Source organism: Callithrix jacchus, chromosome 6 (assembly GCF_049354715.1).
Source record: "Callithrix jacchus isolate 240 chromosome 6, calJac240_pri, whole genome shotgun sequence".
NCBI lineage: Eukaryota > Metazoa > Chordata > Mammalia > Primates > Cebidae > Callithrix > Callithrix jacchus.
Genome location: NC_133507.1, coordinates 112697817 through 113274532, shown reverse-complemented (window position 1 = coordinate 113274532; position 576716 = coordinate 112697817). Strand labels below are relative to the sequence as shown.

The window sequence follows — 576716 nt, the reverse complement described above, 5'->3', positions numbered from 1 at the left end:
CTCAACCTGGAAGACCTTGTTTCATTTGAGACAATAATCAACTCTTGGGGGCCCTACTGAGCACCTTCTGCAAGTCCATCAATTTTATCACCAACTTTTTTTTGGAAGATATACTTTGACAATTTTCCCCATTTAGAGACCCTGTCTGAATTCCTAAATTTCATTTCACTGTCTTCCACCAGTTATCTCCTTTCTCTCGCCTTAGATTCCCAATTGTAACATTTACTTTTTATACAAAATTTGTATTATATCATTAATTATTTTCTACTGTTCCCTAGGTTTTCCAGCATCCAGGAATATAAGTCTTAGTTTCATAGATTCTCTTCTATAAGTAATGAAGTTCTGACAAGGACTTGAATGCTATAATGAATGCTCTTCATCTAAAATGATAACTGTCTATATTTTCAGTATTTTATGAGGCTTTCTGTTCATTTCTTTTTTTAACATTTTGAAATTTATCTGACTTCTTCCTTTTTCACATTTTATTTCTTAGTGTTTAATTATTTTTCTGCTCAGCTGGGAGCAAATGTACAGGAGAAACCCATGTGAGCAAGTTCTGTTTTTTTCAAATGGAGATAAAATGTTGACTGCATATAATTATTTGAAATTAAAATAAAATTACAGAAGAGTGAAACTGATAAATTGTTAGCATGTACAATATAAATAATATAATTTTCAACATCCTACATACATTTACACTCTCTCTTTGTGTGCATGATCTTTATTGTTTAATTCTAAATTATCATAACAGCATTTTGTAATTATTGAGGCACTTTGCAAGTACACATTATAAGCTGTTAGTCTCAGTTTTAAAAATATTTAAATGTATATTTACCAGTGTTTAATTTCACTCTGAGGATTCCTTTGTAAGTCAACAATGATATTTATTTGTTTTTAAAATGATTATAACATCTGCTTTTCAGGATTATGTGATTTATTGAATAAGCGAGCCATAGGAAAAATTGTACAATATTTTTGCCAATAAATTTTATGCAAACCCTTTCACCAATTCAAGGGCCCTCACAGAATTTCAAATTTGCTTCACTGATATAACCTTTTAAGTTCATCACCTCAGTTTCTTTACCTCAAAAATACCTCTCGGGGCTGTTTTTCTGGCTCCTGATTTCATTGCTGTGACTAAGTGATGATAAAGACATGTTAAGAAGTGGTGGCATTACTGATAATCTCAGTAGCTAAAAAACAAACAAACAAAAAACTACTGCCTTTCACATCAAACATTGCAGGGAATATATACTATAGAAATAAACCTTTAAAAAGTTGTCCGTAATTAATCACATGAAAAAATAGGATTGAGAAATATTTATACTGTGTAATTCCATTGATGTCAAAATATGTCTAGACTGAAATATTTACCTATAAAGAGATCTCTTTAAATTGATAGTGACTTCAAGACTGCCATATACTTGTCAGATAAGCATACTCCATTAGCAAACTTTACTGCGGTAGGCTTGCTTATCAGTGAAAAAGCACAGGATGGGAGTAGACAGGATAGTGGATTTAATACAAATTGAGCCTCACGTGGAGATACTCATGTTTCCCCGATGACTGTAAAGTACACTGAAAATACAAAGTGCTGGGTAAATGATAAGAATTTTTATCAGGTATCAGTCACTGACAGAAGCAAAATAACACGTTTGATGGATGAAAGACTTAATATGACCTGGCCAAGCCTTGATGCCTACTAGCATCTTACCTCCGTGTGAGAAACAGGGAATTAAAATCCTGGGCCAGAGCACTTCATCAGAGGGTCTCTCCCAGTCTCCAATCTTGCCTCCTGTCACCTTTCATTCTCTGTGGTCATCACCTTCAGAACAGTGGCACGTGTGTACATTACCTTGGTTTCTAGCTCCATTAAAACAATGCTTTGTCCTCTTTTCTCCAAAGAAGAATTCACAGCAACATACAAGTATGCCCGGTGTTTTTAGCTAAAGGATACTAGAAAATGCTTACACCAAAAAAGCAAAATAAACCCTTCATTCTGAATTTGTTCCCAGTGCCTTAGTCAGGTAACACACATGAACTTTTGTTTTTAAAAAAAGTAATTATGCTGCTGTTGATACTGACACTAAGGTGTTCTCTATCTTCATCTGGAAACATTTATTATTGCCTATAGAAAATGCTACATAGTCCCTCCCATTTGTACTCATTTCTATCTTTTTTGGATTCTGTGGGTCGGGCTAGTCTTGGACTTGTATAGAGGAGAAAGCGACAATAATGTAGACATAGTCAGCTTTCCCCATTACACTCACATTTCAGAGAAGCAGAACTACTCAGTGTAAAGGTGACCAATGAGTCACACGCATTCTCCATCTAGGACCAGTTCAGCCATTAGTAGCAATAGAAATAATTTTGAAATGATCATGACACTGAATGGTACAGCCTAAGAACTCTCCTACAAGTAGGGAAAATGTCTTTAAACTTTATATGCCTGCTCTGTAGATTTTTCAGAACTATAGCAATAGGCAGGAATACTAGCAATTACTTGGTCACCTACATAGGGTCAGCATTTTTTTCTCCAGTGCCAAAGGGCGGTGAAAAGACTATTTCAAATAACCTTATGTGATAATTATTCAATTCCCACTTGAAGAAATAAACTTTCTAATCTATCATGAAGATTCTCTACACAGCAACTAGGTAACAGTAAGAAGTAAAATGTTAAAAAGAGGAGAAGGTAGATTTCTTGACAAATAAATATCTATCAGAGGCAACTACATGGAGATACAAATCTCATATTTCAAAATTATATATATGAAGGGTCATCTGGTTTAAAAAATTGAATAAGTACATCTTAGCACAGCTGCTAGTAAACTTGGACCCATGAATTCTGAAAGGGTTTAATTTATCCAGATATGAACTTAAATATCATATCTTTGGCGATCTCCTCTTCAATTTCAATGTAACCTAGACCACACTCTATTAAGTTTGCCTATAGCAACTAGGTTTTTTATTTTTTCTTTATTTTCATATGTGTTTTAACATGTCCAGTATCTGTCCCTTCAACATTACTAGATGGTGGAGCCCACATCTGCTTTATTTCTTGTTCCTGCATAACACTAAACAGATACAAAGTAAATATTTAATAGCGATTCGATATATGAATAAATATATTTATTCACTCAAGAAATCCTTGATGGAAACCTACTATATGTCAGGTTCTGCCTTTAGATACTGAGGACCTGCCATTAAAAAAAATAATAATACAATGAATCCGCTTTACAAGTCTTGGATTCTATCAAGAATGATGACAATAAACCAATAAAGTGTTTTCCAGTATTGATAAGAACTATGAAGAAAAATGAAACAAGATAAGAAGAATAAAAATTAATCAGCAGCAACAAGGGAGTTGTCATTTTTATAGAGTAGTAGGAACACTTCTCTGACTAGGTGATATTTAGGAGAGACATAATAAAGTGATAGAGAAAGACCTGAGCATATTTGGAAATGGGTGTTTTTAGGCAAAAATTTCAAGTATTATGACATTTAGAGACAGGATCATGTTCAGCATGTTTACAGAACCTACGGGAAGCAAGCATGGCTGGAGTGAGTGAACAAAGGCAGCTCAGGGGATTCCTATCACAGATGTAGTGGGCAGTGGTCAAGCAGTACTTTGTAGGTCTCCTGAATGACTGGATTTGAGCAAGAGCTGGATGGAAAGCCACTGGAAGTGGCAAATGAATGAATGAATGAGTGAATAAAGACAGAAATGTTCTTTAAAGACTGATCTAAAAGCCAAATTTTGGATAACATTTCTAAGGAGGAAAGAAAACAATATGAAGCCTCATTTCTGGCTGCTTGATTCTCCCATTTACATTCTATTCATCTGGGTAAGTCACATCCTGATTTTCAGGATGTCTTTCTATACCTGGAACTAAATGATCAATTTGGAGCATTGCGTGTCTTAATTTTACATTTGTGATAAAAGAAGGCAGTGTGGTAGTTAAGAACTACATTAGAGAAAAACGTAGATTTTGAGACTTGAATACCTGATCTGACTGAAATGATAATTCAAATTTAGAGGTTTTTTAGGAGTACCTAAAATAGCTTTTAGAAAGACATTGTATTGTTTATAGATTCAAGCATAGAAGTTCATTGCACAGCTCCTGTGGGTGGAAGTGGAAGATTTCTTTCTGATATATTCGTGACATGTTCTATAAGAAAGAAAATGGAATGTGTGTGTGTGTGTGTGTGTGTGTTCGCGCGCGCGCGTGTACGCGCGCGCGTGTCTCTGAGGTATCTCAAGACACTTCTCCAGTTTGGCTTCTAATGAAACACCAGTTTTTGGCTTTCAACATCACAATCAGAAGCCTGGAAGCCTACAGGAACTAAGTAAACTGCTAGAGATGCTGACCAGTGAAGTTACCGTTTTTCCCGGGATAATGAGTTTTCTTCCTTATAGAGCTGGCTTTTTCGCTGGACCAGTCTATTGCATTATTGGCTCTTTTAACTCAGAAGTAGTGAATCAGCCAAAGGAAAACAAATAATTTCTGCAAAAGGGAAACCATTAATACTAATCTTGGAAAATATTATTAAGAGTTGCCTTTGCCTTCTTCCTTACATTTTCATTTTTTGTTTTCTTCAACTCAGAGTTGGACTGGACTCAGACTTAGTAGTTTAATTTCAAAGTTTTATTTTAAATTTATTGAAATAAAATATTTTCATTAATTTCTTAAAAAAATATATATATTATTTAATACATTATCAAATGTTTTCTGAAATAAAAGTATCCATTTGATGTACCTACAAGATGAAACAAACATATGACAGACATAAAGTTTAAGTATTTATTTAGATTTTACAGATGATTACTGGAAAGGTATTTTTAAAGATATTTACCCTTATACAGCATACTGGTTTCTCTATGGGAGATTAATATGTGAATATCTGTCTGGTCTCAGAATGAAATAATTTGTTTTTAGAAGTCTATTCTGATTGCTGATACATTTCTCTTTTGCTTACTTTTTTGTGTGTCTGATCTCTAGCCAAAAGTTTAAGACAATAATATTCCTATTAATTTGTTTCCTTAATTTTTTTTGTAATTTAATTTTTGTCTAATTTTACCTTGATATATATGTAAATAGCCAAATAAATTTTAGAATAAATTGGGGTAGAAATGAATGCAAATGTGTACTTTAAATCTGTCAAGAATATGTAAACAAAATAATGAAATTATATAAAATGCATAAATTGTGAAGTAAATAGACAAAACTGCTTTTTGTAATCAATAGATTTTGGAATGAGTTTTGACATATTTCAACGATCCACAATAATAAAGGTAGGGAAAGAACTTTCGAAGAAACAAGCAAACAAAACCCCAGAAAAAACAACAAAACAAAGCATTCATAGAAGTAAAAATGAGCACGAGCCAGTGGTCAAACGACAGCAAGCAGTTTGGTAAGGTTCAAAGAAGATAGGGTGCAAAATCAGCAGAGAATAGCCAAAGGAGAGTGGATGACATGGCACACAAGCCAAGAACTATAGCATGGAATTAGTTATGTTCAGAAGGAGTGAGTGTGAAAATAGCATGTCTCTGAAGGGCAAAGGCAAGTTCACAGCTAAATATCTCATGCAAAACTGGAATGAGAAAGCAGGGTTATACCTTAATTAGAGCCAATGTAAGACCTTAAGGAATTAGATCAGAAAGAAGGTTGCACAACCAAGGGTCAGAGTTGGTGTCCTGAAAAGAGACAGGACATGAATAGAGAGGCAGTGGCATATCAGGCTGAACATCTATTAATTAAAAATAGGCATTAAGATTCACATGATAAATGGAGTTCAGAAAAACACAATAAAAACTCAACATCTAATAGAGATGTGCATATTTTAAGAAACCATAAATAAAATGGCTGTCTAGCCTAAGAATGTAACACATATACTTGATACATGAATGCCCCGTTGTGGCTCTGGGCAGATTATTCCAGGTGTCTTAAGCTCTTGTAAGGCCCAGGAGTTCACACAGAAACTTCTGTACCACCGTCCAATCTGGGAGCTCTAGTTAGTAAAGGTCATGCAGATTCCAAAGTGGAAGGGTAGAAGGTTAGCATTCAGCAATGAGACCATAACACAGGAATAGCTTTTCTTTTTACTAGCAAGCAAATATAATTAAGACAATATTTTCTTTCACTTACTTATCATAGTCTACTATAACTGGCTAACTTACTCTGTATGACGGTTGCAGTCTTTTCAGATTCATCTTCCGAAAGTGACATTTCTTTCATTATTTTTTCTCATTTGCAGTAACTACGGTAATACTCTATTTTTCTATGGGAAAACGACCTTGAAAGTTTTTGCCTCCACTTGAAGACTACTGACTTTGGCTGTACAGAAGGCTCTTCTGTATTTTGCTCCCCAGTAGAGAACTAGGGCTTACAAACACTCGCAAACACCCTCTTCCTCCTCTGAAGTCCTATGAATTCATTATTTCTATCACGACTTTTACTTTGTAATTATATGAAATTAATCATTATCAAACTTCTTTTACCCATGAATGTTTCATTTTCCTGAAAATATTTTAACTGTTTATGGATGGGTTCTCAGTTCAGTGTTCATTCAGTGTTCATCAATAAACACCTGATAAACTGGACAATGTCAGTTGACTAGAAGGCTTAGATAGCATATGGATTGTTTTCTACTCTCTATTTTCTGTATTTTTCCTTCCCATAGAAAATTCCAATATTGAATATTTATCCTAATAATTTATCTAAAATCTTTCTGCTACTGCTTTCTCTATCAATTTAGCTTCTTGCCTCCCCACCTCAACCTCCAGTCAGACAAAATTTTTCATGCCATTTGTAAAATTAGGAAATGGACAAAGTTTTTATCTAAAGTCAAATTTGAACATTTCTAAATGACAGTGAGATAGTTCTACAATGGAAGAGTCTTTACTAGGGGCATCAATGAGCAAACTTGTGTCTCAAGTCAAACCCAGAAGTCTTTCTCACTTCAACCTTCTATGACATGTAATGTGCAATGTGTGACTGTGAAAGATGCCCAGACATAAAGCCTAGGGTCATTAAATGACTTCAGGCTTCTATTGTACAAGTCTCTCAGCATCCAGATGTTTCTAGGAAAAGCAAAACTAAGGAACTAAGAAGGAGTTTGTCAAGATCATTTGACAACTCTATCCATGTTATTATTATAGTCTCCACTGATATTAGCATCAAAGTGACCCATCTCTCTGCTCTAAAACTCACTCACTAGCAAACTATAAATGTCAAATGCTCCAGGTGATGAATGGAGAAAAAAAAAAGACCAGTATAACTAGATACTGCAGCATAGGGAATGTATGTGTTCTTTTCCTTTTATTTCTGAGCCCAGAGAGAAACCTCAGTAACACAATATGCGTTTTTATATGGGTTTTTTCTTGTTTATAACACAAATAATAATACTATGAAATCTATAGCAAGGCTATCTTCAATGAACTTACTGTGAAAAAAAAATTGCACAGTATTTTTATGTCATTGCACACAATCAAAGGGCCCAGTAGGTGCTCAGTGATATGAGACTCCATAGATCAGTCTAACAGTGACTACCAAAATACACAGCTACTTTATCATCTTAGTTCCATCTTAAAAAGTCTATAGCATATAGCAATTTGCATAAAGTCATGCTACAGAAAATAAAATCAGCAATAAAGACAACAAAAATGTACTTTAATGATGTGTATATATACACATATATATGTAGTGTATATATATATATATATATATATACATACATACTACATGGTATTTATATGTGTGTGTGTATATACAAAATGTACATTCTTATTTTTTGTTTACTTGGATTTTTAAGAGAGAAAGGTTGACGTGGTCTGGTAAACATTTGTTTTCTTTTGCCCAGATAAAGACAAACTCTGCTTTCTAATTATATATTTGATACTGAGAGCATGGCAAACTTGAATTTTAGCTACCTTAATAATCAGTTTGTAAGCCAGATGTCAGGTGTTCTCATCCTCACAGCCTCTCTGTCTAGCTCATTGAAATCACCATGCAAACATCAACCCTCCACGGTTTTATTTTTAAATCTTATCAGACTCACTATTGGAGGATTTTTGGTTCTGGTTTTAAAGATTGCTTAAGGGAGAAGAGGAGATATTTACAACACATTCATTACCGTGTCCTCTTTAGACTCCATTCTTCCACTGCCTCTGTGTAGCAGGTTCGGCTTTTCCCCGCTTTGGCCGCTTCCTGGGAGCTACGGTTGTCTCCATCACCGCCTCCTTCTTCTTCATTGAAAAGAGCACAGCTCTTCCCTAAACACCCTGAACCTCAGACCAATACCCAGGACAAAGTAACTTATTTCTACTCCAGTGTGACCCTCTGAGTGAACACAACTTTCAAACCACAAATTCAAGTTCAAGCAAACCACTGCCTTTCTTTCTGTTTAAGATACCATTTTAATTTTATTTTTGGGCCTTAATCTGCCATACTGGAGGAATGTACATCCCCATCATTCCAGAGGTTTTTTTGTCTAGATCATGCCAAAAGTAAAAGTCTTAGGCCAGATCAGTGAGGCAGTTCAACATGTCTCTGAGATGTCACTCATCCCTGTCCCAATGACTGTTCAGGATCAATAATGCTCTGCTATGTGAGTGAAAGAAATCTCATGAAGTGGACTATAAACCTGTCCGCCGAGATGTACCAGGGGAGAATTCCTGTCCCAGAGTTTCTCACAGCTTTGGTGACCCCAACAGAAAGCAGCCCTCGAGACATGTAACTCAAGGAAAGACAGATATCTCTATATTTCTCCTCCCACACAGAATTTATTTCAGTGTTAAGAAGAAGCTTTACTCACTCTTTCACCCTCTTGTCTCTTCACAGACTCAATCTCTACCCAGGGATCTTCTACTTTTTCTCTCATTTGGGCAAACCTAAATTTTCCTAAAGAATATATAAAATTTAAAAAAGCAAAGTTAGAAAAAAAGTTGCTTTCAACCCTGATACAAATCTGAGGACTTTAGTGAAGAATGTCACTTACCTACATGGGAAAGAAAATAAGAATTAAAATGCAGATTAATATCTCAAATGGGACATAGCCAGAAAAAAAAAAAGCGTTTTAGTGAAGGTGGGTCTCTCTCTCTCCCTCTTTGTGTCTCTCTCTCTCTTTATCTGTGTGTGTATTATATACACATATATGATATATATCATATATAACATACACATTATATATATATCATATATATAAAACACACATACACAAAGGAATTTTGATATTCTATGGTAAAATAATTTTTTCTCTCTATTGTTATAAATTATTTAAAATTATCCACTACTATCTATCCATCAGCATGCTATTTAGTCAAAACCACAACATGGAACTTATTTCAGCCATGTAGACTCTAAACAATGAAGTACTTGAAAGTGAAGTTTATACTATTTAATCTTTAAATTTTAAGTGTTATCATTGTGTCTGCCTTTGACAAGTATTTAATAGTAGTTTGATAGAATGAACAGATAATGGATGAGTTAAATGTAGAAGGCTAATACACAGATACAGACATACATATACACACATAATTTAGTCAAAATTTATAAAGTACTTACCATATAACAGATTCATTTTTTTCTTCACAAGTTACCACTTTGAATTAAACATGAAATGTGCATTAATTATTGACAAGTAAATGGTGACAATTATTTAATTCAGTAAGCTTAGCTGTTAGCCTTGTTCTAGGCATTAACAATGCACTAAGATTGGCTGACATATTTTGCAAAAATCTGTTATTCAGTTCAATATAGTCTTGACCTTTAAATGTTTAAAGAGCCAAACATATATTAAAAACTGAACTTGTACAAAAAAAAATAATGTGATCACACTGATCAGTAATATGAACATAGCATGTTTCAGAATTATTATTATTCAATCATCCATTTTAAAATGGATGTAGGATATAAAAGGTTTAATTTGAATGACTTTGATTCTATTTATGTGATATTTTGAAATGATAAAATTTTAGAAATGAGCAGACTGGAGTTAGGGATAGGAAGGATTGAGGGAAAGAAGATTGTAAAGGGATAGTTGTGGTGATGGACTCTCCAGGATCTTACCAGTGGTGGTAGACACCTGAACCTACACACGTGATACAATTGTATAGAGCTAAATGTACACACACACACATCTATGCACGTACAATATTAGTAAAAAACTGGGACAGTTGAATAAAATTGGTGGATTGTATCAATGTCAATATCCTGATTATGATGTTGTAAAATAATTTTGCAAAATGTTACCATTAGGGGAAATGAATTAAAGGATACATGGTATCTCTGTATTATTTCTTACAATTGCATGTGAATCTATAATCTTAATACAATTTCAATAAAAATAAAATTCTTAAGTAATTGCTGTTACTGCAAGAGTAAAATGAATTTTAAAATAATGACTTAAAAGCTGTTATTTTTACCTACAAAACAATTCCTACTAACTCTAAAATGGCTATGGAGAAATAGATTGACATTACAACTGCTAAGAGACTCTGTATGCTAAATAATTTAAAGATAATCGTGCTATGGTCTGAATGCATTCCCCAAATTTCATATATTGGAAACTTAATTCCCCTTGTGGCAGTATTGAAAGGTAGATCCTTTGAGAGGCAATTAATTTACTCACAGATTAATTTATTCATAGTTTAATGGGTTAATGAATAAACACATTATAATGGGAAGGGAACATTTGTGTGTGTGTCTGTATATTTAGCTCTATACAATTGATATGGTTTGGATGTGTGTCTCCAGTCAAATCTTATCTCCACCTGTAATCCCCATGTGGGAAGGGAGGGACATGGTAGGAGGTGATTGGAACATGGGGGCCATCTCATGCTGTTCTCATGATAGTGACTGAGTTATCACAAGATCTGATGGTTTTGTAAGTGGCAGCTTTCTCTTCTCTCCCCTCTCTTTCCTACCACCTTGTGAAGATGGTACTTGCTTCTCTTTTGCCTACTGCATGATTGTAAGTTTCCTGCGGCTTCTCCAGCCATACAGAACTGTGAGTGCATTAAACCTCTTTTTTTTTTATAGACTACCCAGTGCTAGGCAGTTCTTCGCAGCAGTGCAAAAAATGGACTAGTACAACAATTTTCTAATGTGTAGGTTCATGTCTCTATAACAACTATGAAGATACTAAAGATTTCCACTACCACAAGGATCCCTTTACAACTTCTCTTTCCTCAACCCCTATTGTCCCTAACTCCTGGCTTTATAAGAAGAGAGGTGACTATGCCTGTGATCCTAGCACTTTGAGAAGCCGGGAAAAGGCAGATGGCTTGAGCTCAGGAGTTTGAGACCAGCCTGGGGAACGTAGCAAAACCCCATCTCTACAAAAAATACAAAAAAAAAAAAAAAATGGTCTGATGTGTTGGCATGTGCCTGTAGTCTCAGCTAATTGGGGGGCTGAAGTGATTTATTTGTGGTTCAATTCTTTTCTCAGTGTCTTCTGGAGGAATACAACCTATGACCTAGTGACAACCTATATTCTAATCTTCCTTAACAATGGATCTTACCTCTCTCCTACTTCAACTGTTGACAAATAATGAGGAAAATTTGACATTTTGTGTTTTCTTGCTTGTTCCTTTCAAATATGTCTGTTTTTGAATTGCATTAGTCTATTTTTTAGTGAATTATTCATTTATTCTTATTGATTTTGAAGATCATTGTATATTAAGAAAATAATTGTCTATTATAGCATAAATTTCAAAACGTTTTTAGTATTTGCCTGACATATATGCATTCATATATCATGCACTTTTCATTTTGGATAGGCATTTCAGTCAAATAATTAAATGATTCTTGTTTTTGTCTCTTACCAAGAAAGACCTTTGGCCCATGATTTGATAGGAAAAAGAAAGTAATAATGGCTTAGCATGTGACTTAGGTATAAAATTATTTAGACATAAAAGTAGTCAAAATACTAGATTTCAATGTAACCAAAATTATGATAAAACTCTGTTAGGAAAGTGAAGAGATAAAAAGGGTGGGAATATGCAGAAAAAAAAGATTAAGAAAAAGAGGTTAATACTTATTTCCCTACTAGGAATACAAAATACATTTAAAACTGAAAAAAAAATTATATTTTATAGAAATGTGGAGATAAATAATCAGCAAATAGAAGCAATACTGGTTGTCTCTGCTGTTTAATTTTATTTAACAGAACTTGTATAACAATTATGCTTTTAAAACTACATACACATCTAATTCTGATGAGAATAAAGTGTAAAAACAAAACAGAAACTTTCAGGTTGCATGTATTTAATTCATACTCAGCTACTTTACTGTATTCTTTTGATATAGAATTTTTCATGTTGATTTTCTTTGCAAATAATTAAAATTTTATTTTCTTGTTATGGCTAATTATATTTAAATTCATTTTACCTAATGGCTTATGTCTAGAAATGATAACAATTGGCAATCTTATACTCCGTCTGCTTTTAAGGAAATGTTTCCTTGTTAAACACAGCAAAAATCTTTCTAACCCTATTTCACTAATGACTTCTGTCAGAATTGGTTTTAAACATTATCAGGTACCTTTCGGCATAAAAATTAGATCATGCAGCAGACAGTTTGCTCATTTAAGCTGTTAATATGGTAAACATCAATACTTCACTGATACTAAGGCCCTATAGGATAGGATGGTGGAGATGGGATCAGATGCCATTTATTTGGATATTTTGCATGAATTCATTACTGATTTTTTATGATTAACTCTTACTATCTTTTATATTGTTTTTATATTAAAATGGCATAGATTTCTTTCTTTCTTTCTTTCTTTCTTTCTTTCTTTCTTTCTTTCTTTCTTTCTTTCGACTCTATTGCCCAATGTGGCATGCAGTGGAATATTGGCTCACTAGGTCCGCAGCCTCAGGAGTAGCTGGGACTACAGTAATGGCATAGCCTTTTAATGCAAGTGGAAAGTTCATTTCATTTTCTATGCCCTAAAATTATTTATATAACAACACAATTATTTATTTAAATATGTAAAACTCTCTGAAACCAGGAAATTTTTTTTCACTTTTTTTTTCCTTTGGGAGCTGATTAATATACTATATTAAATAGGCAGACTTTTATTAAATTTATTAGAAGTTTTTTTGTTGATTTTTGAAATCTATAGTTTTTCTTAAAAATGATCTAGTTTGTTTATTAAAAACCACTTTATTATCATTGTTTCTATTCCTTCACTCTGTGGTTGTTTACTTTTTAATTTGTAATTATGAGTATATATGTTCTAATTTTCTTGATTAAAGAGTAATTTTCCTCTTTTATTGTTTAGTGTTGTCAAGTTTATAATTTTTTCTTTGGTTGCTTTTTAAAAATGTTACAATATTATGTAAATGTTTTCTTATTTTGTCCTGAATGGCATTTTTTCCCAAAATTTGTAAATTTTGTTTAAGAATTTCACTTTGTGTAATAAAAGAAGTAAGATTAGCTTTCCAATTCCTCACAAAAAGATTTTGAAAGTTACCACTCCATGTTAAGAACAAGTAAAACCCTGAGTAGACAAAACTCAACAAGTTTTCTTGGATCTGTAAGAGAGAAGACACAGGAAAAATCACTGCTTCCTGGGCTGGGAAGACAAATAAATACAAGAAGTCCTGGCTTACTGGAGCAAGAAGCACAGCAGGAATGAGTGCCAAGGTAGGAAAACCTGAACTGTATTTGACAGTTTGCTGAAGGCACAGTGTGACACATCTCAGAGTTAAAAACTCCACGGTCACATAGTTTTAGGGGCTCCCCTACAATATTGTGAGATTTACCTCCAGAAGCTCAACCAAATTCTCATAGTAAATAATGAAGAATAATCCCTCATGCTTCCAGCAAGCAGAAAGAAAAAGAACCCATTTGGAAATACGCCAGAGCATTCTGTTCTGAACAAGGTCTGTCCTCAGGAGAAACTGGTTGGACAGAGCCTTAATGGCTGGGGTATCATATTAACTGACCTAGCAGAAGGGAAATACCCAACTTCAGCTCCATCTAGTTTTCCATGTGACAGAAAGTAAGTACTCAACTCCAGTCAAGTTATTCATCCTGTCCTACCTAAGAAGGGGGAAAAGCTGAGATCCTTATAAAGTTCACCATATAATGTAGATTCACCCAAATGTTGAGTCCCAATCGTGGGACTACAGAATGCTTTTCTTCCCACAACTTACCACCAAATAACTAAAAGCCTATTTATAGTTCCTGTTACAAAGTACATCATGCCCTTTGGCTATTCAGAAAAATATTAAAAGGCATACCAATATACAAAATAAAAAAAACAACCTTGAAAAGACAGCCCAAGCATCAAATCAGACACGGGTAGTCTGTTGGAATTTAAAGGATCTGTAATTAATATACAAAGGGTTCTAAAGGATAAAGTAGACAGCCAGCAAGATCAGATGAGTAATATAAGCACAGAGATGAAAATCCTAAGAACCAATCAAGTGAAATACTAGATATCAAAAATTCTATAGCATTAATGAAGTGAGCCTTTGATGAGATTATCTGTAGACTGGTCACAGCTTAGGAAAGAATCTCTGAGAATGAGAATATATCAATAGAGAATTTGAACATTGAAAAGCAAAGAAAACAGAGAAATTGATGAAAGATCAAAATATCCAAGGACTGTGGGAACAATTACAAAAGGTGCAACTTACACATAATGAAGAAGAAAAAGAAAGAATAAAAAAATTTGAAATAGTAACTGAGAGTATCCCCAAGTAAATGTCAGACACCAAACCATATATGCAAGAAACTCAGAGAACACCAAGTAGGATAAGTGGAAAAAAACAAGCAAACAAACCAACCCACACTTAGACATAATTATTACATTGTAGAACATCAAAGTTGAAGAAAAGACTCTATAAGTCAGAGTGAAAAAAACAACTTAGCTCTAGAAAAACCAAGAATCGCATCTAATTTCCCCTCAGAAACCATGCAAGCAAGAGAGTAGAGTGACATATTTAGCGTTGAGAGAAAATAAAATGTAAAATTTTGTACCCTACTAAATTATCCTATAAAACTAATAAAGGAGGAGGAGAAATAAAGACTTTCTCAAACAAACAAAAATAAAAGAAAAATTGTTGTCTATAGGTCTTCCTTACAGGAAATGTTAAAAAAATTATTCAGATAAAAGGAAAATTATATAGATCAGAAAAGCAGTCTGTACTAAGAAAGGAAAAGTACCAAAGAATAAATAGGTGAAAGTAAAAAAATAAAAAACTTTTATTTTTCTAATTCTTAGTTAACTTTATAGATTTTTTCAAAATAATAATAACAATGTATTCAACTGTGTATGCTTATCTATGTATGGATAATGTATATACATACACCTATTTATGTTTGTATGTAAGTAAAATGAATGACAGTAATTATATAAGGGATTAAAGAAAGAAATTAAGATTGTTCTCTTATCTAAAATACTCAGACTACCATTGAAATGATATAATGGTATTTGAAAGCTGACTTGGATTATTTTAAATGTATATTGTAAATTCTGGAGCAACCAATCAGAAGTTGAAAAGGAAGTATAACTGTTATTATAAGAAAGAATAGAAAAGGAATTATTTAAAATGTTTAATTAAAACCAAAAATGCCAGCACTTTGGGAGGCCGAGACGGCTGGAACACGAGGTCAAGAGATCGAGACCATCCTGGTCAACATGGTGAAACCCCATCTCTACTAAAAATACAAAAAATCAGCTGGGCATGATGGCATGTGCCCGTAACCCCAGCTACTCAGGAGGCTGAGGCAGGAGAATTGCCTGAACCCAGGAGGCAGAGGTTGCGGTGAGCCGAGATCGCGCCATTGTACTCCAGCCTGGGTAACGAGAGTGAAACTCCGTCTCAATTAAAAAAAAAAAAATGGTAGAAAAAGAATAAAAAGCAAAAATATGAAAAAAGAACATGAGTAACAAATATAAAATATTAACAAATATGGTAGATGGTAATCCAATTCTATCAATAATCACTTGAAGTCAAAGGTCTGTACCAATTTAAAAACCTTGTCAGAATGTTTCAAAAACAAGAGCCAAATATATGTTATCCACAAAAAAAGCCACTTTAAATATGAAATATATAAATTAAAAGTAATAAATTTGAAGAAAGAAATAAAACATTCTTTGTTTATATATGATATTATTTTCAATGTGGAAAATCCAAATGAATCAAAAAATGCTTCTGGAACTTACAAGTTATTACAGTCAGGTTTCAGGATACAAAGTTAATATACACGATTACAATGAAAAAGTGGAATTTGAAATTAAAAACACAATACTATTTACATTAGCAGCCTGGGAGATAAAATATTTAGATATAAATCTTAAAAAATATGTATAAATTCTATAGTAGGAAGAATAGAAAATGCTGAAGAATGAAAGCAAAGAACAATTAAATAAATTGAAAGATATTCCTTGTGTTTATTTTTCATGATAGGAAGACAATATTGTCAAGAATTGTTTCTCCCAACTTGATTTATAGATTAAATGCAATCTCAATCAAAACCCCAGGAAGTTATTTTGTGGATATACACAATGATTCAAAAGTTCCTATGAGGAGGTAAAAGACCCAGAATAGTCAACACGATATTGAAGAACACAATTGGAGGGCTGATGCAACCCAACTTCAAGACTATAAAGCTGCAGTACCGAACACAGTGTGGTATTGGTGAAGGAACAAATGAGTAAATCAATGAAACAGAATACAGAAACCAGAAACAGACCCACATAGATAGAGTCAACTGATCTCTGAAAAGGAAGCAAAGACAATCCGATGAAACAAAATAGTCTTTTAAACAAACAGTGCTGGGACAACAGGATCTCCACATGTAAGAAAAAAAATGAGTGTAGACACAAACCTTACACCTATCACAAAAATTCACTCAAAATGGACCATAGGCCTAAATATAAATAGAAATCTATAAAACTACTAGAAAATAACATAGGAGAAAACTGGGATGGCCTTGGGTATGGAAATGACTATTTAGATATAACATCAAAAGGAATGATCCATGAAAGAAATAATAGATAAGCTACATTAAGATTAAAAACTTCTGTGTTGTGAGAAACAATGTCAAGAGAACCAGAAGACAAGCCACAAACTGAGAGAAAATATTTGCAGAAGACATTCTTAATATAGAACTGTTACCCAAAATCTATAAAGAACACTTAAAACTCGGCAATAAGAAAACAAACAACCCAACTTCAAAATGGACCAAAAATCTTACTATACACCTCACCAAAGATGATACCAAGCTGTCAAATAAGCATATAAAAATTCTTCATTTGTCCTGTTATAAAGCCCATACAAATCAAAACAAGATGCCATGACACATCTAATTAGAATGTCCAAAATTCAGAACAATGGACACACCAAATGCTGTCAAGTATGAAGAGCAACAAAAACTCTCATATATTGGAAATGCAAATGCAAAATAGTACAGCCACTTTGGAAAACAGTTTGGTGACTGCTTACAAAACTAAACATACTCTTATGAAATGATCCAATAATCACAATAATCACACTCCTTGGTATTTATCCAAAAGAGTTGAAAACTTCTGTCCTGAAAAAAGCCTGCAGTTGCATATTTATAGCAGCTTTAATCATGTTGCCAAAATTTGGAACAACCAAGATATTCTTCATTAGTTGATTAAACTGTAGCACATTCCGACAGTAGAACATTATTCAGCACTAAAAAGAAGCTGAAAACACATGGAGAAAACTGAAGTACATATTATTACTAAGAGAAAAAAATATCAATGTGAAAAGGCTATATACTGTATGATTCCAACTATATGATATTCTGAAAGATGCAATGCCAGAGGGTGAGTGTAGGGAGGTATGAATAGGCAAAGCATGCAGGATTTTTAAGGCTGTGAAAATTCTCTCTTTGATACTATAATAACGAATATATGTCTTTACATATTTGTTCAAACCCATAGAACTTACAGCCTACCAAGAGTGAATCCATGTGAACTATGGATGTTGGGTAATTGTGATGTATCAATGGAGGTTCTTCAACCTCCACTCTGGTGGAAGATATTGATAATGGGAGAGGCTATGCCTGTGTGGAGGCAAGGGGTATATGACAATTCTCTACCTTCCTCTTAATTTTGCTGTGAACTTAACACTGCTCCAAAAAACGGTGTTTTTTGAAAGCTCTAAGTTTATGACTTTTTCATATAATAATATTTAATGTTCTCATCACATTTATTTTCCAGGTTCAGTATTTAATCTAGGACTTTCTCATTTGTGGTTACTATATTTTGATTCTATTTTGGTCAACTGGATTATATCCTATTGTTTTGATTTTGAAGCACATACAATCTCACACATTGTGTATGACACAGCTTCGTAGGTACCCTCCATATACATGGGAGTGGCACCCCTGGAAACTGGTGAAAAGTCCTGAGAGCTTGTGTAATTAAGGGTGTCTTGCTGTTGGTATGGTGTGCATTTTAGCCATTTACAGAATTCTCAGAGTGCCCTCTTTCCTTTGAAACATATTGTATATATTTTTCATTAGCTGCTAACTACAGTAAGCCTGCATTTGTGCTTTTAAAGTACATCCTTTGTATTGACCTGCTGCATAGGCCTGAATGCTCACAAAAAAAATAATATTTTTATCTTCAGTTTCAGCATTTTGCCAGGAAATGCTTTGCAATTGATCTTTTCAATATACAGCGATTTTCTTTAAATTAATGGTTCTTTCATTACATAAAAATGTTTCATTATATTTTTTAAATTATGTCCATTTCAATTGTTTAGATTTCTTTTGCAAACCTGGAGATGTCGGTTTACTCTCTCTTTATCACTGGCACTTTATCCTCTGCCATATCTGTTCTCTTTTTCTCTGTTGAGTTTCATCGTTTCGATTGTATCCCTGTATCATATTGATTGTTCTTGAGGCTGTGATCCAGTTCACAAACGACTTGTTTGTTGTTGTTTCTTTATTTGTTCAGGGATTTTAAAATTTGCATATCTGCTCTGCATCTTGCTACATGTAAATGTTTTTAAGTTGTTCAATATCTATTTCTCTTCACAACTCCATCAAATCCTTTTTATCTCATCTTGTTTTATTAATTTCTATTTCATTTAGCCTATGTTTGCATTAATTTTCTCTCAAGTGCAATTTATTAGAGAATAATATTTTCAAATGCTTTCTAGGGTTAGTTTTCTGAGATGTTTTCCTTTCTGTGATACGTTGCATTTCTTATATTTTGCTCTAAATGTATTCTTACCATGTATATTGCTTTTTTTTTTTCTTTGATTGTTACTTTCAAACATGGAAACTTTCATCCCACACTGGCCATTCTTTCAGAAAACAGTATGTGTGGAACATCTTGGAATACCCTTGGGATCTTCCCTGGACATTTTGTGAGAAGAAACATTATTCCTGCTTTCTCATGTTTTCAAAGGCAGACTTCTCAACAGAGAGGAAAGAGAGAAAGAAAATCTTTTGGGCCCTCTCTCCACCTTGGTCAGTCAACCCCAGCTTAATTAATGCTAGGACAATTGACAGCCTTGGTCACTCCAAGTGAGATTAATGTGTTAGAAGTTTTGGGTTATGCGGTGCCATGTGTGAGACCTGCTTGGTTGTTAATGGTGACTGTTGTCTGTGCTGCTTCTTCTAAAATGTAGGCTCAACGGGGCTGCTCTTCATCTGCAGCTCTCCAGCTGCTTTTTTGAAATATGGTGAATTATATCAATTCAGCTACTTAAGTAAAGCAGGCCATTAAGGTTCAAGCTTGGTCTCCAATCCAGGGGAAAAATATATATATACTAGATGAATTATCTCCTAGATACTTGATTTATCATTTGGTTCAGAATTTGGAAGGTCATATATTATGTTTCTTTTAAACTTTGAAACTCTTAATAGTATAGATTATCTTTTCTCCTTTGTTGACTGAAAGAGATGGAAAGGGGACTGGGGATATAGAAGGCTAATTTACAAAAGCTTATGAGAGTTTTCAGCAAATATTTGTAAACTCCTGAATGCAAGGATAATTATTTTGGGTTGAGAATATGTTCTTTTCCATGAATAATGGGATATGGCTGCCAGGTGTCTCTCAAAATTTATTTGTTTTCACTTTTGGATTGGCCTTCACTTTAGTAATTAGGCTAGGAGGTGGTACAACAAGCAAATAAATACCCAAATATCCTCAGGGAGAAATGTAGGTATAGGGCTTGTCAGTAACACATGTGGACATGGGACACGTGTCTCAAAGTAGTAAATACAAGGCCTGAAGCACTGATAACTTTGTTATTCCTGTTCAGATAAAACTGTAGGTCACAATTGCATAATCTATATATATTAAGAAGGATAATAAGTGTGGGCTAGCAAAGTGTAGAGGTGCTAAAAAGAAATGAGATAGGATTATTGGAGCTGATTAAATTAATCCAGAAAATCTTTTTGTCAAAGACAAGTTTGGCATAGGAATTTTAGGGAAGAGTGGATATAACTGCCCCAGGGATGGGTTAAAAATATGAATGAAAGAAAATGTCTGAGAACAGAGTAACACATTCAGTCCTTGTTTGTGGAATAATAGAGGTTAAAATACAAGGAGCTTATATGCAGCTTACACAGATATTTGTTGAATTGATGAACAGCCTTAATCTCTTCTCTCTGCAGAGATAAAATAATAAATTGTTAAAATTTACTATGATAAATTTGCATCAAAATAATTAAAATGGTATATATTAAGTTCTTATATATATTATATTTTATAAGGTGCTAAATAGTTATGTAAAATTCAACATTCATGAGATACTGTACATCTAAGGAGACACTTGGCATCTGATGAATCTATTTTCAAATGAGAATGCATAGATGTCATGGCAAACATCAGAAGCAAGTGTGTAGAGAGAGGTTATAGTTGAGAATTTCAAGTGAGGGAGAGGAGCGTGATTTTACAGCCCTAGTTCTCTACTCTAAATGTTGGTAAATAAAACTTTCCAAGGGACTATGAACTATTGATGTTATCAGTAAGAATAAAGGCAGTTCTAAGGTTTTGAGGTTTGGTTAACATCACTCAGACTCCCCAAGTCTTTGGCTGAAGAACTATTGATATTATCATAGTCCACTGATTGTTTTAACGAACTAGTCATATCTTTGAATCCAAGAAAATGTGCCAAATCCTTCTCACTGAACCATGAATTCAAGAACTACTCCAAAATTTGTGTCTACACATGGAGGACTAGAGGCTTCTGGACAGGTTGAATGCAGGCATAATTGACCATTATTTTTAAGTCTCAATATTAATACTCCCTGAATCAGAAACTGAATTTTCAAAATTGACCTAAAGACTCTAAATCTCCTAGAAAAATAACAATGTCTCCCTCTTTTCCTTGGTTTAGTTGTTAAGATTGACATGTCGAGGAATGATTGTGATTTTTTTTTACTTTTGAACATTTAATTTTCTTCTTTGGTTAAATCTAAATAAATACTTCTTGATTAGGAAGGACAGCTGGATAGTTGAACAGTTGGCTGCAGAAGATTATGGAGTAACTTCTCAGGAAAACATTCCTAACTAGATACACAGCCATCTGTCAGATATTGTTTAAAAATTCTTGTGTGTGGAAAAGTGCAGGAAATGAGCTCTTAATGGTCCTCATATTGACATTTTCAATAATAAAAGCATGGGTCAGGTGAGAAGACGGAGGCCATTAAATACCCCAGGGTACTTTTAAACAAAATAATTGTTTTAAATCAGAATTTTTCAAAGTGAGCTCCATTAATTCTAGAATTAGAATTCTAATAAGTGTTATTGATTAAAAAGGAACTTTATTCTGGACATCTCATTTTTTTCTTCTTTCTATCCATATGGTGTTGCTGTTTCAAGCACCTCTTGCCTCTGAGGGAGGTTATTTTTTCATCTTCTCTGCCAGTTCACTTAGGTGAGGCTTCACACGTATTTCTTTTTCTCTTTAAAAGAAATACAGGAAGGTTAATTATATCAAAACATAATAATGTTTAGTATAAATCATTTTTCTAACATAGTTTGTAAGCATTTAGGAAAAGAATGCACTCATTAAATAGATCATGAGAGTAAAGTTCTTTTTTTTTCTTTTATTTGTGTTACCAGTCTATCAGTTGACAGCTACAATCATGATTTTTGGATTCAGCAATACATCATTGATATTTATATTGTTAAGTATGCAATAGATAGTAATATGATTCAGTGCATTTTTACTTTATTAAATAGCTTTATTGGAAGATTTATGATTAATGAATGAATGTAAATCTGGGAAAAGATACGCTATGAGAGGTTTCTTACATCATTTCTAATAATTCACTTGGAAGCAAATGAGTGGAATTCTTATTAAGTGATCAGATATGATACTTGAAAGAAGGTAAACAGATGAAAGTTTCACATTTTAAAAAAGTTTCAAAAACAGACTGGAATGTTGGACTGAACACAATATGAAAAAAATTTGTTATTAAAGCGTTTGCTTTTGAATTTATTAAACAAATATTTTACCTCTGCTGCTGAAAACAATAGCTTAACAGCAGATACAAAAAAGATTTTAGAGTACCCATTGAAATTAAGCTAAATTTGAATCAACAGTGAACATATCCAATAGTTTCTAAGGCTGCTGTCAAAACGGAACGTTTTCAGAAGCATGTCAATCTCTTTTTCTTCTGTGTTGATTAGACGGTAGGAGTTCAGTTTTCAGTTCAGCGTTCAGCCAATTTCAAGAATGATTTTAACAAACTAAAGTATGACTACAATTGTGAAAGTTCAAACTTATTAGAGAAACTGGAGATATTGGTGATTGCAGATTTAAATATGAACTAGACCCAACAAGCTTTCATTAGGTGCCTAAGATGGACTAGTTTCTAGGACAATCAGTATAAAACAAACGGACTGATTCTGTCTCAGTTCTAGATACTTGCACAAGCAGATGTGACATACGGTGCAATACAGTAAGTTTCATTAAACATATTCATACTATGTTTGTGCTACTGAAGAAGGCTGAATAAATGTTTCCTCTTGAATTTTTTGTTTTTGAATTTATAACGAATGAGAATGACACTGCCACTAAAGGTTTTTCCAACATTTTCTGTCTTTGGCCACAGTTTCTCAACCTATTTGTCCTTATTATGCACCTCATGAAAAAAAATTTATTTTAATTTAATTAAAATTTTATTTAGTATCTACCTGATGAAAGAAATTAAATGTTATGAAATAAGATTTTGTCAGCTATAATTGAGCTTTGAAGGACCACAAATCGTTGTAATATTTAAGATGTTTTTCTATCTTTTTCTCCCCCTACACCAAACCAGTTTTGTCCTTTTAGAGACAGTTTTCCTTTCACTGAGAAGGCATGCTTTAATAATTCATTCTTTGTATGTTCACTCAACATCTTAGCAATTCTCATCTCCTAAACTTCATTCATATTGCTCCTTTGATTATCAATATTTTCCCTCCTTTAATTTACACACAACATGCCCATACCTGGGACACAATTCTAATCCCCCTTTCCTGTGAGTATTCATTTATGATGACAATATAGATTTAAAATAATCAATTTATAAGTTTATTTAAATGTAATGTATGTGGTTATTTAATTAAATGCACTTAGTTTTGGGTACATTTCAATTGTATGGATCTAATAAGACTATATTTATAAGTGGACACAAAGCAAAGCAAAATTTGTAAGCATTTATAAGTGGACACACAGCAAAGCAAATAGCAATTACTGTTATCTTTTTGTAATTTGATCTACTATACATTTAAGCTCTTAAATTGGTTTCCAATTAGCATTTCAAATTGTTTTATTAAAAATATTCAATATTCTGTTCATCAAAATATCTGTACAACAATTACTTCACAAACTCTATCAATAATCCTACAATCAATGTCTGCAAACATTTTACTCTGAAATCTTTCTTCCTGTTGGTTCCTTCTTAGAAACTTGACCCACAGATATCAAATCATGACACTAGAGCAGTGGTTCTGAAGTGTAGAAGATGAAAGGAAGAGATGAGATCAATTTTGGGTGACAATGGTAGCTTTAAAAGGGTAGCTTTAAAAATCAAAATTGAAAACCAAGCAGAGAGCCTACAGTTTTACAGATTGCCAGAAGATATGTACTTTGGGAATATAAAATTGAGAGAAGTCATTTTTCTAAATGGGAAATGGCAAATATTACTGCTCAGATTTAGAACAGGTTCTACTGCTGTGTGACGGCTTGACTGTACATCTGTGACTTTTTCTCCCTCTGGTATTATGCATCTCTATCTGATCACTAATATTTAAGTGCCTCCAGATTTCCCAGGTCTAGTTTTAGTTGATTTTTATATATGCTTCCTTGCTTTTGCACCTATTGATACCCTATTTTTTATCTATTATAACTTGGATGACAAATGGCCTTTCTCAAACTTTAATCCAAGCTTATATAAAGGAGAAATCCTGTTATAGGTATTGTCTTTGTGATTAATGTATTTTCACTGTATACATGTTTTTATATTCATAAGTGCTCTGAATTAAAACATTAGCTTTAAATAATGGAATTAAGGAAACAATATATAACTTATTTTCAAAAGTTTATTATGCCTATGAAGTTCAAGCTATTATTTACAACTATCTGCTACAAAGCTTTTGTTCTCATTATATTAATTAGCTAAAATTAGAGACATCCTCTTAAACCATATCACTCAGTGGTATTTGAACCAACTATATAACTGTAAGAAGCTCTAAAGTTATTATTAACCATAACAATTTTATGAAAGAACTGATATTACTTTTCTCAACTGAATTAATTTGGAAAGAAACATATTCATACTATTATTTAATAAGCATAGCAAAAATAATATGTTAATTCTGCTAAAAGCAAAGTTGAGAAACATATTATACATCAGCAAAGAAGAAGTCAGATGCTCATGGGTTTCCAGAGGCACAAACCAACTCTCTAATTGAATCCTAGATTTGAATTCACAAATATTTATATTTTCCTTTCTTTACTCACAAGTTTTCTTTCTCAAGATTCCATAAAACACTGAACGTGGTGTTTATCATCCCAGAAACATTCATACATTTTCTGTCCTTAATTCTGGCCTCAATTTTAAAGTATGAGCAAGGGACAAATTGGACAGTCCTTTCCATTGCACAAGCAGGGCCAATTGCAATTTTCTTTCCTTCATAAGGTTAATCTCGATGGACTTTCTTATGTTGAATCAGTTGTCTTTGAAAATATTGACAGAGAGTGGGAACTATTTTAAAGAGGCTTACAAACAGCTATAGCATATCACAAAGTCACTTTCTCTCTGTGAGTCTTTCTCATACATCCTCCAACCTTTTTTCATCTTTTTTTGTCACCAATATTTTCCACAGTTAGTGACTCACTCCTTTCAGTCCTAATTATAAACTCATCCAATTCACCAGTTTAGGACATACGTCTGTAAATCAAGCTCATTAGAGAACAGAGAGAGCAGCAGTTTTATTTAAATTAGTCAACAGAGAGCTGTAGTTTAAGGCTGTTATTTATGAGAACATAATTAGCCAGAACAAGGAAGAAACTACAAATCTACAATCCCTTGGTAAACATTATCCATATTTCCACAAGCCAGATAAAACTATATTAACCACTGTGAACAATTGAGAGAAAAATGGTAATCTTAAAAACTTAAGATTACCATACAAAGTAGATAAGTGATTGATCAACGGCTTCATTGCTAGATATAGATTGATAGAGAAATAAAGTCTAAGAATTATGACTGATTTTATCTGGTATAATTTATGACTGAGTTACAATTTGCCTTTAAACTTGAATGAATATGATAATGTAAAAAGCAGGCAGGAAGACAATGTGGAAAAGGAAGGAAGGAAGGAAGGAAGGAAGGAAGGAAGGAAGGAAGGAAGGAAGGAAGGGAGGGAGGGAGGGAGGGAGGGAGGGAGGGAGGGAGGGAGGGAGGGAGGGAGGGACAAAGGAAGGAGGGAAGGAGGGAGGGAGGGAAGGAAGAAAGGAAGGAAGGAAGGAAGAAGGGAGGGAGGGAGGAAAGGAAGGAAGGAAGGAAGGAAGGAAGGAAGGAAGGAAGGAAGGAAGGAAGGAAGGAAGGAAGGAAGGAAGGAAGGAAGGAAGGAAAGGAGGGAGAGAGGGAGGGAGGGAGGAAGGGATCAGAGCTTAAGTGATTATGGCATCTCCTTCCCCTGCCCGCTAAGGAGAATCCATTGATATCCTCTGGACCTTTCTTTTCAAGCTGACTACCTTCTCAGATATGGTGTTAGCCTATCAGATCTTGGATCTTAGTATGAAGCAGACGTAGGTATAAAGTCATTGAAAAAGCTAAGAGATTTATATTGAAAAGCTGATTACTTACTGGGCAGAAGAATAAATACTCAAGAAAAAAAAGGAAGAAAAGGGATTAGACAGAAACAATGTGAGCTCTTTGAATAGAGTTTTGGAAAATTTGGAGTGGCAAAAGAGAGTCTTCAAGGCAGTTTTGTCTTTACTAAAATATTAAGAAACAGAAAAATAGAAAAATAAAGGCATTTCAATATAATTTTCAGGTAAGTAAAAATTTGATATTTGTAAGATGCTTTTGTATTTTAAGACTATTTCTGTGAGCTTTTATTCCTAGCTTTCTTGAAGGAGATTATATATTATGCATACATTTAGCATACATTTGTGCAGTTAATCTCATTCTCCAAACTCATGAGCCTCTATTACTTTCACACCCTAATAAAACCACTTTAGAAACAAGGTGATGGGTAAATTATTTAAACTGGATCCAGGTAGAATGCTACACTTGATTAAAACCATTAATCTCAGAGTTTTTTACTCCATTTACTAGAAACAGTAATTTTTCCCATGATTACACAGCAATTAGTAGCAAGTCTAAGTAGAAATCAAATTCCTTATTAGTTCTTCCATACTTGACTTTTTCTTTGCTTCTTAAAGAATGTCTTAGAGCAAAATACAATTTTATCCGAGATAGAGATTTGTAAGAAATGGAGAGCAGAAGGGACACTGACAAGATTCATAAAACGATTACAAAGTAGTATTTTCATCTAGAATTTTCTTTCTCTTACAATCCTTTTACAAAGCTTTTACAAAGCATCTTTGTCTCATGGGATGAAAGATTAGGAATCTCTTATCACCCCAGCTCATTGCTCATGTCTCCAATCAGAACTGGGAAGGGTGTTAAATTTTTCAACAACTCTTACTCCTAGCCTAAGAGAAGAAGAAGAAGACAGAGATAAAGGAGGAAGAAAATAGGAAAGGTAGCTGGGGAAAGATAGACAAATGAGTGTCTAGTGGAAGTCCCCTCCTTATACACCTGCATGTGAGAAAAGTCTAGCAGCTTGTTTTATATAATTCTTTCCATTATTCAAAATTCTCAAAGCCTTTTGTAACTTGTCTTTAAACCTGAAAAAAAAGAATAAGAAAACAGAAGAAAATTACACAGGGAAAATATTGTTCTCAAAATAAATCTGGATATGTAAGAAATTTTCTAAAGGCAGTATATGATCAAAAACATTGACACTATTCACTCATGACGGAAATAGAATTTGAGAAATGAGAAAAAAAAAGGATTTATGATATATGGGATTTGTAGCCACTCCCATATCATCGATGCTGTATCCATGCACTTAATAATGTACTATGCATCTAATATCACCTCACCTTGTCTGAATTTTATTATGGTCCTCTTTTTCTTGGTTTCATGACTGCATTTGGATTCCTTTAATTCTGCTTACCTCCCTTTGCCATTTCCGACACAGTGAATGATAGCCAGTAAACAACTGATAATACATTGACACTAATCAGATCCTCAGATAGATCTTCTACAATTCAAGGTTTGAAAATGATTCCAGCTTTAACAATAAGAACTTTCAAATTTTACTGGACTCTACATCCAGAATTTCAGATTGTTTATACAAACACTCAGTAATTTAGAAACCCATTCATTGAGCTTACCAGAGAATAAAGATGATCTACTTTCTTCACATATTTGATTATTCAAGTTGGAAGTGGAAAAAAAAAAATGAAGGAAGTACCTGATGTAGGTGTTAAAATTTACTAATCTTTCCTTTATCTAGCCTTCCAAAGACAAAGAATCCACAACAGAAAAGTCTAGCCAAGTGTATATCCATTATGTTCATCTGAGCATCTCTCAACTATGATGTGGAAAAACACAGAAGAAAAGAAAGAAAACATAATGCGAGAATTCATTTTGTCATTAAGGATGCTTTGAAGTTGCTCATTAATCTTTCAGGTCATTTTGGCATGTTAATGCCCAACTCTAGAATATTGAGTTGAAAAAAGTGCTAAGCTGAAAAAAGTGCAGCTTTTGCCTTTAAAGTTATCTCCACAACTCTGCTCTGTGATAAGTCTTTCTATTGGAGTCATATTTTAATTGGCTGTGACTTTGAATTTATTTCAGTACTTTGCAACTATTTTATTTTATAGTACCTAGATTTTTCAAGGAACAGGTAGAAGAAAGATATAGTCTTGAAAAGTATTTAAGACTTAAGTTAATAGGACAATTTTCCACCAACAATCCCAGATGAGTTTGGATGAATGAATACCTCTCCATGAGTCTAAAAAGATTCATGGAAAAGGTACTTTAAAATATCAATCGCATGTACCTGCAAAATGCAAGTCCAGTTCTCTAATTATTTCAGAACAGGAAATTTCTTTCAGTGACTAGTCTTGTGAAATGAAGACTTTCTGGGCAACTATAACCACCTTCTTTCAAATGAAGGTGACTGATATACTAAATGAATTTCCAAGATAAAGAACAAGATTAACCTGAATTTTCTTCCCTCTGTCCTTTCCTTCCTTTCTTCCTTTCTTCCTTCTTCCTTCCTTCCTTTCTTCCTTCCTCCCTCCCTTCTTTCCTTCCTTCCTTCCTTTTCTTTCCCTCCTTCCTTCCTTTCTTCTTTTTTCCTTCCTTTTGCTTACTATACCGATTTTCTATCACTGCTATTATAAATTGCCTAAGACACTGGCTTAAAACAAGACAAATCTATTATTTTACAGTTCTGCAGGTTAGAAGTCCTAGCGTTAAGATATTGGCTGAGCTACATTTCTTTCAGATGCATTAGAGAAGAATCTGTTCCCTTGCCTTTTCCGGCATCTACAGGCTGCCAGTATTTTTGGATTTGTGACTGCGTCATTCCAGTTTCTTCTGTGTCCTTTCACATGTGCCACCTAAACTTCTCTGACTCAGATGCTCCTGCCTTCTAATAGAGACCAATGCCATTACACTGGGCCCTCCCAAGTAAGCCAGGATTATTTCCCCATCTCAAGATGCTTAACTTAATTAACATTTGCAGAGTCCCCTTTGCCATGGAAAGTAGCATATGAACAGGTTCCAGGAATTGAGAGGGAATTTTGTCTGCACACTTGTGATCACACAAACATTAACCTCAATTGATTTTGTTCTCTCATCTCAAACTTTTCAGACAAAAGCAGGTGACTGAAAGATATAAAAGTCTGTTAACACAGTGTATCACCTTAGGATAATAGAAGGAGTCAGAAGAATGAATTCCAAAAGATTCTTTTCAACCCCCCGAAAGACTTTCTTTTTTATTGATGAATTATTGAGTGATTTGTTGCAAGTGCTAAGAATTCATTGCAATTAATATAAGAAACCTAATTCCAATCATCACTGTCACAACACAGAAAAGGAGACCTATGGACACACAAACACAGGAAAAAAACACAAAGAAAAAACCTAAATGGTACAGTTAGCTAGGTGTAGCTAAAGGTACTACTTATTTTTATATTCCTATGTATCAAGCAAATTATAGGTTCAATCTTTCCTAATAAACTAGATAAATGATTTTTAAATGGAATCTTAAGCAAAAATGTCCCTTGGTAGCCAAATGAATTCAGCATATAATTGCCATCAAATGCTGAATTCGCAGAGTGGGTAAATCAAGTCAGAAGTAGCACTTTTAGAATGAGGCCTTAGAAAGAAGCATTCTTGTCTGATATTTGCATACACTAAAAAATAATTTATTTAATTTAGCATGTTTTTTTCAAGCAGACACGATAAAAATCATCAAGAGTTTCTACTTTTTTTAATATTCAATTTACAAAATGCCCCATGTAATTTCTTTTTAAATCCTGGTTATTTTTTACTAAGGTACTATAGTATTTATATTATGAGGATATAATAGTCCACAGTTCATGTCATATTTTATCTTTAAAAATCTATCAAGTAAATAACTAGTCAAATATATACATTGCAGTTATACTGTCATTGTTATAGTTTTAAAAGTGAGGCTAATTAAATTTTTTTCTGAAAATATCTATACTAACATTTTACAATTGAATCAATTTATTTTTAATATGCATTTTCCTCAAAGCTTTCTAAAATAACACCAGGGAAATTCTAACATTAAAAACTCAAGAAGATGTAGAGGTGAGATAAATTTTTCAACCTCAGAGTAAGTTTTCAAGCTTTATTTCTGTGTATAGGCTTAGTCTGTCACATTACAAAAGCCTAAACGTATTTGTTGAGTTGACCTTCATTGTTGATGAAAAAGGGCATTTGCCAATACACACCTTAAAAGCCCATCTACCAAAATGGATCTTCTAAGTGGTTAAAAACAGAGAAGGAAACACCTAAATGTAAACCTGTGTCTCAGGATTCTAGTGATTCAGTAAAATGACATTATCCTGATTTATTTGTACATGTTCTGTGACAGACTCTATTTTTAAGAGCTCAGTTTTTTCTGTGCTTATTAAAATTATGATACTTTTCAAAAGTAAGAATGTTAACCCTGGTGTGTTAGCCAACTACTAATTGTTAATATATATTCTGTCTGTGTCAAAATCCCTCCTCCCCAACTTCCACTAAGTGGGGAAAATTCTCTGTAACTTGGCAATGTTGCTGTACTCTGTTAATCACTTGTCATGTTTCACCCAAGAGAGGTCTGTATTCTAGAAGCAAGCAATGTCATTCCTATAATATGTATATTGTAAATTGGTTGTCAAAGTTTTTTAAAATCCCTCAAGACACTTCCATTTGCAGGGTGATTTCTAAATATAGTATTGTTATAATAAGATATTTCAGAAGTTGCTATCAACAGCAAGATATATTATACTTGATTTGTGCTATTGACCCACTGCTTAGTGAAAGAAATCAGATGCCAAGTAAAGAACACTCATCCTATTCAGTATAAAATGTAAGATGTTTCTTCTGAGCTATGAAGTCATCAGGTCACACAATGAGGTGTTTTGTCTTTTCAGTAGTGTTAGATGAAGTGCCAATGTTCCCTGTACTACAATGTGTGTTCCTAATTAAAACTGTCACTTTCTCAAATGTGTTCAAAAAACTGGCTTTCACCCTTAAGATGTTTTTTTTTTTCTGAATCATACTTGCTTTTTGTCTCCTTTCAGGTATGGTGTTTCTGTTTAGTTCTTGTTGTGTAAGTACAATTATATCTATTATTAAAATTCAAAGTGAATATGTAACATCTGCAAAACCATTGATGAAAATTTTGAGCCCTAGACATTTGACACTAAGATGTGAATTTGGATAACTATGTGAAAAGAAAAGAAATGTAGTTGAATGCTTTAGGAGATTAAGGAAAGATGGGGAAAGCCTGAGTTTGTTGTTGTGTTATTAAAAATAGTATAACTTTAACAAAAGAAAAGGAAGAACAGTCAGGTCAAAAAAGTTATCTATTCCAGGTAATGTTTACAGTTCCTTTTCATAACATTTTCAGATAACACATTATTAAAAACTCACTGCTACATGTGTTTGTTTCTTTTAAAGAGTTGTATAGTTCATTTTATATTTATAAATATATCCTATTTAAAAATAAGTGCATTTTCAGTACAATTTCTTCATTAATTGAGAAGAAAAAAAAAGAATGCATCCATTAGCCATAGACATATCAATAAGCTATAGTGATTGAAAACAGATAGATTATTATTTGACATAGCTGTCAGTGTTGCAAGATAATTCTTCCTGAGGCTCTCTTATTCCTGTGAGGGGGACACTGGCTACATATGTTCTGTACTGTCTTTCCAAAATGTTGGGTAGCAAACTGCTTTGGGAGATAGAGATGATCCTTCTGGAGCAAAAGCTAGGTAAATTTACTGTCCATTAGAAAAAGATTCCGGTTCACGAAGCTCCCAGATCTTCTTCTATAATGCAAACCACTGCATGTGCAGCTGTCCCCTTAGGGTCCACCCTGAAGGGATTATGGCTCAGAGGACAAGCCTCAAAATGCTGATACATTGGCTACTGTTGTTATTGGAAATGATAAATTATCTGTCTCTGACCATGAAGCCTGTGTTTTCTTCAGCATTTATGAAATGATGTCAAGCTAACACATTAACTTGCACATAGGGCAAAATTTCAGACCCATCACATATTTCTTTAGCCACTGGCAAAAGGGTGAGAGAAATTACTGTGTTTCTAGTATTCCTCCCCATTTTAATCTGTTCATACTCTTAGGCACATGCATTTCTTTTGCTCTTCCAACTTCTGAAATAAGTAGTAGTATGCCCTACTTTAAACACTACCTTTTAAATTGCACTTCTTAAATTTTAAACATCTGCAAGGAAGTTTGTTCAACACAACTGACCACTCATTTACTTTAATTCTCTCTCTGCGCTGCTCATGTCTTCTGTATCACCTCCTCCATTTGCCACCGTAGTCATACACTATGGCATATCATTAGCAAAAAGTTTTCATAATTTTAATTTCATGAGTTATCGGCAACTCTTTCCAATATCCCAAATCCATTAATGCCTGAACTCAGTTGGAATCTATAGTTCATTGAACCAACAACCGTTTTTTCTAAAACACTCATCCACCTCATGGCCTCTCTTTCTTATGACTTGGGTTTAAGTTAATTACCCAATACATGTAACTCCTCTCTACATGCCCTGAACCCTTTATCCCAACTCAATGTCTTTTCTTTTAATTGTTATATGACCAGGGTTGTTCAGAATAAGATAAGTAGAGAGAGAGTCTTAGTTCTTTTGTGTCCTTATTATCTGACCCCCTTAGCAAAACCCAGATGTCTTGCTTTATTGTGCCTGTTACATGGACTGTTTCCCTAGTTATTATTTTTAGAGTGGCCAATGCTCACTGCTTTTTCAGGACATCAAGGAGACTTTCACATGTACCTTCTAATCCTCCAATGATACCAGAGCTAACTGTCTCTTATCTGTGCCATTCTACCAGGCATTTCTTTTCTTTTAAACACTAGGTTATTTTTATTATTGTACATGTAACTAGGTTACAAATATTAAGCTATCTTTTTCAGATCTGTTGGCTATTAGGATCAGCTACCTTAACTTCCTAGAAAGAATGAAATTCATCTTTTTCAAGTATTTATATCTATAATCTAATAGAAGGGAAACAATTTGAAACCTATGGCTTTTAGAGACAACAGTTTGCATTGCAGCAGTTGGAATCTTGGCATAATCAATTTCAGTTTTCATATCTGTAAATGAGGAATTATAAATTCTGTCCTATAGAATAGTTAGGATAACATAAATGAGGCAATTCACATTAACCAAATTATACAAATCCTGGTACATAGTGACTGCAATGTAAACTTTCAATAAATATGATGATAACAAATTTGTCCTCCAAAGTATTTAAGCCAGAGCAGTGTATTTCTAGTTATATTCTATTCAAAACGAGTATTTGAGTAGCATGCTTATCTCACTCAGTTTTAAAATTCTAAAGAGAAAGGATATACTCTATTACACTTTCAACAGAAATGTTTATCACAAATTGTATTTAAAAGTCTGCATAATTATGATTATTAGAAAAATATTAATATTTTGGATATTTTACTCAAAAATTACAATTTCCTGTGAGCAGTCAAAACTGGATTTCTCTACTATTTTTGTTTCAGAGAAAAAATAACATTAATAATTCCAAAAATCAATTTAACACTAATTGTTCAATGTAAAATGTTCTGTCAGAATAATGATTATTTATAAAGTAAGTCTGTTTTGTGCAAAAAATTAACTAAAAGTCATCTCTCCATAGGGTATTAAGAAAAGTATCAAATCATTTCATGATAATTTAATTTAAAGCTTAAGCTCTGGGTAAAGAGGAGGAAAAATCTGGATGTTCTAATTATCTGAAGCTACTTTAAATTGAGAGCTAGTAATCCAAAAATGCCAGCACAGAAGGGTCACCATTAGAAAAAATTCAATTCTTCATGAATATTAAAACTCTTAATCATTAACTTGAATTATACAAAATACTAACTCAAAATGAATTATATGGTACGTTTAGTCAAATGAATTTTTATCCCTTTAAACTTATGGAAATTAAAAAGAATTTTGTTGGTTTCTTAGGCACTTGTCACTATATCCAGTGATTTATGACTGTGACAGTGTCTCCACATTCATATTGCCTTAGTACTAAAAATTCCCTTTTGTACCTCCATGAAAAATAATCTATGATTAACCATTATTCTCAGAAAAGAATCTATCCATAAGAACACATTGTAAATAGAAATGAAAATACCTGAATTATAGATTTACTTTATTTTGTTTTGTTTTGCAATAAGTTACACTGACTGTAGTAGATATCTTCCATTCATAAAGGATAAATTTTCTGCAAAATAGTAGTAAAAGTACATTTGAAGGATAAAATTTATGTCAATTGATAATAATTATCACTTGCAATAGAAAAATGAAGGTGCCTCAGAGGCACTGGCTTTAAAAAAATTCTAAAGAAGCATATTATGAAGGAAGGTGCAATATATAATATTTCTGAATATGGTTTTCCCTGAATTCTTACTTTATCATTATTTATTAGTATGCATTTATGTATTTTAGCTAATCACATTGTAAATGCTTCTGTAATCTTTTTAAAAGTCTGCATTTTTGCCAATAATTTCACAAATTTGGCACCACTAGAGATGCTATTAGAGTAATTAGGGAATAAAAATTACTTGAGGTATCATACAGATCTCTTTGGCTCCATTTTTTAAAGTATGAAAGGCAAATGTCTAATGCAGTTTATTATAGATACATCTGAGGTGTCTAAGTTAAATTAGCATGAGACAGTCACTCATATTGTTGAATTACATTTTTCTTGAATAATGCAATAAATATGTAATACTATTAGACCTATGGCCAAAAAAAAAAGAGAAAGAATAAATAAATAAATTTGGACTCTACTTTCCATGAGTTATTCTAGTTTCTCTGGATGTGTTATTTTATTTTAATATTTTACTAGCATGGGAACATAATCAGAAAGAAACAATTAGTGTGATTGTTTCCTAAAGCATAAAGCTATAATGATATCCCAAATTGTACAATAATTATATTTTTTTCATTGGCTTGAGATATTCATGATTGAGAAGTACCAAGTCTCTAATGGTACATTTCTTTTGTATTTATGACATCTGCTATATTCTTACATTTTTCACAGCCCTGATAATTCTGAGACATTCTTAGCAGTTTTGCAGCTTTTTTTCCTATATTATTGACACCTAAGAAACCTAACATATTTAACTTGTAGTATTTGACAAAATTTTTCATATCTGTGTCATCATCCTAATCAAAATATTGGATATTTTCATTACCCCAAAAGTTTCCTCATGCCCTTTTGTAATCTCTCATACCTGCCTCTCCCCAACTCCATCCCTAACCAACTACTAAATTGCTTTGTGTCACTATAAATTAGATGGCATTTTCTACAATTTTATAAAAAATGAAAGGTAAAATATGTACCTTTTAAAAACCTGACTTCTTTAACACAATATAACTATTTTGTTATTTGTTCATGTATTTTGCCTGTAAAAATGACTCACTGATTTTTATTGCTGATTATTTCATTGTATGTCTGTAGCACAAATTTCTTACCCATTCTCCTGATGAGTGGTTATCCAGTTTGTTAGTACTACAAATTAACTTTGCAATTTTGTAAACCTCATGTTCCAGTCCTTATATGGAGATGAACATGCATTTCTCATGGTTTTTTTTTTCTGTCCCTCTCCACTTTCTGATTTTGTATTTTTCTTGGAGAAATATTGCCTAGGTAAATTAGCTTGTATAAATCAATATCAATATATAAAATTAATTGTATTTCCATATGATAGCAATGAAAAATCAGAAAATAAAACTTTTAAAAGTAACACAATTTACAGCAAAATTATTAGGGTTAAATCTGACAAAAGGTGTTCAAGATCAGTGCACTTACAACTGCAAAATATTGTTAAGAGAAATTAAAGAAGACAAGTAAATGGATAGATAGGCTGTATTGAGAATCAAAGATTCAATATTGGTAAGGTACTCTTAAACTGAACAATAGATTCAACAAAATTCCAACCAAAATGTCAGCAGGGTTTTTTTTGGTAGAAATTGACAAATAACTTTAAAAAAAGAGCCTTACAACTTACATGGACAACTTAGGTTGCCTAATTTCAACATTTCATTATAAAGCTGCACAAATCAAGACAGTGTAGAGTTGATTGACAACTCGATCTATAGAAAGGAGGAAAAAGTTCAGAAACAAATCTGTGGTCAACTGATTTTTCATAAAGGTAAAATGAGAATTCAATGGAAAAGGAAAGTCATTTCAATAAATGGTGTTAAAACACAAAGTAAACTTCAACCTATACCTTGAACCATAAACAAAAAATAAGTAAAAATGGATTATAGATCTAATGTAAAATTTAAAAACTTCTATGAGAAAGCATTGGAAAAAAATACTATTATCCACATAAGTTGTTAGGTTATTTTTCAAAGTTATTTTTGTTTGTTAATTTCTATCCAAAAAAAAATCTGCTGACATTCTGATTGGAATTTTGTTGAATCTATTGTTCAATTTAAGAGTACCTTACCAATATTGAATTTTTGATCCATAATACAGTGTATCTACCCATTATTTACCTTCTTTAATTTTTTCCCTTTAGCTAGGCAATATTTTTTTTCTTTTTGGTAAAGCAATTTATTTTCTTTTGTATATATACATAGTAATGGGATTGCTGTGTCAAATGGTAGTCCTGTTCCAATTTCTATGAGGAAACTCCAAACTACTTTCCACAGTGGCTGAACTAATTTGGATTTCTATTAACAGTGAATAAACTTCCAGTTTTCTCCAAGCCTCATCAACATCTGCTGCTTTTTGAATTTTTTTAAATGTAGCTATTCTTAATCGTATGAGATGATATTTTACTGGGGTTTTGATTTGCATCTCTCTAACAATTAGCGATTTTGAGGATTTTTTCATAAGTTTATCACTTGTATGTCTTTTTTTTTTTTTTTTTTTTTTTAGTTATACATTAAGTTCTGGGATACATGTGAAGAACATCCAGGTTTGTTACACAGGTATACACGTGCCATGGTGGTTTGCTGCACCCACCAACCCATCATCTTCATTAGGTATTTCTCCTAATACTATCCCTCCCCTAGACCCCCATCACCAACAGGCCCCGTGTGTGACGTTCCCCCCTCTGTGTTCATGTGTGGCTAATATCCAGCATCTACAAAGAACTTAAACAAATTTACCAGAAAAAAAGACAAACCATCTCATCAAAAAGTGGGCAAAGTATATGAAAAGACACTTCTCAAAAGAAGACATTTATGCAGGCAACAAACATATGAAAAAAATGCTCATCATCACTGGTCATTAGAGAAATGCAAATCCAAACCACAATGAGATACCATTTCACATCCATTAGAATGGCGTTCATTAAAAAGTCAGGAAGCAACAGATGCTGGAAAGGATGTGGAGAAATAAGATATGAAATAATTTGTTTATCCATTTATCTGTTGATGAACATTTGGGTTATTTTTAGGTTTTGATTATTTCGATTTTTACATGGACTTTTTGTTTTACTCTGGAATATATTTATATGCATAGAGTGGCTGGGTAGGACAAAATATCTTTCTTTTAATGTTATAAAATAGTTTTCTAAGGCACTGGTGCCATTTTATAATTCTGTCACTACTGTATGACAGTTCCAGTTGGTTTGTGCTCTCACTAACATTTGTATGATCAACTATCTGTTACCAACCCAATGGCTGTGTCTTATTATATGACACACTACAATTTTAATGAGTTATCTCACTGTTTTAACTTGCATTTATCTGAGTAGTGATAATAGGCATTGTTTTATGTTTATTTGCTATGATATATCCTATGAAGTGTCTGTTCAAAATTGTTTCTCCACTTGTTAATTGGGTTGTTAGTTTTATTACTGAGATCTAAATTTTTTATAGATTCATATTGTATGTCCTTTAATTTACGTGTATTGAGTATTTTCTGCAAGTGCATTGTAGTCTTTCTCTCTTCTTAGTAGTGGCTTGAAAAGCAAAGTTTGAAAATTTAAATGATGTCAAGTTATCAATTTTTCTTTCCTTGTCTTATGCCTACCAAATTCACAACATTTTTTCCCCTATGTTATCTTCCAGAATTTTCATAATTCTTGGTTTTACCTTTGAGTCTATTATACATTTTGATTTAACATTCTATGCTGTGAGTTAAGAATGGGTGTTCATTTTGTTCCTGCTTAGTTATTGAGTTTATTCCATATTATTTGTTTTAAACATTTTTCTTTCCCAAGTTAATTATCTTTATCAAAAATTAATATACCATATATGTTCCAGTCTATCTACAGGTCTATCTAAATACAAATATAAAACCTAAAATCAGATAGGATAAGGCCCACAAATTTGCTCCTCTCTGTAAAAGTGTATTAGTATTAAAGACCTATTGCATTCTTATATAATTTTTAGAATCAGCTTATCAATTTCTAGACAACAAGTGCTGCGGTAATTTTAACTGACAATGCACTGAATCTATAGATCATTTTGGCCAAATTTTTCACCTTGACAATAGTGGGTCTTCCAATTCATGTGTATGGCATGTCTCTCTATGGGTTTAGCTCTTCAGTTTCTCTGCAATTTTTCACCAGTGTGAAAATTTTGGACATGTCTTGTTAGATTTATTTCTGTTAGTGTTTTAGATGTTTGGGGACTACTATCATAAGTAAATTTTAAAATTGTGTTTTTAATTGTTTACTAGAAATTATTTTGTAGATTGTCTAGGATTTTCCACATACGCAGTCATATTTACCTGAAGACAGTGATACTTTTTTTTAGGCTTTCCTTTCTAAATTTTATTCTATCAACTTGAGGAAATATCCTATCATTTCTAGTTTACTGAGAGTTTTTATTATAGAATCATGTTGACATTTTCAAATGTGTTTGCTCCACCTATCGAAATTTTTTATTTTTCTTTTTTATTCTATCAATATGATAAATGTCATTAATACCAAACATACATTACCAGGATAAAATACACTTGGTAATTAGGTATTTTACTGTTAGTTTAAAGAAGCTTCCTAATATCATATTAAGAATATTTGCAGCTGTGCTCATGATAAATATCAATTTGTAATTTCCCTTTATTGGTCATTTTTAGTCATGTTTTTTATTATGGGTTATGCTGGCATTATAACTCCACCTAAAGCAAATCAGACAGTGAATCTACCTCCTTTATTTTTTACAAAGGTTCTGTAAGATTAATGTTATTTCTCTTTGATGTTTGATAGAATTCACCAAAGTAACCACTTAGGTGCAGTGTTTCTTTTGGAGAAGGGTTTTGTCAACAAAGCAGATACCTTTATTAGTAGTAGGGCTATTCCAATTTGCTGTTTCTTCCTGTATCAATTTTTGTAAGTTATTTTTCAAGAAATTTATTTATATCATTGAAGTCATCACATTTGATGGCATAAACTTGCCATATTCTCTTTTCATTGTTCCACTAATGTCTGCAGGATCCATGGGTGAAATCTTTTTCTCGTCCATGTGTTGGTGATTTATGTTTGCTCTCTTTTTGTTGTGTTCAGTATAGCTACAAGTTTATCAGTTACATTGATGTTTTCACAAAACCAACTGTTATTTTTTCTCTGAATTAATTATTTTTATTTGATTGATTTCTACTCTTACTAATTGTTTCACTTGTCTTAGCTTTAGATTTTTATAATCTACCTTTTTCTATTTTATTTTCAGTAAATAAACGTATTTCATTGATTTTGCATATATTTTTCCACATAAGCATTTAAATATATATCTTTCTCTCTAAGAAATGTTATAGCTACACCCTCAAATGTTTATATGTTGCATTTTCATTACCATTCAATTCAAAATTAACTGCCCTTGTCGTTTGGTATTTAACTCAGGATTTATTTAGAAGTGTGATGTATCTAATGTATCTAATAAGGTATCTAATGTAGGTAACTTATTACTTGTTATAGGTAAATTCCTTGTTATAGGTAACTTGTTAAATTCCAATATTTGGGTTATAAAATGTGTAATATTTCGCTGTGTTATTGATGGCAGCAATGGGCCATCTGGAGCTGGGGAGGCCTGAAAGGTAGCAGCAGGAGTGGCTGCAGGAGCAGCAATGGCACTGGTGGGTCCCCTATGCCCTGCATCCCCGCGGCAGCCAACTGTGCCACCCCAACCCTTGCATGGCTAGGTGGGATCTGCCTCCAGGCCCAGAGACTCCACATCTGGAGACCCTGGCCCCATGTCACCACTCCCAGAGGAGGTGTAGCTAGGGCTGTGCTTCAGGGCCCAGGGTGGGAAGTGAGAGTAGAGCCCATTTCAGACCCCACCAGCTGCACAGTGACCATACCCATCCCACCAAGGGTGCTAGGTTCCTGCACCTTGGGAAGAGGTAACGGTGTTCTGGATAAGATTTTCTGTAAGGGTGTTTTGGGTAAGACTAACATTTTAACTGGTAGAGTAAATCTCTGCACAGGGCCATCGCTAAGTGCTGGAACCAGGGGGGTACATTGCACCTGCCCTTCTGGCCTAGGCCCAAAGAGGACTTTGAGCCCTTGCCCCAGGCTGCAAGGGGACACTGTCAGGGCTACACATGCCGTAGAGTCTGTGGGAGCTGCGAGCAGGCAGGAGCTCCAACCCACTGGGCATAGCTGCAGCTGCCCAAGTTGTAGCTGTAGACCCAAGCCTCTCTGCACTCTTGGGGCCTCAGGAAGGGTCCCTTGCTTGCAAGTCAGAAGTGTGTGCTCTTGATGCCTGGCCTCTCCCTACACCTGGCACCCACTCTTATCTTGGAGTGGGGCTGAGGGTGATTTGGCACTAGCCTGCAGGTACCCTTTGGAGCAAGCAGCCTGGGTGTCAAGGGGAAGCAAGAGGCAGACGGCCTCCTGGGTGGAGGGTGCAGGTCCCTAGGGGCCCCACCTTCAGGTCAGGGAGGGACTAAAGGCTGGGGAACCCTGCTGCCAGTTCTGTGGACTGGAATGTGGGACTTGTGGTGCCTTATCTCACCTGCCCATGGCTACCCATGGACCAATTGGCAGACACTTCCCTCTGAGGCCCAGGAAAGCCCCAGACTCAAACAGAGCAGAGCAGAAGACAGAGAGACAATGGGACAATGGGACAACTAGCTGTTGGGAGGAGCCACTCACTCTAGGGCCTCCTCTCTACCAAGAGCTCCAGAGGATGGGATGAACAGCTGCATAGAAGAGCTACCCTCTCTGTTGATAGCGAAGACTTGTCAGGAAGAACAGCTGCAGACAGGAGCTACCCTCTCTTTTGAGAACTGAACATGTGTTGGAATGATCTGCCTAAAGAGGAGCTACCCTCTCTACTAGAAGCTGAACATTCATTGGGATCACCTGACTACAGAGAAGAGCTGGCCACCACATGTCTTCTCTAACCTGTTCCTCTTCATCTTGCTCAAGTTCCACTTGTCCACATACCTCATTCTTCCTGGTCACAGGACACGCATTCAGGACCCGTTGAATGGTGAGGCTTAAAAAACTGCCGTAACACAAAAGGGGTTAAAATATGACCTTTGTTGACCACCTTGCAGGAGAAGAGAAGGAGAGAAGAGCTGTGGCCCTTTGGGGAGCCCAGACCTGGGAGCTCCCTGAAACAGGGCTGCGACTCCTTCTTTGGGACACTGTGGTTCCTGGCATCTCCAAGATTCTAAGAATCACTGAATTTCACTTCCCCTGGTGCAAGCCAGAGAAGCTGCTTGTGATGTGGCTGATCCAGCTGCAGCCTTGCAGAGAGCCAGCAACCATGCCAGCACCTGGAGCTGCCCACCCTGGGGCAACAGCTGGCTTGTCTTTTTGTGCAGTGGCTAAACTCCATGCTTGCTCACACCTCTGGCCACTCAACACCTGTTTTTCAGTCTCCTTGGAGGCACAGGATTCAGGCTACTAGTGTGAGCTGAGCACAGCCCGCCAGGCCGAGTGGGTGGAACAAGCCCAGCACACCTAAGCAAAACTCAGGCAAACGTGACACCAGCCACAAGTTTTCGAGAAAAGCAACACCCCAAAGATTCCATAACATTATCATTCATTTGGAGATTTTATTTTCATAATTTTATACCCCAAGCCAGTTTCTACATTGATCATGGTGTCTAAGACCCAGCGGCAAGAAAGCAAAAATACCAAAACATTCTCATTACCAGCACATTCTCCAACAATGTTAGCCTTTATGTCACTCAATGTACCTGTAGGAATGACTTCCCACCAAGTGTTCATGCTTTTTAAGTATTGGATCATATCTAGGACTGAGGGAGTAACTTTTCCAGCCTGTGATTGCCCACAATGCTCCAAGACATCCTACCTAATATAAAAAATGCTCCCCAATGTGTCTAGGTGTTCACAAAACCTTACTTTATGAATCTAACCTGTAATACATATTTTATAACCCATGCTATGCTCTCTGAGTCATTTTTTAAAAAATAAAAACACTTTTTTCATTTTGATCTTCCACAATCTTTCCTGCCTTCCCGTTTCTGCAAAAAAAAAAAAATTATCATCACTACTTTTTAGGTACTTAGGGTATAAAGTTATTAGTTATATAGAGAGGCACATATATTGAATAAAATCTCTTTTTGCTTTGAAATTAGTTATGGTTCCATGGCTAAATACACCCCCAAACAAATCTCATATTTTATTTTCTAGTCTATTTTCTTCTGGGAGCAAGAAATAAACTCAGAAATATATGAGACACTTTGAAGAAAACATTCAATCAGTAACACTGATTTGTACCCAAATTTAAAATTAGAGTTAACACAATGAAGGAGGGGAAAGGGAAGTTACCAAACCAGAAAACAATGTTTTATTGATAGTTTCTTTGTTGGTATGTCATTTTATGGTTTATCAGTATATCTTTATTCATAATGTAGATTATGGTAGTATTCACAACTAAATGGTTTATCCTTTATACAGTTCAGAAAATAATATCCAACTCAGTCCAAAGTGTTTCTATGTTCATAGGGATAGGTGACTGAAATAAAGAGATTATCCAAATTACAGCAGGGAAAGGACTGTGCAGTAATTCTTCTCTACTTGCAGCAATATGGTAATGAGATTAATGAAATAATACAATAAATCACTAATTATTTGCCAAGGAATGTTGCAGAACTAAAATGAATTCCAAACAGACTCATCATGTAAAAACGAATATAGTTTTATTATTGTACAATGACCTTCATTATAACTTTCCATTGTAAAGTATTGACAGGTAATATTTTCTATTACTTTATGATATTTGACACATAAATTTGATTTTCTTCTTTCTTGATAGACAGAATTACTCAGTTTCTAGGACCCCACAAAGTAAAGAAAATCTCTCCTGAAAAAATAAAAAGAACAAACAGATAAAACTAAACCCTCTGGTCATGCTACTCAGATGCTTCCCTTTAGAAATTTATCTAGGCATACATAATGGTATTTATTCAAATATTTTAGCTCGATAAGCAAATACTAATGTAAATGCAAATACTGCTATAGTTGTCATTTTTCTCAGAACTCTAGGCACAGTATCCTTATAAACATAATTAAAATTTGCATATTCTTATTAAACTATTTGAAGAAAATCATTTGGTGGCTCTCAAAATAGAACTTTGTTTTCAGAAATAATTTATGAATGTCATTTAATACATCCCCAAGGCTTCAAAAAGAAAATGTCAAGGAGCCTCCTGCAGGACATATTCCTAAAATTCCCATGTGTCAGCTTGGTTTTGCAAAGCATGTTTTAAAATGGAGAACATGACAACATTCACAATTGGAAATCAACAGGACCTAGGAATATCTGCATTGGATAACTGTGTGTGTGTATGTGTGTGTGTGTGTGTGTGTGTGTGTCTGTGTCTGTGTGTCTTCACATGCATTTGTATGTGCACAAAACGTATATCGGTCAAGGGGGCCACTTATGAGCTGAAGACAATTGAAAGCAAGGTCAGTGACTTTATGTTGTTACCTGTCTACACACTCAGGGCTAATTGCAATATTGCAAAGTACGATACCTGTTAAAAATTGACACCTGACTTGAAAGTGAATGAAAGAAGAAAGAAAGACAGAAAGAGAGAGAAAGAGGAAGGAAGGAAGGAAGGAAGGAAGGAAGGAAGGAAGGAAGGAAGGAAGGAAGGAAGGAAGGAAGGAAGGAAGGAGCGAGCGAAGGAAGGAAGGAAGGGAAACAGAAAGAAAGGAAGGCAGAGGGGTAGTAAGTTAGCACAATAAGAGGTAAACTTCTTTTCAAGGTGGTTTCAAATTTCCAATCTTTATCCAGAAAAAGTTGCTTAATGTAGCAAACTGGAGGATTGTGGCTGGTAATCTGGTCAGCAGAAAAGTAGCTCTGGTCTAAAAGAAGCATAAATACGGTGTATTTTAGGATTTAAAGTGTGAAAAGGAACTATTTTATCTGTACCTAAGAAAAAAATCTAGTCTAGTAAGATGGTTTTCCCCAGTGTATTCTCTTGTTGCACAATGGAAAAACAGCATCATACATACAAAGAGAGAGGGAGCTTTGTTACTGCTTCAAACACTTTTTCCACAAAAGTAAAAAGAAGGAAATAGAGTGACAAGAGGTTCTGTACAGCACTCTCAGAGTTCCTATGAGTTTTCAAAGCAATCAGTTATGTATATTTAGCCCAGTTGACAGTTTAGGCAAAAAAAATGTAGCTATTAGTACATTTACAAAATGGTCCCTTTCTATACTTCCTAATCATCACATGGGCACAATTTAACTGAGTTCTAAAAACAAAATATATGGAGAACTTTTAATTAGTTAAAAAGAGAGTAAAGAGGGAGGGAAACCCCACGATATTTTAGAAAACAGTATAGACAAAGGAATAAACTAATAAGGTTTATAAAAGTTTTAAATGTGAAAACTGATCCACGAGAAAATGAGACAACTTAATAAAGATGACTTTAAGTAATTATAGAAATTCTACATGTAAATAAACATAGGGCTTCTCCAACTCCATGATGCATTATACTGTTCAGTTTGCAAAGTAATTTTGTGTACTATACTTTGGAAAAGTCCAAAGAATGACTATTGAAGACATTGTCTTATGAGTTATGAGTTCAAGATATTCAGCCAGAGTTACGTGATGACTATCCTTGCTTTGTGAATATTTAAAAAGATATAGAAAAGAAATATGCATAATTTTGTCTGATTTTCTAGTCAACTACTACAAGAGAGAAAGAAAATCTATTCATTGGCAATGCCAGAAGAACAACCAGAATCCCCTTAGCTAATGTATAGTAGTCCCATTCAGTATAAATATAATTGCAAGCAACAATCATTTTTTTAACTTTCCAGTAAATATTTTGAAAAAATAAAGTTATGTCAAATAAATTTAGATGATATATTTCATTAAGTCAAATATATTGAAAATATTATTATATTTTTGATAATATTTTATTTCACCATGAAGTAAATGTATATTTGTTTCAAAACTGTCTGTCCAAGTAATATCACTAACACTTGTGCCAACTCAGTATTATTAACATTGAATTCAAAGGAGAATAAATTGAATAAAATTCTAAATGTATTAAAATCAATAAATGTTCTTCACGTTTTTCCTATAGCTTTCTCAGTCAACTTATGTAACTCTATTTGGTTACCATTTAAATCTTCTGCATATAAATTTATAGTAGAAATAATCTTTATAATTTGTTTGTATTTGGAAAATTTGAATGTCAACATAAATTCTTATAACTATCTAAGTGGTGACAGATGAGCTTTTCCATTCATTGAAAGTGCCAAATTTAGCTTTTTTATATATAGTGTGATACCAATGAGAGAATGTAAGTCATGCTGGAATTATTTTTTTGTCTATGATTATTGGATATTTGGCATAATTTCTTTTTCTGTAATGGAAATGTTGAAATGAAAACAATAGCCAGTAATTTATTGCAAAACATTTCCATAGTTCAATCAACAAGCATTGGCTTATTGGTAGTCTTGACACTTTCTGAGGATCTGCTTCAGAAAAGTGAGCACCAACATTTTAATATCTATCACATGGTAGAATGAAGCAATAAAAGAAACATCCATCTCTTGTTCTAAAAATCCAATAAATTTGGATTATTCTTAACATAACTAGGACACTGTCCTTCATAATAGAACGAATTTATTTTTCAAATCCAGGTAAAATACTTTTTGGTTAGGTGTAGAAGATTCTACAAACCTGAGTTTTAAGCTGCAAATTAATGTTTCACAAAATATTTGTAAGTCCTCTAAGACAAAATACAACCAAAATATTCATTGAGTCATGTCTCTTATATAGCATGACTTATTAGATATTGGCAATATTTTAAATTATTGGAGCAATGATCTTTAAATTTTAGAAAGATTTTATATCTCATAAGCAAATGTTATTGATGGCTTAACTGAAGATCTTTCACTTCTTAAAAAAAAAATCTCAATTTTAGTCTTTTACTTAAAATTGTGTTTAAAAAAAACTTTTATAAAAAAATAGTTTGCCATCTCTTTACCTAAAAATGTGTGTGAGTTTGTGTGTATGTATTCAGGCAAGAATCTAAGCCATTTTATAGTTGGCCAGAGTTGAAAGATCAGATCCTGTTGCAACAATTTAAAATCTCTTGTTACACATTTAATTTTTATTTCTTTTTAATACTTTCATTGTTTTTTACTGTTAAGATAAAATATATCAAATTCACTATTTGCTGAAAATTACTCCAATTATCTACTTCACTCTCTTTTTTTTTCATTAAAAAACAGTTTTTACATTTTGTTCTGTAGCAAACCAAATTGCCATTTATTATGAAATCTATTACATACCTCCTGCCAGAGTCTTTTTTATTTCATTTATTTTTTTTCCAATTGGATCCTCCAGTCTCAGCATCTCCACTTAATTCTGCCTCAGTATTGTATTATTATTCCAAATTCACTGTAATTGTGCAAATAATTCAATTATACTATAATTAAAATAAAACTATTTTATTTTTATTTTAATTTTATAACTGATTCTGATTTACCTAAGTATCGTTAGTATCATTATAACTGTCTGCGTAATACTCAATTAAACATACTACAATGTTACATTATGTAGAAATAACCATTTAAACAGAATCAATCTGTTGATACCAACTTGATTAGCTGTGTCTTCATGCATAATACAAGAAAATGATACATGTAGCCAAAGGTACACTATAAAACAATATAAATGTTTTATGTAATGCAATGGGTAAAGTAAAAAGTAGTGGTACCAAAACTACAGCTATGTTGAAAGGAAAAGGCATGTTTCATTGCTTCATTTTTCACATTTCAATGTATTAAAGCAACATAAAATGTAAAATATATATCTCAAGTTAGGTAATTACATCTCAAATGTTGTATAGCCATATGTGACCAGTGGCCACTGTATTGGACAGCACAGATACAGAGTCTTAACAGAATACATAAAATATAATTATCATTTTCTAGACCTACAAATAACAAAAAGCACATACTTAGTAAGTTAAAAATATTAATCAAATGAGATAAACATGTTTGTTTTAAATCAACATTTACCCTCATTTGGAGGCAGAGAAATTTTAGGGATTATTTGACTTTTGCATAGGTACTGTGGAAAAGTTTTATAATACTATTTTAATGTAAATGAATTTACATTTGTTGAAATGATTAATACATCCTTAACTATATTTCTATCACAAAGCAATATAGTTATTGTTCCTATTTTGTTGTTACTTATTATTTAACAATTAGCTCAAATTTTTCTTCCTCTGAAGCAGATTAACCTGCAGTTAAGTGCATACCAAACCTCTACCTCAAAATAGCCTTTACCAAATGTCCCCTAATAGCTAAAACAATTTTAATTCCTTCTAGTAACATAGGAATGATGTATTTATTGAACCTCTATCAACACTAATATTTTTCAATCTTTTCAAAATTGATAAAATGAAATAATGTTTCAATCTTTTCAAAATTGATAAAATAAAATAATATGCAGTTTTGCCTTTTATGCAGAATTTTAAGTTACATATATATGCTTGGGAGTGTGTGTGTGTCTGTGTGTGTTTGTGTGTGGGGAGAGGGTGTATTTTTTGGGTGGAGGGATTGCGTCTTCCTCTGTTGCCCAGGTCAGAGTGCAATGGTGTGATTTCGATTTACTGCAACCTCTGCCTCCCAGGTTCAAGCCTCAGCCTCCCTAGGAGCCAGTATTACATGAGCCCACCATCATGCCTGGCTAATTTTTGTATTTTTAGTAGAAACGGACTTTCACCATGTTGGCCAGGCTGGTCTTGAACTACTGACCTCAGGTGAACTGTCTGCCTCGAACTACCAAAGTGCTGGGATGATAGGTGTGAGCCACCATGCCCATCCTATATTATTGTCAACGTTGAAATGTTTAGCCTTTTTCTATCTTCTCTTTAGATTATATTAGATTATTTTTACTGTGTTTTATGTCTATTTTCTATTTACAATTTTTATTGTCTTTTACAAATTGAAGGGGGGATTGATATTTTTGTTTTTCTAGCAACTAAGAGTTCTTTACAATTTTAACTTTTTCTGACTAGTAATATATCACTGTTTAATTAAAACTATATAAGATAAAATTTATTTTTAATTGTCTTAATCTCTCATATAATCTTGCAAAAAATAATCATGATGACAAATGCATTCATGCATTCATCCATACAACTGAAAGGAAATACAATAAAAGGCTCCCGTGAACTTCTGTAGATGTCGGGTGTCCTAGTAAAGACCCTTTTAGTTGTAAGCAATAACAAACATTCTCCAACTTGCTTAAGCCAAAAACAAAACAAACAAACAAAAAGGTAAAGGGATGAGGGAGAGTGAGCTTCATTCCTGATGTAACTCAAAATTTCATTTATGCCATCTGTGCAGTTATCTTCTGTCCACCTTGATTTTATTTTCAAACACTTTATGTTGGGCCTGCACAAGAGCACGTTCAAGTTGTTGAAGGACATCATCAAAAGAAAACTCCCGTGTCTCAGTATTTCCAGAAAAAGTCCTGAACTTGACCTTTGTTCCACTTGGGTCACCTGCTTATTATTAAATAAATCAATGTGGCTGTGGGAAAGGAATAAACTTGATGTGCTTAGGCTGGGTGAAATGTTTATTCCTTTACCCTATGAAATGAGAAGTGGAAAGTAATGATTTCCTATGGGAAAATCACTGAGCTGTTCCTATATTGAAAGTCAAGAGGAGTGGCCACTGGACAGAAAATCAACCGAAAAGCAGTGTATGCCCTACAATGAGATTATAGATATATTTTAATTAATTATGCTTTGGGTACTACACAAATTATTTAGCCTGACATGATGGCTCATGCCTGTGATTTCAGCAGTTTGAAAGACTCAGGCAGGACAATCACTTAAGCATGAGAATCAGAGCCTGCAGTGACCCATTTTTGGACCACTGAACTCCAGCCTGCCTGACAGAGCAAGGCTCTGTCTCAAAGACAAACAATCAAACAAATTATTTAAATTGTACACAAATAAACTTAAAGGCATAAAAATTTGTAAATGAAGAAATATTAGTAAATATATCACATATGTTACATATGTTGAAAAGAAAAATAAATACTCCATAAAAATAGATACCTGTGTGTACACTAAAGATCAGTATTTCCTAAGTTCTCTCACTATTTGATAAAAATCTACATTACTGTATTAAATATAAATAATTAAATTATATATATGATTTTAGAGTATATTGGTAGAGGTAGTTTTATAAATTAGGCTATGTAGAAAACTGGACATTAATCAAAGCATCTTAGCTTTTTTTTTTTTTACAAAGGTAGACAATCTCTATGGAATATGTATATTTTCCTCTTTGGCTTGGGTATGTCTGAGGTCTTTAATTCAAGCTAATGCCTGATTTCATAGGGAAAGGGAATTCATTTCTAAACTGCACTAACTTCCCAAATGTATAGTCAAAAAACACCTAAAGAATGTATCTTCGATAATAAGGATTTCAGAAAAAGTCAAAAAAATACAATAATTATTTACTATTGTGTGCTAATATTCTTCTAAAATTGCTACCCTGAAAAGATATCAAAAATCAAATAGTAAAGACTTAAATTGAAGTAATCTCAAGACTGTAAACATACACATGTATTTTATGAAGGGGTTTTTAAATCTGTCATTACAACTGATGAACAAATAAGCATTTCAAGTTTATTCTTTCGATTATGAAACTTTCATTAGTTCAATAATATATTGTCCTAGAAACATTCAATTACTCATTTGCATTATTGCAAAAACTTTTCCTAAAACTTGAATTTTTGCTATTAAAATGACCTCAAATTCAGATAATAATGTAATAGTTAATTAAGGATATGCTGTCAATGTCAGGTATATAACCATGCATAAGTCATCTCTACAATATTTTTTATTTCTTGATATGTGACCTGATTTCTCTTTATCAGCATTATTTTTTGAATCAAATTTATTGGTTTCTGGGTAGAAACCATTTAATATAGTTCTATGGTATTAATAATTCCTAAAGGATATGAGGAGTAGGGTAGTTTTCTTTGTGTGTTTGAGACCACTTAGGTATTGTGACGGTAAGAAAAGATGCTCACTTCACCATCTAGAGCAGAGGTCTGTTTCTGCGAATAAGTGTTAATGGAGCACAGCCATGCTCATTTGCTTACGCATTGTCTGTGCAGAGTTGAGTACTTGCTACAAAGACTATATGGTCAACAAAGCCTATACTATTTTGTATCTGTCTCTTTACAGAATTAAAAATTTGCCAGTGCCTCAGTTAGAATGTCCCTTTACTTCTATTCCATGAATGGAATAGATATCATTGATATTTTCTAAATCAAACCCTGGGTATTATAAGGTGATTAAATAGCAAATTACATTATTTAATTTTACCCTATATAGCTTTCATTAAACAACAACAAAAAATAAGTAACAAGGAAAACATAGACGCCAAACAGAATCTGGTAGCTTTAGTGAATATAAGATCGCTTAGTATCAGTAGTATTTAACCAGTAATTGGAAGATTCATTTCTAGTATTCTTGCCTTCCCCTATATTAGGCATTTGAAATTTAGTGAATGCATTATTTCTGAAACATTTCTTCATCCATAAAATGGAAATAATGCCAGTGATCCCTTTCTCAACAGGTACTGCAATAATCAAATAAATGGCAATGTCTAGAGTTCCATACAGATGTGGAGTAGCTGCTGCTTCTAATTATATATACAGTATAGACACATTATATGTTGTGGACAAAAATCTTTACACTGGAAAATGAATTAAAACTATTTAAGAATGATCAGCGACCTGTTCCAAATTCAGAGTACAATATAAGATCATTCAGAACCTTTAGGCTTATTAACTCTCATTGAGCCAAACAATATTTTCTATATTTCCATATATTGAAAGACATGCCATGTTTGTATATCCTATAGTCTTTGAGTACCCCATGGAGAGACTGCTTTGCAAAATAGTGGCATTCATCTTTCAAGTGAGTTACTAATACCCAGAGCAGGTAGCTCCTAAAATAATATAAATAATCTAACCCCAATGGTTCTATCTATATTGAATCTAAGATGTTAATCTTGGCTTTGCCATTCTCTATTGTCTCAGATCCAGAATAAATGTTTTGTTTAAGCCCAAATTCTGCTTCTGTCCTTTCACTCTGATTTCAATCGCCTGCCCTGTGTCCTCATGTCTGATTAGATATCCCCTATCTTGGATTGGCCCTATATATGCATAATATTCACCAACCGCCCATTCTGTACTCACTGTTCTCTATGGTAATAACTTTAGATGTAGACATAGAAATTGACATGTAGATATTTACACAACTATAGATACAGATTCTATCTTTGCTTCATCAGCTCATCCCAGCTTCAGGTTTGGCTTGTCCTGCTCTTCCTTCATTTTCTGTTTTTAATAACCTGACATCAAATGTGACCTTCCTTATGACACTGAGTCAAGAGTTTTATGGCCTAATGACATTGATGTACCTTAAATAAGTGATTTCATTCCATTTTCACTTACTCCAAATGTGAACTTTAAAATATACTTTCCAATAAGTCTGTTTTTAAAGGTTTGACTTAGGTCCCATTTTCCCATCCATAAATAGGTCCTTTTGTGTAATGAGGGACAACCTAAAATTCAAGTTAGAAAAATGGGTGATGTGAGTTGCTTTTATATTCCTATTCTGTAGTAACCCTTGTTTACAGGGCTCCTTACTATATTACATTGGTACAACTCATAAAAACGGGTTGTAACCTTATAAATCAAAAAGGAGGGAAAAATAGAAATTAGTGCTCTGGAAAAATTAACGATGCCATGATAAGAGCTTCTAAATAAAATCAAGCTGCCCACTGAATAAAGTATTAGATTATAAATGAATAATCATCTCCTGAAAATTTTTCTGTATACATATTAAATCTAAAGAAACCATGTTTATAAATAGAAAGCAAATATTTTAGTAAGGTAATTAGGATTCTGATTTTAATTCCAGTGAAGGACAATTGTTTCTAGCTTAAGTGAAATAAAACCTTATTTTGATGGTGACAACCATCATTAAAATTTAAGCACACTGGAAAAGATAAAAAGCACTAAGGGGCTAGTTAGTTATGTTAGGTTTGCCTTCTTCCAAGAGCATGTGTGGGTTGGCTATAAAATACCTAAGAATCCACTTTTATAACTCATACAATGGTGATTTTTTTTTATTTTAGAGAGAATCCTAAACATAATATCAGCTGGACTTAGTAGAAAAATAAGCACATAAATATGAAGTTAATTAATTCAGCAATAAATACTATGAATTTATAAACTGATGAATTAATACATTTTATTTCCTTTCTTCAGATAATTAAATAATGCAGTATCAATACTTCCTCCCAAATAATACAACTTAAAGTATTTCTCAGAAGATTCTATGCATAGGTTTTCTTTCTGCTAAAGTTATTTCTGTAATGTTTTGATAAATATCTTTCTATTTTCTGTTAATGAGGTATAATAGAATTGATATATAAGCTAGGAATATGCCTTGGAAATAAAGTATGTAACACTGAAACTATGAAAACACTCATAACTTTCTGATTCATGTAATTGGTGACAAATGATACTGTATGTAGTTCATTATTTTTGAGACCTGCAGGAGGACTCCACAAAGGTGCATAATGCCTCATAAAAAACGTGTTCCAATATCATTTATCTAGCCCATAAATAATTAAAATTACTATTTCCCAAACTGGATTACTTTGATACAGATGCTTACTATTCCTATGACTGCTCACATCACCTAAATACTACATTCAATCAAAATGTGTTAGACATCTTAAATACTTTTATAAGCAAATAATAGTTTTCACCGGCATATAGTTTTCAAAGGAAGTCTTTAAATATTTCTGACCACTTGAGAAGATTCTCTTACTATGGAATCACAGATAATATAGATTTCCCAGAACAATGTTAGTAAGTTCTCCATACCTCTCAACCCATGATTGTTCAAATCATAACTTCATGTTCTCTTACTTAATTCTGGGCCAAATTCCTTACCTGCAGGTATATAAAGATATAAAGGGAGCACAATGGAAGGAATGAGTAGATATTCATACATGTATGAGATATGACAAATTGTCCTACACTGTTCAGGACACTCTAGCAAAACGCTGTCACCTGGATGGCTTATAAACAAATGAACTCTATTTCTCACAGTTCTGGAGGCTGGGCAGCTCTAGACCCAGGGGTCAGCAGATTCAGTTGTCTACTGAGGACCAGCTTTCTAGTTAATAGATGGGGCCCTCTCGCTGTGTCCCCACATGGTTAAAGGAGCAAGGGAACTCTTCAGGATCTCTTTATTACAGCACAAATTCCATTCATGAAGGCCCTGCCCTCATGACCTAATTATCTCCCAAAGGCCTTCCCTTCTGATACCATCACATTGGTGATTAGGTTTCAACATACAAATTTTGGAGGGACACAAATATTCAGACTACTATAAAAATGAATTGTGTAATTTCAATGATTCAAAATAGGAATTAAACGCTCTGTTTGCCTTTAAAACAAGCATTGCACAATATGAAGATTAACACCAAAATTCATGCTAGTAATTTTAAAAAATAATATTTCTTAACCTAGAATGGCACTAGGCAACAATAACAATAACAAAAGCATCTGGACAAAGCAAGAGAGAAGCCATGGAAGAAAGGGGAAAGCTTTATGTTTTACTATCTTTAGTGGCACTCTTTTCCTGCTTTTTGAAGAAGCAGTCTGCATTTTCATTTCGTACTGACTCCCACGAGAGACATAATTGGTCCTGCTGTTGGATTAATACCTATAGGAGAAAAAGGGAGCAGGATTGGACCAAGGGAGAAGTCTATAATATAATCACATGAAGGCCTGGACCAACTAACGCCACAGGAAACTCCGAAGCTGGTATAGATTGCCCTCAGAGGTGTTCCCAGTTGGAGTGAGAGGATCAGGCCTTTAAATTTTGTGTTTACCAGTTATCAAAGTTAGTCTGTATTGGGAAGCAGCACTCCTAGGCCAAGGCAATTCCCAGGGAGGAAGTAAGTGGGCAAGCCATGAGCTGACATCCTCACCAGCAGCTGGGGAACAAGCGGCTCAGTCTTGAAGAAGAAAGCTGGAAAGAGCTCTGTAACATTCAGAACAACACAAAGGAGTTTGGACAGTGTGTCAGACATTGCAACACTGTACCATCCCAACTAATTTCAAGTGGCTATTATTAATATTTTAATTTTGTGCACTTTTAGGAGAGCCCTATAACAAAGAAGGTCTCTTGCAAGATAGCTTTCAAGATAGCCTAAAAAAAGATAAATCCATAGGCACCTGACATTTGACAGCTTGATATTCCTAAGAGTAGGCCTCCTATATCAAAGCTGATAAATAGCAGAATCTGAAAATGTCTCAGATATGGCATCCTTGAAGTAGACCTAGCGGGAAGAAACTGAAAAATGAACCCTTGACTAGAGGGGACGAAAACACTTTGTGTTTATCTGTTTTGTTTTGCCATGAGAGCTTTCATCCCAAATTGTGGTAGAGACGTATAATGAAAGCTTTTACATCATAATGTATGCCCTGTTTCATCAGGTCTACAGCTTTGACATTGCCAGGCTATCAATTCAGTGGAATACAGAAAAATTATAGCTATGTCTTCATCTAAAAAGCCAAAGAAAAGAAAAGATAATAAACCATAATGCAGCAGTTCATTGGAACTCTCATTCTCAATATTGACTCTCTCTTCTAGGAAATGGGTACCTTCCAGAAACAATTTTCTCACTTTTAAATTAAGATTCTTAAATATTTTATTAATTTTAATGAGGTAGAGAAGATTTCTAAAACACATGCAACTTAGAAACAGCTTCTCGAATATGTTTCATTTCTTTTAGTTTGATATTAAAGCTGACTTACCTTTTCACTGCTTTCCATCAGAACAGGGCTGTGGAGGTATGATTCATGCAAACAATGCCGGCATGCTAATTAATGGCTAGAAGCCTCTGCACATTGGTGGCAGAAGTGGGGCGGAGGAACCTGCTGATTCTGATAAACATTTGGCAGCACACTGCCTCCCTTCCTATGGAAACTTGGCAAAGCCCCAGCAGTAGAATCCTATGCATATGTGTCCAGCCAGGCCTGGTCCTGTCCCATCTTTAGGGCTGGCTTCGTGGGCCTACAATGTGTGCAGTCACAGAGGGCCCTACACTCAGAAGAGCCCCCGATTTGGTTTAATGTTCTGCTGTCACTGTCCTCAAATTCCCTATAAATTTTAAAGAGGCCTGCATTTTAATTTTGCGTGTGACCTATAGATTGTGTGGCTGGTTCTGTCCATCTTTGAAAATTTTTGATAGAGTCAAAGTGTTGAGACACCAATCTCAGAAGTGTTTGTCATCTGCAAGCAAAACAGCAGCCTCCTTCAAAAGACAAAATACTCTCTACAGAAAAAGAAAAAAGTGGAAAGTGGACCTGCTCTACTAGAGGAGAGACAGAATGCTGCCCATTGGGTCTTTGCTTTCATTAGCTCCTAAGTTAGGTCTACAGAGTCTCCTGAATCTGTGATACACTGGAAACCATCGCTTTAAAATTTCTCCTAATGAATACAGAAAAATAAATATTGAGAGAGGAGTCACTCCACTAATCTAGCAACTGGAATTTGCACACATTTCATTAGGCAAGTTATTTGTTCTTTGGTTGTATTTTGTATTTTCTAGAAAGTATTCATTTGGGCCTTTCCCCCAAAATATGGCAAACAAAAGATATCAAAAGTACTTAGATGACTTATGAGAGTAATCAGTTAGTGATTGCTTCCTCTTTGCTATGTGTAGTGCTAAACTCTCTTTCTAATTACTATATACCATTTAATCCTTACAATGGTGAATCTCAGAAAAGTTTCCAGCGTGGTAGAACTAAGATATGTAGCTAAAAGGTGGCAGAGATGCTATTTTAAACCAAGACAGTTTGACTCTAATGTCCTTGAACTAAACATCAATAAAATACTAAACTCTGTTTAAACATGATCAAAATCTTGATTTGCTGCTGAGTATTTATAGCAAAACTAAGCATGACTAAATAGAGATCATTACACTGAGCAAGTAGAGGCAGAGTAGTGGAAAATAAGTAGGAATATGACAGAAGTCATTAGAAAAGAAAAGGAGTGTCATACATGGAATGCTAGGATCTAACTCCTATACTTGGGCTTTTTGAAAGCAATTCTTATTCATTTCTGAGAGAAAAAAACGGGTAAGTAAATGTCTTTAGAAACTTGGTCTGGCTCCAATGTGCATTGGTTTTCATGAGCTGAGTGGAAGAGAAAAAGAGATTAGAAGGAAATAAAAGGATATTGAAATGTCAGTGATGAAAAAATATGAGGCAGTTCCACAACTGGACTCTTTCTATAATGCAGAAGAGTAAATTTGCATGTGAAAACTGACTTTTCAGAGTTACATAAATATTTTCTTCTGAAAAACTCCATCACCAAAAATAACTCTTCCTACTGAAATCATTATGCTTCTGGGAATTGGACAAGTCACATCACTTAGAATTCATTTCCCTGGGTTCTTTCACAGGAAAGTAATCAATTCGGTTCAAGAAAACAAACCATTTTATGGTTGGCACCATCTGCATGATCAAATGAGTCACTGAAGAATTAGTAGTCCTGCCTCTTCTTTAATAAAAGAAGAATGCAGTAGGATTAAATAGGCAAATTATATAAACAGACATTTTACAAAAGAGAAAAAAACAAATATGAACTATCATTCATTTTACTAATGCAAATGGAAATAACAATGAATTACAAAATTTTGCCTAACAAATTGGCAAAGTTTGTTTGTCTTTTATTTGTTTTTGAAAATACCCAATGATTGTAGAGCATAGACAAAAACCTATTTGCATATAAAATTAGTAGAAGAAAAACTTTAGTTCAATTTCTTATAAAAGCAATTTTCAATGAATAAAATGCCTTGAAACACGTATTCTCTTTGAATAACTAATTCTATTTCTGGAAATGTATTGTTATAAAATAATGAGAAATACAGCATTTAAGAAAAATTTTGTGAAGATATTTATGTTATACTTATTAGGAAATAATTGGAAGAAAATCAAATTCTATCATTAGAAAATGGCTTAAGGAAATGTGATTCATAAATAAAAGAAATAAAGTTATTAAAATTATGGTCACAAAGTTTTTAATTAAAATTATAAATTTTCTTAAAATGTAAGTGGTGAAAAATTACAATATTAATTATAGATATATTTTGATCTAAATTATATATTAAATATATATAGGTTTATATGTGTAATTAAGCTTTAGGAAAGTTTATATATAAATTGAAGTACACATATGTATACATATATACATAAAATATACTACTACATAACAGTAAAAATGAATCACATACAACCAGAGGCAACTATTATCAAACGTTAAGGACATAAAACTGAGAGAAAAAAGCCAGAAAAACATTTTAATAATACTGTCATTTCAAAGCTTGTAATGCAATGTGCGTATCCCAAATATATACACACACATGCATATATGCATGTATGTGCATGTGTACTTTCTATACATGAATATGTGTATATGCATATATGTATATATGACTAAATTCATCTAGAAATACAGAGATACATAAGAGTAGACAAAAACGAGACAGCATAAGAGGGCTGGTTATAATAAAAAAACTTTTGAGTTGTTTATAGTTTACAAAATTATAATACTTTTTAATGAAAGGTAATTTGGACATCATCTAGTTCCAATATTTTATTATGTAAATCAGAAAGTGAAAGGGCACAAGTAACTTCCCAAGATCATGAAGAGTTATGGGATAAAATATCTTTATTATAGAAAGAGGAAACATCTACAATAACACAGACTTTGGTCAATTAACTTGCTTTAAATATTATCAACCCAAATTATGGTTTTACTTTCATGATGTGAAAATGCCCCTTGCCTTTATTTTTGTATCTTCTTAGCCCTTCCATCCCAGGAAAATATATTTATCAATTACACATTGTACAATTTAGCAATTGCATACCTCAATATAAAAAGTAGATTTAATTTAATTAAATCCACAGTTATGGAGCATGTACTATGGACAAGATGCCAGGCTAAATCTCTTAAACATAGAAAGAAAAATACAATTGATCTCTTAGTCCCAAAGAGTTTACAATGGGAAGTGGTCACTGTCTCTATTCCTTCTGCAGATACAAAAAGCATAAGCAAGTAATATTTATGTTGAGTCAGTTCACATCTTATCACATAATCGTTATAATAATGTAAACAGTATTTATTATTTCATTTTTCTAGTATTAGATATAGTGGCTCATGTATAAAAACAAGTAACTTCCCAACAATACACAGATATCAGGTAGCAAGAATAAAATTCGAACTCAGGTCTATTTGTTGTTGAAGTCTGAAGTCTTCCACTCGACTCTGTGAACTCCTAGCTCATTCTGTTGCCCAAGAAAGAAGCTTGAGAAATCCTTTGACAGAAACACATTCTCTTTCAACTATATGCAAGTGATTAAAGTCTAGGACTCTAAGGAGGAAAACCGTATAAAGCATGTCTTCTCCAGTTGTCTAAAGTAAATTAGTGCCTCAAGTAAATAGGAACAAGAGAAATAGAAAATATCCATTGATTGTAATTTTTGCTCTATATTCCCTCGGTTAACAAACCTTATTTTTCTTTCTTGTTTCATAGGAAAAAGGTGAGGAATATCCTTCCGGACCCTAATAGATTTCTTTTAGGATCCCAACTAACTTTTAAAAAATTTTCTTAGTGCTAGATAACATTTTAAATTTTAAAAATTCAATACTTCAAACTTTATTTATAACCCTTCTGCCCATCTAATGAACTCATTATTGGTATCTAAAGCAGTTCCGTATTTCTGTCAATCTTATAACAGCCAAAGCTACCAATTTAAAAGTGAAGAATGTTAAACAATTTAGGTGGCATTATGTAGAATCATCCAGCCTACAAGTAAAGGATTCTTATTAAATTCAACTATTTTTAAATAAATGAATAATAATTCAACTTTAAAAAAACGAATGAGTTGTGTCATCTTAGATTATACACAAGAACTGAGATGTAATCATTTTATAAACAACAATTATCAAAAACTTATAAAGCTTTTCTACACCAGGATTTTTCTACACTGGGATAAGAAGAAACAATCAATTATAAACATACACACAGGTACACATAAGGGTTGAGTTAGCAGATAAATATTCATTTGAATTGCAATACAGAAACCAAAAAATTGATAATTCTGCACTTTTCTAGCTGCTGTGCATGCCTGGAAAGCAGGTGTTAAGAGTTTGTAATTCTAGTAATCAAGGAAGGACACAAATTTGAGAGGATAATTGCTGTTTTTTAATATTTATTTAGAAGCACTTACTCTTTCTCTTCATGATTTCTCATTCTACAGCCCAGATGGTAATACAATTGGCCACTATTTTAGCTGCTCTTTACAAAGAAGTTAGCATCTTCCAATCTTATCAGCACAGAAGATCCAAGTAGAATAGAACTCTGCCAGATATTATGTATTTCATTTGTAGAATATAAATTCTTACCCAAAAAGCTATAGCTAATATCACACTTCTTAATTTAGTAAAGAACATTATCTGATGAATTTCATCAATATAGTAGTCTTCATCCAATATAAAAGCCAATTAAATTACTTTGAATACAAAGCTGTGTGCTGTATTTGATTTATTAGATAAAGAATCTTAGGCGGGTGCACCCAATTTCCACCATGATTAAGGGTCTCTATGGAATAAAGGATGATGTCTTCCTTAGTGTCCCTTGCATTTTGGGACAGAATGGAATCTCAGACGTTGTGAAGGTGACTCTGACTCCTGAGGAAGAGGCCCGTTTGAAGAAGAGTGCGGATACACTTTGGGGGATCCAAAAAGAGCTGCAATTTTAAAGTCTTCTGATGTCATGCCATTTTACTGTCTAGGCTACAACAGGATTTTAGTTGGAGATTGCGCATGTTGTCCTTTTTTATCTGATCTGTGATTAAAGCAGTAATATTTTAAGATGGACTGGGAAAAACATCAATTCCAGAAGTTAAAAATAGGAATGCTTTGTAAAGTCCTACAGCTATATTCTGATGCTGGATGGTGGTAAGCTTGGGTAGTCCTAAACTAGTCAGTGTGAAATAGTTCTGCCACCTCTGAGGCACCACTGCCAGTGCTGCACATGTTGCAGTTGCCCCTTGAGCCAGAGAGATGTTCATTTGTTATATAACTTCCTGGCTCCTTCACTGAACATGCCTAGTTCAAAATTTTTTCCCAGTAGGTCTCATCCTGGCATTCAATGTATAGATCCAATATCGCATGTCTTGTTCCAAAGGATCTTATTTTGTGAACTATATTTCAGTAGTGTACATTACCATACAATGTAATATAAACAATGCAACCAACTATTCAAATGTTACACCAACTAAAATCCCCAATAAACCTTGAACAGTGAAAAAAAAAAAAGAGGATGACTGTGCCAACTCTTCTTTATCTAATAAATCAAAAAATATAATATTTGTGTTACTGCTATTATAATCTAGTTCTGTATGTACTGTTTCATAAGTTTTTTTAAGACCTCAAAAACTTGAGCTATGAATAGCTTCACATTGAAGAAAAACAGGTGTACATCACAGGAAATCATGGCAGGATCCCAGTCTTGATGAACACATCATGATTTTGCTGTCATTTCTCTATAATTAGCACATTGTGATAATTTGTTCTAATATGCAAAAAAAGCTAGCAATGATACTAGTAATTTTTTTCTCTTTTCTACTTATTTTTATTTTTTATTTTGGGGAATTTCACTTTTCCATATATAAATTCAAGGTCTGAAATCACAGTTTTTATATCTAGATATTAGGCAATAGCTCATATCAGAAAATATTTACCTTCTTTCTTTAGGTGTAATCTGAATGTTATGGTCTAGATGTTCGTGTACCCCACCACCACCAAAAAATTCATACCTTGAAATCCTAATTCAAGGTGATAAAAAGCATTAGGAGGTAGGCATTGGGAGGTAATCAGATTATGAGGATGGAGTTTTCATGAATGGAATTAGAGCCCTTATAAAAGAGACCACAGAAAACTCATTTGCTCCTTCTACCATGTGAGAACACGGCTCATAAACAAGAGAGTGTGCCCTTACCAGACAATGGTTTTGCTGGCACCTTGATCTTGGACTTCCAGCCTCTAAAACGTGAGAAATAAAGTTCTGTTGATTATAAGCCACCCAGTTTATGGTATTTTGTGATAGCAGCCTGAATGGACTATGAAATTGTAATAAAGAACAAAAACATGAGGCATTTCTGGAAATATGGCTTTTTGATTCTTAACAGTTGTTCCTTTAGACCAAAATAATAATAATAATAATGTATTTCTCAAATCTTGCATATGGACACTCATCCTCAGTCTGCTTTGAGAAACTTTTCCTGTCTGTAGACTATAGAGGGCCATATTTATCTACTAAAACAGGGATCCCCAATCCCCAGGCCAGACAGGAACCACTAGTGTGGGTCTGTGGCCTGTTAGGAGCTGGGCTGGACAGCAGGAAGTGAGTGGTGGGTAAGCAAGTGAAACTTCATCTGTATTTACAGCCACTCCCATTGCTTGCATTACCTCCTGCACTCCACCTCCTGTCAGATCAGCAGCAGCATTAGATTTTCACAGGAGTGTGAACTCTTTGTGAACTGTGCATTTGAGGGATCTAAGTTGGTCAGTCCTTATAGGAATCTAATGCCTGATGATCTGAGCGAGAGCTGAGGTGGTGATGCTAGTGCTGTGGAGTGCCTGCAAATACAGATTAACATTAGCAGACAGGTTTGACTGCATAGAGACCTTAATAAATCAATTGCTTGCATATTCACATCAAAGCCCTATCACTAAGTGGCAAGTAGCAATTAAGCTGCATCTGGCAGCAGCCTTTATAATGGCAAGTGAGTTGATGTACTTCAATTGTACAGCTGCATCTGGAGGCAGACTTTAAGTCAGAATCCGAAACTTACTTTGGTCTGTGCGTGGGCTGCACATTATTTTATTTGGTACTTCTGTCCACATCTCTTTCCTGTACTGTGCACTTGACTCAGTCACAGTTTTGGTAAGCCCACAAGCCCACAAGCTAACTCTAGCCAAAATGAATACAAACATCACTCAAGAGCTTCTTTGAAAAGGCGGAAAGACCCAATGATGATATAGCAGAAGATTCTAAGACATTCTAAGAATGTCAACCATAAAGAAAGCTTCACTTAAAAGAATATACCTAGTGCCACTTAAATTATGGGTTCACTGCAACAGATGATTCACATTCTTCAAACCCACTTTGTATAATATGTGGTGACCCGCTATCCAATGAAGCCGTGAAATCGTCAAAACTGCTTTGCCACTTGAAAACCAAGCTCACTTAGTTAAAACACAAGCCTTTAGAGTTTTTGAAATAATAAAAGATGTGAACATGAAGAACAGAAGTAATTATTGAAGGCCACCACTTCATCAAATGTGTCTGCACTGAGAGCATCCTTCTTAGTGGCTAACTGCATTGCTAAAGCTAGTAAGCTGCTTATTATTGGTGAAGAGTTGTCCTGCCTGCTGCTAAGGATATTTATCACGAAATTTTAGGAGAGGCTACATTCAAAAGGTGGCATATTTCTTTTTCAGCCAGCGCCATTACTAGAAGAGTTATTGAAATAGTAGAGGATATTGAGGAACAATTGTTGGAGAGGATTAATGAGTCACTGTGGTATTCAATCCAGGTTGGTGAATCTACCAATGCTGAAAACAAAACAACAATGTTTTCATGTGATATATTTTTCAGGAGGATGTGCCTGAGGATATGTTAGGTGGACTTTGTCAGCAACACCATAGCTGCAGAACTATTCAAGTCTTCTAATTATTACATGTCAGGAAAACTGAATCTGTCACTTTGTGTCAGTTTATGCACAGAGTGGCTGCCATGACTGAACTACTTTCTGGTTTCACTACTCAAGTCAGGTCCCTACTGACTGTGAGTCTATGCACTGTGTCATCCATCAGGAAATATTGGCTAGCTGAAAAATGTTACCTGAACTTAACAGTGTTTTACAGGATGTGATTAAAATTATCAACCACACTGAAGTACATGCCTTTAACTCACTCAAAGCACACATGCCTTCTGTTATAGAGAAGTGAGATGGCTTTCCAAAGGTAGATCACTGGCCAGAGTTTTTGAGTTACAAGAGCCTCTCCAGAGATTTGTTTTAGAAAAACAGTCACCACTGGCAGGACATTTCAGTGACACAGAATGGGTCACAAAGCTTGCTTACTTGTGTGACATATTCAACCTGCTCAACAAACTCAATCTGTCACTTCAGGGGAGAATAACAACTGTGTTCAAGTCAGTAGATAAAGTGGCTGAATTCAAAGCCAAACTAGAATGATGGGGGCGATGAATGAACCTTGGGATGTCTGACATGTTTCAAACATTACCAGAGATCTTGAAAGAGACTGAGCCAGGACCTTCTTTCTCTCAGCTGGTACATGATCACCTATATCAACTTTCAAAAGAGTTTGAACATTAGTTCCCATCCACAAAAGACCCCTGAATGGAGAAGAAATGAATCTATAACTCATTTGTGAATAAGCTTTGTCTGATCTAGAAAGAGGATCAACTGCTTGAGATCACAAATGACTGTGGCCCTAAAAGTATGTTTGAAACAACTTTAAATCTCCATGCATTCTGGATGAAAGTCAAGGTGAAATATTTTGAGATTGCCACAAAAGCATTGAAAAGCCAGCTTCCATTTTCAACATCCTATCTTTGTGAAGCAGGGTTTTCTTCAGTGACAGCAAAATGAGATTACGAAGTAGACATGTCAGGTGTCAACAACTTAGGGTGCTACTGTCTCTCATCATCCCAGATGGGACTGTCTAGTCGCAGGAAAACAAGCTGAGGCTCTCCATTGATTCTACATTATGGTGAGTTGAATAATTACTTCATTATATGTTATAATGTAGTAATAACAGAAATAAAGTGCACAAATAAATGTAAGGTGCTTGAATCATCCTGAAACCACCCCCTCAACTCTTGCCTCCTCATTTATGGAAAAATTGCTTTCCACAAAACCAGTTCTGGTGCCATAAAGGTTGGAGATCACTGTACTACAGGATTCTGCACCATTGACCATGGCTGAAATATATACACAAGACTCCAAATTAGACAATTCATTGGCTTAGTCTTGCACATCACATTCCTTTTTTCAAGATTCAGAATTAAAAGACACAATCTGTAGTTAGCCTGGGTTTAGAGTTTAAGATATAGTAAAATTGGAGCTGAGGCTGCCATATGTGGACATAAAGAATTCAAGTAATTCCAAGAAGCAGATAAACAAAGGATAAAAATGGAGGAGAGAAATATAGTGATCTAGAAGGGTGATTGATCATACAAACCCTCAAAGATTGAGAAAGAGGCCCTGATTGATGATTTTCCAGGTCAGAGTCCCGTTGGACTTCATTTCTTGCCTATGAATGTCTGAGTTTACCTCTTGAATCCTTCAATAAAAAGCTTACTTGAGAGCTTAAATTACAGCCATAGAAGCTAGATTAGTACAAAATTGCAGAACTATTTCACACATTAATAAAGTAGTTTGTCTGTTTGTACCTAATTTTATCACTTTTTACTTCTATTTCCTACTCTGGAAATTGCACATGATGTATTGTTTTCATATTATTATGCATATAACCACATATCATGTACAAGCACTTTGCTAATGTATTTAAGTCTGCTAAGAGCCTAGTCCAAACAATTGTCCCTTTAAGAAACCAAATCTAAGTTTTAAAGTGTATTTACAAACAAATACATAGAATATGTGATTTACAGCAATAAATTTAGGAGCTATTTTAGAGTTGCTTTATAGGTACAGTTTTTTATGTGCCAATTTTATAATTTGAAGCAATTTTCCCTGAAGGGTTTAAATGAAGTTTTGTATCTTGGGGAAAGAAGCACACAGACGTTCTTCCTAAATGCTTTAGGAGATTGCTAAAAATGGAGCTGTGTTTCTAAGGACTACTATCATTATAGTATGTCCCACTTTATCGAATTTTCTGTTTTTTACTTAAGAGAAGCTATCTAATTCAATTGTGTAGACTTGGCAAAACATTTCATTTCTTTGTGTCTCCATTTCCTCATCAATAAAATGGGAATAACAACAGTACCAACACTACAGGTTTGTTGTAAGGATCAAATGAGATAATTCATAAAAAAGCATTAAACATATGTATTTCATTTAGAGCAATGTCTGGGAAATATTAAGCATGTAACATATACTAATCAGAATTTTTACTAGATTAAATAATGCCTGGAAATAATTACTTGCTCTTTATTTAATACTTATAATAATTCATTTAACATCCAATTCACACACTTAATGTGGAAAATTTAATATAGTCACAGATATGTGTAACAATCACCACAATGAATTCCAGAACATTTTCATCGCCACAAGAAAGTCTGTATCTTATACCCACCATCCATCTCCCAATGCTTCATCATTTCATCCACAAGCAACAATAATCAACATGTTATCTCCCTATATTTGCCTATTTTGGATATACCTCATGATGAATATGCAAAATATACATAAGAAAATTAAGTTTTCAGTTCAATATAACATTTGCCTCGTTGGTGATTCTAGAAATAGTGAACCATAATCGATTTCTTAGAAATCTTAAATTAGAGCATATAGTGGCCCATTTTCCTTCCTCAGAATTCTTTTTTTCAACATGGAGGGAGCAGTACCAGGATCTTGGAAGACTGCCCAGTGTGCTCTGCATAGCATTCAATCGACCTTTTGACCTACGTCCCAAATACAGCTGATAATATGACGATTAGTTCCTTAGTTTGTTTAAGGTCAAGCTTACTCCCCTGTGCACAGTGCAATAAAGAAAAAAGTACAAAGCTCCTTTTCTAAGAAAAATGTTCAGGAAACCCAGTGACTGAGATCAACTGCAAAAATTGATTTTGTGAATGGTTTGTTAGAAAACACATAAAATGATAACATCAGTTCAAATGTGACATTCGGATTGTTTGTATTCCAAGCCTGTGCAGACGGGCAATCCACTTAGCCAATTTTTACGGCAAAGGTAACAAACTATCATATGTGCCTTGGACAAACTACCTTATGCTATAACAGTCTTAACCAGTTATATTTCATGCATTTTTCAAGTACAGCAATATTGCAGACATTACAAAGACCAGAAAATCTGGAAACCATGTTTTGATTCTTCTTAATATAGCTTTCTTGGTATCTTGCACCCCTCAAACCGATAGGCAGGATCATGACACCCCTGACACACACAATTTCAAAACTATATTTAGATAATTTCCATATATGAGTGGTATTTTGACATTAGTATTCTTTGTAGCCATTTATTTCTTAAAGTATTTTCCCACCTGATATTGAAGAGCTAAATGTAGCATATAAAGTTAAGCTGTAGGTAAAATATCTAGGATATTCAGAAAAAGAAGATAATAGTATAGCCTACAGAAACTGGAGAATATTATAATATATTGTTTGCTGACAAAATCTAAATATCAACATTACATAGATTTTTGTTTTAATGTTGCTTTATAGATTTCCATAATCTATACAGAAATATTGCAGCCTATTAAGTCAGCAAACTGAGACCACAAATTTTGAAACTTCTCACAAAATTCCAACGAAATCTATGACTAGGAAAATTTTATCCACCTACAATGATGATTTCTACAATAAGGTAGAGCAGAATATTTTTCAATACCTTGTGCAATTTATGTTAATATAAAGTGTGAATGGCATGTTATGATAGAGAGGAGCTAGAAAAATCTATTTTTTGCATATCTTTTTATGTTACATGGTACATTGTCTATAAATTTGAAAGCACTCTTACACAGAATTTGTCCAACTATTTTAATAAACATGTACATAGTGTCTACCAGTTACTTGCTCTTGCTACTCTATTACAGGAAAGTTTATAAAAGAAATGTAAAACTGTCCCTCACACCATAAGACATATACTATGCTTAACTCCACCAATATAGAAAGAGGCCACAATTTTTTAAATGATATATATTATCGAATATTTAAATACATATACATATACGTCAGGTAAAACTGACTGTATTGTGGAAACTCATCATTCTGTTTATTTCACATACCAAATACCACAGCCATTGACTGTATGATAAATTAGGCACTGAGCACTTAAATATTCAATGTGATAAGGTTAACTTTTTGCTATTTGCCTATGGATCATAAAATTACTCTGATTTTGAAAGCATTCTAATTAAAATAACAATATATTCCCTTCTAAATATTACATTTCTCTACGATGTTTTAAATGACCTATCGATTTTTACCAAAAGTGTAAAACATGGCGAAAATCTCTATGGTAACAAGGGATGTTTATACCCTCTCTGAAAACAAAATTGAAGCTATTTCTTTTCAATGATAGTGTCTTGTGTTTAGCTGCCTTGAACAAACATGATGGGGTCAGTTCTTGCTACAACTGTCACTTCTTGTTCCAAGTAAAACTGCCTACATCAGTGATAGACTCAATCCTAAATTGTTAGCATTACCCAGTTTTACCAATAAACAACCAAGAGAGATAAGTGCTTGTCACACCTCACTCACGTGAAAGACAAGAAATCCTGATTTTACTTCTTGACAATAAAACAGATGCTTGCTACGTTGCTATTAACAAAATTTTGACATGGAACTCTAGTGACTGTTTTGACTAGTAACATCAATGTATGTTATAAGTAAACCCCCAACATTTAACCTGAAAAGGTTGTGTATTCATCAGCTCTTACTGATGGAATCACTTTGAATGTGTTGTAAGATGTTAAGCAGTAAGCCTGGCCTCTGCCCACTAGATGCCAGTAGCATCCCTCCCAGTTGTGACACTTTTTCCACATCCACAGAAAACCTTAGTATTGTTAATCTTTTCAACTTGAGCCATTTTGGTAAATGTAATGTTGTTACATCTCCTTGATTATCTTTTTAACATCAGCCACACAGTCAATCTAATTTAGTATCAATATCACATCTTTTTCATCCTTTTATGTTCTTACAATTTGAGTGTAACTACTAAATTAATGGAAATTGCCATTTAATGGATGAGACTTACAAATTTTCACATATACTCTTTACAATATCTATTTTAACTTGCTAATTTAGTCCATTTATATTATTTGTGATTGTTTACATATTTGAACTTCTTTCACCTGTATAATTAATTATGAAGCTACATTAACTTTGAGTGGTCTGACTTAATCTTATTTTTCTTATCAGCCTACCATTTTCAGAATTAATTCTGTAAAACATAAGATGTATCATCATGTTATTACAAAAATGCCTGTACCTCCTTCACAGATTGAAATATCATTTCCCTTCATTAATTTTAGCTGTTCTGTATGTTTTTGTCTTAGAATATTTTCTTGCAAACACATTATATCTGAATTTTAATTGTATACAATAGATAAGTTAGTTACATACTTACTGGAATTATTCATAAAATTATACCTATTTTTTATTTCCAATTTTCTGTTTCTCATATGATTTTATTACTTCTTCTTTTCTTCTTATTGGGTTAATAATATTTCCATTGGTTTTTGTATTTTTCTAATTGTTTGGAAGCTAAAAATACATTTATTTGTTTTCTACATTCTTTATAATTGAGTAAATATAATTTTTATAAATGCATTTTTAGTTATAAATATTTTTTTTAAACTTCTAAAGTTATTCATTTTTAAATAGTCTTTCAAAGACAGTATGGACGGACGTTAGTGAGGTCAAACTATTACATGGTTCCCAACTTTCTCAATCTTTTGTATTGTTGTCTAAAGTGTTGTTTCACTTATTTTTATACACAGATCATCTTATTTTTAAATAATTGATCAGTGAAATTTACCATCATCTTATACCTATTAATCAATTTCATGCTTTATGTTTCTTATATTCCATACATTCCTTCTGGATTTGTTTTTGCCTTTTCTTGAAAAGATGTCATTTAATAACTCCTTTAGTAATGGCCAGTGTGTGGTAACCCTCTTGGTCTTTGAAAGATCTAAAATATAATTTTTTACCACATTGAATGCTTATTTAATTTGGGTACAACTTTCTATTTCTCAACAGTACTTTGTAAAAATACCTCTGCTGTTTTCCAGGATATGTTGTTGCTGCTGAAAAGTCTGCTGGTATTCTACTTCCCATGCTTGGATCTCGTCTCACTGCAGCAACCATCTCCCAGGTTCAAGCGATTCTCCTGTCTCAGCCTCCCGAGTAGCTGGGATTACAGGCAACTGCCATCATGCTTAGCTAGTTTTTATATTAGTAAAGACAGGGTTTTATCATATTGGTCAGGCTGGTCTTGAACTTCTGTCCTCAGGCGATCCACCCACCTCAGCCTTTCAAAGTGCTAGGACTACAGTTGTGAGCCACAGGCCCCGGTCCTACTTACCATTCTTTACTAGGACTAGTTGTCTTCTCTTCCTTGATGCTGGCAGTTTTGCTGCAGGGTAACAAGAATGATTTATTTACTTATTAATTTTACTTGCTCAATTTGAAAATGCAGGTATTTCTTCAATTCTGAAAAAAATTAAGTACTATTTCTTTAGCTATGATTCTTTGCCATTTTTCTATTTTCTTTTTTGGCAACTCTCATGGGTTGTATGTTGAAGCTCTCAATCTAGCCTTAATGCTTCATTACTTCTATGAGCTTGTATAAATGCGTGCCATGCACACACACACACACATGCACACACGTACATATCTTTCTGTCTTGGACAACGCCATCCCCAAATTTACTAATTCTCTGGTATTGATTGTTATATAGAGTTTATAAGTCCATGGATTTTAACTTTCCAAATGCTCAAATGTCTGACATTTTGATTCTTTTCATACTGACTTGTGTTTATTTCCTTTCTCAGTTTTTAGTTAATGAGTTTTTTTTTTTTAATTATTGTTTCTGGCCAGATGTGGTGGCTCATGCCTTTAGTCTCAGTACCTTGGGTGGCCAAGGCAGGCGAATCACTTGAGGTCAGGAATTCAAAACTATCCTGGTCAATATGGCAAAATCCCGTCTCTACTAAAAATACAAAAACTAGCCAGGTGAGGAGGAACACAACAGTAGTCCTAGGTACTCGAGAGGCTGAGGCAGAAGAATCACTTGAAGAAGCCTGAAGATGGAAAGTGTGGTAAGCCGAGATTATTTCACTGCATGACAGCCTGGGCTACAGAGCGAGACTCTGTCTCAAAATAAATAAATAAATATTTTTAAAAATTTAAAAACTTATTATTTCTAATATATTTTTGAGAATCCTCCCAATACTTGCATTCATTTATTTTGTAAATAATAACATATAACTATTTGTCATTTTTATGTATTTAGGGAGTCAAGTGCAGGCTTATTTCATGTATATATTGCATAGTGGTGAAGTCTGGGCTTTTAGTATACTCGTCAATGGAATAGTGAACATTGTCCTCAAAAGGTAGTTTTTCAACCCTCATTCCTGTCCCACCCTCCTACCTTTCAGTCTCCAATGTCCATGAATCCATTCCATATGTACATGTGTACCCATTGTTTAGCTCCCTCTTAAACATGAGAACATGGGGTATTTGACTTTGTTTCTGAGTTATTTCACTGAGGATAATGGCCTCCCCAAAAGACATAATTTTACTTTTTTGTAACTGAGTAGCATTCCATGGCATATACATACATACCATATGTATAAACCTAAGTGATGAACAGTTAGGTTTACTCCTTACCTTTTAATATTTTTTGCCTAGGCTAATGATGTACAGAAGAATTTTTCCTGGGTTTTCTCCTAGAACTTCTATGGTTTCAGTTCTTCTGTTTAAGTCTTTAATCTGGTTAAGGAATAAACCACATTTTGTTTTTTCTTTCTTTTTTTTGTGACCGAGTCTTACTCTGTTGCCCAGGCTAGACTGCAATGGTGCAATCTCGGCTCACTGCAACCTCTACCTCCCAGGTTAAAGTGATTCCCATGCCACAGTCTCCTGAGTAGCTGGAATTACAAGGGTGTGTCACCACACCCTGCTAATTTTTGTATTTTTAGTAGAGACATGGTTTCACTATGTTGGCCAGCCTGGTCTCAAACCCCTGACTTCAGGTGATCCGCCCACCTCAACCTCACAAAGTGCTGGGATTATAGGCATGAGCCACCATGCTCCCCCATAAACCACATTTTCTTTATCCAGTCCTCTATTGATGGATGCTTAGATTTATTCCTTATATTTACTATTGTGAATAGTGCTGTAATAAACATACTAGCAGAGATATGTTTTTTATGCAATCATATCTGTCCCTTTAGGTATATTCCTAGTGGTGGTATTGATGAATTGAGTGGTAGTTCTAGTTTTACTTCCTTGAGAGATGTCCATACTGTTTTCCATAAATGTTGTATGAAATCACATTTCCGCCATGTATGAGTGTTCCCTTTTCTCCACATTTTTACCAACAGCTGTTGGTTTTAGACTGTTTAATAATAGCTATTCTGACTGATATAAGATGGTATCTCCTTGCAGTTTTAATTTGTATTTCTCTGATGATTGGTGATATTGAGCATTTTTTCGTATGTTTGTTGGCAGATGGTACATCTTCTTTTGAAAAATGTCTCTTTATTTCCTTTTTCCTCTTTTTAAATGGTTTTTTTCCTGTTGAAGTGTTTGTGTTCCTCGTAGATTCTACATGTTAGCCTTTTGTCAGATGCATATTTTGAAAAAATCTTTCCCATTCTATTGGTTATCTATTTACTTGTTGATTGTTTATTTTGCTATGCAGAAGTTTTTTAGTTTAAGTCTCATTTGTCTATTTCTGGTTTTATTGCAGTTGCTTTTATGGACATGGGCATTCATTTTTGGCCTAGGCAAATGTCCATAAGAGTTTCTCCTGAGTTTTATCCTAGGATTTTTACAGTTTCAGACCTTATGTTTAATCCAGAAAGTAGATACATTTCTGGAAACACACAACCTCTGAATACTGATTCAGGAAGAAACAGAATTCCCGAACAGACCAATAGTGATTAGTGAGATTGAATCAGTAAAAACAAAATGAAAATAAAAATAAATTCTAACAACAACAACAAAAAACCCAGAACAAAATGGATTCACAGCCAAATTCTATCAGACATACAAAGAGAATTAATACCAATTCTCCTGAAACTATACCCCAAAATTGAGGAGGGGGAGTTCTCCCTAACTAATTCTACAAAGGTAGTATCATTCTGATACCAAAACCATATAAGAATGCAACCAAAAAGAGAAATATGCAAATGAATGTACCTAATGAACATATACACAAAAGTCTCCAACAAAATACTAGCACATCAAATCCAACAGAGCATCAAAAAGATAGTACACCATGAGCAGATTAGATTTATCCTAGGGATGCAAAGATGGTTCAACATATACAAATCAATAAAGCGATACATCATATAAAAAGAAATAAGGTGAAAAGCCACATGATTGTCTCAACAGATTCAGAAAAAAAGTCTTCAATAAAATTCAGCATCCATTTGTGATAAAAATCTTCAAAGAACTAAGCATAGAAAGAATATACCTTTGATACTTTTTTTGTTTGTTTTTTCGGAGCCTCCCTCTGTCACCCAGTCTGGAGTACAGTGGCATGATCTTGGTTCACTGCAACCTCTACCTCCTGAGTTCAAGCAATTCTCCTACTTCAGTCTCTTGAGTAGCTTGGACAACAGGCATGTGCAATTACACCTGGCTAACTTTTATATCTCTAGTAGAGACAGACTTTCACCATGTTGGACAGGTTAGTTTCAAGCTTTTGACCTCAAATGAATTACCTGCCTCAGCTTCCCAAAATGCTGGGATTACAGGCATGAGCCACTGCACCTGGCCTTTCACCACTCCTAATTCAACATAGAACTGAAATTCCTTGCCAGACTAATCAAGCAAGAGAAAAATTTCAGAGGCATGAAAATTAGAAAAGAGAAAGTCAAGCTCAATGATATTATATAATCTTATATCTAGAAAATCCCAAGGACTCTGCCCAAAACACTCTTAGATTTGATGAATGAATTTAGTAAATTTTCAGGATATAAAAATAATATACAAAAATCAATAGCATATACACCAGTAACAATTCAGCCAAGGACCAGATCAAGAAGGCAATCCCATTTACAATAGCTACTTAATAAAATGAAATAAAATAAAATATCTCTGAATATGTTTAACCAAGGAGGTCAAAGATCTCTGTAAGGATAACTACAAAATACAGATGAAATAAATTATAGATGACACAAACAAATAGAGAAACATCCTATGCTCATGTATTAGATGAAACAATATTGTTAAAATGCCTCTACTGGCCAAAGCAATCTGTAGATTCAATGCAATCCCTCTCTAATTACCAATATCATTTGTCACAGAATTAGAAAAATAAATCCTAAAATTCATATAGAGTCAAAATGAGCCTGAATGGCCAGAGCAGTTCTTAATAAAATGAATAAAGCTGGAAGGATTACATTATCTACTTCAAATTATAATACAAGACTATAGTACCAGCATACTGGAATAAAAAAAAACACATAGATCAGTGGAATAGAATAGAGAACCCAGAAATTAAACCACATACCTACAAACCAATATTCAACAAAGTTAACAAAAACATACACTGAGGAAATGACACCCTATTCAATAAATTGTGCAGAGAAAATTGGATAACCATATGCAGAAGAATGAAACTGAACCCATACCTCTCACCATATGCAAAAATTACCTCAAGATGAACAAAAACGATTTGAATATGAAGTATAATAATCGTCATTATTATTTGCTCAACATCTTTTTAACATTAATTTTTTCATAAGATTTGCTGACTTTTAATTTCAGTTCTTTGATACTCACCAAGGCTGTGTCTCCACATACAGAAAACTATTTGAGCCTTCCTTTGAGAGGATGACACTCAAAATGCTATTTGAAACAGTGTATTAGCTCTAATCTTCTTATCTAACAAGGCACCAAACGTGTAAGACCCTTTTTACCTGAGATACTAAGCTGCTGGCAGCTGGCCCATAGCTTCATTCCAGTTCAGGTTTTTATATTGCTGTTCAATTTTTGTTCTATATAAAAGTTTATATGTGTTTTTTCCAGGTATAAAGTTTTCAGTTTTTTCCTTTATATTTTTTCTCTCGTTGCTTTGCATTTAACCATAGAATATGCTGGTTCAATTTTGTTAGCAACCTCTCTTCTCAGATTTTTTACCTTCCCTTTTCTGTAATGCATTATACTCCAAGAAACTGACTTAACAGACTTTGTTGCCCAAACTTCTTGGATTTTTCTAAGGCACACACAAGGAGGAAATTAGGAAGCAAAAAAAATAGAGATCAAGGCTACAAGTGATAACAACTTCTACTGCCTGCATTTCTATAAATAATTCCTTCATTTCAATCTCTGTATTGGACCCATCTGAACTGGATTCTGCTTCCTGATCAGACTGACATTCGGAAGGTATGATGATGTATGCAAGTACTATTCCAGCTTGACAGGAAGCCCGTTAGTGTAGCCCTTAACCACTTCCAAAGTGCTTTAGCACATTATTGTTTCTGTTAGCTCGTAGAGACACATTTATTAAATTTGCTCACACAATACCTTACAGATATTTCACCAAGAACATTAACACAGATTTCTAACTCTCTGTAAGAACAGGTTCAGTTGTTCTGAGAACCAAGAATAAGTTTGGCTACATGTGGCTTTGTTTGACTAGATTTGTCTTCTTCTAATATATATTACGTATCAAGTCAAATACAACCTTAAAATAGATGTATCAGAGTTGTTCCCAAGCTGCTCTTCTAATTATTACTGCTAGTCACTTGGGTAAAATGTTTAAAATCTGTGCATGTGCTTACTTCACTTTACATGAAGTAAAGGATTATGAAATTAACTGCTCAACAGACTTCATACAATAATTTTATCTTATGAAGTGTTCCAGGAGTTCCACTAACCAAATTGAAAAGTGTGTCAACACTTACCTCATGAGAAAAATGTTCTCTTTCTTAACATATACTATGTACTTTACAGTTTGACACACTCATCAACTTCCATAAGGACACTGACAGCAAACAAAATTATAATGGCATCTTGTCATTGCACACCCATCACAAAGTCAGAAACTGGCAGTAGGATAAAAAGACGTTTTCTTAAGTGTGTGGGTGGTGATCATCATGTCTAAAGATATAGCAGTTCCTAAGAGGCAATTCCCTGCTTATATACACACTCACTCACATTCACATGACACATAGGCATGTACACAAATCGTTTCAAACAATTGCTCATCTTTGGTTCATTCTTGTATCAAATTTTCTGTATGGTATTTAGTCTGTTTAGGAATTATATGGTTTGGATTTGTGTCTCTGCCCAAATCTCATATTGAATTGTTATCCTCAGTGTTGGAGAAGGGGCCTGGTGGGAGGTGACTGGATCATGGAGGTGAACTTCCCCCTTGTTATGACAGTGAGTGAGTTCTCATCAGATCTGGTTGTTAAAAGTGTGCAACACCTCCCCTTTCTCTCTCTTCCTCCTTCTTCAACCACATAAGACATGCCCGTTTCCCCTTCACCTTCTGCAATGATTGAGAATTTCCTGATGCCTCCCTAGCCATGCTTCCTATACTGTCTATGGAACCATAAGCCAATTGAACCCCTTTTAAAAGTATATATAAATTAGTCAGTTCTAGGTATTTCTGTATAGCAGTGTGAGAATGGACTAATACAGAATATTGGTACTGAGAGGTGGGGCATTGCTATATAAACACCTGAACACTTGGAAGTGACTTTGGAACTGGGTAATGGGCAGAGCTTAGAAGAGTGTGGAGGGCTCAGAAGACAGGAAGATATGGGAAAATCTGAATCTTCCTAAAGACTTCTTAAATGTTTTGACCAAAGTGCTGATAGTGATAGACCCAGAAGGGGCCAGGCTTATGAGGTCTTAGTTGGAGATGAGGAACATATTGGAAGTTTTGAACTTGAGAGTAATGCTTTATAATATCTGACAGAAGAAATTTCTAAGCTGAAAAACATTCAAGAATGCCCTGGCTGCTTCTAACAGCATATACTCCTATGCATTAGCAGAGAGATGATCTGAAATTGGAACTTATATTCAAAAGGGAAGCAGAGAATAAAAGCTTGAAAAACTTGCAACTTGACCATGTGGTAGAAAAGAAAAATCCATTTTCTGGGGAGGAATTTAAGCCAGCTGACAAATTTGCATAAGTAAGGAGGAGTCAAATATTGATAGCCAAAATAATGGGGAAAATGCCTCAAAAGCAGCCTCTCCCATCACAGGCCTGTAGGCCTACAAGGGAAAAATGGTTTCACTGTCCAGGCCCAGGGCCACTGACTGCTGCTCTGTGCATCCTCAGGACATGGCATTCTACATCTCCACAACTAAAGCTCCAAGAGCATTTGACCATAGAATATGCTGGGCTCAAAGGGGCCAAGGTACAGCTCAGGCTGCTGCTTCAGAGAGTGTAAGCCATAACTTTGGTGGCTTCCATGTGGTGTTAAGCGGGCAGGTGTGCAGAGGGCAAAAGTTGAGTCATGGGAGCCTTCACCTAGTTTTCACAGGATGTATGGAAATTCTTGGATTTCTGCTGCAGGGGTGGAGCCCTCATGGGGAACCTCTGCTAGGGCAGTGTGGAAAGGAAATGTGGAGCTGGAGCTCCACACAGAGTTCCCACTGTGGCACTGCTTAGTGGAGCTGTGAGAAGAGGGCCACCCTCCTCCAGACCCCAGAGTGGAAGATCCTCCAACAGCTTGTACCATACACCTGTAGACACTAGCTTTGAGAGCAGCCATGGGAGCTGAGTCCTGCAGAGCCACAAGAGAGAAGCTTCTCAAGACCTTGGGAATCCACCCCTTGCATCAGTGTGGCCTGGATGTCAGACATGGAGTCAAAGACAATTATTTTGGAGCTTAAAATTGCATGACTGCCCTGCTGGATTTCAGACTTGCCTGAGGCCTGTAGCCACTTTGTTTTAGTCAATCTCTCCCTTTGGGATTGGGTGTATGTAGCCAATGCCTGTAGCCCCATTGTATCTTGGAAGTAGCTATTTTTTTACAGGCTCATAGGTGGGACTTGTCTTGTCTTAGATGTGACTTTTGGTCTGTGGACTTTTGAGTTAATGCTGAAATTATTTAAAACATAGGTTGCTGTTGAAAAGGGATGATTGTATTTAATGTGAGAAGGACATGAGATTTGGGTTAAGTGGAGGATGGAAGAGCAGAGGTGGCCAGGGAAGAATAATATGGCTTGGATTTGTGTCCCTGCCCCAATCTCATGTTAAATTTTATTCCCCCATGTTAGAAGGGGGGTCTTGTGGGAGGTGACTAGATCATGCAGGTGAATTTTTGCTGTTCTTATGATAGTGAGTTCTCATGAAATCTGGTTATTTGAAAGTATATAGAACCTCCCCCTTGTCTCTCTTCCTCCTCCTCTAGCCATGTAAGACATTCCTGTTTCCCCTTTGCCTTCTGCCATGATTGAAAACTTCCTGAGGCCCCATCAGCCATGCTTCCTGCAAAGTCTGTGGAACTGTGAGCTAATTAAACCTCTTTTCTTATAAATTACCCAGTTTCAGGGTTTTCATATAGCAGTGCAAGAACAGATCAACAAAGGATTTACTATGAATATTTTTAATTTATAAGAAAAACAAAAGACAGAACAATTTTTCACCAAAAGGAAATACGTATCTTTCCTGAGCATACAACTGCTTTTTTTCTTTAGCTGCAACACCAGAAGAGAGACAAATAGGGAAAGATTTATAAAATATATCTTACTACAGATTTTTGTTCAATCAAATTAAATCAATTTATAATGACTCCATATCTATTTCTACATGCTGACCCAGGTCATGGAGATTCAAGGACAAGTAAATTTTACTTCTACCATTAAGGAGTTTATAAATTGATGTATAACCATTCGAACTGTCATAAGTTGAATAATACTACTTGAGAATCCCGTAAGTGGACAGGACTCACTGCAATCAGAAATATCCGAGTAGGTTTCACATAAAAATTGACAATGATGAGGAACTTAAAGTGTAAAATGATTTCCGTAGTAGAAAATGTCAGACTGTGCATTGGTCAATTGAATTGTAGATAATAGTGTAACTAAGGACATGGAGGTATAATCATGCATCATGTGTCCTGGGACTGGCACATAAAACGTAATTTATATTTCACTGTAGCACAGTGATTAAGTATAGGCACATTGGATCCAGGCAGAGATGAGTACCATTATTAGTTCTTTCATTTACTAAAAATGTAATATAAATCCTGTATCTTAATCACTACATCTGAAAATGAGAAATATAGTACTATCTGACTTACAGGATTTCCTTAAATATACAGTGTTACAATGTATGTAATTAGTTAGCATTACAAAACCCAGAATATAAAATAGAACACTCAGTAACATAAACTATCTCCAGAACTTACAGTGTTTGAGTGAGATTTGGGTAATGAAGCTGAAGAGCAAGTTGCCAAGTTAGAGTGGGGTCAAATGAAGAAATCATAAAAGATCTCAGAATGCTCATCTGTGCACCACTTCTACCAGGCTAATTCAGACCTGGGAAATTATATTTAATATAATCCCATAAATGGTCAAAAAACTGTCTAGAAAATTCAATATCTTAATAGTTTTATACAGACCTTAAGCTTCAAGAAAAAAATCTATTTTTACTTCTGTTCCACTGAATAACTGGCAAGGGCAATTCTATAATAAATTAGCACATTGCAAAAAACGCTTTTTAAAATAAAGCACATTATGTATAGAAAAACTAGAACAACAAATACTCTTTTTTCTTAAAAAGAGTAACAGATCAACTAAAACTTGCAAATCTTGATAGATGTAAAGAATATTTAAGCACTATTTCCTGGAATCACAAAATAAATTACTTGCAGTTAAAGAAATTTAAGAAGTGGAGAATCAGGAAAGAAGCTTCCTATTTGCTAACAGGAGCACATGAGACATGCAAGACACATGATGTCATAGAAAGAGCTCTTGGAATTGAAAAAAAAAAAGAGCACCTTTTCTTATGGGTCATGTGAACTTGAAGGCATCATTTGATCACTCTGGGCCTCGGCTTCTTAAGCAAGATGATGATCTCCTAGCTGCTTTCAAGAGTTAGAATGTGGCACTCTCTGTTCCTTCTCTTTCCAAAGAATCCCTTCTGCCAACCCAATTTTGAAGAATTGCAGAGCTCCACAGTGTCATGCATTCTCCATATGACAAGTCACATTTGCCTTGCTTTGTTTACTCCACCTTCCCCACCCACTGTAATGAGCACACCTCTGTTCTAAGTGAACATGTGGCTGGCTCTCTTTGTTGTGGGAACTGAGCATCATTTTGTCGTGGTTTTTTTGTTTTTTTTTTTTTTTTTTTTTTTTTACCTCCTGTTAGTATAAATATTTCAGTTCTTCTGAAGCACTAGAAGGTACTCAGGCCTGTGGTTGCATGCCAAATGTTAGGTTCTACATTATCATTTAACATAGAGCATACCAAAAAATCCCAAATTTTGATCACTCAGAAACATTTTATAGTAATAGATACATTTTAGATATTCAAGCACAATCCCTGGAAGAGCATTATCCTTTAAAAATGTATCTCATTTTAAAAATATGTCATTTTATTGGTATAACAGGTTTTATGTTGTTTTTGTTGTTGTTTGGTTTATTTTCATTAAAGGGAATTACAAAGGCTTAAAACATGAGCTCAGTAGAGTTTACCCATCGCCTCTGTTTGAAATGTCACTAACTTCAATAACTGATATTAGAAGAAGTTCGGGTTATGTTGGCATAACTGAATGCAAACTAAATATAGCACATATAGAATTTTAAAAATTTGAGGGAAAAAGACTTCAAGAAAATAGAAATTATTCATTTTAAATATTATCTCTGCCCTCTTAGAAAATTCCATATATTAATTTTCCAAGCTTAATATTATATCCGTGTTTATATGTATGCTAAAAATATTGCTTGAAGTGAAATTATGTTTAATATAAATATTTTTGTATAAACTTTATTCCTCAACTAATAACTGATTGTCTTTACTGGAGAATATATGTTTCTTGCTCTCACACAGGATGTAATTTATTATGCTTCTTGCACATTTACATTTTGTGACCCACTTAGGTTAAAACTAATTCTTGTATACATAAGCTTTGCACGGGAAATGAGTAATTTTGATTTCATCTTCGTACAGAGAATTAGTCAGATATTGGCAATGAGATGTAGTATGTCATCAAGATTCATATTGTACAAGACTCTAAAAAGGAAGCTTCTCTAATAGAGGGTCAGACTAAAGAAAGCAAATTCCAGCAATGTCTTTTAATTGTTATACATTCTTTATTGTAAACTATTAATCTATCAACAAATATTTATTGAAATCCAGCTGTTATCTACAGCCCAAATCAGCAGCAAAATGATACAGAGTGTGCGAATGGAGTAGAGAATAAAATTGCCATAACAGTCATCCTAAATGTTCACATAACTTAGTTGACCCTAAAATTCCCTATAATGTGGAAATAACATATTGTATGGTAATTAACATTATGCTGGGTTTTGAAAGCTCCTTATTAGTTGGTGATCTGAGCAGTTTACTAAACTTCATTCTTTAGTTTCTTTATCTGTAGAATGTTGGTAATTACAACACCTACACCCTAGGTTTATAGAAGGATTAAATGGATTAATGACTGTAAGGCCCTTAGCAAATTATAGGATATATAGTAACTCAAAAAATATTTGCTCTTACTTATGGTTTTTGTATGTCTGTTGTAGTTCAGGCTGCTATAATAAAGTTCCACAGACTGAGTCACTTATAAACAACAGAAAGTTTTTTCTCACAGTTCTCAAGGCTGGGAAGTTTGAGATCATGCCAGCATGGTTAGGTTCTGGTGAGGGACTGATTCCAGACGACAGACTTCTCATGGTTTTCTTACATGGCAGAAAAAAGGGCAAATGAGCTCTTTGGGATTTCTCTTATATGGACACTAATCCCATTTATGGAGGCTACACTCTAATTCTCTAATCATCTCTCAAAGGCCCCCCAAATACCACCACACTGGCAGTTACAATGTCAATGTATGAATTTGGGAGAGAAGATACAAACATTCAGTTCATAGCACTGCCCCAGCATTCAGGTTATGGGACGGTACATTGAACATGTTCCATAATGGTGAAGATAAGTTTGCAAGAAAGAAAAGTGGAAAAAAAAATCAAGAAAAAAATGAGCTGTATTTAACAGTGTAAAGACATTGGTCTTGATCTCAAGTAATGTATAGTATATAGGAGAACAATACTTATTAAAATCAATTTAGATACTATCAAATAATATATAAAGGAGCGTACTCTAAACACAAACAAATTATGAGAAAGGGAAAAAAACAGTAAGCTGTAATTGTTAAAAATACATCTTGAAGAAGCTGACCTCAGTTATATGATTTCAAGGCATTAATGCCATTTTTATACTGGCTTCTCTTCATCTTCCACTTCTTCTGAAATAAAAAAATCCAAATAAACTGAAATATATCAGTTTACAGTTTAACCTGGTTAGAGTAGCTAACTATTTTTTGTTGTTATAAAGGTGAATTATTCCACAAAGTAACTTTCTAGAAAAGGAAGTTGAATTCTTTGTGAGTCCATGTAACATAACACCGCCCCAGAATTTTCCATTAAAAAAAAATAATGACATAAAATTGCAGGAAAGAGAAACTCAGACAAATTCTTGGCTACTGTCAGACATGAACCTGCATTTGATATTATTTTATTTTTCAGCAAACGTGTGTAGGCTATTTTCTGCTACTGTAAGCTAAGTGAGACTGCAAATTTGATACTTCATACATTATCTGCCCAGACTTTCATTTTTCTGGAAACTTCCCCTGTCTGAGCACATATACTTGGTTATAGAATAATTTTTGGCAGCCTCATTCCTGCATCATGACTCTGCACTCTGGTTTCAGTTGATGGAGCCAACAATCTAAGGACAGTCATCAATTTCCTTCCTAAGAATTTTCGGTTGGGGCTCAGAGATCATTTCTATCTCAAGGTCGGTCACCTAACCTATAACACATTAATATTTTAGCTATATGTGTCATGTTTTTCACCATGTGAACTCGAGAAGCTGCAAGTCTGTGGAGAGGGAGGTGTGAAGAAGAACAAAATGAAGAACATACAAAATGAAGAACAAATGAGAAACAAAAGCAAAGTCTTTTTCACATTTTTGGTTCCCTGTTTTGTTCAGAGACATCTCATGTTATTAAAATAAAGGAGTTGTTTATTCTTGTTTATGCTACCTTGAATTAGTCTGTCTTGCTTAGAGATATTTTTAAAAAGAATATGGATGATACATGGTTCAATAACACTTGGATTTTTTTTCCTTGTCAATTCCAGCTTTATTACAGATTAAACAATATGTGAAGTCAGGATTCCAATACAATTTTTCTTTTGGCAAAAGCAAAGAATACTGGGAGCAGAAGCCCTCGGATCACCTGGAAGAGAATGAGAGGATACCTGGTGTGGCAGAAACTAAGCCTGACTATCTAAGAAAAGTATGCTGATTTTAAGATTTTATATAGACTCCTTCAACTGGAAGTTGTTATTTTTTTAAATAGAAAATTCTGGGATAGTTATATTGCATAGACCCACAAAGGATTCAACACTATCATTTGAAGTAATTTTTGGAAAAGAAGAAACTACTTCCTTCTCTAGAACTACTTTATCTTACACATAAGGAAAAATGATTTTAACTACTCTGATTTTAAGATTACGAATATGTTGACCAATGCCTAACTTGCCTGGAATGTTCCTATTTTCAACATTCAAAGTACTATGTCCAGGGAAATTCCTGAATCCTGAGCAAACTGGAAAACTTGGTCACCCTACTTCTAAGATATGTCTAAAAACAAATTATAAGATTTTTTTAAGTTATCAGTTAAAATAATATAAATATGATTTCTAGATCATCTCTTAATCTGTTGAATTAATTGAATTTTGAAGCAGTTACCTATTAATAGCACTCTTATTTTTTCAGAAGTCAAGGCTAAGAGTACCTTATCCAAAAGGAGGGAAAAAAACATTTATTTTACTCCCCAGTTGGTGTTTTTTTAAAATTTGATTGTAACATGTTGTTTAATGCAAAGAGCTCTCAGATAGCTTGAATCTCTTTGCTTACAACATTTTACCTGTTAATTATGAGAGCCTTGGTATACGAAGTCCTCTGGTTACACGATACTCTCAATCAGTTGCAGGTGTCAAGAACATGAACATCGCAAAATCTGGGACCTAGTCATGGCTGCACTACCATCATGGGACCTGGAAAAATTGCTTAAACTTTCTTAGACTAACTTTCTTTACTAGTAAAATTGGATAAGCATAATACATATCTCAGAGTGTCTTGGAGAAGATTAAATGCGATTTTGCATATGAAAAAGCATCAAAGTACCTGGACCCTGCTAGGAACGCAGTTAATGTTTGCTATTATGCATTACTTCATTCATTCTGATATATACCCTCACTGTGTGAGATAGGAAGGGTGAGGGTACTATAACCCTGATTTTCAGTTGAGAAAATACAGGATTAGAGAGAGAGAAAATTGAGACATTCCATGTAAACAGTAACAGAGCATCTGTCTACTTGAACTCAAGTTCCTCTGACTTCAGGTCCAGGACTTATTCTACCAATTATATTTTCTTTAGAGTAAAAACAAAAAAAAAAACCTGTATTTTTTGATGTTACATTTCAGGAAAATAGGTGTTTAAGTGTTAAATAATACCTCTGCTAAATGATGCATAAACAATACAACAAAACGTAAAAAAGAAATGCACCTATTGTTTCAGGAGATGCCAAGATTTCCACAAAGATACAAATTCAGTTTTTCACTTTTTAATCTGTTTGGAATTATAAGGTAATAATTATTATCACTTCAATTGCCAGGCATTATCCAAAATGAATAATCATATTGTTATAAAACATTATCTGGTAACCAAAGAATATAATACTAAAGCAAAATAAGTGAAGATAACATTTATTTATTTGTAACAGAGTTCTCACTCTGTCACCCAGGCTGGAGTGCAGTGGCGCTGTCTCCACTCACTTCAAACCTCCACCTCCCAGGCTCAAGCGATCCTCCTGCCTCAGCCTTCTGAATAGCTGGGACTGCAGGCACACACCACGATGCCTGGATAATTTGGCAATTTTTGTAGATATGGCATTTCGCCATGTTGCCCAGGCTGGTCTCGAGCTCCTGGACACAAGCATTGCACCTGTTTAGGCTAGGATTACAAGCAAGAGCCACCATGCCCAGCCAAAACTTATTTTTAAACAAGCTATGATAAAAAGAACATATTTATTGAGTTTAATATAAAACCTTGACTTTAAAATTTGTACAAATAGTGTTTAGAGACAATAACTGTTCTAGAAATTGAGCTTTCATAGTGTGAACACCAAAAAAAATTTGTGTTTCAAAAATCATTACAGAAAAACTCAGAACAAATGATGTAATGAGAATTCATGTGTTTTTGGTTTTGTGATTGCAGTGAGTTTATAGAGAAAAATATGATTTATGAATTCACGAGACCTAATCAATAGAATTTATGCTGCCAATAAAGTTGTTTGCAACATTTTTAATTGAATGCTTTTTATGCCTGCATTGATCCTATGGCACATACAGAACTACTAATATAAATCTTTTTGGAAAAAAGCAAGGCAGATGTATGCTAATACACAGAAGAAAAGCAAATCTTTTTTTCTCGCTATACAGAAATAGTTCACAATCATGTGACACATACAAAGTAGATTATTGCCAGATCTGGCACTTTGGGAGGCTGAGGCTAATGCTTCAGCCAAGGAGTATGAGACCAATCTGAGCAACATAACGAATACCCATCTCTACAAAAAATACAAAAATTAGCTGGGCATGTTGGCATGTGCCTGCAGTCCCAGCTACTTGGGAAGCTGAGGTGGGAGGATCACCTGAGAACAGGAAAGGTTGAGGCTGTGATGAGCTGTGATTGAACCACTGCACTCAAGCCTGGGTGACAGAGTGAGACCCTGCCTCAAAAAAAATAAATAAATAAAATAGAAGGAAACTGCATTTTCAGAGAGAGACATACCAAGCAGGACTGAAAACCATTAGTCTAAGGGGATTCAGGACAGATTTCAGAAACCATGATGAACAGAATGGCCCCAGAGAATCCCCAGACAGGCTCTTCCATCAACGGGAATGATTTCAGCATGAAGGTGATATCACCACAGGATCCCGCTAGATATCATCATGAAGGTGATACCACCGCAGCATCCAGAAATAGAAAAAATGAGGATGATATTCTCTGGGAGTCCCAGTTTCATTCTGTCATCCAAGCATGAGTGCAGTGGCTCGGTCTCGGCTCACTGCAGCCTCAATGTCTCAGGCTCAAGTGATCCTCCCACCTCAGCCTCCCATGTAACTGGGACTACAGCAACATGGAGAAGACATCAAGAATGTACTTCATTCACCTGTGAACAGTATGAAGAGCAAGAAGCTCTGTTTAGTGAGACCATGTTCCCAGACAGAAACTCTCGGGAGAAACTAGCTTTGAAACTTGACCTACTGGAGTCAACAATAAAGGTTTGGTTCGGAAACCAGCGATTCAAACAGAAAAAGCAGCAGCAGCAATCAGCAATGCAATCAAACCAGATCCTTCTATCCAAGAAGGATGTGCCTACCTTCCTGAGAACATCTATCATTTCTTATGCTTTTTCTCCTGTGGTTTCAGATTTCTACAGCTCCCTTCCACCTCAGCCCTTAGACCCTTCCAATTGGACTTGGAACTCTACCTTCACTGAGAGTCCCACAAGTGATTTCCAAATGCAAGATACTCAGTGGGAGAAGCTGGTAGCCTCAGTTCCTGCTTTGTACTCTGATGCCTATGATATAACCCAAGTCATAGAACTATACAATCTTCCTGATGAGAATGAGGTATCCAGGTCTTTTTTCCACTTTCTGTATTAGTATCTCTCACCCACAAAGCACCAGGTAGGAGGACAGGGTTCCTCTCTTAGCATCTTTGCTGGTCCAGCTGTAGGCCTATCTCCTGTACAAACCTGGCCCAGTATGACAAGCCAAGGCTTTAAAGCCTACAGTCTAACAGACAGACTATAATTATATAAAACCTCCAATATGGTAGCCTTTGGATTTCTCTGATCAGAGTACTAATAAATATGGACCATTTAGAAAAGAGGCCTTTAAATTTTTTTTTATATTAAAAAACAAAAGAAAGATAAATGGCTGGGCATGATGGTTCATGCCTGCAATCCCAACACTTTGGGAGGCTGAGGTGAACGGATCACCTGAGGTCAGGAGTTTGAGACCAGCTGGCAACATGGTGAAACCCTGTATAAAAAAAAAAAAATTTTTTTTAATTTAAAAAATTTTTAAAAATAAATAAAATAAAAAGTAGATTACCTGAGGAAATTAGTCATAATTCTTTATAAGTACTGTGCTAGGAAAAATTCTCACTTTACCTTGAATAAAATGTATTTATTGATTAATTTATGGTTAATTTTATGTTTCAATGTGACTTAGTCATGGGGTACCCTGCTTTCTGGCCAACCATTATTTTAGGGCATATCTGTGAGGGTGTTTTCAGAAAACATTAGCAGTTGAATCAATAGAATAGGTAAAGCAGACTGCCCTCCCCAATATGGGTAGGCCTCGTCCAGTCTGTGAAGACCTAAATAGAACAAAAAGGCAGAGGAAGGGAGAATAGTATCTCCCTGCTTGACTCTCTGAGCTGGAACATCAGCCTTCTCCCACCCTTGAACTGGAACTTATATCACCAGTGCTCCTAGTTCTCAGGCCTTTGAGCTTGAACTAGAACTTACACAATCAGTTCTCCTGGTTCTCATGCCTTCAATCTTGGCCCAAAACTACACTTCCTTCTTTCATTGTTGTAGATGATGAAACTTCTTAGCTTTTATAGTCACCATATGAACCAATTCCTTATATTAAATCTCTTCCTCTCTTTCTCTCTCTCAGTGTGTCCTTCTGTACTTCTCTCTCTCCAAATACACACACACACACACACACACACACACACACACACATATATGCATTTATGTATTTGGAGAGACAAAGGCACAGAAAGAAATATGTGTGTATATACACACACATACGTATGTGTATATGTATCTTCAATTGATTCTATTTCTCTGGAATATTCTGACTAATAAAATATGCCATTATCATCATAAATTAATTTTTTCTCTTTTCCTGATCATCATCTGCCTCTTCACAAAGTTTAGTGTGTTTATTTGCAACAAGAAAGCATGTAAGTTCTTCATTATGGTACAAGAAAATGACACTATATTCCTAGTTTATTTTCTTATTTTGTGAAAGCTGTATTGGGTTAAATGATTTTTCTTTTATTTAATAAATGTTGGCTTGTATATTATATAATTATATAATATACTAATTATTATATAATATATACAATTATATAATATGCAACTATATATAATATAATAATACAATACATTTATATTATATACATAGTGAACAGTGCTATAGATATAGTAAATAGTGCTATAATAGGCATTGATGAGAAGGGCCTGATCCCTGTCTTTATGGCATGACAGTTTAGCCTAAGAAGATCATATACAATATTTGAAAAATACTCATAGACTCATTAATTAAGGATCTAAATGGTTTTCTTTGCCATGGACTTCCAGTACTTTATCCATATTATGTTAATATGTCATTTTGTTTCTCTTTAACCTTTGTCAATTTGATAGGTAGAAAATTGTACCAGATTGGTGTTTAATTTGACTTGTTTCTTTAATATCAAGGTTAATTTTACATGTTTATTATTCATTTAGGGCTGCAATTTTTGTTATTGATGTTTTAATGAGCTATTATTGATTAATAACATGTTTATATGTAAATTGTTCATATTTTCTCTTTAAGATTACAAAAATACATTCCTAATTTTGCCTGTGATTTTGAATTTTATTTATGGTGCTTGGAAACAGGCAGTTTGAATTTTTTAATATTAAATCAATAAATAGTAGCTAACAATAATGAAGTGCTAAGTGTTCCCAAACACTGTAATAGTACTTCACATATTTTATCTTGTTTAATTTCAACACAGCTTTACTAAATGATACCTATTATTATCTTTGTTTTATACATGAGAAAGTAAAAATGTTTTAAAGAAGGTTATTTAACTTCAAGGAATTTATTCAACTAGGATAATCAACTTAACCTGTAATGTTATTCCTTCAGTCTCTGTCTTGAGTGCCATGTTTAGAAAACAAATGTACTTGCTTCAACATTGTTATGTATTGCTGTGAGTGTATGTGTGTGTGTGTTCTTACTTTTTCATCTACAGTGCATGAAATAATTTAATAACTTAAAGTATAAAATTTCTGCAATCAATTTTGATCCACGGTGGAAGGTGGTAATACAACAGGGAGCTAAATCTGTTTATAGACCCTGACCCAATCCTGAGTTGACACCTGAAGCATTCATGGTCAGGAGAAATTCATAGAGGCCCTAAGAAAAGCAACTGGAAAGAACTGATCAAAGATCTCAGCTTCCCCACTCCTGAAGAGATAGAGTTTATAATGTGTCACCTGATAGGCTAACTGTCTGATAGAACAAAAATCCAGTTTCTACAAATATTAACTTGATATCTAGAATACAGTATAAATTATTTTAACTATTCTATTGAAGCAGCAATTACAAACATCACAGTGATTACAAATTTTGAAATTACCTAATAAAGATTTCATAGCTATATTTTACATTTAAAGACAGTAAGAAAAAATATAGCCTTAATAAATGAACAGATGGTGAATCTCAACAGTGAAATAGAAATGCAAAAACAAAATCACAGTGGAATTTCCAGAATGGAAAATACAATATCTGAAGTTAAAAATCCACTAGATGGGCTTAATAGCAAATAAAAGTGGCAGAAGCAGGCACAACTGGACTTAAAGTTAGGTTAGTACAAATTATCCAAGACAAAGAGCTGAGAAAGAAAAATGTTTTAAAATGGGGTTTCAGTGACCTGTGGAACGATATCAAAATATATAAAATATGTGTAATTAGTACCAGATGGAAATATTTTTTAAATGGTACAGAAAAAGTAACGAAAGAAATAGTAAAATAAATTTTCTAAAATCTGGGGAAAAAAATCAACTTACAGATACAAGAAGCTCAGTGAGCCTTAAGGATGATGAACACAAAGAAGACCATAATGATACTCAATATAATCAAATTGCCTACACACAAAAACAGAAAAATATTAAAAGCAGCCTGGGATAACACATTGCTTAGAGAGGAACAAACATTCAAATGACTGAATATTTCTCATGAGAAGCCAAAAACAACTCAAGAAAATGGCACAGTATTCTTTTAAATTCTAATGGACACAGGGAGGGGAGCATCACACACTGGAGTCTGTTGAGGGGGACTGTGGGAGGGACAGCGGGGGGTAGACAGGTTGGGGAGGGATAACATGGAGAGAAGTGCCAGACATAGGTGATGGGGGGATGGAGGCAGCAAACCGCATTGCCATGTAAGTACCTATACAACAATCCTGCATGTTCTGAACATGTACCCCAGAACCTAAAGTGCAATAAAATATATATTTTTTAAAAATTCTAAAAGAAAGAATTGTCAAATCAGAATTCTTTTTCAGAAAAAAATCCTTCAAAAATGAGGTGAAATAGACATTCTCAAATGAAAAGAAAATAGGACAATTTTGCTTGCAGTAATGGTCTAAAAAAAACTAAAAGGAGTTACGTAGAAAGAAGGGAACTGAAATGTGAAGAAAATTCAGAACATCATAAATGAAGTAATAGTAACAGAAACATTAAAAAAAACTTAGTAAATAAAATAAACTACTCATATCCTCTTAAGTTCTTTAAAATGTTTGACAGTTGAAAATTAAGATTATAATAAGTTTGATCATATTTTCAATGTATAAAGATGTAAAATACAGGGCAACTACAACATGAAGAGAGATGGTAAGGGAACCTACATGATGATAATGTTTCTAAATCCCATTTGAAGTGGTAAAGCATTAATTTAACTCTGTAGAATTAAGTCTGCATATTATAATCCCTAGAGCATCCATTAAAGGAAATATAATTAGATTAATAACAGATATGAAATGGAAAATGGAAAATGTTCAAATAATCCAGTAGAAGCTGGGAAAGAAGAAACAGGAAGAAAAAAGAGATGGACAAATAGAAAACAGGTAACATAATAACAACTCTAAATCCAAATGCATGAATAATTACAATCAATGTAATTAGTCCAAAGACAACAATTAAAAGGCAAAGTTACCATATTGGAAGACAATATATGGCCTAAATATATGGTATACACAAAAACTTACTTCAAATGTGATGATAAAGGTATGATGAAGAGATTCTAAAGTGGCCCCAGAATCCGCACCTCCTTATATTGATGTCCATGCATAATCCTCTTCCCTTGTGTTTGAATGTGACTTATTTCTGCCCAATAGAATACAACAAAAGTGGCCGAATGTGTATTACTATGTTATATAAGTCTGGAACTCCGTTCCTGGGAGGAAACTGTCTCTCCCTTGATAGCTTTAAGAAAAAGAAAAGGAAAAGTTGCTATGTTATAGCCTGACTTGAGAGGACCATATGGCAAAGAAGCTGAGGATGAACTCCTGCTAACAATCAGCAAGGAATTGAAGCCCTCAGTCTGACAACTTACAGACCCACAAACACCTTGTGAGCAAGGAAGCAGATTCTTCAGTTGATGCTGTAGCTCAGAGAATTACTTTGATTACAGCCTTTCAGAGGACCCTATTATACCTTGCCTGGACTCCTGAACCAAATAAACCGAGATTTTTTAAATTGTGTTTTAATACCTACAACTCTTACATGTCCCGACCCGTGGGACGAGCAACAGAGACCCTAGGGAGGGAGTGGGGATTAAAAGAGAGAGACAGGAGACGCGGAGAATAGAGACAAGTCAAGGATCTGATCAAGTCTCGTTTATTAGCTACAAGGAGGTTGCTTATAAACAAGTAAGGGCGGGAAGTTCTGAGGGCTGAGGTCAGAGAGTAACCATGGAGACGAGGCTGCAGGCTAGCCTCCTAACTTGGAGGAATGTGAAACTTAAACAATAAGGGAAGTCCACAAGATGGAGGTTTAGGTAAGAGGAACAAAAGCTTAAGCAACATAGTTACAAGATGGCTACTGCTCCCCACACTTACAGAAATTAAATTTATAATTTGACAACTTGTTTAAAAAATATATACAATTTGGAGGAGATTAACAGGCAGAGCACAGAGAATGGTTTTGTGGAAATGCTCTGAAGGATACTACAATGATGGATAAAAGTCATTATACATTTGACCAGATGCATAGAATGCACAATTCTGCAAAGTGAACCCTAATGTAACCTATGAACTTTGAGTGATTATGATGTGTCGGTGTAGGCTGATGAATTGTAACACATGTACCACTCTGGTAGGAGAAGTTAATAAAGGGAGAAGCTACATGTGTGAAGGAATAGGGAGTATATGATAAATATCTATACCTTTGTCTCAATTTTCTGTGAATCTAAAGCTGCTCTAAAGATAATCTTAAAAAGAAAATCTCCAGGCCTAGATGGTTTCAATGAATTCTACTGTTTGAAAACAATAAGAATTATGATTGATTATACACATTCTACATAATTGCTTCCAGAATATAGAAGGAACACTTTCCGACTCATTTTGTAAAACACGGATACTAAAACCAAACAAAGAGAGTACAAAAAAGGAAAGAATAAATAAAACTGCAGAGGAATACCACTCAAGAATATGAATGCAAAGATACTTAAATTATTGGCAAATCAAATTCAGCAATATGTGCCTAGAATTACAAACCATGAAAATGTGGACTGTGTTCCAGGACTACAAGTCCAGTTAAATATTTAAAAATCAGTGTGATCCATACTGTGGCTAATGAAAAAAAATTATATGATTATATATTAGGCTGATGCAAAAGTTTTCATGGTTTTTGCCATGACTTGGCATTTGCATTGCAATAGCAAAAACTGATTATTTTTGCACCAATCTATAAACGAATGCAGAAAAAGCATTTGACAAAATCCAGAACCTATTTGTGATTAAAACTTCCAGAAAACTTCAAATAGAGAGAAGCATTGTGAGCTTAATAAAGACACATACAAAAACCTACAGGAAATATCATATTGAATAGTGAAAAAATGATAGGACTAATTAGGAACAAGACAATGATATCTGCTGTTACCACTTCTATTCAATATATATAATGGCAATCTGAAAATATGGCAATATAACTAAAATTTCTGGCCAGTAAAATAAGACAAATACATAAATAAAAGCATACAAATCACAGAGGAAGAAATAAAATTGTTTCTAACTGCAAATTGCATGACTGTCCATTAGAAAACCCAAGGAATCTTAAATAAATAATCATTTTTTTAAAATAAAATGTTTTCTATGACTAATAAGTAATTTTGACAAAGTCAGGCAATGTAAGATCAGTTCAGAAAATTCAATAATATTTTATTATATAAATAAAGTATTACTGGAAAGTAAAAATAACAGTACCACTTACACTGGTTCAAAAAATGGAACACTAATATAAATATATAACAAAACATGCAGAGGATCCGTATGCTAAAAACCACAAAATTTTAACAAAAGCAATAAAAAAGGCATCTAGATAGATGGAGAGACATACCATGTCTAGGAATTAGAAGACAACATAATAAAAGACAAATCCTCCCCAAATTGATCATGACATTCTTGTCAAAACTGAGCTATTTACATATCTATAGACAAGCTGACTCTAAAATTTATATGGAAAATCAAAAGAACTAGAATAGACAATTTTGAATAATCAAAGTAAACTTGGAGAAGTCATACTACCTAACTTTAAGACTTTAGTAATTAACAGTGTGGTATTGGCAGAAGGATAAATGCATAGATCAATGGACCAGAATAACAAGTGCAAAAATAGAATGACAAAAATATGGACATTTGGTATTTTACAAGATTGTAAAAGCAATTCAATGGGGAAAAGATAATCTTTTCAACAAATTGCATACAAAAAAAAACCCTCAACCTAAATCTTACATCTTATACTAAAAATAACTCAAAGTTGATTATATATGTAAATGTAAAATAAAAAACTTTAAAACTTTTAGGAAAAAAGAGATCAGGCGAATGAATCTTAGATGTAGCCCTGAAAGCACAATCCACAAAATTAAAAAATTACTTTTCAAAATAACAAACTTTTGCTCTATGAAATACATTGTTAGGGAAATGAAAATACAAGTTATATAGTTAGATAAATATTTGCAAATTGCATATCTATCAAAGAACCTGTGTTAAACTCTATAAACGACTTTCAAGAAAGCAAAAACTCAAAACAAGAAAGCAAATAACCTAATTTTAAAAATGAGCAAAGGACTTGAACAGATACTTCATGTAAGAGATTATATGAATGGCAAATAAGCACATGAATGTTGTTCAACATCATAAATTATTAGGGAAATGCTGATTGGAACCACCATATGATATCATTATACACATTAGAATGACTAATCAACACCCAAGTACTGATGAAATAACAAGTACTGATGAGCATGAGGAACAACGAGAGCTCTGATACCCTGACAGTATGAATGCAAAGTGTACAGCCTATCTACAGAGTAATTTGACAATGTTTTATAAAGTTACAAATAACCTTACCAGATCATGATACTTGGGTACTTAGACAAGAAAAAAGAAAACTTGTATTTGCATGAAAATCTATATACAAATTTGTAATTGCCACTCCCTTTATAATTGCCCCAAATTGGAAACAACCCAAATCTCCGAGGATGTCTGAATAGAAAAACTGGCAAATCCATACATGGAATGGTTCAGCAACAAAAATGGCAAGAGGGACAATCTATTGATAAATCTCAAAGGCATTATGCTGTGTGAAATAGCCATGCTCAAAGGTCACATTTATGTGCAATTTCAACTATATGGCATTTTTGAAAACACAAAGCTATAGTAACGGGGTTAGGAGTAGGGAGGTGGGGAAAATGTAGCTATAAACAGACAGCATGAAGAAGTATTTTGGGGTGATTTAAGAGTTGTCTTCTGATTGTGATTATTACATAAATCTATGCATGTGTTAAAATTCATATAACTGCACACTGAAAAGTTTATTTTAGTGTATGATAGTTAAAATTAAGTTAAAAAGAAGTTATAGACCTAAGGAATATGCATTTATTGAATAGTCATGTAACTTAAAAAGCACCTCGCAGAATTGTGTGAAGTTATAAAATAGGTTTTAAAATATTTAAGAGTGACCTAGACAATGATAGATGCTCAATAACCTAAAAATCTCTTGTTTCAATAAATAGCAGACTTATTTTCTTTTGCCTCAAACCATATCCTAAACAGGCCTTCTAATAATAATTGTTCTAGTTTCCAGAAATGCTGAGACTGCAACATATGAACATTTTCTCAAGTCGCTTAAGCCCCTTCTGTTCTACTTTTCTTGAATTTCCTAATGCCAAAGGACCATTGTGATCCTGGTTATATTAGCTGGCATTGTATGAGGTCCTAGGCAGATTTCACTAATATAAAATGTGATTGTTGATAAAAACTTCCTTGACAGTTTAACAAAATACAGATTCAATTACAAAGCCAGTAGAAGATCCTTGGGAATTTTAAACAAGGATATGCCTATTTCATAAAATTCGACTGATTCTCTGAATAATATTATTAAAGGTCAGTGCCACAGCTGTGTATTTGATGAGCAGCTGTGTGAACTACCAGGAACAATGAACTGTCTGATTGGCACGAGACCCAGCCGTGCCAGCAGTTAGGATGGAAGGATTTTGAACAGATTTAGAACAAGTAGCTACTGGGTCCTGCTGTGGATACCCTAACTATTGGAGAGTTTAAAGCAAATGGAATAAAGATAGTGCAATTTGAGAATAATATAGACATCCTATGGAGTCCTGGGTTGTGATGAGGAAAGAACAGAGAATGTTCCCTAAGGCAACAGAGACTCTCTCTTCAAAAGCATTAAATGAATTTAAGTCTTTTAGTTTAAGAATATTAAAGTAGGATGTTTTTGACAGCATTTGTTGAAATGGTGGAAAAAGTCACACAATCCCACTTTCTACTGGCAAGGTGACACTTAAATCCTATTTACTTAGATCTAGAATTTATCTTGGATTTATATGAGCCTGCAATGACATGGTAAAATTTATCTTTCCAGGAGTATGGTAGGAAAATAAAGAAGCATATCATGAGTTCTTAAGTAAAACAAGAGAGTCAGCAGCCTACAAATGCATGTGGGTACTTCTTGCTAGTAAATAGAGTTGATTTTTATTTTATTCATCATTGTTTGAACGATTACTCTGTGTGTGCTTCATACGTATAATGCCAAATATGGAAAAAACTCTCAGTAGCATGTTTTACGGTTTTTATTTCCAATCACAGTTTATTATTTTTTCTTACCTTAATTACATGCAGTTTTCTATAGTTTATTTTTATTATATCACCATTACCTTCCTACAGTCTCTTTATCATTTATCCTCTTTATCCAAAGCAGATCACCTTCAGACTTGAACTGCAGCATTGGCTCTTCTCTGCGACCCCAGCCCATTGCCTACCCTACAGATTTGAGGGCTTGCCAGTATTTATAATCATGTAAAACAATTTCTTAAAATAAATCTTCTGTATATATGTATACATCCTATGGTTCTGTTTCTTTGGAGAACCCTAACTAATAAAATCACCATTCTATACAGAGAAGGTTGAGTATGAATGTGGAAGAATGATCAGCGTAGCTTGGCAGTCATGCAGAAGCAAGTAATTTTTTAAAGCTGGTAGACCCTATGAACAACAAATGAATATTTACCACCTTCAGTCTTCACCCCAAAAATACCTACTGGTGGGATAAAAACCATAGATGAAATTGTTTTGTATAAACTTTCTTGAATAAATATAAATTAAGATAGCATAAAACATACATTCGCATTCAACCATGTATTAATCATTATTTTAGAAGGTAAAATGAAGACCACTTTTTTCTTTTTTCACATAACTATTTTTTATGGAGGTATCTCTTGCAATAAAACATTAATACTTCTTTTTCACTGTTCTTTTAATCTGTTAAATATTAAAGCATCCTCAATATAATTCCTGTTGTTTCATATATAAGTGGAAACCAAAAAGTCCTTAGGCCTTTTTTGTCGATTTATTATCTCATATCTGACCGCAGAAGACAAGAACTAAAAATATTCGTTTGTTTTCTAAAAAGCCCTTTAAGACATAGAGAAGAGAGAGTTATACAACATGTTACTAAGCTAACCATACAGACTTACACACACACTCACACACCACACATATATATATATATACACACATGCACATGTATATATGTTTTAGTAATCTCTAGCTTTCCAAATTGCTCTGCCTCATTCTCTTTTTTCCCACTAATTATTCTGCCTCCTTCTCCCCAACCACCACATGGACAAACCATCTCTTGAACGTTTTATTCTTCCAGGTCATCTGAAGACTAGCAACAAGGAGAAGACTTCTCTGTGCAATTCACACATCTCCTCACTTGGTAAAACAAAAGGAAGATCCTGTTAGTCATCATTTTTCTAGAGCAAAAAAGTAAAAATTATATATTCTTATAACTGATTTCTTTCACCTATAAAATATAGTTTTGAAATCCTTTGATGACTTTTTTTTGGATCTTCTCTTCATCCCTCTCAATGGACTACCCATATATTTGTGCTGGCCTCTCCAAGGTTCTCTACCTTTCATACTGATTCATTCTGTCTTGATCCATGTGGTTTTATATTTCAGAAAAGCCTAGTAATTATTTTGTGTAGCATTCCACCACGTGCAGTTAGGTATTTAAGCAATGTTATAGCAATCATTGATCACACTTTTTCTGTCTGTTTCACTAGGCTGTTTTTTTTTTTTTACCTCTAATACTATATTTATATTTTATTTCCAGAAACTGATAATATGCTCTTACTTACTCCTATATTTTAAATCTTTACATAAGAATATAATTTAATATAATATAATTTAAATCTTTACATAAAAATATAATCTGATGTACCCATGAGTGAATCTTTCTTTTCAGCTTCTTGGAAAACTATACTAAAATGTCATTAGCCCATGAATATCCTCCAATGTAAAGAGTTCAAGGAGGATAAGGCTTAGTTTGCATGGAGAGTCTTCAGAGACACAGGGCATCAAAGTCTGTGCAGGACATGGGCTATGCACCAGGACTGTGTCTGCTGGGGCTAAATTGGATGAGAACAGAGTCAACTTTTAAATTGACTGATCATTATGATAAAAGGATTTACTTTTATTTTTATTCTTTTGAGCAGAAGAATGAGCTGGAATCCTGGCTGACTTATCCCGAATGATTACATAACATGCAATTATCAGTAGTAATAGAGAATGGGACGAAAACATTCTCAGGAAATCTCTGAACCTCATTTTAGGCATAATTTAAATGTCAATGATAAGAAATATTTAATCTAGCTTTTACTAAAGTCTTTTCTTTGGAACATTAATTCTGCTTTATGTCTTAGAAAAAGAAAACCTCTCTAAAGAAATAAGTTTTGGAAATGCTAAGTTCAACAAAGTTAAAACCAGTTTCATTTTTGCAAGAGGCCTAGAAGCCTTTAATACCCTAGTGTATACAGTGATTATTTAAAAGGGGGGATATAATGTATAGCATTTATCCAACATATTGCATTAAAGAAATATTTTTAAAGGAGATTCTTAGAGAAGTATTCTACAGATCATACACTGAAAAATGCTGCTCGAATCAGAATTGGTAATAGATAGCAAATTGATATGATTGCATTAAGTGGATCTTTTTTCATTTTTCCCAGAAAAAAATCTGTCCTAAGGGCAAGTAAACATGTGGACTATGAAATCAAAAAATTTCTGGATAACCAGCCTGCAATGCTTCAGTGTGAGCTATACTTTTTGTAATAATTGCCTCTAGATTGATCTGGAAATATGCTATTGACAGGAAATGGAAATCAACACATGCCCTACCAAACACCTTTTTAAACTGCTGCTTTTCCCAAGCAATAATACTTTCTTCTTCCTCTCCACCAAGGGTAGTCTTACCAATATCCAGTCTGCTAGAGGCTGGGAAAAAGTCCAGCAGAGCCATGGGTGAGCACTTCCCCATTCAAAGAGAGTGATCACATTGATTAGTAGCTACTCTGTAGGAGCTGGGAGACAGATGCCTTGTTCTAATTACAGTTTTAGCACCTTCCACTCCACATTTCCCTGCTGCTGAGGGTGCTGCGAAGTCTCTGCAGATGCTTATCAGCTAAACTCCATTTTGAATACAAAGTGGCATTACTACCTCACAGGAACTCAAAGTACAGGCTAAATTCACATGGTGCATTCCCAGACTTCACCTCTGTAATACCAAGGACAATAGTTATTTGTCCCTTATTGACACAGGGAAGTTGAGACAATCATGAAGGCCTCCAATAACTTCATTTATCTGATACTGCATCAGGGGAGAGCAAGGAATACTGCATGAGCAGATCAGTCCTGGCTTCGGCACTCACTCATCATGAGAAAAAGGAGGGCCCAATGACAGTGACTGAGGCCATATGGCCAGGGGAGTAGAGTGGCCCTCCACAGCTTCCAGTCTTTTTCATTGATTCTTTCTGCTTCACTCTATGAATGCTGGTATATTTTCTACATGTGTGTTTTCTGTATCAATCACTCTTTTCCCTCTAAATGCTCTTCAGTGGGACTCTAAGCCACTTTCTGTGGCTTCACGCATCAACTCTAATTGGACAGCTAACAGAATTGGCCCTTAACTCCTGACTTCTCTCATAAACTAGTCATACTTTCATCTTCCTGATGGACATTTTGACATAGGTATTCAACTAGTGGCTCAAATCAATATGTCAAAAAGAAAACATTTAGTTCCCTATATTCCAAAGCCCATCTTTCTTAAAAAAAAAAGAGTGATGTATTTCATATATTTTTATTGGGCTTAAAATTTAAAAATAGACCATGTATTTAACAAATATTTTTGTGAGTGTATTAAGGACAGAAAACTGTCCTATGGTTTCAGAATATAGAAGTGACCAACATAGAAAAACAATTCCAGCCCTCCTGGAGTTTATATACTATTCAATTATTACAGAAATAAATACACCAAACACACACAAGGTTAAACATGATAAAATTATGGGGAAAACCTAAACAGATGAAAAGACTCCAAGGTGCACAAATATTGGATGTGTTTTCCAGATATCAAAGAAGCCAAATGGTACTAAAGCAGAATGAACTAGCAGGAAAAGATTTAGTTCAAAGAAACCACGGGCCCGGAGAGTGACATACAATTGTTCTCAATCCAAGCTGCACTTGATAGTTACCAACAAGGTTTTGTGTCCCTACCCAAATCTCAAATTGAATTGCATCTCCCAGAATTCCCACATGTTATGTGAGAGACCCATGGGAAGGTAATTGAATCATGGGGGCTGGTCTTTCCCATGCTGGTCTCATGGTAGTGAATAACACTCACAAGATCTGATGGGTTTATCAAGGATTTCCACTTTTTTGTCTTTCTCATTTTTTCTTGCTGCTGCCATGTAAGAAGTGGCTCTTGCCTACCACCATGACTCTGAGGCCTCCTCAGCCATGTGGAACTATAAGTCCCATTAAACCTCTTTTTCTTCCCAGTCTCAGATACATTTTTATCAGCAGCATGAAAACAGACTAGTTTAGTTACCTAACAACACATTTTAAAAATACCATTTTCCAGATTCCATACAAGAGTTGTTAAAACTAAAATCTCTGGGTAAGAGACCCTGATACGGGTACCTTTCAAAAGCTGTCCAGGTGATTTCAATTTTCAGACCATGTCAAGAACCACTGAAATCGGGGACTTGCTGGCTTTTATAATGACTGTCTTCTATCTGAGTAAGATAACAATGGTTTTCTCAAAGAAGTAGCATAATCCTATTTATGTTTCAAAGAATAGCTTTATCTGTTCTATGGAAAATAAATTGTAAGTGGGGGTGACAAGGGCATAAGGTTCAAGTCAGCTTTTCGAATCTAGCAACAACTCAAGTGGGAGAGGTAGTGGCGTGGAACAGGGTGATAGCAATGGATGTGGTAATCAATGGTCAGATCCTGAATATATTTGGAAGGTAGAGTGAATAAGGTTTGCTAATGCATCAAGTGTGTGTGGCAAAAAAAATTTAATGATAACCCCAAAATTTTGGCCTAAGAGGATGGAATTGCCACACCTGAGGTCAGGAAAAACATGGAAGAAAGCTTAAAAAAAAGGCTGGGATTGAACTTGGTAAATCTCCTATCTTTCATAGACACAGAGCAAACTAAAGACATATAAGACCGTGAAATAGACACATAGCTAGAACTCTGAAATTCAGGGAAGATGTTTAGACTAGAGATAGAATTTGAGAAGTCATCAACAAATAGATAGCTTTAAAGCTGAAAGATTGTATGAAAGCCCCTAAGAAGTGAGTAAAATAAAAGAGAAAATATCTCCAAGGTCTGGTACCATTAAAATGTTAGGGAAATAAATAAGCAATGAAGGAAGGAAGGGGATCAGTAGAGTATATAGCATTTCAAAGAAATAAACTTCATCTAATGTTGTGAAGTCAAGTAAGATAAGGACTGACTATTGCCTATTTGATTTGGTAATATAGATACTATTGATGGACTTGACAGGAGTAGTTTTAATGGAGCCATCTGGGGAAAAAGGAAATATTAGTGTAAGCTAAAGAGAAAACCCAAGAAGAGGACTTGAAAATAACTTTTTGATAAATCGTGCAACAAAAAGAAACAGAGAAATGTGCTTGGAACTGAAGGGGAAGTGGGGCTTCAAGAAAGTATGTGTAGGATGGGCACGGTGGTTCACACCAGTAATACCAGCAATTTGGGAGGCTGAGGCAACTGGATCACCTGAGGTCAGGAGTTCAAAACCAGCCTGACCAACATGGTGAAATCCTATCTCTACTAAAAATACCAAAATTAGCCAGATATGGTAGTGCATGCCTGTAATCCCAGCTACTTGGGAGGCTGAGGCAGGAGAATTATTTGAACCCAGGAAATGGGGGTTGCAGTGAGCCAAGATTGTGCCATTGCACTCCAGCCTGCGCAATAGCATGAGGTTCCATCTCAAAAACAAAAAGCAAAAAGTGTGTGATGTTATTATCATTATCAAGTGTGTCATACGGCAACACAAGAATCAATTCGAACAAACGCTAGAGATATACCCATAAGTAGATGAAAGGGAATGATATAGGATGCATGATAGGCTGAATTTTGCTAAGAGCACCAACTTTTTTTTCCCCAGAAGCAAAAAGGAAGGCAGGGATAAGAGGGGATGAGAAGACGTTGTGGTGAGATTACATGGAAAATTGTTTATGCATATCTTTCAATTTTGGAGTGTTTCTAAATTTTTCTTTGCCTGTGATAAAGCTGTTAGATGGAGAAATTTCTTGCTTTACAAAATGGCTTTTTAATTATCCTAGGTTAAATTGATACATTTTTAAAAATTGTGACATCTTGCATTTTTCAGTGCTAAAGTAACTTATCTCTCCTTCAACTTTCTAAGCCATCCATATGTCCCACAGTTTAGTGATTTGCTAAACAATTATCCTTCAAAAATAGATGATACATTGTAGGAAATAACATCCTGTTTTAGTTTACTATAAGAAAATCATGAGTCAAATGTAATGAATTTTCTCTCCCAACCTGAGTCCTCATACACATTCTGTCCCTCAGCTTCCAACTTTCCAAGAGAGCTTTCATCAACTGATTCCAACTGACTTTAATTCAAGTTGAAGTAAATAAAGGATTAAAGGAAAGCATCATGCCTCCCTCTAACATGTGTGAAACTGATTATATAATCTACAAAGGATCTACTAAAATTATACAAATTGTACCATCCTTTATATAAAACATTTTATTGGTTCATAGAAAAGTGAGACTTATTGAACTATTGGCTATATATAATTTGTCCACAAAGACTTACGTTTGCAATTACAGAAACATTTTCCCATGAAAAGGCCAAAAATAAGATTTGGATCAGCTACTTTGTATACCATAAAACAACTTTTAGCAAAACCTGAAATTAAGGTTTTGCTTATCATTTTACTGTGAAGTAAAATTTTTAATACTTACATAAGATCCTATTGTTCTTTTATTATTATTATTATTATTATTACTATACTTTAAGTTCTGGAATATATCTCCAGAATGTGCAGGTTTGTAACATAGGTACACATGTGCCATGGTGGTTTGCACCACCCTTTAAGCCATCATCTACATTGGGTATTTCTGCTAATGCTATCCTTCCCCTAACCCCGGACCCTGCAACAGGCCCTGGTGTGTGGTATTCCCCTTCCTGTGTCCATGTGTTTTCATTGTTCAACTCCCACTTATAAGTGAGAACATATGGTGTTTGGTTTTCTGTTCTTGTGTCAGTTTGCTGAGAATGATGGTTTCCAGCTTCATTCATGTCCTTGCAAAGGACATGAACTCATCCTTTTTTATGGCTGCATAGTATTCCATGGTGTATATGTGCCACATTTTCTTTATCTAGTCTATCATTGCTGAGCATTTGGGTTGGTTCCAAGTCTTTGCTATTGTGAACAGTGCTGCAATAAACATATGTATGCACGTGTCTTTATAGTAGAATGATTTATAATCCTTTGGGTATATACTCAGTAATGGGATTACTGGGTCAAATGGTATTTCTGGTTCTAGATCTTTGAGGAATTACCATGTTGCCTTCCACAATGTTAAACTAATTTACACTCCCACCAACAGTGTTAAAGTATTCCTATTTCTCCACATCCTCTCCATCATCTGTTGTTTCCTGACTTTTTAATGATCACCATTATATCTGGTGCAAGATGATATTTCATTGTGGTTTTGAATAGCACTTCTCTAAGGACCAGTGATGATGGGCCTTTTTATCACGTTTGTTAAGATCCTGTTATTCTTATATTGTCTGCTTTTATGGGATTATATTGATGAAGTCCACATAAGGATCTGGCTGAAATATAACATACAGCAGGGGCACAGTAAACTTAATAAGGTGAATGTAGCTGAAAATTTAATTGAAAAAAGCAGTGTAAATAAGATGTTAACTGATTAAAGTCATTAGAATACAAACTCCACGTGGGGAAGAACTTTGAATTTCTCTAACAACTCTATTTCTACTACCTGGCCCATAGTTTAATATATATCTGTTGATTACATTTTGAATAATAAATGTACAGATAATTTCCCTGTTTACATATATTAGAACATAGTCTTTAGCTACAACATATGACTATATGCCAAAGGTTGACAAAAATTATTGTTAATTTTGAAAGTCTTATATCTCTCTTCTTTATTTAGTTGGATTATGGTTGACTGCCTATCTTCAAGCCCAATTTTCCAGACCTCCTAAGAATTTTCCAAGCTGCTCGGTTTTTAAAAATTTTTTTTAGCCAATTCCTTTTACCACTTAAATATTTCAGAGACAATTTTTGTTGCTGAAAACTAAGAATCCTGGCAGATAGGGGATCCCTGTGCTCCTTGGAGCCCAGAAGAGATTTCATCCCAGGGACATAGTCTAGACATAACAGCTGGGTCCTCTGCCATTTCTTCATTGGAAATTTCTTCTCTTAGGGTAGAGGAAAGGCTTCTGGGAGGCAATTGGAATGAATCATGAATCTGCTGTTAATAACACTTTGTACTTTCCCTGCAAATTTTGTTCCCACCAGAGCTCAAAATGTTTTATAAATCCAGCATTTTGTTCTATGGCTGTTACTTCCAAGGATATTATATTTGAGGATAATATGTGTTTCTAGAAACATTGCCAAGAATTGTTACATGTGAATAGAAACTGAAGCAAACCTTGCCTCTGACCCATGCTAAAATAACACTCTTTTGTTAGCTGGAGGGTATTAATAACCATGAGGGTGATATTTCAATACTACATGCATTCCCTACAGGAGAAAAAGCTCTAGAATCAGTTCTCCAGTTATTTCAACTACTTAGACCCTTCCATGAGGATTCAAGACAGGTCGTGAAAGACGTTGTTTTGACTCTCTTTACTGTTGTAGTAGTCATTTCAATCCTAATTTCTTTCCAAGAACGTAACATCACAATGCAAAATAAAATGTCTCTTTTATACCTGTTTATTAAAAAGCACATAATTTTTGACTAAAACAAATCATTACCAAATCAGAAAAACTTGAGCTCCAGGATTTGATCTATTTAGGCAGCTAAATGAGAAAATTCTTGGCCTCCTTCTCCCCCATTATGGTTTCCAAATCTTCGCTTTTAATTTGTGTGTGTGATGAAGCATTGTGTTTAGAAGTAAGTAACAAATTATAGATCAAATTATTTCTGTAATGAACAGTCTCCAAGATGATCCTCAATGGCCTCTACATTCTGGTATTCACACTCCCATACTGTAAGAGGGATAATTTGCATGACTAATAATGTGCTATACATAGTGATGTTCTACTTCAGGGATTACGTTATAAAATTGCAAACATCTTGGGCTCACCCTGTCTCTTATGTTGTGAGAAGCCCAAGTGAGGAAGTGCAACCTCTGACCAACAGGCAGCACAGAACTGAGAAACTGAGGCCTGCCAACAACAACATGAGTGAGCTTAAAAAACAATTCTCTAGCCCCAGTCAAGCCCGATTAACATGACTGATTAACATGGCTGCAGTCCTGATTAACAGCTTGACGGCAACCTTGTGTCCCTTTAAAGTTGCTCCTGGATTCTAGACTCCTGAAATTGTGTGAGATAGTGCACATTTTTTGTCTTCTTGCTAAGTTATGCATCATTTTGGCACACAGCAATAGACGGCTAATACTTTTTTCATAGTACCAATCTGATAGAAACATATTTTTGTGAAAAAAAAGTCTAGATATATAATCAGTTTGCATATGGTCCACAAAAATCGAGATGCGGAATTAATGATCATCCACAATGATTAGTGCCTCTACCCTGAATTTTACTTAAAATTCACATTTAGCCATTGATATATTAACAAAAATAAAATGAAAAAAATTAAAGGCAGCTTTGGTCGCTATTTAAATAAAGTTCCTTATGCATTTATATCAGTTACCTAAAAAATCTTTTGGTTTTAAATTATTATCAAAATTATTTCACTTTTCTATTATATTCTATGCTTATGAGCAAAGACACTGAATATAAAGGGGATTTCTCAGGACAAACAGACAGATTTTATGTCAAAAACGTAAAAGTTCTTAATCCTTTTGATTCATTATGGAATACATTAAGTGACATCATTGGGCAGATACTGTTCTAGGTACAGAGCGTAAGAGAGCAGTAAACAAAACAAAATAACAATATCTCTGCCTTTAAGGAGTTTATATTTTAGTAATCTTTCAAAGTATTTAAGATAGTTGGACAACGAGTTCTTTAGCCAATATTAGGAAGATCTTACTCTATGTGGCATCATGCTCTTTCATAAGAAATAAATATTTGTCTTGTGTTGAAGTTTGTCTTCCTATGAATGACACACAATAGTTTTAGCTTTCCCCTCTAAGTGACACTATGCATTGTTACCTTTATTTTATGGATGCCCTTCAAAATGGCTGAAAATTAGCTATTATATTTCCATGTGGTAGTCCCATTACCCCTAATTTTTTTACACAGGTTAAAACTTCAGCAATTTTGTATGCACTTTTAAAAATCTGAATGCATTCAGTGTAAAGTACAGTCATTTATTTAGGCTAAATGGATTTTATGTTTGCACATTTTTGCTTTATGATAAACTCTATCATAACATTACATTATTTAGTTGTTCTCTTTGTATACATTAATATAGCATGGGTCATACATATAGTATCTGCTTTTAAATATTTCATTGTTGGAAAATGAAATTTTCAAATGATCTGCATTTTAATGTAGTGCATGCTTCCAAAGACAACTGTCACGGTTTTGCTTTGGTGGACACAAAGTGAAAGGGCAGCTCTCATGATGCCATCTTGTGACAAGTCGGTTTGAAAATATAGTACAGATGACCCAATGTAGTCAGTGGGACCTATTTCATTGTTTGTGACCATGTAGAATCTGTTAAAACTGTCCATCTTTGTCTTGTCAGATGAATGTAATGCACCTTGTAGATGGAAAAAGACATTTAGTGTATACAGTAAAAAATGAAGGCTAGAGTGAGAGGTGAATCAAATGCCAGGAAGAAAAAGAACTCTTGTATTTAAAACATATTTTTCATTTTAAATGGAATATCTGTTCTTGGTGGCTGAATTATTTGACAACAAAACAAAACCTTGAGTATTTAGAAGATGTTGTCAGGACAAAAGATAGTGATCAGTTTTCTTCACAATGTGAGCTAGCTCTGAGTGCATCGTCTTGGAGCTTTCCATTGTCTGTCAGTGGCTCACAACATATCCAACTGTAGCTTTGTGTTTTCTCCAAATTTGAGAAGACAATCTATGACTCATTGACAGACAATGACAAATTCTCTTCAAGAAAGCAGGGGGCAGGAGAACCAAACATCTGGGAACTAAGGTTTAAAGAACTAATTTAAGAGTTAAGATGCTGCTGCTGTCCACCTCCATCTGTGCATCTCTTCTCCTGAAAAAGGTTTACTCGTTCTTCTTTAGATAGAGAAGAAAATGTATTTTGTACAATGGAAATAACAACTTTAGACTGCTAAAGCAGCATGCTCAACCATGTGGCACAGGGTTAATATATTTTCCTATCACAAGAAAGGTTGAAATACATTGATATGTTATTGTTGCTTTTGATACAAGTAATTTATATTATTTTTTCTAAGTATAGGGATGAAATAGAGGACTGGAAGAGGACCACAGTTTAACAAATATTTAGTCATATTAATATGCTATTCTATAATACAAACAAATTTGAATTTTATGTCTTAAATGTATAAACTTGTTTTTTACAATTATCTTTATGTTGTGTTTATATCTTAGTGCTTATCTTTAAAAATATGTTGCTTTCATCTGATCTCATTCGAAAACAACAAATAATGTGGTATCTCTCCCCTTTATATTTCAGACTGATATACATTTCCAAGAGTTCTTTATATACATCTAGTTATCTTGCAGAAGGCATGAAATATACATTTTTCACTCTGTAAGATTTTTATGAAAGTCTCATTTTTTTCTTAAACACTAAACACTAGTTATCTTTTTCTATTTAATAATGAATGTTAATAGAGTCAAAAGTGCAATGCCATTCATTGGTAAATAAATTGTTCAAATTTTTGAAACTTTCAGTTATTCTACAGTAGGTAGTCAAAAATATCCAATGAATATCTGTATTTCATATGATATCATGTTTATTTGCTCTTTCTCAATGATTTCCATTGGCAACTAAGCAAAAATAATATATGAAATTTCCAAAATGTTATGCCTCTGGAACAAGTTATGTCAAGAAAATTTTTTATTATACTGATTTTCTATGAAGAGACACTTTTGCTACTATTGTTATTGAGTGTGTGTTTGTGTGTGTATATAACCTGTTTTTATATAATTACTCTGCAATCACAAATCTTATTTTGCAAGTGTTCCTGGAAGACTCCAAGTCATCTTCATATCAATATAGACAATTCCTCTTAGCATCTCTGAGAAGCTAACATCTACTTCCTGTGTAAGTACCTTCACTTATTACACTTAAAAAATAAGATCAACTTGGCATCAGCTATGTTCCAGACACTCTCTGATATGGTTTGGCTGTGTCCCCACCCAAATCTCATCTTGAATTGTAAAAATCCCCATGTGTCAAGGGTGGGACCAGGTGTAGGTTATTGAATAATGGGGCAGGTCTTTCCCATACTGTTCTTGGGATAGTGAATAAGTCTCATGAGATCTGATGGTTTTATAAAAGAGAGTTCCCCTGCACACACACTCTTGCCTGCCACCATGTAAGATGTCACTCTGATCCTCATTTACCTTCAGCCATGATTGTGAGGCTTCCCCAGCCATGAAGAACTCTGAGTCAATTAAACCTCTTTTCTTTATAAATTACCCAGTCTCAGGTATGTCTTCATTAGCAGCATGAGAATGGACTAATACACTGTCTTAATGCTGCAATTAGCAAAATGAATAGTGTGTGTTGGTTCCCAGAGAGCACTCTTTCTCCTTAGAGAGATGAACCAACAAGCAAATAACTAGACCATAATATGCTATGTGTCACAATGGACTAAAGTCTCTGGAAGTAGAGAGAAACTATCTCTTTGAAAAGTTAGAAAAAACTTCATAAAAGAAAGAATATTTGAGGCCGTGTGCAGTGGCTCATGCCTGTAATCTCAGCATCCCAGCACTTTGGGAGGCCAAAGCAGGTGGATCACGAGGTCAAGAGTTCTACCAGCTTAACCAACATGGTGAAACCCCGTCTCTACTAAAAATACAAAAATTAGCCAGGCATGGTGGTATGTTCCTGTAATCTCAGCTACTCAGGAGGTTGAGGCAGGAGAATCACTTGAATCCAGGAGGCAGAATTGCACCATTGCACTCCAATCTGGGTGACAGAGCAAGACTCTGACTCAAAAAAACAAACAAGCAAACAAAAAACAGAAAAGAAAAAATATTTGAGTGACATTTCACACAATTTTTGCTGAGCAATTGAAAAATAAAGGAGAAAATGTATAGTCCAAATAAGCATAAGAAAAATAGCATATGTTATATGTGTGAGTGTGCATGATAATCTAGATAAGTCAAATTTCCAGAACTTACGTGCATGAAGTTTGGAGTTTTGGGAAGGATGAAAAATAACACCTGAAATATATTTCTTAAGGATGATGAAGGCCTGAATTACGTTTCAGAGTTTCGATGTTATCCTCTAGGTGAAAGGTAATAACTGAAGTTTGGCAAAGAGAAAAGGATGTGCTCACTTTATATTTTAGAAAGTTCTTTTGACACCAGAATAAAGGATGAAAATTAAGATTGGGAAACTTAACGCATGGATATGAGTAGGCAGGCTATTATAATAGTCCAAATGAAAGATCAACGGAAACTTAAACCAGGAGTGAGACAATAGAAAGAAACACCTAAAAAATCAAAGAAATAAAAGCAGCTTTTAGAACAATACACTTTATTAAAAGTCAAAAATTGCCTTCCTATAAATTTAGTCATTCTGTACCAGTTTTGACCTCTGCTCTGACATCTCTACACATATTAATTTCAATTCAAAAAATATATACACATAAATGCATACATGTATGTATGTAATTTATTTATATGTCATTTATATTTATATATGTAGCTTCAGAATCATATTCTCAATTTGTAATTTTTCAGATCAGATATATTTATATTTGAAAATTACTTATGTCATCATTTTCCCCTTATCATCTTGATGGCTCTCCTCCAGATATGCTCTGCTGTCTCAAGGTTTTTCCAAAAAAACCTCATACTCAAATTTTTATGTTTTTACTGAGTCATACTCCTTATAGTTATATTCTGTGTTGTGTATTTTGATTCCTATAGTAAGAGAATTATATCTCCTTTACCTATTTCAAATATACTCACAATACTAACTTGTCTATTTTCTCTCATCTTACTCTGATTGTCTAGAGTAAATTGCACAATTAATATAGCCAAAGTAATTATAAAGGGGCTATTATCACAAATGAAATAGTTCATCCAAATAAAAGTTAACATATGTCACTGTACTAATAGAATTAAAGAGCTGCAATTATATAATTAATTAAATTAGTTCTTTTTTAGGAAGTCTGATTATAATCAGTCTACATAGTGTTTCTCTAATTATAAATAAATTTACATTTTTGTGATTAAAGCTCTTAATCCATTCAGTTTTACAGGGCTGGGAAATAGCTTGGAACCAAAAGGTCCAATGCTTCCAGTTAAACTTTTAAAAAGTAAAAAATGAAGTTGATATATTAAATGTTTTATTTTAACTTAAAGTGACCAAGTTAAAATATCACAGAGTAGCATTTTTGCAGACAGCTGGCTATGTAGGCCATTGGCTGAATTTTTTTAAATTAATTTTAACCAAAATTTTTTGCTAGATATACATCAAAATTTCTACATTTAAAACTCTCTTTCCTGGAGCCAAGACCACTCAAGCTCTTTTTATCTTTAAATATATATATGTGTGTATATATATCTTAGTGGGGAATATTAAAGTAACTACTGACTAGATAATTAACTAACGTTAGCCTACCAAAAAAAAGGTAACTGTTACTTTTTGTGTTTCACTTGCAATGGGCAGCTGACATTCTGGGGAATAAAATATCATTGCTATCTTAATGCATAATCAAACACTGAATTAGTAATACTGTCATCTGTCAATCTTTGTTGTTAAAGATGACTGCACTAACATAGATGTATAGTTTGTGCCTGTGATTATGGCTGTTAGAAGGCACAGAAGTTTTCATTTCAAGGGAGCAATTAGAGAAATGCATGGAATCTTAATTTCTCAATGTGCTCAATAGCAGAGGAGGACATCTGGCTGTAAGCAGGCCAACATGCAATCAAAATAACATTATGAGAGTACCACTGGCAATTCCCATTTTCTTCCCAACATAGACTATGTTTTAATTCTTTGTAGTGTAAAATATGATCATTTTATTCAGATTATCTGCTAGAAATTTCATCTCCAAAGGGCATTAATGTCATAATAGTTTTGAAAGTGATTTTATCTTCTATTTCTCTCAATAAAACCTGGGTAGATTTGGTCTAGCAAAGCAGAAAAGTTGTCATGCTGTGGCTTACAGTTTTCTCTGGCTGTTTTTCCAGAGGGGCCACAGCTTTCCCATCTTTAAGGAGGTAGGGAACAAGATTATTCTTTCAACAGAAGATTGAGGCTTTTAGTCTCCTTTAGTCTTTGTGGCGTCTAACAATATTGCTGGCACGTACTATCTCTGCATGGGACCAGATAACTGTTTTTGAGGCTAGTATCTCATGAGCAACAGTAATAACTAGTCAGGAGTATAATCAATATGAAAAATAAATTTATACAGTCAAAAAGTTAACATATTTTTCTAATGATGGTATACGTCCATAATTTAGACTTTTAAGTACGATATATATATAAAATCATATTAATTTACAAAATGACTACCAATACTTTAGCAAATATTTGAACTATAATGCAGCACATACATGTGTGTGTCTGTATGTGTGTGTCTCTGTGTGTGTGTGTATATGTGTAGTATAGTATATACATTCCAGAAAACAAGTAGGTAATACAGTTTTATGACTGTCCTGGTAGTTTTGTTATTGGTTAAGACACAAAACTATATTTTGTATGTCATATGCTATTCAGTAATCCTCATCATTCATTATTTGAATAAAAAATCATTTGTTTTCTTTATTGCAATATCCACGCCATTTAAATAAAATAATAAAGAGTATACAAGGAAATTTATTTTCCTCTCAGTCTAGGCTCCAGGTCCCCTGCTCAGTCAAGTAAAACTCTCAATAGCTTCTTGTATGTTCTTTCAGGATACTTGATGCAGTTATGATCAGAAGTGTATAATATTCTGTTTGCTCATTTTAATCATTAATAATTTATTTAACCTTTGAAAATGTTTTATTTTTTATTGTTATTATGATGGAAAAGTTAGATTATTACAATAGAAAATGATCCCAATGAACTTAGTCAAACTCTGTTTTCACAAATTATCATTGGTTGCTGTTCCAAGACACAAAATGAACATTGAGGTTTCAGGTATAGGAGAAAAGGGAGACCAAAATTATATCAAATTAATTTTGATAGATATGTTCTTGATGCATCAGTGCAAAAAATGCAAGTTTTGCTTTACAAAATTTTACATTAGGAAACTTGAAACCAAGGTGAACACTCCATCTTAAGAGTGAATTTTTCTACAGGTAAAAAAAAAAAAATATATATATATATATATATATATAAAGGAAAATCAATCACCATGTGACTCAACATCTCCCAGAAAAAAGGAAGTGAATACTATTCAAACTATTTTGGGAATTTGGTAGTTAATTCCAACAACAACAACCAAAAAACTAAACTTTAACTATAGATGTTGTTGTGTGTAGAAACGTGAGGTAAGTTTATAATCATTTCTGCCAAGATGTTTTCTCAAATATCCATATCACGTGTTAGAAAACACCAAATAAGGAGAGACTCAGTGGCTTACACCTGTAATCCCAGCACTTTGGGAGGCCAGCGCAGGGGGATCACGAGGTCAGGAGTTCGAGACCAGCCTGGCTAATACAGTGAAACCTCGTCGCTACTAAAATTACAAAAATTAGCCAGGAGAGGTGGTGCATGCCTGTAGTCCCAGCTGCTTGGGAGGCTGAGGCAGGACCATTGTTTGAACCCTGGAGGCAGAGGCGGAGGTTGCAGTGAGCCAAGATTGTGCCACTGCACTGAAACCTGGGAGACAGGGCGAGTCTCCATCTTGAAAAAGAAAAATAAAAGAAAACACCAATTCCACATTGTAGGAAGAGGAGAAAAACAAGAAAATGCAGGAATGGATTCAGAGTTGAAGACGTAAGCTATTCTCGAAGTGGAATCGTGGTAAGTACATGGGGAAGGTGAGAGCAATAAAGTACCTTTCTTCCATTGTCATGCTCAAAAAAAATGAGAAAATCAGAAACCTCTTCAGCGTTCACCTTAACGTCCAAAGAGTGACAACCTCATCTGTTGATATTCTCTCTCAGCTATTCCCAATCCTCCACTGTCCTGGAGAGCAATCGATTATTCTCTGTTGTAACATCTTGCCTAATCCTATCCAATTTAAGAATAATAAACTGCATCGGTAGGCGATGTATATGCCAACCCTTCACATTATGTGTTAAGCTGAAAATAGTTTTGAAAAGGCTAACAGACGAGTCCATAGCTCTTTCATGTTAATATTACTATAATACTCATTAAGATTAAAAATTTCAAGCACTGGGCCGGCGCGGTGGTTCACTTCATGCCTGTAATCCCAGCACTTTGGGAGGCCAATGAGGGCAGATCACAAGATCAGGAGTTCCAGACCATCCTGACCAACATGGTAAAACCCCGTCTCTACTAAATTAGAAAAGAAAATTAGCCAGGCGTGGTGGCACTCACCTGTATCCCCGGCTACTCAGGAGGCTGAGGCAGAAGAATCTCTTCAACCTGGGAGGCAGAGGTTGCAGTGAGTGAGATCGTGCCACTGCACTCCAGCCTGAGCAACAGAGCAAGACTCCATCCCCAAAATTAAAAAAAAAATTAATTTTTTAAAATTTCAAGCACTGAATCAACTAATAGAAAGCAGCCTTATAATGTTTCTTAAATAATATCTGTAGTATGAATCTCTTTCAAGTTTTAATTCATTAAGCATGTCAGGATCTAGGGCCCTTAAAAATGTCATATAGAATGTATTCATATTTGGAAAGGAGGACAAACAAAAGAAAAAAAAATTAATTATTAAGTATTGATAATAACTGGGGAATATAAGTAAAAATGTTAAAATATTTAGAAAATTGGAGCAGCATGAAAGTATCAAGTAAGAAGTTTAAGACTAGGGAGCAGTAAAGGGGAAAACATACTTATGTTAATGGTTACAGCTGAGGAAAGATCATATTATGTTACATCCAGCGTTGTCTTTTATTTGTCCCATGTATTAGAATAAGCATTTCAGATCACAAACATAAACTTTTTTACAGGATCGAGTGTCAAGTAAAATGGCTAAGAAAGACAAAGAAAGACAATAGAAAGACAAAGAGTAAAATAAAGGAAGAGGAAAATTTGTTAGGTTGAGAAAGATTTTAAATTTCTAAAAAATACTGAGAACTGGATTGTCAAAAAGTGAAGGCCAAGGAAAATGAAATGACGGGATATAATGAGATAAGAAAGTGTTATAAGAAAGATAAAGCATGACATTCTACCAAAAAAATCATAGTACAACAAAAAATCATGGGCAGATTTACAGGTTTACTCCCCAAAATCTTAACATCTGCATAGCTTAAGCAATCAATCAATTAGTATATGTCAATAATATCTAAATTGTCAAATGTCAATGGAAGTATTGCATTCTCATGAGTTCCCATTCTGGGCTAACGAGGTAATTGCATAAAGCTTGTATCTGGAATAAATTGAATACATGAAAATGCATTTCAATTAGAGTCTACTTCTACTTGTACTGGAGTTACCTGATTTAAAAGAAACAATTTTAGTACATCTATTTGTCACACTCTTTCTTGTTCATTTAAAAGATAGTTGATAAATTTCGCTCTGAATATATTTGTTACTTGGCATTAAAGCTATTAAACTAAAAAAAGAGTCAAAAAAGTTAATATTGTGTGCCCTCACACAAGGTATGGAATATGTAATTAGGATTTGTAATTGGAATTTGTAATTGGAATTTGTAATTAGAATATGTAATTGGAATATATACCAAGGAAATATAGAAACTAAAACAACTTGGTTTCTGATGGCTATATTATATTTGATAATTTTCCTTCTAAATTATACATTTAAGAAACTGTGTTAAAGGTCAATAGTAGCAGTAAAAGTTAATTTAGAAGCGACAGTTTTGGACACACATTCAATATAAAACAATTGCAATAAACATTTATTCATCCTTTGTCCTAAAGCAGCATGGCTGTTAAATTACTTCTCATAATGGTAGTTCTTAGTTTAAATAAATAAATAACCCACATCTGTTCATGCTTAAACTAAAAATAATGAGTACATTATTTAGTGAAAGGGCCTCTGGAAAATAGCTCAGCAAGCTTCATTTATTTTCCTGAAACAAAACATGAAAGTAAATTGTCTCCTACATAAAGAATTTTATAAATTTAAATTTAGAATTTTTAGAGGATTAGAGAAGAGGAAGCAATTTATATAGGCTTAATAAATAATTCTCATGTTTTAAAAAATATTTCCAACTAGATAGACCACAATATTTGCCAAAGAATGGAGTGAAAGTACAAATGCATATTTTTTACAACTAATAACTATAAGGAATAACGAATTTTAAAATGTGAACAGGCCCATGGGAATCCTATCATTCCTGATAGCTCCAGTCCGGTAGTCAGTGAATTCCTACTAATGTAATTATGTGCAGTAATTTTTTGTTGAGTGAAAATATAGTTATGGCTAAGTTTCTTGCTTAGGAAGGCATACTTATGTTAGGCCTAGCCACCTAAAACAGCCAGACTTCAACTCAATAATTAATTGGTCTATGCCTTAAACAAAACTTACATATTAAGCATTAAAGACAAAAACAATTTGAAGAATAACATCCTTAACAGTATAAGGGAGTTCACAAGCAGGTAAGATATTGAAAAAGAAATTTAAGAGACTCTTACGGCCTTACTGAACACTTCATTTTTGGATCATGCCAAGCTACTTTAGATTCAGAATCATCAGCTCTTGCATCTGACATAAAGACTTTCCTCTCACTTTATCAGGTTAATGCCTCCTCTTCTTGCTTTTAGGTCCCCAATTCAATGCCACTCTGTTGGGTGTGGCTTCACTTACCATTGAATAGTTTAGATTCTAGAAATAGATGTCATTCTGTCCCTATTTGCTTTTCCTTAATAGTACTCATCTCAATTTCAATACGTTATAATTATCTGTTTAATTTCTTTTACAAAGGCAAGAACCAAGTCTATCTCATATGTGCTGTAACTCCACACATGGTAGATTCTCAAAAAAAAAAATCGATATGGACTGAATAGTTTATCAGTCAGGATTCCTGTAGTCCTTATTTCACTTAAATGTATGAAGTAGTATTACGACTATTTACTTTAGAAGAAAAGAAGTTCTACCGAGTATTTTTTCATAGTCACACAGTTATTAGATGACACAACTTGTATTCTAATCTAAATCTCATCTCCTTCCACCGTGTCGACTTAAGGTACTACTGACTTGATAATTATGTAATAAATATTTTCATAAATGTTTCCTAATGTTCTGTGCAGAATTTCTTACAAATTGCCTCATTTTTTCTTAATGAGTAACATCAATTTTACTAAACATAGAACCTCCCTACTCTTAGAAATGCAATAATGTCCTTTCTTAAGAGGCAATTTTAGTGTCTGGCTAAATTTATTCATTTACATTTATCCTACACATTTATCTCAGTAGAAAAACTAGGAGTGGAAGTTTTGTCTATATGAACATCATGTAAGATATTACTTATTAAACGGGCCAATTCTTGTCACAATAGCATACACTGTTGTGCATAATTGTCTAATATTGGTCTTTAATGATTGCCATTACAGAAGGGAATAATTATTAATAAGGACACTAAAAGAAAAAGATGCTGGATTTTTATGGTAAAGTGCTGATTTGTTTCAGAAGGAAATTTTTGGATTCAGCATTTTCAATTGCAATCCAACATGCCTTGTGGGGGAGGGGGGAATAATAACATTCTCAAATATGTAAAAATTGTTACATTTACATTATGTTGATGCTAAGAAAATTAGTAATCCTTACTTTAACTGTAAATATAATAGATCTCCCAACCAGAATAATAAATTATAACAATTGTACTATAATAGGTGAAAATTATCCGTATTCCAGGGCATGATGTGAAAATTACTTGAGAAATTGTGAAATTAAAATACCTCGAACTGTTATTGAGGAATACATGCCTTGGCAATATATAATATATTGCACAGATCAACTAATTTTTTTTTTTTTTTTTTTTGAGACGGAGTTTCGCTCTTGTTACCCAGGCTGGAGTGCAATGGCGCGATCTCGGCTCACCACAACCTCCGCCTCCTGGGTTCAGGCAATTCTCCTGCCTCAGCCTCCTGAGTAGCTGGGATTACAGGCACGCGCCACCATGCCCAGCTAATTTTTTGTATTTTTAGTAGAGACGGGGTTTCACCATGTTGACCAGGATGGTCTCGATCTCTTGACCTCGTGATCCACCCGCCTCAGCCTCCCAAAATGCTGGGATTACAGGCTTGAACCACTGCGCCCGGCCTAGATCAACTAATTTTTAAGCATTATTCTTAAATATGAGCCAAGGGTTATCAAGTGTAAGCTTTAAGACATGTCACAATTAAGAACTTCATTTGCAAATATAGAGAAAACCCCTTAGCAATAACCTCAGTTATTCCACAGAGGTTTTGTTTTGTTTTGTTTTTTTAATTTTTTTGAACAGGCAATCCCAGCACAACAAGATGGGTGGGGTTTAGAGAAGGACTGAAGAAGGGCAGTTAGGGAAGGCTTCCCAGAGGAATCCTGCACTTGAGAACTAAAAGGTGGTGAGACATTGATCTGAGAAGGGGAAAAGGCCTCCCAGTTAAGGAATCTTGGAGAGTCCTTAACTCTCCAAGAACTTGTCTCTCTGACAAGCCACATTGATTTCATAGAGCATTACAAACTAGAAAAATTTGTAACCGATCACTCCATATTTATATAAGAAGGAAGAAAGAAACAAAAATACAAAGTGACATTTAGGGAGATCTATTTTGTGCTCACTCACAAAGCCTCCTTACTGTGTGTGTGCCTGGTTCTCCAAATTCAGTATCTTTCCTAGCCTAGATAAAATAGTTACTTGAGTGCAGTTAATGCCATTCTGAAAGCTTCAGGCTATGATTTTACTAACTTATTGAACAACCAGAAGAAAACAAAAAGAGATATTTGCTCTTGAAACAGTAGAGAAATGTAGGATAACTGATGAAATAATAATTTGAAGAAAAGTAAATAGAACTATAAAAGTTAGAGGCAGCATATAGGAATGAAAGGCATTCATCCACACACCACGTTAAGTCATTTTCCCAAGCTTGGAAAAGAAAACAGCAGTAAGCATGGAAAATGCAGCAAATTGTGTATTCTAATCTATTTCCCAGGGCTTTCAAGGGAACGACACAGGGGGAAACTTTAAAACCAGCAACCAAGCCACTTACAACCAGATCTCAGCAATGTACCTTTTAAGAAGGCAAAAAAATAAAGAGGAAAAAATATTGAGTGGGAAAGGTAAATACTCGAAAGATTGCTTTTACCTACAGATCTACAAATATCACTGAAGTGGAGTCAAATGCTTGGCATTTCTGTTCATACTTGACTCCACTCCAAAGTAGTACATTAAGAGAATACAGAACAACAGGCACCGTGGTGATTATGTATAATGGCAGGGCATTTGTGGCAGCCAAGCCTAGTTGTTGAGTGCTCTGGGCCATTCACTTAGCATATAGAGACACAGTCTGTGAAAACGACTGTGAGGCTCATCAACCTAAAACAGAATTTAGACAGAGTTCAGGGTAGAATGGAAATAATAATGGAGTCCTCTAAGGAAACTTTAAATAGAGTCATTAGCTTGAAGAAATCTGAGAAGCTGAATATTTACTAATCTTTAAACAAATTATGGCTTATCCCTCAAGGGAAAGTAGTGCATATTTTTTATTCCATTGGGCATCACAAAAAGGAAATGAATTTAAATTGTACTGTGAGATATTTAAGTTAGACATGAAGAGATATTTCCAGGTAGTGAGAGAGTGTGGTTTAAAAAATTAACTTTCCCAGAGGTCATTAAATGTATACCATCTTAATTAGGTTAAGCCTACTGTCTCTAATTTCCCATCACGTGTTTTCTTCACTGCTGTTACGTTACTAACCCTGTTATTTTGGCATTATAACAAATGATATTTTTATTATGATGGTACATATTTATTTGACTTTCACTCTCTGCTTTTAAAATGTGTATAATATACAAGGACTACAACCAAAATGACTTGTGCCAGTCCAACGTATTTTTCTTTGTTCTTTTGTGTAAAGATACTGTAGAGAATATGCTTACCTCACATTGATTTTTCACTTTTAGAAAGGTTAAGACAGTTTGTCTGATCCTAGAAAGACTAAAACCTGGGATAAAATACAATATTTCAAATACTCATTAAACTGGTTTTGTATACAGTTTAAAAGCATTCCTCAAGGATGGGATTACTCATTGTACTATGCTCTCTTCCAAGATGAGAGTGTGTATTCCCAGAGGGCTAAATCACCAAACTACCTGGGAAGGGTTAAAGGGGTAATAAATAAATAAATAAAATTTTATATTTAAGAAGGCTAAGCTCCATTTGCCCAAACCTTTGTTCTACTGCATTAGTACCAGGTCCAATCTAATCATTCAGGGAAGAAATGGAAAATCTTAGACTATTAAAACAATCCAATGATCTCTGTCCCCAGAATACTTACTCTGACATTCTAAATCAAATTCTCTCGTTTATTTAATTAATCCTCATAAGTTTCTAGAAGGAAAAATTAAAATATAAAATGAGAGTCAAATTATTGATCCCACTTGATTTAAATATTCAGAACTGACCCATTTGTCAAGTAGAGAGTTGTTAGATTAGCTTCTGAAATTATAAATAAATACCTATGGATGAACTCTCCAATATGCTAGCCAATAGCCACATGTGGTTTTTTAAGTATAAAATAATTAAAATTTAAAATCCAGTTACTTAGTTATACCAGCCACATTTTAAGCATTCAGTTGCCACGTGGGGCTAGTGGCTACCAAATTGGTTAGCACAGGTTTAGGACATTTTATCATCATTTGAATTTCTATTGGACTGTGCTGACCTAGACAATTTATGTCATGAAATTTTAGTTATTCTTCTTTATTTCATTTGTTATATTATAATTGAATTCTCTGTAATTTAGATCATAGTTTATCAAAATATTGTCCCCAGATTAGACAATGTTAAATGACTTGAATCTACATTAACTAAGTTCTCCTCTGCTCTCTGTCATTAACTGAGTGACCTTGAGCAAGTAACTTAATAAATTCATTCACTCATTTATTCAAGAAATATTTCCTGAGCATCAACTATGTTCAAGGTATTCTATTGAGCAGTGGATAGATGAGAGTGATCTAAACAATGCCCCTGAACTTGTGGAACTTACATCCTAATAAGAAAAGAAAATTGCATGCAAAAACAATATGTAATATAATATCACAAAATATTAATGACTACAACAAAAATTATGCAGGGCAAAGAGTAGAGATATCCTCTCTATAAAAGTGACATTTGGGAGAGAAGCCATGTTTATATCCCTACCAGACACTCTTTATATATAAACAGTCTTTATATATGATATCCCTATCATACCTATGTACCAGTTCAGACTGTCTCAGCCTCATCTGTCTGGTCTTTTGAACACCTGTTCTTCCCCAGCTTCTGCTATGTAAAGTAACTGCACGTGGGCTCTGACTAACTTCACGCAGACACATCACCCAAGAACCACTCACATATCTCTTGCATCCTGCTTCAGACAGTGGCTTCCCTATTGATGTTTAGGCAAGAGACACATGCCTGAATTGCTTGGTCTTCATTCACATGCAATCTGGAAACACAGAGGAGTCAATGCCTCAAGGTGAATACTTTAACCAATGAGGGGAGGGGGCTGAAGGACAAATTCTTCTCACTTCATCCTTCCAGAAGTAAATCCTGAGACACAGTGTTCTATGACCTTGGAAGATGGCTCCATAAAATGGAGCTGCACTGGGTGGCATGCAGTATACAGCTCTATAGTCCAGCTTTTTCTTTCATTTTCTCATTACTCTCTGCCTCAGTCTCTCTTTTCTTCATTCCCCCTTTTCTTCATATCTGCTTCCCCAGGATTGCATTCTCTTATTACATCTCAAGATGTAAAGATTTGCTTGGTGAAAAACTCAAGAAAAGTTACTGAGTAAAGAACCTTCTAAACAAAGGAAATTAAAAATTCCAAGTCCTTAAGCCAAGAGCATGCTTGGATGGTTGAGATATGACTACATTTTTCAGTAATGGTTTTCATGTCTATAAGGGTGATCAATACATCACTATTTATAAATACCTGTGTCTTTTATATGTAATATTGGCACATATGTATTTTTAAGATTATATCAATTGTTTTTTCTTGATCATTTTGGCCAAATTTCTTCTGCTTTTACAATTTTGCAATCTTATATATAGGCATCTTACGGAGTCTTTTATGCATAATGATTATCTATTAAGTCAACTACCTGGCCTACTGTACTTGTGCAACTATCTTTGAAATTTGAATGAGGTTTGTTTTGTTTTGTTTTGTTTTTACTTTTCTCATTGACTTAATAGGTCAGTGTTTTTTCAAAACCTTCATAAATATCTACATTCACTAGAATCCTATTTTTAAAAGTTCCCCACTGCAATAAATCATTTCAGCTTGTATGGGAGTAAACCTCATAATCTGTATTTTTATCCTGCACCTCAGACAATTATGAGAATGTCCTTTGAAGGCTACACTTTTGAGATGAGCCTACATGAAATTTTGGCACTCCAGTGATTTAGAAAACTTGGTTGTAAGCAAGCTCTTTCCATAAAGGGTTTACACTTATGGGACACAGACTGTTAAAACATAAAGAGCTGTAAATTGTCCATTTAAAACATTATTTATTGATGCAAACAATCCACACAATTCATAGAAAAGGAAACTTCAATTGATGTGTCAAGGGTGAAAACATTTTCACAATTAATTGCATAGAGCTACCTCTACTAAAGTTATCCTGGGTATTATTATTCAACAGTTTTTCATCATGGTAAATGATAAATCCATTAAAACAATTATTTTAAAAAATAGATGATGGCAGAACAAAAACAGCTGAGCCATTATTCTAGTAAAGTTTGGCATTCACTCTGCTCATGAGATGCAAATGTTCTTCTGTGAAAATGAGGCACTAAATATTTGCAAAGGGTCTGATGTCTGAAAAATTATTGCTGAAGCATCTGTAATTATCATTAAATATTCAGGATACATAGGGGTATTCTGAGCATTATATTACCACATCACTTTGTCCAAAATCCTTCAAGGATTCTTTTCAAGTTGGCTGAAAAATTAAGTTTATTCTCATTGGCTTTTTACTTTACACATCTATGATCTGGCACTGGTTTACTCTTTTGATTTTTTCTCTTAACATCTAGTAGTACTGCTCATGCACTCTTCCACTTGTTTCCAATAAAGTTGTGTTTCCCACAGGATGTCCCTGAGAACACTAATTTCAGGACACTAATAAGTGTCATATTTTAATAAAAAAAGTCTCCAAGGTCAAATGCATTTGGGGAATGATATGATAAGCAAAGTTAATCATGTTCCTTTTCTATAGTACTCAGAAGCTTTAGGATGCTAGTGTGAATTAAAAATAGCCAGAGAGTGAATAGAGTGAACTGTTTCCCAAATGAATTTTACATGAAACACCTTTTATTCATGGAGTATCTGTTGAGTAGTGTTCTGAAGGACACAGTTTAAGAAACATTTGAAATGGTGTAATGAACACAGAATTTGGAATCTGATGTCCTTGGAGTCAAATCCCAGCCTCAACATTCACCAATGATTTGACCTGGGACAGGTTAATCTTCAGATTTTGATTTCTTCCCAGTAAATCAAGAAGAAATATTTAACTTAAAAGGTCATTATAATAATTTAATAAGAAAACATATATTAAACACATAATATTGATCTTGCCATATGTTATATGATCAGTAAATAATAGTTCTATTCCTTTTCCTTGGCTTCCACCCAAACTAAACTCTTCACAGTTTCCTTGACTAAACAAAGCTCTTCACTTTTGGTGGTTATAAAACTCAGAGAGTCTGTTATTTCCATTGTCCCAGTCCTTTAAGAAAATGAGTTAATGCCAAATGTGGGTGAAGGGGAGAAAGCAAACAAAACACACTGCCGTGTATGTACCTATGCAACTGTAATGCATGCTCTGCACATGTACCCTCAAACCTAAAATGCAATAAAAAAAGAAAGAAAATGAGTTAATGCATGTACACATTTTTTGGTATAATTTTTGGCTCTCTTCCTGACTGTTATAATCCCCCCATCCTCCGTCCTTCAACTTCACCTTCTATGTAAGCCTTCCTTTGATCCTCACTATTAAAACGACTATCTCCTTTAATTGTATTTCCAATGGAAATTTTTCTTGCAGCATTATTTTATGTATCCCTATTCCTTTACTTTGTTATACATTATTTGTGCTTAATTCTTTATCAATTATTCTCTGACTAGCATTGAAGTATTTTACTTGAAATAAATGATGGAGGAATGTTTTATTTTTTTAGGAAGATCACAAGCAGCAACACTGTTTTTGATATGGTGTTATGATATTGTTCTTAATATGCTGAGACATAGCAATAAGATTTAAGAGTAATCATTGACATCAATAAGCTACCTATTGATCCCTGATCCATATTTATTAATTAATTTTTTGTTATTTATTCATTATCTGTTTTTAGAGACAGACTCTTACTCTATTACCCATACTAGCATGCAGTGGCACAACCACAGCTCAAAACAACCTAAAACTCCTAGGCTCAGGCCATCATCCCTCCTCAGCCTCCTGAGACCTGGGTAGCTGTAACTACAGATACATGCCACCATACCTAGCTAATATTTTTTATTATTTTATTTTATTTTGTGGAGAAAAAGTTTCACTCTATTGCTCAGACTGGTCTCAAGCTCCTGGCCTCAAGTGATCTGCTTTGGTCTTCCAAAACGTTGGGATGACAGGCTTATGATACCATGCCTGGCCTGAATTTTTGTCTTTCTATTGCTTTGTGTTTGTTGGATGATGAAAAAGCTTGACTTACTCATGCCTCTTTTATTATCTTTTCGTCATTGTTGGCCTAACATTCTTCTCCAAAATATTGGTATTATTTTTCTCTTGAGGTTCTCAAGAAACATCTAAGTCTGTACTTTTCTGTTTCTAACATAAAGTGCATGTGGCTTCATTCAAAGGCTGCAAATTAATTCATAAAGTTAAAATTCCTGTTCTAATTTGCTGCTTAAATCTCGATGTTGAGAAAATGCAGAACAAATTGATGAAAATGTGGTATTGTATTCAAACACTCTTGGGTTAAAATGTTGGATTCATCTCTTATTTATGCATAGGAACTTCAAGTTTGGAGAATTTAGGCATACTCCTCAATTTTGTTATCTTTAGAAGGGGATAACACCACTTCCTAGAGTTACTGTGAAAGTTAATGAAATAATACACATTCATATGCTGTACAAGGAGAAATGAACATATTTTACATATTGTCATTCCGTATAAATGTAGTTTTATTATTTTAACAATTACAAAAATTTATATTATTTTAAAAGTTTAATTCGAGTATTCCAAAATATATTTGGTGCTATTTTCATATTATTTATGTAATATTATTCAGGAAATAGGAAAGTTAATAGTTCCATATATGGACTGAAAATGAAGTTGTTGGGATCCCAGGCTGTTCCTCAGTGCTCATTTCTAGATATCAGCTCCCAGACTCCATAACAATCTTCTCACTAAGTACTCATTATGCACTAAAATCATTGCTCTTGAAATATTTTTTATTTATTTTTATCTTATGCTTTAATAGAAAGTCACAATTAATCAAATAGAAAATAATAAGGAATAAATCCCACATCTGAAAGATGAAACTTACGAGAACATAAAGACTTCTTTATGTGAAATTTGATTTAATGTATAGTCTGGTGGAATATTTCAACATATCAATGCTTATTGAGGCTAATACTCCAAAAGCATGAACATTAGTGAACCTTGGATTTACCATAAGGAAAGAGCCAGAGTCAAAGTTTGCTTCACTGCTACAGTATCAGGACTATAGGAATGCTACACTAATTTCACACTAACCCCCAGCTTGCTTTAGAAACAATTGCTTGTAGGCTTTGATGTATGCATTCTTGATATAGGGTCTCTCTTGTTCTCCAAGTCACAAAAAGTCACACCTCTTGCTAATGAAATCTTAATTTCTGGTATCAGTAGGGACTTCAATCAGAAAAGAAATAGTCAAGGAAGAAAGAGAGACAGAATCTCTGAATATTTCAGAGGAAGATAAGGGAATTGCCATGTAATCAAAGACCAAAAAATCTAGTTAATATTAGAAGTAAAATTTTTATTCCGAGAGAGTTAACACTGAAGATAATCAGTTTGGGGCTGTGTTTCTATTGCTGTTTTCCTCTTATTACCATTAATATATTTTTATTTTATAGAAAATAGAAGTCAAATTTCTTTAAATGCCGTCAAAAATAAAATAACAATAATGACTTGGCTTAAAATGTGTATTTTAACTGAATATAAGCATGCTCGTTTTTATCTGACATTTCAGTTTCCTTGGTATCTAGGGAAAGAAAACTTATTATTTCCGTGGAAATAATGTTCCCCAATGGAGAGTGAAGTGTTCTATTTATCAGGTCGCTGTTCTTTCTGTTGCACGAGAATTACCAGCAGATCACTGCTCTCCACCTGATGCCTGCAATAATTTTAAGCCACCTTCTCTTGTGGCACAGTTTCCCTAAGTTGGGTACTCTCTCTTTTATTACAAACCACAACTCTTTCATTTTAGATCAATTGCTTCTTCCCAGGTTATACTAATTCTCATCTCTTCAGAAAGCAAGTGTACGTGATTTTGCAGGTGTCATATCATTTATGACAAAAGAAAAGAGCAACCACATAGAAATCTCTAAAGATAGAGAGATTGGAAATGTGCTCTGAAGTGGAAAACTGAATGGGGAATAAAAATAATAGCATCTTCAGAGGAAGTGACCTTGCTTGATTAGATTTGTATCAGTGCTCCCTCTGAACTAACCCGCACACTGCCCCAAGCACATTTTGCACCTGCACTCCTCCTGCTGGTGCTGTTGTTGTTTCCCCAACTTTAGCTATTATCCAGCTGGATTAAATCCAGTCTGCAGCTATTTGATAAAGCTTTACTTGTTTAGGAGCTATGCCCAATAACTTTTTTTCTCTGAATAAGTTTTATTATCTATCCAGCTATAGCTACTTTCCCAGGATAGCATTCCGTCTCTTCTGGTGCTAGCTCCTTCCTTACCTTCTGCTCAACCTCATGTGTCCAGTTGCACCTGGTCTGTTACACATCCCGCTGTCACTTGGCCAACATTGAGTGACCAGGTGTAAGCACCTTACCAACACCAGGTCGATTGTATTATTACACAACCTTGCCTGACCAATGTGTGCCCTTCTTTGTGTTTTGTTTGTTGTGTGTTTATTTTGTTTTGTTTTTAACTTAGAACAAGAACAAAGATAACTCTTAGTCCATCTGTCATAGAAAATGTAAGAAATGTGAACTTGAAACTCTAGTAGCTGTGCCAAAGTGACCATTATCAGAGAATAAAATTGGCATATATAGAGAGGAAGGTGAGGGGATGGATGGAGAGCAAGGAAGAAAAATTGACCTTTTTGTAGTGGAGTGCTTATAATGCTGTGCACCTTTGTGGCATATTATATTAGCTAATAATATTTTATTTGGTCTAAGTTGTTCAAAATAGAGTTTTGTACTAGAAATTTAAAAACAGCAATAATATGCTAATATTAGTATTTAACAACACAGTACATCATCATTTTAATAGGCTTAACAGATGGAGGAATTTCAAATTCTTTGAGAGTAGGGACTATATTTTATGTTTCTTGCATCCTTCGTGGAACTACCACAATGAAAGAAATTCAATAAACTCAACTTGTCGATGACCTCAGAAAGCAGAGTGTTAAGACTGGTTGTGGCCTTTTGAAGTTGTGTCTTGCCACTTTAATCAAATTCTGGCATTGATAGTAATAAGTAGCTAAGGGTGAAAACATCATAGTTGACTTTGTTTTCATTAAAAGAAATGTATTTAGTGTTTGGATGAAGAATAGACTTTATATAGAGTAATCATAAAGACCAATTTTGTTATCTTTCAGATAAAACACCTGAGATCCAGAAAGTTTAAGTAACTAGCTGACATGCATGCTGATATAGTCAGAATAAGGATTAAAAGTCTGGTTCACTCAAACTTGGATTTCTCTGAATCACATTTTTAAACCACTTTAATAGTTTAAATGAATTGCTTGAAATTTGTATAAATATGGGTTTTTTTAGATAAATGTCTTCAGTGCTGAAATATATTTAGGTAAGTTAAATATGTTGCCATAAATCAGATAAGTTAGTGAACTTCTGTATTTTTTTAAATTTCCAACACAAAAATATCTTTGATGTCTACATAGCAGTATATCTTGTAGTTTATTAAAAATCAATCTTATTTTTTAAATAATAAAATAAGCAATATGGAACAGTAAAGGGGAAATAGAAAGCTTTACCTTCCCACTCATAGAATAAAATAGAAAATGGGATATCAAATGAAACTAAGGAAGCATTAATAATAGTAACAGTCTTAGAAAAATAAAAATAATGAAAGACCCAAAACCATTTTCTTAGCTTTTACCTATTGTGATTTATTTGGAGTGGAATCTCATAACCAAATTCACTTCGATCAAGTCAGAGTACTAAGTCATATTGACTACTCCTATTAGGATAAAGAGCCTATCTCTGATGGCACACCTGGCCTTTTACAGTTCAAATGCTCCTTGCTATGGCATTTTAGACTATATGAAGCATGCAGAAAATTGGCTGCTTGATATTCTACTTGGCACATAAAAAAAGAGTACTTTTCATTTGTTTCCTTGATGGCAATTGTGGTGTTGTCTGAGATCAGAAATAAAATAGTAGGATTTGGGAGTAATTTTGATCATCTGAGTTCTTTTTCCTCAAATAGGAAATAAGAAGTTGGAAAGGAGTAGAAATTAAAAACTTTTACAGTCAAGTTGAAAATAAGAAAGTCACCAAAACCCTCAAACTACTAGGTAGATAATTGTCTGTTCTATTATGTATTTCACCATTGGGAGGTCAATTACGCTTGGCTGTGTTTCCTCATAGGTGATTTTTAGATTTCTCCAGGAATTTTTCTTTACCTGAATTTCATTTTTTCCTCACAATATCCTTTTCTAACCTACTTAAGAACTGTAGATTCTTAACAATTTGTTATTTATTTGAAATTGAGGTTGAAACCATGATTGAAATTACGTCGACTTATCTATAGATACGGACCTTGTCACTCCCATGGTCATCACTAGTGCTCTTGAAAGTAGGCTTGGAATTTTATATTTTATGATTTTAACATTTCAAGGAAATGTATATGTACATAAGAAGAGCTATTGTGAATAGAACCAACAATGGTGGAAATGAGAGTGGTTTGAATGATGTTGAAGTTGTTAGTCTGGAGAACTGCAAGGTCATGTAAGATATCATAAGTCAGGGTAAAAGATTTGGATTTATTTGAATTAAAACAGAATATAAATAAAAAAAAGTTTTAAGTTTTACATATTCTATAAATTTTTAAGGGGGAAAGAATAAATACAGGGAAACCAGTTAGAAGCACTGCAAAATACAATACAGGAGAGAGATGACAGTGGGTTGGCTGTGCTGATAATAGAGGTAATCAGGGGTTTGCTTAAGAAATGAATGATAGGACTTAGTAATGGAATAGATTATTTGATTATGAGAAAAAGGAAAATTTTTAAACTTTGGCCTGATGGACAGTACATGATTTTAAAATTAATTTTGTTAACCAAGATAGTGAAGATTTGAGTGGGATCAGATTTGGAGCAGAATTCAATTCTGGTAACATAAAGTTTGAAATGTCTATTAAACTTCTATTTCGAAATGCCAAATAGGTCATTGGATAATTTTAGATTTCAGAGAGAAAAGATGAGGGCTAAGGGAGCCAGTGATATCTGGATATTTAAAAATATAAGATTGATAAATTTACCTAGAAATATTGTGTATGAGAGGTCCCTAGGTTACCTAATACTTTAAAGTTGAACAGAAAAGGGTAATTGAGTAAAGAAAACAGAAGAATTGGTCAGTAATATAGAAGAAGAAACAGGTATATTGCAGATAATCAATGTTTATTTCCTTTTCTCCTTAAATGACTGCTTTACAATAATTTTCATTCATGTACCTTGTAGTAATCTCACAGTAGTGTCATGAATCATTTCTTGTTATAAGTTTATAAATTCCTTTATATTGCTATAAGACATCTAAATAATTATAATATATTATTAGCTTTTCTACTGTGGTCTTTTGAGCTTTGCTTTTAAGTCCTTTTATGGAAGGTCTCTTAGGGTAGAAAGTAACGCTACCAGTTATATAGGAGATATACATTTAGGAAACAATCTATAAATGTGATTAACTAGAAATATTTATTCAATAAAATTCCTTGCAACTTTTAATAACTATAAACTTACCTGAAGTATTTTGACAGCATAAAAACATAAAGTATGTTTGAGGTCAGTAGATTTAAATTGCCCCTTTGGTACTTTAAGCATTGTAATTTTGCTGAAACTCACTTGCCACAACTTAAATTTTAGCAAATAATAATTGTGACCATGTAGTGTTTGGTGTATATTTATTAAGGTAAGATTGAAAAATGCTTGGTAAGTGATGATATTATAAATACATGACCTGTCTTTACAGGAAAGTCTCCACAAAATGCAGTATTTGTATATATTCTAGTGGCAATAGAACTACAGCTATTTATCGAGTAATTGAATTCCAACTTTTGGCTAATTAAAATCAAAGAAGCTTAACAGATTACATTTGGAATTGATTAGAAATTTTCATCTTCTTTGTTATCTAGTAATTTTTTAGCTAGATGAAAGACATCATGAATTTACGTGCTTGAATGTTGGATTTTTTGGTATTCTTTTAAGTGATTAACTTTTTCTGTCAGATTAAGTTAGTTACAGATCACTGTGATGTTGTGAACCTTTCTTTCAAAATTATTTTAAGGCAGATCCAGAGTAGCTTTTATTCTAGTGCTGAGTAAGCCTCTCATCTAAGGTGTGGCCCATCCTGGATGTCTACTGAATGTCCCTGTATTTAACAAGAAGGGAAGTAAAAAAACTCCAGCCCTGTGTGAGCTCTGAGAATTGTCTGTCTTATAGCTCCACAGTAACTTGTCTTTCCTTAGAAATTATGCTTGTCTGGCCTTATGGGATTTCACCCCATACATATGCAAATGTTTATTCTGCTGAAGACTCAAGGAAACCTCTGCAGACTTCTGCAGCTCTCCTGGTCTCTCTAGCTCTCTCTGTGCATTTTCCTCCCCACAGGTATTCTACTCAGCAAATTCCAGCTGCCTTGACCTCTGTAGTTGCCAATCTCTGTCTTTTCAAGTAGTTTAAGTACTGCCACAGTCAAAGATGAAATTTCATTTCCATTGATTAATGAAGAGATTGAAATAGCAAATAGTTGAATTATAAATATGGCTTATTTTAATATCAACATTTAAAAATATAAATAATTTTGACATTAATTTTAAAATAAGAGCTACATAGAAAATATTTTTAAATGTTGAAAATAAACAGTTCATAAGTACTAAAGTAATTTTAGGCAAGTTGCCCTAAAAACAGAACAGGAAAGGACTTTTTTCAGGAAAAATATGGACCTTATGGCATTAAAATAATATTTGTATCTTACCTCATATAATTTGTAAAATAAGTGAAAGTAAAAGTCATTAGGAGTGAATAGATAAATAAGACATTTCTAAGTTGGCATTATTGTATTGATTCATCAAAAATGTCATTAAGTATCTGTTGTATTCTAGGCAATGTAATAAACAATAGAAATATGATGGTGGTCCACTACTGAAAAGTTTATAGTCTAGATTAAGACTCAGATAGGTACATGGGTAATTATACTTGAGCATTTTATTCCCAGGATAAAGTGAAGAGGGGCGCTAGGTTGGCTTTGGGGAGGGGACTAGATAAACTTCTTCTTAGAGGTGACATTTAAGTGAGATTTCGAACCATGAATGCAAGATAGATTAGCCAGATAGACACACACACACACATACACACACACACACACACACACACGAATACCTGTTAGCAAAGTGGTAATACAAATAAAATACATAAGAATTGTTTAGAATTAATTGTTTCACTTTAAACATCTCAGACTGAAATCAATTTGGTAAGTAATATGTTTTCTGCATACTGAAACATTTTCATAGTTACGATACAGAATGGGTGGTTTTTACGAAGGTTAGAACCAAAAAAAAAAAAATGTATTTTTACCAAAACATTTGAGTGAATGACAAGTTTAGAAACTGCCTCCAGAATTAATAATTCTCATTAAGGGTAATTCAAGTTTGTGTTTTGTTGACTGAATCATGCTAAAGAAATGTAGAACTGTATCAAAAACTATTACTAAATGATTACCAACTATAAAGAACCGAAGACACCAAGCTAGTAAAGTAAAAAAGAATAATGAGCCAGTTGACACAAGGCATTTTCAAGTATTTCATGTTTTTTGAGAAGCTTTCCTTCTGGTATTGACAGGTACCCATGAGCTTTTTAGCTCACAGCATATAAACATTTTAATGTGTTTATTTGCAAAACACAATACACTGCATTGTCTAAAGCATTCTTAAACCTTGGCATGTATAAATATCTTTATTCTGCTCTCATGCAATGGATAAATTGTTGTTTATATAATTAACATAACTTAATGAAAGTAACTGTGTATTGGGGAAAAATCAACAACAAAAGGATCAAGTCCACTGAGAACAGTTATGAGATGTCACAAAACAGATTACATTGGCACTAGGGTTTTCATCTTGACATGGTCACTGGCCAGTTATGTGACTCACATCTGTCAGTTCACCTCCCTGGACATATAGTGCCTCATCTGAAAACCGAGATTAGATATATATAAGCTGTGTTTCTTTTCAGTTCTAAAATTTTATGATGCAATAATTTTTATTGTCTGATGAGTGAATATACGAATTGCTCACAAAACTGCTGTCAGATGACACTGAACACTTTTTAAATCTCTAATTGATGCCCTAAATATCTTGGGTTATATTGAGAAATACTCTCATGTTGTAAAGATGTAAAATAGATTTTTGGCAAATGAGAACCCAGGAGGATCTAAGTTATATCACACCTAACAGGGGAGATATTCTGATACTTAATTACAGTGATTTACCCAGAAAGGTAGGAAATAAAAGAAATCTTTTACAATGTACTAGTCAATAGTAAGAAAGTTTATAAATAACCGTTGATAAATGTAATCATAAATTTAACAACATATAATCTTTTGTTTCCTCCTCCTAAAGGAAATAGGTAATAACTGAGGGTTAATTCAAGCTTAATTCTGAAATAGTTTATTAAAGTATCCTTCTTATTACTGATGCCAGGTTTTAGCAAATTAAGTATTTTCTTGAAAGAGCAAATGCAAATATAAAGGGAGGAGAATGGCCTTAAACTAAAAAAGAATCTCATTAATAGCTTCCTAAAAAAAAGAAATAAAACAAAGGCCTAGACACTGACTCTGCAGCTGCAGTTAACACTTCATCATTGAGCTATCTCTGATGGACAATACTAGTACTGTACAGATTCAGGCTAAATTAATGCTGTTGGTTTTTGTTTCTAAAGACAAAAAAAGTGTATGAAACAACTTTGGTTCTCACTAAGCTGGATCTGAGATCCCATCTGTTCGGTTTTCATGCTTTTAGAAGAAAAAAGAAATCAACCTTAAAAAAAACCTCCTTCATTCTAATATTATTAAAAGATCCAGCTGCAAAACCAGATAAAATCCTTGGAATTTTATTAGACTTGGCATCTCTAAATGATGGAGGCACCATCATTTTGCAATAACCAGGGCAGCTTGCACTTCTAAGGAGGTTTATGAATGATGCAGTGAGCTAGACCTATAGTGATGTCACTGTTTTCCCTGGCACAATCTCAGTAGTGAACTACACAATTTAAAGGTTGTAGCTAACAATTCTGATAAAGTACTCTATTTTACTAAAGGCAAAGAGATGATCTGTCAAACTGAAAAGAAGAAACATCACATCAGCATTTTCCTTTTAATTTTTCAATGACATTTAACAGGATAAATAAATGTCCTGTTAAAAAAAATTCTACTACTTCTTCTTTGTTTCTTAGCAGGAAAGAAATCTGATACAAACACAGAGTGCTATTGTCTAATGAAACACTTACTAGAGAATAACTAATTGGCTTAAAATAATTTAATTATAAGCCTGATTAAATATGTTCAGTCTTTGTTGTAGCAGCTTCCTGGGTGCCATAAGTACTGCATTTCTTCACAGTTTACAACGTTGTAAATAATCTGCTCCATAATTTAAAACACAGTGAAGGAAAAATTGTTCAATTTTAGAAAAGAGCTTTAGATTCTATGCTTTCTCGGAATTAAGATTTATATTATCATTATTGATTACGATAATTTTACATGTTCCAGTAAGCCTTCAAAATGGAAGATGTATTGACGTCTTTATACTTTATTAAATAAAATTAATTTTATAGTACACCCTTGGTATTAATCTGGATGTAAGCTTATTATCTTAATATTCCAATATCATAATTTAGGTATATTTTCCTCCACAAATGAAAATATAGAAACGAGACTGACAGTCTAAAAATCTCATTTTTTTAGTACAAAGAATTTAGCAAAGGGGAAATCAGAAAACATTTGTAATGGATTAAAACAATTTATACAGACAGATTTTTTTTTTGAGAGAGAGTCTCACTGTTTGGCCAGGTGCCAGGCTGGAGTGCAGTGGCACAATCCCAGCTCACTGCAACCTCCATCTCCTGTCTTCAAGCAATTCTCCTGCCTCAGCCTCCCAAGTAGCTGGGACTACAGGCGTGTGCCACCACACCCAGCTAATTTTTGTATTTTAGTAGAGACGGGGTTTCACTAAAAATCCCGTTGGCCAGGATGGTCTCAATCTCTTGACCTTGTGATCTGCTGGCCTCGGCCTCCCAAAGTGCTGGGATTACAGGCATGAGTCACTGTGCTTGGCCAGACAGATTTTTTTAAATGTTCTCGGTACAATTATCTCCCATCTGTTATGCTAGTAAATAGAAAAATTACAACATTCTGCGATATGGGTGAAAAAAGAAAACTGCCCTTTTAAGGTATTTCTAAATTCTTAGTTCTCATCCTATAATATTTTATTGATAAATAATAATAGTAACTAAAATTTACTGAGCACTTAATATATGCCTTACACTAAGTGAAGTTCTTCAGTGTTACTATGTTTTATTCAGTGTATTTTTCCTGACAATCCTCTTACTATCCCCATTTTATTTTACATATGGTAAATCAAAAGCACAGAGATGTAAAATAGCATGCTCAAATTCTTACAGCCACCAAGTAGTAGTACTGGGATTCAAACCAAGGCTATGTAGAATTTGATGATTATCCAAACAGAGTGGTTAAATTTTTTTCAAAAGATTTGTCATTAAACAGAAGAAAAATCAGGAATATTAAAATACGTTGTATGTTTCTTTATTCCTCAATTTACTGTTCAGCTGATATTTAGATCATACAAAGTTTCAAGTAACAATTTTCCATTAAAAAAGAAAACCTTTTTAGTTGACAAAACCTACCCAAACTATAAAAGAAAACTTTATAAAGACAAAAGAAAAGGATCATTGAGACATTGAAAATTGGCATTTGAAGACAGCAACTATACCAGTTCTCTGTTTAGAAGAAACTCAATAAACTTGCTATTCATTAAATATTTATTTTTACCCTAGGCAATTTAATATGCAACAAATGTAAGCAGGGAAAATGTTATGTATGTATGCATCTTTAAAATAGAGCCTAGGATTGTTTGTAAAAGAGTAAAAACAATTCAGAAAACAAGACAAATAGAAGAAACTAAAATTACCTGTTGCCATAGGTATTGCCTATAGCAATGGATTAAGAAAAGCAATAATTGACCTCAACTTGGAGTATTTTGCTTCTTCACCTTGGTAGCATTGTTTGTGATTTCAAAAAGTTTAATGATGAAAATACATCTCAAAATAAATAAATAAAAATGCATCATATTTGAGCCTTTCTTTAGAATTTAGAGAGGGATTTTACATCTACAATCTCACTTGATGAAATAATGATGATCATGATCTCTTATTATCAGATAAATAGGTACCAGATGGTTTTTTGATAAAGACTTTTCATAAATGCTTCATTACAACTTGTTCAACAGCTAGGGCTGGATGATACAATCCCTTCCTGATGGTCATCTATCTGTGAGTCCTGTGATATAAACTGTTTTTACAGAGGGTAATTAGGATGATAGCATACAGATAACACACAAAGAGTAGGGCTGAAAAACATTTAGGGAAAAGTTAGAGGGAATATCAAGGAAAGTTTTAAACATGTTGACACTGGGAATTATACATCTTACATCAACTTTTCCAAAAGGTTAAAATGCAAATTATTTCTTGAAAAAGAGAAAATAAGCCATAAATATTTTAAAATCATTCATTTAGGGGACATGATTTAATCTTGAGAATAGAGGATAATGACAAATGGGAAAGAAAGGTAAAAGAGGGAGAGTCAAGAACAAAACCTTAGCAAATGCACGTTTTAGGCCATGGGAAGTGAATATATAGCCAGGAGTAGAAAAGGAGGAATCATCAAATGGTGAGAAGAAAGAAAAAAAGACAGTATGTGCTATATGTGCCTATTTCAGAGGTTAGTCACTTTAGGAAAGTGAAGACTCATGTTATTAAGCAAAGAGTTATATATTGTCCATTTTTTCTTTATTTTTCTCTCTTTTCCTTTGAGCCATTATTTTCCTGCTTAGTGTAAAAACACAAGGTTTCACCAAAGACTATGATTTAAATATTTGTGTAGATTTAAAATATATATATCATCTAAAAGTATTGATTGTCTATATATTGACCTATACTTCCATATATAAGCAATCTTTTCATTGCTTTATTTATGAAAAAGTGACAACCCTTTGCTATTATAATTGCTTTGATTTTGTGGTTCATTTGAGTGGGTACTGTGGTCTGAATGTTTATGTCCCCCCAAAACTGATGTAATGATGTTTTTAAATCCAAGCTGATGATATCAGTTGATGGGGCCTTTGGGAGGTTATTAGGTCATGGAGGCAAAGTCTTATAAAAGAGGTCTGAGAGAGACCTCTCACCTCCTCTGCCACATGAAAACCTATTGAAAAAACTACTATCTATGAACCAAGGGGCAGTCCCTTACCAGACACTGAATCTGCTGGCACCTGATCTTGGACTTCCAAGCCTCTGTGAATGTGGGAAATAAATGTTGTTTAGCCAGTTTGTGATATTTTATTATAGCAGCCTGAGCTCAGAAACAGCATGGTTTGGCAGCAAAGTTAATGGTGTAAAAACTGCCCTTTACCATTCTGCTATGGTCTCAATGTTTGTGTCTTCCCCCAAAATTTACACATTGAAGCCTCATACCCAATGTGATGGAATTAAAAGATGGGGCCTTTGGGAGATAATTAGATCACAAGGGCAGAGCCTTCATGAATGGTATTGGTGCCTTTATGAAAGAAGCCCTAGATTTGCCTTATTTTTCCCATCATGGGAGAACACAGTTAGAAGGAACCATGAAAAGGGCCCTCATCAGATACCAAATCTGTCAGTGCCTGTTCTTGGACTTCCCATCCTCCAGAACCGTGAAAAATAAATTTCTGTTCTTCTAAAGCTACAAAGTCTATGTTATTTTGGTATAGTGGCTATAATGATCTAAGACAACTCCCTTGGATGAATGAAAAATTTTGTCAAGCCATATAGGTAAGGTATAATTAGGGGCAAAGATATAGCCATGGAGAGGATTTATGAGCTTATGAGTTCCCCTGAGAGATAAAAGGTGTACTAAGAAGAGCCACAATCTCAACAGAAAGAACACTGGATTAGGAAAACTGCCCAACTATTTGTATAAGTTATGGCGATAGCAAAATGCCAAGTAACTTGACCTCTGTGAATATAAATGTCTTCAGCTTTTCTGTAAAAGAATCAGATAATGTTATCTTTGTGGACTTTTCTTTCTAATAAAGTATAATTTTTATACCCAGTAGTTAAAGAATACTTATTAAATTACAATATGTAAAATATACAAGCAGCTGTCACCAAAATTCATCTTAGCAAGAGGAGTATAATTTTTGGAGGAATATATTGATAAATATTTGATGATAGAAGACCCTAAGAGTTATAAATAAAATAATTCTAAATATGACAAGGGAAAAACATTGTTTTTGGCTCCATGAAAGACAGAAGATAAGAAAATGAGAAAGAATAAAGTAAATGATATAGGGGCACTTACTTTGAGATGAGTTTCTTTCCAGTCACCTCTTAAAGTCACAATAAAACCCACTAGAGTTATGAAATATTAATTGCTTATGAAATGGATGAAGGAGTTCAGTTGTAAGTCCATGGGTGATGGGCAGGGAAAGCTTATATAATCACCAAGCAGCCTAGAGCAGTACTCTGTAGAAGTACTGCTCAGAGTAGTAGAAGACAGTAAGTCTTCTTACTGTAGAAGAAGTAGAGGAGTAGAAGACAGTAAGATCTTGTAATTTGTGGGAATTGTGGGTAAGGCTTTGAATTCCATCACAGAAGGAACTGAAGCTCAGGCCAAGCCCAACAAAATCTTTAAGAGCAGTAAACCTCAATATGACATCTGGCTTATGATTCTAGATTGTGAGTTGTTTCATTCCCCTACTTGAAGCCTCTTTATTTCTCTGTTGTTTTGGTAATAATGTCCAATATCATTAACATGAATTACATGACTCTGTCCCATTTAGTTCCTGCCTATTAAACAACATCATTGCTCATTGTTTCCTGATCCTTGTGTTTCTTTCTATGGGTCAGCCTCCGTATAAATCCTGGCCTGAATATTTCACTGATTCTTTATCATAAACGTTATTCTTTCCATTTCCATCTAACCCTAAATGACAAGGTCTCACCTTAATTTTATTTTATTTTATTATTTTTTTTTTTTTTTGTCTAGTGGGCTTTCTTGATCTCCTGGAATAGGTTTAATCACCTTGATTTGTGATGTTATGAAACATTTTCTAGTTCTTATCCTTCCATAATATTCCTCATGCTTTAACTTTGTCTTTGTCTTTTCTTCTAAACTGTGAGAGCAGAGGGCAGAGATCATGTATACCTTGTTTATCATTCTATTCTCAATATTTAGCATAGTGCCTGGAACATGGTGAAAGAAAAATAAATTAGTAGAGAATGACTGATTTATAGAAATAATGTATTATTTCAGATTCTAGGAAGGATCTGAAATCGTTCCTATGGATTCAGACTATGACAGCCAATCATCAATCACAGGGCAGTCATGTTATATAAATGATAAAGGCACCATGAATTATGTCACTTATAAATATTAGTAGCCTAAACAGTAGGTATGTTACTTTCTATCATTTATTATATACATTATAATATCATTTATCTAGTGATCATGAAAAAATTCAGACATCTTTCTTTGTGGCCACCCATTCTCTGCTTACTTGGTTTAGATCGCTTGCTCAGTTACTCTATTTTTTTCCATTAAGAAAGCTGCAAAAGCCTCTTAATTTTCCTGCCTGCTCCATTACAATCCATCTTATACCAGGGGCATCAGAGGTCATTTTAAAACATAAATGCAGTCTGGTTAGGCTCTGAGTAAATCCTTGAATAGTTTTTTATTATACTGTACTTAGAAAGCAGCAAGTCAAAGGTTTTGCCATGATTTACAAGATCCTGCATGATCTATTAACTTTGACTCCTGCTTACCCTCCAGAACTCTTAGCATTTTTTTTAACAAACAGTAATTAGTACAATATATGCTAGACATTGTTCTAGTTCCTGGGATGCAGAATTCCTGCCCTCATAGAGCTTGCTTTCATGGTCAGGTTAAGCTAAATCCTCTTCACATTACTTCCCAATCTACCATCTCCTCAATGGGTCCCCTTCCATTAATACTACCTTTGATAAGTCACCAGTGAACACCAACTTCTAGATCAAGTGACATATTTTTAACCCTTATCTTACTTGGACTCTCCAAAGTCTATGACAAGTTGCCTACCTATTTCTCCTATAAACACTTCGTGTTATGATTTTCCCCTATCTAAACAGCAATACCTATTCAATCCCCTCTAACAGCTCACCCTCTACTCTACCTAAGCAGAAAGGAGATGTGAAAAAGCTGGGAGTGAGACAGAGTCCTGAGACATTCATATTTAAATGAGTAAATGAAGAAAAGAATGAAGAGCTTCCTGGTCCCTAGATTAACTTACTTGACATTGTTATATATTCTACATCCTTTAGTGCAGGAGAAACCTGTGCTAATTATCCATGAAAATTTTCACAATTACATTTACTTATTTATGTCATTACTTATTCAATGTTTATCTTTGCCACTAAATTTATTTTCCTCCTAAACCCCATAAGACTGTCAATCTTGTTCCCTACTGCATCCTTAGAGGTAGCTTGCAATCTGACTCATACAGGCATTCAATTCATTGTATAGCTGTATGACTGTATTTATGACACTGAAATGATGAGAAATGATCCCAAATTATTAGCAATAAATCAAAATGCTGAAAATAAAAACTATTAATAAATTAGGGTTGATCCCACATCAACCTAGTCTATTCTATTCATAGCAAAGATCATCGATCTGAGAGTTAAGTATTTCTGGTATTTTACTGTTATAGTAATGTCTGCTTCCTAAATAAACTCTACCTTATTCTAGAAAATAAAGGCACTGGGATAACTATTTAAAAATCATATCATAACACTACGTAAAAAAGAAGTGAAATTGAGGTTGAAAAAGTATAAACACAAGACTCTGATATGGAGATCAAAGTTGTATTCTCACCTCCCGCTTGCCATAGATGGTGTTTCTTTACTTATCCCATCCTATCATTAATTTACCAAATGTTCCTGTAACAAGTAATGTGAATCAAGAAAAAAATGTGCAGAAGGGCACTCTAAGTGACAACTGGAGTAGACTTGTGTATGGCCTATTCTTGTTACCAAAAATTATGTAATGCTGGATTCTGAGATCAATTTTGTTCAAATATGCTCACAAAATTATTTTCAAAGTCACTATAATTTTTTAAATGGCCTACAAAATTATTCTGTTAACATTGCTTTTTGTGTTTATTTTTAAATGCAAAATCTTACTTTTAGAGACAATATTGAATAATGAAAGTAGAACAAGGATGTCAATATGCATGTTTTCAAAACTATGTGGGTATACAGATGCATGAAATACATTTTTTATCTTATCTAAGTTTACACAGAGATTTACAAAAATACTGAAATAACCACAGACATAATATGCAAATATTTTTGTAATAATATATGCATTCAACACAATTTTATATTTCTTCATATATTCCCCAATCTGAAATCTAATACAACTTATTAATATAGATCTTTACTATCAGAGTCAATCTATATTATAGAAATACAAATTAAATAAAGTCATTTGGAAATAAACTACCATGCTTCTATAACAAATTGTTTCTTTTTTATGAAAATGGCTTACATAATATGGTTACATTTTCTTACTACTAATAAAGAGTAATTCATAAAATATGGTATTTATCCTAAGCTTCATGAGTCTTGGAGAAATCTTTGTACCTCCTGACACTAGGTGTACCTTTTGGTATAATCTTATGAGCATTTTTCTGGGATGAAGAATCTCAGCTTTTATCCACTTCTCAATAATGTGATACCCTAAAATATATGTGTGAATAATATATTTAAAAGGGCCTAGGAGTCCACAGTTAAATGAGTAGTGATATTAGTGAGACTTTAAAATCAACTTTTTACATGAGGTTGTCATCTTGATGCTGAAATGGAAAAACAATAAATTTAAGATTTATTTTGTTTTTATTTATATCATTTAGTCTTTCACATGCTCGGAACCCATGGTAAGTGATTTTAAGGTGAGGAATCTATGGCTGAAATAACTTTCAATGGGTATATCTCTAGAAATAAAATTTTAACATGATTGAACTGATGGACTGCTTCCTCATATGTACAATTTCAAACATAACGAAATGACTATTTAACTGGCTTAAATTTGTGTTAAATCTTCTCTGAGAGTGGAGTAAAAATAAATAACACTTAAAAACTTAACTGCAATTTTAAATGTTATATGGAGATGATCCATGTCTACAGACAGATAATTTAATGTTTCCAAATGTATATTTTCATAAAATGTAACTTTCTGCACAGTGACAATGTTTTCTTTTTATATAATAAAAATATATGTTGTACATCAAAATGAAGGCATTTTGTTACTGTCAATAAAAGCAACATACATCATGTAACCCTTATCTTTCAATCGCATGACACTAGAAAGACAATATTTTATTAGTGAAATAGAACTTGTTAGAGAAATAGCTTATTGTTATGGAATATGAGACTATTAATGCTGTAAATTTATCTTCACATATGTCATGTAAGATGCATTATCACCCATTAGATGCAACTGTAAGCTAAACATTAATGGAGCGATTGTTGATATCTTTTCACCACAATATCCTCCCAGTCATGTGTGCTGAACAGAACTCTTTAATCTAAATTGGTAGACCGCTCCAGATGATACGCAATTAAGAAATGTGCTATTCCAATGCATTAAAGTACAAGCCAATGCAAGTTAATAGCATCCATTTCCAGTACAACTTGGCAAGTGAGAGAATGTACACAATAAGGAAGTGATTGCTTACACTGTAATAACTGATATTTATAATACATATATTCTAGCTAGAGAAGCTTTCATTCAGCTCTTTGTAGTCATCTTGACAACTCAAAAGGTAAGTTTATTTTTACAGGGCATTGAATTCTCAGAAACCATCAGGTAAATCTTTTAATATTAATTCCCAGATCTTTCAAATGAAAATAAAAACACCTGTCTTTTAAGGAAAGTGAGAGATATTTAAACAGTTTTGTAAGAAACAGGTGCTGTGTAAATGTTTTTAATGTTATCACTAATAAAGAGTTGACCTACTAAAAGTATATTTGGTCATAATATTAACAGTGGCTTTTTTCTGTATTCACCAGTGACATGTATTACCTCACCTATTCACTAAATCATACACGACAAATATCTTAAAGATACATGTCAGCTACAAAAACCCTTCCAAATGTGTTTAAAATCTCTAAATTCTTGTGTAATTCACATAAAAGGAAATCACAGTAAAATTTTCAATGAATGAAGAATTATGAAGAAAACTATTTTCTACTTAGACAAAATATCTTAGTTGTGTTTAAATCTGTGAACTTATCTCTTAAAATTTCCTAGTTTTATGGACTTCATTAGTTGACATATAAAAACAGAAAATTTCATATGTAATATAAAATATAATGTACTTAACCCTAACACAGATCCACCTATTCACATTTCTTATATCTACCGTGGTCTAGAATGAGAAGTAATTTCTTAATCCAGAGTGTGTGGAGGTGGGACAATTGGAGAAAAGGTTTGCCAGTAATTGTAATGGATGCTGATTTAGGATTTGACAACAAAAATAAAATAGCATAAACTTACTTTGCTTTGTACATAGTAAATAACAAATAATACCTGTCTTGTTGCAGAGCATCTTACCGATAATAAATCTTATTTAATCCTTACATTGTTGCATATATAATGAAATTGAGTATCAGGAAGATGAGGCTTACATAATCACAAGGATCAGAGCCAGAACATGAAATCAGATGAAGCTGTTTGGGGTATAATTGTAAATCCATAGCTAACCGTCACATAGGAAAATTTTTTTTAAAAAAAGCCATTTTTAATAACAAACTTTCTATAACTGAAAAAGAAAATATGCTTTATTTTTATTTTTATTTTAAGCTCAGGGTATATGTGCAGGTTTATTATATAGGTAAACTTGTGTCACAGGGGTTTGTGAACAGAAAAGAAAGTTTCTATAACTGAAAAAAATGATTTAGCTTTGTAGGAGAAAAGAGCTAATTCACTTGATCCATGCTGGTGTGTCATGTTAAACACTGTTTTTGTATGTCTAATAGATGCATCCACCGTGATATGATATAATTAAATTTCTCTGAAAATAATTAAAGGTAAAGCCACATAACATTGAAATATAATAAGGTAACTAATATTACATTAGATTTTAGGGTTATCATCTAAAAAGGTATGTCGTAGGTATTACGACAGCTTGTAACAAAACGAGCTTGTAAGAAATCATGTTTCAACTGCATCATTTGTTTACAAGTATACATGAAGTAAATTTGAAATCTATTTCGAATAAGGTTCACATATTAAACATGTTCCTCACTGAGAGTAGTTAAGAGTGAAAATGTAAGCCTTTGTTTGGCTAGCTAACTCAATATTTCCCAGAACATGCATAAAAATGTTCTCCCTGTGGCCTTTACCCTTTTGGTTGGGCAATGAGGTAGACATCTTCATTGCAAAGACAGGATATTATGTGTCACAATTGCATTAAATTTTAATTTCAAAATAAAATAAACATCCATAAACAGGGAACTGAATAAATTATGAGACGTGCAACATGGCATTCTATCAACTCAAATGAAGCAGATATCCTTGTGTTTCTTAAATGAATAAAGCAAGAAATAGAACAGTATATATGGTAAGAGCTCATTTGTAAATCGAACACACACACACACACACACACAGATATTTATATTTATATATATAAAGAGAGAGAGAGAATATGACAGGATGATAGGCCTGGACACATCTGAAAGGATTCTCAAAAGACTACTGAGATATATCTGTGGAGTGACATTTGAGGCTTAAAAGGCAGGATTATTGTGTATAAACTCTTTGTGATTTGAATTTCGAGTTGTTTATAATGTGTAGAAATATACATGTGTTTATAAATACATACCTACATTATGTATATATTATATACATGCATGTATAAGCACGTGTGGGTTTCTGTGTGTCTGTGTGCACAGGCATACCTTGGAGATATTATTGGTTAGTTTCCAGACTACCACAATAAGGTTTGTCATACAAATGTCTTGGATTCCCAGAGCATGTGAAAGTTATATTTACACTGCACTGTAGTCTATTACATATTCAATAGCACTATATCTAAAAAAAATAATATGCATACCTTGATTTAAAAATACTTTATTGCTTAAAAATGCTAACAATCATCTGAGTCTTCAGTAAGTCATAATCTTTTTGCTGGTAAGAGAGTCGTGCCTCAATGTTGATGGTTGCTGATGATCAGGGTAGTGGTTGCTGAAGGCTGAGGTGGCTGTTGCAGTTTCTTAAAATAAGACTGCAATAAAACTTGAGAAGTTTGCTGCAATAACTCCTTTCATGAAACATTTCTCTATAGCATCTGATTCTGTTTAGTAACATTTTACTCACAGAACTTTCAAACTTGAAGTCAAACCTCTCAAACTCTGCCACTGCTTTATCAACTAAGTTGTCACTTCAACAATGCTCACAGAATCTTTACTAGGAGTAGATTTCATCTCAAGAGTCAACTTTCTTTGCTCTTCCATAAGTGACTCCTCATCCATTCAAATTTCTTCATGAGATTGCAGCAATTCAGTCCCATCTTCAGGCTCCACTTCTAATTCTAGTTCTCTTGTTATTTCCACCACATCTGCAGTTATTTCCTCCACTGAAGTCTTGAGCACAGTTCACCAAAAGAGATGTAATAATATTGTGCAAGTTTTAAATATTGTGAGAATTACTATTTGCATCAGTGTATGTCAGATCCCCAAATGTCACCTGCTGCCTACTTTCCTTTCTCTTTCATTTGAAAACCTCAAATTTTGCATGAAGATCATTTTTATTTATTTGTTTTATAGTCTGATGAATTCCTGACATGAAGCAATGGGAATACATAGATAGCAAAAATCTAATAACAGCCCCAAAACACAAATAACATATTCTCATAGTGAGGCAATAAGACCAATGATCACCCCCGAGGGAATACATAGGCAGAAGATGTGAACAGTTAAAATATACCTTCCCTTGCTTTGGCAACTTCTGATGTGCTCTAATCTTCACATTCTCAGTGCTGGACTTTGACTCTAAAATAGGTCTTGCCAATAAAAGAAGGAGTAAAAGAACTTCTGGTTTATTCCAAGGGGATTTCATTACCATTCTTGGTAATAGTGTAAGTAGGTGCATTCTTTTCAAAGTGTGTTGATTAATACACTTAGTTTTAACATTTCAATTTAATTTGCAGTTATTTGCTGCATACCAACTATGTATATGTCAATGTGCTACATCTTGGTTTATACTTATATAAAGAATGATGTACCTGAGAAAAAATTAAAGATCTTTAAAATTCAACATTATTTGACTGTTACATATAAAAGCAAATCTAGTTGAGCACTGTGGCTTACACCGGTAATCCCAACATTTTTGGAATCTGCAGCAGCAGGACTGCTTGAGGTCAGGAGAATGGAGACCAGCCTGGGAAACATAGTGAGAACCCTTTTTATAAAATATTTAAAACTTAGCTGGGCATGGTGGAGCCCAGGAGTTTGAGGTTGCAATAAGCTGTGATAGTGCCACTGTGTTCCAGCCTGGAAAACAGAGCAAACCTCAGGCCTTGTCTCAAAAAACAAAACAAAAAAGCAAATTTTCCCTATGAAAGTCAGATAATTTATATAATTATGAATAAACTAGTTCTATAGTTCATTAGAAATCTCACTATACAGATACCTCCCATTTTTAGATGTACTAAAATATATAATTTTACAATAATATATATGTAATATATTGTAGACATCTATTGTAGATAAATGCAATCTATAAACACTTATATCCAAGATGGGAATGATAGGATTACAGAGAAAACTAGTCCATGCAGAAAAAGAAGGATGTAAACAGCTAAAGTAAAATATAGAGATGCCACCCCAAAAAGATTAAATGTGTGCCTTAACTCCTGATGATTTTCTATATAGATTTTAGTCCTTCCTATAATCTATGTATTTACTCCATTAGCGTTCCACAACATAGTCTTTCTCTTTTTACACCACATTTCTTTGTTAACTAAGTAATAAAATGAACTCTGGCTAAGACAATACATAGAGGCTCAGAGAAACTAAGTGACTTGCTCATGGACACCCAGCTTGTAAGTGTCAAGGCAAAGACTACAACTCAGATGCTCACAGCTGCCAGGCCCATATCAGGTGATCTTGTCATGTCATTTTATTGGAAACTCTAATAATCATTAGCAAGTGGCTAGGTCAGATTTATGCTACAAATAAATAAGTATGGACATGTAAAGAAGTCAAATTGTATTTTAAATATTGTGAACTTTCTATTTAAATATTTTTAACTTGTTCAACAATGTGACTCAGATTTTTGTAAAGTAGTGTTATCAGACACAATCTGTATCTGATTCCGTGTTACAAACACTGCTAAGGAAAGGACAGTATCCAGGAGAATTTATATAAGATAAACTAGAGGAAGATTTTTAAAGGCTATAATGTGGTGGGGTACAGGAAAGGCTAACACTTTAATCATTTTCTGAAAATGCTTATGATGTCAGGATACATTGCATCAGAAGACAGAGTTGTGGAACACTTACACTACCAATGTAAAGAAGACCTGATTGTAAGCTGACTTCACTGCTGAAAAGGTAAGTCAAAGGGGATGACCAGCCCTGGCACCTAAAATGACAACACAACTTTTCAAAAGGCTCATTTATTCCTTAAACTATTGCTACTAATGAATTAATACATGGAAATCTTTTGCCATAGTTTATTGTAGCGGTTTCTTGCTAAAAGGGATTCATGATCAAATAATATTAGAAAATCTGAGTTCAATAAAGTTAAACAGGTGTTTAGTTTTCCTTGATGTGTTCTGGTTTGATTTCACTGCAGGACTCCTTAGAGCCTTTAATGTGTAAATGCACGTTGTGAAGCTGCAAGTGAGCAATGTTTATACAAAGTTCCTCCCTCCATTTTCATTTATTTATTTATTTTAGAAGAATTACATGTGAGTAGAAGAAGAGCAACAGCAAAGTGGCTGGAAACATTAATGCTCCGGGGGTCTGTTCTACCACTTACAAGTAGCTTGGAGGAAAAAAAATATCAATGTCACAAATAATAGAGGGAGAAATGAATGAGGCTTGTGGTATGAAATAAATGAGTAAAGTGCTCAGAATATGCAATACTGGGATTGTGCTAATAACACGAATTGGAAAGAACTACCTTTACTGAGTCTTTTTACAAAGCCAGAGAATAGTATATTTCTAATTTTGTCCAATAGAAGCCATAGGTAGCCAGAGAGACCTGAAAGGTAGTTTCATTTCAAACTGATCCTAGCTCCTGTTTCTGACTCCAGAAAATAAATTTCAAAATTAATTTGAAGAAAAGTATTAGGCTAAGCCCTAAGAAGGCTATGATTATAATAATGACAATGGAAAATGACTTGAATTTATAAATAAAAAGACATCACATTGTACAGAGATGACTACTGCTTATTAAATCTATGTCTCTTCCAATTACAGTTCTTTCTGTTTTCTAAACTACTGGCAAGCTAGTGGCAAACATTAACTGGTTCAGATTGCTTTGGCTAGACATTTTAATATTCTTTGGTGAGATTTGTGTTTTACAAGTTTTAACTGAGAAAAAAAGTAAGTATTTTACCTTCTGAAACTTGGCTATTTGAGTAATGAAAAAATAGCCACTTACTTTCCCAGGACATTGGTTCTCAACCATCGCTATCTATGTATTTCTCCAGAAAAACATATATATATATATATGTATAACCAATACCAAAAAATATACCAATGCTTCTGTGCTTCTGTGTTACTCCTAGGGATTCCAAGTCTTTCGATAGGAACTTGTATCAGTATTCTTTAATTCTCCAGGTGACTATGATGTAACATCATGACTGAGGCCCACTGCCCTAAGGTGAAATAAACTTAAGGCATAGGGAAACTTTTACATTATAAAATTATTTCTTTTAATCACAGCTCATTGCTTATATGTTATTTACTATTGTAGAAAAGGGTGAAAAAATAGCAAATTTAATTATTCCTAGTTTAAAAATGTATCCAAAAATAAAGATGACTTCTCTGAAACATTGTTGGTATCATTTGATCTATAAATCATATTCTAATACATTTACTACATACTGATATATACTTTTTGTATGAATATTATACATTAAAACTAAGGAAATAATGATTTAGGACATTCTATCGATCTATATCTATCTCTCTAAAGTAGGCTAGAAATTAAGGCATGAGGTGTTAAGGTGTGGAGTTAGAAATTATACTGTACTTAATTATCAATAATCAAATTATCATATACTTCAATAACACATACATTTAACTTTAATCTGTATATCTTCAATTATTTTTAATTATATGTGTAAACACAACTACACACACCTTTATTTATTTATTCATACCTTCATTTACTTATTTATACAGGGGTTCCCCTCAAAGCCATTACCATTAAACCATACTTTTTATTTGAATTTTCAGAACAAGCTCAGGAGGTAGGTGTTGTTATTACTCATATTTTACAAATCAGGAAATTGTCTACAGTCACAAAGTTAGTGTATCAGACATATTAGAACCTTAATACATACTTGGCGGACATATGCATAAAAACAGAGAGATAGACATGTACAACAGCTAATCTTTCCACTGAGTATAAGGCTTGAACCTGTCTTAGAAACCTCTCTGTGAAAACTGAGCAAAAGTCTAGGTATTCTTTCATTCATCATATAGGTATAGGTGGTATCTTTATTCCCCAACAAGGCTGAATATTAAAATATGGATCCCAGGTTCCAACTCTAGATTTTCTGAATCCCTGATAGTGGAACTTGGAATTTGTCTATTGTTTTAAAGTTTCTCAAGGAATTCATATGATCAATCAGGTTCAATCACTGGATCTCACTGCTGAAGTTAGAAAATTAAAGTTTGAGTCTTACTACTGCTCCATAGAAAGGGCAGGCAAAGAAGTATCATGGACAGAACTGATATGTTCCCAGCTAGTTTCCCCTCTCAGAAGGTAATAGGCAGCAATACAGCAAAAGTAGTGACTTAGGTCTTTCGCTCTCAAGTCAGACAGAATTTCACAGAGTCCCAACAGTGTCACTGGATAGATTTGTTTCATGCGGCAAGTTGCCTGATGCTTTCAAAGCCATATTCCTTTCTATAAAATGAGATATTGTTTCATAGCATGTTGTAAAGATTAAATAAAAAGAGTATGTTCTATCCTGCATGGCACAATGCCTGACACCTAAGAAGAAAAAGATACATTTTACCTTTATTGAAGCAATCGGAAAGTATGAAATCATGAAGGAGATAGAGTTCTGACTGGCAGGGTATCTTATTTTCCCAGGTTCATTTATTTATCTTAAACTATTCTGGTTGCAGAATAACTCCCAAGCCCCTCCCCCTACACTTAAGCTGTGAATAATCTTGCACTTTATAAGGATGTTCTTTCCATGTGAAAAAAATGTTTTTAAGTTTTCTGGAGACAATATCTCTTGTGCTATTTATATTAAAAAATCTAACAACTGAACTCTACCCCTCTCCATCATTCTAGAGTGTGTATGCCACAAATAAAGTGTTCCAGATCAAGAAGATTGAAAGTAAATATAACATAGTATGTTAAAATAATAATTTTGCAAATGCATGGTATGATTATGTCATATTACTTGTAATCATATAATATACAATGCAAAGTACAATTCATAGACCTAGTCTTCTATTTAATTCTAATAAGTAAACTGATTTCACCCTGTTAAGGAAAAGTTAAAGCACTAATCCAATTGCTAATGTAGTCTAGTCTACTTTGGTACCTAGTAGCGACTCTAAATATTATATATATTTTTATTTATCTATTCAATAATACAATTCTCTGTTCAGTGAGTGATGTTCTTCTGCCACTTGGTGGTGCTTGCCAGTTTCAGAATTTGTTTCTTGGTGGCACTATAACACTAAGTACATAGGAAGTGAAACAAAATTGCAGCAATCCCATTGAAAAGGCTTTGCTTCAAATTGTTTAATAATTTAAAGAACCTCTGTGGAAGCAACTGCATTTGTTAACCAGTCACAACCAGTAATTAACTCCATTGGAGCTTTAAGTTACTTTTGGCAAAACGTCTTAGAAAGAGTATATATTATTAGAAAGTATGCCAATAATTTACTTAGCAGAAAATTCAATAACAGTTTTCCTCTGCTAAGAGGTTCTCTAAAATTCTACTTACATAGCCAAGCTCTGAAATTCTAGCAGGTTCTGTTTCATTATCATAATTACTGCGTAAACACTTTTAAGGACTTTGGCTTTAGTTTTAAGCGTGACTTATTTTCATAAGCCTGATTGGTTACCACACCAGCCTTGCTATGGAAAATGACATATTCTCACTCTGTGCTTAGAGTTGTTAAATCTTGATCTACATTTATGTTGCCTTCTCTCCCGAAAGTCTGTAGCGAAAGAAATCTCTAATTCCTTGTTTTGCAGTATCAGTTGGCAGCTCTATCTAATGGGTATTCCGTTTTCTTAAAGAATTTAGCTGCTCTGTCTAGAAGCCGATTTTTCTGATGCCTCCAACGTCTGGCCAAATTGATCTGTTTTAATGGAGTCTTCGTCGGTGAGGAGCGAGATGCCACCGACTAGAATGCTGGGATCTGCTGCTTAATTGCCAGGAGTGAGAGACACTGAGATTCAGAAATCTTTGGAGGAGGGAGGGGAGAGGGATAGTCTCGGACGGAGGCGGAGATGTAAGATAAAGGGATGGGTTTCACACAGGGAAAAAAAAAGAGATTTCTTTGAGGCACTGAGGTGCTGCACGATCACATATCTCAAAGGAGAAGTTAAAAAGCAAGGAAGTGGGAGGAGGTTGGAGGTTAAAGTACTTAAAAGGATTACTCGGGTACAATTTGTTTTTCTGGTGGTGTCTGCAAAAGATAGACAGTCCCCGTTTTCAAAGTATATTAATGCCTCTTTTAAGTGATTGGGAATGGACACTAATTGCCTGTTAAATGTTATCAAATGCTCTCCTAAATTCAGGGGACATAGAAAGAGGGGCACAAAAGGAAAATTTAAATAGAAAAAGGGAGAATCTGGAGGCTTTTGAAAGAGGGAGGGAGAAGGAGGAGGAGAAATACAAGAGAGAAATAGAGAAGAGGATCGAAGAGAAAAAAAATATCAGAAGTCACTGAATAATCATACACAAAAAGGAAAACTCTTCCCCGTGGGGCATCCAAAACACAGACTGTAATAGTGACCCTAGTCACGGAAGAAAGATGCTTCTCTCCACCCTTGTCCCGGAAAGCTTTCGGTCCCGTTACTGGCGACTAAAATGCCATCAGGCTAAAGAGAGTGTCTAACTGCATGAAGAATGCAGCAGGCGGAAGGCGGGTCCCGCTATGCCGTTTGCCCTGTGCCCGCTAGAGCGAATGAAAGAAACGCGCAGCGCCAGCGATTCCTGCCGAGTTAGACCTTCTCGCGTCGCCCCAGGTCACCGGCCATCCGGCACAGACCCGCGTAAGGCACACAGGGCCACTGCCTGCGCCACCAAACGGAGCCCACTCTCCCCTTCCCGGACGCCGCCTGCCGGCGGATGCGCCCCGCAACCCACCCACGGCGTCTGCAGGGGAGCCTTTCTCTTCCTCTCAGACCACTGGTCCCGACCAAATCTGACCTTCCAAACACATCTGACGGCACCTCCCAGGTGGTCACACTAATAGGCTACAGACTGGAGAGGAGAGGGTGATGAGGAGAGGGATTCAAACCTTCGGCGGCTAGGGCAGGGTCGGAGCTGGGGGTGAGGGGCTGGGAGGAGAGAGGGAAGACGAGAGAAAGAAGGGGAGAGCCCCTGCGGATGGCTGAGCGAGCAGCCTCGGAGTAGCAGGCTCCTATGGGAGATGCTGTTGCTGCTTCCAGGCCGGCCAGAGCGGTTCTAACACCGTCGCCTCTCACCCTCTCCTCCCTGCAAATCCCTAGAGAAACATCCCTGGCCTCTCCGCCGCGCCGCGACACTCCCAGCCTGCATCCCCCTATCGCCTAGGCGGCGCGCTCCCGCACGCTGGAGCTCCGGGCGCCGGCAGGACGCCCGCTCCCGGGCTGGCTCGCCCCTCTCTGCCCTGCTGCGGCCGCTACTCCGACACCTGCTCCCCCACCATCTCCAGCTCGGGGAGACGCCACCCAGCCGCGCGGCTAGTGCTCGCAGCCCCGGGTCGCGCGAGGAAGAGGGGCGCTAGTCCGGACCCTGCGCTCGGTAGGGGGCGTCCTGGAGCGGAGAGTGAGGCGAGTGGTATCTGACCGTGCGGGTAGCCCACCCTGAAACCCGAGCTTCTCACTTGAGCCATCCCCGCCTAGCCGCACTCGGGCCAGCGCCTAGCGAGCGAGCCCATCTGTGGCTTCTGCGGCCGCCTCCTCCTAGCCTCCTCGCACCTCCTCGCCGACCCCTCCCTCCCGGGACCTGCAGCCCGCTCCACCAATCAGAGCCCGATTGCCTCTTCCCACGTGACCCCGGGCGGGCTGAGGACCTGCTGCTTCCCAAACGCCAGAGGGATGCGGGCGGCAGAGCGCGAGAGGCTGCTGCTGGGCTGCGGGGCGCCTTGACTTTCCCTCCACCCTGCCTCCTCGGGCTCCGCTGCCCTGCCCCTGGACTCCAGTCTGCTCCTGTTCCCGGGCTTCCCAGAGCTCCCTCCTTATGGCAGCAGCTTCCCGCGTCTCCGGCACAGCTTCTCAGCGGACGACCCTCTCGCTCCCGGGGCTGAGCCGGGTCCCTGGATGTTGCTGAAACTCTCGAGATCATGCGCGGGTTTGGCTGCTGCTTCGCCGCCGGGTGCCTCTGCCACGGCCGCCGCCTCTGCTGCCGCCGTCCGCGGGATGCTCAGTAGCCCGCTGCCCGGCCCCCGCGATCCTGTGTTCCTTGGAAGCCGTTTGCTGCTGCAGAGTTGTGCGAACTAGTCATGGTGCTGTGGGAGTCCCCGCGGCAGTGCAGCAGCTGGACACTTTGCGAGGGCTTTTGCTGGCTGCTGCTGCTGCCTGTCATGCTACTCATCGTAGCCCGCCCGGTGAAGCTCGCTGCTTTCCCTACCTCCTTAAGTGACTGCCAAACGCCCACCGGCTGGAACTGCTCTGGTAAGTCCAGAACCCCCGTCCCCGACCCCTTAACCCCGCAGAACACGCTTATCGAGCACAGACAGCCTGCCCTAGCGCGTCTCCTCAGTCCTTCACCTCCTACCGTCCTAGACCCCTAAGGCCACTGTCCAGAGAAACGCAGGGAACTGTTTCAGGCACGGGGGTGGGGGGTGGCGGGTGGTTCCGGGTTGGGTAGAAAGTGCAGGTGTAGCAGGAAACCTTTGCAGGCTTGCGCTTACATTGGAACTGCGAGAATTTTGAGAAACACTAAACTAGATGATTTTTTTTTTTTTTTTTTTTGGTCCACTAAAAAGAGCACCAATCCTGACGGGAAACTCTAAAACAGAAGCTTTATCATAATTAAAGAAAAACGTCTGGCTAGGATGAGGAAGAAATAACTTTATAAGAAAGAATGAGCGAGAAAGCAATAAATCTAATGGTGACTTCAGGGGAATCGCTGATTCCTGGTAAAGGTGCCATGAGGGCGCACTCGTCTCCCATTCAAGACCAGGTCACACAGATTCTAAAGGAGCTGGGTTTCAAGAGAATCTATTTCTCTCTCTCTCTCTCTCTCTCTCTCTCTCTCTCTCTCTCTCTCTCTCCCCCCACCCCCCACCCCCCACCCTCATCCCTCTTCTCTCCTAGGCTGCAAAAGACATTGGTTTTTGCAGTCCAGATATGCCCCACTCTTGCTTCCCTAAGCTTCAAGGTAGTAGAGAGGAGTTGAGAACAAGAACACTTTGCGGGTCTCCCAGGCCAGAATGGGCATAACCGAGCCTGGTCAGGCTCCCTGTAGGCGAGCCGAGGGCGGTACTGACCTCAATGGGCGCTGACTCCTCCATTTCTGGACAAGCTTCCGTGGAGTGGATCAGGAGCTTTTCTTGCTTGCTCGGATTCCTTCAGATTCTGACGGCGAGAGCTTGGCAGGCTTCGTTCTGCTGCTTCCTAATTACATAGGGCCCGAGGATGGGAGTTGCTACACTCCTAGCTGGCATAGCATTTCGGTTTGACAGCTTGTAGTATACCGAGCGGAACTGTGGTGTGATTTCCTTGGCATTTCAAACTCCGTTAACATGCCTAGGTATTGTCCCTTAGGTGTGGTCTGTTCTAGTTTTAGCAAGTGTGTATGTAATTTTTCATCTTCCGTGAATATAATTCTGCTGTAGTTAAATCTGGTTCTGAATAAAGTGGCTTTCAAGGATGTATGTGAGCTGAAGTGTATGTAACTTTTGAGAGGAGGGAATGACCAACTGTAACTCATCGGTGAAAGCATGTATAGTTCCTAGTTATTACTGATGTAAATGCCAAAAGGAAAGTTATTATGCATTCTTTCAATTTATCCTTTACAGAGATAAGTTGATATTTGCAACTCTGTTAGATTTGGGTCAATGGATTGTTCTGTTTTTGGCAGTTTCTAAATGTGGCATTTTTATAAAATTCAACATGTTTCTCTAACTTCTCGATTCACGAATACATGTGTATTGTTTTTGAACGAATAAGTTTCAGTTTGCTAGTGCATAATCACTTTTTAGATGCTTTATTATAGTAACAATCATGAGCCTGCAAAATCAATGTTTGGAAATGTTGATGGCTTTGTAGTCCAACACAGACTGGTTTGCTTCATCCTTACCTCTTGCATTGTTTTAGGAAATAACTAACTTAAATGTGAAGCTGAGATTTGCAATCAAGAAATTCAATATTAGCCAGATATGTTAAAGGGGACTGCATAAACTAAAAAGAATAAACTGGTTTTGCGGATAAGTTGTCAAGAACTTGGCACCCGGCTCCCACCCCTGTTAACTTAGAGGTGATCAATCTTCATTTGAGCCAAACAGACCATCACAGAAAACACTGTGCCTGTTTATCTTTATTATTGTGGCTTTGTTTCCTCTTTGTCTGGATAAATTTCAAATAAGGGGTTGTTTCAGTACTTGAAGCAAAAGAACAATTAAAGATGGGTCAATGATAAATGGGCATTCAGAGATCATCACTAGCTCTTTTCCAAAATGCGGAGTTGTGGTCATATATTGTTCACCTAATGAGCAAAAAACAAACAAACAAAAAACAGGAAGCAAATGTTAAGCTTTTATTCACCACTCTCAGTATTAACCCAAGCTTTAAAAAACAGTGGTATCAGAAAAGGATATTAAAGGAGAATTGACTAGAAAAGAATTGTGGGAAATGGAAACGAGTATTGATCACTTAACTAGATTTTTAGGTTATCAGTAGACAGTGACCTTGCAGTACAGCTATAGTTGCTGGATTTAAAATTTAGGACAAGTTATTTTAATGCTTCAAGATTGTCCTTTTTTAATCAAAAACCTGTAACATTTTTTAATGACTGGAGTATTCTCTTTGATTTTGAGGTTATGATGACAGAGAAAATGATCTCTTTCTCTGTGACACCAACACCTGTAAATTTGATGGGGAATGTTTAAGAATTGGAGACACTGTGACTTGCGTCTGTCAGTTCAAGGTAAGAAGTCTTATATTTGCAACTTCTAATTCATTAATGAGACTGCAAAGCAGGGATCTCCCTTTATAGCCTATCACTTGGAAATTTATAGCTGTGCAAGCTAAGAGGGAAGCTGGCACCAAGCAAAAGTACTGGCAAGAGAGCCAACTGATGTCAAGAAGACATACGCTTTTTGGAGAAATGTATATGCCAAAGTTATAAATGCCACTGGAGGTGGAACGCTTCAGGTTGTGCTTTTGGGATGTCAAAGGAAGGTTATGTTTCTCTGACCCTTCTAGCCTGCACTTTAAAAGTGAATTGACTGGGGATAATAGTCAAAATGGGGCTAAGAAGTAGACTTATGCTTTTGTTCTTTTTGATTAGGGCTATCATCTTTTTATTTTATTACCATATGTTTTAATGGTCTTGGCTTTCATTATCCTGGTGAACTGACTAGGTTTTTAAATTAACTCCTTATTAGTATAACTTCAAAACTTTGCCCTAATTTGGAAATCATGAAACTTATTAATTAATATATGTCAACTTTTTCATGGGAACCACATTCAATCAGAACTGAATCCCCCAGGAATCCAAAAGAGTATTTAGAGCCACAAGTCATTTAATGAACATGAGAAAGCTGTACTTTTTCTTGTGTTAATTTCTTTTAACTACAAAGAGAGAAAGAAATTGCACTACTGAATCATCAAAACTAGGTTACTAGTATCTATTAAAACTAGAACTCTTAATGTCATTAGTATAGTCATTAACTAACAAATGCTTTCTACCATGTGAAAATAAATCTTTTCCTCTCAAAATGTAATCATGTCGAATTTCAAATAACATCGATGTTGTACTAATAGCCTATATTTGCCCTTGAGCGTTTCAAATTATTTTTTAAACGCTTTTCAAATCTGACAATAAGACTCAACTAGGAAATATGCACATAAACAAAACTGTACGTAAGATACGGAAAACTTTTCTAAGACTGTAGGAATAAAAAAGGGTACAGAATGAATAAAAGCATTAAACTCAAATTTAGACCTAGATATCTGGTTTAATACGTAATATTTAGAATTATTGATGAAATTTATATATTTTAGATTGAATTCAACCTCCCACTAAGAGAGAGAAGATAATTCACATTTAAATAAAGTTTAAGTGGCTTTTAGAAACGCTAAAATCTTCTTAGACATTATTGTCTTCTTTCTAAGAAACATAGTAAGACAACTGATATTTGTGAAGTGCACCACCTCCTGGTGGGTAAGTACTGCTGTGATCACAGAGTTTCTTAGACCATACCATAGTGTTAGAAACATATTTATGCATATTTAATATGCATATAACACCAACTTCTAAGGTCTCCAGCCACATAAAACAGTGCAATTATGTTCTTTAAATGAACTACGGGAGAGAGATACAGCATGAGAACTCCACCATTCATACTTTACCCAAATATTAACTAAGGAAGAAAAAACATAGTTGGATAAATCATTAATTAAAGGCCCAGAGAATTTTGTGAGTTTTTTCTTCTTTCCCTTTGTGATTTCCATAAATTTGTCTTTTTTTCACAACCATGGGTAGACATAAGAAATGAACTCATAAAAAGTATCAAATGAACCAGGAAAAACATTCCTGAAATGTAAGGCCATGGTTCTAAGATTTCACCAGAAGAAAAAAAAGGGGGGTTGACAGAATTCTAAAAGGATGAATGCTACAAAATGGAGATATATAATTTTCTTATTAAAGGAATTGTTTTCATTTTATAGGTGCCACAGAAGGCTTTGGTAAAATTTTATCAACAAAAATATTTATGTTGTTCATACATTGTTCAATCAGTTATGTTTACCATTCATTTAAATAATTGTTAAGTGGAATTGATGGGGGGCTGGAAACGAATGTAAGTTTGAGTAAGAAACTAAAATGGAAATTTGCTTTTCATAATCCTTGTGGCATTTTAAATGTATTAGTGTATTACTACTGCTCTTAGTTTGTGCTTTGCAGCAGTTGTCAATCTGGCAAGAAAAAATAAACATCTCCCTAGTGGAAAATGTAGACTTTGCACAAACCAAGAATATAGAGTGGCTGAATTAAGTTGAAGGTGAAAAGTATAAGTTCCATGAAGAATAATAAATAGGATATTGAGTCTCTTGATTCCCTCTTTTCCTAATACATGAATTTGAGTTTTTTGTGTGTTTGTTATTTAAGTCCTAGTATCTGACAAAAAAGGGAGAGGTCTTGAAAATATATTTTCCTATATATTATTTGAAACTTCTGTTTTTTTTTTTTTTTTCTCTGCTGCCTTTTCAGGTACAAACACACATTTCTTTGTAATTTTTTTTTTATTTTTTGAATGTTTGGACTTGCTCTATCACTCAGGCTGAAGTGTAGTCGCACAATCTAGGCTCACTGCAACCTCCACCTCCTGGGTTCCAGCGATTCTGGTGCTTCAGCCTCCTCCCAAGTAGCTTGAAATACAGGCACACTCCAGCATGCCAGGCTAATTTTTTTGTATTTTAGTAGAAACAGGGTTTCACCCTATTACTCAGGCTGGTCTCAAAATCCTGAGCTCAGGAGGTCCACTGGCCTTGGCCTCCAAACGTGCTAACATTACAGGCATGAGCCGCTACGCCCAGCCTGCAATCTGCAGTCTTTCTGGCTGAGAGATAAACTTCAAAGAGAAATGGGCATACATTTTCGTATCTATAATGTTTTCAATTTGCATTATTATTAGAACACTAAGGTGAACATTATTAGCCTTCACCTCTCTTAGACAATTTTAAAATAAACTGATATCTGTCCTTCAAACATATTACCTCATTTATTTCTCACAACTTGGTGAGATAATTATTTTCTCCTGCCTCTTTTAAAACTTTCATTTTAGATTTGGGGGTACATGTGAAGGTGTGTTACATATGTAAACATGTGTCACAGGGGTTTGTTGTATGCATTATTTCATCACCCAGGTATTAAGCCCATTATGAGGATGAAAATTTGGAAACATATGAATGGATGGATGGAAAGATAGATAGATAAATAGGTAGAAGCAGGGAGGAAGGAAGGGAGGGAGGAAGGGAGGGAGGAAGGAAGGGGAGGAGGAAAAGAGAAAGGGAGGTACATGTAGATATTTATAGATAGCCCTGGTTATGTAATAATCAGTGACCACTTTATAATTTAAAAATATGAGGAAGCTTTATGTTTTTCAGGTATTACCTAATTCAAATATTAAATATTTTCATTTAAAAAGTCATTCTTAGATCTACAAATGTTCTAATTACTAAGGCTACATAATAGACTGCCCAGAACTTAGTGGCTTAAGAGAATGAACATTTATTTTGTTCATGAATCTGCCATTTTGGGATGGCTTAATCGAAACAGCTCACCTCTGCTCTCTCTGCCATAAGCTGATGGTAGGGGGAGGGAATTCAAGGGCTTGGTGCTGTCCTAGTCTGAGGGTTCTCACTCATACGTCTGACTGTCAGCTGGAGATCTTTGTTCTTCTCCATGTTGATCTCTTTACCTGGGCAAGTTTTGTCCTCCTCATAGCATAGTGGCTGAGTGTCAAAGCAAGCAGAGACAGAGAAAGAGCCTGGTAGAAGTTATATTCCTTGATGTCCTAGTCTGGGAAGCCACACAGTCATTTCCACCACAGGCCTGTCAACTCTTGAAATCATATTTTTTTTTTACATTTTAGGAAATATAAATCAAATCACAGAGAAGTAAAAATTACTTATGGAGTGGCCAAAGGATTGGAACATATGCAGACTTCTTAAATCTTTTTTCTTTTTTGGAAGAAAAATATGCCATATCCCAAGCCATTCTTCTTAAGCCTTTGACAACTGGGAATATAACAGAATTGACTTAACATCTGTTGAGCACCTTCTACATGCCAGACTCTGTGGAAGGTGCTGGCAGTATATAAAGCATAAGTCATACATAAACTTCTAGATGCTGAAATCTCAGCTCAAAAAACCTGTATTAACCAAACAAGCAATAAATCCTATGAAAATTTTCTCACATTATTTTTATTAATTTGTAGCAAAAATGAATTTTATGCATTCTAGTGTGTCAGGTTATTGAATCCACTAGTGTGATGGGTAGCCAATTTTGGAACAAAATTCTTCTATTGAAAAACACTTATTCGGAAAATAAACATAAGATTTTTAAAACAGAGAAAAGAGAATCACTTTTTCCCCTGAGAGGAAATTTGTACAACACATACATTTATGGACATAACCATCTGGGCTTGAGTCTTGTTTTTCCTCTTACCAGCCAACTATATGGCCTTTAGCAAGTCACTTAACATCTGAGTCTCTCCCTTCATCTGAAACTGAGCAGTATTGTGATTACTACTAAAAACTATTTCTAATAATTTGGCTTATTTTGATGCAGTAGTTAGCCTATTTCATGCCTAGGCTTAGCCTGTTTTCCTTGTTTTTCTAACTCTAGAAATGCCATGGTTTGATGTTGGAGTTAGATGATAACTCTGCTAGTTAAAATACATATCATACACGGCAATTAATTCACATTTCTTTTTATAAGTGAATATTACAAGGTATTTCTTGTTTTAAAAACATGACTTTGTTATTTTCCCAAATGTTCCAGGTAAGCATTTCAAATGGGAAAACTAGGCTATAAACCTGTTAAATATTTAATTGTTAACTAATATACAAAAGGTCCTACACCAAAGCAGTGAAAGAAATAGGAGAACCTAGAACTAGACTTCCACTCATGAACTTTCATGATTTAGAGTGTGCTTCCTCCTTGTGTTCTTCATATTAATGAGTGCAAGTCTTTGTACTAAGGGCCAAAAACATCATGCCAGTAATCTACAGTTAAGCTCTTTTCAGCTCTATAGAAATCTCCCTTTTGGCTTGTGCATGGAACTTGGCAGCTCTGTTTTTAGAACTGTTCGAATTTGGCTTACTGCATCCCTCAGAAGTGGCATATGAGCACTTTATCAGTTTATTCCCTATTTTAAGATGCATATCAGCATTGTGTACTCGCACTTGACAGAGATAATAAATACTTCGCACTCCCCACTCCCAGTCCACTGACTCTATATTTGAGTAATCTGAGAAGAATAAATAAATAAAATTTAAGGATTGGAGAGAAGAAAATGTGAACCCAAATAATCTACACACAAAGTATTATAACCAGGGTTGGAGATGGAGATTGAAAGATAACCCAGGGCAGGAATGCCAGGACTCAAGAATGAGGTGTTGATTTGTCCATCTAGCCATAAACACATTATGACTCTCTTCTGACTACTGAAAGGATCATCAAGTCTATTGATCATAATGTCACCAGCTGTTTTCTTCTTTCTGGTGTCTCCTCCATGTACTCAGACACCATCGTGGTGTTCACTGATCAATATAATCCTACCTACCTTCTCCTGTCCCAGGTTCTGATCATAGCACATTTATTAACAAACACCTACCTCTGCTCTTGCCTTGCTGGCCACAGTTCTGGCATGAGCACAAGCCCCATTTATTTGTTGTCTCTTCAGTACTGATCATTGGAAAATTCAAATCTTCACAAGCATTTTGCTGTTGCCTTCTTTCTTGGATAGTAGTGGGGATACTCAGGACTATGCTAAGTCCATTTTCAGATGTAAATTAAAAAAAATTTTTGGAAAGCTCCTGGAAAGCATCCCTTACACAGGTATCACCTAATCAGAAGTCAATTGCCGACTGAGGTAAACGTTAGCAAAAGATTGGTGAAAAGCTCTAATCAAATCCGGGTTTCAAATATAATCACATACATAGACTGAGTCTAGGAGACAATAATGTAACTCTGGAAAATAATTACTATGTAGATGATTTGCAGAATGTCTAGAGTATATATTGCAGAAATTAAGATAAAGAATATTTTTAAAATATGTGCTAAAACATCCTATTAGTAATTATGGTCATCATAATATGACTGTCATACAATTTGGATTTACTGTTCGGAGAAAAGTAGATCACAATTACCAAAACATTATATTTAAGTTGTTGATATGATATAAAAAGTAAAACTCATAAAATCAGACTTTCAAAGAACATTGACATTTAAATTTGTCATGATAATTAAGCTATTATTATTATGAAGGTAAAGAGCAAGAATTAAATAATTGATTGGGAATAAGGAAGTTTAGGTATTGTAAGAAAATGGAACAAAATATTAAATTTCAGGTTTTAATCAGATTATCAGCATATTGAGAGATGTCTTCGTTTGCATAAATTCTTAAGTTAAAGTTTACTAATGATAGGGTTTTAGGTTTGTTATCATATATATTTAAACTTTCCTACCCATCTCACTATATTATTGGTTTATTTTGTGTGTAGTCTGAACTCACAGCACATCAAAAGTTTAAATATTTTAATTAAAAGTAAAACATAGAGAAAAGTTTTTACATGCATCTGTAAGTATGATTTTCCTCACTTAGTTTCTGGCATAGGTGAGCATTTACAGATAATAATCTTGATCATTATATTTCTATAATTAAACAATGAAGCACATCAGTAGTAGTAATCATGAGATAATCACATCCCTGGTGTAATTAGCAAGCATAGGACAAAGCGAAGTATCATTAATGCCTTAGAGTATGATTATATTATGATGACTGTGCCCTGTAGACTGCCTTAATTTTCACTGTAAAATGTGTACTTTTAAAATAATGACATTCTTTTAAAAATGAACTTTTTGCTTTATGAAATATCTATTAATAGACATACTTTGGAATAATCAGTGAAGTTTATCTACGGTTCAGTAGTTGTTGAAATTTTTCTCTGTGTTCCATAGTTTGTTTCTCTCTAGACCATATCCATGTCAATATACAATAGTCTAAAGAGGTATAAAAATAAATAAGTAAATCAATATGTTATCTGAATATATGAACATTTACAAAGACTAAAATTCAATAAAAATTTAATTAAAAAACAACCACTAAGAGTTAACTACTTTTTTTGGCATTTTGGCTATATAATTATGCTGCGAACGCAGATAGACATTACCTGTTTGGGAATAGCTTGAAATTAAAATGTGTTTTAACTTTTTTAATCAAGTCATATGGGCCACATGCTAAAGATAATATTAAGTGGTATTAGTATATTTGTTGCTATATCTTTGTTGTGCTACTTGTCCAGTCACTTTGTTGGAATTGTCTGATCAATTTTGATGCTTATTTTTGCCCTATCTAAATCAAATGACTGGTTGACTAACTTGAAATTGGCTTTGTGCATCTTTCAATGATGCCCTTATAAAGACTAATAGGACACAATTAGGATCATTGAGAATGAAAACAAGTGGTTTCTTCTGTAAATGATTATTTCTGGTCAATTTCAACAACTACTCAACTACAAGTAAACTTCACTGACTATTCCAAAGTGTGTCTATTTTTGTGTCAGAGGGGTGCAGTCTCCAGTACTAACTGTAGGCTTACATCTGTGTGTTTCCCAGTGCAACAATGACTATGTGCCTGTGTGTGGCTCCAATGGGGAGAGCTACCAGAATGAGTGTTACCTGCGACAGGCTGCGTGCAAACAGCAAAGTGAAATACTTGTGGTGTCAGAAGGATCGTGTGCAACAGGTATGTGTGTGATCCTCCTTGAAACCTTATGCATGGATTCTAAATCCAAAAACCATGTCTTTCATTTCTCGTTATGTTATCTCCCAATAAATAATTCAGGTTATATATTGACTAGACAAGCCTGTATTCTTTTTTCTAATCATTTATTTTTCTTATTCTTTGTCATGTTTACATTTCAAATCACTTTTGGAAGAAAGAGTATACCTGCCTTAAGGACACTGGTAGATTTCAGTACGTATGTCATTAAATGAAGTACAGGCAGTTGAATAAAAGTCACATATAATTAGAAACTTACATTGACTGCCAACATGCCAAATATGGAGAAACCTGACTATGTATGGATAAAGATTTATTGTTTATTTTGAATGATTCCATTATCTGCTGGAAGGCAATTTTGCAGGTTTGGGCTCTGAAGTTGACATCTAATCTTAGCCCCTCTACAAAATGGTCTTCCTATTATTTGGTAGATTATATTGATGAATGTGTTGGTAATCAACATAATTTCTAATGACATTTGTCATTTCTGGTGCAGTTAACCTGGGATTCTACAAAGATTTTAGTTAGAGTGTACCAACAATGCTATAAAGGAAGTAAGAAGAAAGAGTGACTTGATATGCCCCATAGCTTTTCAAGTTTTCCTTATGTGTGCAGTGGCTGTTAGAGCTTAACAGCATTTGAGGCAAGAAACAAACAGCAGAGATAAAACCCAGCTTGAAAAAAGAATGCTTTAAAATGGGGCTGAGTTTTCAAGTTAAGCTTGATATTGAAATCATATATATTATAGAAGCTTTAAGATGCCATGATAGTTGTTCTTAATGGCAAATAAGTATCTTTCTGGAAAGCCAAAATTGCTGAGAATTTGGATTATATAAGCATATTCAGGAATAATAATAATAATGACATCTAATACAAACTTTCACTAAAAATAGAAGCAGAGGATAGTGTCATGAAAAGTCTTTTTTATTCAAAAGTCACTCTTAGGTATTTCTAATCAAGTGTATGATGTTAAAAGTTATGTGCTAAGTGGCTGGGGCAAGGTGGAAAATGAGCAAAGAGAAAAGCCTCATATTCTTTAAAAGATTATCTCAAGCATTTTGATTGTTAGTAGTTGATAATATCTAAGTTATATTTGTAACTACCCAAGTTTCTGAGAATTAACAGAAGAAAGAGAATAGTATCATTTCTCATGGCCAGTGATGCTTTGTTTTGGTTTGGTTTGTAAGTAGTCTTTTCTCCTAAAGGATTATTTGCTCAGATGTGAATGTTCTTCATGAAAGGGTGGTCATGAGGCAAGCTGGGCTGGTACTCCATGTACTTATTTGCTAAAGCAAACGGGTCATTGCTGCTTGGTATATGAGTGACAAGTTATGAATAAAAGGTACAGCAACATGTGAGAGCCAGTTGGCAGCCTTCTCCAATAGGGAAGGAGGAGGACCAGCATGCTGCTCTCATAGTAAGAGTGGGGGATATAGAAAGTTTGATAAGGAGCAAACTATGAGGAATCAATCAACCAGACCTGAGAAATGAGACATAATACTCTAGGGCAAATAGAATAGAAAAAAAATAGAATCCCAGGAACCAGGAAGGATGAAGGCAAATATCATATAGTATTGAGGAAAGAATTTGCTTTTTCAAGATCATGGCTGCTATCTGTTTTTCTCTAACAACAGCCTCATGAGAATTAGCAGGCAATCATAATAAAAAAGACCAGAAGTTATGGTTATGGCTGATGATGTTTGTTTGGTAGCAAAATCTCTCTTTCTTACTTGCCAACCTCCAAGTTCTTGTCAGCACATAGAATCACATTTTTCCTGATTCATTCAAGCCTTTCCATTCTAGTCCCTGTTGTGCTGATTCTACTATGAAAATAAATACTTAGCCAAGTAGAAAATTTAATCACAATCGAGTAATCCATCTTTAGCTCATTCATATACTTAGATTTCTACAGGATTTAATTAGTAAGCCAATCTTGCTGAATGCATCTTCCATGGACTTGTAAATTTAAAATGTTTTTGATCTGAAGAATGACAGAGAGAACAAAGTAATTTTGATTAACCAGGTCTGACTGTAAATAAATTGGGGTTCTGACTTTTGATCTAAAAGGGATTCTTACTCTTTTCTTTGTAGATTTCCCATTTATTTCTAATGCTGTTTGACACTGAATAAAAGTGGCAACTTGTAAGCTCCAGGAATAATAGGCAGTAGAAGACATAATTTTATATTTATTATATTTCATTGAACTTACAATTTTTTTTTTGTCCAGAGAATAGATTCTTATTCAGAAATCTGCTCAATGGCCTTGTTGTCAATTTAACTTTTTGTCTTGTAAGAAATACATTAACTAGGAGCTCAGATTTAGGTCTAACAGCATGACTTCTTAGGTGTTTCTATCTGACTAATAAGACTTTAGTAGGCTACTTATCATCAGTTTGCCAAGATGACTTATCTTATAATAGAGAAAACATTAAAGCTTCCCATAACAATTTCATAATGATGCCATGGACTTAAGTGATCATTTTTTTAATCTTCCTTCTTTTTTTCCCTGGCTGTTTCATTTGTGTCAAATCAAATATTGCCTTAAGGACCATACCCCTTGAAGTTTTAGAAATGCATGTGGGAAATGCAAGCTAAAATACTATTGGTATTTTTTTTCTGATTTCCCCAATGATATGTATTTATTAGAATACCTATAGATAAATAGGCAAGATGGTTACTCTACATTTTAATTATTATGTTCCAGACAGTGCTTAAGTGTTTAAAATATGCTATTAGGCAGTAAGCCTCAAAATACCCAATTGAATAGAGGAGGAATATGCTTAGGAAGGATGAATAACATTTCTGTATCATGCAATGTGTGAGGTTTGGAGCTTGAAACTCATAAGCCTTCATGCATTTCCCATTATGCTCATATAAGTATAGAATGATGAACAACACATTTTCCTTGACTTAAAAAAGTTTATAGAAGGAAATTTAAAATAAACTATATACATTTAATTAAAATATATTTAGAATGTGTTACCACTGTAATACTACAACTTGTAATTTAGCCTCAAATGAGCGTAATACTGAATTAAGCTTTCAAATTAATGCAAATACAATCAATTAAAATTTTTGTCTGTGAAAGTATACAAAAAGGAAGCTTGACAAACATTAAGCACTCAAGCACTGTTCTGTCCAAAAGAGATCATGTTGTGACTTATGACAGACAGTTCAGTTGGTAGGAATATTCTATTATCTATATGAATTCATCAGCCTTTCTTGATCTGTTATCATTAAACAGTCAAACGGTATGATTAAAATCCTTGTCTGATTCTACATTTACTAAGAATAATTTTTTTTTTTTTTTTTGAGACGGAGTCTTACTCCGTCTCCAGGCTGCAGTGCAGTGGCGCAATCTCGGCTCACTGCAACCTCTGCCTGGGTTCAAGCGATTCTTCTGCCTCAGCCTCACGAGTAGCTGGGACCACAGACACGTGCCACCACGCCCGGCTAATTTTTGTATTTTTAGTAGAGACAGGGTTTCACCATGGCCAGGATGGTCTCGATCTCTTGACCTCGTGATCCGCCCGCCTCGGCCTCCGAAAGTGCTGGGATTACAGGCGTGAGCCACCACGCCCAGCCAGAATAATTTTTATCATAAATTGTTTTACCAATTAATTTGCCTTTAAGGAAAAGATATGCTGATCCAAAGACATATGTCATTAGTAGTTAATTGAATATACTTGACATTTTAATATAACAGTGTTAGACCCTATGAATTTAGTTAATGTGATTCTCCAAGACTGACAATTCAAACTACTGCTCCTTCATGGTAGTTCCAAAGCCAATACATATAAGAAGAAGGGCTTCTGGGAAGGTCTTCCTTCTTCCATATGTGTCAGCCTTCTGTGGATTTTCATACACCATGCTTCTTTCTATGTGGTGCTTCTCAAAAAGTATCATGGAAGCAAACAAGTAAAAGTCATGTTTTATTTTCATTGGACTAAAACCATACATTCTTAAGAGTGGCACTTGGTATAAGCCTGGAACGCTGGTTGAGATTTCATTGTGGGATAAGGGCACACCAGACAGAGAATACCAATATTAATCTTACTTCCCTGTAATTAACATTAAAATACATAACCAAATGTATTTGGAATGAACAAAAATGGAAAGGCAGAGGGAAGATTATGTCTACACTTAAGAAGTAGAATCAGATGGAACCTCAATTGTCTTGACTCCAACTTGAAATTTTGGGTGTTTCTGGGAACTATGCTCCCAGAAATAGACAGCTTTGATCAACCGTAATTAATGGGTGGAAGGGGAGAGAAGAAGCGGTGAAAGAAAAATCCAGAAGAGGAAGTATGATTTTTTTCTGCAAGCATCATTTAGTTGAATATCTGACTTTAAGCACAAAGTCAAAAATTAAGTTCTCTTCTACTGACTTCAAAAACAAAGGATGATTTGTCACAGATAGAATCATTCACGATTGTGGTATTTGTAAAACATATCAACACCTATATAAAATACATTTCTCTTTAAACTGCTTTTCTCTGTTTATTTGCAATTTGCAAGAATATAAGCCTTAATTATGATTTCATTTGCCACATGCATTAGACTATTTAATTTCTGAAACTTACTGATTGTTACCAGCATTTCATTTTTAATATTTTATTAAATCCAGCCTGCCAAGATTAGGAATTTTTCATAGCTGAGATTAGGATATTTTCCCAACTGGGTAATAATGTTTTCATAAAGCTTTGGAATAAATGATGGATAATTTATTTTAGAAGTTACATTAATAGAAATTAAATTAAATTGATGTGAAGATACATTTTTGGATTAAATATTAGTGTTTTTCTCAAACAATATTATTGCAGTATTAAACTAAGAAAGTAAACTTGAACTTAAGAAGTCATAAATATTTTTGAATGTGTTTTACTAGTAAATATAATTTCCCCTCCCCCCCCCCACAGATGCAGGATCAGGATCTGGCGATGGAGGTAAGAGTTGCCTTTTTTACATATTTGAAGATTTACCAGTGGATATTATTATGTATGTTTACTTATATGTGTTCCATTTCAGATATTTAAGACAAAATTGTATTTTGCATTTTAGGAAAGATGAAAACACGAAAAATTGTCTCCATATTAAGTACACGTATAAACCATGCAAATTATTTGGCATACTTATAAATCATACTCTGTCTCTATTTAATCTACCTTGTTCATTTATTTGTTTGTTTGTAAGTAATCTTTGAGATGGATAGGGGTAATGTCAAAACTTCCAAAGACAAACATGTAAGCATATTTGGCAGGGCAGAGGGAATTCATGAGAAAATCATCTAAATATTTGGGCTTTTAAATATATGACACTGCTCTCAATTACGAGGTACTAGCAACACATATATGAACTACCATGCAGACAAGGTTTTAATTATCAGATTTATAATTTGGAACTGAATGAACTTTAGGTCATAAAAGTGAAAAAGATAAAATTAAGTCCAATGAAAGTAAAATATTATCTTTGCTTCCTTGACTAAATTAATCTATAGTCATTTTTAATAAAGTATAATATATGTTCCCATTATTTAGTTTTGTTTAGGGAAGTATATGAGAGAGAGAGAGAAACTTTAAAATTTCATCTAATGTACTTACTACCAAATAAAGATTTTACTTATAGATTGCAACTAAAATCTAAATGTTCCAAATAGTTTTCCAGGTGAAATTCAAACAAAATTCGACTTCTATACACACAAAACAAAACAAAACACAACCTACGTATAATTTCCAGATTAATAAAAACAAAACAAATAAAAGCATTTTCTCAAGACCTTGCTTTAGTTGTGTAAAATAATTAAATATGCTATTTCAAGCTGATCGTAGTTTTTAAATACAGAATTTGATAAAAGATAAGTACAAGAAGGCCTTGGGTTCAGGGAGGTGGATATTTAATGCACCCTTTATCTAGTTCAGGAAATACTTGAAAGATTTATCAAGTTTCCTTATGTAATGAAAGGCTTAACTAGTTCAAATAAGCAATACCCACAGAACATAATTAGAGCAGCATATTGGAACATAATTTTTTTTCATAAAGACTAAAACTGAACAGCAGCAGATTGAAGCACAATTTTTTTTCATAAAGACTAAAACTGAACAGCAGTCAAGACTCAGGCATAGAGTATGTTTCAATGTCACATGATGTTGACAGTCCTTTGATGTCTGGACAGTCTTTCTCTACTTCTAATAAAGGTTTCTTTAGCTGATTAATATAGTATTCCCAAGAAAGCTTCCCTAAAGGTTTTGAAAATAAGAGCTTAGATGAACATATTAAATCTTAAAGTAAAAGAAAAGACAGGAAAAAAGAGACAGTTCCTTTAGTAGATGTTTTACCATTAGAATATTATTAATTAGAAATGAATTAATTTTTTAAAATGTTGCTTTTGTAAGAAAATAGTTTCTATGAAAAATTCTATATATTTTCCAGCTGTTTAGTTTTATACATAGACTACCTAATTTTGCAAATATTGTGCTGAGATTGAACTGTTCCACTGTTCACCCAACCAGTCTTGTTAATTGTCTAGCATCTTTAAAGACAAAATAAAGCATACCAGTTCACAGGACACAGAATGTCTTCATTTCACTTTCTGTTAAAGCATTACCATATACTTTTTCCTACTTGACTATCTTATCATAATATACATCACATCTTTATTTTTTAACAATAAGATGTGAGTTTTGTTTCACGTACTAGTTTCTAGTTTTCATTCATTGTTATTAGCACATGCAAATGAAAGTGAAGTCAAACTCACTCTTCCTTGCTGCATTTGATATTAAAATCTTTAGTTCATTATCTTGTGATCTGAATAAGAAATATTTTCAGGAAATTATTTTAATCTCATGAATATGACATTTATAACTTATTTTATACCATATGAGTGAAACATCCCAGGGAAACCACTTTCTTTCTTTTCTTTGTCTTTTTCTTTTTTTAATCACTCTTCCTTTCAATTATAGGTGCTTTATGCTAACTTGGAGAAAACAAAATCATATTCAAATATTTGCATTAGAAAAAAAGCACATAACACATTTAATTCTGAGCTTATTCTTTTAAATAACTGCCATTCTGAAATTGTGGTGATGAGTATTTGCTCCTAATTGCATACAGTTTTTAAAATTAGAGACTGATCAGATTTTTCTCAAGAGAATTGCTTGTTTTTCTGTTTACATGTTACTTTGCTCTGTAATACTATTTGCTTTTATTTTCTTTAAATTCTTTATTATGGGATACCAAAAACACTTAGAAACTAAAACCTAGAAACCTAATTTAGAGTGGCATGCACAAATTCAACTCACAGATCCCTTGGGTTGTAATCATGAGATATATTTGACTTGCTGTCTCTCCTTTTCAGAAGATAGACTTTCCCCTGTATTTCTGTAGAATTCGTATTACCAAGACATTGAGAGGCCAGAATCAGCTTGATTTATTTTTGAATAAAGCAAAAGTGATTGAATAACTTGCGATCATTTGGCTAATCCAACAATTGTAACTAGTGATCGTTCTAACTAATCTCTATGTAACGTATTCACAGTAATGTGTATTTAATTAATAATTGGGTTTACTTGGCAAGCACTTCGGATGGTTAATAGTTATTTTCTAATTTCTTATTTTAACAAAAGTTAATATAATACCAAAGAGGAGTGCATTGAACAAGAGTGAAGTGAACAAATTTGGTTGTAAAACATTTATCATATGTGACTATCATAAATGATATCGTTAAATCTACAAATCTAAAATCATGTATCAATTATTACTTTTTGTCAAAAACATATGAACTATGACTTTTTTAAAAAGTATTCTTTATTTTTAACATGATGAATATTACATTAGAAATGAAGATTAGACCTGATTATTCTAAAAATAATTTAAGCTTAACCATTTGCACAAGGATCTATCTGTCTTTTACTGCATTTGAGGGAACATTTTTACTATAATAAAAAAGGAACATAAAGGCTTTTTTTTTTTTTTTTTGAAATGGAGTCTTGCTCTGTTGCCTGGCTGGAGTGCAGTGGCACAGTCTCAGCTCACTGCAACCTCCGCCTCTCAGGTTCACAGGTTCAAGCGATTCTCCTGACTCAGCCTCCTAAGTAGCTGGGACTACAGGCGAAATTCTACCAAGCATGACAGGTCTGAGATTCTTCCCAGCTAATTTTTGTATTTTTAGTAGAGACAGAGTTTCACCATGTTGGCCAGGATGGTCTCGATCTGTCGACTTCATGATCTGCCTGCCTCGGCCTCCCAAAGTGCTGGGATTACAGGCATGAGACACCACGCCCAGCTGACATAAAGGTTTTATACAATTTATTTTAACTTATAATTGTACATTTTATAGGGAGTTTTAAAATATTTATTGACCTATTTATTCAGCTGAAACAATTCAAATGGTTAACTGTATTGAGGTAAAACATGTTTACTGTGTTTCCAACATGATCCTACAAAGGTGCATTCTCTCCTAAAGGTAATTTGTAAAGTAATGATACAAATACTTCATACAAATTTTAATATTTGGCTGTCCCATTTCAGTGACTGTATCCTCTTCTTTCAGTGTTTAAGAAAACTCGCTAATACAAAAGATAATTTTGTATGTTTAGTTTTGAACATAGGACCTGCCATTTATGGAATTCTTTTTTTGAACAAAAGTGTTTGGTTTGCAAGGCATCTACATTAAATAAACTTTTGGATAGATTCACTACTGACAAAAAAAAATCAAGATAAACTATAACTGTGAAATGTGGTATAGGGAGGTAATATGTGGTCCAAATTCCAAAGAATTTGAGAAAGTGATAGAAAATGATTGGTGTTTCAAGTACTTATATATATGGAAGTTTAATGTTGTAAATAAGAAAACGGGTATGTGTAGGAGGGTTAATAACCTCTTATCCACCCGCAGACTTCCTTAAGCAACAAATACTGCAGGAAGAAAATGTATTAAAGGCACTTCCTCTCAAAATTCAGAGGTGTGTGGGTGGTTAAAGAATATTTTTTAACCTCTGCTTTTCTTCATAAGTCTTTCAGTCATATTATAAAGATAATGCTATGAATATTTTCCATTACTGTTTTTAAAAAAATTCTTTATTGCTTAGAGTTTTGTTAGATTCTGAAAAATAAGTAAGTCTGGTGAAATTAAAACTATATTTTAACTATAAAATAATTATAAATGTATTATCCTCCTGTACATATGGGAGAATCCACAGTTAAATTTTAATATCTTCTTATGGGAAGTTATATGATAATGTTTATAGTAATAAAATGTATCTGAGATACACAGCATGGATACAAGAAGTATATTTTTATTTTATGAGATAAAAGGAAGCACTGGACCATTTATACAATTTTTATAATTGTTTACAATTTTAAGATTATTCTTTAATAGGTTATTGTTGGATATGTACTAAAACAAGTCAAATTAAACTTATGTCTATTATTTGTATAAAAAGCCTTATTTTTATATGAATTTTCTAGATAATTGTTGTTATGATAAATTTGGTGTATAAAATCAGTTGACATATGGTTTTTATTTAATGAAAAAAATTCCAGTGCAAATTATTTTCATGTAACATTATTAAAGATGTCAATAATTAAGACAGTTACTTCACATACATACTGGATAGAACAAGAAAGGTTTACATGGCAACACATTGTAGATCTTGGGCTGCTATTTCTGATTATGTGAACTGCTAAAAACTGGCAAAAAGGATTTTAAGAACTTTTAAACTTAGAGTTGTTTTTTTTTAATTCTTGTCTTTCTAATGTGGATTTTATAATACTTCGTAATTCGGTTACTCGAAATGAGGCTAATACTATAACCTAGGTATGGTTGCAAGATTTCTGGGGCTGTAAAGATAAATATGACACAGTTCTTTACACTGAAGGAGATTACATGTAAATTCTCTTCTGAGTACACAATGGAAAAAATACGATTTAATTATGAAAAGAAAAATATTCCCCTGCAGAAATAAAATGTTAACTATACTGTAAAAAACAAGGAATTGAATATTTATTCCATAAAATATGCTTATAGAAAGCTAAGTTATTTTTCCTTCCATGTTGCTGAACTAATTCTCTCTCCAACCAGCATACCTTTTCCACTTTTCCACTGTCATGGTCAAATTCTGGCAAACACAATATATCTCAACATGGTTATATGTCTTTTTTCCCCCCCTCCTTTGGGCTCACGTTATAGTCAAAGTCTGACAGGTGTCAATTGTAAGCAACTTCTGCTGAAAAACTGATTTAATAAAGAAATTCTACCAAGCATGACAGGTTTGAGATTCTTCCCAGGCAATTATATGGGAAGAAAGCAGAAATTATCCTCTTTTTGCTCTGCCACACCTGAGAGCTGCTGTTCTGCTGGAGATGAGCTTATAGCCATCTGAACTTCAATTGAAATCTTATCTCAGCTCTTCATAGGTTGAAATCCATCTTGCTTTCTCTTTACCTAAAAGAGAAACAATACTGCAATGGAGTAATGAAATAGAGATAGAATGAATGAGGACCATGTAATGTATAGCAAAATTGGAAAAATATAAAAAGCAAACAGAATGAGGAAAATAAAGTGAAAAAGATGGCAAATGAAAAAGGAGGAGAAAAGGACCTTTGTTATCAGCATGGCTATACTTCATTTTCACACATGAATACTCTTAAAAATAAAAATAACTTTTTTCTTCCAGTAGAGCAATAATGTTTTCTGAATTTCTACAGACTGCTTAAGAATGTGAAATAAATGCTACAAACTTTTGTCTGAATCATCCATAAGGGTTTTTTAAAACTATGTATAGGAAAAGAAAGTTAATCATTATATGTAGTATGATAGAAATGGCTTTGGATTATGAATCAGGAGATTTGCATTCTAGATTTTTAACTGACTTGAAGAATTTGATTTTTACTCTCAGTTTCCTGGGGGATTCATTTATTTTATCAGTAAAACAGTAATATCTATCTATAGGAAAGGTGATTAAAATAAAGTAATGCAAAGAACTTTGAACTCTAAAAAATTAAAAATGAAATTAAAAGAATTCATGTTACCTTTGCTCTTCATTCCCAGATACTCTAAGAATATAATTTCTCTGAAGAGTTTAATTAGAATTTTGCATATTTTAATTAGTGATTTTAAGTCCATGGCTTAAAGTATTGACACTGGGATACTAATAACTCTAAGAAACTCATGCAGTTTTTAGTATTTAGAAGATACAGCTAGCTCTACCCCTTGAAAGGAAGTCAAATCACTGTGTTAATACACATGATGGAAGATAAATGCATCCAGAGGAAATGCAGCTATACGAGATAGGTAAGAAATAAGAAATAATGTTTAAAATTTCAAGACAGGGGCCGGGCGCGGTGACTGGCTCACGCCTGTAATCCCAACATTTTGGGAGTCCGAGGCGGGTGGATCACAAGGTCAAGAGATCGAGACCATCCTGGTCAACATGGTGAAACCCCGTCTCTACTAAAAATACAAAAAATTAGCTGGGCACGGTGGTGCGTGCCTGTAATCCCAGCTACTCAGGAGGCTGAGGCAGGAGAATTGCCTGAACGCAGGAGGCGGAGGTTGCTGTGAGCCGAGATCCGCCATTGCACTCCAGCCTGGGTAACAAGAGCGAAACTCTGTCTCTAAAAAAAAAAAAATTTCAAGACAGTACATAATTATTCTTAAAACTACAGTGGCATGGCAGGGATATTGCCTCTATAGCAAACCAATAATGAAGAAATAGAAGGGAGTCACAATATAGGAGATTCTGTATACTTACAAGAAAGAATTGTTATGAAGGCTCTAAGCACTGCAAAGTTTTTCGTAGGGCATTAAGCTTTTTAGAAATAGATTCTTTTAAAATCGACAGGAAGATTTTATTACAGTTCTGTTGATGTCAAAATATGAACGAGGTAAATCTGTAAGAATCCCTATGTTCATGTTATGATTATTTATAAAGTGGTCTATAGTATCATTTATAGAAAGCACTATTATAGCATTTCTTTATTTTAATTTTTAATTTTTATGAATGCACAATAGTTGTATATGCATATAGGTTCATGTAATATTTAGATACAAGCATGCAATGTGTCAAGATCAGGGTAATTGGGGTATCCGTCACCTTATACATTTATTATTTATTTGTATTGAGAACATTCCTATTCCATTCTTTTACTTATTTTGAAATATACAATAAGTTATTTTTAACTATAGTCCTCTTGTTGTTCTTCCAAACACTAGATCATATTCCTTCTATTTAACTGTATTTTTGAACCCATTAGCTATCCTGCCTTTATCTCACATTTTTAGATCACAGCAACAGCCTTTGAATGTGTAGAGGAAGATCAGAAAGGATGAGTTCTTTATGCAATAAATATGGTAACTAAGCTAGTCCTTGAACTTCAAGAAGGAAGGAAACTAGTCTGCAAGATTGCCCTACCTCTTGTACTTCTTTGCAACAACTGTAGCAGACCTCATCTTCTAAGGTTTACGTAAATCATCAATTCTACCAGCTATCCAATGACATTTTATTATTACCTTTTCCTGTCCCCTTCCCACTTTCACTTTTGATTCTGAAATCATCTATTCTACTCAATGTAGTTCTCAAACCCCATGGATTTATATTATTTTCTGTTATTTAAGTTAATCACACACCTCAGTCCATGGGACTTAATGATTGTCAACTGTTCTATCCCTTGTTTATCCAATCCTGATCCCATTCCTAATTTTCTGTAAGTATTCACTCTAAGGTATTAGATATACCTTAAATCATTGCTAAAAAATAGATAGGATTGTTATGTAACTAGCAGGAGGAAGTTGCAGTTCGAAGGACAGACTCTAGAGCGCTAGACTCCAGATTGGATCCTGGCTCACCACTTATTAGCCAGGCTACTGACCAGTACCTACTGTAGCTACTGAGCCTGGACAGGCTACTTAGATTCTGTTTTTTGTTTCTTTATTTGCGACCCTGGAAGGGTGGGCAGGGAAGTACTCTAAGGTTGAAATTTGTGCACATGAAATTTATGGATTTGTGCTGTCAGGATCAGCATCTGCTTAAGAGAGGAAAGTAGGATTGGGAAGAGGGTGAATTTGAATTGCTGCAGAAGAAAAAAAAGCTACATAGAGTGACCCATATGAGTTTTCAAGATGGGATATCCCCTATGAGTTGTCCTCAATTGGAAAAATAGGGCTGAGCTTTTGTACCCCATCATTAATCACCATTGATGGGGGCAGCTCCCAAAAGGGAGAATACCTTGGGCCAGGCAGCTCTACTCAGCTGCAGACTGGACCTGGAGAGGGACTCAAAGGCGAGCTGTCTGAGTGCAACACTCCAAGCAGCTGAAAGGGAAAAATGTGGACATTGCACCACGGTATCCACTAAGATCTGTAAAATATAAAGCAACAACAAAACCACAGAATTCTTACCCTTGTAGAGCTTATTTCTTGGAAAGAGACAGGAGGAGTAAACAAATAAACAAGGAAATACACAGATTGCAGATGGTAATGAGGGCGATGCAGGGGGAGGAAAGGGAAACGAGAGGTTACTAATATGTTTGGGGTGATCAGAAAGGCCTTGGAGAAGGATCTGGAGGAAATGAAGGAGCAAGTCTTGCAGCTGAGTGGGGGAAGGACATTGCGGGCAAAGAAAACTGCAAATGAGAAAACTCTGAAGCAAATGCACATCTGGGATATTCCAAAAACATCAGGGATGTTAGACGGACTAAAATGAGTGAGAAGATGCTTGCATGAAGATGTGAGAAAAGAGTGGGAATGACTCTCAAGGCCAGAAACAGAAAGGTCTTCCTCTAGGTGAGCATGGAGTCATTGGAAGGGTCTGGAGCAGAGGAGAATATTGTAATCTGACTGGTGATTTTAAAAGATCACTGTGGCCGCTGTGTTGAGAACATGCCGTGCTGAAGTACAAGAGTAGGGGAGAAAGCAGGGAGATTTGTGCAATTAAAAGAAAAAGGGATAAAGTTTCTTTTCTCTGGTTGTCATTGATTTGGGGATTACAGTATCTCTTTTCTATTTTAGACATATCACTCTGCTACTCATCTGAGGGACTTGTGTATGGTCCTTTATTGAGTACATTGAGTACATATCCTAGTTTTTGCTGTAGTCAAATCTATTTTTAATCCTCATAAGGTATTGTTGTATTGGGGTTTTATTTAAGATATCCTTCTTCTGTTTTGAAATTTTTAAGCAAGCAGAAAATTTCACCTGATTCCAGATAGTATTTAATGCATAGGAATGTCTCTGCATGCTGCAGTGCATGCCAAATTGCACGAATTTGTTTCAGATTTGGACTTGAAAAATATAGCTTTTTCTTTCAATGTACTAAATGAACAATACATATTGTAGCATATTATTTTCAATGTGTACTTAACAAAGAGCAATTTTATTTTCTCTGGTAAATTACACATTGTTACAGCTTTGAGATTTTAAAAAAATCCAGGAATAAATAGAAAACAATATGTTTAAATAGTGTTAGCATCCTGGCTTAAAGAATTATTCCAATGCCTTTACTTAGTAAACTAGTTCTGAAAAATCTTTTAATTTTGTGTTCCTTGCTGATCACTCTCTGAAAAGAATAAAGGGAGAATTAACTGGATTTCAAATAATGTTGGCCTGGTGCTTCCAAGAACCTATTCTGCAAATCGGTTATTTAAACTGAATTCATTCCAAATTAAATAATATTTATTATAAACTTGAACTTTGTCTCCATTTTTTTCTCATTTTCCAGCTTCATTCTCACTCTTTTCTCCTGTAATTTGGCTGACTGGATTGCCATTCTGTCATTACCTTCTTTTGGTGAAGGCCACAAACAGAAGGAACATATTAGTGGAATCAGTTGGAGAGGGAACCCATTTCTACAATTGCATCTATAAAAAATGGTGTACTCTGCATATATTTGGTCCTGGCAACATTGATAAGTTTGCATGTTCTTGCAAGCATTGAGATAGTCTGAAAGTCATTACAGATATGCTGACTGTCCTCTCCAGAGACCATAGCACTCACAGGAACATATGACCTTTGGCAAGCAGAATTTCTGACACATTGATTTAAGTGGTAGTGGTAGCAACTTGTTGAAAGGACATGTCAAGCTGTAGAGTGTCATCTTCTCTGGCCCCTTTGAGCCTTGTGATATAGTTTGAGATCTGATCCTTAAGGGTTAGTGAGTTTTACAGTGGTAAAAATTTTATTCAGTTACTCAAAAGACAGCCGTAATAGCAGTTTCAATGTGCTTATCTTTAAAATAACTGTTATTTTTAAATATAATTAAAGAGAAACATAGCTGGCAGTTTAAAGAAAAAAAGGGAATTCGTAGTATGGTTATTATAGTGCATCTTAAATGGTGAGGTGATATTAAATGGTTATATTCTGGAAGCTCATGCCCACACTGCTTTGAAGTTCAAGCTGCCCAACCACATTCAGGCATTGATTCAGGAAACTCCCTTGGCCTTTTAGTAAGAGAGAGCTCCCTTGTGCCGAGATCTGCTTTGAAATCGAATGTGGCAGAGTTATAAAGTAAGCCCAATCTTATAAGTCAGCACACTCTGTGGATTTTCTATTGTGAATAGTTCTCAGATCTGTATCTCCAGACGCTCCACCAATAGCCTATTTCAGCCCCTAGGCATCTCTCATCTATAGCATTGGGGAAAAAAGCTTCCTAACAGGTCTCTCCACTTCCATTTTTGTCTACCCAAAATTTTTCTTACTTACACAGTCAGAATATTTACATGAAATACTTATCTAAGTATATTCCCCTACTTGCAATTCAGCAATGGCTGTCCATCATCCTTAGAATAAAAATTAGTCTTCCCAACAGGAGATACAAAGATCTCCAAAACTGGTTCTCTTCCTGCCTTTCCATCCACATCATTCATTTTCTCTACCTCAGACTTGACACTCCAGTATACTTTTTTGTTGAGAGTAGTTAATTGGGATAGCCCATCAATTGTATACCCCTGTGCTTTGTTAATGCTTTTCTATTTATCCAAAACCCTTCCCATGTTTTTGCCTAAACATTATTCATATTCCAAGACTAAGTTGATGATAATCTTCATTAGGATATTGTCCTCCATCCCCTGGTTGGACTACATATCTCTCATCAATTCTACTTTGTACCACCAGTCTGATCCATTAAAATAATCTGTGTTTTGTATGTGCCTGTGGCTAACGACTATTAATACCTGTATATTGGAAAACAAAGGCTGGTGCTTAGTAGAATTTTATTAAGTATTTGCTCAGCTGAACCAATGCACTAACAATAAAAAATGTGCTTCATTCAGGTGTGATAACATGTGCCTATAGTCCCAGCTACTGAGAAGGCTGAGATGGGAGGATTGCTTGAGGCAAGGAGTTAGAGGCAGCAGTATGCTATGATTGTGCCTAAAAATAGCTACTGCACTCTCGCCTGGGCAATGTAGCAAGATCCCATCTCTAAAAATATATATATATATATATATATATATATATATATATATATAAACATAAAATTTAAAAAGAAAATGTGCTTAAATTTCTAAATGTTTTCAGTCACATTTGCATGCTGCCATTTAAATTATTTGAAATTCTAAATTAAAAGTTGAATATGAATGGCTTTGGGTACTAAAATAACTGTGGAAGTATTTTAATTTCATAAAAGATGACTGAAAACCAGCAACAACAACAAAACATAATGACATGCCAAGAGGCGCCTAGCAACAACAGGCTGCAAGCTTAGCCTGAGAGACATCTAATATCAGTGTATTAACTTGTGATCTACCTCATTCTCCAAACGTAGTGTACAGAAAAAAAAGAAGTCATTTTAGGATTCTAGTTAGCTTATAGGAAATTAATGTGATTTTCACCTATGTGAATATTCCACATCCAAATTACATGTTAAAATATCAAATGACTTTGGCTAGAGAATGTATTATTTGAAATTCCATTTGATACCTTTGTTTAATTTGACATTGCACCAGTGAGGATGGGGGTGGCAGGGAACTGTCTTTTCTGAATTTTCAAGGAACTACAATTATAGTAAATTTATGTATAAAGTTTATAAAACTTACTTTAACCATCAATACATATTACTTGGAAAATAAAGCACTGGGTATTAGTTCCTCATATCTAGAAAGTCTCTTACTTTTGTGGGGAGGAAATTTTTCTTACCTTTGTGGGGAAGAAAATTTGATCTCCATATATCATTGAGTATTTGAAAAGTTCACTTCTGAAATACTCAAAGATATATGGAGAGAAAAATGGAGCCTCCATCTGATGCCATGGTGATTCTAGATCAAATGATTTTAGAGTAAGTCCATATCACTGTAGGCAGACTGAAAGTAAAGATTCAACCAACAAAGTTTCACAAAATTGTGTCTGGTGTGTGCCATGTGCTTGTTAAATACCTGTTAAATTAAGGGATGAATGAATGACTTATCATGAAGTGATGAGAACTGCTATGAATACAATTAATTAATGCATATATGAACATAGAAGCCACTCTTCTACTTCCCAGTAATAGCTAACTATGGCCCGCAACTTACTGGCAGTGGGCATAGAAAATGCCATAATACGCATCATCTCTGAAGAAATCTGCAAATTGATTCTGTTTCTTCCATTAACTTCAAGTCAGATCTTCTACCTCTGTCCTCATGCTCTTCTATCCCATCTGTTTGCTGCTAATGTGAAACTTCAGCAATGTGGTAATACTGTGCTCAAATATATAATATAAGTGTAGAGGATAAAAAGGAGAATTTGGAAAAACAAGGTAAAAGAACAATCTAGCAAAGAGAAAAGAACTTTTCAATGAAACATATCAGAAGAAAGGAGAAAGCAGTGATGTTCAGCATTTTGTAGAAAAGTTTTAATGTTTAAGTAAGGAAAAAGATGGAATTTTAAATAGCTGCAGATGTGTTAAATGTTAGCTTTATACATTCTAACTCTCAACATTTCTTTCTATATTAACATATACAATATTTACTAATTTTAGCCATTTCTCCCTTTGATTGTTTCTGTACACCCAACACATGTTTTGAGAAGAAAATCAAGAAAAATGTGTTCCAGGTATAGATTTTTTCCTAACTCCACAGCCACATGCATTTTTCTCACCCATCTAAAATAGCATTTAATGCTGCCAGTAGGTATTTTATTAGGAAAAATAGGTTTCATTCTTGCCAGACAAAACAAAGGTTGAAATCAATGTTTCATTCGGCTGACTAGGAAAATTAGAAGGCCTTCTTCTCCAGCACTTTTAAAAATGTGTTGCGTGGAACTTGAATGCCTTGAGATGCTATTCTGAAAAAAGTATCCACTTAAGTGAGGTTGATAAAAGCAACATATTTTGACTCCTTTTCAAGAGCCATATATAAGGTGACCAACTAGTGCCAGTTTGCCCAGGATTTTTCTGGTTTTAGCACTGAAAAGCTTGTATCCCAGGAAACTCTTCAGTTCTAAAAAACTGTTCTAAAAGATTCATATATATCTTGAAGTAACAAATTTGCTAAATTTTGTTTGAAACGTTTTTTAAAGAATACCTAACAATGAAACATTTTTCTTAAGCAATAATGTTAAAAATCAAAGAGTCTAGTCATCTGTGATACATACACACTTTGCAACACTCTGCCCTAATCCCATTCATTTTTCTCCTAGCCCCTGGATTCTCTCCTTTCTGTTGCCCCATACTGCAGGGCATATGGAGCCTGAGGAATGGTCTAGCATTATAACTGCTTGAGTTTCCTTCTGAACCTTAGACTAGAGGTACCTAAAGCCTTGAGCTAGAAATTTAAAAGAATTTCTATATTGAAAATATTTTTATCACTTTGAAATAGTTCTCCTTTCTCAATCTCTCTTACAAATATGTACCTGTCTTAATGTGAATCTTTTGGGATTTTCTACAGGAATTTAATACATTGTAAGAAAAATATTTTAAAAGTCTATGTTCCATTTTCTATTACATAATTCTGGATGAGTCTTGAGTATGTGTTGGGAAGTATGTGTACATTTCAAGGAAGAAAGTAATAAAGAGTGATGAAGCTGCCACGGTTCGGCAACATAGGCACTCCCATAGCTCTTCTGAGCCTTCTCCGTAGGAGCAATTCCCATACCTGAGGGGAGGGAGAAGAATGAGATAAGGACTAAGAGGTATAAAATGGAATGCAAACACTGTTTATGCTTGGAAAGGGAGAAAAATTCAAATTCACAGCCACTCATTTCCACGTTTTTTTTTTTTTTTTTTCAAATAACTAACAGTTAAAAACTTCTTCTGGCTCAACACATCTATACTCCCACCACATCACGAACTAGAGACAGGTCCCTTTTCCTTCACCTGCAAACAGTCGTAAAAGGCAAACCCATTTCAATGAACACCCATGGACTGGGCAAATAAATGTATGAAAGGGGCTCTACTACACTGAATAATGTTTCAAAAACTGTACTTGTTTCAACCAATTCTGAAATTTTCCTAAGTTCAGAGATATTTATCTAACTTTCTCTAAGTAGTTTTCACCTCTAAATATCTGAGAATTAAAAAGTATGATTTCTGACGTTTCTAGCACACAGTATCTACTGATAATGCTGAGGGAACATTCTTTTTGACAAAGTCTCTAATATTTTTTTTAACCTCTGATACAAGACCATGCAAAAGAAAAATTCAGTAGTTGCCTACTATTCCCTGGGGTTATTGGAGAGGAAAAGAAATGGACGCAAAAGTACTTGTAATAGTATATTACTTTTAGGCAAGCTGCTTTCAAAGTAGATAATTACAGAAACATTGAAAACATCACTGCTGTTTTACAGATTTTATGTGTATGTGTGTATTTATATGACTCACAAAAGTTCATACAGCTTATCTTCTCCCGTAATTGATAAGCCCAGTATAACACTCTAAACACGAAATTATCTTAAGATACTTATAATGAGTACCTACTATGTATCAGGCATTTTATAGCCATATGTTAAGTACTTGGTATAACTCTTCAAGAAAGATATATCACCTCCATTTTGGGGAAAGAAAATAAGGGACACAAATATTAAGTTATTTATGCATCATCGAGTATTGTTGGTGGCAAAGCCAGGAATTAGACCCAGCCTCCTGGGACTCCAAAGTCTCCCTTTTCTCCACTGTTTTATGTGTAGTCTTTTATTTTTTAAAGTCAAGGATTTATGACAGAAAATTATAAACTTTCATATTAAAATATGTTGAATATATGTTATTTTGGTGAAAATTAAGGTATTGATATTAAGGAGAAATACTACAATAGTCATAGAAACATCTGTGCTATTTGTTTTGTGTAATGTGACTTTGGCTTGCTAGTCTCCTGCACATACAAGTATGTGTGCACAGGTGCATGCACACACACACACACACACACTTGCGCAGTTTTTTATACAGAGTATTCATTCTTCTAGTGCTTAATAACATTTTATTTATTGCTATATTATATTCATACAGTAAGTGTTGATAGCATAGCATAATATTATACTCTGTGCCAATCATATTTTGGAGATATAGAAAAAGTCCTGATTCACAGGAAACTTAATTCAGAGAAGTAAAACCAGACATAAACCAAGCAAATAAATAAGCAAAAACATTTCAGAGTGTAATTACTTTTAAGAAAGTAAAACAGTGATGTTATACAAAGTGACTAGATTTTGTGGAAAGAGTGAGATTTTTCACTGAAGACTTAATTAGTAGGAAGAACAAGGTACACAAAGATCAGAGGCAGGGCATTCAGAGAAAAAGGAAGAACACATGTCTGTCCCAAGGGATGCCTTGGTGAAATCCAGAAATAGAAAGAAGGTAAGTGCAGCTTGACCATAGTGAATGAGCAGGAAAGTGGTAGAAGAGGAGAGTAGAGAAGTGGTAAGAAATTTGGAGCTTATTCATAGCATCGTGGAAAGTCTTTGGGAAACAGTAATATAATCTGGTTTATATTTTCAAAAGATTTCTCTGGCATCTGTGTGAAGAATGAATTGTAGATGAGGCAAGAGTGGATGCAAATAAAGCAGTAAAAAGATTATTATAGTGGAGCAGGGAAAGAGGATCCTGACCTGACTAGCATGGTTGCAACAAAGGTGGTGAGAAAGGGATGGATGTCTTGGGGGCCATGTCTACCCTCATTATTTCCCATTCCTTTCTATAGTGATATTGGTGTGAACAAAAATGTTACATGACAATGCGAAGAAGGATATGGAAAGGGGAAGAAAAAGAAAGAACCCCATCACCTCATTTTGCACTCCCCAAGTTCTCCATGCACATTTAACACAAATGAATGTGTAGGTTTACTTTAAAGACATGAAAATGTGTCACAAAAAGTATTATTTTAAAAACCAAAGCCCATGCATTGAGCCTGTTATATTCACCTAAAGTAATTTCTCAGACTTTCAAAAGAGAAACAGATTGGTGTACTTTTGGGGTTGTTAACTAGTGGCTTTTGAATAAAGCCTGCATATATTGATGTTTTTGTTTTTCATATACCTTTTAAAATTTATACAATTTAAGTACCATCACTGGTATGGCAGTAAAAAGTAAAATATAAAAATAGACAGCTCTATAATTTGGCCTTTAAATGGCTTTACATATTTATATTCTATGTAGGATATGTAACAGATTGTGACAACAGAATCAGATATAATCAAATTGCAGCCTTACAAATATAGCAAATATCATGAAACAGCTCCCTTCTGCTGACTCAAAGAGTGGGAGTTTCATTTCTTTCATTATATTTTTTCTGTAACAGCTTATCACTAGCAACACCTTTGTAGCACTTCTCCTTCTTTGTCAGTGTGAATGTCTGCACAATAGCACTTTACCTATATTTGCCATTGATTCTCTCACATTGGATTTTCTTCTCTGGAGACAACTAATTTGAGAAACTGGAAATATAAAGCTTATGGATTCCACCTTCAGTTTCCAAGTTCACATGGCAATATAGAAGTCACTTCCAGATGCAGAAAGCCCAAGGCCCAGATAGACTTTGTTCAGCCTCCATGGTGCTCCTTAACTTATTTATCTAAAGCCTACAGATTTTGACATGTGGTATTTGGGGAAAATCTTATACTCAATATATAAGCATCACTGCAATTAAACTCTGCCTGTTGTGATGTCTGAATATCAATAAGGACTCCAGTGCATACTGAGAGTGACAGACATTTAGTTCACTCTGCCTGTCTACTCTTGGGCAAGGATTTAAAAGATGCTGTCAAATATTTGTAAACATGTCTTTTGCATTTTTCTTTCACAGAGATTACTGTAGACTGAAAAGAATTATTTTTCTGCTTTATCTTGGATTATCGTTTGGTTTCAAAAGCTCATTTAGCTTTTCCAATTCTTTAATAGTAAATTGGAATTCTTTTTTTTCTCTAAGACTCACAGGAGGTATCCTTCACTGTATTCATGAAGTGGGAATAGTGTTGTACCAGTAGGGGGAGCTCATACCATGCCTATTTTGTGGATTGGTGAAAAGTAAATTTTGTAGATTTGTGTAGTTAAGGGTGGAGCTATTTTAACTCTAAAGCCAACAGTGATTGAGTTGGATGGAATAGAAGTTATTTCCTCCAGTTGAAAAGTTATACTTTTCTAAAGTTGTATATCTTCACTACAATCGGAGTTTAAGTGGCTTTTGGTTAATGAAACTGCATGCTGTGGTTGAAGTTTTCAGATAGCTTATATGGAGAATTTAAAACATATTAAAAGACTTATTTCCTGATAGGTATTCTCAAATTATTTTCATCCATAAATAACAGACACAGCACACACACCCCTGATTTTAAGGGGTTTCAAAATATTTGTTTCATGGCTGTCATTTCATGTAAACAGGGCTGGTGCTGATGTGAGTGGCAGTGGACACAGAGTTGAACTTGGTCTTCTGATAAGTGTCTCCTAAGTAAGTTTACATTGGGGTCATTTGCCTTCCTCATTACATTGGCATCAAGTGTAGTTCCAAAGGCACCAAAATCACGATTAGCTAACTTTCACCAACATCAGTATGGAAGCAGAGCCTAAGGCATCCTTCTTTTCCTTTTTCTTCTTCAAGGTCGTTATGTCTGTCCTTTGAGTTGTCAGCACCTGTCAAAATACTCTCTGTAATTTTAGAATCTTTAATATGGTGAACCTCAAGCATCCCATCATGCCAAATGTAGTTTTCTACACCCCCAGCATTTAATGTGTTCACAGGATATGAAAAAAGAATCACACTTCCTCTTTTGCTTGTTTCTTAGGCTTTATCGAACACCATTTGAATGCCATGCACAGAGTGAGACCAGAGATTAAAAAATAAAAGATGAACAGGGCTTATCACTGCCCACAACAAACTCATGATCTAGGCAATACATTATTTGGTGTGCTGGGGAAGTATGGCTCCAAAGCCTGTTTTCTTTATCAGAAGAAAAGGACACAGCTGTCTCCAGACTGGTCCACATCATTCCTGACTCAAGCAAGTTGACTAATTGCTTACATTATACATGCCAAAATCGAAAGTCTTTGAATTTGGAAGTGCATGATGCCTACCTTTAGATGGGCATGACTTATGTCATACAATTTTCCTGCAAATTACTATGCTGTTTCAGGCGGTGTGTGGTGGCTCATGCCTATAATCCCAACACCTTGGCAAGCTGAGGAGGATGGCAGATCACTTGAAGTCAGGAGTTCAAGACCAGCCTGGCCAATGTGGTGAAACTCTGCTAGTGAAAATACAAAAATTAGCTTAGCATGGTGGTGGGTACCTATAATCCCAGCTACTAGGAAGAGAATGGCTTGAACCCGGGAAGCAGAGGTTGCAATAAGCTGAGATCATACCACTGCATTCCAATCTGAGTGACAGAGAAAGACTCTGTCTCAAAAAAATAATAATAACAGTATGCTGTTTCATGTCAGAATCTGTTTGGAATCTGTTTGGACACTGGTATGCAAGTGGGAGGGGGTTAGGAGAGAGGAATAGGAGGTGACATGGGAAGATGAGACTGGGAGATGGTAAAGTGTACCCACTTTTTCAGAGTGAGCTCCACAACTTTCTAGCAATTCTCTAGCCATAAAATAGCTATCCTATGATTGATAAGCCTTTAGCATGGCAGAGTGATGACTCTAGGTTCTCGGATTTAAATAACTCTTTGCTTCCCACAAGGTGAGTCTCTTTTCTCCTCTCTTTCCTCTATATAAACTTTCTTCTCTGTCAATATTACTGCTGCCTATTGCATTCACTTTACTACGATGCATAATTACCATGGCATCACTGCTGCTGCAAATGCCTCTTTCTCTGTTCTTCCAAGATAAACTTATATATATCATGGTGCCTTTGTAATGTTACACACACACACACACACACACACACATAATTTTTTTTCCTAAAGAGCGTCCCCTAAATTTCATAAGCTCAGGCTCAGCAGAGACTTAGATCTATCTCTGCCCATGGGTTTCAATATTCAAATCTTTGGCTCACTTTCCAATTGCTTTGTTGTTTCTGCTGCTGCTGCTGCTTTTGTGTTACGGTTCTGTAGGTAAATTGTTACAGGGCTCATTCTTTTCTTAATGAATATTTTTAATATCTTTTTTTCTCCCAGGCAGTTTCTTAGTCCAGAGTTGTGCCAGAAGCCAAATTTTCTAATAGAGCTTAATTGATTCTTCAACAATTCTTACAAAATATGGTATCTTAACCATCTATCACTAAAGTGGATATTATAGTACAGATATTGCAAGAATGTATTTAACAAGGTACATAGCATTTCTGCCAAGCCAAATGTTGATACACAGTATTAATAGGACTTATCCAGCAAGTTATATTTCAGCCTTGACAGTGACTTTGATACCAAGTTCTTTAGGAAATTATTGAGTAGTCTCTCAATTTCACCCACCTTGACATTCTCTCCCCAAACACATACTTGCTCCACCTCAGAGGCCTGTCTCTCAAAATTTTAGAATGCAGTTCAAACAAGATGTCCCTTTTCCAGGCAATAATATCGTAGTAGAAAACATCTGAATACTAAACCTTTGGCAGCAATAGAGTCCATTCATTCCATTGCCAAAGGAAATAGTATCCCAGTAATTCTTACTGGCCCTATTACTTCTCATTAGCCCTGGTCTCACCCAAAGCAGAAGTTCAAGTTTTTGGTTCAGACTTTGAGATATCCAAAGAACTGGTTTGGCAAATGACTTATTTCTTAATTCAACATTTTATGTATCAGGCACTTATTCCGATTGTGCAACTATAGAAGTGAGGAGACAATATTTGTGCTAGTGTTGCACTAAGTTTTGCTAAATCAGGGCAGTGAGGTGGGAGATATGGATGGAAAAAGACTGTTTAATTATCTAGAACACTTTCTTGAAATACATTAACGAACTTTCAATACCAAGCAGTTAGGGTAAGCCACTGCTCAAAGGGACTACTATGACAGTTTTTTGTACTACCAAATTTTATTAGATGTTGGGTCCATACAGAGGTTGAACTATATACAATGGCAGTAAACTGAATATGAAGTCATTAAAATTAAGTTTTATGTTACTCTTTCGGGTGTCGTGAGAGTAGCAAAACTAGCACATTCAGTTCCCAGAATCACAGCTTCATCATAAAGATGAGTCATGTTGAACTAAAGGGACCATATTTTAATGAACCAGTCTGGTTACTGTAGCTCATCTATGCTCAGCGGCAGACTGCCTGGGGAACAGGAGACAATCTATCTGTCAAATGAAGAATTAGTCCCTGATGCTATCCTTCTGTTTTGATTCCCCTCTCAACACTCTCCTCTCTTGTATACAGTCTTGCCTTGGCAGTTTCCCTTAACTACAAATAACAATTGCATAAAACAATCTGCATTGTGCCTGGGATTCCCCATTTGGCATTTGTGGACAAATAATAGTCATCAAATATGTATTATTTATCTACCATGCTTATAGCACTGTGGGGTTAGAAAATAATCTTTATGGAATAATTTCTTGTCCTTGAGGAGTTTATGGTCCTTTGAGAGAGCGAAAACATCCATACATGGGACTTCAGACCAAAAGGTATGGTCTGTAGTCAAACAGAAAAAAATGATTGCTTGACCATATGTTAGGTGGTCAATAGGGAGAGCCTTAGAAAGGAGTTGGAGCATGAATTAAACATTAAAGGATAGTTTAGGTGTTGACTAATTTGGCATTTTTATCATTTTCCAATTTTCTCTCTTTTTGAATTCATGTACTAAAGATTTCCTATTGACAAGCATGTGATGCACAATTATTTTTATTCCTGATTTCAGTGGATCATTCTATGAGTTGCTTTGGTTGTTTTGCTAGCTTTAGGAGAGGATTAACATCTTTTTCTTATTGCATTTTAGGTTTTGGGTTACATGTGCAGAATATGCAAGATAGTTGCATAGGTACACACATGGTAGTGTGTTTTGCTGCCATCCTCACTTTCACCCACATTTGGCTTTTCTCCGCAGGCTATCCCTCCACTGCTCCCCCCTGCCGCTGTCCCTCTCCTATTCCCACCAATAGACCCCATTGTGTAGTACTCCCCTCCCTGTGTCCATCTGTCCTCATTTTTCATCACCCACCTATGAGTGAGAATATGCGGTATTTCATTTTCTGTTCTTGTGTCAGTTTGCTGAGAATGATGTTCTCCAGATTCATCCATGTCCCTACAAAGGACACGAACTCATCATTTTTGATTGCTGCATTAAATGCTTACTTTTGACTCTTGCCGGCACTAGAAGCTTTAAAGTGTGGAGAAATAACATCTTGTGGAAGGGAACCAGAGTGGAGACAGAAAGGGGCAATGCTAATTTTCAGTAGTGATTGTAACCGTGAGTAATTTTTATGGTTTGTGATATTCTGATGTAAATGTTTTAAAGTAGATTTTGAGTATATTATCTTTCACTGAATATCGCACAGTATTATTCTCAAATTCATTAGTAAATACCAGCTCTGTGCCAAATAATAAACATTACAGATGACTAAAATGCTTGGCTAGCATCAGATCTGTCTAGCTTTCACATTAAAAATAATAAATCTAGATTTACAAAGCTCTTGACACAGAATATATCAGAGATATAATCTCAAAAACATATATCCAAATAAGTGCTGTCCTTTAAATTTGATCCTCTATGAAACAATAACATACCTGAACAATAATGCCATCATTCCGTAGATTTTTTTAATTCTGTGTTTCAAGTCGTTCTTAAAGTGCCAGTAGACACTGTACAGATAAATTTCTTACATTACTGTGAAATTCAGATTTTTACAAAATGGTATTGCCCCTGCTTGATCATCTGCTTCATTAATTCACGTAACAAGCATTTTGCATGGTACTCATACTGTGCCAGGGAAGCAAAAATAAACTTGGCATGGATCCTGCCTCTAAGGATTGTACCACTAGTAGACTAAAACAGGTAAGAATTTGGCAAACGAACAAGGAAAAGGCCATTAGAGATAGAGGAAATGCATGTAAAAACATGGCAGTGCAGAACAGCATGGCATTTTCAGGGAACAACAGATGGTTTGGCAGGACTAGAATGTAAAATGCAAGAAGAGAAAGGGTGAAGATGATGCTTTAAAAAGTTATTTTAAGCCAGACAATGCAGAATTTTTTACACTTAAAATAATTTCTTATTATCAAAGATTTTTATCTGTCTTTTTTTACAGTAGCCTGGGATAAAGTTCTAGTATGCTGTTCAGATATATTTTTATTAAAATTTGGGGTAATAGAGACAGAATGAACAAATAAACAAGCTTAGATAGTGTTGAAGTGATGTCTTGCTTTCATGTTAAAAATAAATATAGATTTACAAACTTCTCAACATACAATTTATGGAGACATAAATTCAGAAACATATAGCCAAACAAATGTTACACTTTTTATGAGCTATTTTCTTTTTTAGTCAAAATAAGGAAACCACTGAGAATACAGAAACTTACTTTTTATGTGTTTTATTAAGCTTTAATAGTTAAATATATTAACCCATTTAATATATATAACAGTCTAAGTAATCAGCATTTCTCTCCCTATTTTACAGATGAGAAAACAAAGACTCAGAGAAAAAATATTGCCTAACATGGCCTGGTTACTAAGTGACAAAAATCAATATTCAAACAGATATGTTTGACAGTAAAGTTAATAGCTTATGCTGTGTTGCCACTTTCCCTTAGACTTTATCTATACCATATTTGGGTTTGAACACAACACCTTCTCTTCTGAAGAAATTTTAAAGCTTTCATTAAACTGTCCTAAATGACAGGTAGGAAAATATTTATATTAAATATTCTGGAGGTTGCTAGGGAAGATTTCATAGCTGTCTTATCTCCAGCATCCTATACAAACTGCATCTTGGTTTATTAATCCTCAAATTACTTAAAGAAAAATTGGGACTGTTAGAAACTCTCTGAGTGATAGTTTGCTCTCAAATGTGACTTTAAGAAAATGTGTTAACCTCTCTTGACCTTAATTCTTCATCTCTAAAACGAACAGTTTAGACTAATAATCCCAGTGATTCTTCTGCCTGGTCTCATGATTCTGTACTCACTCCAAAATAAATAGCATTTCATTCTATAGATACAGTATATGCTGGCTTGGAGGTGAGAGAGACACTTTAAGTGTGATTATTTTATAACCGCCAAATTTGGAATCAGATTTGAGAACTGGGATTTTTGGGTTTATTTTTAAGAACTCTCATGGCCTACATTTTTCTGGCATATGTAAGATTTGTTACTGTTGATATACCCGGTTTATAAACAGAAACTTCTTCTTTAAATTCAAGGTATCAACATGCTTAATTTTAAAGTCAGTAGAAAATAACTGATCAAGAATACCCATCGACTGCATTGTGGAGCGGTTGTTGTATGAGGAGGAAGTAGGGATTAGGGATTAAGGACCCAGATTCTGTGGGTTGGAATCTTAGAAATGCCACTTCTTCCTGACTGTGGAACTTTAGTCATGTTAACGCTGTTCTCTGTGGCTCAATGTTCTCATCTGTAGAAACAACTTCTGCCTCATAGTGTTGTTTTGAGGATTAAATGTGCTCATCTATGTGTAGTACCTAGAACAGTACCTGGTACATATAAACATTCATGAAATGTTACCTGTTGTTAGCATTTTGGATAAGAGACCATTTATTTGAATGAAAGAAGCTACAGAATTAATGGATGAAGTAAAAATATTGAAGGTAAGCTCCAAGAGGGCAGAGGTTTTTCTCTGTTTTCCATACCTGTTTCCAGGGTGCCAGCCTAAGTATCTGGTTTAGATTAAGTGCCTGGCATATATTTGTTGAGTGAATAGTTCAAGATTCAATGACGTTAAAGCCTGTATTATACTGTTTTTTCCAAATGTTCCTCTGTATTTTAATGTTTCTTGTGTTCGAGAGCATTAAGCCATATGCTATAAATTCTATAACATAATGAGTAGTAAGTAGCAGCTTTGGTCTCTAGACTCCGGCTTCAGTTCCTCTGTGCTATTTCAAGCAGAAATATCACAAAATCTTAGATAATTTTTTATAAAAACAAGTGCTAGGCCCCATCTTTTTTCTTCTTTTTTTGACAAGTAAAAAACCAAGCCTCTGCTTACTTAGACATTTTGTGGGTCTTGGCAGTTCTCTTCGTTATAGCAGTGGCTGTATTGATCCAGCTGTTGCAGTTGCTACTTGGGCAGCTGCTTGGCAGCATTGCCAACTGCCTCAGATGGTTTTAAGCTGATTTCAGAGAGAAAAACATCCAGGAATTCCAGAAATACAGCTAAGCCTCCCCTCTCTCTTGTCCAACTAGCAGCTATGACTTAGAACCATGGATTTCAAATACAGCAAGCCTACTCTTCTGGTTACAGATTAATGCCTTTCTTGAAAAGACTACGTTGGATAAAAATCTCACCCTCGGTCTCAGTTTTAGTAATAATACTTCAGAATCACAGTTATTGTAGGCCAAGTGTTTATAAGGATTTTCATAATCTTTATCTTATTTTACTTAAAAACCCATGTTTTCTCCTCTTTCCTCTTTCCTGGATATAGTTCCCAAGTCACTGTTGATTAGCCAAAGTAACAAGGACAGCCACTTTAGTTAATGAAACTAAATTATTTCTCCCATTGCTGTCAGTCAAAAACATGCTGATAGATAAGGGGCTTTCCAGCTTTGTACTATCTTAAATATTTTATTTTTGTCTAAATGATTTTGTTGGGACCATAAGCATACAAAACAAGAATATATTGTACAACACCAAAATAATTGTCACCACAGGGGGCATTGGCCAATGAGAGGAAACTTTGCCTCCCCCCTTTTTTTTTAACAGAAATAAATGTCGATATCCAACTTAAAGCTCCCAGGAAGGGTTTGAAAACTTTGCATAAAGATTCTATAAGTTTTATAGAAGGAAAGAGGCTTAAAAACCCATTTAGACCTTTTCTGCTCAAAATGCGGTGGTACAGAAACCTGTCAGAGTGGAGGAATGTACTTTCCAAAGACCAGGGATGAGAAACAGGAAGGAAGCCCTTAAAAAACAGCTGCATGAAGATGGCAGCTGTACCGTCTCCAGCCTCATAAGAAAATGCAGATGTTTCAGTTCCAGTGTGGAGTTGGAATCCAAGAACAAATGACCCTTTGGCAATTACCTGAACCATCTCCAGAGAAAAGAGAGAAAGGAATGTACCTGCTATAAGCATTATGGAAGCTCTTATAATTTAGATGGATTATTAAAAAGAGATGCTGCTTTATGTGTTACCCCCAAATAAGTTAAATAAGTGATTAAATTTACTAAGATTGGTACAGAGTACAAAGTTCTGTCTGTAGTCCTCATTGGAGACACGAGCACCAGGGTAGTTTCTAAATAGAAGCTCTCCACTGTTTTTGATTTGTGAAATTTGAGGAGTGAATGTCAGTCATGGCTAAATCAGAAATTTAACTTAGCATGCTTACTGTACCAGTGTAGACAGTGTACATGTTACCATTATGTCCTTTCTTACTCAAACCATACCCTCAATCAGAGTGAGCTCTCCTTTATACAAAGCTCTATAACCAACCCTGAATTATTCACTAGAGGGAGTTGTACCCAGTGTTACATATTATTTGGTGTCTTTCTTCTCACACATACCACTTCTGGATGAGGAAGATCATAAGCCCTGATTCTAAATACTGAAGTGTAAAATTGCCAAGTTAGTCTTTTACCCTATAGTCTTGGACTCCTCTAATCATAGGAACCCAAGAGAACCACTGGAAGCTCAAAGATAATCCTTCCTCATTTTCAAAAATGGCCAGGTCACTAATCAAAAACTGGTTAATGGAATTAGCATTGCATTTAACTTGCTCTGCCTTCAAATTTAAGATACAAGCACTGTTTTGTATTTACCCTTCCCCCTACCATGTAAAACTTAAGCTAGTTTTGATAGAATTTTGTCTCAAAATGAAAAGCGATTTTGTGTATATTTACTGATAGAACCTGTGCCAGCCATTCTGGTGCATTCCCAAGCAGGCATCAGCCAACTCATGCCTATTTGAGTAGCATCAGCACTTTCATCTCTATTCGAGTATACAGTATTTCGAGCATTACAATGTACGTCAGCATCTGTGGCAGATCAGCATCTTTCAAAACAGAAAACAAACACTGTAGACAGCCTGTAATATGCACTTTTCATATCACAGGTGTTGATTTCTCCCCCAGGAAATATAAGAATGGTACAACAGACATTAGCCATCATGAGTTGTGTCTAAGTGTTTATTTTAAATAGTCTAATTAGAATGCCCATGGTTGGCAAAATATTTGATGGTCAGCCTGCACAATAATTGTTGGTCTATCACAAACAGGGTAAAATTGACCCTGGTACCTGATCATTGGCTACCATCAGCGAATCTGCACGAAGTGAAGATGCATCTGCAAGTAAGCATTGGGAAATTGACTACTCATCAATAAATAGGTGGTTATAAAATGTGTATATGTGTACTAAGAAAGAACCACAGTGGGAAGGTAGATGCAAAATCATCTGTAGAAATAATTATAAATCCATAATCTTTAAAAAATACCATTATTTAGGTACATCATGCTGTATAAAATGCAATGAGATTGTCAGGGCTAATATTGAAAAGCATAGAAAAATACGATTTGGTTCAGACTTAATATCTAAAACACATTTATTTTAAAAGGTCTAGTATATCTTTTAAGCAATTAAGCTAATTCTTCGATTTATTAAAAGAGTAATAATTCAAATATTTAAATACAGGTTCTGTACTGACCTTTGAAGAATTTTCTTAAATTTAACATTTTCAATCAGTTTAAATTATACACAAAATTAGCTAACATCTTCATGCATAAGATTCTAAATTTTAAAGTTGTAATGGAGCCTGACATGACCAGTTTATCCTTATGATACATGCTAATAAATCTCCTAAATTTATTTTGATTCAATATATTTTGAGAACAGTTGTCTTTGGTTATTAGAATACTTAGAAAACAGTTTTCAGCCTTTATCAATCTTTTAAAATTAGTGGCCTGTAGGTTATTCCAACAGTTCTTTTGTTCATGCTGGACAGATACAGTTGTTAGTTTGAAATAAAACCAATATCATAAATGTATCAAATAACTCTGGGTTGATCAAACAATTGTCTTCTTTTCTACAATCTGCACTCACTTCTATTAAAATAGATTCATAGTAACTATCTACTGTATGCAGGTACCATACTAGCTACCTTCACAGATGTTATGTTTTACAGTCTTGAAAATGTGAATAAGAAGTTTTGCATCTGAGAAGTGTGACTGTGTCCCCTTGAGGCCACCCATTATTTTTACTGCAGCATCAAATCCTTTTCTTCATGACCCTATTATATAATGTATTGGTCTCTTTCTTGCTTAACTACCTTCCATGAGGTCAGAAATGATTACAACAGCAATCATGTTAGGTAATTTTAGTGCCTATGAAACAAGCTAAAGAAAAATCTCTGATTTAGTGCCTACTTTAGTCCTTTGAAAATCATATAGATATAGGAATGAAGAGTTCCTATGACTAATTTTTCTATCTGGACTTAAACCTTGCAATTAGTATAATGTTTACAATACAAAAGACAAATCTTCACTGTCACCAACAGTCACACCAGTATTGTTCTCAGTTGGACAGTATGGATTTCTTGAGTAATGCATGAGATAAAAATTGGCAGCCATCCTAGTGCACTCAGTTCTTGATTATGCATGAATGCATTATTCTTTTGTGGGTAACACATGCATCTCCGGATTACCACCTCGTAATTGCTGTTATGGGACCTCCAGGCCTCTTCCTCTCTGAACACTTCCCCAACCACTCTAGAAGTCCCTAAGGGCATGACTCACAAGGTTCCTGAACAATTACCCTTAGTCAATATGGAACATCTGTGCCATTTTCCTCCCCTGCAGCCCAACTCTATTTTTTCATATTGCTCAGGTGCTCAGCCAGGTGCATGCCCACTAGTGATGCAATCACAATCCACTTCTGCTGCCACCTGTAGGATCTCCCAAGGTGAGACTATTTAAACATCTCATCACTAAAACTCCTTTGCAAAAATGTTGAGAATGTCTTCTTTCCATCATATTACACTTGTCTCATGATAGTCCTTACAGGGGGGCCTTCTGAGTGTCAGAGAAAAGTTGTGTGAGAACAATTTACTTTTCTGGTTTCTGTTTACACTTCTAGTCTGGGGGCCTAAACCTGGAAATTTACCTCTAAATTCTAACTGTCATGCTCTTGATAGTCACTAAAGACAGACAAACATAAACAAACAAAAGCAAACTCGTCTTTCCCAATTTTGCCATAGAGTTCCTTAGTCAACATAGTTGCTTTTAGACTCAGGTTCAGACATCTCAAAATGAACATGTGAAAATAAAACTGTTGAGTTTTCTAAACAATTGTACACAAAACAGCCGTGGTGATCATTTGAAAGTGTAACCGACAAATGGTTCTCAAATATTATAATTACCTGGAGAGTTTTTATAAAAACGATGCCCATATTCTTAACCAAGTGTATTGGTCTGTTTTCACTCTGCTATAAAGACATACTCAACACAAAGTAATTTATAAACAAAAGAGAAATTGACTCATAATTCCTCAAGGCTGGGGAGGCCTCAGGAAACTTAGAATCATGGTGGAAGGGGAAGAGGCTCATTTTATAGCAGCAGGTGAGAGTGAGCAAGATTAAGGAAAACTGCCTTATAAAGCCGTCAGATCTTATAAGAACGCGCTATCACGAGAACAGCATGTGGGAAAATGCCTCCATGATCCAATCACCTCCCACCTGCTACCCTCCTCGACACATGGGGATTACAAGTTGAGATGAGATTTGAGTGGGGACACAGAACCAAACTGTATTATCAAGGTAATGAATCCTCTCTTAGGAAGAAAAACTCATAGGAAATGTGTGACCCACCTCATCTTCAACTACAGAGAATGAAAATGTAAACATGACATGCTAAACTCAACCTTTTCAAAGACAGAGAAGAGGCTGAGAGGAGAAATGTACTAGTAGAAATTCTGGCTCCCGTCCTCCATTTGTTCCCTGGGAAGTTATAATAGAACTGATTGTGAAAAGAAACCACGTAGTGTCCTCTGTTTGGATCTAGGAGTATGTGCTCTGGAAGTACTCTTGATGCCTTGAGAATGAGACGCTTTGGGAAAAGTGACCCAAACCAGAAGACAACTGACAGTGGTGGAGTAAGACCATAGGATGTAGTGCAGGGCCTGGCTACACCTGTTCTGTGTAGTACTGCAGAATTGTGCACGACAGCATCCACCAAAAACATCCTTGACTTTAGTTTCTGTTCCTTAGGTTTGTTTCTTAAACACTGTAAAAAGCATTCAACTGGACAGTGTTGGGCTGAGCAGGTGAATGTTTTTCCAAGATTGTAGATCAAGGCTTAAGACAAATGAAATGTGAAACATCCCACACTGGCCCCTATTGTTAGGGGCATGGCCGACATCTGGCTACTCACAGTTTCCTTTTGTCCTTTTGTCAACACTGGCCATTATTTTAATAACAATTCTTGTGTGTCATCATTCTTGTTTGTATATTTTTTAAAGTGATATGGCAATTGAATTTCCATTGAGGAAAAATACAGATGTTAAAAAATCTAAAAGATAGTGTGCTTCATTTTTTCATTTGTTAATTATATTTTAATTAATTTTAAAATTCTATGTAGATGAGTAAGATATGTCTCAAAAATCACAATGGAACTTATTAATATCAGTTCTAAATAGTGCATATTTAGTAACAAAATATTGGTTTCCAGAGCCTTACAAAGAATTGCTCTATGATGAGCTCTCTGAATTAATGTTAGGTAGAAATTGTACTTAATAGGCCGGGCGCGGTGGCTCACGCCTGTAATCCCAGCACTTTGGGAGGCCGAGGCGGGTGGATCACGAGGTCAAGAGATCGAGACCATCCTGGTCAACATGGTGAAACCCCGTCTCTACTAAAAATACAAAAAATTAGTTGGGCATGGTGGTGCGTGCCTGTAATCCCAGCTACTTAGGAGGCTGAGGCAGGAGAATTGCGTGAACCCAGGAGGCAGAGGTTGCGGTAAGCCGAGATTGTGCCATTGCACTCCAGCCTGGGTAACAAGAGTGAAACTCTGTCTCAAAAAAAAAAAAAAGAAATTGTACTTAATAAAGGTACTAAGATACTACATTATTATAGTTGAAAGCTAGTCAGGAAGTTATACAATATTTTGCCTTCGTGAAATTGTGTGTTTAATAATAAGTCAATCCTTTCATCAAGAAATTGTATGAAAACACATAATGGTTAGTGTAAGATAGACTTCTTATTACAATCCTCTCTCTTTAGAATATATGACTCCAACATATTTCACCACAGATTATTTACTTCTCTTAAGGCACACAGTAGTATAACCATTACTATCATTACCATAAGCTTTAATTCAGAGTTTATGTGCATAGTGTAAGTGTGAAAAAATTTACAAACCAAGTTTATACTCTGAACTTCATATTTAAGGCAGTTTTTCAATTAAATGTACATCTAATATCCCCTTTCCATGTTTTGAGTTCAAAGCTCTGTTGCTTCAAATATTAAAAATCCCCCAGAAGTCTTTAATCAGCACTGCTCTCCTATAGAAGGGATCCAAATGAAATTTGAAGAGTGGAAAAAACATAATTTGAGCTATCTCTTCAGTTTCTTCTTCTTCCCCCTGCCTCTATGCTTGTCTCTCTCATTCTTATATACACACCCACTCATACATATTTTTGGAGGCAGAAGAGCACTGCTTGCTTTTTGTGCAAATGAAATAGCAAAAGAAAACATGTTGCTGTTAAGCTGAAATACACTCATCAGACTACCAAGTGCTTCTAGAGAAAGCTTTCACTGAGAGTCATTCTGAGATTGCAGGTCCCTTCCTCTTGAGGCCCTAGGCATGAACCATCTGACTTCCCAATCCAACAAAACCTATTAGACAATGAACAGCATTTCAATTCAAAATTTAAGGCCTGAATATTGTAGTCACTAAGTGATTTGTAGGTTGTGACTTAGGGAAATGGGGAAAAAATAAGCCATTCTCTTGCTCCTTCTCTCCTCTCTTTGTAGTTCTCTTGTTATTCTAAAAATGCTGAAAATGCTGTGGGACTTAGGGACCTCCTGGACACAGAAGATAGTCTAAAAATACATTTGTTTAAAAAAACTTTTTCAAATCCACTTTAGAATTTGTCTTCTTTTGAGGTAATCTGTTGCACAAGGCTGCTGTAATTTGGCTTTCAACAGTAACACCTAGTTATGCCAAAAATGAATCATAAATAAAGTCTAGACAAATGCAGTGTTTTTATTCCAGAGGCAGACAGCAGATGCTTTGTGTAACCTGCACTCTCCTGCCGGCCAGATTAATTTTGCACCATGCTTTTACTGTGTAATGCCTTGGAACAAAACAAATTTAAAATGTGTCCTTTGGCCACTTGGACTTCCTCAGATCACTCACTGTAGCATTCTTCAATATTAATGAAGAGTAAACTGTATTTTTAAGAGCCTTCTGATAGTCATTGACTAACCACATGGCTCTACTTAGGCCAAGGAGTCCACAAGTAAAGTAATAAGTACTCCAGAGATGTTCTTCACTTGTCAAAATTCTGTAGCATGTCAAGTGTGGAAAGAAGGACAAGGCAAAGGAATGCAAACCTAGGGGAACAGAAATCTCTACTTTCTCTGTGGACTGTCAATCAAGTATATCATTATAATTTTTGGAAATGTTGCTTTTCCCTTCTGTGATATTCATGTTATTGTGAAAGCTATGAAACCTTTCAGATCCAGCACTTTCTCTTCAGAATGTGTGTTATATTTAAACAAACAACACTGAACTGCTGCTTTTCCAAATGAAATAGTATCAGGATCTTAAAAACCAGGCTTTTTTCTTTTTGAGTGACACTGTATCACTGCTTAGGAAAAGAGCAGAAAGTTTAGTAGAGCTTATCCTTGAAATATAGCCCAAACTGATACTCTGTGCAACCTAAATGTAAGCATTAGCTGCAGTGATTGTGGGAAACATGATTGAGCTTTCCACTCATTACAAGCAATTCTCCTAAGCTCAACAGACAGACTTTCCTTAATTGAGGAACAGGCATTACCAATGAATTTTTATGAGTTTATTCATTCTAGAATTGTTCATCATAATGCAGTCAGTTTATTATATTAAAAATGTATATCACAACTGAAGCAGTTTTGTAAAACAGAGATTAATACACTGCTGTATCTATTTATTTGTAACTTGGGGACATAAGGCAAAAAAAAAAAAAAAAAAAAAAACTGCTTGCTGCTTGAAAAACCATAGTCATCCAATGGCTAATGGCTGTCATGTTGAAAGTCAAGTAAGTGCTTCCATTGGGCCCCAGTCAAGTGTTTGGGGTTGATTATAATAAGATGAAAGGGTTAGCTGACATTGCAACAAGATATAGCACAATTGGGTATTAATTTTTTTAATTTTTGTGGGACGTAAAACATAAAGGAACATAACTGAAGTGTATTGTTTGTCATTGTAAGTAGACTACTGTCTGCTACTTAGAGCTCACTGTGTCTACCTGAATGTATATATACCCACTGTGATTTCATCTTTACTTTAACTATTAGATACCAGTCCATATTTTCAATACATCTACAAGAGTTCCTGATTCTTCCTATAACTAGTCACATCAGTAATTCTGGAAAGGGGAGTCTTAAAAGCTATTTAAAAAGGAGAGTGACCCACGAAAGCAGAAAGCTAAAGTAAACTGCAGTTGTCATCTATTTATAGACTGAGTATTTTAATTATGCCTTTTAATATAATGCTATAGTTAAAAATAAAAGCTGTATATGAAATCTTGAAAATAAAACTGAAATGTTTATGTCTTCTTTACTGTAGTAACAACTTTTCCTTTGAACTTTCCAAATAAAAAGTTCCCCTCCAGAGTCATAGGCAACCAGTAATGCTTAGCTTACACTAGCCTGTAAATGGGAAAAATTGTTCAAGAGTATAATCATCAAGCCATGGCTCTGGGTGTTTTTATGCAAGTTTCTCTGGCCTTTATTTTTATTTATGGTTTGTCGAAAGATTTTTTTTTTTCTCTTTTTGGATTTATCAAACACTGAATGTTCTCACTCACAGGTGGGTGTTGAACAATAAGAACACATGGACACTGGGAGGGGAACATCAGACGCTAGGTTCTGTTGTGGGGGGAATGGGGGAGGAAGAGCAGAGGGTAGGGAGGGTGGGGAGGGATAACATGGGGAGAAATGCCAGATATAGGTGCCAGGGGGATGGAGGCAGCAAACCACATTGTGATGTATGTACCTATGCAACAATCTTGCATGATCTGCACGTGTACCTCAGAACCTAAATGCAATAAAACATATATATACATAAAAGAGTTGTTAGAAAATGTGCAATTGGAGAATAATTTACACACACACACACATACATGCACAAATTATATACTGTTTCTATGGGCCTCTATAACGGTTACAAATTCAGAAAATAGGATATTCACATTCTCTCAATGAATCAGAAATGCAGTGGTTCACATGACTAAGCTGATGACTAAGCAGACACTCAGGGAGAAAAGCTTGCAAATTGGGCTTTAGGGGAAATGCTGTCATTAGACCCTAAAAATCTAAAATAATTATCACTTAAAGAAAGCCAATGTGAAAAATTAATTACAATATTTTTAGGTCATGAATTTTTCTAGTCTCAGATCTCTTCCTCTCTCTGCATCCATCTTCTGACATATTGTAATCTAGCCCAATATTAAAAATACATCAAATGTCAGAGGAACTCTTTAAAAACCAAACCTGGAGATTCTGTCAGTTCTCTTTCCACGTTATTTTTATTGACCAGTAGCCTAAGTTCTGAGAATAATCCATTTTCCCCTAACTAGAAATATTTTAAAAAATTTTTTTGCATTTGTCATAGAGATGGAACCTAGCATGATGGCAGGATTTCAGTTATTTTGTCTTTTGTGATATTTACATTTTTGTGAATATTTTTATAGTCTTTTTTATTCTGCTTTCATGAGGTGATTCTCCTGCATGTCTTGTGATAGTAAATACTGGAATAAGCACGCTTCGTTTCCTCACCTGCTAACAAACATTTGAGTGTGAGGTACCTTCAGTTAAACAGTTTACTGAAACAACTAAGTTGCTTTTCTGTTTTTTCTTTTTCCGACTTCAAAAGGTCTTCTGCTTCTTGAAGTGCCATATTGACATGGAAAGAACAAATTTATATGAGCTTACTAGATGTTGCTCACTATTCTAAGTTCTATAAGTAGAATAAAACATTGAATTGTTGTGGCAACCCTAAAATATATAGATGAAAACTGAGGCACAGAGTTTAATAACTTTTCCAACACTGTGTGTCTGGTGAGTTGTCACTTCAGTACAGTATTTGAACTTAAGCAAGCTGTGTCTAGAATCTATGACCTTAGCCACAACTCTGTTCTTCTCACACGGAAATTTCCTCATGTTTTTTAGCCACCCCCAGAAGGATATTTAAGATGAGTGCTTTGTCATTTTTATCATGCAGTGGACATACTTTCAAATGTTACATCGTATTAATTGAAATCTCTGATTCCCAGCATAATATAGACTTTTTAAAATGCTACTGCCAAGGAATAACCTATTTGAAATAAAATTTTACTTAAAAACGGGTACTCTATGTTACGACTTCTGTACTGCTGTATCTTTTCAGATCCATATTTCACTGTAAAAAGAAATGCACATATATTTAAAAGTCCATATATATAATGAAGATTCATGGAATTCATTACTTAATTTATAGAATAATCTGAATTTTATAAACATAAGTATGTATTCTTAATGATAATGTTTCAAAATTAGTTAATTCTCAAATAAATCAAAATAAAATTTCTTATATTTAATAATATTAATGTTAAGTAATAATAATGTAAGATATTGTTATATAATTTAGCATTCTATGTGTACTAGGATTAACACTACATAATATACATATTTACAACCCTTAGAAAATGATGTTTTTCTGTTAAAATATATATTCAGTTTTTCCAAAAATGGAAAAATATCTCAGAATAAAATACCTATTTGTTTCAAGTATGTCAACAAATTATGATTACTCAGGTATTTTGGTGACTCGATTTATTAAAAACCTTCCAAATTTGTATTTTTTGAAAATTCCAGAAAACACCCAAATCTTACATTTAATTAGTTGTGATTTGGCCTTTAATCACTTTAATCATTTCATCAGAAGAGTTGAAGTCTGCAAAGTCAAGTTAGAAATGATCCCACTGGTAGCTATGATTTTGTATGTTAAACCACCTGTTCTCAGCATGTACAGGAACATTATCTTCTGTAAGAAGAGGCTAACCTAAAAAAACTAAATAAAAGCCAAACAACTCTGCACTTGTTGTTATTACATTTAAATAAGTCACTCAACCTTTTGTCATTTGCTTTTGCTCATTCAGGAACAAGATTTAAAGTACTATCAGATGAATGTTAAAACATACTTGCACACACATTACTTTAGCCAATTCTATGGTTGTCTACAAAATAAAGGACAGAATAAAGTTAGAAAATTTAGTAAATATATTGCTGGAGAAGGGCTAGGCAAGCTAAAATGGCTAAAGTGGCTTCTATCTCTGCTCTACCATTATTGGACAAATAGAGTGTGATACTTAGACATGGGTATGGGATGAGTATGAGATGGGGTGAGACTAGAAGATGAAAAGCAGTAGAATCAAAATTTTTAAAGCATCATATAAATCTACTCACCTGTTTTCCAATATCATGCTCTTGACAATAAGGAAAATTAATTTTTCCTACTCACTCTTAAAGAAGAAGGAGGTAAAAAGTGACCTTTGATAAATGAAATCAGAAAATGGGAAGAGTGATGGTGATGGCAACAATGTGGGAAGGACTATGGGCTCTTAGGAATAAGTTCTCCTTGTTGTCGTTCAAGTACTTGAACAGAGATTTTAAAAGGCAGAAATTATGTTTTTCTTACCATATAAGATTTATGATTTTGATTTTTGATTTTCTTACCATATAAGGTTTATGATTTTATAAGTGTTTTGGTATCCACCACAGTTTTAAAATAACTTAGTAATATTTGCAGTGTTATTTTTTAAGTAACCACTTGTGTGAATGAACACACAGCTAATAAATGGTTAAATGGAATAAGGACTGGCCTAAGAACATGACATTATAAAGTAAAAAGACAAAATAAACTGCTGTATGTGCATAGATTTTACATTCTAAATTAAAAGTAACTACTTAAAAAAATCACCAAGAAGAGAGTATAGGTCTTATATCCTTCAAATAAACCACTTGATAAATGCAGAGAATGCTACAGGAAGGTGTTTCTACTACTCAGAAGTTAACAGAAATGTGTGGTTGTCATGGGGATACTTAAATTACAGAAAGAAATCAGGAAATGATGAACGTAATTAATTTTTCTTGAAGTTCAACTGATGCAAGGTAAAAGCATATTTATTATATGACTGTCTAGCCATCCATGATATTAAAAAAATGAATAAATACCAAATTTGCAATATATGTAAATTAGGCAAGTTTTGTCATGGAAGTTCACAACAAATACAATTATAGTTACTCTCTGAGGAATTTAATTTTTTAATATGGGTTTGCATAAATAAATAATTAATTTAGAAATATAGAAGGCTGACTTTTGTCAGTTTTTGCACTTTCATTAGCAGAAAAATTAATCAAAGAGAATGCAATAGCCCACATACACCAGAAGCAATCGGTATGTCAAATTTGCTATAGTGCTGAGCTGTAGACCACTCTTTCAGGGTAGAATCTGAGCAGCTTTCAAATGCCCAGTTCTGCTGCTAACACTAAATTAGAGAAACAACAGATCGAGATTAGATTAGAGAAATAGATCAGGCAAATAAGTGAACAATGTAGTGGTTAAAAAAAATTCAAGAGTAGCATGGGCAGGTGAGGTTTACAGTAGACTAAAGAGCTCAGTTGTCTAAATGGGCAAGTTAATTTCTGTAACAGTCGTCCTGCATGAACTTGAATCCACACTTGCTAGATCTGATTTCTCATGGAAAGCTGAACATGTTCCCATGAAATATTTTTATGCAAAATCTCCTAATTTTTAAGTGTGGGCAAGTAATATGTTAATCATCTAGTAGAACACAAAAGAACTACTGTCAGTAGCTAGTTAGGGATCTTTTAATATGTCTTTATGTAGAGTTGTCCCTCATAAAAAAACTAAAAACTTATCAATTAGTAATTTGCTGGTTGGAATCTTATTACATTTCCTTACTTACAGGTGTATAAATATGAAGCAGTCCACTGTGTTATATCAGTGGTAGCTTTTAGTAAATGATAGCTTCTTCAATCTGTAACTATATCTGCATTTCATAAATCCCAGGTACACACCTAATAAAACCTTTCTATCAGTACCTGCATCCCAGGCCATGGATGTTTTTAGTTAACACTTCTTTATGGTTCACAAGAGAATACTAAATAGCCTCCTGTAAAAGAATTTGCTAATTGCTGCTCCCATCATTTGCCAATATTCAGACAAAATTTTAGCACCTATATCAAGGAATTTGTGTATCTTTTTGATACAGATTAATGTATATGTACTTCTTCATGGGTTTAGAATAAGAAAAAAAAATGGTGTCATCTTCAGTGTTGAAAAATATACAAAGATCTTCAAACCAAAAGGCACTGCATTTGGCCCACTGAGAACTAATTTATTCACCAAAGTTATCTCAGTATGCCAGACTGAGTTCTTTGCTTCTAGAAGAGTCCAAGACTTAAATCTACATGTAACAAACATATGATACCTAACATTCACAGAGTGCTATGCTAAGAATTTACAAACCACATTTTAAAATAAGATCTTATTTTGATCCTAGATATAATAAAAACACACATCAAACTCTTTCATTCCCTCTTTGACTTCCCAAAGAGGGTCTTTAAAAAATATCTTAATGTATTATTTTCTTATTTTTTCTGGAAAGTCTTTACTACCTAAAAATTACAGTGTGATACAGTGATATATATTATCGTAATGTGATACTATATACTTGATTCTTTATCATTTTTAGTTAAATTTTCTCATGTAAGCCTAGCAGGATTGAGGGAGATGTTATTTGTGAAGAGCAGCAACCTAGTGCCCTGGAATACAGAGTTTGTAATAAATACAGGCATCCTTAGTTGTTTATATTTTGGACACCTTCTTTCTCTTTCTAATGCACCTGTTCTATACAGTTTATCCATTTATGCTAATTCCTAAAACATAAATTCAATCATGGTAATTTCACAATCTAACATGTGTTGTGGATCCTTCCTGCCTCTAATGATGGGCAATAGCTTTCAAAGCCCTCTCTTTCATGCTTCCTCTTTACCATTCTGTTTTATCCAAACTAAACTAAACTTTCTGTTCAGAGTTTCTCTCACCTAAGTAGCTTTGTTACAATGTTCCCATCTACCTGGAATTATTTTACTACCTTTCTCCTTCACCAATTACATCCCATAAAATAAAATGCATGTTTGAGACCCAGTCAGTAAAATATTTCTACACCACTTCTCCTCCTCCTCCTCCTCCTCCTCCTCCTCCTTCTTCTTTTCTTCTTTTTCCTCTTCTTCTTCTTCTTTTTTTTGAGACAGAGACTCACTCTGTTGACCAGCCTGGAGTTCAGTGGCACAACCTCTGTTCACTGCAACCTCCGCCTCCTGGGTTCAAGCGATTCTCTGGCCTCAGCCTCCTGAGTAGCTGAGATTACAGGCATGCACCACCATACCCGGCTAATTTTTGTATTTTTGTTAGAGACAGGGTTACACTGTGTTGGCCAGACTGGTGTAACTCCTAACCTCAGGTGATCCACCAGCCTCGGCCTCCCAAAGTGCTGGGATACCAGCTGTGAGGCACCATGCCCGGCCAATATGCTTAGAGTATTTCTACAGTTCTAAACCTTCAATTTCTCTGGTTCCAGGACCCTCTTGGTTCTTAAAGTATATACCTGTAAGTTTTGAGCCTTAAAATTAATGGAGTACATAGCTTAGTTCCATAATCAGACCATAAACATATTTAGAATAAAGTCTCCATCCCACTCACTTTTGTATACCCAGAAAGGGGGAAAATGCCACAGTAAATGCTCAATAAATAGTTACTGAATTAACTTGGCAAAAACTGTAAGAGCCATCGACCAGCTTCCTGCCCAATTCAGAAATCCACTCTACATCATCCCCCCTGCCCTTCCTGTGGCTAAAACATGTGCAAGCTTATAATTTCATGGCATGGTGTTTTTCCTTCTTGAAAATTTGAAATTGTTATAAAATTCTTTCTTGTTTTGAGCTGAAATATTCTTTCTACTTCACCCTTACCTCTGCCTGTGGAACTGGAGTACTATTTATTGTCTTCTACATACCAATCCTTTTAATACTGATATGGTGCTCACCCTTAACATTCTCCTATCATGGCAAACCTCACCGACCTTTCACCCCCATGTTGTGTTTTCCTTGTATGACTCCATTCTGGTCATCCTCTTTTTAAATGCTGCTTATTTTGGTCAGTCTGTTTCTTTCAGTGAGAAACCCAGAACTGAGCAGAATACTGTGTGAATGACCAGACCAGTACAGAATGTAGTAGAAATACTATCTACCTTGGTGCAGACACTACATTCCTATAATTCAGCCTACAACTTTAGCAGCCAGAGTATGTGGTTAGCTCATAGTTAGCCTCAACAGATAATGATTTAATGAGTGCCTGTCTCTGCCAGGCACCATAAGGACCCTGCACATGTTATCTCAGTAAAGTTTATAAAGCTTGATTAAAACTTCCATGTCCTTGTCAAACAAATTGCTTTCAAGAAAACATCTTTTATCCTAAATGTGTATAATTGCTATCTCAACACAAACCTACGATTTTTCATTTACCCCGGTTAAATTTCATTATTTTGGTATTGTCTCATTTCTTATCCCAGTTAAATTTCATTATGCTGGCTTTGCCTTGTCCCTTTAACTTGTCAAGATGATTTTAAATTCTGTGACTGGTGCCAAAGATAGTAGTCATTTTTTCAGCTTTGAGTCAACTACCTAGTTGATAAGAAAGTCATTTAGTTTTCAGCTAAGACATTGCTTTAAAAAAAAAAACTGTTGAACCAAATGGAGCAAAGCCAAGGATGAAAGCTACCCCTCTAGACTTTTTCCTACGGATTTACAATTAGAATCCCTAAAGTAGGGCTCTTCTATAGCTACAAATTCACTAAAGGTTCTAGCATTCATCCCACACTCTCATAGTTAAAGGGGGCAGCATGAGCATTTTTTAAGTGTCCGATTTACATAATGATAGACCTCATGAAATAAGAGATTGGCTTGGCGTGCAGCATGCTCGCCACTTACTGAAAGTTTCAGACTAATAGTTTGGCAAAACTTTATAAAATTTTCCAGGGTGGCCGGGTGCAGTGGCTCACGCCTGTAATCCCAGTACTTTGGGAGGCCGAGGTGGGTGGATCACGAGGTCAAGAAATCGAGACCATCCTGGTCAACATGGTGAAACCCCGTCTCTACTAATAATACAAAAAATTATCTGGGCATGATGGCGCATGCCTGTAATCCCAGCTACTCAGGAGGCTGAGGCAGGAGAATTGCCTGAACCCAGGAGGCGGAGGTTGTGGTGAGCCGAGATCGCGCCATTGCACTCCAGCCTGGGTAACAAGAGCAAAACTCCGTCTCAAAAAAAAAAAAAAAAAAAAAATTTCCAGGGTTTAATAACTGTCTCATGAATCTGTGGGTTCTATAATTGGACTTTTATCCATTTTTGAAAATTGGTCATTTGTTCATCTCTGATCTTGTGGGATTTACTCTATTCACCATCATTTCCCAGTGATTACGCAGAATGATTTGTTTCACCTTTCAAATGTAATTCATCTGTTTTGATTGCTACATTCATTTAAAGAGACAATATGGTCTCGTAATCTTTGCTTTTATTTTGTGCTTCAATTACCTCTTGATGGTGCTATCCTTCCTAATGTGAAAATAATTCTCCCAGTGGAGAGAAATAAAAGCAAACCACCATTTTACCACATTTAACAGTATATGATTTTTCCCAAGCAGTGATTATATCCATCACTTTTAAGGTCTTGTTTACTCCTAAAACAGTATTTATATCATATATACACATATTTTATGCTCATTAGAAGACCTCTTTAATGTCCCTTAGTAAAGGCAAGAGGTATCAGACAATTTCAGCCACTTGGTCCTTTTCTTAAAAATTATTGTTTCTCTTTTGTATTTAACCTTGGTCATATGTTCTTCCTTTCATATTTTGTACACGTTTTGTTTAAATCAGAGCTCATCAAAAAGAGAGCCCTAAGTAACTGCAGTGGTTTCCTTGGATACAGATTCTTTATTTTTCTCATCAGTATCATCTGTGATTATATTACCAGATTTTCAATTTTTACTTTCCGTCTCCTTTATATTTTCTGGCCATTGAACCCCCTAGAGAGACAATAATAGCTGTTGATTCTTAAACTGTTTTTTAGTAGAATTACCTAAAACATAAGGTGTACTTTAGTAGCCTTTTCTAAGCCTCTAAAATGTCATGGATACTTTCTCTAAAAGTTTCCGTTATTTCAGATTCAGGAATAAGCTCCTCTTTGCTGCTAAAGATTAAATCAAGAATAGAAACTTCAGAATGAGAAACTTTGGAGGTGGGTCTCAGAAATATGTGTGTTAGCAAGTCCTTGAGATAATGCCCTTTCCCACTAAAGTTTGAGAAGCACTGTTGTAAAGCATCATCAATATATTCAGAGTGGGAAGCAACGCAGTGTATTATCCCTTAGCCACTTATATTGGCTCAGACATCTATACCAGTGTCACAGTTTTCTAAGCAGATGCAAAAATATCATGCATGGAATATTCCTGCCTTGTCTATGGACTTACTTCTTTTGAACAGAATCTTCTATACTACATAGTTGCACCCTAACACATTGTAGTAACTGTAAGATTACTGAACCTCTAATGTTAAATTGCCAGTTTTCAAAATATATTACTCAGGAGGCCGGGCACATTGGCTCACGTCTGCAATCCCAGCACTTTGGGAGGCCAAGGCAGGCAGATCACCTCAGGTCAGGAGTTTGAGACAAGCCTGGTCAGTATGCTTAAACCTCATCTTTACCAAAAATTAAAAAATTAGCCAGGCATGGTGGTGCGTGCCTGTAATCTCAGTTACTCAGAAGGCTGAGGCAGAAGAATAGCTTGAACCTGGGGGCAGAGGTTGCAGTGAGCCTAGATCATGCTACTGCACTCCAGCCTGTGTGACAGACTAAGACTTCGTCTCAAAAAAGAAAACAAACAAACATATTTATTTGTATGTTTTTACTCATCAGGCTCAGTGTATAGGAATGCAAATATCTGAGGCATTTCCTATAGTCTGACTCATTCAAGATTGTTTTCCTGAGAACTTCTTGTCACCCTCCCCACTTTTGGTCTTGCCAGGTGATACCAACCACCTATACCTGCTCTTCCTGCTCCCAGCCTCCTCTCACTCTGATCCATTCTTCTATAAGTCAACCTAAAATACAGCCCTAATAATGTCATTTCCCTGCTGGAAACTGCTGATTTTTAACTCCTCACAGTGGCATTTGAGACTCTCTGTAATGTTATGTCAACCATCCTCTCCACACTTTGATTTCATGGCTGCCTACTTTGTAGTGTACTCGCCAATTCAATGGGATGGGAATATACTTTGTACCCTAGACTTTTCCACCCCAGGCCTTTTTTCATTCTCGTCCATCCTTTTGGTGTGCTACTTACCTTCACTTTCCTTGTTAAAATATTTTACTTCACATCTCTGGGGTACTCCACCCTCACAAATCCTTTTCTGTGCAACTTAGTTAGGTGTCATTCATCTTGTCTCCTCTCCCTCTGGTAAGCACCAATGGAACATAGAAAGCTGTATTTGATGTGCCGATTACACATCACTTCTTACAGTATTTGATTAGGGACTTATCCCTCTGTTAAAAAGGGACTTAGATATATGCTTCATCCTTAACGATATCTGTTGAATGGAAGCAAATATGATGCTGTAACAATTCATTTAATCATTTCTCCTTTTCCCTTCCCCCCTTCTAAAATTTTCTCAAATGATGTAGTTAATTTCAAATTGCTTAAGTAGATTATAACTGCCAAATTATTTGAACTCAGTGATTTAACACAACAATGTGCTATCTTTTTGATGAAAGGCCTCTCAAGTATAATGTTCTTTTTATAAATCTAAAGTTAGTTGTTTAGTTAGTTGTTCATGACTTATTTCCAAATGGAAGCAGGTGTCTAATATTAATTTATGAAACTCAGTATTTAAAAAATGACATAAATGTGTGTGTGAGAGAGAGAGGGAAAGGAGGGGAGGAATGGAGGAGAAAGAGAAGAAGAAGGAAAAGAATGAGAAAAAAAGAGAAGAATTAATCCACAAAGAATTATAAATCTACTTATGTTTTGGTCATAAAGGTCTTCAATATTTCTTTCCTTCTGTTGGTAATACTATCATACATTCAATTTAAATGGAAACATCACCTAATATAGGGAAGAATTATTTTATTCTACACTTACATACAGGTAAGTGCTAATTTAAGAATTATAAAAAATGATACCATGTATTTGGACAGTATGTCATAGAGTTTAGATTTTATGAATCTTAGAAAGGGAAGAGATAAGGAAACTGAATCTGAAAATAGGGGAAAATACTTAGCAATTAACCTTAGGATGAAGTCTCTTTTCTTATCATTATCAATTCATATTTAAGTCTTAAATGGAAAATGACTTGTATTTAACTTTTTAAGATTCAGGGAACCATTTAACTGTAATTATAGCTAATCCAATTAAAGATGGATTATAATAACTGCTGAATTAATAGGTCATGAAATACTGAGTTTAATTAATAGATTTCTATTTATTTTGAAAAAAAGGGAAAATGCTCATTTTAAAGTATTATGTGAAAACTCTAAAATTTTCATCTAAACTCAAAATTATGAAGCTTGCATTATTAAAACAAAAAGGAGACAGAGGAGAAGGAGGTGGAAGGGGAGAAGATGGAAGAAGGAAAAGCATAGCATGAAATTTAGGGAAAAAATCTGCATTGTTACTTTTATTTTTTATTGAGTTTAAATTATTTTATATTTGCAATCCTGGAAGAAAAAATAATAGTAACTATTTAATTCCTTCTTTCTCTAGACAAATTAAGATTGTTAATATATACACTCACAGAATAAGTAAATGACAGTTTTAATCTTAAAAACTGCAAATCACAATGCAATGCGATCTAAATCCCTTATAGCCATTTGCATCAATTTGTTTAATATTTAGGGAAAATAAAGCAGCTGCACTTAAATTAAACTCAGTGACCTATGCTAGCATCAGGTGAATTATTTCAATATTTATATTTGTTTATTAGCTTTTAGAAAAACTATGGTAACAAATGTAAAATTAAAGACTAAAAAATAATGACTTTGCATGACAAATAATTCCACAAATAAAATTAAAGGACTGTTTATTATGTATGTACTGTAGATTATACAATGTGGTGGGCTTCAATCTTGCTAGCTGCTTACACAAACATATACAAAGAACCTTGCTCCCACAGATGTACACATTCAGTCCAAATCCTCAAACTGGCAAGTCCTGGAGCAATATCAGCAAATCTCTCACCATAAATATTGTATTTCCTTAATTCTATGATGTGCTATATTCATATTTAGTATTTCTGAAATCAGGATTTATCTTAAAATTGAAATGTAAGAATGTATGTAGGGTCTTTAAACTCTTGTTCCGCTGCATGGGGAATTTTTCAAGTTGACATAAACTAAAGTAGTATTAAAATCCTTCCCTTAAAGGGTGTCCTTTTTCCTCAGGTGGCCCAAAAACTATGTACATCATGGGCAAAAAAAAAAAAGTATTTTTCTGAGGATATTACCCTTTCTTTTTTTTCTATTAAACATGCTGGTAAAATGTGTCCAAGTGTACTGCTTTCTCCTCTTATAAATTAACCAGTGGGTTGTATTTTCAAGATGACTAAAGCTTGAAAATGAGATGGTTAGTGGACATTTTTTAAAAACTGAAAATCAATCCAGAATATACGCTTGAGGAACTCTCAGGGAGCCAATTCTAAGATTTGCACAAGGATTTTAGGATTCCTAGTAGTTTTTTCAGCCTTGGGTCATGCAGATACACAGAAACATAAACTGGCACCAGAGCTAGAATACCTAATTTAGGGGCCCAGGCTAGGGTGGGCTTAGATTGCTCTGTGCTCAACCCTCTCCTGTGGGGCACCCAGGCATGTCCCAGCAAAAATGTGTGGCTACAGAAAAGTACACTATGGTGGCAGACATGAGATACACAAATAACCCAAAAGGCACCACATGTGCCGCACACTGGAGAGTTTTGCTGTCTCCCAGGGACAGCCAAAATGCGCTGCTGCAGCACTTGAAATGAAAATGCATTTTCTGTGAGCAACAGCTTCCTCTGAAGAAACTGCTTTCTCTTTTAGCATTTGGAAGAGGCTGGACAACAACCCATAATCAAGGTTTTCGTTAAGTTGTTTTAAACAGGCCCGGTATCAGAGTCATGTCTCTCCAAAAGCTTCAGACTTCATTATATTATTTATAAAAATTAACATATTATACCTGATAAGCTTCTAAAACTTGCAGCCTTACTAATGCTGACTGTTCCAGCACTTTCTACCTATTAAAGATGAGTTGCACAAGAATTAAAATAGACGCTGTTTGTCTACTCTTTTCTTGAGATAAGAAGGCAACAGTTCACTTGTTCCGATGTTCATTTTCTATCCGCACAGTCAAGAATTCATTTTTAGGATGTCCTTTCTTTTGTCAAAATATTAGATGTATGCAAGAATTTATAAAGAAAAATCATTTCAGACATGTTTATAATAAGTAATATTAAAAGTAAATTTGAAGGCTACAGTGACTCATTGGAATATTTTATTTGCCAGTAGTTTAATTATAAACTAAGAATATTCTTATATTCTACTAATGCTGATTTGTTACATCACCTTTCAATTCTTACATAACATAAAAATAGATTAGGGAAAACTGAAAATAAATATATGTATAGACATTAAGCAAAAATAGCATTTTTACTTTCTTGAAAATTATAGGCTTTATCTGTAATGGCAAATTTCAAAAAAGTTTTGACAGATGCAATTTATTTGGACCTAAGTTTAATCAGTGAATGGCTAAACTTATATAAAAGACTAAAAATTGCAGTGATCTAAAATCTAAACTTACAATGACAAATCAAGATTGGAGATATTGATGATCACTACCTTGCACAGTAGAATTGTGTAACTTAGAGCTAAGAAAAGCTGCAAAAGAGCCTAGAACTAGATATCTCAAGACTTTAAGTTAATGGGTTTCAAAAGAGGAGTTACCACATGAAAGTATCATATGAAGATTAAAATTAAGATTAGAAGAATGTAATAGTATAAGTTGAGTGGGTAGAACACTTTTTTGGGAGTTTTAAGGATTTCTGCTAAGTTTAGACTCATTGATAGGAAGAATAACACACAAATTAAAAAATATTATTGCTTAAAATTGCCTAGATTTTTAAAATTATACTTGAAGTTCTGGGGTACATGTGCAGATCATGCAGGATTGTTACACTGGTATACACATGCCGTGGTGGTTTGCTGCATCCATCCCACCGTCATCTACATTAGGGATTTCTCCTAACGTTATCCCTCCCCAATCCCCCTACCCCCTGCTATCCCTCCCGTAACCCCCACAACCCCCAAGAGGCCCCAGTGTGTGATATTCTGCTCCCTGTGTCCATGTGTTCTCATTGTTCAACACCCAATTATGAGTGAGAATATGCAGTGTTGGTTTTCTGTTCTTGCCTAGATTTATTGAACTAACATAGTTAAGATTTAAATTACAAAGATTGGGTCTTTCAGTTAATGTAAAACAAACATAGTTACATAATTGTACTGTTGCTCAAGTTTTGACTTTAGACATAGTCAGCTCATATTTTTGTCATGTGTTGAAGCATAATGCTTCAACGTTTGCCCCAAATCATTGTTTCCTGCTAGCAAGTCACATTTTCAGAAATAAAGAGGATTTCTTCTCTAGTTTGAATAAAAAATAGCTACGTTGTTGATTTATTGAATGTTTTTCAAATGCAACAATTTTTACATCTTGGATTTATAGAAGAGAAAGGTAGGAGAGAAGGCAGGAAGGGCAGCACTTAAAGACAGAGGGGAAAATATTCTGACACCATTAAGAATTCACTCAGAAAACAGCTCTGAATTAGGTGGCCTGTGATATTTAATGGGCCTTGTATAATTTGCTGTATTATTAGTCAATATTTGGCTTTCTGTGAGCATTTATAAAATTATACCTTGAAGAACAATAGGTCAAGTACGTTTTTCCTTCTTCTTACTGACAGAGAACCATTATTTGGAAATGTTCAGAGGCAATCCAGATGTCATTAGTGCACTAGATTCTTTCATGACTTGGGGAGGAGCCACAGACTCTCATCTGTCAGAAAGCCTGATGGAGGGATGGGTTGCTTGGCACTAATGATCTCACTCATGTACTTAGTGTTACAGCTGTCTAAATAAGAGTGCTTTACTGTTCTTATATTTGCATGTAATTAAATGTTAGTTATAAGTTACATAGCAAAACAACAAAATTCTAAAACCCAAAGCAAAAATTAACTTCTATATTGAAATACTTGAATTCCCTGAAGTGGGAAGTGGGGCCATTCTTTTACAGCAGCCAAAACAATTATTTTTTTTCTTTGTAGTTAGAAAGCAATTCCACATCATGAAGGACAGGTTTTGGAGTTTAACCAACCTAAGTTTTACTAACTTGAGGAAGTTATCTTGTCTTTCTGAGCCTCAATTTCCTAACATAAATGTAAGAAGGGAACAAGATCATAAGTGTAAAACATCAAACATCCTGTGTTAGTCATTTCTCCTTCTTTCTAGTTGCAAGTATGCCTTTCTTCCTTCATGCCAAATGTAACTACCATTGCAATATCTAGAATGTGTCAAGTCGTGACATGAAACCTGAAAAATACAGTCAGTATCTTTAGCTTGGGACTGGCAGTTTTAATTGTTACCTTTTATTGTTCCCATACACATCTTGATACTGTTTTTTTCTGAAATATATCATGCGATATCTTCATACAAATATTAATGTATTTGAAATAGTTATAATATTTTCTGTTACCTAACCTGTCATCATATAGACTTGGCAGATGTATTAGCAACTGAAAGCATTTTCATAGAAAAGAAATGGTAAATTATTCATACAGTACTTTTTCCCCATCACATCATTAATTAGCACAGCATATTAAAGATCTCTTTTATGCAGAAAGTAGTATGCAACTAATGTAATGAACAAAGATTTTTAAATACTTCAGAAAATGTAAATACATGGTGTATTTTTTCAACTTGTTTGATAAATGTGATTTTTTTTCTTTTCCAAATATCTGAATCATCAACTGAATTTTTCACTTTTATTTGAGTATATCCATTTATTGGTATGTTTTTAAAAACCAACTTTTTTTCTTTAACTTTTAAGTTCTGGGGTACAGATGCAGGATATGGAGGTTGTTACATAAGTAAACATGTGCCATGGTCGTTTGCTGCACAAATCAACCCATCAACTAGGTATTAAGCTCAGCAACCATTAGCTATTCTTTCTGATGCCCGCCGTCCCGCCATTCCCCTGACTTGCCCCAGTGTGTGTTGTTCTCCAACATGTGTCCATGTGTTCTCATTATTCAGCTCCCACTTATAACCGGGAATATGCAGTGTTTGTTTGCTAAGAATAACAGCTTCCAGCTCCATCCATGTCCCTGCAAAAGACCATTCCTTTGTATGGCTGCATATAAATTCCATGGTGCATATGTACCACATTTTATTTATCCAGCCTGTCATTGATGGGCATTTGGATTGATTCCATGTCTTTACTATTGTGAATAAAAACAAATTTGATTAAGCCTACTTTCTCCTAAATATTTTATTTTTGCTTGAGCTTAAATGAAATTAATAGTTAACTTCACCTTAAATTTAAGGATATTCTTGGTGATCTTAAAAATCGATCTGTTAAAAAGGTATCTAAATGGAAACACCTAACATTGTTGATTATAATACAAAGATATTTATGTTTCTATTATATATGTTTTAAAAACTTATGAAATAGTATACTTTTATTAGAGTTGAGCTGAATGTTATTTGAACTCAGAGATGGACTTTATATAATAGCTTAAAATAATTTTATATTTTACTTGTTTATCTTCTCCCTTTAACATTTATTTTAAGATCTCATTTCTAGTTTAAAATATTCAATTAGACCTACGATTAGAAGGGAAATTTCACAAACCTTTGGGACACGCTGGATTCCAAATGTCTCCCTATTCAGCTGAGAAAACTTTAAAAAATATAATTCTGTACTATATAATTTCATACAAGTGATGTTGGTTGGGATGAGGAATGGTAATGAATCATTTGTGGTATCCTTTCCCAATTGATTAATGCCTCTTTTATGAAAAATTTGGTCATAAGAGCTTTAGAGAGAACATAAGCCTCTACTAGCCAATGGAGGAGAGTTAATTCTGGGTGTACAATAGATAAGTAATTAAAGGGTACAGAGGCAAAACACTTCTGCAGAGTGACTAATATCCACTCTTTTCAAAGGACATGCTAAAGGAGCAATGATGACCGATTATGGGAATGAGACATCCTTGAATTATGACAAACGTCTGAAATATTGAAAAAATATATGTGTGTTTCCTCTTAGTTTTACAATTAATATGAATTGTTCCTCTGTCCTTACATGTTTAAACTCCATTTGCCAGGTATCAGCCAAGAAACCCATTTTTAGCTGCTTATTTGTGTTTTCTGTCATCTGAAAATTTCTTTGTAAGTGTACAACATGTTTCTCTGAAGTTGGCCACATAAATTTGAAATACTTGCTGATCTTATCCATCCAGAAGATCCTGGCAGTTTCACAACTGTATAGAGGATCCAGACTCCTCTCAAAGGGGTCTTAATTTGACCCAGAGAAGGAGCAAAGCATCCAGATCCACAGAAGAAAGAATGGAGCATCCATCACTTCTGCCTGGCCTTTATCAGGTGACCCTCAGAGCCCCGTTAGAATGTCTTCTGTAGGGAAAAGCTTGACTACATTCTCAGGTTAAGAAAAGGTGATGCCATTTATAACTACTGAGACAGGGGGCTGAGAAAGAGTTGGATAAATCAATCCAAATGAAACCATAAACAGAATAGATCATGAATGTTCACTCCTATAGTCTTACGCCCACATTCCCTCCAGTTTTCAGAATAGACATTCATTTTAGTAATGATTACATTCATGCATGTTTATCTGAGAGTGGTAGAAATCGGGTGATTGATTAAATCCAAATGCTCTGGATGAGATTTGAAACCCAGCAGCACTGCAGACTGAGACTGCTTCAGTTAGGAAAGAGTGAAAGGTGCATTAAGAGAAGCAGCTGATCAGTTCTTGGCAGGCAGAGTACTGCTGAAGTAACAATTTGCAGTAGTTTTGCACTCCTGTCAGTGCCAGTTGGCAAACTAATAGAGATGATGGAATGAAAGAACAAAATGTCACAACAGAAAGGAGTGAGTTGAAAAATTCAAACATTTTCTTATTTCCCATAATCCTGCTGAATCAAAATGAAATCAGCATCAGTCTTCAAATGAACCAAGTCAATATTGAATAAAAGGCAGCTATCTGCACATTTTTTTCTGAGTAGGAAAATCGATTAACAATCTTGTGACAATTAGCTTGTTCAAAACATCATCATGGTTTATAATAACTCAGAGAACTAATTTATAAACAAGGATATTGATTTTAGCAGAATAACTTTGAGTTGAGAATAGTAACTGAATACAGATGTTGAAACTTTGCATGAAGAATTCCCTTGTTGGGTTGTAGAGGAATATCAGTGCCAAGGCAGTAAAGTCTATTTTAAACTATTATTTTGCTACTAGCAGATATAATGCAACTCCTAGATATCCTCCTAATACTGGTCATCTGGATTTACTATGTAAAACTTGCCTGATACTACAGACTACACTATGAAAACCAATTCTGTGTTGTACACATTATAAATCATATTTATTCAAAGATTTAATAAGTGTTATTGACTTCCCGTAGTTCACTCAATTTTAAGTGTTTTCGTAGCCTAGATCAATTACCTCAATTTTTGACTCTAGAAAAAAAGATAAACTTATTTATCAAAACAAATAGGAGAAAATCAAATTAGCACATCATATCAGAATTACAGCACAGGATAACTAAATGTGAAATACAGATGCTGCCAAACATCGTAAATATCACCTCAGTAAATACACTGAAGAGTAGATCCTTTTACTTCAGATGAACTACAAAACAGCAACCATTAACACATCAAGAATGAATTACAATTTGCCAAAGGCTGAAAAGTAAATTTCTCCTTAATATGATTTTAGAGTGTAGTAATGTGGTGACTTATTCATTTTTCTCCCATTGGGTATATAGGATAAGTTGTTTTAATATTCACATGAAAATAGACAAATAACTTTATCTATTATATGACTGCTATTGAGCTCAGAGCCAAATATGTGCGCCTTGTTATTACAAATACGTTTTAACATATATTTTCTAATTTCATTTCTGGTTCAAATCTGATTATTATACTATCACTTTACATCTTACTATTCTGTTATATTTTTCTGTATTTATAAATGATTGAATCACATTGAATAGTGTAGGATTATAGCTGTGTCAATCTGTTAGTGCCTGATAATATTTTAAAGGCATTGATTACATGGTATTTTATTTCTATGTAGTGTTTACATGCATATTTATTTCACAAAGGTAATCTTCTAATCACTTATTATTCTACATTAAATTAGTCTTTGGACCAAGCAGCTGTGCAAGTTAATTTTATAAACAAACTTGGTATCATGCAGTCTATATATTGCCCATTGATCAGTATAGAAGCTATATAATGCAGTACCATATTTAGAGGACCTTAAAAATCATATTGTTCTTTGGCAGAATTAAGCCTATCCCATTCTTAAGAAAAGAAAATCTGCATAACTTATCACCTGAATATTTTCTGGAACCTTAAAATAAAGCTTCTACATTGGCAGAGTCTAAATTCCGCTGACATCAGTTTCAGCAGACTGGAGGTTAGCTATTACATGCCAAAATATTTCTCTTGTATGTTTCCTGTTGGAATAAGTCCTGTTACTAAGTACCTTTTTTAGCACTAAGAAAATTAAATTCTGTTTTTGCTTTTTCACTGGAGAATAGAGGGGTTGGGATGTTGTATGGCCATACTTTTTTTCTTTGAGGTTTTTTGACATATAATAATTGTGGAGATATATATATATATATATATATATATATATATATATATATATAGTACATGTGATACCTGGATACATGTTTATAATGTGTAATGATTAAATTACAGTCATTGGCATATTCATCACCTCAAATATTTATTCTTTCTTTGAGTTGGGAATATTCAAAATTCTGTCTTCTAGCTATTTTTAAAAGTACAATAAATTATTGTTAACTACAGTCATTTTATTTTGCTATAGAACACTGAAATGTAATTCTCATAATATTTAAGTTTAATTTTGTACTACTTATCCAACTTTGTTCTCCGTCTCCAGCGTTTCTTTCCTGAGGAGAAATGCTGTAAGAATTTTTTGAGAATTTTCTGCTGAGAGGCTCTTCTTTCCTGAGAAGTTTCTCTGAGCAATTCTCTCCTATGCTTGTTGTTTCCTACAGGCAGTCCATACTCCATTGAGCCATGGCTTGGTCTTTGTAGTTCCAAAAGTTGACTGTGTTACTGTACTGCTAGAAAAATGACAGCTGTCTAACCCATGACCAGATGAGAACTAAAACCCTTAGTGGGGTATGGAATCTTGCTATTCAGGTGTGACCCTAAAGCCAGCATCATTACTGCCACCTGCCATCTCCTTCCAGATGCAGAATGTCAGGCACACCCAGGACCTACTGAATCAGAATTTGCACTTTAAGAAGATCACCCAAATGATACGTTTGCATATAAAAGCTGGTGAAGCCCTAATTCCAAAGACCATACCAATCTAGCCCTATCTTGCCTCTGCAGCCTGGTCCTTCCACCTCCTCCTTCTCCTCTTTCCACTTTGTCTCCACTGGTTCTCCCTTCTCTAGGCTCACAATAGACTTTTCCTGCCTCTAGTTCTCGTATACAAAGTAGCCTCTGTCCAGAATTTCCATTCCTGACTGCTCTATCTAAGAAACTTCTACATAGGTTTTATGACTGAGACCAAATATCTTCTCATCTGGAGTTTCTTGTCAAACTATGGCATCTGACAAATTACAGTTATTTGGTTCTGTCCTCTGCATAATAGCATATTTTGCTTCTTTCTTCTTAGCACTGATTGTGTTGTTAGAACTACCTGCTAACATGTCTCTTTTCCCCACTAGACTCTGTGTATGTGTTTTTTAATTCTCTGATACTTAGTAGAGTTCAGGTACATAGTAAGCCCCTAGAAAATGTTCAATAAATTTATGAAAGAGTAGATACTATAATGGATCTCTACATTTTGCTCAAGGCAAATAGAAACAAGAAGCATTGTCATCCAAAAGACCAAGAGGGTGATTAACTGGTAGAAAGGAGAGTTTTACTGGTGATAACAAGCTGGGACGAGAAAGTCTCCATGGGCCCAAAGGTGCTCTCTTTTCAGAGAGGAGAACAAGTTGGATTTTATGCTTCACAGGCCCTGTATTATACATATTCAACAGGTTTAGGGGGAAAGCTATATATATATTTATGAGCAGTGCTGAGCACATGCACAATAGGTAAACATGTATGTAATGTACATCCCATGTTCACTTTGGGGAGGAGTTTTAGCATTCAAAGAGGTGGAATTTCATCCTTTACATGAAGAGATGAACTCTAAGACACAAAGATAATGTGTGTGCAGCCTCTACAAACTGGTTGAAACTGGCTTAAAGTCTGCAAAAGCTTTTCAGAACAACAACAACAAAAATAATGTAAGGCCATTTCTCTGTCCAGTCAGGGTGTAGTGGTCTGGGTTGTGAATCAGCCTAATAGCTCCTATTGTTAAGGAGTTTAGCAAGGGTGTGGTTTTTCTTATGGTGGTAGAAATTTTGAAATTTGCCCTGCCAGCCAAGCTCTCACCCTTGACCTAGAGGAAACTTTTGTTTCCTTAACTTTAGGGCTCACCTTAGTTGATAAAGGGATGTCTATTTTGGTTTCTCCTATCATAATATTTACTAGAGAGCAGTTTAAACAATTTGCTTTGTTATCCTCTAGAACAGGGTCCGAAAATTACTCAGGACTACGTTCAGGCTTCAGCCACTGCAATTCAACCCAGGTTGGCTTTAAAACTTAGCTTTTGCAGCCAAGTTGATAATGTTTCTTAATAACTCCCACCTACAACTGAAGGCATACAATACCTCCATGTGAAAACTACACTGCTATCAATTCATTTAGAGGACAAATGACATTGTTTGAATCACTAGTAATATCAAGCTGCATTCGAAACAAACTCCCTCTCTGTATAGTCAAAGTTAAAGCAGGAAGGGAAACCTCCATTCTCACACAGATTTATGAGGGATGTATTTTCTGAGCTTTTCCAAAGTAAGTGCAAAGGAAATTTTTCTATTTTAAAATATATATAACTGTGTGACTGTAAGTTTCCACCTAACTTTCAATTGGAAGTCATTGATCTACAATGCTAAAAGGCATATATTGAGAGATGAATCTAATGAAATTCTATGAATTCCTTCTAAGTGACAAATATACTCAAAATCATACAGTCATGCATTTATATAAGTCTTTAGCACTAAAAACATATTCAAAGATATAATAAATAAAATCTTATTACAGAAGAACATTTGCAATTAATTTCAATGATAGAAAGCACTAACTTTGAACCTCAATTATGCAAAATGTTATGTGCTCCCCAAAGAATTTCATTTTTTCACTAGTAGATTTGTATTATACAAAACTGTACTCCATTTTTACTATTATTTTTGGATTTTATCAATAACAAATTTGTGACAATTTGTTTGGTATCTTGTTACATAAGTACTTGCACAATGTACTTGATTTTGCCTCTTGCCCCACAAAGCCTAAAATATTTATTCATTGGCATCCTATAGAAAAATTTTCTGTCCTCTTCTCTAGAAACAAAAACAGAGATTAAACAATCAAAACAATAAATGTGTATTTATTAAAGGTATATTTATTAACTCTCAGAATAAAGTGGACACATTTTCATCAATTCAGAAGTTGTATTATCAAGTGGTATGTTTACATATTTTCTACATAATTTGGTAAAATATTTAACAATAATATTGGTATATTTGTAAAGTGGATTTAAATTACTTTCTGAAATAAGTCATCAGAATAAAGGGCTATAAAAATTATGTGGGAAGCTCAAATGGAAATCCACATATAGAATGTTTTTATATCTGGACAGCTCAGATCTAGCTCAGATTTGCTTACTTTATGGACATTTTTCATCTGCTGTACAAAGGAACTTGGTCTTCAAGGAAATTTGTCTGGTCAGTTAGCAAATTGTTATAATTTTTTGAAAGCTGAAAACCACCTTCATATTCAGGTGTGCTGAATACACTCTCATCTGAAACAACTTTGATAACTAAACCAGCAAGTATCTCTTCACTGTTTATTGTATACTCCACATCATATAGAAGCATTTCTGAACACAAAAAGAGGGCCCTACAGAGATAGAGAAAGGGGAAATGCATTTTATCTCACTATGACTTATATATATTTCTTAAAGACAAAGCAATTTTCTCTGTCAAAACTTTGATTCTCTTAAAGCTATTATGGCAGAGTAGTTACATCATTTCCAAAATTTTTATTGCTAAGTGGTTGCCTGTTAGAAACACAATTCTCAGAGAACTCTCAAAATTTGCAGTTGTCCTACGTAGTCAGTGGAAGAGAATCAAACACATCTGTTGGCATAACCTTCTGTTACAAGAAAATCTCTAGTCTAAATTTCTTGCTACAAAAAAACTTTGATTTTGATTAGAACATCATTGAGAAGCTTACAAAGTTGAGACTCAAAGTCATTAATTTGAAGGAGTAAATCATAAGGAAATGAAAACAAATTTCTCTCAAGTAGATTAATTTTATTCTAAATCTATTTTTTTTAATTATTGGAAACTGTTACCAGGTGGAGGGTATCCCGGTTCTTGGCATTTTGAGAAAAGAAATAGATAAAGTACACAAAGCAATAAAAGAAAAGCACAGATTTATTGAAATGAAAGTACACTCCACAGAGTGGCGGCAGACTTGAGCAAGTGGCTCAAGAGCACTGCTTACAGGATTTTCTGGGGTTTGAGTACCCTCTTAAGGATTCCTGTTGGTTATTTGGTGAACACCCTATGTAAATGAAGTAGTGGCCTGCAATCAGAAGCTGAAGTGAAGTTATGAAGTTATACTTCAATGCAAATGAAAATATGGCCTGTGATCAGTCTGATTGGTTGTGAGAGAGGAACCAATCAGAGGTCCTTTCATCTTCCATGCAGAAAAGTCAAGGGTTGGGAGGTGGAGAGTCACCTCTGGTTCTTTTATTACTTGAGCATGGAAAGTTGGGGTTTTCCTTTTGATTTAGTTCTAGGAAGCCAGTGTTAATTAGCCTTAGGTTCTCTGCCTCCAGACCCTATTCTCATTCCACAATAAGTAAGCAATAATTTTCTTTTTAACTTAAGCACTTCTCACTCATTGTTTTTCCATTCCCCAGTATTCTATTTGAATCCTGGGCTTCCATTAAATAAATTGTCATTTCCCCCACTTGAAGAATCTTTTACTTCTACTTAGTAGTTAAGTCATTATTAATATTTTTAATTTTTATGCCAAATTTACGTGAGTACATAATAGTATATACCAGCATGATGTTAAATAATTTTAAGTCTACTTATCATTGAGTAAATTATAGGTCTCAGAAATAAATTCTAGCATCATGGATAGTTTCTGCAAATTATCCGTAAAAGTAGCTATTCACAACTCTGAGAGAGCACTGTGCTTTTGGAAGATTTCTGAAACAATCTTTTTACTACCTCTGATTACAGCCATTTTGTTATAACCTCCATCTATCTGTAATCACATTTTAAAGTCTCCTTTGTCAATAAAATAATTGGTGAAAAACATTACAAATATCAAACATCTATTGAAAGTATATATAGCAGTACTTATTAAAATGGTACTGTTAGGTAACAATGAAAATAAGAAAATATGTTTTTGAAAAAATAGCTGTATAAATAAGATCTCATTGTTCTGAATAACTGTTTAGCCATAGATGTTTAATCTCTTGCTTAAAAAGTGTACAAACTCTTATTAGCAATCACAAATAACATTATGCACTGAGATTTAACATTTTTAAGAATCCTGATCTTGATTCTTTCATTTCTTACATCATGACAAAGGCAGCAGTCTTAATTTATATGAAAAGATTTCTAATACATAAGTCTCACATCTCACACAGATTCAGACCAGCTCTCAGAGAATACTTTTTAAAATATAAGTAGTTATATTTTAAATAAAATTATATAGCAGTTTTGTCAATCTCTTCAGATTGTTAACAACTTGAACAAAAACTACAAAATTATTTCCTTTATGATTATACCCAGTGACTAATATTTGTATGTATTCTTTTAGTAAAATGTAGTAACTCTTGACCATATATTGAATTGATTCATTCACTAATTTTCATTTTTCTTACTAAATAACATTCAGAATTCTATTACACAAGTCTTCTGATTTTACTCTCTCTTAGCAACTTTTAAGTACACAATGCGTCAAGTATATCACCATGCTATACATTTGTCTACAGAACTTACTCATCTTATAAATGAAAATTTGTACCCTTTAACCAACATCTCCCCATTTTCTCAGCATCTCTCCCAGTTCTGTAATCACCTTTTACTCTTAGTTTCTATGAGTTTGACTCTTTAGATTCCACATGCGAGATTATATAATATTTATCTTTCTGTGTATAGCTTATTTCACTAGGCATAATGGTTTCAAGATTCATCCATGTTGTTGCAAATGGCAAGATTTTCTTCATTTTAATGCTGAAAAAAAATATTTCATTGTGTTTCTGTTTATCACAATTTCTTTATCCATTCACCTGTTGACAGACACTTGAGTTGTTTCCATGTCATGTCTACTGTGAATAATGCTGTAATGAACATGGAAGTGCAGATATTTTATGAGATGGTGGTTTCATTTCCTCTGGTATATACCCAGAAGAACAGATTGCTGGATCATATAATAGTTCTATTTTTTGTTTTCTTTAGGAACCACCATGCTGTTTTTCCATAATATCTTTACCAATTTAAGTTTCGTCAACACTGTATGAGTACCCTTTTCCCCACATCCCTGCCAACACTTACCTTTTGAATTCTTTATAAAGCCATCCTAACAGATGTGAGGTGATATCATTGTGGTTTTTATTTGCAGTTCCCTGATTAGTGATGTTGATCACGTTTTCATAAAACTATTGACCATTTAGATGTCATCTTTAGAAAACATGAGATCCTTCTATCATATTTTGATTGAGTTTTTTTGTTTACTTTTGAATTTTGCTATTGAGTTGTATGAGTTTCTTATATATTTTGAATATTAACCCCTTCTCATATATATCATTTGCAAATATTTCCTACCACTCCATATGTTACCTTTTCACTTCATAGATTGTTTCCTTTGCTCTGCAGAAACTTTTTAGTTTGATGTAATTCCACTTGTTTATCTAACTTTTGTTGTCTCTGCTTTTGGTGTTCTAACCAAAAAATCATTGTCAAGATTAATGCTATGGAGTGGTTCCCTGATGTTTTCTTTTAAGAGTTTTACTGTTTCAGGTCTTATGTCTAAATCTTTAATCCATTTTGAGGTGATATTTGTATATGGTGTAAGATAGGAATGTGACCAGGCACAGGTGGCTCACGCCTGTAATCCGAGCACTTTGGGAGACTGAGGTGGGTGGATCACCTGGTCAGGAGTTCAAGACCAGCTTGGCCACCATCGTGAAACTCCATCTCTACTAAAAATACAAAAGTTAGATGGGCATGGTGGTGTGGGTCTGTGGTCTCAGCTACTCAAAAGGCTGAGGGAGGAGAATTGCTTGAATCTGGGAGGCAGAGGCTGCAATGAGCCAAAATCATACCACTGCACCCCAGCCTGGGCAACAGAGCAAGACTCTGTCTCAAAAAAAAAAAAAAAAATCTAGGAATCCAGTTTTATGGGTTTTGCTTGTGGTTATTCAGTTTTCTCATCACCATTTACTTTTTTAAAACTCCATTCCTTATTGTGTATTTTTGGAGCTTTTGCTGAAGATTAGTTTATCTTAACATGCATGGGTTTACTTGGATTTCTATTCTGTTCTATTGCTCTGTATGACTCTTTTTATGCCACTATCATGTTGTTTTGATTACTACAGCTGTGTAGTATATTTTGAAGTCAGGTAACGTGATGCCTTCAGTTTCATTCTTCTTACTCAAGATGGCTTTAGCTTATTAGAATCTTTTGTAGCCCCATATGCATTTTAGAATTGTTTTTTCTATCTATGAGGAAAATGACATTCAAATTTTGATAGGGCTTGCATTGAATCTGTAGATCACTTTGGGTAGTATGGAGTTTAAAAAAACATTTAGTTGACAAAGATTATATATAGTCAGCTGTATAGTGGGATGAATCGATACACATATATATTGTGTGATAATTATCACAATAATATCAATTAACACATTCATCACCCATGCTTTACATGAGATCCTCAGAACTCGTTCATCTTATAACTGTCCATTTGTAATATTGACATTTTGACACTTCATTATTTAATTTATTTGTGTCTTCTATAATTTCTTTTATCCATGTTTAATGATTTTTCAGTGTATAGAACTTTTATATCCTTGTTTAAGTTTATTCACAAGTATTTTATTCTTTTAGATGCTGCTGTAAACAGAATTGTTTTCTCAATTTATTTAATGGATAGTTCATTGTTAGTGTATAGAATCTCAACTAATTTTTGTATGTTTATTTTGTATCCTGCAATTTTACTGAATTTGTTCATTAGTTCAGTAGTTCATTTTGGCAAATTCTTTAGAATTTTATATATATAAGATTATGTCATCTGCAAACAGAGACCATTTAAAATCATTCTTTCCAATTTGGATTTTTCTTGATGAATTTCTTTGGCTAGGACTCCCAATGCTATATGGAATAGAAGTAGAGAGAGTGGATATCCTTATCTTCTTCCTTATGATCCTTGCATTTTTATATTTTTAATTTTTATTTTATTTATTCCAAATATATTGTCAGAATTTAAGGTTAAATTTTATACTGATAAGGCAAAATTATCTACTACAGAAACAGATAATATTATCTGAACTTTATTTTCATATATGATTCTTTTAGATCAAGGGCTATATTTATGTTCTGTACAATCTGAGTTGCTTGTTTCATATTTTCTTTTGGGTTTTGTGTATATGTGTTTTTTGTTGTTGTTGTTGTTTTATTTTTTTTATTTTTTTATTTTTTTGAGACAGAGGTTTGCTCTTGTTACCCAGGCTAGAGTGCAATGGTGAGCTCTCAGCTTACCACAACCTCTGCCTCCCAGGTTCCAGCGATTCTCTTGCCTCAGCCTCCTGAGTAGCTGAGACTACAGGCATATGCCACAACACCTGGCTAATTTTGTATTTTTAGTACAGATGCAGTTTCTCCATGTTGGTTAGGCAGGTCTCGAACTTCCAACCTCTGGTGATCTGCCTGCCTCAGGCTCTCAAAATGCTGAGATTACAGATATGAGCCACTGTGCCTGGCTGGGTTTTGTGTTTTAAAAAGAAAAAAAGCTTTATTATTGGTTAAGGCTTATCTCTCTCTCTCTCTCTCTCTCTCTCTCTCTCTCTCTCTCTCTCTCTCACACACACACACACACACACACACACACACACACACTTTCTCTCTCTCTCTCTCTCTCTCTCTCTCTCTCTTCAGATTTTATTTAATATTGTTCTCAAGAAAAAAAAATGAATCTGTGTAGAAACCCACATTAGTTTTGATTGTCAATGTTATTAAAGCATAGAGGTTAAAAGCCACAATTTGAAGTAAAAGAGATCTATGATCAAATCCCTTCTCTACTATTAGCAATGTGCCCTTTTCTGAGCTCCAGTTGCCGTCAATGCAGTAGGGATAATAATAGTTCTTGCTTGATTAGGAGAGTGTAGATATACAAATACAATAAAGTGCTTGGTGAATACTAAGTAGTGAGCATCTGTTAGCTACTATTACTGTCACCTGCTTTTGAGCAATTGCCAGTATTAAATTCACTGTTTGAGAACTTGTATTATTTTTATGTATTTTTTTTCTTATTGAAAAATACTTTTCATTTTCTTCTACCATTTTTAGGGGTGCTAATTATATATACCAAAACAACCTAAACAGCTTATTATAAATGACTTAACATGATTAAGTGCTATATTTATTTTATATTATTTCTATTCAGAGAAAATAAATTTCTTAAGGAAGAAATATCCCAAACAAAAATATAATCTATGTATAGATTCTATAATCTATGTATCTATTTACTTTGCATAATCATAAGACCAGTGTTCATTCATGAAAATAGCTTTCTTGTTTGGTAATAACATATGATATGTGATAACTAAGACTCAAGAATATATATTAAGAAATTTATCTTTTCAAGGAATTCCAGAATTTGCAAAAAATATCAATATGCAGACTCATTTACTCAACCTGCCCAATTATTGATCCTTTAATTATTATTTTATTATTATTTTCTGTTTTAGACAAAGTCTTGCTCTGTTTCCCAGGCTGAAATTCAGTGACACAATCTCAGTTCACTGCAACCTCTGCCTCCTGGGTTCAAGTGATTCTCCTGCCTCAGCCTCCCGAGTAGCTGGGACTACAGACATGTGCCAACATGCCCAACTAATTTTTTGTATTTTTAGTAGAGATGGGATTTCACCATGTTAGCCAGGATGGTCTCCTTCTCCTGACCTCATGATCCTCCTGCCTTAGCCTCCCAAAGTGCTGGGATTACAGGTGTGAGCCACTGCGCCCAGTCCATCCTTTAGTAATCATCAGTCACTGGGAGAAGGAAGAATAGTACAACTGACATTATTTTCTCTAACATTTGCCACAGTGCCAATAGTTTTTCAATAATGTGTAAGCCTAAACATTTTCAAGTCAATGAACACCTGTTACTCATGATAATATTAAGTCCCTCTATACAACCTTTAACATTAATGAAATCATGTTAAAACACTTGAAATATATGAAATATAGATGTTCAGGTTGTCCTCAAAAAGTGTTGTATTATTTTGTTTTCACATGCTGATAAAAACCACCCAAGACTGGGTAAATTATAAAGAAAAGAGGTTTAATGGACTCACAGTTCCAAATGGCTGAGGAGGCCTCAGAATCATGGCAGAAGGTAAAAGGCATGTCTTACATGGAGCATACAAGAGACAATAAGAGCCAAGCAAAGGGGGTTTTCCCTTATAAAGTATCAGGTTTTGTGAGATTTATTCACTACCATGAGAACAGTAGTGGGGAAACAGCCCCCATGATTCAGTTATCTCTCACCAGGTTCCTCCCACAACACATGAGAAATATGGGAGGTACAATTCCAGATGAGATTTGGGTGAAGATTTAGCCAGATCGTATCATTCCACCTCTGGCCCCTCCAAAATACCATGTTTTCACATTTCAAAACCAATCATTCCTTCCCAACAGTCCCCTAAAGTCTTAACTCATTTCAGCATTAACTCAAATGCCCATCGGCCAAAGGCCCATCTGAGACACAGCAAGAACCTTCCATCTATGAGCCTGTAAAGTTAAAAGCAAGTTAGTTATTTCCTAGATACAATGAGGGTGCAGGCATTGGGAAAATACAGCCATACCAAATGGAAGAAATTGGTCAAAACAAAGGGGGTACAGGCTCCATGCAAATACAAAATCCAGTGAGGCAGTCAAATCTTAAAGCTCCAAAATGATCTTTGACTCCATGTCTCACATCTAGGTCATGCTGACACAAAAGGTGGGTTCCCATGGTCTTAGGTAGCTCCACTCCTGTGGCTTTGTAGTAACAGCCTTCCTCTTGGCTGTTTTCACAGGGTGGTGTCAAGTGTCTGCAGCTTTTGCAGGTGCACAGTACAAGTTGTCAGTGTATCTACCATTCTGGTGTCTGGAGGATGGTGACCCTCTGCTTTCAGCTCCATTAGGCAATGCTCCAGTGAGGATTCTGTGTGGGAGCTGCAACCCCACATTTTTCTTCTGCATTGCTCTAGTAAAGATTCTCATGAGGGCTCCACCCATGCAGCAGGCTTCTGCCTGGTCATCCAGGCATTTCCGTGAATTCCCTGAAATCTAGTCTGAGGTTCCCAAACCTCAATATTTGACTTCTCTGTACCCACAGGCTCAACACCATGTGGAAGCTGCCAAGGCTTGGGGCCTCAGCACTCATTGAAGCCACAGCCTGATTTGTACCTTGGCCCTGTTTAGCCATGACTAGAACTGCTGGGATGCAGGGCACCAAATTCCTAGCCTAAACACAGCAGGGGTGCCCTGAGCCCAGCTGATTATTTTTTCTTCCTAGGCCTCTGGTCCTGTGATGGGAGGGGCTGCCACAAAGGTCTCTGACATCCCCAAGAGACATTTTCCCCATTTTCTTGGCAATTAACATTTGGCTTCTCTTTACTTGTGCAAATTTCTGTAGCTGGCTTGAATTTCTCCTCAGAAAATGGGTTTTGCTTTCTATCACATCATCAGGCTGCAAATTTTCCAAACTTCTGTGCTCTCTTTTCCTTTTAAAATTGAATGCTTTTAACAGCACCCAAGTTATATCTTGAATGCTTTGCTGCTTAAAAATTTCTTCCACCAGATACCCTAAATCATCTCCCTCAAGTTCAAAGTTTCACAAATCTCCAGGGCAGGGCAAAATGTCACCAGTCTCCTTGCTAAAACATAGCAATAGTCACCTTTAGTCCAGTTCTGAACAAGTTCCTCATCTCCATCTGAGACAGTCTCAACCTGGATTTCAATGTCCACATCATTATCAGTATTTTGGTCAAATCCATTCAACAAGTCTCTAGGAAGTTCCAAACTTTCCCACATTTTTGTATATTCTTATAAGCCCTCCAGACTTTTCCAACCTCTGCCTGTTACCCATTTCTAAAATTGCTCCCATATTTTTGGGTATCTTTACAGCAACACCCTACTCTACTGGTACCAATGTCCATTAGTGCATTTTTAAGCTGTAACAAATACATACCTGAGACTGGGTAATCTATCAAGAAAAAGAGGTTTAATGGACTAACAGTTACACATGGCTGGGGAGGCCTCATAATTATGGCAGAAGGCAAAAGGCACATGCTACATTGCAGCAGGCAAGAGAGAGAATGAGAGCCAAGCCAAAAGGTTTTCCCCTTATAAAACCATCAAATCTCATGAGACTTTTTTCACTACTATGAGAACACTATATAGGGCACTCCACTCCCATAATTTAATTATTTCCCACCAGGTCCCTTCCACAACACGTGGAAATTCAAGATGAGATTTGGGTGGGGACATAGTCAAACCATATCAACTATGTATATGCAAAATAACAAACATGCATGTTAACAAGATTTCATTCAGCTATGTTAAAAAGAAACAAGTAGCAATGAATGAAAAATTAATGGTACAATGAGATGTGCTAGAATTGCAACAAATCTGACATTTCTGTGTTTATAACAAGCTGGCATATGATAAAGAGTTTATAAATGCTATTTATCCTAGAGGAAATAGAAAGAGGTAGGCAAAGATTGTCTTGGCTGGGAATTGTTTTGCATGCTGGGAAATGTATGACTAAGGGGTCAGTCAGGGCTTCCTGCTGAATGCCTTGGTTCCTACCCTTTCATTGACTTCTGCTTACTTAACAGTAGCTCCCATCACCCTCCCGGCTGAGGATGCATGCTCTTCAGACAAGCCTTCAGACACACTCACACACACTCAGAATATTCATTTATTTATAACCCCAATAGTTATTTATTGCACACCTACTATGCGTCAGGCACTGTTCTAATTGCTTAGCTCTTGCAGTGGAAAGTGAACAAAGTTCTTTTCTTTGAAAGGCCTCTTCTCCAGCTAAATGCAATAGATAGGGTCTGTGATCTCAGCACTTTGGGAGGCCAAGGTGGGGGATCACTTGAGGCCAGGAAAAAGAAATTGTTGGAATTTTATTCAAAAGATGAAGCATATCAGCTAAAAATAACAACAAAGACTTTCCTCTATCATTAACATGCTGGTTGCCAACACTCCTTATCTTCTCTTTCATGATTGTCTGTACCCTCTAACTCCACTACTTCACTTTCTACTCACCACTCAACTCACTTCAATTTGGTTTCCTACCCCATCTCTTTATAAAGTCACCAATGACCTCTGGGGTCATGAAATCCAGTGGATATATTTTAGTCCTCTACTTGGCCGCTTAGATGTGGGTGACTCCATTGACCCCCTTAGTTCTTAAAAATCTGTTCCTTCAGCTTCTACTGCTCTTTTGGCCTAATTGCTTATCATGTCTCTAATAACTACTTCTCTGTCGTTTTGCTGGCTCATCTTCATCATCCAGACATTAAATATTGGAGTTCCTCAGTGAATAGTCACAGATTCCCTCCACCCTTTTTCTCTGTTCTTTTTTTTATCTCTCTTCCTTATTCTAAATTTTCTCCCTAAGCCATAGCATTCATACCTATGACTTTATGATCTATGTGCTAATGGAATCTTCACTTAGGTCTCTCATCTGGAATTCTCTGAGGTTCAGACTTGGAAGTGCAATTGCCTACACAATATTAGACAATTAAGGATATCTCAAAATGCTTTAAAGCTCAAAAGAACCTACAACATAATATGTCCAAACAAAATGAGTTATCCTCCTACACACAGGTATGCACGCATTTTGCACATATCAAAATACGGAGTTCCACTTGAAGTTTCTATTGCAATTCAGTTTTGTAAGTCAGAAAAAAAAGTCATTTCAATATTTATGCCTTCCCCTACCTCCCCACCATATGTAGTCTGTCATCAGGTAGTATAGACCTGGCAGTCAGTCTGTCTTGAAGCTGTCTACTTATTTTTATCTTATTATGTATAATAGAGATAACATTGTAAGTGTTCATTAAGTCCAGAGGCATCTTCAGAAATTAATTCTTTATTGTTGGTTAAAAATTTAACATCCCTTGGTCAAGTAGAAGAGGTTAGAAATAAATACAGTGTGGATCAATATACTAAAGAAAAAAGAACCTTGAAGGGATGGAAAATTGATAAGAGGTGGCAACCAGCAGAGACTCAATAAAGCAGAAAGGGATTTGCAAAGATTTCACTTGCAACAGATTGCATGTGAATCAACAGTATATCTCTGTTAATTTTATAAAATCAATAACGGATCTATAAATAAAAATGGACTCTCATACTAATTCTTTATTTCATATAGCCCTTGATATATATTTACTGGGGACAAGTGTGTATGACATCAAATTTGCCATTTTAACTATATTTAAGTATATATTCAGTGGCATTGATTACATGTACAGTGTTGTGCAGCCATCACCACTACCTATTTCCACAACTTTTTCATTACTCTAAACAGAAACACCACCCATTAAGCAACAGCTTCCTTTTAGTAACCTTTCATCTATTTTCTGTCTGTATGAATGTACCAATTCTAGATATTTCATATAAGTGAAATCATGAACTATATGTCTTTTTGTGTCTGGCTTATTTTGCTTGGCATGTTTCATTAACATTGTTACATAAATCAGCACTTCATTGCTCTTTATAGCTAAATAATATTCCATCAATATATACATATGTTATATTTTTTTAATCTACTCATCAGTTTATGGGCACTTGTGTTGTTTCTGCCTTTTGGCTTTTGAGAATAATGCTGCTATGAATATTGGCATATAGGTATTCATTTGAATAACTATTTCAGTTACTTTCAGTATACATCTATGAGTGTCACTGCTGGGTTAAATGATAATTTTGTTTCACTTTTTGAGGAACTGTCAAACTCTTTTCCACAGTTATTGCATATTTTACATTTCCACCTACGTACAGGATTCCTCCCATTGTTAATTTTTCAAGTATGGTATTAATTTGGTGTTTGATAATTTAGAAATCACAAAGAATTTCTTGCAATGTATTAACAGCATTGAAGAATTTAAACCTGAAGGTTAAAAAGCATTAGCACAAAGATCTGGGACTTTCAGTGTGGACAAGGCTATGGAATAATCTAACATTTATTTTCATTTAAAAAAGATTAGGTTTAAATAAAGCCTGTCTTTTATACATGTGGATTATACTAATAATCTATATGAGTATTGCATGCAATTCAAATTGTTGGTAAGGAATCAGAAATATTACTCTGATTTAGCTACTTTCGTTTTGTATTTTGTTTTGTTCAAGCTCCAAATAATCAAAAGTGCTCATTTTGAGTTTACTGGCTAGATTAGTAATTTGTTTGTGGAAAGGATCAGAGTTAATTGCCTGCTCTAAAAATCAGTTTTTTAAAAAATCTACCTGTTTAAATTAGGTAAGATATTTGAATGTAATGAACGATTAGCTATCTAGTTACACTTTTTTTCGTTCAGTGCTAGAACTAAAGAAATAAATTTAGTTTATAACACACTGTCATTATGATGTAATAACAGAAATTATCTGTTTTCTAAAACAAAAAGAAACAAAAGTTATATGGTTTCTATCTTTGCATAGAATTCAAATTAGAGAGAGTATTGTAAGGCAGATAGGATGAATAAGATGATGTTTTAATTTCCCATTTTGCCTTGTGATTTCTTGATTATTCTGCTCTACTGACATATTGAGTCAATTTTATTGAGATATAGAGATTTTCATTCTTAGTGCAGTGTATATACTCAGAGTGCCATGTGGAGAAGTCACTTGAATTATTATATTAGGAAACTAACAAAGACTTCAGTGTCTTATAAACATAGGAAGAATATCTTGTGATGCACATATATTTTCCAAGTCTATAAAAAACATTTGCTCCTTGTTTTGATAGACTCTCAGCATATGAGATTCTAGAGATTGTATAAATTGGGTACTTCTGCTTTAGAAAAGCTTTTTTTTCTAATAATATTTCTTTATTTCCCACAGATTATTGTATTTAGCATAGCATTTACACTGATGTTCATGGTAAGATAAAATAATGTGTAGAATATTCTCTTAGGTAAATTCAAGAATCTTTTTTAAATGTCTGAAGTAAAAAAGAACATAAAAATTTCTAGGTCCTCTAGCTGAAAAAAGGAAGGAAGTTCTGGAATTTTTTTCTTTTGTATTAATCCATCACAATATCAAGATTCTTCATCAGTACGTGATGCTGAAGCACTCAGAATTAAGGGTTCAGTTCATGGGTATTGAATCAGTAGTGCCTTAACCCTATGTGCATTTAGCATTAATATTATTCATACTTTAACATAATGTAGTTCTCTTACTGAAAAACTTTTAATAACTCCACAATAAATAGAGAATAAAGTACAAACACTTTTAGCCCTATTTTTTTTTTCAGAATATTTGGACCTTGTTTCAACTCTTTTTTCAGCCTTATATTTCACCGTTACTCATCAAATACTCAGTGTATAAAATAAACCATACAATTTACTCTGCCATACTCCCTACATGTTCCTTGTGTAATTCCAACCAAATAGATATGCCTAACTCTTTGACTCCACCTATAAAAGTCTTTCTTATTCTTCAAGTCCAATTTCAAGATCAAATGCCAGTATTTCCAGTAAACTTCTCTTGGTTCACTAATAAGAAATAATTTTCACCATATGGACACTATAAGAACTTTTGCCACTATTGGTGTACTTTTTACATGTTATTTGGAATTAAAGTTAGACTTTATGCACTTTATTTTTTCTATTTGTGAGCTCCATGGGGACTAGGACCATATATTCATCTTGGAACTTACCAAAACACCAAAAAAAATGTCACGCAGATAGGAATATTAAACTTTATTCTTTAAAATAAAGTTTATTATTTTGAAGTGAATCAATTTTACATTTTCAAGCACAGATTATAAAATGTCATTTTTAGGAAGAGTAAAATGTATTCTTCATTAAATAAAATAATTAACACATGAGTAAATCATGGACATCTTTTGAAAACAGTGTAGGCCAAGTATTGTCAGTGTTTTAGGACAGAAAACAACATGAAATGGTGACTTTCTGAAAATAACTTTTTTGTTTTATTATCAAGTTATACATTTATTCTATAATAAGAAACAAAAAACTCCACAAAAATAAAATTAGTTTTATTTCTGATATCAATGATAACTCCCATATGTACCAAGTTTAATTTTTAAACCCCAAAAGTGGAACATAGTTTATGTATTTTTCTGTATATATATTTTACGTGTTTTTTTTACCATATCTGTACATGTATTTTTGTATTTAATGACAATTTGTCATTATCTTTTTTTATGTTGATAAATATGCCTCTCAAACTCTTTTTTTCTTTTTTTTTTTTTTTTGAGACGGATTTCGCTCTTGTTACCCAGACTGGAGTGCAATGGCGCAATCTTGGTTCACCGCAACCTCCGCTTCCTGGGTTCAGCCAATTCTCCTGCCTCAGCCTCCTGAGTAGCTGAGATTACAGGCATGCGCCACCATGCCCAGCTAATTTTTTGTATTTTTAGTAGAGACGGGGTTTCACCATGTTGACCAGAATGGTCTCGATCTCTTGACCTCTTGATCCACCCACCTCGGCCTCCCAAAGTGCTTGGATTACAGGCTTGAGCCACCGCGCCCGGCCTCTCAAACTCATTTTTAATGAATGCGTAGCATACCTTTCTTATTTTTCAAATATCCTAATTTTCTACTATATTTAAATTATTTTAGCTTCATCAATGTGATTGGATCTTTAGCTCATTTTGGACTATTTTCTTGGGATTATTATTATTTATTTTTTTAAATGCAGTTATTCTTCCCAAGACATATGTGTATTGTTAAAGCAATTGATATTCATTAATAATATGCCCTTCGAACTTTTTTACTGCCAATTTCTTTTGGCAACAATAGTATTTTGAAATGCCCAATAGTGACTGTGTTAAGCACCCTATTTCTAACACAAGTTGCATTCTCTAAAGTATTCCATAAAATTGGGATATGTTACAATTCTTGCCTATTAGATACTAAAGTACTTAATAAAGAAAAAGCAGTTGGATTAAGGATATAATAACTTGGATTCTCTTTTATCTTACATTTTCTGCATACATGTTTTGAAATTAGTTTTATTATGGCACATGAATGGCATGTAGTATATGGTGACTTAATATTGCAAATTCAGAAATGCTGACTGAATTAAAGAAGCTTTCTAGTTCTGAAGGTAACCTGCCTAGGTTCTAACTGTTTCCTGCCACTTACCATAGTGTGATGTTGGGCAACATACCTAACAGCTCTTAGCCACCAATTCGTTATTCACAAAATAGAAATGGTGACAATACCTTCCTTGAAGGTTGGTTGAGAAGGGTAGCCGCAATAATGCATATAAATTGCCCAGTGCCTTCCAACTAGAATGTCTTCACAAAATAATAGCTGTTATTTATTTTATCTATAATATTTCAAAAAATATCTGCTTAAAATACTGGCTTATTACTTGATAGATATGCCCAGTAGGTGGTTTATTTATTGTGGAATTAGTTACATTACATAAGGGGGAACATGCGATAAATAATATTAATTTTATGTGTACTTCAGTAACACTTCATAAAATATGTATATAATCGACCTCTCTATCTCATGAACATTGAAATAATTTGGGGAAAAAACATAACTTTGTGTCATTTTAGAGTAGGTCAAGTGAAAAGAGTATGTTGCTCGACATTACTACATCAATTAGACTTTATATGAATATTTAAAGGATTCTGGTAATAATTCATGTGGCAAATTTCAAAAACAGCCTTTTCAATAAAAGAAAAGTTTCCAGGTCAAGTCTCTTCATGACATCCATACATATTTTCTTGTCTTGGGCTAACAGAAGATAACAGTCAGGGTTACAGTTTTACCTATAACTAACTTAAAGAAATAAGACAGGTAAAAAGAAAAGAACTGCCTTTTATGACACAAATATAGAATTAACCTGTCAAGACTTGAAATTTTCAATATACTACATTTAGAGTAAGAATTTTTTTAATTCAAATAGTTTTCTTTGAATGTGATAGAAAATGAATGTGTTGGCCAGAAAATTGTGACAATTAATTGCAGAATGGCTGAATTTTAATGAAAGGCTCTAGGGAAAAAAGTGATGAAATGAATGTGCTGTTTGCTTTTAAATCATTTACAGTTGAATAATTTATGTTATCTTTAATTCATCCAGTTAAATTAACCAAGATGAATACAATATGAATAGAAGAGGTTTAAAATTGTCAGGCTTTTGCATTAAAATGTTTTCCAATAACCACTTTCTATTTTTTATTACTACTTTAATGGCTTCATATATTGCAATATGAATTTGAAGACTAAGCTGGAGTACACAATGTAATGAGTTTCCAGGGTTATGAATATTTGACCTATGTCTTGAGACATTGAAAGAAAACTTTCTTTGTAGGTAGATTATCTACAAAAAAAACTAACCTAACTGGAAATTACTGATATTCCCCCCTAAACTTTCACCCACCATATTCTTTCCCTTTCTGTGTGTAGCACCATTCTTCAGTTGTTTATGCCAAAAACTCTGGAGTCAGTCTCAACTTACTTTCTCTAACCTAGGTCTGTCAGCAAATCCCGCCAGATGTTACCTATGAAATGAATTCAGCATGCTTAGAAATGCCTACTGCTACCCTCTCTTACCTTAAGCCATCATCAAAATTACATCTTGTTCTCGCTCTGGATTGTTAAAATGGTCTCTTCGTTCTCCCTGCTTTGATGGTGGCTTTCTTTTACTTTCTTTTCAATGCAACCATCAGAATGAGCCTTTACAAATCGAAGTTAGAATGCATTAGTCCTCTCAAAACTCCCAGGGGCTTTCCAACTTGCTCAGAGTAAATGCCAAAGGTCTTATAATAAACTTCACAGCAGTATACTGATCTAGACCCCCTGCTATTTCTCTGATTTTATCTCGCAGCATTCTTTCTTTTTCCCTCTACTCTCTCCTCAGACACACCAAGTGTGCCCTTACCTCAAGGCTATGGCAGCTCTGCATATGAAAAAAAGGCATATAATTTCTCATATTCCTCTCATTCTGCTAGTGACTCCACCATTGCTTTGATTCGTACCAAGAGAGCCCTGGAATCAAGCTCTAAATGTTAACAGACTGGCTGCCTGACTTAATATACACAACAATTTGCAGTTTGTATAGCATTCTACTAAGGTCCTTTACCTGCAGTTGAATACAAGACTACCTTCTGGTAAGCTTTCTTAACACAAAGAATTAGATAGTGAGTCAGAAGTAGGGTTTTGTCGATGTATAATTGACAAAAGAACAAGATAATGTAGGAAGGGTAGATCCAAGTCCTTGCTGAACTAAATGTACATCTGAAATGGAAGCAAGACAAGAGACGAATTATTCTAAGGGCAAACAAAAGAGGACAGATGTCTTAAAGTGAATTCAAAACTAAAAGGTCCATGTGCAGGCCACAACCCAAGCAGAGATATGACAGGATATGAGAGGAAATCTAATACTTGTCATAGGTGAAGGTACTTATGAGTGGTCAGTTGGTGCTAAGAAAGGGGCCTAGAGAAAGGAAATATGACAGCAATTGTACCCACTTTGGGATACTGTTATAAAAAGAATTTCCTTGGGAGCAGGGCTAAACATCAGAAAACAGAGTTTCAGAAAAAGAAGATCAAAAAGTACCACATTCAATGAAACACTGAGTTATAGGACAATGAATATCATTAATAGGAGAATAGAATTTAACTGTTGAGTGTCTGGGCAGCCAGCTCTAAGTTTGAATTAGTGAGAAGTCACTATTCCCATTGTTAATGTCCAGAGTGACCCAAAGTTTTGGGGAAAGATTCAAGTAGACTCAGCTGCAATATTCCACACCACAGAATGCTCATAGGGAAAAAAAAAAGTTTCATTTTAGGAATCAACTACAGGCTGCAGTTTTCAATAGGATGGTCAAGAAAGACATAACTGAGGCCAGTCCTGGTGGCTTGCACCTGTAATCCCAGCCCTTTGGTATGCTGAGGTGGGCAGATCACCTGAGGTCAGAATTTCAAGACCAGACTGGCCAACATGATCAAACCCCATCTCTAGTAAAAATACAAAAATTAGCCAGGTGTGGAGATGCGCCTCAGTAATCCCAGCTTGGGAGCCTGAGACAGGAGAATTGCATGAACCCAGCAGGTGGATGCTGTAGTTAGCTGAGACTGGGCCACTGCACTCCAGCCTGGGTAACAGAGCAAGACTCTGTCTCAAAAGAAAGAAAAAAAAAGAAAGAAGAAAGAAAGACATTATTGAGAAAAGTGACATTAAAGTAAAACTAAAAGGAGGGTAAGGAGAGAGGGAGCCATGGAGATGTTTGGGACCAGAGCATTCTAGCCACTGGGGACAAACTGCAAAGGTCCTATCTTAAGAATCATAAGAAGACTAGAGTAGGGGAGCAGAGTGAGGGGAAAGAGAAGCATGGAAAATAGGCTTGGAGTTGAGGCACACCTGTGGGACCCTATACACAACCACAGTGAAGACCTTGTGTTTTATCTGAGTGAAAGAATATGCCATGAGATGGTTTTGTAACAGAAGAATATATGATCTGTGTGCTGGTGATAGGCTTGTAAACATATCCTTTATTCCTGGGCTAACCATTGCAAAATAGTTAGCTAAAAGTTGAAAGAGAAGTAAATGCAGGCTTCGTTTTTTGTTTGTTTGTTTTCTTTTTTATGTGCTAATAGGCTCTTAATATATGAGCATCAATAATTTGTGTATAGTGTTTTATATACCTCTCCCAGACATACTATTATTATTTAACATTCTAATTCCTTCTAATTTTTAGCTTAGTCACCCTAAAACTAAATTAAATCACATCTATGGAGCTTTTGCATGTGCCAGACATTGTGCTGTTTGCTTTATATGTAGAAACTCATTTACTCTTCCAACAACACAGAGTAATTATCACCACCATTTTATTGATAAGGAAACAGTAAAGCAGAGAACTTAGGAATTCCAGAGCATGTGTCTTGGCCAGAATTAACATCACGCTTCTTTTGTGGACCTGAGTGCCCTCTTCAGATATTTTCTTTAGGTTGCCTAATATTTTGTTACAAGAGAGGATGAACTAGATGTCTAAGCGAGAAGACACAGTCTGCGTTTTCAGTCTTTTGTTATAGCATGAGATACTGCCTGGGACGTAGCATACTCTAGTGATTCAACATATGTGCAAATGAATCAGAACACAGGGTTCCTATCCCAGCTCATCCATTTGCCAGTTGTATGTCTCATTTTGGTTCTTTGTAAAATAACAGTACCTAAAGTAGGATCCAAGCCCTATTAGATTTTGAGATCACATTTTAAGAGATAGAATACAAAATTAGGCACCAAAGTGAATATTCATGTGGAAAAAAGGAAACATAGCAAAATATGAATTCATGTGGAGGAAAGAAAACATAGCAAAATATGAACAAATTATAAACCAGAAAACTAACAATATTGTTGTTTTATATGTAACATGACTCTCTATGTCTTTTAAAATTTTTTTATCCATTTTTTGGCTATATATTATTCAATTGCCTCTGCACATGACTTCAATTTGGTAATGTCATATCACACAACTAATTACATGGTAAAATTAATTTAGGTAATATCCCCAGTATAGTTCTCTTCAAGCCTTGCAGTGAAAGCTGCCCATCAAATTCTGAAGAGACTGTATAATTGAACTCTACTGTTTCACAAGCTAAGCTGCTGAAACATATTAAACCAAGTCCTGGGAAATTACCACACAACTCTCCTTCATGGCATACTTATCCCATTAACTATAGTGTGGCATGGAAATCCAGTTTGCAAATCTCTGTCTTTGATGAAACACAGAGTGATATTACTCTTGATTATAGTTTAAAGTAAGTGAGGGGGAGGAGATAGAGCTGGTAAAATTGTGTTCTACTCGCAGATAGCTAAGAAATGTCATGTGTCTCCATAAAGGGGTAATGTAAAATTTGTGCAAATAAGTTGCAAATCATAAGGAACTCATATAAGGAAACATATTTGCGATGATATAAACTCCTGAATACTTAACATTTTGATCACCTTGAACTATAATGCTTAATCTGCATTTTATGTTTTTCTGGACATTTGGAAATTTCAGAAGTATTTAATTTAAAAAAGATTGTCAACTTGTCGACAGAAAATCAGATTAATTTACATCGATAAGGGGATCCTTGTTATCACCTTGGTTTGAGGAAATCCAGTGTGAAACATCTCTAGTTTACTGGCTATCTCTATATGTAAGCCACTAGTTGGTTTTTTGTTTGTTTGATTTTAGCTTTTAATATTAGTGTGTGTTTTCCCATAACTTAATTACCAAATTAATTACCAAAAAAAGCCCATTCTTTACTAAGTATCGCAGGTAGTAGGGAGTAAAGATAGTCGTTCTACCCAAACAGCCTTTGGGTAGATTAAGTGCAGTAACCAGAAGGCAGAAGTATAGAAGATGTGCTTTGAAAATGCATGTTATAAGACTTCAGTCACAGTGACACGACAAAGGATTGTTGGAAAATAATATTTGAAATCAAACTGCCAAAAGCCCAGGCACGAGGCAAGTCATTCTGGACAAAAGTTTCCAGCAGACCACAGTCTGACACAGCGTCACGAGCAAGATCAGTTTTTAGGCCTCCAAGCCAATCAAGAAATTACCTTGAAATGTGCACAGTGTATTTTTAGTAAAACCAGTCTCTGTAGGCACTCAATATATGTTTGTATAATTTAATTAAATTTGAATTAAATTCAGTAAGGCTGGTTGCCTAATATAAAATATGAAAAGGCTTATTGAATTTCAAAATTATTTTTATGGCTATTTTAAAGCAATTACTAACTTTGATAACAAAAGTGTGAACAGGACCATAATTCATTATTAGGTTGGCACTTCTTACAGTGGGCATTTGTCAATAATTTTTCTGGCCATGATATGGAGTGATCTTTGGAATACACTTGAGTAATCATATAAAAACAGTTTGAGAAAACAAACGCCATCTACATTATTTTCCATTGATCTATTCGTCAAACTATGTTGATTCAAAAGCACAACTGAACCAAAATATGCCATCACTCCTAAGATGGGGGGAAAAAAAGCAATCCCATCACTATTATGTACTGTGGGAATACATATGCATGGAAGTTTTTTGTGTAAGTTTGATAAACAGCCTTTGAAGCTGCTGATAATTAATTTGATGGTTGTTAAAAAAAATCAATACCAAAAAAAAACAAAGCCAACCTCTGTAAGTTGTGGGGCTCCGTACATCGACCATCTAAAATCATCAAATAACCAGGACAATTTAAGTTATTCTTACATAATTGTCAATAAAGAAAGTCATTTTGTTCTGAGTTCAAGGGTTTAGAAAAACAGAGCATTGCCAACCCAAGAAAATTTGAAACACAATGGGAACAAGAAATCTATATGCAAAAGTGTCTGGCTTGAATAAAAAAGTACATCTAAAAGCTGCCACAGTCCCTAATGTCCTAACCTCTCAAAGAATTAGTTCATGATTTACTTACTGTCAAGGATTGAAATCTACCTAGATATTATTTAGGTAGCAAGAAATAAACACAAAAACTGTATTTGTTGGCTACTAAGGAATGAAATTTACCTATGATAGTAAGGGTTTTCAGTTCCTATTTTTATGTGAGAAGAAAAAAAAGAACATTTTCTTTACTATAAAGATTGAAATGGTAACAACCTGAAAAGAGGAGAAAAAGAGGAAGAAAAAATAGGGAAGAAGGTCTCTGTGGACTCTTTTTCAACTGAGTGTGTTCATGCTCTGTCCTGGTTCCCTCAATGCAGGTGCCCTCTGTTGGTACCTGGCTGTCTTTGGAGAATACGAACCAAGTGCTTTTGCCTTCCAAGTGGTTTTGGAAGGTTTGCATTATTGAGAGTTTCAAAACTATAATACCTCTGTTTTTAAAAAGCCAAGGCCATTAAACACAGTTTTATGTCTGGCTTCTATAACTGAAGTACTCTGAAAAAATTCAAATCAATTTTTTGTGAATAACTAAACTGAATAATATGTCACCAAAGTCTTCTAATGACTTACTCTAAAATTTTGTAGTATTCACTCACATACAAATAATGACTTATCATGATCAGCTAGCTGGCAAAGATGTGCTTTTAGCGATCCTGCTGTCCTTTGTCAAGTTGTCATTTACCCAGGAGAGAAAATCTTCAGGAATTGCATCTTTTTTAAACTGCCAATTTAGCTAATTTTTATTTATTTTTCAAACTTTACTTTTATCATCCAATTGAGAGACGAGCAGCAGATGGCTTCTGCCTCCAGCTCAGCTGCCCTGCTATAAACTAAATTGGAAAACATGGTAGTACCTTGGTTCTCTCTTATTCCTAAATCTCTGCTTTCAAATCACGAAACATCTACTGGGAACCTCAGAGTGTTTCTTTTAAAGACTTGGTCTCTTAACACGTTCCTACTCTCATTTTAGCAGCCTGTCTTGTCAGATAATAAAGAAATTTTTTTGGAGCAAATTATTTTAATTGCAAATGGCAGAAAAATCAATTACTTTGAAAATGTTGATTTTATATTGACCAAAATTTTTCAAATACTAAACACAAATAATTTTAAATATTATTTTTCGAAGAGGGAAGTCAGCTTTCATTCGAATAAGGTTTGGATTGACGTTTTGCTTGATAGAATGTTGCCTGGCACTCACCGAAAAAAGGTCACTTCTGTATTTAAAGAACATGTAAGCTAATATTTTATTTCACTTTGCTATTGTTGTTAAATTCAAGTTTGAGAATACTTTTAAATCACTTCCTGGCCAAAAACAATATCAAATGATGCTGTGTACTGTTCAATAGAAAGCACAGATTTCTAGACATTTTACCTCAGTATTTGGTTAATAGTGACAAATTAATTTTTATTCACCAAATGCTTGTGACATTCCTTTTTTACATTCTCCCTTTCCTCCAAGCTGCTGTTGAAAATGGAGAATGTTGTTTCGCTTAATAATATTTTGGCCAAGTATAAACGTGATAGTATATGTATTGTGCCTAGAATTCTAACTGCGTACCTTTTTAATTCATTTATAAGATTTTTAGGCTAACATGAGCTTTGAATGCAAACACATTTTCTTCAGTAATATATTTGTATAGTCTAAATGAAAATAAAAATATAGAGACCTTAATAAATACTAATAATGGAGGTCAAAGGACACATAGTGAAGTGCAGTTGAGAAATGATGTGCTACATCACACAAACAAGAGAATGAATTGAAAATTGTAATTAAGATTGATTCCATTTTGTTAAGATTAAAAATGAGCAGTCAAATAATTCTTTCTCTGAGAGAAGAGTGTATGTTAGGTCAATTGAAGGTATCTGTTGTACCTTAAAATCTATTTGAAATGATTGAGTGAATTATTGTCTAAATAGACAGATGATTGCTTTCAAGCTAACAAAATACTTCTTTTAGCATAGCTAAGGAATATATGTTAAAGAATATATGTTCTTTGTAAGTTTTGATTGAGTAGATAAGATGATACAGATACATGAATTACAAAACAAATCAACTAGAATTACAAACAAATCTACATAATTCTGTTGTGAGATCTTTTTCCTTGCAATCCTCTGCAAAACAAGCTATGCACAATGTAGTCAGTATTCTTGTAATAAACAATTAAAGGAGCTTTTCACATTGAGAAATTCATGTGTACTTTTAAAAAATCATCTCAATAAATACCTATAAGTAAAGCTACCATGATTTTCTTAAGGTTTTTTATCTTTATCAAATACTATATTTAGCACACTTAGTGCTAAGCTATAGCACTAAAATGAGTTGAGCATGGTGGCTCACACGTGTAATCCCAGCAGTTTGGGAGGCCGAGGTGGAAGGATTACTTGAGGTCAGGAGTTTGAGACCAACCAGGCCAACATGGTGAAACCTCGTGTCTACTAAAAATACAAACATTAGGTGGGTGTCATGGTGGGTGCCTGTAATCCCAGCTACTCAAGAGGCTCAGGCAGGAGAATCAGTCAAACCCAGGAGGCAGAGATTGCAGTGAGCCAAGATTGGGCCACCGCACTCCAGCCTAGGCAACAAAAGTGAAACTCTGTCTCAAAAAAAAAAAAAAAAAAAGAAGAAGAAGAAGAAATAGCACTAAAATGGACATAAAATGTATACTTGTGATTTAGAAAAAAATTTACAAAGACTGAAATTTAAATATACACTCAATTTTTAAATTTTTTATAGTTTTCAGAAGAATGGGTTCATTTGTAAAACAAAATTAAGTTTTTAGGCATAAAGGATTAATTGAAAAAATCAGTAATGCAAGGAATATCTCTTATATGTAGAATGAGTATTAATTTCCAAATGATATTTCAAAGAAATCTCTTATAATAGTACCCTTTAAATCACTAAAAATTAACCTAACACAGTCACATGTCTGTCATTTTGTATTAATGCTACATCTACATGTATGTGTATAAAATTTTTAACTTCAGTTGAAAATCTCTTCATATAAAAGGCTCAAACTGTCCTTTGAAATGAAACAGGCCCAATGAATGTTCATTGATTTCATTGTCGTATTAATGGGAGACCAAGTCATAGCTTGAGCAGAAGAGAAAGTTAAGTAATATCAACCACTTTGTTTTTTGTAGTAGAATACCCATCCAAATGCCATTTTCCTGCCAGTAAGTGTTCTGTGGAGAAGTGTTTTAAATTCTCATAATACCACTTATTATTAAAACTTCATCACAATTTAAAGGATAATAACAGAAGACTAAGCCACCACAAATGTCCAAAACATTGTTTAAGTTAGTCATGTGACCTCTGAATATATTAATATCTTAACCTCAAATTATGGATTATGTCAAAAACTAGGAAGGATATTTCTCTTACATACCTTTTGTTTGCTGTATATTTATTATTCATTTGCTAAATATTTTGGCAGTTAATTATTTCTTATTTATTTTACATTTAAAGTAAGGTACAAAAAACTTCTGCTCCCAGAGTGCAGGAAGCACTAGGCTTGAGTTAGAAGTGGTAGATTGAATAACTCTGATGATTTGTAGCTTTGCCATTAGTTTATTATGAGGATCATTTTGGAAAGATTTTTGGTCTTTGCCTCTATAATAAATTAGTAACAAAATTATATTATGAGGATTTGTGTTGTTGTTGTTTCTTATCTTTATTTTTGTTTGAAATAATTGTTTTCTGTATTTCTTTTGCTGCAGGAAAAGTTTTGGGTTTATTGTGTTTCCTCATAATTTTATTATTTTATTTTATTTTACTCCTGTGTGTGTGTGTGTGTGTGTTTGGAGATAAGGGTCTTGCTTTGTTGCCGAGGCTGGTCTTGAACTCCTAGCTTCAAGCAGTCCTCCCACCTTGGCCTTCCAAAGTGCTGGGATTACAGGGATGAGACAATAAAACTGTATAACTTTAATATTACAAAGACCACTCTTAAAAAATAAATTAGGGCCAGTGTAGCAGCTCACACCTGTAATCCTAGCAATTTGAGAGGCCAAGGTGGGAGGATAACTTGAGCCCAGGAGTTCAAGACCAGCCTGGGCAACATAGTGAGATCTTGCCTCTACAAAAAAATACAATTGAAAAAATTAGCCAGGCATCATAGCATGCACCTGTAGTCCCAGCTACGTAGCAGCCTGAGTTGGGAGGATCACTTGAGCCAGGCAGACTGAGGCTGCAGTGAGCTGAGATCACCCCTCTGCACTTGAGCCTGGGGAACAGCAAGACACTATCTCAGAAAAATGAAAAGCAAATAAAACTAGAATAATGCATTGTCTTATTTGCCATTAAAAAGCACACCTTTAGAATTTATTTTCAAGGCAAGAAAGACAATCATATTTTTCTTCACTGGATTCCATGATGTGGTTATTTCAAAACTTCCTTATGGATTCACTACCATGCTGCATACATAAGATAATAATATACTGGAAAGCCTCCAGAGGACAGCAACATGCTGAAAAGGTCTATTTCCATCCATGTCTATCCTTCAATGGGATCAATTTTTACATCCTCTACTTACATGTGCAAAATTCTTCGCTGTCTTTAATAAATATGGTGCTGAAAGAAACTGAATTCTATTCCTCCTTAAACCATTATTTAAAAGTTATCACTAATCTTTTAAAGTTTTGGCTCAGTGGCCAAGCAAGCAGCAAGTTCTGAGCCGAAACAGTAAACTGTATAATATGGGCAAGTCATCTCTAGGACTTGAGTGGTAAAATGTTGTCAGACCAGAAACAGCTTCAAAGCATGGATTTCTTTGTGGATTCAACTCTTTCCTCTTACCCAAGTTGCCTTCCAAGCTTTAAATTTGTAGAATCTAAAAGAATAAGCATAATAGGACTCTCCAGTCTACACAGAAAGGAAAGCTGGCTGTGGATGACTAAGAACCACATGGCAAAAAAAATTAGATGAATAAGAAAACAACAGTAAACCTACTTTGGACATAATAAAGGCAAGAAAGGAATGATTGAGGAAGATAATTTAACATGGTTGATCATTCGTGGTTGTGGGAAATCATGTGCATTTGAGGAAAGTTTAACCCTGATGTCTGAATTTAGCATCTTGTGATTGGACGTTGTACTTGCCTGCATGCAAAAACTCTATCTTACTCAAGTGGATTCACCAATTGAGGCTTTAGGATATAAAGAGTATCATAGACTCAGTTTTGAAATAAACATAAGCAGTTAATCAGGTAAAACTAATATATCGACTAATCTTATTTTTAAAGAAAGTCATTTTATTGGGAAAGTCATTGGGTTTTAGAGTAAAATACATCCATTTCTATTGCTAGTGGGATGCTGGAATATAAGTTCTTAAAAAAAATCCTTTGTTTAAAGCCAAAAACTGCTAAAAATAACAGTAACTATGAAATTTAATTATTGGCAGCTTAATTTCTACCTCTACAATATATATATTAACTGTTGTCAACTGTCAACACAAATTGTAAGCACACAAGAAAAACTAATTTTTCTATATTATTTTACAGTTATCATTGATTATCATGTTCTTTGTGAATCAAGACAAAAACAGAAAGTGTAATAATTCTTAAGGTGAATTTAACAGTTACTAGAGGAGAGGAAGCATGTTTCCAAATACTTTCTTAATCGAACACTAAAATCACAAGTTTCATATAAAGGGTTTCAGCTGAGTATAAATAAGATTCTACTAAATTTTCAATCATGATGTCTAATCTCATATAGACTGGTTTAAGAAGAGACTTTTCTCATCAAGTTTGAAAATGTTTGTTTTGTTCTATCATAGGGCATCCTCTTCAGCCACAGAGAGCTTAAAGATTGGGTAAAAACTGAGGTGCATAGATTGACCAAACACACACACACATACACACACACACACACACACACACACACTCTCTCTCCCTCTCTCTCTCTCTCTCTCTCCCTGTCTCTCTCTCTCTCTCTCTCTCTCTCTCTCTCTCTCTCTCTCTCTCTCTCTCTCTCTCTCTCTCTGCTTAGAATATTCTGTCATCTGGCCTCTAGTAGAATATATCCTACCTCTGGAGTCAGGTAGAATTTTATTATGAGTATTCAGATACCATTTGAAATATGCTTGGTCAGTGCCTTTGAAACCTAGCTGTATGTACATCACATGGAATACGAGTAGGTTGAGAGGCTGCATCACACATTAAAATAAGAACAGAAGAAAAGAAACAAAAGGAGCACGATAGTAAAAGTTGTATAGCATGAAACTTTTATCTGTGTTGTGAGCCCCAATTATATTCAGCCCTCTCACTCTAAGCTGACAAACTCAAAGACTTCAATCAAAATGAAGTATCTCAACATTTCTCCTTTTCAAACATTTGTTTAAATAAAGTGAAAAGCTTCATTCGAACCAAATTAATAATAAATACATCCAAAAGTTAATCACATTAAAATGTAACAATGTAGAGAATTATCATAACTTAACTGCAAATACTGTGAATCTAAAAACAACGCAGAGGCATGAAAAAACACAATAAAAACCTAGTCCTGGCCACAGCAACATGGACTCCTGTGTCTCCAAGACCAGCCTCACCTTATATGAAAACCCAAGTTTCTTTTCCTTTCTCTTCATTCTTTTTTTCTTTTGATTTCTAGTCTTTTCTTCTAATTGGTCTTTTCCCCTTTTCTTTCTTCTCCTTTTTTATTTAAAAAAAAAAAAGTGTATTTCTTTCAACTTTGGAGTTCTCCAGGTTTAAATGTAATCACAAAGGCTTTTACCTTGGGTTTCAACCCTAAAATCACAGCAGTGGATCTAGAAGTGGCAAATAAAGTCTGATTGGGCCTGGGTCTACTCATTATCAGACGATACAATTTTCTATGGAGATTTATGGTGCAAACTCTTTTGTCTGGTTCTCACAATTCAGCAACTTCAAAGAAAGAGAACAGAAGTATCTTTATATATATATATTTTTTTTTTAATTTCTGGGGTACATGTGCAGATCTTGCAGGTTTGTTACATAGGTATACACATGCCATGGTGGTGGTTTGCTGCAACCATTGCCCTGTCATCTACATTAGATATTTCTCCTAATTCTATCCCTCCCCAATGCCCCCACCCCTGCTATTCTTTCCCTAGACCCAAACCCCAGGCCCAGGCCCAGGCCCCAGTATGTGATGTTCCCCTCCCTGTGATTGTGTGTTCTTATTGTTCAACACCCACTTATGAGTGAGAACATGTGGTGTTTGGTTTTCTGTTCTTGTGTCAGTTTGCTGGGAGTGATGGTTTCCAGTTTCATCCATGTCTTTGCAAAGGACATGAACTCATCCTTTTTTATGGCTGCATAGTATTCTGTGGTGTATATGTGCCACATTTTCTTTATCCCATCTATCATTGATGGGCATTTGGGTTGGTTACAAGTCTTTGCTATTGTGATAAACATACGTGTGCATGTGTCTTTACAATAGAATGATTTATAATCCTTTGGATATATACTCAGTAATGGGATTGCTGGGTCAAATGCTATTTCTATTTCTAGATCCTGAGGAATTGCTACACTGTCTTCTACAATGGATGAATTAATATACACTCCCTCCAACAGTGTAAAAGCACTCCTTTTTCTCCACATCCTCTCCAGCATCTGTTGTCTTCTTATTTTTTAATGATTGCCATTCTACCTGGCATGAAGTGGTATCTCAATGTGGTTTTGATTTGCATTTATGGCCAGTGATGATGAGCTTTTTTCATGTTTGTTGGTTGCATAAATGTCTTTTTTTGATAAGTGTCTGATCATATCCTTTGCCCACTTTTAGATGGGTTTGTTTATTTTTTTTATTGTAAATTTGTTTAAGTTCTCTATAGATTCTAGATATAGCCCTTTGTCTGATGGGTAGATTACAAATATTTTTTCCCATTCTGTTGGTTGTTGGTTCACTCTATGGATAGTTTCCTTTGCTGGGCAAAAGCTCTTAAGTTTAATTAGATTCCATTTGTCTATTTTGGCTTTCGTTGCCATTGCTTTCTTGTGTTTTAGTCATGAAGTCCTTGCCCATGCCTATGTCCTAAATGATAATGCCTAGGTTTTCTTCTAGAGTTTTTATGGTGTTAGGCTCGTGTTTAAGTCTTTAATCCATCTGAAGTTAATTTTTGTATAAGGCGTATGGAAGGGATCCAGTTTAAGCTTTCTGCATACAGCTAGCCAGTTTTCCCAACACCATTTATTAAATAGGGAGTCCTTTCCCCATTGCTTGTTTTTGTCAGGTTTGTCAAAGATCAGATGGTTGTAGTTGTATGGTATTCTTTCTGAGGCCTATGTTCTATTCCATTGCTCTGTATCTCTGTTTTGGTGCCAGTACCATACCGTTTTGGTTACAGTAGCCTTGTAGTATAATTTGAAGTCAGGTAGCATGATGTCTCCAGCTTTTTTGTTTCTTTGTTCTTATGATTTTCTTGGCTTTGCAGGCTCTTTTCTGGTTCCATATGAAGTTTAAGGTATTTTTTCCAGTTCTGTGAAGAAAGTCATGGGTAGCATGATGGGGATAGCATTGAATATGTAAATTAATTTGTGCAGTATGGCCATTTTCACAATATTGATTTTTCCTAACCAGGAGCATGGAATGTTTTTTCATCTGTTTGTGTCCTCTCTTATTTTCTCAAGCAGTGGTTTGTAGTTCTTCTTGAGGAGGTCCTTCACAGAGGATAGAAATATCTTATGCTGTTGAAGTCTTGGAATTCAGATTTGGCACTTGCATACAAATGTTTCTTGTACTATTTTCTATATGGCTAATTAGGGCTACTCCTTAGAGATAAGGAACACTTAGCTTTCTAATATGTGATGAAGTATGGATTATTATTGAAACAAGAAAGAGTCTGTTTGAGAGTTCCAAATGAACCCTTCTTTGTAAGCAAAGAATTTATAAGAGCATAGAAATGGAATTTGAGATATATTCTTGAAAAAAGTTATTAAGATACCCCAAAATACATAAATAGTACAAAATATCAGTATCTCCTTGTTTTATTTTCCTTACTACCTGCTTTATCATCTACCAAATAGTTTATCTGTGTAACATCAATTCTTTCCTAGTAAAATGAGAGCTGCAGGAGACCAGGGACACACTGGGTAAGAAGAGCACCTGTCTTAAATGATATATACAAATAAAGCTAAAGAAGAACAGCTCAACAGACAGCAGAGATGGGTATCTGCCCAACAAAGGCCAGCTGGAGAAATATCAAGAGAAGCTTTCTAATTAAACTCTTAATCTGGGGGGTCTGTATTGATTTTCTATTGTTGCTATAATAAATTACCATAAACCTAGTGGGGTAAAGCAACACAATTCTATTTTCTTATAGCCCTTGATGTCAGAAGTCCAAAATGAATCTTATAGAGCTAATATTAATGTGGGAGAAAGGCTGTGTTCTTTATTGATGTTTTAGGGGAGAATTCATGTTTTTGCCTTTTGCAGCTTCTAGAAGTCACCCCTATTCCTTTTTTCAGAGCCCTTCATCCCTATGCCTTTTCTCATTCTGCTCCTTTTTCACATCACCTTTTACTCACTTGATCTTCTGTCTCCTTCTTACAAGGACCCTTGTAATTCCATTGAGCCTAACCAGATACTCAGATATTCTTCCCATCTCAAAGTCCTTACTCACTATGTGCAAAAATGCTTTTGTCATATAAGTAACATATTTATAAATTCTGGGGATTAGGATGTGGACATCTTTGAGAGGCCATTATTCTGTCTACTATAGCGTTCTATACAAACTTCCTTCCCAGCCAGTCCTCAATCAATGAAAAAAGATATATTGGCTTTGTGAGCACTAAAGAGTCCTGTAAAATATGGAACATCATTTTCTTGACAGTTTGTGTAGTCGCCAGATTTCTTTTAAAATTTTTTAAATAATCTATAAAGTGTCCTTAACTGCTACATACTTGGTAAATGTAGAGTCTCATAGGGTAGTATAAAGGAAGCCTATTATTTGAAAATAAATATATGGAACCCTGCATATAGGAAAAAAAAATGAAGGAGAATATTAAAGAGAGTTTCTGAGTAGCAATATAAAACTTTATTGTGATTCCATTTTATTTGCACTCATTCAATCAGAAATAGGAGAAAGGATCATGCTGAATACAATAGGAATTGTTGCTTGCAATTAATATCTAGCCAGTCTTCTGGAAATATTATTTTTGTTACTGAGCTTTATTAAGAGGGAAAGAGCTGTTAGTTAAGGGTTCAAATCCTGGGCAAGTACCTAGACATCAGTTGTTTAAGTTTCTGATGAAGAAAGCAGTGTTTTTGTATGTTTTTAAAACTTTTAAGAGGAAGTAGTTACACTATTATAAAAGAAAAATTATTCTGAAAGGGAAGCAATACCCAACTCCTGGAGGGAGGATAGGGTTTCAGCACCTAGGTGTCACTGTCTTTTAGGAATTTTATCTCCATCCTTTCACTCCAGTTTTTGGATACTTTGGCATAAAAGGCACATAGCAGTTCATGGTTTTTAATGAGTTGGAGAATTTCATTGAAATTCAGTTACTCTTATAATAACTTCCAAATTAATATTTTCCTTCAGATAAATTGAACTTGGGAAAAAAACTAATCGTATTGCCCATAAAGTGACATAATAAAACCAGAATGCCAACTATAGCATGCAAAACTCTCCCAGCAAATGTTACAAAGACAGTCCACTTTCTGAGTATTTGCTCTTTGTGTTTAGCTATTAAAATAAGGGTTTAATTTAAAATGCATGAATAAGCTTCTTACTTGATTGTAGACAAGCAAAGGAAGTAAATATTTTTTTTTCTTTCTCTCTTTTAGAAAGCTAATGCTCTATGCTTTTCTTTCCTTTGTGCAATTGCAAATGTAGTAAGTGACCTGAGAATATGAAGGGGAGTTAGGGGCAGGGGAGGAGGGTATTGAGCATAACTGTTCAGGTAATTGATCTAATGTCCTGACCATCTCTGTGATTTCCCTGATGTTTCTGCTACTGTGTGACTTTTGCTTATGCTGGGATTTATAACTCTGTCATTCATGAATAGGTGTTTGAGAGGAGCCATTAAACAACCATCAAAGCATTAAACAGATACACACAGGGGAAGGTACTCCAAGTACTGCCGTAAGTTGGCTGCAGGGAATCCCAAAGCCTGGCAGCAGGTGTCATACTACTTGGAGCAGGAGTCCGGGGAGCTGAGAGTTGACAACAATGTCCAGAGGACTGGAGGCAAAAGAGCAGGCAGCTTGAGTGTGTGAGACAGATGCTACTTTCACCATCTCCCACGTGTAATATTTTCAACACATTAACAGAGCATTAGAGTTCATGGCATGCCTAGTGACAGGAATAGAACCATGAAAATGGTAATGTCTTACCAGTTTTAACATGTAGATGAATAACTTCTTGTCAGAGCAATGAAGTCTTTCTTATCCTATAAAACATCCACATATAACTGAGACTCTTGGGCCATCATACCTGCTCTGTTCAATGTCTTACACTGATTTGGTTGTTCAACTACCTGTGGCATTTGGACTAGGAGGACAGGTATTTTCCAAATTGATTAAAGCTGACATAAATTTGAATACAAATGTGTGTCTGAGTTGCATCCTGAACATAGCGGGCAAATTTGATATATTATTTAATTATTCCTGGTGCTCCTACATCAATGATCAGATTTTCCTGATTCTCTTTCATACAGAAAACATGAAAATTAGCTCATGTCACACATTGTGGAGGGAGACTAGGGATGGCAAAGTGTCAGGGAACTGCCATTTTGACTGATTGTCCTCCTGGCAACTTATTATGATAATAGATTGCTTTTTATTATATCACTGCATTGACTGTGATGATATTTAACTACCAAAGATTAAAGACATGTCATGATGCCAAAGAACTTTATGAATGGACTAGTACATTTTTTTGCCACACTTACAATTGGTAAGACAGACAATAATAAAAACTCCTGGAAAAACTCAGAGTCACTCCACTAAAAAATCTAGTGGAGTGCTCGCTTCGGCAGCACATATACTAAAATTGGAACGATACAGAGAAGATTAGCATGGCCCCTGAGCAAGGATGACACGCAAATTCGTGAAGCGTTCCATATTTAAAAAAAAAATAAAAATCTAGTGGAATGGTTTGTCTTTCAGCATTTCCTTCATTGTTGAGCCAATACATGTTTATTGTTTACTTTTTATATGCTAGCACTAGGCTAGGCACCAATAGGCCAAGGCACATTTGACCATAAACTATGACCCCAACCTCAAAGGTTTTACAGTCAGGTTTATCATTCAAAAGGCAAGAGGAAAGAAGGCAGGACAAATATATCATTTCTAATTTGTATGCTACAGAAAATACGTGAAGTGAGGCTTATAGAAAAGAGAAGCAGATCAGTGATGGATAGAATGATATAGGGTGTTTTTTTAGTCAACTGGCAGATGGATAGAATTTGCTGAAGAAAAGAGAAAAGAAGACACCTTACATAGGGAGATCAATGAATGCGTGGAGAAAAAACATATGCTTATGTGGGGAACAGATAAGACTACTTCTTAAGCTTAAGGGTTACTGTGTTCCAGACATTGTGCCATCTGATTTACGTGTCTTTTCTTTCTTTCTTTTTTTCTGAGGCAGAGTTTCACTCTTGTTGCCCAGGCTGGAGTGCAATGATGCAATCTCGGCTCACCTCAACCTCTGCCTCCCATGTTCAAGTGATTCTCCTGCCTCAGCCTCATGAGTAGCTGGATGACAGGCACATGCCACCAAGCCTAAGTTTTGTATTTTTAGTAGGGACAGGGTTTCACCATGTTGGCCAGGCTAGTGTTGAACTCCTGACCTCAGATGATCTGCCCGCCTCAGCCTCCCAAAGTGCTGAGATTACAGGCAGGAGCCACCGTGCCCAGTATACGTTTCTTTTCTTATTTAACCTTCTTAGCAATTATTTAAGGTAGAGTTATGGTCCCCATTTTACAGATGAGGAAACAAAACTTTAAAGAGGTTATGTAAAGTTATACAGCTTGGAAACAGAATAACTTGGTCCAAAGCCTAGCGACATGACTGCATGCCTACTACGTGCAAACAGTGGCTACACAAAGGCTCAGTCTAGGGTGGTGGCTGTGGGAACCCAGAGGTAGACCCAAATCGCAGATGCTCTTCTCAGGAAAAAATTGTCAGTATTCTCTGGGTATGGAGAAATAATGAAGACTGTCAAAGATTCTAAGGGTTTTACTCCAGAAGTTGGGTGCTGACTTTAAGACCCACTCCAAGAGAACGGGGAGAGACTGTTCTCTGAGATCCTGCAGTCTCCGGAGTTATCACAGAATTTTAAGAGCAAAATTATCTGCTGCCTAGAGAGCAATACTGAGTCATCCTCACCTTTGGGGGAAAAAGAGACTAAGATTGTTGGTCCCTAGGCTACTTACCTAATTCTTCTATAAAATAACTAGGTCAGGTAGGAGGATGGTTGGGTGGGATTGAGGAAAAAGGCCCTTCCTGAGCCTAAAGGGATTTAAAAAGAAAGGGAAAAGAGGTTAGGAAAGACTGTCTTGGAGTCTAGGGAGCAAGAGCTTTGTCTAGGTACCCTAATTCAGTGAAAAAATGGAGCAAGTAGCTGAATTGGAGCAATTCAATCCCCAAATGTCACTTTTGTCTTGATTTTTCAGTAAGTGTACTTATCAAACAAATGTCTACTGAGTACTTCCTATGGTAAGTGGCTTAAGAGATTCAAATATAAATTAGATACAGATCCTCCCCTCAAAGAGTTGATTGAGATTTACGGGACCACATACCCATAATTAACCCTGTAACTGGAGTAAACATGATTAATAGCTTGAGTTAGGCAGATACATTATTTCAGAGTTCAGAAGAGAAAGATTTACTTCTGTAAGAAGGGCAAGGGTAAGTGAAAGACTAAGTAAGAACAGAGGTATTTTGGAGACGGTTTTGAAATGCGTGTGATAGGCTTTGGACATTTAGGGCTGGCAAAAGAAAAGAAAACTATTTTAGACAAAAGGAAGAACATGAATTAGAAGATTAAAAGGTGGGAAAACATGAAATATAAATGGGGAACAAACTCGAGTACTTGGTTTGCCGAAGGATACATGAGCATGTCAGAAAATCTCAGGATAATTGATCCTCTTTTGCACTATATTCTGCATATTGTTTCATTTACAGCAGTGTATGCCGACACCACCGGCTATGGTAGTGCCCATAATGTTACCAAAGTCGACTCCCCCTGACCCAAGTGTTGCTTATTGCTCCTGCCAGTCAGGTCAGGTGAGACCCTGCTCTCTTTGCAAATTCAGCCGGAGGTGATTAGGAAAAATGCAGACATGCCATCAGCTAAAAATCCATTGACCACCTATTTTCCCAGCTATCGGACACAGTCAATATTAATAGTCCATGTAAATAGTCAGTGTTAGTAAAGGTGTGAGACTCCCTTTCTCACCTCTCTTTCAGTTTTCCACGTTCTTCATGGATTCAGTCTTTTCTTACCTATAGCACAATTTAGCTTCCTTGGATGTGTTAGGAAAAAAATATTATTTGATTTAACTTATGGCAAATTTCTAAAAGTGATAAAATTCATGTCTGTATTCAGAGGCCCTACAAAGAAACTGTTTTCTCACTGTTGAGCTACTGACAAAAAAAAACCTGACACTGAAATGCTGCAGTTTCTTAGTAAACCGTGCAGCTAGAGGGCTATGAATCACACTGAAAAGTTTGCCTTTTCTAAATTAGCGTTTGGCTTAAGGGGAGGAGCAAGAACTAATTGTACTAAATGTTGCCTCCCAGCATTTACTTTGTTATAAGTATATTTAGTTTTGGTTTACTAAACATGTTAGTTCACCTTTTATATTCAAATGTATAGCCAAAGTATATAATATTATGGTTTTCTTCTTAAAGGTATTAACGGCGAAGTCAACAGATATAATACAGGGACCTGAGCAGTCTACTATGATATAGAGAATTTCCACAAAGAATATTTGTCAGTATCACACATACTGTACATTAAACATAGAAAAGTTTCTAATATCACCTTTAGTCTCATTTATTGTATCTAGTTATAATGGATCTACTCCCTTTCGTTTCTTCTTTAATTTCACTGTGGGAACATGCTTGAGTGAATTCAGACATGGTACATTTAACCAATTTGGCACTATGCCTTGGGCTTTTTAAACAAACAAAGATTTGATGAACTGTCTCTAAACTCTAGCCCCACAGGTAATTCCTGCAGCTGTAAATACTGTCCCTAAGGTGATTTTTCACTGTATTATTGGGACTCAGGATGCTATCTAAAAGTGGAACCCACACCTTGAATAGCAATATTAATTCCTCAGATCTCTCTTCTTTTAAAGCTGAATGTTGTCTTCCCGCCAAGTTATGATTTCCGCAACTCTGACACTTTATTGAATTGAATTGTAGGCTGGTTTTTTCTCTGGGTGTTGCATATACTTCCTTAAAGTCATCATAGTTGGGGATTAAATATCTTGCAAAATTAAGACATTAGTGAATGAATTACTCTATCATTTTTCCAAATGAACAGGCAAAAATCCTCCTCATAAATTAATTAACTGGATTTTTTTTTCCCAGAGCTCCTTCCCAGAGTAGGGTATATATAAGTATATTTATCAATGATAAATACATAATTCATATAAATCTATATTTACAATAAATATATAATATATTAAATACAAATATGTTTATGACTTTATAGATTAAGAATATAATTTAATGTCTGAGGTGGAAATTTTAATGTTGAAAAGATGTATACTTCAATTATTTTCTTCTTAGATCCAATCTAGTAAATGACACCTAACTTTTATTATACATAAGTCAAAAGGGAAAATTGGCTTTTAATGTATTTTCCTACCATGTATAAATTTCCTTGCTAACAAAATAAAAATATTTCAAAGCAAGTCTCTTGAGAGAGTCCACGTAGGCCAAAAACTATAGAAAGTGTATTCCACAACTTATGGCTGCTTGTCTCTTGGGTAGGAGATTTGTCTTATTCTGTATTAGCTTGGCACATACCACAATGTAGATGGATCATAAAGTTTGATTATTACAAGGAACATTTTTTTATAACCCAAACTTATAATCCATGAACACCACCTCATCTCTCACCTAACAATCCTTTACTTTTCAGAAGTGTTACCAAGGTAATACATACTACAAAGCGTGCACAGCAAAAGAGATGGGAATTACAACAGGAATATTTCATGGGCATCCAAATTGTAAACAATTTCCATAACCAGTAATTTGGAAAAAGTCTACATAAACCTTGACTGAAGACAAAAACCTTGTCAGGATATTATTTTCTAAAGAAACCAGGTTAAATTACAGGATAATTCCAGTTGCCTTTACTCATATATTATTTGTGGAGAAAAGAAAAACCTTTAAATGTACTTTTACATAGATTTCATAGTTGCTGACTGGTATTGCATAGAATTATGGAGGCAAAAATAAGCCAACAACCGGATATATCAAAAACATGGATGCTGTCAGTTGTGGATAGATATTAATTAATGAGTCCTATAGCCAACTATTGTTAAATAATTCCCTTTCCCCAGTATCATTAATGACCAAAGATACAGATTTACACAAAATAACAAATTTCACTTTTCCTATAACTCCTTTGATCTTTGCAATGGCCTATAGTATTGATGGGAGTCTGTTTTCCTAATGAGGGAATTGACACACAGAAAGACATAAGGATTTACTAAAGATCACAGCATCATTTTGAAGTTGCCCTGCCTCACTTTTGGGAAATGCATCCTGTCTATATGAATATATCCTTTGAAATGCAGAGTTCTCTGGAGTACTAATTGCATGATGAGTCAATGCTGCTGTGAGATGATGGTGAAAGTTGTCTCTGAAGAGCTTCGTAATCAGATTTGTACACTTGCATGCTAGATTTCTCGACCTGACTTTGTTCACCCGAATCCTGAAATTATCTCTTTTGTGGGTTTTTTTTCCCTGTGAGTTCGTGAGTTCACTTTCCCTCTATCTCCACAGATATGAATTTCTTCTTCACATTCCTCTTTAAAATGGTTATTAGATATAGACTGCATAAGATTTCACAGTTGAGAGAGTGAGATGGAACCAATACACTGTTTTGAGGTTTGCACCCTCCCAGTTTATCTCTTCATATGGCTGCCTGGGATGGGATTATGCCTTGCCATCTTTATGAGCAAGGCCTTTCAGCTGCTCTCAGATTCATTTAAATAACCCACAGTGAGTGATGCCTGACTATGTGGTGCTGTTTGATGTGCAGAAAATGCCAGGGTGCATATGGAGAGTAAAGCCCTGATGCCTTGTTTATCTCATTCTGGCCTTGCTGAGTTGGTTTTTACTGATGTGCTGCCTCTCCCCAGCATTCCATCTCAATTTACTGAGGAATTGTGAGCTCAAGTAACTTATCCAAAGTCACACATGAGTGGCTTACCAGAATTCATACCCCAGAACTGTCATGGTTCCTAAATCCTTTATTATGAGCATTATACCATACCATCTCCAGGTCTCAGTATTAACATCATGTAAATTTATTCTCCAGCATGATTCATTAAAATGAAAATGGGCCATTTTCTCTGATTCTCCAAGCACTTCAGAAGAAGCGTTACATCCTGAATACAGATTTCATTTCTGAGAAGGAGAGGAGAAAAGAAGTTAAACCTTTGCTTGTATTGCAGGCTGGTTCACTTTTTAAGGCCTTTTTTTGACAGTTTTCAATTTAAAATATTTAAAGAAAAACCAAGCAATATTAAGGTTAAGAACAGATGCAATTGCATTTTTTAACAGCAGATAAAACAAGGAAACTAAAAAGTGCCTGTAATTCAGTGGCAGAAACCTAATGAATCCCCTCTGGAAAAAATGTTAATAGAAAACTAACAGAAAAAAAAAATCAACCTGTGCTAGACACCACTCACACATTTTAATATGCTTTCTATCATCATAAAATCCATAAGCATCAATTTCCTTTTTTGGTGGTATCTCATTTTGTGTTTAAATAATGAATTAAAATAATAATAGAGCAACAACTGATATGCAGCTCCAAGTATAAGATAATATAACAAGAAATAAAACTCAACATGTAAGCATATTTGAAATTAAAGTGAAGAGGTAGAAAGGTGAAAATAAAAGTGGAGAAATTTTAAAACGTGTTTTTATCGTTTCCTTCTCTTCAGCAGGAGTCCTTCTGCTTTGGATCCATTCTTCTTTGTAAAACGCAGAAAGAATACTTGCTTTTTTTCACATGGTTGCTCAGGTTAACAATTATCTTCAACCAAAGTCACTTATTAAGCACCCATATGTGCCAAGTAGCAGAACTGTCACTATTTGGAAAATATCATTTCCTCTCTCAAGGAAGTTGTAATTTGGCTGTGGAACAGAGAATACATATACTGATACAAGTATAAATATATAATACAAGCATATATGTATATGTGTGATACAGAGAAGGAAACATCAAGTAAGTGGCACACACAGTAAATATTGCAAAATGTTTTGTTGAGAAATGCATGTTACAGCACAAAATCAACCTTCCAAATCAGAGCAGAAGCACAGAAGTTGGTGACGGACAGCAGAAGAGCCTGACTTTAGGGTTCTGATGGACCTGTTTGCAAATCCCTAACATCTCTAACACAATGAGCTGTGTGATGTTGAACAGGACTTACTCTGCAAGTACAAGTAGGGATGATAATACCTACCCCATAGAGCTATTTTGAGTATTAAATTAGAAAACATACACAACTAACTTTCCCATCAATGGTAACAGTGGTTCTAGTGGTGGTAATAATAAAAGCATTTTTGAAACTCCTGGAACCAGCGCCTATTGTAGAAAAGGCTCTGAATGAATTTCAGTTCCCCTTTCTAAGCCCTCTTTTACCTGCAACACCATCTAACTCTAATTGCTTGAGTTGAACCTTAAGTCAAAATAGATAGTATGAGTTTAGAATTGGAGACAGACATTTCATATGTGAATAAAGAGTAAACAAAGTCTGGAATTTGAAAATACAATTAGGGCCTTCAAGAAATGATGAATATACTAGATTTGGGAGGTAGGTGTTGATTGTAAAGTACGACCACATGCGTTTTGAAAGCTGATGAGCTGTCTAAATACTACATATGGTAACCGCTATGTAGAGGGTTTTTTTCTACTACTTGACTTTGAAATAACTTTTCTCCATATGCATGCCAAATTAATATAGCAGAGGGAGAAGTTCAATTCAGTTCACTTCATCAAGTATTTATAATTGCAGAATGCCAGAAAAGGACATTTTTCTTGATCAACATCTGCATTCCTCTTCCAGTAAGTCCCAATAGACTTGCTGTCCATATTGCTGTTTTCTACATAAACAGGAAATCTTAGAGCTTTGGCCTCTGTACTCTCCTGAAACCACATATGACAAGGAGAATTGCCCTTTTATACACCGAGTTTAGATAATTACCCCAGCCTTGAGGTCACCTAGTGAAGAGAACTGGGGACAGAATCGGAAGGTGGCAGTGATTTTAACAACTGGGTACAAAAGAACACAGGCAGTGCCACATCTGTCAGTTATTCTTCTCCTCCTCCCTGGACACTACCTACTACCAATTTTGCCTTCCTTTCTACCCCTCAGTTGGAATTTTGGAATTTTTTCCAGAGGGCCTATAAATGTTAATATTTATTATTCACATGTATAAATATAGGTATTCAGCACATAATGTCACAGTATTATGTGTCTCTAAAGAAAATGTTTTAGGTGACAAGAGCTTCAGCAACCCCTTGCATTGTTTAAAATAAAAGTTATGATTCCCTGATTCTATGGAAAGAAAAGCATGGTATTTTAGCACAATTGATTCCATAGAAATTAAATTTCAGGTATCTGAATTTAAAAAATTGGCACGTCATCAAGCTGATGGTTTGATCTTTCTTAAATTAGAATTAATAATGCTGGAAATAAATTACTTCCAGCTTATGCCTCTTCATAGTGAAATTTGCTAATGAGACAAAACCTCAAACTACTTAAGAATGAAACAAATTTTTATGCCCTGTATTTTCATGCTTAGTATTAAAGTAGACAAGTTTCTTCGCAAACAAATTTTGCAGAGAAAGCTTCAAGACTGAATTACAAAGCACACTGCATTTTCTGCAGTTTTGTGGTAAACCAATAAGCTATGCAGAAAGCTGCTACTAGTAAAACAAAGCATATTACTTTGCTTTTTCAGTTATTGATGTGTGTTTTGGATAGGTCCTTGTATTGCATCTGAAAATGCCTATTACAAAATGTTCTTTCTTTCATTCGTCACTGTCTGTCATAACAAAAAGTTACTGTTCTTATAACATTTCTTTTTTTTTTTTTTTTTTTTTTTTGAGACAGAGTTTCAATCCTGTTACCCAGGCTGGAGTGCAATGGCGCAATCTCGGCTCACCACAACCTCCGCCTCCTGGGTTCAGGCAATTCTCCTGCCTCAGCCTCCTGAGTAGTTGGGATTACAGGCACACGCCACCGTGCCTGGCTAATTTTTTATTTTTAGTAGAGACGGGGTTTCACCATGTTGACCAGGATGGTCGCAATCTCTTGACCTCGTGATCCACCCGCCTCGGCCTCCCAAAGTGCTTATAACATCTTTGTAAATATTATTGCAACAAATGCTAATTTTAAAAGTTACTTTGTTCAGCAACCACAAACGTATAAAGGATAGTTATCTTTTACAATTTACCTTTAAATTTCACACAGAATTACATATAATGCAATTTGATCAAGCATTTTGATCAAATATTTTGCAAAGCATTATACATAGTGAAAAGCAGAAGATGAAAATTTGGAAATAATATAAGCTTTTGGATGTATAAAATAGTAGCCTAAATAGCACATGTTTAGGGTTTAGAAAAGAGATTACTCTGTACAGTTCAAATCTTTATTGCAGTCAAACAAGCAAATTGTGAGACATCAAACTGGTCATTTAAGTTGCTATGTGTCACATTTGTGCAGTTGCCATGTCTCTGGAAATATCAAATTGCCTTACTTTCTCTACCTCAATACAAGCCTCACAAAGGTGTCTCTATTAGTCCAATTTCATACTACTATAAAGAACTGCCCAAGACTGAGTAATTTATGAAGGAAAGAGGTTTAATTGACTCACAGTTCAGCATGGCTTGGGAGGCCTCAGGAAACTTACAGTCATAACAGAAGGCAAAGCGGAAGCAAGCCACCTTCGTCACAAGACAGCAGGAAGGAGAAGTGCTTAGCAAAGCAGGAAGAGGCCCTTGCAAAACCATCAGATGTCTTGAGAATTCACTCACTATCAGGAGAATAGCATGGGGGGAACCACCCCTATGATTCAATTACCTCCGTCTGGTCTCTCCCTTGACAAGTGAGAGATTATAGGTATTACAATTTAAGATGCAATTTGAGTGGGGACACAAGCCTAACCATATCGGTGTCCAAGAAATGTGGGCCACATAAGTTCCCGAATGACTAACTGTAGTTAGTCTATGTGATAGTAAATTATTTTGTTGTTATAATGTGGTCTAGTTGATGTACGCTAATATGCCTTAATTTACATTGATAGTAAATTACTCTGTGGACCATCATCATTTAACCATTTATAAAATTGTATTTGTTTCCCTAATCTCAATTCTGTCACCACCATTACATACTTTTGGTTACAGAAAAGGCCAATTCTAAAAATAATGGTAAACTCCTTCGGATTAAGGAATCTAGTAATCCTTATACTTACCATGTATCATGGTACTCAAACTTAAATATTTTTCTATCTTCCTGGGCAGTATTTACACAACATAATACATACATACCAAGCAATACACATGCTTTGGGTCATTTAAAAACTAGTAAAATATGAGGAATATTTTAGATCTTAAGCCAGGAAGCAAATCAAGAATTTATTTTTAGAAAGGTGATCAAAACTTAGATAAAGAAATAACAGGAATATAAAATTTGGAGAGTAAGGAAAATTTATTTTAATCTTTAATCTTTATTTGTACATTTTTATTAGGCTTTCAGTACATTTTTATTACATTACACTTTATTAGAGTCTAATGCTCTAACAACAATACACAGTACTACCAGAGCTCAAATATAATGTTTATTTCTCCCTCACAATGACCATCTAGGCCTTCAGGACAGATGAGCAGCTTTGCTCTGCATGATCACTCAGAGGTCCAGGTTTTTTATATTATTTAATTCATTTGAGTCCTCTGAGAAATAGTCATTAAGACAAATGTAATTGTGCAAAAAAAAACTTATTTGGTGAGTGAAAGATAAAATGGGGAAGAAGCAAAATTAGGCTACAAAAGCCCTCCAACTGTGATACAGATCTGAAACCTATGAAAAGAAAGAGGAAAGGAGGCAGGATTGAGCAGATCAAACCTGAGACCATGATGTAAATCTGGTGGAGTTTAGGTCAGCCTAGTGTAGATCTGCAGAGCAAATATTACTTAGTAGAAGTCTCATGCTGGGCAAAAATGGCCTGACCCTAAGGCCTTCACCATGCTCAGTTATTGGCTGTGGCTGCCCAAGAAGAATGTAGCCTGGGCTTGAAAGCTGAAGTAAATCCTGAAGGCCTTAATAGTTAGAGGTGCTCAGCCAACTGCCTATCTGACAACTAAATGGCAAGCTCTTCTTAATGTGAGATCTGGGATGAATGCCTCCAAGGCTGACATACTATATAAAAAAGGGAGAATGGGTTCTGGGGACACCAGCTGTTGGCACAGTATGCATATATATCCCATTAGTAGGAATAGAATACAAAGAAATATGGAGTTAATCATTGATTGGGTCTCACCAAACCTATCTAGAAGAGGGCTGTATCAGAGCAGTGAGTGTCATGCCTGGTCTTAAATTTAAGAAACATTTATAGTATTTTTCCCCCTTTTTCAGACCAGTACTGATAGAGTTGATTAGAGAGTAGAATTTGTTGTCAAATTTGTGATATTTTTAAATTTATAAATGGACACTACATAGAATATAGTTTTTCATTTGTATTGAGATTTAGCTGAAAAATTAAGGAAGAGCAAATGAGGGTCCTTTGCCTGAATTCCCCACAAATAAGCTGTAGTATTGAGAATCAGCAAGGTTAAGTGATGAATTTTCCTGATTCACATTAAAAGCATCTCTGCAATGTATCTCTAACACTCACAGTAAAAATTCTTGTTCTCTATTGCTATCCAGATTTAACAACTGGAATTAATTCTGAGAAAAAGGAATACAGGAGACTGGGTTTGAATATAAATATTTTTGTCTGGATCCAAGAGATCAATTCAGTGAAGAAATAGCTCCCAATTCAGAGAGATAAATAATAATTTCTACTATTTTTTGAAGGTCTACCATTTTTTGACGTATGTCAAGATCTTTCTATATGTTACATCTAATCTCAGAATATTCCTGCAATCAGTACTGTTATCCCCATGTTACAGATGAAGGAACTAAGTCTCAGAGTTTCAGTGATTACCCAAAGACATATGGCCAGTACAGACTGAACATGCTGTTACACTCAGATCTCTGTGACCCAGAGCCCATCAACTTTTAATTACGCCACTGTCTTTCTATAAATGAACAATCCTTTGGAATAACCATTCTTTCCTTTTCTTAAGTGTTTATAATTGGTCATATATGGAAATTATTGCCTTTTCTAAAAGACTGTAGTACAATTTAAATGAATGTGCACTGTTTAAGGCAGACTCTAGTGCTTGCTAGAGTGTGTTTATTTTCTAGAGTTCACACACATGGGGGGTAGCAAAGAGCCAGATTTAGTTTCGAAAAAAGCATTTAAATAATGTTTGAAGACATAGCTTTGTTAAGTCTCTTTCTTATAAGAAATCAGAAAGTTGTGCTTATATATATAAGCATATATAAATATATGCATACATATAAAAATGTGTATGTACAAGTGTATATGAACACCTATATTCATGTATATACATATACATATAGACAAACTTGAAAACATAAATTAAAATATCCATGATACCTTCTGTATCCATTCAGACATTATTATATAATTGACATTCTTCATTCCTGGCCTCATTATTGCCTGATTTAATGATCAAGATGTAGAAGAAAGACACACTTGGAAGGTTAATAAGCCATCCAGAAAATTAGATTAGCATGATCAAACCTTAATGATTATTGTTTCTCATTATAATAGATCACCTGAAAAGTTTGAGGAAGAAAAAATAAATTGGCGTCATTAGGCAATTGTACTTGTAGTTTTCCACAGTAGACTTTACGGATGATCACCAGTTGTGAATTCTTATCATATCCAAAACCAGAGATTTTTTAAAATACATTATACCACCATTATTATAGTAATCAAAGGCCATTTATTTGATCATCATCATAATGGAGTACTTGAGGCATTTTCTCCTTTGCTAATTGACAGTTGGTCAGTTAAGAAGTGCTTTTCACAAAATCTTCCATAACCTTAAGGGTTTGAATTAGCTTGTAATAAATGCCTGAGAAGCTCCTCTAGATTCTTAAGTGCATTTGCTAAAACTCTCAACCGCTATTTTCCACCTTCTGGTCAGGAAATGCCTTTGATCTGCCATCTAGCTGCCTTACTCCCATATATCTATCTGTCTCAAGCCTTGTAACCCTACTCATCAGCACAGTGACACATTACCATTTAGATATCATTTTCTGATGACCGATTTCCCTGAAAAAGAAAATGAAATGCTAAGAGTAGGAAAAGGGTCAAACTGAAGCTCGGATTGTCCTATTTGGAGAATTGCAGGAGGTAGTATGTGGTCAGAAAACTGAGCCCTGAGCTTGTCCTTCACTCCCACCTTAACTACACACCTAAGCACTTCCTGTGCAGACTTTTTGGCTCACTGGCTGCTCTCAGATACCCACATGCCACTTCACCATCTGTGGTGGGACACCCCACCCCAGAGGCTGAGTTCCACAGTATCAACATCTGCTAATACAAAAGTGCTTCCTTCAATTTCAGCCTCCCCATCACTTACCAATAAAGTGGTGATAGTAGTGGTTGGGGAAGGGAGTAAACTGAAGGAATGAGATAAATGAACTTGCTGTTTTTTCTAATAGGAAGAGTGCAGTACACAGTCTTAAAGCATTCAAACATGCCTTAAAGTAATTTCTAACAGTACTATAATATCCATAGTGACAGGGACTTTATTTAGCTCACTCTTTTCTCACCATTCTACCAGTTATGTGTTTAGTAGGTGTTGCTGGATTACATGGAGAAGCTAGAGAGATTGGTTTATATCATTGAATTAAAAATTATAACTAGTTTTACTTCAATTCTCTTGTGGCATTCTAAGTAAATAAACATTTAGAGAATATATTTTTGTGGTGCATACTCCCAAATATTAGGAATTTAATTGATCAATCTAAAGCCACTGTTAATATCAGGAAAGGAAGAAAGAGAATAGGGGAGAAATAGAAAGAAAGGAGGGGACAGTAATGCATATTTGAATAAAGAAAGTTCATAACTATAAACATATGTCTGTAAATACTCAGTTTGAAAAAAAGACTTATCTCAGACAAAAATTAGTAATTTTATTTTTTCTCATTTAATAAATACTCCCTAGGTACCTTCTCTGTGCCGAGTCATGTGTGGGTGCTAATAGAAAGAGCAAAATAAAACAGATTTTACCCACAGAGAGAGGGCAGTTCCTTACACTTTTCCTTCTTTTCTTCTTTGCTTCCTTCTTTCCTTTCTCACTTTTTCCTTTTTCTTCCTTTCTTTGATCTTTTTTCTCTTTCTTCCTTATGTACAGAATGCAAAGTGAACAGTATGAAAAAATGCCATCTTTAGTATCTCCCACACTATTTGAATTAACCTGAAAAAGTTAGAAATTGAAAATTTCTTTTTCTCCACCGAAGTTAGCTTCCTCAGTGTGCTTCCTAATATTTGAAATAAATACTTTGCAATTAGGGTGAAATATGTCAGTGACAGCTGCAGAGGCTGAAGGCTTCTATTTATTCAGATATCCATTTATCTCCAAAACATCAAGGTAATGGTGGATTCCCAGCATATCATTGCTTCTAGATGTGAACACATAATTAAATCTTTGTATGTCTTCATTTTGCTTTAATCCCATTCCTCAAACTGCTAGTAATGAGAGACCTGTTGGTGTCAGTTGGAAGGTAATTCTTTTGTAGGAAACCTTTAGCCACCGAAAATGAAGTCTGTCCTATTACAAGTAATATGCTGCTCAAGGGTCCCATATTGTCTTGGTTTAAACTCACATAGTGAAATTTACACCTGGAAGAATGAGGCCCCCAAGAAAAGAAAGCACTTTTGCAAGGATATACACAGTATGCATATGATCATACTGTACTCTGGGCATAATAATTAATCTCAGTGGTTGAGATAGGCATGCAAATCCAAACAATAAATATAATTGCAAATATAGAAGCCGGAGCCTTGGATAGGGGAACAAAAGCGAGATTATATATAGCGAGATTATGTTATAGCGAGATTCATCATTCTATGCCTAGTTCAATTATTTTAATCTGTTGAACCTCAAGCCACAGTAATATTGATACTTGTCATTAAGATGTTTAGGGAATAAATTTGAAGACAGCTTTGTCTGAGCCCTTGAGACAAAATAAGAGTATATTTTTACTAATTAAAATTTTCCATTTTGTTTGCTTATTAGTCAAGAGACAATATATGCAAAATAATACATAGGCACACCACACATATATGATCATAGTAAGATATTCTCTCCACCTCATGGGAAGATTAAAATGACAATCATGCTATCTCTTATTTTATACAATTTGAAAGACTGAAAGGCTCTAAAACAAAAACCCTGAATTTGCAAGATTGATTCATGGGTGCTATTGTATACTGTATTTGAGTTATTTAATTGTTAGAACAGCACTATCTAATAACATTTTCTGTGTTAATGAATATGTTCACAGTAACCACTAGCTACATGTTGCTACTGACCAGTTGAAATGTAGCTAGTGCAACTGAGAAACTAGATTTTTAATGCTTGCAATAAGAGTCCTCTTAGAAATTTGGAGACAAAACTCACTGCATACTTCACCTTCTCATTACCACCTATTTTTCAACATATGAGGTTTTATAATTTAGAATTTAAAACGTTAGAACTAAATATAATTATTACAAAAGTGAGTCAACCCTCAGAACTAATAGCAGCAACTTAAGGCATGTTGATACTCAGGTTTGGATAAACCACACCAAGTGACATATTAATTTCTCTGCTGGCTTCTTAGAAGAAAGATCTGAGGTCAGAAAATAAAGGTCCTATAGGTGCCCACTCATTTAGTCAGCTGACTATTTGATTTATTTGGTAAGTGATCTCAGACAACCCTCCCAGGCAGTGAACCATCAGAGAGTTACGTTGCTCTGTGGTAAGAAACCTTGAGAGATACCTAAATCTTCTTTTACCACTGGGAGTTTCATCTATTCTGGAATAAAGAACATTTTTATGTAGGATGTTTCTATCTAGATGGCTGTAGAAATATTCAGAGAAGATTCACAGACCTAAATCAAATTCATTCTGACAAAGATCTTAAAACTGTATAATCTTTACCAAGAATATATTAGATAACACCTTATTTTATTTTATTTTTGTTTCTTAATTGTTGAAGAAATGGTTAATGTATTATACATTAAGAAGTCAATTAATCTTTTGATTAGCATTTGTTTTTCCATATTTTCCTCAGAGACAAACCAATAAATGAGGAATGTTTCTAATTTGATCTCTGGAGTAATCATAGATATGGATATTGTATCATTTAACAGATGCACTAAACAAACTGGTAGGTTTTGAAGAATACAACTGGCTTCTTAATTTTCCTGAAGTTCTGAGTCTGGATTTTATTTATAATTTAATGTTGGGCTGTTGATGATATATAGTCTTGAGTTTTAATACAGGAGTTAAATATAAATAACTTGCTTTAAAAAAAAAGTTGAAATCATTCCCAGCTGCATTAAAACTGATGTGAAACCTGCTTTTAAAAACATATACCATACAGCGACACCCTTGGCTGTTATATCTTATCCCACCCACAGATTTCTCTCAGCATATAGCAGTTTTCACTAAGGAGACTTCATTGCTTATAGTATACTCACCTTGCCCTGGGACTCTGCCAGGTATAGCTGATATAAAATAGACAGTCATTAAAACACATCTTTCCAATTTAGAAATATCTCACCTGAGTATTTTTTTCATTTCTTTGCACAAACCTGTCTATACACAAACAAATCACTATCTCAACCATCTGACTCTCTAAGAGTAAAGCAAGGTACATGTTTTATTTGGAAACCCTTTTTAGGCAAAGGAATGTGGTTAACAACCTTTCTCTTTGAACTACTTGTCAGGCAGTGTGGGAGCAGAGGAGGAATGAGATTTTTCATGCAAGACTGCCCATGCTTCTGACACGGAATTTAGCATCTCAGGTGGAGTCCTCTTCATCTGAAGTACTTGTATTATGCTAGTGGAAGGTATTCCTATATGGAGGTGGTTTTCCTGAAAAGTGAATATGATACAGTAAATACGTGATTAGTCTTCATGTACTACTAAATATATTAAATCTCTTTTCCTCTCCCTTCTCTCCCATTTAAAAATGCTGTCAATACCAGTACTTATACATCTACATAATCCCATAAGAACGGTGCTTCAGATACACAAAGAAAAAGCATTTGAGTATAGAGACAAAATTAGTTGCTACATATCAGTATTTCACAAAGTTTTAAGTATTTCATTTCATTAACATTTTCTTTGAATCACACTACATATTTTTCAGGGCAAAAAACTTCTATTCATTTCATCTAATCTAAAAATACAAATATGCATGAAGAAATCTAAGCAGCATTGAGGAAAAATGAAAGCAACAGTACAGGATGTTGTGTGGGTACGAATTTGGTCAGGAAACAGAATGTGTTTTGAGATTGGAAATAAATGTTTGGTTTTTTTCCTTTTGGGGATACCCTGAATCAGCTACAATCTGATCTTTGTATCAAAATGTTTTAAGTTTTTAAAAGTGTGCATGTGAATATAGCTTTTAAAATACCAGTGATTATTAGAAAATACTCCCCGTATGCTCTGTGAAAGTAAAATTGGGCCTATTTAAGGATACAAGAATTTAGGTATAATTTTGCACTTTTTTTGAAAGTTATTATTAATATTAGCTCTATAGAAAAAGTAAGGCTAAATTGTATTAAATGTTTCAACAATTTCCTCCTATCTTCTCCTCTACTAGAGAGCAACACCCCTTCAACCCTTATCTGCTTCTACTCTCATCTCTCATATAAGGCTAGGAGACTATGTATTCCCAGCTTCATACTGCATTTTCAAACCACCTTCAATACAATCCAGCTTTACCACCCAATAAACGGCTTCTCATTTGAAGTTCATGCTATTTGCTTATGCCACCTTTTCCCCATACTTTAGTTACAAGATGCTGAATTCCGTATCACTATCATTTTTCTCAGTGACTCAGCACATGACTCATTTTCATATTTAGTCAGGCCTCTGTATTATGAGTTCCATATCTATGAATTCAACCAACTAAGGATCAAAATATTTGGAAAAAAGTTGATGGTTGTGTCTGTACTGAACATGTACAGATTTGTTTTTCTTGGCATCATTCTGTAAATACAGTATAAGGATTATTTACATAGCATTTACATTGTAGTATTACAAGTAACCTAGAGATGATTTAAAGTAGATGGAAGGATGTGCATAGGTAATATGCAAATACAACACAATTTTATATTAGGGAATAGAGCATTTGTGGATCCTGGTATCCTCAGTGGTTCCTGGAACTAATCCCTCTCAGACACTGAGAGATGATAGTACTCGTTTTTAGGATAACCAATTAAGTAGCTGGGTACTTGAGAGTCAATGGTGAAATTGACACGTTTCAGGTTTCTAAGAAGATATAAGATCTGTAATATAGACCTCGTCCTACATGTAAGAATAAGCAGATTGCATTCATGCCTCTTAGCCTCATTTTGTAAAATATTCAAGTAATGTTAGGTTATATAAAGCTAGGCAGTAGTAGAACATCCCTCAAAATTTAGTGGCTTAAGAGAACCAAGGATCACTTCTCACTCTCACTGCTTGTGCATTGCTATTGGCTGAGCAAGATGCTAGGTGGGGCAGCTGGCTCTGCATATTGTAGTCACCAAAGGACCCGGACAGAGAGCAGTTATCTTCAGCATTGACCTGTCCCCAGTACATCAGTAAATCTCGTCAGTTCTCTTTTCAAATTATATGCCACATTTGACACTTTACAGTATCTCTCAGCTGCACAGCCTCCTAATTTGGCCTCCTCCCTTACTTATCCAAAGCACTCTCACAGTAGGGAAAGAGTGCTCTTCAGGGTCTGCAACCTGCAATTACATGCTCTATCCTGAAGTGACCCGTGTCACTTTCCACTCAACAACTCATTAGTCAGAATAAATAATGTGACCCAGTCAATGACAGGGCACATAGGAAATGCAAACTTGCCTTATGCCTGGACATTTAGTGCACAACTTTAATAACTACCAGAGGGTCTATTTGATCTTTCTTCTCAACATTGGCCCCATAGTCTTCAGACTCCTCAACTTCAGTTTAAACATCTGGAAATGTGGTTATATCTTGTTATTAACTAGAACTGCTATTATTTAAAGATCTCAAATTCTGAAATTTCTCACTCTGACTACTAGTTCTTATCTCTCAAGCCCCATGCTAAGATGGATATAAAAGCAAATTAAACATATGACATAACCTTGAAGAATTCAAGGTTAAATAATGAAAAATCATAAAAATAACTTAAGTTCTAGAATGTGATTATTACTAAGTACTTGTGGGGGCACAAATTAAGAGCCCAAGACAAGGGTGGATGAAAGGGGAGGAAAGGGAGGGATCTTTCCTGAATGGTGTGATGCTGTAGCTGAATCTTCAAGTGAGAGTCTGAATTAGCCACGGAGGCAGGAGGAGGGGCTAGAGATGAAGGTAAGGTGGGGGCTACCCACCAAATTCATGGAAGACTGAATACAATGATAAGGACTATGAATTTTCATCCTTAAAGCCTTTTAACTAAACAGGCTTGTATTTTAATCAGAATTATATTTTTAAAAGGCTTTCAAAATTGTTTGTTAACCTATATTTCATAGTTATTAGAAATATTTCATTGGCTTCTAAATTAAGGTTATAACCTTAAATTATATGAACAACAGTGAAGCTCTACAAAACATGAGTTTCAAAAATTTTGTCATTGATTCTATCAGTATAACTTACCATGTTATAGTAAGACAGATGCTCTGACATTTAAAATGCTTCTTGGGTTTATTATTGTTACCAATGTGCCTTTATTTGTTCACAAATCTAAATCATAGTTTATACCTGAAAATTTTAGCTTCTATGTCCTTCAGTATTACAGTTTTTAAAACAAGTATTAAATGAAAGTAATAATAGTGCTGGTTAAACCTACATCTTCATAGTTTAGGCCAAAAGCAATTTTCTCCAAAACTTGAAGGTATATATATATATTTCTAAATCTAGAAAAAAAAGAGGAAAATTGATTTATTTCCAATTATACTACAATTAAGGTATAAAGTATTTAAAAATAGAAGGTCCATGAATCTTTATACAGCTAGGTATGAAAGTAGTTTGAATTTAGAAACCTAAAGTTTAAAAAAATTAGTCTCATTACGAAGTTCTAAGTAGAACATTGTTAATTTTTAAAAATTTATCTCTTTCCATTTATCTCTGGATAACCTTGGTAATCTAGTGCCAGTAAAATTTTCTCTAAAATGCATGCAATTTTTTTTAAAAATTAGATTTTTTCCACAAATATTTATTATTTTCACTTTACAGTTTCAGACTGAGCTAATGGTTTCATAAGCAGACGTATCGATTAGTTCAAAGTCAATTTCTAACCTATTCCAGCTCTTCAGCTTTCTTAGAGCATTTTGTGGGTTTTGTTTTGTGTTTTCTTTTTTTTTTTTCCACTTTGTATAAGATGGCCATGTCTTCTTTTATACCTGAAATCAAATAAATCCAACCTTCCTATTCTTAAATATTTGAGGATACATTTTTCTTCTTGTTTCGTTTTTCTTGTATGCTGATTTAAAATAATATATGCGAAAGTACTTTGGATGGGAATTAAGCTACTGGGACCTCCTTAACTGGCTGCTAGTGGAGCAGATTCCAAGATGGAGCATTGATACAGAGGTCTTCAGGGCTTCTTGGGGGTAGGCTATAAATTATGGATTTGAAACCAGAGTTTGAGGGGCAGTTGTAAGCTGGAAGAGGGAATCACAGCAGTCACCAACTCTACCACCTAGAGCCAATAGCAGAAGAGAAATTGTAGAGATCAAATAAGGTCTCTAGATATGAGTCAAATAGGGGGTCAAGGAAGGTATGTAGCTAGATCTAGCAAAAGAGTGAAACTAATTACAGATGATGAATTCTGTTTCTGCCACACTTTCTAATGTTTTGATTATCATTCTCAGCAAACTGACACAAGAACAGAAAACCAAACACCGCATGTTTTTACTCATAGGCGGGTGACCAGCAATGAGAATACTTGGGCACAGGGAAGGGAACAATACTCACTCGTGGGGTGGAAGGGAGGGGCACGGAGAGACAGCGGGGGCAGGGAAGGGAGGGATAACAACGGGGAGAAATGATGGGGGTTGAGGGGAAGGGAGAGATGGAGACAGCAAACCACCATGGCGTGTATGCACCTATGCAACAATCCTACAAGACGCAGGATGTGAACATGTACCCCAGAGCCCAAAGCGGGGGGAAAAAAACAGGGGTTGGGCCTTAAGTAACAAAACTAGGGTGGAAAATATTGCAGGCATTTCAAACAAATTATTGCTATAACTACCAATTTTATAAAATACATTGACCTCTTAATATTGGCTCATTTATTTTTGCTACTCTTTTATTTCCTTGGTCTATTTATATCAAATAAGACATATTTGAACAAGCCTGATCTTTTAAAATTTCATCTTTAAGTTTTACCTGGACTTGGAAGTTAGACCTAGATGGATAGTCTTTCAGGCTTACCGTAAAAACGAATACCCATAATAGGCAAGAACTAAAAGAAAACAATAAAGCCCTTATTTTATTTTTGTCTTCATCAATAAGAAAAGAGAGAAACTATCATTTTAGTGCTTTCTTTTATCCAGGGTCCAGTGCACTAAAACAAAGAGACTGGAGCTCTGAGCAATATCTGAAAATATCTACCAGCAATTTTTCTGTCTCTTACTTGCTCCTCCCTCAATCCTTTTCCTCCTCAATATAAGAAACCAAATTCATATGTTTCAATGAAAGACATTTTTAACAGGCTCCACAATATTTTTATCTGTTTTTGTTATGTTGTTTTGTGTTTCTTATTTTCCTGTTCATACAAAGATTTCTACTTCAGCATCATTATAAGGTCAAAAATTCACAGATGCTCAGCCATGACTTCCTTCAAAGAACCATTTTACTTGGAGTAAGAGAATGACTTTCCCTCACCTTTAACACTTTCCTAATGGTAATGCCTCAGAGTGGCAGAGCAATTTAGAGGGTGCAAAGCAAAGTCACACGTCCTCCTATTTAATCTGCACCACAGCCTGTGAGCTGAGCTGGGCAGCCATCTCATTTTACAGGTAAAACTTCTGAGCCTCAAGAAAGAATCTGGACAACCCAAATCTACTTCTTTTAGCATTAGGAGAATTTTGTGAGGATGTAAGTGCGTTTAGATTACTTAATGTCATTTTCAGTTTTAAGTGTCATGATCAGATTTTCATTTCAGTAACATACATGGGAGATATGTTTAAGAAAGGCAGATTTGTAAGTACAGAGATCAGCTAGTTAGAAGTTCACCTTAAAATTGAGGCAAAGTATGATAAAGATCTCAACTACAACAGTGGTGACAAACTAGGAAAATATTTAGGACATAAACCTGGAATACATTATTAACAGATTGTGAAGTCCCTCTACCAAAATGAGTATTTAGTAGGTTAAAGTTAACTCATTTAGCAATTAAATCTTTATTTGATTATTCAAATGAAACTTGCTCTATCACAAAATACCTTGAAGTTATCAAAACTAAATGCCATGTGCTAAAGACATACAGAAATGTAAGTTAATAAAGATACATTATTCATTAGAGGCTTACTGATTAGGAGAATTAAGTACAAAGTGTGCAAGCAACAAATTGATGTAAGAAAGGCTTAGGAAGACTTTGGTCTTCCTTTATTCATAGTAATTTTCCTGCAATATTTCACGTCTTCTTTTTTCTTGTCACATCACCTCAACTGATGACCTCCTTAAATGTAAATACGTGAGAGACAACGACTACAACTAGAGATCAACTTCTTCTTGCCCTGTCAATGGCACCACCTCTCTACATATGTACTCATATACTCTGCCATCTCTCTTTCTCCAGAAGAGAGTCCTGCTTCCAAGACCAACCACTCCACCTGTGTCTAAACCCAATTCCTAGTTTGCCTCTGTAATTATCCCCTTTCCTTCCCGTCTAACTTTGTCCCTCTGTGCTCTATGATTCCTCTTAGCATACAATGATATCTCAACACTACTATTCCATAAAATCTCTCTCAACCCTACATTCTTATCCAAGTAATGCAGCATTCTCTGTTCCTCTCAATAGAAAATCTGTACAAAAATAGTGGCTCCATTTACAGTTCCCACTTAGTAACCTCCCAGGCTTTCCTCAAACTCCTCTAACTGGAATTTGCCCTACAGTAGCCCAAGCAAATGTTTATAATTTACCAATAAAAATAAATTTCTCATCTTTCAGGAATTAAATAAGGAAAAAATTAAAAACCATTTATATGAATATGCATAAAATGATTCAAATAAATTATCCTGGGAATAACAAAGTTATATTTAATTATAATACCATATTGTTGAGATGACATATTTTCATGAAGTCTGGCATAGTAGCCTGCTCTAAAGGAATTTTGCTGTGCATGATATCAGACTGTCTGCCTTCCTTCCTTCCTTTTTTTCTTCCTTCCTGACTTCATTAATCTCTCTCTTCTTTTTAAAATAAACTGAGTATCTTCAGTTGTAACTCAGACAGGTTTAAATGATAATAGAATTGTGCCTCAACGTAGTAGCTTTGTATTAATCTCTTAAATTATTTTTCTTTAATATGCAAAAGATAAATTATATGTGATTTCTAAAAAAGGTTTGTCAAGCTCTAGCAAACTAGCTTAATTATGAAAAATTAAATTTTCCATAATGATCTCTTCTTCTGAAGTCTTTAATATGAAATTACATTTGTTTAATCATAATCTTGGTTCTTGGGCTTTTCAAGTGGACTTTAGAATTGTAAACCATTATTTTTTAGTGTAATTTCAGGCTTCCTTTCATTTTTGCCATTAAAATCAATTTAAAATTAAAAAGGATTAGTGGTGATGTATTTTTTAATCAAAAAGATACAAAGATAATGGATTTCCTTCCTACAATCTGAACACATGTTATTGCATTATGGCATTGATACATATACAGTATTAATTTGTTTTAGTTTTATAGATAACAAACCAAAATGCTACTTCTTGGTTTTAATAATATAATGTAACAGTATAACTATTATTCATATGACTCATATATGGAAAAAGGAAAGTGTTTTCTTGCTCTTATTGTTCTTTAAAATCATATTAGCGTTTCTAGGGAAAATTTAGAAAATCTTTAAAAAATATGACTACAGCTCAAAAGCAACAGCTTAGAATTGTCTGGGCCTCTAGGAACTGTCAACAGCTTCCATCATTTAAATACAACTTACTCACATGTGGGGGAAGCATATGGAGGGAGAACTCACACAAGATGCAAAATAGGCAAGTTGTACAAATTAAAGAACAGAATGGAGAGGTTTTATTTAAAATTTTTTTATTTTCTAAATCAAATATGTCATTTATTGGAATGTAAGCTCACAGTTCAGATTTTTGGTGATAATGAGATAGTAATTTTTATAATTTATTTTTAAAAATTTCTGTTCATAACTTGCTAGCCATTTTAGCACAACAGATATATTAAATGCTATCACTCATTTCTTTATGAGTTTTTTTTTAAAGTTAAAAAAAATTAAGTCTATCAAGAACTACTTGGTTATCCTACCTATTTAAGAAAAAACACTGACCACTAGACTGATATCGACTCTAAACCAGGAGAAAAAAAATGCATTCTATAGTTTGAAATAATCAGATTAATATCTGCATAAAATGTGTGTAAAAGTTCTTTTCTCAGCTTGAGTGTAGAAGCAGTATTTTTGTGTCATATTTAAAATCTAGAAATCTCATTTTTTTGTTAACATAACCTGATAGTTTCGGGGACCGCCTACTTTATTTCACACTTGATGTATGTGAATGCTTCTACATATACACATTTATACTATTTTTGGTGTTATGCTATGCTTAATTTGAGTGGGCCATCTTACATGTTGGTGAGACAGATGTACTAGAGCTACATGGAAGAGAGAATCGGAACCATGCATAAACTAGGAAAGGTACTGTTACATTGGAAGAAAATCAAAATATAATAGAAGAAACATACCTTAACTATTATCAAATATGTACTGGCAAAGAAAGAAAATAAAAAATTTGAAGGCAGACTTGGAGGAAATTAAAAGGAGATCTTGATTTGTATAGATAAGTAAAGCAACCAAAATCTGAACTGTGGGAAATGATGTAAAAATATTTGTTTTTTTAGAATTTCTCAAGAACACTAATCCATATTTTATTAGTCAGCTTTCCCTAGGGTAAGCTACAATTACAGATGACCTGAAAATCTCAGAGGCTTGCAAAATTGATGGCATTATTTCTTGCTTTGATAACTGACGTCAACTGTGGCTGTGCTCCGTGTATCTTTTCCTTCTGGAACTGGTTGAAGGAACAGCCACATTTTGGAATGTGTTTTTTTTGAACATAAGGAAAGACCAAGAAAGTAGAAATTCACATGATAGCTTTTTAGTAGCTTCTATTAAGAACTCTCTCAATTCCCCTCATATTTCAATGGCAAAAGCATGTCAGAAAACCAATGGTGGTATCAGAGAACTGCAAGTCATACAGCTACAGCAAGAAACAGTAAATCCTTTGATCAGAAAGGGAGAAAAGATAACGGGGGAAAATGATGCAGTCTACTCTGCATCATATGCCAAAAGTGTTTTTCACGGAGAATGTGGTACTATAGATGAGTCTTTAAAAGTTAAGGAAATACAGAATAGAAGTCAAATCATTTAGCAGTGATTGGCAGGGGTCTTCATTAGTATAGAAAATTCTAGCTTTTTGCCTTGGAAATTGACACAAAAGAGTAGAATGGCTGTATAAAGTAAAAGTAATTTTTAAAAAAGGACATGAGTTTTATCACATAGGTAGAAATAAAATATATGGCAATAAGAATGCAAAGACTGGAACATGATAATTAGAAATATATTGTCATAAAGTTAGTACATTTTTCATGAAGTAACAGATTAGAATAATTTAAGGATGTATATTATAACTCTTAAAGCAACCACCATAATAATAACAAAGAAACACTACCTCCCTGCCAAACATTTATTAGAGATAAAGTAAAATATATATGTAAGAATACTTTTTACATACAAAAAAAGAATTGGTAACAGAGCAATACAAGAAGGTTGGTCAAATATGAATCAAACACCAAGTAGTCAACTTAAAACTAAAGACATCAATAATAGAAGTAAAAGGACTAAACACCTTGATTAAATGCAGACTAGATTTTTTTTAAAGTTAGACCAAATTGTATGTTGTTTACAAGAAACACACTTTAAACATAAGGAAACAAAGAGATTGGAGGTAAAATGATGGAAACAATAACCCAAAAAATGCTGGCAAGGCATATGAATATCAAAATAAGGTAGACTTCAAGCTAAATAGTGCTAGCAGATATTTTGATGGGGCATTTCATAATGACAAAAGAATCACATATTCCAAAAGACGTAAGACTACTAAAAGTTTATGCACCAAATATCAGAACTCCCAAGTACGAGACAAAAAGTGACAAAACAAGACACACATTTACTGTCATTAATATAGATTGTAACACTATTTTCTAAATAATAAAACAAATAAAAATCAGTATAGTTAGGGATGATTTAAACAACACTCACCATCAATGTAAGCTAACTAACATTAATAGAAAATCACTCCACACTAAAGCAACCTACAGCTTCTAACGTGCACATGGAAAACTCAAGAAGACAGACCATATCCTGGGCCATAAAATAAGGTACAATGCATTTCCAAGTATTTAAATTAAACAATGTATTCTCCAACAATGATATATTAAATCATTACATTTATTAAAGATTAATAAAAGTAATGTAATTCATGAGTTTGAGAAGAAATCATATGAAATGCCCCATCAAAATATCTGCTAGCACTATTCAGCTTGAAGTAATTCATGAGTCTGAGAAGAAATCTCAAAGGATATTACAATATATGTTTTGAACAGAAATGCATAAAAACACAACACATCGATATTTGTGGTATGCAGCTAAAGTAATCTTTAGAAGGCAATTTATACATTTTAACTCTCATCTGAGAAAATAAAAAAGGCATAAAGTCAGGTATTTCTACTTCCATCTTAAGAAATTAGAAAAATAATAAATTAAGTCCTATGCATGTAGCACAAGGATATAGTAAAAATAAGAACAGAAATCAATATAATAGAAACATGAAATAGCCTTGTATAAAGAAATCAAATTTGTAATTGGACAACTTTAAAAAAAAAACACTCCAGGACTACATGTTTTACTAGTGAGTTATAACATATGAAGAAAAACTAATACTAATCTGACACAAACTCTCATAAAATAGCAGATGTGGGAACACTTTTCAGCTCATTTTATGAAGGGCAGGCATGGAAAACACAAGAAAAGAAAATTACAGTCATTCTATCTCATGAAAATAGATACAAAAATGCTCAACCAAAATATTAGCAAATGAAATCCAGCAATATATTAAAAAGCTAATATACCAAGATCAAGTTTGACTTTTCTCAGGAATGCAAGGTTAGCACTGTCAACAGAACAGACGGAAAACTATTGCAACACATATATCTGACAACAGATTTGTACCCAAAAGATATTTCACATTCCTGCAGGTGGAGAATTTAAAAACCAACAACAACAATCATTTTTGCCTTAAGATTCAGTAATCCTGCTGCTAGTTATTTATGCAAGAGAAATAAAAACATACATGGACAAAAAGTATTTTATAAGAATTTGTATAGCAGCTTTATTCATAAATACCCAATTAGAATTTTCAGTCAATAACTGGAAACAACCCAGATACCCTTCAATGGAAAAATGGATAAATAAGCTGCAGTGTATCATTCAATGGAATACTAAGCAATAAAAGGATACAAACTATTGATATGTGCAACTATTTGAATTAATTTCAAAAGCTATCATTTTGAGTGAAAGAAACTTGACACAAAAATTACATATTGAATTATTCCACTGATGTGATGTTCTAGAATAGTTAAAACTAATCTGTGTTGATAAATATCTGCCCATATATAGACAGGACAGAGTGGGACAATGCCCAGGAAAGGGAACCAGGGAACTTTTTGGGAGTTCCATGTGTCTCGATATGCACTCCTCAACACTAATTAAAGGCTACTGAGTTAGTTCATTTGCATTGCTCTAAAGGAATACCTAAGGTTGGATAATTTATAAGGAAAAAAAGTTTATTTTTTGGTTCATGATTCTGCAGGCTGTATGAGAAGCATGGTGCCAGTATCTGCTTCCAGTGAGGTCTCAGGGAGTTTTTACTCGTGGCAAAATGCAGAGTGCGAGCAGGCATGTCATGTGGCAAGATGGGGAGCAAGAGAGAGAACGGAGAGGTTCCAGACTCTTAAACTAACAAACCCCATCAGACACTTAAACAAGCAGATCTCATGTGAACTGAGTGAGAGCTTGCTCATCACCAAGGTTATGGCCCTAAGCCATTCATAAGGGATCCATCCCCATGACACAAACACTTCCTACCAACCCATACCTCTGACACTGAGGATTACATCTCAACATGAGATTTGTAGAAGACAAACATCCAAACCATATCAGGTACCCTTAAGTTCTGTGTGTGGTGGTTCCCTCAGTATCCCCAGGGGATTGGGTCCAGGACCTGCCCTCCCTGCAGGATACCAAAATCTGTGGACACTCAGGTCCCTGATGACATAAAGTGGTATAATGTTTGCATATAACCTACGCACATCCTTGCCTATAATTTAAATCATCTCTTGATTACTTGGAATACATAATACAACAAAAATGCTGTATAAAAAATTGATATACTATTTTTAAAATATTTTTTATTTCTGCATTGTTATTTTTTTCTGAATATTTTGATTCAAGATTGGCTGCATTTGTGAATGGGGAACCAGCAAATGGAAGGATGACTTTATTTCTGAATGTCAATTTTAATTGAATTTTTAAGGAAATCCATTACAATGCTTATCTATGTGTTCAAATATTATAGTTTACTGTTTTCAGAAATGATATAACAGGTTAAGAATATTATAGGAGTCATAAGAAGCACAATGGTGAGAACTGGACTCGGCAGGCACATCATCATGTAGGACCAGCAAGAAGAACAGGGTGGTGATGGAATTCAATCTCCAGAAGAAATCACCAGGGCAGAGAGATTTGAGAGAGAAGTAACTCAATCATTTCTTATGATCCCTCCAATTCCAAACCTCCCTAAAACAATTAAATACATTGTAATGGCAGGGAAGAATATTAGGGATAATATGCTTTCAGTAGCTCTACTTCCTTTGCCCCTTAAATTTCTCTCAATCACTTGCCAAAACCTAAGTTTCTTTAAAATAATGGGAAATAATTATCTTCACAACTCAAAATAAAAAGCTTAAAATGCAAATGCATGGTTAGGATAATACTTTAAGATAAATGAATTTTATTCCTAAACAGTGTATGAATGCAAATTAAGCACTGATCTTTCCCATTACTGGTAATGTAGAAAGAAGATAAAGAAGTAACAGTTCAATTTAACACACATTTACTGAGAGTGTAACATGGACTAAATACGTGGTTTTCAAACTTTTGTGACTGTGACCTTTAGTAAGAATTGCAATTTATATTTCAGCCCTGCATGTAAGTACATATGTATAACTAAAGCAGTGTTATAAAATAAAACATGTACTTGCTAAGCAAGATGCAGTCTGGTATTTACTAGACAAGTTAGTTTGTCTCATGCTTGCAGAAATGCAAGTCATGATTCATTAATTTCGCTACCCACTAAAAGGTTGTGAATTGTGGTTTGAAAAACACAGTGCTATTCTTTCTATTCAAAATGTGGTCTGTGGACCAACACCAGCAACATCTGGGGACTTGTAAGAAATGCAGAACCTGAGACCATACCTCACACCTAATGAATCAGAATCTGCATTTTAACTAAACCTCCGGGGCTTCCTGTGCCCTTTAAAGCTTCAGAAGCCCTGTTCTAGACAATGCCTGAGTAGGATTCTCTGAACAGATGAACGCTTCTTGGTATTGTTGAGGGCAGAGATTCTTCCTCAGAGATAGTCTGGTTTCAGAATAGGCATACTCAAGACCCAAACTAAGCCTAATTCAGTACCTCCAAGGATATCTCATGGCATTTTTATTTAAAACAACAACAATAAATTAACAAACAAAATCCAATAAGGCCTCTGAACCAGACCCTATTTAAGAATCACTGTATACAAAGTTAAGTGAAAGTTGCGCACTGAGGTTAGTTGTTTGTTTACTATTATACAAAGGTGCAAGCCTATGCTTCCAGTAATATGGAAAGGTTTTATTTTATTTTTCTTTGTGGATGACTTCATAGAAAGGCACTTCATTCACACAATACTTATCGATGGGGGATTGCTACTGCTTCTTTTGAATTTACTTCTCCTTATCAGAGAATTTCCAAACATGTTCATTTTACCATGTAACGTGACTTCTGGTAGAAATATTATTATTAGTCCTGCTGAGATAGCAAAATTTATCCCTGGATGACCTCCAGTCGATCCCTTACCAAAGATCTCAACTGCTGAAGAAAATGGGGCTGCCTCTAAGTGGCTATCACTGTTCATTAAGGTCCTTGCCATTGTGTTCCTATCTTTCCTGAGTAATGGGAAGTTTTAGTCTGGAAGTTGCTAATCTTGCTAACACTAAAAGGCTTTCTCCCATTAGCAGCTTCTGTGTTGCATTAATAATAAGAAAGTAATAAAGAGACCGACCTCAGCTGTTCAGTCTCCCCTGAGAGGAGGCCCAGCTTCCCTCTTATCCCCATGGTCCACTCTAATGGTCTTGCCTATATTAAAGTAATAGAGTGGATAATAAGATAAGTGCTGTCTATTTTATCAGAGTCTAAAATTTCTTCTTTTTCAGGAGGATACTTTTTTTTAGGACATCCAAATTGAAAACTATACTATCGATACTTTTGCAATTGAAATTGACCTGTTTCATTCATACTCTTTTAAAATATAGACTATCAAGCATGGGGAAAAAATGTTTTAGAAAAAATAAATCCCTTTACCTTTTTTGGAAGAGTTATAAAATGGAGAACTCTCCTAAATGTGTCTTTTTGTCCTTTTTTGAATAAATCAAATTACTCATCTGCACAGCAGTAAACTAAAGAAAAATAAAGATCTTTGATTTTATAAATATTAAAAACTCGTTAGTAAACAAAGAATAAATGATGAGAAAACACCATATTAAAACAAAATAAGATTGGATTCAACAAATTCAAGGTGCATGATAATAAATTGGTAAAAATGTTCATAAAGACAGGAAAAAATGATGGGCTTAATTGCTTATGTTTCTTTTTTCTTTTCTGTTGAAAATATGTTACAGTTTGCAGAAGTGCACTTCCTGAAGATTCCCTTGATTTAAACATCTGTTTTTAAGTGTATGATCTGTGTATGGAATTATATTATCTATGCAGTAGTTAGTTGGTTCCAATTTTTCATTGTATAATGAAGCTACTTTTTGTTTCAACTTTGTTTAACTGGGTAAACAGGTAATTCACCTTGAAAGTGTTGCTCATTTCTAGCACTCAAAATACTAGAAACTTTTTCTCGGCCGGGCACGGTGGCTCAAGCCTGTAATCCCAGCACTTTGGGAGGCCGAGGTGGGTGGATCACGCGGTCAACAGATCGAGACCATCCTGGTCAACATGGTGAAACCCCGTCTCTACTAAAAATACAAAAAATTTGCTGGGCACGGTGGCGCATGCCTGTAATCCCAGCGACTCAGGAGGCTGAGGCAGGAGAATTGCCTGAACCCAGGAGGCGGAGGTTGCGGTGAGCCAAGATCGTGCCATTGCACTCCAGCCTGGGTAACAAGAGCGAAACTCCATCTCAAAAAAAAATAAATAAAAACTTTTTCTCAATGTACACTGTTGTATCCTGATTTTAAAAGCCTACCTTTAGGTGACATCTTGCCTATTTTTGTACTTGTAATTTAGAAGGAAAAAAGGATGATGATGACAGTAATCATCATCATCATCAGTGACTCAATGTATTTTTTTAAATAAAATGTGTTTATACCCCTCTAAAAAGGAATCACTGTGATTAGCTCTATGCAATATTTATGTGAGATTCAATAAATGGCAGTAAAAAACAACTAAAAGCTATCTTCTAAAAACTTATAATCAATATATTTTTTCTTGTAAGCACTTAACAGTTTGAGAGAAAAATGTGAGCATCACTAATAAATCAGGGATGCTCATCTAAATTTTTTAAAATTATACATGAAAACTTTTTTGAATGAAAAAGTCCAAAATTTGGAAATAAAAAATGCTAAATATTTTTCAGTAAAATAAACAGTAGATCTTTTCCCCAGAGAGGTGACAGATTGAATCCCTTTTAACTAAATAACTTGTATATCATCTACTTATTGGCTAAAATTTTGATAAATCCAGTAAACCCACGTTTGCTTTATTTTGCATGCAAAATGCAAACATGTTCACTGCATATCAGTGGGAGACATATTATTGTTAGAGTTGTCCGTGAGATGGAGGAAGAAGAGAGTGGCATATTATGACATTCTTATGAAGCTCCAATAGCAGACAGGTCCATTGCGAAAGTAGCAGCTTTAATAAAGAATTGTCCTAGAGTTGTAGATATAATGCACACTTATCTGAATTCCTTTTACTCTTTTTCTGTTCTACAGTCCATGAAGGCTCTGGAGAAACTAGTCAAAAGGAGACATCCACCTGTGATATTTGCCAGTTTGGTGCAGAATGTGATGAAGATGCCGAGGATGTCTGGTAATATGCTGTTTTTATTCTTTTAGACAAAATAATGACAGTGATTAATTTCTTTTTATTGCCATCAACCATTCTGAAACAGAATACATTGTCTGCATTTTTATTTTCTTATTCAGTTCCCAAGTGAAAAAAAAATGAGGGCTATAATAACAGCAAGGAATTTCTGGAACTGGATTAAGAAGTGGGCCAGCCATGCAGCTATCCATGGCATTACTTGTAACATACACTAAAATATCATTGAAGCCCCCTAAAACTGTCAGTGTTAGGATATGGGGGCAGGGAGTCTTATGTACTAGAATATCTTTCAAGAAGTATCATCAAGGCTAGGTACGACGGCTCAAGACTGTACTCCCAGCAAGCCTGTATGCCAGCATTTTGGGAAGCCAAGACAAGAGGATCACTTGAGGCCAAGAGTTTGAGACAAGCCTGGGCACAAAGGAAGACCCACATCTCTACCAAAAAAATCTAAATTAGCTGGATATGGTCACACTAGCCTGTAGTTCCAGCTACTCAGGAGGCTGAGATGGGAGCATCACTTGAGCACAGGAAGTTGAGGCTACAGTGAGCTGTGATGATGCCATTGTGTTCCAGCCTGGGCCACAGAGTGAGACCCTATCTCATTTTAAAAGGCATCATCAGAAAGCAATAGATGATCAGACTTAGTCTGTTTGGGTTTCTATAAAAATACCATAAACTGGGTGGCTTATAAACAAAAGAAATATGTTTCTCATCATTCTGAAGGCTGAGAAGTTCAAGATCAAGGCAGATTTAGTGTCTGATAAAAGCTAACTTTCTCTTAAAGTAGGCTTCTTCTCACTGAGGCTTCACATGGCAAAAGGGCAAGGAAGGTCTCTGGAGACTGTTTTAATAAGGTCACTAATCCCATTCATGAAGGCTCCAGCCCCATAACCTAATCACCTCCCAAAGGTCCTACCTCCCAGTACTATCATCTTGGGGGTTAAGATTTCAGCATATGAATCTGGGGAGGGGGACACCAATATTCAGATCATTCCAGTCGCTAATCTGACTTCTAAGATGATGGAGTAGCTACTCTTATAAAGATATGTTCGTCAAATAATGAATAGTACTTATTATTTTGAATGGGTGCCAACATTTTAGCCTTCTACTGTATTGGTTCCACCCTAAGCACATGAAGAGTGAATAATAGACTTCTGAGGGAGTTCTTTGTGTCATGATAGTGAAAAGAAGCAGCCTCTTTTTCATTCCTCTCCTCTTTTCTTCTGCTCCTCGCCCTCCTCCTCTTCCACTTCTTCCTCTTCTTCTTTTCCTCCTCTTCCTTTTCCTCCCTGTCTTCCTCCTTCTCCTCTTTTTCTTCTCCTTTGTTGTCATCTTATTATTATTATTTCCCTCTTTTTCTTTTTTACATATACCTCACCCCTCTCAGGAAAACATCTGGGTGCTCTTTATTTTCTTCAGTATGCAGACTGTGCTTGCCTACATCAGTTAACCATCATTTTAATCAAACTTTTGTGAGTAGAAGGGAAAATTCATCTAAGGAAAATGAAGAAAATAAAAATTAAGACAAGATTATCTAACAATAGAAAAACGGTCTGCACTTAAAATGTTTTTTTAAGTGAAAATTCTATCTGAACAAATGGTGGTTCTTAGGGTAAACTACGTACTTACAGATAAACACTGTCTTTGAATAGCCAAGTGAAATAAACATTTATTAGTAAAAGCAGACATCAGTAGAGTTTTCATACCTGTCAAATACCTATGGCCAATGGGCAGCTGGGAGCCAAGTGAGAGAGTCTATACACTGGTTTGACCATCTTGAGGTAAACAAATGTGTGTTTTTGTAAAGCATCCTAGGCATCTTAATGGTTGATGAATATGTGGTTTCCAAAACTGAGAGATTTCCAGAAATACTTTGGGGATTTTTTAAAAACATACCAGTTATTTAGTTCATACCCGAAATTAATGAATCAGAATTTCAGAGAAGAAGGACTTAAAATTTTACTTTTCTGTAACTCCCAGGATGATTATGGAAATACTATTCTAAAATAAATGACTAATTCAAAGAATCTTTCTCCTTCCTAAACGCTTTAGGGCTCTTCTGCAGTCATAAGATTAAGACACACAAATAGGAAATATATCCTTAAAATATTTTCTTTCTAACGTTTGTTGGTGACTGCATCTGTAGTTCAGCATCATTTTTAAGCTATTAATTATCTTGTCAATTATTTCACTTTAAAACAATTGACATGAGTCTCTATCTTTTTTGAAGAATTTTAATTTTTCTAGTTCCTTATCTTTTTGATGAACATTCTTTAAGTGCTATTGCTCTACTTTCCAAGTACAGATATTTAAGACATGAGCTTTTAAGAGCAGCTAAAAATTATACATTGCTTACAGTGGGCTTTATCCATTTGTATACTTTATTTCTCAGTTATCTTCAAAACAGCCAGAGGAGGTAGATTCCATTATTATTTTACTTTACAAAGAGGAAACTGAGTTTTAAATTATTAAAGTGGCAGGATCAAGATGAAGATAGTAGGTGAAAATAACTAAAGCTTGTTAGCATAACAATTCAACCAAAATGCAATTGAAACAATATGTCATTGCTGTCATGTCTAGACAATGAGATGGCCAGATTGAAGGCAGCATATTTGCAGTGACTCTCTAAGACCTGCAAGGTTAGAGCTGGTCTAGGCAGATGTGTGCAGCTGGAAGTGGGAAAACATCTAAGCGAGCAAGGTTAATCCTAGTATTCTTGCAAAAGTTCAGATCCATGGTATGGAGGCAGTATGAAGAGATGGGCAAGTCTAGTGGCACAAGAAAGGCCTAGCAATTGTCTATAGGGCCCAGCCTGGCAACTGTAATTCAGAAAATAAATTCAGTTACAAATGGGACAATAAGAGGACAAGGCAGAACTTTAGTCATGGAGAAATTGGTGTCAATCAGAAAAGCTCATCAAGAACTGAAACAGGAAAGCCTGAATAGATATTGGAATGGCATACAAAACCAAGCCTTGGTTACAAGTGGCTCAGAGAAACGTACCCTACATCTGAGAAATAAATTACAAGGTCAGAATGAAACTGGCAGCAAAGCTAACTGAATGCTAAATCAGTTAGCTCTTGGCTAGGATATCTTGTAATGCCCCCAGCATAGGGACAAGCTTAGCTCCAAAATGCAGAATAAGCCTGAACCTCCAGATGGGGGCTAAGTGGCCACGGCTGTGAAGATTAGAGGGCTGTAGGGGCAGGGAGCCAAGAAGATCATTAGACTTCCAAGGCAAGGATGATAGTTGCTAGCTTTTAAATAAAATGTATTTGAAATGTTCAATGTAAGCAATAAGGAATTGTGCCGAAATAAGTGCATTGATTTTCATTTACATACTTTGTATGTTAACATATCTATGTTAAAATCTTGTATTTAGTTATGGCCATGAAGGGCAGATTGGAAACAGCTGAAGGACACAGGAATGAAGCAATGAGTGAAATTAACTAAGCATAGAATGAAAGAGGCCAGGCATAGAATGAAAGTAAGATAGGAAACAATAGCGGAGTGATCTGACTATAGTATAGGCAACAGAACCTTCACTAAATCAAGGAAGCGTTGATACACTATTGATTTTGGATGACACCATGGCCGGGTTCTCTCAAACATAAAATATTACATATGCTGTGTGGCAACAAAGAGTACAACTTAGTGTTTTGTTTTTTTTCTTTTAACGCCAACTAAACTATAAATTTATGTGTACAGATTTCCTCAATCCTGCATTATGAAGTAATAACAAGATGTGAATTACTACTGATGTGAAATAATGTTCTTACTGTATTCCACAATACTGAGACAAAGGTGAAAAATTCCCGATCTTTCTTTAACCCTGGCCTAAGTTAATATTTTACATTTTGCCACAGGGTTAAATCTAGTTATTCCAACATTCTCAAGTACTTTCAAGATGAAGACAAATCTTCACTAAAATAAAAAAGTCAATACATTGTTAGCTGATTATGTTTTCATAGTTAGATGAGTTTTTGAGTTAAGAAGAAAGTCACACTAGAGATGAATAAAAAAATTAATAAACATGGGAAAGAGAAGGAGAATAAAATAAGAGGAGAAAAATAATAACTAGATGGCATTGACAAACTATGATACTAATGACACAACATATTAATGCTTTTATTTTGAGAAAACAGATGGCTCATAATCTAATATAAGAGCCTAGTTTATGTTCTATGATGTCATTTCAAGGTTTCTCTCTTGCATTTTTCTTATATGGGGAACATCAAGGCTATAAAAAAAATCAGAAAAGTTTTTCGTTTTCTTAATAGGAAAGGAAGACCATTGCTACAAAATATTTTTTAAGTTACAGATATTAACTTAAATGTAGGAAAGGATTAAGCTTCCAAAAGAGGGTTAAAATTCAACAGGACAAGTTGTTCACATGCCAGTACAACATTCCTATAATAGAGCTATCTTTTATTTAGGGTGGACTTCAAAAGTGACTGAAACACCTGTGTGAAGGGATGTGTGTGCCTGTTTATGGGGAAGAGGTTAAATGAAGAAGAAAGGGCTTAAAAGATTGTTTCTCTTTATGTCTAGGCTGAAAACAGTCAAAACTATTACATTTATACATAAAAGAGACTCACAAAAACACCCAGCCAAATATAATTTATAAATAAGAAGAATGGCTTATAAATAAGTCAAATATAAAATTGACTCATTGCAAAGTAATAAAGCCCCATCTGGTAGCACTGGGAATACCAACTTACAATTTCAGCAAATATTTCTGTTACTGGGTTCACTTTAGAAACAGTTTTATATTCCCTTAATTATCTTACCTGATAAATTATCTCAGTAAGTCTAAAGTAGGTCAGTGGAAACTCTTTTCACTGAGAACTATTCCTTAGAAGTAATTAGCCTGGAACTTTCTGTTGGTTCTGTCAGTCAGAAGTAGTTCACTGCCCTGGGGTTGATACTTGATTTGATATATATATACATTAAAAAGCATTAATAGCTGATTCTGACCATAGGAATGGCTGGGTATGAAATTGGCTGCATGCCTAATATTTCCAGGAAGAGAGCACAGGTGCACAGGTGTAAGAGCAAATGCAGCCAGATGACAAATGACATAGAGGGACAACTTAAATTATTAGGTTTATAAAATATATATATGTATATGTATATAAATTATTAGGTGTATTTGTTTTATATGTATTCTTTATAGCTCTTTATTCCTGTTTTAACTTAGCTTTTGTAGTATTTTCTACATGCCACTCAGGCTTCATTAGCAATATCATATTGGCTTAAATGCTATTAACTCCTTAGTAGTCATACATTTTGTCTTTGAAAACATTAATAGTGTCTTCCAGTTTTAATGTATAACATCCTAAGTGTTTGAGTGCAATGGTAAGACAGGAAGGAAGCAAAGTTGTTGCAATAAAATGAGTTCCAAAGAGGAATGAATGAATGTCTGTTATTTTCTCTGTTTCACTGATGTTTCATAACTGAAACAGGGAATGGGATTTGGCATTTCTTTTCTGGGTGTCTCTTACAAAGAAAGTTTAGTTTGAAGTCTTTAACACCTTGCTCCTTTGCTCTGAGAAGGCTCCTTGTCACTAGGAAGACTGTGTGTTGCTGGCAACCTGCCCACATTTAATGCATTTTGGACTGTGGAGGCTCATGAATATTTGAAGTTGGGGCAATGGCCACGGATGATGTTTGGCATTATATTTCATCACAGGTATAAGTAAATTAGGCAGTAGGTCTTGCTGACTTTAGTACCGTTGGGTTGTGAGTTTGATAAGGAAAATGAAGACACTTCTGAGGAAAATACAGAAAGTGGTTTTATTTAAAACTACTCCTGGTTTGCAATTGAACAAAAATATTGTGTTGAAAGTGAAAACTGCAATCTTAGTATTGTTTTTCTACTAAGTAAAAAGATCAGACATGGATATGATATATTTAAAAAGGATGCTGATTAGTCACAAAATTTTAGCCACTTGAGAGTTCATGCAGTTTCTCCCTAGGGTGTTTCCCTTTTATTAATTTCCTTTGCTCTCTGGCCTCAGAACTGTAGCTCTGGTAACCAACATTAGGTCTCGTTTCTAATACGAGTTTACTCATAAAAGAATAGAAAAAGATAATAGAGATCTATTATCTAAAAAATCTAAGGTTTTTATTGAATCTATACATGCCTTTTTGAGAAAACATTTTTGGTTTCAAGATTCCTGGAGTTGAGTTATGACCTCCCTCCATTTACCTCTTATCCCCACGTTGAAGATAGAAGCTGTCACCTCTGAAAAACTGCAGTAGCAATTTCTGTTTGTGTCAATGAGTGAGAACTGAAGAGTAGATACCTCTCTTTCCTTTAATGATTCCATTTGCCCAAAAATTTTTTCAGAGAGAGAAATATACAGCTCCTGACTTGGGGAAGCACACATTTTTTCACTCCCACAATTTCAAGGGGAAAATGTCGATAGTTTTTAGCAAAGGTATGTCCAAATCTGAAAGTTGGGCTTTGCTTTCATTATTTACATCTTTTCTGTATGTCTTCCCCTATCTTGATCAAGAAAAAAAATAGCTTGTATTTTTCTATATTTTATACTAGGTAATAAAATTCAGAAGTAAAAGACTAGTATTACTGAGATGGTCTATAGGATGGTCTATATAGGGCATTAAACAATGCCCTGTGTCAACAGATGCCATCTTTGCAATCCAAACGCCTCTCTGCAGCAGCTGCCAGTAACCCAGTCTGCAAACTGAAGTTAAAAGCTTCAAATGTTACTCAGGAAGACAAATGCACAATAATGATACTTCTAATATGCACAGTCAAATAATAACAACCACCAACAACTAACCATCCCTCCAGAAAAATGAGAGTTACATTTTATGCAAGTACAAACTTAAAACAAAATGAAAATTGAAAATAAACCATAGTCTTTAAAACTTTGGGTCTTCTGTAATGCCAGGCTAATTTTTTTAATGGGTTTTCACATAAATTCCAGAAAATCTTTTAAATTTTTCTCAGTATCCATGCCTCAACTGTACTAGCTATCACAGTGATTAATGAAACTTAATTAGGGTATGACAGCTACAAAACCAGATCTGCTGTAGAGTACCAAGAAATATAAGAATAAAGATTCTGAACTTCAATGTGTTTTATTTGTTTTTAAAATATTTATTTAGGCCATGCAGTTTAAATCACGTAACTTCTATTTTATATCAAAATCATAAAATACTGCATGGCAACAGAACAAAGGAAACAAAACTCTAAAGTACAGATTGTGTTTTGACCACTAACTTAACAGTTTTTCTCTTTTTCTTGCTTTTAGAATCTTTGCTTGCTTTTGCAATCTTGTTGTAGGCCACACCCAGTTAATGTTAGGTTGCCTAACTTTTGGTGCCCACTCATTAAACTCACTCTCTATTTCTTCTTGAGTTTTCATGTCTCAGTTTCTAGCATAATCTGAGTCAGTTATTCCCATCTCCATAATCAAGGAATACCTGCTCCATGTTCCGATGTCCCTGTGTAACATCCCAGTCTCAGAGATAATAATAGGAATTTCACTGTAGTTATGAAAGTGTGACAGACCTTTCCAAAGCATGTCAGACACCATCCTAAATGTCTAGATTTATGGAGCTATTTAGCCCTCACCACAGTCTTATGAATTTAATATGCTAGTAATTCTCATGTTACAAAACAGAAAACTGAGGCATAGAGAGGTTAATCAAACTTCACAAAGTCAAACAGTAAGTGGGAGAGCCACCATTTGTGCCAGCCAGACTGACCCCATGCTCTAATTATCACTCAAGGTCTTCCCTTACAAATTTTGTGTGTATGTAAGTGTATATTTTGTGTATGCGTGGGTGCGCACACACACACACACACACACACACACACACACACACATAGGCTAATTGTATCTAGCTTATATATTCAGGATAGAATTTTACATGTTTTAATGAGAAAACAAAGACTTTAAGTGGCAATTTGGGATGAAATTCACCACTAACACACCAACATTGTGGATGATCCCCTTGAGTTCTTTTTCACTCAGTATATAAAATATATTTCTTTGTAGTTCCCTTCATGACTGTGTAGTTTTCATCTGTTTGTTTTTCACAGGGATATTGAATTATTATGTATGAAGCACATCCTTATCATGGTTATGCATGTGTCCAATCAGATAAGAACATTACTAGCCTTAAGAAACATGCCATAGAAGAGACATACCTTCACCAAAACCTGGGGTTTTTCAGCTGCTTCAATTCAATTTGCCTATTTTGCAGTGGCAATGGCAATCCTGACTGTGGATCAAAGCTTATTACAATTGTCTCTTTCTGCAGTAAGACTAGAAATTCTTGGAGATGAGAAATAGAAAAGGGGAGGAGAGTCACCAAATTACATAAAAATAAATATGACAGTGGGTTTGAGTCTCTTAGTAGCAATGTCCTGCTGTATATTTTAATTTAGCACTTAAAATACGATGTGAAGCCTCTTATTTCCCAATATAGCATATATTTTTGATGGTTATATGAAAATGGATTTTATAATTTTTTCTAAATATAAACACACACATTCCATCATAGTGACTTTTTTAAAAAAATAGAAATATAAAAACTTTAGGAAAATGTCAACCCTCTCTAAGATAATCATTGCAAAATTTGGAGATAACATTTTCTGTGTCTGTGTGTGTGTGTGTGTGTGTGTGTTTTGAGAATCTAATCATATTTTACATGTTAACAAAACCACTTATCTTAAAAATTTTTAGTTAATCTTGAGGGTGAATTATTTGGTGATTGTTAGGAATGCTAAACAAATTTAAGAATAATGTATTTATATTAGAATGCAATTTATATGTCCCAAGTCCTGACTATTCTTTCAAAAATTTCAGCACTTCTAAAAAAATAATTCAATAATTCATGTGAGGGTACTGTCCTAACATTTGTGATCTAAAAGATTACCAAAGCCTATATCCTCTTTAAGCCCGTGTCAAACATTTTTCTTGTTTAACTCCAAGAAACTAGACAGTATGTGAACTGAAAACATTTCCATTGTTTGTATCCTGAGTGTTCATAATAAATAGCTTTCTGAGGCATAAGCATTGTTTGCTGACAAACTGTCCTCCAAAAGGTGTATTAAATTGGGTAGAAACTGTTGCTGGTCTTCTGTGGTTTACTTCCAAATAGCAATATATTGTATGTGTTGGCTCATCTAAACTACAAATCAGTGAACTATCTTCAGCAGCGCACATCAGTGTGTTCCAGACACATTTCCCTACAAACAGTGTATATAATATCTAATAAGTGAGAGAACAAATTGTAAAATTATATGCAATACCTAATCAAAAAATCTATACTGTTTAAAGTCTAAATGCTTATTATAGGAAAAAAAGCCAATAAATAATGAAAATGAGTGTCTGATTTTCTAGCCCCCCTAATATAAAGTAAAATTAATCAACAGTGGGTCCATTCATCCTTTTATCACTAAGCTGTGAATGGAACATGAGAAATCAGGACAATGCATTTGAGACAGATGATCTTCTGAAGATTGTTTACCACAGCTCTTTTTTATTTATTGCAACCTTTCAAAGTCTTTGATATAGTAGTTCACTGTATTCTCTGAGCTCATCCTGAAATGAGCTTTCTACAATCAAAATTATATTATCCATGGTAATAAAAGTAATGGTAGGTTCTAACTAGCCATAAGGGCTTATAATAAGCAGATATTAGGAGATGTTTATCTGGAAGAAGTGCACAACAGTTTGGAAAAAGGCAAAAATAAGAAATAAAATAAAATATTAGCTTCACATTAGCAAAAATTAGTGATGTATTTCTGTAATAAACATAGGTATCCGCAGGACAAGCACAGCGACTCACGCCTATGATCCCAGCACTTTGGGAGGCTGAGATGGGTGAATTGCCTGAGCTCAGGAGTTTGTGACCAGCCTGGGCAACATGGTGAAACCCTGACACTACTAAAATACAAAAACTTAGCCGAGCATGGCGGCATGCGCCTGTAGTCCCAGCTACTTGGGAGGCTGAGGCAGGAGAATCACTTGAAACCTGGGAGACAGAGGTTGCAGTGAGCTGAGATTGCACCACTGCACCCCAGCCTGCGTGACAGAGTGAGACTCCGTCTTAAAAAAAAAACGTATCTGCATAAATTTGGAACTTTAGGGCATTCAAATATAACATCAAGTTATCAATAATGATGGAAAATTAAAATGATATATTTTATTGCAGTATGCACCTTAATTTTAATTGAATATTATTTTTCTTCCCTAGAAAGTATGTTGATTTTTGGAAAAAGAAAATATAACAGAACTGCTTGTATTACAGCTACACTGGATGGTCAGACTTGGGGGTAAGAAAGAAAAGAAAAAGAAGAAGCCCTGCATTGATCAGTATATTGGTATATCAATCAGGGCTCTCCAGAGACACGAAGGAATAGGAGGCAAATTTTTTTCTAGGGAATCACTAGAGATAATAGTGGACAGTTACAGTTCCTCTTCTACCCCTTGATTTCTGAACCACTAAATTCTGGCTATGGGAGAAAGCACCACATATTAAATGCTGGTTCAGAGGACATACAGCCTTCTGGAGAACATTGCCCCAGTCCTGGAACATATTGCCACCTAGTTGATGTTACAACTGTGATTTCTTTCTTTCTCTTTTTTTTTTTTTTTTTTGAGAGTGTCTCGCTCTGTCACTCAGGCTGGAGTGCAGTGCTGTGATTTCAGCTCACTGTAACCTCTACCTCCCGGGTTCAAGCAATTCTCCTGTTTCAGCCTCCCAAGTAGCTGAGACTGCAGGTACATGCCACCATGCCCAGTTAATTTTTATATTTTTAGTAGAGACAGAGTTTCACCATATTGTCAGGCTGGTCTCTAACTCTTGACCTCAAGTGATCCACCCACCTCAGCCTCCCAAAGTGCTGGCATTACAACTGTGATTTCAAAAGCCCATTCCATCATTCTATCAAGCCAGCAGCTACAGCAGGAAACGTGGTAAGGCCAGGGAATTCTATGTGCATGTATCCATTGCCATACTTCTTTTGCGGTGAAGTGAGTTTCTTAGTCAGAAGCAATGCTGTGTAGAATACCAAGACGGTGGATAAAGCACTCTGTAAGTTCATGGATGGTAGTTTTGGGAGAAGCATTGTCTGCAGGAAGAAAAATATATATCCAGTGTAAGTACCTACTTCCGTAAGGACAAACCATTGTCCCTTCCATGATGGAAATAATCCAATATAATCAACCTGCCACTAGGGAGCTGTCTGGCCACCATAAGGATTGGTGACGTATCAGGGACTCAGTGTTGGTTTCTGCTTCTAGCAGATTAGGAACTCAGTGGTGGCTGTAGCCAGGTTGGTCTTGGTGAGTAAGAGTCCATGTTGCTGAGCCCATGCATAACCCCCCCTTTTTTTGCCACGATGGCCACTGGTTCATGAACCCATTGGGCAATGAATGACAGGGTTGGCTGGAGAAAGAAGCTGAGCAGTAGCTACAGAATGGGTTATTCTATCCACGTTATTATTACAGTCTTCCTTTGCTGAGGTGACCCTTTTGTGAATACTTAGATGGGATCCAAATATCTTCGTGGTTTTTTGCCCATTGAGAGATATCTATCCACATACTTCTTCCTCAAATTTCCTTTTCCCCAAATTTCCAATCATGTTCCTTCCAAATCTCTGACCATCCAGCAAAGCATTGGCCACAGTCTGTGAATCAGTGTACAGTCACACGTCTTGCCTTTTCTCCTAAGCAAAGTGAACAATTAGGTGTATTGCTTTAAGTTCTGCCCACTGGAAGGATTTTTCTTCACCGTTGTCCTTATGGAATGTCCTAGAGATGGTCTGTAGTGCTGCAGCTGCCCACTTTCAGGTGGTAGCTGTATATTATGCAGAATCGTCTGTAAATCAGGCCTGATTCTTCTTTTCCTCTCTAACTGATCACAAGGAGCTCCCCATGAGGCCACAGAAGCAGGTGGGAGAGAGAAGGTCCTGTAACAGAAGTGGGCGTCAGGAAGACATTTAGGCCTCTTCTTTTCACGTAACTTACTTGTGCCAAGGGCCTGATTTGACCTAACCTCATACAAAGCACTTCCATTTGATGATGGAGTGCTGCTGTGCAGGCCCAACTTCATGGCTTTGCAGGTAAGACAACACTCAGTTCATGATGGGAAGCTCAGGTCAAATAGTGTATGGTTAAGGATTAAGTCTCTACTAAGGCCCAGTAGCAAGCTAAGAACTGTTTCTCAAAAGGAGAGTAGTTATCCACAGAAAATATCGGGGCTTTGTTCCAAAATCCTAAGGATCCACACTTATATCGGAAATAATCCTTTGTTCCAAAATCCTAAGGATTCACCAAGAGGAGCCCATGAAAGGCTCCAGCCAGCATCCCTGTCTACCACTGACACTTCAAGCACCATTGGATCTACTGGATCATAAGGCCCAAATGACAGAGCCGCTTGTACAGCAACCTAGACCTGTTGCAGAGTCTCTTCTTTTTCTGGCCCCCACTGAAAACCAGCAGCTTTTAGGATACTCAGTAAATGGACCAGAGTAACATACTCGGATAAGGAATATGTTGCCTCCAAAATCCAAAGAGGCCCACTAGGCATTGTTCCTCATTTATGGTTGAAGGTGAGGCAGGTGCATCAACTTATCCTTTACCTTAGAAGGGATATCTCACATGCTACACATACTGACCTCTAGAACTTTCACTGAATTTTCTTGAATCTTTGTCAGGTTTATTTTCCACTCTCTGACATGTAAATGTCTTACCAAAGTAGTTGCTACTTCTTGCTCACTATAATGTCAATCAGCATAATGTCATCAGTGTAACAGATCAGTGTGATATCTTTTGGAAGGGAAAGGTGATAAAGACTCCCGCAAACTAAATTATGACATAGCAGCAGAGAACTAACTTCCTCCTGATCTAGAACAGTGAAGCTATATTGCTGGCCTTGCCAGCTGAAAGCAAATTGATCCTAGTTGTTCTTATTGAGAGGTATGCAGAAAAGGCATTTGCTAGATCAGTAGCTGCATACCAGGTACCAGGGGATGTATTAATTTGCTTAAGCAATATACATTCCAGATATGAGGAAAGAAACATAGGCTGGGTTCACGGACCCACTGGATCCACTGTGAGATGGAACTGAGCTAAAACTCCACTAATCACCTGACCTCCATAAGCCTGTACTCTGACTGTGGACTACAGTTATGTTTTAGGGCTTTTGTAATTAGTGTCAGTTCAGGGCCATTAGTCCATGAAAGGTCTGATTTCCAATGCACAGTTATTCTGGCAAACAGCTGAAGGTCCTTTTGTGGAAGGCTTGGAGAAAGATTAACAGTAAACATTTTGGGGGACTCTACCAGGGCCTTTTCTCAAGAGGACTTGACCTCCCCTTTATGCAAGGGGTTCTGAGTCCATAAACTGGCTCTAGTCTGAAAATTGATTAAGGGACCATGACTCTGTTTTTATGATGTAGATTAGACATTTGTTTAACTAAGAACTTTTCTGCTTGTATAAGTCAAGTAAGATTTAGTAGGCTTTCTATTTTTCACTTTTAGAAACACCATAATCCTAAAACACTAGCCGGTACCATAGGTCTCCATTGAATCTGACTATTCTGATTGCTGCTTGCTTTTGCCAGTCAAGTGCTGCCACTTGGCCCCTGCCACCCTGAAACCCAGTTACTCCAATTGCATTTAGATTTCCTAATTCAGTTACTGCTATTCCCATTTAAGTTCTGGTCTGCAGAGAAGAGTGGTCCTAGAGCTCTTCAAGGATGCTGTGTCTCTCCTCACAAATCTGTTTCTAACAATATGGGTAGAAAGTACAACTTCTGGACCCTTCCAGTGTGTGTGAGTACGCCTTAAATGACAAATCAACTCTAACATTCCAGTCTCTCCAAGCCCTTGAACCTCTTTCTCTGTGTTAAACTGAGGCATGCCTAGCATTTCTAATTCACTCACTGTGGACCACCTTTTGGTCCATGTTTCAGTCAACCAAGCAACCAAACTGCTAGAACTCTTTCCAGTCCCCCAAGCTGCATTATTAAGTGCAGTATTAAATATCTGCAGAGTGAGCTCATATCAATAAATTCAGCCTGATTCATAACTTCATGTTCTTTTCACCATTATCCCACACCCTTAGTGTCCATTCCTAAATGTTTTTGGGATTTTTGTCGGTGTAAGTTAGGAACTCAGGTAGTTCTTCTGGAATGTAACACAACTCTCCATGGATCACACTTCCTATCTCACTTTTAGGTGCCCGCTGGGACTTGAGTTCAGTACAGGCATACCTCACTTTAGTGTGCTTTGCTTTACTGCCCTTCAAAGATACTGGGTTTTTCACAAATTAAAAGTGTGTGACAACACCATATAAAGAATGCATACCAGCATCATTTTTCCAACAGTGTGTATTCACTTCATGTCTCTGTGTCATATTTTAGTAATTCTCACAGTATTTCAAACTTCTTCAAACATTTCTGTTATGATGATCTGTGATCAGTTGTCTTTAATGTTACTGCTGTAATTGTTTTGAGGCACACAAACCACACCCATATAAAACAGTAAACTTAACTGGTAAAATGTTGTATGTTTTACTGACCTGCTGATCCCCATCTCTCTCCTTTTTCTACAGCTTCTCTAGTATAGAAAGTATTCCACTGTATGAATATACCATATTTGGGTAATTTGTTCATCAGCTAAACATTTTGGTTGTTTCTACTTTTTTGGCTATTTTAAATAATGCTGTTGCGAATATTTGTGTACAAGATTGCATGGGGACATATGTTTTCACATCTCTTGGGTATATATATAGAAGTGGAATTGCTAGGTGGTCTGTTAACTTTATAGCTAACTTTTGGAGGAAGTGCCAGACTATTTTCCAAAGTTTCTGCAGCACTTATATTCCACCAGCTGTATGTGAGTGTCCACATCTCTCCACATCCTTGCCAATGCTTATAATTACCCGTCTTTTCGGTTATTACTGCCCTAGTGGGTATAAAGTGGTATCTGATTGTGGTTTCGATTTGCATTTCCCAGGTGGCTAATGGTATTGGTCTTCTTTTATTTGTATATTGAACACTAGTTTATCTTTTTAGAAGAAATATCTATTCAGATGATTTGTCTATTTTCAAATTGAGCTATTTGTCTATTTGTTATTGAGTTGTAAGAGTTTTAAAAAATATATATTCTAAATGCAAGTTCCTTGTCAGATATATGGTTTGCAAATAATTCTCAATTTTGTGGAATTGCCTTTTACTCTCTTAACAGTATCCTTTAAAACACAAAGTTTTTAATTTTGATGAACTCCAATTTATTTATTTTGTTGTTGCTTATGTTTGTTGTCATATCTAAGGAGGTTTTACTTAACCCAAGATCACAAAGATTTATTCCAATATTTTCTCCTAATGTATTTAGCTCTATATTTACGTCTGCAATCCATTTCGTGTTATTTTTTGCAGATGGAGTGAGAAAAGCGTCTGAATTCATTTGTTACATGTAGATAATCCAGTTTTTTCTGCACCATTTGTTGAAAAGACTAGTCTTTCATTGTTGAATTTTTTGGGCACCTTTATTGAAATCAATTGACCCTGTATACAAAGATTTGTTTCTGTAGTCTCATTCTAGTCCAGTGATCTATGTATCTATCCTTATGCTAGAACTGAACTTCATTTTCTTATAGGTATAATTCAGGAAATGAGGGAGTTGCTCTACAAAATTTCTATGGTTCCTTTGGGCTCTAACATCATCTATCATAGGACAGGTACTACTGTGAGCTCTAAAGAACTACCCTCAAAGCATCCCCAGTGGTCCTATTTGCATTTTTTTCTTTCTTTTTGGCCTAAAATTTCCAAATTTACTTTTAAATTTGAGAAGATAATCTGTTGTATCCAGAAGGCAACACTTCCCACTTTATATTTTAATCCTTACACATTAACAGAAATAAGTTTTTCATATTAGCTAGTCACCTCTTTAGAAAGCACAGAAAATAGGAAACTCTTCAAAGGATTTGAAGCAGCTATGGCAAAAGATAAACATATAATGAAGTGACTTAAATAAGAAGGAGAATTAATTGAATAAAAAGGCAATGTTGAGGAGAAGGAAGAATGTAAAAGGTAGGATAGAAATAACAGTTTCAAAGAGAAACTGAGGCTAAGAAAAGCTGCTACTGTTAATCAAAAACCTTATCTCTGAGTATTCTGAATTCAAGGTGAGAAAGAAAAGGAATAACTCTCATGGTGGAATTAGAAAAGACAACTAGTTCATCAAGAAATACTTTTACCAGTCCTGAATTCTACAAAAATGTATACTGTGTTCATTCAATATGATTTTGAATGAAATAAATGACACTATCTTTGATTACTAGCTTATAAATTACATAATATTATTCATATTGGAGCTTAATATAATTTATTGCTGACAAAGTTGTACAATTGTCGGTGATTCTTTGATAAGACTTGAATACTGATATCCAGGCATATCATTGTAATAGTTATATGAGCCAGTAAAGGAGTAAAACATGAGGAACATATGGCCACTGTATTCCTTAGTCTCCTTTCAATTAGCAATTATCTCAGCCAGAGATTAGAAAACATCTCCAAAATATCTAATGTGAATCTTTAAAATTATAATTCTCATGCACAGACAGCAAAACTGAGCAGCTATTGAGCAATAAATCATTTGTTCACATGGCAGAATAAAGATGGATTCCAAGTGTCCTGAGATAATCCTAGGATAGTGTTTTCTGAACCGTTCTCTGATTTATTCCAAACTATGAACAACTAGGAAATTTAATGACTTGGTTTGTGGCAATAAAGTATCATTTCCTTACATAGTTTATTTTTCTGTAAATATTTTATTTTACTACTAAGAATAAAAGAAATTGTTGCACAGATTGGAAAACATTGGTCAATCAAAGTTTTATGGTAAATATTTTTGCTTTATTCATAATTAATTGATTAAAAACACAAATGAGAAGCAAAGAGAAAAATGTACAAAGTAATAGCAATAAACCACAATTTGGGGCCTCGCAGTTATGATTATGGGTTTTAATCACCCAATCTGACTTTGAAATAAATTTACTTATAAGACTTCTTACTACCAATTCTGTTCTTTCTTTTTCATTCATAGAATTGATAAATAACCAATAATTTTCTAGTTATATTTGCCTTTTTTTTCTAAATGTTCATAACAGGACTTGTAGTCCTTCATTAGTATAATCAAGCTGCTGAAGACTTTAACCCAGTAATTCCCCTATTGCATTATTTTCCTCAATTTTTGTTTGCCCTAAACCAAGGCACCATTTCAAATTAAAATCTTCTACTATAATGTTAATTTAGATGGGGGAAATAGCTTTGTATTAAGGACCAAAAAATACATGGCAATAAAGTAGAATGCATGAGGGCCATAGGCTTGCATTTTTTTAAATGTAATTTAGTTAAATTTTATTTTTGCTGCCTATAACATTGGCTAGAAGGCTTGGTGTAGAGCAGTGTGGATATTAAAAACTGTAGCTTGCAAAATTACTTGTCAGGAAGACTTTCTTTTTAAAAGGAAATATAACAATACAATTGGCACAGTATCTTAACTATAGATAAAGGAAGCCGGGCAGGGTGTCTCACATCTGTAATCCCAGCTCTTTGGGAGGTCAAGGCAGGCAGATGGCTCAGTCCAGGAGTTCCAGACCAGACTGAGCTACGCGGTGAAATTCTGTCTCTACAAAAAAAAAAAAAAAAAATACAAAAATAACAAGCCAGCCATGGTGGTATGCACTTGTAGTCCCAGCTACTTCAGAGGCTGAGGTGGGAGGATCACTTGAGCTGGGGAAGGCAGAGGTTACAGTGAGCTGAGAACTGAGTGAGGCCCCATCTCAAAATAAATAAATAAATAAATAAATAAATAAATAAATAAATAAATAAATAAGAAAGAAAGAAAAGAGCAGTGTCAGCAGGAGTTGGGATGGTTGGGTTTGAGAGGTTTAAAAAATAATTTAAAAATAACAACTAAGTATTACTGTTATAGTGCTTACTTTGTACACTGCACTCTTCTAAGGACTTTGCATTCATTAACTTATTGAACCTTTAAAAGAGCAGGACAAGTTATGGAATATTAGTATTCCAGTTTTAAAGATGATGAAGTTGAGGTACAAAGGTGTTAAGTAACTTGTCTGAGTTTACTCAGCTCTTAAAGGTCAAAGCCAAAATTTGAACCTAGAGGCCGTGCTCTTACCTGTTCTATAAACATTCTTTCCAATTGTGCCTCGGAAAACCTGGGGCATAGTAGAGAACTTACAAGACTCAAAGGAGTTTTACATGTGTAAAGAAGGAAAGAAGTTTCTTGAAGAAACAGAAAGAAATGTATTAATGCACATATATGAAGCCACATACACCATCTTATTTAATCTTTCACAATCGATTGGCAAGTTAGTCATTATTTTCCTCCATCTATGCAAAGAAGGAAACCAAGTTTCAGAGAGGTGGGTAACATGCTGAATAGATGTTGTTAGGTTGAGGTAATTATTGAGTTCAATCTGAAAATTTTCTAATACCAGGGTCCGTGTCCTTTTCACTGCATAATGCTACAGGATGGAAGTCAAGGTAGAATTAAGACAGAAAAACTGTCCTTTCAAAAGAAAATAATAGTTTATGGTTGAGAATGTGTATAGCACTTGCAGAGTTAGGAAAGTGCATGTAGCCAAATGATGGAAGGGTTTGTTGTCACATATAATAGGCAGTATTTTTTTTTTTGAGATGGAGTTTCACTCTTGTAGGATAAGCAATATTAAATGCTGCAACAGATAAATGCCAAATTCTCAGAGGTCTCTCTGTCTCTGTCTCTCTCTCTCACACATAGACACACACAGACACACACACACACACACGCACGCACGTTGCTCTCATCATAGGTCAGGCAGATGGTGCCAATCAGGCAGCCTAAAACAAGGTCCTACAGGGGCCAAGGCTCTTTTCACATTATGGACCTGCCTTTCTTAAATCATTGAGGTACCATTCATTAATTTAACAGAAACAAAAAAACTCAAGTGAAATTATTTTTTTTTCTTGGCTAGTCTTAGAAGTGCATTCTGCACTTCCAGCAACATCCCACTGGCCAGAACATTTGCTGTATAGTAAAAGTGGCATTAAAGAGAAAGAACCCAGTAATGACACCTGGTAATGGTCCCTGGAAGAGTGATTCAAGTCAAGAAAGCTTTACAGTATGAGAAGATATTTATTTTAGTACATATGATAGGTCATGCTCTGTCTGAGTCCTGGAAATGTAGTGTATAACACAGATAAGGTTCTTGCCTTTAAACAGCTTACATCCTGAGAAGGGGAAAGATGGAATAGACAATAAAGAAATGAACAAACAAACCAGCAGACAGCATCCTTTCAGTTAACAAGTGTTTTACAAAGAAAACACTTCTGAAAAACAGGATCCTGGGAGAAAGGGATGCTACTTATGATTAGATATTTAAGAAATATCTCTCTAAGGATTGCCATTTTAGTCAAATAGCAAGAGCCAGCTATGTGGAGATCTGTAGAAACAGTATTCTGAGCAAAGAAAACCTCTGGTCCAAAGGCACAAGACTAGGGATAAGCTTGGTGTGCTGAAGAAACTGACAGAGGTCAGTGTGTCAAGAGCCCCTAAAATAAGAAAGAAGGTCACAGACAAATTTGAAAAGGGGTTTGATCAGGAAGGTGCTAGAAGGCCTACATGAAGAGGCTCAATTTTATTCTAAACATACTGAGAATCCTCCAGATGTTTTATTCTAGAGATGCTTATTCCAGATATTTATTCAGAAGTTATATGATCCAATCGTCACTCTCACCTCCTCCTGAAGCCTTACAAGACCACTCCAGAATATCATCATCCCCTTCTCTTTCCATATCACGGGCCTGCCTTTCTCCTTAAATCATTGATGTTCTTCTATTCATTAGTTGAAGAGAAAGAAAAACAATAAAATATCTTACATGACAGTTTTATTGGCTCATCTTAGAACTGAGTTCTGCTCTTCCAGCAACATGCTACTGGCCAGATATCCCATAGCAATTTCCCTTGCTTCAATCACTTTGGTACTTAGTTACCTGGAAGTATGGATATGCAACCTCCTTAACTGGAATGTAACCTCTCGAAGAGCAGCCTTATATTTAATTTGTGGCATCCTCAGTAACAAGCCCAGTTCCAGAAAAACACTTAGCTCTTGAGTAAGTACATGAATAAATGAATGATGCATAAATAAATGGCAAATGAAAAATAGTTGAAGGAGTAGAGAGCAATAACCTCTTCTATTTGGAGTCTACAATGTGCTTTCACTTTCACTGTGTCATTTGGTCCACATGAGTTGTGGAGGAGAGTTAGGTAACCGCACAATTATGAGAAGCAAGAGATTAGACAAAGAATCAAAGAGAAATAAAGATTTTGAGGCTGAGCACTGAGAAGAATAATTGAACCATTTTAGAAATAGGGGATCAGGAGGTAGAGTCAGTTTGGAGTAGGGGAGGGAGGTGGTGAGACAAAGTTATATTCCGATTCAGTTGATAAAAGGCAGAACCAAGTAGAATGCCTAGTAAGCAAGTAATTAAAGGTTAAGTTGTGTGACACAGACTGAAAGCGCTGCAGAAGTTCAGAGAAATCTAATAGAGAAAATGGATTTGGGACTAAGGATTGAGAATAGACACTGAGGTAGCAAAAAGACTGCTGGCTATAATGACAGAAAATATTTACTGAAAAAATGAGATATTGGGAAAAAGGACAAGCTAAGTACTGGGAAATAGAAAGATATCAGGATATATTAATTAAGATAAGACATTAGAGGGCCGGGCGCGGTGGCTCACGCCTGTAATCCCAGCACTTTGGGAGGCCGAGGCGGGTGGATCACAAGGTGAAGAGGTCGAGACCATCCTGGTCAACATGGTGAAACCCCATCTCTACTAAAAATACAAAAAAATTAGCTGTGCATGGTGGTGTGTACCTGTAATCCCAGCTACTCGGGAGTCTGAGGCAGGAGAATTGCCTGAACCCAGGAGGCGGAGGTTGCGGTGAGCCGAGATCACGGTGAGCCAAGATCGCTCCATTGCACTCCAGCCTGGGTAACGAGCGAAACTCTGTCTCAAAAAAAAAAAAAAGATAAGACATTAGAAGTAAATCATAGAAGAAAAAACTGAGGAGCTGCTATCTTCCATTTGTTTAATTAAAAAGTGAAATTACTGCCCTACTCACAGTGCTACTAAGTGAATATTTCTGATTTCCTACCTCCAAAGCAGTGGACATAGGACTATGTTATGGGATGCTACTTCCTGGCTCCTTTGCAGTTGAGGACACTGATGTGTCTGGTTCCAGGCTGTGACCTGTGGCTGAATTTTTCATTGCCAACACAAACTCTGAAACCTTTCCTCTTTCTGATGTAGTAGCACCGTTCAAGTAGGTGAGTGCTTCGTCATCTTGGGTCCTTGGGAGATATAGAGCATAAACCAACAACAACAAAAACCTTTGTTGTTTTAAGTCACTGAGATGTTGAAGGTGTTTGTTACTGCAGCATAGCATGACACCCTGACTGATGTTTTCAATGAGAAAGGATAGATATGGAGTGAAATTCACTCCTGTGACAGGGAACAGTGGGGAAACTAAGGATCATTAAAAAAGGAAGAGACATCAAGTTGGCAAATGATACTGACCAATCTTCTGGCATACTTATCCCCAAAGGCCTTGCAGGAGAATAGAACTGGAAACTTCACGGCAGATGTGTTTAGCTACCCATCCATGCCCACCAGTGAAAAGCAGGATAGGACAACTCCTTCATGGTGATGGAAAAGTCCTCAGACTGGCTGGCTGTGTCACTGTTCTTGACTCCTCCTCACAACTAGCATGACTTAGGTTGATGTGGCCAAGCATGAGAAAATTGAGAGAATAGTGGTGCTTCCAGGTCTCCACAGCCACAATCCCTGTGACAAAGAACAAAATGAACCAGAGACAATCACAACCAAAAGTATAAAGTAGAACAACAATTTATAAACAGCAGAGAGAAAAATGCTTGATTGGGTTCTGACAAGAAGGATATATTGAGGAAGATAAAACGAAGCTCACAAGAATAAAGCAGAAATTGATTTTCCATATAGGACCTACCAATCTAGAGATTAGTAAAAGAAAAAGAAGACAAAAAGGGTAAAACCATTTTTTATCCTACAATGTGCCACATATTAGTGATTTTTTTCCCCATGGAGGAGTGATGGGACAGTGGAAGGGAAAGGAATGGGTATATTTTTCAGCTCAATCTTTGACTATTTGTCATAACCTAACTTTAAATTTTAGGAATTATACTTGACACTATATTTGAGATTGCTATTTTAACTGGAATTCTAAGATTTATTGTGAACTGTAAATGAAAAACATACTCATTAAATTTTATCTTTTCTTGATACTCAATGTCATATTTATAAAAAAGAATTTTTTAAAGGAGAAAGAGATGCAAACTAGTAAAAACTAATTCTCTAGTTTTTAATAACTAGTTAGTGAGAATTCTCTAACTAGTTATTAAAAACTAGAGAATTAGTTTTTAGTAACTAGAGAATTCTCACTAACAAAAGGCCCTATTACCGGGTTAGATGGTTAATTTGTGACTGAGTTGTAGCCAAATCGTAGGTGTGGGATGATCACACTATATCAAAGTCTAAATCTAAAAATCTGCCTATCTTTATTCATTGACCATGAACTAAAAGCTCCAGTCCTGCTGGTCATATTTAATAGGGAAAAACATATTTAGAAGGATTGATGGACGGAAGGCCGAACAGATGGATGTATGGAGAGATTTATCTAATGAGGCAGCATGGTATTTTGAGAGAGCACCGGTTTTGTGTAAAAAAAAAAAAATCCAAACTGGTTTTTTGTGCTAAAAGCAGTCTAATTAAGAGCTGAGATGCTAAAGTCAGTTTGCTTGGCTTAAATTTTGGTGCGTCCACTTACTGCTATGTGGCCTGATGCAAATTTCTTAACCTTTCTGAGTCGCCAGGTTCTCATCTGTATAGAATTTGAACATCTATTATATGAAGTTATTAGGAAGATACATAACTATCATTAATTTCAGTTTTCTTTGAATTGCTTATTTAAAAGTTTATCTTGAAAGTATTTATCTTTGCCTATATCTTAAACATTTATAGTATACTGATATATAAATATATTATTTATACTGATTTGAAGGAAGATATTTGTTCTCTCATTATTGATTACTTGTATGGTAGTGTCTTAGCTTGTCACAGAAATTCTTTATCTGTCTCCAAAGCAGCCATTTAAATAGACCTTGAATCTTAACACTTATTCTACTGAGGGCTCCAGGTGAGGGGAAATTAACACAATCAAACCAATTGTTTGGGTTTGTAAAAATAAAATTAATTTTTAACCTATTTTTATACTTTGAAATCTAGTGTAGGTATTAAATAAAGAGCTTAAAACAAGAAAAACCATACCATCCTGAGTCTTAGGAAAGTCATTGTATTGTTGCTAGATTTAAAAAAAAAAACAGGTTTATTTATACTATAAACAGCAATTGCTCACAAAGATGACTTTGTTTGCTACTCAAAAAGACCCTGTGAGTGTTTCTCTCCTGATTTTGCTAATGAGGAAACAGTGAGAAACTATTAGGAGGTACATTCCTTACATGATGTAGTATGGCTAATAAGTGAAGGGATGAGCATCTGAACAGAGGCATTACTGGCTCCAGAGCCCAGGCTTCTTACTACCTCACTAAATTGCCTCTCGAATAAGCATACTGTGTTAAATGGGCTGGATGGGACCTTGGAGATCATATAATCCTGTCTCTGTATCACCGCTTGTAAATGTAAAGCAGAGAGAAGTTAAACGATCTGCCCAAGGTTATACACTTCCATCTCTTTCCCAACATCATAATAACACACTCTCATTGAAACTCATTTCTAGAATTTATACAAACTAAGGGCAAAGTCATGACATTTTTTAATTGAATGCTTAATAAAAGAATCATTTTCATCTTGTTTTTCCATCTCATGTCCATGAGTAAAATGTTAAAAACATGTTGCAAAGCCAAAAGTGTCCTTATCTTCATTAATAGCCTGCTTTTTTATAGAAAGAGGAAAACCATCCCTAGGCTGAGTCTGTTTTAAGTGAAATAAATGTGTAGTTATTTTCTTGGTGAAGAGCATCTCTGAGGCATTAAGGGAAAAGATGGCACATCTGACCTTCTAAGTCATGTAACTTCAACTTAGACAATATAAGACTTCAAGAAAAGTCTCATCTTTCCTAGACTTGCTAGTCTTATATCTTTTATGAGATTCTTCAGGTCACTTCACTCTGGTTTCAGGTAGAAAAGCAACGAGGCTAAAATGCTTTGTCTTTCCAACAGACCAATTCATTTTATTTTTAACTGTTAAAATATTTATTGCTGTTCAATCAATCTTTTACTCTTGCTTTATTCAGACATTAGAGAGGATGTTTATAAGAAAGCAGGTTGTTTGAATGATCTTCTGATTTCAAAGTCAGGTGTTATATTTCTTGAAAATGTAAGTGGTCATCTCTACTTTTTACAAAGTCAGAAAGCAAGAAAGACTCTGGGTCATTTTCCTTGAAATACTACATTCCACAGCTGAACACAATTTAAAATTCCATCCATTAGATACAATCTCTGTCAAGGGTTCTACACAAAAGCTTATTTTGGTGTTTTACATAAAGGCCCAGCTCCCTGAGTAACTTGTTGACCTTAACTGAGTTACCTAGTTTCTCTGAACCTCAGCCTCTATACCTGTAAAGTGGGAGAGACAACAGTACTTCCCCACAGGATTTTTATAAGAGTTAAATCCTAAAATGTATGTCAAATATTTAAGACATTCTTGGTGCTTAATAAATCTCAGATGTTATCTTTGTGAATTCAGCATTCAATTACAATGCATTTGTCTAGTCCTGAGGCTTCCATTTTTAGGTATATGATCGACAAATACTTTTGCAGATCTGATTCTCATGCTCCAAGTATTCATTCATTCATATAACACATATTCAGTGACTGTCTGCTAAGTATCAGGCATTGTTCCAGGCACTGGAGCCAAAGAAGTGAGCAAAACAGATTAAAAGTTCAATTATTGAGTTTACCTTCTATTAGGAAAACATGATAAATAATTAAGCACATATAGAGTTTCATATAGATAAATGCTCAGGTAAAAAATAGTGTAGAAGTCACACCGAACTTATTAGGATATATTGGACAAGAGTGTTAAGGAGGTGAGTCATGAATATTGCAATTTCAGATAGGCTGATCAAGGAAGGCTTTCCTAGGGAGGCAATATTTTAGTGAAAATGTGAAGGAGATGAGGAAACAAACCCTATGACTATCAGATGAATTCTGTCCTAGATCGCAGCAAACATTTATGTAAGCACCAACCACATGCACTCTATTTTAGGTATCTCTTTCTTGACTCTGTATGTCTCAATTTAATCCATCATCTCCCCGCCGCCCCTCAACCTGCAGTATTTCTGTTCTATTCTTCGAATCATGCAGGCGAGCAATTAAGTATGCCATTGCTGATGCTTGACTTCCATTCCCGTCTGTGCACACCAATGTCCATCTACTCAGCTGCTAAGTCCTAAAAATTTACATCCACTCTTCTTTCATATTTACTGTATTCTTTTTGTTTCTGTTGACACCAGTGTAGTTCAGAACCACAGTACCTTTAACTTGACTATTTTAGTAACCACCTAGATGTGATCACTGCAGTGATCAGTTCACTCTTTGCAGTCACCTTTGGGCTTGTCAGTTTACAATTTCAGAATCTTCAACAATTTTCTGAATCAAAATAACTCAACAGTAAAAGAGGTCGAGCAGCTCCGTGGCTTGTCAACAACATGCAGGCTCTGGGCGAGCTCACAGATCCCTTGGCCTTCTCATCATTGAAACAGGAAGGCTACAGCAAGGTCAAGCAGCAAAACATCCAAAGGCAGAAAGGAGTAAGCCTTTGTATCAATGAAAGCTTCTGCTTTGTTATCACCATCAACCACAGCTGATTTCTTTTTATCACCATGGTTATATAACACATACGTGTGCTTGTAGCAGTCATGGGAAAGGGCACACCAATCAACATGCTTTCCCTCAACTCATGACCTTCTAATATCTGAACATATTACATATTCAAGGATTCCTTAGCAAGGAAGAAAGGGAACAGAAATGACTTTTGGATAGTCAGCAAATAATGTTTGCCAAATCCTCTACTGAACAAACTATGGAGTATTTTATGCAAGACTTCTGAGGTAAACCTTATTTTTCCTTCTACAACATGGTTTAGTCAGCACATGCTCTGAACTCTGTCATCTCCTTGCCCTAGATCAGTTTATGTCAACACGTGGTCGAGGGACTAAGACATTATTTGTCTCTTTTATTCTCATTCTTACACAAATCAGCAGGTATAGAATCCAGCTTTGTTGTATTAAGTTAAGCATTAAAGGAGTTCAAAAATGTACAACTGGCATTCTTCTCACTGAATTTATTTCTAGAAAACATATTCATTTTTATAAAAATGTTATCTGTGTCAACATGTAATGGGTATGTTATTGTTTCTAAATGAATCAATAAATACACATTTTAAATGCCTCAGTTGCATTTTCTAAAATGATAAATATCAATATGTATAGTGGACATAAATGAAAGCTCTTTGGGGGTCTTCCAGTAACTTGTAAGATTATGATGAGGTCTTGTGAGCAAGTGGTTTGGGAAATGTTGTCCTGGCCTACATTACACAGCATCTTCTACCTGAAATGCCACTTCCTCCATCACTAAAAGCTCATCCTAAAAGACTTAGGTCAGATGGCTCTTCCTTAGTCCTTGGGAGGAAGCTCTCATTCCACTGAATCCCTGTATTCCTTTTTTATTGCTGAATTTATTGCTCATCCTACAACTGAGCAGCTTAAAACAACGTTTATACCTCAGAGTTTCTGTGGGTCAGGAATCTGGGTGTGGCTTAGCTGTGTGCTTCTGGCTTAGGGTTCCTCCTACAACTGCAATCAAGATGTCAGCCACGGCTTCTGGGGGAAGATCCACTTGCAAGCTCACGCATGTGCCTGCTGGCAATACTCAGGTTCTTGGTGGTTGTTGACCAAGGTGTCTTGACACAATGGCTTAAATTCCTTCTCTTCCCCCAACCACTAAAAAAGAGATGGTAGGTGGAGAACAGGGTGGAGGTGGGGAGAAGGGGCAGATGCCAGAGTATCATTGTTCCAATCTAGTCTTGGAATTAACATAGTATTGTGTGTCCTGTTATTTGTGGGGCCAAATGCAAAATAATATATGAAGTCCCTAGTTCAAAAAGCAGGGAAAAAGTTCCCTTAAAGCCTTTTTTTTTAATTCTTTTGGCGACTTTTTCTTGACTTGCTATGGTGATTTTTACTTGTTTTGTTATCCTGAGTAGATAAAGATTAACGTTTTAAATTATTAGTATAATTTTACCATTCATTTTTATATTGTACTATGCCAGGTTTAAATGCAAATATAAGAGCATCTAATTTGTATATAGAATCACCAAACTACACCATTTGTATTTCATAGCTTATGTATTCACATGTATTTCATTCTTACAAGCATCATGGAAATATTTACACAAAACAAATTCACAGTTTTTATTGCATGTCATGATGCTCACAACCCTGCCTACCTTTGCTTGCTGATAAGAAATAACTGAAAGGAAAAGGAAATACAGTCTTCCCTTTCTTTTTCCACCTGTGTCATAATTTTCAGTATGAATGGTAGGCTAATCCAGAGAAGTAAATCACACACACACACACACACACACACACACACACACGCACACACACACACAGCAGTATGATAGGGTTCCTTGGTCATTCATATTTCTCAGGACATTATTGCCGTATTTCTCTGTGATAAACTAGCTCTGGTTTGAACAGAAGGGGCATCTTGTTGGAGCAATCTGCATCCTCCTTAATCAGTCATAGAAGTAATGCACTTGTATTAGTCTGTTTTCATGCTGCTGATAAAGACATACCCAAGACTGGGCAATTTACAAAAAATAAAAGAGGATTAATGGACTTCCAGTCCCATGTGGCTGGGGAAGCCTCACAATCATAGCAGAAAGCAAGGAGGAAAAAGTCACATCTTATATGGATGGCAGCAGACAAAATGAGAACTTATGCAGAGAAACTCCCATTTTTAAAACCATCAGATCATGTGAGACTCATTCACTATCATAAGAACAGTGAAGGAAGACCCGCCACAAAATTCAATCACCTCCCAGAACATGTGGAAATTGTGGGAGTTACAATTCAAGACAAGATTTGGATGGAGACACGGCCAAACTATATCAGCATTTGCTTTGTACTTGTTTTGAGTCTTACTGAGTTCCCATGACTCATGGGACCACCAGAATCCTGCATTCATGAGGCACTGAGAACCATCTATGTGAACAAGGTGGCAAGGGAGGGAGGCAGACAGTCAGATTGAACACAGCTCACAGAGCTCAGGTTCTGATCCATTGTTTCCCTTGACTTCACTTGCAACATCCACAGCTAAAATAATTAAGAACATCAAGTCAATGACAACAGAACATTAAACCAAGTTTGGGACCTTGTGTGCATTGTCACATGCCCATAAAGCCAGCCCTGCCCATCACTTCTCCTGTTTTATAAGAATAGTTACTAGTTCCAGCCCACACTCAAAGGTAGGGCACTACACAAGGGCATGAATACCAAGAGGCCCGAGGACCATTTTAGATGTTGCTGCCACACTCAACATCATTTTTCTGTTTTGACTTATTTCCTTTCTTGTACTCTCTATATAGTTACTCATGTACATATTATTTTGTATACTGTTCTATATGTTAATCTGCTCAAGGACAGCATTCCTCTCTGATATATATCCTGACATTCCTTTATCATATGTAATATGCCACACAAAGCAAGGACTGAATATATGCTTTTAGAATGAATGAATAAATGAATGAATGAATGAAGCAGCGGAAGTTTGATTTAAATTCTGGTAAGCAGTCCTTGTGAAAAACTATCATAATGAGAAGTTGACCTTAATATTTTCCTCAAAAGTTGCAAGATTAAGACTGGCATTATTTCAGAGGCTTATTTTTGCACAAGCCACATATACTAATTTCTCTTTCTTCCCCCTTGTTATGAACTGTCCTCCCCCTAAGCATGGACTTTTTTCTGACCTCTACAAAAATCTTATTTAGGTTATTGTTAGGGGTGAATTATTGCACTTGAAAAGAAAATTAATGATACAAGGCACAGCTGGAGAATATCTGGAGAAACTGTTCCATTGGCATTTATATTTTTATTTTGGACTGCATCAAAATGGCAGGGGAGCTACGCCCTTTTAATGGCTTGCACATGTGGTCAGGCATTGTGTGAGCAAATAATGCTTCCCAGTGCTTGTATTCAATTTTCAGAAAAAGAAAATAAAAATGAACAGAAGTCTTTGTAGATCTAAGCATTTTCTTCAGTTTTCTTCTTTGGTCTATCCCACAATGCATAAGCTTTCACTTCTAGATCTGTTTCAAGGGTCTTTTACAATGACAGAAGCTAAGTCTTTGTTTCCAAGGAGCAGAATACAGAATGTATCAGTGTGCCATTTCTATTTTGTCAATCTTGTTTACGCACTCAAGATAATACAGTGTTTTCAAAAAGAGGCTGGACTCAACCTCTGCCTGTTTATTCAATATAAACAGAAGCATCCCTTTTGACGTTGTCAGGACAGGATGTGTGCTAATTTAACCAAGTAAAAGCCACTGCACTTGGCCATATAAATCCTTGTCTAAAGCAACCTTGGCGCTTCACAGTATTGTGAAAGTGCACATAAAGGATGATACGATGATGCACATCAAATGCTAATGTGCATGGATATGCAGTCATCTCTTACAGCAGGAAGGTACCCACAGTGAGCTGCTGAAGGGTTATGCCTTCTTTCACCTGTGTCTTTACACTTGAGCTTTCCCTTCCCTTCCCATGCCTAAGCTGACCAAAACGCTCTGTACCTAAGGAGCAACTCCAGGAAAGTCTGTCAGCAAAGTGACTGGTGTCCTCATAGCAGCCTATTTAGTTACAAGAAAACACCTATTGGGCTAATGTGTGATCAAGAGAGGAAAGGCATTTATTGTTTCAGGTTTATGATACTGTGAACTGAAGAAAAGTGAAAGCCACTCGGGGGCTTGTGGCGGGGAGGGGCACACAGGCAGAAGTTCACAAGCAATGAATTGTATTTTTTATTCTTTACCAGTTTTTCCCAACATTTTAGCAAAAAATGTATTGTCTTTTTTATCATGTTTTATGTAAGACTGTATGAATAACCAAGCAACAATTCAACTCTGCAGCTTAGAAATAAATGTGTTCGTTAAATAGTTCAGTCAGGGATGTATTTTTCTCTTTGTATTTTTCTCTACTGAGTGGCAAAAGCAGTTGTGCTGTATCTGTGCCCTGAATTCAGACATTGCGCCTCCCCCTTGTGGATCAGCCCACCTCAAGCCAGCACCCATCCCATATCCTGCTTTATTTTAGAATAGTACCACACCTAAATAGGAAGGAAGCACCAGGAATCTGTTTATGCAATTCTAAATCTTCCAATTTAAAAAGACATATGCCGAAAAATCAACATATTGCTTCCAGACAGAATTTTTTATTATTATGGCACATCTACAGATTTCTTCCCATAGAAAATGCAAGTACTGAATTTTATACCCCATGATAATATGCTGAAACAGAAATTTTGCTTTTTGTTACACAGAAAACTATTTCTACACTTTATAACTGATGCATAAGTGAGAGTTGCACCAATTTCTTAGATTTGAACTGTGCTGTTTTCCATGTCTTTTCATGAAGCATGTTTGGGTTTTTTGTTTTTAACAAAAACCCTATATCATTAAATTAAAACAAAAAAAAAAAAACCTTCTGTGAGCTGAATTTTTACCTCACATAAGACCTCACCCAGCATCAACTTAACCAGTAACTTCACACTTGGTTGTAGGCTCATCCTTCATCATCCCTGATCAATAATTCAAAAGCTCAATAGAAATGCTTTAAATTGAAATTGAATACACCATTAACAGTCCTAGAAAAGTGGACATCATTCAAACAAAACAACCATAGGCACTCTCTCTGTCACCAACACAATGCCTAATATAGCTTGAAGTCTGGATTCCTCACTAACTGCCAGTGCATTTCCTTTGGATCAATTATCTAGTTCTGAGTGAGTAAACTTCTGATCACCTCCCTTTATCCTGGCATTAGTCTATTTCCTTTGTAACAGGCAACAGTATACCTCATTCATTCCCTCTTTGTTCAGGCCTCTCTGCTTTTTATTAATTTTCTTCCGGTCAACCAGCCAGCTCTGACTCCCTGTGGTTATAGGAAATTATCCATGCAATGAACTTAATTTATAAAACTCTGCTGCATAAAGAGGTGACAACATTATTTTTCTCATAGTTCAGTCTATGTTGACTTTCATGCTACAGCATTTCAACAGTCACTGACATAGAAATAGATGCTTAATTTAAAATGTTTTTGCAAAAGTCATTGGATGACTGATAAATAAAACTGAGGCTAGACTCCAAATTAAGTGTTTAAAAAAGTTTAATTCTTGCATCCATCTTCCTTATCCCTTAATGGGGAAAAATTCTCATTAAACACCGACCTAAAATATGTACATAAAATATGTACTCTGAGAGTATATATTTTAAAACATGTGTCTCTATTATTAGAAAATGTGCCTACTATGCACACTTAAAATAGGTAACTCAAATTTTGAAATTTTACTGTAGAATAACTGTTTTAAAATTTCATTCAGGAACCACCAGTGTTCTCCGCATGCCTGACACAACTCTGTGGTATACCATGCTAACATAAGGAAGCATTTTACTTAATTTGATAAGTTTTACAGCTTCTCTCTTTCTCCTTATAAAAGAACAAGAATCCACCATATTTTAAAAAGCAAAACAAAAAGAACAAAATACTGAAGGGCACTCCTGAATTTTTTATAGAATACAATATTATGCTATATATAAATTGAAATAATGTGTTGGCCTAATACATCTTGTGTTGACTTAATTCAGCTCATAGTAGAATGAAGAGTGGGAAGTATCCATAAAATACAATTCTATTTTAGTATTTATGATAAATCAACTGGAAAACCCTCATGTATAGGAAATACATTCACACTTACTCTATGAATAAAGAAATATGGGAATATTGTGCCTTAGCAATCATAAAGATATGCATAGGAGATTTGTGACTGTCACAAGGAGTATCTGTGAATTTGTCACACTTTCATCCACAGACTGTACCCTTGGCAGTGTTCTTTCACAGAATTCCAGAAGAAACATTCTATTTAGCGTTAATCTTTCTTTAGCATGCCTTTTAATCACTTCAAAGCTTGAGATTACCTTTAATCAATGAGAAGTGCCAAACCTTCCTCCAATGAGTATAGTCTACCCCGAAGTCAGATAATGTAAGGATAATAGAAATATACTAAAAAGGGTCTATAGAGGTGATGAAAGGAAAGCTCTCCCAGTTTAATTCTGTCTGACTAACAGATCTAATGAAATTTTCCCAACTAATAAAACAACTAGAAATGTAGATAGAAGATAGACTATAGACAGACAGACAGATAGAGATATTAAAAAGACAAACAACCATAACTGCAAAGCCAGTAAAACTAGATTTAAAAAATTAATCAACACCCTCCATTTCTTTGCCTACAGAAACAGAGTGCCCACCCCTACCTCCAGCCCATTTTGAAGACCGTAAGGACAAACCAATCAATAACTATGTAGCCTTTCTTTCTAGATTAATGTTGCTTTTGGAGAACAACAGAATTCTGTCATCTTTTTCTCTTTTCCATGAGTTGTCACCTCTCTCTCAAAGGTCAGGCAGAAATTACAGTTTGTAGGGTATAATTAGACATGACGTAGGAAGTACCTGGGTTGAAGTACCTGGGGTTGATGTAGTTCACACATGGACAAAAAATGCTACAGGTAGAAGAGGAAGCGGGTATAGACAGAGTCATGGATGTTGAGAATATCCATGATTGTAGATTTGTGTGTACTCAATCTATTCATATCTTACAGGGGAAGGGTCAGCCATTTCAGATAAAAGCCTAGGCGCTTGGTTTTGAACTGAGAACTTTGTCCATCAACCTACCAACATAGACAAAAAAGGAAGACGGCCAGTTTGCAAGTAAACAGAAAATAGAATAAATCACAATCCATGCAACTTGCATATTGGCAAACTAGGTTTGTTAAATCAGGACTTATCAAAGATGAATAACCAAGTCAAAAAAAAAAAAGACCAAAAATCTTCAACGTCTTTTCTATTTTCCATACTTCATAATGTACATGAGGAAATCCAACGTAATACTTAACGTGACTCATTGGGAGATACTTCATAAGGTATTATAATAAGAGAAAGAATTAATCCATATAAAGCAGTTAGCATAGCTCCTGTCAAGTAGTAAACATCTGATAAAGAGTGTTATTGATAAACAATTGAAACTAAAGAGATAACTCAAAAACTGCTTTCTTGAGTCCAAGAAAATAATCCAAAAAACAAAATATCAGTGCCCATCAAAAGAAAAAATTCTCAGGCAAAATTAGTGAATTAGTGAATAGATGCCCACTCTGAGACATATCATAAAATATGTTTTTAATTATAAAGACAGAGAAGAAAAACTGACAAATATTCAGGTACAAAGAAATACTTAACTTACTCTCTCAGAAGAGTTCAACCAAAGAAATAGAACTGTTATGAATGTTACAAAATTAGGGATTTTTCACAAGGATAAGGCCATACACATTTGTGAGAGCCACTAAAGGACAACATAGTACATGGAAGGGGGTTGCCTCTGCATGTTGAGGTGGTCCCAAAGTCGCTATAGACCAGCAGGGTCATTAATCAGGAAGAAAAGTTGAATGTGAGTCAAGGACAAACTGGAACTCTCAAGGACAAACTGGAACAAACAAGAACAAACTGGACCACATTCTCTCTCCCAGCCTTCAACCTCAGTGATAAGGGTGACATGTAGAAGATGACACCTTTATTATGAAGCTGCATCTGGCTTTGGATTCATAGAGGCTGATGGAGGAGGTCTAGTGGGAGCTTGAGATGCTGCAGGCCACCCTGCTGCCCCACACCAATAAAGTGAGGCAGCAAGTGAGGCTGCTGCACCTGGCACCCTCCAGAGATGTACAGAGTCGCATGGGTGTAGTTTCGCTTTCAGTGGCCAATAGTAACCCTAAACCCTGCACTAGGGGATTTCTGTGAAATGCAGTTGCAACTTAGATACCTACAGAGGAACAAAAATGAGAATGACCTCAGGCTTCTCTTCTACAAATCTTAATTATAGACAACAATGGAACATTGGCAACTGAATTATGAAAGAACTAAGCTGAGAGCTAAGGACTTAGTCCTGTATTTGTTTTTCCGTATTTGAAGACATCTGTCCTCTTTACTTCAGCCCACTCAGATTTTCAGAATTCCTTAGATTTCCCACACTTCCATCTACCCCTGCTCCTTTTTTGTTTGAAGTTCTTCTCCACAGCCCAGTGTTACCAAGGATTATGATGCTCTTGGAGTAGTTCTCCAGATCCACACTTTTGCTTGCATCTTGTGACTCTTAGTTATGGCGCATGGAGTCCTGGATCTTCTCCTATCAAACTGTGTCTTGCTATCTCTTCTTTCCACTTTAGGTCTAGCCAGGGTTATCCTTTAAAGTTATCTCAGGTTTACTGTGGTCTCTGTTCTTTTAGTCAGGGGCCCACATATACTACAAAATTAGTAACTAGGAAGACAGTCTTTAAATCATCCAAGACTTGCTTATTAACAAAGCCCCAGGCCCCCTTGAGTAACTGCCTCTTTAATCTTGATTCCTAGTATGTTTTCTGTTATCCATCTCCTAAACTATTTCCCACTTTCAATCAGTATATTCACTCTACAAGGTATATACTCTATACATCCTCTGGAGCATGTAGTTTAGCTTTTATTTTTATCCCCCTTAAATTTATTAACAATGTATAAGTCAAACACTGACTTTTAGGAAGAAAAGCTAGCAATTTAATTGGCTATTAATTAAAATACATGTCATATACAGGCAAGATACAGCTTCCATTAATTAATCTTACCTTTCCAAATAATGACAACAAGACAAAGGAACATAGAGTATAAATCAATTTTGTATGTCTCCTTCTAATATGAGCCTTAATTTTCTTATACTAGGACTTATCTCTGTCTTTAGGTGTCACTTGGGAGCTGCGTAGCTCTTCTCACCACGGCCCAAACAGTTAAGACTATTTACTGGTAATAAATAAACTACAAATTCTGTTGCATTTTCTACATAGTAAGTTAAATTGACAAAAATATTCCTGAAATATTTATAGCCAACTTTGCAAACTACCCTAGCTAATCAGTCTGCAGTCCAAATACCCTGCGTTATTGCTCCTATGGGGGCTAACTTTGCCCCCACAGAGGGGGACTCATGTCTCCACCACCCTGCCCATTTGGAGCTGATTCCCAGAGTCCCCTAGTTTATCTTCTTTGCAGGCAAGACTTTGAGAAAAGAGGATTTATGGTTTATTCACTGATTAACTGAGGAATCAAGGGTAATAAGAAAATCTAGGAACAGGAGACTCTGCTTTGAAAGATAATTCTCTTGTGTCTGTTTCACCCTTTGGCTTTTTCTATATCTTCTCATTTTTCTTTCTTTTCAAATTTTATTCTATTCCCTTTCTTAATTTCTATACTTCTTTAAAGGGAGGAAGAACTCTGGAACCTTCAATAATCAAAATTCCATTTTCTTTCTTTGATGTCCTGCTTCAGCCTAGTTCTTCTAAGAGCCCTGTGATCAGTTCTCCTAGGAAAGTGACTGGTAAAATCAAAGAGAATTGAGTAAGTGTCCTCAACCCTGGAGTAGTATTGGTATGATAATTTAAAAAGAAAGACAACACGTGTGCTTGCAAAGATACAGTCTCAATAAGATGTTAAGGGAAGACTAGGTATTCTTAAACTTTTTAATATGCTTTTCAAACTATTCTAAATGATCAATGCGTAAGAAAAACTATTAAATAGTGTAGTTGAGAGGTCACTTTAAAATAGAACAAAAGTCCAAAAGTAAAACAAGAAATATATTTTGACTTTAAAGTATTAGCATACAATTCAATATGCTGTTGAAAGCACAGACACAGAGATGGTTGCAAGTCAAATGAAGGTTATATTATAATTGATACTTTGAATTGTTAAGGAGAAGCAAAGGTGAAATGGAATGCTTTTATTATTATTTTTGCTGAAATCTTATTAAAAACTTTTAATGGAATGCAAACTAGAGACCATCTTCAAGGTCTCAAGTTAAATTAGATATGCAGCCATTAATAGTATCCCTTACCATAACACTTTTTGAAAATAACTTTCCCAACACAGACATGGGCTAATGCATTTTCTGTCTTCTTTGTATTTTCTTTGCTATTTCAGAGAAATTCATGAGCTCAAACAATATAAGATATAATCAATCATACTTACTCCTGATTCTCAAATATAGTTGAAAATACCTGGATTGCAAAAAACTAAATATAGATGTATAATAAGTAAATTTAGTATTATGATTCAGTGGTTTGCAGTCATATTTAAGTGCTTGAGCACCTGAAATCTTGATATTTGTTGAAAATATTCATGAAATAATGATATTTTAATGGAATTAAATTAGAAGGAAATTCATCTGCAGAAATATGACTTTTTATATGTCTGCTATTCTCCACACACAAAAGTGATGATTCATAACATGTATTTGAGAATCAACGTATGGAAGATTTATCTTGTTTCTTGTGTGTTCTTGGTTCATTCATCCCATTGGGTTTAGCAGCACGTGCCACTAGGCAAATTGAAGAACCAACAATATTAGAAAAAAGAGGGTAGGGAAGAAAAACTTACAATTCAGAAAAATGTCTTTTTTAAACTGTTTTCCTCAGAGCCTGGAAAAAAGCTGTTATTATTTTATTTTAGTGGCAGAACATCTTGGTTCTGCTCCCAACAGAATGGTTTCCTAGAAGCATAGTATGAAACCTACTATTTTAGTGTGTATGTCTGCTCAGACACATTTCTGAAAGAGAACACTTCATGTGAGCAAAGAAAAATAGTATAATTGCACTAAATTTTTCACATTATGAAACCTGAAGGCCTTTAAAATTATTCTCGTCATTGAAACAAATTCTCCATGTGTTGTTCTAATCATTTTGAACATAGTTTATACATTATTCTAATTATTAGATTAACCTTGTCTGTCCTATTGAATCGCCATCCAGCACCTTTTCAATGCCTTTTGTTCTGAGGAAAGAAAAATGTGCAAACTTGAATATAACTATATCATCAGGAAAAGCCAATGCAAAATACAAGGACCCTGAAAGGGAAAAAAATAAGAAGACAACATTTAAAAACGTAATATTTTGTGCATGTTATAATCATCATTTCAGAGGAAGGAAGCAATTCTAAAAACAAATTTTCAAAACTATTTTTACACATTAACATTATTTTTTCTAAATGCACACCCATTATGGTAGAGTTATCTTCCCTTCCTTAAGCTCAGAATTAAGTCAAAGTTAATTTCCTGGTGTGCAGTGTGGCTTTATTTTTTCATTATTTGAATTGTTTAGATAAAGTGAGATCATGACTACGTATTTATATATTTGAGGACACTGTGAGCTGAAAGAACACTATTTGTATAACTTACCTAAATGAAAAGATTTCTAATACTTCTCAACAGTGAGTCTAATGAAGACGTGTTGAGTAATTTATTACCATCTTTTATGTTTTAAGAGTTGTGATAGTACAAGTTAAAAAAAAAGTGTAGCCTATTTCTACCCCTTTACCAAAATTAAATAGATGGCATGTGATGATTAACATAAAAAAAACTCAACGTAATATATTGCAATCGTGACTGTCTAATAGAAAAATATCAACTAGATATTTATTTACTTTATTTGTTTTATTTATAATAGATGTGTGTAAAATATAAAATTATTTCTAAGAATATTTTGCTTTAAATACCAAGCAGTACAGTAGATGTTATATGAATGTGTGTGATTGAGAATAATATTACATATGATTGTGGCTAGAAGGAATTGATCACATAAGTACAGCAAATTAAGAATAAGATTTTAGCGTATCCTGGCCACTGCATAAACACAGCCAAGTTATTTTGCTACCTTGAAAAAAATACAAGTGAACAAACATAAATTTGCCTAAATCATGTAAAAACTATAATTTTGCCGGTTAATGCATGAGATTCTCAAATTCATGAATTTAAAATGTTTAAATAATTATATTTTGCTGCCTGAAAATGTATTGAATCAAAGTTTCAAACAGATATCATCAGGGGATTTGGGTGGAGAAGAGCAAGAGGTGAAAAAGAGGAGAGAAGATTTAGTCTAGCACTGTTTCCAGCTGATCCTCACCCAGCATTGCAAAGCTATAGGACAGCAAGTCAACAGGATGATGTCAATCAAATCCTCTTTTAAGTAATGGTTGAATAAAAATGAGGGGAAGAAATACAACTACTCTAAATGAATAAAGAGTATGAATAAGTGAGATATGTTTGTAAAACTGAGAAGGAAGGAGAATCAGGAAGTGGTTATTTATGGTGTCTCAATATGTAAGGGTAAAAAGAAATTTAATGTAATAAGGATAAGCTAAAAGCAAAGAGGAAATGTTGAAGCCCTTTACCTCTCACTTTTTGATAAATAGAAGTTCTAACACAGTTAGATAGATTTTTTTTTCTCCTGGCTATCTCAAATGAATTTTGCCAATTAGAAAGAATATTTGTTTATTGAGAGAGGATAGAAATCCAAGACTCAGATAAACAAAAACTGCCTCTAACAAGGCTTGCATTTTTACAGACTCCAGTAGAATTTATTATCCTCATAGAATCAAATGGTAAAAATTCCCCTCCCCTCCAATCTCTTGCTCAGACTCTATCAACAAACTAAAGGCTCGTTATCTCTGATAAGCTTGTCACCTGAGGTAGCAGTGAGGAAAGTGAGGTAAAGAGGTGAAAGATTAGAGTGAGAGGTGAGAGAGGATACATCAACTCTGACTCATGGGCTTTGAACCTGACCACGTGGTGGATGTAGATGCCAATTACTGAGCGGGGTGGTCAACTCAAGTAAAAGCAAATTTCAGTGGAAGGAACAAGGGTTTAATTTTTAATGTGAATTTATGGTGCCAGTGAGACACCCAAGTGAATATGTGAAGCAGGCAGTTGAATTCTAGTGGCTGGGTTCTAGTGGATTCTGGCCTGGAAAAATAAATTTGCACTTGTCAGACTGAATAGAAGAGATTGCCTAGAGAAAAAATGCAAGGAGAGGAAAAGGGGAATTAGGATTGAGCTTTGAAGAACACCAACCTATAAAGCATGAAAGATAAAAAGAGGTATTAAACAAACAGGCTGAGAAGGGGGAGACAGAGGTACCAGGAAAGCCAGCAGAGAGTGGTCACACAAAAAGTGAGAAAAAGAAAAGAAAGAGCATCTGTGTTGAGTGCTGCCAAAAGGTATAATCACATAGTTAATCCAGGCCTCCTTATTTCTCCACTATGTTGATATATGGCTTTTGAACTGGTCTCCTGCTTCCTGTCTCAATCTCTCTAATTGATTCCTATTCCTCCTGCAGAAGGTACTTCTAAAATATGCATCTCTCCCTGTCATTCTTCTGCTCCCATTCGTCAAAGCTCCCTGTGTCTTCTAAGTTTTTAGCAGGTCATACACCTACCACATAGTTAATTTCAAAGTCCTTAGCAGGTCATATACCTACTGCATGATCTGGCCCCACCTGCCTCTCCAGCCTCACTGCACTCCTCTCGCTGGTGCGTGAGGACCTCTAGTTCTACCTAGCCACCTATAGCTCCTTAAACAATGGCTTCATGCCTATGTGCATACCTCCAAGTTATGCTTGGGCATAAATTCTTTCCTCTATGTTGGAGATTTGTCTCCCACTTCTGTGCCCAACCAAGTCCTATTCAGTTTATATTCCTTCTCTAGGCAACCTTGGCACTCCACCACACCCCAAGCTCAGTTAATCATGCAGCCTTGGATTTGTGTCTAAAACAACAATCTGTAATTAATTTTTTGTCTCTTCCTCTTAACTATAGGGTATTGTCTTGCCCATCTTTGTATCCAAAAAACAGTGATGCCACTTGTTAGCTATTCAGCACAGATCTGTTGAGTAAATGACTACATGAATGAAAACACTAAAATTCTGCTTTGCAATTTTTCTTCTGTAGATTTCTGCCATGCTTCTTTATTACTCAGTTGGAAGATCTAATATTTGATAATGCTCAAAAAAATACAACTTAGCTTCTTTTTCTCAGTCTGTTTGAGGATAGCACCTTTAGGACTCTGATTTCATTCACTGGTTGCAAAAGAGAAACATCCTATTTCACTGGACTTCTAATAACTAGCTGCTAAAAGATGAATGAAAGTGTGAAAAGCTGTAAGATGGACTCACAGGATCCTTGGTATATTTCATCTAGTAAGAGCAGGGCCTTCTTAAGCCAGAAGTGAGTATTACTGTTTCACAGCTCATGTTTTAGTTGATGAGGCATGAGATTAAAGTGATATTAGTCGTTTGATTGAGTGCCTTATGCAGATAGTTACTGAAGAATTTTGAGTTGCCATGATCAAACTGTAGTGTCCAAAAAAATTATAAAATAAATGACCCTTGACCAATCTAATCTAATTTTGAATTGTTAATAAACAAATGTAGACAGGTATTCACCAAGTACTAATTCACAGGTATTAATTAGACAATGTTGAATGAAAATGAAAATTATCCTATTTAGTTCCCTATATCCTGATTTCTTTTTTTAAAAATCTCTTTTTTTTTAAATTGTACTTTAGATTCTGGGGTACATGTGCAGATCATGCAAGATTGCTGCATAGGTACATTCATGGCAAGGTGGTTTGTTGCCCCAACCCCCCATCATCTATACCTGACCTTTCTCCCCACATTATCCCTCTCCCACCGTCCCTTCCACTATCCCTCCTGTAAACCCCACAATGGACTCCAGTGTGTGATACTCCCCTCTTTGTGTCCAAGTGTTCTCATTGTTCAACACCTGCCTATGAGTGAGAACATTCAGTGTTTGAATTTCTGATCTTGTGTCAGTTTCCTGAGAATGATGGTTTCCAGGTTCATCCATGTCCCTACAAAGGACACAAACTCATTGTTTTTTATAGCTGCATAGTATTCCATGGTGCATATGTGCCACATTTTCTTTGTCCAGTCTATCATTGATGGGTATTTGGGTTGGTTTCAGGTCTTTGCTATTGTAAACAGTGCCACAATGAACATATGTGTGTGCATGTGTCTTTATAAAAGAACGATTTATAGTCCTTTGGGTACATTCCCAGTAACATACCCAGTAATGGGGTTGCTGGGTCAAATGGAATCTCTATTTCTAGTTCCTTGAGGAATCACCACACTGTCTTCTACAATGGTTGGACTAATTTACACTCCCACTAACAGTGTAAAAGTGATTCTATTTCTCCACATCCTCTCCAGCATCTGTTGTCTCCAGATTTTTTAATGATCGCCATTCTAACTGGCTTGAGATGGTATCTCAATGTGGTTTTGATTTGCATTTCTCTAATGACCAGTGATGATGAGCATTTTTTCTTAGGCTTGTTAGCTTCATATATGTCTTCTTTTGAAAAGTGTCTGTTCATATGCTTCACCCACTTTTGGATTGGCTTGTTTGTTTTTTTCTTGTAAATCTGTTTCAGTTCTTTGTAGATTCTGGATCTTAGCCCTTTGTCAGATGTGTAGATTGCAAAAATTTTTTCCCATTCTGTTGGTTGCCAATTCACTCTAATGATTGTTTCTTTTGCTGTACAGAAGCTCTGAAGTTTAATTAGATCCCATTTGTCTATTTTGGCTTTTGTTGCCATTGCTTTTGGTGTTTTAGCCATAAAGTCTTTGCCTATGCCTATGTCCTTAATAGTTTTGCCTAGATTTTCTTCTAGGGTTTTTATGGTGTTAGGTCTTATGGTTAAGTCCTTAATCCATCTGGAGTTAATTTTAGTGTAAGGTGTCAGGAAGGGGTCCCGTTTCTGCTTTCTTCACATGGCTAGCCAGTTTTCCCAACACCATTTATTAAACAGGGGATCCTTTCCCCATTGCTTGTTTTTGTCAGGTTTGTCAAAGATCAGATGGTTGTAGATGTGTGGTGTTGCTCCAGAAGCCTCTGTTCTGTTCCATTGGTTTATGTCTCTGTTTTGATACCAGTACCATGCTGTTTTGATTCCTGTTGCCTTGTAGAATAGCTTGAAGTCTGGCAGCGTGATGCCTCCAGTTTTGTTCTTTTTGCTTAGGATTTTCTTGGCAATGCGGGCTCTTTTTTGGTTCCATACAGAAGTTTAAAGTGTTTTTTTTCAGTTCTGTGAAGAAAGTCATTGGTAGTTTGATGGGGATAGCATTAAATCTATAAATTACTTTGGGCAGTATGGCCATATTCACTTGTATCTCTCGATTTATGGGATTCTATCAGCTTTGGTCCATGCGCAAGTTCTGTCCTATGATATATGGCCATGGTCCCAAATATTGGTATTATCATTGTCCTCTATTTAAAGTAGTCTTCAGAATTTGTAAGCTAAAAAGTGAGTACCTTCCTGTGTGACCTAAGGCATTGAAGACATATATTGGTACATCTCTGAACAGGCCTTGTATTTAAACAACATTATTTTAAGTGTCTTATCCAGTAAAAACTTCTTTTGTTTTCTAAGACTGCAAGCCTATACTTTCAGTTAGTTTAGGCTGACACAGTGATTGCCTGAACTATGACACTGTATTATGATACAGTGAGACAATGCCAGCATTTGTGACACTGGAATTATGCTTCAAAGAAAAAAGAATGGACCCTAGTCTTTCAAGCAACCTGAAAGTTCTGGTTCCACTTTCCTGAATATGATTCCAAGCAAAATCAAATGTATGTTCTCACAGAAATGCACTTTCTCCTAAATGTCACACTTGAAATGTTTTCAGCCACTTATTAAGTGATCACCATTGTTTCCTGCATATGTATTATCTTTTAAAAAATATAGTTGCCCTTTTTTTTAGTGTGGATTGTTTAAATACAATTACTTCAAAGTGTATTACATATAAAACGCTTGTGCTTTCTGCTTCTTAAAAACACTGTGAACATGATAATCATTCTTTGGCCTCTAAAAAAAGTATACCCTAAAAAAAAGTATACTCTAATATGTGCAATTTAGCCACAGTTGCAGCTTTAATCATAAATTTTTTTAAATGGGCACACATATTGCAGATTATGTAGCCAAATGGACCAAGTTTGGAATGAGCATCTAAAACCCTGTATACATTTTAGTCATTACCAGCCTGGCATAAAAAGCTTCAGTGAAGTCTCTTGAATGCTGTTGAGCCATTTTAATGTCCCCCTGTCAATAAAAATATTCCAATAACAAATCACAGCTATCACTTTTAGATTCAATTTTTATAATCTTTTTTAGCCAAAAACCTTACATATCAAGATACAGCCCAATCCCTAATGTTAAGTAGGCACAAAGCCAACAGCATGCTGTCTCCCCAGGTAGCACACATGTATCAGGAAGGCAGAAGAACATTGCTGCCTAAGAAGTCTCTCTAAGCAAACAAAGGGAGGTGTTATCTGCTTTGCATTTGCTTGCCTTAACTACATTTACTGCTAAGATAGCTTATGAGTAGTAGGCTCTAGAAACCATAGTCAAAATAAAAACACTTCCTGCGAAAAGGCAATATGTTTTACTTCAAAGTATTTATATAATATTTAACATGCCTTCTGTTGCAGTCCATGATTAAATAATAATTGCATAAGTAATACACTGATACTCATTTTTCATCTTGTTCTACCTAAACTTTTCAACCCACAGAAAGTACTTTCAACCAAAACAGGCCCAAGTTTATTCGTTTTTCAGTAGCTGTCCCTGCCTCTTTGAAATAAAATATATGTCTTGATGCAAGTATAATCAGAAGTCAGATCAGAATAATCAAATGATCAAATCACTTAAATTAGACATAAACTGAATTGCCTAAACATGAAGAAACTGCTCAGTTGGGAAAGGCTTACAGCAGACAGTAACATTCAATCATTTTCCACCTCTGGAATAAATACGGAGTCATACTTTGAAGGATAGGTGATCTTAAGGACACTGATAACAAAGATTGGTAGATTAAGCAACCATTGGAAGAAAAGGCTGGTTGAGGTTTTATTCGGAATAAGCAGATTCAGACAGAGAATCTAAGCCATTTTGGGCATCACAATGAAGAAATATGAAAATTATATAATATGGCTTTTAATAGCAAGAATGTACAGAGATAATAAAAAGGCTAATTGCATGCACTGCATGTATCCTAGGGCTCTCAAACTCTGGGAACCTTAACCGTTCTCACTGATTACTGATCTTTAAGGCATGAAATTCATCATCATGTTTAAAATAATCTATTCTACCTATTAGGGGTATTTGGACCATTGTTTGGTAATTAAATACCAAAATGTCTAATAACTTGTACATGGTAGGTACTTCATTTATTCAACAAATATCTATTGCACAGCCACTAAACTAAGCATTTAATAAAAATTAACAAATATTTATCATATGTATAAATAAACTAATACTTTTTTGATAATTGAAACAAAACAACATGCATTGATCTAATGAATCATATAATTTGAATCTAAACTTTATGTCTAGATCACTGAAATCTAAGCATACTTTAAATTCAGAATGTATTCATTCATTTATACATTTTTTTCAACAAATATTTATTGAGTGTCTATTTTGTATCAACCATTGTTCTAGTTGTGAAAAATACAACACTGAACAAAGCAGATGAGGTCACTTTGTATGTGTAAGTGTATATTCTAGTGAAGAAAACAGACAAAAAAAAATCAAGTATGGGCCAGGCGTAGTGGCTCATTCCTGTAATCCTAGGACTCTGGGAGGCCGAGGTGGGCGGATCACCTGAGGTCAGGAGTTCGAGACCAGCCTGGCCAACATGGCGAAACCCTGTCTCTGCTAAAAATACAAAACTTAGCTGAGTGTGCTGGCCAGCACCATAATCCCAGCTACTTGGTAGGCTGAGGCATGAGAATCACTTGATCCCAGGAGGCAGAGGTTACAGTATGCCAAGATCATGCCACTGCACTCCAGCCTAGGGGATAGAGTGAGACTCTGTTTCAAAAAAAAAAAAAATCTAGTATATAATATCATACCATGATTCAGAGATGAAATTGGTGCTGTGTTAGATAGGGCAGTCAGGTTAGGCTTTTCAGAAAAGTAATATTGAGCCGTGCAACTATCTGAGATTAGGACATTCCAGGCAGAGGGAACAGCAAGTCAAAAAGTGGTGGTGGCAGAAGCATGTGGCCTGTTGGAGGAGCAGTCAAAGTCTAGTGTGGCTGATCACGGAAAGAGTGTATAAGATTGATCAGAAATAAAACAGGACAGGTAGTCAGGAGCCAGATCGCACAGGGCCTCATGAACCATGGTAACCTTATGAACCTTATTCTAAGGTCCAAGGGGAAAAAGCCTTTGGTAGATTTGGAGCAAGGGAATGATTCTCATTTACATTTTAAAGGCATTGCCCTAGCTGACCTGAGGAAGGGCAAAGTAGAAATGGGAGAGCAATTCAGAAGCTCTTTTATTTCCCTGGTAATTTATACATATGGACTTATCTTTTGCTGTTTTTATATCATGAGCATCTTAGTATCCTAATTCTGGACTAGCCTCTAGGTTTTCTATAATCAGGAAAGAGTATTTTTATTTACTATACACTTTTACTAATTTTTCTATACCTTTATATTACAATTTATATACTGATAGTTTTTCTTGATATTATAATAATAATGAATGTTTTGTGATCCAAGTGACTCTGTGATCTATGAGTATGAATACAAAGTTAAAGTCATCACATTTCTTTCTAAGTATTTTACACGTTTTTAATTGTATTCTGTTACTTTTGATTAGAACTTTACATTTTAAAAGGACTTTTGCATATTAGGGAAAAAAATCCTAAATTAGAGAACAAACCAGTTCATTTACTTAGGGCTAACAATTTAGTAAGGAAAACATAAGCTTAAACTTCAACTCCTGTGAAGGGGCCCCTAGCTAATATAACATTTGGATGAATAATGAAAGTATCCTACATTGTTTGGTGGTATAGGTCTCACCGTACCTTGAATATATCTGATGATAATCTAAGCATGCTTCAAATCTGCCTGCCTAATAACTGTCCAGTCTCAGTAGACCTGTGTCAGTGAGAAAGGTGTAGAACACATACTGTTCAGAGACACAACAAAAGTTATTACCCAGTGATTTTAAATTGTAATCAACTATGACTTATTTAAACAGAATTTATGTTTTATTCTATGTCCATATATAGCATAGCACTTAAAGATATGTACTTTGAAAACAAGATAAAATATGTAAAAATAAAAAATATTTTGAACTTAAAGAGATTATAACTGAGCTTGCTTAAAATAGAAGACTGACAATGTATAAAATGGATGACTAGAATGGATAAGGATGAATCCAATCTCCCTTACACACTATATATAATATATACAATCACCAAACAAATTAAAATAATAAAAATGTTGCCAAATTTCAGGTAATAACTGATGATAACTCTAGTATTTGTCAATAGCTTATTGGTTTTATTAAAATGATATTTCCTCTTAGAAGTAATTCAAAACACTCATTTAAAAACATATTACATTCCTATAGAGTCCACTTGCTATTACTGAAAAAAAAAAAGTCTACATTTGATTATGCAGCTTAAAAAGTCTTCTGAGATGAAGCCAAGAGCAGAACCATTTTGTACCTCCAGGGTTAAGAACAATGTGGATTATTTATCCAGTTCATTCTTGTCTTCTTACCACCCTTGCAGTCTTCACTGATTCTCCTCTGCCAGATCCTTTCCTATGTGAATTTATCAAGTTCCTCTGCCTTCCTTGCCCCTAGCACAGTGTTTTGCGTAGAGTAGCCACTCCACACAGAATGGTTGAATGAATGAATGGGCTCATGGGGATTCCTGTTTGATTTTTCAGCATTTCTTTAGTGTCCTTCCAATCAGTAAATTATTCAGTGATCCCTAAGAGTCCAGGGCTCTAACCATGTTCTTTATTGTTGGGGAATGCTTCCTTCCTGGGGTGGATGCTCCTAGGTTCTTTGCTTCTTTATCTGTAGCTATAGTCACTTAATCTCCAACCTTTGTTCATGCGGTTTAGTGAAAAACACATAGAGGAATTCAGCCCATTATCTAAAAAATGCTCGTTGAGTAAATAATAGATTTGAGTTAAAATACAATTCTGAGTTACTTGATTGATCTGGGATGAGAACGAGAATGACACCGTTAGGCAGAAATCCTCAGTAGAGAAAGGATTTACGTGTCCTCTTGTTACAAGTCACCCGGGAGACCAACTACTGAAATTCTACCCCTTTTCCAAATTCCAGCTTAAGCATCCCATCCTTCGTGAAAACTTTCTGTGCCTTCCAGGTGGAAGTAATTATTACTCCTCAGTTATAGCAAAATACGTCTTCATGCTAACAAAGCCAAGCTCTGATGACTCTGTCTTATGAATATTTGTTTTCCTCCTTCTGTTGTGATCTCTGTTACCAGCTGTAATCACAAGCATCATCTTTGTCTCTGATGGTCAGCCTAGTACCTGTTACCAAGTAGGTGTTCAGCTACACCTATGGGATTCAACTGAATTAAATGAGATCTGTGGTAAACTAAAATGTATATTCCTAGGTGGGGAAAAAAAGGGAGAAAAGGTGGCAGTAATAGTTGCAGACCTCCAAACATCTTTGACAAGAGGACCTTACCTGGGGTTCACTCTAGGAAGGTACTCACAGATCTTTTCCTTTCTTACTTTTTATTTTATTTTATTTTATTTTATTTATTTATTTATTTATTTATTTATTTTGGAGACGGAGTTTCGCTCTTGTTACCCAGGCTGGAGTGCAATGGCGCGATCTCGGCTCACTGCAGTCTCCACCTCCTGGGTTCAGGCAATTCTCCTGCCGCAGCCTCCCGAGCAGCTGGGATTACAGGCATGCGCTACCATGCCCAGCTAATTTTTTGTATCTTTAGTAGAGACAGGGTTTCACCATGTTGACCAAGATGGTCTCGATCTCTTGACCTCGTGATCCACCCGCCTCGGCCTCCCAAAGTGCTGGGATTACAGGCTTGAGCCACCGCGCCCGGACCTTACTTTTTAAAGCTTAATATTTGTGAGAAACTCAGAAGCATTTTTACTTCAAGGCAAAATGTTCAAACATTTCTACTTAAAGTCCTTCATCCCGAGAGTTTCAGAATAGCTCACAACTATTTCTGGCCACACAGTCCTCTCTCAGAGCAATCAAAACTCACCGGCAATACGGCAGGAAGTCAATGAGGAATGGCTAGTTTGAGCCTGTAAACTAAAATGCCACCATGTGTTTTTGAGTTTAACATTTTAGTGGGCAAACACATGAGATGAGGAGAAAGAGAGAGATGATTCCCTTCATATAATAAACTCTGCTTGAAAGTTGCTTTTATACAGACATAAACTCAATCTTTTCTTTCCATTTTCATTAACTTTATTTTTATTTAAGTTGTGGGGTACATGTGCAGAATGTGCAGGTTTGTTACATAGGTATACACATGCCATGGTGGTTTGCTGCATCCATCATCCCATCATCTACATTAGGTATTTCTCCTAATGCTATCCCTCCCCTATTCCCCCACCCCCTGTTACTCTCCCTTAGCCCCCACCCTGCAACAGACCCCAGTGTGTGGGTGTGTGATGTTCCCCTCCCTGTGTCCATGTGACACAAGAACAGAAAGCAGACATCGCTTGTTCTCACTCATAAATGAGTGTTAAACTCAATCTTAAATAGTTATTTACATTGTTCAACACCTCCTTAGGAATGAGAACATGTGGGAGCCTGTCAGGTGGTGGGGGGCTAGGGGAGGGATAGCAGGGGTTGGAGTATAGGGGAGGGATAGCATTAGGAGAAATATCTAATGTAGATGACGGGGTGATGGATGCAGCAAACCACCATGGCACGTGTATACCTATGTAACAAACCTGCACGTTCTGCACATGTACCCCAGAACTTAAAGTATGATAAATAAATAAAAAATAGTTATTTACAAAGAACCATCATGTTGGTCCAGTGGAATGTCTCCGTGCACATATTTCTTTTTCGAATTTTGTTTAAACAACTTAGAAATAAACTTTTTAAACAACTTAGAAATAAACTTTTCCGACCAAAATCATGCAAAAATTACCAAGATTGGCAGTTTAATCATTTTTAAGCAAAATGTCAAACCTAATAATTTTATTTTAAATGATAAAGTGCAGTGTTTTGAAACTATAAAAAGTAACATAATACTTGTGCTCTACCACCTAACTTTAAAAGATACAAACATTTAGCATATTCACTTTTGATCTTTTCTTAAGAACCATAACATTAAAGATAAAATTAAGGCATTCTCCTACATTAATTATATTTCTTGTCTTTCCAGATTTCAGGTACAGTAGGTACTCCTATAAACATTTGTCTTTATTCAATTATGATATTTATTATAGCATGGTATAATATGCATTATATATTATTTTTAAAGTAAATTTAAATTAAATTGACACCAAAATTAATAAGTAAGAGATTGATATAATCATAAACAGTAAACATTTGCTATAAGTTCTAATTATGAAGGGTTAGTTAATACCAGCATGATTTAATTAGTACTTTATTTTTATATTCAATTATAACAGTATAATCTTTAGCAAACATCAACTGGGAAATAACATGTTACAAAAACACTAAGAATTAATTCCAGATGATTTGTTGCAGGTACACAAATGTCACCTTATTTTCCTACCTTTCTACCATAAGATGAAAAAGGTCTATTGAAACTTGTTAAATTGAGGATTTGTCGTTTTCATATACTACCTGTCATTCATTTTATATACACACACTCACAACACACACACTTACTCACTGCTTATCTCTGAGCTCCCTGAGAGCCAAGGAACAAAAAAATACAAAAGATCCTATAACCGACCCAATTATCTAACAAAAGGAGATGTGCTGTATCACCTGGTAGGACTATCTTGTGTTCTCTGAAAATAATTATCATGAGTGCTCTTATAATAAGATAAACGAACATAAGCCAAATAAATAAAAACCACCTGAACAATGTAGTGGCCAATTATTTTCAAACTAGCAATTTTATCTAAATGCAAAGCTATAATTCATCTGTCATTTCTTATCTTTCATGGATAATATCCAAGGCCATGATGTGAAATTGCAGTTTCATGGGAAATCTAAACTGTAATGATGTTCATACACGTTTATTCCTAAAAGCCTTTTGTCAGGTGAAAGCATAGTCCAGAGGGCCAGTTGGTAAATCAAAAACATGAAGCCACCCCGATCACCAAAGTAGGTGCGGGAGTCCTGACGCTTGGGAATGTGCTTAAACAATCAGTATGATAATGACAGAATGGAGCGAGTGGGAATCTAGTCTATCACATTATTCAAAAGTGATTGTTTTAGTAACTTTATTGTATTGTTTTTCCTTCCAACTTTTTATTATGGGGTTTTCATGCTTCCTGACTCTGGTGTGTATAAAGACCCATCCAGTTGGAGCAACCACACTTCTCTGTGATCATGAAGTTACCCTTGGTTATTGAATATGTTTTCCAGCTTAATGAGCAAGCACATCCACATGATGCTAATGAGGAATTTTGCTTCAGGATACTTTTACAAATGTACATGAGTAAGAAGAATTGTTTGCTTTGATTATTTTAAGATGTAAATGTAGCTACTTCTAAAAAGAAAAAATAATCCTGAGGAAAAGGCAATTGTGATCCATGACAATGGACAGAGAGTTAAATCCTGCTTCCATCTATCATATGTACTGAAGAGGGGCGTGGGAGCAACTTCTGCCTTGGAAGGAGCCTTGTTTACTCACTAACACAGTGGTCGTTAATAAGTCTCTACTGCCCCTATGGTTTTGTTCCAGTCATTTTAAATCAACCCTGGAACCAGGCACAGTACACATTAATACAAGGCATTGTTCTCCTTCAACTGTAGCTAAGGGTGCTTGCATGCTATCACTGTTTTGATAGAAGCCTATCTGCTTCTATGCCAATAGTGAAGAAAGAAAACTCTCTCTACGAGGAAAGAAACCTTTCCTGAGTCACACACACAGCTTCCTCCCTGGCAGCTCCTGTAATAAGTTTCTAGTTTGGAACATACTACAGATCAGGTAAAAAAAGCAGCAAAGGGTAAAACAGGAAGGACATGGTGGTGACATTTTTGCCTTAGTACTTCACTATCATATGCCTTAGTATCAAGCCACCAAGCCCTAATGATTCTTCCTTTTCTTCCGTATAGTTAATGTCTGGCTCTGAGGCTTTCCTTCCTTGTCCCTATACCTAACAGCAATAGCCTGGGAACTAGTCCCTCTGCCTGCACCCTCCTGCTATGTTGACCTTCTTATCCCACTGTGCTCAGAAAGCTTTCAGGACTCCCCATTGTCCAGAAGATAAAGGTCACTCCTTGGACTGGAATTGAGGCCCTTTGCAATCTGTTTCAAGCGTTGTGTTCAGCCATATTGGATGGGAAGAGTTTGTTCTAATCAGACTGATCTATCTGTGATCCTCCCAGCACACTGTACACTGTCTTCCTCCATACATTTCCCCAGGCATTCTCTGCACCACTCTTCTTCATCTAAATCCTAATCTTTCCAGACAGTTCACTTTCCACCTCCTCCTCCCTATCTTACAGCATTAAGCAAAAGAGTCATAAGGAAGTTGGAGCGAGGCACCAGACACAGGAGAACCTCACAATAATTTCACCCCATTTTTTGCCACTTGGTTTTGGTTTTACTTGGCAAATTAATTCGGTTGACCGCTCTGCACTGATGTTTTTTGATCAGTATGTTTAATCAAAACATACTGTCATCTGGTTCCTGTCATCTGACACCAAACACATATTGCATGAAGTATGTGTCATATGAATAAAGCCGTTTAAAGCATGTCACTGAATAGTGTACATGAAACAAGACTATTAAATTTCTTATAATGGAATGAATAGGAAAGAGAAAAAAGATGTGGTTGGAGCCAGAGTAGCTGGGATTTCTCAATAAAGGATGCAAACCTTCTCCCACAGAAAGAGCTAACTTGCTTTAAGATACTGATTTCTGAATGCACCTCCAGACGTTATTGCACCAAAATTTGTCATGATTAATCTATCTTACATACAGTAAATTTGGAAAATCTCTTAGCCTTAGAGAGTGAGAAAGAATATCCAATATAATTGCAGCTCACCATGGCTGCACATCAGAATCATCTGCAACACTTTTGACAACAGCAATTACCTAAACCTCACACCAGACCTCCTAGATGAGAATCTCTGAGTTGCAACCCAAGCATTTGGGTTTTTTAAATATTCCACAGAAGATTTTGATATGCATCCAGAATTTGAAAGCCAGGATTTGAAAGCCAGAAGTTAATGATGGACAATATTTATTTGATTACAACTTCTCAGAAACTGTTAGGCCGTTGATACACGTTTAGTGACTATAGTCTTGAGTCATTATCTCCCTTTTCACAGGTGAGGATTCTAAGGCTTGGGAAAGTTATGTAGCCCAGTGCCATCCAGCTAGTAAGAAAGCCTGCATTAAATACAGGTTTATCTAATGCCAAATTCCAACCTCTAGTCAAATTCTCCATCTACATTTACTATAATTAGGCATTATTTCAACGTGTGGCTATCAGTCTCTTTCCCAGCAATAGTTCTTCCTCTTCAATATGTGATTCTGTTTCTGAAAGTTCTTCCACCAAGGGCAAGAGTTTCGCAGCTCAGGTTTCCTTTGATTGACTATTTGTTGTCCTAGTCTATTTCCGATCAGTGAGGCCCAGTATTCCCAAGACCTTCCGTATATAATGGACCAACTTCTATGTTTTGCCTCCTTATAAAGAGATTGATACTAATGGCAACTAAGCTTTTTCCACATGCAAGATAAGCCTGGCCACCCTGGAAAACCTGAGTGCGGTCCTGGGTAATGTTTCTGGAGAAGGGCATTATTCTTTCCTCCTAGATTTCAAAACTCAAAGGATTGCCCACTCTAAGTTAAAAAAAAAAGTCACCTGAGACCTGATATGGGAAAAGACTTACTAGGCCTACCAGTCAGTCAATGCTTTTCTACCCTTTGAATAGAGGGTTTTATTTTCCAATGCATTTTCATGTCTTTTACCTCATTTTATTCTCTCACAATTCACAGTCATTCCTGCACTGCAGTTTCCTTACAGATAAAATACTTATAATCAAGTTCCATCAAAAGGAGTGATGTGAGAGTTAATGAGTAAATGGGCTTAAAGTATCACAAGCATCTTGAATGAAAGGTACACACTGTTTTTACTGTTATTAATATAATGCAGTTCATCCATTACGGATCTGACAGGGAGCACAGACAGCCGCTCTGACCTCATTTACTAGCCAAGTCGAGAGGGTCTGCATAATGGCCCCAGAGACAGCCTCAAGGGAAACAAAACCACAGTCAAGGTCCAAAACAACCCAGAAAGCCAGCCTCACTGCAGTGCAGTTGGGCGCTTTGAAACTGACTAGGAATATTGTATGGTCAAAATACGGAATGGACACCGAGTCAAGGACCTTTAGAGAGGAATAAGTGACAGCCATGTTTAATAGATGAAACAAAATCTAGCGAAATTAGAGGGCAGCCACAAACCAGACACATGAATAAGTAATTTGCTAGCTGCCAGGTTCCGCATTCTCACATTCTGGCAGATGACAAGGCACTTCTAAATACACAGAGAGGCTTATTTAACTCATTGCAGAGCATCCGTGGAAGAGCCATTTTAAGTGAGGCAGGGAATTAAATTAATGTCAAACTCCCCAAAAATATTGATGAGATAGTTATAAATGTATATGAGTTGTCTTAAATACTACCTTTTACTTCCTATAATTTAGGTTCCTTACTCCATCAAGTGGTCTTTAAAAATTATTTCCTATTTCTCTTCTGTCTTTTAATTCCGAGAGCTAATGTTTTCAGTCAATGTTAATTTTCTTCGAAGGATTTTCAGAGGGTAGTATTACCACATAGAGACCCCTGAAACTATTATTTTCCGGTAAAACTGATTCTTTTTCTTTGTAGCCTAGAAGAAAAGAGATCTATGTAATCTCAGTGTCAAAATGTCAAAGACTGAGATAGCTTGAAAAAATAAGAAGAAAAGAAAAGAAAACACAAAAAAACCTTAAAGGCATTCGAGCAGTCCTCAGCCTTACAAATCCTTCGCTCACATAAAATACTTGTGACATGCTATAATTAACTAGTTACTCCTCTCAGAATGAGTAATAATGCAATTATTTGCCAAAAGCAGTGAAGGGATAGTTTCTGTTTTCAAAAATGTGTGCCTTTCATTTCTGTAGAAAGAAAAACCCTTGATTAATTCACATAAGCTGCTAAAGTGACCTGCAGTTTCACCATTACATGATATGATAATTGCTACCTTTTTCTTTTCATTTTTTTAATTTTTAATTACTTGTTTATTTAGAGACAGGGCCTCACTATTTTGCCCAGGCTGCTCTCCTGACCTCAAGTGACCTTCCTGCTTCAGCCCCCTGAGTGGCTGGGACTACAGGCATACACCACCACACCAGGCTCTTCTGTCACCTTTTCATCAGAGCCTTACGGTTTTCAGTGGTTTACCATAGCAATAAACTACAAGTTGCTATAATGTTCAAATTGTACTGGTGCCTGAAACCGTACCCAAATACCACAAACAAGAAGTAGTAGCCTGGCTGGTGAAAGCATTTTCTTGCCCCAATTGGATATTGACACGATTGAGGTTACTAAGTCCTTGTTCCCAGCTTCCTTGGTCTGTGGAGACAAAAATAAAAGGACAGTGAGCCTTGGTTCTTCAGGAACCACCTCTCCTTTGGAGACCCCACATCTGCCAAGTAGCCCAAAGTTATGTCTCCTAGGTTCTAACGTACAGCGCAATGGACAGTTTCAACTCCTTCCAACAACATCCGCCATTCTCTCAGTAATATTTTCAACAATCATTCATTGAAGATGTTTGTAAGGCACTGTACTAGATACCAGGACATCAAAGGTAAGTAAGGCACCTTCCCTTAAGAAGGTTGCATAAAAGTAGAGGTATAAACAAGTAAATAAGTACATTACTAATGCAGTAAATGTACCACAGAGGTGGGTGTGAGCCTACCCACACACACACATACACAAATTCTTTCACTCATAAACACACAAAACCCCCGGTACCCCATGATTGTAAACTTCCCACAATTCCTCTTTAAAAGTTTCAAAGCAGACACTTGGAAAAAACTTAATGCTAAAACTGTCTAATTTTGTAATTTCAGTAGAGTCCATTGAGCTACACATTTGTGTGTGTGTGTGTGTGCATATAAATACTTGTTTTTCTGTGGATGTTTCTATAGCATTTTATTTAAGGATAAAATATTTTGAGCAACTGATTCTTTAGATAGTCAGATTAATCTAATGCCCATAAAATCAGTGACTAATTCTAAAACCAGGTTTTAGTTTGCAGTATCTTAAAACTAACATTCACTGATATATTCCAATGATTAAAAAAAAAAAAAGTCCTGGATTACTTGTTTGAGAAAGGCAAAGACCAAGAGTCAATGTGATTTAATTCATAAAATCGTGAATGTTTGGTACTCCAAGAGAAGACATAATCTTGTTTTTCAAATCCTATTTACTCAAAGGATTCCTTTAATCAGGGAATGATAGGAATGTGGGTCTTTCTTTGTACTTTCAGTATGCAGAACAGAACAGGTTCTGGCATCAGACTGCCCAGATTTGAAATTAGGCTCTTCCATTTTCAAGCTGTGAGACATCTCCGAGTCTCAATTTTCTTACCTGTAAGATGGAGATAGTAACAGCAACCGCCTTTCTTTAAGAATGTAAAATTGTTCACGCCTGTAATCCCAGCACTTTGGGAGGCTGAGGCGGGTGGATCACGAGGTCAAGAGATCGAGACCATTCTGGTCAACATGGTGAAATCCCGTCTCTATTAAAAATACAAAAATTAGCTGAGCATGGTGGTACGTGCCTGTAATCCCAGCTACTTAGGAGGCTGAGGCAGGAGAATTGCCTGAACCCAGGAGGCAGAGGTTGTGGTGAGCCGAGATCGCGCCATTGCACTCCAGCCTGGGTAACAAGAGTGAAACTCCATCTAAGAAAAAAAAAAAAGAATGTAAAATTGTTAGTGTATTCATTCATTTTATTTAGTTATCTATTCAACAGGTAGCTATTGAAAGTTTCATGTGTACAAGGTACTGAGCAGGTTGGGGAATGCAGAGGTAATTCAGTCACTGCAAATAGAGATCAAGATGGACTTAGAGCTTCAGACCATGGTCCTGGAATCCTGCATGTTTTTCTAATTAAATAAGCTTAATACACATAGCTACATGGAATACTACACGGACATGGAATACTACACGGAATATTACATGGACTATGTAATCAGAGTCCATTGGTCTTTTGGAAACATAGAAATAAATGGTGGGTCCTTGATCATTTATTACCATTTTCTTTTACCCAAGCTTCATTGTTTTTGTGTTTTGTTTGGTTTTTGAAACAGAGTCTCACTCGTCACCCAGGCTAGAGTGCAGTGGCAGGATCTCAGCACACTGCAACCTCTGCCTCCCTGGATCAAGCAATTATCTTGCCTCAGCCTCTTGAGTAGCTGGGTTTATAGGCACCTGCCAGCATATCTGGCTAATTTTTGTATTTTTAGTAAAGACAGCATTTTGCTGTGTTAGCCAAGGTGATCTCGAACTCCTGACCTCAGGTGATCCTCCCACCTTGGCCTCCCAAGGTGCTAGGATTACAGGCATGAGCCACTGTGCCCAGCCAGCTTCATTGTTTTCAAGCCATTTTAGCAAAATTTGAAGTTACTTCCACTTATTCAAAAACTACATATATTCTCCATAGACTTCCAATTTCCAATGATTGCTGAGAGTTGTAGGGAGTTTTCTAAAATTTACTCTTGCATTTATTTAATATTTAAAAGTATATAAAGTAGGGAGCAAAGATGGGGGTTAATGATGAGAATAGGCAATCGAGAAAAAGACCAATATAATCCATGCTTTCCTGAAGCTTATATCCCTGGGAAACTTTCACCTCGAGGAATTAATCTATGTCCTCCTCTTGGGCTGAGAATAAAAACGCCAACTGTCTATACCTGTTTCTTAGCCATCCCATGAAATATTTTATTTGAGACAACAAGAGTCAGGAATTTCCAGAGGAAGCAAATCTTGAAAGGAGACCTTGAGTGAGCAATACTCGGAAAGGAAAGGTGAGAGGCTATCAGCAGCAGAAAAGCTGTGGAACTAAAACCAGATTAGTCAAAGTGAATAAAATAAAATAAATATACCGATTGGAAAAGGAGAATCTTGTAAAATAGCCTGCACAATTATTCAATTTGGTGTTAAACCTTAAGTGAATTTTTCACTGAAACATTGATACTAACCAGTCTAATTCGATCAACTTTTATCTTTCTCTCTGTATTTGTCTGTTTTCACACTGCTGATAAAGACATACCCCCGAGACTGGGCAATTTACAAAAGAAAGAGGTTTAATGCACTCACAGTTCCACGTGGGTAAGGAGGCCTCACAAACATGGTGGAAGGTGAAAGCCATGGCAGCTGACGAGAAGAGAGCTTGTGTAGAGAAACTTTCCTTTATAAAACCATCAGATCTCATGAGCCTTATTCACTATCATGAGAATAGTGTGGGAAAAACCTGCCTCCATGATTCAATTATCTCCCACCAGGTCCCTTCCACACATGTGGGAATTATTGGAGCTACAATTCAAGATGAAAGTTTGGTGTGGACACAGACAAACCAAATAACCATCTCTGTTCCCTTTGCGCCATTTTGTCATGCTATCAAATGGGTTTCTGAACTGCCAATTATTTTTTGTCTGTGTATATATATATATATATATATATGGTGTACCTTTCTAAATTTCTTTGGACTGATATCTTATCTAATTTACCATTTACTTAAATGACAGAACATACCTTTCTCTCTGTTTGTCCGTTGTGAACAAATGACCTTATAAAAGACATTGAAGGAGATAATTCCTAGAGTCTAACACAACAACAGTTAGAATCTAAAGTGGTTGGAAGGCAAAATAAACTACCTTTTTAAAAACGCAAATGTCAACCTCCACTCCTTATTTATTCAGTACAACAGTTAAGGCTTGGCCTACATAGTCACTTCTCCACATCCACTCTGTAAGGACCAGAAGCTCTTTGAACACGTAGGCAGCTCCTGATCTCAGATTTTCAGATGCCAAGAATCAGTTGAGGTAGCAATGTCATGTTCCATTGCTTGTGATCACATGACAACGTCAAAGCTGAGGTAGGAACACCGCTCCTCAATGAGTTAAGTGTTTAGAGATGGTTGCCATCTGTTCTACCTATTTGTTCCTAAATAGGTAAATGTAAAAATAACCAGGCATTCCTAAAGCAATTCTCTTACAAAAAAAAAAAAAAAAAAAAAAAAGCTCATTATCACATTTTCTGCCAACATTTTTAAACAGCAATCTAGGTAATTCTGACACAGATGGTCTAAGGACTACAGTCTGAGATGCACTGGTGTGTAGACAAACCCTCTCTCACTCAATCAACAGACTGATCAAGCAGTGAATCCCAGGAATTGAGTCTGGTGCCAGGATGACTACTTACGAATATAAAATGTTAGCAGCTACCCCAGATTTACTGGGGCCCAGAAATCTGCTTATGAATCTAGATATTTAAAAGTTCTCCAGAAGATTCTAGTAACACACAGTCTGTGGTATTAGAGAGAAGGGGTTGGGTTTTAGCTTCACAAATCTGTAAGTGAGTCCTTATTCCACAATTTACCACTGTCTAACCTTAGGTAATATCGCTGGTCTGTAAGACAGCTGTTGTGAGGGTTAAATAAAGCAATGCATGTTGAGAGTCTAGCATGTAGTAACCTGCTTGCCATTGTGTGCCTAACGCTCAGTAAGATATATAGAGGTAAAAATGTGTGCCTCATGACTTTGAGAAACGTATAATCTATTTACAAAAACATCACAAATATTAATAAAAATTTAAAATATGAGTTTATATTTTAAAGTTGTAACATGTTTGTACACACACACCAAAAAAACACACAAGACACAATATTCAGAATAATAGAGAAGTATGAAGACATAGGAACAATCATGTAAAATTTGGTTTAAAATGTTTAATTCTTCTAGTTTAGGTAAACTAGTTCTCATTAAATCACCAAATTTTTGTTTAGATTATAGAAAAATATTAACATCATGAGTGGCAATCAACCTTTATTTATTATTTTATTATTTAAAATGAGAGGTAGAAAAATAGTGGTGTATACCTGGGAAAGGGGTTCATATATGCTGACAGGGGCCTAAGACAAGCCTGAAATTGTATACAGAAGCATTGTTTATATGAATATGGTCATTTCTGGGGAGAGATTCATACTTTCATTTTTCCAAAGGGTTTTATGCCCCCCTAAAATATGAAAGATCACTGAAGATTTCCATTTAGTACATTTTATGTGCATCCTTATTTATACCAAAGAAATATCACTCCTGATTGCTTGCCAAATAATTGTTTGCTTTCTCTGAACTGTCTTCTGAGTCAGTTTTCCACAAGCTTTAACCATTCAAATATCTCAAGAAAAGAAGGAACAGTAAGATTCAATTTTTTAAAAATCTGAGTTTCATGACTACTTCAGCCTATTCATATTCTGAAGACATCAGCATGGAAATTTATGTATATGTTTTAAAAGTTACAGGACAGTGATTAACTGACCATCCTCTTTTAGTTTTTTCTTTTCCTTTCTTTTTCTTTCTTTCTTTTTTTTTTTTTTTTTTTTTTTCCTGAGATGGAGTCTCTGTCACCCAGGCTGGAGTGCAGTGGCACCATCTCGGCTTACTGTAACCTCCACCTCCCGGGTTCAAGCAATTCTCCTGACTCAGCCTCCCAAGTTGCTGGGGTTACAGACGCCTGGCCACCACACCCAGCTAATTTTTGTATTTTTAGTAGAGATGGGATTTCACTCTGTTGGCCAGGATGGTCTCAATCTCTTGACCTCGTGATCCACCCACCTCAGCCTCCCAAAGTGCTGGGATTACAGGGGTGAGCCACTGCACTTGGCCCCTTTTCATTTTTCATTCATTGCTCAGTCTTTTGAATTATTTTTCATTAGTTCTGTGTTTCTTTTCTTCTCAGGTAGAAAAGTGGAGGAACTTTTCTGGAAAGATACAACTCAATTTTACCAACTTGCATTTTGTCAACTTAGCAATTCTTTCATTTGTGTTTTATTTACAATGTGGTAACAACACTATTGGTGTTACATATTTTTATTTATCTCTTTTTTTTAGGTGTGTGTGTAACATTGACTGTTCTCAAACCAACTTCAATCCCCTCTGTGCTTCTGATGGGAAATCTTATGATAATGCATGTCAAATCAAAGAAGCATCGTGTCAGAAACAGGAGAAAATTGAAGTCATGTCTTTGGGTCGATGCCAAGGTAATATTCACACCAAAATTCATTTCAAAGAATGTTTTTAGCCTTCGTGCAAAAATGAAAAGTGAAGCAAACTCCTTATTAGACAGCTATTCCATTTCCAAAAGGCAGTTTTTATTTATAATAGACAGTAGAGTCTACTGTAGTATTTGTGTCGATTATAGGAGTTTGAGGGGCTCTCAACTACAGTCCAGATCTGTTTCTATACAATGGAACTGTGTTGTCACAATGCCACAAACACAGAAGCTAATCTTCACAAAATAGCAGACATTTTTCTTGCCAAGGGAAAAAAGAAAGTCAAAAACATTTTTTAAAAGAATCTAATAATTTATTAGACATTCTTGAAATTAAAAGCAAATAACTCCATTTTTATGTATTGATTCAGTACAAATATTTAAAATGCATTTCTAAAAGCAAAAGGTACTAGAATGTTCTATTGTCTTTCTTGTTCAGAAGCAAGCATTTTGTTAGTTTTTGATTTGTTATTCCTTTGCCCAATTATTCTCAGTTAAAATTGTGAATCTTTTTCTTGTCTCAAACTTTAGAAAACTATCATCATTCTATTATTTGCTCTCAAACAGAAATTGACATTGTAAATCTGTCTTTGCATACAGGTTGCTTAGAAGTACAGTTGTAAAAATTCCTTAATTGCAATGAAGATATTATTGTTGGAGGAAATATATGTTTAACATTAGATATTCATGAAACAATTTTTATTGCTAATTTTTTTTACACAGATAACACAACTACAACAACTAAGTCTGAAGATGGGCATTATGCAAGAACAGATTATGCAGGTACATAATATTTTCTACTACAAAATGTGAGCATGTCTATTAAAAGAAAGTCCTGGGAAATGGCTGTTTACCACTTATTACAAAGCAAACCTTACAAGACTTCTAACATGTGCTAGTCTTCTCTTGCTTATTTCAGGCGTTCAATAATTTTTTGTTGAAGCAAAGAAGACCTACCTTTTTTTGCCATAGTTAAAGTAATCGTCAAAAATGTCACTAAGATATAATTAGCTTGCTCTGACAGAGCAAATGGTACAAATAACAAAACATTTATCAAATTAATAGTATCAATGGAAATCAATGCAATTTTTAACAATATATTGTAATAAATGCAAACGTTCTTGTTTAAATTTCCATCAAAGTCAACAATGAAAAGTTTGCTAGTCTCTAAAGATCTAGAAAGGACAGCTACAAATAGTAATGCTGGTTGTCTTTAGATGCAAAGTTAAAATGTTTTGTATAAGTTTTTTTAATAGTAAATTCCTTTAACTTATTTTGAAATTAAAATGTAGTTTCTCAGACATGCCAAATTATAAAGAATTTTGTATAAAATGTAAATCATATTTAGCAATTATAGAATTTCACTTTGAAGAATGTCTCTAGCTAATCTAACATTTCTAGAGTGAGAAATAATTCATGTGTATATAATTCATGGATATACAATTGAAATTTTAACAGATTTTTAAATTTTATAGAAATTTGGGATAAAACATGTAAATAATATTACTGAGGTTGATAACGATATGTGAAGATTTTTAAGCAGAGCGTTTCATTTAGCTATTAAGCAGTTATATCTAGACTTGTGGCAATTATTGAATCAAAAAGAGTTGTTCCTTGTCTTTTAAAAAATATACTACCATCTATTTTTACTTTCTGAAATTTTATTTACTTTAACAACAGGATAAATGTCTATGAAATTGAAAAAACAATTAGTCAATACATGTCAGACATCTGAAATCTCTTAGAATTTGGAAACTGAAATTATTTTTATAAACATTTTCCGTATTTTATCTTAATGTTTTTCAGTATGTAGATGGAATTTTTTATGTGCTAGAAGACAGAAATTATCATGGGCAATTATACATGTAAAAACATTGGTTCTACTACCATATAGCCATTCCCAAAGTATCCAGGAGAGATATTTTTAGATATTTATTGAAAAGTATAGTTCAGTGGTCTGTAAGTTTGGAAGAGCGCATATAAACAAATGGATCTTCTACCCAGAACTTCTCACAGCTTTTATATTCATTATAAAATACTTAAGAGATATGCATCTTTTATTTATTTATTTTACTTTTTGTTGTGGAGAATTTCTAATAAAGGTAAAATATACAAATATAGGCTCTATAGCATACTGAATTCATATGTACTCATCATTCAAGTCCAGTGACTAATCCATGCCTAATCCAGCCTTGTCCTCATCCCTATCCTTTTTCCTTGCTTTCATAATATGTGGAAGCAAATCCTGGAAATGTCATTGTTTCTTTCATAAATACTTTAGTATGCATCATGAAAAAAAATCAATCATTTTTTAACAAAAATTATAACACTATAATCATACCTTTAAAATTACAAATAGTTCCTTGTAATAAACAGCTTTTTAACAAAATTGGTTGATAAATAACACATTTTTGTGGCATGTTTTGCAGTACTAATGTTTCCAAGAATGTACTTTGTGATATGCTGATTCACAGAAATATTATTAAAAATAATAAAAGATAATGAAAAATCAAAGTCTGAGGCTAATTGTGTATATTTTAAATTTTAAATGAAAATAAATGTAAATTTTACACATTTATTATAAACAATTATATGTTTACATTATGATAAGCCACTGCTACTAACTCCATTTAAAATACCTTTATATTTATTTTGCAAACTAATTCATTTGGAAAAATCTTCAAAAATGGAGCATTTATGCTTATCTTCTTCAGTGAACCATCCATCTTTGCACTCATAGAAAAGGTTTTGCACTCAAACCTCTCCCTGAGAATTTTGTTCCTGAAACAAGAACTCTTCAGGTTGATGAGTGTCAATGTACAAAAATATATGCATTTATAAAATTGTTCCAATACATATCATAATAGAATCTACCAATCTCTCAAGGTCATTCATATGCATGTTAACATTTTGCCCATTTTCAAAGAGATTTGGGAATTGAATTTTTATTCCAAAAAGTATTTATATGTACATTTGGTTTCAAACAGATTATCTCTAATGTTCAGTGTCACTGTTCTGAATTGGCATTTTTTCCCTATCTTATTGCTTTCTTGGGCATCTGGGGAAAAAAAGATTATATTTTTAAATACATGCAAATGAAAACTCTTCTGTCACTCAGTGTAGTCCAGGATCTTCTAGTTTGACATCAGATTTATCCTGCAAACTCCAAAGAAAAACTTCTAAGATAAAAGTAAATTTTAAAAATACATGTTTGTTGAAATCCAAATTTAAGACAGGAACAAAGATAATGTCAATTGAAGCTTGTAATTCCTAATTAAACATTGATTGCATACTTCAAGATTCTCAAAAAAATTATTTTAGATATCTTTATCTTCATTAATATTTTCATCAGAATACAATGTATACCCTCTTTAGAAATCATTTAAATAATAGTCATGTTCCTCAACATTTCCAAGTTTCCAATAGTATTTGCAGTTTCCTGAATTTGGGGACACAAACTTTGGAAAAAACTAAAAGGAACAAAATAGTCTATGTGTCATTGTCCTCTTAATTTCTACTTCACATGCTTAAATCTGTCCAAGGAGGGCAAACAGGAGCCGTCTACCTCCTATTCCTCGAAGTTTGCTGTGTGTTCATAGCTCGTTTAATGTCACACAGCCACTTCCCTTGTTAGACACACATTCATGGACTCTCCCACCAGAGGGAAGTAAGGATCTGACACACTCTCATTTGTCCTTCATATGTCATTAATACTATAGATTAAAAACCTTTACCTATCTCTCCCAGTTTTTTCTTTGAGCCTACTTTAAAAGCTGGTAATACAGTAACATGCTTCTGATTTTAAAAATGGAGATCTTTTTGAAAGAAAGCCTAAATGTTAAAACAAATTGATTGTATCTCATTTTTAATATCAGTTAAAAGAGATCCCAGCAAGGATCAGCAGGAGGTGAATTACCAAAAAATGCGATAAATGCAAACTAAGGGAGCAATACTTTCAGCAAAACTAATACGTGCAGTAGACTAGAGTGTGGTATACTTGCTCAGAGATGTAAATTCCATGATCCTCAAAGGCACATAAATGTAGTCAGTACCAGGAAACCAAAGAATTTGCTCAATCATCCCTGCCAGTATTACTTTCTGGTTGCGTCTGACTTGGGTCTCTAGTCTGCCCAGTCTCCTTTAATGAGACCCAAGTCACTACTGAGTTTTGAATAAAGGGCTTTGGATCTCTTTGTTTCAAAGCTCAGTGACAGGATACCTGTTAGATGAGTTAAACAGTTCATTTAATGTTATTCTCCCTTCATCGGTATAAGATTGGGGCTTAGATTTTGGTCTGTCTCTACACCCACAGAAAGGTTTGCGGAACACAGGTTTTACAAACCCACAAAGCTAGGGCTTTCCAGGTTTTTCATTGTTTTAAATTGCTAAAATTAAACTGTCTTTCTGAAAGTTTTTAAATAGCAAATGTTTAACACCTCTGGAAATTTGCAACATTTTCTTTTATATACGTGTGTGTGTGTATGCACCTCATGTATTCTAATGAAAAAAATTAAGTTCAACTATTGTTTTTCTTTATCCAGTATATATATGTACATATATATGTATATTGTGTGTGTGTGTGTGTGTGTGTGTGTGTATACACACATATGTATAATACATACATATTTTCTGATTGTGTTGTTTTTCTGTCTTAAAGTTTGGTCATGCTTCAAAAAAGTGGTTATATATTTTTCCAATAAAAAGGTACTTAATTTTATAAGTTGTTAGATATTTTATAAAATGAAATCAGACAACATTGGTTTTAATTATCTAGAAAATAAAATGTTTTTCTTTTATGACATCCTATACCAGTTTTCAGAAAGAGTTGGCAGTGTTTTATAATTAAAATACATTGAAGGAGATTGTTAAATAGAAATTGAAAACATAAAAATCAGAATTGTTAAAGACAATAAATATACCAGCACATGCTCTATTACACTTACTGCATTTAGCCCTAAGTTTCTTTGCAACCAATATAAAAGGAGAAATTATGGTTGAATCAATTCATTCAACAAATATTTGCAGAGTCACTGCTATATGCAAGCCACTGTCCTGGGCTTTACAAAGGGGAACAAATCAACAGAGGTCTCTGCTAAATGAAACTTAGATTTTTATTGTCTGATAATAAGTTCAGAGGTGAAAGACAAAGTTTATCTATGCTAAATTATAAAGGAACTATTTAGCATAGGTCTTTCTACAAGTCATCACTGGAAAACATAAAATGAATAAAATCTTCAACAGTGATTTTTACGAAATATGCCAAGAGGCTCTCCGTATGGCTGGAAATTTTTAAAATCAATTTTTGACAACATCCTAGAGCATCGCATTAAAATATGTATAACTCAAGGACAGCATTTCTGTGGAAGACTAAAGTAATGACGTTCATTTATGTGTATTTCCAAATTGGAAAAAGTAAATAAATAACAGAGAGAATGGAGGAAATGACTATGAGGAGGAGCATGTTTGGCTTATTTTCCTCATGCATACATAGGTTAAACAGGAACAGAATTAAAATTAAAATAAAGACTATGCCAGATTATAGTATGTAGGTGGGGAGACAATATTTCCCCTGCTTTTAGTGGCTATTCATGAAAAATATAAGTCCCAGATTTTGTCTTGCAGGGGAAGACAGGGCCTCCCTAACTCTGAGTCTAGCTACAGGCCTGTGTGGAGTCCCTGTGTTTACCTTTTGAACATTACCCTGTGGCAATTCATTATCTCTTGTAATATCAATTTTTAGGAAAATTTTCATTCCTTATCTTCAAGCAATAATTTATTCATTAAACTCAGGTCTGAAATATGGAAGAAAGAAATCATAAATAAACAGTTAAGCCAAATTCTATCCATCCTATTAATATTCCATCAACCCATTTTGCCACATTAAGAGGAAGCTGACATCTGGAAAGGGTATCTAGATGTCTAAGTGAATTGTCCTAATAGCTTGTTCTCTGTAAAAGCCATTGCAATTTAGGAAGCCTTTTCAGATATACTGTCTCCTTCAGTCTTCACAACAGACATGTGAAAGAGATACTATATGCTTTTGACAGGTGAGAAATGAGGTTCAAGGAGATTAAGTAAAAGGAGTATGTGATAGAACTAAGGTCAAAACCAAAATTTTTAATTCCAGAATCCAGCAAGTGCGAGGACCAGGGAAGAAGTGTCACTACCTAACAAGTCCCAGCTTTGGGGCAGACTCTGCACTCTGAGCATTAACCATTTGGCAGTTTCAGCCTCAAAAATATTTCCTCATGATGTTATGTTGTGTGAAATGCTTTAAAGAGTTACTCTCTTCTTTGAATTCATGTCTATATATTCTAAGCATCCTATAAGTGCTATAATATTTGCTTTAAAATTTTTCCTTGTTCTGTTTCCTATTTTTCCACATAGACAAAAGAAAGCAAATGGAAAGTGTTTGCTGCCAAGTAAATAAAAATTGTTAGCTTTTTTGTGATACATTATAGTTTTACAAAGATTCGCTCACATTGCTTCATTTGTTCTATGTCAACCCAATAAAGCATAAAGGTACAAATACTAGAGGCAATAAAACTGAGTCTCAAAGAAGCTGAGTGGCTGACCTGGAACTGGACACAGTATTTTAACGTATTAACTGCCTACCTGTGTAAATAGGGTTTTTGCTTGATTTACTAATATTTACCTTGATTATGCCTCCACTCTACATATATAGGCATGAACATCAAATGATTTCACATCATATTTGTAACATGAATTAATTCAGTCATGTGGCAAAACCCTACATTTAAAATGGAAGCTTTTTTCATTTGCTCATGAGCACAAGGAGCACTTCACCAGAAACCATGTTTTGTCTGGGCCAATAATTTGATCTGTAGGAAATAAATAAATAGCAGCAAATGCAGACAGCAGCTCGTAGCACAAATATTGGTATCAACAGTGAAATAAATAAAAATGTTTGCCCAGGCTATTAAAGTACCACCAGACTAGCCTAGAATATTTAAGCCTAGGAAATGAATTAAGATGTCAAGATTTTTTCAATATTTCTGAGGGAAAGTGTCTCAATGCAAGTATTTTCCCCTCTGGGATTTACATTAGAGTGCTGCAAAATTCATAAAGCTTTCTATGAACTCTAACTCACAATTTTTCCTGCTCTCTTGAAATTCTGTGCTTTCATTGTTTTCTTCATAAAGTCATGTAGCCAGTCATCTGTAATATTATGTTATGTTCATGGTTATAGATAAACACAGAAATGGTATTTGGAATACAGATGAAGATTTTCCACTGAAGAGTTGCCTAGGGCCCTGGTAGATACTCTGGAAAAGTTCGTATTTATGCCTCAGTTCATAAACGCATCCTGCATCATTTATGTGCACTTTTTCCTATTTGAAATGCTCCTTTAGATACAAATTGTTCATCTTGAAGTGTTACTTATCTACTCTTCCTGGCCATAAGTGTGCAGCAGCTAGTTTAGTGGTTGTAACCACAAGATTAGACAGTATTGAGTTTAAACATTGGCCATGCCATAGTGGTGATTTAACCTTGAGCCAAGTAGTTGAAGCCTCAGTTTCTTGATCTGTTCAATGGAGATAATAAGTCTACTTCCAAAAGATTGAAGTTGAAATTAAAAGACATCATGTAAGGTATTAACAAGCAAATTGGCAAGCTAGCTATTGTTGTTACTTTCCTTTTGGTCTGAAAATCAAAGAGAATCGATTTTTATGGGAAATAGAACACATTTTATGAAATATAGTCTGTCTGTATGTGTCCAGAGTTTTTATATATATATTATCCTTTATGGACTCATACAATTACAAGAAGTTTCTGGATTTTTTTTCCTACCCAAGTCATATAACATCTTGTTGCAAGAGACCTTGACTGACTTTTTAATTTATCTTTAAAGAAATATTTATTGAATACTTATTTATAAGTTTTTAGCATATTAACATGTCTACATTTTCACAAAGGAAATTTGCTGATTTTCCTCCAGTCAACATAATTTATGTATGGTATATTTAGACACATAAAATATTAATAATATGATCGCAAGATTATTACAACATGAAATTCAAGTAGAAATTGAGTAGAAAGACATAGCATATGACACAACTGCAGGATGATATCATATGCGTTCTTCAATGTCACCTCTAAAGCCCATTGCTTATACTCTACTGCATATATTTAAACAAGCTACTTATTCAGTATTTGAAAAAAGGAATGTGGTATATGGAAATTTATTTCTGTTTATGTAAAACATTATTTTCACTCAGAAATGTTAATGTTCACATGTCAATATTTCACACAACACCCCGCAAAGAGATCAAAACAAATGTTTTTAATGAATTCATAGTGAAGAAAAGACAAGTCTATTTAGCATGGAAGACAAAGAGAAAAAAGCTATATGAGTTCAAACATCTATATAATTGCTAGTGAAAATGTTATAATTCTCTACCTTAATTTATTTTTTTACCTCAAGTATATTTTATCTCCATTCCTAGGAAAGGTAGTATAAGTGCAGGTAGAATGTATGAAACTTAAAGAAGAGTAGGATATATCCCAATGCTCTGTATAATATTAAGGCACAAAATTTTCCATAAACCTAGTAAATAGAATTCAAGCCATTTAAACAAAAACAAAAACACATACACATACACACACACACACACACACATACAATATTCTGAGCACTTTGATTTGCTGCTTTTGTTAAAGACTCTGCCATGCCCCAAATATATGAGCCCACATTATCAAGGGTATTAAAAACTCAGTTCTCACATCTTAATGATTTAAAATTATGTGTAATCAACTAAAAATATTTTTAAATATCTACAAAAGAAAATCTCTCAAAGAAATTACATTTCTAAACAGTTGTTTGTTTCATAGGCATAGTTTCCTCCAGTTGTTCATTCAGAAAACAGACTTTTACCTTTGAACTTGGATCTAATCAAAAGAAGTCAAACTTGTGGTCCAAACTCCAAGCATAACAAGAATGTGGAAATCAGTGCTAAGGCTTGAGGGAAGTGGTGGCTTAGTACTCTAAGACTAGTAATGAGGATTAAGGAGGACAGCACTCCACCTCTGAGTCCTGAAGTGCAGGGGAGGAGGGTAGAAAATACAACCACTTAGTGGGAGGGTAAAAGAGGTTTGGTATTGTCAGAAAAAGCTAGTGCTTCAGGATGCAAGAAGAAAGATGAGAATTTCAGTGCAGCACCTGAGGCTAGAAGGGAATTTGCCAATTCTGGAGCACAGTTTTGGGTGAGCTTTGGGAAGTTTTTGGAAGTTGGGGGCAAAGAGATAGGCTTAATCAAGGGCTGAGAACCAACAAGGGCAGCACATTGTGGTATTATGACTTGGTGGAAGATGGATAACTGGATAGGATAATGCCAGAATTATATTTTGGATATTGACTAAATTCATGATAGAGGCAGGTATGGCTCTCAGACTTGTACTCAGATATCTAAATTTTCTCTGAGTGTGGTGGCTTTCTCATTTACGAAGAGAAAGGACTACGTAGACAATTTACATCCTCTGACCAGTGTCTTCTCTTCCTCGAGTTGAATTACCTGAGAAGCCTAGTTATAATGAGATTACTTGGTGAGCCTTAACTAGAGCATATATTCTTTAAATGTTTAAGGCATCAAGCTAAAACAGCCTGATGCAAATGACTACAAAATAGGGATACCACTGCCTTCAAATTAGGATGAATACGTGTCCTTGGCCAGGACCACCTTCCTTACTGTCAGAACTTGCTCTAACATTCTTGACCTGACTGTCCTTGTTCTGAGTTTCCATTTCTGGTGGCCTCCCACCCAGTTCACCCATTTTCCCAGATACAGTAAATGTAATCAGGATAAAATTGAGGGTTGGTCTCACAGAAGCCATTTCATGACTTTAATCCTGAGTCCTTCTGGGATCTCTAGCTTGGTATCCCCCAAGAAATGACCATTTTAGTATATATCATAGTCATTGGATTGGTATGTCCTTTTGCAATGGGAAACCTGCAAATGTTTTTACACAAAGTTCATTTGAAAGCCATTTTTTAACATATAATTTAAACAGGTTTGGCCAATAACAAAGAAAAATGAAGTTTTTTCCTATGGTAAGTCAGCATTTATGCTAGCAAATGCCTTTTATGGTGACATTGTTAATGTTTAACTTAATAAAACAGACAGAATGAATGTATTAATTATCTCATATTTTTGCAGAGAGTTGTTGATGTATTATCAATGTTTGTTGGTGTTACATAATGTTCCTGTAAAATATATTTCATACAGAAAAGAAAAACCTCTGCCTTTAATCTTTCTTTCATGTTTTCTGACGTTGAAAGCTGTGTGTGTCACACATTAGAAAACTCCCTCCCAAGAGTATGTCTTTAAAAATTTCATTTACTAATGAAAAGAAATGTCTGTTTAGCTAAAAAAAAAAAAAAACAAGTTTTTAAATATTCAGAAAATGAAGACTAAAAACAAGCTCCATTTGTCCTCTAGAAATTAAACATTCCAGAAAGACCATGTTATTAGTCTATAGACTTTAAACCAACAAGCGATCAGTGTTTTGTCAGGCAGTACACATCCAAATTCACTTCTGCAGACTGGTTGTCCCTGTACTGTCAAAATTATTCTACAAATCTTGCACCAATGGATTTTTTTCCTATTTACTTTTCTATTATCTAAAGAGCACCAGGGAAGTTGAAGGTTCCTGTTGTTTGAAATAATCTCTGAGCTATCCCCACACCCCTAGCCACTCACCCATTCCCTATAGCTGGCACATATGCCTGTGTTATTGATTTCTAATTTTTAATGGAATATAGCTATAGAAGCATGAGAAACAACCAACAGGCAGACCAGGGAAACTTATCTGTAAGGTAGTTTAAATAAAGTGTCTACAGTATCTTCTATATGCAGAACAGTCAAGAGTAAGCATAACATTCCATCAAGAGTGATAGGCAATTATTAACACTTATGTATCTAAGTAGATTGTCAGTGCTATATTCTAATAATGAAGCTGGTTGTTTTCTGCAGCTTAGCATACTTCCAAGCTGTTCATTGTAGCCATGAATTGATACGTGCTCAGGAAACACAGCTAATTGTAATGTTATCCTAAGAAAACCATTATCATCTTCATTATAATCATGATTATCATCATCATTATAATCATCAGGAAAATAATACCACTGGAATAGGCTCATTTTAGTTCATTCCAAAATCACCTAGAAATTATATGTGTGTTATCTGTTGTTTTGGATTCTCTACAAGGCTATTCTCCAATGATATGGATAATCATATTTTTAATTTCATTTGGATTTTAGAGCAAATGACTTACAAATTGCATTTTATAGGAGAAAGAGCTTGGAGTAGGATGCAGAACTTTTGACTTAGTCTCATTTCTATTCTAATTCATCTAAACTTAGTTACTTAGCCTCTCAGAACCTGTTTTCTCATCAGTAACATTTGAAAATAAGATTAACCAGCCTGGGCAACATGGTGAAACCCTATCTCTACAAAAATCACAAAAATTAGTTGGGTGTGATGGCATGTGCCTATAGTCCCAGTTATTCCAGAGGCTAAAGTGATAGGATCATTTGAGCCCCAGAGGCCAAGGTTGCAGTGAGTCAAGATTGTGCCACTGCACTCTAACCAGCCTGGGTAACAGAGTGAGGCCCCGTTTTTTTAAAAAAAAAAAAAAGGAAAAAGAAAATAAGATTATGATGTTGTCTTTCCAGCTTTCGAGGTCTATGCAAAGTATACAGCTTTAGTTCAGAAATCATGATTGAGGGAAAATTGTTGATCATCACTTTATGGCAGCAGTTCTCAACTGAAGCAATTTTGCCTCTACCAACCTTCCTCCTCTGCACTTTCCTCCCACCTCACATTTAGGGGACATTGGCAATGTCTGGGGACAGTTTTGATTGTCTGGAGAAGGGGCAGGGGTAAGTGCTGCTGGCATCCAGTGGATGGAGGTCAGAGATGTGACTGTACATCCTGCAATGCACAAAACAGCATTATCCAACCAGAATGCCAATCATGTTCTGTTTAAAATCCTGCTTTAATGTGCTAGAGATGAGGGGAAAGTACATATTAGGTGAGGTCTAGAAGTTAGGTGGCATTGTGTTGTCCAAAGTTGGCCTGCCTAATCATTTCTCAATTCTCCTGTTCCCCAAAAGGAGATAAAATCCCACAATGAAGATCACCAGCTTAGTCCAAGATTCTTTTCATCTTGCTGCTTCAAACACACACACCTACCCACTTTCTTTTAAAAAGAAAGATAGTTGTCCCAAAATAGAAATGGAAGGTTTCACAAACAGGAGGCAATATCTGTCTCTACAAAGACTTATTCAAATGATGAAAGTTCATCTGGCTAAAGAAGTTGTTTTTCTTTTAGTTACAGATTATTGAGGAAAGTCTCATAGACATAATTGGATCGCTTATCTTATTCAGTATTCATAACTAGTATTTGCATAACTTGGGTCCCTGCTTTGCTTCTGTTCAAAGCCATGTCGTCGTTTTGTTCATTTTAGCTGCTTCTTACAAATTCCAACTAAATTACTGAACAAATCATAACTGAAAGATTGTTTAATGATGACTTTTAAGGAGGCAATAGCAACCATTTCAAAGCTTCTTTTTATCTGGGCACTTCCTCTTTATACATTTTTGTAAACCTTGGCTTATAGAAATATATTTAAAACCAACTGGCTAAATTCTATTAAAACACTCAATGGCAATTCTTAAAACTGTTGTGTTCATGGAACAAAATGTCTGGTATGCCATTAGAACTCAAGTGTTCCTGAAAACTTGCATAGCTGAAGGAGATGGGGAATCACAACAGGTTCTTTAGTGGCAACTTAGTACGTGGCTACACTGTGTCACATTCTTCTGGGAAGGACAGAATGTGCAATACAGTTAGGTGCTTCCCAGGCACAGACCCTCCTTGAAACAGGAATAGACCTTACTTTATTGGTGTGTTGTCTTACCTATTGAAATGAAGTTATTGGTCTTGCAACAAGGACAATGAGGATATTTGTTTAAAACGACAGCTTGAAAAAACAGCAAAGACAACCGGAAATGATAAATGAGCAGGCCTTTGCTGCAGTAATTACTTTAGTATTGAAACAAATGAATAACGTTCACAGCAATGTTATTTTCTGTCTTAGATTATACTACTACCTGGTCATAAAGTAGATGCACTATTGCTTTTTCACTGGTAAAAAATATCCAAGAAGGAGGAGTTGGTTAATAAATTGTCTGATAAATTTGTGTTAATGTTTCAAAAAACTTACAATGTCTTATGAAAACAGACTTATCTCTGAAAGGTGGGACAGTTGTTTTGTTTTTTATCTTCACTAGTTTTACGCTAAAAGTCATTAACAAAAAACTGAGGTAAATCCCTCTGATATAGACTCGTTAAATAATATATATTTATCATCTATTTTGTGAATGTTATTCTATATGTGATTTGTTAGTTTCTCCTGAAATGTTTTGGTTTTGTGAAAAATACATGGGACAAATTATCCAAAAACCTAAATTCTAAACTTAGTTGTTAATTCATAATTGTTATATAGCTTCTCTGAGAATCTTTAAAATAAAGATTGTATCTGTATCTCTTTTTTTTTCCTTTTTCCTGTGTGTCAGATATGAAAGCCCTTTGTGAGATGTAACTCACTATGAAGTTGTAAGGAACTGTTATTGGCAAAGATTTAGGATATGGATATGCCTCATTCTGTTTTTCATATTGTCATCAAATTTGTATTTTCTAGATAGAAGTAATTATTTGATTTGGATAGCATAATTTGATCTAATCTTAAGAAAATTCAGACTGAAGAGTATTAAATTCTACTTTTTTATTTTACCATTTTTATGTATCAGTATGTTAACTGGGTAATATTTTTAAAATTAGGTGATAAGGATGATGGACTCTTTTTTTCATATATGTTAATATATAGAGAGAGCTTCAAATCTATGCTCCAAGCAGTTATGTTCCCCACTGATTGGCTTAAATCTCATTCAAGCTCCATTTCCCAAAAGTATAAGGGCTGTTTGGAGCAACTGTTCATAATATTACAATGAGTTTTTTTTCCCCTCCCCTAATGTGTTTCTAAGTAATAGAAGAGTTTATTGGGCTCAACATGTTTAGAGTGTTTCAGAATGTGAGCACAATGTATACTATGTTAGTCTAAGATGATGTTATTTAGCCTTGAAGAGAAATCTATTATATAATTTGAATGTAATAGTAATACAAATTAAATTTATGAGTTTAAAATGTTAAGAGCATATTTCAAACCCATTATTCCTACATTTCATTCCCTCATTTCAGGGATTTCATTGAGATTCTTCTCAATCAATAAAAATGTAAACTTTTATAGTATTATCAAAGGAAGGACTTGAAGTTGTAGCTCTTGTTCTCTCTCTGGGTAAACAAAAAATAAAGAAATAACCAACATAGTCACTGGTGTTCATGAAGATTAAATTCTAACCTTTCCCCTCATATAAATGAGCATTTATCCTGTTTTTAAATTTATTTTAAGAAATTTAGATTAACTTTGGAAAAACAGATTTTCTAAGTTTTCTTGATCACCTAATCCATTAGCTAATACCCCTTGTATAAAAATGAAATTTGTTTTTTTTAATTAACAAAATTTTTCACTGGACTTGATTCCAAGAGTACCCTTTATTACTTTACAAAGAAAAAACACTATGAAGTTTGCCTCCATAGTTTATATTACCTTTAATTACCATAATATTTTCAGAAGACAGACTACTAGGGGTTTAGCAGAATACATCTACAAACTATTATTCATCTACAAACTATTATTCAACTTTGGATGACATTTTGAGCCTTGAAATAGCATAGTTCATTCATTGCTATATGTGACATTTTAAAAAGCTGAGCAAACAATATTATTCTTGGAAAAGAAAAGTTCTTTCTCATTAGATTCACCATTTAGAAACAATATTGAATTGATTTGAATCAGAAAATTGTCTCAGAAAATTTGAAATGAATACAAACATTAGGCATATGATCTCACCTCTTATTTCCTGCTTTAGTCTTGTTCTGGTTCCTGTGAGTGGCTCTTATTCATTCAAACATCGTATGTGTTGAGACGTATCCCAGAGCCACAGTTGGCTCTCAGTTTTGTCAGAGCCCAGGTTTACTGCACTCTGTACTACAGAGCTGTGAAAGGTTCCTATGCCCTAGAGTAGACCCCTCTTAATAAGAGGCATGTCATAATCATTCTACCAGGCACTGTCATCTTATATATCAAGAACACTTGTAAATTTTACTACTATTTCTTCACCTGTAGAAAGCATATGGTGCTTTTAGGTGACTAAAGTTCTGCTGCCTTATCCTTCAGGCAAAATTCTTACATTCTTTAAAGTGACAAAAGATCATATCCCTTTTTGCCCCAGGAGAAAAAAAAAAGACTAAGATGCATCATTAATCATGCAAACTGTCTACTGCAACATTGCCAAGAAAATGATCATCCTCGTACTACCCATCAATATTCCTGACACCTGTCTAAAAACTCAGGTCATGCATATCCATCTGCCTTTAGAGAAGTGGCAATGTACAAACACCCTTCCACTATTTTTAGGGTCATGTTAAAATTATTCACCACCTGCCTGTCAGTTCATCCAATTTGTCATATTATCCTGATCTACCAGTGTCTATTACTGGTCATTCCTCTTTTGCATTGTGTTTCTAAAGCATTAGAGTGTAGGATTTTTTGAAACTGTCAAATACAAGACAGTAGAATCCTACTAGAGGCCAGAGTTCCCACCAATAAATTACTATACTCAGTGTCCCCTCATGCTTAACAGAATATGCAGACATTTGGGTTTCCCATTTCTACTGCAAGCTCCACCTCAATTTAGTTTCTGATAAATGAATTATTGTTTCTAATTACTTTTATTATAAAATCAACTACATTTCTATCTTGGGAAATGGTTCTAAGAGGTTAAAAAACATATCTTACAAATAAAACAAACTTTTTTAATTTAAGGGGTTAAACAAAAGTTGTTCTGATAAAACTGTCAATACTCAAATGCCTAGAAATATTTCATTATACTCAAATTTTAAAATGAAATAGAAATTTTGCTAGAAAGATATGATGTAGCATGAGAAACTCAAGCAATATGATATGTCTCATCTATTATTCTTAGTATAAAACTCATAACTCCTTAAACTAGTCAAATTTGTTCACTAGTGTCAAGTCACTTTTTGACATTTCTATTTTACATCTAATGTAATTTCAAAACTAGTGTAACTTTCTCCACCCTCTTTGACCTTTTTTTTTCTTTTTTTTTTTTTTGGTGTGTTTTCATTGTCCTGTGCTGACACCTGTGGAATGGGTTAAAATATCTTGGAACTGAGGCATTTCCATATAGATTGGGAAATCTCAGAACTGAGACTTAATGCACCCTTGATTCTAGTTGTTGCTGTACACTAATCCTCAGGAAGACCTGGGTTAGGTTGTGCATTTGACCATAACCTCCATGAGCCTTCGTTTTCTTATCTGTAAATTACAGAGCTGGGATGGATCATCTCTAATGTCTGTTCCATATAATAGTCTACCTTTCTATTAATGTATACAATTGCACATAAAGCCATGGAATGAAGTGCTCAGTCTTTGCTAAATAATGACTTTTCCCAGAATTTGCATAAATATGTTAGAATCCTGAAAATGGGTAGCAAATTCAGAGTGTCTCTTCAGAATTGTCGTTACTATAGTCAACATTGCTGGCCCAAACTCATCAAAATGATAAATTCTAAGCCAGTGATTTTCAGAAAGTATCAAGTGACTTGAGTTTAACTGTAACATTCATAAAGTCATGTGTCTTGGTTTTTAGGCTTGCTAGTATCCAGGACTTCAAAGTGGCAGATATAACAAAGCAACCTAAGATCTACAAAATTTACTCATGGAAGATGAAGGGGCTTAGAGAACTTATGATTTAATTAGCTATTTGGGACATGAATTTTAATTAGTAAATTTCTTATGAGGATTGCTAAATGTATTGTCGATGCTGGTAATATTTGTAACAACTTTTTGAAAATAATGAAATTCAGGGACAATCTACAGCCAAGCTTCTCTCTCCAACTTTACATTCAGAAACCCATGTTACTCAAACAAGCACATGTATACTAAATTATAAGGATTCCAATAACTTTTATGGCAAGTAGAAAATGAAGCGTTAAGATCGCTAAAGTAGAAATAATAGAAACACATTTATTTTGCATTTATTTTGTGTCACGCATTATGTATACAACATGCTATCTCATCTCTTCACAACCTGCCTGGGGAACAGGTATAATGAGCAAAGTATAGCTCAGAAACGTTGATGCAATAGAGAGAAGGGATTCAAACTGATGTGTGTAACTATGACTGGCAACAGGGGAAGTCAAGAATGTTTCTGAAAAACAGTAGTGTTTGCATTGAACATACCTGGCAAAGAAGAGAAAAAACATAAAAGACATAGGGAACAACATTTTAAAGGCAAAGAGACTTCAGTGAGCTGGAATGTCTAGGGAATGACAAATAATTTTATGGCTAAAACATGGAACAAAAAGTGGAGCAACTGGAGCTAAGTGAGAGTAGCAGTTTGTGGCTTCAATTAAGTCTCTTTCCTCATTTGCAATCGAAGTTAAAATTTATCTTCTGCTCAATTAGGGGGTCACTAAGGTATTTTAAATACTGTCATATTTTTTATTAAAAAAAAAAAAACCCTGGCAGCAAAGTGAAGAACAGGCTAGAGAGGGCAGGAGCATTAGACAAGATGAATTAGATGACTGCAGTCACAACAATGAAGGATGAATGTCGTGGATGGGAGTGGCAACAGAGAAAAATAAATGGATTTTAGGTGGATGTAGGAGATAAAAGGTTACCAAATTTGCTAATTGACCAGGCAAAGAGAAGTGGAAAGTCGGGGAAACTATGAAGGTACCTGGTTCATTCCCTAAGATAGGGGGAAAAGTATGAGGAAGAGCAGGAATGGGGGTCAAATGATGAGCCATTTTGTTGGAAGACATCAACATAGCAATGAACGTATGGGACTGGAGGTTTGGAGAGAAGAGGGCATGGAAATGATTATGTGGTAACCCTCAAGTGGAGGCGGACACTGGGGCGGCAGGGAATTCAGGCGGAGGAAAAAGCAAAGATGACAGATGAATGCCTGGGTAACTACGGAGCAAATAACAAGAAGTCCTGGAAGCAGATGGAAACTGTGGAACCACTGATTAGCTTCTTTCTCCTTTGTTTCTTTCCTCTCTTCTTGCTTCATGTTTCTTTTCTCTAATGTTGGATGAATAATGGTTTCACTTTGAGAGTTGTATTTTAAAATGTGCTTCCTGTTCCAACCCTTACTTTTCTGTACAATGGTGCCTAATGCTTACAATTTGCCCTGGCTGTTTTCTGTGCTCCCAAAGACATGCTTCCTCATCTTCCCCTGGCCTACCCTTCTCACCCTCCAGGTTAGGGCTGCTGGGCCACTCTCTTTCCTGTCCATGTCACTCCATGCATTCTCTCTGCCAATAGTGTATTATTTTCTTCAATGTGTTTAATGCAAATAGAAGTTTATTTATATATCTGTGTTTTTACCTTTTTATCTTATGTCATCTTTTCTAATAATAGAAACTCCATGTGGGCAAGAAATTTGTCTTGCTCCTCACTGTACATGCAGTGCCTAAAAAAATGCCTGACAAATAGTAGACTCTCAATAATTATTTGTTAAGTAAATGAATAAGACTGAGGACTATCTCTCTAGAAACCAAACTACATAAAATTTTAAAGGAATCTCCACAGCAAATTAATATATCTTTGCTTTTGCTTTCTTCTTAAGACATTCTAACCATGCTATTATTATTTAACAAACTTATAATGCAAAGCCACAGAAACAGAAGTGCTTAAACATATATATATAATATATATTATATATATATATATTATATATATATATATATATTCATCATAAATTATAAATTTTCACTCCTGACAAAATGGATTCTAGTTAGAGGGTTTAATTTTTTTAATCTCTCCTGGGCATTTAAAAAACATTTTAAGGAAGAACTTGTATAGAAAATATAATTCCAAACGTAATAGCACAGCCTGTTTACTGAAAGGGGAAGAAAGAGACCTTCATATGCAAATGTATGGCATTTGAAAATGTCATATAGCTACATCTACATATAAATAAGCTGCTCTCTGAATTCCAGGGAAGGGGAGGATTTGTAAAGCATTAGCCAATTTCTCTATCAAAGCAAAGTAAACTAATAGAATAGCAGTGAGTCAAGCATGGAGGAGCACATCTTTACTACCTCTTAATACAGTTGTGGCACTCCAGGTCAAAGACCACCTGGCCAAAATCCACACCTAAATGAAATGAAATCTCACAGTCCTTGAATAGCAATAGAAATGAATCAGCTAGAAGAAAATGGATTCACAGATCAAAAAGTTGACAACTTCCAATCAAGTATTTGCTGCCCTTCTAAACAGTGGACATGAAAATCAAAGTCCTCATGAGATCTTCTACACTTAGCGTCTATGCCAGAATTGTTTTTCATGTGGGGTTCTAAAGGTTAAAACAAAAAAAGAAAAGATTTAATTTTTACCTCTTTCCTATGTCATATTTGTTCCATTGCCTGTATATAAGATGGTCACTTTGGGAAAATTTCTCCAGTAAACCATAATATGTAAACTACCATATAGGGATAAATAACTCCTCTGTATTAAATGAATTATTCTTCCAGGACACCAGAGTACCATTCTATAAATTATATTTTTTCTACATCGTATGGTTCTCCCTGCTCCTGGAGAAGTTAATTGGCCTCACTTGAATAGGGAGTCCATTCCTGGGGACCAGGTGCCCTGGTATTATTTTTACAATAGGTCATTTGCTCCTTTCCAAGTTGAAGCGTTGGAATTCACCATAGGAAGAAAAAGATCTTAATAAATTATTTTATGTAATTTTTACTGACCATTTCATGGAGTCCATGTGGGAGTTATGTTTCCCTACTAGGAGGAGCTGACTGCAATCTATCAGTGGTGCCTGCACCACAATTTCATTTTAGGTGCTTAAAACGTGTAACAAAGCCTGCCCTGGTCCTTATACAGCATATTTATAAAGGAGCTCAGGCTGAGAAAATAAGCTTCTAGAATGAAAACTGAAGGGAAACACTTGTATTTTAGAGAAAATGAAATTTTAGTAAGCTTAAGGTATCAATGGGGAAGAAAAAGGAAAATGCAGTAGTCAAAGGAAACCAAGAAATTGGGGTGGTCTTCAGCTAGGTCAATATAATTGCTTTCTTCTTTTAATAGGGCTGAATGCTTGGCACTTTTATTAGTGCTTCTCTTTGAAATGACCTTTCAATGAAAGAATTATTATCACCATTATAAAGATAAAGAAATTTAGGCTCAGAAAGTTTAAGCAATTTTTCCAAGGTCATCCAGCTATTTAAGAAGCTGAGAGTAGGTATAAACTGAGATCCTTTTGACCATAAAGCTGGCCAACGGCTTTCCATTATACCAGCCTGCCTCTTGATCAATAGAGTAATAGGGACAAGGTAGCAAGATGCATGTTGGCTATATCCGAAACTATACAGTCTCTTGTGGCAGATATTAAAGGAACCCAAACAAATCCCTAATGAGGATTAAAAATATCATATCAAAAGAACATCTTCAGGAAACTAAAAAAGGAAAAAAGAAGTAGAGAAAATTTTGTTGAGTTTCTGCTAAAAGTGCTGACATGTGGGGATATTTATGTTTTTCTGAACATCTGGTGGATATTAGTATGTTTTTATTCACAATCTTCTGTTATTAATGATAAAGAAAAGCTGATTAATTATGATATACTGCCACAATGAATGAATATCATGAATTTTTCCAGTGTATTACAGAATCTCATCATTCCATCAAACATAAAAACATAAAGTTATTTTTGAAAAGAGGAATATGGATGTTATCTTATTATAACAGACTTGTTTCCATCAGAATAGATCACATTGAGTCAGCAACTCTGTGTCTAAGAAATGAGATATGCTTCAAGTCATAAGATTTGTTGTTATTAATAAGTAATTCAAATTACACTTTTAATATTGCCTTTAGTTTGAGAAATGACCAAAACCTGATAAATATTTATTTTGTCAAGACAAAAAAATCCATTTCTTTTATAAGATTTTATGAAAGGACAAATTATTTTGTTAGCAACAGAGACACTATGGCTTTTGTTTCCTTTGTAGATTGTCAAAATAAAGAGTATTTTAACTGACCCTATAATCTTTCCACCAGCTTCTGAATAGGGCTCTCAGAAGCCTTCAGCTACACAGGGCTTTAAAAAAAAAATCATTACTGAATATAACTAAATGCCGTCCATAAAATGCCAGCAATGACACACACTAAGAGGCTAAAACAAGCCCACGTGTGAGAGCATTGCAGGTGATGGTTAGTGGGTGCCATCTTTGCAGCAAGACTGTACAGTAGCTCCTATGACATGGACCACACTCCTCAATCCTTGCCCTCTGGCCTGCTCTAGGCACAACCAGTTCCCCTACGAGCCATGCTCTCTCTCCTATCTAAGGTTTTGTATCTATTGGACCAGTATAGAATACTCTTCTGCCTTTCTCTTTGGCTAATTCTTGTTCATATTTCATGTATCGGCTTCAGATATCCTTCCTCTGAGAATGACAATGATACAACAGCCACTTTCCTTTATTGAGCACTTACTATGTGCCAGGTACCATGCTAGACAAATGCTTTACATTTAAAATCTCTTTTACTCATGACAAGCATTAGTTTAAAATAGTTATAGTTTGTTGAGTACTTACTGCATGCCAGACATGCCTAAAGGTTAATAACTTGCCTGTGGTCACAGATAGGAAAAAAGGGAAGGATTCCCTCTTTTTGGATTGTTTGAAATAGTTTTAGAAGGAATGGTACCAGCTCCTCCTTGTGTGTCTGGTAGAATTCGGCTGTGAACCCATCTGGACCTGGGCTTTTTTTGTGAGGTAGGCTCTTAATTGCTGCCTCAACTTCAGACCTTGTTATTGGTCTATTCATAGTTTCAGCTTCCTCCTGGTTTAGGCTTGGGAGGACACAGGAGTCCAGGAATTTATCCATTTCTTCCAGGTTTACTAGTTTATGTGCATAGAGTTGTTTGTAATATTCTCTGATGATGGTTTGAATTTCTGTGGAATCTGTGCAGGAAAAAAGGAAAACAAAAGAAAATAGGATTTGAACCAAGACATTCAAACTCCCAGGTCTGTGACCTTATTACTTCATAAGTGCTTATAGGTAGGTCCTGCTCTTTCACCTGTTTTAAACTGAGGTCTTCGTTCCCCACCTTCCACCCGGAGTCTGGGCATAAGACCTGTTATGTGCAGCGTGGGCCTCCTATCTGTTTCCAGTCATCACATTGCATTGTATTTGTCTGTTTGTTTTTCAGACTCTTTCTTTTTACATAAGGAAACAAGAGCCTGGAGGAATGAAGGAAATTGCCAAAAGACCATTAACAACAATACATGACTAAGCACTCTGTTCCACAGTCTGCCCTTTTCCTTCTGCTGAATGGTCCCTTGTAAATGTAAACCAGGGCATTTCTCCACAGATACCAGTATTCCCATTAAAAACAAAGGCAAAGTGACCTGAAAGGCGGAGAGAAATTTTATGTCTATGTCCATTTCTTCCATCTCCATTGTTCCTTTTTATTTGTTTGAAAATATGAGTATGAAGATGTGATTCTAATGACTAATAATAACGGAAACATTTATTAAGTGCTTGTTATTTGCTAACTCTTGTGCTGAGGCTTTTAGATGGATCCTCTCATGTATTCCTCGTAATAAACCTGTAAGGCAAATACTATGATTATCCCCATTTTACAGATGAGGAAATATCTACAGAGGAGTATATGACTTGATTTGGGACCCATAACTAGTTGGCAGAGGCACTGACTTTTAAACTCATTTTGACACAATTACTTTTTACTTGTAGAAGAAATGAGATTATTTTCAGTTGTGCAAAAATTTACTGTTAATTACCAAACCATTTGACTCAGATCACATATCAATTACGTGTTGTGAGACAAACAGCAAACATGCCTTATGTTCAGAATCCTTTAGAAAATACTGAGAAATATTTAGAGAATATGAGAAAAATGAATATGCCTAAAGCTCTCAATGCTCCTGGTTTCTTTGGAATGTCCTAGCTTGAAGAGATGATAAAGAGCTTCTATGGGTCCAATTCTGTGTTGTAGAAAGACGGATGGGGTCCTGAGGCTCTGTAAAACTGTTCCTCTGCTAGGCATACTTCATATTCTCTATATTAAACTGATCTTTAATTGACATACAAGATCAGTTGTTTCAAATCTTAGATGAAAATCCCTACTTTAGATGCCATTAAGCCTGGCAGTGCTCTCAAAAGACGATCTTGTCACTGCTAGCAACAGTCAGTACACAGTAACAGTTTCTTCCAGTGACCCAAGATGAAATAAAAAAATTAAAATTTGAAAGAAGTTCTGACCTCCAAAGGCCATTCCTGGTACTGCCAATTATGATAGAAAACATTGCCAAGCTCCTGGGACATGGAAATACACTCAGTAACATTTAAGAACTGGAGAAATTATGTTCCAAAGCAGTATGAAGACATGAAGATGATTTGTAGATATTTGAGTTTAGAGAAACTTGAGGGAAATGATTTCACATTTTTGCTACAAGAGATTGTTAATAAGTAAAGAAAGGCTCTGATATACCAAATCTAAACAAAGCGAGAACAAAATCTTAAATTCAAAAGCTTGATCATTCCTTTTTAAGCAAAAAAAAAAAAAAAGAAGAATCATCTGATGACCTTCATTTTTCAATTATTATAATTATCTCTACTGCCTAGAAATCATCACTGCCAAATTTTGGGAAATTTCTGTCTAGTTGTTATATTTTCTACATATTTTTATATTAGCATCCTTCTCATTTTCTGTCACCAAAATTCTTCATAATTTTTTCTACTTAAATAACAGTTTATAATTTTGTTGTAACATAATGTAACACTATTGCTGAAAATTTAGGTAATTTCCCAGTTTTTGCTATTTTGGATGATATTATAGTTATTCTCTTTTTAACTTGGGTCTTTGTGTTTGAGGCTCTTGATATATGAGCAACTACATTAGTCTTTGAAAGTCTCTAACATATTCTTTCCCATTGATGGTATCTTAAATTCTCTCTGCACATCAACCACTGTCCAACTAACATAATATGTGGATTTCCAAAAGCTACAGTTCTTCTCCAAATAAACTAAATGGCTCCTTACAGTGAACCACACTGAACAATTTAATTTCCCTGCCATTTTTGAGTAGCTTTTATTGACATGGCTGGAGATTAAGCTTAAATTTAAAAAATAATAAAAAAGAAACATTAAAAAGTATGCTGTTTGCATAGTCTAAGCAAACAGATCCAAAATATATACATAGTAAAAATACCAGAAGTAAATAAATAAATTTTTGATTTTGGCCTTATTTAGGTTGTGAACTTCCAGTGCTTTCTTTTGTTCTTTTCCTATCTGTGTTTTCTACCATTCTCAAATCAATATGAATTGCTTTTACAGTGAAAAGAAGCCAATATACTTTATTTTTAAGAAGAAGATATATAGAACCAAGCAACTTAATCCTTGCTTTTACAGTGAAAAGAAGCCAATATACTTTATTTTTAAGAAGAAGATATATAGAACCAAGCAACTTAATCCTCCCTAAAAACCCACATTGTTCACATTGAATGATATACAATTTCCTATTACAGTAATATGTGAAACACCTATGCTTATGACTATACTACAGACTCAACAGAAAGAGGAAGGCAATCATAGGAATCTCTCCAGGCCAAAAAAAAAAAAACATGGCATTCTGTCTCAATTATCTATACCTATCACACAAAATTGTTTTCTGGCCTGGAATTATCCAGATGACCGACTCTTTCATTTTTCTTCTAACTCTACATGTACAACTGTAAGACAATTCTTTACCATTGAAAAATCGTGAAAAAACACCAGATTAAAAATGAGAATACATATAAAAATTGGGCATGGGTGTATAAGAATTCTCTACTATCTGTATATTAGTTCGTTCTCATCATGCTGATAAAGATGTACCCAAGATTGGGTAATTTGTAAAGGAAAGAGGTTTAATTGACTCACAGTTCTGCAGGACTGGGAGGCGTGAAGGGGCAGCAAACACATTCTTCTTCATATGGTAGCAGCAAGAAGTGCAGAGTGAAGGGGAGGAAGAAGCCCATAATAAAAACATTAGATCCCATGAGAACTCACTCCCTATCACAAGAACAGCATAAAGGTAACTGACCCCAAGATTCTGGTACTTCCCACCAGTTGTTCCCATGAAATAAGGGGATTATGGGAAGTACAGTTCAAGATGTGATTTGGGTGGGGATTCAACCAAACCATATCATCTGTCCCATCCCCTCCCAAATCTCATGTTCTCACAATTCAAAATACAATCATGCCCTTCCAATAGTCCCCTAAAGTCTTAACTCATTCCAGCATTAACTCAAAAGTCCAAAGTCTCATCTGAGACAAGGTAAGTTTCTTCTGCCTATGAGCCTGTAAAATCAAGAGCAAATAGTTATACGACCTGCTAGATATAGTAGAGTTACAGGCATTGGGAAATATACCCATTCCAAATGGGGAAAATTGGCCCAAACAAAGGGGCTAAAGGCCCCATGCAAGTCTGAAATCCAACAGCAAAGTTTTTAAGCCATAAAATTCCAAAATAATCTCCTTTGACTCCATACCTCATATCCAAGGCACACTGATGCAAGGAGTAGACTCCCAAAACCTGGGCACCTCTGTTTCTTGGCTTTGCAGGGTACAGTCCCCCTCCCAGCTGCTTGCATGGGTTGGCATTGAGTGTCTGTAGCACATAATACAAGCAGTCTACCATTCTGGAGTCTGGAGGGTGGTGGTCTTTTTCTCACAGCCCCACTAGGCAGTGCCCCAGTAAGGACTCTGTGTGTGGGGACTCCAACCCCGCTTTTCCCTTCCATACTCCCCAAGTAGAGGTTCTCCATGAGGTCCCCACTCCTGCAGCAAACTTCTGCCTGGACATACAGGCATTTCCACACATCTTCTGAAATCTAGGTGGAGATTCCGAAACCTCACTTCTAGACTTCTGTGTACTTGCATACTCAATACCACATGGAAGCTGCCAAGGCTTGAGTCTTGCACTCTCTGAAGCCATGGCATGAGCTGTGCCTTGACCAGTTTTAGTCATGGCTAGAGCAACTGAGATGCAGGGCACCAAGTCCCTAGGCTGCACACAGTAGGGGGGCCCTGGGCCTGGCCTAGGGAACCACTTTTTCCTCCTAGGCCTCCATGGGAGAGGCTGAGGTGTCTGACATGCCCATGCCCTGGAGACATTTCCCCATTGTCTTGGTGAGTAACATTCTGCTTTTTGTTACTTATGCAAATGTATGCAGCAGGCTTCATTTTCTCCCAGAAAATAAGATTTTCTTTTCTATTACATCATCAGGCTGCAAATTTTCCAAATTTTTATGCTCTGCTTCCTCTTGAACACTTTGCCACTTAGAAATTTCTTCTGCCAGATACCCTACATCATCTCTCTGGAGTTCAAAGTTCCACAGATCTCTAGGACAAAGCAAAATGCTGCCAGTCCCTTTGCTAAAGCATTACAAGAGTCACCTTTGCTCCAGTTCCCAACAATTTCCTCATCTCCACCTGAAATCACCTCAGCCTGGATTTATTGTCCATATTACTTACCAGCATTTTGGTCAAAGCAAGTCTCTAGGAAGTTCCAAATTTTCCCACATCTTCCTGTCTTCTGAGCCCTCCAAGTCTCTAGGAAGTTTCAAGCTCTCCTATATTTTCTTATCTTCTGAACCTCCCAAGCTGTTCCAGCCACTGCCTGTTACCCAGTTCCAAAGTCACTTTTACATTTTGGGGTATCCTTATAGCAGCACTCCACTCTACTGGTGAAAATTTATGGTATTAGTCTGTTCTCATACTGCTAATAAAGACATACCCTAGACTGGGTAATTTATAATGGAAAGAGGTTTTTTTGACTCACAGTTCCACAGGGCAGGGTAGGCCTTGGGAAACTTACAATCATGGTGGAAGGGAAAGCAAACATATCCTTCTTCATATATCGACAACAAGAAGTGCAAAGTGAAGGTGGGGAAAAGCCCCTGATAAAACCATCAGATCTTGTGAGAACTCACTCACTATCACGAGAACAGCATGCAGGTAACTGCCCCGATAATTCAATTACCTCCCACTAGATTCCTCCTATGACATGTGGGGATTATGGGAACTACATTTGAAAATGAGATTTGGGTGGGGACATGACCAAACCATGTCACTATCTTTGTAACTTTTCTCTAAACCTAAATCTATTTTAAAGTAGATTTTTAAAATAAGACACACACAGCTTCTGGAGTTTTCTGCCTTTAGCCAACTCATGACATTATACATTTATTGAATATATCTGGCCTCAATCTCCTAGTTTATCAAAGAGAAAAACTATATCTATACACAAAGACATAAATATATGTATATGCTTGTATAGGTATATATAGGTGTATATATACACACATATGTTTATATATACATGTGCATGTATGTGTATATACACACACATATATAAATACGTATTCATGTTCTTAAACTTACATACCTCTTAGGAGTGATGCAGTCTCAAAGAAAATAAGAGCAATAAAAACTGAAAATTTTAAATCACTAGATGATTATAAAATAATATTATTTAATAATCTTTTGGCAAGTAGAGGACCTATATTATATAAAGGACATTGAAGAGGGAAAATCTACAAACTTCTTATCTTAAAAGAACTCTCATTTTCTTGTGATAAGTTTTTCAAAGAGAAGGCGAAGTTTCATTTAAAAGCATTTCTCCCTGATATTTCTACATAGTCTAATATTTTTCTTTCATTTCATGGTATACTTATCTTGCCTTTAAACTTACACTCCAAAATTCCTTGTAGACAATTATAAATGTCCTTCCTCTTGCTTTCGATATCACATAGCTGTAAGTTTTCATTTCATAATGATACATTATCTTACTATTACTTAGTAGACAGTTCACTGCCTAATAATTTTCCACTTAACTATGGATTCTTTCCAGTAATATCAATTCTACTGTAGACATAGCCAAACATAAACATAGAATTTTCAAGGTAATTTCAAAAATCATAAGGAACTATCTGTCACATTTATATGTTAGAGCTTAAATGTTTCTTCTCAGTATACAAAACAGCACTACCAAGATGTTTTAGCCAAAAACTACATCATCTTGAAATCGTTCCTACCATTTTGCAATACATAAATAAGTCATATTCAATCTATCTGTAAGGTACAAGAGAAATAAAAGTAATTTTTTTTTTCTTCTTCCATTGTTATTACCCAAGTTGAAGATTGGGATGTTGCCTTTCTCCCATACCACTATACTGGTCTCCTGTTTGCTCTCCTGCTTCCTCTGTGTCCCCTTAATGATCCATATTCAGTAACAGTCAGATGTGCTCGAAAGTACCCTAATGGTTTCCTTTTGACCTTTAAAGTAGGCCGGGCACAGTGGTTGATGCCTGTAATCCCAGCACTTTTGGAGGCAGAGGTGGGTGGATCACCTGAGGTCAGGAGTTCAAGACCAGCCTGGACAACATGGTGAAACCTCATCTCTACAAAAATACAAAAATAAATAAATAAATAGCCAGGCATGATGGTGGGTGCCTGTAATCCCAGTTACTCAGGAGGCTGAGGCAGGAGAATCACCTGAACCCAGGAGGCAGAGGCTGCAGTGAGCCGAGATTGCACCACTGCACTTCAACCTGAGTGACAGAGGGGACTCTGTCTAAAAAAAGAAAAAAACCTACCACAATACTTCTTGGTTTGGCATACAAAGTCCTGCATATTAAGGATCTCAGTGACCTCTCCAACTTCATTTTATCCCTCTCTCCACTATACCTGGCAAATTCTCTGTTCTAGCCACAATGCTGTTTCCTGGAACACCTTTTCCTGTATGAAGGTCTTCCTGGGCTATCTCTAACCAGCTTTTCTCAGCCTTCCTTTTCTCAACATGACTTTCATCACCCCTCTAAATAGTCTCCCACACTACTGTTCTGTATCTGAGCACCCTATTTTTCCCTGCAACATTTCTAATTTAGATGTTGGTTTTTGTTTTTGTCTATTACCTATCTCACTTTCTAATATGCATGCTCTTCCAGAGAGAAACTGTCTATTTAACTCACCACTGTACATACTATACCTGTAGTATTTGACACATACAAGGAAACCAGTCAATATTTTAAGTTAATGAATATATTGATGTATTAATTAGGTGTGGGTAGAATCAAGCTCTAGTAAATTCAGAAACCTCATGAGAGAAAACATGTTTCCTACCTTCTCTGGATCCAAAGAGCTACACGGTCACACATCAAGAAACAAAAGTTGCGGGTTGCTGTTGACAATATCAATCAAAGCAAAAGTGAGGGTCTTTGTTTGATTTATCAATGTCATACTTTGCTCCCAACTCTGGACATATCTATTTTGTGCTTTTTCTGTTTCAAAATAAATGGTTCCCTACAAGCCCAATTCGAAATGTTAGCTGTTTTACTTCTAGGAACAAGGTAGACGTTTGACTCTCTCCAAATTCAAATTTGTACATGTTTTATAACCCCTATTGATTTCTTGAGTGGTTAACTATGTACTTAGAAAGGAATGTAATTATATCCCTAGAGTGTGTTAAACCTGTTAAAAGGTAAACTAACACAATAAGAGCACAAGCTACCATTTAGTTAATAACTAATCTCCAACCCTAAATGATGTCCAAGTGGAAGTAAACTGTTTAGATTCACACTGGATTCTTAACTGTTTCTAAAGTAGTTTTTTTGCACTCCAGTTATTACTTACTAGAAATTAAGGAAGTACCAGAAGTGAGTTCGTAGTTCAAAACTGGAAAGAATAAAAAGGAATCTATAGCAATTTAAAGTTGGGAAATGATTTGTCCTAGATCCAAAAAGATTTACACTTAGCTGAAAAATAACATTTCAAATGCAAGAACATTTAATTTTCAATTTTCTTTAATGGAGTACTCTAAAATTCCTTACCTCTTAAACAAAAGATGCCAAAAATAAATTCTAGCATTTTCTTAATGAGTCAGAATTCCATATGAACCTCAGTTATTCAGGGATTCTGAAAATGCAGATAATGTGAAAGATCATACTTAGACATGACCTGGAATCTTTTTGCTAAGGTCACTGATGTCAGTTTGCTACTTGATCTTTTGCTTCTTTCTAATAAATAAAATGTAGCATCATTTCTTCTATGACATAATGAATAATGTAAGATGACTGCTTTTGTCATGAGTTAATAAATCAAGAAGAAATGCAGCTGGGCATGGTGACTCACGTCTGTAATCTCAGCACTTTGGGAGGCTGAGACAGGTGGATCACCTGAGGTCAGGAGTTCAAGACCAGCCTGCTAACATGGTGAGAACCTGTCTCTACTAAAAATACAAAAATTAGTCAGGTATAATGACACACACCTGTCCTCGGGAGGCTGAGGTAGGAGAATCACTTGAACCTGAGAGGCAGATATTGCAGTGATGAAGTGAGCCAAGATCATTCCACAGCACTCCAGCCTGAAAAACAGAGTGAGACTCCATCTCAGAAACGGAAGAAGGAAGGAAGGAAGGAAGGAAGGAAGGAAGGAAGGAAGGAAGGAAGGAAGGAAGGAAGGAAGGAAGGAAGGAAGGAAGGCCTTTCTAAAATGTTTTCTCCTCCCCTCAAAAAAGTAATTATTCTTTATTGTTATTATTAGCATCCACATCAGCTCTTAAAAACATAATTTTGGGGTGGCAAATGCAATGAGACACAGGTACTTCAACATAAGCTTAAACTAAGGTGATCATACAATTTATCATTCAAACTACGAAACTTTTGAGAGTAAAACAGGACACCATTAATAATTTATGCTGGGAACATAGGCATAAACCAAGACTTTCCTGGTCACATCCTAGCTGATACCAGTCTTTCAGTTCACTTTCATTGACTCCATTTGGACTATTAAAAGATATACTTTATCAATATGAGTTTCACTGGTAAACGGTTGCCAACCATTTACAAACCTTAGTTTTTCTAGGGCTGCCATAACAAAATTACCATGAAGAAGGAGAGTTAAAACTACAGAAATTTACTATCTTCCATTTATAGAGGCTAAAAGCCTGAAGTCCAGGTGTGAGAAAGATCACACTTGCTCTGAAGTTTCAAAGGCAGAATTTTTCCTAGGCTCTGCCGGCTTTTGGTGGCTCCCGCATGCTTTGGTTTTAGCAGCACATCTCCAATGCCTGCTGCTGTTTCATGTGATCTTCCACTTGTGCCTTCACTTGGCTTTCTCTTGAGGACATCACTCATGGATTTGGAGCCCACCCTCATCCAGTATAACCTTATTTTAAGTAATTGCTTATTTCTGAATAAGATTACATTCTGAGGTTCCAGGTGAATATGAATTTGGGGGAAACACAGATCAACGGTTCACTAGACATAATATTTTACTGATAGAAAGAAAAGTAATTCTAGGCATGGAAAAAACTTGCTTATGGGTATTATTATGTCTCTTTAACAGGTTAAATAGGGGTACAACACAGAAGTCTACCCATGGATATTCACACCATTAAAAGTTTTATGTTAGTTAGCAAGTTCGTGACAGTCTTACTCTGCTTTAACACAAAGATACTTGATTCACTGACATGTACCAATAGATAATTGAGAAATACCAAAAGTCATTACATTCTTCAGGGGTCATACTGGGTTTAGAAGTTATTTTTTAGCAAAAACTATAAAATTCTGTCTTAGAGTGATTCTATGACTTTTTTACTGCCAATTTTATTTAGAATGCTAATCTAACATGTCAAACCCACCTTCAGAAATACAGCACAATCAACTACATTTGTTTCTTAAAATAATTGTGTCTTATTCTTGACTGTGAAAAGAGATGATATACCTTCTAGCTCTTTCATTGAGAATCACTTAGACTAATTTGGTCAAGTACCATCATATGGCAGTACTCCAGATTTATAAATTAATCCAAATATACACAATAAATTCTCTCATTGCCATTTCTGGGCCATGACATCATGCAGGAAATATACACAAACTCAACAACATTTGCCTATGCTTGACCTTTCACGCCATTCATGGATATCCTTCTTGTCTTTTATGATTAGCAACACATTATTGGTCTCCATGTTTTTACCCTTTGCTGAAGGAGACTGAAACACATAGGAAATGTATATATATAACCCGGAAACAATACACAGTCTCTGCCCTAACAGAGGGTATGATCTAGTGCAAAGCCTTCTTGTGTACCCTGAATGGATAACAGGTGTGTTAGTGCAGCAATTCCACCTTAGCCTTCTTGGTGGCTTGGGTGGCTATAGCCCCAGGCTGATGATGTCCTCTTTTTACCAAAAACTCAATCTATTTTTTTTGTATGTATGGTGACGTGAAAAATTTGGAGATGCCACGATCTGGTGCAGTGTTTCGCAAAATGAAGTCTGATGGAATAGTCCCAAAAATGTTCCTCCACAGAGCAGGGAGGTTCCATTGAGAAATGAGTCTAGGAGCACTACATAATGCTTGTCCCCTCCTGGCATCTCACAGTGTAAGTTCACCTTTTAAGGGCTCTGAGAAAAGCAGCAATCAAAAAACCCATATAACTTGGTTTAATCCACTCTATCCCAAATGTATTTGTCTACAGAACACCTTTTTCCATGAAGTCTGCTACAGAAGTAACCATGCATCAGCAGGGCTCCCCTCAGGAAAATCTGGCCTAAAAAGCATGTCCTATGTCCACAAGGCTCACAATTTAGAAGCACAGGTGGCCATTTTTCCTGCCCCATGAAACCAAAGACATATTCCTCACCTGCTGCCTCTTGCATTCTGCTGTCAATACCCATTCTTTGTTTTAGTGTCATTTATCTTGGTTGCCACAGTGCCACAAATAGTAATTTTGCTTCCAATTATTTTCCTCCATTTGTCTTCTTAACTGCCCCTGTTACCTTTCTTATGACTGCATCTTTTCCACGGACTAGCTGAGCTGATACAGATATCACCAGTGGCCCAATGCTCCTTTTTTTACTCCCATCTGTAAATTAAAGCAATCATAAACATTGGTATAATCTGCACCTTTTCTCAGCCATGTTATCAGTTCCTGTATTCAAGAGTATGCTTCATTTGCTTTCACGCAGGGGGTTCTTGTTGTCAATTCTGTTAGTTATCTAACAGAGTCATTAAAGAAGCCTGGAGATTTGAAAAAGTTGGTCTCCAAATACCTGAGAATTGACAAAAATCTAGAACTCTCTCACAGATGTTGGCACTTGTTACAGGCACACAGCCCATTCATGGAGTGGTGTGTTCTCAAAAGAGACAAAGACAATCTAAAACAAAGTGAGCCTTCCAAGCTGACTACGAAAGGTAAGGAAGGCTTGGCGAGCTGAAGTCCACTGAGGACTTCCCATGACGTACAAAAGTAGATGTGGGAAGAGAAGCAGAGGGAAAACCATGGCTCACACACTCATAGACCACAGCAGAGCCTGGCACTTTACAGATAGGAGCCAACATAGACCTTGGGAACATACAGGTGGGGCACTGTAGGACGGTTATCAGGAGAAGGAAGGAGAATCCAGGGTGCAGGAAAACCTAGCAGCAGATAGCCAAAGCCTGAGAGAAATAAGAAAAAATGGTGACTTGCGGTCAGAACTACCAGGCTTCACACTATTTGCACGTCAGAATCACCTAGAGTACTTTTTAAAAGATAGATCCAGGCCCCTCAGCTGGCAATTCAGATTGAGCTGATCAAAACCAAAGCCTGGAAATCTAGTTTTCACAAGGGAAGGAGGCCAGTCTGCACTAGAACAAGAAGCATTGCCCTTAAAAGGGGAATTTTAGTACAATTCTCATTACATTTTATCCTTAAAATTTGCTATTTGTAAGAGATCATAGTAGAATAGTGTTTATGTAAAACTCAGAAATGTGTATGTCTGTATACATCCTTCTGTGAGGGGTGTCAGAGCATCAGCAGTATCCTCTATGATTCTGTGACATCCAAATACAGTACTAACTTGCTCTGCCTATAAATGCTGCTCAGGTATCTAGGATTGCATAATATCCGCAACTATGGCTATCTACAATGTCTAAACTGGGTAGTTTATTAATGTTTAGAATTAAATATTAAACTTAAATATTCCATTTAAATAATATAAAACATTTCTAACTGTTAGAAGCACTTTTACTACCAATTTCACGGAACTTTTTAGTTTCCTTTTGTTTTTTTCAGAAGTTCAGTTTTAAACCAGTTTTCATGCAGAATTTTACATTACTTCTGGTGTCTTTTGTCAAGCACTTTTGAGACTGTGCTAAAAAAAAAGCCTATTGAAGAGTAAAAGCTATACATCTCTTCCTTAGTTTAGTAAATTATAAAACTGCTCCAGTTCTTTTCAACTGCTCTTGTAGAAAACCAAACTGATCACTAGTTTTATTTATCACAGTATCATCAAGTGTATCTGTGCTTCTAATTTTGGTGGTTATCATCTATTACCATAATATACTTTTAAGTATGAGAAGAAATCCATAGTTATGTTCAAAAGCTGACCAGTAAGGAAAATGTTTTATTAATTGAAAATACTAGTTTCTATTTTGAAATTTGTTTGCCTATTTTTTATTTTTTTAAATAAAAGTTTTCTTCTGCCCTGAAAAATTTTAATGATCTCACCTCTGCACAATGCTGTACACAGAGTGTGAATGGCCAAATTAGAATATATTAACTCAGAATTGACCGTACATAGTTCTGCTGTGATTTTTGAGGTATGACATGCATACAAATGACAATTTTTCCACCTAAAACTAAAATTCCCATACTTCAATCCTTAATGAAGGTGGTAACAAGTTCTTCCTTTCACAATTACACACATCACTGGCTAACAGAAGAGATATCATTTTAAAAATTCCTTGATCTGTTCATTTCTCCATTAGCCTCACTGGAAGCTGTGGAAAGATGAAACCACACCCCCTTCCCTGTCTCCATTTCTCCAGGATCTGCAGCCCCTCCCCACTGGCAGATCTTCTTTCATAAGGCAGTTCTTACAGTCCCCTTGGTTGTTTCTAACATGCTTCCCTCCTCTACAAAAAGTTGTTCCCATGAAGCACAGTTAAGATCCCTTTTCTGCTGCTTTAACTTTCGGATATTTTTCTGGAAGCTTCCCAATATCAGTAGAGAAACTTAGGGAAACATTCCTTTATTTTCAAAACTATGTGTTTATCATCTTGCACTATGCTCTGTGCTACATACAGAGATCACACAAGTTTTTTCTTCTTTTAATCAGATATATTATCAGCCATTAAAAGGGAGTTTCTGAACTAACGTGTCGCACAGACAAGTATGAAAATTTGGTTTGGAGGGTTCCAAAATAGGAGAGTGGTTTAGCAGTGAGCCCAGACTGAGGAGACAGAAGAGAACATCACAGAAGCTTCTTACAGGAAATAATGCCAATGATGAGACTTGAGTGATGAGCCAGACTCAGGTAGATGAAAAGGGAGGAAAGTAAGAATTTCAGGTAAAGGGAATAGCATATGGAAAGTCCCAGAGGGGAGAGAGAAATTTCATATGATGAGTGTAGGAAGATGCAAAAGAATTGCAAAAGGTGAGAATGAAGAAGCTGGGATTCGATTCTGAATTGCCTTCTGAGTATTGTTACCATTTGACTCATTATAGGAATAATGAGGAATAACTTGAGAATTATTTCTTTGGGAGGTTTTAAGGGCTATTATAATGTACTCACATCTTCCTTCTAGAAAGATCACTTTGACTCTAGTGTGGAAAATTGATTTCGAGAGGGCAAAATTGGAGGCATGGTGATTTGCTGAAATATGGTCTGACTTTAGTGAGTAGCAGTAGAAATGTAGAGAAATAGACAAATTTGGAAGATACATAAGAAGTAGAAATCCCAGGACTTGGTGATTCACTCTGTTAGAATTTAAAAGTAAAACCCAGATTTCTGGTTTGGTCAATGGGTAGATAAATATGCCTGGGATAAGAAGCAGGGGAAGGAAGTGGGAGAAGGATCTGATGAATGTAAGTTGCCTGGGAGACCCTAGGAATGTTGATACATAGATAAGAAACTTCATAGAAGTGTGATCACCTGTAGCCTATAAAAAGGCAATCTGGGCTGACTAATATTTGGAGGTCAGAGGCAGTTGAATGACAAATAGAAGCTTTGGGTGAGGATGAGCTCTCTCGGGGAAAATGCTTCAAGTGTGACAAGAGAAGAACCTTAGGGAAGTATCAATATTTAAGGAATCACTTGGAAAATGGGAGCCTACACAATAGACTATGAAGGAATAACCAGAAAGAACACAAAGTAGGTGGTATCAGGGAAACTCAGCGAAGAGAGGGCTTTAAAAAGGAGGATGTGGTCAGCTGTAGCTAATATTATTAAGAAATTATGATGGCTGAGGCCTGAGACGAGAGTACTAGTTTTAACAACAACAATGTTGTTGGTAACATTGGTCATAGCAATTTCTCCGAAGGGGTGACCAGAGAGCTTCAAGTTAAAGAATGAGGATAAGTGAGTGCAGAAGTGAGAAAAGGAGCAGGGACAACACTTGTAAGTTTCACTGTAAATAGAATAAAGGAGACAAAATGCCTACCAAGGGACATGGATTAAGAAGCCTTTTTTCATTTCTGTTTTAAGAAGAAAGATATTTGAATGTGTTGAAATGCTGATGGAAAGGAGCAAAGAGTGAGGGAGAGTTGAATATGCAGGATGAAAGGGAGATAATTGATGGCGAACCCTTGAGGATGATGGAGGGATTGAGATTCGTGATGGGTTGGCTTTAGACAAGGTGCCTCATGGGTTAAAAGGCAAAAAAGAAAGAAAGAAAGAAAGAAAGAAAGAAAGAAAGAAAGAAAGAAAGAAAGAAAGAAAGAAAGAAGAGAGAGAGAGAGAGAGAGAGAGAGAGAAAGAAAGAAAGAAAGAAAGAAGAAGAAGAAAAGAAGAAGAAGGAAGGAAGGAAGGAAGGAAGGAAGGAAGGAAAGAAAGAGAAAGAAAAGAAAGAAAGAAAGAAAGAAAAAAGAAAATAATTGTTATTTTAGAGTAGCAATAGAATCTAGATGGGAGAATCAGGAGTCATAAGACACAAATGATAAATAAGATATGAAGGCCAGATGTCTATTTTAATAAGTTCCTATTATACTGTACATAGTACACTGGAAAGAACCCTGACTTCAACCTCCGTTCTATTTACCAGTTGTGTAAGTTATTGAGACAAATAATTTAACCGACTTTAACTTCAGTTTCCTAATCTGTGGAAAAAAAGGAAATTTTATAAATCTACTTTAAAATGCTAATCACATTTTGATCATGTTGAGTATTAACACAATTGTCCTGTTGTAAGATTCTCAAGTAATTGAAGACATACTTACTATCGTCTTGTCTTAAGTATTGGTTTTCTTGGTTGTCTTTAAGAGATAATAAACAAAATCAGTGGGAGACAACCAATAGCTACAGCATATGGACACACAACACATAGCATAGTGTCAGACACATAATAGCTACTCAAGAAATATTCATATAATAAATTACTGAAAGACAGTTTTGGGGTTGTATCTGTTATTCAAACCTTTGCTTTCACTATATTCCAGTAAATGCTCCAACCTCAATCCTCTTGAGTCTCTGCTGGTTAGTCATTTCAGGGTCACAGAGGAACACAGATACGTCACCTGAGAAGCTTTGTCTTGACTGTTTATCCATTTCTGCACACACAGCCTAGAAAGAAGAAAATCACTTGGCTCACATGGCCCAGAAGGCTAAAGTAGATGGGACCTGACCTGTTGCTTCTTTCTTTTGTCACTTAGTGTCCTTTTCAGCATTGTCACCAAGGAAGCTCACTAAGAAGGGATGTCCAGATTAACCACGAGCAAATGATTTTGGCCAGAAATGCATAGATTTGGTTCAAGACAAAAAAGAAAAAAATAAGTATATTCTTAGCATAAAATGGCTTCTCACAGCTTTTCCTTTCTCTACAGTTTATAGCAAACTTTGTCTCCTGAGAGCAGCTTGAAAGTAAGAAGAGATGCTGAGGAGAAAACTCAGTGGGGAGAGCTGTAGCAAATTGCCCCAGATAAGCTTAAGGCAACTCCAGCTCTGGACTCCCAAGAGGCTAATGAACCATAGATTCCTGCCTCTTCCCAAGGCCTGATATTTACAGAAATGTTGTCAAAGATATCTAAAGTTCCATAAAATATTGTATTTTGAAAAAAGATCTTCAAACTAAGTCCACTAAACTGATAGGATTTACCCACTTGCTGAGAGTTAATAGGCTCTTGACTGAGTGGTGAAGTTGGAAAAGAACCATTAAAGGCAGAACACAACTTCTCCCAGCAGCCTGCCTCGAAATCCAAGCAGGGCCATTTCCAAGTCAAAAAATAGAGCAAACAAATAAGGAGCTACTTATTTGCTCCTAATAATAAATTTTTCTGAGGTCCAGTATTTCTAACTATATCTAGTGAGCCTTGTTATGCCAAATTATTGAATTTTAATTGTATTTGGATGTCCTAAGTGAAAATGTTGCATACAAGTTTTTCTCCCAAGATTTTTCAAATTTTTCAGTATTTATCTGTGTAAATATATTACAAGTAGAAACTGAGTTAATAAAAGCCCATGCAAATAATCATCCACTATTGTTGCATTTCAATTACTCCAGTCCCCAAATTACTATATATATTTCAGATACTGGTACTTTTTCCAATTTAAAATCCAGCCATTCCTGAATCATGTCATCAAGGCCTTGCCTGAGAATGCAGTGACAGGAAAATTAGTTTTCTTCCACTTTATTTTTATTTTATGTCCAATAAGAATATTTATAGTATGTGCAAGCAGTGATAAGGATAATCACATTTCACATTATATATAAGTACCTATCAATCGTGGGATAAAGAGGAATTTCTATTTATTCGCATCCATCCTGTTCCCAACCCATACTACTGCCTTACTAGCAAAGTTTCTGATCCAAGTAGTTTCAATTATTTTTCTGAAAAAATAGAATAATGTTGAACTTGTAGAAGAAATGTTAAATTTGTAGCAAGAATGTTGAAAAACATGGCCTCTGGTTTGCAGAGTTGATTTCTAAGTCTTTAACAGAGATTAAATAATAAGAATGTTATGACTGGGTCTCTGCTCTTTATAAAACTTGAAAATTGATTGTTCCTTACATTCTCTGTGCCCCTCACGCTAGGCTGTCACTTTTAGCTAGCATTCTTATTTGAGTCTATGTCCCAGAAGCTTTATAAAGGAGAGACTCTTCTCATCTACTCATCTATGCCTTGAAGAAACTATGACAGCAGGTGAGGCCATTGTGGAATCTGTTAAGTTGCAGAAACTCAGACTGCATTACATTCAGAACCCATTCAATAGTAATGCTTTTCTAGACTTTAAAAAGCATCGATTGCAACTCAAGCTAGGTATGAGGTTTTACTGCCTCGTATGTTTATGCCTGATAAGATAAGGAGAGGAAATCATAAGAATTGAATATCTTCTTTGAAACCAACTCTAACCAATAATGGGGACAATCATGACTTTATTTCTATATTCATAATTTATTTCTGTCCCAGGCACAATGTAAATATAATAAGAACAAACTAGTTTTTCCTTTTCCAGTTAAATAAAAGTAGTTTCATTTTGCTTTGGAGATACGGCAGTAAGTAGGTGAAGGGTAAAATTAAGTAATCACAAAAGCTGTCCAAGAATATGAATATTTCAATACTGGAGTTTCCCTCTAATGTCATTATATATAATAATAGCAAGATTACATATACACATTCAAAATCAAAAATTTTGGTTTTCTATAAAAGTATGATACATTTTGTGGGCCCACAGCAAAACACAGTTGAATAGATAAACCAAACTGTAACACTCACATGCATGTGCATGTCAAGATCATATGGAAGGTTAAAGCATGATTTTAAAAATTGAATTAAGGTCCACTACACCAAAGAAAGGCAATACACTACATAGTAAAGGTCCTCTAGGCTAGAATGTCTGAATTATAGACATAGTCAAAATTTAAGTTATTTTATACCCTTTCAAAAGCTAGAATGTCTGAATTATAGACATAGTCAAAATTTAAGTTATTTTATACCCTTTCAAAAGGTAACATCTCCCATAATTAAAGCAAAAGTAATTTATTTTGTTTAATGTATGTAAATAATACCTCTATTTCTCTACATCTTTCTCCTAGCATATCAAAAATAATATTTTATAATAAATGTTAGTAAATATTAATCATAAGTAAATATTAACAATAAAAATCAATGTGACTTTCAGAATTCAATGAACTTAGAGTTCTGAAATAATCTAATCGATATACGTTAACAGTCTACAGCATCCCTTAGAAACACAGCTCCTGTCAATACCACCAGCAGCCCAGTACTTTACAGTGGAACACATTCTCCTGTTGAACAGCTCTATTTGTTTAAAAATGTGCAGTGGAGATCTGCCCCTCTAAAACATTCACTAAATTCTCCATGTTTCCTCTAGTTCAGGATCTTTCTAAATTTACTCAGAAACCCTTACACAGAATCAGACTCCTCTGGACCAATCAGTGGCCTAGGAATTTGTGTACATTTGAAATAAAGGCCTGATTAAAGTGGGCCATTACCAGAGAAATATCATCTGACCAGCCCCCAAAGGCCACTCAGCCTGTAGTGCACAATGGGTAAGGGTCTAGTTCTCTGGTCTATACAGCAGAAGTTTGACCTTACAGAACTTCAGAATTGAGTGGGATGAAGAAAGCTGACATGTGACCCCCTCAAAAAATGAACAGAAATTTGGAACTAGTCAGTTCACTCAAATGAAATATGTAACTGTTAAATGGGTAAGATATACATATTGTTTTGTCAAAGTCATTCCAATGTGAAGGCTACATAGAAGTCAAATTATTTTAAGAATGACTAGACAGTAGAGCATCAGCATAAAAGAAATGGGTTAACTGAGTAAAATATTCAATGGCTTCAGAAACTAACAACCTGGTGCATCTATCTCTGTACCTGGGATTCTGGGTTTGCTAGTTCAGGTTGGTTTTCTAAGACATACTAGCTTGGGCTGGGTGCAGGCTCACGACTGTAATATCAGCACTTTGGGAGACTAAGGCAGGTGGATCACTTGAGGCCAGGAGTTCAAGACCAGCCTGACCAACATGGAAAACCCTCATCTGTACTAAAAATTAAAAAAATTAGCTAGGGCAGTGACACCAACAATGGGGACAAGCTATTATGGAGGCAGAGACATGAGAATCACTTGAACCCCAGAGGTGGAGGTTGCAGTGAGCTGAGATCATGCCACACACTCCATCCTGGGAAATAGAGGAGACTCTCTCCCCCGCCCCCCCCCCAAAAAAAGACATACCAACTTGGAGAACACAGGGATAGATAATACAACTTAACTCTAAGAACTTCTTTGGCCAAGCTTTCATCTTTGTCCAAAGGGAAACACTTTTTTTAGAAATATGGGTAGATTTCATCAAATTTTACACTGTACTAGCTCTGCTTTGATCCATAATGTGTTCCTTTGACAGATTTATTCTCTAAACAACATCTTATTTTCAGCTTTTTAGGGAAAAGAAGACAGGGGCAATGGTAAACACATACACATACACATACACATACACATACACATACACATACACATACACATACACATACACATACACACTGGACTGTATTGATTTAGTCTGAACTACTAAGTCTGTCTTTGCCCTCTTTCTACCCACTTAACAATTCTTGAGTTACAGTAAGGTAAGGCCTCACCATTTGCCATTCTCTGTCTCTTTTGCTTTCTCTGTTTCTTTCCCTGCAAGCACCAGGGTAGAAACCATGTATATAGCTGTGTTATAGAACAGCCCAGGTCAATAGCTCTTAACTGAAGTGTTGACTAGCAATGGGCACGCAGCCCTATTAGCTCTGCTGCAAATAACTCAGATTATATCAGAAATTGTTTCTTAAAAGAGTCAGAAACTATCTAGAACAAACCATTTGTAAACATTTAAACAGGAAACTAGTGGAGGATTTTAAACAGAGACAAGAAGAGTTTCTACCATAGCCTCTTGTCTATTTTAGTAGAAGGAGAACCACCCTTACATTAAACCTCATTTTAAATGGAGGACAGAGAAATCGATGTCTAAACCATAAGCTACTGAAAGAAACATGCAGACTTCCAGATATACATAATTTTTATATAATTTAAAATGTTTTAATGCTTTGTTATTGCTTAATACCTACTATATATAAATATTAAGATCACAAACACTATGTTTCATATACATGTTTGTTTGGATATTAGATTTCTGTGTTTCTACTATTCTTAATATACTAAAATCTCATTTCTAAAATATGTGTATTGCATTACTAGCAGTGGTTGTATATTCAGGTTTTCAATCAACTGGTTTACTTGGTTGGATTGACTATAAATTTGTTGACATATATTGATGATTCCTCGTTTTCTTGCCCAGAGATCATTTCTTCTACTCATTTATTTTCAATCTCTCTGCTTTCTTATTTGACAGTATCCTATGAGCAGCATAACAGAGCACTCCAAGCTAATAAAGAAAGTGTAAACTAATTAGCAGATTTTACGATGGGAACTATTCCCTGCCCATGTGATCACCCTGGCTGGATAATGAACTTTGTGAAAATATCCATCTCTTACTACACTAAGGCAACGTCTCATTCAAACAAGCTCTTACTTTTCCCTTATACTTCAGTTCATAATTGTGAATATGGCACGAGTCCAGAAACAAACTGTCAGTATGGGGTGAGGTACAGGGTTAAAAATAAAATAGCCTAAAACCTTGATTTTCACTTTAAAAAATTCTTGATCTTCTTTGCAACTGACAGAAAGAAAAATAGGCCTAATAAGATGTGTTTGAAAAAAAGACAGTGTATAACTGAAATTTAGGGAACTCACAGAAAATTTCCCTGCATGCAGGTGTTCAGAAGCACTGAGGGGTTACTAATGAACCCTAAATAGAAGTATTGAATAGTTTGTTAAGGGAAGAAGGTCCAGAAATAAAAGTGAAAATCAGAGAACTGGTTCATTACAGCAGCAGAGTGACTGACAAACCCCACTGCTAACACCTCCTCTAAACCACAGGTGCACGGTTTAATCGCTCTGGTGCGTAGCCCCTGGCCCTGGCACAGAAGGAACACAGCCTCCTCCATGGGTTCACAAATTGCCCTGCTTTCATTTTGGTCACACGTTCCCGTGTGGGAAATTTCACCCAACACTGCCCACTCCAGTTTTGGTGTATTTGCTTACTGCAACTGCACTTACTACCAAAAACATCATGCCACAAAATTCCAAAGTAACTTCAAAGAAGAGGGAATAAATTTAAAAAGTTCTATACATTCTTAGTTTTCTCCATGGAAGTCGTTTGTTCAGTATAATAGCAGTTATCAATTGGAAATATTGTAATGCCAACAAAAAAAATCACCAACCATCCTAGCTAAAGGGACACAGATAAGAAACAAACTAATGATTTTAATGTCATCTACAGGCTTTCTAGTACATTAGTGGTAAATCCCTTACAAACTTGGGTGTGTAACTTAAAATATTGTCCATCATAATGATGCATTTAATATCTCTACACAAGAAAGCACTATACATATTTAACAACTTATTTCAAACTTTAATATTTTGCAGATGGCATCTGGATCTTAAAGATGTATAGATTTTTGTAGCTCTGTTTAATCATAAATAATACATTTGTCTGATTCACTAATACCAGAGGCATGTTTCATCTCCTGACGAATATGGTTATCACCTATAATTTTTTTAAAAACCTATACCCTTAGGTAGAAATAATCCATTTTATAAAAATAGGAATTCACTTACCCTTTTCTATTACTGCTGACTAATTATTAGGGTGTTGAAGAGTACCTGCAAATTGAAGAGTGTCTTCAGATTGAGGTCGTAAAAGCTGTATTTCTCATGTGTTTGGGCAGAAATTTTCAAGAATATCATATTTCAGATTTAGGAAAAACAAAAAAGGCAAAAATTTTATCATAAAATGAACATATAAAGACTCAAAAGACACTTAAAGATGGCATTACAAATATGAAACAAATGTATTTGGACTAACAAAGGTCAAAAAATTCAAATATCTATAAAAAACATGTCAAAACAAGTAGAACATGTAATGGCAGGGAAAAGGGTTCATTTTAGAATCCAAGTTTATTCTTTATCATAAGCTTAGATGTCACATAGCACTGTTAACATAGGCCAAATATTATGCATTTAAATATACTTCCAGTATTCAGTGTAATGTGTGAATATCTACATAAGTGATTTTGAAATAACATTTTCTATTCAATAGGTTTATTTTGGCAACAAAAAAAATGTATGGATGCTAGTGAAAATCATGTTTGCAATAGATTTTAAAAGGCTGAAAGAATGCATTTGTTGAAATTTGCATTCGGCTTGGAAAATGTGTGTTTAACAGTTGAACACAGCCATATTTTAACTTTTAAGCTCTTGTATTGCAAAAGTACCAAGGTATTACAGCAATTTACTCTTAAGGACATTATGCTGGGCTTTGAAATTTAAAAAATAGGATATTTCTTCTTGGAGTATTTCATGATCAATGTACAGTCTGTATGCGAGGAAAATTAAAGCTGTCTGACAACTCATAGAAACACCACTGGCCGTTAAAGATGTAGAAAATTGCATAAAAGCATAAAAAGCACGGGGTAATTTTGCAATTTCATTTCTAAACGCAATTGTAAAGACATCTGTCTTTCAGTTCTTTCTGCCTCTTACTTCTGAAGCACGGCCCTTTAGTTCTTGCCCTTTTAAATATCTTTGCTTACCATAGCTTTGCTTCTTAATGTACTGGTTGATCTTACCAGGCTAAGAAAGTATTTACAGGGGGGTGCTTGCTTTTATCTGTATTCACAGAGAATGCTAACAAATTGGAAGAAAGTGCCAGAGAACACCACGTACCTTGTCCGGAACATTACAATGGCTTCTGCATGCATGGGAAGTGTGAGCATTCTATCAATATGCAGGAGCCATCTTGCAGGTAAATTTTTCCTCTTAAGAACTGTTAATGGGCCGGGCGCGGTGGCTCAAGCCTGTTGTCCCAGCACTTTGGGAGGCCGAGGCGGGTGGATCACGAGGTCGGCAGATCGAGACCATTCTGGTCAACATGGTGAAACCCCGTCTCTACTAAATATTACAAAAAATTAGCTGGGCACGGTGGCGTGTGCCTGTGGTCCCAGCTGCTCAAGAGGCTGAGGCAGGAGAACCCAGGGGGAGGAGGTTGCGGTGAGCCGAGATCGCGCCATTGCACTCCAGCCTGGGTAACAGGAGCGGAACTCTGTCTCAAAAAAAAAAAAAAAGAACTGTTAATGTATAAAGTAAATATGTAGAAACCGAAGTATAGCTGTTTATAGAAAATTGGTCGACGTTTTTCTTGAATGGGTGATCAGCAGCAACGCTTTTATCTGCTTCTTTGCGCATGTATACACACACACACACACACACACACACTCACACATACTCACACAAGCATTCATACACTAAAACAAAAATTGGTGCAACTTACACACTCAAGTACTATATAACACGTGACTGAACTCTTCTGGTAAAATTTAAAATTGTACTTTGTGCGTTATAAGCTCTTTAAAGGTACAAGTTCCTCCATATTATCACTCTCCTGAACGCAGAATAATACTTGTCATATGTCATGTGCTCAATAAGTACTTCTCAGACAAATGAATGGAAAAAGTCTAAAGTATATAAGATAACATTGTTGCTTCTCAGAGATCATCTTTTCCTAAGTCTTTCCAGTCTTCTCATAAATATCATCAATCCTTGTTTTGCCAGGCATTTACTATTTTCTATAGATCTGCTCTCCCCTGGGGCCTTGCAAAGTGAGATCATTAGCTATACCTTCACAGTTTCAAACTTAGCAGAGACGCAAAGAAATTGCATATCTGCATTTAGTTTATAAATATTAATACTGGCTGGCCACGATGGCTCACACCTGTAATTCCACACTTTGGGAAGCTGAGGTGAGAGGATTACTTGAAGCCAGGAGTTCAAGACCATCCTGGGCAACAAAGAGAGACCCTATCTCAAAAAAAATTTAAAAATTAGCCAGGCATGGTGGCATGCCCCTGTAGTCCAGGAACTATTTGAGAGCTGAGGTGGGATGATCCCTTGAACCCGGGAGTTCAAGCCAGCAGTGAACTAAGATCACACCACTACACTCCAGCTTGGGCAACTGAGCAAGACTCTATTTCTTTCTGATGACATGGGTACAAAAATTAGTCTGTTTGTTTTGGATGAAACATTCTCTATGCCATTATCAGAATAAATGTTGAGAAATATTAGGATCAGAGTTACATGATGAGTCTGAAAATAAATAAATAAATATTTATTTTTTTAAATACCTGCTGTGTATTCATGTCTAAAGCATAATTATTTCAGAGCTGGCAAAGCCAAAATGAAAACATTTTTATTTACATTAAGTACAAGTGACATATGATGAAATAGGTTATATTTTGACTTACAACAGAAGGTTTCTCTCTCTCTCTCTCTCTCTCTCTCTCTCTCTCTCTCTCTCTCTCCCCCTCCGTCCCTCCCATTCTGCCTCCCTGCCCCTACGCCACCCCCACTGCCAACTAGTACTGTCTTCCTCTCATGATTTCCCTCCACAAAATATACTAGCACAGGCCTTCAGCTGAAGTCAGGCAGAATGAACAAACCTGAGAAGTTACTCCTGATACCTTCTCACTCCCCAGTAGTGTCATTATTATTAAACCCTTCCTGGTGGAGAGAAGAAAATTATCAGGATGTAGTTATGAGAAATTCAATGAAGTAATACAAAATCAATGACATGCTGATCTCCTTCAAGTATTATTTTTTGTGAGCTATTTTCTCATTTCATTGACACATGCTAATTTTCATAGGTAGATTGTCTACCTGAGCTTTCCATCAGGGTTGAATAAGAGAGGAACATTCATTCTCAGGTGAACAACATCTCATCTTATTTTGCAGAACTATATTGCTTACATCATACTTACTTTTTTCTAACAAAATTTGACTCTATCATCAGCAGATGATCTTTTTTGACCAGCAGATTTAATGACTCATCATGTAACTCTGATCCTAATATTTCTCAACATTTATTCTGATAATGGCATAGAGAATGTTTCATCCAAAACAAACAGACTAATTTTTGTACCCATGTCATCAGAAACAAATATTTTTTCAAGTAAACATGTTGACTTAGGTTGATTAAAGAGCAAATTAAAATGTAAAGCTTACCTTTCAGAAATATAGAAATAACAGTCATCCCTAGACATATATATATTGTCATCAAAAATAAATTATCTAGTAATCCTCCTATGTTTGAAATTATCATAAATACAAAAAGAAACCATATATCTTATAGCTGACAAATACAAAGAAATCTTGTTGAAAATAAGTAGTTGAGAGCCATAACCTCAAAGTAGTATTTTTATTTACAAAGGGAAATAAAGAGCCCTAATTTTGTGATGAAAATAAATGCCTATCGATCAACTATAAAAATGAATGCAGCAGCTACAGGTAACTGGGCACTATAATTTCTTCCAGGTGTGATGCTGGTTATACTGGACAACACTGTGAAAAAAAGGACTACAGTGTTCTGTATGTTGTTCCCGGTCCTGTACGATTTCAGTATGTCTTAATCGCAGCTGTGATTGGAACGATTCAGATTGCTGTCATCTGTGTGGTGGTCCTCTGCATCACGAGGTCAGTAACAGCACTTGGTAGCTACCCAAATAAAGGGATATCTTGTTCCTCCTTTTTTAAATCAGATTCCTCTGAGCTGAGTTCCTTCATGGACCATGAAGCCATTTCTCTATGAGTCCTATGTCCTTAGCATAAGAGTATTTGTAGACAATGGAGTGGTACAATAGCATATTGGGGAGGTACAAATTGTTTTCTTTAATTTTGCCTGATGATAAAGATTATTGATTTTATCTGCCAGAATTAGTATCCTTATCTACCTGGATCAGTATCCTTATGTACCTGGATCAGTATCCTTATGTACCTGGATCAGTTTTGACATATCTTGGTGTAATAACAAATACATTTTTATCTTAGGATGACAAAATAGCTTTCTGCCACAAAATGCAGAAGCACATATAGTTGTACTTTTATGATAAATGAAAACCTTAAATACATAGAAACATGCAGCAAATATCACAACAAGTTTTTATGTCAAATCAAAAGGTAATTATTTCCTGGAGAATCAGGTTGAAAGATAGAGAGGTTTTCTTTAGTTTCAATGGGAAAGAAAACCATCATTAGTTAACAATGCCTGAAGCTGGGCTTGGAGTAAAGGAGTAAGCCCAATACCTGCCTAATTTCATTAGCATGCAAACCGATGGTAACCAAGAATTGGACTTTAAGCCAAATGCATATCATTTGTGTTCTGTATAACCAGAAAAGTCATTGAAGATAGCCCTTACTGACCTGATTTCACTCTTCTATAAAAAATTCCAAGGCAGTTATTAAGATGTTCACCAAACTCACAAGACATTTAGTCTTTCTTCATTTGTGTAGCTCTGAAGTAAATCAGAATGTTTCCCTAAGAATTATTTTGAACAGATACAAAAATAAAAGAAAGTATCATATCTTTAGAAAATAAGGGCCATAATACATTTTAGTATGGTATTGCACTATCTTCTTTAAGGACAAGTGTGTCTTTTGCTCTTGAAAAAGACAAAATATGGTTCATAAATCCTCTCCTGGCCTAAGGGCTTAAGGGAAGATCATTGACTAGAGCTTTGGGCTGTTCTAAGCCAAGAGGAGTTCATCAACTCAACTCTCACGTTTAGATGCCAAGTGAGTCAATGGATTGTATTAAAATAGATTCTGGGGAACATAAAGATAACAAGAAAGCAAAAATACTGCATATAAAAAGACAAAGAAAAGAATCTGAAACATGGGAAACTGTGCCATATGACTCTAATATCTAGCCAATATCAGTACATGAAAAACAAAACCTATATTTAATGAATATAATCTCAACAATTTGATTGCTACTTCAACTACTGACACAAATGCAAAACTATAAATATTTTAGATGTTTTCAATTCTGTCATGAATCCCAGCTGCATTCCCATACATAATAAAAACAATTGGAATATACAGGGTCCTTTCCTCACCAAGATTTATGTAAGTATACATTATGTGTGTATATCATATATGTGTATACACATACACACACACACATATATATACACACATTTAATAACATTATAAAGAAAGAACAATTATCTCCAGTTTCAAGATAGAAACGCTGAGGTAGAAGTTGGCAAATTGCTGACTTCACACAGCTGAGCAGCAAAGGCAGAAATGGTGTCCGGGTTGCCTAGTGCCAGAACCGGGACACTCCACAGTACTCACATTGCCCTGTGTCTGGTAAGGGTTTTGTGTATTCTGATGCTCAAGGTTATCTAAACTGAGCTCCAAATTAGAGTAAGCTACTTTTCCAAGGCATGTGGCCTTATTCATTTTCCATGTTATAATAAAATAAAACCCATCCTCAGTGTATTTGCTTTTGAGGCAGAGGCATAGCACATAAACTAAATTAGTATTCTGTAATGCCTTTTCCAAATCTGTCTTAGGACCACTAAACCTACAGCCTTTCCAGGATTCATACTAGTCAATAAAGCACAACAATTCCCAGTGTGGATTCATTTCACTCACTTGAAAACATTCTGCTCTGAAACCAGACTTTCCAACTAGGCTATCTCTCCCCAGACCCCAGAAATCCTACTTTCCTGATGACCTGGACACCTCTGTCTGTCAACACCTATTTTAAAATAGGTCTTGCTAAAATATTTACAGAATTGCACCAAACAGAGGTCCTCTCATTTCCTTTGATTTTTGGTCTTCCTCATCTGGTCTCTCCTATCTTCTATATCTCTCTACTGGCTCCTCTCCTTCTTCTTATTTTCTTTTTTTTTTTTAATTCTTTTCTCTTTTTCTTTACTATTTTAGCAAAACACCTGCCCTACTCCTAAACACCACGTGTCACAAAAAATATGGACATTTGGAGACATGTTTCAAAATGAAAGGAGTTGCCCTGTTGAGAAGTTGGATTTTTGATCTTTTTATCTCTAGCTCCCAAGAGCTGGGAATGTGATTTCTGCTCCATGTTCACTTTAGCAGACCTATCCTCCCTCTAAAACTCTACATGTATATATTTGTATACATAAACATACATACACACATATATATAAATACATATACACACACATGATATACATGTAATGTTATATTTATATATTTTGATATATTCTGATACTTCATAGATTATTATAATAGACTTTTACATGAACTTTCCATTATTCTTATTGCATAGCCAAAGCATTTTTTGTTACAAGACAAGAAAATACTAGATCAGAGATTTTCAGATAATTTGACTGAATATTAGATTTTTATAGATGCTAAATAATTGGTACCAATTTATTTCCCTAATTTATACTATTAATGGCTAGTTCAAAACAATATTCCTAATATCAAATATTAACAATTGGTTCATTCTCTGGTTTGATAGGATTTAAACTCATAACATTGAAAAGTCAATATAACATTCATTCTTAGGACATTTAAAATATAAAATTGTTGAAGACCTTTAAAGTGAGATAAAAGGGCTCACGACTTGCTTGATTGCATTATGCTGAGTCATTCTTTGTGCCTTAATGAGTAAGCAGTTAAGGACAAAGTAAATGTCTTCCTCTTTAACTTCTGCCTCTGTTCAATTCTCAATAGAAGCTTAAAGATAACTGCACAGAGAAGCAAAATAAAAACTTTTCCAAAATAATCCGAGCTTCTACTAACAATAAATTCTTTCATCTGAAATATTTTAATAATTTGCTTAATCCATAGCTTCACTCTGTAGGACCAAGGTAATAGCATTGAACTAAGATTTATCAACTTTCCAACTTTCTAGGAAATGCCCCAGAAGCAACAGAATTCACAGACAGAAGCAAAATACAGGGCACTACAGTTCAGACAACACAACAAGAGCGTCCACGAGGTTAATCTAAAGGGAGCATGTTTCACAGTGGCTGGACTACCGAGAGCTTGGACTACACAATACAGTGTTATAGACAAAAGAATAAGACAAGAGATATACACATGTTGCCTTGCATTTGTGGTAATCTACACCAATGAAAACATGTACTACAGCTATATTTGATTATGTATGGATATATTTGAAATAGTATACATTGTCTTGATGTTTTTTCTGTAATGTAAATAAACTATTTATATCACACAATATAGTTTTTTCTTTCCCATGTATTTGTTATATATAATAAATACTCAGTGATGAGAAAAAAATGGCATTCTTAAATTTGCGGTATCTCATAACTGTAAATATAATTAGACTAGTACAATCTGTACAGCTACCAATATTTCATGTTTCTCCTCATCTTGAGACAGCACATTAGTTTGTACAGGACTCAGTGGCTAGGTTTTTGAGTGATTCCAAGATCAAGGGAAATGATGGTTATTGGAAAAGAGAAAAAATAATTTACTTTATATTGAGTGAGGATAACATATTTTGGATCTTTGAATCATCTCTATTTCATCAACTTTCTTCCCTGGTCTTCCATTTTCATCCCTAGAGCAGAAAAATCTCTGACATATAAATTAAATAGAAGAAGAAGGGGAGGGAAGTGTTTTATAACTCATAAAGAAGAGGGAAATAAGATATTGGTTTTTATTGGGGAAGCAGCTTAGAATCTGCCAGTTAAGTGCATATATCTGAAGGACCTGGAACAAGTCACTTATTAGGTATACACAGAGTGGCGAAATATATTCCATCTAAGTGGGTGGAATTACAGGGGAAAAATATAACACCATTAAATGTGAAACACCAAAATTGTGAATTCTCAAAAGCACCAAACTATATAGTATATGGTTCTTTGAAAAGAAGTTAGAATCACAACCAATACCCCATGAATAGCTTTATGGCAAATGCACCACCATGATTTGAAATGGAACTAAGATGATGAAAATATTTTATGAAAACAGAGATATGTTTTGAGCATATTTAAAGGTGAGGTAAGAAAGAAAATCCCATAGCATCTGAAAGACCTCACTGGGAAGTTGGTATGGATTTTTGTTTGATTTGTGCATACAAATAGGTATTACAACTTGGTTTGGAAAAAATAAGCTGTGAAAATTCTCAAGGAATAAGATAAGAATAAGTCAATTATTATCATTTAGCTCTGCAAAGCTTTTCATGGCTAACACAGTAAATTTAAATAAAGCTCTCTTTGTCTCCTTCAAATAACCTGTGCGTGGACTTTAAAAAATAAAAAGGACACTCCAAATATCAAATCAACACATTCAGAATATAAAATATTCAGTGAAAAATTATTTTCTGAAGTGATGTTTAAAATACTGGTTAAAACATAAATAAAGGTGACAATGTAAGTAGAATTTAGGACTCTGAAAAACCTGGTTTTCTAGATTAGTCATCACTGTGAAAAACGTGACTCTATTGGCAAAACCATCACTCAAGTGTTCCCATAAATCGGCCCTCTGATACCTGTACAAGACAAATTCCTTTTCAACTTCTTCATGGAAGTTTAGTTTAGTTAACAGGTAGAAAGATGCAACAAGCCAGGGTCTCCTTTGTAAGATAGTTGTGACAAAGAAATCCTTCCTCTTTATAAAGGAAGAGGGGAAAATACAACCATCACAGAGATTTATTGAGATTAAAAGAAACATTTCTACTGACTCTGGCTTGTAGGAGTGTGAAATGATTTGATTTCTTAGATACGGCTGCATTGCTGTATGTGATTCTTTATCAAAGGACCACAAACCTAAGTCCTTGGAGTTCATAGTACAATACACTCTTGCCCAGTTTCATGCTCACTCACCCCATGAAGGAATCCCTTTTAAAAGGTGCAAAACAATCTTAAGTGAGCACATACTATGTGCCAGGCACTATTCAAGGTCCTAGGGAAATACAAATAAAACATGGTCTCTGCTTTAAAAAAAAAAAAAGAAAGAAAGAAAAACAAACTAACACAAGACTTGGACAACTATAATTTTTGAGACAATTCTTTCTCGTATCGAGTAGATGCTTATTTCTATGTGGTTTCTTCTATGTGGTTTCTACCCATGACTCCTATTTTTCTCTTAGGAGCAAAGGAATAATGACTTATTTATTTAAAATAAAAAGACAGAAATCATGTTTTCCCACTCACCCCACAGCCTTCCTGCAAGTCTTTTCTTCTCCAAGTGAAGCATCTTTAATTTCCTCATCTGTCCTTCATGTGATATTACTTCCACATCCCCCTAGCATCTGCTTCACCCTTCCTTGGACAAACTCTACCTTATCAATATATTTATTTAATTAATTAAATTAATTAATTTAATAATAATACACTTAAGTGTAGAGCTCAGAATTGCACAGTCTACTACAGTTGTCTGACCAGCACACTATATAGTAGAACTTGTAGAAAGCAAGTTTGAGAGCCATGATTCTTAAATTTAAATTCTACTTAGACCTGCAATTTTGCTGTGGAACCATGAGCAAGTCATATCATATCTCTGATCTCAGTTTCCTCATCCATAAGATCACTTCTGTCTCTCTATCAAGATTCTATATATTCAGAAAAAAGGCACTATACTTTTAGTATTGCTACCAAGGACCACATTGACTACTGTTATTGCTTATCCTCAACTTAAATTCAAAATTCTTTTAAAGTAAACTGCTCATGGCCAGGCGTGGTGGTTCATGCCTGTAATCCCAGCATTTTGGAAGGCCAAGGCAGGAGGATTACTTGAGTCCAGGAGCTCGAAACCAGCACATGGAGAAACCCTGTCTTTACAAAGAAATACAAAGTAAGTCAGGCATGGTGCTGCTGCCGGTAGTCCCAGCTATTTGGGAGGCTGAGGGGGAGAATCACTTGAACCCGGGAGAAAAAGGTCGCAGTGAGCCACTGCACTCCAGCCTGGGTGAAAAAGCAACACTCTGTCTCAATAAATAAATAAACAAACTGCTAATGAGCCATGTCATTCCCACGTTTACTCATTCATTCATTATACATTTATTATAAATTTACCAAGGGCTTCCAGTTACCAGCACCATGCTACATTACAAAAAGCCAGGGACAAATAAGGCAGAGTCCCTGCCTGAAAGGAGTTCACTGTCAGAACATCCCAGTTCCTTGCACCAAAGATCACACAGTCCTGCGGGGAAGATTGAGACATAAATAAAAAATTATAAAGAATGTGACAAAGGCTATGATACTGGTCAGCTCAGAGTGCTTGGGGACTCTTAAAGAGGAAGTACAAGGCTGGGGAGGTATCCTCTTGATGCTAAGATACGCAGAATGACTTCATCATTCTCCACACATACTCTGACTTCTTGCTTCTGATATTTTACATGCTCCTCATGCTTTCTTCACACCCTTCTTTTCTTCACAAAACCCAGAGCAAATAACAGCTTATCAGTGAAGCCCCCCGACTCCCTTGGCCATCTTCCTAATTATCTTATAGTGCTTTTCATGTTGTTCCTTAACTGTCCATGCAAGTCTGTCTTTCCCTTAGCAAAAGAGCAACGAAACCCAGAAAATCAGTGCCTTGTCAATTGTTTTTGTTTGTTTAAGAAACGTGTTGGATACCTATACCATGCCAGACACTATTCTAGGTACTGTGATGTTGCAATGAAGTGCCTAACAGGTCTCTGCTCACAGGCTCACCTTTTAGCAGAGGAGGTGAAGGTGGATGGCGGGGGGGTCATCAAACAATTTAAAAGAAAACTGCAGTTTCAAGTTCTACACAAAGAATTAAAAATAGGACAAGGTGGCCGGGTAGTGAGTGAGGACTGGGTGCCTCCAAAGTGAGCATCATGTTTAAAACTGGGCCTCTGAAGCAAGGCAGATAGGACTGCCTGTCTAGGCTTCACTTTACTAGCTAACCTTGGGCGAGTGGCCTAACTTCATTATGCCGCATATTTTAAATGGAGAGAAAAAAATATCTTCCACGTCCAATATGATTGGTTTGAGAAATGAACAGACAATCCATCCTTGTACTCAGAATTGTGACATGTACACAGTGAACTTTCAATATCTGGAAATTATTTTATAGGGATTTGATAAATATGTGTTGTAAAAGTAAATAAGAAGACACCATATTTCATCAGTTAAACATTGTGTCATGGGAATCACACGGTCAGAGTAAGAAGGAATCAAGCAATCATCCTTGCTCAAAAAAAGTGTCTCTCATATCTTTGAAGACAAGAGAGCTGGTTTTGGTTCTGGAAAAATAAGGCAATATAGAGTTAAGAAACAACACAGCATCTCTAATTCTGTTTTTAAGATGGATCCACTGGTATTGTGTCTGAATAAGAGGGTTTTTTTTTTCTGCTACTTTAAAATAGGTATATCCTGAAAAAGCACATACCATTAAACTTCTTGTGTGTTTTCAGGCAGGGAATGAGTGAATCAATACTGCAGAGATTTTGCAGGATCAAAGTCTTCGCTTGCATGGATCCTGGAGAAGTCAGTGCAGGCTACTGAAATATGACAGAGATGATCTCTGTGTCATATTAGACTCTCTACTAATGTTTGTCTTCAGATGCTACTTCCCTTTGCCAAAATCATGCAACCCCTGCACCACCTGTTGTTCTTCCTCGGTTAGAGTAGACATGTTAGTTACAGAACTAACTATCTGGATATCAATCATAAAAGTTTTTTCAGCTGGGCACAGTGGCTCATGCCTGTAATCCCAGCACTTTAGGAGGTCAAGGTGGGCAGATCACAAGATCAAGAGATCAAGACCACCCTGGCCAACATGGTGAAATCCCATCTCTACTAAAAATACATCAAACAAGAAAATAAGTTGTCTATCCGTGCATCGGGGCATGATGGCAAGTGCCTGGAGTCCCAGCTACTTGGGAGGCTGAGGCAGGAGAATCTCTTGACCCAGAAAGTCAGAGGTTGCAGAGGGTGGAGATTGCACCACCACACTCCAGCCTGGCGATAGAGCGAGACTCCATTTCAAAAAAAAATTTCCATTGAATTAATTGATAAATGTATATGATCATCCTCAGAAATCTCAAATAAAGGATGAATGAAGGAGAAACAGAAGATGATACAAAGTAATGGGGTTGGTTTTTTATAACCAGTACATAAATATACAAATGAATATGATCCTTTGAAATCAGCATCAGGAAGTTATGGGTGATGTGGCATCTGCTAGCCAGCAGTCACATGCCAAGCCTCCTTCCAGCCTCACTATGGACAGAAATCTACTTTACTGACCCCTCTACTCTGGGGATGGTACCTTGGTTGATATCTATTTCCAGTAATAATAAATGTGTCATTTTAATGTGAATCTTTTGTACATTTTAAATTATGAATTACTTTTTACTCTTTCTCTTACATCAGGTAAGAAATGAAGAAAATAATACTTTCTTTTATTTTTCCAAGCCAAATTTAATCCAGGACAAGAACCAAACTCAGAGCTAATGAGAAGTCCCAAATCAGGTATTACAGGGGAAAGGGAGAGAAGGACAGGAGCAAGGCCTGGCCCTCTGTTCTCAGTGGTCACATTGTCATGACTAAACCTCCCAGGCTTCCTGATCCATCACAGGCAGTTCCCCCACAAGCAGCTCAGCCATGGTGATCATCCTGAGGCAGCATCTCTCAGGACCCACACAGTCAAACCCATTCTTCAGAGTGTATTTTGAGAGGGCTTTATTCTCTTTCCCTCTATGGATGTCTCCCCTTATTGGGCTTTCTCTCTTTCTCGAAATAATAACCACCTCTTTTTTCTTCACCGCATGCAATATCCATCCTCCACTATAGCCCTTCTCTGCCACAGTCTAACTTCATTCTTTCCCATGAACTTAGACTTTGAGAACAGAGGCCTTTTAATGAATCCAGACAAGAAAACAAAGCACAGAATAATGTCCCAAATTATCGTGGCAGTACATCAAGTTATTAATAGATATATAAATAACACTTTAATACTTTATTAACTGGCAAAATTAGCGAATATAGATAAGTCAGAGATATAAAATAATATCACCACCAAGAGAAAAGCACTATGGTGTTTGTGTATATCGTTTCAGATAATTGTCTAAGAATATATTAATATATGTTGAGTTTTTTAAGACAAGAAAACAATTTATTAATAAACTGAATCTTCATTAATAGGCTAAAAGTTGAATAGTTATTAAGCATAATTCATGAAAGTACACATATACAGTATAGTTTTTGTATGCATTTCAGTCACTCTCGGTTATCAGTGAGGCCTTTAAAGAACTTAGCTGAGGATAATCTCTGTTGCTTTACATCTTTACCTTTCCTTCCACACACATCACATACTACTTAAAAGGGGCCTTTGGGCCTGGCGGGGTGGTTCGTGCCTGTAATCCCAGCTCTTTGGGAGGCCAAGGCGGGTGGATCACCTGAGGCCTGGAGTTTGAGACCAGCCTGACCAACATGGAGAAACCCCATCTCTACTAAAAATGCAAAATTAGCCAAGCGTGTTGGCACATGTCTGTAATCCCAGCTACTCGGGAGACTGAGGCAGGAGAAATGCTTGAACCTGGGAGGTGGAGGTTGCAGTTCCAGCCTGATGTCAGAAAGAGACAGTCTCAAAAACCAGAAAGAAGAGGGCCTTTCGTTTTTGCACTTTCATACCAGTTGAAGGCAGTCTCAGGCTCAGGCTCTGCATCTGTGCAAAGCATACCCAGAAAGCATGGAAACCTTATTGACAATTTCTCCCTAACTATCTTTGTACCTAACTTTTATCTACCTAGATCCAGAGATGCTAAGGCAGTTTCCCCCTACTCACTCGAAGCATGCTTTGTTTCTTCTCCTTTCATCTTATGGAGGTCTCTTCCTCTGATCCTTAAGCTGGAGAGACCCAGGGTTTTGCCATTTAACCATTGCACACTCACAATGCATTATGCTGAAGCTGCCATTCTTTCAACAGTTTACACTTAAGTTAAACTCATCTCATGCTGGTTTTAGCCTCAAAGCTGAGTTATTTCTCAAACTGGAGCTCTCCTTCCCCATGGATGCCTCTTCCTCTCCTTGCATGGTGTGAGTAAAAAGCTGTTCACTGCCATTAGTTGAGGCATTCAGTTTGGTTCAGAACCAGGAGTTTGTATAAGTCATGTAACATTGAACAACAGCAATGACATTAAGTGTACATATTTTTACTTTTGTTTAATATTCAAAAGTACTCTAACCAACTTTCAAGCCTAAATGCAATATAAAATTAAATAATTTAAAATAATGTAAAAATACCATGTATTACTGAAAGGAATATACAAATAGCTGCTACCCATTACCTGAGCTAAAGTTAGCTAGTGCAAAATGGCACTGAATTTTATTGGAAGAACTGGAAGTTCAGCAAAGACAGACTAGTCTACCAACAGGCTTTGCTACATGTTACCTAAAGCGTCTTTTTCTAAGAATGAAGAGGAAGATAAAACATCATGGCCACTAGAGAACACACTTATCTCCTTACTACTCACTCATTGGGAAAACAAAATTCTTAGCTAGAAATCACTTCTTCTGTTCATATCTGCAACCTCTTGACCAATGGCAGTTCACGTAAGACACCCTCAGCGTGAGAAATGACAATATATGGGACAGAGAACAAAGAAAGTGAGCCAGAAAGAGCTAAGTGGGAAATCAAAGGCCCTGGAAAGGTGAAAGGGATGAAGACAACAAACTATTGAATTGTTGGAGGGGGCAGTTATGGGAAGTGGAATGTAACAGATTGTCCATTCGAATAATCCTTCTGGAAGAAATGAGTCTAAAGTATCTGATTAGGATTTCAGGAATATGAAATGGCATCAAGAAAGCAGGGAGCAGAAAGGTGGCATCACTGGGAAGGCCTCTTGCCCCAAAGTCTAAGGAGGTTAACCTTCTGTGTGCACAGCATTTGCCGGCAGAGGAGCCGGCTTGGCAGGCTGGGCAGAATCAGGCCAAGGCATAACTCCAAAAATGATTTTCAGGACTCTGGGTGAGAAGGAGAATATGTTTAAAATAAAAGTTGTGTCATGTGCATATTTTCTTCCTTACAAATCTTGACCTCAAGATATGTAAATTAGATTTTGTATATTCTGTAGGGCAACCTTGTCCCAAATCACTAGATCTGCTCTCCAGATAAAGAATAAAAGAAAGGTTCATCCTCTACACCCAGAGGCTAGCCCTCCCTCCCAGGAATGTGGAGGTGCTGTAGCAATCACATATGCAGGCTGCTGGACAGTATCTGATCTGGCTACACTTGGAAAAAAATCCTGGGGTTATAAAGCAGCCCTGAGTAGCATTGGAAAAGACAAGCTAAAAAAGGAAGCAGACTAGCCCCTGCTTGCAGAAGACAAATCCATCTGTAGTCTGCCTGGGGATATATGGGTCAGAACTGCCAAGTGGAGCAAACCATTGGAAAGTATTGTTTAGGTTTGAAAAGATGAGTAGAAAGAGAAAAATGACTGCTCTATAAGTAAAGGTTGAGAAAGAAATGGGAATGGAAGCCCCTGTGTTCCACTTCTCAGCTATTCCAAAGGCAAGTGACTCGTTCTTTACAGAATTGTGCCAAACAGAGCTGGGTGATTTGTAATTAAGTTCACAGACTAAAGAGTGAGTCTTGTAAACAGCCAGTGATGTTGCTGACTTCCCCCCAGAGGGTTCAGACTTTGCTTCACCAGCATCCACATAATAACATTATATTTCACTTTTAAATAAGATGTACATGAATGTTCACTCGTGCCCAATTACAGTAATGCATGATTTACATAAAATTAACTCTCCTGCTTAATTACAGTCACACAGGGATTAAGGAAAGAAGGGGTTTTTGCTTTGCAAACAGTACCTGCTTTAACACTTAGCCTCTCCATGAAGTAACGAGTCCAATCATAAATGAAGATGAGTTCTTTAGTCATCAAGATTTGCCATATGTTTTCATGGATCGGGATTAGGTGTAAACTGAGTCAGGATCACGCGTAAACTTCCATTAGGATTATGTGTAAAGTGAGTCACCAAAGTTTTTATCTAGTTAGAGCAAAGGAATACAATTCTTTTGAAATGTGAATGCATAAACTGTGTTGCTTTGTAGCAAAGATCTAGGGTTTTGAAGTTTGGCATACAGTGTGGAGTTTAACCCTCTGGGTAAGGAATCTGCAAAGGGCAAGAGAATGAGTCTTCGGTTTTCCAGAAGCAGCAAAGAAAATGCTTTCTTTAAAGGGCAATCCAAAGCTGCTTTGACAACAAAATGATTAAAGGCTGCCCCTTCTCTCATCTTACATCTGTCACTTTTCTGCATCCTGCTTTTTGCTACAAACATGAACAGAATTTTTCTCTGAATAGTACTTCAGATTGCACATTAACAGGGAATTAAAAGAGAAGTTCACTGCAAACCACACCAAAAGAATTTTTCGTTTTCTCCGCCTCTGCCAGACTGGGTGCCAGAACTGGAGTCGAAGAAAACTCATTGAGCTGGCACAATGAGAAAATGATTGAAGGCAACAGGGATTGAAGGTTCATAGTTATCAGTTCAGTGGGGACGTAAAAATGCTTCTCTAAAAAGCTGCACCAAAATACCTCAAGGGAACCGAACGCTCATTGCACTGGCTAAGCACAAAAGAAGGCAATTTCATTTTGCCACACCGTCAACCCTCTTTTCACCTAGTACACAGAAGCACTGGATACCACAGGCAGAGAAAAGGCTTTGAAGGAGGAAAAGAGGAACAAGATAATCTGTGAGCACCTAGGAAAAGTGTGGAAGAACAACATCTTATACTCAGAGCAGACTGCATTTGGAGGAAAGGATTATAAATTGAAATTAAGCAAATTGGTCCTTATCTTCAGAATACTGAAAAAATTATCACATTCCTAACTCAGGGCTAGGTACTTAACTTCTTTAGAAATACTTCTAAACACTATTCCTAATAAACTAGATGCCTATGGCATACCAAGCACTTTTATAAAAGAATCGTTAACCATAAATCATTAACTAAGAATTGCACTTAATATGTGGAAGCATGGTTTATAATGCAAAATTATTTTACTTCATAATCCCTGCCCACTTATTCTGCAACAAAACATTAAATGAACAGCACTTTTCAAGTCCTTAAGTTTCGGAAGGCTTTTGTAGAAGGGATTTTCAAAGGTATCTTTGGAAAGTCTGGAGATAGTGCAGGGTCACTTGGCAGTTTGTGGGGGAAATTTTTCCAGTCATCTGTGTTTTATATCTTTCTTTCATCATTGTAAATTTCTCTGTCAGGATCTGAGGCATTAAAGAGATTAAGCTGTTGATTGTTTGTTTGCTCCTTTGAAATCAAGATCTTTCTGTTCTCCCGAGTTATCTTCTCCCTGGCACTGGGTCCTTCACGTTGTGCTCAATGCTGTAAGCCATCCTGACTCTAAAAATGCATGAATCAACCTTCAGTTTTCCATCCTTTGATCCTTTATTGAGTTGTTGTTTCACAATATAAAAAGGCCTCAAAAGATATGACTTGAATAGTGGCCATACTCAAAGGGACAATATGACAGGCTTGATCCTGAATACACAAAATTAAAACACCTTCCAATCCACATAAAACCCTTTATTTGACCTGGTAGTAATGGAACGAAGTTGTCCTTAAAAAACTGAATTTTCTTTCTAGCCATATTTGAAGATTTTAAGATGTGATATCATGGTTTATTGATTGTAATAATGTATAATGTATATAAATTATAATTTATGACTATGGATAAAAACACGAACATGTATTAACCTGCTACTCATTCTTTATAAGAGTGGTATTATTTGGGGCACTTTCTAAATATTATTTCACTTATTTTTATGATAATTCCCAGATATTTTGTTATTTTACCAATTTTAGAATGAAATGAAACAAAGTAACAGGTAATGTTGCAAATAATGTGGCCAAGGTCACAGAGCCAGGATGAGCCACTGCCAAGATCTGAACCCATATCAAACCAGAATATATTCTGCTCCATCATATTATGGTGTTTTTATTATGTTCTGTTTTACACTAGAATGGAAGAAATCATACATCTTTTGAAGTTACATGTTGGCAGCCAAATTTTTACTCCAATGATGCTAATTGCTTCAATTATTTTGAAATTTTGCTATGGAAATTATCCACAGAGATAATTTATGAACCACACCAGAACGTCTGTTTTAACATATTATAAGGATGCTATGTTTCAGTTCCTACCTTTCTGCTCTTCCCTCTTCATCATTCTCCCAATTTTATCAAACTTAGCTATACACAACATTCTTCTTGCCCACAGTATAGTTGCCAGGGGAAAAGCCTGAACAAGGTAACTTCAGAGTCATTACTGACATCATACCAGACACTATCTTCTTCATGTATATGCTCTGTTGGGGACTTTTTAAAATCTTTTCCCTCTCATATCTTTTCATGCCCAAGGAATGTTAATCTTCTTGAGATCAAGAAGCCTGTCTAGTTGATATGACCCCAGTGCTAAGAACAGTTCTTGGTATTTTGTAGGTGTCCAATTAAAACAATGAATGAATAAATAAATGAATGAATGGGTAAAATTAAAGTCATCCCCAAGCTTCTGCCAAGTTGTCTGATATAACTGCTCTATGTCAGAAAGAACATAACTATGCATTATGGCATAAATCAGCAGAAGATGAATAAGATATGATCAGTATGAAAGTTACTAGTCTCTAAATGGAGCCCCAAAAGTGTAAGCTAACAGTACGGAGGCTGCTAAAAGGGCCTTAGAGTCATTTTTTCCTTTCCCCTTTCTTCCTTCCAATTCTCCATAAGCCATACCATTTTCCAGGAAGCACCCTGCCGGGGCAAAGGGTAGTATGGAGCTGGTGTGCTATAAATTATAGTCATTACAACATGTCACCAGACCCCCAGCTGAGCTCTTTAACTCACTGCTTTGAGAGCTTTCAAGGGCATTCACTTTCAGGAAGGTTTAGGAGCCTCAAATGTCTTTTGCAACCCACCAGGCTTTTTAACTCACATGAGTCTGACACTTTTTGGGTGAATTTATCTGGCAATCTACGTAATTAGGAGCTGTCAGATTAAAAATGATTCGCTGCCACCGAAAGGCACTCCAACTCTAAAATTCATTTGTAAATGCTGTTCTCTTTCCCTTGTCTCATTCTGTCCTTTCAATATTTAGTACAAAGCAGCATGAGGGGACAATATATTGTGACCACCTTGATTGCCAAAGAAAGGCACATTGAAAAGCTCATTCAGAAAAAAAGTCGATTGTCAAGTCATTATTGGAATTTTCAAATGTTATATACACATCCTTATAATTGTCAAGATGGAAATGTGCTCTTGTTTTTTTTTCCTTGTTAATATCACTTATTTCTGACTTTCCTCAAAGAAGAAAAACCTCTTAAGTAGCTCTGCATGGCTGAGATAGGAGTGGCTAAAAAGTGAAAGGATATGTAGAATGAAACTCAAACTCAACTCTAGATGGGAATAAAGGAACAAGGGTCAACTAGGCCTATTTCATCTGTTCAAGACACAGGCCCTGATTTTATCATGAGCCACTCATGTGAACGGGTGTAAGAAAAAAAAAAAAAAAGAAGAGTACTTCCAAAGTTACCGAGGTAGGAGGTGTAAAATGAACCTTTCTTTCCATGAGGTCAGTCATAAATGAAAGAGTTGTATTCAGAATAAATTACCACCAGCAACGGCATTCATCAGCCAGGCTTTTGGTGTTGTATGGAAGAGCTGAGAGGTGAAATGAGGAAAAGCCATTTCAAATGACCTAATTCTAAGGATGTGCATTTCAACCCCCACCTGATTTAAAATTTCAAATAAATAAGAGCCTGCTTGTTAACAATTAAAATGATTAGTAGGTAGAAGATCCTGCATCTGTCAGACCCAAAATGTGCTAGAGAGAAAAAAATCCTTAAGATACTACCCAAAATTAAACTGTTTTTAATTGCATATGTTACTATTATGAGCTTGCATATTTATTATTAAAACTTGATTACTCTTTCCCTCTTTGGTAAAAGAAAAGTAAACTGGAAATCCAGGGAGACAGCATGTTGTGTTTGTTATCTGAATTGGGTCCATTCAAATCCGTCCTGGGTCCAATGAACTATTCCAGAAAGAGGTTATGGGGACAGAACTATATTAGAGACAACAAATTCAGCACAAAGACAACCTTAGCTAACTATAAAGGGATTTTCCAACTTCAAGGACTTCCACACTGGGTACATGGGAATTGAGGCAGAATATTAGCCATGCACTTTCAACTTCTGAGCAGAGACTGGCTCTAAAAACAAACTGCAAGGAGATCTAGGAAGCCAAGCTACCTGTGAATAATGCACACTGGGTGCTGGTTCCTTTTTTTTTTTTTTAATTTGTTTTTAAATAAATATCACCATGGTTTTGCAGTTGAAATGAGGCTCTCGGAATAAATAACTTCTAATTATGGAAATCTACAATTTAGCATTTCCTTCATTTTTTTCCCCCTGAGATTGGGGTTTGGTATGCCTAGGGAAAGGGATGATGAGAAGCCAAGTCTGAAAACACAAATACAGCTTTGGTAAGGCGGCTGTTTTGCACATGCTTTGGAAAAGTCTCATCTGGGCACTACAATGGCCATAGCCATTATGGCCAAGGACTCCACCACACTGACATTTTGGCAGCAGAGTGCTCTGGCAGTGAAAGATAATTTTGTGTGAAGCACAATCTGCCTTGTTTTATGTATTACAGAGTCAGTTGCATGCCCTAATCACTTTAGAAGGTAGAATATATTCTAGGAAACAAAGATATCCGAGGACTTGTACAATACCTACAAAAGCTTGCCAAGTAGTAAGGTGGTGGAACATCTTTTGAATAGCGTTTATATTACCTGGGAGAATTGTCCACTCTGTGAATTACCCTAGATACTCATACATTAGACAATCAAATTCTAGGTTTGACTCGATCTATGAAGCCCTAAATAGTGTGTACCTTTTGAAATCTAGAGTACCTGCTGCCCTATGTCTCATTAAAGGCCCTACGATCAGCAGGGTTGGACCATCCTGTTGAACACTTGAAAGAGAAGAAGAGAAACAAAGAACTCTCTCCCTAAAGATTCCTTTACCAAAACATTTTGTAGTACTTTTATAGTCTTCGTTAGGGAGGGATAGAAATCTTTTCCCCTCACTTACGGGTGTCTTGATTTTATGAAATGTTGCTCAGGTAGTATAACTTAGATTGAAAAGAATCCTTCTTCATTCATTCAGGATTAAAGTGGTACCGATTTTAGTTCAGCCATGTTGGTTATAATAAAATCAGCAATGTAGCAAGACAATTACGGACAATATGATTGTGTGTGTGTGTGTATACGTGTCTTAGACCAATCAGGCCCTACAGCTATTGAAATGCTTGGTGGGTTCAAATTACTATAAATGTCTTTGAAAATAAACTTCCCAAAGCAAAAGTCCTAAAATCGAAGAATTGTTCAGTTCTTTAAAAAATTTAAGCAACAAACTAAGTTCAGGATGAGAGTTCAACAGGAAAATGTAGATTAAAATTCATGTAGTTACAAAGATTTAAGAAGGTTACATCAGTTTTAACTATCCTAGCATTATTAATTTAATTTCTAGTCATTATGATAATACTAAGCATTTAAAATGCATTTGCTGTTTATGTAGATGGAATCACTCCTCAAAATTACAATTTTGAATTAATATGCTATTAACAATGCCACTAGAAAGTGCTTTGATTATTCTGCCAGTGAAAGAACTGTTTATCCCTCTCTTTTTATAAGTGAAATTTCAGCATTTATTTTTTGATCTTCTTTAGATTTTGAAAACTGTAATGTTTCTGTTTAAGAATTCTCCTTTTGCTACATTAGTGCCGTGTTCTTTGACAGCATAAAAATATGCAAATATCGCCTTTTTAATGGTGATTTTTCATTTTGTTACTGTCATTTACCTGAAAAACAACTGATGATGTTTCAACTTATCACTTACAACACTGAAGTTACTGAATTGATATTTATGTTCAGAGCAGATGACATAGAAACAAATACGTTTGAAATACCATCTGCACCATGTTGATTTCTTCCTTAAAGGCACAATAGAGTTGCTGAAGTTCAGCCTTACAGGGAACATCAGACTTGGGGGCAGTGATGACACATTACTACCTTGGAAAAATGGGTAAATGAGAGTTGCTGAATTTGGAGATAGGTTGTGGGGGAGAAGGGTGGGAAGAAGAAAGGTGGGAATGTGAAATTTACAACTTCGTAAGAATCCTTCTATCTTGGCAGCAAGAATTCTGCCTGCTTTTTGGCCCTCCATCTCCTGGACTGCCCAATTGGCTCCCTGCCTCATAGCCTACCTCTCCTTGCAGCCTCCACTCAGTGTTACACAGCTTCTCCATCTGGTGTTGGTTGCCAGCCTGCTGCTTAGGAAATCCCAGAATACTCTGCACTGAATTATGTGGGAGTGGCACCTTTCACAGATATTTGAACTGAAAAAGGCAGGCAGCTGGGTGGGAGGAAAGTTGGACAGAAGGGCTTTGCTGGAGCAACCTGCCATGCTTAGCATGACCAGCTCTCAAAGGTAGAGCTAAAGGCTTATCTCGAGAGTTTCTAGAAGTCACATAGGGAGTGTCCCACCATTCCAAATGGTCAGAAAATGAAGAAGAGAACTCTCGATAATGGGCCAAGGAATAGAGTATTATACTGAATGAGGTTCTTCTCTTAGCTTGGCTTGGTAAATGACATTAGCCAATTCAATAAACTCCACTCTGCCTGAATTTCCTAATACTAAGACACATAGATCAGTGTTCCTGGGTAGGAAAAAAATGAGGTTTCTTTATAGTTTCCTACACATATATTCTCACCCAGCTTTTCTCCATTCACAGATCCCATTAGCGGGCAATAATCATTATAATAATAGTTGTCACTTATTGAACTCTTACTCTTTGACATAATTAGTGTTAAGTGCTTTACATGCTATGCTGGATAATTTTCATCTGCCCCTCAGAGCCAGTCTCTGCACGCTGGGAGGCTGGCCACTCTGGACTGCATCTCTACACTCCTTTGTCTTCAGGCTTCTGGATGGGTTCAGCTTACACGCAAGTCACTTGAAGCATTTGGTAGGAAAGAAAAAAATAAGGTCAGGATACTACTGCCTCTCTGCCCTGTCACAGCAAGTTGACCAGGTCCTTCTATCCAAAACCCTAACCAGCAGTGTCTCCTAAAGCCATAGATTCCTATGTATTCTTTCTGAGTCCTGGGGGTGGTAACTGATCCATATTACCATCCCTTGCTCTTTCCTTAATCCTGTCCACACCTTGGTAAACCCTTTATTAAACTTTTCTCAATCACCCTGCTTGGGTGTGCCATGTTCTTTATGAGAGAGCTACCCTTTTTAGGGTGAGAAAACTATGACTTAAAATTGGTTTACTACTTGCCCCAGGTCAGGTATCTAATAAACACAATGGCCAAAGTGTAATAGTATTTTTCTAACTCTGATCTACTGCCCAGTATTACCAAGATGATCAATTCTAACTTCATAATATTTATTGTGTTAGTCTGTCTCTTGCCCTTATCACTGTAAAACCCAGACTCTTACCTAGACTATTGCAATTCTATCATATTAGGGAAGATTTACTCCATTTTACATAACAACAAACAATTCAAGTTTCACATGAGACTAACAGAAAACTGATCTAAGGTTACAGTAGGCAGCCTCAAATAGCCCGATGATCCTCACCTAGGATTCATGCTCTGTGCAACCTCCACCCCTTGTGTGTTGGCTACATTTATTGATTTCTAATGCACAGAATATGTCAGAAGCAATGGGATATCACTTCTGAGATTAGATTATTTTTTAAAAATGGCTTCAGTCTTGGCTGCTTGTTCTCTCTCTCACCTATTCTTAATCACTCTCCCTGGGGAAAGCCAGCTGCTACATCTTGAGGCAGCCCATGCAGCCAGGAACTAAGGCCTTTCAATAACCCCAGGAGTGAGCTTGGATATGGATCTTTCTATAGCTGGCCCTTCAGACGACTGTGGTCCCAGCCAACGTGTTAACTGTAATCTGCAAGAGACCCTGAGCCAGGTAAGTGACTCCCAGATTCTTGATCCACAGAAACTATAGGTTAATAAATGTCTGTTTTTCTCAGCTACTAAGTTTTGGGGCAATGTGTTATGTGAAAATCCACAACTTCAACAGATTTTAGTTCCAGAGTGATTCTGAAAACAGAATTTTAAGGATTCTTTGAATGGGTTCTGCATTCTGTGTGATTCTCATAGGAAAGTTGGCTTGTGGAAATGGAGACACCAACAGTCTTGCTGACGTGGAAGCTTACCCACCAGGACAAGGCAGCGGCCAGACCCACAACCGTTCCACCTTCCCATGGGGCTTTCCCCTTCAGCATCTCTGACTTCTGAGCCATGTGTATGCTTAGTTTACAACCGTATAGATATTGCTTAAGCAAATCCTGCAATTGTGCCCTCGAATTTCCTAAGTTCAATAAAGGCTTTACCCAAAAGTCTAGGAAAGCCAGGAGCCATCAGGAGCTGGTTGAACTCTCTATCTAGCTCCACCATAAACTCACCTCTGTTCTACCAGCTTCCCTACTTAGGTCTCTTAGTCCAAAATTCTATATTTTTGAGAGATAATCTGATTGATCCAGCTGAAATCAGCTATCCTCCCCTTGACTAGTCAGCTGGGAGTTGGGAATATTACACAGTAAAAAACATATAAAGATACAGATTCCAGGAAAGAAGAGCAAAGCCAACAGCCCAGCAGGCCACGGCTTCCCGAAAGTTCTGCCTGCTTCCAGTCTTTCTCATCTGACTTATCCTATCCATGGGGATCACAGCTTCCTATGAACTATTCACGGCTCACCTCAACATGGCCAAAAGTACCCTTTGAAATTCAGATTAATTCATCAATGTGGTTCACAGTCCACACATAATGTGCTCAAGCCATGTTGAAACTCCGTAAAGCTACATGTGTATGTCATTTACAGCAATTACCTATTTGGCCTCTTATTATTATAATTACTTATGGACTTCAAAGTGGAGCAAAGATTTAATATGTGTTACACAGTTGCCTTGCTTTTATTCAGTAACACTCACTGTCGCCACACTTAGGTCAGGCTATCATAAGCAGAAAAGCTACCTAGAGATGCTGTCTAACATTGTACGAAGGGTATCGTTTTCCTTTTCAATACACCCTTATCCTTTTGCTGTAAGTAATGTTTGTTCACTCAGTGAATGACTGATAGGAAAGAAGTCATAACACCCTAATAATGTTCATGCCAAAGAAGGTCAACAACAGTTGTAGTAGTAAAGAAGGCGTAAACTACCTCTATAGGCAGTGAGTGGATTTTGTTTAACACAAGTCATTAGGTACACAAATAGGAACACTGTACATCTGCTCTTAGGTGTGTTCATATGCTCCTGAAGCTGTGCTAAAGCACTGTACACTAAGTGGTATTGCTCTATGCTTCACATTTGTTAAATATCTCCTAAGCATTTTAAATTATAAAAATGAGATCTGGCAACTGAAGTAATAGATCCCAGTATTTTTGTGTGTGCATGAGAATCACCTTAAGAAGTTGTTTTGATAATAGTCCCATGAATTCAGATTCAGTTGATCCAGAAAGGACCTGGGAATTTAAATATTTAATAAGGATCTCTAGGTGATTCCGATAAAAATCATCTGCTGCCTGCCCACATCTTTAAAAATTCTTAAATATTGAAGTGAGCTCAGTTTTAAACCAATCCATTCTTGAGTGAATAAACACACACAAAAACTCTTATTTTTTGTGAACCCAATCACATCACCAAGCCATCTCAAAGCCCAAAAGGAATTCCTCTTGGCCTGGAGGCTTGCACTAAGTAAAAAAGGTGAGTCAACCAAAAGTTCAAAAAAGCAAACAAAGCTCTGGGGAGAAGAAAAAGAGAAAAGGTCAGCGTGAGTATGAGCACTGCTCAGTCTGCGTCTTTTGGCATCTTGTTAATCAGGCCTCAGAAGCTCAGTTGTAGCTGAGGACCAGTTATTCTAAATGCTAGTCAAATGAGGGAAAAAGAGACCATTTTGTTCTAAGAAAGTTTCTGTTTAGAATGTTTGGAAAATCAGCCTATAATGGTATTGTTTTATTGGCACCAGCTCCACAGATTTGGTTGCTTTTAGAATGATGTTATCAGACAACTTTCCTTAAGACCTGCAGACCTAGTGCCTTTGCTATGTGTCAGGCACAATTTAACCTTCATTATGTTCTCAGCAGAGGTGTTTATTTGAACCATTGTGATGACTGTACATTGCTTCCTCGTTTTTGTTTTTCTACAGCCACAAATTTAATGCCTAAAAAAAATTTTTTTTTAAGCCTGCAGTTAGTACAGCTAACCTATCTGTTTTGCTGAAGCTCACCCTGAGGTTGATGGGCTTTCAATGACTGTTCAGGTTTCCAGGACAATGGAATGTCAGAGAATGCTAAAATTGAGCCCATTAAACTGAATGGCAGGTGATGGTTAAACTGACCAGGGTTTCTGGCTAAAGGTAATGGGAATCTCAGGGACCCAGGTGGAAGGCAACAAATAAGACAGGGATGTGGTCAGGAGCAGGGTCAAAAGCCAAGAGCTCCACATTGAGTAAATAAGCTGTTAGAAGTATGAATGCTCTTTGACCAGAGACCCCAAAAAATGGATGAGAAGCTATATAGTCAGCAAGGCGAAGTCTAAGGGAATTGAAAATTTAGCAAGACAAAAAATTTAAATAAAATAAGCCCCTCTACACCGGTCAGCTGCTAGAGCCCAGGAATCAGTATAAAATAAAGGGATCTTATGGTCTTTCTGCTGATCTTGGCAATGTTTCCCAGCTGAAGTGTCCATATAACTGACTTTACAACCATCCAGAGCATTCGTTAAATTTCAGATTCATTTGATCAAAGTGTACTGAATGAAACTCTCCAAGGGTAAGAATAAACTCCCACAGTTGCTTCTGTGTTCCTGTGCTGAAGCTGGAGACCCACTGTGTAAGGAGCTCTTCCAATATGCTTTATTTAACTTTCCTCCTCCTCCCTCCTCTCTCATTTAGTGCAAGCAGATGTTAATGTCTTTATCTCAGGGCTCGTTTTTATTTCCTTCGAAAAGTCATACTAGATCTAGCAGAATGGAGGGTCACAAGGGCATATAGATTGTTCACTAAATGTTTTGTGTAGACCAAAAGTCATAGGACAAAACATTATAGGCTTATAGTGTTATCATGTCAAAAGGAAACACGTACTTGAGACAATTACAAAGAATATCATTTTCTCACCAGTGTAATGAGGTATTACCATATTGGTCTCTTGGATTAATGTAGCCTTTCCCCTAATGAGCTTTAAGCTGTTCCATTAGAATCGCTGTAAAAGTAAAACAAAACAAAATAAACATGAGTCACCCAAAATGGGTATTAACCTTTTTTTTTTTTTTCACAGCGAGGGGTAGGGGAGAGAACTGCAATCTGTCACCCAGGCTGGAGTGCAGTGTCATGATCTCAACTCACTGCAACCTCTTCCTGGCTGGTCTCAAACTCCTAGCCTCAAGTGATCCGCCCACCGCAGCCTCCCAAAGTACTGGGATACAGGCAGGAGCCACTGTGCCTGGCCGATATTACCAATTGGAAATGGGAGAAATAAAATCCAGTTGTCCCAGTCCTCAAGAGAATATTGCTGTATCTATCTATTCAACATCAAGTGTGGGGAATTAGATAAAACACTCAATGGAATCCCCAACATTGCATTCTGTAATTTGAATGGAAAATGGGATCTGCAGTAATGCAGATTACAAAATAATATTTACTATCTATGCACAGCTCATCTACTAGAGAAAAACAACAAATAAATACACACATGCAAAAAAAGTGATGTGAAGGAAGGGAGAGAACTAGGGTAACTGCAGCTTTCTCACAAATGGCTTTGTACAGTGATGATAAAATTCCCAAACCACATGTACTGAGTTCCCAGCTTATGTACACACAGCCCCTAACAGGAACAGCAGCCAAGTCACATGCTATAACTGAAGCCAAGGACAATTACTGGAAAACACCATTAACCCCTATTTTCCTTTCTTTCACACCCACCTCCACACATCTGGCTTTTGAGTCTTGCCTGGAGTAAACAAAACTACTTGTACATTCAGCTAGTAAAGAATTTTATGCTTACTCAAAATCATGGAGGACTGTGAGGATTTTCCAATTAAAGTAACCTTGTAAGTCTTACAATTCTGTCATTCTTTAAGGAGTTCCTATTAAGTCTTAAATGCTTCAGAGATTAAAAGGGTATATTAATGTTATTAGAGGCTTGAGATAAAATGCCGTGCCTTGCAGGGTATCTTTGCACTTAATGAAAACATTTTCATCAAAATATAAGTCTATTATGCCAGATCTTCATATCATAAGTTGTAAGATAATCTTATTTTAATTAGAGGAGATATACTAAGTATATTAGAGTAATACAGTTAAATATATTCATCAACTTTCTTCTTGTCAGGTAAAATGCCTCCTTCAGAGTTTGTTATACTGATGTGCTATCATAGATGTAAGTAAAATGATGTGTGTGTGTGTAAATTCTAAATGATTTCTATGGAATTCATGAATAAATAACTGTTTTCTGAGGAGGACCCTATATAACCCGCTTAAAGGCTACACTGTTCAATAGGATAGACACTATCAAATGTGGCTACTAACTACTTGAGATATGACTAGTTCTCATTGAAATGTGCTGTAAATATAAAGTACACACTAGATTTCAAAGAGTTAGTATAAAACATATAAAATCTAATTAATAATGTGTACATTGATTACATGTTAAATCGTTACATTTTAACTATTGGGGTTAAATAAAATATATCATTGAAATCAATTTCACCAGTTGCTTTTTACATTTTAAAGTGTGATGACCAGAAAATTTTAAGTTTGATATGTAATGCACAATACATTTCTCTTAGACACTGATGCGCTATATCATCTAACCAATATGTAAGATCAAATCTTAATTATCGACGGCATATTATCCATGTTGTAAACAATAAACATAAATGATAAAATGATGAATCTCAAGTTGCCTCCTCCTAAATTCTGAACACTCCCCACCACCTGCCCACCCGCTGATCAGTTAAATGGAAGAATGGAAAAGTTAATCTTAACAACTGCCTACCAGGCAGGTCTGTGGCTACAGAAGGAAGTTGGATAGCACCTTCCAAAACTCGATGTGGATCCTGTGATTCTTGAAAGTGGATTGTGAAATGAAGCCAGAAGTAGCTTGCGGGGGAGAACAACTCATTAATAGCAATTACACTTATGAGCCAGACGTTCAAGCGGGACAGGGAAAGCCTCAAGTTCCATTTCCATCTTGTGATTTTGCAATTCATGAAACCAAAAGAAAGAGAAAAGTGCACATATGGGTAGGAAAAGTTTCCAAAATAAACAAGTACCCCTTAGAGACCACATTAAAACACCTCATTGGTAGATCAGGAGAAACGTGAGCTACAATCAGAATAGATAGCTCTTCAACAAGAGCCACAGATGCCAAGTTGGTAAGACGAAAAGGCCATACAAATATTTTTAAATGTAAAACTTGCTACTCTCAAAGAAAAGGAATGTAGAGCAGGTCAGAAGCAAACTAAAAACAAATGGTCCATGAAGAAATCAATAGAGCACCTCACAAGGGAGTCCAAAGTAAAAATGCAAACCCCTTTAAGTACAACAAAGTCAAGAGGCCAGCTAGAAAATGCAAAGGCCATTCAGGAAGAAAAGGTGATAGCAGGAACGATCGATGAATTGTTTGCTTCAGTCTTTACTGAAGAGGACTTTAGAAAGAGTCTTACTTGTATCTTGCTTTAAAGCAGGCAGGTCAGAGGCATTGGAACAAACAGTAGAGAAAAGAACTTTCCTAGACCCAAGTGGCAAACGAAATGTAAATAAATCACCAGGCCCAGACGGCATTCACCCAAGACTTCTAAAGGAACTCAAGGGTGAAATATGGAACTGATGGACAAAATGTATGACCTGTTGTTAATAACCACTACTATGTGAGAAGAATGGCAGCTTGCCAGTGTGACTCAAACCCATGAGAAGGACTCCAGAGGAGATTCTGAAAAAGAAAGGCTCTCAGTCTGATTTCTAATCTTGGTAAAAATAATGGCACTTCCATAAAAGTTACACATGCAATACCCATGGGAGTTATGGTTTATATGATGAGGAGTCTTGGCTAATAATCTATGAGATACATTTTAGATGACTCTAGAAACTTCAACCAGATACTAAGAAGTTATGAAAATTTTGTTGAATTTTTTAAAGAGTACTTATCTGTTATCAGACAGAAGTATGTATGGATGAAATTATATGGTATTCAGGGTTTACCTTAAAATATTCCTAGAAAAAAAGAACTTAGGAAAAAGGATAGATAATGAAAAAGGAAGGAAAGAAAGAAAGAAAACTGTTGGTAAGATGGGTATGCAGTAGTCTATAACATTTTCTGTCACTTTTGTGTGTTTGAAAATCCCCATAACAAGCTAAAAATTAATCAGGAAGGGAATATAGGAATAAATAAGTACATGTCCAACAGAAAACCATCGAGTGCTATTTATTTAAACTTTCGAAATATTTTGACAAAGTTTCACACCAACATTTTACACACACCTACAGTGGGTTTCAAGTTTGTAGGTGATATGAAACTCATTTCAGTAGTGAACTGTCTGAGCTCACAGGGCAAACAAAACGCAAAAGACAACAATGACACTTCCAACACTGCCTAAGTAGAAAGAAAACTGGTGTATGAGCTTTAACATTTGCCAGTGTTAAAAGATTAACTTTAGAGAAGAGTGATATAGAAATATATGTGTAAGATATGAGATCTTATCAATTACTAAAAGTCTAAACAAACGTCTAGAATGAGCAATTTTCCCTAAAATTAGCTTTCTTTGCTCCTGTAGTTAATGAGAAACACAATGCTTGAGCACCCCTAGGGAAAGGTTTTGGAAATAAAACATTTTTTAAATTAGATATGTCTGAGGCAGCAAAGTATCTGCTTTTTCTAGATGAACCCACATCTCAACGGCAGTACAATTAAATTGAATGAAGTATAGAAAGCAGTATCCAGAGTCATTAGAGGGATTGACTAGACTCTGTACCAAGATAGACTCAAGCAATTCAAACTTCTAAGCTGAGAAACACAAAGCCCTATATATTAAGATTAATGTTTATTCAGTAAAAACAGCATATAGAATGGCTGAATGTGGCTTTATTTACCAGTTCCTAGAACTAAGGACTACTTCTTGAAATGTTACATCTTTAGTTCTCAAACTAAATTAACAAGATACTATACGGTGATAATAAACTTTAAAAAAATGTTACCCTCAAAAAAGTGTTGCAACTAAACATACAAAGGCATGGAAAGGAAAGTTTCTATACTCCAAGTACTCAGGATCAGTGGCAGGTACTTGGAATAACAAATCTCCTTTTATTGTAAAGAAAAACCTAATAACAAAAATGCTAGTTGTCTCTTGGTGCCCCTCCAGAGTTGGAAGAGTAGGCCACAGGGATGACTCTACCGTACGAGTACAGATGAGCCTCATCTTTGATGTATTGCTGTCACTTTTCTCCTGCATTATAATTGAACATTAACTATAATGACACTAAACTTTCAGTTATATAATTCGGTACCACAAACCATAACTTACTATGAAGAGACAGTCGACTACAACTCATGTAACAGAAAAGCATTCATTAAAAGTCCCAAAATTTATGTTTTGTTATATTATTTTCATACAAAGAGCTTAATTCACCATTGACTAGAAAATTATCATTAATAAATTCTTTAGTTTTCCCCTTAGAACTATTAGCAATAATTTTATGAACATCAGTTAACTAAATTCTATACTCATCCTAAAAGATAGATGATATGGCTATAAGAGATTATTGTTTTAATGTGTTACAGCATTGACTTTATTTTTTTTAATATTTATTTGTTTGTTTATTTATTTTTGAGTTGAGTCTTGCTCAGTTGCCCAGGCTGGAGTGCAGTGGTGTGATCTCAGCTCACTGCAACTTCCACCTCCTAGGTTCAAGTGATTCTCTTGCCTTACTCATCCTTTCAAGTAGCTGGAATCACAGGTGTGTGCCACCATGCCTGTCTAATTTTTGGATTTTTGGTAGAAAGAGGGTTTCACCATGTTGACCAGGCTAGTCACAAACTCCTGACCTCAGAGGATTCACCTGTCTTGGCCCCAAAAAGTGCTGGGATTATAGGTGTGAGCCACCGCGCCCGGCTATCATAGCATTGACTTCCAAATCCCAAGAAACAAAGTGTTAAATGGGTAACGCATTTCATCAAATAACCAAGAACAATTATTTTATACTCAGGAAAGCCAGTGTAAATAAACATTAGATGACAACAGGAATATTGTCCTTTAAAATATCTGCTTACTTTAGCTAGCTTTAAAATTATCACAATATTTTCCAATTGTCATAATCTATATTAAAAGTATCAACTAATCGTCACATTCCAAAAGAAATACTTTCATGCTATATGTCTGAAAAGATAGCATAATGTTCTAATCTCTTTCAGTGTTGCTTATGCATAGCTTCATCTTCTTTTAGACACCTGGAACTTTTAGTAGTGAATTTATAAGTTATAAAGTCAAATATGAGATTAAAGTGAGACTTTAATTTGTCCCAGTTGTCTCTCTCTGCATATTGTGGTCAAAGTTTTATGTTTCACCCACAGTAGGTAAGGGGAGTCTGGTGCTCAATTCAGCCACACACTTGTCCAACTTGGTGTGGTGTCCCTGACCCAGCTTCTGACTCAGTCTCTACACCTGCTTGCCCATCTTAGGTAAACAGCAAAAATACAAAAGCCTCATCATTATGACCAGTATTAACCATTGCTGAATAATAACCTTTGCCTGAGTGCTGTTCTAAGGAGAAAATTATTTAGTTAAAACAACGAATTTTTTTAACTGAAAATGTAATAGTGGTGACTCTGGTTAGTGGTTTTATTGGTAATTTTATTTCCTTCTTTATATTTTTTATTTTACAGTTTTTCAAATATAGACAAATTGATTTATAATCAGGAAAATCATGAAGAGTATTTTTAGATACATGCCACAATTTTCCATTAATGTGGTCCATTAATCTGGAAGAAATATTTGCAGTCAACAATATCTCACTGACAAAGAGGTTTTCAGATCTGGTGTCTTAAAAAATAACTTCTGATTTTCTCTAAAATAAAAATTACACATGATTTCTATCCATGAGGAAGTTACAAATCAACATCTTTTACCAGAAAAACAGACTAAAAAGATGTATGGGGCAGGTCCATTTTAATATTTGATGAACACATAACATCGCTACCTATGATATCTTATGCCTGGGTACCCAGACTTAGAGAAGGGCTCAACTATCACAGCACACAGAGGATACCACTATTTTGGTGTCCAAGTGATTCTGATGTATTCTGAATCATGAGAGGGGCTTGACATTTTAGAGTAAAATGCCACAAAATCTCAAAAGAGGACTTGGAGAATTCTCAGGGTCTACATACAAATTCCTTGTGTGTATAGCTAAGGAAACTAGGTGGGAATTTCACTTTACCTCATTCACCTAAGGAATCTCAATCAGTTGTTCCCTAAATAGCAAAGTACAGACTCAGCAAAATGACCCAAGAATTATTCACACATTGTTTATGGCTGAGTGAGCTTACAGAATGCTGGTATATGCTGAGCACACAGCTATTTGTCATAAAGCCATCAATCAAATTCAGTTGATAATAGAAATCCCTAAATAAATGAATTACAGAAATCAATGAGTCTGCTATTCTTTCAGAGTTTAAAATCACTGAAAAATTTACCATGGATTTAGGAGGCAATTAAATAGTGGGGCATCAATATTCCCTTATTTATTTCACAGCTCATTCTGCCCTAACTGCTTTGTTTATCAAAGACCCAAAGAGACCACTAAAGACAGACTCTACTGGGGTCATCTCAAGAATAAAGAGAATGAGGCAAGGGTCAAATCAAGTTACCTAATCTATGAGCTCCTGATGATAAAATAAAGGGAAGTTCCTTGGGGCCCATCCAATCACACCTACCAATCTAGACACAGGTCTCCCTGACCTATTATCCCAATTAGTAGGTCCAGATGGAAAGAAAAAAATGAAAGCCCGTGGGCAATCAAAAACTCTCACGTTAGCTGTTAAGTTTCACTTCACTTTTTCCTTCTCATTACTAAGAGTAAGAACAATTTTCTTGAGTCTCATCTTTTCTCTTTGTTTCATTCCAAAGCATAATTATCAATACCTAAAAGTCACAGATGACACTCAAATTTTGGGAGAAACAAAAGGCACAGATAATTGTAAATGCAGTAATACACACTGAAGTGAGTTGGTTCAACAAATGTTGGTATGAAACCCAGATTGACCAATGTAGTCTGATCTTGAGTTGAAGGGAAGCACATGTACTTATGTAACAACAAAGCTAAATTTCTTCCATCACGCAGTAGGAAAAGTATAATACTGTTTAAGATACAAGCAGCGGAATCAGGCTGTTAACTCTTTTAGGAGTAGAAACCCACAGAAAGGGCTCGCAGGAGATGGTGACCTAGGAATTGGTGGCTAGATGCCTTTTAAGGCTAAATTAAATTTAGTCAACAAACAAGGAATGGAGGGTAACTCATGTAAAGTTCATAGTCTATGCAAAGGAACAGAATGTAGAATAGCCTAGTGTGTTTGGAACTGTTAATAATTTGGTGTGGTTGGAATATAATGTGGACAGTAATGAGAGCTCTGTCCTCTAAGTATATGTATATTATCCAGCCATCCTCTAACTGGGAGCTGTTTACAGAGATAAGTCTGTTGGGGTTCCCTGAGTTGTGTAATTTTAGTCCAAACTGAAGCTCTGATATACCCCATATTCCACTGGTGCTGTCATTCCTGGTCATTAGCAGTCAGGCTTCGTGATTGACTTCCAGTTGTGCTTCAGCATAAGCTCTGCTCACCTTGCTTACAAACACTTAGAAGGAAAATTGACACTGAGGAAGCCAATGAGTTTTTATAAAAATGTAATTCCTAACAGAGCTTTACTGCCTGAAAATACAAATTAAGGCCTTTCCCCCCTTCCTCATGCTTATCCATCATCTTCCTCCACTCTCCAGTCAAAGATGCATTCTAAATATGCACTCAAAAACACAGTTGAATACCCTTTGATTATAGGGATTGTATTGTATTTATAGCTTTTCCTAGGTAACTGACAGAGGGGCTTGCCTACAAAAGATTGATGAACAGAACAATCAATCAACCAGTTCATCTGATTGCCACATTGAAGGCAAGTGTGGAAGCATATGCCATGTACAGGCAGCCAGTTGAAGCAATGGAAAATATTGTTATTGTATATCATCTGCGGTCATAATGACCTAAGAGGAGAAGGCATATGAGAAATCATAAGCATATATCCTTGCATAAATTCTAACTAAAAATAAAACAATGGTAAGTTTATATCATTTACAATGTGTTGGCTACAAGAAATGGAAAAGGTATTGGCTAAGAAGTAAGGAAAATATATTTTCTCACATGAGAAGTCTAAAGCTCCAGAGTTCATTAATTCAGTGTCTAAACAATGGCATCTTTTTGATTCACCATCTTCCTGCTTTTAGTGCTGTTTGCCATATTTGTGATTATAGTTTGGTGCAGCTTCAAACGTCACGGGATCACATATTGCTGAAAATAATGCCAAACTGGAAATTAGGATACATCCTTTTCCAATATTTTTCTCATGTTTCTTTGACCAAATTGTACTACACACCCAGTCCTTCTCCAGTGACAGTGAAGGGAACTGGAATTCTTGTGATTGGCTTAGCTACAGATTAAACAAGATCCACCTTGTTGAAAGGCAAGAACATGAACGAACAAGGGTCTGAAGCAAGGAATTAGGTGATGAAGAAGCACAAGTAATATTTGTTGTTAAATAAGCAACAACAATGTCCACAATAGCCAATGACCTACTTAACTTTATTTTATCACATTCATCCAACTCCCGAGGAGTCAAAAAAACAACAGGTTAACCATATTTTACTCAAAAAAAGGCATATCTGTATTTACTTTTAAGAAAGAAGAAATGAATAAATAATACTTCAAAAGAGTAAGCAAGCAGGAGGAAAACAAAAATAAGAAGATTATAAGGAAATTTAAGCACCATGATCTTTGAGTGAAAAAGTATCTTGTTCCACTATTATAAATTATTTTTCCAAAATTAAAATTAAAATGTTAGCACTGCTTTCAGGTGCAGTAAGTCAAAGTTCCTTCATATATTTCTTTTGTTAAAAGTAAAGATTGAAAAGTGATCATATTTAATAGAAGAAACAAAAGACAAATAAAAATAGCCAGAGACTCAATTTCTAGCTATGGGCCTTATAATTACATTTGCTATGTCTGCAATCCTCTACCCAGAAATATGCAGGTTCTCACCAAGTCTTTAAGGATAACACTAATTAATTTATTAATTTATTCAAAAGTTATTTTGGTGGGCAGAATAATTTAGCTCTAACCATAAGTTAATACAGTTTTAAGAAACCTTTCTGGAATTCAGCGCCTGTCACATATTTAGTGTTAATACCATGTTGCAATATTTAAAAGTTTATTAACATAAAATATTTCAAGCAATACATTTTTAAATTAATCTCAAACTAAATTGAAGATTACACCCATTAAGCATACCCTTTAAGAGTTGAATATCGGGCATGACAATCACCACTGGTTACCTAGCAACCATGGTACCTGCTCTTACAGTAAATTTATCCTAAACACTAACGTAAAAATTAGTGATGAATATCTATCCACTTCAAGTCTCTATTTCCTAGAAAACTGCATTTTTTTTTTTTTAGTTACTGATGGTTCCTTATTCTGCTATTCCGGCAAGTTGAATTATAATGGAAGGTTGGGAGGGTAGTGTCCTGGTCATTAAGCTGCCATCTACTCTCAACAAGCAGTCCTAAGAATGATGCCTAATTGTTAAAGCAATGATGCCCATCACTGACCATTGCAGCTAAAATGAAATTAATGTCAGGTGAGTATCTCAAGCCATCTTTAGAAAAAAAAAGTCATGTGGAAATAAACCTTGCTTCCACACATTCTAATTTCTAAAAGAATATAAGATTAGACTATGAGTGCCTTGGGGCACTCTCAAGGCTACCCTATTCTTTAAAATGCCTGAGGTAGGCCCCACAGTTAAAAAATGTCATCTCTCATCCCGTTTTCTACTGCTAGAGTATATTGTAACCAATAACCTTTCCAATCCTGCATACATTCCCATGTCTGTACATTTACATTATGGAGTCTCTGGTGCCACAATTGCCAAGGAGCTCTCTGAAGCACTGCGGCTGTGTTCTGCCAACTGCGTTTGGCTGCCTGGCTCCTTCTGGGCTCCCAAAGCTGGCAAGCTAATATGCTAACAGAATTCATTAGCCCAGGCTTTGACAGACAGTTAAAACAGGACTCCACATCAGCACTCCAGCACTGCACGGCCATTATGCCATTTCAGGAGGTGCAGCTAATTCAAAGAAGATGATGACAGGGTTTGCAATCAGGGAACATTAGAGTGTCAGGCAGTGGAGAGGCTGAACATGCTAGGCAGGCAATACTGCCAGCAACCCTGATTGGATTTCTGGCACCACTGGCGGGCTTGGCAAAAAGAAAAAAAGAAAAACGGAGGTAATGAGATAAACTGAAATATCAGGCACTGGGACTGGTCTTTGAAGTAATTATTCTCCAGGGTAACAAGGGACATGATGAAAAAGCTTTCAGGGACAGGCAGTGGGCACCTGTGGGACCCCACTTCCATTACAGCATGACACTGCTGAGCAACTCTCTCTCCACTCGGGAGAGCTGGGTACTAAATAGGCTGTCAAAAGGGAGGGGACACAGGAAAGAGTTTGTGAAAGAAAATAAAGCTGAGGAAAGATAGAAGCAAGATAGAGAGGTTGTCAGAGCCCTGCAAGGGAGTGAGAATTAAGTGAGGTGTTTCAGAATCTCTGTTAGGAGTGATGATAACTTATGTGGTTTGCACCAATTAGTCTTGACATTCACACATTGGAAGAACGGAAAGCAAACAAGGCAAAGGAAGCAACAGGCCACAGAAGCTCCTGGAGTAGTAAAATCCCTTAAGATGTTGGTCAAAAACAGATAAGCCTTTGGCATTTCCCCTTCGGGGCTCTTGGTTCTGTCAGGTTGAGGACCAGAGTGAAATGATTAAGAGAGTACTTTCTGCAAGTTCAAGCCTCTAAGCCTCTGAATATAATCAAGCTCACCCAGCAATTCTTTATGTAGGAACAGGCCCAAGGCTAAAGTTGAACCAGAAATGAATCATTTCTCATTCTGCAGTGAATACTACTTCTGAATCAAGTTGGAGGTCACTGCCTAAACAAACTGGGAAGCGTGTGCGTTACAAACTCTTCCTGTGCACAAACCTGGAGCTTCAGCTTTCTTTTATCTTTACAAGAGAAAACATTTCCCAGCTGAAAATAAACATCACAACGGGATTGACAACCGAGAACATTTACAGATCATGTCATCTTTGCTCGGTTTGATTTAAAAAGTGGGAACCAGGATATAATATTCAACCCCATCCCCCCTGACTCCCCACACACAATGCTGTTATTTAAGAGAGGCGCGGTGGCTCAAGCCTGTAATCCCAGCACTTTGGGAGGCTGAGACGGGTAGATCACGAGGTCAAAATATCGAGACCATCCTGGTCAACATGGTGAAACCCCGTCTCTACTAAAAATACAAAAAATTAGCTGGGCACGGTGGCACGTTCCTGTAATCCCAGCTACTCAGGAGGCTGAGGCAGGAGAATTACCTGAACCCTGGAGGCAGAGGTTGCGGTGAGCTGAGATGGCACCACTGCACTCCAGCCTGGGTAATAAGAGTGAAACTCCATTTCAAAAAAAAAAAAAGAGAGAGGCCGTATATTTCAGTGGTATACGTTTGATTTCTGCATAGAACAAAACCAGTATATTTATTCTCATGTATCTTCTCCAAAGATCTCCCCTGGCTCTTTCTCTCCTCTTTTTGTGTTTGAGCAATACATCCTACCCATTCACCAGTTTCCTGCAATTTCAGCTATCACCACAATGGAAATAGTTACCAACCTCCCCCAAAAACCCAATTATCTATAAACTCCAGGCCCCAAATTTTCACTGGCCTGTTGAAGGGCACTAATGATGAACACAGAGTTGGCAAGCAAGATGCTTTGACTCACATCCACCAACTCAAATTTCACTTGCCCAAAACTCCTCCTTCTATGTTCCCATTTCAGTGAATAACACATTATCTTTTTATTCATCCAGTTCAAAACCTTGGAATCATCTTCTCTTGTCTCCCATACCCAATTTGATGTAAATTTTGTTGATTAACTCTCTCACGTCTCTTGCATTGATCCCTGCCTGCTGTTCCCACCATACTTTTCTAATTTAGGAGCCACATTGTGAATGAAACAGTGTTCTATGAACAAAACTGGAAACACACCATCGCAATATTATTTCAGTGGGAAAATATATCCTATATACATATCAACGAACAAACTTCAACTCATTCCTGACTCTGTCTAGCTTCAGCTCGTTCCTGATTCTGTCCCAACTTCAACTCGTTCCAGACTCTGTTTACTACACCCCAGGTTTATATCCCATCAGTTCCAAATCTATGACTCTGCCTCCCTTTCTCCACCTCTACCTTCTTATGTTTGCTACCTCCAGATAGAGCATCCTGCTAGTAATCTGATTTTTGCTCTCAAAACTTTTGCTGGAGCATTACAAAAGCCTCATCACTGGTCTTTTCTACAAATATTGCAAAAAGGTTAGGTTTGGAAAACATGAATATAATCATGGAATGTCCCTACTCAAAAACTGTCATGCTTCTATATAAAGAATCTGGTACTGAAGAACCTTTGTGGCATGACTGGGGCCAATTACTCCAGTCTCCCCTCACTTATTTTAATGTTCCACCACTTGATATTGCTATGTTTTGCCCAGGAAATTGTACATTTCCCCCAAACAACTATTTTTGTTTAAAATGCACTCACATACCAACTATAAATTTTTTCCTGTTACATCCTATCCATGCTCAAGACTGCTCAAATCCCATATTGTTCAGGAGGTATTTTCGCCACAGATAAACTACTGTGTCTTTCCCACAGATAAACTACTAACTCAAGGGTCCTGATGAATGTTAGTTAGCATTCCTAAGTCTTGTCTCCATTGTCTTTCTTTGAAAGCAAAATAGCAAGGCTTGTGCCTGTTAAGATCATTTTGAGGAAGCAAAATGCAGATAGGCACGTAATTATGAGTCTTCCCTATGATATAAATGAAAATTAAGTATCCTTATAATTGGGTTAGTAAACGAATTCAATTAACTGGGAGAAATGACTGGCACAGCTGATTAGTCTCAGTGTTCTCCAAAGGGGTTTCTAACATGGGCCGTCACATGGTCTTTATGTCCACCCAAGTATCTGGATGTAAAGATTAGTTGAAAAAGCGTGCTCCTCTCTCCTGATCCTTCTCCTTTAGTTTTTTAGTAATGCTAATGACTTCCTCCATCTCCCTCAATTGATGTTTACAGGATTTCTAGATAATCAAAGAGGGTCATCATTTAGAAATAATAGTTTACAACGGGAAGAAGCTGGGAGAAGCATCGTTTTGGTTGAGAGCGAAATGCCAAGTAAAATTCACTGTGGAGCAAAACCTTCCTTAGATTCCATATGCATCCTGGAAAGGATGGAAAAGCCCTCCTGCTGAGAACCTCTACCATTATGAGCACTATTATTGATTTGAGCATATGATGTCTTTTGGGTATTTCGAAGAAGAAAAAAAATTTTTAGAACTTGTGGTTTAGATCATGCTATTAATCATATTCATTATATCACAAGGTTGTTAGAAAAGCAAAGATGATGTCAAATATGAAAGTGCCTTATAAGGGAACAGAACAAACTCCAAATAGAATACTTTGGGGTAATATAAACATGCCTGACTACCCAGTATGGAATAATTTTCTCTTGATAATCTATCATTCTGTCTCTGCCATCATAGACTCACCTATGTAGGTCTTTTTAAAGATTGAATTTATATAACATAAAGTGAGTTGAATTGCATAAGCCAGAAAAAAAAATTATCTGGCCTCACTTTGTGTATCTATTATGTTAACTGGATATTTTCCTCTCTCCACTCTACCCTGAGTTAGGGAGAAGCAGCCTCATAGTCTATTTGTTAGAGAAGTTGAAACAACGCGTTCGTAGAGAACATAATTAGAATCATTGAATTTTAGAGCTGGAAGAGACCATAGAGATCATAATTGAGAGTAAAGTTTATTTGGGAGATATAATTTTATTTTTCCCCTTCGTGGGTTAAACGACCAGGGCAATCTGTTCCAGATTGTTGCATCCCTTCTTAAAAGTGAATTAACTGTATCTTCCAGAATAGGGAATTCTTTTCTCTTTGCACATTTTAAACAGTAGTTACTAGTACCTTTTAGGATATTTTGTTTGTCTCTTTGCTGCCATCCCCAGTCTGGCAGCCACACTTCTCTGTAAATATTCTAATTACAATATGCCCCCTCTTCCAAATGGTCTCAGGATGAGTGAAATAAACATGCATGTAAAGAAACGCCGTAACGAATAACTTTGGTGACAATGGAAGAATTATGATAAAGGAAAATGTCTGTATGTTTTCCTTGACAAAACTTTCAGAAAAGCAAATGTATCCCGTAAATGTATTTTCAATGCTAAGTAAAATTCACTTGGCCTAAGGATGGTCTACCCACAATCACAAAAGGAAGGAGAATTAGAATACATAGATTCTAATCCCAATTCTACAAGTGGTGTGAACATGAATTAAATCAGACAATAAAAGTAGAAATAATTTGAATGGTGTTAAAAATATGCAACAGGAATGTCTTTTTAACCACCTGGCATCGTATATACCTGTATGGTCAATTACTCTCTGCCTTGTCAGCTTATAAACCTCTGGATGTAAAAAATAATAAACTTTTTGAGGAAGGCGGGGCAATTATTCTACACAGTGTCTTGCACATAAAAAAAGACTTAACAGATGATTATTAAATAAAAGAGTACATGAATAAAGACTACGAGAATGAAAGCATGATTAAGTGAATGATTAAAACAATACATTAAAGACAAGGAGAGGGAAAGAAATCCTAAAAGGATCATAAACACAGTAATAGGTTAGAGTTGTTCAACAGCATTCTCGTGAATACAAATGCTTTCTCTTTTTAGCAAATAAGAAGGCCATTAATCCAAGGTGTTTCTCTTCCTGTTTCCAGAGGTATAACATTTCAAAACGCTGTCACCTTTCAGATTTTCCTTTCAGATAGAGCAAGCTAGAATGCACCCGCACTAGGATGGGAATTATTAGGGCTATTCTTCTGCAAGCTTCAGGACATAAACTGATCGCCAGCTGGGGTCAGGAAAAAATTATGGAGACTCCTAAAAGCTTCCTCCAGAGCCTGCTGCAGTGCTCACTGCTGGAGTCACAAAACCAATACTAAAATGAAGCTCAACTGTTATTTTTTTTTATTGAGTAGCAATTCTTATGGTTTTCAAAATGAGAAGAGAACACAACAAAGGAATTCACTCCAACAGTATCAGCAGCTCTCCTGTTCCAGCTTCCAAACAAAATGCAGACAGTGGGTAATGAAAGTAAGGAAACCTGTCACATTGTTGATCTAAAACTCAAAGCTTTTCTCCCTCTGTGAGGAAGCATCATATTTCACTGAAGGACTCGGTAAATAGCACAACTTTCTCCTGAGAAAGTTCACAAACATTGCATCTTTAAGGTCAACAGCTATATCACCGTCAGTTTTCTCATTGCAAAGCTACTTGGGAAGTAAATAAATGCCCTATTGAAACAGAATGCCTTTTGGTACAGGCTGGTAATTTCATTAAGTTAAAATGTTTTTGTGAGATCATTTCACCTGAGAAAATAAACAGGATATGTAAGAGACGACACTCCTTTCAAGGACATGATGCCTTAAAAACACACAGGCGACAAATGCTGGTGGCAAAGCTGTTGGGGTTTATTTAAAGAAAAAAAATTGTCAGACATTGATTCCAGTACTTAGATTCCCAGGAATCCTGGCTGGCATATTCAAAACAAGCCGTGATCTTTAGCTGTTCTGTGTGCTTCTCAGGCAGACTGCCTGGATGATGCAAATATAGGTGAAGCTGCCTTAAAGCATTAGCAGGAACCACTGAAGTCCTTAACTCCATCCAAGCTCTTCACTCTACAGGGAACAGCTTGAAGCTTTGTGTGATGCCCAGAGTCAAAAGTTCATTCCCCCTTGGGAATATTGGCAGCCATGGCTCCTGAAGAGAACAGAGCCACAGTCTGCAAAGCAAAAACATTTTGCCAGATCCTCACTGTTTTGCCTTAGATGTCAATGAGAATGCTGTGAACAGAATGCAAGCCTGATAAATTATACCTGTTTTCAAATTAATAATACCCTGAAATGATGACTAGAATACAGTATATACTAGACAAAATGAACATTAGGTGGTGCCGAGCTATTTAAAGAAAAAATGAACATGTTTAACTCCAGTGCAGCTCTCCTGAAAGTATAAACTCTCTCATAATAAATATTTGTTGAGTGCTTACTCTTGTGTGTAGGTGATAGGAATACAATGGTGAACAAGCCTCACCCTGCCCTTCGAGTGTAGAAATGAAGAATTCAATAAATAAATTCTTCCAAGATTGTTCCAGGTCTCAAACGTCTGCAAGGAAAATGAGAGAAAATGTCGTTTAAGCAGAAAGTAGCTATCTCGATTTGTACCTCCAGAGGAGTGGGGGTGGGGGTGGTGATAGCGATATAAGTCACCTAATCAGAGAGAAAGGAGAATGGGTGGGACATGGACTCATTAGTGCACTGTTTAGCAGAATACATTGATGAATAACAGCCACGCAGCGGAAGCCCAAGCAGAGCTTATGGGTAGGGAATGCAGAGAGCTGGACTGCTCACTATACATAAGTATGAGAAAATATTATTTATCTTTTTGAGTGGCTGAAAGGCAGCACAGAGAGGAAAACAGAGAGGGGCAAAAAACATAGCAGGTACCTAGTGCTCACATTGGGAGAAATGGCTGAAGAACTTCTTCAAGAGTCCAATGTTCAGTTTTCAATTATCTAACTATGGAATGCTCTATAACTTCTCTCACCGTTATTCATCTCTTTATAAAACGCTACCACCCACAGCTGCTCCCCAGAGTGATATTTTAGGAGTTAGAAGCAAAGAATTAGGGAGAAGAAATTGTGTTCTATGTCTGAGTCAATAGCAGGTCAAAGATAAAAGACAAAAAGCCAGCATCAGTAAGGTAGCAAAGCCCAAGATGACTAAACGAAGCCCAAATCCCCAAACACTGCAAAACTCCTACAGTGGTTATTGGATTTCCCTTAAGACATGGGGTGGAGGTTCTTAAGAGCAGCAGGTGATACCTGGATTACTACTTCTTAAGGACAGGACCATGTCTTTGTCTTTGTATATCACAGAATAACCTCTACAGGCACTAGTACAAACCTCCTAGGAAGAACTTACAAAAGTTTGCTGAATAATTTATAACAATTAGATGAAATCTCAGCTCCTAACTGCCAAAAAGGGAACAGGGACTTCCCAGGGGCCTTCAAGTCTGAAGCACGGCAGCTGCTGTATTTGCAGGTGAACACACAACTGCCCCCAGACCCTGATTTGAGGGGCTCCTAGACGGAAGCTTCTCTACCGGTCAGCCCCAGATCGAGGTTCCGCCACTAGGGATTTTATGGCAGACTTCAGACAACAGATCCAAAAACAATGCCTTCATACCTACTTCTCACAACCCAGCACAGGGAAAACTTTCATCACTGTATGAAAAGGTTTTTCAAACTCAGTCTTAAAAGATTCATTATTTCATATCAGTTATCTGATTTTGAAAACAGCAAAGATCAACCTAGTAGTTCTCTGGGTTATGAGTGGTGTTGAAGGCAGAGTCATCATGTAAGAAGGGAAAAGAAAACAAATGGTACTTTGCAATAGGTAAATATACCTTACACAGAATTATTTCTGTACTAGTGAGATGATGTCTAAAGGCAATTAAGTTTCCCAATGCTTCGTCAGCCTCTGATTCACTGAGTGCATGCTATGCTATGCAGAGAAGGAAAATAATGTGGGCAAGATAGAAGTGGTCTTGTCTTTGTGGTGACAGCCTTATAATGTGAGATACAGTAAAGGGGAAATTATGACACAGAATTAAAGGGGAAATTATGACATAGAACAGGAAGTGCCATGTTCGGGGAACACAGAATGAGAAGAGAGTTTGTAATCAAGAACCAGCTCAGATTCCAGGTCTAAGACAGCCTTTGAGAAGAACTAACTTGTAACATGAGACCTAAATGAGGAAAAGAACTCGCCAAGAAGAGTCAATGAGAAGTCGGAAGAGTGACTTAGAAAGAGGGAAAAGCATTTGCTGTATCAGATTTGAACACAGGATCAATTCATCGACAAAGCACAAACAACAAAATCTCTATTTCTATCTTTCAATCTAGTGTTTTCAAAAAAGATCAAAGCAAAAATCATTGAAAAAAAATCACACCTTTCTTAGGCTGACTTATTGGCTGAAATGTACTTTGCAATCTTGAATTATTTTTATTTTGAATCACAAATGCGAGGTTCCACAATCTTTCCAGTGCCTAGGGCTGGTGGCAATATTAATAGTGGGTGATGTTTGCCGAATGTTAGTTATACCCCAGCATTGCTTTGTGAGTTTTATACACCTTGACTCGTTTAAGCCTCACAATAATTCTATTATCATCTGATTTTATAGATGGGAAAACTGAGAGGGAGCAGTTAAGTAAGCAGGCTGGGGTCATGATGTTATTAAGTGACGAAGCCGGAATTTGAACCCAGATAGTCTGGTGCCAAAGTCTGGGCCCCTAACTATGAACTTTGTACTCGTGGACTGGGGAAATGAAATAACTTCCCTATGGCTACTATATACTTAAAAGTTGAGGCTAAAGAAAAATCGAGTACAGTGTCATGAATGGTCTAATGAGCCCTATCAAGGAGTAGGAACTACTTCATGAGAGAATGAGCCTTTGAAGGTTTTTAAGCATAGAAATGACTATTTGGCTGGGTGCAGTGGCTCGTGCCTTTAATCGCAGTGCTTCGGGTAGCCAAGATGGGAAGATCATTTGAGCCCAGGAGTTTGAGACCAACCTGGGCAATGAGGCAAAATCCCATTTCTACTAAAAATACAAAAATGAGCCAGGCATGGTGGTTGTGATGGTTAATACTGAGTGTCACCATGAATGGATTGAAGGATACCAAGTATTGATCCTGGGTGTATCTGTGAAGGTGTTGCCAAAGGAGATTAATATTTGAGTCAGTGGGCTGGGAAAGGTAGACCCTCCCTTAATCTGGCTGGACACAATCTAATAAGCTGCCAGCCGATTAGTAGGCAGAAAATGTGATGAAGAGAGAGGCCTAGTCTCCCAACCTACATCTTTTTTCCGTGCTGGATGCTTCCTGCCCTTGAACTTTGGACTCCAAGTTCTTCAACTGTGGAACTCGGACTGGCTCTCCTCACTCCTCAGCCTGCAGATGGCCTATTGGGGGACCTCATGATTGTGTGAGTTAATACTTAATAAACTCCTATATATATGAGTTTATATGTATAATTCCATTATATATATGTTTCATTATATATTATATATATTATATATTCCATTATATATATAATATATTCCATTATATATATATTTATACATTCATATATTTATGAGTTTATATATATAATTCCATTATGTATATTATATATAATATATTCCACTATATATATTATATATAATATATTCTATTATATATATTTATACATTCATATATATATGTTCCATTATTTCTGTCCCTGTAGAGAACCCTGACTAATACACTGACATGTGCCTGTAATCCCAGCTACTTGGGAGGCTGAGATGGGAGGATCACCTGAATGTGGAAGGTGGAGGTTACAGTGAGCCATGATGGTGCCACTGCACTCCAACCTGAGCAACACAGTAAGACTCCGTCTCAAAAAAAAAAAAAAAAAAAAAAATGACCTGATTTGATTTGCTAAGATCCCTCTGGCTACAAGGAGAACCAATTAAGAAAGAACAAGGCCACAGGTGTCAGGGAGACAAGGAGGCGATAGAAGTAATCCAGATGAGATATTGTCAGTGCTTGATCCAGAATAGTAGATATTAAGATTTTAAGGAGGCAAAATTGACAGAAGTTGGTGACGGGCTGGGGATGGGGTTGACAGAGGAAAGTTGTGAATGCCTCCTGCATTTTTGGGTGGAGGGATAGCACAGGGCACACAGAAGGAGCAAGTTAGGGGCAAGATACAAGTTCAGGCCTGAATGTGCTGTATGTAGGGGGCCCAATGTTTATCCAGCAGGTGATATTTAGTAGGTAGCTTGATATGCAAATCTAAAATTCAAGAGAGATAGCAATTAAAACATCGGAGTAGAGAGGTGAGTGTGCTGCGTGCAACAAAGCAAAAGCCAGCGGGGGTTGAATTCCACAAAAATGTAAGAGATTGGTGGAAGAAGAAAAGACCACAAAGGAAACTGGGAACAAGTCTTCAGAGCAGGAAGTCAGAAGAACAATGTTCCAAAGCACAAAGAGGAAAAGGTGTCAGGAAGGCAATGGAGGTCTATTGCTGCTGAGACTTCGGGAGAAAAAGATCAGGAGCGCCCACAGGATATAGCAACAAGGACATTATTAGTGACTTTGCCAAGAGCTGTTTATAGGCAGAGTGAAGAAAGCAGCCAGGTGGCAGCAAATTGAAGAGAGTATGGGAGGTGAAAAAGTGGAAATGGGCTGTAAATGTCAGGAGGTTTTTGTGGGAAGGGAAAGAAGAAATTGGGTGGAAGAGTAGAGTTGTCATCATCTTTGTCATCACTTCTATGCTTTTCCTAGAGACGTGAGCACAAAGACCAATGGAAAAGAGCAGAGAATACAGCATATTTACAAAGGGAGATCTTAGAGAAGGCAGAGGGGGTGAGATTCCAGGAAAAGAAGGATGCTTTGACCCAGATGAGAGATGAGAAGGAGCAAGGGTGGAAGGCAGGCACTGAGTAGGGGCATAACAAGAAGCAGAGATCATTTCTGAGTAACAGCTTTTACTTCCTCTGAAATGGGATTTGAGTTATCTGCTGAGAGAGAGGGAGGACAGAGGAGAGGTTTGCAGAGATGATTCATCTCCTTTGCCACCTTTACTGACTATGCATGTGCGTGCTTCATTTTGTCCCTGAAATTACCAGTTCACTAACAGGGGCTCTTCATGTGTATCCTGCTATTTTTTTGAAGGGTTACTTGAAGTACTAAATATTATATGAAATTAGGCTAGACAAAATGGAGTTATAGAAGTAGATAATGGAGCTTTTCAGGAAAAAATAAGCAAGATATTATACTAATATAAAGCACCCTTTTCATGGAAATGATAAACCATTGCTGTAGGGGATGGATTTCAGAATCTTCTGGAGTATTGTTTTTGTCTATTCTTCTTTTTTTTTTTTTTTTTGAGATGGAGTCTTGCTCTGTCACCGGGCTGGAGTGCAGTGGCGCAATCTCGGCTCACTGCAATCTGCGCCTCCTGGATTCAAGCAATTCTTCCGCCTCAGCCTCCTGAGTAGCTGGGTCCACAGGCACATGTCACCATGCCCGGCTATTTTTTGTATTTTTAGTAGAGACGGGGTTTCACCATGTTGGCCAGGATGGTCTCAATCTCTTGACCTCGTGATCCACCCGCCTTGGCCTCCCAAAGTGCTGGGATTACAGGCATGAGCCACTGTGCCCGGCCTCTTTTTTCTTTTTAAGTTCTGGGATACAAGTGCAGAACACGCAGGTTTGTTACATAGGTATACATATTATGCCATGGTGGTTTGTTGCGCCTACTAATGTCCTCTAGGTTTCCTCCCCTCACCCCCCAACCCCCACCTGGCCCCAGTGTGTTGTTTCCCTTCCTGCATCCATGTGTTCTAGTGGAATCGAATGTATTTTTTTTCTTATACTTTAAGTTTGTTTTTGTCTATTCTTACATTCATATTAGACTTTGGGGTCCCAGTGATATCAACATAAAAAATCTGCCACAAATAAAAGAGTCTGGCACTACATATTTGTGAAATGGTAGATTCTTTTTTATCTCCCATATTCTATAAGATATTAAAATTTTTCAGAATTGAGCCAAATTTATTTTATAAATTCCTTCTTCATTTTTGTAAAACTGTCATCAAAAATATAGTACATTATATTGCTTGGAAATCCCTTTATTAGATCTCATGCATTAAATTACATTCAGAATAAAATGCTAAAACAATCTCATTTGAATAATTGATATGTTCCCTCCATCCTGGTAACAAATTTTATGCAAATTATTAGGTCCCCTCTTCTTTGACATAGCCACAGAGAAATTTTTATGTCTACTCAGGGCAACTGTACTTGTCCTTGTAGGTAGCATATACCTCTATTTCCACTTTGTGGTTTCAAATGTCACCTTCTAATCTGTTATCCTGAATTGATGTGTTTCTCCTGGAAATGTCCTTTTGGGGTGTGCAGCACAAATTAATTAATTAAAAGTCAACTTACCCTTGTGGTTGGTTGAAAGCAATTTAGCTTCTCCCTGAACACTTATGTGTTTGCCTGGTTTTCACAGCACATAATACATTTGTAGAAGCTAAATACTCAACTTCGTGAGCCTACGTTGGAAAAAAATTATCTTGAAAAATTCTCACACATTAGATTGAATTGTGTTCACATCTAATTGGCATTTCAACCTTTTATTAAACCACAAAACAATGTATAAAGAAAACAAACAAAAGTATAATTCAGCAGTGTTCAAAAAAATTGGGGACCTCGGTATTTTACTATATTTTTTATTTCCCATTTGACCTGGCTGTCTTCCGGAAAGTAGCATTCTAATTTTTCAGAAGATAATTGTAGCTCTGTTTGCTTGGGTGTTTTTATTCTCCAAAGTGATTTACTTTACTCATTTTATACCATTCACCTGCCTCATGTTCTTTTTCAGGAGCCAGCCCATGATGCTGAGAAGTGATACACATCTGGTACCTTTAAAAGCAGCATCTGCATTGCCTGCAATAATTAGCATTTTGCTTTACGGTGCATGCTGCTTTGCATTTATACTGCACCCTGAATCAAATGACTTTAAGACCCCAAATTCGTTAATATACACAACACAGCTATCTTGCCCAATATCTCAGAAAGATCTGAAGAAATGTTATTCAAATTTAACCTAGAAAATGGGTGAAAGCGAAATTAGGCAAGCAAGGCAATAAAGCAACAAGCCTAGAATAAGAACACCTGGAGATGAAAAACCTGGAGCTGCGTTTATAAGCCACGCTACTTCCCTGAGAATTCCTGAGCACTAATGAAAGCAATCAACACTGCACACAGCTTGCCTCCGCGCATATCCCGCATGCTGGTGGATTTCCAATGCCCTGGATGTCTTCTCCATGAGAGTATAGAAGAAAGCACGATGAAGGTCAACTATCCTATCTTCCTAGGGTTTCCTTTGCACTCAGAGGAACAGGAATGATAAAAATCATTCAAGAATGCCACCTTGCTTTCTCCAGAAGCACCGTACGTTGCTTAAAGGCCATTTTTCTAAATGACTCTTAGAAAATACTTAGGTTATAAGTATTACATTTTGTCTTTGTAAAGAGTAAAATTTGTCTCCCCCTCCATAACACCTATGCACTGGGGAATGTGAAAAGAATATTGTACATACGAATTATGTCCTGATTTGTAGAGATGGAATTCGGTAACTTACTTCATTTTGGATCAGGAAACAAGTTATGTCTTTGCTGACGTTGTGGGTTTAGTAGACTGCAAAGTGCATTTTTAATTTCATTACCTTTTCCAGAAAGTGGGGCTGTTGTGATGCATTTTAGAATTTTTACTATGTTTCTAGGGTGATTCACAACATGCAATTTAAAATAAATAAGTTGTTCCAATATCATTTTTTTTCCACTAGGCTGAGACTGTACCCTCCCTCATCATGTAAAAAATTTCCACTATCATTTGGAGTTTATTTGTGAAATTCCTATTTATTCCTCTACTCTGTCTATTTATGCACTGGTAGAAAACTGCATTAAGTTCTGAGGCTCTACAATAGGTTTAATATCTGGTAGTGTTAGTTCCCCTTCAAATTTTATTTCAAAAATTGAATATGAATATTTCAAAAAAATGCCATTAATCTTTTTATTGGGTTTCTAATTTATAAACTAGCTTAGAAAGAATGATGTCTTTATGGACTATTTTATCCAAAATACAATGTATCTTTCAATTTGCTCAGCAGTTTTTTTATTTCCTTTCAACAGTATCCCAAACTTTCCTTTACATAGATTATGCACATACTTTATTAAGTATATTTCTGGGTATTTTATTTTTTATGCTGCTACTGTATAAGATCATTTCTATTAGACCTTGCACATAGTTGTTATTTGTATATGAAAGCTATTGATTTATACTTAAAAATATGTTACCAAACTATCTTATTTAATCTCTTATTGTTTTAGTGTTTCTTTCTCAGTTCATTCTCTTGGCTTTCCAGGTATAAAATCAGATCTACAAATAATGATTTTTTTTTCTTTTAGCTTTCTTTAAAATTTTTGTACCCCCATTGTCTTTCTTTAGTACACTATATGGACTATTCTTCAGTACAAAGTCAAATAAAAGTGTTCACCATGGGAATACATGTCTTATTCTTGATTAAAGTGAGTGGCATCCTGGAAAAATAATTTAATCCTAATATATGATACACCTTATATATAATACCTTATGTGTGATATCAGGACAAAATCCAAATCGATCAAAGATTTACACATAAATAATTAAATCATAGAAGCAAATATGGGAGACTTCCTTTGTAAACTTTGTTTCAAGTAGTTTTTTCAAAATCTCATTAAAATTTCAAAGGCCATTAAAGACTGATAAATGCGATTACATTTTGACTTTAATGTGTTGAAATAATATAAAAACAAAGGCAAAAGACATTTAAAAAAAAACTTTTTTTCAAAAAATTTATTCACAACTTATTTAACAGAGAAAGAACTAAATTAATATATAAAATGCTCCTAAAATTGATTTAAATAATCAAAGACCAATAACTCAACAAAAACAATGGGCAATTATATAAACAGACTTCACAGAAAGTGAAATATAAATATCTCACATTCCAATGAAAAGATAATGTCATTCACAGTTACAGAAATGCAAAAATAACACTGAAATATCACCTATCAGCATGGGTAAAATCTAAAAGCTTGATAAGACACTGTTCTAGCAAGTCATTAGGGAAACATTTTCAAATTTCATTGGTAGGAATATGAACTCCTGAAATCTTATGAATGAAAATTTGGCAATATTTATCAATATTACAAATTTAAATACCATCTGACTCAGCTCTTCTGCTTCTGGGAATTTATCCTACAGACATATTTGCCATGTGCAAAAATGAATAATGTACAAGGTTATTTATTACAACATTGTTTGTAAGAACTATTGATTGAAAACACTCGGGCCGGGCGCGGTGGCTCACGCCTGTAATCCCAGCACTTTGGGAGGCAGAGGCGGGTGGATCACGAGGTCAAGTGATCGAGACCATCCTGGTCAACATGGTAAAACCCCGTCTCTACTAAAAATACAAAAAAATCAGCTGGGCATGGTGGTGCGTGCCTGTAATCCCAGCTACGCAGGAGGCTGAGGCAGGAGAATTGCCTGAACCCAGGAGGCGGAGGTTATGGTGAGCCGAGATTGCGCCATTGCACTCCAGCCTGGGTAACAAGAGCAAAACTCCGTCTCAAAAAAAAGAAAAAGAAAAAGAAAAGAAAACACTCCTAATGTTTATCTAGACTTGACTGGTTAAATGAACGGAATATTATGTAGCTGAACAAAATTATGAAAAGCCATTCAGTGTGCAAATTCCAAAAGTCCTTGAAGATATTGTTAGATGAAAACAAAAAATCAAATGTAAGCCATATATAGAATATCCTTTCTATTTAAGAGAATACTGGGTAATAAATAAAGAATTTATATTTCTATTGGTTTGTGCATGCATAAACAAATTATAGATGCAAACATAGGATACTATTAAAGGTGGCTACCTCACGCCTGTAATCCCAGCACTTTGGGAAACTGAGACGGGTATATCATGAGGTCAAGAGATCGAGACCATCCTGGTCAACATGGTGAAACCCCGTCTCTACTAAAAATACAAAAAAATTATCTGGGCATGATGGCGCATGCCCGTAATCCCAGCTACTCAGGAGGCTGAGGCAGGAGAATTGCCTGAACCCAGGAGGCGGAGGTTGCGGTGAGCCGAGATCGCGCCATTGCGCTCCAGCCTGGGTAACAAGAGTGAAACTCCGTCTCAAAAAAAAAAAAAAAAAAAAAAAAAAAAAAAAAAAAAAAAGGTGGCTACCTATAACAGTAGAGTAAAAAAACTCAGTAAATTGGAAACAAGAATAGAACAAAGACATTTCACTATATCCTTTCTTTCTTTCCTTCTTTCTTTTTTTTCCTTCCTCTTCCTCCCTTCCTCCGTTTCTCCTTCCCTCACTCCCCTTTCTTTCTTTCTTTCTTTTTTCTGGCTTGTTTACTTTCTTTCCTTTGCATTTTTAACCACTTAATACATTTTTTTAAATAAAGTAGAGACTCTTTAGAAAGATAAGAACAGAAGAATAGGATCAAACTGCTCTTATATACCAGCTGAAAAATAACCAAAGTACATTAAAAAATTTCTCCCAGAGATGACCCAGACAGAATCAGATGAAAGCAAACCATCAAGATGCTTCCGTTTCCAAGAAAGCACAGTCCACAAACTCACCTGATGTGGCACGGATCGCTAATAGACCATACTAAACTTTTGTACATGGAATAGAAATGGGCACTTGCTCTTGGAGGACTCGAGTCTCCAAACTGGGCAAATCAACCATGCCTTTATAATAATTTTAGATAGTGCCTCTTCTTCTAGGTCACACAGCTTGGTCAGCAGCAGTATGGATTTCAGCCTCCACTCAGACAAGTGCCCGTGTACAGCAACAACCTACCTGTATTTGTCCATTTTCACACTGCTGATAAAGACATACCTGAGACTGGGTAATTTGTAAAGAAAAATATGTTTAATAAACTCACAGTTCCATGTGACTGGGGAGGCCTCACAATCATGGCAGAAGGTGAAAGGTACATCTTACATTGGTGGCAGGCAAGAGAAAGAATGAGAGCCAAGTGAAAGAGGTTTCCCCTTATAAAACCATCAGATCTTGTGAGACTTATTTACTACTGAAAGGAGTATGGGGAAAACTGCCTTCATGATTCCATTTTCTCCCATTGGGTCCCTCCCACAACACATGGAAATTCAAGATGACATTTGGGTGGAGACATGGCCAAATAATATTCTGCGCCTGGACCTCCCAAGTCTCATGTCCTCACATTTCAAAACCTATTATGCCTTCCCAACAGTCTTCCAAAGTCTTACTTCATTTCAGAATTAAGCCAAAAGTCCACAATCCAAAGTTTCATCTGAGACAAAGCAAGTCCCTTCTGTCAATGAGCCTGTAAAATCAAAAGCAAGTTAGTTACTTCCTAGATAAAATGGGGTACAGGTATTGTATAAATAGAGTCTTTCCAACTGGGAGAAAATGGCCAAAACAAAGGGGTCACAGGACTCATGCAAGTCCAAAATCCAGCAGGGCAGTCAAATCTTAAAACTTCAAAATAATCTCCTTTTACTCTGTGTCTCACATCCAGATCACATTAATGCAAGACATGGGTTCCTATGGTCTTGGGCAGCTTTGCCCCTATGGCTTTGCAGGGTACAGCCTTCCTCCCAGCTGTTTTCATGGGCTGATGTTGAGTGTCTGCAGTTTTTCCAGGTGCATGGTAGAAGCTGTTGGTGGATCTACCATTCTGGTGTCTGGAGGACAGTGGCCTTCTTCTCACAGCTCTATTAGGCAGCACCCCAAAAGGGACTCTGTGTGGGGGCTTCAACTCCACATTTCCATACCTCACTGCCCTAGGAAAGGTTATCCATGAGGACCCCAGCCCTGTAGTAAACTTATGCCTGGACATCCAGGTGTTTTCATACATCCTCTGAGATCTAGTTGGAGGTACCCTACCTTAAATCTTGATTTTTTTTTGCACCAACAGGCTTAATACCACATGGAAACTGCCAAAGCTTGGCTTTGCACTTTCTGAGGACATGATCTTGGCCTGTTTTAGCCATGGCTAAAGTGGACTGAACAGCTGGGATGCAGGGCACCAAGTCTCTAGGCTGCACACAGCAAGGGGGCCCTGGGCCTGACCCATGAAGCCATTTTTTCCTCCTAGGCCTCCAAGCTTGTGGTGGGAGGGGCTGCTGCAAAGGTCTCCATCATGCCCTGGAGTCATTTTCCCCATTGTCTTGATTATTAACATTTCACTCTTCATTACTTATGCAAATTTCTGCAGCTGGCTTAAAAGCTTGAATTTCTCCTCAGAAAATGGGTTTTTCTTTTCTATTGCATCATCAGACTGCAAATTTTCTGAACTTTAATGCTCTGTTTCCCTTTTGAAACTGAATGTTTTTAAAGGCACCCAAGTCAACCCTTGAATGCTCTGCTGCTTAGAAATTTCTTCTACGAGATACCCTAATGGAAATTGGTATCTCCATCAATTCAAAGTTCCACAAATCTCCAGGGCAGGGGCAAAATGCCTCCAGTCTCTGGAAAACAAAGCAAATGTCACCTTTACTCCAGTTCCCAAAAAGTTACTCATCTCTATCTGAGACCACCTCAGACTGGATTTCATTGTCCATATAATTATCAACATTTTGGTCAAAGCCATTCAACAAGTCTCTAGGTGGTTCCAAACTTTCCCACATTTTTCTGTTTTCTTCCAGCCCTCCCAATTGTTCCAGTGCCTGTTACCCAGTCACTTCCACATTTTTGGGTATCTTTACAGCAGCACCCCACTTTCCTGGTACCAATTTACTGTATTCATCTGTGTTCATGATGCTGATAAAGACATACTTGAGACTGTGTAATTTATAAAGAAAAAAGGGTTTAATGGGCTCATGGTTCCATGTGGCTGGGGAGGCCTCACAATCATGGAAGAAGGTGAAAGGCATGTCTTACATGGTGGCAGGAAAGAGAGAAAATGAGAGCCAAGCAAAAAAGTTTTCCCCTTAAAAAACCATCAGATCTTGTGAGAGTTATTCACTACCACAAGAATAGTATGGGGAAACCACCCCCACAATTCAATTATCTCCCACCAGGTCCCTCCCACAACATGTGGAAATTATGAGAACCACAATTCAAGATAAGATTTGGGTGAGGACACAGACAAACCATATCACTACCCAATTATTAAGGGTTATAAGGAAGAGAGACAAGAGACAGAGAATGACAACTCCACTTGGAACTCTTTGCACCATTGCATCAGTACCCTGATGGAGTAAGCTACACCAAATAGAAAAAAAAGGCAGGAATTTCTACCAACCCCAATTTCCTATTATGGTTCATCCCTTCCCAGTGTGATGAATACTTTTCTGAATTAATGAGATATCCTTCCTAAAAGGGAAAGGAAGTACGAGAGGGAAGGAAGAAGAAGGGGAGGGGAAAACTACAGGAAAAACAGAAACTACTTGCCTTATAGTCAATTTCAAAGATTCCTCAAAAAATAAATAAATAAAACCCTCTGAGGCAGAAGCACCCAGCTGAGGAAATATATGAGGCCACACAAAAAGGAGTTAAAAGCAGGCAGCTTCCCACTAACTGACATATTCAACCTGACTCATAGGCATTTTCTCAAAACAAAACAACATTTGCCCAGATTGGCAGGCAGACAACAAGAAAATGATGTCATGTGCCTAAAAGCAATCCCCAGGTTAAAGGCAAAATTAGATGTGGAAACTTGGTCTCTTCAACAAATTATATAAAGCACTGTTTCCTTCTGCTTTTTTAGGAATTGTTCATGCCTCCATTTTCTCTTCATCCTTCTCTGTCTGCCTAATAACCAAACTATTCACATAAATATATATCATCTCTTTTTTGTTATAACATACAAAAGGAAGAGCAGAAAATGTCAAGCTAAACAGTGAGCAGACTCAGAAAAATGTACCATGTTAATTTTTATTCAAATAACAAATCAAAATAGACCTGCCTTTTATCAAAAATAAGTATACGGAAAATAAACAGTGTTAAGTCCTTTGAAGTTTTGGCAAGAAAATCAAGATAGCATGATAAAACTGGAAGAGTATACTTTTATAAAGATTTGTTCCAAGAAACAAATATTTTAGAACATTGCTTTTATAATACTTAAAGTGAAAGATAAGATATAGGAAGATATTTTAGGAAGAGAGTTGATTGAATTTAGGGAAGAAAAATATAAAGAAGGTAAAGTAACTAATAATGCCATGATTGTATTTTCAATATCACTTTAAGCCATAAAGAGCTAAATTGACCTTGCAGAACATTAAACCTGGGCTGTGAAAAAGATTTGACACACTATCCAAGAGCAAAGGTAAAAAAAGAAATTAAAAATTAGTGTCATAGTCTATTTCCTGTTGCTATAATATAATATCTGAGACTAGGTAACTTACAAAGAAAGTAAGTTTATTTAGCTTGGGACTCTGGAGGCTGGAAGGTCCAAGATCAGGAGGCTGCATTCCACCGGCCACTGGTAGAAGCTTGAACTACATCATAACATGGTGGGGAGGAGGAAGAGGAAGCAGGCATGTGCAAAGAGATCGAATATCAGAGGCAGCTTTGTTTTATAACAAGCCCCTCTCATGGTAACTAATTCAGCCCATCGAGAGCAAGCGCTCACTCTCACATAAAAGGCATTAATCCCTCTTAATAACCTAATCACCTTTTAAAGGCACCACCTCCCAATACCACCATATTGGACACTAAGTCTCAATGTGAGTTTTGGTCATGACAAACCATATTTAAACCATAAAAGTCAGAGAAAAAGGACAAAATAGAAGAACAAGCAGCAGAAATCTGACAACCAGATAATTGATCTTCTTTGACAAAAAAATAGAAGAACCCAGTCCAAAGCCACTAAAGAAATAGGGTTTTACACTTTCAGCATTCTCTTCTAGTTCACCCTTGCTAAAAACTAAATGCTAGCTCAAATGTTCAATTCATTGATCCCCATGCCCATATTGTGGGTTTTTTCCCTCAGGAACCAAATTCAAAAGTAGCAACTGTTATTTTTTGTCTTGAAAGAGAATAAATATATTTATTAGACAAAAAAAAGAAAGTCACAGCTGTAAAATATATGGTATTGATTTGTATATTGACTAGTAATAATAATAACTTAGGTATATTGAATATTTCCTGTTTCAGGGACTGTGGGAAGCATTATCTAATTTCATAACTACCAATAATCCTATGAGGAAAGTATTAATCTCATTTCCATTGTACTGGTTAGTAACTTACGGCTGAGCAGGATTAAGTAATTGATCAACGATTACACAGTTAGAAGGGAGAACAGGGGGGAGAGGACTCAAGATGGCGCTGTGAGAACAACCCAGGATTGGAGGTCTCGTTGAATCCGCAAAGAGATGAGTTGCAGCTGCATTTCCAGACTGATCTTTATTGTCCACAGAACGGGGAAACTCCCAAGTATAAAAAAGACACAGGACGCCAGGCAGTAGGTCTGCCTGGCGAAGCCAGCAGCCGGGGCGGCGGCGGCCGGTCCTACCCAGCAATCCCCACAGGGCACGCTTGTCCGGGTGCCCTGTTGAAGCGGAAACCTGAGACTTGAGAGGGCTGGACTTGAGACTGAACAAGACTTGGACAGTAGGCCAGCCCAGGGGATTGCAGGGACAGAGCGTTGGGGGTACCCAGTGGGACGAACAAAACCGCGATTTCAAACTATCCCGAGCAGACGGTCCGAGACGCTCTGTAGGGGAGGGGCGTCCACCACTACCGAGGCAACCCGCCCCAACTGAGATACACGCCCACTGCTGACGCAGCCAGCCGTTGCCGAGGCAACCCGTCCCTACTGAGATACACGCCCACTGCTGACACAGCCTCCCGTTGCCGAGGCAACCCGTCCCTACTGAGATACACGCCCACTGCTGAGCAGCCTGCCCTTGCTGAGGCAACACGCTACAACGAAGAGACTCCACTGCAGGGCGTGGCAGAGACCACAGCAGAGCCTGCAGGAATAGGGCGAATCACACAACAGCAGGGCGGAGCCTCGGCAGCCAAACAGTGGCTAGTCTGCCTCCTAGCTGGGCAGGACACCTCAACGGACATCGAAAAATAAAGCCCGAACCCCCCAACACAGAGCATTTGAGAAAAAAAGGGTCTTTTTAATGAGCTCTGTTGCAGCAGAATCAAACATAGCAGCCTAACAGCCCTGAATGAACGACAGAGCTCACAGCTCAGCAATTGAGCTCCTAAAAAGTACAGACTGTCTCCTCAAGCAGCTCCCTGACCCCTCTATATCCAAAAGACTGACATTTGGAAGGCATCATCCTGGGACCAAGATAGCAGTAAAAGAAACGGGTAGCATCCCTCACTGTGCCACAGCTGCTAGAGGTGCACCCCAGACAAGCAGGGCCTGGAGTGGACCTCAGCAGTCGTACAGCGAAGGGGCTAGGCTGGTAGAAGGAAAACCAAGTAACAGAAATACTTCATCATCAACAATCTGGGTGTCCACTCAGAGACCCAATCGAAAAGTCAGCAACTACGCAGACGACAAGCGGATAAACCCACAAAGATGGGAAGAAACCAGCGAAAAAAGGAGGAAAACACCCAAAACCAGAACACCTCGCCTCCTAGAAAGGACCAAAACTCCTCACCAGCAAGGGAACAAAGCTGGACGGAGAATGACTGTGATGAAATGACGGAATTAGACTTCAGAAGGTGGATAATGAGAAACTTTTGTGAGCTAAAAGAACATGTATTAAATCAATGCAAAGAAAATAAGGAACTTAAAAAAGATATGAGGAAATGATAACAAGAATGGATAACTTAGGAATATGAATGAATAAAAGGAGCTGAAAAACACAATACGAGAACTTCGCAAAGCATGCACAAGTTTCAATAGCCGAGTTGACCAAGCAGAAGAAAGAATATCTGAAGTAGAAGACCAACTCAATGAAATTAAACAAGAAACCAAGATTAGAGAAAAAAGTGCAAAAAGGAATGAACAAAGTCTCCAAGAAATGTGGGACTATGTGAAAAGACCTAACCTACATTTAATAGGTGTACCAGAAGGGGACGAAGAGAATGAATCCAAGCTGGAAAATACTCTTCAGGACATCATCCAGGAAAACTTCCCCCACCTAGCAAGACAGGCCAACACTCAAATGCAGGAAATACAGAGAACACCACAAAGATATTCTGCAAGAAGAGCAACCCCAAGGCACATAATCATCAGATTCAACAAGGTTGAAATAAAGGAGAAAATACTAAGGGCAGCCAGAGAGAAAGGTTGAGTTACCCACAAAGGGAAGCCCATCAGACTCACAGCAGATCTCTCGGCAGAAATACTACAAGCCAGAAGAGAGTGGGGGCCAATATTCAACATTCTTAAAGAAAAGAACTTTCAACCCAGAATTTCATATCCAGCCAAACTGAGCTTCAGAAGTGAAGGAAAAATAAAATCCTTTGCGAACAAGCAAGTACTCAGAGATTTTGTCACCACCAGGCCTGCTTTACAAGAGCTCCTAAAAGAGGCACTACACATAGAAAGGAACAACCAGTACCAGCCATTCCAAAATCACACTAAGTGCTAAAGAGCATCAACATAATGAAGAATCTACAACAACTAACAGGCAAAACAGCCACTTAGCATCAAAATGGCAGTATCAAATTCACACATAACAATATTAACCCTAAATGTAAATGGACTAAATGCACCAATCAAAAGACACAGACTGGCAAATTGGATAAAAATCCAAAACCCATCAGTGTGCTGTATCCAGGAAACCCATCTCACATGCAAGGATACACAAAGGCTCAAAATAAAGGGATGGAGGAAGATTTACCAAGCAAATGGAGAGCAAACAAAAGCAGGAGTTGCAATTCTCATCTCTGATAAAATAGACTTTAAAGCAACAAAGATCAAAAGAGACAAAGAAGGCCATTACATACTGGTAAAAGGATCGATAAAACAAGAAGAGCTAACGATCCTAAACATATATGGACCCAATGCAGGAGCACCCAGATACATAAGGCAAGTTCTTAATGACTTACAAAGAGACTTAGACTCCCACACAATAATAGTGGGAGACTTTAACACTCCACTGTCAATATTAGACAGATCAACCAGACAGATTTACAGGAAAAAAACAAACAAACCCATTCAAAAGTGGGCAAAGGATATGAACAGACACTTTACGAAAGAAGACATATATGAGGCCAACAATCATATGAAACAACGCTCATCGTCACTGGTCATCAGAGAGACGCAAATCAAAACCACATTGAGATACCATCTCACACCAGTTAGAAGGGCGATCATTAAAAAATCTGGAGACAACAGATGCTGGAGAGGATGTGGAGAAAAAGGAACACTTTTACACTGTTGGTGGGAGTGTAAATTAGTTCAACCATTGTGGAAGACAGTGTGGCGATTCCTCAAGGCCTTAGAAATAGAAATTCCATTTGACCCAGCAATCCCATTACTGGGTATATATCCAAAAGACTATAAATCGTTCTACTATAAGGACACATGTACACGAATGTTCATTGCAGCACTGTTTACAATAGCAAAGACCTGGAATCAACCAAAATGCCCATTGATAATAGACTGGATTGGAAAAATGTGGCACATATACACCATGGAATATTATGCAGCAATCAGAAATGATGAGTTTGTGTCATTTGTAGGGACATGGATGAATCTGGAGAACATCATCCTCAGCAAACTGACACAAGAACAGAAAATGAAACACCGCATATTCTCACTCATAGGCGGGTGATGAAAAATGAGAACACATGGACACAGGGAGGGGAGTACTAAACACTGGGGTCTATTGGGGGGAAAAGGGGAGGGCCAGTGGGAGGGGGAGGTGGGGAGGGATAGCCTGGGGCGAAATGCCAAATGTGTGTGAAGGGGAGAAGGAAAGAAAAGCACACTGCCATGTGTGTTCCTACGCAACTGTCTTGCATGTTCTGCTCATGTACCCCAAAACCTAAAATCCAATAAAAAATTTTAAAAAAAAGAAGGGAGAACAGGAACTTGAGCCCAGTTTTTCTGTCTCCAGAATGCATTCTCTTAGTTACCTTGACATTGCCATGGGACAATGGTTCTGAAAGTCCAGGTTATCCTGAATTATAATGCTCATGCCCAAAATGTTCCTCTGTGGTAGCTGCAGAGCCAATGTAGCCAATGAATTGGAAGAGTCCAATCCAATAGGTTGGATCTCTACTATGAGCAAATCAAACTCCAAGTTTTTTTGCCCAGTTAAGTTTTTATTGTTTCTATGATATATAGAAATGTGTAGCTTATTGTTAGCCACAGACCAGAACTATATTAATCACTATTATGGCCTAGTAAGTCTGCTATTGCTTGTAAGTGAAACTCTGGACTTCTCCAAATGAGACAGATATAGCAACAACAACAAAAAAAAGGTAAGGGACAAGGTAGAAAGGAGAACAAAAAAGAATCAATGGACTATGAGAGCAAATTCAGCTTTCTAACTGACCAAGATTTCAGTTGATCACCCATGCTCTAACAACTGCAGAGAGTCTGTCTATATCAGATAGGTCATTAAATGTCCAAAGAAAGATAAAAATCTCTCCACATTTGGCCTTAATTTAGATGGCATGTACCATTATCTGTTATCTTAGTCGTAAGAGCATGCTACTTTTTTACATAAAATGCCAAGTGAATGTACTAAGTCAATTTGTACATTGAAAGGAAAACATGGGCTTCCTCCAGACTAATAGAGCAGAAAAACATGTCTGTGGTGTAATTACAAAACAAAAACAAAAACAAAAAAACCTCTCCCAAAAGGAAGGAAAACAATAAGACTTGCCTGTACATCAAGCAAAACATTAAAAAGTGACCAACGTGCCGAGCACGGTGGCTCATGCCTGTAATTCCAGCACTTCGGGAATCTAGACAGGCAGATATGAGGTCGGGAGATCGAGACAATCCTGGCTGACATGGTGAAACCCAGTCCCTACTAAAAATACGAAAATTAGCCACGCATGGTGGCACGTGCCTGTAGTCTCAGCTACTCTAGAGGCTGAGGCAGAAGAATCACTTGAACCTGAGAGGCAGAGGTTGCAGTGAGCCAAGATCATGCCACTGCACTCCATCTCAAAAAAAAAAAGTGACCAACAGCTTGTATACTAATAAACTTGCTGAATTTTTAGGATAAGAAAGAAACCCACAAGAATACAAGCAGAAAGAGAAGGTGACCGAGAGTAACAAAAAATCAGACTATCTACAAATATCTCCCCTAAAACATTAGATTTTAGAAAAAGAAATGAAGCAGTGTCTATTCCATATCCAATATGTTCTTCCTGAATGCTCAGCATGCACATTAGCATAGCAAAGATTCTACCAATTCTGCAATGTGTATGAAAAAGAATAATAACAAATATTAAGCTGGCTATACATATTAACTTATTGACTTCTCATAGCTTCCTTAAAAGGTAAAGTTATTATTTCATTTATTTTTAAAAAACACAGAAGCACAAGGAATTTGATAACCTGCCTGAGGTCATATATTTAGAAAGTGTCAGATACCCAGATTTGAACCCAATCCCTGCAGTTCAAGAATCTGTACTTTTTGCTGTAAAATTGTTTTGAAAATAAATAGTATAAGAGATAATGTAGTAGTACTCAACTAGTGAGATTGCCACATTCAGTTCATTTTCTATAGCTCATATTCATATATCAGGTTTTAGCTTAAATGTCATTTCATTAAGGAAATCTCTCTTTTCACCTCTTCCAGACTAGGTCTGCCCATCAGAGTATACCCAGGAAATTAAAGCACTCTAGATATTTCTGAATAAGGGGACCTAATACAAGGAATTGGTTACCAAAGGTGATGAAAGTGTTGGGAAACCAAATAGAGGGCAGAAAAGCAATATAGAGACTGGTAACGGCAGGAATTTTCTAGTACAATCTTTAATCTCTGTGGAGTAAAAGGACGGTGGCAATAGGCAGTGTCTCAGACCATGGCTGTTCAGAGACAGGACCACAATGCAAGGAACTGTGATAGGATCTGGAAACAAGAGATGCAGCTACTGCTGGAGAGATGACAGGAGACAAATAAAGAAGGGGAAAATAAATGGAATTCTCCCCTCTTCCACCTTTCAATCTCCTGCCAGTTCCTCCTGGTGACTGAACCTACCTGAAAGGTATAGGGCAAAAGAATTTTGGCAAAATTGCTTGCTATGACACAGAGCAGAACACTGGAAGAACAGTAAATGTGTATGGACTTGTCCTGCTATACCACTAAAATGCCCCCATGGTATCCTTACTGTAATATGCTTAGTCCTTGTATCTGTTCAACAACGTACCTTTTAGATGACCCATAAGGAAAGAGCCTGTGCAGTCAGCTAACAGCCTCCTGCTTTCATATCCACCAGATCCACCATGGCATTCAACCGAGACCATACCCTCTCAGGACTGCTATGAGCCAATAACTCAACACAGCAAAGGTATTAGAGCTGCACCAGTCCTGGCCAATGTGGGAGCCTTCTAAAAAGCAATTTTTGCTCAGGGCTCCCCATTAGCCTAGCTGAGACTTTCTCAAACCTGCACTATAGTCTTAAGTGCTTTCCACCTAATCCTCCTTCCTTTGTCTTTTCCTTCTGCAAAATTGTCAAACCTGCATCATGGTCTGAGGCTATCACATATACTCCCATTCCCTTTCTCTGATATCCCTCGTGGGTGTTGCCTTCAGTAAATCTCTTACAGTTCTAATTACATCTTGGCATATGCTTTCCTGGAAAACTCACCAAACCAGAAATTCCTAGACAGGACAAAAATGTATAGATCTTACTCACTGCTGTAGTCCCATGACCCAATACAGTACCTGATATATAGCTGTTGCTCAATATATATTCAATGAATCCAGTATAAAATGTTTAAAGAAATTAATTGATGCTACACAACAAATCTTTAGTAGTAAGTATTAATCATAAATAGATTCAAGATAAGCAGTAAGTAACTAGCCTTCAGATGAGGATTCATTATGAGTCATCTTGCAATTTGCAGCTTGCTCACACACAAAAAGAATTCTGTATTAGTCATTAAGCAGAAAAAAATCGAGTACTCCTGAATTTGATATGGGGGAGAACTCCTACAACTCTTCTTTGGTTTCCAAGTAAAGAAATTGCTTTTAACTTAGCATTTCAAAATTTTCAGATTTTTACTATTCACTGAAAGATGTGTGTATTCAAGAGGTAATGAACAAAAAGTCCAAACTACACAAGGTCAGAAGACAAGATAATTAATAGGATTAATCCTGAGTCACAGAACTGAACACTACAGAATCCAATTTAACTGCCCTTCTCCCTGTTGGCTTTTTATTTGAGTCTCACATTTTTTTCCCTTTTTAGAGAGGAAAACATTTAAAATATCTAAATCAAAGCTGAGATTACTAAAACCAAGCACACTGTGCTATGGAGTGTTAATTTTCTTTCATCTTACTCCACATAACCAAAAGCAAGAGAAGAAGATAGAATGGCAGAATAAATAATAGACATCCTGTTAAGTGTCAACCTCTTTAAAAATGTCTCCTTTGCCACTAAGATTAACCCCTTCCTAAGACAAAAAAAAAATCTGAACCAGGCTGACACCTGTATACTTCTGTGTGAATATCTACAGACAATTAGGTTTAGTTTTCAAAATAAATATGCATCCATCCACAGCTTCAATGTCCATTATTTTTAAGGAATTATGAAAAATAAATTAAGCAGAAACATATGAATATGTTTCCCTTTTTTGGATTATTAATAATTCCCCTTTTTTGTAATTCCTATAAATTGTTAAATAAGTCTATAGGCTTAATACGACTCAAGTGTTCCTTTTTTGGCAAGACTACATCAGAGGTGGTTTTGTGAACTTCCACTGGGAAGCACGTAATGTCTGGTCATCTTCCATTTCATGATGCCAGTAGGCAATGCCACTGAGTGCCCAGTTCCATCAAGTCAGTAGGAGCTGCAAAATGCTATTGTAGTCATTATTTCTTCATTTATTAACCTGAATGTTTTATAAAGAGAAATTTTTCATTATTAATAATGTGATTGCTTTAAGAACATTTAGTAGAGGAAAAGAAGAATAAAAGCTAGATTCTTTCAATTTATACCAGTTCTCAAAGTAATGAACCAGATCCATAGCATCCTTCAAAGGTGAGTGATTAGTTTTTCATTTCTATTTTAGTATCATTATGAATGCATTTATTTAAATATATTTGATATCTTTTAATCCATTGCAACTATTATCTTTACTGATGCACAAATTAGTCCATTCTTGGTCAGTGGCAATCTGCTCAAGTTGGCTCCTGAGTCCTATTAAAATAATTCCTAAAGTCTTTGATAGCAGCTTTGCTTTCAAGTATGACAAGATTTCCCTCCTTATCTTGTACATTTCCTGCCCCACACAGCCCTGTTTTCCTTCTCCTGAAATCAGACTCTTTTCCAAGATTTCCTGGTTTTAAAGACCCTACCCTATGAGCTGGTGGTGCTCATTTACTGCCGGATTGGTTATTGTTCTAGGCCTTTACAGAAAACAGAAGTGGGAAATACATAACTTGGAAAAAATATAATATGTGTCCACACTGCACTGACACTTCCCATTCAAATTCAGAACTAATGATTTTTACAAATTTTGCATTATAAATTGAGAACATGGGCACACAGTCAGAAAAACCTTAATTCTGGAAAAATAGGACAAACTTGTTTCTTTAAAAGGAGAAAGAGAGGAAAACAGAAATAGAAACAAGGAAATAAAGGATAAATTTACTAATCAGAAGAAAATTAAGATATACCCATTAAAATAGCCATTATTTAAAAATCAAAGCAAACAGAAAATGACAAGTATTGATAAGAATATGGAAAAACTTAAACCCTTGTGCAATGTTAGTAGGAATGTAAAATATAATTGCCATCTGATCCAACAATTTCATTTTTTGATATATACCCAAATAATTGAAAGCAGGGTCTTAAAGGGATATTGGTACACCCATGTTCATAGCATCATTTATTCACAATAGTGAAAAGGTGGAAGAAACCCAGATGTCCATCAATGGATGAATAAAAAAGCAAAATGCGGTATAACCATACAATGGAATATTACTCAGCTTTAAAAAAAAAAGGAAGTTATGATATGACTCATGCTACAACATGGATGAACCTTGAGATCATTAAGCAGAAGAAGTAAGCCAGTTATGAAAAGATAAATACTATATGATTCTACATGTATAATGTATCCAGAGTAGTCAAATAAATAGAAACAGAAATTAAAATGATCATTGCCAGGGGCTGGGAGAATGGAGAGTATTTTTAATTTTGATGGGTACAGAGTTTCAGTTATGCAAGATGCGAAGAGTTCTGGAGACAGATGCTGGTGATGGTTGCACAACAATATGAATGCGTTTAATACCACAGAACTATATACTTTAAAATGGCTAAGGGCCAGGTGTGGTGGCTCACACCTATAGTCCCAACAATCTGGGAAGCCAAGGCAGGCAGATTACTGGAGCCCACGAGTTCAAGAGCAGCCTGGTCAACATGGCAAAACTCTACCTCTACAAAAAATACAAAAATTAGCAGGGTGTGGTGTGCATGCCTATAGTCCCAGCTACTCAGGAGGCTGAGGCAGGAGAATCACTTGAGCCCCAGATGTCAAAGCTGCAGTGAGCTGTGATCGCACCACTGCACTCCAGCCTGGGTGACAGAGTGAGACCTTGTCTCAAAAAAAAAAAAAAACAAAATGGCTAGGATGATAAACCTTATGTTATATTTATTTTGCTACAGTTTTTGAAAGTAAATTCATTTGCATATCAACATATTGCAATGTTATTTGGATTTGAATTTAAACTATTAAAAGCATGGTATATCATGGTTTGCATAGCTCATGGATTTGAGATTTAATTCCAGGGAAGAGAACTGTAGGAATAAGGAAAATCTTACTAGAAAGGAGTAAAAGCCAACAGAGGTGCATTAGGGAGGTTGCCACTGTAGGCATAGGGGGCTGATTTTACTGGGCCTCTGAGAATCATGTGGCAGTCTGCCAGGAATTGTCTACTTGAAGGACAGGAGGCTGGAACCCTGCTCTACAGACTCCTGTACCCATTAGGTCAGTGCTACCCTTGGGCTTTTATCCCCTCACTTTTGGGACACATTGTGGTTGGCCCAGTGGTGTGCTGTCTGCCTTGGTGCAGAAAGGCTTGGGATGCATACTTGTATGAGACACTGAGTGAGCCTGAGTTCACACAGAACTGTGAGGCTGACATCCAACAGGGCAAGAAAATGTGACTTGGGGATCACAAAAGACCAGCCAGGAAACAAAGATACTGAATGGATATTGATGATACCGAGGAAAGATGATTAAATTGGTTTTTTTTTAGATTTGATCATTGTATCATGTTCTTTTTATTTTTATATTTTTAGAAACTGATGTTTATTTTCCATCAACCTTATTTCCATGTTGCTTACAAGCCCGTGCAGGAACAACTTAAAACCATTCAGCAGTTGTTCCTACACACTCAGTGGCCTGAGCAGTAAAAGCTACAGACCAGTTTTCAGTGGCAGGCTGAGTGCTCCAGTCTTCAGTAGAGAACTGCTGAATAGGCAAGAGAGGGCAACTGTGCGCCTTTAGACCAGTCTGAAACTTCAGGCTGAGTAGCAGTGAACTCAGGAGCTGGAACAGTCCATTCATTCTGAAATTCCTCCTTGGTCACAGCCTTTTCAGCAGTAGCCTGCTCTTCTTTTTCAGTCTTTTTAAGATCTCTGTAGAAGCAGAGAGCAGGCATGATCTACCATGGGCATTCATAGGAAATGGTGCTACACATGGGCAGAACTTCCCAAGCCAGCATCTAACATATCACACCCACTGAGGGAGCTCCCTTGTTGTTGCATGCGATGGCAATGTCCGCATAGCACAGAGGAGAATCTGTGTTACACAGAGCAATGGTAGGTAGGTTAACATAAGATGCCTCCATGAGGGGCTGGTGGCCAGCCCTGGGGTAAGTAACCACAAGCAGCCATGGCTCCCTGAAGGCTGCCTGGATGTGGTTAGTGAAGGTTCCAGGAGTGAAGCAGCCAGCAATTGAAGTGGCTCCAGTGGCAGCAGCTTCAGCACTGCCCTCTGGCCAATATTCCTGGAGGATGTAACACTGACATCAGCAGGGTTTTCAATGGCAACAATGGCATGAGCTGCCAAGAGAAGCTTCTCCCAGGTCCTCTTCAGATTTGTGATGTAGATGCCATCACTTTTCCTTTTATAGATGTACTGTTCCATCTGGAAGTCAAGGTTGGTGCCACCTAAATGGATTCCTGCTACAAGGAACTTAAGGACATCCTCCTCCTTCATTTGCCGGACTTCAAGGGCTCCGGACATTGTGATAGGTTCCCTTGAAGTTATAACGGGAATCCAGAACAATGCCATATGGACCCCTCTGCAGGTAGCACAGAAAGTATCGTGTTATTTTTAAAAGAGAGAAAGAGCAAGATAATTCTTATTTTAAGATGCAATGTGGAATATTTGTAGATGAATTGATTTGGGATTTGTTCCAAAATAATCTAAGAGAGGAAAAGAAGTGAAGTATATAGAAATAAACTATAGTTCTTAATTGTTTCAAAGTCTTCATATATTGCAGTAGATATTGCCAAAAGCATGGACTGGGCTACAGAAAGGCAATGCTTTAAGTTGACCAAACAGCTTCACAGCAAAAGAAGCAGGACGACCTTTTGAACAAAAGTCTGTTAAGATGAAAAGCCAAGGTGTTGCGTGTAGATGTATATCCACTAGACTATTTCTTGATTGATTATTTAAGTCTATATAATAATTTGTATATGGAACCCACAATTTTAAGACACAGCAAAAAACAATTTTAGACTCAGCCAGTAATGACTATGGTATTTTCCGCTGAGTACAGAAAACTATCGATCACATATTGATCTGGTAGATACATCCCTACAGATCTTTGTAAGTAATATCATTTCCAAACATGAAGGGCAGCAATATTTTGCCATTAATATGAAGAACTACCATATATTGCAGGGACACAATTAGACAACAGGCATTTTTAATTGAAATTGAGAATGTTATATGAATGGTTATATAACATTGTAGTCTATTAAAGTTAACATGCAATTTATGCATGGCTGTAAGCACAAAGCTTTTTATAAATGCAGGTGATTTTGGTAGCAATGTGCATGCAAAATAAACATTAAGTAAATCTACTCTGTTCATGTAAAATATGATAATATGCAATGCAATAAAATAATTTTGTACTAGGATACATATGAAAAATAATTCACTATAATAACATTCTGATTCTAAAATAAATATCATTAAAAATGCTAGAGAATTCAAAAACAACCAAACATGCTTTCCCTGGATAAACATGGATCTACTCTGACAATAATTAAAAATGATCAATCATTGGCCTTTTCTGGAGAATTCAAATACTTCTGTAGTTTTCTAGTAATTCCTCTTCCTCTCCAAAGATGTGTAATCATCCACTTAAATCGAAGTGTTCAGTAATGGCCTTCTGTGTAAATAAAAGCACTGGCTGTAGACACCCACATTTCAAAAGTATATTTCTTACCAATTGTGTTTTATTTGAAAAAGTCTTCATAAAATCTGATATGGTTTGTATGATTCCCCACCCAAATCTCATCTTGAACTGTAGTTCCCACAATCCCCACATGTCGTGGGAGAGACCCAGTGAGATAACTGAATCATGAGGGTGGTTTCCCCCATGCTCTTCTTGTGATAGTGAGTTCTCATGAGATCTCATGATTTTATAAGGTGCTTATCCCCTCTTCACTCTGTACTTCTTCTTTCTGCCACCATATGAAAGAGGACATGTTTGCTTCCTTGTCTGCCAGTAAGTTTGCTGAGGCCTCCCCAGCAATGCTGAACTGTGAGTCAATTAAACATCTTTCCTTTATAAATTACCTAGTCTTAGGTATGTCTTTATGAGCAGCATGAGACTGAACTAACACAATCTTTGTTAAGAGGAGTCCTAAATGTCAATTATTTAACGTAAGTAAATTCCAAAGAAACATTTCTTTAGGAAAAAGAGAAATAAAAAGGGAAAGAGAGTCTTTCACATTTAAACTATGCTCAGAAAATGTTTGTTGAATGAACAGTTAGAGATTCCAACTTGAGCCTATGCTGCATTTCAGAAAATTCTATCTGGACATCTCAGAAAAACTGGCAAGGAAGACCGGATGAATGTTTATTTGCTTCAGAGAATGAAGAAATTTCCAAAGAAAGTCATTCTAATAGATAAAAATGACCCCAAAACACTGCCTTGGTTGCTGACAGAAGAACCCAAGCAGGCACTCACTTCTCATTCACTCCTGCTGGATGCCCACCTGGTACCCGGGAAGAGAGAGGGCTTCAAGAAAAACTTCAAGGTCCTATTTCATTAAAAATCCATACAGAAGGAGACACCAACAACAATGCCATGTTGAGACACCTTAAAACTTCTACACACAAAATGGGAAAAAGACCTTTCCTCCCACTTTGTCTCAAACCATCCTGCAGTTCGGCCACTTAGGGGGCTCTGTCACATCCCTCATGTGCCCATGGGAGACTCCAGTGCCTGACTGAGAAAATGGAACAACCACATGAAGACCAACTGGGTATCTCACAGGCATATGTTGGAATCTCTAGAATGACCATTTCAGTGGAGCACAGACATGATTTAAGTGGGTGACAGTGAGAGCCTGCCAAATTTGGGACAGTATTGATAATGTGACCTATTGTACCTAAAGATTCGTGAGCCTGAGTAAACTCAGGGAACAAATAAATGACTAAGCCCCAGTCACTGTAAAACACTTTTTCCTTCACAAGATTTGACTTCAGTCAAAATCAGAAGACTATGATGTCACAGCCAACTGGAATGTATCAGGACAAAGGATAACAATGGAAAATATCTGGGTTTATTTTGGACAATGGTCTGTGACAATTGTCACTTTTTCTTTAGTTCCATGGTTGCAGGAAATCAATCCAAGCAACTCCTAAGCTTCTTAAAGATTTGCTTGATTTCTTTAATATGCATTCCGGATGGTTTCTTTCAACTGTTTTAATGTCATCTTGTCCTATCATATCTGATAAGCAAAAAAATTAACTCAGGTTGACATCCTTCCTACCAGAGATATTGAATTATCTAAGAATGTTTCTAAATACCAGCCTTTAAATGATAACTGATCTGCAAAAAGCAAGTATTGTCTCAGACATGCCATGTCACATTTCTAACTCTTCATTCTGCATTGTGCTACATCTTGCAATGTCAGCTATCGCAGAAAGCAGCAGAACACAACATGACGGGGTGACTTAAAATTGAATGAAAGCCACTATTCAAGCTGAGTATCCATTTTATGCCATCCATTAGGAAAAATATAAGGGCAAAGAATGAAAGGTTATTTTGAATCATTGTTTAAAATATGCTATGCTTCCGTGAACACTTACATTAAATGATCTCTCTTCTCAGTATCTTTAGTCCATGATTTATTATTGTGAAAGCCAATTTAAAAAATAATCCTATGCCATTTCCCTAATCAACTTGCACTTATGTATGCTGTCAGCTCATTCCATAATATAGTTTTTGGCTTTAAATCACAGGCTTTTAAAAATTCTGGAGTTGGAAACAACCTGAGAGATAAGATAGATCAACCCATTTTCTGAGCTGATGAGGAAACAATGCCGGGATGTAAAAAGATTTGTCCAAAGTCACATTGCTCATTAGTGGCAAAGCTCCTGCTAGAACCTGCATCCCCTTTCAGTCACTGTCTCTCAATTGTACCACACAGGGCATAAGCTGCTATGAGGAGATGCAGCAAACAGAAGGGCACCTTGACATTATTTACAACAGTTTAAACATGAGACAATTAGACCAGACATGCTCTGACTAAATTTCTGTTGCATTTTCTTTTCTTGTCACATATCACTGATTTAAGAGACTTTGCTGTTTTATTTAGACTAGTTGAGAAACAAAATGCCTCTGACTCCGATGAAATGTGCTAGGTAATAAACCAAAAGCAAAATTAATAGAGAGCCCAAGAACAGACCAAGAAAAGCAAGGGTGTGGGCAGGGAATCCGGAGATGAGAGACATCTGATTGCTGCCTAGCTATTGCTCCCATTTCCGAGATGAGAAACCAAGGATGAGAGTCATTAGCTTGCCCAAGATGACCAGGAAGCAAATATTTATCAAATCTTGTTTCAGCTACTTTTCCAACAAACAGCTGCTAACCAGACCTTTCCTAATTTATTCTTAACTGTCTTCCCAATATAAATAGTTCAATAGAAGAGCTATTTATATTGGGAAGACAGTTAGGGTGTGAGAGATGATCACAGGAAGGAAGGACAAAGAGTAAAGAGTCAAATCCTAGAAAAGCACCTCTAAACACTGGTTGTATTGAAAGGGACAGAAGAGACCTGCTTAGGGGGACTTCAGGAGAACCATAAATCTCTCATCCATCATCAAGGCCTAAAACCACAGTGGAATTGCTGCCGTGTGTTAAGGATTTTTGTTCTTTGTGCACAGATGGCCTATCCTGGAGTTTGTGCATGTTACCTTCCCATTGCTCTCATCACATATTTAACTAAATTCAGTTCTGTCTTTGCCTTCCTGCTAGACTCCCTCAGATCTGTGACCTTCTTCTGTGACTATCGTACTCATTCTCAATTTTGCTCCCTTTTCAAAGGGAGCAAATTTTCAAAAACAAATATTATTAACCGATTTGTTTAATAATATACTCTCCTTTCTTGAAAATGGGGACATTTATTCAACTCAAGACTGCCTGCATTTCCCCCAATGTCTCTGCTCCCTCGAGTGCTATCCGCAGTGATTCATGGCTCCCTAGGAACTAGACATAGGTGTCTAGACTTAAAAATCTGAGCAGGGCTCTCTGATGATCTTTTTACATATCTTGGCCTTCCAGTTCCCTTTCCAATTATTCTTCTACTCTTCCTAGTCTTAAAAGCATTTTTGTCTAACCTAGGAGACAGATGCAAAAGAGGACTCAAAATAGTGGTTTTTTTTGTTGCTGTCCATTGGCCTTGTACTGCCACTCCAAGCACTAAGCACTGCAGATAACTTTAAAAGCCTCTTGTCCTCTTAGGTATTTTTTCAAAGTCTCCGTTCTCTCTGAGTCTTAACCTTTCTGCCTCTCTCCATGCAGGCTCCTGCATGTATTTCTTGTTTGTACTAGGTCATCTGCCCATCTTTTCTTTCTTTGAGCACAGCCTTTTAAACTTAAGACAACCCAAGTGGTTGGTCCTCAGCCAACTTTAGAGACTCCACAGAGTCCACTGTTTTTATTTCATGAGGAAAGGGAACAATTTAGAATTATACCATCAGGGTTACATTTTTAGAACCTTCTTTTTCTCCGGAGTTATCTTGCCTGTTAGGGTCTTGGCTGTGCAGAGTCTGGAGGCAGAAGGGACCCTCACCCGCTCTAGGAACTTAAAGGTGGAAAGAGGTGAGACTAAAGTGGTGAAAGCAGGGATGAAGGATTTTGATGCTTTAACCATCAGACTTTTAAAGTTAGCCCTAATAATAACAATTAGAATGATGCCACTGTCTCTTCTGCCTTCTGCTAAACATTGTAGGGCCATTTCATTGCCTTGCAGGGAAAGAACGAAGAGAGAGCTCTCAGAATAATAAGCGTTAACATTTCTGATTGAAGACATTGTGAGGAAAACCAATGGCTAACGTGAGATTTGAAGTTGCCTCTGTTCTCAGGAGTCTGAATGCCCAACAGGCCCTTCATCATCAATAGCAGAGGGGCCTGTGACAGAGTCCTAGTTTCCATACCCCAGGAAATGAACACAGCTATCCAGTATGGATGGGAGGCACCCACATTTTTACATCTGCCATCCACTGAAGCTCCAATGTGTGCGCAAATTTGCCCCAACTCCAAGCCTCATTTGGACCCAATGATTCATTCTGAATAACAAGATGTGCCAGGTGAGCAACAGTGCCCTGAAGACTCTGCCCACCTGTGAGTCACACCTTCTGTCACAAGGCATCGTGTGGCCTCTACTCACAACTCACCACTGCCAATCGTGGAGGTGCCAGTAAAGACAGGTGTTCCTGCTGCTCCTTTTGATGTCACAGTGCCCCCATGACTGCTGTCAGAAATTAGCAACTGAGTCTACCTCATGCCTTCTTCCTCCCATCCTCAAACTTCCCTCTTCCCAGAGCCCATTTCCTTACTGTGAAATTGGATGGGTCTGTGAATGCTCCAGAGAGACCTCCAGATAGAGTATTCACAACTCCAGCAGCCACCACTTCAGGAAGCCACCAGGGCACCTTAGAGAGAAAACAAACTGCAGGGGAGAGCTTCTGCTTCCTTTAATCTCTGTAGTTAGGCACACGGGGAAAAAAAACGGGAGCACAGTTTCAATTATTGTCAGAATTTTCCATAATCTGACAACTCATTGCTTTTGCAACATTTATAATCTCAGTCCTTGGATGAGCAGGCCTGTGCCAATTTGCATGACTGCTATTTAAAGATGAAACCCAAAAGGTATACATATGCTCCAACATGGCTGCAATTTTAGCTGTTCAGAGAACACAGCAAGATAAATAACCATGCCATGAGAAATTACAGCGTTATGTACTGCAATAAATATGACAAATGATAGGCCAGATATTCATTGGCTCATAACAGTTGGCAGGCATAACCATCTGTGGATCCAAAGTTCAAACTATTTGTTTTCTCTCCTACATCTGCCTTGATATTTCCCTCCTCAGCTGGATTCTCCGGACTTTAAGGTATCCTGGACAACCTTGTGAAACCTTTGACTTTATTAGGTTTTCATTAAGAAACGTAAGACTCGCAGCTAAAAAGCAAAACTCTCTGTATGTATGAAAGAGAGAGAGAAAAAAAGTGAGATCTGATGTCCCTTTCTTAGTGTAGGGAGTTTTTTACTTGCAAAGAATGTGAAAGCAGGAAAGGCAAACCTAAGGATAATTAAGAAAAATGATGGTGCTTGTTGCCACAGAAGAAATAAATCTTCTGTGTCTCTCGTTTATTTATTGATTAGACAAGGAACCCTACATGGATTTAAGTTCCTGCTTTTGTCACTAGAAAGGTAACACTAAAGTCCATTATTTCATTATGTGAAATGCTAATCTATATTTCTCATTTAGAACCTAAATCCTCTGCTTGGTTGAAATCTCACAGCTTATACCACTGATAAGAGAAAGCCTAATGAGCCCTAATGTCACCACAGCAAAACTTGCCCAATTAGACAAGCTGTTCCACAGAGAAGTACACTGTGAACCTCTAATGCAGAATCTTGACAGTTTGGAGTTGAAAACCCATGCTAAGAAAAATCAGATTTTCAAACAGGTATCTACTTCTAAGCACAGCTACCTCTTGCTCTTGATTCTCCCTACTAGGATATAGGAAGGGTTTCATCAGAAAGGTAGGGAAAAAGATTTTTCAGGAAGTGAAGGATGCTAACAGGATTGTCTGTAATAGAAACCTTTTCTTCAGTTACTAACCGAACCTGGAGTGAGAACTGACGTTCTGATTATTAGGTATTTTGTCTGCTGTATGAATGTTTTCTTTTTCAGCACTTTTCAAAATACAGCAAAATGGTAACACCCAGAGCAACTTTCTTTTCTACTTTCCTCACACAAAAAAACACCAAACTAGGCAAATTTTGGGAGGAAAAAAAAGCGCAGAATTATGAGAGCACTCTACTGCCATTCTCATCCAAGTGCCGCACCATCAAATCAACATTGTTACTGAAAAGTAAATCTAATCAGCAATATTTATTGACCAAATGTGCATTCAGTACCTCCTTTGTATAAAGCAAAAAAGTAAATTTTGTGGGGTAAGGGGAGATGGAATGGAGATGGGGGAGTCAGGGGCTAAAAATAAATCAGATAGGGTTCCACCTTTGGAAGCTTCCAGTTCATGAAGAGTTATCATTCCAGTATAAGACAGAGACATAGAGAACACAGACAGTTCTAGAGGGACCAGGAGGAGACATGTTCAGCTTTGAAAAATAGAATGAAGGAGGTTTCCCAGAGGAGGTGAGACCTGAAGGAAAGGAAAGACTTGAACATACAGCTTTGAGAAAGTAGAAAGGAACAAAGGAAGAATCCCAACAAAAGCAGAAGGTAGAAAAGTGCTTGTGAGCCAAGGAGAGTGAAAAATGGGCAGAGTACCAGGTGCACAAACAAGGCTTGAAGATCATCTACTCACAAATATTAACTGAGCGCTTCTCTTAGTACATGTCTGGCATTCTGGAGCACTGGGAAGACAGAAGTGGGCAAAACAAAATCTCCACTCTCACAGAGTTATATTCTACCTGGGGAAGACAAACACTGGAAAAAAAACACAAATGTATGGTGCATTGCATGGTTTTAAATTATGTAAGTATTGGAGCATAGGGGTTATAGAAGGGTTCAGGGGAATTTCCTCAATAAAGTAACTTTGTTTTTTGAAATGGGGTCTCACTCTGTTGCCGAGGCTGGAGTGCAGTGCAGTGGCGCAATCGTGGATCACTGTGGCCTCCACCTCCTGGACTCAGGCAATCCCTTCTGCCTCAGCCTCCTGGGTAGCTGGGACTACAGGCATGGGCCACCACGTATGGCTGATTCTTGTATTTTTTTTTTTTTTTGTAGAGACAGCGTCTCACTATGTTACCGAAGCTGGTCTCACATTCCTGGGCTCAAGCCATCCTTCCACCTTGACTTCCCAAAGTCCTGTGATTACAGGCATGAGCCACTACACATGGCTGATAACTTCTGAGCAGACACGTAAAGTAAATGAAGGGTAAGTTCAGTGCATATCTTTGAAAATTATAATCCAAGCAGAGACCCTGAGGCAAGACCCATCTAGTATGGGTGGGGAAGGAGAAGGCCAGAATGGCTGGGCAAAGGCAAAGGAGGCAGAAGATGGATACCAGAGAGATGGCCCAGGCAGAGATGAGTACTACAACTCCTGTGTGCAAGATAGACAAGAGATGACAAGCATGGTATCTGAGAGACCGATTATAACGCCACCGCAACAGGACAGACAAGAACAGTGTGGGAAAGAGATAATGGGGGCAGGAAGGAGGAATAAGTTGTGAATGTGAATCTTTTAAGGGCAAGAAAAGGTTTACAACAGCATTTATAGGGTGTTTATTCCAGTTTGAATTGGCCACGTGTTTTCTCTATTTACAAAAGTTTAGCTTACACAGCTGCAAGTTAGTTTGACCCTGACAATCATATGATTCAAAATGAACAACTATCAAAGTTAACTGGGATTCCTCTGAAGTCCCAGCTACAATGTCAACCTCAGCAAGCAGGACAGGAAGTGATTGCAATGGTGTCGCAACTGATTTGACTATAGCATTAGTGGCATTGTCACTGTGGATGTTCTCACCCCAGGCTTTGAAATGGCAGTTCTCTCCAGTCACAGCTAACATGGCTCACAGGTTAAAAAGCCAACTGCACTCCTGTGCTCCTGTAACTGTCATTAACCATTAAAAGAAAGAAAGAAAGAATGTGATCTCTTTGCATAACAGCCCCTTCTTTTCTTCTTTTCTGGTAAATTCACCATAAACCTTCTCTAAGACCTTAGATAAGAAAATGTGTGGTGTTATCTGTGCTTTTAGGCAGCAAAAACAAAAAGAACAAGAAGTGGCTGACGGCCATTTTCTCCCCAGCACTAGCGCTGCCTAATGATCTGTTTTCCCCGTAACCTCCAGGTGACTTAGGGCTACAGCTCTCCTCACTTAGTCCTGACTCTCTCATCTTCTCCCTCACACCTTCGTGGTCCCACTCTGATTTTTATTTTTTTCACATCTCCTATCACAGCTTCATTTTATTATTAACACAAGTTATCGTGTCATGGGAGAGGTACTTGCATGATGGCTTGGGTGTCTCAGTAGTCACATGATTGATAAACTCTTAAAGTCACTCAGGTAAGAACTGCTGCAGCAGATCGAACAGAACTGACAAAGAAAACCATATTTCTAAATGCCTGCAGCAACCTCTAAGTCAGTTTCCTTCTCTGGCTCAAAAATAAGAAGGGAAGGAAAAGAATCCCCCAGCATAATGTGATGAGAAGTGCAAGGTGAAGTAACAATGCAGGTCAAGCTGGCATTTGTTGTGGCTGAAAGTGATGAGCTGCTATTCCTTCCCCTATAACTGCTTTTGCTCCTTCAGGAAAAATAATTCTATATCAGTTATTATCTTTCCCAAGCAATAGAGTATGAGAATTTTTTCCCACTATGAGATGATAGCCCCATCGTAAAATAAGGATGACCATTGCCTCTAAGTATGACATTGTTTTTGGAAAACAGCAATCATTCACATAATTCTATTTACAAAAATACTTTGAAGTGCTGCTTTCCAAACTGCAATGTGCCCATGAATCACCTGAAGATCCTGCTAAAAATTAGATTCTGCTTCAGAGGGTCTGATGTATGGCCTAAAATTCTGCATTTTTAATAAATTTGTGGGTAAAAGTCAATGTTGTTGGTCTGCCAATCACATTTTGTGTAGCAAAATGTTAGCCCATACCTTCAGCATTATATTTTTGATTACTGTGGATTTTCCTTAGCTTTCTAGAATATGCCAGTTTTCTACTGGATTTAACTTTTGATCAGGACTGTTGGTCTTCCAGTTCTTGGAAGTTCTCTGGTGGCAGGCTTTGAAGACTTCAACTTTTTAATGACTATAGTTGATTATGAATTATGGTTCCCAGTGTTAGCTGCATTCTTTAGCTATGATTCATGCACTGCATTTACTGTTAATACGTAATGTAAGTCACTTTGCTGATGCATTTAAGTTGGAATTAAATCCTTTAGAAATTCAGTAAGCAAGAGTCACATTGCTTAAGAAATACTACAGTTCTTTTGAAAATATTAAGGCCCTAACAATCACCTTTCAAGAGGGAAAAAAATCCATTTTACCAATTTTACTTGCTCCTTAGTAGAGCAAGAGCTATGCAAATCATGGAAGAGAACTTCGAATAAAAATATTGTTATTTTACCTTTTCGTTCAGATCCTATAATTTCAAAGAAAACCTTTGAGGACAGATTGATTTTGATAGTTTTCCGCATTCCATTTAACATCACCTGGAGCCCATGAAAAGAAACCAGAAAATCTAACTTTGACATTTGGGTGTGGAGCAAAAACCACACCTTTATATTTTAAACTCCAGTGTTTCTGAAAGTGAGAGTTTGAAAGGCTGAGAGGTTGGAAGTTCTGGTCTCATTCATGCACATAAGAAAGGAACATAGTGTCTTGTCCACAGACAAATTCAAATCAGATTTGCTAAGCTGATGATTCTATCTGAAACCTCTCTTAAGCACAATGTGTTGATCAAGCCAAAGCAATGTGTTGATCAAGCCAAAGCGTGCCCTGTAATTTGTTTTACAGATAAGCAGCCTCTAAAATCTATGGTTGAGAATATTCTATCTCCTTAAAACCTATGCCAATTTTAAGATCATCAATTTATTTTCAAATTGCCAAGTTGGGACGGTATTTGGGTATGCCGGAGGATATATTGCTCAATTGTCATTTAACCATAGATTAAATGCTTGCATAAAAAGGAATGCATTTACAATTTTCAAATTGATGAAAGTTTTATGGGGAGATGTAATGAGAATAAGGATGTATTTCATGCAGGAGGGAATGCTGTCTGGCAGAAAGAACCAAAGATGAGGATTTAAGAGTCTAGGATTGAATTGGTGACAACACAAGATGCCTCCAGGCATGGATGCTCCAACGTAGGTCAAAAGAGCATCAGTGGAATCATAGATGCTCACTGCTTTCTTTGAAACCTCAATGACTCCCTGGTTCCCAGGGTATAAGGAGAGGGCAGGATCACCTCATAGCTGGCTGTGTGAAGCTGGGCACATTAGCTAAAGGAGCACAGCATAAAGGAGAGGTGGCATAACATGGTGGTCAGAGAAATGGACTCCCCAGTCAGACTGCCTTATGTTTCAGTCTGCTTACTGGCTGCATGACCTTGGAGAGCATACTTAACTTCCCTGTCCCTCAGTTTCTAAGCCATAATAAAATGAAAATAATAATAGTATCTACCTCATAGTGTTGTTACAAGGATTAAGTGAGTAACAGTTGTATAATGCTCAGATCAGGCTCTCGCGTAAGGGTGAGTGTTTTGTGTTTGTTAAGTAAATGAATGAATAACTAAGCAAAGTGTTTTAGATGTACATTCTCTAATTCAGGTTGTCTAGTTTCAAATGCCAGCTCTGCCACTCTACTGGGCAAGTTACTAGTCTTAGGTTACTCATATAATACCACCTACTGTTAAATGAGTGGTCTCAGGTAAGTTACTGGTGTATCTGAAGCTTGGTTTATTCATATAGCAGTATATTTTCTAAGGTTGATATATGTTCATTACCTCCCCTATACTAGTCTTATCATTAAATTTGATAAGTACACCTTTAACTCACTGGAAAACATTTAAGTGAGAAAAGGGCAAAGAAAGAAAACAAGACAAAAACCCTTTAACATTACACCAGAGGTATTCTTCCAGGTTAGCATCCACACATTAATCAACCCTTCCTGGGCACAGCCATTCATCAATTATGACTTCACTTCACAGTGCTGTCATACAGCCCATATTTGACTATTTAGTCTGCAAAAATAACATCTTTTTACTGCATGTCTTTTAGTACACAGTACACAATGATAACACCTTCTATTGATATAGCACATTAATGTTTTGTAAAGCCTTTCACATGCATTATTTTATTTAACTAGACATACTGTAAGAGGCTCATTTGTCTTTGAAGAAGCAGTCTGAGGAGGAAAATTCCAAATTTAGTTTAAAACATATTTTTACTGCTATCAGGAGTTCTCATTGGAAATAATATTCCATCAATGGTTGTTTTTCGGTGGCAGACAGTAGTCACTGCTTCTCTGCATGTTCACTGCAGTGGACAAAGCCATCCCAACATTAAAATAATTCTTCATGTAGTCCCCTCTCCTCTTCTCTCTGTTTCTATCTAATCTCACATCATCATATCACCCACTATTTTGAAAACATTTCTACTTAAAGGAAAAGTAAAATGCTTTCACAGATGTATTAAGGGTCTCTGCTCATCTACCATATGGTGAATTTATCTCTAATTCCCTTTCCTTGAGCCCAATACCTGCAGATGAGGTGTGTACTGCACCCCCACACTTGGTCAATTTGCAACCTAAGCGTTAGTATTACCTCAGTGTCCCTAAATCACCTCCTCTTCAGCCCATGATCATTTTGTCCAGGACTCCCCTGTTTTATTTATTACCTGTACTTCTTTTTTACTTAACCAGAAACTATTTTATCACCTGCTTTCAAAAGGAATCTGAGGTGTCCTAAAACCATATGAGCAGATTGGGGGAGTAAAGAGAAAAATAAGAAATGGCCTCCCCAGCTTCCCCTCTCTGTCCTCAGCTTTACCATCATCTTTTCCACCCATGCTCCACACTCAGACACAGGTCACTTCATTCCAATGATCGCAGCCTTCATATCACTCTGTCAAGTTAATGTAAACTTTGCTCCCAACAAAGTCTTCTAAAGACTAATTTTTTTTTTCTATTTTTCCCATCCCAGAATTCTCCATTTCAGGCCCGTGTGGGTCTCTGGAGACTTCATTTGCCTGGTTCTTCCTTTCCTGCCTTCATAACTTTCCCAAGAGGTTTATTTTATTTATTTCACAACATTTATATCAAGTTCTTAGTCTGCCCAGTCACTGCCTACTACATCACGTGTCCCATTACATCCATCCACATTATATATATATGTAATGCATATTTGCATTACACAGATGAGCTCATTTAATCCTCAGAACAGTGCTTATGGGTGCAATTATTGCCCACTTCACAAATGAGGAAACTAAAATACAGAGAGGTAAAGTGAAGTCCACAGTTTCAAGCTGAATGACAGAGCCAGGATGGGCCTCTGACCACCTGAGTCTACAGTCCAGCTCTTCCAGTCCTCACCTCCACTCTGCCTCCCTGCTTCAACCACATGGAACAGCTGCTTTCTTAGCAGCACCTAGCACCCAGCTTACTCCTCAACCTAAGGATCATGAACCAGCCTCTCCACAAAGCCACTGCAATGGTGCCACTCATTCTCTACATGGCAGGGGAATTACCTAAATCATCATTAACCTCAAATGTTTTGGAAATGTATTAGTTTCAAAGACCTATTCTTTGTGATGCTTATTGATTTATCTGAAGACCCCTACAGCGCCCCAAGGTCAGAGTGCATGCTATTCTCACATTCCAAGCATCTCTTAAGCAGTTATATTCCTCTAACACTAGCTTCAATAGCTGGGGATCCACTAGGTTTTTTTTCTTTAATGATAACTTGAATTTATTGAGAATGAGTTTCATAGACCCAAGTATTTCTGCATTCTGCTTCGAAAGTAATTTTCACATTGATCCTCATTAACAACATCAGAACTTAGAGATGTAAATGTATTGCCTAGATTTGGAAGGAAATAGAAATGAAATATTTAAAAAAACTACATACCAGATTTATAACAAAAAAATACATATTTCCGAGTTTGTTCTTTTGGAGGAAAAAAGCATAAGCCTTGTAGGAAAATATGAGGGAGATGATTTAAAAAGAAATGAAAATGCACATCCCTACTTAGTAGACATGTTCTTTTCTTCCACTAACCTATAATATTAATAGTAAAACTCTGGAAAATATTGAACATTTACACACACCTTCTGTTTCACTAGCCTTTTTCATCTCTAGACTTTTATATTGTTTTTATTATTTCATATGGCCTAATAAATTACCAGTAATGTACTGACTTAAAATATTTATTATCCAGAGTACCACATGATCAGTGAAGGATGGCAAATTTCTGTCAGAATAACTCACCCCCATTGATTTTGCATGAAATCGGGCTTTGCCTTTTATTATCTGGCTGAAGGAAAAGAAAAAAAAGTAAAGAGTTCAATCCTTTCTTATGTCTCTATTCCTCCCCATCAACACCACTGCCAGAGTGTAAAATGGTTCTTAAATCCTCCCTGCCTTCACCACTATCACACACACAAAAACGCATTATGCTATTTGGAGAGCAATTTTCTTCCCTAAATGGGTAGCAACTGAATATTAAAGCAGGTTACTTTACACTGAAGAATAGGGTGTAAGTTTTTACTTCCCCCAAATTCAACATATTAAAAATCTTTAAACATGAAACTGACCCCAAAAAATCATAATATGTTTTGCCATTTAAATAGTTGATTAAATTTTGGAAGATATTGTTCGTTATGATTTCAGAGCATATGTTGGAATTACAATAAGTAGTTATTTTATTTATTCCTATCAATACATGAAATTAAATATTTTGATTACATCTATGCCAGTCCTTAATAGATGAGCATAAAGATGTAGCCTCGATTCAAAGCAAGATTGTCACTCACTAATAAGTTTGTGAGGGAAAGGAAGAACATACTTCAAACACTATGTTTTATAGAGACCCAATAACGTATAACATTAGTGCATGACCAAGAAACCACCACAAACAATTGAACAAGGTAGAGGTCACTCACTGTTGGTAAAATTGGCTATCAAGTTGCCCTTAGAAGTATAGATTTTAAAAATTAAATATTAAAAAACATAAAATATATGAAAAATGTAGTAAATATTTAACCCCTGAGTGGGCAAGGATTTCTAAGCAATAGCAGAAAGCATATAAATAATGGTTAATTATTTTACTAGATAATATTTTTTTGAGATGGGGTCTCACCATGTTGCCCAGGCTGGTTTTGAACTCCTGAACTCAAGCAAGTCCTCCCACCTTGGCCTCCCAAATTGTTAGGCCTACAGGCATGAGCCACCATACCTGGGCAATTCTGAAGTTCAAAACACCAAAAAAAGAAAAAAATTAATATAATTTAATGGAAAATAACAATTGGAGAAATAGTACACAAAATTCTAGTATAAAAAATGTTACATGCAGGGTTTTTGGAAAGCTTTTCCTTATTAAGAAAAATACTAGAACATTACCAGAAGATAAGCAAAGAATATGAACAGATATTTTATACAATAACAAATACAAGTGACCAACTAACACAAAAGAAAATATTTTCTCCTTACTAATAATCAAAGAAACATCAAGTTGAAAAAATACATTTTAAAAAATATTGAAATAATTTTTAAATAAAAATATTCAACTGTGATGAAAATGTTTGGGAAAAAGTAGTCATAAATATTATATATTGCCATGTATATAACTGGTGTAATTTTTCTTTAAAGTGATCTGGCAATACAGATCAAGAACTCTAAAATAAATTGGACACTTAACCCAATAATTCTTCTCATAGGAATCTAACCAAAGGCACTAAAAAGCATTTATGTACCAGAATATTTATCACAATAGTATTTGGTAGCAAATTTTCTAACACTGAAAAAATTGTTTTTAAAATAATTATATCCATGATAGAATATTATGCAATTATTTTTAAAACTATAACTTACATTAGACTTGAAGTAGGGTTTTCAAATTTCAAAATCATGACCTGAAGTAATGTCTTTAGTATGTTAAAAAGCAAAACTAGCAAGATACTACATAGTACATCATATAATCCCAATTATGTACATAAAAAATACATGTATAGAGGCATTAAAAGCCAATATTTTAATAGCTATTACCTCTTGAGTAATGAAATTATAAGTGATTTCTATATTTTTCTTTATACTTCTCTGCATTTTCTATAATAACCATGTATGATAATATTACTCTCATTGTCAGGGAAAAATAAGATCTTAATTATATATTTATTGATAAAAACATACTGAAATTAGGAAGACTAACTTTCTGAAATAATTTGAAAAACAAGTCAGACTCCTGCATAAGCAAAGTAGATACTTGACTTTAGGTAAGACTTTAAATTTGCCAAAAACAAATTCCCACAATGATGTCTCCTAATCCTCTTGTTGATCTGCAATTATTGTTGGGGCAAATCTTTACAGGTCTCTCTTGTGTCTGCATGTCTTTATTCTCTTTGTTAGGGGTGGGGGGCAAAGAGGGTTGGGGTCTCACTGTCACCCGGCCTAGAGTGCAGTGGTGCAGTCTCTGCACACTGCAACCTCTGCCACCAGGCTCAGGAGATCCTCCTGCCTCAGCCTCCTGAGTGGCTAGGACTACAGATGTGTGTTACCATGCCCAACTAATTTTTTCTTTATTTTTGCCCAGGCTGGTTTTGAACTCCTGAGCTCAAGTAATCCACCTGCCTCCCAAAGTGCTGGGATTACAGGCATGAACCACTATGCCTGGCCTTTATTCTCAATTATCTTCTCCAGTATGTTTGTTTTGTGAACAATCTTGGAATATACAGGGTCTCTCTTGAAAACAAAGAGTATACATACTTGCCATCCATTATAATAGACTCCGGTTCACTAAGTTCTTGATTCCCCTGTTGTAATACAACCCATTGCATGTGCAGGTGTCACCTGACCCTCTTTGAAACACCTTGTAAGAATTGAAACAACCAATACCTGGCTACTAATATTGCTGTGAGTAATAAATTGCCTTCTATTTCTGACCCAGAAGTCCCTTATCTTCTGCAAGCATCCATGAAACTACGGAAAGCCAACTAGTTAGCTTTCAAGTACAACAAAGTCTCAAACCCTTTACAATGCTTGACAGTTATATGAGAAACGAGATGCATTTATCCACCTTTAAAAGTTGGCTTTCTATTAATATAAACATACATTTAGGAGGGATAGAAGTTAAGCTTTATCAACTATTTATAACTTATGTGAAATAATTTATAATTTTTTTGCTTTTTTAAATTTTTTTATTATTATACTTTAAGTTCTGGGGTACATGTGCAGATCGTGCAGGATTGTTATATAGGTATACACATGCCATGGTGGTTTGCTGCATCCATCCCTCTGTCATCTACTTTGGGTATTTCTCCTAAAAATTTAGTGAAAACAAGTTTAGATAGGGCATAATATGAGCTTGCACCCTTAGCAATTGAACTCAGTAGATACTGGTATAACAAAACAGGAAAGTTAAGTCTCTTCAAAGGGAACTGGGGAGAAGCAGATAACCTGTGAATAGAGTGACCATGCAATTGATGGTCACTTGAGTGTATACTAGGGTGTTACTGAACAATAAATTTAAAAAAGGAAATTTATAGTATACAATAAATGACAAAACCACTGTAACAAAGTATTCAAGCTATCCTAGACCCCATTGCTGAACTGCTTGGTTCTACCTAGTTTCTCATACCTAGAGGTTCTGTACTCAAAAGAGCATCTCTTTTTTACCTGACTCAAAAAAGCATCTTCTTCCAACAGTACCACAGCACAGGACTAAGCTCAGTAACACAGGATGATTGTCAAATGTTGAAATTTCAAACAGCAAAGCACATAGACTGGGAAGGTTTTGTTTTTTGGTTTTGGGGTTTTGTTTGTTTGTTTGTTTGCAGTCTTTGATAGGATATTTTACTACTAGGCACAGTTTGGATTTTTTTTTTAGGGGGGAAATAATGTGCTTTGGAGTAAAGATTTTCTCTAGTAGAGAAATTTATAGGGAAACATAGTAGGGTCCACTTGCCAGCAAACCCAGTTCCATCTCTGTTTTCAGAAGCTACATACCTTCTGCAGCACACAGCCTCCTCCTGGGGAGCCAGTAGGTCATGTCTATTAGGATCTCCAGCTTGGCATTAACCAAGATTGATGTTCAAGTTTATTCCCATGTAAATGCCCTTCTACCCCAGAGCTGCTTTTCCATTTAGTTGTTGTTTAAGAGAAAAAAATAGACATAGATTGAATTTTTTCTAAAAAATTCTCCAAAGTATAAAATTCAAATGATAAGTTAAAAAAAAATAAAGTAGCTGATTCAAATGCTTTGTACCAAAGAGAAGACTCATATCATTACTAAGTGGTAACAAGCGGATAAAAAGAGAACCACACACTTGAAGACTGCAGATTTCAACTCTTGAAAATTCCACAGGTACTTCACCTCTCTGTAATCTCCAAATTAGGGAACATGTGATCAGTACTGTTAAGAGAACTCTATATTTCAGAAAAACTAATAGGTAAAAACAAGTTTAATATTGATTAAAATTACCTCTATTTGGATAGGGAAATATTAGCTCATGGGGCCGGAGTCTGTTAAGGCATATTGAAAACATTCTTGTGTGTTGTTAGTACTGTTTTAACTGTAGTGCTTTATTTGCATTAATCTTGGAAAAATCCCTTTATGATGCTGGGTTTCCCTTACTCTTTTCTTTTCTCTTCTTGAAGAGAAAAAAAAAAACAAAAACAAAAAGAAAATAGGAAAAGCTCCTGAATTCTTACATGGTGTGTGAATCCACTTAACACAATTATAATGCCCAATTAATCTTAGCAACATGAGTGATGAATCATTTCTCCAGGTGTCTCTTCTAAAGAAAGTGAATTTAGTTCCCACATTTGACTATTGTTTTAAACCAACCACACAATTGCCAGATTAATGAGGAAGCTAATAACTGAACTCCAATCCATATTCAAAACGGCTCTCTCCCTGGGTGCCTACATAGCAGCACACTGACTACCCTGGATACCAATTCTTTCCAGATAATACAAGAAACAATGACTGAATTCCATCATTTGTGTCCCTTCTCATAGCTTGATTTGATGGTATCTCCTGCCATCTACTGATAGATAAAAAAGATAAAAACAACTTTTCTGAATCACTTGGTCATTATACCACAGACGATCAACTGCAAAATCACCTGATACATCAGAATTTTCACATACAGAAACTAGGAATAGTTTTGCCTCTAGTGGAAAACCTTTGGTTGTAAACACATTTTACATTTGAAAGCATTATCTTATAGGAAAAAATATCGGCCTTGGAGTCATAGCCTCTAGGTCCTCGTGACCCTCATCCAAGGGCATAGACTCTTGTTCTCAGCTGAGTTTTCGTATCCTAAAATAAAAGTGGGAGCAAGGTAAGAGGGACACTTCCTCCCACCTCCAAGATACTCTAAGTTTTACAGGACACTTGAGTTCTTGATAGACACAGTTCCAAGAACAAGTCATTCACAGGTTTGCAGCTGACTCAATGAGCAGCCCAGAGCGCCATCCGTTGGTCATAGTCAGGGTCCTGATTGCCGTCTGCAGAAGGCTCCTCTCTGTCTTCTCTGTTTACATCCAAACACTACTTCCTGCCTATCCCCAATGAGCAACACCTTGAGGAGCTGTCTGCAGCTCCTTTTCATGTTGACACAACTACCTTCACCGTGAAAAACTCCTTTGCACTTGCACAGAAAGTCAGCATGAGAGTAGCCATTAAACTGTTGCATTTTAATGACTCTGCCAGCTACACTGCAGCTGACCTAAACTCCCAACTGGGCCATAGATACGTTTGATTCTTTTTCTAACCTTTGAAGAGCAGTCAGTCCAATGAATTCGTACTTATCTGAGGGTCACTTATATGGCAACTTCAAATGTCTAGGACCCCACTGAGAACGAAAGATGGACACAAAAGGAAAACCTGTGAAATGTGGTCAAAGGTCTCCAAGAAGGCAAAATGCATGTCACCAAACTCATTCACTAAAGTTCATGCAGTTGACAAGAGAAGTTCTTCTGCCCCATTCAAAGACGTATATTACCAACATAAATAAATTTCTAAAGTTAGCCATGTTGGATTTTTAGCCATGGCCATTGAGAAGCAGCACATTAAGCAACAGAAGAAAGTCTATTAGAGATATGAGTGGCAGCCATGAGAAGTGACAGCCAGGCATCTGACAGTAAACAGAAAAACGAAAATGCAACATCATCTTAACTAAATATTTTATAAAAGCAAAATGTGTAATTCACTTAGAAAGATTAGTATTAAAAATGCTTGAGGCCAGGTGCAGTGGCTCACGCCTATAATCTTAGCACTTTGGGAGGCCAAGGCAAGTGTATCACTTTCAGCTCAGGAGTTGAAGGCCAGCATGGGCAACATGGCAAAATCCCATCTCTACAAAAACATACAAAAAATTAGGCAGGTGTACTGGCTCATGCCTGTAATTCCAGCTACTAGGGAGGGTGAGGCAGGAGAATCGCTTGAGTCCAGGAAGTGGAGGTTTCAGTGAGCCAAGATCATGCCAGCTTAGGCAACAGAGTGAGACCCTGTCTTAAAAAACAACCAAAAAAAATGGTTAAAGTAAAAAGTGGTCAGAGGCATTAAAAGTATTTGTTTTAGATAAGAAAAATTTACTATGGCTGGGCACAGTGGCTTATACCTGTAATCCCAGCACTTTGGGAGGCCAAGGCGGGCAGATCATTTGAGGTCAAGGGTTTGAGACCAGCCAAACCCCATCTCTACTAAAAATACAAAAATTAGACAGGAATAGTGGTGGTCACCTGTAATCCCAGCTACTCAAGGGGCTGAGGCAAAAGAATCGCTTGAACCTGGGAGGCAGAGCTTGCAGTGTGTTGAGACAACACCACTGCACTTCAGCCTGGGCGACAGAGCAAGACTCTTATCTCCAAAATAAATAAATTAAAAAAAATTTTACTGTGTAGAATTCCTTGTTTCTGAATGATTTTAGGAAGATAAAGTATTCCTATAGAATTAAAAAGGGTGCTGACACAGCTGGGTTTTTCCATGGGCAAGGTCTTCAAATGGCAGAATACCTCAACTAAAAGTTGCTGATTTTCCAGTGACCTTTCCCAGCCTGCTCCCTTATACCACACCCTCAATCCCTGGATTCTTAAGAGCATAACGTATGCAACGTAAACTTTTCTTGATAGTTACAGTCCTTCTCTATTGATATCATTGGTCAAAATGGTGATGCCCTGAGAACAGAGTTGTAGAACTGTATAACCCTCTACAAAGGGCCACCTGGCCAGAACACTGTTGCAGTACTTTTTTCTGTTTTGTCCTGGTACATAACATCAAATGCAAGTGTGCAAGGTGGCTGGGATTCACAATTTGAAATGTGGCCTTCTTCCCTCAGGGATTTCCCCTTTAACTCAGTTATTTCCCCAAGTCCTCAACGGAATACTCTCCCCTTCAATACTGTCCTAATTCCAGCAGGCTCTGGGTTTATCCAAAATGAGTTTTTAAACAGTCACACCAGGTAGACTAGGCAAGTCTCTCCCACACTTGACCTTAGTTTCCACCATTAGTACTGTCATGGGAAGCAAAGTGTGTCAAAAAACGATAATGTGTAACAGATTGCAAGAAAAAATATGAAGATGCTTCTGCCTCCCTCGGATTTGCCCTTTTACTGTCATGCACCGGGGTGTGAAGCAGCACAGCTTGGGAGGAATTTGACCTACTCTGTAAAGGTCATGAAGTTTCCAACAGAAAGTGATGACTCATGTTCCATATTTCCTGATATTTCAGAGTGTTCAGGAAAAATGCAATTTAGTCCAGCACACCCTTTCTTTCCATCAGTTTCTTGCCAGTTCACAGTACTTCTGAATTTCACTACAAAGGGAAGTTCAAGAGCCAAGGTGAGGGAAATTGCTAATGTGAACAAAAGTTCAAAAGCAGGGCAAGAGGAGGCAGGCCTCTCTGTGACTTGTGTTTATAAAAGAGGCAGGTTTCATCCAAACACACAGATCTCTCTCATACAAATATGTGGCTCAGTGTTTTGGCATCTTTCAAAGCAAAGTTTTAGAGGCTGCTTTTCCTCCCCAGCTCTGTACACACACATATGCACGCACACACAAACACCAGCTTTGAAATCGGCTGGTATTGTCTCAGAACTTGAAACACACCCAGCATTTGACCTTAACTTTCCAACACTTCAGGAAGCAGGAATTCTCACACCCTTAGGCCTCGAGTTAAATGAACCCATGGAAATATCTTTCCAAAAGATGCTTAATTGTACACACTGCATTTTCCCTTCTCACTGAAAACATACAAAGTCACACATTCCAAATCTTGACAGAAGTTCCTCATCTAACAATCAAGCAATATGGCTACATAACAAACTTACACAACTTGTGAGATCTATTTGCCATCTGCATGTGAAACTAGAAAACAGGAATTGAAGGGCATTCCCTTCTTGGAGTTGTAGTGAACACAATCAGCCTGTGTCATAGCACTCAACATTCAAATTCAAAGAGAGAAACAACTGGCCATGTGTCAGTCAGTTCTCACCCCTTAGCCTGGGAGAGGTGAAGATTCTTTATCCCAGGAACCACCAAAACAGCCTGCAATCCAGGAGGCATTGTCTCCCAAAGAAAAATGAGGGTGATGTTACCAGAGGTTATGGGAATAGATACTAGGTAGGCAAAATCCAGAGGTTAGCTCTGCAAACAAGAAGGTAACAAGATGCCCAAGCTCAGTTCAGATTTTTAGGAGGTTGTTCAGGCAACCGTGAGGAGCCATGGATAACCGGTTAATGTTGTAAGTTTTCCTTCATATAGGATTATGTACCCCAACAGAGAAAATAACTAAAAAAAGTTAAAAAGACATAAGACCAACTTCATTACAGCTATGTAATTGGTTCAATTATCATATTAAGGAATGTAGGAAGAAAGAGACTTTCAAGTCTTTATCCTCTGTCAAAATGAACATAGAACAAGAAGCTCCTGATTCAGAAAATTTGAATTACAAGGAATCTTTACAGTTCTGGTTCTACTAACTCCATGCAGGAATTTCCTCTATAAGGTCTTGTAGCTTTTGCTTGCAGACATACAGTTCACCATTGCAAAACTAATAAACAGAATGACCTTCCTTATATGGAATAAAAATCTGTTTACTTGTGAATCCCATATATTAATTCCAGTTCTGCTGACTGGAACTGCATGGAAAAAGAAAAATAATCATTTGCATTTCCACATGACAGCCTTTCCAACATTTGAATCATTGCCACTACCCTCCTCCAAATAATAATAATAATAATAATTGATCCCTCTAGGCTGAACATCTCCAGTTTCTTTCAGGGTTTCTCATGGCACTTTGCAGACTCTTCGCCATTTTGTATAGCTCTTTTCTGTACTGGTACTAGTTATGCAGACATAAATGTAGTTATATTTTTCTCCTACCTTGTTCCAAAAAGATTTCTGATGGCTCAGTTCCAGTTTGTCAATACTCCTTTAAAAAATATGATGCCCAAAATGAAACACAATACTCCAGAGTCAGAAAGCAAATGTACTATTCAGCATACTTCACAGATAGGCTACCATATGTCACTAAGTGTTTCGGGATCTGCCGTCATTGAGGAGGAGGAAGTACAAGACTGCAGGGGAGTCAAGACAGAGTCCTGGGTAGTGTTCCGGTATCATTCAGTGTGAAATATATCCTATATAAAGAAAACAACAGATGTAATATGCTGCTTTCCATACAAAACTCTTCCAACACAGGAATATCTTATCATAGTCACAGTCTAATGTGGCCTCACACCCTCTAGGGGAAATTCCCCAGGGATGTGTTGGAAGAGGAAACTGCCTTGAAAGAAATTTTTCAGGCACATTAGAGCTGACAGAAATCAGTTCTGATGTCAGGACTGGGTATGTGTAGGATCTAACTAGGAACACAGCCCAGGTGCGCTCAATGAGCCATCACAGCCTATCTTGAAAGCCGCTTCCTAGATGCTCCTGGTGCTGAAGATTTTAACTCTCTGATTCTGGGGTAAGAAGGGAAAATGAAGTTTGAGAAGGTAGGAGGTTGTAATCACAGGGATATGAAAAGCACATTTCGCAAGTTCAATACATTCCCTGTGCCTGCTAGAACAAACAACGTATAGGAGGCTCCTTTGCTTTGCAGTTGATTGTAAACTGCCTGGCTCCCTGTGATTTTACAACTGTTTCAGCTAATTCAGAGACTTAAAAATCCAGCCCAAGGACCATCTTGTGCATTTGTGAGGCATCTAAAAGATGACTGGCTCTGAAGCCAGGGGATACCTTACATTTCCCACCACTCACAACTCACATTTCCTCTGTTTCCAAAATACACACACACACAAGGACATGGATCAGCGCGGTGGGCGTTTGTGTCTGATAACAGTTTTCTTTTAATTCAAGCATAGTTATTTACTTTGCAATTCTCCTAAGCAATGACAATCAATTCTCTATGTTTTGTCTAAAGTCTATTCCTGAACTTCTTATTCTTACCACTGAAAATAGTAACACAGTAGTTAGTACTTGTAGAAATGTGACAGTGAACTTTTTTAAGGCTGTTTTTGAACAGCTTTCTTTGTCAAAAGAAAAATAAATAAAAGCCCTACATGGTGACTCTAGCTAGTACTAACTACATTTTGCTTATGCAAACCTGCACTGGGACTGTAGCATTTCTTCACCAGTGACACAACCCTGCTAGAGATGAAAGGCATATCACACTGGTACTCTGTAGAAGCATAGACGTTACTTCACACTCATATTTCAAGAGAAGCCTGCCAAAGCCAATCCTGTTTGAAAAGCTAGCCTGCAACATAATGTTCCTTTTCTTGGGAGGAACTCCACTTCCTATGCAACGCAAACTGCTGCATCCCAAAAGCAAAACACTGGGACGTCTGTAGTATAGAAATCCACCTGTATTTGTATATATGTATGTTAAATGAAAAATAAGTACCTTAAGGGCAGGATCTTTTCGGCGGCAGAAGGGTCTGTCTTGTTAACTGATTTACCCCAAGCACCTAGAACAGTGCCTAGCACATGTTTGTTGAATAAATGATATGGCTGAGAATCACTGTCCCAAATCCAGTTCTGAGAAAATAGTGCTCCTGGACCCATTATGCTGCTTAGAAACATTCCGAAGTAAACAATCCTTTGCTGGCAAATATCAGCATACAGGCTAACATGGTGATGGACATCAAATGAGGAGCCTCAGTAGAAGATAACATTTGGATCCATGTACACATAAAAACTTGTGTTGATGTTTTACTGACCAAGAAATCATTCTTTGTCTTTTGATGCTATACGAAACTTTATGAAGAAAAGACTGGTAGTCCTCATGATTGGGTGTTTTCACCTTCCTGACTGCTAGGAATTCAAAACTTATAACTCTCTTAATTCAAGCTCAACAGATGAGTTGAACCCTGACGAGTTGAGCCCTGATGCCAGTAGGCATCTCTAGTAAGTTTGAAAAGCTGGACTCGGTGCCAGTAGAGATGTGAGTCTGAAACTGCAGGGGAAAGGTGTGGTTGCCAGAAACCAGCAGAGCAGAGGGCCTGCAGGCAGGAGGCCAGGCCAAGCAGCAGAGCTCAGAGGAAGAGCCCACCAGCATCTCCATTGCCCACCTTAAGGATGAAAAAGAGAATGGGCAGTCTCCTTGACAACTGTGCTCGACTGTCCCCACAGTTCTACTAATTGTTCTATTTTAGTATATCCTCATGCCTGTTTAACAATTAGCAGATCTGGTAGATGAATGAACCAGGACCGTCCACATGGAGATCCTGCAGGCAAATATTAGCACTGGTATTCTAGCCATATGACATTATTTCTGATAGGTATATTAATAATAGTAATAATAACCATAAAGTATTCATAACCATCTTGTCAATACATGACATTTTTTCCTCTAGGAACTTCAAAACCCTCATATTATTTGTACATAAGTAAGAATTGCAGGTTAAATAATTTTCCCATGCTTATTATAGTCAGTAGCAGAGTCAGAAAGCCTCATGCTGGTCTATGCCATACACGTGTAGATTCTATTAGATTGCTACATGGTTTGTTTTGATGGTTTCACAAAAATTCTATAGTGGTGCCATATTTCAAATGAAATAAATTAGAAAAATGTTTATTACAAGATTGTATTATTTTCCTTCAGACTTAGAAGTGAAATATTTAAAGCCCTGAGTCAAATATTATTTATTCTCCACACAGTACCAGCATCTTTGGGTCTAATACCAGTCATACTTAGATGGCGAAGAACTGATGAGCAAGTCAAAATATATGCAGTGGATCATAGATGAAAAAAATGTTTAGGTACATTGGAATCAACATGAACCACACATTAAAAGTGTTAAAATCAGCTCTGAGACACAGAGTTTTGCCAGAGCCAAGATAGCATAAAAAGATTTTCACGTACGTGGAGCCACGGGAGCAAAAAAAGAGCCAAGTTCTGTCATCTGGGGCACATTTCCTAAGGACCGATTAGAGCCCCTGGGACTGACGCCTCAGACCTTTCCCAGGAAAGTCTTCTAATGTCCCTAACAGAATTCACATATGGGATCTTGGGAATCACTCGCAATGAGATAACACAGAAACATCTTTGTTTCCAAGTCATCACTTCCTCCAAATGAAGATGGAAGCCAAGCTTTCCAATTAGAAATTTCCACAAATGATGAGAATGTGTATTTAATGATTGCAGATTTTTATTTCATTGACCTTATCCCCATTTATTGTATATAAAAATAAAAAGGAAGCTTAAATTCAACCAAATTAATATCTGCTTTTTAGACCTCTTTCATTTTTTAATAGCTGTAGAGTAAATATTATAGGTGAAAATTATGATATTTTGCCAACATACTCTTCAGGGGTGTGAACACTGGAGAAGGGGTACAAAAAGCTGTCTCTATAGATCTGTGGAGTGTAGACCAGGAGTAAGGAGGGGTGAGTCTGTCACAACCTCCCACCTCACTAGTTGTATGATGTAGGGCAAGTTATATAAGTTTTTTGCCTATTTAATCATCTGTAAAATGAAAGGGCTGAATAACGATAATGATGGTGACAATAATAATAAAGGTAGCAAGAATAATAGACAGCTAGGAGAACTTGGTAGTGATCATTTAATTTAACCCTTTCAACATCCCTGTGATTTACAATAATTATCACCATTGTGTATTTGAGAAAACTGAGGCTAAGATAGATGTGGTAATTTCCTTAGGTCTATGGCAAATAGAGGTGAACCTACTGAGAAATTAATTAAGTTTAAGCTTCTGAGGCCCTTATTTGCATAAGCCCCTTTCCAAGACTCTGTACTTAACTGTATATTCTCTATCTTAAAGAGGGTTTCTAAAATTGTCTAAGTCCTGGGCCCCATAAAAGTTGGATTTGCCCCTGATGCAAGCAAGAAATGAAGCTGGAATTCAAATGCAAGTGATCCAAGACAAAAGCCTGAAATCCTACTCCCTCTGCTAAACTAGCTCCCTTCCCTTTCAAAGGTTCCTTTGTTCCTCATAACTCTCTAAGCTTTCTGCCATGGACTCAACTATGTCCCCTCAAAATTCACACGTTGAAGCCCTAACCCCCAATGTGACTGTATTTGGAGATTAGGCCCACAAGAATAATAAGGCTGAACAAGGTCCTAATCATTTAACCTTAAGTCGGATCCTATTCTAGTAGGATTAATGTCCTTACAGGAAGAGCAAGAGAGAGCACAGCTTCCTCCATGTGTGTGCACCAAGGAAAGGCTGCGAGAGGACAGAGTGAGAAGGTGGCCATATACAAGTCAGGAAGAGACCTTCACTAGGAACAGGATTTGCTGGCACCTTGATCAAGGACTTAAAGCCTCCAGAACTGTGAGAAAATAAATGTCAGTTGTTTAAGCCACCAACTCTGTAGTAGTTTGTCATGGCAGCTTCTAGAGCAGCCTAATACAGTATCCTATGCCTGTCTCATCCCTGTAGTTTCTTATATCTCAAGTGATAGGAGTGCCTACATTTCCTTTAGAGGGTCATTCCACAAAGCAGTATCTTAACTACAGTCAGAAAAACATTTTTCTGAACCTAACTTTGTATTATTTCTCCTAGAAATTAAAACGCCTTCCTTCTCTCTGGTTTTGGGGAAACAGTGGAATTTTTTTTTTTTTTTTTTTTTTGAGGCAAGGGAGTCTTGCTCTGTTGCCCAGGCCGGAGTGCAGTGGAACAATCCGGGCTCATCGCAACCTCCACCTCCCAAGTTCAAGCAATTCTCCTGCCTCAGCTTCCTGAGTAGCTGGTACTACAGGCACACACCACCATGCCCAGCTAATTTTTGTATTTTTAGTAGAGACCGGGTTTCACCATGTTGGCCAGGATGGTCTCGAACTCTTGACCTTGTGATTCACCTACCTCAGCCTCCCAAAGTGCTGGGGTTACAGGCGTGAGCCACTGTGCCCAGCCATAGTAGAATATTAAATGTCCAGTTAAAGACAGCAAAAGTCCAAGTTCTAATAGCAATTATTCCTGATTTGCTAATATAAACTGGGCTTTCATATACAAGCCATTCTAGTATCCTTAGCTTTAACAACTTCATCTGCATAAGACTGTTGGTTAGAAATGTTAATCAGGACTATACTACAGAAACTTTGCTAATGTAATGCAACAAATACTGCTTGATTCCACTTTACACTGTGTAATAGTTACAAGTCCCTCAGTAAGGAAAGCGAATTAAGTGGACAATCCAATCACAAGATTGTTTCGAACTCAACATAAGATATTCAACATACATCTGAACACAACCAATGGTTTATTTACATTCCTCACTGATTCCTCAGTTCTTACTTATTTCATTGACATTCATTCATTTAGTCACTGACAAATATGTGTTTCAATACCTACTGTGATTTAAATGGGCTACAACAGTGGGTAGGCAGAATCATAAGGTGGCCTCCAGGACCCTCACTCATGGTCTGCCTGCCCTGTACAATCCTTATCCCTTGAGTGTGCTGACACCTGTGAATATGATATCACTCCTGCAATTACATTACATTAAGTAACAACAGTGAAGATATGTTGCAGATGTAATTAAGGTCTCAAATCAGTTGACTTTGAGTTAATTACAAAGAATTTACCCTGGGTGGGTCTGGCCTAATCAGGCAAACACCTAAAAGAGTCTAGACTGCTGGCCTTGAAAAAATAAACTGCCATGTTGTAAGAATGTCTCGTGTCTAGAATCTTGGGTAGTCTCTGGGAACTAAAAGCACTCCCCATCACCCTGATTGACAGCCAGCAAGGAAAAGAGGATGTTAGTTCTACAGCCACAAGAAATTGAAACGTGCCAGCATCCTGAATGACCTCAGAAGAGGATTCCAAGACTTAGATGATATTGCAACCTAGCCAACACCTTGATATCTACCTGATGAAACCCTGAACTAACCCTAGTGAAACCCAGCAAATCTAACCCTGGAGTCCTGACCCACACAGAAATTGTGAGACAATAAATGCATGTTGTTTTAAACTGCTAAGTTTATGGTAACTTGTTACAAATAATAGAAACATAATACAAACCATGGAAAATATGGACAAAGTCCCTGCCTTCCTGAAGCTTTAAATCTAGTGAGTGATGCAGGCAAAGAGCAGTTCACAGACAGTGTTATTTCAACTGCAGAGTGGTATGTGAAGAACATGCAACAGGGTGTTCAGGGAGAGAAAGAATGAGGATGGGATTTCTATTAGGTAGAATGGCCAGGGAAGACTGTGCTGAATAATGAGGGGGGAAAAAGCCATCCATGTGAGAATGAATAGGAAGAACTCCAGGCAGAGAAAACAGCAAGGGAGATGCCCTCAGCAGCACTGGCTATATCATTACAAAATTAACTCCAAGAACCACATGGAGACACTGATACATAAGCTCATTCATTCAACCAATGTTTAATTTAATATAAATGTATAACTGCCTAAAAAAATATGCTTCAGTAGAGTGGGTCCCACTGGACATTAATCAGTTTAAGTGCCGTTAGCAAAAGTTCTAATTATAGTAGCCTTTTAAATTTGGCTTTTCTTCAACCTTTGCCAGGTGGAAATGTGCCTTATAGGACACAGTACTTAGCACATAATGGAAATTCAAAAGGACAGTTATTGAATTGGAATGAATGCTGCAACTTTATTTAAAGTTTCCTGTTTGTTTGATTCTTTTAGGGTAGAATGCTGTCCCTGTTAGGAAGACATAAAGATAAACAGCAATTAAATTGTATTTTATCCAAGACCTCTGATGTATAAGTCAAGATCTCAATTATTAAATATATAGTAGAAAGACTATATTAAGTGAATACATGCAAAATGAGGTAGCATGGGCAATTCTGGCTAGCTGACTAGTATTTCCTGAGCTGTATATAATAGGCATTCTGTGGTGTCATTAAATCCATGAAACATTAACACCACAGTCAGTATTATTATAAGCGCAATTTTTTAATAAGAAAATTGAGGCTTCAAAATATTAAGTAATTTTCTCAATATTATACAACTAGTAAATGAGGAAGCTGGAACTTGAATATAGGTAACTGACTCTAAATCCCAGCTTGCAAACCACTAGCTGTAAGATGATCCCAATAATGACAAAAAATACATTGAGTTTTTACCACATGCAAGGCATTAACTAAATATATTACATATGGAACTAATTTAATTCTCAGACCAACCCTGTCAAGTAGGTACTCTTAATGTTTCTCGTTTTATAACTCATTTTATAGCTAAATCTCAGAGAGGTTAAGAGACTTGCACAAGGTCACTTAACCTTTGTAAGGCTTAGTCCCTTTATCTTAGAATGGGACCTCAATATGTGGACCTTTTCCCAGACAGTCCGGCACCACAGCCCACACTCAACCAGCACAACACCGCTGCACTGACATCAAACCTATGTTCCAAAATTAAATAATACTTACTCCAAAACATACAAGGCATATTCTGTTCTTCATTGCTCCGGTGCCAAGTTTACACAGCTAAACTATGTAATGTACATGTTCACATTTTAACTTTATCATTAGTTTAATTCATTTTAGTTGTCTTTTTTCCTTTCCTCTGGATCCCCTAGTTATATTCTATTGCTTGGTCAGTGGCCAAGGGCTGGAGCAAGATGTTCTCTCCTGTCCCTACCCAAATCTCAAATTTGATTAATAACCAAAATGTCATGTTCTGCAATTGAGGCTAAAAAAATTAATTAAAATGAGTGTGAATTGGTTGTCTACATAATAACTTAAGGTAATAAGTATTTTGTAAATGGGGCTAATAAGACCAGGGACTTCCTTGCTTTGTAAAAGTAAGACCAAAGTGACTTCTAAATCAAAACAAAGTAGAGAATATTTCTTAAACTAAACAAGGTAACAAGGGCATATCTTAAGGATAGAATTACAGCTAGCATATAGAAAGTTTGTATTTAATCAATTGTATTGTAACCCATCCAGGGCAACAAATGTGCACCAGGAGGGATGTGGTCTGTGTGGAATCTAGAAAAGGAGATCCAAAAAGGAAACACCTGTGAGTGTTTATTCAGCTACATCCTGGGCAGAGGACTGTGAGTCTACAGCAGTGTTTTTCAAACTGTGGGTTGTGACTCATTAGTAGGTCATGAAATCAAATTACTGGATAGCAACTGGCATTTTTAACAAGTAAAATGAAATAGATCAGAGTACACTGAATGAGGTAAGATTAAGTATTGTTTTGTGAAACTTCTGATTCTGTTATAAATATTTACATATTTATGTATGTCTGAGTGTGCATGTACTTTTTGAAATGATAATGCATTTCTCTCTGTGGGTGAATAAATGAAAACCGTTGGTATACAGATCTTATTTAAGTTTTCTAAGCCAGTGGTTCTCTGACTTTCAGATTTCATGAAACCATAAATCACACTCCAAAAAAGGAAAAATTGGGACCTGATAGGGTTGCCAGTACTTTCATTCTGCAAGTTAAAAATGATTTACAAAAATTGTACTATAATGTCTTAAAATAAACATTTTGACATCAATAATAACAATGACATAATGACAAAATAAAGCTCATTCTTCTAAGTTAAATACATTTAGTTTTATGGTAAGTCCACTGTATTGCCCTTATTTTTTTCATTTCTCTACAGATTCATGAAACTCCCGTGGCAAGGCATAATGTACCCAAAATATGAAAGATCAGTATATATCGTTACCCTCACCTCAATAAAACATTTCTCAGGAATACCAATCTTCTTTTATGTCATCTCAGCATTTACTAAGCTTCCGAAATGGTCACTGTGGTTTGTTATATCAAGTAGCTCTCTCTTTATTAATTAATACACAGATACTTGGATTCGTATATTGCTCTCCTGCAAGTTTCAGTAAAGAGTGTTAATTTTCTACAAATCTTATCTAAGAAAGAGGGGATAATATTATATTTCTGGACCTATATACTGGAGATTTGGGTATTTTAGACCATGTGACTCTGAGAGGCAGACAAAGATCAGCTCACGACAATTCCTGGCATTATGAATATCAATGTGATTAGTTCAAAAACTGACCCCAGAATTTCACATGGTGTTTCCCATGTTTCAAATGCTCTTCAAGAAAACCACCTGGTATCTCCTTGCTCCTGGCTGCTCCTGCATCCAGACTGCTTCCTCTTTCAGAATTTCTTTTAAACTTTTGTCATCTCGGCTTGCCCTTAGTTCTTGCCGGGATCTGACCTCCTTCCTACCTGAACAAAGCTAAGCTTGAGAAGACACTGTGAAGAACTCTCCTGACCTCTTTGTTTTACTTTCGTCTTCCAACCACTATCAATATATTTGTGTCCAAACAGAGCCTCCAGAACCTCATCAGTCATGTCTCTTACTATGTCATGGCATACGATAGCCTGAAACAGCTAGCTGGTCTCTTTTTTATTTGATTTTAGCAACAATTTTTTAGGGATAACAGTTCCAGATCTGATTTTCAAAAACTTGCACCCTTTCTAGCACATAAGAACCTGAGTGAGATAGCAATCACTCAGAGCCCACTAATTGGTAACAAAGTTTTGAAAACTAGAACCATGTTGGACTTGAGTTTACCTCTGAACTATTTGTATAAAAAGGGGGTCACTAAACAAAGTAGCAGCATGAACAAAATTTAAAGAGCGTGACTAGCCATTTTATTTCAAACATATTAACACATAAATTATATGCATTCCAAAGGATAGTCTTCATGAATCCAAATTTATCTATTCATTAAAAGATGATTCCGATAGCACTTAAAAAAATAGAAATGCTTTTCCAGTAATTAGTTCAACTTACCACATATACTTGAACATAATACAATTACATTGCGTTTTTTGAAAGAAAGATCCTATAATTCAGATAATATTTTTCTCTAATTTAGATCAGGCTCCCTCCCATTTAAACTTAATTAGTCCAATCTTATGTCAGGGATATTTACGCTAGTTTTCTCTACTGACATTACCCTCTCTCTGCCCTGATTCTTTTAAAGGTCAATCCCTGAACTGGAAAACTCAATCTTCCCACATTTTCATTTCTTTTACACCCTGCAGAGGAGTGAAATTAGCATCTAGAGATGGACATGCCTAATCACCATAGTAGATTGTGGTTTTAAGTGGCTGTTGCAATGAACTATATCCACTAGCTACAGTGTCTAAAATGCAGGCCAAATACATCTTTCCCTGAAGGGCTCTTCCATTATAGGTCAACATTATCTTTCACAATACTTGAAAACTTAGAAAACTTTGTGCTCCTACAACTTTGGTTTTTTATCTATTATAATGTTTAACTCTGTCCTTTTCTCCCACTGGCCGTATATTCCATTACAAGCTTCTCCATGCCTCTAATTTGTATTTCCTCAACTTCACCCACATCCTCATGTCCTTTTAAAGAATCTTAAATGCAGGAAACAATTAATGACTGTTTGTTGAACTGAATTAGATCATGCAGTCAAACTTTTCATATTACAAGTAAGGAAAGCCAGTGCCCACATGGTTGAGTGTTCAATGTCATCCAGTTGGTGTTAGAGCCAAAAATCTAGTTCAGGTCTTTTGATTTCAGTCCACTGAAACACCACACTTCGTCAAACTACCTCAGCTGTAAGAAGAGATGAAATCTAGTGACCAAAAAATGCTGTGTTGTTTGTGTTTTTAGAGTCTAAAATGTGAGATAATACTAACAAAATTACTCTGCAAATAATGTGTTAAAGCATTCATTAAATTATAAAATAATATCCCTGGAAAAGGCCTCCGAAATCAGAGACCAGCTTTACAAATGAGGAAAGTAAGCCCCAAAGACACTAAATTCCTTTCGCATCATAATAAATTCCAACATGTTTTGTGTTAATCAGCCCTGATATGATGACTGTGCCTGTGCAACAGCCCATAATTGTTTTAGGAAGAGATACTGAAAATATGTTTTAATAAAGCAGTCAGGCACACAAGGATAGTCAGCCAAACCCTATTCCCTCTGCTCTTGTCACCTCTGCTTGTTACCTGGATTTCTGGCTCGCTCAATATTTATTTATTTTTTTCAACTGGAATAGAGCCACAGTTTCCACTAACACAACAGTTCTTTGAAGCCAACAAATGTGAGCCCAGAGGGAAAGGAATTTGGAATCACACATTTTTAGCATTCAGAGATAATTCAAGATAGTTCAAGTACTTTCTAAGTGTAAACCACCAGGCAAATGCTTCTAGCTACCACCATTATGCACCTACAAAAATATTTTATTGCCGAAACAAGTTGCGTTGCCAAAATATTTTTGATACAAAGTTATTTATAAGCAGTGGGATCTATACAGATATAGCCTTGATTTAACCAGCAATCCTAAATTTTAATATGAATATGTAGTAATTACAGAAAAATGATAATATGTAATGCATTTTAAAAGTCATTATATGACTATTCATTAACTCAAGAAACAGCAGCGTGAGAGGAAACAGTTTAATACTGCTATGATAAGGATTTAAATTATCTATGAAGAACTTCCTGACATATACCGGACTTGGTTACTAAAATGGTTTTAGAATTTTTTTTCTAATGCTTTCAAATTAATGTAACTTTCTTTTCAGACAGGGTAACACATCTCTGTTGTTGTCCTTAGCTTTTATAGGCTTGTTTGTTTTCATAAAGGACAAAATTGTATGACTTCTTGACATCCTATCAAGAAATTTCAAAGAGCAAATTCACAAAACAGACCTTAAAGTTAACAATTTCAAAATAAGGCTTATTAAACTCTGAAACATGTGACCAAAGGAATCTCTAGCATGTCCTTCATAGGAGAGATTTAAGATTCGATAAACAGCAGTTAGGTGTCATGGGAGAGGGAAAGGAAAACTGAGGAGGAGGGTGGAGATGCTGTCCCTAGCTGGGGACGGAAGATCATATTATATCTATCTGCTGATCTCACTGTTCTGTACAGAGCCCTGGACTTAACCTAAGCATCAGTTTGGTCATGGAAAAACAATAGATACCCGCCCACTTCCTTCAAGCATTATTTTCCAAGGTCTCACAGTATCTCAAGACATCATACGTGAAAAACACTGTACTATAACAACAGCATTATTGCTAAATTATCCTTTTAACTTAAAGTATTTTGCCTCAATTCCTGTTTGCTTTAGGGATCTGCAATGAAAAGCAAAAGCTAAGGGTTATTGTGATATTAAGTGTTTCCTGAAACTAAAAAAGGACAACTTCAACACTTCATTAAGTGTTGCTTTGTATTGTCTTCTAATTGTTTCTTGTGCGTAAATCTTGCTTTTCCTGTAAGACTCTGAACTTCTCCAGGATGAAGATCTTGATTTATATTTATTTCAAGTTGTCTAAAATTCTAAGTGAGCATATAGCAACGCACTTAAAGCAGTTGATTAATTTATGTGTAAGAAAGGCCAAGGCACCCCCATGTATTTCCCCCCCAAGGTATGCCACATAGTACTGTGTGAATAAACAGAATAGATAGAGACAGCAGAAGAGGTATTAATTTTGACTATGGCACATATAACACAAGATATCAACATATTTTGAAGATAAATAAAGTCACATCTTCAAAGCCATGAGGCCGAACTAAATAGTGATATTAATAAGGGTTTTTATTTAATTTATGTATTTAACACATATGCTGCTTACCTGTTCCAGGCACTGGTCTAAATATTTCACAAACATTAACTCATTTAATCTTTGTAACAACCCTTTATAATAGAAATTATTATTATCCTCATTTTATAATAAGAACCTGGGGCCTACAAAGGAAAAGCAATTTGTCCAAGGTCATATCACCTTGCTGGAATCAGAAACTGGGAAGTCCAGTTTGAGAGTCCATACTCTTCACTGTTACTCTGCTTATCAAGGGCAATGAGAAAAGGTGGCAGGAGACAGAGATGTGGAGACAAGAGTGACAGAGAAGGAAGAGGTGCCATCTTCAGTCATCAAGTCAATGGTTTCTATTTCTGTACCCAAACTCAGTTTTTGACATCTCCTTAAAAAAAAAAATACAGGGAAAAGAAGATAAAGAATCAACAGGGCACACAACCAATTCTTTGAAGGGCAGCATTTGGAAGGGGCCCATATCACTTCTCACATCTATTGAACAGAATTCAGTAAAATGTCCACATCCAGCTCAAAGAAAGGTTAAGAAGTGTTGTCTTTAGCTGGATGCCCATGTGCCCAACTAAAATTATATCACCATGTTAAAAACAACAGATTAGTACAGAAGAAAACCCTTTCCTCTATTCCAGATTCCTGCAACACATCTCTGCTTAAATGGCCCTGCTTCAAAGAGGACTTCCTTGACCACCCTAAGATAGCATCCTCATCTGATGTTACATTGCTTTTTATTTATTATCTGTTTCCAATATCACCCCAAAAAGTATATGCTCCATAAGAACAGGGGCTTTGTCTCTTGACCACGGGTATTCCCAGCACTTGATAGTCACTCAATAATATTTGTTGAATGAATGAATGATAAAGGAACAATGTTCTAACGTGTCTTCCTCCCTGTGTTCTTCACAAAAAAAAAAAAAAAAAAAAGGTAAAAAACAGTTAACTGGAGTCAACTGGCACCAGAGCACCAGAATTCTTCTAAGAAAGGGAGGGTATATGTGTTTATGATGACAGTCACGTATCTTCTTGGGGTAGAAGAAAACCTAATGTCCAGTGTTTGAGTAATATTTCTCTTCATGATATAGGGAGTGGAGGTAAGAAGAAAACAGAAGAAAGAAAAGTAGGAGGAGAGAAACCAGTGAGATGTCAGAAATCTTCCTAACTGTGACTCTAAAACTTCATTAATATCTACTACACTTGTAAATACGTCATGTGAGTAGATTGTATGATACTTAAGGGGTTGGAGTTTACAACGGGGGCAGATATGGAGAAGTACAGATACGGCACATAGAGAAACACTTATTTAAACCCAAGAGCCAGAGACAGCCTTGAAAATGTAAGCTTCTCTAAAGTTTCCAAAAATCTTCAAGTTCCTAAATGACAGCACATGGCAAGTGGGTAAAATCTACTTTATATGTAAACACCATACATTACTTATGCTTCATCACTCATTTATGTAGGATTTCCTTATATATTTCTCTGTTTCTTACTGACATCATTGATATACAAGGACTTTGGTTGGAAGAGATTCGAATCATATAACCATGTGCTTTTCAACATTAATATTTCTAGTGAAAGTAAACACTTGATTCCTCTCCATTGCCTTAGAAAACAGCAAGGCAAGACATTCAGGCTTTCTGCAAACTGCACCCTCACTCTCCATCCATATTCACTGCAGGATTCAATGACTCAGTATAGAGTTTGCCCGGATATGATCAGGTGATCTTTCAACTCCACCTTCCTTTCTGCATCATTCATTTTAACCTGGTAATGCTTTTATCCTACCACCTTTGGTATTAAGCCCAGAGTTTTTCTTATGAGAATAATTACACAAAGTCCTTTATTTTGCTTTATTTACACTATCTTAGCAGTTAAGGTTTGGAAACAGACCTCATTCCAGGTCTCCTGCTGCTGTCAAACCAAGAATGCCCAGATGACTTGACAGACCTACATGGAAAGGGCCAACAAAAGAGACCACTGAGCTGCCTCTGGTCTAGAAATTATGGGCTAGTGGTTCAAAATAGGAAACCACATAGAAATAGGGATCAATTCCTTAACTGGTACTAAAGTAGGTATTTTCCTGGAATGACTTCTGTGCTTCTATGACGTGAACATCTGAGGTAACTGGTGTTAGGGGGAGCTGGTGATCAGCTAGAGGATTCTGAACCCTAACCATACCATGTCGTGGCTAAAGCCCTCAGGCTCTTGGACTTCGGTAGAGCTAATCCTTCCCTCTCTATGCCCACACCTGTACATCTAGCCTTAGGATTTGTCTACTTACCTGGCCTCCTAAGGTGGCAGATTTTAAAGGGTAACAAATATGCATCATTCATCTTTGCATGCCCAGTGCCTAGCACTTATTTCCCACCAGCCAAGTGACCCCCTCCCTACATCTTATTGCTGTACAAATCCTTCTTAAATATATCACTTTCATGTTTCCAAAACCTCCAGAGCCTGTCACAGTATCAAGTCTAAACTCCACTACCTAATTTCCAAGAAACTTCATAATGTATAGTAGGTATAAATAATTTTTTAAACATTTCTTTTTAGAATTGACCACTGAAATTCACTGATTTCTCTCAGATGGAAAGACTTAATTTAGGACAACTAAAGTAAGTTTGGCTGCTCAGGATTACCTCTCGTTCTAACTCATCCATAGCGCTTTCTTTAGTTGTCTTTGCCTTTCCACTATACAAACTGTTGCTGCCCTTACAGTCTGTATCCGTCTATTACTTAGTTTCATGCCATATTGTACATTCCCATTACACAGCTCCTCCTAGGTCCCATGACTGTAAGGTTATCCAACAAAACAAGCTGCATCACAGCATGAAACTATTCACTAATGAACTGATCACTTTTAAACATAATTTTTAAACAATGTATGACAAATTCATTAAAACTATTACTTGATAAGAGAAGGAAGGGAATAGAATGGAAATGGTGATCAAAAGGGGCTCCACTTTATCAGTGATCGCCTTTTAAAAGAAGAATGTATTCATGTGGCGATTGTTTTCAAAGATGACCATAACAGTCTCTCCCAAACTGCTCACCCTTTTGTCATGAGACATTACTGTTTCTCTCTCATAAAGAAGTGGCATCTAATGCCCAGGCATGTTGGCTCACACCTGTAATCCCAGTACTTTGGGAGGCTGAGGAGGGCAGATCACAAGATCAGGAATTCAAGTCCAGCCTGGCCAATATGGTGAAACCCTGTCTCTTAAAAATACAAAAAAAAAAAAAAAAATTGCCAGGCGTGGTGCTGCACACCTATAGTCCCAAGTACTTGGGAGGCTGAGGCAGAAGAAAAGCGTGAACCCAGGAGGCGGAGGTTGCAGTGAGCCGAGATCATGCCACTGCACCACAGCCTGGAAGAAGAAAAAACAAGAGATGGAGTCTATTTCCATCCCCTTGAATCTGCTCTTGGCCTGTGACCTGCTTGGACCACAGCACGTAGAGGTGACAAGGGAAGAGTTCCAGAGATACCCTGCAGCCTTAAGAAACTCTACAGCTTTGCTTCTACTCTCTTAGAACCCTGAAGTACCATGTAAAAAATCTGACTTCCTTACTAGACAGATCAGATGCAGAGGCCCCGGAGGCTGAAAAATGGAAAAGAGAGAAATCTCAGTGTTCTAGTTGCTCCAGCTGAAGAGCCAGGCATGTGAATGAGGCCATCTCAGATTCCTCAGTTCAAACTATAGCTGAATGCATATGCCTAGCAGAGATGATCCATTCTAGTTGAGCCCTGACTAGCCAACCACAGAATCATGGGTAAATAAAATATTATTTTAAGCCACTGAGTTTCATGCTGGTATGTTATACAGCAATAGATGATTGATATATTACTTGTGCTATTCAAAATATATTTTTAAAAATAAATAAGCCCACATGCAAACCTTTCTTCCTGTTTAACAACTAGCCTCTTTCCTTTTCCCACCTCACACCCCATCTCTATTCCTCTCTATTCATCTAGCTGATTATATAATATCCAACAATGCAATGCACAATCAGCGCAAATCAATGCAAAATCAGGGTGAAGTGATTATAATGTGGAATCGCAAATCTGGCAAAATATGTAGGAAATCATGAAGTTGATGAAGGTAATGTTAGAGAAGCCCTTGAATCACGGGCAACTCCTCTGACAAATGAGAATCTGCAGCTGGAATAGTTAACATTAACATTTGAAGAAGAACAAATCTACACGGATGATGGCACAATAAGTGCTTCAAAAAGGAATGATTTGAATGTCAAAATTTAAGAGCGGCTGTTGGAAAATTGATGAAGCCCTCAAATATTTTTGAAATAGTGACACTCTATGATTTGCCCACAAAAGTCAAATGTAAAAGGATGTCGTGTCATGATACCATATAATTTTGTGAGAAAATTATGCTTCTCAAAATCAACACTTGATTCATCCTTTATTCTAGGATTTAACACATTTTTGACCAACTGAATTTTATTAAATATAAGGTAAATTAATTTTAATAACTTTCTTATTTCTTAAAAGATAGGATCTCAACCAAACATTCTTTCCACCTTTTTTGGTTCCTATTTTTAAAGTGTTTGCTTTAAGTGGGTTTTGATGGTACTACTTATCTGAAGAAAGTGGAGGCCTCTGTAAATATCTTTAGATCATCTTCCTCACTGGCAGCTATATTCATTGAGGGTGCCGTCTTGGTCGTGCTTTGCCAATGTCCTCAGGATAGTGTTTCATTCAGATAGCAGAAGGCAGAGAGATTCAACCAACATGATAACCAATGGCCTGCTGATGGATTGGCTTACATGTTGGTGTCACTACTGACGAACAGCATTGTTTCATTATCAATCCCTGACCTGGTACAAGCTGGCATTTGTTCTTCTCAAAACTGTTCATAGAAGGCCTATTACAAACTTCCCACTGAAAGCACTTTCAAAGGCTGGATACATTTAAAATCAACTCAAGCATATAAAGTAATTTTCGGAAATAAGCCCCACATCCCAAGGGTTCAGCTGAGGAGGGCCACATTTGAGAACAGGTGTGCCACTTCACTGAGCAGGAATTTTAAAATGTCAAACATTAGAAGCACTTCAGAAACTCCAACTCAACCTGCCAACAGACACTTCTGTGCACGTGTCAATAAATGCGTTGCAGAGATGGGCATTTGAGAAAATCTCTCAGCACCAACTCAAAGTTAGTTAAAACAAATCATTATGGTAGGTTCTTTAAAAGTCCACATTTTATTTTTCCTCTCTCAATCTCATTTCTTGAAGAAAACAATCTTTTTTTTAAATGTGGTCATTCAAAAAGTTTCTGTCTAACACATGATAACAGTCATAACAGCAGCATTACTCTTTCTTTTTAATATCCCTGAAGTTCAATCTCTTTAACTTACTTTATATCCCCAACTACAAGAGTCGTAAGAACTGAGCTCTTTTCCCTATCATTATCAGAGTTACTTCCATTCCTTTGCAAATAAGAAACTAATCATACAAACTTGGCTGCAGTACCTTTAAATTTTATGCCTCCCAGTAGGACACCCGGTGATCTGCAACCCATCAGTCAGTTCTAGGGCAAATGCAAACAATACTTTCCGTTACAATAACTTGAATCCAGTAAAAATAACAGGCGCTCTGTTGCATCTGTAACATTGCAGCCAGAGAAAAGTTTACTAGCTTTAGCCAATTGGAAGCTATGGAGCTGAGCCAAGTTAGCATGTCTTTCTCCGCCTCTAGATGAAGTCATGATTGAAATATGACATTGAACTTTAAAAAAAAGGGGGGAGGGGGCGGGGGAAGGAGAGCAGGAAAGAAAAGCTAAACCTGCAGCAAAGTGCCCAGAAGAATGCAGTTAGGAAGTGTGTGCATACTTCTGAACCCTGAGTAGTTCTCAGTTCTGTAACCTTCTCCTCCCACTGGGTGGAGTAGGGCCTTTAAGAGCAGCTGGAATGCAGTTCCCCTGATCAGCGTAGCCAGTTGTTGCCTGTCTGAACTTCTGCCAGTCCTAGAGAGTGGTGCTCTGAGCTCCAACCAGCAGGCCTTACCCTGCACCCTCACCACCACAACTTCCCACCCGAGCAAGAAGCAGCTCCCAGAGAGGAAGAACGTTCCCACCTGCCTAGCCATGGGAGAGGACGCTGCACAGGCCGAAAAGTTCCAGCACCCTGGGTTTGACATGCAGCAGGAAAAGCCCTCGAGCCCCAGCCCGATGCCTTCTTCCACACCGAGCCCCAGCCTGAACCTGGGGAACACGGAGGAGGCCATCCGGGACAACTCGCAGGTGAACGCCGTCACGGTGCTCACGCTCCTGGACAAGCTGGTGAACATGCTGGACGCCGTGCAGGAGAACCAGCACAAGATGGAGCAGCGACAGATCAGCTTGGAGGGCTCCGTGAAGGGCATCCAGAACGACCTCACCAAGCTCTCCAAGTACCAGGCCTCCACCAGCAACACAGTGAGCAAGCTGCTGGAGAAGTCCCGCAAGGTCAGCGCCCACACGCGCGCGGTCAAAGAGCGCATGGACAGGCAGTGCGCGCAGGTGAAGCGGCTAGAGAACAACCACGCCCAGCTCCTCCGTCGCAACCATTTCAAAGTGCTCATCTTCCAGGTCAGTGACCCCTACGCCTCCTCACAGGCGGGCTGGAACTCCTCGACATTCATGATCTCACTCGTCCTGACTCTCACTGCCATTTTTACATGTGTCCTGCCTGTCGGGGATCACACACACAAGGCATTGTCCCCTGTCTGCCTGCAGCAGGCAAATATGAAATCTGTGCACAGGGTTGGGAATTTCCCAGGTCACTGCAGACTAAACCCAAAGAAGATGCTCACGGGTTTAGTAGGTCCCAGGTCATTTGTTAGGGAGCACCTGGATGCACTCTCTGCAGGTTGGGAAGATGTGCAGGTGCACCCTAGTCAAATTCACTTGTCTCTTTGCATTAGGAGCTTAGGGCTCTGGCTGCAGCTGTTTGCTGGGCAGGGCAAATTAATTCAGTGGCTGTTCATTAACTGTTTGTGGAAATGAAGTGATCATGTGAGGTATTTTGTTGTTTTTTAACCAAGAAGTCAAACTATTCCTTTATACAAAGGCTACCAACATTTTGGGAACCAATCAAATAGAAGATTGATTCCATTAGAGTTGGACTAGCCTTGTTCCTTTAAGACCATTTTGGGCAAAGCAATCTTGTGGGGTTCTTTTCTAGCAAATGCACTCAAAATACAGAGTACAAACACACTAGATATGCCTCTCCTTGCTCAGAGAGACCACAACTGTTAAGTAAAATAAAAGGAGTGTTATCAGTTACAGTCACAAAGGCTACTCTTAAATGTTTCTCCCTCAAACGGTTGCCTTAGAATAAAAAGACCACTTAATTTTTTTAATGCATCAATGATGCAATTAATGTAGCAAGAGGCTATCTGGGGACAGGGAGATTGCGTGGAGCTGTTGTTCCGCCAAGTGGTGGGCATTTGTGAATCCCAGGGCAGCCCTGCCTAATGCTGGAAGCCCTTCCGCCCAGTGGAATCCAGCCAGCACAGAGCCCAGGAAGCGATTGCCGTCCTCGCCCCAGGGCTGTCTTGTTGTGACCATGTGAATAGGAGAGGATTTCAAAGCCATGGAGGGGAGAGGCTATAACCAACAGTTTGATTGTGAAAGGCACACAGGGAGAGCCTTCATCTCCCAAGAGAGATTTAGAAATTGGGATTTAAACCGAGGGAGCCTTCTTTTTCAAAATGAATCTGCTCTGCCAAGTTAGAACCTAAGCCTTCCTACCCCCATAAAAGCAAAGACTCATCTCGCTGCTTTTTTGTGCTCCTCAAATTGCACTTGAGTGTCGTAAGGGTTTAGGGAGGCTATGTCCTCCTCTACCTTGCAGGCTTTTGCAGCTGAAAACTTTTCAGCTTTTAATGCAAATGCAGTAGCTTTTCATGCACCAGATGAATTGAAACGAGATACAGTAACTGGGCCTTTCTTAAGCCATATGAGATCCTTACTTTATTAGCCTAAGAGATATTAGAAATCTCAGCTCTCAAGGCATTTCTAAATTAAATACTGATCTCCAAACAAAACCAAACATGTACAGACCTGTTTAAGTCTGAGACACCAAAGAAAATTTTTCTGCTTCCAGTATGAATCAGGCAGATTATCTCTTGTCCCATCCCTCAGTTAAGGAGGAGGAAAAAAGTGTTTATCTTGTAGAGGAAAATCACAATTTGTCAGGATTGGGTTTTGTTTTGTTTTCTCACGGATGTTCTGCAGATGTTGGTGGGAGGGATGGAGAGGATATGCTAGTAGAAATTCAGGAGAATTATAAATTTGACATTACAAAAACCACAGGGAACTTAAAGGCATATGCTGTTGTGAGGGCCTGACATGGTCTCCTGTTTTGTCACATTGGATTGACAGGTGTGAAATTGCAGCCAGAAATGGTAGAAATTCTCCACATAGTGAGTGAAAGCTGAAACAGGGGTGCTCAAGACCAAACTGGAAGCTAAGAGAATCCAAAGTAATGTGTTCAGACTCCATTGTGGGCCCTTTAGCAAGCAACCCCCAAGGACACTTTTAAAGAGCATTTTAGAAGGCAGGAAACTAGAGGCAAGTGACTGGACCTTTCTTAGGCTGCATAAGATCATTTATTAGCCTAAAGGATATTAGAATTCTCAACTCTCAAGGCATTGCAAGATGATTGTTTTGTAAAAACAAATGCAAAACAGTCCCTCAGTGGTAAGATTTTTCTTTCTCCTATTTCTTCAAAAAGTAGCAGTGTCCCCAGAGTAGTAATTATGCCAATGGATAAAACAATAATTTTTATTAGAGAGGGGTCCACTATAGTAGTTCAGAAGGTAAATTCTGGAGTCACACAAAGAGTAGTTCAAATCCTACTTCTACCACTACACAGTTTGTAGCTTCTCCAAACCTGTTTCCTCATCTATACACTGATGATATTAATAAGAGCAAAAAGAAACATCAAGTGCTTAATAAGCCCAGCATACATTGCCAGGTGTCTTTCTGTGCCTTATCTCATTTATCCCCAATTTACAGATGGGAATGTTGAGATTCGAAAATGTTTATGGCTTGTCTGAAGCTAGTTAGTAAGTGAATGGTGAAGCTGGATTCAAACTCATGTTTAATTGATTTCAAAGCACGTGCTCTTGAACACTAATGCTTCTTCCCTCCTACCTCTCTTAGAATGAGGAATGAAAGAATCACATTTAAAATAGTTAGTAGGGACTGGCATGGTATAAGTGGTCAATGAATAGAAGATAATACTGAGAGGATCTGAAATTCATTTGCTCAGAGCAAAGGCTACCCTTTTGCTTGGTTAGAAATATGGCCCCTGGGTAAAAACTGACCTTACCTTACCCAGGATCTTAAAACAGCTCTGCTACATACAGAGAACCATGCATTGTATAATTATCGCCATGTTGAAATCAACATTATATCTCATCTCCGTGAAAGCAAAGGACTCTTCCCAAAAGATATACTCTAAATGAACCCTCTAGTCACAGCATGATTTTCACAGTGTAGCAGAAGGGGACTATTTCCTAGGCCTGTGAAGAACGTGGAGGGCAAATATGTACCAGGTGTCTTTAAGTTATTTCTCATTTTCAGTCCATCTGAACCCTATGCTGGACTTCCCCTTATTAAATCTACCGATTCTAGTTTAAGATAAAAAAATATGTAAAAATAAGAGAGTGAAAAAGGAAAATCTGTCCCATGACCTGAGCACATTTGGTACAGTAATGTCGAGAAGAATATGTTTTCAGTTTGTGAAGCCCTGTAGAGCCGTCCAAAATCTACAAGTATATTTTGGTTAGTGGTTGGTCTGCTAGATACATACACATTTGCTTTTTGGGTTTTGTTTTGTTTTGTTTTGTTTTGTTTTATTGAGACAGAGTCTCACTCCATCACCCAGGCTGGAGTGCAATGGTCCAATCTCAGCTCACTACAACCTCTGCCTCCTGGGTTCAAGCAATCCTCCTGCCTCAGCCTCCACCACCACACCCAGCTAAAATTTGTATTTTTAGTAGAGACAGGGTTTCACCATGTTGGTCAGGTTGGTCTTGAACCCCTGACTTCAGGTGATCCATCCCCCCTGACCTCTCAAAATGCTTGGATTACAAGCATAAGCCACCATGCCTGGACATAATTGCATTTTTAAAATTCCAAACTTTGTCCTTAATTTGTCCTACTTTGTCCTATTTAAAACATGTCATTGTTTATTTAAGTCTGTTCAGAATGTTACAACAGTGTTGTAGCTGTGAAGCATCTAATTTCTTAGCAATTACTTTAAATTATAACCAGTAGTGTCTAAAACTGAAGAAACATCTCTCTTTCAGCAATAAGATAAATTCTAAATCCTAGTTAAATTCAGCAGTTTTCTCTTTTAAACTTTTCTGTAATAGCTTCAGATCAATATTTGAATTCAAAATACTGTGACATGACCCAGCATAAATAAAATAAGACTCATAGGCATTGCTGATCAAAAAGCAAATGCTAAAGAAAGACTAAGACTCTGCTTGTAAGCATGGTGATCTTTTCCTTAAAAAAAAAGAGTTTGTACAGAAAATCAGTGACTCTACATTATGAGGAAATTTTCTCTTTTGATTTAAGAGATAGAATTTCACAGGTAACTGGCCCTGAGGATGCAGTGCCCTCTTACGTCCTCTTAAGATTCTAGAAATGATTATTTGAAAAAGCAGTTGGGAGATGATTTCAAATCCAGGGAACAAAATGAGAGTACTCATGGACAGCTTCCACTTTCATCCACATGAAATTGGGAAATTGGGTGAATGAAAAGAAGTAGAAAGGTTAGCTATTTGCAGTGGATACATTTCTGGAGAATTGAGCCTATAAATGTGTTCAAATCTTCATCCTTGGGGTTCCTTCAATAAGGTCAGAATTTAGAAAGGTGCTAAAAGTGTAACATCTTCAGACTATTTTTAAATCGATTTTTAAAAAGCCTGCACTTTATCCAAAGTCACTGCTCTGAAGACTGTTACATTAGTACAGACCTGGAAGAAATGGGGATATAGATAATAAAAGACGCCTTTATATGACAACTCTCCATGTTTCTATCACACTACAATGTTCCCATATGGGATATTGGTTTTGATGTGTTACTTATCCAGTGCCCTTTTAGTTTATGAGATAAACAAATACTAGTTCTTATTGTTATTTATATTTATTGAATTTGAGCACTGCCTCAGGCACTTTAAGTGAATAACTGATTATTATTAGTGTTTCTTAGAATCATTACATGTTATTGTGTAAAAAACCTAGACTCTTTCAGATGCCGTTATTCCAAGTAAATGCTGCCCTTTCCACTGCTTTATAATCTATATCTGTTTGAACTGAATGAATGAAAAATGTTCTCCAATACAACTCAGGTTCTATAGTTTTGATTCTTACATGAAACAAAACACATTTGTACACTATGGAATCAATTCTGCAATTTGTTAATTCTTTTTTGTGGGGTTTATGTTAACAACAAAGAATCAAATATTTTAGAGCTGGAAAGCACCTTAATGATCATTCAGTTTAACTTCATTTTATATCAAAGAAACAGGCTGAGAAACTGTGACTAGCAAGGTTTCATTTTATGATTAATAATAGAGATTATAGAATTGAATTGCAAAATGAGTAAAAACAAACAGTATAATCCCACTATGGTAAAGTTCATGTTTACTGGGTTTTCTACATCAGCTTTTAAATAATTCAGTGTGATTTGGTTTTTTTGTTTGGTTTTGTTTTGCGTTTTTTATTTGTAACAAAGAACACCTAACCAGTGTGTCTTAAAAAAAGAATTGAACCCTTGATAACACTGAAAAATAATGAAACTTTTAAATCCTCCAGAATGTGAAAGACTGCTCAGGGATTATAACTAATGCACTTTATTCTTATGACTTGCTGATTCCACCAACAGCTGCCTTAGGGGTGCAGTTCTAATCAATGACTGTATCTACTTGGCAATCCATACCTCAGAAACACAAATCGGAGAAAACCGTCAATGTGTAAAAGAGACCTATAAATCAGAATGTCAGGTGGGCACAGTTTTATTTTAATAACTAGTATTTAGAGATTATTGGATAAACCATCCCATGGACACACATTTATGGTCTTCATACCCCTGCAGGATGCTACCGCAGCCCAGTGGGAATATGACATCCTTTGTTATTTTATTCTACCAACAGTAATGATGAGTTAGTGACAGGAAAGCAAACTGTTGGCTTTTCTCTCCTTATTCAAGCTTTTAAATGATTTACTGTAATTTCCTTTGTAAGGAGAGTCATGGAGTCTTATTTGTTAAAATGTGCATATCTAGGTATTTAGATATGTACACAGATGATTTACTTCCATGAGCTTCAACCCGAGAAGTGTCTAGCATGTTGGCGAGTCTGTCTGTGTTGATACAAATAGGACTGTTAGTTCACTAGGATCGATACGAACAGCAAACAAGCTGAAGTACAAGGAGAAATGCTACTTTTTCAGTTCTTTCCATTCGTTTTTATGCTGTGAGCTAATCAGTCATATATGTTTGAAGTGTACTGTTTTATTCCCCTTCCTTTGAAAAACTTCCTAAGGGTTCTTATGAAAGGTCAGAACCAGGAACATCTGCATCAGGGGAGATGAGGACCTTTTTGAAAACAAAGGGTAAATAACCAGCTGCTCCTGGAGGGCCTCTACTGGGCAGAACTGCCCAAGGAAGCAATGTAGCTCACAAGGGATTCCTAGCACTATTTTCAGGAGCTAAAAACCCTAAGTAGACATATAAGTAACTAGCATAGGGAAGCTGTGACAGAATTGAGGATGTGTACTTGATCTTCCCTCTTGAAATCACCATCGGTCTTGGAATCTGTATGAGAAAGCCAATCCGAAACATTACAACGGGAGGCTGAAGGCAGAAGTGTCACCTTGCTAATAGGCATATGAAATGTCAAGTGTTTCCACGAGGTGTGTGTGGGAGCTTGAGCACAGGGCACAGATGCAGGACAGACTAGGCACCTCAGGAGAGGGCAGTTACCCAGCATCCATTATCCGAAGTGTAGACTGAAGTTTCCACCACAGTAAGAGTTGCTTCATTGTCAAACATCACTCACACGTCTTACTACAGAATAGAATTTTTGAAGATTATCAGTATTTTTCTGCCTCCAAACAAACATTATGGAAAGGTAAGAGCTATATGTGCTTCGACATTCACAGATTATTGTGAAAAGAAAGGGCTTACCTCCAGAGTAGATGCCATCAGAAGCCACAAAATAAACACTGTCCAACACACAGAACATTAAATCCTGCTTGTGTAATTAAAATGACAGCAGAAGCATAGCAGTTAGCCAAGAAGACATATCTCACTTGTTTCCAGTTGCATAAAGACACATCCAACTCATTCTGGATTATCTCTGTTCCTGCTGGGTTTATTTTTATAGCTGGCATCAAAAAAGCTCTCATATAATTTCCCTGGCATTTTACAAAAGGGTTTCCTACCTTCCCTCAACACCCATTCATATACACAGTATGTGTCTACCACAGATCATATATGAGTCACCTTATAATAACTTTCCTCAAAGGATACATGATAAAAGAATCGAACGAGTCTAAGACTCAACAGCAACCATGCTTTTGTAATAATAAAATGTACATTTAAGGGAAAACTGTAATATTATTCATTTAATTCCTTTAGAAGTTCAGTTAATATGCCTACCTTTTGTTGGGATTAAAGAAAGGGAAGTTATCCAACTTACTAACTTTGATTTACCTGAGAGATTATACTACAGAAAATGTACCTCTTTTCTGATAGCCAAGGATTATTTTTACAGTTTTCTGCCTGAATTCTGCTTTCCTCACTGAGGACTTTTAATAACATTTCACTGATTTCTTGGTTTCTTCTTTTCCTGTAAGCAACTCTTGTCAAACCTTCTCAACCCTCTTATCAAACCCCGGAAGTAACTTTGCTTCTATACTAAGCATCCAAGCCTTAGCTATTTCAGTTGCCTACCTCTCTTTTAGTAACACCCATCCACTATGAAGAAAATCCTTCCTTTAAAATGGAGATCATTGTCCCCATTGGTACTTAGATTCTCTTGATGTCCCAGTGGCAACAGCAGTCAGCAAACTTCCTTCTAGACACAGAGCTAAACTCGTTCTTTTGTAGTCCTCAAGCCTGCCCAAGAGAGGGGCAATCTCCATTCCAGCCACTCTCAGGACTTTCTTAGAAAGCCACCTCACCCAACATGCACTCATTTAACAAGCAGCTGTTGAGCTCTAGGTGCTGGGACACAGCATGGACAAGAGACAAAAATCCCTGCCTTCATGGGGAGTGCATTTCAGGGAAATAGAAGCAACCTCAACTTGAAACATGGGAAAGCAGTGCTCTGTAAAAGTCCATGTCATAAAAGACTTGTGGCAGTCCCACACTCCTTTTATTATTTTACTTTGTCTTTTACTATGGCCTAAACACTTTCCACGATATTCAAAATAGGAGGATATGGGGAAAGTTTTGGAAAACACAATATATGATATCATCACTCTAACAAGGATTCTATTTCATTGGACTTTTCTACTTCTTATGTCAACGCAAGACATTATCCTTTGTTTCTTACAATTTATGGAAAGGACTCTGTATAGTGTGTATAAAGGGAGATACAGGGTTGTATTTTTTCAAGGAGCATCATAATTCTACCACTCAGTTGTTAATAAGGAGAGGGTTTTTTCAAATTTCTCTGTAATATCTAAACTTTAGTCTATCAAATATAAAGTCACACTCTAAAAACATGTTTTTATCTTTCCAGTCAATCAAAATTACAAAATAAGAAGGGAAGTTCTTGCCATTAGCATACACTTTGCAGGATGTTTAGATCCCAAGTAGGCTTTAAAGTCCACTAAATCCAGTTAGTTTTCAAACTAAAAGTTTACTGAACAGCCTTAGATAGAATCAGGCAATCCTGAGGCTCTCGTTGCAGGAGGGGTGGCAGGGGGGTCTGGTGACTTGCCCCCTCTGGCATTCCAGCAGAACCCCTAGTGCCCCTGGGAGTGCAGTATGAAAACTGCTAATCTAGGTCAGATCTCTTGTTCATGTCTGGAAGAAACTGACACTCAAGGAGATTAAGTTATTTGTTGAAAGCTGTGCTGCTATGTAGTAGTACAGCAAAGACAGAGACTCAGCCTCTGGCCACACATTCACTACTGTGCCATTTCTTTCAAAAAAAACATGTGAAGACATCTTGTTGACTGGCTCTCCTTTTCTAGTATTCAAAGAAAAATATTTTAAAATCAAGAGTTCTTTAGCTGTGTAACCCGAGTCTGTCTGCATTCAAAACTCCCCAGTGAGCAATGTAGCAACACCATCCTCCTTGCACTCTGGAGTTGAGTGTTCAGGTGCTGCTTCTTGCCATCTTTGCCTGTGTGCCCAGCAGCTGGAGGAGAGTGCTGGCAACAGTGAAGGGGGCAGCTTTCTGTGCTTCTCTCCTGACTCTTTGCTGGAGGTGGGGACCAAAGTATTCTAACCCAAAGAAGCTCTGCGTAACACTAGAGAATTGATAAACTGTGGCTAGCCACATAATTCCCCCTCACTACTCTAAAAATAATCCTAAGTTCTCACCTCCCCTTATTAACTCCCACAAAGGATATTCTAAACCACAAGGCTTCCTGAGTGCACCCCCAGGAAGCCTAGTCCTTGTTTCTCTCACTCTAAAATGAGGTCCTCGGCAAAATTAGTGTGCACCTTTGAACAGATACTAAGGTTGACCATACCTTTACTTCTGACTTCTAATTGGAGAGGGAACCCAGTCAAGGCTTTATGTGTGTCTGTCACTTGAAGACTTCTCAGTTCTCTCACCTGCCCTATCTTTTATCTGCCAACTTGACCTTCAGGCTCTTCTGCAATGGGATTTTGGCAGGCCCAAGCCCTCTGACCTCAAAAGAGGATAGGAGAGAGAGGGCCTCTGGGTTCACAGTGCAGTGATGTACTTTAGCTCCCTTATCTAGGCAGCTTCCTGGTCTATCTCAGTCACTGCCCACTTCCCCTCTGCCTGTCACTGATAGAGCTTCTGCCGGCTGTCCCCCTGATAGTCCCAACAGGCTGCCCTTGGCCTTATCCAGCCTAAAGAGAATGACTTAACGAGTTTAGAACTGTCTTCCTATTCTAGAAAACGGAAGCCACAAACAATTGGTTTTCATCATCACCATGTCCCCAAAACAGACACACACATTACAGCAGCTCAGGGCTATTTGTGAAATATGTTATTAACATGAAACCTACCTTGTCCGTCTTTTCAGGAGGAAAACGAGATCCCTGCCAGTGTGTTTGTGAAAGAGCGCGTTTCCAGCACTGTGGAAGGGAAGGAGGAGCTTGCGGATGAAAACAAGTCCCTGGAGGAAACCCTGCACACCGTGGACCTCTCGTCAGATGATGATTTACCCCACGATGAGGAGGCCCTGGAAGACAGTGCCGAGGAAAAGATGGAAGAAAGTAGGGCAGAGAAAATAAAAAGATCCAGCCTCAAGAAAGTGGATAGCCTCAAGAAAGCATTTTCTCGCCAGAACATCGAGAAAAAGATGAACAAGCTGGGGACAAAGATCGTATCTGTAGAACGGAGAGAGAAGATTAAGAAGTCTCTCACATCAAATCACCAGAAACTATCCTCAGGAAAAAGCTCTCCCTTCAAGGTTTCTCCCCTCACTTTTGGGAGAAAGAAAGTCCGAGAGGAAGAAAGCCATGTAGAAAACGGGACCAAGTCCGAAGACCTGCCTAGCAGCGAGCAGATGCCGAATGACCAGGAGGAGGGCTCCTTTGCAGAGGGTCTTTCCGAAGCGTCCCTCCCCAGCGCCCTGGCGGAAGGAGAAATCGCAGAGGGGGCTGCTGAGAAGGCGACCTCCGGGGGGAGTAACTCGGGAATGGACAGCAACATCGACTTGACTATTGTGGAAGATGAAGAGGAGGAGTCAGTGGCCCTGGAACAGGCACAGAAGGTGCGCTATGAAGGTGGCTATGGGGTCACCTCCGAGGAGGCGGAGCGCTCCGATGAGGACCCGGTGCAGCCCGCCGTGCTGCAGGTGCACCAGACCGCCTGAGCGCGGAGCCACTGTGACAGCCCGTGCTGTGTCCCAGCGGGCAGCCAGGGCGGAGGCACTAACTCCTGCACACCTGCAGCGGACCCACCCACTCCTGAGTTCCTGTCCAGGCAGTAATCGTTGACCACACAGTCTTAGTAACGAACACGAGACCAGGCTTTACCACGAAAGCGACCTGTAACCGACTCCACTTTTAATTTGCTCTTAGGTTCTCTCTCTGTAGAATGTCTCCAAGATTGCCAGGAAGAAGAAAATGAGCAGTTGAAAACTGCTAATCTATTTGGCTTAGTCAGAAAAAAAAACAGAGGATACTTAAGATACTACTCATGAAAAGTGATTCATTTTTGTCATTCCGTAAGCTGGCTGAATAGTGTACCCGCAATATACTGTATTTCCACAGTACTCTGTGAATCTATTGTTCTTTAAGTGTTGAAATATAATATACATAAATATGGAAGCTATATGTTACATATAACATATAAGTATATGTTTTAAGAAGAAAACATCTACGAAAGGTAAAAAGAGATGTTCAGTTGGTTGTTTACTTATTAGAAACCATTGTTTTATTGCAAACGAAGGAAAAATGAAGAGACTATAAAAGTCAGCTAATGAAATAAGATATGTAGTAAAGTCAGGAATATTAGAAAAGAAAAGAAAGAAGTAAAATGTGGAAAATGAGAGAACTAGAAAACAAAGAATGCAAACAGAGAAAAAATGTATGTGCTTGAAAGTAAAGTGTTTACAACAGTAGCTTAACTATTTCACTCCTTAAATAACAATACTAAAGAAGTTCATATATCCTGGAATAACATGTCATCTTCAAAATATTTTTATTTTCCAATATTTTTAAATAATAAACATGCTTTATAGTATTAAAGCTGTATTTTTTCTTAATAAATAAAAGACATTACAAATATCTCTTTAAGGAAGTTCAAAAGGATGTCGTCTTAACATTGGAAAGAATGTAAATCTTCAAAATATAATTAATATATACTGTTTTGTGGAAACTTGGATCACACTATTCTTTAATGCTCTCCAAATATGAACTAACCCCTACATTCCATATGATGTGCTTATAAGATACTAAAATCTGTAGGTTTTGGAAGTGAAATATTCTATTTTTTTTTTCTTTTTTGTACATAATGGCAATTTCATTCCAGATTATATTTTATTTATATATTAATTTCACAGAATATTAATGTTTCTTAACTTCTTAAAGCATGCTAGTGTTTTATATATGTACACATTTATTCAGACAGGGTAATTTTTACTGCTGCCTAACATTATACTAAAATAGTGCTTTATCTATTTTTAATTACAAAATGCTAATGATTTGTTAAATTATAGTTTAAAGACAGTTGGCCCAAAGAGCAAATCTCCTGCCTTTAGTATGCAACACTATAAGTAACCTTACAAATAGAGTTAATCCAAAACAATATTAACAAACTATGCTTTGTCTTTAATAAAAGGGATAAGATTAACAAATGTATTGATGCCATAACCTATTCAGCTATGTCCTTATTTTGCAATAATGTAACCTCAAATATTGGATTGTTGAACCAACAATGGCTGTGTTAAAGAAGATTAAATAAACTGAAAAATAAAAAGCATATAACAGTGTCAGATTTTTGGCAGAACAGTTTTACAACAAGCAGAAAGAATTGATTTTTAAACTCTTCTCCAAACATAGCAGTCATGTTGATTGTTTCAGTCTTGATTTCCCCTATTAACTCTGCTCCAACCCCCCGCTGTCTCATTTAGAAATCTAAGTCTCATGCTTCAAGTTTAACTTTTTTGGCATCACCTTGCCAGCTCTGGAGAGCATCCGAATTTATTGAAGCAACCTGATGAGTCTGATAGTTACACCTGCATTTTTCTTGTATTATACCAGAACTTGTAATACCTTAAATAGTCCTGCAAACATGAATGTAGAGACCCGTAAATTCAGCTTATTCGCACAGATAATCCACTGTCTTCTGCAGTGCCATAGAGTTGGTAGAAGACTTAATTTTACTCAGGGTCAAAGCAATGCCTGTTTAACCTTTATGGAGTTACTGTTATTTCTTGTGGCTGAGAAGTTGGGGGATCCAGACCTAATGTAATGTTTACATTTCCTTTTCAAAAGGTGTTTTTCATTTGTGCCTATAAACTAGCTGTAGTCAACTAAAAACTGCACTTGAGCGTTTTTTTAAAGTGTCATTGGCAGTCACATTTATTCTATGTTCCACATTTGAAGCATTAAAATCCTAAGCAATAAAACAGAGAATTAGGCCAGATAATTGTTGAAAATACACACACTGTAGGGATAAGAGAGAGCAACAGTTGCGGAAACTGAAGCGATTTATTCTATATTATTCTTGAGTTATTTGCATACTGGTGAGGCAGCAACATTAGATATGTCTTCTCCCCACCCAGCCAACAAGCCATTCCTAACTTTATGTGCCTGGAGCTCAAGAACTGGATTAGTTTTCGCCAAATATTGGTTATACAGTAATAAGGACTGAGATTCATATCTTAGAAATATAATTCAGGAGTAAGAAGCATCTATTACATGGATTATGAATCTCACAGAACTATAGCAAAAAAATAGTCATTTTTCTGTAAGATTTCTTTTAAAAGTAAATAGATATGTATTTCAACAGGAATATTTTCTTTTTTCTTCTTAGGAATCCAGTATGTGGCTGAATTACTGGTTCTTTTTATATGTGAAAACAAAAGACCCTCACTAAGACTAGTCCTGCACAAAACAAGGACTTCTGATATTTATTGTCTGATGAAAACCCAAAATGTTTCTGCTTTTAGCAGGGCTCACCCAGAAGAGCAAGGTTTGACATTCATGTGATTAAGCCCACTGTTAGGAAACCTCAACATAGCCCAGCTGCCAGTATAAGTAAAGGTTATAATGAAAGTCATTTCCTACATTAAGACACTAATGCCCAAGCCCAGTTAATTCCTGCTCAAAAGTTTGTTTACTGCCCTGGAGCCCAAATCTAAGTGATTTTATATTGGAGATTGGGAGTATGAAGAATTGAGGCACAGGCAGCAATCATTATTAACAGTTCCATAGCAACCACAGGTCTTTTCCTAAAAACCACGACTCAAGCACTACAAAACAAGTTTCAGATGAAATTGGCATTGTGACCTTTGTATTCTGCTTGATCTGGGTGTCTAGATAAAAATTTTTGTAGCCAGCAACTCTTTCCTAAAGGGAACAGGCAGTAACTTGCATTATTAAAGATATTTTCTTATTTTTGCTTTAACTATTACATTATCCTGAAGTATTTGAAACTCAAATTATTTTTAACTCTCCACATAAACTGCCCTAGTTAAGAAGTCACACCTTGAACAGCTTGATGTTCATACATATGTACACTTTCCATAGTAAAAAGCAATTTGCTGAACATTTATTGAGCAAAGCAACCTTTAGTTCCTCCTGTTTACTAAAATTCTTAGTACCAAAGCAGTGAGATCCAAGAAAGAGGGGGGAATCAATATTTTTGATAGCCTACTTTATACCAGCTGAGCACTCCAATGGCCAGCAATATTATGTATCTATCACATGTTAGATTCAAGCATAATCATACAAAATCCTATTTGGAAGGTACGATTTTTACTTTCATTTTAAAAGAGTAGGAACCTGAGAATTTGGAAGTTTACTGAATCCAACTAGTAAGATGGAATGGAGAAAGGACTCCTGAGTTTTTAACTACTCTAAGGTCTCACTCATCATGTTATAATTTAACTATTTTTCTACTGAGGGTCACAGAATTAAGTGATTAGTCCAGGTTCAAGTAACTAGTGAATGTCCAGACTAGTGCTCAATTCCAATCTGAAATCCATGCTACTGCCGAAACAGACAATTGTCATACAGCTCTGCTTAATTATAAGCCAGTTTATAAGCTTTCAAATGGTATAATAATAACTTCATTTTACTAACCCTTAAACAGTATCACTTGTACTGCACTTTGTAAATAATTTTGATAATTGTCATTCCAGCGCTAAAAAAAAAAAAAAAAATCCTCACTGTTCTTGGAGAGCCACAGAGACTATTATTCAGGTCTGCTGAGGCCATAAAGGGGGCCTCTTAGCTCCTTGGCCTCATCCATTGTCAGTAGCTGCAGGGTTCACTTTGGGGAAGGGTTTGTTTAATAAGAGCAAGCTGTCAATAGAGACAGATACTAAAATCAGCTCATTCGAAGACAGTTCATGAATTCTCCTCAAGCTCTTTAAGTTAAAGGAGTTATATACCTGTGTCATAGGAAAGAACTTGCGACATCTTGCTTGGACACTTCCTCTCAGAAGCTGAAAAAAGGAACAAATGGTAAATCAGCATGCGGCCAGGTGTGGGGGATTGCGGAGGATAAACCATGAGGATATGGAAACCTAGCCTACAAATATAATTCCTGCAAAAGTATCCAGCTGTGTTCTCAGAAAAACACAGGAGCTAAGTCAAACAAATGCTGGTGTCTCCATCTCTGTGGGCAAGCAATCAAAGGAAGCCCTCTAGGCCAGCCCTCATTCATCAAGATGTATGCTGCAGGCAGCAACTTCCTCCAAGGTCTTTGGCAGGGGTCACAAATTCAAATACCTGAAAGCTCAGACATGAGTAAAGTGGCTCAAGGAGATGGCAGCAACTGTGGCAAAACTATTACACATGGCCGTGTCCTCTCCCATGGGGCACCCTTATAATTCACCTGTGCAGAGGCAGTGCTTCTTTCTAATTCCCACACTGGGAAGGTATGTTCTAGGAGCCACCCAGCATGTGGTAAACTGGCAATCACTACCCCGCTCCACTTGCTATGTGAGAAATCGGGTCCAATGACTTGCGGGTCCAAAACACAGGCCTCTTTTAAGAAGAGCCAAAATTTAGATTTCTTTTTACATGAAAATCTCCTGGCTTTGAATTTTTGGCAACTGATTCAAATCATTTTAAAAGTTATGCAAGCCAAATGTAAATGCCTGCTGGCTGGATGTGGCCCAGGCATAGACCATCCGTTTCTGACTCCTGGTCTACAGAGATGAAGGCTCCTGGGTGCTTCTCTCCATCCTGGAGGCATAAACACAATAAGAGAAAGCTAGTGAAAGGATTGGAGTTGCCTTAGGAAAAACGCAGAAACTTTCTTAGGGGGATATAAAATGCAAAAACACCCTTGCCAGTACTTACAAGAAATTTCCCTCCTGCTGCTTCCCAAATTTATGAAAAGATTGCTTTTAATGCTGCATAGGCTATTAATGCACCAAGGAGTAGTCAATCACATTGGAGGGTGGTTGTATGGTCTCTAATGGAAAAGCACCACTCCTTGTTATCAACGTTGCTAGCCACCTGCACAGCCCCTGGATGTCAAAGGGATTGGTGTTCTTGGTAAGCTGAGCATATAAAGTTACCATTCCATTTCTGTGTTCCAGTTGAAAAATACCTACTCCTGTCAATAACCTGAGGCCCTATAGATGACAAAAAGCAAGGCTGTATTCTGCTCTGTCATATATCATCACAAAATTGCCAGCCAACAAACACTCCAGTTCTTCTTCAACTCTTTATTGTTGATAATGAGGTACAAAAGAGAAAGGACACAGCTCAATTCTTTTGGATGCTAAATTGAGCTTTCAGAGCTCAGAGTTGGAAAAAAAATCTGATACAGATTTAGCACAAGGGTCAAGATGTCCTTTGTTAAGGAGAAACTTTTTATGTTGGCAACCACTTGAAGATCTAAGGAAGCATGAGGATTAGCTGTGTTCTCTTAGGTCCACTGCATGTTAATTGTCTCTATGACCCTAATGGCATGCAGAGAAAGGGAACCCTTTAGGGTCATAGAGGCAATTCCAGTGAACGTGCCCTTATTTGAAAAGACAAATTTCCGAGGGACTTTAAATCAATAATTTTATATCCCTATATAATAAAACAAAACCCTCCCTGCCAGGATGGATGGAGAAAAGCAGTATCTTAACTTATGAAATTACCCCCAAAATCAACCAGAGAAAGGGAGACTGATGCCCATAGGCTGTAATTTCACTACAATCATTAGTGTTTCCTTATTTCTTTCTGCCATCACTCTTTTTATTAAGAGACTAATTTGTCCTTCCCAACTACCTTATAGCTAGACGTTTAAATGATTAAATAAAAGAATCTGGCCTAAATTTTTCAATAACCGCAGGATGTTTTTAATCTTCAAAAAACATTTCCTCAATACAGATATTCATTTTGTTTTATTAACATTTATTACATTTATTGGGCATCTATATGTGCCAGGCCCTGTGCTGGGTGTATAGATAAAACAGAAGAGTCTTTGCCATCTATAAATTCCCTCTCTTTTAGGGAAGGGGGAAATGCTGAGAATCCTCTATACAGAGAATTTAAACTTATAGTAGCAAAGCAATGGGAAACAGATAATTTGTAAAAAAAAAGTCACCCAAGATGGTTAAATGGAGATACTTTAGCTTAGCTTTGTAAGTTGTTGTCTTAGTCCTTTCAGGCTGCTATAACAAAAATACTATAAACTGGGTGGATTATAAACAACAGAAATGTATTTCTCACAGTTCTGGAGGCTGGAAAGTCCATGATCAAGGCACCAGCAGATTCAGTGTCTGGTGACAGAGCCAATTTTTGGATCAAAGAGGGTACTTTCTCACTTTCCCTCTTTACATGGTGGAAAGGACAAGGCAGCTTTCTAGGGCCTCTTTTATAAAGGCACTAATCCTGTTTAGGAGGACTGAGCCCCCATGATCTAATCACCTCCCAAAGGACCCACCTCCTAACACCATCATACTGGGAATTTGTTGTCAACAAATGGATTTGGCCAGGAGTGGGGAAGGATATAAATATTCGGTACAGCAGATGCCATAAGTGTTCAGGATAGAGCTGGAAGGAAGCTAAGGTGACACTTAGCTGTGGAAGCTAACTCATTTGGATTTAATGATACAATCACACAGGAATAGGAGTTTCTCCCTCTAAAGCAAGAAACAAAATGGAGGAAGAAAAGCTCTGGGGAGCATCGCTTGAACTTAGTTTGAGACCAGCCTGGGCAACAAAGTGAGATCCTCATCTCTACAAAAAATGCAAAAACAACAACTACAACAACAAAAACAACACCACAAGCTAAATAAAATGATGATGATTCAAAGACAAAAAAAAAAGAAAGAAAAGCTCTGAGTAGAAGAAACCTTATCAAGTCTTTAAAATGAGGCATTGACAGCAAGCACATTCATTTGTTTTAATTGACAAATAAGTGTTGAAACAAACACAGTATGCCAAGACCTATAAGAAGGGCTGGGTTTACTGGCAGAAGCAAACAGACATGCCTTTTCCATCCTGAAGTCCTAGTGTCCCTCAAACTGTTTGCTTAGTCACTCTCTTGCTGAGTGTTTTCAAATTGGTTTGCTTTTTGGTTTTAAGAAAATTTTATCTCATGAAGACACATTCCTAATTTACAATGTTATATTATAGGATGAGGTAGGAATGTATAAATGAAAACATAAAATGGAAATCAATGAGAAAATATGACTCCCTTTAGAGTAACTTTATATTCAACTTTGAAAGAGGGCTTGTTCTCCTTACAGTAACAACTCATCCTTGGTTTTTTATTACATTTATTAAGGTTTTTTATTTCATTTAAAAAGTATTAAGTAAGGAAAAAAATGACCCATAATCTCACTGTCCAGAATACCTACTGTAATTGTTTATTTATTTTCTTATGTTAAAATATTACAAAAAACTAATAGTAGTTTTCTTTTTCTTTTTTTTTTTTTTTTTTTTTGAGATGGAGTTTTGCTCTTGTTGCCCATGCTGGAGTACAGTGGTGTAACCTTGGCTCACCGCAACCTCCATCTCCCAGGTTCAGGTGATTCTCCTGCCTCAGCTTCCAAAGTAGCTGAGATTACAGGCATGCACCAACACACCCAGCTAATTTTGTATTTTTAGTAGAGACGGGGTTTCTCCATATTGATCAGGCTGGTCTCAAACTCCTGATCTCAAGTGATCTGCCCACCTTGGCCTCCCAAAGTGTAATTGTAGTTTTCTATTGTGTAACAAATCACCATAAACGTAGCGCCATTAAATAGTACTCATTTTTTAGCCCACAGTTTGGTAGGTCAGAAATCCAGTGTGGGAAATAAGAAATAACTGGGAAATAATAAATTTCCCAATCTGAGTTCCCTGCTCAGAGTAGATAAAGGCTGAAATCAAGGTGTCAGTTGGACTGTGTTTCTGTCTGAAGGAGTTGGGAAAATTCACTTCCAAGCTCATTCTTGTTGGCAGAATTCAGTTCCCAGCAGTAATAGGAATGGGGTAGCTATTCCATTGCTGGCTGTCAGAGATGATCTCAACTCCTAGAGGCTGCCCACATTCCCCACCATGTAGCACCCTCCATCTTCAATGGCAAGTCCAGTCCATCTCATGCATTAAATGTCTAACTTTGTCATTATCTGCTTCCACCAGCTAGAGAAAACTCTGCCATTAAAAGGCTCCTGTCATTCGGTCGGGCCCACTTGGATCATCTTTCTTGAAGTAAATGGTGCCATACAACATCATTAAATCAAAAGAGTAAAACCCGTCATAGTCACAGACCTGGGGATTACACAGGGCATGTCCACTGAGGAGGTGGGAGATCTTGGAAGCCATTTGAGAATTTTGCCTACCACATAAAGAAACCTGGTAAGAAAATTGAAATAATGCAAAAAGATAATAAGTGGGAATTAAACAAGCTACTCCTATCCCACTTCTCCCAACCCCACACCTCAGTGATAATCATGGTCAACAGTTTTCTTACACATCTTTCCAGGAAAAAAAAATTTTTTTAATGCAAATGTGTCTCTGTATCTCCTCTTTGAATTTAAATAAACGGCATCAAATTGCTTTTCTCTTTTAATCTTGCTTGGAGCTCCTTCCTTAGTGACAAATGTGGATCAATGCTATTCATTACACATAAAAGTAGCTTTTTATTTCTTTAGTAGTTACATAAGAATAAGCAAAGAGGTCAGTGATGAATCATTCCTAAAACAGACGCACATTATTTATTATTTTCCAAGGCTCTTTAATTTACAGACCGTTTGCATCAGACCCATTGTTCTACCTGAAACACCTTCTCTTAGAACCAACGAGTCCTCTAAGACTCTCTATTTTGGAATACAGTCAACTAATTTTCTGCTAAGGCAAATTTAAATAACAACTTCTGAAAGAAATGATCCCTTTAGACACAAAAGGCTTTTAACAGTATGTCCTTACCTGTGAAGAAATGGCACCATAAAAAAGAAGATAAAGAATAAGAAAAAGAAAATAGAAAAGCAGAAGGGATCAGATTAAAGTTAAAATTGAAGTCTGGAATTCATCTACGCTTCAGAGCAGGAAGAAAGTTTCACCCTCTGATCATCACCACATCTTTTCTCCCTAGCAACGCCAAAGAAATAAAAAGTATTACTTTTTCCACAAAAGATGCATTTCTTTCTAATTATTGTCATTCTAAAATTCTTAAACTACAATGTTTGATCTATGACTTTAGAATACCAATTTTTCATATCTGTTTCTTCTGAGCACCAAAAGACAAAGAGACTTCCACTACCTTTCATTGTTCTTTGAATGGGACTAGACAGTAAAAAATAGATTTACATTGCTAGTCATAACTTGTGACTCCTGAAGCTTCCAAAAAACTCATATATTCTATTTTTTTCTACTGAAGTGACAAGTTGCTCTGCTTTCATCAATTTAAATGAAAACACAGCAATAATAGTGGCCCCATTTCTGTGAGCTATTTCTCTGTGTGAAGAGTCCATGAGCTGAAAGTTTCTCTTCAAAGATCAGTCCACTGTTCTAAAGTGGAGATGAACTATTACATATAATGCTAATGCATATGAATTTATGTTAATGCTTGGAGAATGAGGTAATTTGCTCTCAAAATCTTTTTTTTTTTTCTTAGACAGAATTTTGCTCTTGTTGTCTGGACTAGAGAGCAATGGCACGATCTCAGCTTACTGCAACCTCCGCTTCCCAGGTTCAAGCTATTCTCCTTCCGCAGCCTCCAGAGTAGCTGGGATTACAGACACCCACCACCACACCCAGCTAATTTGTTGTATTTTTAGTAGAGACAGGGTTTCACTATGTTGGCCAGGCTGGTATTGAACTCCTGACCTCAGGTGATCCACCCTCCTTGGCCTCCCAAAGTGCTGGGATTACAGGAGTAAACCACCACACCCAGCCTCAAAATCTTAAACTTCCTCATCCTGCTGCAGAGAGACCGTAAAAGCAAATCTCTGAAGGTTGCCTACTGGGACATCAAGGAGGGCACCTAGTAGTAACTAAGCAGCAGTTTAAGAACAAACCTCAAGATTGTATGAGGCAACTGTTAGCAATGAACCACAACAAAGATACTGAGAGGAGATCCAGTACCATCCTCCGATCCAGGTAAGCAGGAACCCTGAGCTGGGTCTGCACCTCAGGGAGCACCATGCCTTAAAGCACCTTCCGAGAAATTTTCTAAGTCCCCACCTGGTGCCTGGGACCAGCCCCTCTGAAATCTGGTAAGGAAGTCTCAGACTAGATGAGAACCTGTGTCTTCATTTCTCCCCTACTGAGCACTCACTAAGCCTCTACCCAGGCCAGCCATGGTAGTTCATGCCTGTAATCCCAGCACTTTGGGAGGACAAGGCAGAAGGATCACTTGAAGCCAGGAGGTCGGGACTAGACAAAGAAACATAGCAAGGTCCCATGTCTACAAAAAATAGAAAGTAAAAAATAGCTGGGTATGGTGGCGTGTGCCTGTAGTTCTAGCTTCTCGAGGCTGAGGCAGAAGGACTACGTAAGCCCAAGAGTTCGATACTATAGTGAGCTGTTTGTGCCACTGCATTCCAGCCTGGGTGACAGAACTAGACCCTGTCTCTTAAAAATATTTTTAAAAATTAAATTAAGTCTCTGCCTCCTGCATGGAGTAAACCAAATTCCCCAATTTCTTCTAGGAGGAAAGCACTGCTGGCCAGGAAAATAATTTTTGTATGACACTGTGAAAGACTGGGTGAGATTGGGCCTCTGGAATGGTGACTTAGGGTGACAGTGACCCTGACTTTGGAGGGACACAAAACAAAAATATTCAGGACTCTGCCGATCCCTGGGCTTGAGCCACACATATGAGCTGGTATAATAGCTCTTAGATTGCGGTGTCATACACACTTCTAGTGTATGAAGGAAGCTGGATAACACAAGGTATCTTCTACCTAGGTCTGTCACTCTACTTTCTCCACAGACTATACACCATGGGTCAGGCCATGGAGGGGCCTTGCCCATCTGCTCCAAGATCTCTCAAGATCTTTCCTCTCTTTTGCCCAGAGACTCTTCAGATCCATTTCCTCTCTTGCTTTATATCATATGTTGATGTTGTACTGTGCCAGGCTGGCCTTGAGCCATGCTAAACAAGGGATGGATGTTTCTTGTGCAAATGGGACAACTCTTCTTATCCTCTGTAGGGCCCTCACTTATGTTCCCCACTGGTAGAAGTGGTGGAAGGCAAAGGTACAGCCAGTACTAAAAGAAATCACATTGTAGGAATGCAGTGACCACTGCCTAAAGCATTCAAGAGATGACATAGTTGGAAAACATAGTATTCTAAGTTTACATGCTGTAAAATTCTATACAGTAAATTTTACATGACCAGAAAACAACTTATCATTCACATTTTTCTACATATGCTGGATAAGATTTGCATTTGTGGTCATCCACAACTAGGCGTAGTAACAACCTTTGAGAGTCATGAGAAACCAGTAGTCATGGGTGACATGACGAATGATGCAGCTTCATGAGTAATGACGGAACCAGCATTAAATAAATGGCATTAGAGAACTGCAGAGGCAAGATCTATACTGTTTCAGGACAAACAGAATAAGAGCAATTGCATTGTGAATAATAACAGCATTGCTGCCTGTTTCTCACATGGTGGAAGATATGAAATTAGCCGGGAACCACACCTTTGATGACAAAGAACCAGAAGATACAGTGTCAAGCTACCAGCTGATATGAGGGATCATTACAAGCAATGATTAGACAATAAACAAATGTGTAAGTAGCTCCACTTTACCCATTATTCTGAGGACTAAACTCTGTAACACTTATTAAATCAAATTGTTTACATGAACAGAGGACCCACAAAAAATATTTCCCTGAGGCCCTGCACATTTTAGGGATGGCCCTGAGGAAAACTCTTGAAGCAAGGAAGCTGCTAAACTTCTAACATCCAGTCTCACCTTTTCTCAATATAGATTTCCTATTACATGGTTTGAGAATCTTCATGACTTAATACAGCAAATATTTTACATATGCAATGAAATAATTACCACTCTGTAAAACAAAGACCCTCTGACACAGTGGGGACTTTTGTGCCTTTTTTTTTTTTTTTTTGGTAGCTGTTGTCCTGTTGCATTTCTTCCTACTTGAAGAGAATTATCAATTACTCAGATGTGGCTTGCTTACTTAGTGAATCAACTGCAGCAAAAGATTTCTTTCTAGTCTGAGTGACCTTCAACACCCAGAGTATTTCTGGATGACCTCACTGTAATTAATTGATAGAAACTCAGAGAATGTAAAGTAATTTTCAGGCTAGCCTTAAACATTTTAATTTTAGAAGAAAACCTGCTCTAAAATGACATATAAAAATGCATCTTAATAACATATACAAGTTATTGCTGAAATATTTCTTGAATCTTCTCCTTTTTTATGAATATGGATAATTAAGATTAACTGTATTTCAAGGATTCCATTTTGCCAATGGTCTGTTTTACCCACACTCACATCTACAAAAATAATTACTTATTCACAGATGATTAATCTGCCTTAATGACTTAAAAAACTATTGGTTGGATCATACAATTACTAGCCAAACAACTAAGAGTGGCTAATGAAGGTCTAGTTTCAGTTCTAGTTCAAGGAATCTTGGCTTATTTCTAGAAGTAGGCAAGAAATAATTAGAAAATGAAAAAGTCTAAATTTTAAACCAACATAAAGAGATGACATAGCCAGTTTATAACTATATGAAAGTATCCTTGTGTCCTTTCTCTCGTCTACTGATTTATTTATTTTTCTTCCCAGGTTCTAATTCTAGAAACTACTACTAGAGATGCTTAAGCTAATCAAGGTAAAAATTTCAACTCCCATGGGATTTTAAAGTTTCAAATGCCGTTGAATTTCTTTTCAATAAATCCTCCAAATACATATTAGAGAACAAAAATTCTAATAACATAGTATATTGAAATATAAAATTTGAATTTAATTTTTGTATTTCCAGTTACTGCTTGATAAGAAAGCTTAAAGAAAAGCATACTGTCAGTGCCACCATTATTGTTTTTAAAAATTTGACATATGTTTCCATTTTGATAAAGACAGTTATAAAATGCTTTAGGGTCATAGGGAAGAGAATTGAGAACAATTCAGATTTTCTGATGTATTTTTCTTTTGACTCACCAAGTATTGCTTCCCTCCCATCAAAGAGGAATAGGAAGTACCTAACTCTAAGAGAGGCCTCCTCTGTGATCTAACCCTTTAAAGTGGGAGGACAAGCCTGTGGCAGGCAGGGAACGGGTTTTGAATAAGGACATTAGCAACTGTAATAATTGCCTCTACATTCTCAGTAATAAATGGCAAGTTCCAAGCCTCAAGCCTTTTTGTTTGGAAATTCAACAGTAACAAAATGAGTTTATCTTTCATTAAGTTCCAGTGGCCTTTTTGAAACAGAATCCCAGGAAAATAATCTTAGGATGTGAAATTCTGTGAATTTTAAAAATAAACCATAAGTTACATAAAGCTAAAAGCAATTTCCTGACTTTTCAGCACTGGCCTTCTAATGGATGCATCCCATTCAAAGATCAAATGCTAACAACTTTATATCCTACAAATGCAGCAAAACCCACTTGTAAATGTGAAGACATTGGGCCCAAATGAACATCAAATGTCTAAATAGAAAATAGCAAGCACCTGCCTGCCTTAGGAATGTCTTAGAATTAGATGTTGATTATAAATAAGCAAAAACATGGTAGAAACAAAAAATAACACAATTTGTTTAGACCAAAATATAGTATTGAGAATCAGTAACATCCAATTTAGTGCAACAATCAACATGTTTGGACATTATGTTTGATATGAAGCACAGTTGTGAAGTGGGTGAAGGATTCCAACTCTTCCACTGTGCAATCATGTATCCTTGCCCCACCCAACAGAAATAATAATGCCTTTAAAATATTTCCGTTCCCAGTATCCTTGGCCATCACCTCTCTCTTATGCTTTTCTAAGCAGCGGGGTCAACCTGACATTTCCTGGAGGACTGCACCTGTCAGCTGAAATCACCATTCTTCCAATTGCTGAATCAGTCCACCCTCAACCCACTAGCTAGTAGTGATACAAGGAGACCTTCAAATTCTGCGAATTTTATGTCTGGATTAGAACAGGCTGTTGGCCAATTTCTTTAAAACCAGAACAGATTTTCCGACATTTATACAATCACATTTCTAATTACAGAGGACCCAGAAAACACATATCATTTCAAACTTGAATGGACTATTTGATTCCAAGCAAAAAATCTTTTATTTTGTCCCCCAGATGACTACTGTATACTAAGGCCATCATAATTACTTCTATTGTGGTAGAACATTGTTCTAACTTGAAAAGCCAAGCTTTTAAGAGGAGTTCTGTAAACAGAGTTGAATACTAGACAAACTAACAAAATGGGAAGGAGGCAAGTAGGAATCAGTCACAGAGTTCAAATTTTCAACCTTTGTGACTTCATGATTTTTCCACATAAACTGATGGATAAAGGCTACACAGAGAACACTGCTGGATTGAAATAACTTTTCTTATTGAAGAAAAGACTCCAACAATTCAGAGACAATCGTCTATTATTTTTCAAGGGAATTCTAGTTAACAATGATATTACGTTATTGAATCCATTAAGAAAGTTATATGAGCAAACTCACCCTCTTAGGACTGGGCACACTAGACTCAGAGCCTCAGACGGTAGTGCTGGTGCATAAGGCTTAGTGAAGCTGTGCTCTTCAGAGAAAGCCAGCAACATGGGGTACAAAGCAGAAGAGGAGAGAGGAAAGCGCTCAGCAAAGATACGGTCCTGTACAAAGGCCGGTCTTGACCTGATCCATGGGACCACACCACAAAATTAATTATGGCCCTCTCCTTCGATGTAAGGGGGCCATTTGTAGCCCTGCAATCATCAGTCATTGCCTTCCCTTAGTTGGAGTGAGGAGCGTGACCTCCTGGGAGATCCAGCTGCCATTAGCAATTCTCTAGAAAAGGGGGCAGCTGTGAGTCATTAAAAGTCTACACTCACAGCAACTGGAGAAGGGTGTGAGGGGCCAGGTAAGGGATCCAGGCAGGGTAACACAGGAGCTACTACACTTGCTAATTGGAGATCACTCAGAAATTAGAAAAGCACCTGGGCTCTGTCAAATGTTAGACAGACTGGAAAGGGTCACCTCTGGCATCAACAGGTGAAGTCATTGGGATGAAATGGCTGGCAGTCTTACCCGGGTGCCCTTAATCGTATTATATTCCATGCTTTGTGCTTCCTTTGCTCGTTAACAATCTACAGCCTCTGACATAATGTAGCCTTAACCTATTTTGGTGTTCTTAATTCAGAATTATTCCTTCTTCCCGCATGAAGAAAAAGCTGCCACTTTTGAGAATATCCATTAAGTTAAGGGCACAAGGCAGAACGTTAACATTCAACTTGAAGAGAAAGAAACAGACTTTATAAATCACAAAGCACAGTTCTTTTTTAATGGAAGAATGAATTTTCAGATGGAGAGATTTGGGGACAGAGAAAGAAGTTACCTTCCCTAAAGTACAATTTTTATTTGCATTTGATGAGTGCTGTTCCATGGGAATCATTTACCCAGTAAAAAACAAAAGTCCACCTCTGCTGTTAGTTTGTGATGCTCCCCATTTCTCAAACATGAGCACTTAGAAATTTCAAACCCTGTGATTTTTTTTCCTCCCTGACCTCGTGCTAGAGTCAGAGTGATCCACATATTCGCCATTGCTCTGTGATATTCAGAAACAATCAAAACAAATCAACTCTTTTATTACCCAATAGATAGAACAGAATTAAGAACCCAAAGGCTGGATAGCAATAAATTGGGTTGTATCTTTATCCAGGTGGGTATTTTGAAGCCATGAAAAAACTCAGACATGTCATTTTGTACTTCCAACTTTCCCCTTCTCTATTTTGAAGTGATTAATTTCCTCTGGATATCTAGAGAACAAAATGGCTTTATATGTAAATTCAGTATAAAAACAGAAAAAGAAAAAAGATTTGCCTATCTCCATAGGAAATTCCATTTCTTCCTTTTTGACCTAATCAATGAGAAGGCATTAAATATAATGGTTTCAAAATCTTCACTAGAAATGCCAGCATGGCCACAAAAGGCTTTGTTAAAAGGGCATGTGGGAATCCATGGAGAGGGTCATCATTACAATAATCCACCCAGGATGATCTCGTTTCTATAGCTCCAAGTCTTGATATTTGTCCTGGATTCTGCAGCCAGCCAAGGCAGTGGGAGATTTTTTTTCTGAAGCAAACAAATCTCCCTGTTTCGTACCGATTCAACCTAATTCTAGCCACCCAGCCCACACATTATATATTTCCTATCTTGAGAAAAAAAACAGGCCTGGAACAGGGAGTGGGCAGTGGACTCAATTCTATTTTCCACTAAATTGAGACACCTTACAGATAAGGAAAGCCACATTTTCTGTGACGGGGAAGAAGCAGAATACTTGCTGCAGTGAAAAATCACAATCCAAGAACCAGGGGATCAGAGGAGAATGGCAGATTGACTTCCGGTTACAGGACAGCCGCAAGCTCTTACAAGGCTCCCTCTGGCATCGGCCTCTAATTCCTAGGCTCTATGCACATCCATAAAGAAATAGTTTCCCAAAAGTAGACTCCTCTGGGAGTAAAATATCAGCTTTGCAAGGCTTCTGACCCTGGCTGGCCTCCCTCAATCCACGCAAGACCCTCCAGTTATAATTAGCTTTCACTGACCCTTCAGTCTCTCAGTTTTTGCATGGCCAATTCACTGCTATTTATATCAGGGCTCAGTGCAGATTTTCGTGGCCCCAACAGTGCTCTGACCTTCTCTTGAGAGGCTACTGAGGGTCAGGACAGTTTTGTACATGTTTGGATAAAGTTAATACATCATCTCTAGGATTAGAATTCTGATTTGAAAGAGTGAATGGTAGCTTTTGGTTTTATTTTCGGTGCAAGAGAGTAAGACTGCTTTTAATATTTGAATTTAGGTGAAGGGGTCAGGAAATACATTTATAAACTGCCAGTTAGAAGGAGAGAGAAGATGTAGAAAAAGGAAAATGGGGGGAAACTTCCTACTAAAATTTTGCCAGAATTTAGAGAAGTCTAAGGTTAGAACTGACTTTCTAAGTTAACATTAATACAAATTTACCTCTTTCATGAGCCTGAGTTCGGTCTCCTAACAGAGTTTCAACTCTTCAGAAATATAATTGAGAAAATGCAAGCTAGGTGGGCAAAAGTACTAAAGCCAGAGGCACATTCTCCTTGCTATAGAATTAGCTGACATTTATTTTGTATTTGCGGGTGCCAGGTACTGTTAAGAGTCCAATGATAGTATGAAGTGTTACCACTTCCAGGACACAGTCTCTACACTAGTCGGTGGGACTGAAGCCCAGCTGTAACAATTACTACCTGTGTACCCCACAAAAATATATTTAGCCTCTCTATGCTTCTGGGGTTTTTTTATTTGTAAATTTGGTTTTAGAAATAATCCTCACCTTATTTCAATTCGAGATCTTGAACATTTATCCACATTACCAACTTCATTGCAGCGTTACTCACAAGGCCAAAATGTAGAAACAACTGAAACATCTACTGGCGGATAAATAGATTTTTTACATGTGGTATATACATACAATAAAAATAGGAGTCAGCCTTTAAAAAAAAAAAAAGGAAGGAAATCCTGCTACTTCTGATAACATGGATGAACCTTGAGGACATTATCCTAAGTGAACTAAGCTAGTCACAGAAAGACAAAAATTGTATTATTTGACTTACATAAAATATCTAGAATAGTCACACTCATAGAAACAGAGAGAAGAACAGTGGTTGCCAAGGGCTCCAGGGGCGGAGAAATGAGGAATCATTGTTCAATGGGTATAAAGTTTTAGTTGGGTATAAAGATGAATCAGTTCTAAAGAGCTGCCCTGCAATGTTGTACATGTTGGTAACAATACTGTGTTGTACACTTAAAAATGTATGAAGGAGGTAGATCTCATCTTAAATTTTTTACTATAATTTTTTTAGAAAACTCAAAAATACTAAATCCCTACTTCACAGGAAGATATAACGTTAAATAAGTTAGTACGTGTAAAACACTGGGCACAGAACCTGGCACATGGAAAGAGCTTATATAAATTTGGTTATTACTATTAATATTAAGGTTTAAAAGGGTAAGTAACTTGTTCAAGGTCACACAGGGAAAAATGGGTGAAGCCGAGATTTGAACATAAGTGGTCTATGTATAAAGTCCATGTGCTTTTGTGGAAAACCTTAACACCTCCCCGCCAAGCACATTCCCTAGAACTCAATGTGATTGGACTCAGCCCTACCTGGTGTGGCAGGAGCAGCACAGCAACCAGATGCTCATGGGTTCCTTTTGGCCAACAGCTTGGGGCACACCATGAGTCTAAGAATTTGTAGCTACTACAAAGACTGATGGTGCCGCAAATCTGAAGACTGTGGGAAGGAAGATCCCATTTCTCCATGAAAAGACTTCATGTGGGAAAGGTTCTCGGCTAAAACTAGATTTCTCTCATGTGAAATTAAGGAATGATTATAAGATTTTTAAAAACTCTTATGAATTAACAGCTTTTATGAGGGCATAATATTTCACTTAAAGCAAAGAGAAATTACCTTTTGGGGTATAAGGGTACCCATGTTCTTAACCAATCATTTTATGCTCACGTTGTGCCCGATACTGTCTCATTTCATCTCTATTGAGACGCCAGGAAGTACAAATTATTAGCTTTGTTTTATGAATGAGAAAATAGGTTAAATAACAAGGTCACAAAACGGTGAGGCTAGAATTTGGACCCATGTCTGCCTGGCCTAAAACCCAGTGCTTTAACTATGAAACCATACTGCCTTGTTACTTGTGGTTGTGGTGACCTCTTTATGTACAAGAATCACGCAAGGAATATTTAGATAAGGTTCTCTCCTTATACAACAGTATGACCTTAGCATAGCTTGTTATATATAGAAGAAACCTAATAAATGTTTTGTTTTTTTCCTTCTAACTGTACAGCACTTGCAACGTACTTTGGAATTTTTTTTTTTTTTTTTTTTTGAGACGGAGTTTCGCTCTTGTTACCCAGGCTGGAGTGCAATGGTGCGATCGCGGCTCACCGCAACCTCCGCCTCCTGGGTTCAGGCAATTCTCCTGCCTCAGCCTCCTGAGTAGCTGGAATTACAGTCATGCACCACCATGCCCAGCTAATTTTGTGTGTGTGTGTGTGTGTTTTGTTTTGTTTTGTTTTGTTTTAGTAGAGACGGGGTTTCACCATGTTGACCAGGATGGTATCGATCTCTTGACCTTGTGATCCACCCGCCTCGGCCTCCCAAAGTGCAGAAATTACAGGCTTAAGCCACCACGCCCGGCCGTACTTTGGAATTTTAAAAGATTTGTACTTCTCTTATATTAAGCAAAGCTAAGAAAGGCATTATTACTCCCGTTTTAACTGGTGGGAATACTGAGATTTATACGAGTGACTTACTCCAGCCCAAAAGCTTTAAAATAGCATCTTAGCTCTAGTCAAGAAGTAAGACTAAATATTTTGTTAAAGGTGGTCTCAGGAGTAATATTTGTTAATGAAGCAGACATGAACATTTCCGCTTTTTGCTATGCTTCATTGTCTACCTTTGGAAACATTTTTCAGAATAGGTGATTAGAGGGTATAAAAATACAATACATTTTCTGTAAATATAAATAATTTATCTCAAGAGGTGAATACTTCAGATTCCATGCAGGTAAACCAAGAACATTTCCATGGAGAAAATCTATGAATATATGAGGCTCCCAAGACTGATAGATGCCCTTGGGTTCCTGTTGCCCTAGATAGACTACAAATACTACATGGTTTGAAGGCTTCAGGCTGCTAGATGGCCAAAAGGGCCTCTAAGCTATTAATGGGAGAACCAAAAGGCTAAAAGAGAAGCAATGGTTATAGAAAGTGTGGTAACTGAGAGACTGCATTATATTTGTTTTCTATGAGGAAGTAAAGCAAAAAAGAAAAAAAACACAGCCAAATGTCTGCTACACAGCCATATACAGAGTGGCAAGCCCCTTCGCATAGAGCCATTTATCATTTATATGTACCCCAACTTTAGCTTTGAATTGAATGCTCAAGATTTAAAAATAATAATAACAAGCAAAATACAGCCTAATTTTCCCTGTCTTTCTACAGGATCAGAAGGGGAAAGGTAAGCTTGCAAGAAAAAAAAAAATAAAGTTTTGATGTCTTGCACATATTTACACAGGAAGAAAAATGTCTTCACTGCCATCTCCAGACATAAGAGCACCCTGTGCCGATCAAGAACTTCTGTCTCACACTAGGCACTCAAGACATGCTTATTGGATGAGGAACCTGGGACCCATAAACTGATGGAGATGACATCAGTCCTGCTCTGAAGGGACTTGCAGTTGAAAACTTCTGACATTAACCCAGACAAAAATGGACAAGCTATCTAGATAATGCATTCAGAACTTTGAGCAATCAAATAAATATGCAGTTTGATTTTTTTTTTTTTTTTACATCACTTATGTTATAGTCACAAACTGCTTAATTTCCAACCATCTTAGGGGTAACCTGAGTTCACAGACTATTAAAATAAAGTCACAATACATTTGGAAAATATGGCCTTCAGGAACATAAATACGAAGCCATTTTAGACTAGACATGAATAGAATGTTTTAAAGACCCATTAGGAGGCATTTGCGAGCGAATCTTGCATAAGAATTTCCTCTCAATTATTTTGAAAGGTAAGTAAAATCGGCAGCTAAACTAGTCTCCGCTAGGACATAGATTTAATTATTCTGGCTAGGTCAGAAGAGATCTAATGATTCTAATGGAATCTTAAACTTTCCTAAGTGGTTCTCCACACTTGGCTGTGTCCACAGTCACAATGGATTTACTGATGCACAAGTGGAAATGGAGCCAAGTTGGAGGTGAAAACCCAACAGGCAGTGTCTGACAGTTTTGCTTCCTGGCTTTCCAAGATCTGCCACACCAGCTGATGTTACACCCTCATGTGCCCTTGTGTCCCTTTACGTTAACTTCCTGTAATTTCTCATCTGTAGCATTTCTATGATACCTTTTAATGGAAGCCACCGCACAATCACTTAGGCTTATTTTCTACTGTCTGAAACTCTTCTTGTGAAAGTCTTCTGGGACTGCTGGAGAGCCTACTTACATCACAGCCAAAAGGCCTAAACGTAAAGAAGAGAGAAATGAGCTTGTAAATGCAGTCTGGAGAGGTCAGACTAAATATTTTGTTAAAGGTGGTCTCAGGAGTAATATTTGTTCATGAGGCAGACATGAACATTTCCACTAAGAATCAATAGTGAGCCCATTTGCACTGCGCTTAGTGTTCAAAGTGTTTCTGTGCATTTATCCCACCTTGTGCACTTTATCTCTATAAATAAATATCAGCGGTGGTGGCTGTCTGTGTTTCAAAATGATGCTGCCAGTCATGTTGTTATCCCTGCCTGAGAGTGGAGCTGAAAAGACCAATGCATCGCTATCCATCTTTTATAACCTGCATTCAAGCAAAGGTTTTCCTGGTATGGCACTTCTAATTGCACTTTGCTTCTCTTCCTTTAACTCCACAGTCTGTCTGATGCTCTGAAGCCTCTGTTTGGAACAAGCCATCCCATTTCTGCAGGCTAACCGCCCTTTTCCCAGAAAATTCTGTTACTTTTGTTTCCCAATATTCCAACGCCCTGCAGACCAAATGATGGAATGCTTTGGGGTTCCTGTATATTATGTCTTCTGCCTGATCCCTTTACAGATGTCAGGCTTCCTCAGCACAAATCCTGGGACTGCTTCCTTTATTTCTCTTCCACACTTGTTCTGGCCAATGAAATAATGTTATAGCAAACAATTCCTCAAAATAGAGGGAGTATGGTATAGTAGAAGAAGCAGGGACAGAACTTGGCTTAATTGTCAACTTGGCTATATACTTGGCAAATTAATCAACTTCTTTAAGCTTCAGTAATGTTATATATAAAAACAGTATAATAATGCCCAGCTTGAATGAGTGTCATAAAGATGAAAATAATACCTGGAAAGGGCCCAGCTCATAATGGAAGGCTGTAGAGGAGCCACTGTTACTTAATTCTGATAAAACCCAGCAAGTTCTAGAAGAATATATCACATTAGGAAGCTGGTATAATAACCTTTCCGTAGACTACAGATAATTTAAGAAAGGGCTTGAATCCATGCTTACTTTGTCCATCTACCATTTGAAGGATAGCCTGGCCTTTTTAACTGACTTTTGGGATTTCCCACACTCTCAGTACATCTTTGGACAGTATGCCAGTAGATAGCAAAATTCAGCAGCAGATTTACAATAGTTTGTTGCTGATGGAAACCTTTGACTGGGTCAGACTAGAATATGACCCTTTTATCCTTCAAGTTTATCATCAATCAATGGTGCTCTTCCAGCTCTATAAAGAGGATTCTAATATTATTTTGCCTTTACATTTCAAGAAAAGATAGGTAGCAACCAGGTGTTTCTGCTAGGTAAGTTTGCAAGGGCTTCCTAGCCCATGGAGCAAGGACAAGCACCTAATAAGCAGTCAAGAAGCACTGGACATAAGGGAGAATTAATGCATGACTTTATGTCCTAGTGAAAGAATTTCCTGGGGACACAAGTATTAGTATGCCCACAAGTCCTTACACTCTCACATGTTTGAACATAACTCTGTAAAATAATATTGGAACTCCTCTAGCTCCATTTTATTCCAGTGATAGTAGGTCACCATCAATATCTAGATAAATGATTGTACCTGAGTAAATGTCAAGACAGTCAAATTTCAAACTGAATTGGAGCCTTAGTGGTTTCTTCTTATCTATCTTTCCTGCGCACCTACAATATCGGCCATGTAGCAGAGCTCACATCCATTCCCCCACATTTCACTGTGTTTCCCATGTGCCTTTAAGGAATCATTCTTGATCTCAGCCATAAAATTGGAAAGCTGCATAACTGACAAGATGATCCCTGAAGGCAGTTGAAACGAGGTAGATTGAAACCGACAGTCAATTTGTAGCAGTAAAAAATAATGATATCATCATAAAACAAGTTTAAGATCAGACTGGGCTCAAACACTGTGCGCCCACAGGATATATACATGGGTATTGTCAAGCTTAAATAACAAAGCAAAACAAAACCGAACCTCCCAGCTTGACCAAGCCAGCTTCATTGGCTTTTTTATGGTACACTATCACCATCTGCTGGCTGCAGCCCATACAATGCCCAGCATTCTCTAAATCCTAGAATATTCCATTTTGCAGAGCCTGATGTTAATTACTATGCACCAGGAAACATATAAACCTCACAATATCATTGAAATGGTACAAATAAGTCAGATCTTCTCTGAATACCAAACAAATAAAATATCTCAAGAGACTAGAGATTGCCCAAGGCACCCACCCTGTTCTGCCACGCCTGAAAGCTGCACCTGCTGGGTGCGCACAGCCTAGCATATTCTCTTTTTATTCCTGAGCTCTTTCTTTACAGGCACTCACTTTCCGACTTCCTCCTCTCCAGCTGCCTTCTCTACCAGGCATCCTACACGACACTGCAGTGATAGGCAAAGCAGCAGCTCTCAGCTAAAAACAGCCTCCTCCCAGATATCTTAAAGAAAGAAAACCACTGACGCATCTTCTTCAAGGAAAGCAAAGCCCCAGCGGGACTGAGCAAGGGAAGAAAGGATATTATTGCTTCTCAAAACTCTGAAAGCAATATTTTGCATGATTTTTCTGAAGGCTTGCCTTGCATTGTGTCTGAATTCCCTAACTCAGCAACAAGTGATGCTTTGGAGGGAGAAAAGAGAGTATAAGCAAATAAAACATCACCACTTATATGCCCCTACCCATTTTATATTATGTGTTCGATCTTACCATTTTAGACCCTCTCTTCCCAGCACTGCAGGCCTCTGACCTGTCAACCATCCTGGGATAAAGGAAGCTTTAGAAAATGTTCCTTCTTTACCATTGCTTGTTTTTGTTTCCTCCGATTATTTGCAATGAAAATTTTTTATTGAATGAGCATGTAATAATATGTACTAAATCAATTTATAAAAATACTTCAAATTTTTTTCTATTAAGAAAATTTTCCTGTCACTCATATTTCATGACAAGAATTAGATAATTGCTCTCAGAGAAAATATCTAGTTATTTAGCAATAATGTAAATTTATCATAAGATGTTTTCTCTGGAAAGACCGTGGCCTAATGTAGCAGAAACAAGTGACATGCTCTAACTTGGGCACATGTCTGTGATTAGACAGGCCATCCCTGTTAGAAGAGCATAACAACCTTATACACAAACACACTGAACAGTTATTTCATCCTGAACAGTATCATTCTTGCATCTATTTAAACAATTAGTTTACTCTCCTAAACACTATGAGATGTGAACTTTAGTTCAAAGGCATTCTACATTTTCCTCCTGGTGCTGCAATTTTGGAAGCATACCACTTACAAGTTAAGAGATTTCTACATTGTGAGGTAAAACCCTATAGGGCAATAGAGCCTTGAATAAATTTCCATTTAAATTATTTTCTTTTGTAACAATAACCAGTGAATATTTTTTTAAATATTCAATATCATCAAAATAACAACAAATTACTCTAAAGTAAAATAACAATGATTTTTTTCGTATCAAATAGCAAAGGATTTTTAAAGATTAACACCAATGCTTTCAAGTGACTATACACTACTATCAAAAATGTAATTCAAAGAAATGCTTCTAAAGGGTAATTTGACATTGTTTATTAAAAGTCTTTTTTAAATGTACATATCTGTGGTTTGTACAGTCTAGCACTAGACATTTGTCTTAAAATAATAATCATGGCTAATGAATACAGCATACAACACCATAGCTTTTTTTATATAACTTATATACAACATCTCAGCCTTATTTATAGGAGAAGTTTTAGGCATTCAGATGTGGTAGGCTAAAAAATGGCCTCCCCAAAGATGTCCACATCCCTGTCCCCAGAACCTGTGAATATGTTACTTACTTGGTTAAAGTACTTTGTAGATGTGATTAAGCTAAGGATCTAGAGATGGAAGGATTAGCCTGAATTATCTGGGTGGACCCAGTGAATTCACAAGAGTCCTTATAAAGGCAAGGCAAATGAGTCCAAGTTGTAGAAGGTGATGGGACAACGGAAGCAGAGTTTGATGTGATGTTTTTGAAGGTGGAAGAAGTCCCATGTGCCAAGGATGCAGGCAGTCTCCAGAAGTTAGAAAAGGAAACAGGCTTTTCTGCCTAGAGCATCTAAAAGGAACATGGCCATATTGATACATTGATTTTAGGACTTCTGACCTCTAGAACTGCAAGATAATAAATTTTGTGTTGTACTAAGCAACTAATTTTGTGCTAATTTGTTATAGCAGCAATAGAAACCAATACACAAGACAGAAAGAAATAGAGAGTCTGGTAAATTGAGGGCTCCAAAAGCCTTATTCTTAAGGGTCTGAGTTATAAAAGAAGGTCTTTTTTTTAATCTAGTATTTTTATGTTGGTGATAATTTAAAGAACGTTAATGTAAAGATATTCTGGACGATCTGGTAGACCACCTCAGCTCTGGTATAATTTTGATGCCAAAGTTTGTGTTTGTGCTTATAGCCACAATAATGCCAAGGAAAGGCAAACCTCCTAGAGAACAAGGAGGCCACAGCAGTTGTGGGAGAACTGAACTAACACTTAGCAAACAGCTGTTAATGTCACATTTACACTATGACGAGCTATCTTTGAATCTAACAAGAATAAGTTTAGTAGTTAAGAATTTTTGTTTACACTTTTATTGGTACTGTACTTTGAGGTGTACTGTTAAACTGACTGATCCATGAAAACAATAAATCATTAGTTTAAAATAAGTTTATTGTAGAAGAAAAATATGATGATTATATTCAAGATGAATGAAATGATAGTCTGTCAGGTTCAAAATCAAGTGAAGCATACCAAGAAAATACAAAACATTTTTATCATCCTGTTATTAAATATCAGTTATCACTTTAAATAACTGTTGGCATTTCACCTATATTAATTTTATTGGTTATGTAGTTGCTAGCATCATTTTCTAATTTTATATTTCTAGGTAGAGGAGGAAAAACATAATGAAAATAACATAAGTCAAGCCTGGAGGGAGCATGAGAATTTATCTTTCCTTTGAAAAGGAGCCATACATTTGCTCAAGTATGAAAAATGTAGAATTAATTAATTATGTTACTCCTCCTGATGGAATACTATTCAATCATTAGGAATGAAGTTATAGAAAAACATTTAATGAAATGGTAATGATCAGAATATGGTGATAAAATTTAAATTAGTTACAAACTGTTACAGTAAAATTCTAATGTTGAAAAATAAATAAATTTCTATACATAGAAAAATGAACAGAAAGATACAGATGGTCCCCAATTTACAATATTTGACTTATAATTTTTTGACTTTATATTGGTACAAAATCAATATCTATTCAGTAGAAACCACATTTTAAATTGGAATTTTTCTCTTTTCTCAGGCTAGTGGTGTGCAGTACAATCCTCTGACATGAGATATGCGACACTTTATTATAAAATAGGCTTTACATTAGATGACTCTGTCCAACTGTAGGCTAATGTATGTGTTCCACACATATTTGAGGTAGCTTTGGCTAAGCTATAATGTTCAGTAGGTTAGATATGTTAAATACATTTTCAATGTATGATATTTTCAACTTACAATGGGGTTATTTCCCAAAATCAAATACTTCCCAACTTACAGAAATAAGCCATCATAAATTGAAGAGTATCTGTATACAACTAAACAATAAAATATTGCAGGTTTTGGTTTTGTTTTGCTTATAACTTTTGTTATTTTCAAATTTTTCTGAAACAAATATTACTTTTCTAATGAGAAAATAGATTTTTCAATAATAAATCTAGGGTCAAAACATTTTTTTATCTTGGCCCTGACTCCACAGTGTTTAAAAATTGGAAAGACAGATTTGTTTCTCAACCTCTGGAAGATGAGTTTGCTGATCAAGATAACCTATGTTCCCCTATAAGAAGAGACAGTGTCAATGAAAAAACTCGACAAATCCAACATTTGTCCCCAGAACAACTGTGGGAAGTGTGTGTGTGTGTGTGTGTGTGTGTGTGTGTGTGCAAGTGTATTTACTTATTTATAAATGTGTATACAATCATTCTCCAAGGAGCCTGTTTTCTTAATGTTTAAATCCTTTAATTAGCATGAAGTCATTTTCCTAGTGAGAGTGAGAGATGTGGGATACTCCTTTTCTTTTTTTTTTTTTTTACATTTATGCATTTATGAAAATTATATGTGTGTAAATATGTTTTTTTTTAAATTTTTTATTGGATTTTAGGTTTTGGGGTACATGTGCAGAGCATGTAAGACAATTGCGTAGGAACACACATGGCAGTGTGCTTTTCTTTCCTTCTCCCCTTCACCCACATTTGGCATTTCTCCCCAGGCTATCCCTCCCCATCTCCCCCTCCCACTGGCCCTCCCCTTTTCCCCCCAATAGACCCCAGTGTTTAGTACTCCCCTTTCTGTGTCCATGTGTTCTCATTTTTCATCACCCACCTATGAGTGAGAATATGCGGTGTTTCATTTTCTGTTCTGGTGTCAGTTTGCTGAGGATGACGTTCTCCAGATTCATCCATGTCCCTACAAACGACACAAACTCATCATTTCTGATTGCTGCATAATATTTCATGGTGTATATGTGCCACATTTTTCCAATCCAGTCTATTATCAATGGGCATTTTGGTTGATTCCAGGTCTTTGCTATTGTAAACAGTGCTGCAATGAACATTCGTGTACATGTGTCCTTATAGTAGAACGATTTATAGTCTTGGATATATACCCAGTAATGGGATTGCTGGGTCAAATGGAATTTCTATTTCTAAGGCCTTGAGGAATCGCCACACTGTCTTCCAAAATGGTTGAACTAATTTACACTCCCACCAATAGTGTAAAAGTGTTCCTTTTTCTCCACATCCTCTCCAGCATCTGTTGTCTCCAGATTTTTTAATGATCGCCATTCTAACTGGCGTGAGATGGTATCTCAATGTGGTTTTGATTTGCATCTCTCTGATGACCAGTGACGATGAGCATTGTTTCATATGATTGTTGGCCTCATATATGTCTTCTTTCGTAAAGTGTCTGTTCATATCCTTTGCCCAGTTTTGAATGGGCTTGTTTGTTTTTTTCCTGTAAATCTGTTTGAGTTCTTTGTAAATTCTGGATATCAGCCCTTTGTCAGATGGATAAACTGCAAACATTTTTTCCCATTCTGTTGGTTGCCGATCCACTCTAGTGACTGTTTCTTTTGCCGTGCAGAAGCTGTGGAGTTTCATTAGGTCCCATTTGTCTATTTCGGCTTTTGTTGCCAATGCTTTTGGTGTTTTGTTCATAAAGTCCTTGCCTACTCCTATGTCCTAGATAGTTTTGCCTAGATTTCCTTCCAGGGTTTTTATGGTGCCAGGTCTTATGTTTAAGTCTTTAATCCATCTGGAGTTAATTTTAGTGTAAGGTGTCAGGAAGGGGTCCAGTTTCTGCTTTCTGCACATGGCTAGCCAGTTTTCCCAACACCCTTTGTTAAACAGGGAATCCTTTCCCCCTTGCTTGTTTTTGTCAGGTTTATCAAAGATTGTATAGTTGTAGATATGTTGTGTTGCCTCCAGTGCCTCTGTTTTGTTCCATTGGTCTATATCTCTGTTTTGGTACCAGTACCATGCTGTTTTGATTACTGTAGCCTTGTAGTATAGTTTGAAATCCGGTAGTGTGATGCCCCCCGCTGTGTTCTTTTTGCTTAGAATTGACTTGGCTATGCGGGCTCTCTTTTGGTTCCATATGAAGTTCATGGTGGTTTTTTCCAGTTCTGTGAAGAAAGTCAATGGTAGCTTGATGGAGATAGCGTTGATTCTGTAAATTACTTTGGGCAGTATAGCCATTTTCACAATATTAATTCTTTCTAACCATGAACATGGAATGTTTCTCCATCTGTTTGTGTCCTCTCTGATTTCGTTGAGCAGTGGTTTGTAGTTCTCCTTGAAGAGGTCCCTTACGTGCCTTGTGAGTTGTATTCCAAGGTATTTTATTCTTTTTGTAGCAATTGTGAATGGTAGTTCGTTCTTGATTTGGCTTTCTTTAAGTCTGTTATTGGTGTAGACGAATGCTTCTGATTTTTGCACATTGATTTTATATCCTGAGACTTTGCTGAAGTTGCTTATCAGTTTCAGGAGTTTTTGGGCTGAGGCGATGGGGTCTTCTAGGTATACTATCATGTCGTCTGCAAATAGAGACAATTTGGCTTCCACCTTTCCTATTTGAATACCCTTTATTTCTTTTTCTTGCCTGATTGCTCTGGCTAGAACTTCCAGAACTATATTGAATAGGAGTGGTGAGAGAGGGCATCCTTGTCTAGTGCCAGATTTCAAAGGGAATGCTTCCAGTTTTTGCCCATTCAGTATGATATTGGCTGTTGGTTTGTCATAAATAGCTTTTATTACTTTGAGATACGTTCCATCGATACCGAGTTTATTGAGGGTTTTTAGCATAAAGGGCTGTTGAATTTTGTCAAATGCCTTCTCTGCGTCAATTGAGATAATCATGTGGTTTTTGTTTTTGGTTCAGTTTATGTGGTGAATTACGTTTATAGACTTGCGTATGTTGAACCAGCCTTGCAGCCCCGGGATGAATCCTACTTGATCATGGTGAATAAGTTTTTTGATTTGCTGTTGCATTCGGCTTGCCAATATTTTATTGAAGATTTTTGCATCTATGTTTATCATGGATATTGGCCTGAAATTTTCTTTTCTTGTTGGGTCTCTGCTGGGTTTTGGTATCAGGATGATGTTGGTCTCGTAAAATGATTTGGGAAGTATTCCCTCTTTTTGGATTGTTTGAAATAGTTTTAGAAGGAATGGTACCAGCTCCTCTTTGTGTGTCTGGTAGAATTCGGCTGTGAACCCGTCTGGACCTGGGCTTTTTTTGTGTGGTAGGCTCTTAATTGCTGCCTCGACTTCTGACCTTGTTATTGGTCTATTCATAGTTTCAGCTTCTTCCTGGTTTAGGCTTGGGAGGACACAGGAGTCCAGGAATTTATCCATTTCTTCCAGGTTTACTAGTTTATGTGCATAGAGTTGTTTGTAATATTCTCTGATGATGGTTTGAATTTCTGTGGAATCTGTGGTGATTTCCCCTTTATCATTTTTTATTGCATCTATTTGGTTGTTCTCTCTTTTCTTTTTAATCAATCTGGCTAGTGGTCTGTCTATTTTGTTGATCTTTTCAAAAAAACCAGCTCTTGAATTTATTGATTTTTTGAAGGGTTTTTCGTATCTCAATCTCCTTCAGTTCAGCTCTGATCTTAGTTATTTCTTGTCTTCTGCTGGGTTTTGAGTTTTTTTGATCTTGCTCCTCTAGCTCTTTCAATTTTGACAATAGGGTGTCAATTTTGGATCTCTCCATTCTCCTCATATGGGCACTTATTGCTATATACTTTCCTCTAGAGACTGCTTTAAATGTGTCCCAGAGGTTCTGGCATGTTGTGTCTTCGTTCTCATTGGTTTCGAAGAACTTCTTTATTTCTGACTTCATTTCATTGTTTACCCAGTCAACATTCAAGAGCCAGTTGTTCAGTTTCCATGAAGCTGTGCGGTTCTGGGTCGGTTTCTGTATTCTGAGTTCTAACTTGATTGCACTATGGTCTGAGAGGCTGTTTGTTATGATTTCAGTTGTTTTGCATTTGTTGAGCAGTGCTTTACTTCCAATTATGTGGTCAATTTTAGAGTAGGTGTGATGTGGTGCTGAGAAGAATGTATATTCTGTGGATTTGGGGTGGAGAGTTCTGTAAATGTCTATCAGGTTTGCTTGCTCCAGGTCTGAGTTCAAGCCCTGGATATCCTTGTTGATTTTCTGTCTGGTTGATCTGTCTAATATTGACAGTGGAGTGTTAAAGTCTCCCACTATTATTGTGTGGGAGTCTAAGTCTCTTTGTAAGTCATTAAGAACTTGCCTTATGTATCTGGGTGCTCCTGCATTGGGTCCATATATGTTTAGGATCGTTAGCTCTTCTTGTTTTATCGATCCTTTTACCAGTATGTAATGGCCTTCTTTGCCTCTTTTGATCTTTGTTGCTTTAAAGTCTATTTTATAAGAGATGAGAATTGCAACTCCTGCTTTTTTTTGCTCTCCATTTGCTTGGTAAATCGTCCTCCATCCCTTTATTTTGAGCCTTTGTGTATCCTTGCATGTGAGATGGGTTTCCTGGATACAGCACACTGATGGGTTTTGGATTTCTATCCAGTTTGCCAGTCTGTATCTTTTGATTGGTACATTTAGTCCATTTACATTTAGGGTTAATATTGTTATGTGTGAATTTGATACTGCCATTTTGATGCTAAGTGGCTGTTTTGCCTGTTAGTTGTTGTAGAATCTTCATTATGTTGATGCTCTTTAACTTTTAGTGTGATTTTGGAATGGCTGGTACTGGTGTAGTGCCTTTCTATGTGTAGTGCCTCTTTTAGGAGCTCTTGTAAAGCTGGCCTGGTGGTGACAAAATCTCTGAGTACTTGCTTGTTCGCAAAGGATTTTATTTTTCCTTCACTTCTGAAGCTCAGTTTGGCTGGATATGAAATTCTGGGTTGAAAGTTCTTTTCTTTAAGAATGTTGAATATTGGCCCCCACTCTCTTCTGGCTTGTAGTGTTTCTGCCGAGAGATCTGCTGTGAGTCTGATGGGCTTCCCTTTGTGGGTAACTCGACCTTTCTCTCTGGCTGCCCTTAGTATTTTCTCCTTTATTTCAACCTTGTTGAATCTGACGATTATGTGCCTTGGGGTTGCTCTTCTTGCAGAATATCTTTGTGGTGTTATCTGTATTTCCTGCATTTGAGTGTTGGCCTGTCTTGCTAGGTGGGGGACGTTTTCCTGGATGATGTCCTGAAGAGTATTTTCCAGCTTGGATTCATTCTCTTCGTCCCCTTCTGGTACACCTATCAAACGTAGGTTAGGTCTTTTCACATAGTCCCACATTTCTTGGAGACTTTGTTCATTCCTTTTTGCGCTTTTTTCTCTAATCTTGGTTTCTCATTTTATTTCACTGAGTTGGTCTTCAACTTCAGATATTCTTTCTTCTGCTTGGTCAATTCGGCTATTGAAACTTGTGCATGCTTCGCAAAGTTCTCATATTGTGTTTTTCAGCTCCTTTAATTCATTCATATTCCTCTCTAAGTTATCCATTCTTGTTATCATTTCCTCATATCTTTTTTTAAGTTCCTTAGTTTCTTTGCATTGATTTAATACATGTTCTTTTAGCTCACAAAAGTTTCTCATTATCCACCTTCTGAAGTCTAATTCCATCATTTCGTCACAGTCATTCTCCGTCCAGCTTTGCTCCCTTGCTGGTGAGGAGTTTTGGTCCTTTCTAGGAGGCGAGGTGTTCTGGTTTCGGTTGTTTTCCTCCTTTTTTCACTGGTTTCTTCCCATCTTTGTGGGTTTATCCACTTGTCGTCTGCGTAGTTGCTGACTTTTCGACTGGGTCTCTGAGTGAACACCCAGATTTTTGATGATGAAGTATTTCTGTTACTTGGTTTTCCTTCTACCAGCCTAGCCCCTTCGCTGTACGACTGCTGAGGTCCACTCCAGGCCCTGCTTGTCTGGGGTGCACCTCTAGCAGCTGTGGCACAGCGAGGGATGCTACCAGTTTCTTTTTCTGCTATCTTTGTCCCAGGATGATGCCTGCCAAATGTCAGTCTTTTGGATATAGAGGGGTCAGGGAGCTGCTTGAGGACACAGTCTGTACTTTTTAGAAGCTCAATTGCTGAGCTGTGAGCTCTGTTGTTCATTCAGGGCTGTTAGGCTGCTATGTTTGATTCTGCTGCAACAGAGCTCATTAAAAAAAAAAACTTTTTTTCTCAAATGCTCTGTGTTGGGGGGTTCGGGCTTTATTTTTCGATGTCCGATGAGGTGTCCTGCCCAGCTAGAAGGCAGACTAGCCACTGTTAGGCTGCCGAGGCTCCGCCCTGCTGTTGTGTGATTCGCCCTGTTCCTGCAGGCTCTGCTGTGGTCTCCGCCACACCCTGCAGCGGAGTCTCTTCGTTGTAGCGTGTTGCCTCAGCAACGGCATGCTGCGTCAGCAGTGGGCGTGTATCTCAGTAGGGACGGGTTGCCTCGGCAACGGCTGGCTGCGTCAGCAGTGGGCGTGTATCTCAGTTGGGACGGGTTGCCTCGGCAGTGGTGGACGCCCCTCCCCCACAGAGTGTCTCGGACCATCTGCTCGGGATAGTTTGAAATTGCGGTTTTGTTCATCCCACTGGGTGTCCCAAATGATCTGTCCCTGCAATCCCCTGGGCTGGCCTACTGTTCAAGTCTCGTTCAGTCTCAAGTCCAGCCCTCTCAAGTCTCACGTGCCCTGTTGAACCGGGTGTCCGGTTCAACAGGGCACCCGGACAAGCGCGCCCTGTGGGGATTGCTGGGTAGGGCCGGCCGCCGCCGCCCCGGCTGCCGGCTTCGCCAGGCAGACCTACTGCCTGGCGTCCCATGTCTTTTTTATACTTGGGAGTTTCCCCGTTCTGTGGGCAACAAAGATCAGTCTGGAAATGCTGCTCTGACTCACCGTTTGTGGATTCAATGAGAGCTCCAATCCTGGCTTGTTCTCACAGCGCCATCTTGAGTCCTCCCCCCTGGGATACTCCTTTTCATTCACTGGGCTACCACACTTTTTCTTCTTCCTATCAGCTAATATTTCAAATCCGTGATTTTTTGATAAACTATGTATCACTTCTCATATCATTAAGTTGGCCTTCTGAAACTTTTACTGCAAGTTTAAATGATTATGATTGTTTATATATAAATACACGCATCAAATGTATATTTTTCAAAAACCTTGGGACTGAGAATTCCATTCATTAAGTTTATAGAAAATGTCAATAGCTCAAATTGGCAAACCTTGTCTTTACTGTCAAACCAATCAACTAAGTCAAACTTACTGAAAGAAAATGTCTATATTTCTTGTTTATTTTTAAGAAACTTCATTAAATATCATATTGTACTTCCTTACCTTTTAATTCGAATTCATTTTTAGATAGACTGAAACAGAAAGGTATGAGTTTGTTACTGGAATGTTATGAAAATAAGATGTATCATGTTTCATTAATTCTCACCAAAGCGTTTGCTTTTATGAGTGATACAATCTCAAATACCAGCACTGTACACCATGATAAGAATAGAGATGGGCAAAAGATATAATTTTCTCATGGAGAATAAGAGGACAGTGATTATAAAAGGGGAAGTGGGGAAGGAAAACTGGCCCACCACAGCCTTCCTTTCCAGCAGATTACTGTTAGGAAAACATACACATTGTCTTAGGCTGTGCTACCACAACAAAATATTGTAGATTGGGTCATTTAAAAAGAACAGACATGTATTTCTCACACTTCTGTAATCTAGGAGGTACAAGATCAAGGGTCAGTCCTCCAGAGGGGCAGAATGCTGTGGGCTCACCTGGCAGAAGAGCTGAAGAGGAACAAGCTGAGGATGGCATAAAGCCTCGCTCATAAGGGCCTTAATCCCATACCACACATACAAGCCGGGGATTGATATGCATTTTTTATCTTTTATACAGCATTTAGCATGAATGAAGGATACAGCACTGGAAGCTGCTCTAGGTGATTCAGTCAGTGAGTGGTAAGTGAATGGGAAGGCCAAGTTCACTGCTGTATACTACTGTTGATTTTATAAACACTGTACCCTTAGGATACACTAAATTTATTGTCAAAATTAAGCAGTTGTGTTGTGACATTACTATGACTACATCATTCGGTGATAGGAATTTCTAACCCCCATATAATCTTATGGGACCACCATCATATATGTGGTCTGTCATTGACAGAAAATCATCATGCAGCACATGACTGTGCATTCAGAAGGGCCATACTTTTAGTGTAGTCTGCAACCCAACTCTTGCCTTGCAAGGTCCAGGGAAACTATGAGATATGTAATGTATTATAAGACCTTTTCAGAAACTTCCCTAGTTAACAGGGAGCCAGTGAGGTAGAAACTGAAAAGTGTGCTGACCTCGTGGTCAACACTACAATTCAGTCTTCTGGCCGCCACATCTTTCAATGATCATTTTTCTGAGTCTTCTCCACCTGGACCAAGTTTCATCTGTGTCACTCACTCTTGAATCGCCAGTAGTTAACAGACTGCCTGCTACCTATTAGGTGCTCAGTAAATATTAATTGAATAAACCAATGAGTCAATCAACCCTTCACCTAAGCCTTCCCTTTAGCACACCGTTCCCTGAAACTGCCCAGTAGTATGAGTGTGCGGCCTCCATGCATTTGAGTTTTTCCACATTAATCTCACTTTCCCTTTCTAAGCCACTAATTATTTTTTCTCCTTGACACAATAATTTCCACACATAAACTGCCATTTCCCTCTGAAAGGTTGGTAGCAAAATAAGTTAACTAAAAGAACTTATAACTCAAAAAAAGTAAAGAAGAAAAAATAGTCCCACTCTTTTCTTGATCAAATGTGCCTTTGAAAGATTTGATATTTGAGCTCAACATCCAACTCTCCAATTATCCAAATAATCCCACAAGTACAAAATACCACATTTACATATGCAAAGCAAGAACAATAAATTAGAATACTTAATTTATTCACACAATTGAATGTTGAAACAACTGCAAATTCAGATACTTTTTATTTTTATTTTTTTTTTTTTGCAAATTCACATCTCCAAAGAGACCTTATAATGTACTTCTTTATACAGTATTGTGATCCTCAAAATCTCATCTTCAAACAATTGATATTTTAGGGACTTAAGTTTTTAGGTAAATATTTGAAATATGTTTGCAAATTGAGGCTTCATAAGCAAGGTTGTTAACTTACAATCCTTACCTGAAAATGAGGTCATTGGTTTGCAAACATTTTGTTCTAATACCTAGGTGAGGAATGAGGAGGGGGTACATTGATAGCTTAACAGCTTTTTCTTCCCAGGTAGACTCATTTAGAACGCAAGTGATTATTCAGAAATCCATTTTATTCTAAGCAAATGTCTTTACCCTGGGAAAATTAAACAGAGCTACTTCTGGCTATTGTTGCTATTTTATTCAGTGTTCTTCTTTATTACTCCCAATAGTTTAAATAAATATCTATAATAGTCCCCATCTTCCTTGTAATCCCATATAAAACTTACCCCATTCAAAAAAACGTATGCTAATGAAGTTATAAACTTTTTAAAGTCTTTCTAGGTGAACACTTAATACTCTCTTTTTCTAATTTTATATCATTTCACAGCAGAGTTAAGGTTCAACTCCATCCTGGAATGACACATTTTCCATCCAACTATCTTCCTGCTGTTAAATGACAAGCATCATTTCTGGGGCATGTCTCACATGAGGTCATCTCCCAGACCATAAACCCCCCTAATAAACATTCCAACTTGTCCTGATCTACCTTCTCATGGCACATTGTATTAAATAAACTGGAAAATAAGTTAAAGAGATAATAAAGTGATAGCTGAGAAACTTTACATAAATGGAAAAATTAAAATATAATAATTAACACTATGCTTGGACCTTTGAGTTCATTTCTATTCCCCAGTTTCACTTTTTCCTGCATATCTAAAAATCAGGTCTTCTTCATTTCACTGTTTGCCTTAAAAGTTCAAAACCTCCCTTCTGCTAGTTATCTAGGGAATCCAGAAAAGAGCTAATTGATACAGTGCTTCACTTTTTTTCCCCCAAACGGATTGCATCGTTTTATCTTTGTTCAGGAATTAGCCTCTGAAAGTACAAAGATTAAGATGTGATAGTGTGTTGTGTAGCACACCCAGACAAAGGCAATATTTAGTATGAATATGGGATAAGAAAGAGGCAAAAGGCATTATTTACTTGGTTTGCATGCTCCAGATACAGGCATTATGACTGCAGTTGTTAAGTGTGTCAACTTTGTCAGATTCTACCTGTAAAAATACCTATAGAGGTTCATTATTATAACTCTTGGAAGACAATAAAAGAATTTATTGTGAATCACTGAGCCTGCCCTATAGAGTAAGAATTACAGGTGGGTTACACTACAGCTGATTATAATAACATATTAGAAATAATGTAGTTGGTTTTAACATTTATTTTAAATTCTTCCTTGTAAGAAATTAGCAAACCCTTGAACCATGATTCCAAATAAAGCATCTCTTGTTCATTCTCAAAATACCTTCTTTCATTCTGAAGATTGTATTCATTGCCCTCCAAGACCCCATTCCAAGGTGGTCACTGTCAATGTATGAATCGCAATTGCATAAAACTGCCACTCTTAATGTATTTGAAGGAAATGCTTTTTCTTCATTGCAGTCTGCTAAATTCTGGACCTTAGCCAGTTAACTTATTTCTAAGATTAATGACACCACTCTGAAGCTTTCTATACCTGAGTGTACCGGATACTCACCCAGATCATTCCAGATCTCTGGAACTTGCCTCACCTTCTTTTTGGGTTATAACACACTGGACAACTAAGGGAGGTAGAAAAGGTGGCAGGAAGGATTACTCAGTTCTTTTGAATGAGTCTGATAAAGGTTGAAAACATCATTGATGGGACAGAAATATGAATTCCTTAACTTTTAATCTTCCCTTTCTTTGCAGTCCTTTTGCTCTAAACATGCTTGTACCTTTTGACACAGTAATTCTATTCTAGGGAAAAAATGGAAAATATAGAAAAAGCTTATTCCCAAAGATATGAATTAGAGTATCATTTGAATAATAAAATTTTCTAAATAGGCAAATAATAAAAGAATTATTAAGTAAATGATTAGGTATCCATTACAAATTATGTTTAAAAAATGTTTTAAATAACAAGTAGGTGCATATAATTTTGCAGATAGAAAATCTACATATGTGCACTGCGTTAGTTTCCTATTGCTGCTGAAAAATTAAAAAAACAACCTATCACAAACCTAGAGAGAGGCTTGACCAACATAAACTATTATTTCACAGTCCTGGAGGTTGGAAGTTGGAAACTCATCTCAGTGAGCTAAAATCAAGCTGTCAGCAAAACTACATTCCTCTTGGATGCTCTAGGGGAGAACTCAAACTCCTTGCTTTTTCCAGCTTTTAGAAAATGTCTACATTCCTTTACTTGCAGCTCTCTTCTCTAGCAACAGGAGTCCTTCGTATGCTGCCATCTGTCTGGTTCTCCCTTTTCTGCCTCTCTCTTCCACTTTTAAAGACACTGCATTGGCCAATCTGAATAATCCAGGATACTCTCCCCGCGTGCCTGTAATCCCAGCTACTCAGAAGGCTGAGGCAGGAGAATAGCCTGAACCCAGGAGGTGGAGGTTGCGGTGAGCCGAGATCACGCCATTGCACTCCAGCCTGGGTAACAAGAGCGAAACTTCGTCTCCAAATAAAATAAAATAAAGTCAGCTGATTAGCAACCTTTATTTCATCTGCAGCCTTAATTCTACTTTGCCATATAATTGCAAAGATTCATAAATTCCATGGATTAGGGATTAGGATGCGGATATCTAGGCATGGGAAGGGGAATTATTCAGCCTACCTGTACTGTGCAAGAGAAACAAACCAACCAACCAAACTGAGCTGAAACAAAAGTAACAACAAAACTAAGCGTAGAAAATCTGGATTGAAATATACCACATTGTTTGTATTACTTAGTAAAACTGTGGGTTATTGTTTTTATTTCCTCTGCTTTTCCATTGTTTTCAAATTTTATTATTTTCTATGATTTATTATTTTCCAAATTATATTATTATTTTTAATAATAAAAAAACTTGTCAAATGTGTGTTTTTAAAAAATGCCCTGGGCTACAATAGCCTAGAATTTTATTCTTTTATCTTTTACATGAATTTTCTTGCTTACAAGTTGTAATCAACTAGTTAAAGGGAATGTACAAATAATAAGTACAATGGTTACTGATTAGGACGATCTCCCCTCCCTCTGAATAAAATACAGTAACACCAACCTTATTGACTGAAAGAGCTCAGAATTGTGTATCTGTTTATAGTTATGTCTTATTTTCCCAATTAAAAACCAAATAATTTAAGAGCAAGTATGAGTCATGTTTTTAATTGTCAAAGAGAACATTTAAAAGAGGGATAATTGTGACCTTTATACAAATGCAAAATAAACACATGTCAAAGATTTTATTTTGTACAATGAGTGAGGGGACTAGCAAGATGTTATAAGCCATTCAGAAAATTTAAAGTACTAACCATATAATCAGATAAGGAATTCTGAAATAAATTTACAAGTAGATGCCTAACAGGTTTATTCACTGAGCTATAATCAATTTCTTTCCACTAGACACAATTAATTTACATTTCCATGGACAATAATTATTTGCATTATTTTCAGGGGTTTTTTTCTACAACTTAGAGCATCATAAAATAGCAGCAAGACAATGAAAATCAGAAATATTCCAGAAGGTCATGCTAGACACAGAAAATTCTCTCTTTCTCCCTCTCCCAGTCAACCCTCCCCTCTTTTTAGGCCCATTCAGCCTCTCACAATTTTTCCTGACAGTACAATACTTCATATCGTATCTTGAATGTAGTATGCATTTGGTATAAATTTGGGGTTTGAATGTTAAATGGACGGATCAATTCTGGCCTGATTACATTAAATGGGTTTGGAATGCCAGTTACCTTATGATTCTTTTCCTTTGTCTGAGGCCCCAGTTGTTTGCCCTCCTTCCCAGCTATGCTTACATTAGAAGAAGAGGAATATTTCTGGCCTTGGGGTTTAGCTGGACCTATCAGGGTGATATTGCAGGAGAGAGAGAAGGGGCCTGATGCTGAACTTTAATGTTAGTACAGGATAAGTACAACAAGAAGTAATCTCAGGACTCATGAGACCAGAAGTGACAGACTCTCTCCCTTACCTTAAGCAAGCACTTATTTGGCTCTAAAAAGAAAACACTCCAGAGATGGCCGGGTAGCTCTCACCATCCTGGCTTGAGTTATGCTCTACATTTCAACAAGATTTCCCTCAGGTTTTCCAAAGTTAAAATAAACTGTGCTTTTTTTTTTTAAGTTTAAAGATTTTTTTGGAAAATCTTCATTTTTTAAAAAACCCATTCCCATATCCTCATAAGAGAATTGTAAAAGTAAATGGGCTTTCCCTTTAAGAGTTAGAGAAATTAAATAGCTTAAGAAGTCTTGGTCTAGGGCCATGATATTTTCCAGATGGGTGAAGAGGCAGAAATTAGGTGCAATTAGAATTCCAACTGAAGTCATCAAGATATGAACACTAAAGGAAATACAAGTATTTCAAGGATTTCAGTTACTTGTACCAAAAAATACAACAGTGCTTTTTAAAGCTATGTGTAGGTAAGTGTCAAGGCATTTTTATAACTTTGTCAGAGACAGTCAGCTCCAGCGCCCTTGGCTGCAAAGAAAACCAGATCAAACAAAACAAGATAAGATGCCACACATATTGCCAATTAAAACCCTGAACAATTTAAAATGCAGAATGATCTATCTACATTAAATAAAAAACACTCCATAGGCATTTATAAATTGCCCCTCAAGCAAAAAAAATCTTGGCATTGCACCGACAATCAGCCAACATCTTGGCACCCATTCAGATAGCATCTCCCACTAACAGTTGTAGTAATTTTTCTCATTATAGTGTTTGCATGCACATAAATCAGATTCAGGTGAGTTGACAATGTGCCATGAACTGTCAAACTTAACAGCAGCCAGCAGATTGTCTTAAGTGATGCAGGATTCATGCCTTTGAGCAGCACATAACTCTCACAGCTATTGGACAACAATCCAGATAGACCTTCCTCAGTATTCTTCATTTCCAGAAGCTGACAAGTTTATGTGTGACATTTTAAACTTTTGATTTTTATCTATTGCCTGATTTAGATTCTAAGTGAATCTTAAAACTTAGATCAGGAGCATGAAGTCTTTTTAAATGAGATCTGAATTTTTCTAAGACCAACGCGGCCCTCGTGCAGAGGCAGCATACCTCCATGTTCCCTTAGAGTATGGTCCATTTACCACTTCAAGTTGCAGTATCTGTGGGCATTTGAGCTCTTTCTTGTCCTGCTAAGCCTACAATTTCCAGGTACACTTCAAACAGACTGAGAAAGATAGCCCCTTGACTGTGTGCATTTCGAGCCTATCCTTCGCATAGAATCTCAGCAGCTGCCACATTAAACAGGAAACCCATGGGTCAAAATCTGAACTGAGAGGGAAAAGGTAACAAGCCGACCTGAGCCAGGGGTAATTTATGATTAAGTTAATGAAATTCTAATTAGGCTTATAAAGCCCTGAAGTATTTCTTGCAATGGCTTGTCATGAAGCCTTTACTCAGGGAAAGCCAGAGTGCCTTTCATCTGGGTCATGCAGCATATTGTCGCATAGATTCGTGTTTATATTACCCCTTTTATAGTCAAGCACACTCTTAGAGGCATAAAGGTAATATGAAGCACTGGGGAAGAAAAGAAAAAGCAGCAATCTGTTCAGACCCAATGTGATGCTTGCTCAGGGTAGCTCTGGGTAATTGTTCAAGTTCCCCTGATTAACAAAACAAATTATTTTCAGCCTAAATAATGGCTAATAAATTCACCAAAAACCATTTCTAGCCTGCTGCCCAGGTCCTTTTAAGAGTGGACTCATCCTTTGAATTAAGAATATTTCAGAATTAAAAATAGAATGTCATTAAAAGTAAGGATCCCTATTTAATTAAGCATGCCTACTCATAAGCATTCAGCAGTGCCCTCTGCAGAGTAGAGGGAGAGAAGAAGTCCACTTAGCAAGTTGCCTGTGTGACAGGGAGCGAGGCTCCATTAAATCAGAGGTGTATAGATCAGGCCCACACCTGCAATGGGAAGAATCACCGTGTTAATGGAGGTAGCCTGACCAATCTATCCCAAAATGTTCTAGCTGGGAGTTATATCTCAAGAGGAAGCAATAAAAAGTACTGCATTTATTTTTTAAAATAAGACAAGAGTCAAACATCAGTCTACGTTCAGGCTCACTTTCACACTTTTAGATTTAATTAGCTTCTTAGAATAAAATCATATTCAGAAGGCAATCAATTTAAAAATCTTTAGGGGCCTACTTTCACGATCATATCACTTTAACTTGAACCTTTCTTGACTTGATTTACTGACATCTCATTACCTTTATAATTATTCAAACAACTTATGCAGGATCTGTGCATGTGTGGTACTAAGCCAGGCTACAAAAATTAACACTTGAAATCTCAGGTTTCCTGTCCTTCCCCACTCTGGCCCATATACTACTGCTTTCCTATGGTGGTCTCATTGGAAAAGATTTCAAGAATTATGTTCTCCTATCTCTTGACTCTACATTCAGCACAGAGATTACTTCCACATAGGTATTTTTTTTTTACTTTCTCTTACACTGTCAAAAGGCCATTCAATCATGAAACATGATTTCATCTTTTAAAAAGCAAAAAAGTATTTTTTGATAATGAGATCTAATAGTATTGATCTGTCATGGAATACTATATCAAACCTAATTACTTCTATTGGATTATTTAATTTAATTTCTTTAAGTACCCTTTGAGGAAAGTACTGTTCATATCTCTGTTTTACAGATGGTAATACTGAGGCATGAAGGTAGTGATAATTTTTCCGCCCTATCTGGTGGGGCCTAAATTTAAACCAAGGTCTTGCTGACATTAAAGCTCTTTTGTTCTTAACCTTGTCATTGACACTTTATGACTCACTATGCTATGTCCACTTTTCAATTTTCTATGAATTCATGATGCCAAACAATAAATAATTTTTGTAAGCCTGCTTCCCCAAAATAAGTAGCTGCTAGCATCCTATGTCTTTAATATATTTATAACAAGAGCAATGGCAAGCGATGATGATGCAGACTTGCATAGAAAGGACAAATTGTTCTAAATTGCAGGATGCGTTCATCAGTCAGCATGATTAAACTGTCCTCACTTAAAATAATGCTTCTCATTCCCTCTTAGTCATGACCACTGTCCCCAGCTGCTACCAACAACAGACAGAAAACCTCCAGCTTAATAAATTCAGGGTTTCCCTGGAAGAAAACTTCCTGTGAAAATATATTACAAAAATCAAAGAAAGCACATGCCATATTTTAGGTCCATGATTAGTCTATTTTAAGCCATATGGGTGTGTTTTCATCTGATTTGTCAAAATGTCTTGAAAAATAAATGATAAGGCTTTATTGAAAGGCTTTATTTAGCGTGTGTGCACACACACACACAAATTTATTGGACTACAGATAAGAGTACTTCAACTGTGATTGATGAAATAAAATCATTGTTAATTATTTAATAATCTAAATTACACTGATGATATCAGAACAGGTAACAACGATTCATGCTAGGTTTAAAGTGTATTCAGGTTGGGATTTTATTTTTGTTATGGTGTGTTTTAGTTCGTTTGTGAAGTGGTGATACGATTTGGCTGTGTCTCCATCCAAATCTCATCTTGAATTGTGTTGCCCATAATCCCCACAGGTTGTGGGAGGGACCCCGTGGGAGGTAATTGAATCATGGGGGCGGTTATCCCCATACTGCTGCTCTCCTGCTAGTGAGTGAGATCTCATGAGATCTGATGATTTTATAAGGGGCTTTTCCATCTGTGCTTGGTAATTCTCCTTCCTGCTGCCATGTGAAGAAGGATATGTTTGCTTCCCCTTCTGCCATGATTGTAAGTTTCCTGAGGCCTCCCCAGCCGTGCAGAACTGTGAATCAGTTAAATCTCTGTCCTTCATAAATTATTCAGTCTCTGGCAGTTCTTTATAGTATTATGAGAATGGACTAATACAGTAAAGATCACTGGTGTATTACTATGTAACAAATTTTTTATAAAGACAAAAAATTAAAGAAAAAGAGAAACACATTATCCTTAGAAAATATTTTAAATCCCAACTCTACCACTTCCTTGACAATTCCTTGAGACATTATTAGGCTCTTTTTACAGATGAAGGAACTCAATCTTGGACAGTTTAAAGTAATTTCTTAAGGATATCCAGAAAAGAAGAGTTGAGTAAGAATTTCAAACCTGCTCCCTTGTCTCATCTTTTGCACCTAAAAGCACTTCTCCCAGGAAGGATCATAATGCCCTCTGTACATCTCTGTATTTGCTTGAAGAACTCTTCAAGGGCTTGGAGGACTAACTTAGATATTACTTTCAATAGGAACCCCACATCTGGATTGGATTCTTCTTAAATCTGTCCCCATGATACTCTAGGTATACCACCCTCTGTCACAGCACTTATCATAGTATAATATGGTTTCCTACTTTCTTGTGGGTCTCTTCCACTCACCCTAATCACTGACTATAAGTATCTTGATTACTAGGGACTATGGTCTATTCAATATTCTATTCCCAAGGTTGTACATGATGCCTAGCACATCAGAGGCACTCCAATGTTTACTGAAGAAAAAAATCAATGATCAAATGAGTGGATGCAGACTCCAAAACTCACACACCCTGCTGCCACAGGTTAAGTGGTGTCTCAGCCTACAGCACACTGCCTCTCAGATCAAGTGTGTAGCAGCACTGAGCACAGGACCCACAGGGAAGCCAGCACTCAATAAGCATTTTCGATAGTTAAATTTAGGTAGACGCCCCAGGGTTTAAGCCAATTATTCCAGTGAAGGGCATCAGCTTTCTCATATTTCAAATCAATCAAGACTTTGTCAATAGCACAGCAATTTAGTCCCACTATTGAAAACATAATTAGTTTCTCATTATTTAAGTGGAGGAAAAGGATGTACTATATGTGAGTGACTTAGCAGTAGTGCAACTACAATGTTATTGTGTGAAATTCAGCCTAAGAAGATGTGGCTAAAGATAATACTAAGACTAGAAAAAGAAAAATAAGAACTCCCCTTGCTTTCAAAAGAAAATTCTAGAGCTTTGCAAGGCTACAGGTAAGAATTAACTAAACAATATAAAATCACTCTCTTTTAGCACCAGAGTTGAAGCCTTTGTTGACAAGACACCTGAGAGTAGTTAAAAGAGTGGGGACTGAAATACAGTGGGAAACAAGAATTAATCCCGACAATGAAAAGAGAAACAGGAAGAGGAAATAGGAAAACAAGGTGAGAAAGTCTTGTTCTTTAAGACTCTGGACTTCTCTTTTTACCCACATTATCTTGAATACAGAGAGTAATAAAAATGTAAATTTAATTATTATTTCTATACAGTTTTTTGTGCTAGACAGAATACTGTCCCTGTGCCACCCCACCCCCACAGCCCAAAGGTGTCCTAACCCCTGGAACCTGAGAATAAGTTGTCTTCCATGGCAAAAGGGACTTTGCAGGTGTGTAGATTTTTCAGGACCAATGTACTCACAAAGCTCCTTATAAGTGACAGAAGGAGGCAGGAGAGTAACAATCAGAAATGTTTGAAGACACTCAACCACGTGCTTTATAGATGGAGGAAGGGGCCACAGTAAAAGGAATTCAGGTGGCATCGAGAAGCTGAAAAAGACAAGGAGACAAATTATTTTCCTGGAGGCTCCAGAAGGATTGCAACCTAGCTGACACCTTAATTTTAATAAGACTCATTTGAGATTTCTGATATCCAGAGCTATAAGAGAATAATGTGCACTGTTTTAAGCCACTATGTTTTTGATAACTTTTCTACAACAGCTATAGGAAACTAATACACTCACAAATGTTGCTTTATGAACCTGAGCTTCTGACATTAGGCTATTTATGTCTCTGTTTCCGTTTACCCCTGATAATCCCAATGCAACATCCCATACTAAGCTCATCATGCTCTACCCAACTATGATCCCTCTCCCAGACTATTCTACATGGTCTGTTACCTGCCTCTCTTCCAGGTTGGGGCTAGATGCCTGTGATTCTTCCATATCCCTCTCCCTGCTCCCCAGTCTGTCTCCTCTCTTGCCAATGATTCAGGATAAAGTCCACTGAATAACACTGTTTTCTACTCCCATTGTCAATATCTAGAAAAGAATTCTAATTCTATAAAGAATTAATTATAAAGGAATTTAAGGTGGCTGGCATAGGGAAAAAGATAATGAAGAAAGACATGCCAAAAGGAAAGAGAATGGGGGAGAAACCCTTGACTACATCTTCAAGAAAAAGGGAAGGGATTTTCCAACAGGCAGTGAGTCTTCATCATATAAGCTGATCTAAAGATCTTTTGAATCTGAAAATATGTTATTCCTATGGGTAAAGAAATGTACAGAAATCAAGTGAACCAGTCTTTCCAAAATATTCCAAAAATGGTGTTCTACTTCACCATCCCTCAAGTTTCTACATGGCACACATTATGATTTTTAGCAACCCCCTGCCCAGGATGTGACGATAGTATGTATGAGATGCTTATTCTCGCCACAGCAGACCAGAATCAGGTTTCAGGATTCCAGTCATTCCCTAAGATAAAAGTATCCAGCAAGAAAGAGTTAGTTCATGGAAGGTCTGGCTGACCTAGTTAAGATAATATTTCATCCTGTGAAAGTTGGTGAGAGAATAAAATATGTCACCAAAGCTCAATTAGATAAGGAAACTCTCTAAAGGGCCAAACGCTTAGAAACCAATAAAGGAGAACAGTTCACTTTCTAGTGACAGCTTGTCACATTCCAAGAGAAATGTCTCTGCTCAGGCAGTCTCAGGACACCAGATACTGACTTCGTCCTGACATGCCCTACAACTCTGAAGTCATTCAGTTCTGGGTTTTGGAAAACTGTACTTGTAGAGACATATATTCTATTGTGAATCTTTATAATATTAGGGGTTTCTGCTTTTTTATTAAACCATCCAGAGTGTAATTTCACAAGACAAATGAAAACAACTGACCATCCCCAAAGGGTCAGTCCCTAACAGGATCACTGCAATGGACAGCCGACATTTCTTGGTGGCAGTAACCAATGACATGCTACAGTTACTGGAGTCTCAATGAGGATCTCACAGTCTCTGGGGGCAGTAACAAATAGTGTGCTACCATTCTGTTCCCCAGGCCCCAGGGCAGAGCCTGGTGAAGGCTTGACCACCAGAGCATAACCCAGATTCTATCCTAAATTGGGTCCACTTTCCTTGCCATTTTAGCCAATGACGATCTGTACTTCTTAAGGCCAAGCAACACCTTGAACTTTGATTTGCACGTAAATCATAGCTCAGTTTTAGAAATGTAAAGCTCATGTAAATACATGTAAATAAGTGTTCAAACATCTGCCTTCCATCTCCCTCCCCCTTTCCTTCTTGCTCTCTTATAGGAAAAAGAAATATGAAAAAGATGAACCACTTGATCAAACTATGCTTGTCTCACCCTTGTCCAGAAGACAGAGTTGAAATGAGCACAAATTTGAGTAGTATAAGTATCCAAAATTTCAGTGTTTTTATTCTCTCCAAATGGCTATCCCTGAAGTCGTCCAACCAAGCCCAAGGTGAAGTATTCTTCCTGGTTCTGCCAGTAAAACTTCATCAATAAATAAAACTGCCAGTGAAAGACACTGCTGACATTCTATAAACTGTATCTAGTCATATAGGAAAAATAAGATCTACTCTAATTATAAGAATTACAGGAAAAATTCTCTTTTATAATAAAATTGGAACCAAAGAAAATATTTCATTAAGTAAATCCCATTCAGGAGATATTCTTTCTTAAGAGTATGACTTCTGATTGCTTTACTCTCGATCTCAACTTTAATTGTTGGGATTAAAGCTTTGGGAAAAATCAGGACAGCAGAAATAATCACTTCAAAAACAGAATGTTCACTTATAGATAAAATGTCTAAAACTGGGGCAGTGAGTGAATTTGCTATGAAATAGGAGAAGATATGCTGCAATCAGGCTGACGCAGACAGAATACAGAGATCCTAGGAATTCAAACAGTGCAGTCCTCTGTAAGACTGTGTCACAGGTCTATAAACAGTCATGGTTAAAATGCCCAAATAAAGAGTTGTAAAAGATGTACCCTTAGCTAAATATTTTACAAAACCATGACTTTCAGGGTTGCCTTGTGTAAATGGGTCACAGAGAGTTAAGGAGATAGAAAATGCAGTGTTTTTAACTGAGTTGTAGAACATTCCTTTATATTCTGAAATGGTTCTCTTGAGAACTGTTTCAGTGCTCGGTGAATTCCCAACCTTTAAAAATATGTCTGAAACAATCATTGTTTAATTTCATCCCTCGAGACCCACCCTCCAAAAATGTCCTGTAGCGCATACATTGTTACTTTCTAAATTAAAGTAATTCAAAATTGGCTTTATTCTATGAAAGTAGAGAAATATTCCCAGCTTCCTTTCAGACAACTGATTTAACTTTAAAAATAATAATGGAAAGAGAAGAAAGAAAAAATATTCCGTCCAATCAGATGTCTCATTTTTTTTAAGGGAACTTAAAGAGATGCTCCTGTGTACTACACAATTTGCACTGGTAACTAGAATCATTTTCCTTGCCCAGAATTTTCACCTGAAATAGAAACTAGGCACTAGACAAATATTCTCAGCATAACAGAACTGCAGCCTGTCTATAATCATTAACAGGAACTGAGTCTGATCTGCACCAACATAAGCAGAAAGAGCAAGGCAACATCTTTCCAAATACATGCAAACACATTTGAAATCTCAACTGTGACGCAAACTGTTTCACGGAAAGGTGGATTCTTTTCAGGGCTGAAGTCATTCTTCCAGAATGCAGTAAGTAAAGGGGTTTGCCCAAATGCTTTTGAGCAGCCAAGGTAATAATATTTTCCAAACTTTGCTCCAAAGGATAACAGTCCTTCCGAAATACTATAGATGCTTCTTAAAAATGTTATTAAGTAGGCATGGGAGCTTAGGAAACTCACACTTTACTATAGACTTTGTCTTTGCTATGCTAATATGTGTTAGGAATCTCTAAGAGTGAATCATACTTACAGCATATTTATGCGACCAAAAAATATTTTTACAGAGTCTTTTAGCATCTCATGAGGTCCCTAGTATTTTAAGAAACATAGCTTGGGCCGGGCACGGTGGCTCACGCCTGTAATCCCAGCACTTGGGGAGGCTGAGGCGGACGGATCACGAGGTCAAGAGATCGAGACCATCCTGGCCAACACAGTGAAACCCCATCTCTACTAAAATATACAAAAAAAATTAGCTGGGCATGGTGGCACACATCTATAATCCCAGCTACTCAGGAGGCTGAGGCAGGAGAACTGCTTGAACCCAGGAGGCAGAGGTTGCAGTGAGCCAAGATTGCACCACTGCACTCCAGCCTGGCGCCTGATGACAGAGCGAGACTTTGTCTGAAAAAAAAAAAAAGAAAGAAAGAAAGAAACATAGTTTGGAAAGCCTGGCATTCGTGGAATATAACAAAGACCGTGGAGTAGTGGTTGCAAAATTAGAATGAAGTGACAGTCATTCTAAAGCAGTCCTGTTACATGTGATATTGCCATCTAACCCAAGCAATGGAATCAAGTATTTTGCTACACCAACTCTCAAACTTCTACCAGTCATCTGAAGTGGCAGGTTTGAGCCAAGTGACAAATAATTGTATTCTGTAAACCATTTGGGAGCATATCTCAAGATCTCTTTATAGTTTGTTCCTGAAATTTTATGCAATTGTACATTTTTGGTGCCAGGACTATCTGGCTGTACATTTAATTTTCAGTTTTGTTTCAGAGCCTTGTCATTTCATCAATCAGAGCTATTCCGTCTGCTGAAATGCTGACAAATCCAGCTGCTTTGTCACTTCTAATCAATTTCATTAATGTTTCCACGTTCTATTTCAATTAGCAGCCTATTCTTTGCACTGTTTGATGACTTGATACTACCTACTGTCTGCAGATTAAAAATCAAATTACAAATTACTTTGTCCTTGACATTAAAAGTCCTTCCTTCTTTACCAAATGATTTCCATTTAGCACATTTACCACTCTTAAGTTAAATTACGGTCTACCACATTGTGAAGTAAGGGGTTCAGTTGTACAAGAAATGGATCCAGACTGGGATGTTCTTGACATTCACTTAATCCTTCTGCCCTCATTCAGGATTCAATCTTCTTTCATTTAAGTCTTTCCATTGCTGAGGAGTATTTTTTCCCCACACATTACTATAAACACCTACTTGAAGTGTTATTTACTTGGTTATAATCCTCACTCATTTTTTAAATTCATCAGACACAATACCGACATTGTCTATTGCCTGCAATTCTTGACTTAGAAAACTGCAAAGAAACAGTTGGACAAAATCATCCTTGTTGCTGATTATATTACCACCCAAATGCAAGCAATGAAGTAGCCTTTGAATGCTATTTTTCAAATAGATCTAATACCTCTTCTCTGTCTCCTTTCTCTAAAAATCTGTCTATATTTACTTATTTTAATTGTACAGAATTGTACAAATTTTTACTTTTGTAACAAAACACAAAAATAGCATCGAATTTTGACTGTCCTTTCCCATGCTTTTTGTCCTAACTGACAGCATGGAGCTTTAGTGGCCTGAAGCAATACAGCAATAGCGCTGTGGGTCATGTTTTTAACTTTAATGATGATCTGTAATTGCCTGCAGACTGCCTCATTTCTGGCCCTGCTGATTTCTTGAGGACCTGTGATAACACAGCTCCAAGTTGGTCCTCTAATCTGACTCGTGCCCTCTTTTATGTGTTTTTTTGTATTTCTCCAGAGTTATCAGGTCTTACAGGAAAGTAGTCAGAGCCTACAACTCTACCTCCTTCTTTAGGGTATTCCAAAAAAATTGGAATTTCCTTCCATCCTTCAAGCTTTCACAACTGTCTGCTTTTTCCTGTGGCTGGGAGTGGTGAGAGTTTGAATAGCAACAGCTTTGCTTCAGATTGAACTGTCTGATACCAACCTTGAAATCCCCTTTAGCTTTAATAGTTTTTAGAAATTTGAAATTTTCAAAATACTGTTTGTCAGGCTAAGTTCCCTTTTCCTCCAGTATAGCTAGTTCACATTTGAATTGAACTTAAAAGATATTGCTGTTATTTCATTCTTCTTAGGAGTATTGTCATCCTTAACTGTTTACAGAAACATACCTGTGTTCTTTTATTCAAAAAAAACCACATTACCCATGTGTTAAACATTGTCTGAGAAGGTACTAGATTTCAACAAGGAACAAAGCCTCCATAGTCACTGTCCTTCCAAAAGAGCTTCCATCTCATGGAGGCATACAGTGGTTGAAATAGACACGATGGCCTGAGAGAGAAAGGGAATCTATGACATTACCATTAAATAAGGAATCAGCAAATAGTAAGAGCCAGCTGGATGTGGTGGCAAACAGGCTGGGAAAGAGGACGTCAGGAGCCAGACTACCTGGTTCAAATCCTGCCCCCTCATTGATTAGCCGAGACTTTAGGAATGTTGACTAACCTCACTGTACCTCATTAGCCTCATCAATAAGATCAGGACACTAATGGTTATACCTCAAATATTTGTCGTGAGGATCAAACAACTTAATGCTGTAATGTTCTTAAGCAGTGTTTAGCACATAAAAAGTGCTATCAAGTATTTGTAAAACTAAAAAAAAAAAAAACAGATAGTAGGAAAGCATTATGATCTGGGAAGTATATATTGTTCTTGGAGTTCATTGCAAGTGTGCCTAAGCTAGTGTAGGAGAAGTCAAGGAAGCTCTTTAGATCTGAAGGAGTAAGGGTAGCCACTACAGAGTGAAGTAGAGTGGCGTCAGTATAGCTAGAACTTAAAATGTCCATCAAAGACAACCAAAAATATCAGAGCAACAGTAGGGACCAACATGAAAAGACTGGGACTTTTAAATTCCAGAAAGCCAGAGGTCAAAAACATACATAGTAATAATGTAGACAACTATAAACATCATGGATGAAATGGAATAATATCCCAAAATGCTAAAATTTAGAAGATCCCCCTAGATACTTAAAAGAGTAAATATGGAGCCAGTAGAAGAAAGTACAGCTACTTCCCTTATTGTAAAAGTAGGAAGCTAATTTCCCAATGAAATAAGACAGATTCCAAATAAACAGTGGCTTCCAGGAAAAAAAAAAAAACCTAAGATATTCTAGAGATATATCCCTACTTTTGAAGGAGGTGCCACCTCCCCCAACCTTGGAAAGAAAAAAATAAATACATCAATTGAGTTGGAAGAAAATCTCATTCTTAGAACAGCAGCCCTTCTCTTATCAAGTCTTCTTAGCAGGTTCCAGGAACAAAATACAACTTTGTGGTTTATACAATCCACACTGCCTACATAAAGATGGATAACAATGGCTCAAGTGTTGACCTTCCAATCACTGATCTAAAATAGACTTTATATTCTACTCCAGGGTATTATTGTATTTCCATTAGATTGAATCACATGAAATTGCCATTTTTGTAAGTCAAAAATGATTGAGTAACAGCATTTTCATATGGTAAAACCTAATATATGTTACGGGAAATTTTTAGTTTGTTGTGATGCATTTTGCTGAAAGATAAAACCACAAGAGCTGCAATTGTGCTCTCAATCTCCCAGTGAACAGTGAAGTAATGCAGAGCTTACCATTTCATGGTGAAAGCTTATGCACATGCTCTAGCTACTGGAAAATATGTCTTCTTAGAGAAAGCAAAAACGTGCCTCTTTCTAAATTCTACCCATTAGTACCAGTTCTTTTCTCTGAAGTACGTGGAATAAGCAATATTTCTGTCCCAGTAAAGAATCCTGGATACCCCATACATTCTCTAGTCTTTCCAGTTATGTGTCATTAGCACATGTGATTAGCATGTCCTCCATAATTTAATTCTAACCCATGAAACAGCACTCTAGGTACACTACGTCAGCTTGCTGAGATTCAGCCTAGTCACAGAAGCATTCTGCTTACACAGCTTTCTATAACTTTTTAAACTTGGGATACCCATTTCACATTATTTTAGGGAAAGGCATTATGATTTGAGCATCATAATTCTGTGAAGACATTAAGTCTATGTCACCATTTCAATCATGCAAAAGGGTGGCATGGTGATTTGAGAAAGTTGGCTACTGTATCTATAGTGAACACTTTACAGAAAATAATAAGACATGGTGGCTAGACAGTAAAGAGTTTTCAAATTACCTCACATAGCAAGATCCATGGAGATAGATGGTTCAGGAACTACATAACATCAGGAGGTGGGATGGTAGCTCTGAAATCCTCTTGGTTCTCTTTTATTGTCACAAGATGACTACAGCAGCTCTAATAACATTGCCCTTACCCAGCAACATTCAAAGCAGGAATCAAGGAAAGGGAGAGAAGGAAATAGTGTCTTCATTACCTAGTTGCCTTCTTATTAGGAAGGCCAAACTTTACCAAGTATCTCTTCAACTCATTGACCAAAATGAACCACATGTGTATATCCTACACCAATGATTGTTAAAGTGCGGTTCTCAGACCAGCAACATCATCCTCACCTGGGAATTTGCTAAAAATGCAAATTATCAGATCCCACCCAAATATACTAAATTAGAAACTCCAGAGTTAGGGCCCAGAATTCTGGATTGCAACAAGGTCTCCAGGTGATTCTGATGCACACTAAGTTTTGAGAGCCTCTGTCCCGATCTCTGACAAAGTAGAATCATATCATAACAACTGGCTTGAACCAATCACTATTCATTCAATGGAACTGGGCACATTATTGCCTAAGTTAAAATTGGGCTTTCAATGGCTATAAAGGGAGAAGAGGAAAGAAGCCGTGAGGACTGGTCGTGAAACAGAAAGAAGAGGAACAAGAGTAGCAAGAGAAATAGGAGCAAGTGAGCCAAAATCATCATGGTAATAGGTCCTAGAAGCAGATCTCAACTCCATCTAAGCCTGCTGCTTGAGGAACATCTAAAAAATTACTGAGTTTTGCAAGTTATCGGGAGCTAATAGAACTAATAAGGTACTGGAGAAAATCAGTATTCTAATGAAAAATAGACTTGATTATTCTACTTCAAATGTAATTTAAGAGTATGATAAGTACTATACCATGACACATTTGCCAAAAAGTGATACACACTGCAAAAATCAGTAGCTAATTAGAACTTCAGTAAAGTGTCAGATTTCACACAGAGTGTGAGAGTGTGAGTATGAGATGGGGTACAGAATGTAATTTACTGAGGCCGGTCAGTAGGGCTGGGGGAGGGAGAGCATCAGGATAAATAGCTAATGCATGTGGGGCTTAATACCCAGGTGATGGGGTTGATAGGTGCAGCAAACCATCATGGCACACATTTACCTATGTAACAAAACTGTGCATTCTGCACATGTTTCCTGGAACTTAAAATAAAAATTAAAAAATATTATGGCAAAAAAAAAGAAAGTCATTTAGTTAAATGCAAATTAGTGGTCTTGTGTCTCATTCTACTGATGAAGAATTAGTTTTACTTCTGCCACACATTATTAGAGAATGCACAAAGTTGAATTTCCAATCATCCATAGCTATGCTGCCCAACACAGTAGCCACTAAGTACATGTGGCTACTGAGCACTTGAAATCTAACTAGTATGAATTGAGACTTGCTATAAGTATAAAACACACACTAAAGTTCAAAAGCATAATACAAAAATAAGACCATAAAAGACATCACTAACAATTTCTATATTGATAACATGTTGAAATGGCAATATTGTGATTTATTGAGTTAAATAAACTATGTCGTTAAAATTAATTTCACATTTTTTCTTTTTATTTTTTCAGTGTGGCTACTAGAACATTTTAAGTTACATGTGTAATTTGCACTACATTTCTATTAAGTAGCACCCATAGTTTATATCTTTGATTTGTAAATTTACTTCAATTAAATTCATGAAACCTTTTTCAAATACCAATCAGGCAAGTTTTTAAAAATATAGAGGAAATTTGCAGTTGCCTATGTGCCTGTGACCTAAGATCTGAGAGATTCTGGTGGGAAAACACTCCATCCACAAGTTATTACCTTCAAGAGTTAACATATTTAAATTAACCACATTTCCCTAACTATCTTCCCTTAATGTGTAAGTGTACTCATGAGAAGACTAACATATTAAATATACATAAACTGGGACTAAGAAAAGACCTTCTAAGATCTCAGTTTCTATTTGTTCCCTTTCCAAAATAAAAATAAATAAATAAAACTTCATCTGGCCAAGACCAAGTACAGTCAACATGTTGACCCAGTGTCCAGGTTCTCACTTCTCCTTTTGCGGTAGTTCTCCAGACACATTTTAAAAAAGAGGTACTTATCACCCTTCACAGATACTACAATGGTACATTTCCTGCGGTAGCATTAGGGTGATATCTAATAATGCATCTATTTGGTGTAGGTGTTGAGAAAGATAATGGTTCATTTAATAAATGGATAAGAAATTCCTTAGCAAATTGCTCAGGTGGTTTTTTGCTTCCAACAAAATTGAAGGCAGAACTTAATTATTTCTCACTGAGGATTTACTTTTAAATGTTTTTAAGGAAAAAATCACTAAGTTTTTGCATATAATTCAAAAGTTGTTCAAAAAATTGAGTGACATTGCCATAACAATATTCTTTCCGATGCCAGCCTCTTTGTTTACGTGAACAAGGTTTGCTGGCATTTCCATCTATAAAGTGAAAAATGGAATATTATTGATGCTAAATCCTATGCCATTTTGCCATGAAGTGCTATTCATTAAAGGAAACTAAAGCCCCATACATCTCCTTTTAAAATGCATTTCAAATAAAATTATAATTGTTATATTTAATAGTTGCCAAAATCTGTAATATAGCTATGTCAACTCCATAACACTATTTTCAATGGTAATTCCGCTGGAGGGGAGGGTTCTTTTTACTTGGAGCTTTATGGAAGTTTTTCAAAATGTTAAATTTTAATTAATAAACATGCTTTGGTTGCAGAAAAAATATAAAAATGTAATAAACCTAAATTATGTGAAAGAAATAAAATGAAAGTAAGAGTTCAAGGAGAAGAAAGAATGATGCAAAACGTCCAACTGCTAGAAGAGAGTTTACTTCTTCAGTGGATAATGGTAGGTACATATCAAGTCCCATCATCTCTGGTTTTATTGCACATATTTAATAATTTATTAGCTTTATTTTAAGATATTAATATTTATAACATGTAGAAAATTGCATTATTTGAAACTACTTAAACTTATGTTAAAATATTTTAGATGTCAACTCAAAAATGTGCGAAGTAAAACAGAATTTTTCTAAATTATGTTAGAGTATATACGAGGGAGAAAGTTCAAAGACCACTTGATTCTCAACCTTCCCTGAATCAAAGCCATGAATGCCCAGACCCCAGACTTTATGAAATATGAAGTCAGCATCTCCAGAAGCAACACCATCCCCATCCTGCCCACCGTCATGATATTAGCAGGCAACCAGGGTTAAGAACCACTGCCATAGGTTGGTTTTGTGTCTCCTCTCACATTCCTCCAGCACAGAAAGGTCTGGGAAAGAAAAGAGGTGCAGGACAAGACAAAGAGGGAATCCAAAAGAGAAGAAATAAGCAGAGAAAAACAGCCAGGAAACAAAGGGCATTGAAAGCCATCTCATCCCAATTTTGCCAAAGGATGGTCCTGCCTCTAATCAATAATTAGTTATATCTGGTGATTCTCAGAAAGTTTTATTCCTTTTTTTTTTTGTATTATTGTAATACTTTACAAAGTAAATGTTCAGTAGACGTCATTTGAATAAATTAATTTTTGCTGCTCATCTGATCATGAAACATCTTTTATCTAATAAATATTGATTGTTACCATTTTTATGCCAGTTTCTCCTCCACAAACCTCTTTATATTCAGTCCAAGAGAGTGGCCACATCCTCATTTCAGGTTTATTGCTATGAACACTAAGAATGCAGAATAGATATTTCTCTCTACTTGTTAGAAAGTGCCTGCTATTTTGCTACACTACATTTCATTTTAGGTGTCCACAATGATGCATCTCATACATGTATTTTACTTCATGCTTTTAATTTTGTTTTTTAACCATTTTGTAAGTGATAAATTGCATGATTCCCTTTTGCTGACATCACTGAATTCTGACACTTCGTAGGTAATTGATATTGTTGTTTTGATCCCCTGGATGTTGACATTTGTGGCAATTCCTTTAAATAGCAGCTCACCTGCGGGTACTGAATAATCCTACGTAGGCTTCAAAGACTGCCAGCGTTGCTTCCTTGAAATTTTACCATTTTATGAACAGATGTGAAATCCTCACTAAAGTTCTGAGTTTCTTTATATTTATTATTTTGGAAGTCATTCTCAATTTGACAAGCTAGAGTATACATGTGCTATGAATGTTCCCTTTCAGTTCATGTAAGCATGATACTGATGACAGCAGCCAAAATATTTCCTCACTAGGGGAAAACAATTTATTATGAAGTGCATTTCATTGATTTCATACAAAACTTTTCAAGTCAAGAAAAAATAGGCCGGGCACGGTGGCTCAAGCCTGTAATCCCAGCACTTTGGGAGGCCTAGGCGGGTGGATCACGAGGTCAAAAGATCGAGACCATCCTGGTCATGGTGAAACTCCGTCTCCACTAAAAATACAAAAAATTAGCTGGGCATGGTGGCACGTGCCTGTAATCCCAGCTACTCAGGAGGCTGAGGCAGGAGAATTACCTGAACCCAGGAGGCGGAGGTTGCGGTGAGCCGAGATCTCGCCATTGCACTCCAGCCTGGGTAACAAGAGTGAAACTCTGTCCCAAAAAAACAGAAAAAATAGACTGCCCTTAAAGCAGTCAGTATATGCCTCCTCATCACCACAAACCTCAAATAGGCAAATACGTTAATTGAATCTAGGTCGCTGAACTTGTTATTTTGAAGACAAACCCCAAACCATTAAACAGAATTTCTAGACGTAACTGATACTTTAATCTCTTATCTGAAAAATTTGACAGAAGCCACTGTGTTGAGTAACCCCTAATCCTCTCTCTGGATCCCTTCATTGTTCATACGAACGGCTCCAGTGTTCAAGGCTCCTCGAAGGTTTTCATCAGCTGGGTGTGGCGGCGTGTGCCTGCAGATCCAGATACCTTGAAAGAAGGCTGAGGTAGAGGATTGCTTGAGCCCAGGAGTTTGAATCTAGCCCCAAACTGGACAATGTAGAGAGACCCCTGTGTCTGTTTTAAAAATGTTTTCATTAATCACAATAATTTGGGGATAATATCAAGCTGTTGGTTTTGTCTACCTTTTGTTTCTGGAAGTTCACATTTCATGCCGGACTTCAACGAGAGAGATGTGAGAGAATCAAGGCAGCCTACTGAATCACATAGAAGTGGTAAATTGGCTGAAAGGTTTTCAAGTAACCTGAGTTTGATAGATAACTGCAACTCCAAGCCCTCGCTTTCATTTTCTACAGTTTGCATCCAAATGTTACCAGATCTAAATGAGTTCATTCCTCTATTCTACTCCCACAGCCTCTGCCCCCTCAGTCAAGGCTCTGCACCCCTCACTGAGATGCTGTGACAACTGCTGACAGGTGTCCTTGCCTTGGGCTTTTCTTCTCTCTAATTTGTTCTCCTCCATGCTGTTGCCTATGTTATCTTCACAAAGCACAGCTCTGATCATATAATTCCCTTCATAAAAAGTTTCAAAGGTTGCTCACTGTATGCAGAGCCAAACCCAAACTCCCTTGCCTGGCTTTCAAAACCGTACATAGCTGGGTCCTCTGTTTATCAGATTCAACATTTATAAAGGGCCTCATTTTCTAGGCATTCATGTAAACACCAAGGTTACAAAAAGTACCAAGAATACTAAGCATTTATTGGTATTAAGGAAGAAAAAAAGAATTAAATATGGTTCTCTCAGAAAAAGTTCTTATCTACCTGGGAGGCAGACACATCAACAAATACTATGCTCCAATTCAGTGAAGACACATAAACAAACTATGTAGAGCACCATGGAGTAGCACAAAGAACAGGCTGCTTCTATTCTTGGCCTTAACACACACTCATATTCCACCTTCTTGTCCCCCACACTCCACAGACAGAAATGCTCCCTTCAAGCCGTGTGGGCCAATCTGCAATCCTTAAAGGTAGGCAGAACTCTCCTCCTCT

General features: G+C 36.2%; 2 protein-coding genes, 1 long non-coding RNA gene, 1 other non-coding gene and 2 pseudogenes across 4 annotated transcripts; 4 read left to right on the top strand and 2 right to left on the bottom strand.

Annotated features, from left to right (window-relative positions):
- Positions 1 to 43380: 43380 nt before the first annotated feature.
- LOC118154801 (uncharacterized) lies at positions 43381 to 55655 on the bottom strand. Its single transcript, XR_004745064.3, has 5 exons — positions 55611 to 55655; positions 54683 to 54834; positions 53667 to 53735; positions 47018 to 47126; positions 43381 to 44568 (listed from the first exon to the last, which is right to left on the bottom strand). It is a non-coding gene; the product is annotated as an uncharacterized LOC118154801 (long non-coding RNA).
- A 30278-nt stretch (positions 55656 to 85933) lies between these two features.
- On the top strand, positions 85934 to 86948 carry LOC100407205 (arginine-fifty homeobox-like; annotated as a pseudogene).
- A 65992-nt stretch (positions 86949 to 152940) lies between these two features.
- TMEFF2 (transmembrane protein with EGF like and two follistatin like domains 2) lies at positions 152941 to 401933 on the top strand. The gene is made up of 10 exons (XM_002749577.6): positions 152941 to 153522; positions 155889 to 155998; positions 163418 to 163547; positions 168503 to 168529; positions 289771 to 289867; positions 350346 to 350494; positions 351229 to 351288; positions 395484 to 395607; positions 398169 to 398327; positions 401542 to 401933. Exons 1-10 carry the CDS (start codon positions 153351 to 153353, stop codon positions 401636 to 401638), a joined length of 1125 nt encoding a protein of 374 aa, XP_002749623.1. The 5' UTR covers positions 152941 to 153350; the 3' UTR covers positions 401639 to 401933.
- LOC118154865 (U6 spliceosomal RNA) lies at positions 257639 to 257745 on the top strand. The gene has a single exon (XR_004745117.1). It is a non-coding gene; the product is annotated as a U6 spliceosomal RNA (small nuclear RNA).
- A 60605-nt stretch (positions 401934 to 462538) lies between the features above and the next one.
- On the bottom strand, positions 462539 to 464319 carry LOC118154800 (small ribosomal subunit protein uS2 pseudogene; annotated as a pseudogene).
- A 42025-nt stretch (positions 464320 to 506344) lies between these two features.
- On the top strand, positions 506345 to 519058 carry CAVIN2 (caveolae associated protein 2). The gene is made up of 2 exons (XM_002749576.6): positions 506345 to 506990; positions 516657 to 519058. The coding sequence occupies exons 1-2, from the start codon at positions 506508 to 506510 to the stop codon at positions 517449 to 517451; spliced, it is 1278 nt and encodes a 425-aa protein (XP_002749622.3). The 5' UTR covers positions 506345 to 506507; the 3' UTR covers positions 517452 to 519058.
- The last annotated feature ends 57658 nt before the right edge of the window (positions 519059 to 576716 follow it).

Excerpts from the sequence above, each read along its gene's own strand:
- TMEFF2 (XM_002749577.6), top strand. The coding sequence starts at position 153,351 with ATGGTGCTGTGGGAGTCCCCGCGGCAGTGCAGCAGCTGGACACTTTGC. Across the intron at positions 168,530-289,770 it reads ATCAGGATCTGGCGATGGAG|TCCATGAAGGCTCTGGAGAA; the intron begins GTAAGAGTTGCC and ends TCTGTTCTACAG. Across the intron at positions 289,868-350,345 it reads GAAGATGCCGAGGATGTCTG|GTGTGTGTGTAACATTGACT; the intron begins GTAATATGCTGT and ends TCTTTTTTTTAG.
- CAVIN2 (XM_002749576.6), top strand. The coding sequence starts at position 506,508 with ATGGGAGAGGACGCTGCACAGGCCGAAAAGTTCCAGCACCCTGGGTTT. Across the intron at positions 506,991-516,656 it reads TCAAAGTGCTCATCTTCCAG|GAGGAAAACGAGATCCCTGC; the intron begins GTCAGTGACCCC and ends CCGTCTTTTCAG.